The 576716-nt window shown below is 37.5% G+C and overlaps 1 protein-coding gene and 1 long non-coding RNA gene across 5 annotated transcripts; one reads left to right on the top strand and one right to left on the bottom strand.

Annotated features, from left to right (window-relative positions):
- Positions 1-128251: 128251 nt before the first annotated feature.
- On the top strand, positions 128252-510297 carry CNTNAP5 (contactin associated protein family member 5). 4 transcript variants are annotated; one of them, XM_039321793.1, is made up of 24 exons: positions 128252-130605; positions 211875-211985; positions 232025-232218; positions 275499-275646; positions 290024-290227; positions 310457-310641; positions 322788-322931; positions 334969-335233; positions 339221-339370; positions 347157-347328; positions 367457-367563; positions 383369-383488; positions 398792-398989; positions 435008-435164; positions 443709-443836; positions 446129-446299; positions 449972-450190; positions 454779-455018; positions 457875-458099; positions 479413-479543; positions 481380-481467; positions 495166-495384; positions 502172-502243; positions 504014-510297. In XM_039321793.1, the coding sequence occupies exons 1-24, from the start codon at positions 130515-130517 to the stop codon at positions 504208-504210; spliced, it is 3936 nt and encodes a 1311-aa protein (XP_039177727.1). In that variant the 5' UTR covers positions 128252-130514; the 3' UTR covers positions 504211-510297. The 4 variants fall into 4 exon arrangements, 3 of the variants coding, with proteins under 3 accessions (XP_039177727.1, XP_039177726.1, XP_039177728.1); XM_039321792.1 differs by having other exon boundaries at positions 398789-398989; XM_039321794.1 differs by lacking the exon at positions 211875-211985 and having other exon boundaries at positions 398789-398989.
- LOC120298267 lies at positions 510099-512963 on the bottom strand. The gene is made up of 2 exons (XR_005554023.1): positions 510540-512963; positions 510099-510401 (listed from the first exon to the last, which is right to left on the bottom strand). It is a non-coding gene; the product is annotated as an uncharacterized LOC120298267 (long non-coding RNA).
- Between the last annotated feature and the right edge of the window lie 63753 nt (positions 512964-576716).

Genomic DNA, 576716 nt, shown 5'->3' with positions numbered 1-576716 from the left:
CCTTCAGCTCTGGCCACCCACTCGCCCCCCCAGCTTGAGAGTGGAGGCCCTAACCATCTTTTACACTGGCCAGCCCAACATTCACATGACGATGTGGGGTGGGGTGGGGCTAGCGACAGAGATGCACCTTCCCGGCCCAGCGAAAATGCCTGAAGTCCAGGTGGGCATGGAGATCGGGAGGGGGAGAGGCTGGCTGCACGCTCTTGCTGAGTTCCACTGGCTCTGGTATCACCTGCGCTATGCCAGTCATCCCCAGTGCTGCCCAGCTGAGTGCCTGCAGGGTCCAGATCAGGCTGGGCAGAGGGGTTCAGACAGGGAATGGGGCTGCAGAGTAGCTGCCCCCAAGTGCTAGGGCAGAGGAGGGGACCCCAGTCATTCTCCAGAGTCCCAGTATGTCTTGCTTGGCATGGACCTGATAGGCTTGTTCACCAGGATCCTGGCTGGAAGAGGGGAGGTCCTGGGCCGAGCTTGCTCTCTGCTCTCTCTCTCTCTGAGCACGATTGCAAGCTTGCTGCCTGCCCAGAGAAGGAAGAGCTTAATAGGGGAGCGGGGGTCGGGTGCTCAGCCACCATTCTGGCTGCTGTGCCTGGGCGCCAGGGCTGCTACCTTCTTCATGGCAGCAGCATCACCTTCCATGCTGGTCCCATCGCAAGCTAGGCACACCCCCCATGCTTACGGGAAGGATGGGAAAAGGGGTGGGTAGTGCCGGTGTTGGGGTGGGGGAGGAAGAAGGGATCCGTGGGGGTGTGCAGTGTGGGAGGAAGAGTCGGAATCCAAGATGCTCAAATTTGGATGGGCTCCGAGCAAACGCACACCGAAGAAGTGAGGGGAGAAGGAAGAAAAACAGCGAGGGAGAAGCGCCCCGTTTCTTCTTCTGGTGCAAACTCTGCTGAAGACAGAATTGGGGGGGGGATGAAGAGGAAGAGAAAGTGTGGCAATTGACAAACTGTGCCAGTCAATCTTTTGGGGGAGGGGGCGCAGAATGGAGAGGAGGGCAGCTTGCCTTGGAGAGAGAGAGGAGAGAGAGAGAGACAAACCCTTTTGAAATCTAAAATGAAGATAACACTGCATATATTCTTTTTTATCTTTAATATATATGTGTGGGTTTTTTTTTTTTGTGTGTGTGTGTATGTGTATATATATGTATGTGTGTGTATGTATGTATGTTTTCTGAGGTTTTCGCGGGTGTTTGTATGTAGGTCTTTGGTTATTCGGGTTTTCTCCCGCATCAAATTGGAAGTGTTTTGGCGACGTTTTGACGAAGTCTCATTCGTCATCTTCAGGCTGGTGCTTTCAGCTTCTTGCTTCTAGGAGCAATGTGTGATCGTAGCTGTTTCTTCCTTTTAACTGCCAGTGGGGGTATGAACTGATTGGATGAGAGCTTGGCTGTGTTCTGATTGGATGGAGGTGTGTTCTGATTGATTAGGAGCTTGGCTGTGCTCTGATTGGATGGGGGGGGTTGGCTGTGCTCTGATTGGTTGGGGGAGTGTTCTGTTTGGGTGGGGGCTTTGTTGTGCTCAGGTAAGTGTGAGTTACAGGGGGATGTGAGATGGTGAGCTGCATTGCTATTGTTTGGCTTTGTGTTCGTGGTCGTGCCTCATCTTCATGGTGGGTGTCAGTTTGCTTCATGTATGGATTGGAGAGGTTTAAAATAGCTAATGATGCAGCTGTGGTCTGGCTTCTGGTTTGTGGTCATGCCTCATCATTGGTGTGGGTTTGGGTTTGCTTTTTGCGTGGACATGTGGTGGTGATATCCTGTGTGGCTTTCGTGAGTGTGTGTGTGTGTGTGTGTGTGTGTGTGTGTGTGTGTGTGTGAAAAGGATATATGCAGTGTTATCTTCATTTTAGATATCAAAAGGGTTTTGCGGTTCCCAGCATTTTGTTTTCGGTGGGAAATGGGTCGAAGTGGCTCTTTCAATATTTTGGGTTGCCTACCCCTGGCCTAGAGGAATGTTGTCCATGGGGTCACGATGGGTCAGACACGACTTCGCAACTAACAACAACAACAAATTAAACACTACATTGTAGAATTAGGAATACAATAAGCTTCCATTGCAAATCTGAAATATTTTTCTATTTTTTTCTATAGCTCATTCAGTAGAAAAAAACCTGGTTTTTGCCAATTTTTCTAATTCTTTTTTCTTAGGGGGTTTGCCCTTTCACTTCCCTTCAAAGCCAGACTGCTGGCGCTTTTGGCCACCTGGCCTCTTCACAGCTCTGCCCACATAGCCATTGAAGTGGCAGGTGGAATGTCGGAATCGGAAAGCACCTGCTTTCCGGCTCCATCACATTTCTCTGCCGCCACAGAGCTGGAGAGCTTGCCTCACCCACCAAAAACCCAGATGCCCTCCCTTCCAAAAGCATTTCCATGCTAGCCTTCTTTCCAGCTCTGATGCATTCCTCCGTCGCCTTCCTCCAATGCTGTGTGCAGTTTGTGGGACTAAAAAAAAAAAAAAGTTCAATCAATCAATTCCAACTTCACGACCTTGTTTTTCACAAGAAGTTGGAATTGATTGATTGAATTTTTTTGCCTTGAACTGTCTATACACTCACCCATCAGCGTGCTCTCCACACCTTGGATCAGCTGTAGCACACCATGGAGAGCATGGCTGATGCGGGCAAGGAAGGTGTGCATACAGACTCTGCTGTTTTTGGCAGTGCTTCGGTGCCTGGTCGGCCACCTCAGGTCAGCTGCAGCATGCTGTGGAGAGCATGGCAGACATGGGGTGAGTGTGAGGACTCTGCTTTTTTTAAGTGCCATTTTAATAATCGGTTTGCTGAACTCAAGAGAAAGTAGGTAACGGTTCTGCTGAACCGGTTTGAACTGGCTGAATCCCACCACTGGCTTTAGCCATAAAAGTAGTTGAGATTTAGATTTTTTCCATTGAATTTAGAATTCTGAATGCTAAAAAAACAAATAAAATTTAGAAAATTAGATGTCACTATGCTGTTTTAATATCTCATAGCAAAAACCATCCAAAAATTGATAAATAGGTGATAAAGTCTGTGACACAAAAACAATTATACCCCAGTGTTAAAAATAGAATTACATTTAAAGCTAATAGCAGTAAAATAGCCTATATTATAAAAAATCAATTCAATGAAGCAAAGTCACAAACAAAGATGAAAGGATAATGTCTGTATAATTACAAGACAAATCATGAAGAAATGTAAATAGTTTGGCAACCATGGTTCAACAAACTATTTACATTTCTTCATGATTTGTCTTGATTGTCTGAATTGATTTTTTATAATATAGGCTATTTTACTGCCTATATTGAAGCCACGTCAAAAATCTTTTAGCCAAGTTTCAGGAGATCATGTGCAAGTAAGTAGAATATGAACCTTCATAAACCTTCATAGGCTTTGGAAAGTTGCATAAAAGCAGAGAATGTAAATAAACAATGACAATGACAAAAAGAGGAAAGGAATAAAACAAGCTACTTGGCATTCAGTTTTTATAAACAGAATGTGTCAATATGAGAAGAGATGAATTAATGACAGGTATATCATCAAGTCCTTTGTGGAAGAGAAATGGGATGCTATTGTAAGGTCCCTGGCCCTTACTTAAATTTGAGATACCATTAAAAGTCTAATCAGGCAACTCAAATTGAGGTTTCTTGAGGAAACAGTGCTTTAATTGATCAAATAAAACAGGTGGCAAACAATCTGGAACGCTGGCAGAGTTACATCCAGAAGAGCAACACCAGAAAGTTAGTAGCATTGCTTTATAAACTTTGTTAGCCAATGAAAATCTGACAACAGAGCCATTGCATCATAAGGAAGACACCAATCATTCCTGTACACTTCCTTATTCCCTCCTTCAGTACATCCCATCCACATACATGTTTCCCACGCCTGCATGAAATTTGTGTCCCTGACACAAACACTGATTACAAAAGCGAGATAGCAATAGTTAGGCTAAACGATTTATTTTTGTTCCAGTTACAGAACCCTTCATTATAATTTGCTGTTACTGTTCTCTGCTTTGTTGAAATTACTGAAGTGAACACAACAATATTTAAAACAGTTACTCGTGGTTTGGGCAGACTATTTCTGGCTGATTCTTTCTGCTTTTTCTGAATCAGTTTTGATGGAATCTGGTGCAAAATTTTCTACCTCTATCCTTTTAAAATGTGGGAGGTTTGCTGCAGTATTTGTGGTTTCCATAGAAATTATCTGCAAAATAATTATTGGTGTAGGACTAATGAACTCCCCTCATGATAGCACAATTTAAAAATTCTTCTTGCATGGTTTTCTTTGTACAAAACCATCTACGTTTATTTTGTATATCTGGTAGATTTACTCCCAGAGAATGAGAAATAGGCCTGAAAATACATTATTCTGATTAAAATAAAAAAGTTATAGCGCGTAAAAACACATTTCTTCAAAGTTCAGAAGGGCTTAGAATTCATGTAGCCTTCCTATTAAAAATAAAAATAAAACTTGGTTGTTTGTGAGCTTCTTATCCATCTCTCTTCTTATGAGAGAGATGGATTGAGAATTCAATTAAATTCTAATGCTTCTGATTTGTTCTGCTTTGCAGCAAGGTGATTTGTCAATCATTGAATCAGATCTGAAGTATATCTAGAATAAGTGCATATATTCCTGTGTCTTCTCAAACTGCAGGGTTTGTTTGTTTATTCATTTGTTTTGAGATTAGTTACTGTGATGGAAAAACATTGAATAAAATATCATTGGTACCTGTTTTTAAATACCAACCATTATTATAAAGGCAAAGTTTGCAATAAAATGTGTGATCATTTTCAAGACTAGCATTTTTAGCAACTTATGGTAGAAGAGTCTTGCTTGGCTGAGAAAATATGTGTGTGTGTGTGTGTGTGTGTGTAAGTCTTTGGTTATTTGGGTTTTCTCCTGCGTCAAATTGGAAGTGTCTTGGCGACGTTTCGACGAAGTCCCATTCGTCATCTTCAGGCTGGTGTTTTCAGCTTCATTCTTCGAGGAGCAATGTGTGATCGTAGCTGTTTCTTCCTTTTAATATAGATCAGTTCATGATCAAATTTCTGTGAAAATCCATCCTCAGAGCTGTTTCCCATTATTTCATTTTTACTTCTGGGTCTATCTTTTATATCACTGATTGTGGTTGCTAATTTGAGCAGCCACAAATTTTCAAAGAGTATCTTTGAAAAGGTTTATCCTATCTCTTCATACATTTCAGGTTGGATGTGTCTGAGTGCCTCAATGAAAAAAAAAGAGTCCTCCTATAAATATTAATATTTGTAAAATCAGTAGCATGTTAGACTTTTTTCTTTTAATGCAAATTTCAGATCCCACAACAGCGGAAAATACTGGCAACCCAAACAACAGGAAATCCTGAAATTTCTGAAATACAAACTTGTGACTTCCTTTCACTTTCAAAATGTGTCACCCAAGTACATGTGAATTCTCACTAACACAAACATGATGATTTCAGTGATTACAAAATAACATGGACTTATGAAACTTTAATCAGTTCAGCTAGTTCTGTATTTATAAGCAGGAATTTATTATCATCATCTTTGGATTTGTTCCAACGTAATTTTTAGACACCCTCTCCATTTTTAATGGCTATGCTTACACAGTTTTGAAGTTGTGTTTCTTTTACACTTTGGCTGATTAATCAAAATAAATATTTGAAGTATTTCTAGAATTGTAATATGAAGTTCACCATTCAAATAGACATAATTGTTATTCCATATATAAATCCCATCCCACTATTTCAGCTGCCTTTGGATAGCCCTTGCCACATATCTCTATTTCTTGTCATCTATGAACTTAATTAATGTGTTGTTTACTTCCTCTCTCAGACGATTAATAATACTGTTAAATAAAACCAAGCTGAAAGAGTTCCCTTTGTGCATGCCAATAGACAACTTGTCTTGGTCCTGACGCATCATCCATTATCTTCTGCCTGCATTTAAACACCTTTAGCCAGTTCTCAGTCAATGTGACAGCTTTCTCACTAGAACCAAATGCCAATTGATTTTAATTCAAAGCAAAGCAAGAGCATGGAGTTTAAAAAAAGCCATTTCCTCACATTTAACTTTTGTCTTATTATGTTTTTCAGACAAGGAAAGATGCAGTTACAAACGGTGCATGATCCAGAGGTGACTTAAAGCTTGGTATTACCATTATAAGTTACATATTTATAGAAATTTCAGTACATTGCAGTTCATCATTTTGCTAAATGGTGGTTCCATTACAATTCTTCAAACTTTTTTTTTCCCCAAATGTGATGGAATGTGCACCTGCAGCATCTAAGGGGGAGGATTTGGCCAGCTCAGAGCTTTCCAAGAAAGAAACTGGGATTAGAATATAACAGAATAGAATAACAGAGTTGGAAAGGAACCCAGAGATCTTCTAGTCCAACCCCTTGCTCAGGCAGGAAAATCTATATTATTTCAGACAAATGATTGTCCAACGTCTTCTTAAAAACTTCCAGTGTTGGAGCATTCACAACTTCTGGAAACAAATCCTTCCACTGATTTATTGTTCTAGCTATCAGGAAATTTCTCCTTAGTTCTAGGTTGCTCCTCTCCTTGATTAGTTTCCATCCATTGCTTCTTGTCCTGCCCTCAGGTGTTTTGTAGAATAGCTTGACTCTCTCTTCTTTGTGGCAACCCCTGGGATATTGGAACAGTGCTGTCATGTCAAATTGCTTGCTTTCCCTTGGGAACAAACAGCTAACTTTTCATGGAAATTACGAGAATCAGGTTTATGCTTCTTGCAACTATGCAGGGACTTAATGCTAGTTCCTTGCTTGACCCTTCCTCCCTTCCTGGCTGGGAGTTTTTTAACATATAGTTTTAGTTTGGTGAGTTTTTATCTATTTGGTATAAGAAAATAAAGGATTGGATTCAATGGGATCTCACTGTTTTATTTCTGGGCTTGGGTCTATCAAGAACTAGTCCTTGAAGTTGCATTGTGGCAGCATCTCTGTGGTCATGTGATTGCAATTCAGATAAATTTACAATTTGGTTTGACTCTGTATGAATCTGATTCCAAAAATGTTGTACCATAAGCAATACTCGTATTATTTCTGAAGTCTGAGGAAAATGTTCTATTTTTGTTAAAGCTACAACAAAAACAATCCCTTTTGTGATCACATTGTACACCTTTTCTTGTGGGTGTCACACAGAAGAAACTTTCCTGGAGAACTTACATTCTAGCAAGTTAGTATGGGTAGAGGCATTGTGGTTTGCTTAGGATCATATTCTCCACTAAAGAATTATTAAACTGATCATCTTGATATATAGTCATTGTTGCTCTCAGGTACTTAAATACCTTTCTTCCACCCATTCTAATCAAATAGAATTTATTCCAAACACTCTTTTAAATCTAACCACATGGTAAACTCTGAAGAAATATTTAACTCTAATAAGAGTACTTGGTGGCATTTTTCCTAGACTGGGCCATTAAGTGATCCAGATGCAGTGGTGGGATTCAGCCAGTTCGCACCAGTTCGGCAGAACTGGTAGCTAATTTTTTGTTGCCCAGGCCCAGAATGGACTTCTGGAAGCCGCAACCGCATAGAACCAGTTGTTCACATAGAACCGGTTGTTCACATATTTGAATCCCACCACTGTCCAGATGTATACTTACTAGTCAGCTGTCATCCTAAATGATGCTCCACTTTAAGCTTTACTGATGTGTTATTCATGTCTAGAATGATACCATGATAATGCAATTGTAACTGCACTCCTCTTCAATGCTGAAAGGAACTCCCATGTTTCCCTGAAAATAAGATCCACATTTATTTATTTATTTATTGCCTCCAAAAGAGGCATCAGGTCTTATTTTCAGAGGGTGTCTTTTCCACTCACGTCATGGAAGTGGCAGCGACAACCCCGCCCAGTTGGCCCATTCCTTCCGCAACTGAAGGAGCAGCTTCATTCTGCAGCTGAGAATGGAGCTACGGCCTGCATTTTGCCATCAGAGACCTTTCTGGAAGGTCTGTGCAGCCAAGAACTGAGCTTTGAGATTGAATCCATAGCTCAGTTCTTGGCTGCAGAGGCCTTCCAGAAAGGCCTCTGGTGGCAAAATGCAGTCTGGGGGAAGCCGCAGAAGAAATAGGCTGGTGAGGAGAGGCAGGTGTCAATTCTTGGGAGGCCTGTACAAATGGTGAGGAGGTGCAGGGGGCAGCTCCCCCACCCTAGCTTGATTTTTAGGCATGCACCTTGCTCCCAAACTAGGGTTTATTTTTGGGGTAGAGCTTATATTAGGCCCACCCCCAAAAATCAAGCTAGGGTTTATTTTGGGGGCAAGTCTTATTTTTGAAGGAACACAGTAGTTGAAGACTAGTTTGTAAAAATGGTTAAATACACAAACAACTCTTCATGTGTAATAACTCAGGTTACTCGCAAAACCATGTATTCCAATCACAACTTCGAACATATTTGGATTTAACTATCAACAATGCTGCTGTACATACTTGCTAAGTAGCCTTCATTATCTGAGGATTTGCATATCTGCAGTAGGGATATAATAAGCCAAACTCATTATGTAAGGGCTATTAATCAATAATTTTTACACTCCAGCAAGCCACAAAGATTCTCTCTTCCCCACATGCCAGAATGGAAATGCAGTAAATAAATGGCATCCTGTTCCCAATTCACTATAACCCCGAATTTGTGAGAGAGAAAAAATGCATTTCTTGCTAAGGAATTCAGTTTTTATTCCCAGAGAAACACATTTTAGAACATTATTCTCCAAGGCAGGGCTATTGCATGCAGTTTCCAATGTGACATTTTCAGATACATGATTAATTAACAAAAAATGAATGGTTATTGTGCTTTTTAAAACAACAATAACAATAAACAAACAAAAATGTCCACAATGCACATAGCCTTGTTGCATATTTCAGGAAGGAAATTTAAACATAAATGTATCTTACATTGCATGATTCCCAAATTTAAGCTATGCATAAACACCTAAATCCCTACTTCTGCCCAAGCTCATTAACTGGTTACGCTGTTAGCAAACTGGAGTCAATTAAATATGCAATCTGTCAAAGCACACAATAATTCAAGCCATCTTGTTTCAGATTTGGGTTATTTCCTGGAATTAATAACTGGGAAGGAAACTGGTGGCTGTTTGTAATCCCCACAGAACATTCAGCATCCAGTGCTTTAGATCTAAAACTGAAGAGAAAGGGAATGCAAGAGTAACAATAAGGATTTTTCCTCCTCCTGGAGCCATTTTAATTACATAAGTAGAACTTTGGTGAGAATTTATGTTTGATGCCAACTGACTTGCTTGAGATGTATTATAATGTTAATAGAGTTTTCTAAATGGGATAACAATGGAAGAAGAGTGAAGATATAGAAAATATCATCGCAATTTTAAGACCTATTTTTGTATCCCAAAGGTGCTTTTTCAAGAGGCAACTGGACTTTCTTGGGTTTTTTTCTTTAAAGACATTTCACTTCTTCAGCTCTGATGCTTCTTCAGCTCTGCCTGAATGGTGGGGAATAGAAGGATTTATGTTCCTTGCAGACAGCTGGTCATTTGCATTTTTTTAGAGCAGACATATCAAACTCACGACGTCACATGATGTCACACGATATATCAGAACTTTTTCTCCATTGCCGGCAATGGGGTGGGCACAGTTTCCTCTCTTTTAGAGAGTCGTTGAGGTCAATTGGAGATTTATCTGTGTCCTCAAGTTCACCTGAGTAGTGCAAATGGGTGTGGAGCCTTCTTGGAACTGCTGAAAGGAGTATGTGGTAGACTGGAGAACAGAAAATAATGTTTTAGCTAAAGGACTTTCCAGTCTACCATACAATCCTTTCAGCATTTCCAAGAAAATTATGACAGCAGTTCAGGATTCAGTTCACAAATACTAAGGGTGAGACTGGCCCAAACACTCAATACAAAAACCAGGTCAACCAACATGAGCCGAAGTGGCGCAGCAGTTAGAGTGCAGTACTGCAGGCCACTTTAGCTGACTGTGTTCAGCAGGTCAGCAGTTCAAATCCACCGGCTCAAGGTTGACTCAGCCTTCCATCCTTCCGGGGTAGGTAAAATGAGGACCCAGATTGTTGGGGGCAATGTAAATATATATATATATACATTGCTTACTGGTGTACACCGCTTAGAGAGTGCTTGCACTTAAAACGGTATATAAGTCTCATAAATAAATAAATAAATCTTTTCAACTGTTCTGCTGGTATTACAGCTGAGCAAATCAGCACTGGTTTGAGACAAAGTAAAAGCATTTTATCTTCCAATCCAGAAAAGAAATGGCTTTTAACAGATAAGAGTATCCTAAGGAGTAGGCTAATTACTCTCAAGGAATCTTTCTTTGTAGCCTACCATTTCTTGTGTGATTCTTCACCCTCTTGCTTCAGAAGCAAGACCTCAGTTTTGAAGATTCTTTTTACAATAAAGTAAAGTGTGACCCTTTGAAACCAGTGGTGAGAACTATTGCTGTGCAAATCCTTTAAAAGAGATTCTTCAGAACTCAATGGGGTTACAAATATATCACCTTTCTTTGAAGCATTAAAGCAACCAGGGTTTTTTGGAGAGGCTGTTGTTTTTGTTTTTGTTTTGCCGTGCTCTTGTGGTGTCTTTGGAAATTGCTCTCCTCTGTCTCCACTTTGTGATATGGCTGTGTATGCAAAAGCATGCAGAGATAGTAGGGAACAACTTAGAAAGTCACTACATGGGCTTGGAAAAACACACAACTCAACTATTTGAAAAGAGGTGCTTTGTGCATACTGTAAAGCATTTTTTTTTCAAAGTTTGCACTGCTCTAGCAGAAACATTCAGCATGCTGCCATTCAGATTGTTTCTGCTTGCATATGCTTCTAAGTTTTGCCTGAATAGTTTTTCAATAAAATTGCTGCAGTCTAGCATAGGTCAGCTGTTGGAAGAAAACTTTAACTTTTTTGATGTAGAGAAAGATGATTGAGACTCACAGAACATGGGTCATAATCAGGCAAACTGCCAGTGTATACCACTATGACAAATTGCTTAAACAGAATTTATTAGTACTGAATGAAATGAATATACAGCTTTAATAATGGAGCCAAGTTGTTTTTTATAACTTGGGAGGCATGATTTCTAGCCCATGCAGATCAGTTTTGATGAATATTGGTTGCTATAGATTATGAAATAGCCATTCAGATGTTGACCAACTATTCATCTCTCTTATGTCAGTACTGTAGCTTGTTCAAAATCTTGTCCTAGGAAACACATTACATCAGAAATGGAAATGTTTTCCCATTAAGACTCACCTCACTGGGATTTTTATTTTTTTTCTAAACATCATCAGTGTCATCTCTTTAAGAATCTTGAAAAAGAAATGGGCTTTTTGTTTTATTTGGTTTTGTTTTCCCCTAAGAAAATAAAATTAAGCAAAATGGAAATGGTGTTCCTTTTTAACCAAAGTTCTTGAGCTTCAGGATATTTATTTGAGCTATGCATTCCCCCTCTTTAAATTGGTCTTAGAAATCCCTTTGTTTTGCTTTGCTTTTACTAAATATACTGTAAGACCTTTTACTGTTTTATTTCATATGCAATTGCAATATTTTTAATTATTTCAATGCATATCAAACTTTGAGTATAATGATTTTCTAAAAAAAAAAAAAAGTAAATTGGTTTGGCCACTCCTCACATGAATAAAACTAATCACATTGGTATTAGGGTTGGGCAAGGGATATAGGGATCCATTAAGATGGTCTTGGAATATTCAGAAGCCATTACAGAAACAGCTAGGACAGGAGCATTCTTGAACCTTAGGAATGGAGATTGTGTTAGGAAGAGATTAAGACTAGCAGGAAGGCATTACGTTAGTTATCTCAATAAAATATAGTTCAGTCCGGGACATCTACCTGACCCACCATCGAGGGAGGCAGGATATGTTATAGGTCCCCTCTCTTAAAGAGGTCCATATAGTGGAATAAAGAAGAAGACCTTCTGTATGGGAGTTCCCTCCCTGTGGAACATAACTCCCACAGAGATAAGATAGGTCCCCATCTTGACACTTTCAAAAGGCCCTGAAGATATGATTTTTCCAGTGAGCTTAAGAACCCCAGGAAGATATAGAGCCCATCAAATGCTTTGATTCTTATCATCAAGGCATGGGGGTCACATTGGAATTTGTACTTGGGGTTTTATTTCTGTAAGCTGTCTGGAGTTGGGTGGCCATAAAAATCTTTTTAATAAATAAATAAATTGTTCTGGCCTTTCTGGGGAGTCAATTTCCTGATCTGTTCTACCTTGAATGACTGACATACACCACTTAAAATGATTAAATTCAATCAATACATCACAGGAGGTACAAAACATGCACTATCACAACTGTAGGTTTGTGTCAGGTTGAGCAAGAAAACCCAGCATAGGTTTTGATAATGCTTTGCCTGAACAATCCTAATTACTGACTTTCTTCTAAGTTATTTATAACCTGCCAGAGGGAGCCTGAGTACATTTTGGGAACTTCTGGCCTTTAGAGCATTTTTTAGATGGACCTCTTACATTTATAATAATCATGAATTGGTTCGTTTTGCCTTTTATGTTTTAATTCTGTATGTAAGCCATGTTAGGATGATGTTGCCTAAAGGGACTCATAAGAAGAGCACTAACAAAGGTTACAGAGTTAGTGAGAAACATAAAAAAGACATAAAAAACAGATCTACTGTAGCCAAAGAATCACATCTGATTTCTGGTGCCTGTTTGAGATCCTAGATCAGTGGTTCTCAACCTTTCTAATGCCGTGACCCCATAATACAGCTCCCCATGTTGTGGTGACCCCAGGGGCGTGGCCGAATGGGTGTGGCCACTGAGTGGGCGTGGCCAAGTGGGCGTGGCCACCAAGTGGCCATCGCGGGTCCCATCGCCGCAGCAGATGCACAGCTGTCCTTCCTCTTCCTCAATGCAACCTTTTGCCCACCCCAGTGACTCCCTCCCCTTTCCGGGGTCCAGGCATACCCTCCGGAGCCCCGCCATTTACCGACTGCAGGAAGCGCAGGGTGCCCACGTAATCCTGCTCGGTTGAGGACACAGAGGCAAAGACGCAGCTGGCGGTCTGTATCCTTTGCTGGTTCCAAAGGGAGAGCACTGGTGCCGGGGGCCACTGCCCCCGCCGCCACTGCCACCCACGGCTCAGATACCGACTGCACTTCCATGGCTCCTGCCTGCCTCAGCTTCCAGAAGATCATCCCGACCCCGCTTTCCTCACTCCGTGGGCGGCGTTTCTCTCCATTCAGCGCTGTTTGTGCTCTGCTCCTCGTAGCTGCCGCCGCCTCACCATGTCCCAGCGCGGCGTTCCTGCTGGTAGGTCGAGCTCGAGAGACTCGATCCTTGTGGTGCATTTGGCATGCGCCTCGGGGATGGAGGGCTCCTAAAGCTGAGTGGGGAGTGGAGCGTGCGCCAGCAGGAGCGCCGCGCTGGGACATGGTGAGGAGGCGGCCTCGGTGGCCATGAGGAGCAGAGCGCAAACAACGCTGAATGGAGAGAAGCGAGTGGTGAGTGGAGCGTGCAAAGGGACTTGAGCAGGGCAGCGGGCGGAGGCGAGGGTCGGCTCCGGAGGCGGAGGTGGCGTCAGAAGTGAGGGAGGGGGCAGTGGCGAGATGAGCCCAAAACAGTAGTCTGGAGAGCACAGCAGGCGGCGAGGGGAGAGGCCGGAACAAAGAGAGAAGCGGTTGGGAAGCCGGAGAAGCAGGGAAGATGCGGGGATTTCTACGATAGGATGCAAAAAAAAAAAACCAAACCTTGCCTTGGCATGTTGGCGTGCTTTTGCCCTTCTGACCCTAGGAGAAGTTGGCTTGCAAACTTGTTTGTGGTCGGTTTCTCAGTTTGGGAGATTGCTTGCGTGTAGAATGCCATGCAGTACAAAAACTGTAAGCTTTTTATCCGCTTTATTGGATAAGAGGGGGAAGCCATTCTCTTGCGGGATGTTTCTTGCATGATTGGTTGCTGCATTTTGCTGCACGGAACTCTTGTTCCTCAAAGGCTTGCATGGAGAAGCAGTGGCTGCTTCCTTTGCAGCCAGCCAGGCTAAAAAATCTGGGAGTCCCACCATTTTTCTGCAAGCAACGGACAAAATCCTTCTCACCTGGAACCTACAAATTTGGGACATGTTTAGCACATTGGGAAATAGTGAGAAATTGAGGCACAAAAGTAATTTGGGGCTCATGTTGCTTTGCGATCCTTGATGCTTAGATAGATAAGTAAGCAAGGATTTTTGATTCATTTGTTTAACTTTAACAAAACGAACTACAAACTTAAACTTCACTGAAATAATTAGAGAGTACCCGTATACGCCAGAAAATACGGTACATATATTCCTCTGCCAAGCAAAGGAAGCTCAGCGGCAGGCCAGAGAGGAAACTTACTGTTTTTTGTTGTTTTCTCTCTTGCTTTCCACTGCTTGCTCTCTCTCGCTTGTCCTCTGTATTGCTTTCCTCCATGTGCTCCAAAACTGAAACTTCCTAACTTTAAATAGAAAAAAGCTGCGCATGCGCAAAGAGGAGGGAGGCAGGAACGGCACTTTCTATAGCCAAATAAGAGGAAGTAGAACAGTTAGAGAAAAGGGAAAAAAATGGCGGGCAGCGTGGTTTGGCGACCCCCGTGAAATGGTCGATTGACCCCAAATGGGGTCCCGACCCATAGGTTGAGAACCGCTGTCCTAGATATAAGAACAGATCCCTGCAGAGCTCTTGAATTGCTTCCTATCCCTCTTTCTCTTCCTAGTCAGAAAAGTTAACTTAAAAACAAATGAGGGGAAGAAGAAAATAAAAATCCTCTGGAGGCTCACAACATTCCAGATATTATACCACAAGCCACAGTAAACCCTATTTTCTCCAGGATAAGAAGAAAGATAATGACCAGTTTCTGTTAAAGTGTCCACCTATTGCCAATGGAAGAAATTGGTGCACCAAGGTAGGGTGCCCTGCTGGGACCAATTAATAATATCACCTTGGATATACAGAGGCAAGGAGAATGCTTTTCCCCATTCTCCTTTTGTTGTGGATTGTCCCTTTTGGCTTTCATGTAGAGCCCAATGTATTGATTCATGGGGCATGGAGACAATGGCTAGTACTGAACTGAAACTGTTAATGAGTCATTCAGGTGCTGTGAAGCTCCCACATTCATCCACTGGCCATAAAAAGTCAAATATAGATTGCAAAGAGGTCCTGCTAGGCTTCCTCCTAACCACTGCCTAGCTACCTGGTCAAACTGTTTTCTGGCTGAACGTGATAGCCAATACCGAGCCTTCATTCTCTCCTCAGGCGGTTCACTTCTCACTTAGCTTTTAAGCTGCAGTTATAGATCTGCTAGAAGTGGTGCAATTAAATCATTAATTACTTTCCCAGCCAGTTGGGAACTCAATTTCACTTTGGTTTGCAACTTGTGCTTCATACTAGATTACCTAGCTAATCCATATAAACATTTTCAGATGCTATATTTAAGGGAGTTAATGATGAGGAAGCTGGAAATCATTTATCACAAAATAGTTCTTAGAGATTTGAAGTGCAAGCTCGAGTCTTCATAAGCAAAGGTCTCTAGCAGGCAGTCAGATTTGGGACCACACATACTTGCATTCTAATTTCCTTAATAAGTAATGGAGCTAGGGGACATCACTGGCAGAAAATGTTGTCTTGGCAAGGTTTTGATAAAGTAATTCTATTTGGAAGAGTATTGCAAATGGGCTCAGTTAATTGGAATTGGTCTGAAAATCAGAACATTGTACATATGTATACACACAGAAACACACAGACACAATCTAGTTCTCTTTTATACAGCATGGGGGAGTGTGGAGACATCTGCCTCTGGCACATCAAAACCTAAAAAGAGATTCTTCTCCCCAAAGAGGTGTACAATTTCTTTCCATCTTCTTTTACATGAAGAAAGTTGGTCTAGATAAGATGACAAAATTAACTCTCTGTCTGCATGTGGAACATCTTTTCTTTATTTCTTTCTTCCTTTGCTCCACACAGAGGAATACTCTTTATGCTTCCTGCAAGAAGGTATTTTCTGCAAGAAACAAATTGATCATTGCCTATCTCCTCTTCTATGCAGTACCTTTCTTCATGCGAGGAATGTTTGTTCCTTGCCTTTCCCAGCATAGAAGATTGGGAAAATGATTATTATCTATACTTATCTGCATAGTGAGAGGCTTCTCCTTTCTCCAGACTGAAGGACAAGATAAATAGTTTTCCTGTTCTGATCCATGAGTTTTCTATTTCAATGTGGTGCCTTAGGAGAAAGGGGGTGTCAAGCCCCTGGGCTTGCCATGGGCCGGGAGATGGGGAGTGGCCTGAACACTTGCTTGTCCATCAATTCCAGGCAGGTCTGGACCGAGAGCTGTGTCAGGCTTGCGTGTTCCGAGGGGTACCCAGTCATCTCCAGGACTGGTTCTGGGTTGTTGTTCCCAAGTACGTAGGTCCCTTCAAGGTGCTTCAGGTCATAAACCCGGTAACCGTACGGTTGCGGCTGCCTCGGGTCTTCGGAAAGGTGCACCCTGTATTTCATGGGAGCCTGCTGAAGCTAGTAATGAGTCCCCCCAGGGGCCTGGCGGCCCAACCAGTGACCAGTTCAAGATACAAGAAATTCTGGACTCCCGGAGCCATCGTGGACGAGTCCACTACTTGGTGAGATGGAAAGGGTACCCTCTGTCGGAGGCATCGTGGGTGTGGAAGGAAGACGTCCATGCTCCGCGATTGGTGCAGGCCTTCCATCGCCAGCACCCTGGAAAACCGGGGAGAGGGGCCACAGAAGGGACCAATTGAATTGTCGCACGCTCACCTGCCTCTGTTTGCCTTCCAGCAGGGGCCCTGGTAGAGGGGGCCGCCTGTCAAGCCCCTGGGCTTGCCATGGGCCGGGAGATGGGGAGCATGCAGCCAGATGCCGCAGATGCCGTCCTCAGAGGAGACAGAAGCCAGGAACACTCCTCCTACCAGCTGGACATTGGACTAGATAAGCAGGACAAGGGAGGGATTGTGCCTTACCTTGGCTACATCTCCCTTCCTCCAGTTGCCTCGTTATCAGAACAAATGGCTGGGATGGCAGAGGCTCCGTGGGTGTGTCTGGAGGGGGGAAAAAGGGTGGTGCACTATGCCTATTATCCATACGGACCGGATGCTGGCTTGCTAAGTGGGGGGGGGTTGGTGGGGGGAGCACAACTATGTAAAGCACTGAGAGAAATTCACTCCCAGTGCTGACTTTTCTTTTGCATTAAAGTTTGCTGGTCACCTGTTCCTTCTGTGTTTGGAGTTTATCAGCAGCTGGCAGAGGACAGTTGACAGGGGGAAGCATTCCCTCTCCAAAGACCTACCTCCCCCTACCATAATACTGACTCAGTATCAGTTTTCCTGGTCAAAGCCCAGGTGTAAGTTGCAGACACTTTTTGGCTTAGCCCAATTCCTTGGCTTGGCTTACCTGAAAATTTCAGACACAGCTTGGCTTGATTATAATGGCAAACAAGAATGAAACCATATCCAATAAATAATTTCCCTTTGCTAGTGTTAGATGTAAAATACTTTAATACTCTCAGGGCTTCTACCTACCATCCTTCTGAATTAATGGATAGCTGACATGCTACCGTGTTTCCCCAAAAGTAAGACCTATCCCGGAAAGCCTCTGCAACTGAGAACTGAGCTATAGATTCAATCCAAGGCTCGGTTCTCAGCTGCAAAGGCCTTTCCAGAAGGCCTCTGGTGGCGAAATGCAGGCCAGAGCTCTATTCTCAGCTGCAGAATGAAACTGCTCCTTTGGCTGCAGAAGAAGTGGGCCGGCTGGATGGGGCCATTGGTGCTGCCACCACGAGATGAATGGAAAAGACACCCCCCAAAAGTAAGACCTGGTCCTCTTTTGGAGGTGAAAAAAAATAATAAGTCCAGGTCTTATTTTCAGGGAAACAGTACTTGATGGCATTGAGGTTAAAATGGCTGTTGCATGTTTACATAACTGCTAACTTGGACCTGGGATCCACTCATTCAACAGCTCATCTGCCTCAATACATACATAGGGATAGGATAAAAACAGTCTGGTCTTTGGGTTTGATTTATTTCCCATCACTAACATGTTGGATTATAAGGCGGTAGTGGCACATTGGTTAGAATGCAGTATTGCAAACTAACTGCTGACTGCCCGTAGTTCAATTCTCATTGGCTCAAGGTTGACTCAGCCTTCCATCCTTCTGAGATTGGTAAAATGAAGACCCAGATTGTTGGGGGTAATATGCTGCCTCTGTAAACTGCTTAGAGAGTGCTGTAAAGCACTGTGAAATGGTATATAAATCTAAGTGCTATTGCTATTTAGACTGGGGAGATCTAGGTTTTCATCTCTACACAGGCACAAAGTTAGTTGACTGATTCTGAGCAAGTAACATGTTCTCAGGCAATTTGACCTCACAGGTGATGCAAACTTAGAAAGGGAGGCACTGCTCTCCCTGTGGCAGCTTACCATTTCATTTGCAATGTGGGTTTTCAGTTTAGCACAACACTATTTTTAAATAGTTTTAAAATAAAAACTTGATTAAAAACAATGTGTTTTAGGTCTCTTTGACCCCCTCTGTTCTGTTGGGAAAGAAGTATCTCAACATTGACTTTTATCATACTTTATCTATTTTTAAAAAAAATCTGGAAAACCTCTACTTTCATCTAACCAATTCAATGGAATTTCAAAGGTAGTGCTCTTATATATGTTTGTCTTTGATGTTCCAGTACTGTGCCACTACTATTACATTGATCAGCTTCCTTTGGAAAAATAAGAATAGGTCACAGAGGGAAATAGTACTGCAGCTAAGTTCTCAGGGTCATTCAATCAATACCCTAAACATGGAAAAATGAATGAGCTTCAGATTGATATAGACACACAGATTCTAAGCTAACAAGAAATACTGCTGGATTTGAAATGAAAGATATAAAAATAGTAATAATAGGTGATATGTCCCATCTGTTCAGCTATGTTTGGTTTCAAAAGAGTATTATTAAACCCTTTAAATCCCATTGAAACACTCACATTTCATTTACTGTTTGAATTTGAACTGGACTTTTTGAAATTTCCCAGCCCATTTGTGTGGATGATTTCCCAAAATTGGTGGAGAATATATTTTCTAATAAGTTTCAGGGACAGGACTCTCACTCACTATTGTAAAAGCCCAATGTCGAAAGTTTCCCTATGATGGTCTCCAGTCTCTGGATATATAATGGTCAAATGAAAGGGAGGATGTTCGTGCACATCTTTGGACCAACATGTTAAGTAAATAAATTTACTTAATAAATCCTCTTAAAACATTATAAAGCAAATTCAATTTAATTCAACAGAAGGTCTTGAAGAAACAGGCAGGAGAACCTGCTTAAGGCTTTTCTGAATCATGCTGTCAGAACTGCCATCTTACACCTGAGTCTTGCATTTGCTAGCTGCCAATTTGCCATAAACTATGGGGGGGGGGGAAGTGAGTTGGATAGGAGGGGGGAAGGCTAACTGCTCATCGTACCTTCCAGAGACACCATCTCAAGGTCAAATCACTGGGAATGGAATGCAATGGCTCACCAACCAGCCCGCCATTAAAGAGACAATTGCCAAAACAATTTATTCAAATATAATTGGACAATGAGGGACCAGGAACTGAATGGGGAAATCAACTGGAGAACTTTGGTGCATGAACTTCAGTTCTGACTTTTCTATATTATAATCCATTTGGCTTTTAGTAAAATATACCTTTCAACACAAATGGAGTCGAGATCTTTCTTGCCTAAAGGACCAAGTTGGAGCAGGACTGACACATGCAAGTAATACATGAAAATAGAATGAACATACTTAAGAAAAATGAAGTTTACAAAAATATAAGGAAATGATGCTAGAACAAATTCAACTTCTCATATGCTGAAGGCACCTGCAAACACTGACCTCTGGTGAGGTTATCATAACTAGGAAATTAAATTAAGCCAAACTCTCTTCTCCCCAGAAAATCACATATGATGCTTTTTGTATAATCTTTTGGTGCTAGAGGAATGCCTCAGTTATCCCAGCCATTAAATACTTTGTGCTACTTAATATAATATTGTGCTTCTTGTTGTCTTGTGATGTTGTTTTGTTGTTTTACTAAAACATTCTGAACACTATGGGTGGAGAGGCACAATGGAAACATTTAAATCAACCAACACGGAAATGAAATAAAGTATTAGTGCAAGCAAAGCATCGATGAATCAAAGAAACAGAAAGATGTAATGAAATGCTGATGCAAATGTAGAAAAAATAATGAACAATTAAGATGTGAGATTAGCAATTAAGAAATAAAATGCGCAATTAGAAGATCACACTAGCAATTAGCAGGCTCCAATGTACATTTAGACTGCAATCCTATACTAATTCAAAAAGATTCCCTAGGGTGATTTGGATCCTCCCATTTATCCACCCAGAAGGAAATCCATAGGCATTCAGAGACATTAGCTCTCAAAACCCTTCTGCATGTAAGTGTGGCAACCTTCCCTTCCCTTGTAGAACCATTTATTCCTTTCTCCAGAAAATGTTATGTTAGCCTTTGAGAAGACACAATTATTTTTCATATAGCTATACCTCCTAACCTTCTGCTATGCCAGCATGACTTTTGCGTGGGAAGTAATTTTGTTATAAGTTCACTCTTTCCTGCCTTCTTGGATTGTTCTGAAAACCATAAGCTGAAATATACACTGAATAAATTGCTGAGCTAGGATCCAGAAAAGCCAGGTTCAAGTCTATCCTTTGTCATGGAAATTCACTGGTTGACTGTGGGTCATTTACACTTCCTCAGTTCAATCCACTTCATTGGGTTAAATCCACCTCACTGGGTTATCCTCACTTTGGAGATAAAACAGGAGGAGATTCCTATATAAGCCACACTGAGTCTCTGAAAAAAAGACTGAATATAAATCTAAACAATGCAGTTAGTCCTCATTTAGTAACTAGCAAAACAGTTGCTCAGAGACACAATCACTAAGTGAATCATGTGACAGAGACAGAAGTTGCAAAAATTACTGGTTGTCGCTTTCTCACTTAGATGAAATTCTCTAATACAGTGTCCTGTGGCTGACACACTTCTCTGCTCCTCCCCCTATTTTTTTACCCCCTTCATAGGACAGAGAGATAGATTAAATCAACTTTTCTCCATAGAGGAGCATTTCTCTAAAAAGTGATGTGTATGTTAACAATCTATTTTATGGCCTTGGTTGATCATCCTTTAGAAACCCCAGCCAAGTTGAATTATCTACACTGAAAACTAGACACAAACCATTAACTCTGCCTTCCTGGATATGGCAGCTGCTTTCAGCTGGGCTTGTTCATGCTTTAGGCCTTTGGTCTTATTGACTTACTTCGTTGGAATCTACCGGTAGTAGAAAATATGACTAATAAAAGAACTATGAGTTCTAGTCCCGCTTTAGGCATGAAAGCCAGCTGAGTGACTTTGGGACAGTCAGACTCCCCCAGCCCAAATCATCTTACACAGCTGTTGTTATGGAAAAAGGAAGGATGAAGGAGTATTAGATACTTTCACCACCTTAGTTATAAAAATAATAAAGATGGAATAAAAAGAAATATTCAGGGGGTTATTTCAACAGGTGTGTATAGCCACACATATTCATTTCTATGTTACAAGTTAACCAATTTGCAATTTATTGATGCAGCTCTTTATTTCATACTGAATTCAAAGTGATGGATTTTGTTTCAAAATAGATACAGAATTTGGCTGTTGTATTGGGAAAATGATTTCTTTTTATTTCCCTTGGAAATTCTTAAGTCCATCTGACAGTAGCTCCTTCAAGTTATGAATCCTTTCCCTACCTCATTCCTTCCCATCCCGTTCATAAAATTTAGACAAGAGAATCCATTAGTAGAATGCACCTATAGGATTTCTACAGGACAGTAAGGCCTGGAGGAACGTTGTCCATGGGATCACGATGGGTCGGACACGACTTCACAACTAACAACAACAACAACAACAACAAGGATTTCTACATGCAATCTATTTGTATCATGTAATAAAAATATATATTTATTATATATTTAATTAATTAAATATATAATAAATTAAATTTAATTAAAAAGTACAAATACATACTATACAACAGCATTAAAGGATCAATGCAATTAAATGCAATTAAAAAAGATTAAAGATTAATAAACTTATCATTTAAAAAAAATAAAGAACCTGGACATTTTAAGCAGAATAGCTCTACAAAGTTTTAACACACTGCACAATAGATTTTTATCTCATTATCATAAAAACAAATAAACAACAACAAAAACCTCTACAATTATTAAAATGTTGACAATGAACATATATCAATGATCCATTGCTGGAAATCAAGTGTAGATTCTTATTTCTTGCATGGTTCTGTTAATCAAGACTTAACAGTAATTTACCAGTCTTCTGATAATTAGCCTTCTTGACTTAGCCATAGATTCACAGACACATGCAAGTTAGATAAGAGTCACTATTGCAGAAAAGAATTACACTATAATCAAAGACATGATTTCCTACTGTTGTGAGAGTGTGTGATTTTTTTTATATATAGGAATTGTTTCTTCTTCCCATCATTCTGTAATAAATAGAGTTTTAGCCTTGATGGCCTTGAAATTGAATGACGGTACATGCTTGTAGTACTGCCAACTTTGATTGGAGAAATATTGGCTCAAGCTTTAGTACCCATAATTGTACTGTATATATGTGGCATCCTCTTGTGTGCCAGTCATGGGGTGCATCTTGGTTTACTGAGGAGTGCCAAGAGATCAAGCTTAGGAAGATTCCAGTGGCCTGGAGTGCAGTCAGAAGAAGCCCAGCTAGATAGTCCATACTAGGGATTAGCTCAGGGCAACTGGTCAATATTTCTCCTCCCTAGAGGCATTTTTGCTAGCACTGTTAGGGATAAATTGGTCCCTATTCGGAAGGAAGGGCTCTTTGGAATATCTGTGGGGCTATTATAGCTTTATTCAGGTTATATAGCAAATAAAATTGCTTAGACCCACTCAGACTTCCAATCTGACAGGACCCCCTCAAAAAATTTCCTCAGAAAGGGTAAGATTAGAAGGTATTTATTGAGCGTTAAAATCATCCAGTAATGTGAGTGGTCCAGTTTGCCTAAAATACAGATTTAGAGGCTATTTTTAAAATATATTACATTATCCCGTAATGTAAGCTCATTATGGATACAGTAAATGGGTCAAAATTATATCAGCAAACCAATATTTTTTTTCTGTCCTACAGCATTAAATGCTGGAAGTACTGAAACTGATCCCTGCATAAACATGAATCTCCATGATTGCAGTTGGATTAGATAACAACTCTTAAAATGAGTCCAAAGAGGAGTTACATTTTAAAGTTTTTTATCCCAGGTGCTAACCAAAACTAGCGAGAGCCACTCTGATGTAGTGGTTAAGGTATTAGGTGATAAATTAGGAGACCCTGAGTTCTAGTCCACTTTAGGTACAAAACCAGCTGGGTACCTTGGACCAGTCACTCACACTTACCCTTAGGAAAGAGGCAATGACAAAACCCTTCCAAAAAATCCTTCCCAAGAAAATTGCAGTGGCCTGGCCGACTGTTGTCTGGAGCTTGAAGACATTAAAAAAAAAAATCAAAGCAAGAATAAATGTACAATAATGAACTGTAAGTGTGATAAGTTAAGTTGAATTTTTTTAAGAGTTACTTTTGATTTACCCAATGAATAGCAGGATGACCTTGTTAAAGAAGTTTATTCAATGTTTCATACATTTCCTTTTCTATAGAAATAACAATGGCAAAGAGCTGAGCCCTCTCCACCAATGCCAACTAAAGATTTAAATACTACAGCGATCCAGACTGAAGAGCCTTTTGACAGTCAATGTAGGGCCAGATATTACCTAGTAACCAGTTAGGACAAAGAAAAGTGTTTGTTAGAATGATCTTCTATTTCTGGGATGGATAGGAGGGGTAGAGAGAAAGAGCCATAGCATATGGCTTGTGTAAGATGGGTGGCAAACTAATGTAATAAATAAAATAAAATGTAAGTAACTTGATTTGATCTGCTTTGCTGTTTTGTTACTTTGGATTTAATCAGTTCATTGACTTGTAAATTCAAATCTTGTAAAATTCTTGTAAGTTCAATACTTTGCGAAATTCTTCCCTTTGCTGGATTGAATCTGTTTTATTTAGGCATTCCTGAATAAATATTACCTATTAGTTAATCATTGTACTTTAATAAAGATTAAGCCTCTATTTGACTTATTAAACAAATAACTTATTAAACAAAAACTGACAAAAAAACTTGGAATCCCACCTGTGTGGCTGTGAATTGGGCGGAAACAAAAATTTTAAAAATCAAGATTTCTAATTTTTTCCCATTCTACAAATTTGATTTCAGCTATTCACTAGCTATGCATATAGTTTATCATTCATGCAGCAGCATTCCAAGCATGTTTGTTGATATATACAGTAAGAGCCTGGTGGTGCAGTGATTAGAATGCATTACTGCAGGCTAACTGCCTAGTGCCAGGAGTTTGATCCTGACCAACTCATACTTGACTCAGCCTTTTGAGATTGGTAAAATGAGGGCCTAGATTGTTGGGGGCAATATGATGACTCTGTAAACCACTTAGAGAGTATAGTAACTATTACAAAGCAGTACATACAATAAATCTAACTGCTATTGCTATTGCTATATACCAGTAGTGGTGAACCTATGGCATGGGTGCCAGAGGCGGCATTCAGAGCCCTCTCTGTGGGCATGTGCACCATTGCCCCAGTCCTAGGCCTTCAGCTGGGTTTTATAAAACTTTTTCACTTTAGCCCTCTGCTGCTGTGTGCAAAAAAAAAAAAAAGGTTCAATCAGTCAATTTCAAATTCTCGCGGGGAAAAAAAGGTCTTGCAAAATTGGAATTGATTGATTGAACTTTTTAGTCCCACCCAGTCTGCCATTACCACCACAGCCATGCCCACCCAACGGACTACGCACACCCAACAGGCCACGCCCACCCATTGGGCCATGCCCACCCGGCACTCAACGATGCATAAATGGGTTTTGGGTTGCAGTTTGGGCACTCAGTCTCTAAAAGGTTCGTCATCACTGCTATATACAGATCTGGTTTACGTTGATTTTATCAAAAGAAGTATTATTACTGCATATCCTAAAACCTTACAATATGTCACAAACTCAGGCTTTTCACAGTGCAGGACATTTGACTTATCAATTCACATATATTATGGAAGTTTATTACTTTGATATTGACAGTATGCTGGATGAAATGAATAGCAAACTAACCACATTTAAAAGAAAACTCTCCTCTCCTAAATTCAGAGATTGTAAGTATTTTCTAAGCATTTTCATCTGAGAAAGCAATAAAACATTCCATGATAATATTTTTAAAATATCCTATTTCAATAGTAGTGTGCAGAGCATCTGGGAGTAAGTTAATGGCTTACATATTAATTTTCTCATCTATCTGATGGGCAGAAAATTGCTTAAAATAAATGCAGTTAAATTTGTCACTTTGCATTTACAAAGCATATGCTGTGAAATTTATTATGGCCTCAACAAATTATTCTGTAACAATTTAGCAAGCTTTTGCAGTAGAGAAATGTGTGCCTTTGTGTATATGTGTATGTTTGTGTGTGCTTGAAAGTTAGAAGTTAGAGCTTCTGACTTTCAGTATAATCTCACTTTCCAATATAAATTATGGCAGGGATTATTGTGATTTTGTAATTAAGTTTGAGGAAACATTTGGCTTAATCCCTAGGAAAAGAGGTGGTTTTCTGCACTCTAAAATGCAAACTTGTATTAGTATTTAATCACATAAAAAAGATAAATGAAATCCCAACATGCTAATGAACTTTAGGTATATGTCAACCCTTCTAGGTAAGCAAGACAGGAACTATGACTAGAGGAGTTAATTCTACTTTATTGTAAGGCTACAGTTACAGCATTTTGCAAATCTGAAAGTACAAAACTTCTGCTGTTCCTTTTAATTGCTTGATTCATTAGGGCATCATAAGTTTCTTTCACTGACAGCTAAGTCCCTGGACACTCCTCCTCTCTTGTCTGATTTCCAAAGGAGGTGAAGAACAGGTCTTTTCATGTAATAGCTTACATCTTCCAATGATACTTTTAGCATCATCAAACAGCAACAACTCCCTATCCCAGGTCCTTGGAAAGGACTCAATAGGTGGGTAAAAATGCCAGATCCAATCTAAACATCAAGCTGACTGTGCAGCTCACCATAATAGTAATACAAGGAGAAGATCACAAGGAGTGTTGCATGTTTATTCTTTGAAGCATTTACTTTAATAAAGCTTGTGATGCTCACACAAGCTTTCAGCTCCTCTTTGTTGGAAATCTCTTGTGGATATTGCCCTTGAAGGGTATTTACATTTGAGCATTAAAAAGTTGTTCATTATAATCAGTTTATATTTGCATTTTGATACTTTACATTTGTATATATCAATTTAAATTAACCTTGTGTGTGTATGTACAGATATGCACAAGCGCATGTTGCTCTCCTATAAGAGAAAAATGGAATTGCCCAACAGCAGGAACATTGTCCAATGGGGAGATTGGTAACTTGCAATCTGGTCCAACTACTTCGCCAGTTGATGTCAAATCTTCTCAGTCCAGACGTGTTTTTCTTAATGCAGTTCAAATTTAATCTCTCTTGAACCTAGGACAAAGTCTACCTAAATGGTTAATTCATATAACTTTCACAATCATCTTCTGGTCAGAGGTGTGTCCATTGCATGCAAAGACACACACTCACAAAACAATCCTCTTTGCATGTCTGAAGCATATGATCTATTTACAAATGACTCTCTGCCTTCTCACTGTCTATTTATATGAGTTTTAAAATGGAAATCCAAAGCAATTTGAGTTATGTAAAAGATCTTAAATTGGTACTTAAAAACAAATCCTTAAGTGTTGAAGGCTTTAAAGAAACCTATGATTGTAAAGCATATGAGGCAAATAATGTTTTCCTGTCCATCTTTTTAGCTCCACATGAATGAAGACCTTATTTGATCCCAAAGGTGCTTTTTCATGAGGCAACTGGACTTTCTTGCTTTCCTTATTTGGTCTATTCTAATAACCTCTGTAATTGACTATTTGTTAATCTTCCATGATTTTCAGCTTTCTCATCTTTTACTCAGTGACATCTAATCAATTTTTTAAAAAAATTATATCACAGAATATGTTGTGGAACTGCATATATTTATTGTCTTTATCATTATTTTTCTGTAGATAAATATAACATATTTTCCACCAATCAATATTATGGTTATAATGGAAATAGGACAACCAGTATGATCTAGTGGTTAAAGAACCAGGTTAGAACCCAGAGACTGTGAATTCTAGTCCTACGTTAGGTATGAAAACAGCTGAGTGACTCTGGGTCAGTCACTTCCTGTCACAATCAATGAATCAACACTTGGTTGATTTGGGGGGGGGGGACTCAGCAAATCATGCACTTGTGGGAAAACATTAGGAATTTTAAAAAATCCACAATTTTCAGGCATGAAAAGGTTAACTTAAGTCTAATGTAAGCTTCAAGCTGAATAGTATGTATTAATCTATTTTATCAATAATTTAAAACACTGATATATTTATCTGTAATCTGGCAAAACTGAAATGAGTGTGCGTCATGTGTGTGTTTCACTTTGAGAGCGGGCAACTAAATTTCATTTTTGATGTGTGCCGTTATGCCCACAGTAAAAAAAAATGACAATAAAGGTTATCTTATCTTATCTTATGAGCAAAGAGTGCTTGACAGAACATTAACTAATCTCTTTGTGCCTGGTTCATGAATTTCCTTTTGGAGTTGCAGTTTACAAAGCTGTGCTCAGGATTGTGGAAGTACTTTTAATTATACTTAAACATAATAATCACTTATCTGACCTTTTGCAAACAAAGTACAAGTGGATGACAAGTGAATCCTAATATTTTTGATTGGTAAAGCTCTGCTATCATCTTTTCTATATTCCTTTTCATCAGAGCATCTTTTACTGTGTAGCAAAAAAATAAATAAATAAAGCCACAAATCTCTTTTCAATAGATAATTTATAAGTTTCTATGAAAAACTAACTGAATTGCAACTCCTGAAAGAGATGAAGTGATTCAGCCATTAAGTGATTCAGTGAACGTCTCATCAAACTACTCTTTACAGTTTTAGGGAATGATTTCTTACAGCACATCCTTTCTTCTGGATAAATTTTATATTAACCTAACAAGAAAAAATCCCATTGCCTATCAGGGGTGACAGGCAATCATAAGGAATCAAAAGCAAGGAAATGCTTCTAGGATTCTTTATTGGTGACATCTTTAGACTTAACAATTGTTAGACTGTGGGGAAATTATTTATACCGCAAGAACTATGGAGTGGCAAATGAATTAGGTTCAAATTATATTAAAGATGTTTGTTCTTTTGAATGCCAAAGTGCTCTTTTAATGACAGCTTGGAGGAAATTGAGTTCTGCCTGTTCCAATGAAAAGCTATCAAAATGAGGTTTAGAGACCAGCTTGAGTAGTGGAGTTGAAGAAGTCAGAAATAAATGATTTTCACATAGCTTTAGTTCATCATATAAATAAAGTATAAATCCCATAGCTGCAATACAGAAAACTATTTTACATTAAGGATACTTCAGAATTCTATTTAGAACAATTTTAAAAAGCTCTGACTTGGCATTTATTTCATTTATAAATAAGGGGTCAAAATGTCAAAAAAGGGGTCAAAAAGTTTTTTGCACTTTCCTCAATTTTGTGATACAATTTTCAGCTTGGAAAAGTCATGAAATATATTTAATAATAATAACAACAACAACAATAATAATAATAATAACAATAATAATAATAATAATGTTGGAAGGTCCCTTGGAGGTTTATTTAAAAATAAACATTTAAAGATAAAAATATATGCAGCATTCATATTATATAGCTGTAACATATAGAAAAGAAAGGCATATTTTAAAGGGAAAATGATTATGCAAATGATTGTACTTTGTTTTAAATCTCAGATTAGTATAAAAATGAACCAAGTGAAGCTAAGATTGATCATTGAGATTCATTATGACAGCTAATGGGGTTCAATACTGGTAGTAAGACATTGAATTTATGGATACTCAAGTTCTAGCTCACCTGCATTTGTTTCTGTTAGGAAACAATAGATCTTGTGACATGTATGGACTGGAAATAATGTGGCCTGTTCATTCCTATATTAGGTTCACTCAAGTTATACCAATATCTCAACCCTCTTTTAAAATACATGGAAATGAAATATCTATGTATAAGAGAATCTAGAAAGCCATATAAACAAAGCTCAAGCTCCAGTGAACACACAAAAGTTGAAACATATTGAACCTTATTAATCTGTTTGTACTATAAGAAAAATCATCTACCACATAAATTCTGTTGAGAAGATACGCTGTGGGTCCACTTTGTGTAAGAGTTTCATTTGTGGGGTTTCAAGAGACAGGGCTTTTCTGCCATGGCACCTACCCAGTGGAACATTATCCCCACCCATCCAAGATGAGATTAGCTCTATCCTTCCGAGGATCCCTTAAAACATGGCCTGGGCATCTCAAACAATTGTGAGTTGATAGGATGGGTCTGATGGTTTTAACATCAGTCATCTTGTTAACTGTGATATTGCTGATTTTTTTAATTGTAATTTTTAACATTGGGATTTTATGATTTATGATAACCCATCTACCTCTTTATCACAAGCCAGACAGCCATTTAAATGTGTGAAAACTAAATAAATACATGTTCATATACATTTTTTGATAATCATTTACATTTCTAATTATTTAGGTATTAGTTACCAACACAGAGGATTCATTTATGGACACATGACACATGCATCTCCCCCCCCCTCATTTCCTTTCAACCCGATTGATCATGATATCCTTCTGAATGCCAGGGGATGGGGGGCATTGTATTTCATGTGTTCCATTCCTTCTTCAGCAGATGCTTCTAGTTGGTAGGTGTTAAGAAAGATCAGGCCTTAGTCTCTTATATGTGGAGTGCTGCAATGCTCAACTGAATGCATGTGTACACACATGCAGTCAATTTAATTCAGTTTTTATCTTCAAACACTATGTACACTATTCCCATATTTTATATCTACATTTATTCATTCAGTAACTGAATTTGTATTAATTATCAAATGAATAACAGTAGCAGTACTACTTTTCCCATCCTGAAATGAAATTGCGGTTTTTTGCTTACAAGAAAAATTAAATGAAGCCAAGATGATTATGAAAATGAAAACATTCTGGATCATTCTAAAAATGGAAAAGCAGGAGTAGCTGTAGCTGCAGCAGCTACAATAGTCACTTTAATATAGTTGAATAATTTATTCTGGAACCAAGTGCAATATTGCAAAATAAGGTGGGAGTATTTTAGAAACCATAATACTTATTTAAAATTCATTGGGCACATACTTCTAACTCTTCAGCAGTATTCTCTGGAGCTAAAAAAAAGCAAATATGATCTTTATAGATTTATTTCCTAATTTCAACATCTGAATCAATTTAAAGTCTTTACCAGTCATAGTATCAGATGAGAGTCAATTGGGTTATAATGATTAAGATGTCAAACTAGTTCTAATGTTGCCTTAGGCATGGAAGTCAACAAGGTGGCTTTGGACAATCACTTTCTGTCAGCCCTGGTCAGCATCAGAGTCTGTGGCCATTTGGCTGAAAAGCAAAACCTAAAATATTTTGGATTTAGACTTTGAGTGTAACCATGGAGGGGCAAAACTCTGGCAAAACAGTGGGCAGCAGCTTGAAATGAAACATCTTCAAGTTCCACTGAACTATTTGGCATTGACTGCAGTTTAGTAAACCAGTTAAGATGTTCGTCAAAAGAAAAATTGAAATAGTTTTGAGTGTTTCAGCTATGAAAGATCTCTGACTTTTTGCTCCCACCTAGTGGAAGTAGGGGTTTGGTTTTGGATTGTTTTTTCCCCAAGAAGTAAAGCTTACTGAAATCTTGTGTGGTTGTATAGGTTCAGGCAAAGGAGGACTCTAGTGATCCCAATTTTGAACAATATCTGGCCATGAAAACTATGACTGCTTACATTAAGAACCAGGATTCTTCAGCAGTGGTGAGCCAGTTATGAAATAAGCTGGTGATTTCAACTGAAGACTTCTTTTACCAATGGTCCTCTTTATTGCTGGCAACACTGGGTGCCAATTCCATAGTCACTCTTTTGGGTATACCAGCACTGGAGGCTTCTGCTGAATGGGAATATGGCTGACCGATGGGAATGAGACAAGCCTCTAGAAATATGAGTCTTCCCTGATGCTGTGTTGTCTCTATCATCTCCATCATGTCCTCCCTTCCCACCTCCACTACCATTTGAAAACAACATCAAAAGGCCAGGCTCTGTGTCATGACATCAGATATCAAGTATATGTGGGGCTAAAAATAATATATTATTTATGGGGTGGACTTGGGCTTTATTGTATCACTTAAAACACATCAGTACACTCAAAAAAAAATATTTGCCACTTGAAATGACCACAGGTTGGTTTGTACCTGAAACAAAAGAGCCACACTTGGAGTTGCACTCAAACTAAAACACTCACCTGTGACTTTTGTTTTGTACATAGACCAATAAAATCAATGGCTCCCATACACAAAACCCCTTTCACATTCAAACAATTTTGCACAGCGTAGTCCCTATCTGTGTTACTCATTTATCTGAAGCATAAACTATTCTTTGTCATTCAGAATATACAAAGAAGCCAAAGATTAGAACAATATCTGGCATTATCTACAATAATTAATCTTATACTTCTAAAAGAGAGTGGAGTAGAAGTATTTCATTAACTGGGATTGGGGGTGTGTGGATTTAGGACCTTGATTATATTCTGGTATTTTAGATAAGTATTTCTTATGTTTCCAGGGCAAGGATTATTATAAAGTAGGGATTACCATAATGTGTCAAGCACACAAATCAGGCAGCAGATTTTGAAAGGGCAAGGAATTACCTAATGACTCTGGCTGATTTTGAAAAGCTAAGATGTCTAAACAGCAGACTGTAGACTGTAGACTGTACTTCTTGCTGCCAAGAAAATTAAATGGGGTCACCTGCAGCTAAGGTTGACTCAAGGAAACATTTTCCTTTCCTTTGACTGGGCATTTCTAATTCTTGGTTCAAAATAATTCACAAACCATCTTTGAGCATTATGCATCCAAATATAGGCTATTGTAGATAGGTGACATTTGCTATTTGCACATGGGCAGCAACATATGTTGAACCAACCCTTCATACTCTATTAAGAGCCTAAGATCCATGGTGAGTGTAATGGTTAGAATGCAGTTTTGCAGCTTAACTCACTGCTCACTGCCAGAAGTTCGATTTTGACCAGCTCAAGGTTGACTCAGCCTTCCATCCTTCTGAGTCAGTAAAATGAGGACCCAGATTGTGGGGGCAATAAGCTGACTCTGTAAACTGCTTAGAGAGGGCTATAAAGCATTTAAACTAAACAATGGGGACAGAGAATTAATTGCTATAGAACATTTCTGTCCCAAGCAATCTAAAACTAATAGGGTTACCAGTGCTTGTAACATAGATGTTTGTGCCAGTAATAATATCAAACTTGCTGTCAAGAAAAATCAAGCTTTTGATAGTGGGTACTATACTATGTGCACTAATCAAACAGGTGGTAAGGAAGTAAGAGAACTCAGGCACAAAACAGGTTATGTAGAAAGTAAACACAGGGTCAGTCAAAAAGGACTCAAAGATCTATACACCAACGAACAAAGTATGAGCAATAAACAGGGTGAATTAGAAATTCAAGTAAATGAGGGCAGATATGATATTGTTGCTATTATAGAAATTTGGTGGGAATATACAGGTAGAGGAATTAAAATTATTTTTAAAAAGCAGATGAAATAAAAGAGAAGGTGGAGTTGCACTATATATAAGAAATAACTACATCTCTACAGAAATAAAGCACAACAATGATGAAAATTGTCTCAGATGTATTAGGGTCAATATAAAAGGGGGAAAATGACTGTTGTGTACTTCATTCGCATGCGAATGATGAAGACACATGGCAATGCTGAACAAACACTTTATTCTCCTTCTACAATAACCAAGCAAAAGCAAAAGGCACGCAGGCCTTTTTATATGGCCAGAAGCCCAGACAGGGTCAACCAATAGGAACAGAGCGTTTTCACACGTTGCGCATGCACCACTCTGTCTGGTTCCGGGCAGCTTTTGGAATGCCCGGGACCAATGCAATGTTCTGAGCCTGCTTTTGCAGGCTCAGGACACAACAATGACATTGCCATAGATCAGGGGTGTCAAACTTGCAACATCATGTGATGTGTTGCGACATATCATGACTTTTTTTCAATTGCCGGCAATGGGGTGGGCACGGTTTCGTCATGATGCATCCGGCCTGCGGGTCGGCAGTTTGACACCCCTGCCATAGATGTATACTATAGGCTACCTAACCAAACAGAGGAACTAGATGAACTTTTTGCTAATCAATTAACTAAGGTATGTAGGAAGCATATCAGAATAGTAGTCGGGGACTTTAACTATCCTGACATCAACTGAGAGACAAACTCTGCACCAAGTGGAAGATCAAACAGCTTCCTGGCAAACCTAGCAGACAACTTTGTCTCCCAAAAAGCAGAGAAAGAACTAGGGGATCAGCCATATAGGACTTAATTCTTACTAACAGTGATGAAAGATGAAGGTGTTGAAGCTTGGGGTGGGGAGTGATCATGTATTATTGGAATTCAACATTATGCAAGCACAAGCAATAAAACAAAGTCAAACTAGAGTCTTGGACTTTAAGAGAGCTAATTTCAACAAACTTACAGAGAGCTTGGGAAGGATTCCATGGATGGCAATCTTCAAGGGGAAAACAATCCAAGAAGCTTGAGAAACTTTGAAAAGTGAAGTTATGAAAGCCCAGTCTAGCACAATACCATTGAAGAAAAAAAATAACAGCTCTCAAAAGAAAGCAGTATAGCTGCATAGAAAACTCTTTGATAAATTGAAAGACAAAAAGGACAAGTATAAAAAGTGGAAAGAGGGTCACATAACTAAGGCGGAATATCAGCAAATAGCCTGAGCCTGCGAAGATGAAGTGAGGAAAGCTAAGGCTCAAAATGAACGAAGACTTTCAACAAAAATCCAAAATAACAAAAAAAGCTTCTTTCAACATGTAAGAAACAAGAAAAATGTCAAGGAAATGAATGGTCCAGTAATGGAAGAAAGTGGCAAGAAGATAACAAGCAACAGGGAGAAAGCAGAACTGCTTAACTCATTTTTTGCATCCATCTTTACGCAAAAGTCCAATCCATCAAAAACAATACTGTAAAAGTTTAGTAATATAATAGGCAAAAAAGGCAAGTAAGCACCTGTCTACTCTAGACAAGTTCAAATCACCAGTACCAAATGGATTACACCCAGGGTTCTGAAGGAACTGGCAGATGTGATCTCAGAACCACTCAACTATATCTTTCAAAGATCCTGAAGCACTGGGGAACTACCAGAGGACTGGAAAAGAGCTGATGTAGTTCCCATCTTCAAAAAGGGGGGAAACAATGGATCCAGGAAACTACAGATCTATCAGCCTGACCTCAATATCTGGGAAGATTCTGGAAAAGATAATCAAGCAATGAATCAGGCAAGCAAAGTCATTACCAAAAGCCAACATGGGTTTGTCAAAAACAGATCATGCCAGACAAATCTTATTGCATTCTTTGACCAGGAGACAAAATTAGTGGACTAGAAGAATGCTGTGGATATAATTTACTTGGACTTCAGTAAGGCATTTGATAAAGTAGACCACAATCAGTGGAACGATTCTGCTTCCAGAAGTTGTGAATGCTCCAACACTGGAAGTTTTTAAGAAGAAACTGGAAGGCCATTTGTCTGAAATGGTACAGGGTTTCCTGCCTGAGTAGGGGGTTGGATTAGATGACCTCCAAGATCCCTTCCAACATCATCATCATCATCATTATTATTATTATTATTATTATTATTATTATTATTATTATTATTATTATTATTAACCTACTACTTGATAAGATAGAAAAATGTGGGTTAGACAACATCACCACCAGATAGATTCGTAGCTAGCTGACTGGCTGTACTCAGCGTGTGGTCCTCAATGGAACTGCATCTACATGGAGGGAAGTGTGCAATGAGGTACCCTAAGGCTCTGTTTTAGTCCTAGTACTCTTCAACATCTTCATCAGTGATTTTGATGAGGGAATAGGTGGGAAATTTTCAGACAGCAAGCCAGAAGGAATAGCCAACATTCCAGAAGAATGTTGATAGATTTGAACACTGGGCACTATCTAATGGTGAAAAATGTAAGGTTCTACATTTATGCAAGAAAAATCAAATGCATAGGTCTAATATAAGTGGTATCTGGCTCAATAGTAGTAACTGTGACAGGGATCTCAGAGTTCTAGTGACAATCACTTAAATATGAGCCCCCAGTGTGCTGCAGCTGCCAAAAAAGCCAACACAATTCTAGGATGCATTAACAGAAGGATAGAATCGAGATCACATGAAGTGTTAATACCACTTTATAACACCTTGGTAAGACCATACTTGGAATATTGCATCCAGCTTTGGTAGCCATGGTATAAAAAAGATGTTGACTCTAGGAAGAGTACAGAGAAGAGCAACAAAGATGATTAGGGGACTGGAAGCTAAAACATATAAAGAACAGTTGCTGGAATTGAGTATGTCTAGCTTAATGAAAAGAAGGACGAGGGGTGAACATGATAGCAATGTTCCCGTATCTCAGGGGTTAAAATAAACAAGAAGGAGTCAAGCTATTCTCCAAAGCACCTGAAGACAAGACAAGCAGAAATGGATGTAAACTAATCAAGGAAAGAAGCAACCTAGAACTAAGGATAAATTTCCTGACAGTTAGAACAATTAATCAGTGAAACAAATTGCCTCCAGAAGTTGTAAATGCTCCAACACTGGAAGTTAGTTTTTAAGAAAAGATTGGATAATTGGACAGCCATTTGTCTGAAATGGTATAGGGTTTCCTGCCTAAGCAGGGGGTTGGACTAGAAGTTCCCTTCCAACTCTGTTATTCTATTCTATTCTATTCTATTCTATTCTATTCTATTCTATTCTATTCTATTCTATTCTATTCTATTCTATTCTATTCTAAAGCAGTGCATAAGTCTAAATGCTATTGCTATTGATTGGAAAACTTAATTTCCTGCCTTATTTCAATCACTTACTATTTTGGGCTATATCTCTTGAGTAATTAAAGACCCACTCTGTTAAATCAGTATGCCACATAAAAGATTTCAGTGACAAAATTAGCTGGAGCAACAGGCCCAATCTGTTCTCTAAATATGATTCCAGTCTTAGGCAGCATCCAACTAAATAATCAATTATTTTTCAGACTCCTAGTAGCACACACAAACACACACACACACACACACACACACCAAAAGTGCTTGCTTCCAAAAAAAGAATATCTGCTTTTGGAATATTGTTTTGTTCCTAAATCTTTGATGAAGACAGAATGAAATTTGAAAACAGCTGGAGGACACCGATCTACAGAAACTAATTTGTTTATGGATGAAACACACATAAAGAATTAAATGCTCTTTTGCTGGTTGTCTGGTTCCTTGTGCCTTTAACTTAGTGTGGCTTCACTCCGTGTCAAAAAGTGTCCTTCGGATGACTTTCCGAATGATAAATTATTTTTGCACAATACTGAGTTTGTCCTTAAAAATAATTTACTTTTAATTGGTATACACGATAGTGAATGTACTATTTTCTCCTATGAAGCTGTTGAACTATTCAGTAGAGAATGATGAGTGTACAGTGATGTCTACCATGAGCGGGGGACTGACATCAATTTAAATTAATTGCTCATGCATTTATGTATCAGAACAAAGAGATGCCAGCATGAGAATAAAAGATATGAATAATTGATCAGGGAGTCATTGAAAAGACTCTCTGTCATATCCAGCAAATACACCGCTCCAACCATTTCATTGGTTTCATTTGAATTCATCTGTCACTGGAATAGTACTTAATGTTGTTACAATTTTTAAAGTACTACTTGGGACTACAAAGATAATCTTTTCTGACCTGCAACACCTAATAATATCCCTTAAGCATACAAACTGTAGGAAGCTTCTCTGGGTGTAGACAAAGATCTCAGTCTTAAAATGAGTGAAAACATTACTGGAAAAGGGTAGTCCTTGATTTACAATCATTAATTTAGTGACCGTACAAAGTTACAACGGCACTGAAACTTATGACCATTTGTCCACACTTGCAGCATCCCCATGATCATGTGATCAAAGTTTGGATGTTTGGCAACTGGCTCATATTTATGATGGCTGCAGTGTCCTGGGATCATGTGATCATCTTTTATGAACTTCTGACAAGCAAAGTCAATCAGAAAGCCAGATTCACTTAACAACCATGTTACCAAATTAACAACTGCAGTGATTTACTTAACAACTGTTGCAAGAAAGACCGTAACATGGCGCAAAACTGACTTAACAACTTCTTGTTTAGTAACATACACTTTTGGCTCAATTGTGGTCCTAAGTTTAAGGCTACCTGTACTTATATCCATTGATACAAAATTATATATCTGGCAAATCCTCTCCTCCTGCTCTCCTCCTTCTCTTCCTCCTCCTCCTCCTCCTCCTCTCCTTCTCCTTTTTTTTAAAACAGAAATTAGAACCACAAGAAGCTTTAATATATTGATTGTGGGAGCAGTTCCTTGATATCAACCAGCCCAATCTGGAGGTGTCAGAGGGTGACTGTGGGATTCTTTTTTATGCAAGGCACAGATAAACATGAAATGGAAACATTCCATTCTGAATAGTCTATCAAAATATTTCAACTTGGATAGGGTTCAACGAAATAAAATTTGTTTCAATGTCCTATGTTTCCTTAAAAGAAAATTTGAAATATTTCAGTGTTTGGCTATGGGAAACAATGGGAACTCACAACTTCTTGCTTCCTTCTTTTCATCCTAGAGTCACAAGGACAAATAGGGTAGCAATTCATGCTGACTGTTATCAATGAACTAGCTTGTAGAAAGACTGGCAATTTAACAACATATATCCTCTTAGCTGGCAACTAGCATTTGCCAGTATAAATTGCATTTAACAGAAGAAAAAAGGAACCATGAATCATGCATCACAATTAATGCCCTTGAGCATCAGAATGACTCTTATTTTTACATTTCAGATGATCAAAGGATGGAAGAATTGCAGACTGCTCAAACCAGCAAGTTTCAAAAAGCTTTCACAGTACAATGTACCGTAGGCTGTATCAACAGTGCACAAGAACAAGACTTCCGGTTTGCTATCGGCGCCTGCGGATGCATGGAGGCGAACTCCGTCTTCAGCATCCTATTTCATCCCACTGGAGGACCCTGGAAAGGATTGAAAGTTGCCCTGTAGGGGCAATGACCGAGGAGGGGATCCCCGCTTGATTGCAGGAGGGCGGCAGCCCTTCTGCTTGATCTGGGGCAGCTCTCCAAACCGGCAGGGGAAAGACCGACCATAGCAATATGGCTCACCATATTGCTGATAGCTGAAGTCAAAATTACTACAAAGTGCCTTTGAAGTAACACAGATGAAACTGGGTGAGATCTGATCTTCTCTTTAAGACTCTAAATATCTTTCCTGCAAAAGCTGCCCTAAGTTTTTTTTCCCCTGTGAGGAGAAAGGGAAGGGAATTGCTGCCCCACCCTCTAAGAACAGCAGCAACTGACTACTCAGGGGAAACAAAGCAATTATAAAAATAACTTTAATCTAATTGGATGCATATACTTTTGAAATTTAGGGACTAAAAGTTTTCCTAAAAGTTTTCTTACTCCTAATTCTACTGGATACACTGATTTTTATCTAAAAAGAAAAGAAATAAACTTTGAAAAACTATTATAAAAACGGGGGACTTAAAAAGTTTTAAATGGCATCGGTGACATCTTGTGGCAAAGTTTGGTATTACAACTTGTTATTGCCTAAAAGAGACTTGGCTTGAAGCCCAGACATCAGATAAAATTCTTTTGACCTTGATAGATACCACCTGTGAGAAACTCAGCTGTAAAAAGAACTTCTGGGTGGCATATCTGGCCTGCTTGAACTATGAATGTAAACTTTTACTGACTTTCAGAGTTATATGTGGGGAATTGTCTTCCTATCTCTTTATTTGAGGAACATTGGTTATTATATGAGATGATGAAATACCTTGGACTATAAAATCTTACTTGACAAATGACTTCTACTATAAAGACTACCTATAAACACATGAAATAGAGGTCCCATACCTAGTTATAAAATTATTTTTAACATCTGATTTTAAAGTCCTCAACACATTATTAAGAGAATATGGATGAAACCAGGAAAAGATCCTTTCTATGTTGAAAGTAATACATGAAACCATTCTTTCAGCTTGAGACAAAATAAGATTCAACATAAAAGAACAAGATGCCAGCTTAGATATACAAATATAAAGTTTGACTACGACTAAAGAACTGACAACACAGAATATAACAGAAGAAGTGGAACAATCAAATACTAAGACAGAGGACTCAATAAATACAGTTAATGTAAAATCCAGAAAAGGAAATGACAACACTGAAAATGGAAAAGACTTTCTATATAAATCAGAAGAAATTTTAGAAAGAAGAACAGATTGAATGCAAGATAAACATATCAGGACAATCATGGGGAATTGGAATAACAGGGACATGATCTAATTAATACAAATGGGCTAGCCCTTCCAAAAAAATGGCAACTAAACGGTCTCTCTTATTTCAAATAATATATATATAATAATAGAGGGAGATTTAAAAGCACTGACATGGAAGGCTAGTTGGCAAAGGAAGAAAGCCAGAATAAGGCTCAAGAAAATTGGGGTTTTGATTTATTAGAGGGGATTTCATATTACTAATTGGAGGATTAAAGGGAGAAGTTGAGATAAGCGGAATTTTGGTCATTAAATTTAAAATATTTGAAAACTAGTTGAAAATAAGGATTTTATTTGTTTAATATTTAAAAATTAGACCCAAAAGATAAAATATCATGAATATGTTTGATTTATTGATTAACCCAGACAATATATATAATGGTTTTGATTTATTAAAGGGGATATTGTATTATTAATTAGATGACTTAATATAGTGGGAAATAGAACTTTTAGGAAATAGAACAAGACTACATTCAAATAGATAAGATATGTATTTTGAATATTAGATTCTGTTTTGAATTGAGATAAGGGAAACTTTGGTTACCTAAAGCCTGGAAATTATAAATATCAAATGTTAAATTTGAATATTGATGAGAAACTAAAAATTGGGGAAAAATCAATAACAGGACATTGATTGTCTATAAAGATTGAATGTAAAAGTAATTAAGATATGTATAAGCTAAAAAATTATTGATAAATGTAATAATGATGTTTTTACTTAGTTGATATAATAAGAACTGTATTAGTTTAAATATGAGATAGTAGATATTAAGGGAAAAAGAGAGGAAAAATTTGATGTTGTAACCTGAGATTTGTACTAAAGATTTTTGTATGTTATTGAACTATTGATTAACCCAGCCACTTTTTTTGCTTTTTAAATACTTAAATGTAAAATTGGAAAATTAATAAAATATTATTTTAAAAAAGAATAAGACATCAATACAGGTGATCCTCAACCACAATTACAACCACAATTGAGCCCAAAATTTATGTGGCTAAGTGAGACATTTGTTAAGTGAGTTTTGCCCCATTTTACGACTTTTTTGCCACAGTTGTTAAGTGAATCACTGCAATTCTTAAGTTAGTAACATGGTTGTTAAATGAATCTGTCTTCACTATTGACTTTGCTTGCAAGAAGGTCACAAAAAGAATCACAAGACCCCAAGACACGACAAGCGTCATAAATACAAGTCAGTTGCCAAGCATCCAAATTTTGTTCACATGCCATAGGGATTCTGCAAGGGTCGTAAGTGTGAAAAATGGTCAAAGGTCACTTTTTTTCAGTACCATTGTAACTTTCAACGTTCATTAAATGATCTGTTTTAAGTCAAGGACTACCTGCAATCAGCAACCATTTTGTAGCTGTTATTACAGCATTAGTGGTAATCTCAATGCCTCACTTTATACCAGTGGTTCTCAACCTGTGGGTCGGGACCCCATTTGGGGTCGAACGATCATTTCATGGGGGTCGCTAAACAACGCAGTCAGCCATTTTTTCCCCCTTTTCCTTAGCTGTTCTACTCCCTTTTATTCTATTGGCTTTTGAAAGCCAATAGAATAGACTCTCTTGAATAGAGTCTAATTCTATTGGCTTTCAAAAGCCAATAGGAATTGTCCAGGCTGTCTCTGCCCTGCTGAGCCCGCCAAAAGTCCCATTCTGCAAACGGTGCTGCACCAGTTGAGTAGTCCTCGACTTACGACCGGTTGAGTAGTTCTCGACTTACGACCGGTTGGGGGTCGCGGCATTAAAAAGGTTGAGAACCACTGCTTTATACCAAGACCAGCTTGCACAATATGGGTGCAGAATAAATTGGATGGAGTCAGGATTGGGAAAATAATAAGAACATGGCAGAGTAAAGTAGCCAGCCTGGACTTGACTGTAATTGAGACCATAAGTGAGTTACAAAGGAAACTTTTGAGGAGCCTGAATTTCTGATACAGTGTTTGATCACTCCTCCTGCTGCTTATAATACAATGGTGGTAACGGACAGTAGTGGCAATTATATCCCTTTGCAAACCCTACAGTCCTCTCAAAGTAGGTGGAAGTTGAGTGTGAGGAAACCCAAGTAGCATAGCTGTAATGTCTGAATTCTAATGGTCAATAATGTCCTCAATGCTGTTAAGTATATGGACTATACACATTATGAAAATGATTCAGAAGTGCTTTGAAAGCGATTGCAAAAATGTTAGCACAGTGCCTCTCCACTACTTATTAAAGTAACCAGATCTTCTTTTCACATGAGCCTCAAAAAAATTGTATAAGCTGTTTAAATTATTGACTTTTAATGCAACCCTTAAAACAATCATATGTTTTTGTTTGTTTGTTTGTTTGTTTTTGGAAACCTGGCTCAGAAGCTGCCCCCCCCCCCAAATTATTTCTGCTTCATGGATTGCTGTAATCATATGAACTTCAAAGTGCTGCTTCCAAATCCTTCTCAAAGGATGCACAGCCCTACCCATCTAGCACTAGTTGCTGTGAAAAAGGACAATTCTTAAAAGCTGCATTGGAAAGAAGAGATATGTTTTGCTATAGTGCTGCTTATGGATGTGTAAGTGTCTGGTATAAAATGACAAACTAGAATATGACATACCAAAGAAAAGAAAAAGAAATAATTTCTATTCCAGTGTTTTGCATTTTAGCTTCTCAGTCAAGAGTCCATTATGTTGTCCTGAGCATAGTGCTAAACAAAAACATCATTTAAGGCATATTATCTGGACTAGCAATCCTCCCAAATGAGTTGTTTAGTGATCTAAAGATTTTGTAAGTTTCAGTCTGATGCAGATATAAAAGGAAAGGAAAAAAAGGCTCTGTGACAGATAACAATTGTGTATATTGGTATACAGAGTCAGTAAGAAGAAATTTGCCTATGAATGTACATTTTCATGAATGCCAAGAAATAAAGCCATTTTAGATGGTAGGGGATGGGACAAAAGGAATTGAAAACAAACAAATTAAATATGGTTTAAATTGAGTGATTTTTCTCATCAGTTTATAAGGAGAAAAAGGAAAGGCAAAGCACTGTCTTTGAATACAATATTTAGCTGTAACTCAGAGGCTTTCCTAGATACATAATGATTTGTGTTGAGGTCCTATAGACAAGAGGATATAGGCGTCCTTCCTTTTAACTGAAAGGTGAGATCTGTCTCTTAACTATCTGCAACCACAGAGTAAGTTTTGGGATTCAATACAATAAGTAAGAAAATGTTCTTCCTGGATTTATTTCCATTCCTTTATGTACGGTAAAAGTTAACAAAGGTAAAGATTTCACCTGTATAGTTGAGTCCTACTCTAGAGGACAATGATCATCTTGTTTCTTAGCGAAGGGAGCTAGCATTGTCCAAAGATGTTTTCATGTGGCCAACCTGACTATATGCCAAGACCCATAGAATACTGTTACTGTCCTACTGAAGTGGTACCTATTTATCTACTTGCACTTGCATGGTTTCAAACTACTAGATTGGTAGGAGTTGGAGCTGGACCAAGAACAGGAGCTCATTTTGTCCTGCAGTGCTTGGATTCAAACTGTCAATCTTCAGATTGACAAGCCCAGGTCTTGTCAATATATATATTGGGTCAATATATATATATATATATTTGGGTGATACAGATAATCTTAAGAAATAGCCTTTTTTTTCCCACAGAAAGTTACCTTTAAAAAGGGAAAGTTACTTTAAAAAAGAGAGAAAGAGAATTCATTGGGGAAATTAACATTTTAGAAGCCCCTTGAGAAAATTTACATAACAAAGAGTGACATTAGACAGATTTGCATTTCTTAAAAAATAGTTTTCTCAGAATTTGCATTAAAAACTATGTGCCCTAGGGGAGATTCTAGACAAAAGGTCTGACTGTTACAGAAAATTGCAAACAAAGGGCACAGGCATTTATTATAAATGTCTTTAAGCAAACTTTTTAGACTGGAATACTGACCTGGAATATTGGCATGTTACTTGGAAGCAGAGATCAAGTTTATATTGAACTCTATCATTTCTATCATTGATTCTTTTTTTCAGAGGGGAAAATGGAAAATTTTCTGAGAAAGCAAAGAATTAGTTATGTAATATCTACCAATCGCTGAGAATGAAAGAACTACTTCAACCACAATCCTGAAGGCAGCATTTAAAACAAACAAACAGGCACCCCACCACACAGTAACAAAAATAACAACCCCCCACAAGAAACTGGATCATGTCTCAACAACAGCCAGCCAGCCAAACAACCCAGAAACAGACCATGACTCAGAGGCAACCAAACAAACGAACACCATTTGCATCACACAGATGATACTTAACACCAGCAACAACAACCAGCCCATTAACCAGCCAGAAACCACACCATGATTCATAAACATACAGACAAATAACACCCACACCAATTTACATCACACAAAAAGGTATTTAAAGGCCAATGCTCTGACAGACGAGCACAATTCCAAACTCATTGAAGATGTACCCCCCCCCAATGGAGATGAAACATTTGCAGCCAAATCACTAAGCTCGGAGATCAAACCAACAGCCTAGTTATGTAATATTTCTAGCAAAGTCTTAGTATACTCCAATGATTATTATTTTTCTACTACAGTTGTTAATTTCAGGAACTGTCATTTCATGTAGCAGTAGTGAATCTTGGTGACCATCAATAAGGTACTTCATTGGTAAGCTTTCTTTTTTAAAAACAAACAAATAATACAGGTAATCCTTGACTAACCGTTCATTTAGTGACTTTTTGAAATTACAACGGACAGCACTGAAAAAAGTGACTTACAACGGTTTTTGACACTGATGACCATTGCAGCATCCCCGTGGTCATATAATCAAAATTCAGACGCTTGGCAACTGGTGCATATTTGTGACAGTTGCAGTGTCCCAGAGTCATGTGATCACCTTTTGCAACTGTCTGACAAGCAAAGTCACTGGGGATTCACTTAACAACCATGTTACTAATTTAACAACTGCAGTGATTCACTTAAGCACAAGGCAAGGAAGGTTGTAAAATGGGGCAATATTCACTTAACAAATGTCTCACTGAGCAATGTAAATTTGGGACTTAATTGTGGTTATAAGTCAAGGACTTCTTGTACTTTGTTCATGATATAAAGTCCTTTGTTTCATAATCATTAGTTCTGATGCTGTGTGCACCACTGAAATTGGGTCCAGATCCCTCAACTCCCACAACATCAGTTGTGTTCAAAACACAAACTGGTTGATTTCTGGCTGGGTTCTGACTTTCCTTTTCCTTTTCCTGAAGCTTTGAAGAGATTTTGGGCAGGGTAATTTCTCACTGACAGAAGTACACTCTCTCCCTGTAACACCTGTAGGAGAGAATCAGCCACCCTACATTTTTCCAAGTCTTTAAAATGCGATCAAGGATAATTTCTGGATGGCTTTCCAGTTCTCAACTCCTGGTAACTACAATTCTAGTGGGGTGTGGTGGAAATCATTGGACAAATGCACACAACTTGAAATAAAAATATGAATGGGAACAGGACATCAATTGTATATCCATTTTTCTACTTTGTGGTCAACTGGAAGAAGCCCTGATTGTCTCATTCTCAGGATTGCTAGGATCTAGAGAGATGAAATTACCCACAGGGTGACTTGAACCTGAGTCTGAAGAACTGAGTGATGGAAATAGTGATTGTGTGTAATTGTTCATACAGGAAAAATGTACAAATGTATGAACATGGGTATGAACATACAACTTAAGGACAACCCCTAGTTATAAACCGGTTGCCTTTTATTAAAAATGGTAGACATTGTGAAAGGAGAACAATGTCTACCATTTTTAATAATAGGAACTGGTTTATAGCTAGAGGTCTGATGAATCACTGAAACTGTATACTTTCAGGAACCCATACATTTTTGATATACACCCTGTTGTAAGCAGTTTTCAATGGTTTCTGGCAGCATTGTGCAGCATCAGTGGTTTGTTGGCTTAAGGTCAATACCATCTGCAATTTTTGGCAATAGGTGCCCTATTTATCAATAAAAGTTCCAACTTACATGCAAAGTTGAGTTAAAGTCAGAGTTCAGAATGGAATCTATAGACTACCTGTATTCCAACTATCTTTCTGTCAAAGTTTGCTGATAATGTCACGAATGACACCAGTAGAGGAAATATATTCTGTGAGTAAAAGCAAATTAAGAACACATGAACAAACTTGATTCATTCTGATTTTGTCCTGAATGCTCAGAAAATAATCAACAACTCAAAGCAGCTTTTCAGGAAGAACAAGTGTTACTTAGGAATATTAACCTCCCAGTTTAATAAAAGCCATTAAATTCAGTACTTATATACATTACCCATGAAACTGACATATAGCCTTTTACACTATATTGGGATAATGTAAAGCAGGAGTGTCAAACTGCCAACCCTTGGGCTGGACACGTCACGAGGAAACCACGCCCACCCCATTGCCAGCAATGGGGAAAAAGTTCTGATATGTTGCGTGACATCACATGACGTCACAAATTTGACATGTCTGATGTAAAGTATTAACTGACCTAGGTTTGTTGGTCTGAAACTTAAGGAGTTAGGTAGAAATTGGGTTTTGTTAAAAGCTGTGTCCCTGAGTCTAAAGAGTCAGGTGTAATATAAAGTTTTTTTTCAATGTACAATTGTGTGCTACCAAACCCTAGCTCTATGTATTAACTTGCTGTACTCACCCAATTCTTATACTTTCCTTTTATGATGCTTGCAGGTTTTCCTGAAGCCAACTTAAAAAACATCCACTCCAAATGGCAGTGATTTTGCAAAATGGTCAAATTGATGCTCATTCTCATAGATCATTTCTTGATAGATCATTTCCTTTATTCTTGTCTTTCCCAAATTAAAAACCCTTTCTGGGTAGCTTCTGTATGGGCAGGTCTCTAGTTCCTGCCTCTTCTTTTATAGACTGTTCCTTTCTCACTCTTCTTCATCCTTTTCCTTTGTTTTCCTATATGCCTTCCTAGCCTCTTCTAAGGTTTTCTCTACTGATGAAAATGAAAATACTTTCTCACCTACCCCTCTTTCCTATGTCATTGTTGCATTGACGTTATAATGATTAAAGGAAAGAGAAAAGGGCTCTTTCATACTATTCTAGGTCTGTGGAACGTTTCTAACAAGGGAGAACTGATTGTTAGCAGTGGTGGGATTCAGTCAATTCACACCAGTTCAGCAGAACCAGTAATTAATTTTTTGTTGCCCAAGCTCAGAATGGACTTCTGGAAGCAGCATCCGGACAGAGAACCAGTTGTTCACTTATCTGAATCCCACCACTGATTGTTAGTTTTGTAGAACCACCATTAGCATTCAGCAAAATCTTACAGATTCATTCCAATCTGCCTGTACTCGATTTAAAAAAAAAAGATGGAGAGGGATACTGTGGGCAATAAATGGAAAAGTAAGGGAGCATGCTTCTCTTAGCCTGGGTAGAAATTAAAAGTGTGCTCCCTGGAATATATAAGTGTGAAATGGAGCAATGAGTTCTAGAATTGTATACAGAAATATGGCCTGCAGAAAATTTACTGACTTAATAGACCATCATGAGATCAACCTCAAGATAATTTTTAAAATGCAGCTACCAACCAGCAGCAAGCCTACCAACCAGCAGCAAGCCAACCAGACACTCTACTTGTAATGTTCCACATGCTTACCCCATTATGTTTGTAGTACCAAAATTTGCTTATTTTTAAAATATGTCCATTCATTTTCCCAGCTTCAGTAAATTTGACTCCAAGGTAGGTAGACACATGCAAACACCTAATCTTTTTTTTTTTTACCTCTTATGTATCCTGAAATAATTCATTCCATATTCCCTGTCAAATGCAACTATCTTGGTCTTTTCCAGACCCATATTCATTGCATTATACAATTTGTCTAACAATGGTGTTCATTCCTATATCTTTGACTTCTGTTTCAGCTACATTCCTTATTTACCAAATTTTACTCTTGATGCCGCCAAATAACAGTCAATTCCACATTCAGAATCTTATTATTCCTGGATGTTTCACTACTTCTCTCAGTTTTTCATTGTAAACAATCACATTAATATTGCTTTTTTATTTTTATTTTTTGCCATCTGTAAGATCTGGTTCATGGCTGACTACACAATCACATTATAACTCATATAACTCATATTTAGTTATTCAAATGACAGCCACTTTTTCTGGAATCTCATTCCTTCTTCATGTCACTTAAAAGAACAATTTCCCCCCCCCCTGGATTTTTAGGTTGCAACCATCTGTCATGGTTATCCTGTCAATTGAAGCTTGAACATGGTGTCTTTTCCAATTCTGAATCATTTTGTGTTTCCATATTCCATTTTTACAGTGACTGCCTGATCAGACTACAATGACTGAATGAGCTGAATGTGGCATGGTGATATACCTAGCTCTTCAAGGAAGTTCCAAAGCTTGTCATGGTCAACACAACAGAAGGCTTTTTATAGTCAATGAAGCAGATGTAGAGGTAGTATTGGTATTCCTTTGCTTTTTCCATCATCCAATATAGATTGGCAATATGATCCTGGATCATATAACAACAGCTAGATGATATGTATACCCTCAAGATATTACATTCAGGGCATGCATATTTAATTTTTGATAAGAAAGTAGATCTGGTTTTTAAGTCACACATTTTAAGAAATGCTTTACTTCGAGTCTGGAGGAAGTATTATTATAAGTTAAATTATAAAATACCTATTTGGGGGATTCCTGGACAAGGAATTCAGGGGGCTTCTAAGGGGGTGAATTTTGATAATATTTCATATAAAAAATTACTTATTTGGTCGGGTACTGATTGGCAACTAAAGTCTTCAGATTTGTTAAGGCAAGAAAATATTTTACAATTGTGGTTTCAATATTTGCAAATAGTGGAGAGGTGGACTTTAGATAAGAAAGTGGGAATTACTTTAGTAGATGAAAATTTGGTAATTCAGATCAAAGATCAGAAATATGCTCATATTAAAAGAATTTACAATGAGTTAATAAAATTGGATTCAGAAACAGAGTTAGTAAAAGATTGTATGATTAAATGGGCTCAGAATATTCAGGAACCGATTTTATTGGATTTATCAGAGCTAATTTGGATTAGAAATGTTAAATTTATGCAGGCTCAAAATTTGAGGAAAAATTTTTATAAAATGTTTCATAGATGGCATCTGGATCCTAAAAAGTTGTCTTGTATGTACCCGAACCTGTAACCTAAATGTTGGAGATGTGGTAGTTTTGATGCAACTTATTTTCATGTTTGGTGGACTTGTAAAAATATTAAAGCTTTTTGAATTATGATTTGGTGGAACATTCAAAAGGTTTTTAAAAGGAAGATTAAGTTTACTCCCCAATTATTTCTTTGGGTATTTTTGTGGATTTTGATGCTAAAGAAACTATTTTAATGTTGAATTTAATAACAGCAGCAAGATTATTGGTGGGTCAATATTGGAAGAAAGACTCTCTGCCTTCTTTAGAAGAATGGGTATTTAAGGTTTCTAATTTAGTAGAAATGGCTAAAATTTCTGCTTACTTAAAGGATCATTCACAAGAGACATATGTTATTGTATGGAGAAGATGGATAGAATACGTTCAGAAGAAATATGGTATTACAAAGTTTCATTTATTTTATGAGTAATGGATTTGTTTATAAAATTATGATGTTAAAGTTTGAAGAGAGTTAAGGGTTAGTATGATTTTGGTTATTGTATAATTAGTAAACTTAAGTAGATTATGTTTAATATGTTTGTATAACCCTGTACTTGGCTCTGGGAAGTGGGGGGGAGGGGGAGGGGGAAGGGGGTGGGGGGAGGATGCGTTGGAGGTTAAATAGGTCAGATAAGTAGAAATAGTTTTATTGTATATAATATTGATGTTTCAATTTGGAGAGAGGAATTGCTCGGGCATTTCCCCTGGACTACATCTGGAGTGAGAAGATAGGAGGAAGGGGAGAAGTAAGTAGGAAGGTTGAGGAGAAGAAGGAGAGGGGGAGAGTGAGGAAGAAGAGGGAAAGAGGGAAGTGAGAGAAGAGGTTAGAGGGTGGATGCGGTTTGGGGGGAAATGGGTGAGCAATACCGAAAGTTGTGTGTATAAATTTATTTTATTCTTTATCTGAAGTACTTTTTATGAATGAAATGAAAAATTGAAAATAAAAACTTTTTACAAAAAAAGAGATATTACATTCAGTAGTAGTTAATAAACATACTGACTGCTTTTATGGGAGATATATATAGCTAAATTAGTAAGAAATATATTGGTGAATTATATTTTTGTCTCTCGCATAATGAAATATATGTATGTCTCATTTTGTAGTGAGAAGTATTTCAGTGCTACACCAACTCAGATCATTAATCCATCTTGGCTTGGGGTGAGCCACTTAAAATCCTCCAAATGTTGCTGAAATTGTTCCTGTGTCTCGCACCATTGCCAAGAACTTGGTTTACTATAATATGCTACTCTTGCATGTACTAACTCTATAAAGTTTCAGGTTTTGTTGTACTATGGTTATTTCAAGCAAGCTATAAGAACTGATGTTGGATGCTGCTATATGTGAAGGATTTGCTGTTCCAATGAACTATGTACCTTCCCTTTATAATGGCAGGGATGAAATGGATTCTAGCCATTTAATCTGCTGTGATACTTGACTCCAGATCTTCCATTCCAGGAGAAGGAAGATTGGTTCATTTCTCATTCACAATTGTTAATACTGACATAGAGTTCTTTGACAGCACTAATTTTCTTCATGTTTTCTCACCGTTATTAGTGAGTTGCGTTTTGATTTTCTAGCTAGCCTCCCAAGATGAGCTTTCTCATTCATAATTTAAATTAGAAATATGATTCACTGGCATATCTTCTTTCCTATATTTCTACATTCCCCTTCCCAAATGATCAAAATAGTTTTGAAGCACTTTGCATAGCCTGTATTTGTGAACAATCAACCAAGTTGATTGGTTTAGCTATATTATTTCATTTTCTTCTTTATTTTAAATGGATTGGTACAAATAAAATATGTTTTCTTGCCAAGGGTCATAAACCATGATAACTTATTGGAATGCTACAAGATTACTGGAACAGTTTTGCTACTTAGCATATGTTCATGTTACTCCAGATACCAGTATGTCACATCATGATCCACTGAATTTGCAGATTTTGGAAATGTAGTACCACAGGGGAAATGAAAGAGGGTTTCAATCTTTCAGTGACTGAGCTTTGATCTTTCCACTGTCCAACATTCCATTGAAATGGATTGTGGAGTTGGTTCAAACTCATCCAATGGTTTCTCAAAGGACCCTGAACAAATGTTTGCATGCAGTGAATAAAACATAAAAATGGGGAAATGTTCCACAGCCCATCTGGTTTGGTGGCCATTCTGCTAACTACAGCCCCCTAGATAGGAAACATTCTACAAAACACAAGCATTCCATAATGACTTTGCAAACATGCAAGACATTCTTTTCCAGTAAGGCACAACTGCTTTTGAAACTAGAATTCATTGCTTTGGGAAGGAATGATAGCCAACAATGCATGTGGATTTCAACAAGGACAAAAGTAATTCAGAGAAGATAAAAATATTCACTAGATTTAACTATACCCACACACCTTGTAATGGAAGAACAACAGATAATTTGTGTTCCAAAATTGTTTTTCAAAAGGGCTCGGGGGTATAGCACCCAAAACCAAAAGCTAACAGAGTAAAAAATTACAGTTTTGAACTATAGATTTATCTTTACAAAAATATCACTATGGATTGCTAACATTAGAGGTAATTTGCCTCTAAGAGACTGGGGCATCCACAAGGAGAAAAGGGTGGGGGAGATGATAATATATAGAATAAAAACAGGGAACAGCAGGATCTGAGTATCATCACTGAAGTTTGTTCAGGATGTAGCCACTAAGACCCAAAGTACTAGTTTCTCTTTGGAAATTCATTGTTGCAAAAATAATCTAGTTTACACCATTTGATACATACCCCATATTAAGTTAGATCATCTTCCCTGCCTGAGTTCTGAACTATTTTTTTTTTTTAATTTATAGCTAGAGAAATTGCAAGTAGGATTTTTCCAGGGCTAAAGAAATTCTACAACAATTCTCAAAGGCAGGCCTCAGTCTTAACAGTACAGGAATATCTCTACTGAAAAAAAGAAAAGAAATTAAAAGCTTAGTAGGTCAACTTTATTGTCAATGTGTTCTTTTTGGATTTAATTGAATTATGAGAAGGAAGAAGGCTTGAAGACCAAGGCAGAGTAGGGTAATAATATAATTCAGATCTAGATTTTCAAGAGCCTCTAGTTGTTTTATCAGTAAATAAGCTCAAGTGCGCCACATATCACCCATAAGAGTAATTAAATTCTCTTTCTCAAATTGCATGAAAATTGCTAAATAAAATCTTTAAAAAATGTTTCTGCATACACTTAACTCTTCACTGGGGTGACTTTAGAATCTGTGCAATCGCCTTTCTCTCCCTGTCTTTGCTAATCCTTCCAGCCTTAAGAGAGAGGACATGCTCCGGGTCCCATCTATCAAACAATATCCTCTTGTTGGACTCTGGTGTCCTGCCTTCTCAGTGACAGCATGTGCCTTATGGAACAGCATTTATCCAGGGACCCAGATGGTCCCGAACCTGTTAGCCTTTCACATGATGCTGAAGATTTGACTGTTCACCTAAGTGTTTGGATCAGGAGGTTTGATGAGCTCTGCTGATCTTGATCTGTTCCTCTATGAATGGAGTTATTGTTTTATCATTGAGTACCATTGATGGTTTGCTGTGGTAATGTATTTTAATTCCATACATCATAAAGACTCACCCTTATGAGATGGGTGGCCATGTAAAACATATAAACAAACTCAGAATATATAATGATAGACTGAAATCAGAAGAATACAGGTAACCCTCGACTTACAACCACAATTGAGTCCATTGCTAAGCAAGGCAGTTGTTAAGTGAATTGCACCTCGTTTTAAGATCATTTTTGCCACAGTTGTTACATGAATTACTGCAGTTGTTAAATGAAACATGTAGTCATTAAGAGAATCTGGTTTATCCCACTGACTTTGCTTTTGAAAGCTATCTGAGAAGGTTACAAATGGTGATCATATCGCCCAGAGACAGTGCAATTATCATAAGTATATGCCAGTTGCCAAGTGCCTAAATTTTGCCACATGACCATGAGGATGCCGCAGTGGTTGTAAGTGTGAAAGTCAGCCATAAATCACTTTTTTCGATGCTGGTGTAACTTCAAATGATCACTAAATGGATCGTCATAAGTCAAGGACTACTTCTAAACTTTCTACAGATTCTATAGGTCACACAGATACTGTACAACTTCCAATAACAACATCAATAAAGATGGTGATAGCTGTCTTCAATATTTTCAAAAGTGAAGGTGATGGTTAATATGAGTTTCTAACTTTAGTAAAATAACAGGGAAATTTTGAGGAAAGAAACTTAAAGTATATTTATTAAATGGGCAAATGCGAGTAAGTGTCAGAGCGTGCACAGTCTTATTGTGCGAGATAACCCAGTAATAAGCACAGTAAACAGTGGTCTATATTAAATGGTGGTTTACAGCAGGAAACGGAAGAGAGAGCCTTCCCTTTTATACAAAGGCTCTTAAAGAGACACAGACCCAGCTGGCTTTTAAAGAGATATAGACTCTGCTGAGTCAGTCCCAACATTACAGCATACATCTTACATTACATCAGCTGGTTAGCTTCTAAATCATTACCTTGACAATAAGTTTTGCAAAAAGACCCATTCCTAGGCTGCCATTTCACACTGCATGATCTTTCCTATAGAAAGAGAACAGTTGTTCAGCATTGCATCAAATATTATACTGCCACCTTAGGAAGCATCAGAGAAAAAGGGGAAAGCTCACTACAATAGCTTAGCATTTTGATCTGCATGCTGGGATTTAAAAAAAATATATGGAATAAAGGGTATAAGAAATGTCCCACCTGTTTCGAAGATTTAAAAAGGTACAATTGCCAAATACTTCTACAGTTTTGTTTTGTTTGTTTTTTGGGCTGTTTGAGAGTGGAATAAGATAGTACCTAAACTTCAATAGTGACTTGTGTTTGATTCCTCCTGCTCATTTGGATGAAAAATCCAAAATCAAATGCAGAAATCTAATAAGAATTCTGTTACAACCTTACAGATTTCTGTCTTTGTTTTCATAAATCACTACTCCTTTGTTTACTCCTCTATATTATTGACTGCTGGAGTTGGTACCTTGCCTTCCCTTTTCTATTCTGTTTCTAGACATGGATGTTGCTATTTTGTCCATTAAACTGCACTGATGTTGACACTGTTCTTCCATTGCCTTGACCTGTCCAGTTAGCACAGCTATGCCCCTTGTGTCTATGGGTGTGCGTCTTGGAATGTGTAGCCTAGCATATTTGGTAGGTATTAGGTTGGACAAGGCTGAATTGGAAAGTGAGGTTCTCCTTAGGTAGTTTAGCTGTCCCACAAACATGTATTCTGTAAGAAAATTTGGTTTTTGAATACAGCAGTCTGATTTCCCAATGAGAATGCTGAAGATCAGCATGACACAAATAAGAATGGAGAGACATTTCATTTGTTGCTGTCCTCCTTCTCCTACTTTTCTTCTTCAAAAATCTGTGTTCCCTTTGTCTCTTTTCTCAACCCTGATCAATGTATGCTTTGTTTTGGTTCAGACCTTTCCTCACTAGAAAAGGAGATAGGAAAGAAGATCTCTTATCAGGTTTCCCCATCTGAGATCTATTTACTTGTTTAATTTATGTCTTACTTTTCAATCAGGTACACAAAAATTGCTCCCTCCTCCAGTTTTTTTCCCCCCACCAAAACCGCACTGTGATGGAAGTTGAACTGAGAGAGATAACTGGTGAATTCTGAAGTGGGGGGGGATAAACTAGAACCAAGATTCTTACAGTGTGAAACACTTGGATCCATGCAATTATAAATAAACATTACACTTTTCAGAAGGGGATGGCATCTTTTGAAATGGGCATACCTTTTGATATACAAACAATACAACAAAATAATATTGTAACCTACAGGGGAAAATGCATGCACATCTTTTTCATGGTTTCATCACAGTCCATAGTGCTTAGGGACTATTTAGAAAAATAATCATCCAAGAACGAGAGGCATTTTATAGTTCTGCAGAAATAAACATAAACTGAGAAATAGCTTTTTCTTAGTAATGGGCCATAGCTACGCTGCAATAAAAAAAACTATTGTTAATACAGTTGTCCCATTGATGCTGTCTAAGAGTAGTAGTATACAGAAATCAGGAAAAAAAATAATTGGGTAAAACATCCAATATATGATGTCAGGTATTCTTTGACTAATGTTAATTATAGATGGTCTCTGTATTTGTTTATTTTATCCTGGATTGTTGAGTTCAGAAATAAGTTTCTCTCTTTTTCTCCCTCTCTCCCTCTTTCCCTACCTAGTTGTTGATTACATATTTTCCGACTTGTGTCCTACCATTGTGTCCATCTCATTTAATCTTTACAATGGCCTTGTGCAATTGGATAGTGGAGAGCTAGTGATGGGCACATTCCCCAATAAACTGCTGGAGTTGAGGTTTGAAGTTAAGATTTGAATTGGATCATCATATTTCTAATCTTAACAGATTACTTCCTACACTGACACTGCAAAGTCTCTCTTCCAGAAAATCGCAATTAATATTGGCAGATATACATTTGTTGTTCTTTTTTGTCACTAGTCAAGTAGTTGATTATTATCAAGCAAGTATATTGTCGCTGAATACTCATCCTCTCTCTCTCTCTCTCTCTCTCTCTCTCTCTCTCTCTCTGTGTGTGTGTGTGTCTGTGTCTGTGTCTGTGTCTGTGTCTCTCTCTTATTCTTTGTAAGAGAATCCAAGAAAGATTGTGATTGCCTTATCACTTTTCACAGAGACTTGCTCCCATGATCTGACTTCAAAATTATATGAATAAATGATTTAAAAATAGCAACTACAGCATTATCTAATTCATTTTGTAGAAACTGAATGAATAACACATGGAAACCAATGGTCATGTTCCAAAAACAGCCGCATCAAGGAATACAATTACCATGGGTTTTTTGTTACATTGTTTCATTAATTTCCTTTATAAAAACTCTATTGTGCTGTGCCCTAAGTGGTCAATGGGCAGTACAGGGATTTGTGCTGCCAAACAAATGCACAAATAAAGTTGTTGAACTTGTAATAAAGAATATTTTGAGAATTGGTAACCAAGTTATGGGGAGCAATGTGCCCCACCCCTTCTTGAGTAACTCCAAAGGATATTCTTATTCTTTCTTGAAGAAGGTGCATTGATGACTCGCCTATCACAGATTGCACAGAGGACAGGAAGGTCTCCTTCCAGTTTAGCTCAACTTCTAATTACTTCATGGACACGTTCTTGTTGTTTTCCTTGTAAAAATTCAAAACTGGTTCGCTGCCCCCTTCTTCCAGATTTTTGTTTTGTTTTATAGCCTACAGTCTAACTTTCCAATCCAAGTGCTTCTTCCAATCCGTCTGTTAGCTTCTAAGCACAGACAGGGACCAGCTGTTGCTGCATATTCAGAGTCAGCTATGTGATATCGCCACCAAAGGCAAATGAAAAATATGTACGGTAACTCAAAAAATAAATATTTTCACCAAGAAAATATAAAAATGGTGAGTTGGCTTTGTGCATTATTTAAAATATTTAGCTTTTCCTAATATGTTAGCTAATACAATTCTTTCAATAAAATGTAAACAGCAAAAAAGAAAAAAATGCTATGCAAAAAGCATTTCCCAATTGTTTTAGGAAGTTTTAGCTGTTTCTTCTAAGGCAGGAGTAATGAATTATTAGTTCTCCAGATATTGCTGAACTTCAAACACACAAGATTCACTGCAATTATATAGAAAAGACAGGATATGAATTGAACAGACAAATAAATAAAGCATTTACTATAGGGTATGCTGGCTAGGGCAACTGTGAAGATCAGCTGCCTCTGGAGGTCTATAGGTTCACCATCTCTGCTCTTGTGGAAAATTAAGCTTTCCAGATCTGACAAACTGAAATTGAAATTACTGATTTCCCAGGTCTGGGGTCAGCTGTCATATGATATGTCCGTGTGTGTGTGTGTGTGTGTGTGTGTTATAAGATAAATAACATATTGAGGACCATTGAAATAATTACTTATGTGTGGTTTTAGACCAGAACAAGGTATTTGCTATCCCTTCCTTCACAATATTTATTGTCCCTCCCATAGGAGGGACACAGAAATCATTCTTACAGCATTATTTTTCCTGCCATAAAATGTGTCCTATTCTGGCCTAGTTCTTCTCTTAATCTTGGTCCTTCTTGAAGATCTGTCTCCCTGTTGTCTATTCATCACTATTTTTACACCAAGATACATTCAGAAACATAAGACCTATTTTTCCAGCACAAGAAGTAGTGTCAGCTTCATTCATCACAAGCTCTTTCCACCATGTTAGTCCTTTGGCCATTTTCTATATTGTTTTCAGGGGGAGAGGGAGTAATTTATTTATTTTTTACTCTTATCCAATAAGACAACTGTCATCCTGGTATGAATGGTCCAGTATAGTGCTGAGTATAATTGTCTGAGAAGGTAAAAAGGAAGGACTAACTTTTGCCCTGTGCCCATTCTACAAAATTGCTGCAAATAGAGACATTTTTTTAAAAAAAAATTCATGGATGCAATGCTAGCAGTATGCTTACTCCTAGGAGTTGCTAGCAAGTGCTATGCTAAATCACTGTTAGCCTTTCAAAGCCAGATTTCTGGATAACCTTATTAAATAGCTGTCATGTGGGGCTTAAATCTATGCTTTTTACATTTTGAAGAGGAGAGTTTAAACTCTTGCAGGCTCAGCCATCACCTTAACCACCACCCTAATTCTCAGAAAGCATGTAACAGCAGTGCAATATTATGCTGGATGTAAATATCCCTAAAACTGCCTGAAACTCTCATATGTAATTCCCATTACAGTTTGACATGCAGTCTAAGTTCAAGTAATAAACTTCCATTGCCATTGGCTAACTGGCTATGATAAAGCATTGCTACTTTTGCTGTTGTGCAGTCTAACTCAGTCATTTTTTAAAGAACAATGAGAAAATTTGTATATTCTCGCATACATGCAACCAGGGCTTTTTTTCTCATAGAATGCCCAGAACAGAGTTCCACCACCTTTTTTAGATGGAACCTTGTAGAGTAGGCAAGGCAGGTTGTATGACATATGTGAGTTCCGGCACCTTTTTTTTTTTTTTTTTTTTAGAAAAAAAGCACTGCATGCAACTATGCAAGGCTAGTTTGTGTTTATGTTGCATGTGCCAGAGTGTATTTGCCATATATGAGTATCAAAATACAGTAATTACTAACATTTTTTTTCTCTCCCTAATGTGTATGTATATCAATCCATAGGGGGTGGCTGCAGTATTGTTATTTATTCCCTTTATTATTTTTTACTTCACCTTTAAATTGGCTGCACACTTTATTATTGTTGTTATTGTTATAATTGTTCATCACATAGTCAGCCAGATGTTCAGACTGGATATGGCATTTTTATCTACCTATTGAGTGCTTTATTATTATTATATTCTGTTTTGCAAGTACAGTGAGTGCTTCTCTATTGGTGACAAATTCCTTGTGTCTAACCACACTTGGCCAAATAAATAAAGTATCAGTCTAAAAGTATAAGTATAACTACACTTAAATCTTGAGGTAGAATGGACAATTCAGAAGGTCTGAAGATTTATTAAAACTAAATCTTAATAAAGCTCCCTTCTCAGTCTGTGTCTTTGGAGTATTTTGGTAGCCCCATACACATGTGAATTGCATTTACTACCAAACCAAGGAGATGTCCCCACTGTACATATGAAGTCCTTAAAGTGCCCTTGTAAAACAATATTCACAGCAAACTGAATTGCCCCTGAGTGGAAACAGGAGGAGGAATCAGGCAGGGACCATCGGCCTAGTAACTTGAATTATTTATATTTTCTGACCATATCACACAGATAGTATAGTTTGACAGCCTAGCCTAGAAAGAAGGGTTAGAAATAATAAAGTTATCCAAATGGGTTTATCTAGAGCAGGCATGTTCAACCCTGGGCCCAAAGGCCACATGCAGCCCTGGATAGCTAATTATGTGTTCCCACAAGATCATAAACTTTTAACATTATTATGTGATTTATACATATTAACTATACGCAGTTCAAGACAATTCCTCTCCACTCATTGTAGCCCAGGCAAACCAAAAGGTTGGACACCCATGTTTTAAAGCAAGGGTCTTCAAACTCGGCCTTTTTATGACTCATGGACTTCCAGAATTCCTCAGCCAGCATGCCTGGCTGAGGAATTCTGGGAATTGAAGTCCATGAGTCATAAAAGAGCCAAGTTTGAAGACCCCTGTTTTAAAGCATCCCAAAGTCATGCTCTAATGAATACCAGGTCTGCCTTTTTTTCTTCTTCTTCTTCTCTTTGAAATGTAGTTGGCCAAACTATAGCACTAACTGTGAAAGAGATCTTGGAATCTTACTGGACAATCAATTAAATATGAGCCAACAGTGTGCAGCGGCAGCCAAAATAGCCAATGCAATCCTAAATTGCATTAATGGAGAGATGCAATCATGATCATGTGAGGTACTAATACCACTCTATAAAGTCTTAGTAAGACCACACCTAGAATACTGCAATAAATTTTGGTCTCCACACTATAAAAAAGATATTGAGACTCTGGAGAGAGCACAGAGAAGAGCAACAAGAATGATTAGGGGACTGGAGGCTAAAACATATGAAGAATGGTTACAGGAATTGGGCATGGCTAGTCTAGTCTAGTCTAGTGAGGAGAAGGACCAGGGAAGACAGCCCCAATATTTGAGGGGTTGTCATAGAGAAGAGGGGGTCAAACTATTTGTCAAAGCACCTGAAGGCCAGACAAGGAATAATGGATGGAAACTGATCAAGGAGAGATTCAACTTGGAAATAAGGAGAAATTTCATGAGAGTGAGACCAATCAACCAATGGAATAGACTGCCTTCAGATATTATTGGTACTTCATTGTTGGTGGCTTTCAAGAAGAGGCTGGACTACCATCTGTCAGAAATGGTGTAGGAACTCCTGCTTGGGCAGGGGGTTGGACTAGATGACCTACAAGGTCCCTTCCAACTCTGTTATTCTATTCTATTCTATTCTATTCTATTCTATTCTATTCTATTTGTTGCATTGGTGTCTTCATATTATATGAAGTTTGAGGGCTAGAGAAATCTATCATTTGTTCTATATGGCTTTTACTCCTTGTTGCCATTCTCTCATCCTGGATAATAATTTATTAATACAGCCACAATGATGCTAGTCTAAGTCACCACAACTATCAAGGGCAAATAGAAAAAACCAGCAAATTAATGATTTATCATCTGACTCATGAACAGTTTTACATCCCTTCCCTTTTCACAAATCTTCTCAAGCCAGTTTTTTTCTTCCTATAGGAGTTTCCCAGAGAAAGAGCTACTATCACATATTATCCCAAAATGATATTTGGCCTGCATTTTTTTTTAAAAAAATATTCAGGATCATTATTTATTATATTATTTTTTATGAAATATATATGCCACATGATTCCTAGTAACTCTGGATGGTATAATAGAATTATATCTGTTTAGATAATCTCCTGAGTAAACTGTAATAAACTGGACTGTTTCTGAAGCTATAAGTTGGGCTCTCAAACCAGATTTCTGATCCTTTTTTGTAAGAAATGGAGAAGGTGAAGAAAAGAGAGGGGACCATAGAGGACTCTGGATGGTGCCCAACAAATGGAAACAACAAATATAAAAATATATAAAAATCACTTTAAAAAGTAAATATTATATATAATATAATATATAGAGATAGAAACCCTAGGTGAAGAGAGGATAAAAATAACAGCTCAGTAATGGGGCCATCTAATTATGTCTCCAGTTCCCTGGGAGCTTCAGTCCTGATAACATAACCAGGTTATGTTATGTTAAATTAGGTTTGGTTATGTTAAATTAGATTAAATTAAATTTGGTTATGTTAAATTAGATTAGATTAGCTCTATCCTTTTTGACATTCCAGAAGGTCAAAAAGGATAGAGATAATCTATTTGTTTGGGGGGGGGGATGTTCCATAAGGTGTGTTTTACAGCAGAGAAAGCATGTCTGCTGGGACCCACCAATTGCAAGTCCTTAGCTGATGGCACCTGCAGCATTCCTTCTCTGTCATATCTAATGGGGCAAGTTCATACAACCTAGTATTACAGTGTTTCCCAAACTTGACAATTTTAAGGCATGTGGACTTCAACTCCCAGAATTCCACAGCCAGCATTGAAGTCCACATGCCTTAAAATTATCAAGTTTGGGAAACACTGTAGTATTGGATGGCTAAAAGTTCAGAATTCCAACTGAGAGAGCATAGCTACAGTATTGTATTATGCTTCTTACAAGGCCTGTTAAGAAAATAGTAACAATAATCTTTTTCTGACACATTTTCAAAGTTGTTAGGTTAGCCTTTGAATAATTTTAGGTTTATTGTTGCTTGGAGACACCCTTGATCTAATGTGTTACTATTTCTTTGTGCAAAAAAAAAAAAAAAAAAAGATAATTCTCTTGGCATAGCAAATCCTTCATTGTTTAGAAAACCTGCCAGTAAAGAGGTATTTTATGAAATGTGAAAATAAAACAATCTTCAGAAATTATGGACAAAGTGAAAAGAAATGTCAGACAGAAAACACAGGGAACCTCCTCATGTATTGAGAGAGAGGAAGAAAGTATTTTAATAAATAGAGAGGAATCAAAAGAAGAAGAAAATGGTATATAATACATCTACCTGTATGATAGTCCTATACCCAAACCCAAGTGTATTGGGTTATCAGATAAGATAAACCCCCACTCAGTAGTATATGTATTGGATGTTATACTAGCAATTTGTCTTAAATCAGAAAATAAAATAAATAAATCAGAAAATAAAATAAATCCAGGTACTGCTGGTATTAAAATGATGCACAAGTTTACCATTTCATATTCAAGAACCAAAGTGTAGGAAATCAGCACACACACAAATACACACACACACACACACAGAGAGAGAGAGAGAGAGAGAGAGAGAGAGAGAGAGAGAGAGAGAGAGAGAGAGAGAGAGAGAGAGAGAGAGAGATGGAAGGAAATATTTGGGGAGATATTTAGAAAGGCAGAAAATTATATTTTCCCAAAGGAATAATGCAGAAAAATATTTTAAAAGGCTTTTCTGCCCAAATTTACCCAGACAGAAACTGAACAGGCCAGCTCTATAGAAATGCAGATTTGATAATCCTATTCAAAAAGACTGGGGCACCTATTCATAAGCCAAATGCCTTCAGCCACAGCCTCAGAGAAAGTTTGAGCTGTTGGGATTAGAAAAACAAAGACTCTCAGGGACAGAACTTGACCTTTAGGACATAATAGAGTTAACCCACCACCATTAGAATACCAAAAGCTCAGATCAAAGTACATGACACAGGAACAGGAACAACCTAAAACAGGAACAACTCCAATTTAAAAAAACAAAAACAAAAAAGATATAAAAACCCAGCCACTCCCAGCTCTATTTTGTCAGTCACCTCAGAAACATGCTGTGTCACTGAAGTTTCTGGCAACTAAATAAACTGAACCTTCTTTCCTAAGCAGCCTTCATTTTGTTTATTCCTGGCTTGGACTGGACCTTGAAGATTTTGGTTTCAAAATGGGGAAGAGTGGGAAGGCAATCATTTTCTAAGTCCAAGAATTCTATTTACCCTACAATTGAGTATCAAAGGAAATAGCTTTTTAAACAGCAATTAAAATAATTGGAATTGTCAACAATTAGGCCTATCTTGCTGTTATTTATATAAATTAGGAATACATGATTTGGTAACCTGCTTGTTTTGTGTTCCGACAACGATAGAATCCTCTTTTTCCTGGATGAGAACTTATTGAAGCCAGAATTAATTTAATGGTATATTAATTAAAATGAATGTAACTTTATAGAGTTTGCAAAAGTGCTAGATCTTTAGACAGATTAAAAGGAATATCATTAATTCAGAAAGAGCCAAAGCCCACTCTATTAAACTTCCCTTAACTACTAAAATGAATTATTAGGATGTTATCAGTACATCCTAATGGGTTCATTGAGAATTACTACGTACAGTATGACAAATAGTTTTAAATATGCAGTTAGGCTGGTTTCCTAAACAAGAGACATAGATCACACTGGCTATACAATTCTCCTTTTCCACTCATCCTTTAATGTCTAGTAGGTTCCTAGTCATATTTACTAGCGCGTAAGGGGGTGAGAAGGAGAACAGGTTTTCTTCCTTTGACTGTAGACTTAAAAAGAATGTTGATATACATTTTATTTATTAATTCAGGACCCTAACCCCTAATCTATATTTTTCACACACTGAAAGCTTCATTAGCACTTGGCAATATCTCTGCCTTATTAGTTTTATTTTTAAGTCTGCTAATTAAATGCAATTTTGATTTAATACTTTACTCTATGATATTTTACCTTTACACTTGGCAGCTCAAGTTGATGCATTTGAGGTTTCCTTCTTTTGTCCCAACAACAATTTGGCTTGAGCTGAAAAAAAAAAAAAAAGAGAGGTGCAAGGTTACTTAGTGCGAATAAGTCAGGACTTCAATTTGGTCTTTTGTCCTGCCCAACCCACCACGACAGGAAGTCAGGGTATACTGTGATTCTTACCTATTAGGGATATATCTCTGGTGGGCTACGAAAAGGGGCTTTCTCGGTGGCGGAACATTATTCCTCCCTGAAGTATGAAGTAGGTGTCTCTCTTTGAAATAAGTGGGATCCTTGCACATCCCACTTATTCTGTCTGAGGTATTTCTTTCCATTTCTTTCTCCTTTTTTAAAAACAGCTAAACACATTTACAGAAATAGGATCATGATATTTTTGTTTTATAATGTGTTCAACTTTAGTAAGTCTTACCAAATGTCTTTAAGTGTCTTCAGTGTTCTACAATTGCTTTAAATTGTGATACAGTTTCTCCTAAGCAAGAATACTGAATGTTCAAAACTCTGTCATGTCAACATTTCTCATAAAAGCTTTAAATAACATCTTTCCCATCTTCCACTGAAATAAAGCTGTTGTCCTAGGCAGCCAATCGTTGGTTTGGCCCTAATCTAATCATTTTGCTTTCATATAATAAAACATTTTCTTTTCAAATATAATTCCAATCTGGAGAGAAGTAATAGCAATATGTCCTCCATTAAATCAGCACTGCGTACATTCTGCTGCCTTCAATACTTTTTCCTTGCCTCTCCTTCCCTCCTTCTAAAAGCATCAACATAATATGGCTTTTGAACAATGCTTTAGATTATTCACACGTGTAGCATAAAAGCAGCTTTTAAAAAGCTTTTGAGGGTGATGTTTGTGTTGTTGTTGGCATGCCATTTTAGGAAAAGTGTCTTTGTTGTTTGCTTAGTGGCACCCTGCAGGCAAGACACAAAAACATCAGAGCTTTCTGCTTCCTTGTTGTCCACCTCAATAGAGACCTTAAAATCAAAGCAAGGTGGACACATTTTCTGTTGTAGAAAATGAGAACTGCAAATATGGGCAAGAAGTTGGAATTTTGTCTTTCATTAGATATGGTCTCTCCATTGGATTTCAGCACTATAGAGACTTTGATGCCCTTTCTTGAAACTGATAACAGCAGGTATTAACTCTGTAGATTCCTTTCTCCTCAATGAAGGAAGCAACCCTCTTCAGCACTTTTAACTACAGGGTGCTTCTTGCTTAACAATGTTAATTGGGATTAGAATTTCCATTGCTAAGTGATGTGTTCATAAGGTCTGATGTCATGTGACTATGCAACTTAGCACTGGCAGTTCCAGTAGTCCCCAGTTACCATTGTTAAGCAAATCACTGCAGGTCACTAAGCAAGGACTTCATGTGACTGCAACTTTTGACTTCCTTCCATCTTTCCCATTGAGTTTGCTTGACAGGGAAGGTCACAGATTGCAGTCATGTGATCAGGGGGGGGGGTGATATAAGAGCCAGAACTTTGAGGACCAGTCATAAGTGCTATTCCTTTTTTTGTTGTTGTTCCTTTGAGCCATTGCTAACTACTGGCAACTGCCTAGAATACAGGTAGCCCTCCACTTACAACCACAATGGAGCCCAAAATTTATGTTGCTAAGTGAAAGAGTTGTTAAGTGAATTTTCCCCATTTTATGACCTTTCTTGCTACAGTTCTTAAGTGAATCACTGCAGCTGTTAAGTTAGTAACATGGTTGTTAAGTGAATTTGGTTTCACCATTGACTTTGCTTGTCAGAAGTTCCCAAAAGATGATCACATGATCCCAGGACATTGCAACTATCATAAATATGAACTGATTGCCAAACATCCGAATTTTGATCACATGACCATGGGGATGCTGCAACTCTCGTAAATGTGAACAAAGGTCATAAGTCATTTTTTTCAGTGATGTAACTTCGAATGGCCACTAAAAGAACTGTTGTAAGTCAAGGACAACCTATAGTCCCTGGCAAACATCAGAAATGCCTAGGGCTGAGAGAATGTGACTCACTCAAGGTTATCAAGCTGACTTTGTGCCTAAGGCAAGACTAGTACTCACCATCTCCCAATTTTTAACCCAGTGCCTTAACAACTATAGCACATAGTATTAGCTGCTTCTTATCCTAAGCTCTGATGGGGTTTCTCACACAACTCTCTGAACAGTTGACCAAAATGAATCAACGTTCAACTCAGTTCCAGCAAATCCAAACTGCACTTGTCAGAATCCATGATAGATTTAAGAACATTGGATAAAAATGAGCACGAAGCTCTCAGTTCCAACTCAACGTACACTAGTTGGCAAGAAATGGAATATACATCTCAATATAACCAAATTTGATCATGGCTTTCAAGAGAATGAGAATAAACTGAAATTCAAATGGATTAAAAATAAAATTTAAGAAGGCAGTCTTTGTCATGGCTTAAATCTTTGTTTTCAAGGAATAGATGCATAGCTTTCAGTATTTTTCCCTGCGTGTGTGGCAACTACATGGTTAAGAAAGACCTCATCTTAGGGAAATAAAACTTGAAAAAACAGTAACTTCGTCTTTCTTGAATTCCAAGGCTGACCATCACTTTAGAAATAAATGACTGAATAACAGAACCATTAGGGAAATAAGTCAGTGTTATAGAAACAGCAGGAGAAACATCAACCTGCAGTGGTCCATGTACTGGTGTTGGAAATCGGGGCAGGGGAATACTTGGGGTTAATCAGCCTAAGAAAAAGAAACACAATCAATGGAGTGATTAAGCAAGGAAAAGATGGGAACAATCTAAATTTTAATTTGTGAAGTGGCAATGATCCAAAAATGTGATATTTAAAACTCTCCACAGAGGACAATAAGCTGATGATAGACTTACTTCTTTCAACTTATCAGAATGAATTAATTAGGAATTAAAATGTAACCCTTACCATATCTACTTTCTTTTAAATGTAATAGTTGAGTTGGTTTGACCTGCCCAGAAACAGGAAGAAAAGAAAAAAGGAATCACAAGGTGACATAAAAAAGGCTATTCAATGCAAGAACAGGCTTCAGGAAATCACGTTCTTGCATTGAATAGCTTTGGCAGGAGTCCAAGTCCATCTGTCTTGTTCAGGTAAAACACTATAGGGATGAAGATGCTATCTCTTTGACAACATCATGTTAAGAGTTATCTGGCGGATAAAGACCTCACGTGCAGAAGATGTAGATATAAAGCAAGATCCTCGATATGCATGTGCACTCACATCGTAGTCCTCCATTGATTGCTGTTAAATTGGCCTGATACCTGGGAATAAGGGAGCAGTTCTACATTTTAACTTTGTCTTTAGATTTCTTCCAATATTAGGCAATCCGGAAAATTCACTGTATAAGGATTCTAGATAAACAGTGCCCTCCACTGAAGTTATACAATGACCTTGATAGAACAAAAGCTTTTGCACATACACAGTTGTTCTACATGAACTATAACCCTGCTGCATGACGAATGGGCTGTTGCTGACCCACACAGAGTTGTACATGCAAAGATATTTCTGTTCAAGCTTACTGATCCTGAAAATTTTAGGAAGAGGCCATTTAGTCAATATTTGGGTGAAACCCTCTCTTAATGAGACCTTAACGAGACTTTCAACTAGACCAGGATGTCTCAAACCTACACCAATTGAGAAAATGTATCTTCTCACTGGCATTGTCCCACCTAAAAACAGGAGAGAGGTAGCAGCAGACACCAAGAGAACTGAGCAAGAAAATGATCCTCAACAACCTCTGAATGGACATGTGTCTCAAGCCCACCAACTCAAATCTAGGAAAAGTTTATGGCAAGAACAAACATTCTTCAGGGTAGACAAGAACAAAATCAAATTAAAAGATAGAGGAAGGAATAATATTAAAGGATAACATGACAGAAGAATCCCTTATAGTATCTGGAGTACCCTTAATAGGTTGAGGGTTGGAGTACCTAAGTGTAAAACCAATATACTCACATGGAGGCTCTTAGTGGATAACAAGACACAGGAGGAGGAGGAGGAGGAGGAGGAGGAGGAGGAGGAAGAAGAAGAGGAGGAAGAAGAGGAGGAGGAGGAAGAAGAAGAAGAGGAGGAGGAGGAATAAGAAGTTAAGTACTCTCATAGTTAAAAGCACCATTTTATACCCCATTCCTCTCTTTGTCTTTGTTCCATTAGGAGTGCAGTTGCAGTACAAGAATGATTTCTCATTCAAAGCTTATTTACAAAAATGGTTGGTAAAGTAGGTTAGTTCATGCATTGTATCATGAGGTCTGGTGGTTAGAATGCTGTATTGCAGGCTAACTCTGCCCACAGCTATCCTGATAGGGCGCAAGGTTGATTCAGCCTTCCACCCTTTCGAGGTAAGATTGTTGAGGGCAATAGGCTGATGTAAACAGTTCAGAGTGTGCTATAAAGCACTATGAGGCGGTATAGAAGCCTTAGTGATATTGCTATTTTATGGCTCTGGATAAGCTTGGTCCATCACAACAGCAAGGCAAGAAAGAATTTCCCAGCCCTTTATATCATGCTGGCAGGAGAAAAAGATCCAAGATTTGAACCTTGCTTTTGCTATAAATATAGGTGGCAGCTTATAGTTTACAGTTGTTGGATTGCTTCTTTAACAGCTTTTCTAGTTTGTGCAATAATCATAACTTAACAGAAAATGGGGTCCCTGAATCACTGCCAGGGAAGCTTTTGGTTTTAGTTTCAGCCAAGAAAAATCTGTCATTGTGCATCCAAGAGCACAGCAACTGGATAGCTTTCTGAATTTAGAGATATCCAGTGAACATCAGGGTGTTTCAAATAATGGACAGAATATTTAGTTTGAATGTTAGGAGTATCTTCCCACCAATTTTCTAATCACCTTTATGAAAGCTTCTTATATGAACGGCAAAATGATAGTGATGCCTCTTAGACGGAGTTATTATTCTCCTGCTATTTTGCTCTTTAGAAAGATATAGTAGAATATTAGTTTATGCTAAAGGCTGATACGTTATTTGAATGTTTGCTGGCTATGGAAGAGTGTGTATCTCTTAAATGGCTAAATGGCTTTTGCCTTTAGCAAAAAGACATGCTGAGTAATAAAATGTCCAATGTGTCTTGCTCTATATTACTAGGTAACTACATTTACTGATAGATTTTGACTTTATAATAAGTTTGGTGTCTTTCCTTGGTTTATGTTTTGCTAACCTGGAGGAAAAGTTCATAATAAAAATATAGTATTACAAAAAAATAAGTGCAGAGGCAAATTAACATACTGTTAGCATAGTAAATACTGTAAAAATAAAATAAGATGATCTAATAATAATAATAATTAATAATAATAATAATAGTAAAGTTGGAAGGGACCTTGGAGGTCATCTAGTCCAACCCCCTGCTCAGGCAGGAAACCCTATACCATTTCGGACAAATGGCTGTCCAGTCTCTTCTTAAAAACCTCCAGTGTTGGAGCATTCACCGCTTCTGGAGGCAGGTTGTTCCTCTGGTTAATTGTCCTGCCTTCAGGTGCTTTGGAGAATAACTTGACTCCCTCTTCTTTGTGGCAGCCCCTGAGATATTGAACACTGCTATCATGTCCCCCCTCATCCTTCTCTTCATTAAACTAGGTGCTGGCTTCCTGCTTTGTGTATGATTTTACATGAGGACAATGAAATATTCTGTGATTCCTAAGGGTGCTTTTTTTCAAAAGGAAACTGGACTTTGTTTTTCCTTGAAGACATTTTGCTTCTCATCCAAGAAGCTTCTTCAGTTCTGGATGAGAGGTGAAACGTTTTCAAGGAAAAACAAAGTCCAGGTGCCTTTTGGAAAAAAAAAAATCTTTGGGACCTGGATGACTGAGAATCTCCATAGGGATTTCTATTTTTATAAGAAATCTCAGTTTGACATGGTCAATAAAAAGGAATGTTTCTATTGTCTTTGTTATTTCTATAATCAAAGGAGCACAGGTTAATTTATTTTTGTTATTTTTTCACTTTCTAATAATAAAACTTCTATCAGCAATAATGTTTCTTGATTCTCAGCTGTTTCTAAAACAGGCATGTCAAACTGCCGGCCTGTAGGCCAGATGTATCATGCTAAAACTGCGCTCACCCCACTGCTGGCAATGGGGAAAAAGTCACAATACATCACGCGACGTCATGTGATGTCGTGAGTTTGACATGCCTGTTCTAAAGTAAGCTTGAACATCTGGCATTTCCCTTCCAATGCAAGGTTCTAGTCTATATTGAATGATCCTAGGTATTATCTTGCTAGCAGGTGGAAAGTAGTTAATTAAAGAAGTGGTTTGATTAAAATTAATATAAAATTAGTCGGACAAGCTGTGTTTCTGACAAAAACATTTGACTTCTTATAATTAGTCCTTGGTTTTCAAAGTACTTATAAATCAATCTCTTGATGATTTATTTTGTAATCTTCCCAGGTATTCACATCTGTAACCTCCAGATTTTCCTTTCCTTTCTTTTTGAAGGTAGAAAATAAAATTTTTATTCCAATTCACCAAGACTTCTGGAATAATGCACGATGTTTGATCAGATTCCCTTAGTAGTTGATTACATAATTCATCTGGCCCTGAAAATTTAAAATAAGTTAGTCTAAGATTTAGTGTCTCTGTTCTATGGAATATAGAACATGCTTGGGAGAATGGCACTTGCTATCACCAAACTGTGTAGCTAAAAATAAAAACTGCAAGAAAGAAGCAGTGTTATCTGCTTGAAGTTAAGTCTGTTAGGAATAGAGGGCTGATTTAAATCTCATCTTCATGCTCACTAGGCACACACATCCTTCACTTTCTCAAATATAAGTGAACGGCTTCGATTAATTCTTACACAAAAAAGGTAATGCATCATTTTGTTGATGAAAGAAGTTGTGTCACGTTCTGAGTGCCAACTGCCCAGGGTAGTAACATATGTCTATTTAGTTTAACTGGGCACAAAGCTTTTTTGGAGAGGCTATGGAGTACATGTAGAATATTAAGCACACCTTGCAAGAACTCTGGACAAAGTAACTACTGCAGCAGATGTGAAACCGGCATAGGCAACCTTGATATATTCCTTATATTTTAGACTTTAACTTCTATTAGTTTCCAACAGCAAAAAAAACAGTGTGGGGGGGGGAGAGACTTTAAGTTGCCTATTTCTGGATGGATTTTCACAAAACACCCATCTCCTGGAGGGCAAGCGGGATGGATACTCCTCATCACGTTCTTCAATTCCTAGGTGAAACCTAACTCAATTTCCAGCTTGCTTGAGAGAGAGTGGTGCCAAATGGCTACACTTGCAAACAAGGCGTCAGACTGTTTTCTTGAAAATAAAGCTAACGCTCTGTTTAAAATTCAGGTAGTCCTCAACTTACAACCACATATTTAGTGACCATTCGAAGTGGCACCCAAAAAAAATGCAACCAGTTCTTGCCCTTATAGCCCTTTCAGTGTTCCCCATGGTTGCATGATCAAATTCAGGCGCTTGGCAACCAGCATGTATTTAGAACAGTTGCAGGATCCCAGGGTCATTTGATCCCCATTGGCAACCTTTGCAATCACCTTCTGATGAGCAGAATAAATGGGGGAAGCCAGATTTGATGCACGGTTCACTGAACAACTGCAGTGATTCATTTAACAACCGTGGCAGAAAAGGCGCAACTCACTTAACAACTGCCTTGCTTAATAATGGAAACTCTGATCCCTACTGTGGTCATAAGTCAAGGACTACCAGTACCTGTGTGCCACTTCCCAACATTTTTGTTCATTTAAATTCATTTAGAATTTGGCAGGCTGTAAAGAAAAAATCTAATGGTGATATCTTGGTACCCAGCTTAACGTATTGGGAAACCAGCATTAAGGCCTTGGATATATCAATCATTTTCTTGAAATGATTTGCTCAAACCTTATGGAGTATATTTAGGTGCTGTTTCCAGGAACGTTGCCATATAATATCTTTTAACATGATTTATGTATCTGAACTATCCCTTAATATTCTTCCTGCTACCCTTTTCTATCACATTTGTTTCCTAAATTTAAACACACTTCCTAGGCTGTATTCTCAGCTGGTGTTAGTCAACCTCTAATTGCTTTCTAGAAAGCATGCTGATTTACTCCAGCTGGCAAATTAGCTTATATTCACTAATAAACTTGCAGAATTTCTCTTTTGGCTTCACATTCACTTGAGATGTGTGGTTATTATTTGCAACAACTTCAAGCATTCCCATTGTGATTCGTTCATTAGTTTAACAGGCAGGTGATTGCGAGTTCCCAGCAAAAAAAAAAAAAACAAAACAACCCAAACATAAATAAAAAAAGATTTCGCAACATTCCCCTTACCCCTCAAATCAGTTGATGAAAAAGAAATAGCCACCATTAGAAGTCAAGCGCTGAAGACCGAGAGGAAAACTATTTGTATTTTAAAAATATTGGAGCATAAGCTCAGGTAAAAAGGCTAAATGCTTTAGCCTCTGGGAATTAATTATATGAACTCTAAAGGACCTGTAATGTTCACAGAAATAAATTACTGCACATAAATTATGAAACTTATATAAATGACTGGAGGAAAGTCTAACTTCAGTATTTTTTATTTGTTACTACTGCATTAAATTTGCATTCTGCTTTTTTTTGTGGGAACTGAAGAAATTGTACTCAGGTCTCCTCACAGTTTATTCGCAGGTCTTTGTGAAATAAATAGCATTGATAGTAATTGAGTCATAGTTCTCCAATGAACTCCATGGTCAAATGGGGTTTTGCAACCAATCTCCCTGATCTTGATCCTTCTTGGTAGATACTACTAAAAATCAGGGAAATTGACTTCTGATCATTCCTTGTATATTGGAAGAGAAAGCCACCCCTGCTCACCTTGCTACATACAACTCAAGAGTATTGGAAGTAATGGTATTGCCTAAGAAGCCCACAACATAGTTACCAAATGGAGATTGTGAGACATTTTTATCCTGAATGGTGAATTGTGTAATGATCGATCAATTGATAGAAGACAATATTTGTAGATCCTTGGATGCACTCTAAGGCTTGGTGGTTTTCTTGCAGGTGTTTCATTACCAAACTAGGCAATATCATCAGTGCATCAATGCATTGATGATAATACTTAATAATGATGATGTTGCCTAGTTTGGAAATGAAACACCTGCAGGAAAACCACCAACTGCAGGAAAACCACCAACTACTTTCCAGCCTCAGTTCAAAAGAGGTGCTTCATTTAAATCTGAGATGAAAGAACACTTTTTAAGATCTGCATAGCCCCAGTTGTTAGAATGTTTCTGGAATTATTTTCTAGGGGAAAAAGTCTAGCTATGAGAAATGGTGGCCATTTTCCAATGGCCTCTCCCAAAAATCTCTTGCCTTTGCTATGTAAATTACTGATGGGCAACTGAAAAACAAAAAAAATGAGAGTCACTTTTGGATATTTCACTATAATTTTGTTATTTGTCTATTAAGATTTTGTATCAGATGTACTGGACTTGGCATTCTTTCCCTGTTTTGTATATAACTGTGTCTGTTGGGAACTGCTTCCTTTGTGTCTTTTGATATTTTTCTTTGGTCTTCCTTGTGTACTTAAATTTTAGTTTCCCACCAGGGTTCCTTTGGAATGACCCATTGTAGAAGCTTAAGAGTATTGATTCATTTGAAGTTGTTTCATTAGCCTGAAATATAATGTATGAACAAAAAGTAAGACTATACCAAAAAAAGTATCGACTGCAGAAAATGTTCTAAAGAAATTAGGTTGACAGTTCTAAGAAAAGACAGCAATGGGAGAAAAGGTGTCCAGGAAAGATTGCTTTGAAAAGCATCAAAACCTGAGCATTAGGTAGGATCTAACACTCACTAGTACATTTTGAGATAGAGCTCCACCCATAACAAGATATGATTTTATAAAAATAATATATTATGAAATCATTGCAGAATAGCATTTAGTATTTGCATCAGAATGTCTAATGCATGTACAAGGTCATAGCATTTATGTAGTGACACAAATCATGATTTACCCCACCTTGTCTCTCCTTCCCAGGGGACTCACAACTGGTCTATTTCTGATTCAATTCTGTTTCATGATGTTTAGTTATAAGATAACTATGAGATAATTTTGCCTGGGTTTCTCTGAATTTTATCCCTGCAAAGTGTAATGTATTCTAGTCTCCTTGACATTTTGTATTTTATTCCATGATACCTCATTAATGTACATCCATTATATATATATAATATATATATAATGATTAGACAAAAGTTTCTAGTGCAAATGGATCTACAGATTTATTTAGACACCAATTCTATCCGCATGGACTGAGGTAACCAATTTTGTAGGCTGAAAACTGCTTGAAACATGGTATACAATAATATCCACATAGGAAAAACAGAAGTAAAATATGTTCATTTTTATCCAGGTTTCTGCAAATTCAGTGCAATGGTTAAGACTAGGAACAGGACAATCCATATTCTAGTCTCACATCAACCACAGAAGATCACTGGGTGGTTTTGAACCAGTCATTCTCTCTCAAAAATGTTTACATCACAGGTTTTTTTGAAGAAAGGAGTGCTATATATGCTTCCCTGAAATCCTGAATAACAGTCAGAATATGCATCTAATAAATAAATTAGTACTGTAATATTAATTGAAGCAGAACTCAACTGACATATAGCACAGGAATAAAGAACATAGTTAATAAACAGATTTGTTTTGATCATCCCATGAAGAGTTATCCTCCCATGAGGAAAACCAAGAAAAGGAAATCATGCATAAACATATCTAGCCCTGACAAGAATGATAAAATAGAATCAAAATCCATTACTCCTGGTCCTTGTGATTCTTACTTTTAACTAAGGGTTTATCTTCTCCGGCTGTAGGTACATCACTATCTCTGTGTGAAAAATAAGAGAGTATGGAGAATGGTGTGCATTCAGTTTCAGAGAGAAGGAAACTGGCAAGTGGGTCTACTCAGGGGCAACCTAATGTTGGGTATATTACCCCCAACTGTGCTAAGCATTTCCTGTATTTAAGGTCCCATTTTAGTGCAATTTACTACTGGAATTGTGTGTGTTACGCCATGTCCTCTGTTTTAAACTGTCCCCTCTCTCTCTATTTAGACTTTGCCAATAAGATATTTCAGAAACCTCAATTCTTCATTGGCTCAGTTAATGAACACTGACTTACCTGTGAACTTTGGTTAACACTAAGAATTCAATTGTCTCCAAACTCAGGCTCTATTTATGTCTAAATCTTTGCTTGCTGGATTTACAAGCTTGTAATTGCTAATTAACTGACTCTAGTCCAGGGGTGTCCAACTGGTGGCCCACAGGCCGGATGAGTTACAAGCAGGCCTCACCCACCCCAGCTCTGCAAAAGCGAAAAAAAATCACAATATGTCACAATACATTGCGTGACATGGTCAAATTTGACACCTGTGCTTTAATTTGACGGGGGGGGGGGGACACAATCTTTGTATTGTATAGTATTTCAGCATCCAAATAGAGAAGTATCCATTGAGACTTGAATGCCTTTTAAGAACAATAATAATTAAATGTAAGTACTTTTTTCTTGTAAAATAGCATGAAGCACAGCCATCACTGACAAGTATATGTTTATAGAATAACAGAGTTGAAAGGGACCTTGGAGGTCTTCTAGTCCAACCCTCTGCTCAAGCAGGAAATCCTATACCATTTCAGACAAACGGTTGTCCAATCGCTTCATAAAAACCTCCAGTGTTGGAGGTCCCATAACTTCTAGAGGCAAAATGTTTCACTGATTAATTGTTCTGACTATCTGTAAATTTCTCCTTGGTTCTTGGTTGGTTCGCAAACAACTAAGGAAAATGGAGGCAAATACACAAGATGAATTGTTTTGTAAAGTTCCCTAAATTAAATATATGATTAAAAACCTAAGTGTTTCTTCCACTGTAAGCATATTCCACCAGGCAAAAACTAGACATTGAACTCTTTCTGGACACAAATAATGCTCCTTCAGCTGCTTACTCTCATACGTAAATTCTCTGAAACTGAAGCCAGTTTAAGAAATCTATTCCAGATTCCAACTTCACCCAGTTTTGGCTATATTAATGGCCTGTAGTTAACATGGGCCCAACTGGTAGATTTCTCCACTTCTTTTCCTCTCTCACTTGTTGGGTTTATCTGTAGTGAAGCATGGCACAAACTCATATACAAAAAAATATTTATTAAAGAGAGAATGACTAATGAAAAGCCAGAACCAACCATAAGTGTGTGTGTGTATATATAAAATCTCCTGAATGGATGGTACATCAAGCTCTCTTAAAGAGGTAATATACTACAATTCCTTTTATTGTTTTATACACACCTGTTGAAGGAAAAGTCTTCATTGTGGTTTAGTCCAAGCTGGGAATAAACAACATGGTGACTGCTTAGAAAGAAGGTTGCAGTTTATTGAAGAGGAGAGCCAGACAGAAAGATAGCTCTGGAAGAAAAAAGAGAGAGCACATGTAGGGAGTGTCAGAGGTTCCGACTAATACTTTTTATACTCTCTGCAGCTCTTGAGATTGTTTCATGTTCCTGTTTGAGGCTTTGTATTTCCTGTGTCATGTATATTGACCTGAGTCTGAATGTGCCCCTTTGGCATATTGGGTTAATCCTATTATGTCCTGTCTTAGGGTTTGGGTGGGGTATGTAGATTTTAGGTGTCTTTGTCTTCTTAATCTTCTAACTTCAACCTTCCTGAATGGTTTACATCTGCATTTCTACAGAGCTGGTTTCTGCTTGGGGGAGGGAGACTTGGGGATATTAAGAAAAAACTGGGCATACTTTTCTGCCTCTTTAAGATCCTTTGAGGAAATTTATTTTTCTGCCCTTTTAATATTTCCTTCTCTGGGGGGCTGACTTCCCACACACCCATTTGTACAAAAAATAAATAGAAAAACAGTAAAAATACTGTTATCCTTCCTTGGCACTGGAGCATTTCCTTCTCCCATATGATCTTGAACAATTGGGTCAGCATTATCTATTGGTGTGTGTTGTGCCTCCAAGCCTCTGATACAGATCTGAGGAGCTTCACCCATTCTATGTTGTAAACATATATGATATCTATTTTGCCAACATTGCTTCCCATCCAAAGTTGTGACACAATATGAATACTGTCACAATTTTGAATAACAACAGTCTATTACCACCCTTCTTTGATTTATTGTCACACATACACTTCACCATATAACAGCTCAAGACACCTAGCTGTGTGATCACAAACAGTATGATTTTATTTTTCTCAAGCTAATGAACATTAGTAAGTACTTTAAGTTGCAATGAAACAACTGTTAAAGGAAGCCTAATTTAAGTTTTCTGCTGTTCAAAATTTGAATAGTAATAGCAATAACAACAGCACTTAGACATATACTGCTTCACAGTGCTTTACAGTCCTCTCTAAGCGATTTACAAAGTCATCATATTGTCCCCAACAATCTAGGTCCTCATTTTACCAACCTTGGAAAGATGGAAGGCTGAACCAGTGAGACTTGAACTGCCAAATTGCTATCAGCAGTCAACAGAATTAGCCTGCAATACTGCATTCTAACCATGGCACCACCACAACTCTTGAGTAGGTGTTTCATTCCACTTATTAGGGTGTTCCAATATACAAAATGTAGATCAGCCCCAATATATGATCTAAATCATGTGTATCTTATGATTTATCACTTGTTGTTTGTATCTTATGTTTAATGTTTGAAGAAGACTGAGGGCAGTAAGGAGGTAAGCATCATCAAAGGGGAGGAGGATGAAAGGATTTTAACAAACCTAGGATCCAGTAAGAATGTTCAAAGGAGAGATAAAAAAGAGCTGGGTGCAGACGTCAAAGAAACGACTAGAATACAATCTAACCAGCTGGGGCCAATGACGCGGTCTAGGAGCCAGGCACAAATGTTAGTTAACCTTATTTAAGGCATTTCTGTTAACTGGCCATAACCCTGACGATATCAGAAGTTCCCGACGAAAGCTCGGTTTTATTAAATTTTTTCCCTATTTCTCCTGGTGATCGTGAGTTATTTATTTTATTACACACACACACACACACACACACACGTGTGTGTGTGTGTGTGTGTGTGTGTATGAGGTTTTTAAGGGAGTTTTCCCCAAACTGGAAATGTAGGTGACCCTCCAAATTTCCACAGGTCAAAAATATCACAATACTTCAGAAAGTATCTACTAGGAAATTACAACTGACTTGTCAATTTGCTGCAGCTTCTACTTTATTATTTTCTTTCCTTTGAAGATCTAACACAGAGAAATTGCATTTCTTTCTCCTAAGCAACTTTGGTAACCAGGGAAAAAAATTCTGCCAATAGTGGATCCTTTTGAGCTATGACAATATGTAGTGAAATAACATAACAAGAACAGTTCTAAATACAGTATATGGCCATAGGAATAAACAATCTGATGCTCTCTAGAATATTTGAACTACTTTGTCCTTGCAGCAAGCATGATTATTCTAAGTTTATCAATGCATACATCATGGCCAACTAAACATTTGGCTCTCCTACACCCCTATTGAACTTGCTAAATACTACATCAATGATTCCTTATCCTTTTTGAGGTGGGGGGTTCAATTTCATATCTGAAATATTGAAAGTTAGCTAGGTAAAGTCTTACAAAGGGTTTCAAGGTTGTGGCTAATCAAAAAGCACCAATACACCAAGAAGCTTTACTAGAGTTACTAGGCTATACTGGATAATGGTGATATGTTTTGCAACATTCAGCTTTCACTTTTATTTTTAATTTTAAAAATATTCAAAGAACAGATAGTATAACAAACTCCAAGGAATGGATTGGTGGGTATAATATCACTCTTGGGCAATATGTGGAGATACAGGTATTATGCCATACCTTAATCTCACTTTATTATATGTGATGGCGAACCTTTTAGAGACCGAGTGCCCCAAAACTACCTCCCACCATCCCCCGAACCGGCCTCCTGCAGGGCCACCCACCACCTCCATGGCCCACCACAGAACACCCAGGTGGCCCAGCAGTGCCATGGTAGCCATGCCCTCCACCCGCGCCCCGCAGCATCAACTGTGCGCGACGGGTGCGAGGGCAAAGTCTTGTCCCCACTGCTCAGCTGCCATGTCCTTGGCTGCGCTGTTCCACATGGGCTGGGCTCAGAGGCAACTCTCCTCTAGGGGGAGTGCTGGAGAGGGGGCTGTGGGGGGAGGTGGGTCTGGGGCAATGGCATGCGTGCTCACAGAGAGGGCTCTGAGTGCCACCTCTGGCACGCATGCCATAGGTTCGCCACCACTGTTATATAACATATCAGTACACAATCTCTGATTGTGTTGAATTATCCTTATGCCTATCCCAGAGAGAAAAGTGTACTACTTTCTATAGTAGCTTTTTTGCTTAAAGTATATGGATTCTAGACGTGTTTGAAATGTACTGAGCCTAGAACCAGTAGCTAATTTTTTGTTGCCCAGGCCCAGAATGGACTTCCAGAAGCAGCATCCACACAGAGAACCAGTTGTTCACATATTTGAATACCACCACTGGCTGTGCCCAAAAATGAGTTCTAGTTCCACCTCAGACATGACAACCTGCTGAGTGACTTTGGCCAGGGATTCCCAATCAGCCAACTCACATCACAAGATTGTTCTTATGGGGAAAAGTAGGCGGGGGAATGAATATTAGATATGTTTGCCACCTTGAGGTATTTATTAAATATTTTTTTAAAGATATAAACCACTACTTTTATTAGAATGCTTAAGAAAGCCTTTTGATTTTAGTTGCAGAGATTCTGATTACCTTTTTAAAATCAGATTTTCAGACTATTATCCATGTTTTTTCACTGATTTTTTTTGTATATTTAAACACCAACATTATAAAAATATTAAGGAAATCATTAAGATAATAAACACCACCACTTTTGAGGAAACATATGACATTCAGCGTACAATGTATGTTAGATGTAATGGTGAAGTAAGAACTGCAGTTTACTAGTCTGATCCATTTGTCTGTGGTCATAGCATGGAGGAACTACACTATTTCAGCCACACTTTAAATCTGAGGAAAAAGCTAACATCATGTTGACATTAAAAATGCAGGGACCTGAAAGTAAGACCTGCATAATTTAAATAAAGCTTTCAACCACAATTCTCAAAAAATGAAAGCAAAGCTAAAGGATGTTTGGTCTGAACTTCTGCTTGTTTCTTTCCACCCTGCATTCTTTTCTGGATGTCCATGTTCAGTTATGCTTGTCACATGAAATATGGGCTTCACATCATGGGCTTCAGCAAATTGCAAAACAACATAAGAACAATTGTGTTGGAGCAGACCAGATGTCCACTTCTGTTTCCATCAAATGCCAATATCAAATTACTCATAGTATCAATCGTTTCAAACAGCTATCATGGGAAGCCAATAATCTGGAAGACATTCAAAGCTTCCTTATACTGCCAAAATAGCATATCTTTTATAAGAACAAATATTTAAGTGGCTTCTTCTCACTCTGAAAGGAAGGTAACTATATGGTGATCCATGTTGTGCTATGCTATTCTGTGCTATGCTATGCTGCAATTATAGTCAAATATGAAAAATATGAAGAATTGATATTCACATTAATCTTCACTAGCAACTGAAGCTGTGCCTTAAAACAGAGTAAAAACAGGGGCTGTGGCCTTTAATTTTATATTTTTTCCCTAAATTTCACAAAGAAGGAAACAAATACTTTTACATACATGTACATTGAACTTTACACAGTGGTTCAATACAAAGTAATACCATCTCCATAGTTTTAGTTTAAATAGGGCTATTTTAATAAATTAAACAGGAAAATAGTCCTTAAATAATCTTTTCTGTTATCTGTCTTGATAGTCCTTTCCATTTCTTCATTTGATTCAAGCATAAAGTTATGAATGCATTCTTACAATTTTGGGAAAAGATGGAAATTGCATGGAATGAAATCTAGACCATATGCAGATGGCATAAGAAGGTAAGATTTTTTTTCCTCTCATTTTTTTCTTTTCCCTTTTTTTCTCTTTTTCTTCTTTTTGTTTGGGGAGCCTATAAACTTTTAGTCTCAGAACTACTTTAAGGATAGTGGAAGCTTAACTATTTGTGATTTCTTTAGAGAAGGCTTTATGGACTATTAATTTTGAATAGTAGGACCTAGTGGATTATAACATTTGACAGAGTGATAACCTTGGATTTTGGACAACTGCTCTGGAAGTGAGCCTCACAAACAGAATTGGATTACAATTTTTTTTCTCCTTCTTTGTTCTCCCTTCTTTTTCAGGGAGTTTATTGGATTGTAGAGACTATAGATAAGAACTATAAGAGTTATTTAAGACAAATTTAAATGATATATTGTGGTACTGAATATAAGATTAATGGTTGGCATAAGGCAGACATCTGGGGAAAGTATTAGAGTTGATAAAAATTTTGGGGGGTAGAATGAAAATTGAGTGTTCTGAATTTAGCTAAAACTGTCAAGAAAACACCCTCAGCCCCGTCCTTCACCTCTGCAAGCCCTATATATCAGAGATCAATCGAACCAATGCTTCAACAATAAAAATCTAACAATTTTCAGAAGGAAATGCAAGTGGTATTACAAGCAATCCAAGAGGCAATCTCCTCTCACAAAGAAGATAAGAGGAAAAACCATGAGGAGACAAAAGACAACTTTGAGAAAATGATTCAAGAAATTCATAGCATAAACTCTCAACTAGAAAGCTTCTGACAGATGGTTACAAAGAATGAACAAAGAATTCAGAAAATAGAAGACAAGTCAGTAGAGATTGATCAGAAGATGGAAGAAATAAAAGATGAAAATCAGAGGCTGATGCAGGCAAATAGAGAATTGGAGGATTCAATGGCAGTTTTGGAAATGGAAAAAGCATCTTATTTTCTAAGATTTCAAAATGTAATGGAGGACAAAGAAGATGATCTCGCGGATTTGATGACAGAGCTATTGGCTGAAGCACTGGAAATTGGGAAACAGGAAATGGAAGGAGAGATAGACCAAATATTTCAAGTCAGTTCAAGCTATGCAAGGAGAAATAAAGTCCCTAGAGAAGTACATGTTAGATTTGTTAAAAGATCTATAAGAGATGAGATATCGAGAAGAGCAAGAGATGATCCTCTGCATTATAAAGAAAAGGTAATTGTAGTGCTGAAGCAGATCCCCAGGAGGATAAGAGATTCAAGAAGAGAATACCAATTCCTGACCAGAAAACTAATTGAAAAAGGAGTGAACTTCAGATGGCTGATTCTGGAAGGGATTTTAATTAACTGGGACACAAAAAGAAACAGCTTGGACACTGCACTCAAGGCAATGGAATTTTGTGAAAGATACAAAGCTTTTTTGGAAGGGGAAAGTCTGAAATTTCATACAGAGAGAAAAGCAAAAAAACAGGAAGAGATAGCAATAGAAGGAGCAGCCAAACCAAGGGAAGAAGAAGAAACAGAAAACACAAACATAGAAGAAGGGGCAAAAGCAAGAGAACAAAGACAGATTAAAAAAAATAGGACAATCAAACCTAAATATAATTGAACAAGATGGAGAAGGAAAATGGGATTCTTTCAATGAATATAAATGGATTCAACTCCCCACAAAAATTACACGACTACAAAAATTAAAAGTGGATATAGTCTGTCTCCAAGAAACTCATATTAAAAGACAACATCACAAACTGTTGGAACAACCAAAACTCAGGAAACTTCACACTAGCACAACAAAAGAGGAATAGCTTTATATATCAAAGAAACATTGAACCCCAAACAAGGCTATGCAGATGAAGAGGGAAGAATATTAGAATAGAATAGAATAGAATAGAATAGAATAGAATAGAATAGAATAGAATAGAATAGAATAGAATAGAATAGAATAGAATAGAATAGAATGGGACCTTGGAAGTCTTCTAGTCCAGCTCCCTACTCAAGCAGGAGAACCTATACAATCTCAGACAGGTGAATGTCCCTTCTTAAAAATCTCCAGTGATGGAGCGCCCATGATTTCTGACAGGAAGTTTCTCCTTAATTCCAGGTTGCTTCTATCTTTGATCAGTTTCCAACCATTGTTTCTTGTCCCTCCCTCTGGCACTTTGGTGAACAACCTGGCCCCCTCTGCCTTGTGGCAGCCCCTCAGATACTGGAATACTGCTATCATGTCTCTCCTATTTCTTCTTTTCTTTAGACTAGCCAAGCCCAAATCCCGCAGCCATTCTTCATATGTTTTAGTCTCCAGGCCTTTGATCATCTTAGTTGCTCTTCTCTGAAATTTTTCCAAATTCTCAACATCTTTTTTGTGATATGGTGTCCAAAATTGCTGCAGTATATTAATGGTGGGAATAATGATAAATCAAAAACAGATATTGATAGGAGCAATATATGCTCCTAATAACAAACAAGAAGAATTTTATCAAAAATTACACAAAAAATAGTGGAATTGGAATATCAAAACATCTGTTTAATGGGAGACTTTAATGCAATAGTAGATGGAAAGCTGGAGTACAGAAGTAGCAAAACAAGGAAAAAAGGAAGAAATACACTACCTACGATTTTCTTTAAAATAGCAGAAGAAATCTGTATACAGGATATATGGAGAGAAAAGAACCCCCAAAATCACAATATACATTTACTCAAACAGGCACAAATCATGGTCTAGAATTGATATGATATGGATATCCCCTGAATTAAGCACAATTATACAAGAGATTGAGATAGAAACCAACCTATGGACAGACCATAATCAAATAAAGATGACTTGGACAGGAGCTAAGAAAAAACTAAGATAGCCTCTAAACCAATCTTTACTGAAAGAGAAAGAATTTATACAAATAGCAACAAAGGAAATTGAATGTTTCTTTAAAATGAACAAAAAAGAAGAGACATTACTCCAAAATGTGTGGGATACAGCTAAAGCATATTTAGAGGTTTGGCTATAATTTACATAGCGAAAAAGAAAAAAATGCAGCAACAAATGAAGTTAAAGGAGGAATTTATAAAATTGGAATTGGAACTACAAAGAGAGCCACAAAAGAAAACTCTTAAAAAGCAAATGGAAATAATAAAACACAAATTAAACCTAGCAGAGGCTGAAAAAATGGCTCAACAAATTAAAAGGGCAAAACAAAACTTTTTTGAAAATGCTAATAAACTGGATAGATGGTTAGAATACAAACTGAAAAAAGAGAGAAAAAATTGATAAACAAACTACAAGATTCAAAAGGCAATTTATAATTCCAAAATAACATAATCAAAAAAATAATCAAAGACTTTTATGAGACACTTTATGACACAAAGAAATTTCACAAGAAAAAATAAAGCAATACATTAAAAAGCTAACTTACCAAAAATCTCAGAGAATATTCAAAATATGTTAAATGAAAAAATATCAATGATGGCGGTAACGGAGGCCATAAAAAGGCAAAAAAAAACCCCGATAAGACCTCGGGTCCAGATGGGCTACCTGCAGACTTTTATAAATGCCTACAAGATACATTAAGCCTATTAATGAAAGAACTATGTAACACAGGGGTGTCGAACTGCTGGCCTGCAGGCCGGACACGTCATGACAAAACCATACCCACCCCATTGCCAGCAATGGGGAAAAAGCTCCAATACGTCACGCAATGTCATGTGACATCACAAGTTTGACATGTCTGATGTAACGAGAGGCTAAAATACCAAATACTTAGACAGAAGCCAATATTACTTTAATACCCAAAAAGATTCAGACTTGACACAGATAAAAAATTATAGATCAATATCTCTATTAAATGTAGATTTTAAAAAATGCTTCAATAATAGCAGAAAGATTTTTGATTGAATTTATACATGCAGACCAAAATGGATTTTTACCTAAGAGACAAATAAAAAACAATTTAAGAATGATTTTAGATGCCTTGGAATACTATGAAATGCACCAAGGGAAGGAGATGGCATTAATATTCCTAGATGCACAGAAGGCTTTTGATAACATAAACTGGCAATTCATGATTCAACAACTAAATGAAATGGATTTTGGAGAAAACTTTGTAAATACAATTAAAACAATCTATCACAGACAAATAGCTAAAATAATCGTAAATGGAGATTTTACAGAAAATTTTAACATTAAAAAAGGCACAAGACAAGGATGTCCATTATCCCCATTATTGTTTATATTAACACTGGAAGTATTAAATAAAAATATTAGGCAAGACTCAGAAATTAAAGAAATGAAGATAAAAGGTGAAAAATGTAAACTACAAACATTCACAGATGACTTGGTTTTCATATTAGAAGAGCTGCTTGTGACAAGCCCCAAGATTCTGAAAAAGATAGAAGAATTAGGAGAAGTGGCAGGACTGAAAATAAATAGAGAAAATACCAAAGTGGTAACCAAAAACCTTACAGATAAACAAAAAAAACCAATTGTCATAAAAAACAGACCTTCAAATAGTTAAGAAAGTTAAATACATGGGGATATACTTAACAGCAAGATGTGCAACAATAAAAGAAGACAACTACTTAAAACTATTAAAAGAAATAAAACAAGACCTGGATAAATGGAAAAACCTACAACTCTCAATGTTAGGGAGAATAGCAATGGTGAAGATGAATATCTTACCAAAATTACTCTTTTTATTTCAAACAATACCTATAAAATTGGGGATTTTTTTTTTTTTTGATGAACTAAATACACTGATCTTGAAAATTATCTGGCAAGGGGAAAAAAGTCAGAATTAGATTGAAAATGCTACAAGAAACGAAACAAAATGGGCTGCCAGTTGGGCCCTATATTATTAAGCATCTGCAGTAACATAGATAAAAGAATGGATAACCCTTAGACATAAAAGATTACTATACCTAGAAGGCACGACCTACAGCTTGGATGGCATGCTTTCCTATGGTATGGGAAGAATAAAATACATAGATACTTTCAAAACCATTATATAAGAAACACACTTCTTTTAGAATGGGAAAAGATAAAAGCGAATATTTACATGAAAATGCCTGAAGGAAAACTAAAATCTAGACAAAAAGTAGAAGAAAGGGTATTGATCTATCATGGTGGCCATATCTGCAAATGAGATATGAAAAAGATGCTAAAACATCTGGATTCTATAAAGAACAGACAAAATTTGACCAGATACTATTGGCAACAGATGAAAAAGATCCTAAGTTTAAAGATGGAAGATAACAAGTTAAAGAAACAATGATAACATGGACAAAAACCTTTGGGCATAACACAGAGCTAGAAAACTAGCAAAGACCTTGGGAAAGAAATTCTAAAATAACAAAGGTGGTGGCCTACAAAGAAAATCTATATAAAATATTTTACAGATGGCACTTACCACCTGCAAGGTTAGCAAAAATATTTAAAAATATGTCTAGCAGCTGTTGGAAATGTAGACAAAAACCAGGCACATATTACCATCTTTGGTGAACAGGCCCTAAGGCTAAAAGATTTTGGTCAAGAATACATATGTGGTTAGAGAAAATGACAAAAAACCACAAAGATTTTAAGCCAGAATTATTTCTGTTGGGTATAATTGCAGGAAATTATGAGAAAGAATGTGTATATTTCATGTTACATGTATTAACAGCAGTGAGAATTGTATTTGTTCAACATTGGAAAGATGAAGAATTACCAATGGAGGAAGAGATAATCAGGGAAATTTTGGACTTGCAGAAATGGACAGACTGACATTGAAAATGAAGCAGAAAGAAGATTCAGAATACTTTAGGTTTAGAACATGGGATATCTTTTATCAATGGCTAGAAAAACGAGGAAGAGAGAAAGGAGTTTAACATGTATTAGTAAGCTAAATATTGGAATCCAGACAACATGTTGCTGATAAAATATTAAGGATTTGTGATTATAAAAAATTAATAAAATATGGTTAAAACAAAAAAGAAGAAGGTAAGAGTCTACTATGCAGTTATGTCTTGTGTAACATGCCAGAAACCAGGCCGCACAAGCAAGGGAAGCCCCATCCATGGGATGCAGGCAGCACATGAAACCATGGCCCCTCTCCTCCCAGAACGGGTCCCTGGTGCCTAAAAGATTGGGGGCCTCTGACTTAAATCACACTGATGAGGACTCACTGCAGGTTTCTATTTCACAAACCAAAACAACAGAAGGCAACTTCCCCCCATCTGAAAAAAATAGATGCTAAAGAACACATCAGAGTTTCTAACATGTCAGTATTGCCATCTGTTGGTAATTTACCACAATGGAAATATTATTTTTCATCCAACCCTGGTGTATATATCTGTGTGTCCTCTTAAGTTAAAAAAAAAAAAAAAGAATTGGGTCTTCTTAAGAATAGTGGATGACTTTTCTTGTTAAAAAGTATTTCAAGTCATAAACCTTTCTATTTGGGAGCACTTGTGTTATTCAGTATTTCTTGCTTCCTCTCATTTCCAGACTATCTTCAAAATATTAATAGCATCACATTCACTGCATCTTTCTTAGAATAATTAAAATGGACTCTTGAATAATGAAAGGCTTGATTAAGCCTTCATTAATAAAAAAAAGATTTAAAATAGACGATAACTATCAATCTATCTGCCCTGAATGGTTATTTATTATACCTTTGGTAACAAAACACTCACAACAAATTAAAAATCAATGTAACGGTGATTTGCATTGACTTCACATCTTCTGAACTTTATGGGCCAAATGTAGTTCTCTTGATTTCTCTGGAATGTCTCCATGCCATCTGAAATAGGTTTGCCCCTATTAAAACAATAAATGGGCACTGCAGATGTTCTCAATTTTGCAATAATTGGGGGAACAGATGTGGCAGCTTGGGCCTCCATGCTAACTATAGCACAATGTACATAACACCCATAAATTATGGATTTCCATCTGACTTACTATATCAGAGCAGAGTGTATAATTCTGTGGAGAACAGGACAACTCATCACAGTCACCTCGCCATGGTCAACTCGCCACAGCCAATTTGCCACAGCCAACTCGCCATGGGACAACTCGCCATGGGACAACTTGCTGCAGGACAATTCAACAATTTAATTATTTAAAATAATTTAATTGTTATCATTCACATTTCACATTGTTCTTTCTTTCCATCTTTTCTTTAGTGATTCTGTTCCACTACTTCTTCAATTTTAGTGTAACTCTTGTCCTGTGCTGAGTTGTCCTATGGCGAGTTGGCCATGGCGAATTGTCCTGCAGCACATTAACCGTGATGAATTGGCTGCAGTGAGCTGGCCTTGGTGAGTTGTCATAGACCTGATTCTGTGTGAGGCTGCCTCTGAAGCTGATTTGGAAACTTCAACTGATATAGAAAGGAGCTGAAATAGAAAGGAAGCTTAGCATGCAGACGACATGACCTTTAAATTGTACTGCTTCCTGGAATGTACCCAGAATTAGTTTAAACTGAGGACTTTGAATTTTGGGCCAAGTAACTTGAAACACTGTTTTTGAACGAGTTAGTCGGCCTAAATTTAAAGGTCAGGTGCTAATCTCTTTTCATATGCTCCCTGTTCAAGGCAGTCAGGCTGCAGATTGCTACAAAAGGACAATTGTCAGCTGCTATTCAATGCAGTCGTATTAGCTATCAATTAATGTCAAGGTCCACTATTGCAGACTTTCAGAAGATCTACTGGTTTGTTCTGCCCTTTTCTTAAGACTGCTGAATTAACCTGGTTCTAGCTATTGCTGCCTACATACTGAATTAAGTTTTGCATTTTTTTTTGATTGGAGCTTTTCTTTTATCAGTTGACAACTTAAACACTTTCACTTTGTGTTTGAATTGATTTCACTTGTGACTTGAATTGATTTTGGGTTTGAAATAGCCTTGTATTGGAATAATTTTGAAATAGAATAGAATTTTGTGATAACCTTAAAGAAACCTTGAAAGGGTTTTGGTTTTCAAGGGGACATCCAAAACTCATAAATAAATAAATGGTACATATGTTAGTATGAGCAAGTGCAAATACAGAAATAAAAAGAAAGTGTGCTTGGGATAGTGGGAACAGCATACAGGATGAGCCATCTAAGAACAAACTGGTAACAATTATAAGGTTTCTGCTCTCTGGACAATTTATCCATTGCTAGAGCTCACCTAATGTAAATTAGACTAGCATAACATTTTTTTCTGTCACAGTGCTCTTTTAGCATCTCGATACTTTCCCTGCTTCATTGCACTCTGATTTAACATTTATATAAAATTGCTATAACTGTGTCTATCTGTCTGTCTGTCTCTTTCTTTCTTTCTTTCTCTCTCTCTTTCTATATACATAGAAATGACGGCAAATGACAGCTCACCTATAAAGGCACTCTCCCACAGACCAGCATTAACCCTGACGATGTCAGAAGTATCTGATGAAAGCTTGGTGATCGGTGATGGTATTAAACTTTTATAGTTTATTATATTCCTGATGTTCACGTTTTATTGGTAATTGACTATATATATGCAGATAGCCCAGGTTCGAATCTCAGAAGAGTAAGTTTGGCTGATGAGGGTTAAAGGAACCCGAAATAGCTATACCATTCTCTCTTTATTCTTTGTTAGCAAAAACCTAAAAAAAAAAAAAACCTAAAAAAAAAACCCTATATATATATATATATATATATATATATATATATATATATATATATATATATATATATATATATATATATATATGTTTTCTGAGGTTTTCGCGGGTATTGTATGGGTTTTCTCCCACGTAAAATTGGAAGTGTCTTGGCGACGTTTTGACGAAGTCCCATTCGTCATCTTCAGGCTGGTGCTTTCAGCTTCGTGCCTCGAGCAGCAGTGTGTGGTCTTGGCTGTTTCTTCCTTTTAACTGCCAGTGGAGGTATGAACTGATTGGGTGGGAGCTTGGCTGTGTTCTGATTGGGTGGAGTGTGTTCTGATTGGTTAGGGGCTTGGCTGTGCTCTGATTGGCTGGGGGGTTGGCTGTGCTCTGATTGGCTGGGGGTTGGCTGTGCTCTGATTGGCTGGGGGAGTATTCTGTTTGGTTGTGCTCAGGTTAGTCTGAGTTGCAGAGGGATTCAAGATTTTGGGCTGCCCTGCCATTCCTTGGCTTCGCGTTCGTGGTCGTGCTTCCTCTTCATGGAGGGTGTCAGTTTGCTTCATGTATGGATTGGGGGGGGTTTAAAGTGGCTAATGATGCAGCTGTGGTCTGGCTTCTGGTTTGTGGTCGTGCCTCGTCATCGGTGTGGCTTTGGGTTTGTTTTTTTGCGTGGATGTGTGGTGGTGACCTCCTGTGTGGTTTTTGTGAGTGTGGGTCTGGTATCATTTTTTGTGTTAGGGAGTCGTTTGTCAATAAGGGCGGGTTTCCAAATGGCTGGTAGGCGGGAGGTAGCATCTCGCTTGTTCATGCTGTGTGGGCGTTTTTCTATCTCGATGGCTTCTCTGATTATTCTGTTATTAAAATGTTCACTTTTGGCAATGGTTCTGGTATTTTTAAAGTCAATTTCATGTCCTGTGGCTTTAAGGTGTTGGACCAGGGAAGATGTTGGTTCCTCTTTTTTGACTGAGTTCTTATGTTCTTCAATGCGTGCACTTATTATTCTGTTGGTTTGTCCGATGTATGTGGTGGGACAAGTGGTGCATGGGATTTCGTATACTCCTTGATTTTCTAATTCAATTTTATCTTTGGGGTTTCTAATGATGGTGGATATTTTTCTGTTTGTGCAGAATGCTGTTTTGATGTTGTGTTTATGGAGGATCTTACTGATTCTGTCTGTGATGCCTTTTAGGTATGGGAGGATGGCTTTGCCGTTTTCTTGTTCTTTGTCTTGGATTTTAGTGGGGGTTTCTTTTTGGATTAGGTTTGTAATCTTATTTCTATGGAATCCATTGGATGTTAGTACATTGGTGAGAGTGTGTAGTTCGGGTTTTAGGTGTTGTTCGTCAGCTAAGCGTTTTGTTCTGGAGATGAGTGTCTTGGCTACAGAGTTGATCTGTGCTGGGTGGTGGTGTGAGAGAGCGTGCAGATAGCGTTTTGTGTGTGTTTTCTTCTGGTAGATGGTGTGTCCTAGGGAGCCATTGGATTTCTTGTAGACTAAGACATCCAGGAAGGGAAGTTGGTTGTTAGCTTCTGTTTCCATGGTGAACTGTATTTTGGGGTGTAGGCTGTTGAGGTGTGTGAGGAAGTTGTCCAGTTTTTCTTTCCCATGTGGCCAGATTATGAAGGTGTCGTCTACGTATCTGAGCCAGAGTTTGGGTTTGTGATCAGATTTTTCTAGAGCTTGGGTTTCAAAGTGTTCCATGTAGAGGTTGGCAATGACAGGTGAGAGGGGTGATCCCATGGGTGCTCCTTCTGTTTGTTTGTATTTTTGTCCATTATAGATGAAGTCTATATATAATGAACAGCTGATAGTGGGAGGGGGAATCGGAGTAAAGATTTCTTCCGTCGTTCTCCCGAGCACTTGTGTTCACATCTCCGTCGATCCCAGGGGGTATTGTTAAAGCTATGTTCCGCCCTCTCCCGGCAGCACTGGCTCTCATTGCAGCGGGGGGATTTAGTTCGATGTCATTGTGTATCCTACCATGGAGGCGGGGCTTCATCGGCTGCAATTTAACATCTTTCCTCTGTTGCGTGCTCCCGTATTTATCTTCGCTCGCATGTACAAACATCAACTGGATGTGGTATTTTTCAATGTTTGAATCATCCTCCTCCATCATGGTGTCCTCCATGCTCATCTTCCCTCGTAGGTCAATATTCAAGTTAAATCCCCCCCATTTCTGTGAGCAAAAGTCTGTTGGTATTTGGGCAGATTCCCCGTTCATGTTACTTTCCCTTTTATCAAGCGAACGGGTCATCATCACATGTTTTTTCTCCCTTCTCTGTATGGGATATTCACTTTTATTATTAATATGGGTAGTGCTAAATTTAGTGGTTCTATCCTCAAATTTCTTAAGCGCTCCAATGTCATTATTGTTGGGTGTAACATACAGCATTCTAGATAACTCCTCCCCTGTTTCTTCCCTCCCTAACGCAGCTGGCAAAACTGAGACAGAACCTGTGGCCTAGAGGTTAATACATCTGCCTAACATGCAGACAGCCCAGGTTCGAATCTCAGAAGAGTATGTCTGGTTGAAAAGAGCTAAAGAGTTCGAAATAGCTATTCCAGTTCTCCCTTAATTCTTTGCTAGCAATCCAAATTTTAGAAATACATATATATATATATATATATATATATATATATATATATATATATATATATTAAAATCAATAAATAGTTGAAAACACCAAGAGAATAAAATTATACAAAAGTTAAAAATGTTAAAACTTTTATTTACTAAACCTAGCTCTCGTCAAGAGCTCTTGACATTATCAGGGTGTAAACGGCAGTCGTTGGGAGGGCTTATATGCAGCCTCCAATCATTTGCGCTCGGCTCTTGGATCGTGTCATAGGTCCCAGCTGTGTGCGTTGTAATCCAAGCGTGTGTCCTGCATTAGGGTGTAGTTGTTTCTCACCCTTTCTACGTGTGCTGTTACGTGTGTCTTTCTCGCTAGTTCTAAAATTAGCTGGGGTTTACTTGCAGTTAGTGCATGTTTCACTAGTTTCCCGTTTGTGATTCTGTCTGGGCAGTAGTTGCTGTTTTCTGCTTCCTTCTAGTTCCCCCAGCATCCCCTCCGAGCCACGTTCCAATCCTCCTTTTCTCTCAGATCTTAGCCCCCGTGTGCCATCCCGTCCTGCACCGCTCTCCCTCCTATTCCTTTCCATCACTCCCTTAGATCTATCATCACTCTCCTCCCTATATTCTTGGGAGGAGTCATTCTGGAGTGTGTGCCTGTCAGTAAGGCATTGCCTAACTCGTAACCGGTCAATCCGTTGCTCACTCCATTTGGGGCTTCTGTCCTCATCCTTCATCGGAGAATCTCTCAGGCATGCTCCGTTTGTAGTCTTCTGTCCTCCCAAGGGATCAATCACCACAGAACTATTCCCCTCCCTCTCACAAACCAGCCCAACTAGTGTAACGAGGGTGTCTGTTTCACTCCCCGGGGGGTAAATCATTCCCCCCGGCATGTAGTCCGAGCACTCTATCATATGCTGTATTTCCTATTCCTCCCCCCACAGTTGTTATCTCCGTTCGTATTTCTCCTATTGAACCGATTGGGAGGGCCTCGCTCTCTCTTTCCTGCTGCAATTCAGTTGTCAAAACACCTCCACTCGCTCCGTTCATCGGGAAGTTGTTCCATAATTGACAGTCAGGTTTCTGGTGGCTGTTTGTCATTTGTGGGGGATTTTTCAAAGTTCTACCGTCTTGGTCTGAAGCCAAGGGAATGTCCATTTGGTCGTGTTGTGTGTGGGGGGATGTCCTATTCTTCTCCCACACATGTGGTCGATGCCTAGGTCTTCTCCAGCAGTTCAAGCGACGGTTCATGTGCCATGTTTGTAAGGTCTGTTGTGCCGGACACATGTCTATATGGCGATTAATGGAATTTCCCCCAAAAAACCAGGCCTCCTTTAATAGGCGGCCCCCCTTTGTGGCATCACAGGCCAAGATTTGTGTGTGGTCAAAATCAAGGTTATGGCCACTTTCGGCCATGTATGACCAGATCTGCGAGTATTGCTCGCCCCTCTTGATTGCCAACTTATGTACATGTAGGCGGGTCTTCAGCCTTTTTGATGTTTCCCCTACATAATTACTGTGGCAACCCATGCAATCAATTTTATAAACCACCGCAGACCTTTCTGCGGTGGGAAGGGGATCTTTGGGGCGCATGATCTTTGATCGCAGAGTCTGGTCAGGTTTATGTGCCACTCTTATGCCATGGGGGGCCAGCAGTCTGGCTGTGGCTTCGGACACGTTATGAATATACGGTAGGGAAATGCGTGTTAATTGTCCTTGGGGGGGAGTTTCTTGGTGGTCATACCTGGGTATCCTGCTGTGACGTTTTATGAATTGTAGTGGATATCCATTGATATGAACATACCCAAGAGTCATATTTTTACTTGCATAGCTGATATATATATATATATATATAGTGTATTTGTGTGCATAGTACTTTTTTGCATAATTCTGTAATGTCAGTTTTAGCATAGGAGGTACTCCCCCTAAATTATTTTTAAAGAAATAGTAAAGCAATTATAAAATTATAATTATAGTAAAGCAATTATAATTATAGTAAAGCAATTATAAAATTATTTCAAAAGCATTTAAAGAAAGCAGGCTACATTTTGATTTTGCCTTGATTCTGTGTTCTATAAGAAAACAAATCAAAACAAAACAAGACTTTTATACAGCCCAGAAAAAAAATCTTTAAAAAAGGTTTTTTTAAAGCCTTGATTAGACCAACTGAATGCTTCCACTTGTGGTTGTGTGTGTGTGTGTGTGTGTGTGTGTGTGTGTGTGTGTGAGAGAGAGAGAGAGAGAGAGAGAGAGACTCTATTGATGGACTTTCAAACAGCTAAGACCCCTATTTTATTTTATTCTATTGTCCAATAACATCCAAATACCTCTTCTAATTATTACTAACATTGAGGCTTCACAGAATTTATAAAAGCATGTTATAGGAAAACATCAAAACCTGTGTGAAATCACTTTCTTCATCAGCTTGATGGAACTAAAGAGATGCCAGCTTAGGTAGAAAAGAGATTTCAAAATCCTAGTACAAGCTACATAAATTCTAAAATAATTCATCAGATGTCCATGAGAGATCTTTCAATCCTGCTTGAATAATCAGGTGCTTTCATTAAAAGCAGGGAAAGTGTCTGCTAATTAATTACTTTGCCACATCTCTCTAAGTAGATGTTCTGCCCTAGATAAGTGAATACCCACCATTTACTCCAAACCAACCTTTCCCAAGAGGGACAGGGAAGTCTATCAGAGCAATGTCAGTTTCAGTCTCGGCTTTCTTCTCTGATTTTGCAAGATGCTCACATCTGGAAAAAAAAAGATTGAGTTGTGAGAAAGAAAAAAACAAAAAGATCTGACTTAGTCACTAGGCAGATTAGATGGCTCTTCAGATTTTGGAGAGGCCGGGCTGGGAAAATAAGTTGGGGCCAAATAAGTTTGGGAAATATATTCCAAAGGATTTTTCCCCTCCTCCATCTTCTATCAGCGTGGACTTAGCATAATACTGTATGTGAAGTCAATAACTGGCTGCATTGGCACATTTGGTTCTAATTTGGGTTTAACCAACTCGACTAAATTTCTCATATGCAGCAACAGGTGGAGAAGAGAAAAGAGTATGAGCTAGAAGCCTTGATCACACAGATGGTTGCCAAAACCTGAGGGAAACCCCAAGTGCACATCTGATCGTAGATCATTTGCTCCATCAGTAGTTGAAGACAACTATAGGATTGCAAAAATAATTGAGATAAGAAAATACAGATCAAGATATAAGCCCAAAATTAAGAACAAAGCAAAATGAATATCTAAATTGGAGAGAAAGATTATTACCTAGTTGACAATTAATTGTGCTCTATAGAGCACAGATGTCAAACTCGCCGCATCACATGACGTGTTGTATCATGAGGTTTTTTTGCATTGCCAGAGCTGGGGTGGGTGCGGCCTCTGCATGATGCAACTGGTCTGCGGGCCGGCAGTTTGACACCCCTGGTATAAAGGATTAGAAAGAAGATATTAGCAATTAACTGAGCAATATCAGAGAGCTGATCCTTAATGCTAAATTATTGGGTGTCTTTGACAGACTAAAAGTGTTATAAGATAAAATAGAGGGAAATTGCCTATGATGCATAAATACAATGAATTTGTATAACTGAAAAAATATCCTACTTTCCTCCATGAATACAATGACATAACTTTCCTTCCTTCCTTCCTTCCTTCCTTCCTTCCTTCCTTCCTTCCTTCCTTCCTTCCTTCCTTCTTTCTTTCCTTCCCTTTTCTTGGTTTGGATGTGGAATTCCTTCTAGAAAGATTAGCTTTTGTCTTATTAGCAAAGCCCCATTTTTGGGGGATTACCTTTTGACCAAGGTAACCCTACCTAGGGCTGTTGCCAAGGTAACTCCCATTGTTCCCATCAGCTTTATTCCCAGGATTACTGAAACTATTGGGTTTCAGTATCAACTGGCCTTACATCTGCATAAGACAAATAGGATTATTTAGTAAATCATGCAATTTGTACCTACAGAGTTTTTCAACCAATGCAGGACTCCTCAAAGCTTTTCTAGAATGTGTCTAGGTCAAATTGGTTTTCATATAGTTCAAGGGAGAGTAGAACTTTACTATACTGCCTTTGAATTCTGAACCCATGCCCCAACTAATAAATATTGCCTCAGATTTAGACAAAATTTGGAGAGAGTCTCATGGTCCCACTTCACAAAACAACTGAAAAGCCCCCCAGTATGTTGCCAGGTGACATGTTTAATACATAATCGGATATGCATTTCCATCTAAACAGGAAGAGTGTGTGTTTCTAAAATCATTGTATTAAAGAGTGATGAGGTAAAAAATGATAAATTCAGTTTATCTCTTTGTATCACATTGTACAATTTCCAAAAGAGTGCTGCCATGATTTCTAATAATACCTTTTCTTCTCCTTTTCACTCAAGCTTTCTTTGACTATCTGTCAAATATTTCTAGAAAGAAATATAAGACAATCTACTCAATTTCCCTCCACATTCAGAAGCTGCTTCATTTTTATTATTTCTTGCTTTGCATTTTGATCATATGCACAATATGTTGATTTCAGCTGCAGTGCTATATACTGCATATGTTGGAGTCAGACACACTAAAACTATGAGGCACCTGAATAAATGTGTATAACTGTGTAGCAAATATTCCAAACAGAGAATCTGCCAAGTTGTCAGCTCATTATGTGATAAACAGATATCTACATGAAGATCAAAGTATAATTTTGTTTTTTTATAGATATTCCATGCTAGTGCTTTTCTTATAACATGCTGATAGGGTAATTGAAAATGTATTTGTCTACTTTTATCCATGAAATGATACTCAAATATTAATTTAGAAAGAAGAATGATAGCTTGACAACACAGGGGCGATAGATTTTATTCATCTGTTTAAAAAAAGTAGTCCAAAGAACATTTTATTTTTTGATCAGTTTTTTTTAAAGCAAACAAACAATGAAGAGTTTTCTTACAATTCACAAGTTCTCAGAAATCAGTCTGGATTTTTATTTTTTTCTGATGCTGCATTAGAAATTTGTAGAGATATTCAGGCCAAAGACAAAAACTTAACCTTCCCCAACTATGCTAGCCGATTTTAGTTTTTGTATCTATTTCTATCAAAATGAATCTTAAAGATGCCCCCATAAGGTCCATCATTCCTGCAAATCAACACTCATTCAAATGATGACTAGTGGAGTTAAAGCTTGAATATCTAGGGCAGAGGCCCTACTCAGCATAAATCTATGGATTATGCTTTGGCCTATACCTCACTTTCAAAGGATGGCGATAGGGCCCTTACATTGATTGATCATTTACCATTATGTCTTTTTCAATTCCTAGCAACCACATAGATATATGTTCTCCATCTCTAAACATGGTTTTCCAATTGGTAGCTGAATCCATGCACCTTGTTACTGGTCATCCTTCTCCCACCTTGATTCACTTAAATCTGTCTAACATTCAGGACAATCAAAATAAATTGTTGCATTAAAACAGCATGTCCTGTGCTCACTGCTTGCATGCTAGGATTTAATTAATTAACTTAGCCTTCCTTTGCCCAGCCCTGCCAGTTGCTGTTACTTGATTGATGATTTAAATGCTCAACATTTCAACTATTTGCTTTCGCTAGAGAAGGAGAGAGAACTAGCCAAAGGAATCCAGTTGGGATAGGTCAGTGGTGGCGAACCTATGGCACGCATGCCAGAGGCGGCACTCAGAGCCCTCTCTGTGGGCACATGTGCCATGCCCCAAAGATGGTGAGGGACTGGCTCCTGCCACCCTGGCCCCACCCACCCAGTCTGGCATGACCATCGCGGCCACGCCTACCCGGCACCCACTGATAAATAAGTGGGTTTTGGGTTGCAGTTTGGGCACTGGGTCTCTAAAAGGCTCACCATCACTGGGATAGGTACTTCCTTCAATATTTGGATGAATGATCCAATTTTTTTCCTGCTTGTTTCCTCGGTAGCAATGATAATAATTTGAGCCCCAGATTTTGCTGACTTTCCTTAATTCTTGCTTCACTTGCAAACGTAAAGAAAACATATTAAAATGTGAAAGTCATCCATGTGGCAGCTGTAAGTAGGCCAGAGCTTGGTGTGCTTCTAGTGAGCTACTTGTATCTATCAACCTATGGGTTTCTTTCTATTTGTTACATAAAACATGGGAGAGAAGGTTATAAAGTCTAATCAATAGCTGTAATAACTAGCAGCTGTTTGCCAGACTAAGCTAGGAAGTAATAGAAAGAAGTAAAGGGAAGGAGCAGATCACCACAGTTTTAGATGGCTAATGTAATAATCTCAGGTGCACTTACTTGTAATGAAGCCCTTTTTGAAGTTTTCATTTCTTATGCACATACCAGTATGTTGCAGAGGAATGTTGCAGAAAAGTGAAATGTAGAAGATAAAGCCACAATTATTACCATTCCTAAAATAATGGTCAGTTCTGCATAGCATTTCCAACCTAACTATTTAAATCCCCCCCCACACACACACACAGACTCACACACAACCCACAGCATAATGCATACATTTGATGAGGCAATTTCTCTGTCACTTGACAACCCTATTTTTTTATGTTCCGCAAATGTATGTTTGTTTGTTTTTCATGTGCTTTCAGATCAAGTGTTCACTCCAGCCAACTGCTTGGACTACTCTCTGCAGTTTCCTTGGTGATGTTTTTCAGAAGTGATATGTCATTACTTGATTCCTAGGGTTGAGAGAGAGTGGCTGGCCCAAATTCCCCCAGTTCCCCCATATTGTAACTATGCACCACACTAAACTGGCTCTCACATGTATGTACCTGGTTGTTTTTCTTATTAGTATTATGATATAGTCTAGGATATTTGGCATCAGGAAGGGCATCCTGCTAGTAAATGCTCAGCTCCATCCAGTTGCCCCAACTCTACCCAGAATTAAGGGATTGCAGAGTCATAAAAAGGGAGCTTATATATTCTATGATTTGGCAAACATGCTTTGCAAGATGCTTCGAAGGGCCATTTTCAAATACATGATCTTTATATAAATGTCCCAGATTTTTTTTTAAAAAAAGCCTAAGGTATATCTGACATCTTTGAACACACAGTACATAAGAGTTTGAACCAAGGTTCACAGGTTGAGGTTTCCTTGCTTACAAAGACTAATCAAGATTAGAACTATAAACACAGTTCATAGAAAATAAACCCTTTCAATATAAGGCATTGAAAAGAAGAATTAGCTATGCTGAATCCTTTCTTTTTCATTTTTACACAGCAGCTTAATATGTAGGGTAAAATTAGTGATTACCAGTTTCTGACAATGTTCAATTTTTCTCTCATTGTAATGCCTTAAATTACTTTGACTAACTAGATTCATTTGGCTTGTTAGACTAATTTATAAAGATGGGATGTACTGTTTGACAGTTGGGAGGTTGGGATAGAGTATGGTTTGGCCATTTTTCAGATGTTGCATCTTGTTTCATTAGTATTTCCACAAAAAATCTTTCCAGTAGTAGCAAATGTATTTTTCATGACCTAGAACTATGTACAATAATTGCAACAGAAAAACAGTAATACTATAATATGCTAAAATCAATTTTAAAACTCACAGTCTAAAGTAAAATGTCTTTAGACTAAAAGGCCTATAACATAATAAAACCAATGTTTATATGCAGGTTAAAAGAAGTGATAATGTACTTGCAGGAGCCAAAGATAAAAAGAATTCTTTAGTGTTCATGTTATGTTTTCCTATTTGTTTTGTTTAGCTGACTGTGTTCAGCAGGTCAGCAGTTCAAATCTCACCGGCTCAAGGTTGACTCAGCCTTCCATCCTTCCGGGGTAGGTAAAATGAGGACCCAGATTGTTGGGGGCAATGTAAATATATATATATATACATTGCTTACTGGTGTACACCGCTTAGAGAGTGCTTGCACTTAAAGCGTATATAAGTCTCATAAATAAATAAATAAATAAACAAACAAACAAACAAACAAACAAATAAATAAATATACATCAAAAATTCTGACTCCAATAATACTTCTGGTGGGAGTCAATTCCAAAGAAATAGAGCCAGATAAGGCTCCCAACTCTGGTGCTGCAAATCTGGTGTACCAAGGAGTATCAATCAACCCTGGATTGATAACTGAATCGAATTCACAGGTTCACAAGACACCCAACAGGTCATTCAAATAGCTTGGTGGGCTGATATACAGGGCAAAATATATAAAAACCAGCAATTTATAATGATCTCTTTCACAAATAACTTGCCAATAGAATGGTCAATGATAATAATAGTAGTAGTAATAATAATAATAATAATAATAATGAGGAGGAGGAGGAGGAGGAGGAGGAGGAGAAGAAGAAGAAGAAGAAGAAGAAGAAGAAGAAGAAGAAGAAGAAGAAGAAGAAGAAGAAGAAGAAGAAGAATAAGAAGAAGAAGAAGAAGAAGAAGAAGAAGAAGAAGAAGAAGAAGAAGAAGAAGAAGAAGAAGAAGAAGAAGAAGAAGAAGAAAGGTCCAGAACAGAATGATCAGAATGCAAATCAAAGGTCAGAGTGAGCTCTTATGTAACCCATCCAACACACTGCTACAATAATCAAAATATAATGCAATGAGGGTGCGAACCAACTGCTGAGCTGTCTCGTAACTGAGGATTTAACATGTTCTAGGAACATTCATTACATGCAATTCACAGGTTTTGTTGTTTGTTTTACTATCCATTTATATGAAAGTCTTCAGAGACATTCTATCATTGATTTGGACTCCCAGTTTCCACATGCCTGAGGAGATCCCCAACTGGTAGAAAAAAGGAAGTGGAAGGTCAAGATGATCAGGGTGGAATGCCAGTCAGAAATCCTGCCTGACGGTTGAAAAAAAGAAGAGGAAAAGATGAGTAAACCTAACAATCATCTGCACAGATGCAATAACTCAAGTGAGAAGATGAAATCAAGCAGCCTAACAGAAAGGTATGTGAAGGAAAACTACTGATTTGGTATCTTTGGAATCCTATATTTTCAGCTACTTAACTAGCTGGCTGAGAGAAGCCCGATAATTGCGAAGACATAACCTTAATCTAAGGAACCCTGTCTTCCATTCTGTTTCTGCTTACTCCACCTTCAGTTGAGTTGCTCTTTTACCAGCTGACATTGTGCATTCTTGCCTTTGCTTGATGTGCTTGTTCGTTGTCAGTTCTTCGATGAAGTACGGTTAAGTCTTCCTCTTTTCCTTTCTCCTTGGGGGAGCTAACCTTAGGCCCATCTTCTTTCTTTGTTGCCTTGAGTAATGTGTTTTATAGTTCACCACTATGTTTCAGAAGATCTCTTATTTTTGTTTTCCCATCTGATTTTTTTTAAGTTTTAAACTTTTAACTTATATATTGTTTCCTCAGGACTATAATGTATTTTTCTACTCTTGCCCGGTGCGACTGATGTATTTTTCTTTTCTCCTGTTTTGTTATGGTTTGCCTTTTGACAGAATTATGTGCTCAGTGCTTTTCAAATCACAAGATGGTCCATAGGAAGGCAGTATTTATTGCTTCTGAATCTTTGGGAGGTTTTGAGAAGAGTTCATTTTAAGGTACATACTTTTCTTTCTTTCTTTCCTGAGGCTAGTGGCCTTTAGTGCATCTGTCTGGAGAATGTTGTGTATTTTGGGTTGAAGGACCAATGTTAATAAATTTTGTTTCTGGTGGTAAAGTCTTGTTATAGCCAGTGGTGGTATTCAGCCAGTTCACACCACTTCAGCAAAATCAGTAGCTATTTTTTTTGTTGCCCAGGTCCAGAATGGACTTCCGGAAGCGGCATCCACACATAGATGGCAAAAAGTCTTCTCTTTACCTTTACATTTCCAACATTCATTTGAAATATCTTTTTACATTTCTGATAACTTGTCTGGTGTTAAGTACCAACAGTACATCATCTTGTAAATTTTTTCTTTTAGATTATAATTTAATGTAAATTTTAATCCTTTATTCCACATATTTTCCCACTGTTCATGCATTATATTATACACAAACTTCCTTGGCCACTGAATCATACAATGTTTGACTTGTTCATTTTCCAGATTTAAATTCAATATCATTTTATAAACTTTAGCAATACTATGTTCATCACTACCACACAGTAGGCTTTCCAATTCATTTTTAACAAAATTAAACCCATGATTCTTTTTATCTAACTTAAATCTTTCTTTCAATTGCATATATGTAAACCAATGGCAAACATGACCTTCTGATTCTAGCTTCTCCTTGAATTTGAGGGTAGGCTCACTCAGATTAAAAGATACTATTTTACCATAGTTCCACCAATTTGGCCTTGGCCTCATCACCATCTCTTTTCTAAAAGAGGCTTCTTGTGGGGAAACCCAAAGTAGCACTTTCATAGAGAATCTTTACTTTAACTTTGTCATATCACAGATATCCATGCCAACCAAACCTTAATTCATGGCCTTCTAAATCCAGTAACTTCTTATTCGGAAGGTTCACCCACTCTTTTAGCCAAACCAAACAACAAGCATCAAAATACAGTTTCAAATCAGGTAAACCAAACCCCCTCTTTCCTTAGCATCTTGCAATAATTTATATCTAATTCTTTGTTTTCCCCCTGCCATATAAATGAAGAGATATCCCTCTGCCATTGTTTAAATGGAGTTTCAGTTGCAAGTATTGGTAATGTTTAAAACAGGATGAGCATCTTTGGTAAAACGTTCATCTTAATCACAGAAATTCTACCCAGTAATGATAAATGCAATTTGTCCCATCTTAATAAATCTTTTTTGATACCATTCCAGGGTGGCACATAATTATTTTTGAACAAGTTTATATTTAAATTTGATAACATAACCTCCAAATATTTCACCTTTTTCTGAACCCGAAAACCAGACTTTTTAGTCAACATATCACCATCCTGTGTGGTCATATTCTTAATCAACATCGATGTTTTCTGCTTATTAATTTTAAAACCTGCCAAGGATCCAAGCTCATTTAGTTTCCTCATCAAGTGTTCTATATTATTTTTTGGGTCTTGCAGAAATATCACCAAATCATCAGCAAAGGTCCTCAGTTTATAAGCTTCCTTCTTAACATTTATATCTTTTATTTTCTCATCTTGCCCGATCTCTCTATTTAGGACTTCCAGCACTTTTCTTTACTTTTTTTCTCCCTTACCTCACTTCTCTACTCTCTTTTCCCTTCCCCATCTTTTCCACTATTTGCTTTTGTATTTTCATTGTGTCGTATATTATAAACTAATAAAACTTTTGACCCAAAAAAAAGTTTTTGGAAATGATTGTTTACAGCAGCGGTTCTCAATCTGTGAGTCGCGACCCTTTTGGGGGTCACACGAGCCTTTCACAGGGGTCACCTAAGACCATCGGAAAACACATATTTCCAATGATCTTAGGCAGGGCTTGTCAACTGCCTTCTCTCCCTCCCTCCCTCATGCGGCAGTCTGCATGAATTCTACCAAATGTGCCCTGCAGGGGGCGCATGAAGAGCACAGGTGCAGAGCAAGGCCCCACTCTCCCCAGAGACTCATTGTGCAACAACCAGATTGACTTCTTCTCATGCACGCAGGTCAGCAAGGGGAGGCTGCTGCAGCACCCAATCCTGTGCCCATCAGCTGGCGACCCCCGAACTTGCAGAATGTACAGAACACATTCAGTCTTGTAGCTGCAAAGCAATATTATGAGAAGTTGCTTCTGACATATTCAAGGTGGCCAATATTTCAATTTCAGTGTTGTTAGCTGGCAAATGAAACAAAGTGAAAAGGAACAGAAAAGAGAAAGCTATTAGCAACAAATAAGAATATAAAACAATCAGTCTTATTTTCCACTGTGGATCTCCTGCCAAAATCTTGATGTTACTAAAAACAACAACACTTTGCAACATTATATATTGTATGAAATAAAAATCCTTCCAAGGAGGAAGCAGGAAAGCTTCCCCCAGAGTTGAGGTAGGTGCCCACTCTCCTGGCCTTCCAAAATGGGGATAAAACATGGCTTTGCAGCATTGCATAGCGACCCCAGAAGAGCACACAGTTGTAGCATTAGTTAGTGCCACAAAAGCCCTCCCTTCACCCTTATTAAACAGCTTTTAATAGGGTTAGCTTATTCTAGCCTCCTAAAAATAATTATAACTTTTATTTTTTAAAATAATTTTATACTTTGTAAATCAAATTTAAATGTTATTAATATAAACTGTTTTATATTTCAATGTCTTGTTGTAAACCACCCAGAGTCCCTCTATAAGGACCCACTTCAACTAACCATCCAAGAAAGCAGAACTCTTGAAACAGGCATTGTCTCAAAAGGATACTTTTATTAGGGGTCAGTGACAGTAGGGAAGTCAAGGCAAGGTCTGGGGAAAAATCCCACTTAAACAGTATAATTAAGCTAGCAATATTCCTCCTCCCACCAAAGTCATAATGTCATTTGAAATTCAGCCAATCCACAGGTGGCATGATGTGCGGGTAACTGGCACAGTTGGCGCACATCTCAAGGTCTTCTCCGGCTTTCGTTTCTCTGTAACTGTCTCCCTTATCAGGGAGACGCATTTCTTTTTCAAGGATAGAGGCAAGAGAGGGAAAGTAGAAAGCAAAAGTTATCCCAAGCTCCCCCTCTCCCCAGCAGAATGGCAGGCCCCAAACATAGAATATATATGCAAGGGAAAACACAATGGCTTTGGGGACCTGACACCCTCTTTGATGGAGGTAGAAATTTTAAAAATATGAAATATAAATAAATCTAAATAAATAAATATAGAAGATATCTCATTAATCAGGGGTTGCTGCTAAAAGGGGGGACATACAACTTTGCAGCAACATTATATAAAATATACATTCTAAAAGAACATGTATAATAGATTTTACCTTTTGCATGCCACACAGGCAGAGATTATGATCTATAGCAGTGGTGGCGAACCTATGGCACGAGTGCCAGAAGCAGCACTTGGAGCCCTCTCTGTGGGCACGCGTGCACGCCATTGCCCCAGCCTCGCCTCCCCCCGCAGCCCTCTCACCCTCAGAGGAGAGTAACCCCCAGGTGCAGCCCACGTGGAGCAGTGCAGCCAAGCATATGGCAGCTGGGCAGCAGATGCTGCTGTGGGGCGCAGATGGAGGGCGTGGCCACCATGGCACTGCAGGGCCGCCTAGGCGATCTGCAGAGGGCCATGGATGGCCATGAGGGTGAGCGGGGTGATGGCGGAGCAGGGTGGGGGGCGGGTGGGCAGAGCAGGGTCAGACCAGGGGTGAGGTGGTTTTTGAGCACTTGGTCTCTAAAAGGTTCACCATCACTGATCTATAGGAAGACTGTAATATTGGTCCTGAAAAACATGTTGAAGAAAGGACATTTAATATTGAGCAATCATGTTTTTCCCAGAGCCAAAGTTACATAAAAAGCTCCAAGACAGACCCTATGAAAGTAATTTCTGCTTAAGGGACTTCTATGTAGATTGAAAAGAATCATTTAAAACAAAGTAAAGGAGCCCAGTGGGCACTGATAAATGTGTCTAAGCCAATAATGAAACATTACTAGTCAGGCACTTGCTTGTATGTTAATCAGCTTTGCTTCTAAACTAGGACTCATACTGGAAATACATTTGGGATTACCAAATTATAGAACTGAGACATCTAGGTTGAATTTGTAACCTGAAATTTTGTAGGGCAAATAACACACTACAATGTGCATTTTTACACAAAGGATTAGAGAGTACATACCCACAAATACACAGAAATTCCCCTTTCAATCTTTGAGTGCACAGGATCTCAAAGAGAGCCCTTGGTGGTACAATGGTTAAAGTGCAATATTGCAGGCAATACCCACAGCCAGGAGTTCAATCCTGATGGGGATCAACCTTCCAAAGTTCTGAGATAGGTATAATGAGGACCCAGATTGTTGAGGGCAATGTGCAAATAATGCTCTACATTGTAAACCACCCAGAGAGTGTTTTAAAGTGCTATGGGGTGATATATACATCTAAATGTTATTGGAATCTCAGAATTCTGATGGGACAAGGATGAGAAAATGATGGCCCTTCATCAGATGCTAAACTACAATTCCCAGCTTCCTGTGCAGAATAGTGAGGGGTCATTTTACCTCTCCACTAAAATTTGAAATAATATTCCAGATCTATTCTTGACATATATTCTTGACATATTATCAATAAACTGCTGTCAAGACTGCCTAATTGTACACCTTTCTCTTTTTTCTGTGCTCACTTCATTCCTCCAAAATCCAGAAGGAAAGAAAATAACAGAGGGAGGCTTTATAGCAAAGCTGACATGCAGATAATCCTTCAGAAGGAATGAAGCACTGTAAAGTGGTCCAGGTGTCAATTCTTGATTCTTGACGGTGTTTAAATATAAAGCCAGCCAAACAAAATAGACCTTGAATAAAAATAAAGCTGCATAGAGTTCCTCAAGGAAATTATCACAAAAGCCATTGATAGGACCATTGACTAAGGCAGTGGTGGCGAACCTATGGCATGGGTGCCAGAGGCGGCACTCAGAGTCCTCTCTGTGGGCACGCGCACCATTTTCCCAGTCCTAGGCCTTCAGTTGGGTTTTATAAAATCTTTTAGCTTTAGGCCTCCACTGCTGTGTGGAAAAAAAAGGTTCAATCAATCAATCAATTTCAACTTCTCGCTGGGAAAAAAAAAAGATCTTGCAAAGTTGGAATTGATTGATTGAACTTTTTTGTCCCACCCAGTCTGCCGTTACCACTGCAGCCACGCCCACCCAATGGGCCACACACACCCAATTGGCCACACCCAGCCGGCACCCGATGATGCATAAGTGGGTTTTGAGTTGCAGTTTGGGCACTTGGTCTCTAAAAGGTTCGCCATCACTGGACTAAGGTTTTTCGAAAAAGGAGCAGATTTTAGTCTGAAAGTGGATTCTAGGCTTGTATTCTCAACTTTCCTTCTAATAAACATTATTAATTAGAATTCGTTTGAGGCTTATTCTTTGAATTAACAGTTTTCAGTTCAGGCTATTACAAAAGATGTCTGAAATAATAATAAAAAAGATACTTGTCAAGAATGTACTGACAGTCATCAGGCAACATGATATCCAAAAACAGCTAATGCTTGTGTCAATGTTCCAGCTAAGGATTCCAGCCAAGTAAATACACCAGAACCATTTTGATCTCTAACGCAAAATTTTATTGGATACAGCATACCGGCACTAAAGAATGGAAAACCATCTATGGCAATATGGCAGGAAAAAGATAATTAAAAGAATAAAACTTCCCTGCCCTCTCTGACAGGTCAGATCACATCGTCCAATTAATCCTCAGGCAGTTGTTAGGAGAAGAATGTTTTTTGTTCACCACAACATCCCTCCGGCGGCCTTGGTTCCCATCCAGATAGGGAACCAAGGCCACTGTGCATTCCAAACCTTCCCCTCCCCCCTCACAACTGTAGGCAAGCTAGAAGCAGCATGGCAGTTCCAACGCAAGCAGTCTTCATAGCTTGATAGCATGTTCATTTGATTAGTCAATTAGCATTTTTCTTTCACAATCCTGATCAGCTGGCATAAGTGACAACAATTTAAGAGCCAACATTACTCATTTATAAAATGCCCAATTAAAGGTTGGTGTGTGTATTTTTAAAAAGTCTTTCTCCAACAATGATTGTTTAATCCTACTCTCCTAAATTAGAACCCTCAATCTACCTAGAAGATGAAAAGATCTAATTAGCCTCCTAAAATACTTTGATTGTGAGGAAGCCAGAGAATAACAAGTCTCTATACATGACTTTTTTATTCAGATCTAAGTAAGGGGGGGGCATGGATGGGAGAGAGATCTGATAGATCAGTGGTTCTCAACCTTCCTAATGCCGCAACCCTTTAATACAGTTCCTCATGTTGTGGTGGCCCCCAACCCCCCATCCAGCTGGCCAGGGGAGTATCAAAAATTTGACCAAAAAAAGAGGAAAAAAATGGGAAAGTATAGGTAGTCCTCGACTTACAACAATTTGCTTAGTGACTGTTTGAAGTTACAACAGCACTGAAAAAGCGAATTATGATTATTTTTCACACTTATGATTGTTGCAGCATCCCCAGGGTCATGTGATTTACATTCGGATGCTTGACAACTGATTCATACTTATGATGTTCACATTGTCCCAGGGTCATGTGATCAATGGCCAGGGGGCCTGGCCAGCTGATCACTCAGGTTGCAGAGTGCCTGTGGGGGGGAATCTGTGGGTCTCTGGGATGGGACTGGGCTGGGTGCCTGCCTTCCTTCCCTCCCTTCTCTCCCCTTGTCCCTTCTTCCTTCTTTTCTTCCTTTCCTTCATCTCCCTCTTAGTCTCTTCCTCCTTCCCTCCCTCTCCCATTGTCCCTTCCTTCTTTTCTTCCTTTCCTTCACCTCCCTTAGTCTCTTCCACCTTCCCTCCCTCTCTCCCATTGTCCCTTCCTTCTTTCCTTCCTTTCCTTCACCTCCCTTAGTCTCTTCCTCCTTCCCTCCTCTTTCCCATTGTCCCTTTCTTCTTTCCTTCCTTTCCTTCACCTCCCTTAGTCTCTTCCTCCTTCCCTCCCTCTTTCCCATTGTCCCTTCCTTCCTTCCTTCCTTCCTTCCTTCCTTCCTTCCTTCCTTCCTTCCTTCCTTCCTTCCTTCCTTTCCTTCACCTCCTTCTTAGTCTTTTCCTCCTTCCCTCCCTCTCCCATTGTCCCTTCCTTCCTTCTTTCCTTCCTTTCCTTCACCTCCTGCTTAGTCTCTTCCTCCTTCCCTCCCTCTCCCATTGTCCCTTCCTTCTTTCCTTCCTTCCTTCACCTCTCTTAGTCTCTTCCTCCTTCCCTCCCTCTTTCCCATTGTCCCTTCCTTCTTTCCTTCCTTTCCTTCACATCCTTCTTAGTGTCTTCTTCCTTCCCTCCCTCTCTCCCATTGTCCCTTCCTTCCTTCTTTCCTTCCTTTCCTTCACCTCCCTCTTAGTCCCTTCCTTCCTTCCTTCCTTCCTTCCTTCCTTCCTTCCTTCCTTCCTTCCCTCTTTGTCCTTTCCTTCCTTCCCTCCCTTCCATTGTTCCTTCCTTCCCTCTCTCATTGTCCCTTACTTCCCTCCCTCTTGGTCCCTTCCTTCCTCCCCCCCTCCATGCCCAGGAAGGGACAAGGGGAGGGGGACAGGCTGCCAGAGCCAGAGGAGAGCTCCGCCCAGCTCATTTGCTCAGCTTCGCCAGAAAACATGCCGCTTGCTAAGTTAGCAGAAGCCCCAGGATCAGCGCCTGGCTACAGCTGATTCATGCTTCTGTTAAATTAGCAAGCAGCATGTTTTCTAGCAAAGCTTGAGCAAGTTTGCTGGGCAGGAGCCAAGGAGAGCAGCTATAGCTGATCTGCTTCTTGGCTGTTCTGCAGAAGCACAGACTTTGAATACACTCCTAGTAGTACAGACAAATCAAATTTTGGAAGACAGAAAGGGAGAGACACACTCCAAATATATAAAGAATTGTAAAGTGAAATTTATGTCTACTGTTCTTCTTAAAACATATAGAAAAGGAGTGAAAAAGAAAATGTGTGTGAGTTTTTTTGGGGGGAATGTTAGTTTTTTTTGGGGGGGTTGTCTGCTATATTATTGCACCATCAAATTTTATAAATCTTCTGTGCTACTATCAATTTATTGGCATGAGTCAAATACCACTGGAATTTGAATGATCTGCTGTCTCATATCTCCTGCCTCAGGCTGCCTATATAAACCAGAGATGACAAAGGCAAGAGGAAAAAAAAATAAGCTGGAAGCCAGTGTGTTGATGATGATGAAGCTCAGTTGAGTGTTCAATAAATAGTACAAAAAATGATTAACATATATACTGATTTTTCATAGGTCCCCAACTGTAAGCAAAACCAAATGTTTACTGTCAGAATGCAATCACTTGGATAAAAGCATAATGTTATTAAGATATGAAAAGCTATTCTGGAGTATTGCTTCAGAACTGATCAGAAACCTTTTGAAGGTTAACAAAATATTTAAGGGAAGTTACATTTCTGGAAAACAAACCAATCGATCAATATTACAAATCGGCCCAGAGTTCTCATTTGAGGCATAAATGACCAAGCTTAAATTGTCCTGCTTTGGACACATTACAGGTAGTCCACAATTTACAGCAGTTCATTTAGTAACCGTTCAAAGTTATAACAGCACTGAAAAAAGTGACTTATGACCCTTTTTCACACTCATGACCATTGCATCTCCATTGTCATGTGATCAAAATTCAGTTGCTTGGCAACTGACTCATATTTATGACGGTTGCAGTATTCCAGGGTCATGTGATCATCTTTTGTGACTTTCCGATGAGCAAAGTCAATGGGGAATCCAGATTTACTTAACAACCACATTACTAACTTAACCATTGCAGTGATTTACTGAAGAACCGTGGCAAGAAAGGTATAAATGGAGCAAAACTCATTTAACAACTTAGCAACAGAAATGTTGGGCTCAATTGTGGTCATAAGCTGAGGACTACCTGCATGCAAAGATCTAGATCCCTGGAGAAGTTTCCACTGCTGGGAAAGACACAGCAAAAGAATGACCAGCAACCAGCAACAAGGTGGATGGATTCAGTTGCAGTGGAAATGAATGTAACATTGGAAGATGGGAAAAATGCCAACAGGGACAGATTGTCATGGAGAAAAATCTATGTATGTGGTTGCTAGGAGTTGAACTTGGTGGCACATAATCAAATATTTCTGGAGGAATCAATTTTTGCTTAGAGCTTACCTAGTTTATTTATTTATCTGTTTGTTTATATTTCATATTTTTCAACCGCCCATCTCCCTTGGAGATTACACACTTTGTAATTACACCCTTGGAATCAGTACACAAATCAAAACATAAGAATCTGTTCTAATTCGTTATTTTTGCCAAACACCTATCAATTCATAATCAGTGAAAAAGAACAAATGCTTTATATTAGATCAAACTGGTTGTAAAAATTCATACATTAAATAAGCCATGTGCTCAAGGTAGGTGGAGCAGAGCTAATGCATGTTCAAATGCTTGTAAGCTTGTGTATTTTTTTAAAAAAACTTAAACAAGTAGAAAAAGAATGTGTCAGGAATGGAAAAAGAGTTTTAAAAATGGCAGATTTTGGTCTGTTTGGAGAGATCAAATCGTGGTTAGAAAAGACTGATTTGTCTCTGAAATTTGCACTAATTAAGTTGGACAACATACAACATACGTACCATTATGACCTAGACTTGCTGAATGAGAAAAAAAAAATTGAAGAAATGTCTAAGGATGCTGTTAATCCTTAAAGACTTTTCTTCCTAATCATCTATTAAGCCCTCTGTTGGTGGATGTTATTGGAGATGCTTTATGAAACCTTTAAGTTTACAAATATCCTGATTTTTTTCATTTGATGCAAAAATATGCCAAGATAACCATAACTGAGTGTAAAAATCCAGAAATTACTAGATATCAGCAAAGATACACAGAAAATCCTATTTTCTACCACCTGGTGGTCCTTCAGGTTTCAACAGTCCTAATATTTTATACTATACTATTATTAAGCTCTGGCAAATGTTTCTCTTGTAGCTTTATTTGGATTATAGCTCCAATTATTGTACTGTTTCAGATTTAGAATAGTAGTGGAGAAAGAATTTTTGTCTGTTTTTTTTTTTTTCATTTCTAACCTTTGCTCTATGGATTATTTTTTATTATTTAAATGAGAACTCATTGTAGCTTAGGGCCATGTATTGCTACTATGGAATTGGATATGTTTGTAATTAGAATGTAGTTCAGTCAGGCAGATGATATTGTGAATGCAAAAATAAAAGAAAGAAAGAAAAAGAAAGAAAGAAAGAAAGAAAGAAAGAAGGAAGGAAGGAAGGAAGGAAGGAAGGAAGGAAGGAAGGAAGGAAGGAAGGAAGAAAGAAAGAAAGAAAGAAAGAAAGAAAGAAATAATTGTGGATTCAACTGTTTCTTAACAAATCCCTTCATCTGAAAAATACTTTTTCTCCCTCTTCATCTTCATATCTAAGTGCTGTGATTTGTCATTCTGTTTAAAGAAAAGGGGGGAGGGGACATTCAAGTAAGATTGATTTTTAGCATAGTTGTGCGAGATAAGATCCCTTAATAATATGTTGTCAAAAAAGAAAACGAATAAAGGCAGAAACATTGTTATACATTTTCTCATCATTACGTTTCTGATCATCTTTTATATCTTCAAAGACCTGCTTTTTTTCTTTTACATTTCTTTTTTGGCACAGGTAAGAATTAGCTTCAGATTAAGCCTTCTGCATGGCATGGGATAAGTAATGCAAAATCCAATCAATAAATCTTCAATATAAAATAGCTAGTGAAGGAGACAAAAAAATTACAAAGTAAAGAATATTGCACATATAAAACATTGTTAATATTTTAATCTGTTGCACATATAATTTCAAACCATGTTTCACTGATTAGGTAACACAAATGAGAAAATCGTGGTCCTCCAGATACAATTGGCCTACTCTTTCCCAAGTACTGCCCATGTTGGCTGAGGCTAATTGTAAACAGAGTATAGTTCTGGAATGGCTCAGCTTCCTTGCTGACCTTCTTGCTCCAATATATCTGTTTTTCAGGGAGTGGCTCTCAATCTAATTAATCTGAAATGTACACACTTAAACCAAATACATTCTGGGCCTAGTGCTCTTCAACATCTATATCAACGATTTGGATGAGGGGATAGATGGGGAACTCATCAAATTTGCAGACGACACCAAGCTGGCAGGAATAGCCAACACTCCAGAAGATAGGCTTAAGATACAGGAGGACCTGGACAGACTTGAACACTAGGCACTATGTAACAAAATGAAATTCAATGGTGAAAAAAGCAAGATTCTACATTTAGGCAAGAAAAACCAAATGCACAGGTATAGTATAGGGGTAACTGTGAGAGGGACCTCGGAATAGCAGTAACTGTGAGAAGGACCTCGGAATCCTAGTGGACAATCACCTAAATATGAGCCAGCAGTGTGCTGCAGCTGCCAAAAAGGCCAACACAGTGCTAGGCTGCATTAACAGAGGGATAGAATCAAGATCACATGAAGTGTTAATACCACTTTATAATGCCGTGGTAAGGCCACACTTGGAATACTGCATCCAGTTTTGGTCACCTCGATGCAAAAAAGATGATGAGACTCTAGAAAGAGTACAGAGAAGAGCAAGAAAGATGATTAGGGGATTGGAGGCTAAAGCATATAAGGAACAGCTGCTGGAATTGGGTATGTCTAGTTTAATGAAGAGAAGGACGAGGTGGGACATGATAGCAGTGTTCCAATATCTCAGGGGCTGCCACAAAGAAGAGGGAGTCAAGCTATTCTCCAAAGCGCCTGAAGGCAGGACAAGAAGCAACGGGTGGAAACTAAGCAAGGAGAGAAGCAACCTAGAACTAAGGAGAAACTTCCTGACAGTTAGAACAATTAACCAGTGGAACAACCTGCCTCCAGAAGCAGTGAATGCTCCAACACTGGAAGTTTTCAAGAAGAGCCTGGACAGCCATTTGTCTGAAATGGTATAGGGTTTCCTGCCTAAGCAGGGGGTTGGACTAGATGACCTTCAAGGTCCCTTCCAACTTTACTATTATTATTATTATTATTATTATTATTATTATTATTATTATTATTATTATTAGTTCTTTATTGTGTGCAACAATGGTAATGATGATCAAATTTTGTTTGTAACAGATCTGGAAAAACCACCTCACTCAAAGATGCTATTCTACAGAGGAATGGACAGACCTCAAGTTTCCCCCAAAAAAATTCTTTTATTAGAAGACCAAGATCTGATATATAAGTGTGGTGCACCAGTTTATCTTCAGAGTTCAAGAATTCTAGATCTAGAATGTTGTTTACCATAGCAGAGTTCACAACCCTTCCATATCAAATCTACCCTATTGCTTTGTTTTAGCCAAGAAAATAAAAAAAGAGTGTGTGCATTTTTTTTCACACTTGGATCATGGTAAAATATCCTTCCTGATCAACTGCATCACATTCAGTTGCACACCAGAAGATCCTGATTTACCTGAGCAGATATTTGTCAAAGGCAAGGAAAGAGGTGCTTGAGACTTCATATTTTAATGCTGTCCAAGAAATTTGCTACCTCTGACTTCAAATAGTTAGGCAAATAGATAGATAATGGAAATCCGGCATTGTCTTTATTTATGAGAAGTTGTTTTAATTTTATGTAATCCTCTCCCAAGATATTCATACAATGTAAAAATGTTGGTGACTACAGCCCAATATTTTGTTTTGAAAACAAAACAAAACCAAAGTTGACACAATAGGTAGAATAAGGTTACAGGGGCTAACAGAAAGAAATACTGCCACATTGTTATTAGACAAATAACAATGACTGCCCAAGCTCACAGTTACATGAATTTTGAAAACAAAAAACGTATCATTTTATGAAAGCATTCATTCCATCTTCTCAAAAGCCAAATTGCCCATTTTTTTTAAAAAAAAATATTTAGTCACAAATCCAATCAAATATGAAAACTTTGCTTAATGGTTGATCTATATCAGAAGATAGCAAGAGATTATTTCTTGACAGGAAGTTCTCAGTACTTAGCTAATGACTAGAAAGCTAAGCACTGATTAGTTCATTTTCATCTGTGAGCTCCAGACTCATAAATATATGAACTTCTCCATACCCATAGCATCTTGAGCATGCCTGTGCTTTAAATAGACTAAGAAGGCTTGACAAAAAAAGTTGATCATTCAGGAAGCCCTTTTGAAGATTTGAGGGATGGGCAAAGAAGCAATTAAACAGTAATAAAAGAAGAATATTCTCCAAATAGGAATCTGTCCATCACCAGTTCTTCGTGTATGTGGTATGTATATTGTGTGAGGTCTGAACCCTTTTTCTAATGCAATATACTATCCTGATCTAATTCTCCAAAGGTGTATAGCAATGGCTCTTCAGTTTTTTTCATTAAAGGCAGAACCACATCACTACTTCCTCAAAGATTAGTCAATTTCTGATTCCTGACTTCTCCCCTGAGTATTCTAAATAAATTCCCATTCCTTCTCAATTTATTTGCTCTCCTTTTCATTCTCTCTTGTTTATGCAGAGAGCCTAACATTTTGCACTGCACTAGTACAAAGCAATATTTTTCAATAATGGAAGAACTATGAAAAACATCTTCTGTTTGGGATCCCTTCCTATTTTGATGCTCTTTTCCAAAGATGTTAGTGACAGACACTCTGCAAATATGGCTGGATCTGATGGAAAATACTTGTTTTCTCTCCCTCCTTCCCTCCCTCCCTCCCTTCCTTCCCAGCTTCTGTGATCAAGTTCTTCCTGGAATGTTCTAGATCTTGCTTCAGATATTCAAATGTATTTTTTCTAGAACATTCAAAATGGCTATCTCTAGCCTAAGGCAGTTGTAATATTATTGAAACATGTGAGAAATTCATAGTCTCAGTTGCCTGTATCAATATCATCATCTCTGAACTATAAAACAGCAAAAACAAAACAGTGAAAAAAATAGACAATAAACATAAAGGTTAGTTTGACCTACATTTTTTTCTTTTTGACATACAACATAGGAACAATTTCAGAAGAACAACCAGGGACAGTACAGCTTTTCTTCTTCTACCTTATTGCAGTGCATGAGAAAGAAATAGTAAGATTTATGTCTTTGGCATAACTATCTATGTAGTATTTAGTTGTTTATACATTGCTTAACTTAGTGCCACTATCCAGTCAATTACTGTATATCGAAAAAGTTTGACAAGTGGTGGTAGATAGAACTTTTTTATTCTGAATGAATAAGTAGAGGGGAAATGACAAGGCAATATATGAAAGATTACTATGAAAAGAAATAAGAGATAAGACATTAAGTAGGCAAGAATATGTTCACAGAAGCTTTAAAACCAGGTACAATATGAAAGATTATGGATGAATGGGGAAAAAAAAACAGAGTGGCCCTTTTGTTTGACAGACATATTTTGTCAAAAATCACACAACACTCAGAATAAGAGAATAACAGAATAAAGGGACTTCTAGTCCAACCCCTGCTAAACAGGAGACACTATGTTATTCCAGACAAGTGGCTGCCCAGTCTCTTCTGAAAGTCTCCAGTGATGGAGTACCCACAACTTCTTCTTCTTTTTTTTTTGAAAAAAAAAATTATTTTTCATTTTTCAATACATTTGATACATTCAATGCATTATAAAAAAATACCCTTGAGATAAATTCATACATAAAACCTTAGGTGTTGCTCGTCCATCTCCCCCCCCCAACCGTATCCACCCTCTCTACCTTCCTTACTTACTTCCTTCCTCCCTCTCTCCTCTCTTCACCTCTCTCCCCTCATCCCTTCCTCCCATCCTACTTCCTTCCATCCCTTCCTCCTCCCCTCTCATCCCTCTTTGGGGAAATATCTGAACGGCATCTCTCTCTAAATTACTCTACCTATTTTATACATTAATATTTCTATTTATCTAACCTACTTAATCCCACCCATCCCCACCCCCTTACCCCCCCACACTTCCCGGAGCAGAGTACCCACAACTTCTGAAGACAAAACATCTCACTGGTTAATTGTTCTAACTGTCAGGAAATTTCTCCTTTGTTCTAGGTTGCACCTCTCCTTGATTAGGTTCCATCTATTGTTACTTGTTTTGCCTTCTGGTGCATTGGAGAATAGGTTGACCCCCTCCTCTCAAATATTGGATCACTGCTATTATGTCACTCCTAGTCCTTCTTTTCACTAGACTAGACATACCCAATTCCTGCAACCATTCTTCATCTTCGTTAGCCTCCAGCCCTCTAATCATTTGAATTGGGGCCACTGATAACTTCAGTTGCACACTGTGAGAGAAGCTATGCACTTGAGCAGCAATTGACTGGCAAGAAAAATGAATTTCAGAGGGATTTTTTGGCTTCTAACAAATTGTTCACAGTAAAAACTGCCAGGAAGTTCAAGGGATGTCTCTTGCTTTCCGATTACTTAGTTGGCCTAAGGAATGGCTGGCTTGAGAAATGAAGCAGATCACTTGAGGAAGGAAAACTTTATACCAGACAGTTTCATGGCACTGAGCTATCAATTTACAGATAAATCGATTCCCAAAGGAAGCAATACATGGGAAAGCAAAAGTTAAACACTCAACAGGGGACAATCTAGACAGTTCCAGTTTAGCTCCTAATTGTAATAGAAAAACACAGCAGAAAATCCTAAGTGGTTAAACTCAAGATAAAATTGAGAAAAAACATGACTGTTCATCATGAAACAGAAACAAAAACTAGAGAAATACAAAAAACATTTGAAAGGAAAACAAAGCAATGTTCGTGTTATTATCTCTAAGCAGAAAATGATGGAAACTTTGCTATAAAACATCATCACCATGGGTTGGTATATCTCCAACATGTTTCTGAGGACAGCAAGGAACCTGCTCAATTACATCTTAACATTTGAAATCATGCTTGTGGCCATTCACAAATAAATGAGAAGTTGGGAGACAGTCACCGCATGCCTCCCAAAAAATAAAAATAAGAGTCTCATGCTGCTAACAAATTTGGAACAATATTGGAATCTCATGGAGAATATCCGGTTTCCATCAGCACCCATAAGAAAGAGTGATATACCATTCTAAATGAAATTCACCTTTGAAAAGCTGTAGCTGTATTTCTAATTTATGCCAAGCAAAAAACAAACAAACCACAGAAAACCCCACCACACCTCTTTTAATGGCTCTCTAAAGAGTAATTCTGTTATTTAGAAATATTTATTTTCCTTATAAAATTACCAATGTTGAATTTGTTTATTAGAATGTTCACACAGTAGGACTTTTAGGGACTACATAAATCATTAAGTGACAAAAGGAGCAATGGAAAACATTGAAGGTGCCGAGAGAGCATCAATATGTTATATGAGGTATTGTAAAAGTCCAACCTTTTCTAAGATTTTAATAGTGTGAAAGAGCATGCCCATTTTCTTTTAATAACAGCAGGTTAGGCAACCGTTTTTCTCCTCCTTTCTTCAGAAAGCACCCTGTTGCTATGTTTTTCTAGTCATTTTTCCCTTTTGCTAGTGGTCAACAAAACTTGACTTGATTTTCACAATACATGTGTCACATCTCAATTTAACCTACAATGCAAAACAACGAAGAATGCTCAAAACAACAATGTCAAACACTGTGTATTTATTTACATTCAATGGGGAAATTCAATAAAGGTATAGAAATAACATTTGGTGCTTTTTTTCCCCCTTTAAATTACATCAAAAGTAATTTCACATATTTCAGTTTGTACCAGTTTTCTCCCTGTTTATCTGTCACAGCTTCTTACCACTCTAGAAGTCTTTTCATCCATTAAACAGCTACAATTCTGAGAATTTTGAAGAAACGACAAAGATTTCTATTAAGGCACATTTGGCATGTCATATAGAGAAGCCCATGAAGTTCCTACCAAGACCCTAATTCCATGTTTAAGTATTTCCCCTGTTGAAGTATGTACAAATTGTCCTCGATTTACAACAGTTCATTTTAACTTATAACAGCGCTGAAAAAAGTGACATGATTGTTTTTCACACTTATGAGCATTGCAGCATCCCCATGTGATCAAAATTTGGACACTTGACAACTGAATCATATTTATGATGGTTACAGTGTCCCAAAGTCATGTGATCACTTTTTGTGACTTTCTGAGAAGCAAAGTCATCAAGGAAGCCAGATTCACTTAACAAACATGTGACTAACTTAACAACTGCAGCGATTCACTTAATGACTGTGTCAAGAAAGGTCCTAAAATCGGTCAAAACTCACTTAACAACTGCCTTGCTTAGCAACAGAAATTTTGGGCTCAAAATTTGGGGTCATAAGTTGAGGTCTACCTGTATGTAAACTGGATTGCTAGGTTTCCTTTACGCAGGGCTTTTTTTTTTTTTTTTTTGTCATAGAATGCCCAGAACGGAGTTCTAGCACCTTTTTTGGATGGAACCTTGTAGGCAAGATGGGTTGTATGACATGTGTGAGTTCCAGCATCTTTTTTTTTTTTTTACAAAAAAAGCACTGCCTTTAAGAGTTCAAGATGGCTTAAAAAGAAATATCCCTTCTTTTGATCCTCGCAAAAACAATCCTGTGAGGTAGATTAGACTAAGAGACAACCAGAAATTAAGCAGTGAATTTCCATGATTCAGAGTAGACTGAACCTGGGTTAGTCCTAATTCTGGTCAATCACCTTAACTATCATATCATATTAGCTCTCAGTCTGCTGGTTAGCTCTCTAGGAGCAGATCTCTATGGTAGTCTCCCTTAGATCTGAAATATTCTCATCAGTAAAGCACACCTAGATTCTACTGTCTTTTTGATAAGAAGATTTTTTTCCTACTCTCCATGACTTTTAATGTTAGTTGATGTTCCAACAGAACCTTTCAGTTGATTTATTTCAGCTGCTACAATTTCTCTTCTAGTTCAGGGGCTAGTTTGTTTTGTTTTGTTTTTTGCATAAATGCTAGTTTTATTATGCAAGTAACCGACTTTTAGGTGTATGTATGTATGTATGTATGTATGTATGTATGTATGTATGTACATACGTATTTATTTATTTATTTATTTATTTATTTATTTATTTATTTATTTATTTAATATGGCCAGCCAACTTGCACACAGGTGGCTCCAGGAAGCTTATAACATTAAAAATCCATACCGTGAAAACCATAAAACCCAACCTCTCTGTGTTGGGTTTAGAATTTGTCTTCTATATTTGGTTTTATTTACATTTATTAGCTATTACCACCGTCTCTTTGAAATCCCCATTTGTGGAAAACAAGTTGCCCACTTGCTTCTCTGTTTCTTTTAAGCCTCACTTCTTTAAGGCTCTGTAGACAGACCATCAAAAGATTGCTATGAAGCTGAAAATGATGAACCTCAGAACTGAGAAACAAACTGCCCACATCTGACATTTTCACCATTTGGGTTTTATTGAAGCGGGTTTATAAAGAATGCTATAAGAAAGAGAAGAATCGGTCAGACAACAACAAATCAAAAACAAGGAAAAGAAAGTCATTGTGCCAATATTTAAACAACACTTTTTTCTCTGTGACTTGGTGGACTCCCTGGAGAAGAAACTCTCCTGCATTTTTTAGCTGTTTTCATTCATTTGGGCTGAATTTTTTTTTTTTTTTTTTTTTTGTGAATTGTGGAGATTTTTTATTTTCATTCAGAGTTTGATGATCTGGGGAAAAAAATCTCTCTTGATACTGAATTGAAGTGTTGGAAGCAAGATAGAGATTCTATATCAATAGAGGTGAATATTTGTAATTCAGGGTTGAAATGAGGGATCCTTGGAAAATTGTACAGAGAAAAAAATATTTACTCTACATACAATATTTATTCCATCAGTCTGCATCTGCCCTCGCTTTTCTTGCTTCTCTCACTTGAATTCAATCCCAGCAGAAGCCATCAAAGCAGAGCTCTTCTCAAGCTTATTTTCTTTTATATCTGGTCTATGGTTATTACTAACTTATTACTGAAATTATCTACCCATTTTTTTCCCCATAGATTTGATGAAAAATTTTAAAAGGCCATTTTTGCTTGCTTTATGAAACACATTGTTCAGATTCATTATTCACGCAAACTGAAATGAATAGATCTATTTGATCATAAAAATAAAATAAGTGTATCCTCTTACTTTTAGTAATTTGTCTGAAATGTCTCCAAAATCCAAATTAGTTTTGTTTTCAAGCAAAATAATTTGATTCACCTAAATTGAAGCTGTTGTTCCTAAAATAGGCATGTTTTCTAACTTCTTGGGGGAAAAATATGCAAAAATGTGATAGGAAAAAAGTTTATGCTTGGTGACTTTTCAGATAAAAATGCATCTAAATTAGAAATTTGTATATAACACTAGCAATAGCACTTATACTTATATACTGCTTCACAGTGCTAATAGTCTTCTCTAAGCAGTTTACAGAGTCAGCATATTGCCCCTAACAATCTGGATCCTCATTTTACTGACCTTGGAAGGATGGAAGGCTGAGTTAATCTTAAACCTGTTGAACTCCTGGCAGTGGGCAGAGTTAGCCTGCAATACTGTATTGTAACCACTGTACCATCAGGGGTCCTGCAAATGTAAATGTTAGGAAACTCTGTATGTAAACATGCATATAATGATACATAAACATTTAATATAAGATAAATGTCTTAAGGAAAATTACATATCTCAAAATATGTGGGCAGGTTTAAATAGATTGTGCTGCATAATTTGGAATTTTGATCTGTAATTGTGACAAAGGAGTGGATATAGATAGAACTATGTCCACTTATAAGGAGGAATTCACTCATTCATTTTCCTTAAGGGAGATATGAAAGAATGGAGAATGGAAATGCAAGAAATTCTGTTTCAAAATGAACAGCATCTTGTATAACCATCTGCTATGTCTACAAAAGTGGGAATAGCACAGCTTATTGCAAATGAAATTATATAGGCAGTATTAACATATATTCAGCATCTGTCAGCAGCTGCTATCTTCTAAAATCTTGTAAGTCCCACATGGATCTTACTTACCTTAAAAAAAAAACCCATTCATCTATCCATTTATTTCAGTAAACAGGCCCAAGATGATATTGCTATTGGATTCCTCAGTAACACTATTGTCCCCTTTGTATATCTTTTGTCTTCGTCTTATGTTTTGATAATTCTTGTCTGCAATATCAGAATAACTCTTCCTTAGTGCAATTATAAATTCCCACTTTTTCTTTACATTTCAGTATCCCCACTCCTTGCCATACATGCTACTTTTAATGAGAAGATTTCTGTGAACCTCATTTTCACCCTTTATCTTTCCAAAGCTGTTTAAAAGTGATATTTGATTGTCTTCACTTCTGCCAGCCCCCCAAAAAAAGCTGAGAAAGAAGGAAATACCATTGTTCTGTTTAAATTGCAACATATCTTGCGGTAATTAAACTTCTCTTACTGTCCATCTACCCTGTGCACAGGAAAGGGTTGATGGGCATAGACCAGGGGTTCTCAACCTTAGCAACTTTAAGACTTGTGGACTTCAACAACTTTGCTGGCTGAGGAATTCTGGGAGTTGAAGTCCACAAGTCTTAAAGTTGCCAAGGTTGAGAACCCCTGGCATAGACACAAAGAAGTTAAGGACAGCGTACAGAATAGGGCCCTCCATCCCCTTTAGCCAGCAGTGGTCACAGAATGTGCCTGCAATTTCTTCCAAATAATGAATGATTTATGTCTGTGCATAAAATGCTTTCTCTCCAAAGTCTATTCGGGATGGATCTGTACATATATGTATGTATGTGAGAGGATGAATGTGTGAAAGGGTAAATTTGGGTAGAAATAGCAAAAGCACTTAGACTTATATACCACTTCACAGTGCTTTACAGCCAGTGGTGGGATTCAAATATGTGAACAACCGGTTCTCTGTGTGGATGCTCCTTCCGGAAATCCATTCTGGGCCTGGGCAACAAAAAATTAGCTACCGGTTCTGCCAAACTGGTACAAACCGGCTGAATACCACTACTGTTTACAGTCTTTTCTAAGCGGTTTACAGAGTTAGCATATTGCCCCCAACAATCTGGGTCCTCATTTTACCCATCTCAGAAGGATGGAAAGCTGAGTGAACCTTGAGCCTGGTGAGACTCGAACTGCCAAACTGCTGGCAGCTGGCATTCAGCAGAAATAGCCTGCAATGCTGCATTCTAACTACTGTGCCACCAGGGTAACTGCATTTGTATGGTCTCTATGCCTATGAACATATGAATAACAGAGTTAGAAGGGACCTTGGAGGTCTTCTAGTCCAACCCTCTGATCAGGCAGGAAACCCTATATCTTTTCGGATAAATGGTTATCCAATCTCTTCATAAAAACCTCCCATGTTGGAGCACCCACAACTTCTGGAGGCAAGTTGTTCCACTGATTTATTGTTCTAACTGTCAAGAAATTTCTCCTTAGTTCCAGGTTGGTTTTCTCCTTGATTAGTTTCCATGGTTTTTTTTGGGGGGGGAGGTGTCTTATCAAGGCAACCACATCTATGCTGTATGTTTGCGTTTGTGTGTTTCTGCTCTCCCTCGTGTTTGCCTCTGTTTTTATGTATGTGTGCATAAGGCTGGCTGTACATGATCTGCTCTGAGTCACATGACCAAGAAGGAGGATGCTCAGAATGGAGCAGTCTGGAACATTCTAACCCATTAGCCAGCCTCTCTCCCATAAAAATATATTGTGGATTTTTCTCCCTTGAATGTTTTTCTCTACAATCCCTAGCTAGATCTGCCCTATTTTTGACCACTTTCTCTTGCTGGCTTCTTCTTCTACACCATAATATGATCCTGTCCGACTCATTTTTCAGAATTAACCTGCTGATGGGCATGCAGATAGACAGACATATAAAAAACCTTTTACAAAATTTAGTTACATGCTTCTTCTTTTAATGGACAGCCAGTCAGATAGCGGAGCTGAAGCTGTTATTTTCAAGATGCTCTGACATGCGCTCTGTCTCTGCTCCTAATGTAGGTAAGGCAGCTGAAAAAAATGGATTAATTGAATAATTCCACTGCAATAACTAAAATATAGCATGTCTAATTTCACATAAATGTCAGAAACGATAAGACTTGAAATTTGAAAATATATGCTATCTGCACAATGTTATTTGCATTAACATTATAAGTATTAATAAAGCTATAGGTTTGAAGCTGAAAAAAAAAGCTGAAATAAGAGACAATATTCACAGTCCTCATAAAAGGGACTGATATAGATTATTTTAATTGAAAAGTATTCTTCATTATGTCAATGAACTTCCTTCAGTATCTTCCTAAATTTGCATTCCAGAAAAACAAGCAGGCAAAAGGAGGTGTGGGGGGGGGGTATGTATGAATGTCTGTATTTTTTAAGTTTGGAATAGAATATTTTCCCCATTGCTTTCAGTGCGACATCTCCATATTTTAGATATTTTAGAGGTGGTTATGCTAGCCTTTCCTCATCCTCGCCACCTCTGCCTTAAATACTTCAAACTTTATTATAATAAAGTAGTACTAATGAAGTAGATCGCGGGTGTCAAACTCGCCTTGTCACATGACATGTTGCGACATATCACAACTTTTTTTTTCATTGCCAGAGGTGGGGTGGGCATGGCCTCTGCATGACGCAACCAGCCCACAAGCTGGCAGTTTGACACCCCTGAGATAGATGATTCTAGTGGCAGAACAGTCTAAAAAGCTGGGTGCTCTTTTTTCCTTTCTGCTTTCCTGTATGAAATGGCTTCTCTGCTGTATTCTTGCACAAAGGAAGGCTGAGTAAGACTGTAGATTTCTAAAAGTAAATCTCTCTGCCTCCTCACCTCTAATTGCTTCCCATAATTAACTATTTTCAAAAATGCATTGTCAGTCTCCTAACTCCAAGGCCAAACATCAGTGCAAAGAATGTTTGATGGATGAGCTGGCTCTGTCTTACATAAACTTTTGATAACTTACTAGGCAAGAGATATAAAGAGTTAGTGTGCATGCTTAATTAGAAATATGAATAACTGTAGTCAAACACTGTGTAAATCTTGAAACCCTTCCTTGGAAAGTGTTTCAACATAAATGCAGGAGTGGTATTGAGACATTAGTTGAATGAGCTTCCTAACAGTAGAGGAATATAAAAAATTCTGCTTGGTGAATGTAAAATTCTGCTTGGTGTATACATTCCTCTATTTAGCTGTCTTGCCTGTGGACATCCCCTGTTCCATATTACAGTTTGCAGTTAAAGCAAACCTTCAGCTTTGCTATGCTCAACCCAGGTAGTCCTTGACTTATGACAACAGTTGAGCTGGAATTTCCATTGCTAAGCAAGGCAGTTGTTAAGTGAGCTTTGCCGATGTTATGACCATTTTTGCCACAGTTGGTAAGTGAATCACTGCGGTTGTTAAGTGATCCACAGGGTGTCAACGCTGCTAACACCGGATGTTCTTGCTTTGACAACAGATGAAAATACAGCCATTTTCTCTATGCTTTTAGAATTAGTTGGTGCTGGGAGGAGGGATAGGGATGAGAGTTCAGTTAGTCATAATAATAATAACTTTGCCATGGGAATCCAAGGACAAACTGGGTCCAGAGCTGATCATGTTTTGGCGAGCTGGAGAGCTGGGGAGAAAGCCCCTGCTTCAAGCTAATTGGGGAATGTGCTTTATGACTGTTTATTCGGAGTGGGAATTGTACTTTGTTACTTTGTATCCAGGGGAGAGGAATTTAGTTTTGGGGTTCAACTATGTAGTGCCGATACTTTGTTTCCTGAATAAAAGATTCTTTAAGGAATCTGTCGGAACCATGACACAGGGTTGTTAAGAGAATCTGGCTTCCTGGGAGGCTGCAATCATCACAAGTACACACCCATTGTCAAGTGCCCAAATTTTATCCATGTGACTCTAGGGATGCCGTAATGGTCATAAGTGTGGAAAAGGGTCATAAATCACTTTTTTCAGCACTGCTATAACTTTGAATGGTCAGGCTGTAGTGAAGTTCAACAATTAGGAAGGTATGCTTAATGCCTGCAGCGAAGGCCCCATTCACTCTCTTTCTATAATAAGAAAAATACATATTATAGATTCTTTACTATAGACAAATTGAAGTAACTTCAGACTTTCTAATCTCCATATTATTTCCTAAATAAAGCTTATATGCATTTTTCCCACTAGCATCAGCTACAAGAATATTTTATAAATACTTACAAAGGTTATAATCCTATCTTTAGTGATTCTTCTCCAGGCAATCTTTCTGCAATATTAAATATATCTTCTGTTCAGCACTAATGAGCCTTGATAGAGTTATAAAAGTCTACACTGTTTTTAACAGTTTTGCCTTTATCTAATGTGATTACATGGGAGAAGCTCTTTAGAGAAACAAAAAAGAAATTCCATCTATTCCAATCTCTTACTTTTGGCTGCACTGTTAGTCACAGTCTCCTTCCTATGCTTCAGTGTCTACCTCTATCTGTGCATTCACTTCTTCCTGAAAATGGAATAGACTGCTTGGGAAAAGGATCTCTGGATCCAACTTTCTGTGCACATTACAGAAAATCTTATTATATTGAATTGCTAGAAGGGCTTTTATTTTGAGGATGAATTGACATAAACTGACTGGAAAAAGCTAATTAAAGTTGCAACCATGTTGCTGCACTTTGTATTCCTAGCTATTGCATGCACAGATTTTTCCAGTCAGATCTCTTTAGCTAATACAAGGGATTTATTAACCTTAGTGTAATTTGAAGACTGAACATCGTTCATGAGTGCACCTTTCGAGCTGATTCTCGTCAGAAGAAAATGAGGAGATTTGACTCAAGCCTTAATGGATATTATTGGCCCAATCACGGAAAATCACATTTTCTGACAAGGGGGAAGGGATGGCACAAGTTATTTCTTGGCATATAAAACAGATCTGCAATCTGTAGAAAATCTGAAACTATGTTTTGCAAACTCAAAAGAATGAGATTTCATTTCTGCACTGATACCTTTCGATATCCGGTCAGAGATATTCTACTTCCCCATCTTTCTCTTTCCTTCCACCTTGCTCAGGGAACTACATAATGTGTTTGAAGTAGGATAATTTGAGCCCGATCATTTATGTTTTAAGTGGTTGATTTACTTGATTTTATTTATTTATTTATTTACGAGACTTATATACCGCTTTAAGTGCAAGCACTCTCTAATCGGTGTACACCAGTAAGCAATGTATATATATATATATATATATATATATATATATATATATATATATATATATGTAGGTCTTTGGTTGCTCGGGTTTTCTCCCGCGTAAAATTGGAAGTGTCTTGGCGACGTTTCGACGAAGTCCCATTCGTCATCTTCAGGCTGGTGTTTTCAGCTTCGTGCCTCCTCCCAACTGTAAAGCTAGCAACTAAGCAGATCAAACTGTATTTGGAGGAGAACGAATAATAATACAGACTCCAATCAAAACCTTTTTTGTACCTTTTAACTCAATTACTTTTCCAGTCTTAAAATTGGAATCCAATCGTTTCTTCAATTTCTCATGTTCAAGAGATATACGGCATTGATTAGGCAGCCAAAATGGCCCTATCTCAACACAAGCAGGAAGCATTAATGGGTTAAGTGGAAGACAAAACATGCAGAATCTTTAAAGAGAAAAATGTATTAGGGGTTGACATTTTCCCCTCCACCCCAAAAACCCACTGAGGAATGCCCTGCCTTGGTGCCCACAGAATGCTTACCCAATGGATGGAAAATTAATAATGCCTGCTGGATTCCAGGTTTCCTTAGTAGAATGGAATGGAATGGATTCTGAGTAAATACAGGAATAGGATGGATATAAAATAAATGAGCTCTGAACTTTAAGCTGCTGCTAAAGGATGCCAGAGGAATACTGGCTTTTTGTGAAAAATAAACTGTTCTAAGAATATCTGGCAGGGATGCTAGAAGGGGGAGAAGGGGGAGGGAGGGAGGCAAGAGATGAAAAGTTATCAGTTCACTGAAGTGAGAGTCTATAGATTTCAAATATGCAGCTAGAACTCAGTCATTCATAAGAAACTCTAATGCTCCAAATCTGATATCTTTTATTTTAATTTTGGTTTATTATCTTATGCTTTAATACATGCTGGAGAGAGAGAAGACCAAACCTTGCAGGCCACCACACCACAAATTAGAATGCACTTGGGCTATATGCCCAAATCTATTTGCATTTAAGTGGGGAAATTACTCCTCTGTATTTGTAGCTTTATACATCTTGGGGGTTTTCTGTACATCGTTCAGGTGAACTTAGATAAATGGGGGGGGGGGTGAGTGGTGTATTTTCAGTCTATGCAAATCCACTTCTTGTTTTATTTATTCAATTTATTTGGTGCCCATCTCATAATGAAATGACTCTGGGCAGGTCATTCTTTTTTTTCTGTTTCAAGTTTTTTATTAATTTTACAATATTACATTTACATATTTGAAAAGTAGCACGGCGGCTGAGCACAGTAATTCCATTACATTTGAATATCATCAGTACAAATCTCAAATTATTACAACAAACTAATTCCCTCTCTTTCCCCCATGATATCTACTGTCATGTTCAAACCAATACAGTTCTTATTCTATTAATCAAACAAAAAATACCTTTCTAATATTCATCAATAATCTTCAGTCTATACTTAATTAATTAATTAATTAATTTGACATTCTACATTTTAGACAATAACCTAGTAAGTTTCTCTTAACTTTAATTTGCCATTGATATTCAAGTTTGACGTTTAATCTTTATCATTTCCAGGTTTTAAATGATCCCAATTTCTAAGTCTCTTATCTCACATTTGGAGCTAATAATTTTTTTTTTCTTTTCTTCCTTTCACTTCCTTCCTTTCCAGAAAGAGAAAAAAAAATTAAAAATAAACTACCAACATTTATACCACAAACCCATATACAAATTTAATTAGTACTTATACTTTTAAGTTTTACTTAACCTTTGTCTCAACTCATAACAGTATCTTAAATTCAAATCTTAATTATTTGTAGACATTCAGATTACATTTAATATTTAATTTTTCCAAATTTTTAATTAAACACAATTCCTTTATCCCAACTGCTCATACATTCTAATATTTAAAATACACACCTTATATATAACTTCTACCATCTATCTTACCCATCTAATGACAATATAATATTCTTATTTCAACATATTTCTAGATTTTACATGACCAAAATTTTCTTTATCTCAAATCTTTACAATGTCTTGTGTTCAGAATACATATTCTATCTATTTAGATATATTCTATTTTAGATCTCATATATAGATCAGAACCCCAAACTTTTTCAATCTTATTCTAGCTTTTTTCCTCTTGGGCAGGTCATTCTTTCCCCCATGCATTGAACAAGATCACTGATTGTTGACATTTGTTTCCCCCTTTGCGTCTCCCCCATTAATTTTTTTTTACTATAGTCCTTGACTTATGACTTACAATTGAACCCAAAATTTCTGTTGTTATGTGAGATGGTTGCTAAGTGAATTTTGCCCCACTTTACGAACTTTCTTGGCACAGGTGTTAAGTGAATTGCTGCAATTGTTCAACTCGGTTGTTAATTGAATCTGGCTTCCCCATTGAGTTTGCTTGTCAGAAGGTCGCAAAAGGGGATCACACATGATCCTGGGACACGGCAACCATCATAAATATGAACCACTTTCCAAGCGTCTGAGTTTTGATCACATGACCACGGGGATGCTGCAACGGTCATAAGTCACTTTTTTCAATACCACTGTAACTAAATGAACTGTTGTAAATTGAGGACCAGCTCTATTGAAACGGAGACTGGTAAGAGTCCTTCTGATGGCAGCAGTGGTTGTCTGCCATTTTGTGTGTTTGTGTGCATACATGTGTGTGTGTTCATGTGTTTGTGTGTATAGACATACATGGACAATGCTATGCATAGAACAAAGAAAAATTACTTAGTGAACACTGAAATGTCAGTAATCTGGTGTGATTTTTTTTCCCCTTCCAATTTGTCTTGGGATTGTCATATTGGAGCTGAAATGAAAGCCTTTATCTTTTATATACAATTGAAAAAATTAGGAATGTAACCAAAGCCCAGTTCTCCTAACTCCTAACTGATTACCATTCCTCCTCTCCAATATTTTAGCTTTAGCTTGCCTTTGGAAAACTCAAATTTCCATTCCCTGATTCATTTTTTTATTCTCCAAATTTCCAAATCTAGACCTACCAGATCTGGGTTGCGAAGCTCCAATTGACCAATTGATGACAGCAAAGAATTTTCTGATTCTCTTTGCTACCATCTCTTGTTCACCCAGATTTTTACAGAGCAAATCCAATCAGCCTGCACTAATCCCCCAAGCTCTTTTTCAGAAACAATTCAAAGGATTCTTGCCCCTCCTGTATGCATACTCCCATGCACAATTTTTGAACATGCAAATTTCACTCTCAATGAACCATCTTAAGGATGTGGACATACAGATCTAAAAATCTTCTAATTATTTCTGACCACCCTCTATAAATATATTTATTATGGCTGGAGACTAGAAAATTACTCACAACGACATTAATGCTCCAAACCAATTCTCTCCCCGAGAATTAAAGTTGGGATCACTGATACAATTTTTTATCTGCCTTTGATACTGCCTTATATTGATGCGAGCAAGAGCTGAAGCAAAGCAACCAAACGAAGTCCTGGGAATTATTAAGCTTAAGGTTCTGGAAAAGACAGCAGCAGCAGTGCGGTAGCAGTGATGGAGAGTTGATGAGTGCAACAAGGCAGAGACAATATTCTTCACTTTGCACCATTGGTAGAGAGGAGGAGATCTCAGGCTGACACTTCCTCTCCTCCCCCTCCCCCCCGCGTTACAAAACAGCGTCACTTTGATAATTTGGGCAGCTGAGACAAACAAACGAACCGTCTGAGGAACGGAAAGGTAGGGCTGTTGCTGACTGCCCCAGTTTCCAACCCAGGATCTGATCCGTATAGATGCCATTGTTTGGCTAGGGTGCATTTCACACGTGCAAGGGTAGGCGTTGCATGGCCCCGGTGTTTGCAGAGAAGGGGCGTTGATCTCACCTGGAGAAGCCTTCTTCCCTTGGGGGTCCCCCTTCATCCCTCCTCTCCCCTTGCCTCTTCCTCTCCAGAGGACCCCGAGGAAGACCGTGAACAACCGCGCCACGCACCCTTCCTCCGTTGATGCATCTGTCTCCAAAAGCTCACGCCGCCGCCGCGGCGCTCTTCTTCCATCCGCGCCACCCGCTCATCCCCAACCCTGCCTCAATCGCTCTGTTCTGCCTCGTTTCGGTTTTCCAGACGAGTTTTCCCTATAGCTTGCCGTCCGGGAAGATCTCAGAGCGTCCCCTTTCTTTCTTTCTTTGGTTTTCCAAGGCGGGGACGGTGGCATTTCTTTTCCCCACTTTGAGGTCCAGAGTCTCTCTCTCTCTCTCTCTCTCTCTCTCTCTCTCTCTCTCTCTCTCTTTTCCCCCTATGCGGGCTCATCGGAAAGAGCCAGAGCGCAGGAAGAGATGCTCCGAGCGGCCAACTTCCCCGGTAACTCCGGAGCCGATCGGCTGGGTTGCAAGCGCTGCTGAGAAAGGATCCTCCCCTCTCGCCGGCGCGGGAGGGGGAGGCGGGGAGGAGGCTGAGCAGGAGGCGGAGGAAGCGGGAAGGGCTCCTTGCGCCTATAAGGAGTTCTCCGGCTCCGCTCTTTCTGAATTCCAAAAGCAGCTGCTGGGAGGTGGATTTCCGAGCCGGCCGGCTGGCCCTTTGACGCTTAGGAGCTCTCGGCGGAGGCTTCGGCGAGCGAGGCGCCTTTCTCTCGCCGCCTAGCCTCTGCCTTTCCAAGAGGCTCTGGATGTCGGGTGGAATAAATGAGCCAAGGCAGGGAAAGGAAACGGGAGGTGCCGCGGTCTAAAATTGGAGATTAAGGAGGCAAGGACAGCCCGGGGCAATGGAGCCCGGGGCCCAACTCTTCGGCGCGGTGACTTGGCTGCTGCTGCTGCTGCTCAGCGGCTGGCGTCTCGCCTTCGCAGCTTCCGTCTGTAAGTATCCCAGACTTTCTCCCCTGCGCTTGCCGGCGAGATCTGTTATGGGTTGGGTGGCCAGGCTTTTGGCTGGAACCGAGGAAGGGGCGAGAGATCCGGCGGTTGGGGTCCCGGGTGAAGTTAGCTGAAGCCTTCGCTGCCAATCGGCTCTCGCTCTTTTTCACACTTTTCGTGCCGGAGAATGAAGGAAGGTGCCGACCGGGTTTCCACCCTTCAAAAACACGCACACGCACACACAAACCACGAAGTTGCGGAAATCTCAGCATCCTTTTGCGCTCCCACCCCCCCACCCCCCGGTGCCACAATCTCCGCCGCGTAGTCGGATCGGAAGGGAAGCGGTTTCTCCTGGGTCCTCGGATGAATTGCTGGCGATTTGTATTCCTGCCTTAAGACTTCGTTTTCCGTGTTGCTGATGGTAACGTGGAAATGCCTTCAGTCACCTCTTCCCTTGCAGAGGGAGGATGGCTCCTTTTGCTATCTTTAGGGTTTCTAATTCAACATCCTCCCCTTCCTTTTCCAAATGGATTAAAGCCTTTGTTATTTTGGTAATCGCGGAGTCACGGTGTCTCTTCTGCTCTCCTCCAGTTGCCCTGTGTAATTCTGGTTGTTCTCTTTTAGACAGGATCAGTATCTGCACTGCTGCTTCAGGTCTAACCTCATGGGTTTCCTCAAGCCAAGGTTAATCACAACACCCTTCCCTAACATGGTGGCTTCCATACATATTAGGTTATAACTCTTATCTTCCTTGGGCAGCATGGTCAGTGTTTTACTGGCTTGGAGCTAGTTGGAGGCTGCCAGTTTGAGGAGGACTAAACTACGGCTAAGTGTTGAAGGAGCACCACACTGAGACTTGAAGCACACATGATTATTAAAGAATGTAGGAATTGTTTGATGTAGTTTTTTTTTAAAGCAATGGTATAAATTTAAAACTACTAGTCATTCATGGGTTCCTTGCTGCTTCCATGTGTCATGCGTGGCTTGGATTATTCTGATTTTCACTTGAAAAAAAAAAAATCCCCCATCCTCACCTGAACTGTTCCTTGCATTATTGCTATTTGATGGGTTTCATTAGATATTACTAGTCAATTGTTGTGATAAAGCATCTGTGGGTATAGATTGCCAATATAAACGAGAGGAATATGGCTATACCTTTTCAGATATTTATTTCCATCCAGGAATGGAGTCACACTCATCTTGATCCTTGAACATAGCTAAGGGCAGTGAGTGCTTCTAAACTATGGTCTCCGGTATGCTGAGTCAGAAAGTTAAGTCCCATTGAGCTTATGGGTTCTCATTCCTCAGAATGGCTGGATTGGAGAATAACGTACTGTTGATATGTTTCTTTGGAAGATGACATGGACAAAATAACACCACAGGAGAAGCATTGCCATGTATCAATAAAAGTGCTTAGCAGAAGTGACTGAGAACATAATTGTTCACTGAAGTCATGCAAGATTTTAATCCAGTTCACAAATTTATGCAGATTAGAACATAAAGGCAAATGTTCAAGAATTGGACCAGTTCAAGAACAGGACACATTTTAAACAGTGTCTTGCTTGTATTTTAGTCACCGAATGCCATTAAGCACAGGGAAATATATATTTGGAACAAATAAAATAATTTCTTTATGTCTTGATGGAAAGGAGTGAGTTGTTTCTTGAGTCCTAATAGCTTTTCGAACACTAGAGGTCACTCTTACCTTTTTGATTCCCTTCCTTAAAATTGGGGGGAGGGGGTGTAAGAGAATATACAGTATTTCGGATATCTACCCCGTTGAAACAATGGACTACTCTGAATAAATAGGGAAAAAAGGAATGTAATAAGCTTCATGAATGACTCTCTTGTGGGTGTGCCTTCAGGTTGGATTTAATGAATAAAAATAGTAAGCAGGCAGTAAAACTTCTTTGTACTTGCAGTAATGGATAATATGGTTTAATAACATTTTAGAATGTTAAATGAGAAGTGATTTAACCAACAAGTCTTACTATTATGCAGTTTGTAATAAAGTTAATTTGAATATTGGTTTAAAAAAACCTCTGAGTTAATGAGCTTTACTATTTCTTGGGTGACACCTTAATTTCCCTGTACCAGTAAATATTTCCACTGAACACCGAAACTGCTCCCTAAATATTTGGGATTTTATCTTTGTAAAGCATAACGATCAATTCTTTTATTGTACTATACAATTCTTATGTGTTCATTAAGCAATGAATTTAGCAGGATGTTTTTCCCCAGAAGCATTTGGGAAAGTTATTCCATAAAACAGCCACCATTGCTATTTTCCATACATTTTTTCGCTCTTTTGAATGGTTTGGGGGATAGGCAAAATCAGTATTTCAGCTATTTATGAAACTTTTCTTCTTTCGCTTCAACCGGGTCTTGGTCAATATTTAAAACTGAAATCATAATCTCTCTGTGTGGATAAGGATACTTTTCGCTCTTTGAAATGCCAGATCACATTTTAATTCATTCTATTCATTAGTAATTGTTTCATTAGGAAGTAGACAGTTATACAAGGACTACAATGCTTCCATTTTATAAGTGATTTTCAGGAAGCATGCAAAATACTATTTTGGAATGACTTTCTGCATGAATTTAGGGCTGATTCCATGCATGCTTATTTGGTAGCAAGCCTGAATGGCATTTTCTTCCAACTTGCACAGAAGTGCTATAATAAATAACACTGTTGAAATGATATCACAAAGGCAGATACCAAGCTTGATGACCCATGAGTTAACTTTGCATATACAAATCCTCAACGGCAGTTAGACTTCTGTGCTCTGCAGATTTGTGATGTCTTCAACTTCACTTTGAACAGAGTGTTCAATATCTCAATGGCTCCCATAAACTTCCAAGAGAAAAATCAGTTCTTTTCACACAACTCCACCAATTGTTAATATAATCCATTCCCAAAACCTAGCTAGGTAGTCAGTTTATCTTTTCACCTGTCGTACATATATGCATATGTTGCCAGTTGAAATACAAGGGAAAAATCTTGGTTTAGCTTAGCAGAAAATAAATTGAAATGATAAAAGTCAAACTCTGTTGTTCGGAAATTGAGCTCTTGGCAGTTTCGGAAAAGAAGAAGAATCAGAGTGCTGAAGGGGATCAGAGGAAGGTCACTTAGATCTAACCTCTGACCGAAGGTGTACTTTTCAAGACTTTAATAGATTAGCCCCATGTCAATCCAGATCATAGGATTCTATGGAAAATGTGCCATCTGAATAAGAAATAGTCTTTATAGAGTTCCCAGTATTTTCTAGGGCAGATTTTTCTTGATCTCATCTATTTTTATATAAACTAATCTTGACCACATTTAAAATAAGACTTATATTTAAAGTAAAGAACAACAAACTATCAATCTTTGAATTAGCAGTTTGCATTTTATAGAAGTAAGGATAGTTTGGGAGGAAGAATAATGAATGGTGTTGGTTTAAACAATGAGTGTTTGTGTTTTTTTACTTCCTCCTTCCAACACTTTTACTTCTTATCTTTAGCGCTTTGCTTAACTCTGTTTATACTGGAAATGAATAATCTGATTATGTCTGTGTGTGGGTGTCTCTGTGTGTGTGACAGAGAGAGCTATCTCTTGTGTTAGATTATATCCTATCTTTCATTTATTTGATTCTTGGTACACTGCATTAAAAAGAGATTCTGCTGCTTGTTTATCTGCTTGATCAGCATATACTGTAACTCGATTATAACATTTCCTGAGCTGTTTTCTTAGTAATTTCAACAATAGGCTACACGGGAGGTCAGTAGACAGTGTTACAAAAATTACTTTACCTAATGTATTTCCAGAAATATTTCAGTCTTGCTCCATCAAAGCCCTATATTAGATTACTACAATAGTAATGAGATTTCTCCCCAGGATTCTAATTGCTGGGAAATAGATATAGCATTCATTAGTGTGTGTTTCTATTTTATCATGTTTCTAATGGGTATGATTTTAATAGTGGTATACTTGTCTGCTTATAAGAAGAACTTTCTGCTTAACCTTGGGATTTCTAGAAGCTTTCTTACATTTCTTTTAGTAATTCTTTTACTATTTTTTAGTAATTTTGGAAGATGGAATTTGTAGCATATATGCATCCAAATAAAGCATTCATTATTAATTCCTGCAGTTATCTATTATATCTCTGGCTACTCTGGATAAATTGAAATAAATTGCAAAGGGAAGAAAAAATACCTACCTCTGAGCAATTGTAAAGCAACAGAAGTGATGTGTTGGCAGATGCACATGGACTGAATCACGCAACTAGAATTTTCATTTCTGATTTCAAATTTTCAGCATACTAGGATTGGAGGCAATGCTCCTGATATGTCCTTGGATGCTCACTCAGCCAACATCCTTTTTGTGTGATAGGAGGATACTAAATTCACTTTGTCCTACTCTATGTATGCAGTAGAAGCAACCTACACAGTGGCAGTCTTTTCAATATAACAGTTAATATGTTTTTAACAAGATTATATAGAAACACTGAGTTTGAAATTTAGGGGGGGGGAAACAACCAACCTATAATGATTACCATAACTTGTGAAGAATACTGCAATAATTTTGTGACCTGTTTTATTGAAGTATTGTTGTACTATAGTCAGTCTGAAGGTGGAGTAAACTTGGAGAAGGACATTGTTTGCAGTACCAATATCAGGAGAGACCAGTTGCTACAGACAAAACCTTCCCCCTGCCCCACTTTCTTACTGGATTTTGTTACTGTCTGAGCATAGAGAAAAGGGTTTGGTTTGCAAATGTTTACTTTCATTTGATGAAAGGATTCAAGTAGATGTATTAAACCAGGGGTCCCCAACCACGGCATGCCAACAACTGGTCCGCACAAACAAGCAAAGCCCCATCTGCGGGATGCAGACAGCACACAAAACCACGCTCCCTCTGGTCCGCAGAAAAACCTCTCTCCGCATAACTGGTCCCTTTTGGGCACCTCTGTATTAAAAGACCAGCTATGAAAAATGCAGCTGAAGGGATAATAAGCAGACCAGAGCTCAGATTTTTATTATTATTGTTGTTCATCGCATAGTCAGCCAGATGCTTATACTGGATGTGGCATTTTTTCCACCTATTGAGTCCTTCCCAAGGATATGGGAAATACAGATGTTGTTGTTTGATTATCTTAAAAAAGTTGTAAGGTGTTCTGAGTAAAGCTTTTTTTCTGAAATTGACTGATGGTGATTTTGTCAACACTGATGGTGTTCAAGTGATGCTCCAGTTGTTTTGGGATTGCACCCAAGGTGCCTATCACTATTGACACTACCTTTGCTTTCTTTTTCCATAGTTGCTCTACTTCTGTTCTTGTCAGTTATAATTGCTTCTATTTACTTTTAAAGTTCTAATGATTATTTCACCTGAACTGGAATAATGAAGTTCTTGTGATGCTCTTTAATATGTTTCTTAATCGCAATCCTATTATGCATTGGTCTTTCAGGTTCTGAAATAACTTTAAGAGTAGGAGGCAATGCATTTATTATCTTAAAAGGCATCAGACTATTTGTCAGTATCAAAATAACAGCAGCAACTTTCCTAAGTAGGAAATATTTTGTTACAGAGTACATATCACTTCTGAATGTTATCTATGCAAATAATATGGCTGATAACCTTTTAAAAAACAAATCAAAACTGCAGGTAATGCACTTAATCCTGTACCAATATTAAAATGCAGAAGTAGTGTTCAAAAGAAACAATTGGATTTCATTTGTTTCGTTTTGGAACCCTCAAAGTTTATGTCGTATAAATCTAAATGGATTCTGACCGTTCAAAATTTCTTCAATTTTGATAAATCAAAATCTGGTTTGGTAGAGGAAAAACGATAGAGTTTGGCAGGTGATTGATCCCAATATTTGCTACCCTTCTCTGTCCCTCATCTGCTAGTTTGCTGTTAGTCCCTGTCCTCTATGTTCTTATTCCACCCTCCCACTTTTAAAGAATAGCATCTTATTGCAGTAAAACATAACATTTAACACTACCCCATGAGGCTATGTGGTATCCACATTCTAAACAAAATCCACTTTTTTTGTTTTCATATTTTTAAAAATATTTCAGTTTCTTAGATTATACATCAGAGTTTGCTAGGTCATCCTCAGAACGAGAGTCTATAATAATAAGTAGTAACAAAGAAGGACAATGTAAGTAAGCATTTTGATATCATAACAAAATAACAAAAAACAAGGCAGTATAAAATAAATCTAGAAAAGTTTTTATCTCTCTGTGCATGCATACATAAGCATTCATATTTGTGTACATTTTTATTTAAAAACAGAAATCCAGTTTTGTCAATACATATATATTCATATTATATATATATTTATATTCAGCTATGGGATTTAAAAAATAATAATATTGCTGAATTAAAAAAAATGATATTCCTAGAAGAAATGACAAGATTTATTTTTCCACTTTTCCCCCTCATGAGACAGGTAGATGCATGGAGTCATTTTGTTCCACTCCACAGAGTTCTACTTTTTTGGAAAAGTGAATTCCAAAAACTGAGGAAACCTTTAGCAACTCATTCAGAATATTCCCAGGGTCAAATACTTTGAGACTGCCTTAACGTGCAGAAAAAGTGAGACTACTAGAAATAAATGCTGTGAGCTTTAAACCTCGTCCATTTGCTGGAAAGTGAAAAATTAATCCTGGTAGCTATGCGGCGGCTTATAAGAATGTGTGCTATCCCAGTTTTTCACTCTTATTAGCATTGTAATAGGAAAATATGGATCAAGGTATCTGAATTTTCCATATAGAGCTACTTTGCTCTTCTCAAATATGTGTGATGCAGCTACTATGTGGTTATCCAAGCCAAATGTCTTTAGCAGAGGCATAAACTGAAGGGCAATCAGGACAGGAGGTTATAATGAAGTTTAATTATCTCATACATATTTCTATATAATGGTTAAACTACACAAAATGTAGGCGATCCATGATCAGAGATTATCAATGCTTTGAATTAATATATACAGTAGTTATGGAGAACATCAAAGTTGTAATTACAATCCTGGCACGGCAGTGTAGTTAGAATTTCCTGCCTGTCCCATTTGCTAATTTACTTCCCTATATATTTGTTGTGTAAGCTTACTGTGAAAAATAATTTTGTCCCAAATTTCTATAGATTTATTTTCATGGGCAAGCCTGCCTGATTATCAGTGTTAATATCATGGGGCTTGCTCACCCTTCAGTCTCCTTTGAAGAAATATCTCTGTTTCTTGGATACTTTGTTCAGTTGTGAACCTCCAAACTCATCTTGAAATATTGTCCTAGATCAACATGACTGGATTCGTGGGGCAGAGATTTGGGAGTATTCCTTGCATATCCTTGCAAATGGTTACCATAGGAAGGATATCATGGTAACTGGTCATAAAGCATCTATTTATCTCCTTGGAAGATGCTTCCTACTACTCTCCTTAGCTTTGTCTTTAGATATGTGCACATCTATACAGAAACAAACTAACCACTAGGTTATCTATTTTTCATTTTTAATTTCTCAAAATGTGGACGTGCACATACACTTGGAAATAATGATAGTGTCAAAGGCTAAAGTTTTGCTTCACAGATGGCCAGTTTCCATCATTATTGTCTGAAAGAAAAAAATAAATGAAATAAAATAAAATAACTAAACCGAGGAAGGAAAACTGGAAGGGTCTAGAGGAGGTGCCTGTGGACACAGCATGGTTTTGGACAAAACTCACAGTTGGGAATGTTAAAAAAAATAGTGACATAATGGAATTTGTTTATTTGTTTATTTATTTTATTTAAGATAACTTATATGGCTGGCCATTCACTCTCAGGGACACTGGGAGGCTTACAAAAAATGTAAGAATCAAATAAAACGATTTGGTATGACTTCTTTTCTTTGTGTTGTTCTCATTTATCAAATTATGAGCAGATTCTGTCTGTGTTTTGTAAAACCCAAAAAATTGTTTGCTGATGAACATATGTGAAACAATGTTTATTGATTTTATTTACTTCTGTGTCAGCAATTTTCTCATATATGAGAAACCAGCACTGTCTATCATCTATAAATTATACAGTATAGAGAAAAAGTAGGTTAATGAACACTAAAACTCCCTGATTATTCTTCCCCTCCCCCCCCAGATATAATGTCCACTATCTGGTGTACAGACAAATATACTAAGGACTCATTGAAATGAGTAAGACTTAACATGTGCAAATGTGTTCTGGATTGTACCCACTGTGTCTCCCTGATTGGTTCATGTGAGAGGACCCCTCATCATCCTGCCCCTCTTAAATCATCTGTATGTGTATGATTTTTTTTTAATCATTCCCCATAAACACTCCCAAATGAGGTTTCCCAACAGTGTCTCTAATGTTTGAAAGCAAGCAATAAAAAAACAAACAATGGCTTAGATAAATCGGAGCAAATGCAGCTATATACCTCTATCAAAGTAATCTTGATACAGCTCTAAAGATAACAATATTAATCTCAGTTAGTCTTCATTCCCCACCATGGGTTAAGTTCATCATGATATGAATGAGGATCTCTGCCTGATTCTGCCTTGCTGTCTCTAACTACAGCGTCTGCTGATCCATTCCAGACAGAACCTTTGTATTAAACTCATTCAGAGCCAAATTTGTCACAAGCCTTCTAAGTTTAAGCAAACGAACCATTTTCTAAACACTTTGTCTGAAACAGGTAATCCCAGCAGGGGTTTCTCCCCATGTAATTAAACTCTGCTTTCCTAGTCAAATCTCAGAGGTCCTGGCCCTTGAAGAAGAGAGTATCATCAAAGCAATCAACATGCATCTGAGAAACAGGCAGACTCCTGTGTACAGTGCTGGATAGATGTCACTGATAATTAATTCACTTGTATTAATCCTTTCCTTGCCTTTTCTAATTGCTCTGCACAGATTCTTATGGGCCAGTTCTACCATCTGTTCTGCAGATCAGTAGAATTGATTGAGTTTTAAGTGGTGACAACAGTGCCACATAGAACCAAGAGAACACAGTGGATGCCATATTTTATTTTTTAACTATCCAAGCTGTTATGCAGTTTAAAAAGAATAACCGCCACAAATTCAGGAGCATGATAATGGAATGGCCCTGACAGACAGATGTTCACTAGGCTTCTTCTCTCATCCCTGGCCACAAACTGCTATATCAAAACATAAGAGGAGGAGAGAACACACACACCACATAAGAAGTGAAAAGATTCCTTGAAGTCATTTTAGGATTTTTGGTTGATTTGTTTCCATAAGGGCTCACTCATTATTTTTGCAGCAAAGCTCTTGTGACATTTTTGGTACTGATAATTATTTTCCAAATGTTTGAACAGCGTTTTCAAATGCTGAAATCACTATTTATTTAATAATTCTTGTGGAGTCCTTGGTGCTCTCTGAGTTGGTTGTTTGCTTGCAGACATTTCATTATCCACTATCTGCAAGCAAACAGCAAGCTCAGAGAGCATTAAGGACTCCAAAGTTCAACCCTGAGCTACAGATATTCTTAAAATTCTTAATACATTTTTTAAGGCAAAGGGGAACTTTGATCCTCCCTGTTGTAGCTAAGGGAGAGAAGGCAGCCTGGAGCTCATTTAAAAAGAGTTTGGCTGACAAGATTATGTTGGAAGAAGGAAATGGGTTAGATATTGCTTTTGTGATGTGGGCTTGTCCCTCTACTGCCCAGTTTTGGTTAACTCCATGTTTGTTAGTAAGTCTAGTGAATGACCTTCTGAAATGGATAGTAAAACTTCTCCTTCCTTCTCACCATTTATCCCCTGCAAATATGCATTTATATCCTTGCTTCTATGCATCCTCAAAATCGGACGTGGGATATTCAGTCATGTCAATAATAAAATCCTACTAAACTTGGAAATATTTAGGCCTCCCAATAGTTGTCATTGGGAGATCACGTTAGTGGCTAGATATATTCTTGGCCTTTCCAGGCAGCTCTCATTGGCTCCTCATCCCATGCCTAGAATTTTTCCATAAGACCTTTGTCCACAGAAGCTCATGTATATGAAAATTATAAACACAACCTTTGGATAAATGAAGCAGCTAAGCCCCTTTTCTGCCTCTCATCACCTTCAAGCCTTCACCTTTATATACAGTGGTATAAAAAAGAAACAACCTTTAGGAAGGACCACCCATTTTCTTTGCTGCAGGTATGTCATATCCCCTGGAATATCCATTGGGGAAGAAATAGTGTTTCTATCCTCTTCCTTTTTGCCAGTAGTCCCTGAGAACATAGCAGAGGGATAAAGACATTTTTTCCCCTTGAATTATACTACCATTTGCATACAAATGGAATTAATGCAGAATTAGTCAGAGGTGCCATTAATAGGAAATCATAGTTTAGAGTTATAGAAACAAGCCTGCGCAAGCCTAGGGTTTCTGCCAAGCCAATGTCCTTTCTATTCTTTAGTTATATATGCAAAAATGAAATCAAAGCTTTCCCCTTAGCACTAATTATAGTTTTCTTGCACACAGAGGACAGTGCTTTCATCTAAAAAATATTGTTTGCTAAAATAAACTAGTGTCTTTACTCACAACAGTTAGAACAGCATAGCTGTAATACTCAGCTATAGGATAACTTTATATCTGAATCTGGTCAGCAGAGTATAATATAATATGATATATACATTTATAATATAAATTCCTCCTCCTCCTTCTCCTTCCTATTACAACTTTTAAAACATGGAAAGATCAGGATTATGTTTTCTAGGTAAAACATATTACTAAATTCCAAACAGTAATTTTTTTTCCACATTTGGTCCTCTGAATGCTAAAAATAGATTAAAATAACTTATTTTAGCCAATAAGTTGACCACCAGAAAACACTTGCAGCTTTATCGGAATTGGTCCTATCTACCTTTATTGGAATTGGTCCTATCTACCTTTGACCTTTTATCCTTAATAAGGATGAAACCACTCACATACAGAATGGACTGCAGGTACCATTCTGGCAGATTTTATTTTACCCTGCTAGCATATCTACACATATAGCAAGGAAAAGAAATAATTGCTGCAGAAAACCCCATGCTGGACAGAGTTTCATTAATTTTAAGAGACATTTAAATATAAACAAGAACTAATAATTTCTAAGCCAGTAACAAAAGATGCTATCATAAGAATTCTAAATATGATGGCTAGGGTATAGTTCAAAGCTATACTTCCCAAAGAAACTTGAAAGGAAATTGAAGGTGAACTTAAGAATCCATTTAGGCATTTTTTTTAAAAAAGCCAATCTAATGCAATATTTAGAAGCCTTGTTCATTTTTTTCTACACTTTGATCTGCATTCTACTAGTGGGGTGGGGAGAAAAGGGTAATAGTAGTACTTGTAGTCATTTATACTTGGTTTTCAAAGGTCAGTGGGTAGAGACATGCAAGCCTGTCTTACATTTATTGGTGGATTCCTTTATTCTCAGCACTAATTAGCTTAATTAGATATTGCACTTAGTGGATTTTTTTTTTAGTAGTCCTGAAAACCCAAGTCTCTCATATATTGTAACAAGAACACTGCTGTAATCCTCAAGTTATGACAATTCACTTAGCAACCATTTGACATAACCCCCCCCCCCCAAGTACTTATGACAGAGTCCCAAGGTTATGAATATTGCAGCAGCATGGCAGTCGGTCACCCTTACAAACAACCGCAAAAGCACTGCAACATTCAGTCTGCCCATTCCTCCCCCCCCATGCCAGGTTTCTACAGGCACCCACCTTGCGGAAGATCTAGTGCAAGGGTAGGCAACCTTGGCTCTTTTATGACTTGTGGACTTCAACTCCCAGAATTCCTGAGCCAGCCACGCTGAAGGGAAAGGGAGAGGTTTCCATGCTGAGCCATGCTGGCTCAGGAATTCTGGGAGTTGAAGTCCACGGGTCATAAAAGAGCCAAGGTTGCCTACCCCTGATCTAGTGAATCTTCAGTTGCTTGGCATGGTTTGGTGCTTCAGGCCTTCGGTGCATTTGCAGAGAACGGAGGCCTAAAATACCACAAGTTCATGCAAGATCCTGCATGATCTCACAGTACTTTAGACTTTTTTTCTCTGCAAATGGAGACCTGGATAAGATCTGCAGCAAAAGACCTTGCAAATGGAGTGAAGGCTTGAAGCATTGAAGCCTTCCTTCCATTTGCAAAGCTTTTTACCATCTTTGCAAAAAGCCTGTGTCCCCCTAAACAGAAGCCTGGGGGGACACACAGCCCCCCCCCCCAGCTTCCATTCTCATTGGCAAAGGCCTTTGTTGACCTAAATGAGGCCCAGAGGGACTTTTTCAGCCTTTTTCAAGGAAGACTGAAACTCTATAATAGTATCAAGCCACTTCCTTCCCTGAGAGCAAACCAGGAAGAATCAAGCCACAGACATCACCCTACAGTGAAGTTGGAGATTGCAGCTTTATCATGGATTTTAAGTTGAAACAAAAAATAATGGTGGGGCCATGATCTTATGCAGAGTAGCCACTTCATCATATGCAAAGAGTGCCAGTTTCTCCTTTTCCCATCAGATAATACATATAGGAAGTGAAACGATTTGTCAGGATAGGCATGCTATCACTATGTGATGATGCCAGTGGTATCTGCTTATTTCCTATTATTCCCACCTAGAAAAGGAAAGGAATAATATAGTCACCATATTCCTCTCTCTTATGAAATAGGGATTACAATATGGTGATACAAGCAGCAAACACATAGTTATTTTTCTACTTATCATATCTGCTGATAGATGCTCACCTTCAAGATGATCCTTCCTTGCTGAAGGTGGGAAATGAGGGTGAGTCAATGGACCATTTGTAGGGTATCTAGAAGATAAATCCAAGAAGAAGCTTAGATTCACTCAGAGTTGAATGTACAAGTCATGTCAAGGTGCTAGAAACATGGTTGTGGGTGGCTACCTAGGATGAATTTGATTCTGTAACTACTGAGCATGTGAAAAGGATCCTGTTTATTAGATCTATGTACCTTTCACTTTTGAAGGCCATCTGGGAGACAGCATCTAGTTAAGTAGTAATCTTCAATGAGAATGAATGTTGGTACATCCCCTTTGCTGGACCCAACTGTTCTGGACAATTTTTGCAAGCCTTCAACCTTACATGGACCTTCTTAGTCAGGTTTCAGGCTAGAATGCTTGACCATGTTTGCTAATGTTCTCTGTCAGAACTGATACATTAATTAATTCAAATTATATGCTATTATATTGCCAGGAGGTGACTTTAGGTGGCTTATAATATACTAGTGATTGGATGTTCTGTCTCTTTTGGATCTCTCTTTTGATAATATTGATCTTGATATATTTCTGGATGGCCTACAAAAATTAGAAGTGTGGCAATAGTTCTCATTTGTCTGTGACTGATCCTGCTTGGTGTTTTGGGGGAGGTCAAGCCTGACAGGATGCCATTTTTTCATTGTGGGGGTCAAGTATTACTAGGACACTGATGATACACAATTGCTAACTCAATCCCAGGCTGACCAAATGATACTATTCTGTGTTTAGGTCTTGTGTTTCAAGGCTACGGGTTCATGCATGGGAAAGAGCAGATTTAAGCTCATCCTAGCAAATCATAGTGGCTGTGGATATTTCAGTCTATAGAGCTGAAGTCTTTAGTATTCAGTAGGATTTTACTTCCCTGTTTGGGACTGGTGGCCAGTTTTGGGGACAGGGGATTCCTAGGCTCATAGAAGCAGGAAGCACCATGTGTGTGAATGTATGTGAGTGCGTGTATGTGTGTGTGTGTGTATACTGGGGCGGGGATAGAGAGAAAATTTCTTTTTAAAAGAATAAGAGCCAAACAAATTTTGAAAGAAAAAAGTAAGGAAAGTACTGAAAAGTAATAAGAAGTGAAAAAAATGTAGAGAAAGAAATAGAGAATAGGAAAGACAGAAAAAGAAAAGAAAGGAAAAGAAGCAGCTTCCAATCTTCTTAAAACAGTTGCAAGTACATTTATAGTTCACCCTGTCTAAAATTACAACATAATTTCCTTTGTTCCATAGTCTGCCCTCTCCCATCATCAAATTATAAATCACAAGTTATTTTTCCCAGCAAAAAATCCCCAAGGAGTTTCTAGTCACTAATAAATGTAGTCCTTTCTCTAATTAAACAAATCAATTTTGCCATTTCTACTAATTCTGTCATCTTCACCAGCCATTCCTCCGTTTGGGGCATTACAGAGTCTTTCCATTTTTGTGCACATAATCTCCTAGCAGTTATCATCTATAAAAACAATCTTTCATAACTTTTTTTCTAATTGCCTCTCCATTAGTCCCAAGACAAGTTCTGGTTGCACTTCCATATTATTATTATTATTTAGTATCATTGTGTGTATTTGAAGCCAAAGTTCTTTGGCTTTTAGTTAAGTCCACCAGACATATTTTACTTCATGTTTTACATATTTCCAACATAAATTTAAGTGCTGTTATAGGTACATTCCAGTTATTTTTTCTGGAGGGACAGATGTATTTTGTGCACCAGTTGCATCAATTTCTAGACCAGGGTGCCCTACAGATACCTTGTGAATAAATGGACAGTCCAATGTGCTCTACATGGAGCTTCCCCTGAAGACCACTTGGCAGCTGCAGCTGCCATTCATTTTTGAATGAAGTAGCAATGATAGTTACTGGTATTCCATGGTTTGCCATATAATACTCTTCTCTGTCGCACTGCACTGGTTACCAGTAGTCTTCCAAGTGCAAATTAATTACTAATTATCAATTTAAACAGCATCATCTTTTGGGACTTAGGAGCAGATCTGATACCTGCCTTCTCCATCTCTCTAATTTGAGATTGAGATTGAATGATTAAATCTTCCTTCTTAACACTGCTTTGTGGAATGATAAATGACCCCTTCAGTTTTGACCTTTGAGACATTGTATAAAAGGGATTACTCTTGAGGGAGATTTCTTTGGGGTTTTTTTTTGGGGGGGGGGCATAAAAACTAAAGGCCTCTCAAAAAGAAGTCAATTTACCAGATGATTTAGGGAACACAATGATGCCATCCCCCAAACTAGAGGTCACTTGATGTTATATCTAACAGTAGAAATTGAGCAAAAAAAAAAAAAAATCACTTCATTGAATTGTCATTGTCTTTTTGCTTCCAATAATCAAATTATATTATTTGCACATATGACCAGCCCTAAAATTTTTAATGTTTATGATGTCCTGAAAAGTTACTACTGCTATATTTTATGACGCATATTTTTGTATTTAATGTGTCTCATCATCATCATCATCATCATCATCAATCATCATCATCAATTGTATTGTCAATAGAAACAGGATAGAAATATACATATATTTCTTTGTGACTGTCTGGACTAATTCCTGCAGTTTTGTTGACAAGATTTCAATAGAGTTTACCATTGCTTCCTTCATAGTGCTGAGAGGGAGTGATTGGCCCAAGCTGGCTTCATGACTAATATGGGACTACAGTTCACCATCTCGCACTTTCTAGCAGGGTACCTTAACCAGTGTAACAAACTGTATATCTCTATCATATCTTCTCTATTTTTATCTCTATCTCATCAAGGGAGTCATGGTGGTGCAGTGGTTAGAATGCAGCACTGCAGGCTAACTCACTTCTCACTGTCAAGAGTTCGATTCTCACTGACTCAAGGTTGAGTCAGTATTCCATCCTTCGAGGTTAGTAAAATGAGGACCCAGATTGTTGGGGGCAATATGTTGACTCTGTAAACTGCTTAGAGAGGACTGTAAATCACTGTGAAGCGGTATATAAGTCTAAGTGCTATTGTTATCATTTGTATATTGCCTGACTCCAACAGGTCTGAGCAGCTCACAAGGAAGCTATAAAACAATAAAATAAAACAACCTAGCAAGCCAACATGCCAAAACTAGGTAGGAACAAAACATACCTTTGCCTTTCCAGGAGGGGCTATACCCATCTGGAGGTGTTCATTCATCTAAGCCAAAGGTTATATACCGTATATGCCGGCATATAAGGCGACTTCTGCGAGCGCTGAAATCGGCGCCAAAGACGGGGGTCGTCTTATACGCCGAGTCATCTTATACGCTGGAAATACTGGTGGTTTCCGGCGTATAAGATGACGTTCTAGGAATGCGGCCTGGCGATAAAGACGGGGGTCGTCTTATACGCCGGGTCGCCTTGTACGCCGGCATTTATGGTAGTTCTCATCCTCATCTGTAACTACACATATTACAAAGAATGCAATACAAAGTAAGATATGTACAAGTGTTCATTCAGTTCTGGCTCTATAGAGCTCTTGAGCTGCATAATGATACAAAGGGGACATTATGCAATTTCTGCATATTGTTCCTTCTCTCTGCCTAATCACTTTTTAAAATTTTTTTTATTGAATACAAAAGAAAAAGAGAGATTAAAAACATTGAATATGGTACATCGTCTTTGACATATATACATCTCGGTCTTATCAGTCCATACTGTACATTTAAATATATATGATAATTATAGGAGGATAAATGACAAAATGAGCATTGTGCTGTTGTGATGCAAGCTCTGCCCTTTTGTATAAACACGGCGACAAGAGGGGAAGAACTTGCATTGTGCTGGTGTTGTGCTTATTTTCTCGCAGGGTGGCCCACATGGTGAGGCCAAAAGAGTGTAAATGGCAGTTGCAATGGAACACACATTACAAAGGGAGCTTCAGTCACACCAAGTGGCTGCCATTTTCCCATTTTTGACCATCCACCTGCAGACACTGTTTGTCATTTTGGTGACGGCACCAGATTTTGGGGATGCCTATGCATAGAAAGGCAGCTCTGAAGGTAAGGTTGTCACGCTTATTCCCAAACAACTTGTGCTTTTCCTGCTCTATAGTAGTTCACTAAGGATTTTCTGTGGTACCAACCATTAGAGAAAGATTCTCCTAGCAATACCTCAGGATAGTAGGACAGACTTCAAATAAGCTGACTTGTTCTCCTTGGAATTCTAGTAAAAAAGATTTACTTAGCCACTTAGGCTTGATTTATTTCTGTTTTTTAGAAAATGATTTTTCAGAGCTGGAATTATTTTCTAGCACAGGTTCATTATTCCTTACCCTTTTGAAGTTAATTACTTGTAATTTTAGAGGCTATATATGCAGGAGGCAATTTAATCCTTCTCCACTCCCTTGTTTATAATTTTCTTAACCAAAGAAATGCAGTAAGCCAGATAAGTTATTAAAATAAAGTTGTGAGCCATTACATTGAGGGTTTGTCTCATGTTGTCTTGACACTTCAGGGGAGGAAAAATGTATGTCCAATTATGGTCAAGCTTTTATAGCAAAAAAAAAAAAGAGTCTTCCTGAATTCCTAATCAAGAGTGCATAATGTACATAATATGTACTTAATAGAGTGTAGATTTTTTATTTACTTTAAATTACTTCTCTCTATATAGAGTAGTGCTGAGCTCCTTGAGTAAAGCAATGTGATTGTCAAAACGAAGGTTTTAATACCTAGCTAGGTCAATGAGTTGAATTTGAGTTGTTGTTATGAGTCCAGAATGATTGATCCAACTTTACTTGTCTAGAAAACAAAGTAAAATTTTATGTACAAAAAAATCATTATAAAAGTTAATCTCACAAATGATTCAATAAGAGGGTGGGGGGGACAGTTTGTTTTAAAAGGCAGATTTGCTCCTATTTTACCATTTTACTGGTAAAATATAACTTAAATTTGAAGCCAAATTGCTTGTGTAAGGATTATTCAATAAATGCAGTTTTTAATACTTAATAAAGGTCAAAAGGCTTATGCATCTTTGAGGAGCTAGGGCAAATAGAAATAGCTATTTGAAGAAACATTAGAAAGTGCATTGAGAAGAAATAGGTTGAAAGCATTTCTCATATCTCATGTAACACCCCCCACCCATAATAATAAAAAATATATAGATGAGAAAACTTCTGTGATTTAGCTGCATTTTGAAACAAAGATGCATATATTTTGCCTGGCTATATTTTAAAGATCTGCCCGTTTGGTAACTTATCTAAACTGGCTCCAATATTATTAAAAGCCAGAAAGTTCTGTCAGGAAAAGGGGTTATATAACTTATGGGCTTAATTTTTTTCCATAAATGGCCTTCTTCTATTATGGAAAGCTTTTATACCAGTCAGTGAGGAGACTTTTTTACAACTAGATCATCTTCCCTGTTCATATTTGTAGAAAACATTTAATAGCTTTTACTTCTGGAACTATCTTTTTTTTTATTCTGGGACAATTTCTGTAAACTATGAGAACTATATAAATGGAATTTATCAAGTTTATAAAGACTGCTCAGACAGTATTTTGCTGTACAATGTAAACTAAGCTAACAGACAGAACTCTTTAATGCTGGATATTTTTTTAAAAAAATATTAACAATTCCCAATGATTAGTTAATAGATGGCCATAATTCTCTAGGGCTTTCTAAGGGGAAAGAAATTCAGATCAACAAAAATGATGTTTACGGCTATGGATATAGTATTCTCTTGAATATTTTAACATTTACAAACACTTAGAAGCATTCTCAAGTAAATGATTGAACCCTACTGTTCGTTCCGGAACCTCCATAATCCATGTAATCCATGATTACAAAGCAGTTTTAAAAAGAAAATAAATGGAGGAGGGATCCTTTGGTATGTAAACATTATGTAAATATTATCAGATTGCTCTGATTCTTTGAAGGAAGAATGAAGGCTAGGTAAATAGATGAAGATATATTTTTGATCCTAAGGTCAACATCTTCAGCTTTTCATTCTATTCCAAACCAGATTAAAAATATTTTAATGAAAACTGGAACCCTTTGTTTTTAGATGTTTAAACTGAACCTTGGAATCTCACAGTGGCTTGAATCAAAGCAGCCTGCACTTAAATTTCCACCTGCAGCCTCAAATTGGTTATAATCATTTAAAATAATGAATATCCAATATGAATCAGTTCAATGGTCATCTGCCCAGGATCTTTGTATATTATGAGGAAATAATTTAATGTTTTTGTGGTTTGGATTTGAATATATCAGGCAAATCTCAGATTGGGGAAGTCTTGTTAGGTGTCTGAACTTTAATTTTTATACAGAAATAGGTCTAACAGATATTCCTTCTCTGCATTTTTCCATATTATTTCAGTTTTCTTCCTAGGAAAATCTGTTATTTTCTGCTTTTCCTCCTAACAATTCTTCCTTCTCCATTTTCAATCTTCTAGTTCATGAATATGTATATAGGGAGAAAATCTTTTGTAAAATCCTAATCCTTTTATCCCTTCTTTTTCTTTCCTCATCCTGTTGCTTCAGCATTCTTTCATAGTCTGCAGTTAAGCTTCGAGGAAATTTGATCTGGTGTGGTATCCTCCATGGTAGAAAAGAGGCTGTGGTTCTCTTCAAGGAGAAAATCACCCCCCCCCAACAAACCCCACCCTGGCATTGATGTGGTTACCTGATGATGATATTTAGATAATGAAATGTCTGCAAGTAAACAACCAAGGTCATAGAGCACCATAGGACTCCACAGAATCAAATTTACACTCTACCATTTCTTTTACCAAGCATTTGATTTTCCATCCTATCCCAATGGGAAAAAAACAAACAGAATGGAACGAGGTGACTTGTCACTAAGTTCATCCTTAAATATCTGGAAAAAAAGGGGATATATTATTTTTTTCCTGAAGAAGTAGCTGAGGGGAAAAAGAGCCTATAATTAAGAGTCTACTTTTGCTTATTAGGACAAGATACTCATAATGAAACATTTCATTAATGTATTTGGGCAAAAGGCCTACCCCTGTGATTATGGGAAGTGCACACAGTGGGGTTTCCATGTCTCCAGCTGTTTTTGTAATGCAGGCAGTAATCCTTTAATGAAGTTGATGGATGATCTGAGATGAATCTCTTTCTCTTGATTTTCACTCCAAGAGGGTTAGCGACTTTGGGCAAAGACATTGGTGTCTCATTCTGATTTGATGAAAGACCTCCTTTGGAGTTTGATATACTATCAAAAAGAGGGAACATCTACATGCTTGTAATGACTGAAAGGAACAAGTAGGAAATGGCAATCACTCATAATTCAAAATGAGTTTACAAAGGATTTATTCTGTAATTTTATTTGACCTGCATCCAGGCAAATCGAAAGGAAAAAATATGATGTACAAATGCTACTGATGCCGGACCTGCCTGAATGCAATGCCCAAATGTGAAGTGATATCGGTGTAAGGAAAAAGGGCCAGATGTTTCTGCAAAATGCTATTAGCCATTCTGAGTGTGGAGCTAGTTCGCCCCCTGTGGTGCACTTCTGAATAGCATGCAAACATGAACCAAATGGATTGGCAGCCAAACAACTACTTTTTATTAACACTGTAGTGTCCTGACTAATGTACTATCGCCATATGCTAAATAAATAAAAGGAAAAAATGTAGGCTATAACTTCTACCAACAATAAAGTGGTAATTAGATGTCATTAATAGCATTTGTATAATGAAAATAATATTTAACTGAACTTTAAACTTATCAAAATGGAAATTCATTGAATATTACAGTCAGATTCAGCCTATATTTCCTCAGATAATGTACTACTGGATCAAGCAGTATCGGCAATATCAACATGACATTTCTTATTTTCTGTCAGTACTGGTTTTCTGTTTACTTTCATAGTCTAAAATTATATATTGTACTCCACATTAAAAAAAAAAACAATAGTTGGCAGATGACATGCATAAACCTGTAATGCTCTAAATTTAATTGACAGACATTTCAGTTGCATATTCGTATTGTATTTTTATGTCCAGATTTGTTCTGGGTTGGCATATTGAGTTCTATTTTTGAACTGCTATAATAAGGACCTTTTTGTGCAATGCCTGTTTTTATTAGATGTCAAACGCATATTTTTAACTGCTGACATTTTAATTGAACCTGCAGTTTGATAATATGCAGTCAAAGAGGGTGGAACCTATAGGGTTTGTGTGTGTGTGTGTGTATGTGTTTGACGCTTTGAAGTACAAACAAAACAAAAGGCCATTGGATCTTGTAAACAAGTTCTCTTCAACTCAGTATCAGCATGGCAAAAGTTCGATTTAGTAATTATCGAAATAAGGAATGTTCCATTTCTAATGCTGGTGGTAGAGTTGGTGGTAGGTGGTTGTTTTTGGTTTGTTTGTTTATTTATGAAAATATATACAGCTGACAAAACTCATACTATGTGGTGGCGCAGTAGTTAGAATGCAACATTGCAAGCTACTTATACTGACTGCCATCTGCCCGAAGTTCGGTAGTTCGAGTCTCACCGGCTCAAGGTTTACTCAGCCTTCCATCCTTCCGAGGTTGGTAAAATGAGGACCCAGATTGTTGGGAGGGGGGCAATATGCTGACTCTGTAAACCACTTAGAGAGGACTGTAAAGCACTATGAAGCGGTATATAAGTAACTACTAAGTATTATTCCTATCGTGCTGTATTAAGCTTTCAGGCAATCTCTTTTTGTCCTCAGTCTCCGTGCCTTGTCTCATCTTGTTTTTGATTATCCTTCACTCTCAGGAAGAGCTTGTAGAGTCACTTGAGCTACCGGGAGAAAATTGATGAGAAGACTATTTTAGGCTAAACCCCTTCCCAACCAGTTTTGTGTGTGTGTGTTTGTGTGTGTGTGTGTGTGTGTGTTTCTGAAAGATTAATTCTGATTCTAAATTATGGAATTGGCTGTCCTTAAATTCTGTGGAACCATTGATAGGATATAAACTTAGGTAAGGAAATAATTTTTTCAGGAAAAGAATTCTGGTCTTCCTCAAACATGAATAATATAAGCTCTGGTGGTTGATAGATTGATTAGTCTTATTGCTGCTTTTTTTTGCAATAAATTGGGGGTGATTTTTCTTTCATTCCTGGATTTTGGTTATGTGGATTATTAATTTAATTTTATTGCTGACTGTTGTGAGTTCTTGTAGGTCTCCCAGATACATTGTAATAAATTGTTTAAATAAATAAATAGTTTAGGAGAAACCTTGAATACAAAGTTGTAGCATCAAAAGTTATTGGACATATTTCTGAATTTCAGGAAGAGCTATCAATGGTTTTATTTCAGATATTTTCATATGTTTGAGCTCTTATTGAGCACTAATTAATGAGAGTTACCTCTTAATCTTTTCAAACCTGTATATGAATTAATGGAAAATTACAATCTATGTATAGGAGGCAAACTCAGAATTTTTATTCTGATATGAAGCCTAAGAAATCCTGCTGGGTTAATGCAGAACCAAATAATGAATTCGCCTTTTGCAGTTCTCACTGTCTTTTCAAACTTGTTGAAATCTTGGAGAAAGTACTAATCTTTGTACTTGAGAAATGCTAGGTTTGTAAAACTTGTGAAAGTGAAGGTTGAAAGTGTAATTATTTGTGATATCTGTCTGCACCATGAAGCTTTCTCATAATGCATTTTGCATGGTATAAAAATCATTAGGTTTTAGCATGCTATTTTTCAGCTGCTTCTGTGGCCTGAAAAATAAAAAGATACTCTAGTCATCAACACAGTTTCTAAGACTCTTACTGCTTGGCTATGATGAGATATAGATCTTTTTCAGAGAGTTGAAATGACAAGCTGGGGGGCAACCTTCTTTCTTCAGTCTTTTGAACATTTGATAATGCATCCAAATAAGACTGAAGATTAGAGAAATTATTGGAAAAAAACCTCATCCATCCACTCACTCACTCACTCACTCACTCACTCACTCACATATTTAAACTATATGCTACATTTGTAGCCAGTATTTAATCGGATTCTGATCTTCTGATCTTGGATAGCATCAATGTAAACTGAATCCAGGTCTGTTCTGCACTACATGTAGACCTGATAATCATGAATCTGTATTAATGATGAGCAAACCATTCAGTTTTCCACATTCCTAGGTTATATCAATTTGAAATTGACCTAATTCTACTTTTGATTTTCAGTACTAGATTACTAATATGAGACCATCCAATCTTTTGCAATCACAGTATGATCCAGTTTGTTGAGATTGACGAATAGCAGCTGCTTCTCTCTCTAGTTAAAATGTATTTATTTTTTTGCTGGCAAATGGAAGGAGTATAATGTGTATTCTGTACCATTCTGAAATGTGTTGAAAATTAATTACTTGCAGATGTATAACTTAAAATAAACTTAAAGAGGAGAGTAAAGTAATTTCAAAGAAACCTAAATGTGTTATATTATATGAAGAGCAGTGTAGTGTATTGGTTAAGATGTTGAAATAGTACTGGAGAGAGAGCCAGATTTAAGTCTGTCCTCTGCCATGGAAACTGAAGTGATTTTGGATTAGTCATCCCTCAGATAAATGTACATCACAGAATTGTTACAGATATAAAATGTGAGGGGATCCCTGTGTAAGCAGCCTAGAATGCCTCAAGGAAAGCAACTTTATAAATGGAATAAATAAAAGGATGACTGAAAGTCAGGATGAGGGGAATCAGTAGGAATTAATTGCAATATTATACAGGAGAGCAGAGCTGAGTAAAGAAGATAACTTGATGTACTGTAAATTACACTTATGTAATTAATATTTGAAAAAAGAAATATTTTTTCCTGTAATTTAACCTTACTATGTATCATACTGACAACAATAATGGAGGTTTAAACAAACATTGGAAAAAGTGCTGAGGCATTTTCTAAGGGCTTGTAGATAGGTGTATCTCACTGTGATGTGAGTGCAAGTTGTATGTAGTTGACAATCTGATATGTACACACAGCTGCACGTGCATAATCACATTGCAAATATCCAGAGACTGAAGATGACGATGATCAAATTTCTCAGAGGATGGTTGCAGATATAATGATATTTCCTTCCTTCCTTCCTTCCTTCCTTCCTTCCTTCCTTCCTTCCTTCCTTCCTTCCTTCCTTCCTTCCTTCCTTCCTTCCTTCCTTCCTTCCTTCCTTCCTTCCTTTTCTATAGTGGGTTATTTTTCATCACTAACCTCATTGTTCTGTTTGCCTCAGGGAATTCTGCAAGACTCCAACCTGCCACTAAGACAAATTTGCCAGCATCATTCAGGTTATGGTTTTAGACTTTTTATAACTCATCTCCTCCTCGTCTCTTTGTTCCATCAAGAAATATACTGAATGCTGTGAACCACAAAGTGCTTTAAATTCAGTACAGGAGAAATAGCTGCCAGCGAGCTTGTACCTTTTGGACTGCTGGATGTTCTGTTACTGTCACTTGTTGCAGTTCAGTTGTTTTAAAATGTGACCTCTGGTCTGGTGTTCTCTGCCATGCTCAGCATAATTTTGCATAATTAAGGGAGTTATGAAATAATAATTGTCACAGATGATAATGGCTTTCAGATAAGAATGCCTCTCTTCATTTTCTTCCTCCTTTTAAAATACTTTTGCAAATATTGGGTTTTGTACTTTGCATTTTTCAGATTGCATGGGGAGGTGGAGGAGGAATGAAAAAAGTAAAAGAGCCATGGAAGGCAAAGTATTGTGTGGTCAGTATATAAAAAAAAAAAACCTAGCACACAAAGGGGGACAACAGCAAAACCTGGCAATGTCTAAAAGCAGTAAAATTGAAGAAAGAGACAGGGGCTAATTCTGGCTGCAGAAGAACAAATGCTTATAAAGTCAGAATTGAGAAGACAACATCAGAGTGCAAGTGCTGCCTCTGCAAAGAAGCTGAAGAAACAATGGACCTGGTTAGTTGCTGCTGCAGCAAAAAGATCACACAAACTAACTACAAACAATGACATGAGAAAGTAGCATTGGAGTATGTCCAAGTAATATTACTTGCTTACAAATAAAAACTGGTGAGATCAAAAAACAGAAAATTGAAGGAACTAAATTGTTTTGGGACTTTAGAATTCAAATAGACAGACATCTGCCACACAACAGCCCAGACTTAACAATTGATAAGGAAGACAAAACATGGTGGATGGTGGATGTTGCAATACCTGGAGATAGCAGAAGAGAAAGTATTGGAGAAAAATCACAAAATATGAAGACCTGAAAACAGAAGGGGAAGGACTGTAGTGAAAGAAAACAAAAATAGTAACAACAACAATAATAGTAATAATAGGCACTTTGGGTGCAATCCCCAAGCATCTATAGCATTGCTTGAACACCATCACTGTTACCAAAATCACCATCGATCAATTGCAAAAGACAGCTTTAATTGGAACAGCTTACATCCTGTGACAATACCTTTAAAGCTACAACATCTGCCTATCCCAAGTCCTTGGGAAGAACTCAATAGATCAGGGGTGTCAAACTGCGGGCTGGACATGTCACATGGAAGCCGCTCCCACCCCATTACCAGCAATGGCAAAACTGTCCCGATATGTTGCGTGATGTCACGTGACATCCCGAGTTTGACATGTCTGCAATAGATGGACAAAAATGCCAAATCCAGTGTAAACATCTGGCTGACTGTGGAACTTGCCATACTACAAATAGTCCTCGACTTAACAACCATTCATTTAGTGACTGTTCAAAGTTACAACAGCACTGAAAGAAAGTGACTTATGACTATTTTTCACACTTACGACTGTTGTAGCATCCCTATGGGTCACGTGATCAACATTTGGACATTGAGCAACTGGCTCATATTTACGACAGTTGCAGTGTCTTGGAGTCATGTGATCACTTTTGGGACCTTCTGACAAACAAAGTCAGATTAACAATCTCTTATAATTTAACAACTACATTGATTTACTTAACAACTGTTACAAGAAAGATCATCAAATGAGGCAAAATTAATTTAAGAACTGTCTTGCTTAGCAACATAAATTTGGGGGCTAAATTGTGACTGTTAGTTGAAGGCTAACACACACACACACACACACACACACACACACACACACACACACACATATTTGTAAGCTGCCCATATACATTTAAAGGTAGTTTTCAACTAACAACCACATACACACGCACACCAGGAGCCAGATTTCTTGTATATTCTGCTTAGCATGTCAATCTTTTAACCTGTTTAGGCTTTTTTCTAGACTTTTCTTTCTCTTGGCACATATCCTGTTATAAGTAAAGAAGGAAAAAAAACTTATATACTTTATCCTCTGCATGTATTTGTTTCTCTCTGAGTGAGCATGCATGTGAGTGTGTGCATGTATATAAACAAACAAATTAAAAAGGCAATTTAGTGCAGTGCTGAAGGAGGTGGGCTAGAAACCAGAAATCTCAAAGTTAAAATGCCTCTGAAAAAAAGGGACTTACAAATGTACAGCTGTTACAGCGCCCTCATAAGTCAATAAAGGAAGCCAGATTTGCTTAATGACTACATGATTCCCTTAATAACTGCAGTGATTCCCTTAACAACTTCGGCAAAACAATTGTAAAATGGGGCAAGACTTACTTAATAACTGCCTTGCTAAGCAATGGAAATTTTGTGCTCTATTGTGGTTGTAAGTCAAAGTGTCTGTAGACAGTAGTACGCACAAGCTATAGAATTAAAATAATAGGTTTTTTTTAAATGAAAGTATTTTGCAAGATACTTTTAGCAAAGGGAACGAAGAACTCTATGTTTTTCTGTACTACTTATGTCCTGATTGAAAGACATCTGGCAATTTCAGCACATATTTAGGTTCCTTTCTTTTAGGGGAGAGGCCGTTCCTTTTTAATGCAATGTACTTTATAACTGAAGCTTGAATAATGGGGGAATGTCTGAATATTTGTTCAGCTGGCAGTTACATGAATTATTTACATGACCCATTATTGGACTAACAAACCAATAGGCTCTCACCCCAACTCACAGAGTTGTTATTCTGGGGAAAATAGAAGGAGAAAAAAGTATTAGGTATGTTTGGTCCCTTGAGTTATTTATAAAAATAAGATAGGAAATAGATAAATAAATAAACAGAAGATCAGAGTACTTTCCTTCCTAGTCAGAAAAAAAATAGCAAAAGCAGTATTTGGGTAAAATGCAGTCAATAACTGAATAATGCCAATTAGACTTCATAGGCAGTCCTTGAACATGATGATTCTCTTAGGTTTACCTTTGATGCAGAAGAGGAGATTGATGAGTTTTAAGATCAAAGTCAATCCAGAATTGACAGAATAGGCAAGCAATATGTGCTGAGCCTGAACTGGAGATTGAAATACCCAAATTGGAAATAGTAATGGGGAAAACATAGCTGGATTTCTGAAAAAAGAAATTAAGCAGGGGATCAACTTGCCAATTACTGCCAACATAATGATTTCATTTCATTTCTTCAAAGAATACCCCAGAAAAGTCAATATATGTTTCAAATACTTCACTGATGATAGATAAGCTTTTGTCTGTGTTGACCATTCCAGTTGTGGAAAATCCTTAGAAAAATGGTTCATTATGTTCATGAAAAAGCTATATACAGAACAGGAAGCCACAAACAGGTTGAAGCAAACTGGCTCCAGATTGGCAGAGATCTATGAAATGCTTGTATTTATTCAGCCTAAGCATGGAATATATACTGAGGGAAGCTAGACTGGAAGAACATGAACCTGGTTTTAAAATTGGAGAAAGAAAACCTCAGTAAATTGATGATACCACCCTGAGAACTGAACATTCAAATAATCTACAAGTTCTAATGATGAAAGTCAAGGAGCACAGTGAAAAAAAAAACTGGAGTAAGATTATATATAAGGAAGACCGAATTAACAACAACAGGTACAGCAACCAGCCTTAATAATGAAGATATTGAAGTGATATTTTATGTTTTTTTAAGATTGGGTATCAACCGTATTATTGTCTTGGTACATTTTAGAAAAAAAAAACCTTTGTGAGGCCTCTTTATCTTATTTATATGTCAACCGCTGCCTTCTTGTGAAGTTGATGGTAGTTTGTTCAATAAATTTTAATCTTCTTTGGGAAAAGAGTCTGACATTGTATGATCATTTAAATATGGCCCCCTCTGTTGATGAATATGCAGGGTAGATCCTAAAAGGCACAGCAAATAAATTTATCAGTTCTTCCAATGATTCAAATGATGTTTACCATCATCTTAGTCTCTTTTAGCAATATTATAAAATTGGGAGGGGGTGTCTTTTAGGAAAGAGATAGATGAACACTGAAATGACAGCTGAAGGATTATCAAGAAGAGAATATGTAATGAATAGCAGAAGACAAGACCAAAGGAATTATATTTTGGATTGTTAAAAAAGCAGTGCTGAGAAAAACAAGTACCACAACAAAATCCTTTGAAGTACATACAAGTTACTGCCCATGGGTAAAGAACAGACATAGCGATACCTCATTGATTAATTTAATTCTGAGCAGTGTAAATTGATGACTATGCTAACAAGTGAAGTTGAAAATCTAAAGCAAATCCACAAAACTTAGTCTGAACAAGTTGAAGCTTCCATTAGAAAGTCCATCGGAGTCAGTTCAATTTCTCTTATAGATTACAAGGTTGTCAAACAATTAGAAACTATTTATTAGATTTACTCATTGGCTTTTAACATAATAGTCAATATTCTGATTCAATGCAATACGTGCTACCATTTTCCAGAAGAGGAAAGTTGTAATAGATTTAACCACAGTTTCAGTTGGGAAAATGTTACCATCCTGGACCAAGCCAAGTCCAAAAATGCCAGGGAATTTTTAGAAACCTGGAACTCTGACAAATCAGCCATCAATAGACACACAGACATTAACAACATCTATAGGCTATGCAAAAGAGACTATCACCCAACCCAAAAAGGGAACAAAAAGATGCAAGCACCTCTCCACCAGCAATCAGCACCTGGATCAGCACAGATTAACTTCAGACTAATCTATGTTAACATCAGACCAGCAATCAAGTAAACAATACTCCAATCAAGAAACTGCCAAAGAAGTCAACAGCAAACAGCCCAACCAAAGAATTTCTAAGACCACTTCCACCAACACTGACAGGCAAGCTACTAGAATATAAACTGTCCGCAAACCACTCCTTACTAACACTGATGATGTTACCTATTTTGGGTAATGAAACATCCACAAGAAAACAAGCAAACTCAGAGAGCACCAAGGACGCTTCAACAGAAGCTCTTTAACAAGGATACTTCCTCTCACGTGAATGCTAGAGAGTTTTTATTTATTTTTGTAATGGGGAGGTTGAGACTGGCAGACTGGAAACGGAAAGTAGAAAGCAATGGGAGAGAAACAAGCCAATAGGAATAGAGCACAATGAATTTCACTGGTCTGCTTTCTTAGAATTTTTTATACTAATTTTTAATTATTTACTACGTCCCCTATGTTCCCTTCCAATGAGCAGCACTAAAGGAAGTTAACAATAAAAGTTTTTTTAAAAAAACAACAATAACGACCACATACTATAAAAGCTAAATACAATATAGGTAGTTCTCAACTTATCACCATAATTGAGCCTAACATTTCCATTGCTAAGCAAGATAGTTGTGAGTTTTGCTCCATTTTATGATTTTTTTGCCACAGTTCTTAAGTGAATCAGTGCAGTTAGTAGCACGATGGTTAAGTGAATTTGACTCCCCCATTAACTATTGAAAAAGATGATCACATGACCTTGGGACACTGCAGCCATCATAAACATATGCCATTTGCCAAGTGTCCAAATTCTGATTATGTGACCATGAGGATAGCAATAGCAAGAGTACTTAGACTTATATACCGTTTCACGATGCTTTATAGCTATCTCTAAGCAGATTACAGAGTCAGCCTATTGCCCCCAACAATCTGAGTCCTCATTTTACTGACCTCGGAAGGATGGAAGGCTGAGTCAACCTTGAGCCGATCAGAATCGAGCTACTGGCAGCCTACAATACTACATTGTAATCACTGTGCCCCCATGAGATGCTGTCATGCCTCCTTCGGAGCCTGAATCTGCTGAGGAAAATGAACTGGAACTGGACCCTATGGAGGTCGAGAGAGAGGTGTCTGTGGCCTCAGAGGAATGTGGGGAAGAGCAGGCTGAGGCAGGCCAGGGCCTTTCAGGATTGGGACAGGATGAACATGAGAGACAGAGCTCAGGCGATGAGCAAGGGCCACCCCCTCCTGATCCTAGAGCACGAAGAGTGGAAAGAAGGAGGGAGCAACACAGGCAGGCTCAACTACGGGAGGAGAGTGCCCCACCCCTCTCCACAAGGCATACCTTGAGACTGAGACTTAAGGAGACTCTGTGGGGAGGGGCATTTGTTGGGAACAAACACTGATTTCTTGGAGTTTTGTGTGCTGTTGCTGATCTTGGAAACAACTCTCTGATCTCTTGTTCAGTATTGTGATTTCTGCTTGGAAACCCTGAAACTCTGACCATTGGACAGACTGACAAACTTGATTTGTGTTCAAAGACCTCGGATTGTATTTTGGCTTCTCTTCTAAAACTGCTCAGGCAAGCTTGTATTTCCACAGACTCGTTAGATTTTGGATGTATGTTTCATTCCTTGTTATCTAGGTTGCCTTGAGTAAATTACTCTTCTAATCTAACTATATGTGAAACTACTTGCAGCCAGAAGCTGCTGAAGGTGTGGGTGTCTTACTTTGTTCTGGGGCTTGCCAGAAACATGGGGGCATTTGGGGAAAATTTGAGGAAATAAAGGGCGGTTTGAACTGCCAATTAGCTGTTTTGCCTCTGTGCTGTGCCCTGGGTCATCACAGATGCTGCAATGGTTGTAAGTGTGAAAAACGGTCATAAGTCCCTTTTTTCAGTGCTGTTGTAACTTTGAACGGTCACTAAATGAATGATTGTAAGTCAAGGCCTATCTGTACATGAATAAAATAATACTTTACATACTTAGTAAATGGGTTCCCTAGGCTCTGAAAGATCAACACTGAGGTATTGATCAGGGATTTTGCAGATGTTTTATCTCATGTCCCAGTGAGATTTTCTAAGTACAATGGTTCAGAAGTGGAGTAAAAACAGTACTTATCTTAGTGAGCAGTCAACCCACTTTACCCATCAATGATCTATCTTAACCTGATGCAAGTTGGTGAAATTATTGATCCTAAAATCTGTGTTGAGGCCAACTCCTTGGGGCTTCAACATGTTGAAGCCCTAAGGGTTTGACCGTCAACACACACTTGCATCAGATTCAGGTAAAGCTTCTTTTTTTCCTTATATCATGACAGTAAATTATAAAACCCATTCTGAAAATTTAAAGGATACACGTTGCCTTTTTGCATAATTCTATCTGTTCTTTTACTGTCCTTACCTCTGGAACAGCACCACCTCCCTCGCCCTTGCCGAGGTTTGAGTGACTCCCAACTATTCTTTCTTGTAAAAAAGTCATAAACATCTGGGTCTTCCAGCAGGCTCCAAGCTTAGAGTTTCTCTGAATGCATAAATTATGATGATTTTAGTATTCCCTGAGTGGTTCTCAGCTATTGTGGTTCTTTAATTGCTATATTGCATTTTTAACTTTTCCTATATACCACCTAGAATCATTGGCAGCTTTACAAAGGCAACAAACATATTTTTAGAGTACTAATTCTGTATTTTACTTGTTGAAAGCAATTTACCTTGATCCTGGGTAGTGTGTAGGTTCATTATTCATCCTAATCATGGTCATCTAGGGCATTCATGTTTAACAGAATCTACTATAATTTATTCACAGTCAGCTTACAAAAAAGGGATCAGAGATTACAATTTGAGAAAGTTCTCTTCTGAAGTAATACACTCTAGAAAAATTGATCACAAAGCTTAACTTAGTAACTTTCGACCACCAATCTCTCTTGCAAACCAACCTGCTTCACAGGGATATTGAGAAATAACACCAAAAAAGTATTATATCCATAGCTTTGAGACTTTTAATACAATAAATGCATAATTATTGCAGGTCCCTCAAGACCTGGTTATGCTATCAGAATAGGGGCTCCGAGGGGACTGGAGAAATGTTTAAATGGCTCCATTGTTGAGGTGGCCATTCTTATCCTATTTGCCTGCAAAAATTGGTTTTTATAATAGTTATCTTTTAATATGGATTTTTATACTTTTATCCCTGCTGTTTTATTCAATTGTAGTATGCTGCCCAGAGTTGCTTTTTGTGAGATAAGTGGCTATATAAATTTGTTAAATAAATGAATAAATAATACATGAATGAATGAATAATATACTGCTCACAAAAATAAAGGGAACACAAACGTATAGGATCCTATATGTTTGTGTTCCCTTTATTTTTTTGAGCAGTATATAATTAATAACCTCATCTACTCTCTGACATTATCAAAACTGCCAGAGTTGCTTTTTGTGAAATAGATGGCTATACAAATTTGTTAAATAAATGAATAAATAATAAATGAATGAATATATAATCTCATCTAATCTCTGACATCAAAAACTCATCCCTGGATCACTATGATTCTGAATAGTTATTGTTCAGTCTAATGATGACCTTTTTTGAGTCTACCTATCTATGGTGTCCCAGTACCTCTCTTTATTTTTCAATAGAGTGTTTGGTGTATTTTACTAGGCTGCATCCTATCTCAGAGCTGAAAATATAGAAAATCCTCCAGAGTGCCAGAAGGAATCATATCACTTCTATTGCTTGTGGCATCCATGTTTCAAGCTGACTTGCTTGGTAGATTTCATATATAGAGACAAGATCTCGCTTATGAATTTATGAGTAAAATTTACAGGTCAGGAAATAAGCACAAAAATAGTTCCTATGCCAAACGTCATACATATCAATATGGAATTAGAAGATTTCAGCCAGTGATTCAAACAGACACCTCTGTTTTATTGCAGACATTAGAATGCATATAATGCCTTAATAAATGTATTAATACCTTAATAAAGAAGCAAACCAATCTCTAGAGTTATGTCAAGCAGCAGGGAAATCAGGAGAGTCAGGTAGTTCACATGAATATAAAGTTTTATTTTTATTTTTTTTATTAAAAAGTTTTACAAAAAATTACAAAATATACCCCAAACCCACCCACCCTACTCCCCCTCCCCCCTCCTCCACTTCCCAGAGCTGAATACAGGGTAATAAATATAATAATCATAATCTAACTAACATTAACCAACTATATAGATAAACAAATATAATGTGCTTTAACTCTCTTTTAACGCAAAGTAAACAATTTGAGAATAAACCTAATCATATAAACAAATTAAAATCCCAATTTATAAACAATATAATATCATAAAATTTCCACTATACTAAACTATTAATAATAATAACAATAATATTTTAAAATTTATTCATAAAATAAATGGAACTTTTTGGTCCCATATTTATTCTGAATATAATCTATCCATTTTCTCCAAACCAAAATGTATCTTTCTTGTGAATAATCCTTCAAATAAGCAGAAATCTTAGCCATTTCTGCTAAATTTGACACTTTAAGCGTCCATTCTTCTATAGTAGGCAAACAATCCTTCTTCCAATATTGCCCTACCAACAGCCTTGCTGCTGTTATTAAATTCAACATCAAATTAATTTCCTTAACATCAAAGTCTACAAAAATACCTAACAAAAATAGTTGAGGAGTAAACTTTATCTTTCTTTTAAAAATATTCTGAATGTTCCACCAAATTTTAATCCAAAAAGCTTTTACATTTCTACAAATCCACCAAATATGAAAATAAGTTGCATCCAAACTACCACATCTCCAACATTTGGGCTGCAAGTTAGGATACGTACAAGACAACTTTTGGGGATCCAAATGCTACCTATAAAACATTTTATAAAAATTTTCTCTCAAACTTTGAGCTTGAGTAAATTTTACATTTCTAACCCAAATTATCTCCCATGTGTCCAATAAAATCGGCTCTTGAATATTTTGTGTCCATTTTACCATACAATCTTTAATTAATTCCATTTCAGAATCCAATTCTATTAAGACATTATAAATTCTCTTTATATGGGCTCGAGTTTGATCTTTAATCTGTTTTATCAAATTCATATCCTCTAAAGTAATACCAACCTTTTGATCTAAACTCCACCTAACTAACAATTGGTTATATTGAAACCAAGAGTGTACAATATTTTTTTGCTTCAACTCAGCTAAAGATTTTAATTGCCAGTCCTTCCTTACCAAACTAAGTAATTCCTTATAAGAAATCCTATCCAAATTCACTCCTCTAGATACCCCTCTACCATGTGTCCGGGAATCCCCCAAATTGGAATTTTATAATATAACCTATAATAATACTTCTTCCAGACACATAATAAAGCATTTTTTAAAATGTGAAATTTAAAAACCTGATCTACTTTTTTATTATAAATTAAATATGCATGCCATCCATATAATAAATCCCATCTCTCAAGAAGAAGTATATTTTTATTTGTTAATTTAAGCCAATCACTAATCAAAGTTAAAGCCACCGCATCATAATACAATTTTAAATTAGGCGCCTGAAGTCCTCCTCTTTCCTGTGCATCTTGTATAATATTAAACTTAACTCTTGGTTTTTTCCCTGCCCAAATAAACTTATTAATACCCTTCTGCCATTCCTCCAAGTTGGCATCTTTTTTTCAAAATAGGTATCATTTGGAACAAAAAAAGAAACTTTGGAAGAACATTCATTTTAACCACTGAAATTCTCCCCAACAAAGATAATTGTAATTTTTCCCAATCATTTAAATCCTTTTGCACTTTTATCCATAATGTCTCATAATTATTTTTGTATAATTTAACATTAGAAGCTGTAATATATACTCCCAGATATTTAACCTTTTTCACTATTTCAAAACCTGTTAGTTTAATCAAAACATCCTTTTCCTTCATAGACATATGTTTTGATAATATTTTTGTCTTATTGTTATTAATATATAGTTTTATTGAAGCTTAAAGTCTCTACAAAAATCTGAGCTACTAACGGTCAAGAGACATGTGTTGGAATTAAGAAGGCATTCAAGGTGGGCTGGACTTAGATCTCTTGTGGGTGCACAGAGACTCATGATTTATGATATGTTTCACCCTTCCCTTGGGCTTAACCTGCTCAACTCTTATAGGTTTAAGCTTTCTGTATAGCAATTCTGAGGTTCAAATCCTCTTTCCTCCATTTACATCCTTAATATCATAAAAGATTGAGAGCTGCTGAATTCTCAGAATGAGACATGCTTGGCACCTGTATATTGTTATTACAGTAGAACACTCTGCTCCTGCTATTACATCTCTTCCATATATCTAAAAATGCCCTGAAATTCTTTTTTCAGTCACTCTTACCATTTCTTTGATTCAGTATGCAATGTGGGAGATGGCATCTCATGTACTGAATTGTTCAGTTTCAAGTGTTTTGTTTATTGTCTTTATTTTATAGCCAGCTGGGGGACTTTGGGCCAATCACCTCACAGGGTTGATGCTGTGGGGCAAATAGGAGGAGAAGAGAGTGTTGGGTATGTTTGCCGCCTTGAATTAATTATAAAAATAATAAAGGCAGGATATAAATAAAGAATGGAATAGAATAAAATAGAATAGAATAGAATAATAAAATAAAATAATAAAATAAAATAAATAAAATAAAATAATAAAATAAAATACAATAATAAAATAAAATAAAATAAAATAAATAATAAAATAAAAATAAAAATAAAATAAAATAGCTTTACGTTTCAGGAGCTGAAAAAAATAAAATAGCTTTCTCTAGGAGCTGAAGTTGGGGATCTATCTCTTTGTATTTTATTCCCACAAGGCTGATATTGTATGTCTTGTATATAAATCTGTTTAATCCTTATAAGTATGCAGTGAATCCTATGTTTTTTTCCGAATATTCCTTGATGCTCAATATTCCCAGATTAGTGTGTTCAGTAGCCACAGAAAATATTAGTGTTTCACTAATGCACTGACAGCAACAGTGGAAGGGAGGCTGAAATTACCAATCTGCTTGGGGAAGATTTGATTTTTAAAAAGTGCTTTTTCTGATCTTTTTTCTTGTCTTCCCCCCCCCCCATACACACACAATACTGTGGGAGTACTTTGCTGTTGAATTTTGGTGGTTCAGTCAAAGAAGTAAGATTTTGAGGACTATTGAGCTGAGGATCTTTATGACTTCTGGACCATAAATTTTTAATCTCTGATGTGCACAGTTGCAGTTTTACACATTGTTATTTCAGCTGTAATTTACTTCTGAGCTAAGGTGGCAATAAGAGATATCACTTGGACTGGGGGATCTGTGAACTGAACATTGAAATATATTAAAATTAAACTTAGCTTTAAAGATTAACTCCACTGTTCAGTTTCAAGGGATAATTTCAAGTGATCACCCCCACTTTTTTATAGAGAAGCAATAGATTGACTTATCAAAGTATCCATATTTAGGTAGCTATAAAGTTGAACTGCCAGGTGATTGATTACACTCAGCCTGGGGAAAGGATATTACTAATTAAAGTGTAAGACATGAAGTATGTAAAAACACAAATTTATTCCATGCAAATGAGGGCCCAAATCCAGACTTCTAGCAGCAACTCATATGAAGATGCATTTTTTTTAAGTATTTTCCATAAATTGGCCCAAATTTCATGTTGGCATGGATAAAAGTGGAAGAAGCCTAAAAGGATTAATCACTATAATTTGCAATTATAGCTTCACACTGGAGTATTTGGGAGGAGGTAACGGCACATTTCAGCTGAGAGCATATTGTGCAGTATTACATTTTGCTGTTGCTGAAGAGGCTGCTTATGAATGTGCATAGTTAGCATGGATGAGAAAAAAAAAACAAGCCTCTGTTGGAACTCTGATTTGCAGAGTTCTGGAAAGGTTTTTCATTCCATTGTTGCAGCAACAAAATTACACCATCTTGCCTCAATTACACCTTGCCCTGGAATGAAGAAGGATATTCATTGAGGGATATTGCCAAATGGATTAAAGAAATATTTTGAGATTTTAGAAAACAGATTCCTGGCTTTGGAATTATTTGAAATACAATTCTTGTACAAATTCAGGCTAATGAGCTTGACTTCTGTTAAAGAAGAAGTACATCCTGAAAATCTAAACAGTTTCCCTCAAAGTGGTGTCTTTCAGAAGTGATGTCCAGCCAGCTGGCAAAATAATTGACTATCCTACACTTGGGAATGCTTTGATTTCCAATCAAATTTGCACTGCAGAACATTTCCACATTCCCTTTTAACATTTACCAAATACTTTCCTTTGTAGCTCTGAACGTATGAATGGGCCAGCAGAATTCTTTGGATGTTAATGTTACTCCTTCAAAAGTCCAAAGTATAATGGCCATGCTGGAGCTGGTGTGAGATGGGACCAAATCAGTTTGAAAGAGGTTCCACATTCCATAAACACTTAGGCAAATCAAGTTTCTTTTCCTCATGTTGGAAACTGACGGAAATATTTTCTAAGATTCAACTGAGCTAACAGTTCCTGGGAAGAATGGCCAAGATATGCCTAGACACTGAGAATGTAACCTTAATCCTCACTCATTTCTGACAAATAGTACATTATTGATATAATATGATATAATAATATGTATATTGGCAGACATATTTGAGTCTCTATATACTACACCATTCTTGTAAGATAAGCTTTGAATAAGGTTGTAGTATAAAGTCATAGAATAGAATTCTAAAGCAACATCTTACTATCTAGGGTGTCTAATAGCAATTTATTACTATTATTTATTTATTTATTAAAATTTGTAGTTCCAAAATATAAATTACTCATAGCTATTATAGGAAGCTTACAGAAAATAAAAACGCAATGTAGAAGAAATACAAATAATAAAATAATAATAATAAAATAATAACCCCCACCCCTAGTGACAACACACACTCAAATCAGCCATTTAATGGGCTCCATCCCATTCGGGTTTCCACAGGCCCACTGGCAAAACCATGTCTTCAGGGCCTTCTGAAAGAGTGTCAGAGTGGGGGGCTAGTCTAATTTCTGGAGGGATGATGTTCCAGAAGGAGGGAGCCACCACAGAGAAGGCCCTTCTGGGTTCCGCCAGATGTACTTCCTTAGAGGACAGGACCCACAACATTCCTTGCCTCCCTGCTGTAGTAGGCCAGGTGGATGTGACCGGCAAGAGATGGTCCCTCAGATAACCTGATTCCAAGCTAAGAAGGGCATTATTGGTATATTGGAGTCAGCGTTGGCTCCTAATGATCACATGGACTACTCCCCATAGTTTTCTTAGCAAGATTTAACAATTGGTTTGGCCTTGCCTCCTTTCCAGAGCTAAGAGAGAGTGACTGGCCTAAAGTAACCAACTTTGCACCTAGGATGGGACTAGAATTCATTATCTCCCAGTTTCTATCCTGATGCTGTAACCACTATAGCAAACTGGTTGCAGTAAGTTAAGTGGAAAAAACGAAGAAACAATGACATAAAACTAGGCATATATTACATAAATATAAATATTCATGACCTGAATAGAAATTGTTTTTTATTAATATGTTCAGCAGGTACATTGCTAGGGATGCTACAACTCTTGTTTCATCTTGTTTTCAGAAAAGATTACAAGCTCCCCAAAGAACATTCTTTAAGCACTAAATCCAGTGCTAGGATATAACAATAATGCGAGAGAGGAAATAGGGAACAGAGTGAGTTCCTTGCTGGGTGTTATCAGTTAGGAGACTCTTATCAGGACCAACAGATATTGTTGTAATTATATTTTTAAAATATTTTCTTTAATCAGATCATTAAATGGTAGAGGTCCTGATATGGTATGGCTGAACAAAGCTAGTTTGTAATGGACTGTCAGATGTTGTATTATATTATTTTTCCTGTTCTGACTGTTTTGAACCACATTTCCTTATTTTGATTGTTTTCAACAATCATTTTGTGCAAATTATCAAAGTAGTAGCTTTTAAAATCAGGCTAATAATTGTCATTATTTTCTTCTTTCTTTTGCCTCCATTTATATACAGTGTGGATCCATGGATATCTATAGAGATAACAGGTTGAACAGGGAAACAATAATTTCCCCAAATTATGGATATGGATACTTGAAAAAAATAATTGGAGATTTATTTATTATTTACTTATTAAACAAATTTCTATAGCCATCCAGTTCACAAATACAGTAGGTGACTCCAGGTGACTTACACAATTTGGTATAAAAGATGGTATGGACAGCAAAAGTTCAGCTATATAGCACTTCCCTTTATTCTGCTATAAGATAAAAAGGAAATACCAGACTGAAAGACAAGCTCATTGTATACATAATTCAGCATACAATACAGTTGTAAATTTTGATACAATTGGTTTTCAGGATATAGAGACATGCAATCAGTGATTATCTTTTATTTTCAGTCTTCGTGACACTACCTTTTCTGCTACTGACATGCACTGTGAGTATAAAAAATGAATTTTATTTGGATACTTATGGTAAGTTTGTCTCATTTATAGAAGCTAAAGAGCATGTTCATTCTGATGATGCCTCAGCAAATTTATGGACTGTTCAAATGAAAAGCTCACCAAGCACCTAATCCATTTTACAATATGCTAGGAAAATTGAAGGAAGACTAGAAAAGACAATGAGACATTCTTTCAACATGTGGGAAATAGGAAGAACGATCCTGAAAACATAGTCCCTTTTTTCATTCAATGAAATGAAAATCCTGGAAGTCCAATCTGCCATGAGTTAACCATATATATAGTATGGTTTACATATGTCATGTAAACATCTTGTGCTTTTTTTTTCTTTGATATCTAGTAAAGCAGGGGTCTCCAGCCCCCGGGAGAAGGGCAGAGGAAGGAAAGTTATTGTTGACTCATTTTCGAGTACCTTATATGTCTTAAAGTTTAGACTTTAAACATGTTCCCACTTTACTTTGTAGTGGAGACTTCTGAACATGTTTTAATCCTCAAGGGTAGATTTTGAAAAATTGTGGCACTTTTTCCCCCTCTTGTGGTTTAATTACTGGTAGGAATAACAAACCTACAGTTCCCAGAGTTGTCAACAATAATGGAGTCCTTGAGCATTTGCCAAAGTTTTCATTTTTACAAAGAGATAGAAATGAAGGAAAGTTCCACTCTGATAAACTCTTTCATTTGTTATTTCTAACCCAATTAAGATATTGTTCCTGGCATATGATAAATTCGAAGGTATGTAAGAAAGGAAGCTGACATATCTCTTCCAAAATACTTTCAAAGGGCAGAGAAAGCTCAAGCCAGTAGAAATGGGCAATCCATCAGCCATTTCAATGTGCAAAGTAAATTGGGAAGAACAAACATGGAGCTCAGCATAATGTTCTACCCCAGCAGAGCTAAAATATTGCATTCGAAATTACAAATTTCAGTAATATCCCTAAACTGCAGAAATCAATGCAATACTTAAAGCAGACTTTCTGGCTCCCTAGCTGAGGAATGTCTTGACCCAGCCTTTTCAGTAAGGCTTATATAAGAACACTCAAGAGTCTCATTATGCATAAGACACTCTTGTATTGCTTGGGAATTCAGTTTTCTAAGTTAGAAAAAAAAAAGTTGGAGATGGGGGGAGGGGTTGTGTTAGGTCAGATCTTTTAAGCCATAGAAGGAATTGTTGTGCTCCTTTTAGATAATAGAAAAGATTCTGCTCTCCCACTTTACACCAGGGCTATCCATCTCTGCAAACTGTCCAACTTCAGGTTAAATGTATCCCATTTGTCTTTCCTGTCCATGTGTTGTGCTTTCAGTGGCCTATTAATGTGAGCCTAACAGACTTATTTCACCATGGGGATCTTTCTAAAAATCTAAACTAGGCAAAAAAATAAGAGACAAGGAGAAAAGCATTTATACGGGAAAAGCAGAGGTGCTTAAATACATACGTAACTAAGTGATAGGAAGGAATCCATCTCCTTATGCTTTAGGACTAGACCAAATCAATCACCCAGTTTAAATTTCCCCTACAATGATCATTTATGTCCAGACTGCCCACTCCTAATAAATAAATAAATTCTCATGTCTCCTCTTAAAGTAAACAAATCAGGATTGTTTATCATATGATGAGAGAAGCCAGACTATTCAGAACCAAGCATCTTGCTCAGAACTTCAATGATATATTAGGGGTAGCTAATGTCTTATGACTGAGGATCTAGCCTAAAAACAATCCTTTTTAATCCCACCAGTTCTTGCTTTCTTGTTTATGTATTTGTGTGTCTATGTGTTTATATACAGGACTATGCAGAAGATTGCAGTATAGGGAAAACTTGAGTTTTCTTTTTAAATCTTTCATCTCCTATGAGCTTTCATCAATCAATTTATCATTTTGAACTGAATCTCCAGATCAAAGTTAAGCTTGGACCCAGTATTTTGTGTTTCTTTTATATATATATATATAATTGGTTTTCTTTTGCATACATATGTTAATTTTTCCAATCAACGAGCTGTCTGGGGTTAGCTATGCTAATACATATTCGATTCCTAATCCTTCATTCTTTCCTCTATCCAAAAATAAAATAAGTCCCAAATTTGGTAGTAGTCTGTGTCTTCTTTATCTTTGTGTCCTTTTCATAAGTGTATTGAAAGTAACTTTCCATGAATAAACATCTAATTCTTTCCTACACAGTGTCTTCCCAGTCTTGTGTCCTTTCAGGATATAGCATTCTCCTCTTTAGAAGCAGATGTTTTGTTTGCATTTTGAGATAAGACACAATAAAATGTATACCATTTTTCTAAAATGTTTGATTCAGGCTTATTTGGAAGCTACCATGTAGCCTACTCATTCACTGATTGGTACAATTTTCTCCTAATGTGTTTCTACCCCCCCCAATTATTTTTAATTAACAAACACTTATCAAGCATTTTGGTCTATTTAGGAAGAAGAACAGTTACATGCTGAGCTTCTGTTTTATAATCCTTAACTCTAATTTTTCTAGAATAATGCAACCACTCTGTTTATTTCAGCAGAGGATTTTCATAGTGATGAAACTACACTTGGACTTATCCAGAAGGCTGAAAGTGATGAAAGTGAAATGCCTGACAGCAAAAAAAGAAGAAAAACGGTCTACAAAAAACCCCTAATGCTGAAGTGAAAAATATCCAACTCACAGACCGAGTCTTAACTTTTTTGACAATTGAATCCAGCCCAGAAAAAAAACCTTACCTGGTATCATAACCTTCATATGGCTCTGCTTTATGGCTCTCTTATGCTGATAGGATGGGGAGAGTTGCAGTGGAAGTTGTATTCCATTCATTTATGCCACAAAAAAGCACATATTCAGTTCTCTGAAATATGCTCCAGACTTCCTCTGGGCTTGTCATCACTTCCCAACATGTCAAGGAACACGTTAGAGATAGTTGTTGGTATCTGTAGTTTGCTTCAGAAAATTACAGGATGTGGATTTTTTTCATCATCTCTCAACAGAGTTGTTTATTTTGTGTGTATTTGCTAGAATATTTAAAAGTTTCATCTTCCCAAAACAAACACTAGATGAGTTTGCGCTGCACCTCATGAAGTAGCAATTACTTAGTATTTGTTGATTAATATCCAGCACTGCAGTCAATGTGAATCCTTGTTTCTGATTGGGAAATAAACTGTTTCTTTTGTAAGTAAATGTGCATAGAATGTGTGGCTTTAATGTCTTCAGTAACAAAACCTGGATAAACTTAATTCCAAGTGCCCTGGAATATGAATAGTTCATCATGTCTCCCAATATTCCCAAAACAGAAATAATAGGAACCTATTTCTATTCACTTCTGCATTTTGATCCAACACTTGCCAAGAGAATCTTCTGCCGTTTCAATCCCAGGGTCATGTATTTAACCAGTAAGTCTAATGACTACAATATTTTGAAGAGGAATAATTGTCCTCCTAATTAGAAATCCTGAATGAATCAAATGCACGTAGCCCAAAATGACATTGGGTATACATGAATTATTTATAGTAGAGATGGGTGCCATATTCCTGTTTCTTCTGTACAGATCTATATGGAATACTTGGACAATTTTAGCAAACACACAGAGAGAATAACACAGATCAGCATATGATCTGGAAATACTGTAAAGCTGTGAATTTAGATGATGCTTAGAAAGCATATTGTCCAACAACTCAATATTTTGTTGCCTTTTTGTATGTGGGAACATCTGTAAATTTAAGAATCATCTTTATTCATCTTTATTCTAAAATGTATCCCACAGAGCAAAGCTTAATTTGGAATGAAGTCAGGAGTCTCACTCTCTCTTGCCAAAGGTCTAAGTAAAGAGACAGATTTCACGGCTCTTCAGAATCCAACAATTCATCTTATTTTTATTTTAAATAATTCCAACTTCTAGCAAGAGCTTCTAGCAAGATCAGCCAGGCCTGACTTCATGTTAAATTGCTCTCCATGGTCCTGAATCTAAAATTCTTAGTGTTTGTATTAGCACAATTTAAAATCCTTCTTCCCATCCTCGCACCCATCTTGTTTAAGTTGATTGTGTTCCTATAGTGTACTTTTACTCAAGTTATTATATAAAACAAGTGATAACATAATTATTGATCCAGACAGACAACAGGGCCATTTCATGTAAAAGTCCAATTATTTCTCTTTTTCAAACAGAGATATTGTATTGCTAATGTTTATCCTTCATCAACTGATTTGTGTCTTCGAAGCAACACCAATTGATCTTGTTTGATTTTTTTTAAAAAATGAATATCCATAGCTATAGATGTCTGAGAAATCAATAATTGAAAAAGACAGTACCAAACAAATACCATAATATTGCCAAGAAAACTACATTGATGCATACACAAAGTCACCAGGAGTTGAGCATACCTTGAAAGAGAATGTGTGTGTGTGTATATTTGTGAGAAGTATTTTTTATACTTTTGCAATATATTTTTTGCAGTCATGAGTAATACTAACTATTGTACTTAATGGATTTAACAATTATGGTGGCACTTTTTTTATTCAGCTTTTATAATATATTTTTCACATTGCCTCCACATTGGCTTTATGATCTAGGATTGCAAGGGGCTTCGTTTACTATATCAGAAATCTTGTAATTTATTCTGATGTTTCTACAACAGCTTTGAGGTATGTACATCCAAGAACATTTTAAGACCATTCATCAAGATCCTTGAGATAGCTGTTTATCCTACTGAATAATTTCATTGCCCTCATCCCAGGAAAGGTAACACCAGACTAGGTTAATATACATTCTGATATTTCTTCCTATACTGGTGTGTGAGTGACAAAGATTTTCTTACTGATAATGGTGCACAGAAAAGATTCTTAAATATAATCCTGGATCATCTGTTGGAAATTTCCTACAAGAAAAAACTACTTGAAAGCCAATTTAAAGTTGTCAGAGATCTTTATATCATAAGTTCTCTGCTCTTTCCAGACTGTGGCACAATATCTATTTCTCAGTGCATATTTGGTATTTGTGATTGAAAACAATTTTTCAACTCATGGCTACTACCATCTATTAAATTACATTGAATTTTCAAATTAAAAGAGGACAGCTTTTGAAATTGCTATCACATACGGTATATACTTCTCTTTTAAGATGTATAATATTACACTGAAAATTTCATTTATTTACCTTGTTTGCTTTATTTGTTTGCTAGATGATCATGCCTCTATACTTTTATATTTATATTGGCAATTGTTAGATATACCTAGATACAATATAATTAGGTTAAGTTTAACAATAATGTATATGAATTTACTTTCCGAGAACACAAGATTAACATAGCAAGATAGTCAGAATACATGGACGGAAAGAATGAACCCAGTTTTAATTTTAATTTAACTCAGTGAATTTATGTGCAGAGTATATAGGTTTATGATTTCGTTATTGTTTTAAAACAATTACTGGGGACACAGAATGACAGATTTTCCCTCCCAGCTTTGGCCTATTTAAAAGATATTTCTAAGCAAAAGAACACCGTCTGCCTTCCCTATCATTTAACTTGATGTATTCCAACAGTGGAATTTTGGGTGATGCAACCAGACAATTCACCACTAAAGTTCCAAATAACCAAGCATTATTAAGCTGACTTAGTGTTCCTTGGCTTCTGCTTGTGGCATCGTGGCAAGGCAGAATCAGGAGGATGAGTCTCCGTCTTCCATGTTTGATTTCACCCCACTGGGAAGGATCAAAAGTCACCCCGTAGAGGTGGCAAGCAAGGAGGGGACCCTCTTCTGATCACGGGGGGGGGGGCAGCAGCCCTCCCATTTGATCCAAGGAAGCCCTCCAAACTGGTGGTGGAAAGATGGGCTACATTCGCATAGCCAGTCAGAAGCTGCACATCAAGCATTACAAGCAATTTTACAGCAACGTGGGTGAAACTGGGTGAGACCTAAGCCTCTCTTTATGATTTTAAGACCTTTTCCTGAAAATCTGCCCAAAGCACTCCCCCCGAGGAGAAAGGAAAGGGAATTTCTACCCATTCTCTCAGGAAAGCGGCAAATTAATTACCTGGGGAAAAAGGAGAAACCTACAAGACTAACTTGAAACTAATGTATACATGTATATGACTTGGAATTTGGGGACTAAAAGTGTTTTTAAGACTTTTTTTAAAAAAAGAAAGGTTTGAAAAGTTTACAATGTAAGTTTTGGATTTAAAAACTGAAAAATGGCATCGATGACATCTAGTGATGAATTACAGCACTACAATTTTTAATGCCTAAAAATAATCTGGTTTGAAGCTCAGAGTTAGATAAGACTTTGGCTGGCCTTGAAGCTTTGACTTTTGAGATTTGCAGCTGAGAAAAAGGAACAGGCTTGGGGACTGCTTACCTATGTGGCAGAGACAATAATATCGTTTTAAAATTGGCCTGTCTGAACTGTGAATTGTATTGTGGAACTATTTTCGTGTAGAAGATACATATACTATTGCCAGATCACTTTGGATTATAAATCTTGATTATTAAACAACCTTTAATGGTTCTTTTTTTCTCCCTGGATAGAAAGGATATCTTTCTCATTGGACAGAAAAAAATGAACTTTACTTATATCTGCTTAGGGGAGGTTTAAGAACGGCTAGTTGGTTTCCTACTTAGCTCTAAATAGTGAAAAACCATCTTTAAGATCTATTTTCAGAAGCCTCAGTTTGCCATATTACCAAGAAAATTCTGATGAACCACAGAAAGAAATTCCCTTTGTGTTGAAATTAATAAAAGAAACAATCGCTTTAGCTCATGATGAGATTAAAAGTAATACAAAGGAGATAAAAGTACAACTTTCTAATTTAAGCCTACAAACTCAGAAAATAACTACAGAGAAGGAACCAGCAACTCAGAAAACAGAAGGAAAACTAGAAAATGCTGACACAAATATTGAGGGTCTAAAGGAAGAAACTAGTGACCAGACTCTGATAAATGAAGACATAGAAGACACAACGATAATATTGGAAATGGAAAAGACATTTTATAAACCAAGGCTTCAGAACACACTGGAGGATAAGGAAGGAGAGCTGATGGAATGGAAGATAAAACCGTCAACAGAACTGTGGGGAATTGGAGAAGGAGAGAAGCTGTTTAATGAATATCAATGGGCCAGTTCTTCCAAAAATACTTTAACTAAATTGCTTCTCTTGACTCAAATAATATACACAAAAATAGAGGAAGAATTATTTGATGATCCAAATGCACTGACTTGGAAAGTTAGTTGGTAAAGAAAGCTAGAATAAGATTGAAAGAAGCTTTGAACTGTTAGAGGGGATGTTACATTATCAATTAGATGTTTGAATATGGTTTAGAATAGATTGCTAGAAATAGAAATATTATTATAACTAGATAGATAGGATTTGTAATCAGAATAAAATATCTTGGTATGAAAAGGGAAATAAGAATATGTTAAGAATTTTGAATAGGGGAAACTTTTGGTTACCCAAATATAACTTGTTCTGAAATTATAAATGATTGGAATATTTTGAACATGGATGGGGAATTAAAATTGAAAAAAAGCGAAAATAGGATATAGACTGAATAAATGGATATTGAATGCAAATGCAGTTAAGATATGCTTTGGTTAGAAACTGATATTATTGACACTTTTAGAAAAATATAACAAATGTTGATAGGCAATTGTATATTTACTTACAACAATAAGAATTGTATTTGCTTAGTGTGGAAAAATGTTAATTACCAGAAGAAGAGAGGATGTATTGGAGAGTATAATATTGGATTTAGTTTGAAGAAGCTTACATGTACCACGGAATTACTAATGGACTCAGTCATCACATTGTTTAATTAGGTGCTTGACTGTAAAAATAGAAAATTAATAAAATATTTAAAAAAAGCTGTCTTTGAGTTCCATTGTGCAGATATACAATGAGAAAAGTGGTACTTTTTTACAGTGCTTTTGCCTTTATGATTTCTTCAAATAAAATTGTATTTATGTATAGTATATATGTTTGTTTATACAGGTAGTCCTCGATTTACAACAGTTCATTTAGTGACCAAAGTTACAACTGCATTGAAAAAGTGACTTATGACCATTTTTCACATTTATGACCATTGCAGCATCCCCATGGTCACATGATTTTCATTCAGATACTTGACAACTGACTCACATTTATGACAATTGCAGTGTCCTGGAGTTGTGTGATCCCCTTTTGCAACCTTCTGACAAGCAAAGTCAATGGGGAAACCTGATTCATTTAACAGCCATGTTACTAATTTAACAACTGCAGTGATTTACTTAACAAATGTGGCAAACTTGTAAAATGGGGCAAAACTCACTTAACAAATTTCTCCCTTAGCAACCTAAATTTTGGGCTCAATTGTGATTGTAAGTTGAGTGTGAATATATATGCATGCATATCTTGGTGTTTACTTTTTTTATTGGCAAGAATGATATCAAAGTGGTTTGCCACACATATTTTCTGGGACACTTTTTTGACTTCCCTGTTTAATCCATTGCCCTGGCATTTCCTGATAGTTCCCCACTCAAGCACTAACTAGGACCAACTTTACTTAGTTCTTCAGGATCACTCAATTGTTTGTGTGGACATGCATAATATGTGCATATTATTTTGTTGTTCTTTGCTTTTGAATCCAATAGAAAACAATAGTTAAAAGCCCCTGTCAATATCCCTCCAATCTATTATTAAGCAAAGGATTAAAATAGATCCCTTGCATGCACATGCAGACCTAATTTATAGATGTATTTATTTATTTATAATAGCTATCACCCTCTGCATAGAATTAGAAAACTAATTGCAAATGAAGATATTTTTTTTGAAGAATAATTTTATGTAGTCAAAAATAAACAGTGGATATGAAGATATATTTTTAATCTCTCTTTTATGATTTTTTTTATAGAAAAAAGCTATACATTCAATGTGGCACACAACTATCTCCTGCCACTGTTATTAACTCTCTGCTTTATGGATTTCAGAAACGTAAGTGAATGTAAGAAAAAAATAATATAAAGAGAAAAGTAACAGAGTGATTAAATACTACAGATGAATCCTATTACCACTTTCAACATGTTCTGAAAAAAAAATTGATGCTTCTGTTTAATTCTTAGTTCATGACAATAGACTCAGCCAGTATGACCCATTACATAAAACACAATGCAATATTTATAAGATAATGTTCCAATAAGCTAAATGTAGAATAAATTACAAATAATTATTCTATTACCAGCCTACACTTCACATTGGCAACAGATTAGTGAAAGCATTACAGTAATTCAATTTATAGTTATTCAAGTATATGAATATTTGATGCAGTATTAATTATCTGTTGGCCCGGCTGACATTGCTGATTATATTTCTCTCCTATCCAAAAATAAAATAAAATAAACGCTTGTCGTATGGAAAAAAAAAACCCCCACAAATCATTATTCAGACATTTTTATTTTCAGCATATTTGAAAAAAGAGATAGGTATTTCTGGATGAAGGTTAAAATGTTCTTCTAAACCCTGAACCTTAGAATGGTTTCTACATCGATAACAGCATTTCCCAAAATGGTTTGCTATCTTATTAATCTCATTGTGCATCTTTCTCTATATGAAGAATATATTTCAGGTACTCAAACAGATTTAACTTGTATGAAATGGACTGGAATGTGTCTGTATGTCAAATATTCATGGATGGTGTAGTAAGGGCCTTCTATGAGAATAAGTCAACAGGATATTTTCATTGGTTAATAGACTAATAAAATCCATACTGTGATAAAAACACTATGGGGGCCCCCAAATAATTTTGTATCATTGAATTATGATTTAAAATTAATATTCGACTGCAACCATTTGCTGGGACAAATGGGTACTCAATTAAAAAAGAGTTATGGAACACTGTTTATATATATATATATGATAACTGCTACAAGATTATTATATTCACAAAAATAGAAAGACTGAAATACAACAGAAGAATGGCTGGTGAAGATAAGGGCACAGAGGACAAAATTGACTTGCCTGATTAGAGAAAGGAAAATAAGTCACTGGAAATTCCTTATGGACTTTTTGCTGAAAAATAAGGAAAAAAATGAACTTGTGATTTATGGGTTTGATGATTAAAAAGGGTAGACTATAGAAAAAGGAAATCATGTTGTAACTTTAGAGAGGATGAAATATATATGTACTTGTAACTGCTGTTAAGAAGTTCAAAAGCCGTTTCTTTATAACTTTTCCTTTCCTTCAATTTCCTTTTTTTTATCTCCTTATTTCTTTGCACTTTTTTCACTTTTTTTCTTTCCTTTTTTTTACAAAATTTATATGACTGAAATGCAGCAGTCTAGACAGTGATTAGATAAGAGGCAGCATAGCCTGCAGAAGCAAAGCAACATGGTAAATATCTCACAAGGGCCCTCCTTTAGTTTCTTGGACTAATAGAGGTGAGAGAAGTAACTTCAGAATTGCAAGATTCTGCTAATATAACCTTATATAAAATTAAGGCTAGTATTTCTGGATATACTTCTTGTCTGGACTATCTCACAAGGCTGACGAGCAGATAAAGTATGATTAGATAGGCCAGTGGTTCTCTCAACCTTTTTAATGCCGCGACCTCCCAACCGGTCGTAAGTCGAGGACTACCCAACCGGTCATAAGTCGAGGACTACCCAACCAGTCGTAAGTCGAGGACTTTCCCTGCCTGGGAGCACTGCGCATACGTGGTGCCACCCCCTGCGCCAGCCAAGGGGGGTCACTAGTTGGAATTAAGGAGTTTCAGAAATGGAATATTCCCCTAACAGTGACCAGTCACACAAAGATCTGCCCATTCTCTGAGCTCTTTCAATTTTCTAACAATTTACAAAACTCTCCAGAGTTTTGAAGCAATTTGTTTCTGTAGCTGTTTTAATTGTGGCCTTACTGCATTTTTGTCTTGCTATTTTTGTTTTCAGTTCATTTCAAACCTGATAGTTTTTGTTACAGGCCCAATAACAAACCTTAGAAGCAAATCTATTTTTTTAAAAAACTATTTTAGAGCAAGTGCTAAAAGTTCTGGACTTTGTGACTAGAAATGTGGGCTATGCTGTTAATTTTGTTTCCAACTTAATTCTGCTTCATAATGCCATTATGTTTATTGCTAGGTCTGTGCAAGGTTTAGCTATACAGTAATCCCAATATAAATGTTTCCTATGCACTCATACATATATAGATAGATGGGAATTGAGAAGAGTTGCAAAATCTGAGGATTGTAAAGGTTGCTGCTACTTTAAGGTTTCAAAAAGAGGCACCTCATATAGTTTATGAATCTCTATTTTAAATATTTTGCATAGCCCTGTTTATTAAATCATGTGCTTAGAGCAAACATCTTTGTGACTGCCATATGTTTTCAATGGCAGATCCTACAATCATTTGCCATTGGCCATGTTGCTGAGATCAATGGGAATTGAAGCTAACAACTAGGAGACCCTTGTCTTAGTGGCTAGCCCAGGAGTAGGCAACCTTGGCTCTTTTATACTTGTGAACTTCAACTCCCAGAATTCCTGAGCCAGCCATTCCTGAGTCATAAAAGAGCCAACGTTACCTATCCCTGGGCTAGCCAATGCATTTTTCTAATATCTACTAAGAAACAAACCTTTGCTTTCATTATATATCTGAACTAAATTCATTTTCGTCAAGTAGTTGCAAACATTGCTTTGGAACTGTTTGAAAGTACAGCAGCTGAGAAAATTTTCCACTCATTGTCTCACTCTGAATCAACTGAAAAATTAAATGAAGCTGGAAGGAGGAATAGTCCTGTCGTATAACAATGCTGTCTGAAAATGCAGTCTATCCTCATTCAGACTGTACTCATCTTTATAATATTGAATAGTAGCTGTCTGCACACAAAACATCCTGAAGACAATCATGGCCATTGTTCCTTCCACTTACAATAGGTGCCACCATCTTTAAGGCGTCCTCCATTTGGGGAAGAAGCAGGAACTCCACATCTTTGACCCTACTTTTGTTACTTCCTTTCAATGTTTCAGAGAGAACTTCACTGTAAAGTATTGGTTACTGTCCCTTGTTTTTCAAATTGCCAATCAAACCACAGGGATGCAATTGTTTCCTTTTAAATTTAGCCAACTGTTTGACTATTTTCTACTGCAAAGTTGATGATGTCTGTGTTGGAGCCAATAGTTTCTGTACTGGATCGCTAAATAAGTAAATAGTATCTTTGAGGTGTGAACTTAAGATGACTCTGATGGAAAACATCAAACTTTTTTCTTTTTCTCTTTTTCTGTTTGCTGATAGAATGAAGGTCATTCTAGATATTGTCCACACCACACTGTCAGTTCTCTTTCAGATACAGGTCCTAAGGCTTTCCTAAGGGAAACAAATATAGAAATATAGGTGCGCTTGGCTTTTTGACTGCCTTCTTTAGTGATTGTTTGGCTATGACTGTGTAAAAAAGAGAAGCTTTGTGACCAGTCCATTTATAACCATCACATCATCCCACAGTCATCACCATTCAGGTGCTTTGCAACCTGTGTGCATTTATGAGCATTGCAGTGTCCCACAGTCATGTAAATGCCAGTTGTGCTTCATAACTGACTTGATCAGGCATAATTAATAGAGAAAACAGAAATAAATTCTGTTACATGGATTTTCACTTAATGACCAAAGGGGTATTGAAACTATAACCCTATTCCAGCCATAGTATTGATATTATTTTATAATATGGATGCAAATATTTTGGTTTGGGAAAAAGAAACTGTGAGCAATATTTAATCAAAATGTATAAAATAGTAAATGAAAAGTAATTTCAGTATGAAATATGTCCATTATGAATGGATCTCCCTCATTTGATAATATATATAGCCTTTGGAATATACTTATGTACTTACAAATGTGACTCATTCTTTAGTGACTGGGATCTGAGTTCATAATTTTGGACTGTGTCTGAGAAATAAATACATTCTACTCTTTTGGTGGTGGGGGGGTTGTGTTTTGTGCGTGTGTGTGTGTTTGTATGAAACACTGGAATTCTCTAAAGCATCAGAAGACAGGACAAGAAGCAATGGATGGAAACCAACCTAAAATTTTCTGACAGGAAAAAAATAATCAGTGGAATGACTTGCCCCCCGAAGTTGTGGGTGTTCCAACACTGGAGGTTTTTAAGAAAAGATTGGACAACCATTTGTCTGAAATGGTTGATCAGGAGGTTGGGCTAGAAGACCTGCAAGGTCCCTTCCAACTCTTTTATTCTGTTATTCTGTTACTGGATTCCATCAGAAGCTTTTTTTTTCCCTTGGCATTGTCTTTTAGGACAGAACTTATCACTGTTTCACATGCATAGATAAATACTCCCAAAGCTGACCAGAAACTGTTTTTCTAATATTCCAATTTCATGCAAAATGGCTCAACCAATCATTCTCTATCAAATGGCTCTTGGAGGGATAGATATTGTCAGTATTTTTCTAATAAATGTGCAGAAAAGATGGCAATGCTTTGATTACAGAAAATAGCAACAATAGTATATACATGGCAAACTTTTCTTATGGAAGGAAGTGCTACATGACATTTTATACCTCTCTCCTTTGTCTTTTCAGTGACAAAGAATAATACGATAAAAGAAGCCAGAAGACCATTTCAGCTTCATTCTGTATGTTTACTTTCTTGAAATATACTGCCCTAAATTCATGGCTAGTCCTTCAGGAAAAGACTATATAAGTCTACAACCTTTTCCAGGTTTCACTATTATGATCTGATAAATCTAGATATGTGGTATTAAAAGACACTGATACCTGCTGGACATTGAAGTTTCTCTATATGCTGGCATTATTCGAAATTGTAGGGAAAACAAAACAGCATAACACTGGCTGTCAATTCATAGATACCTAGGAGTTCTTCCTCTTTTTTCCCCATTCTATTAGCCATCATCCCAGAAAGAATAAGGGATTAGCTGAGGCTGAAACTTCAACTAAAAAAGCCATATTCAAGAGGTTGCCTCTTCTCCAATAAGTCTGTGGGAATGGAGAGTAATTTAAATATTTTCCCCGATTGAGAGGTTATCTTCACTTAAAGCTGAGATCTCTCACAAAGTGCCTGGAGAGAAAGTCCAAACCTGTGTAAAGTGCTCCAATGCCATTCCTCAAAGGAGAGGAGAAATGTGGATGGAGCATCAGCTAGGAAAATCAATTTTCCAATAAGTTCAGTGGGGAAAGGGATGTCCAACTAGGACTGAAATCAGCTCCTCTTTCATCTTCATCTATAGGGCACTCTGGACTTGCTTTCTTTTATTGCAGCAAAACACAGCTTTGCTTCTAAAGTGTCATGCCATTCAGATCACAATTTCTCTTCAGCAGATGAACCATTCCTTTCTCCCTTTGTCCAGTCTGGTAATAATATTTAAAAGAACAGGTTCACCATTTAATCTCTGCCAGCCTTTCCAGATTTTTGGAATGGTTCAATCTTTAGCAGATGGCTGAAAAAAATGAAAGGCTTTTTTTTCCTCCTCAGCAGGAGGAGAAAGCTTGCTGAGTTTTGGGGCCATGAATACATTTAATCAAGTTACCAAAAGCAAGACAGGCTGCAGGAACAGCTTGGAGTTGGCTGTATTATTGTTGAAACCCTTAGGCAGTAAATGACCTCATCAACCTTTGCCTCATGCTTAATATACCTAAGCTAGAGTTTGGAAGTCACCATTATGGCTTCCTCTAAATACAGAACCGAAGAACCTCAAGTATCTTTATGGGATTCAGAAGGCAGCAGTTTCAGTTTACTCCCATATAATTTCATTCTCTTTCTTTCTACACTTCAAATCCTCCATTTTCCATTTAACTAAGACCATTTTCCTGTGACTGGCTGGAAATGATATAATATTTTACTTGCAGCCTCTCTCTCTCTCTCCCCCATGCGTCTTTGAGTCAGTTTTAAAAAAATCATGACAATTGCCTGGACAAGGCCCTTCAGTTTTCTTGGTAAGATTTTAGAAGTTGTTTCTCATTACCTCCTCCTTCCTGGTCCAAGGTCAATCAGATGGCTTTGTGCCTAAGGTGTAACTGGAACTTCCGTAATCCTGGTCTCTAGCCTGGTGCCTTAACTACTATACCAAACTGCAACTATATCCACACTATGTAATGCAACTACCTCACAGTTAAGTCCCTTTAAGGAGCCAGTAAGGAGGAATGAGCTCAATGTAGAATGGGTGGGAACTATATCATATATGAGCAAGATGGGCAAAAATAGAATTGTTCTTCTGGCTTTTCCTTATTTTAAGGCTCTTTTTAGACACACTGTGCATTTTATTCTTTCCAAAATGATAGATAACTGCTCTATTGCAGGTTGGATATCAGAGTTTCCTGCCATGGATTAAGGGATTACTGTCCCTGACTTTGAATGAGAGTTTCACTAGACCTGCAGCTCAACTCTCACATCCACGGAATAAGTGCAGATTTAAGGACTTCAACACTTTGGCCTGGTAGACAAGCCACAGCCAAAAGCAAGCCAATCTGATCTGCTGGTCCATCACATCACTCACACTGCCATCTGGGTTGAGAGGTAGGGGGCCCCAGCAGGAAATCGGGCTTTTTAGCCAGAAAAGGAAGATTAGGAGACAAGCAGTCAACCACACTTTTCTTCCAAAACACACACCCACAGCAGGATTTTAAAACCTTGTTGTTGCATTTGCTGAATCGCGTAAACAATAGTGTGAGAATACCTCTGCAGGAACAGATGCAAAGTTCTCATTAAAATGCTTTTTACAGTTATCTTCCTTAGATGCTAATAATATTATAATTGTGTGCTCCCTTTACAAGAAGAGAAAAGGGATGCTTGGGAAAAAAAGGCTGGTTCCACTTTCTTGGAATAACATGCAAATTGGAGAGAACTATGTATAGACCTATTTTAATTACTATTTGAAACAATATACATTTTACTTGCAGCAAAACTGCGACATATGTGTTCATATATAAAGAACCCTCATGATTTTCCTGGGAGATATCTGTGAGCATACTAGCAGTCCTATTTGTTGCTTCTATTTGTCTTGATTGCATCAGTTTTTGCATTTCAAAATTATAATATGTTCTCCATGATGGTGCCTTTGAAAGATGTTTTAAACCTACAGTTTCTCCAGAATATCTCAGCAAGCATATTTATAAGTGCAATCACGTTATACTTCTCATCCAATGTCAACAATTATTCCTGGTTTCTTCAAAACAAAACAAAAAAACCAAAAAGAGGAGTCTAGTAGCACCTTTTCTGATCAATAAATTTTATCAAAAGACATAAGCTGTCATAAGCTATCCCTCACTCCATCATAACCTAACTTAACTTATACCTTTTAATAACATTTGTTAGTTGGGAAAGATGTTTCCACCATGATTCTCTTCCTCTAATATTTATAGGTTTCTTCCAAAGCAATTTGAAAAGGTTGGCAATTATTTGACAAATTAATAGAATCTAGAATGCCTAAAATCCCATATTGTATTAGGAGCTGCCTGATTTTTAGAATTACAGGTAGTCCTTGATTTACATCAGTTCATTTAGTGACTGTTCATGGCTACAATAGCATTGAAAAAAATAACATTTTCACTGTTTTTCGCAGCACTGTTTTGTTGGCAGCATCCTCATGATCACGTGATCAAAATTCGGAGGCTTGGCAACTGACTTGTATTTATGACAGTTGCAGGGGTCCCAGGGTCATGAGATCACTTTTTTGCAATCTTCTGACAAGCACAATCAATGGGGAAGCCAGATTCACTAACTTAACAACTGCAGTGATTCACTTAACAATTGTGGCTAGAAAGGTCATAAAAATGGGACAAAGCTGATTTAACAAATGTTTCACTTAGCAACAGAAGAGTTGGGCTCAGTCATGATCATACATCAAGGACTACCTGCATATGCTTTCCACTATGTCCTCCATGGGCTGAAAGCATGACTGATGTTGTTGAGCGATGGAGTCTTCTAGCAGTGCAACAGTTTCCCTTGGACCATATATGGTCTTCTGTTCTGGTGTCATTTGCGGATCAATTTGGATCATGGTTATGCAACAGTGTTATTGCCAAGGATAATGTCTTTAGAACTGCATGTTATATACAGCTGTTAAAAGTTGTGGATGGGGCTACAGTCCCAGGGCAATGAGAACATCTGCTACATCGCCAGAATGCCTTTCCTCTCCATGTTTAATCTCTCTCTCTCTCTCTCTCTCTCTCTCTCTCTCTCTCTGAAATTGTGTTAAATGATAATTGGAATGACTAGTACTGGTTTAGACGGTTGGGGGGGAGACAGGCTTTTTCTTGCTTAGTCTTTGTTTCTGTTGTTCCACTTTGTTCATTAATTCGTAATTTTGTATGTCATCATAATTTTTATTAATAAATTACTCTAAACCACTACTGGGAGAGTATTAACTGAGATATAAATATAGGTATAAATATAAAATAAATACTGCTCTCTGCTTATTAGGCTACTTAATCCAAAATGTGTTTAGAGGGGAATATAGGAAAAATAAATGGAAGTCAGTGGTACTCTTGTTATTAATCTTATATAGCAATATATCATTCAGTTTTGAAGGTCCAATAGTGAAAATCAAACTAGCAGTGGAATTTAGTATGAAGGTGAAATGATTCTCTCCATTTTATTTCAGGCCTGAAATAAAGAATCTGCAGTTTCTCTTTTAAACAAAACAAGTATCTGTCAGGAGGTTGGGCATTATGTATCTTTTCTTTCTTGATGTTCAGCATGGATAACCACTTAAAGTTTGACCTATAGAAGATCAGTACTACACCTGTCTTTGTTCTGAACTCCCTGGCTGAACTAACATGTCTATGTTTAGGTTTCGGGATGTGTACTTGTGTTTCCTTATGAGATCAATTTGATCTAGCACTGCCTTCTATGCTTGAGACAGTTGATTAGGCCTGCTGGAGAAGACAGCAATATCTTCAGCCTATTTAATAATCCCATCACTCTACAGAGTTTTTTTAACAAGGTAAATCATTATAAATAATTGTTTCCCATGTGAGAAATTGTAGAGCTCTGTGAATTTCAAAGGATGTGTGTTTTAGATGTACATTACATTCTTGTAGGGGTATCAAACATATTAGGGAAGGAACTATAGATCTCTACAATGGGCCTTAGAATTTCCTTTGGAACCCTTTGATCAGATAAGGCTACCTTTGTCAAGGACCATCTCCAGTATAAAAAGGAGCAAATTTACCCCTCAGAATGCTGTACATAGCTTTTGACTCTGACTTTATTGAAAGTTAATGCACATTTCCCAGGACAACCCTCAAGGGAAGAGGGAGTAGTCTTTTGATCCTTAAAAGGTTTGTCAAAGTAAGGGAGTGTGTTAGAAATATATATATTTATTCGTGCAAACAACTACAGGTAATTAGATTGTGAGGCCCAGGGCTTCAGAATTTACAGGAGTATTTCACATTTCAAAGAGCTCAAAATAAATGCCAGCTTTTGGTGTATCTCTACAGATTTGGGAGAGCACGAACCAAAAGATGAATGACTCTTGGCTGCCTTTGCTAATTGCTTAACCAATGAAAGGAATCCTCAGTGAGGCATTGTTTTGAAATGGGAGGAAAGCTAATATTAAACCTAGGAGAATGTGAGAAAATAGGTTGAAATGGATTGTATTAGTTGCTTCCTGAACTGATAGGATGCTACGAGTGAATTTTGCTCTTGTTATTTTAACTTAATTGTCACCAACAAGTCTATAGTATTTTAATTATACACGCAAAGTTAGAGTTACTCATTCACTATGGATAGAAGATGGGAAAACATCTACTATGTCTATACAGAATCACAAGCAATTAGGGAAGCTAAGACATTTTTGCAAATAAATTAATCAAGTTAGTCCTAATTTCATTCTAAATTTAACTCCTGTCTTGTAAATTATATCAGCTCTTGCATTACACTGAATGCATATGAGTTTTTGCAAAGCTGACAGATGACTTTTTTTTTTGTATGTGATTAGACAGTGTAGGAGTATATGTGTATATGCATAGTAATGATCAAGAAATCAACAAACCCTATGGTTTTCAAAAGTAGGAAGCGGAGCATTAGAGAACAAGGTTGTTCAATTCCAAATGATTTTAAATCTTACCCACCTAATCACATCAGGATTTTGAAAGAAAAAAAAATGTTCACACTACGTTAAGAACGAACAGGTTTCTTAAATATTATATGTGCAGTATATTTTATGAGCTTTTATACCTGATTTTAAAAAATCTGGAAAATGGGAAGCTTGCCCATTCTTTTGCACATATTAAGGCTAATAATAGCCTATTGTTGTGCAAATTAAATTATAGTATTTGCATTTTACTTGTCGCCAACTCGAGAAATACTCTGATGGGGAAAGTAATAAATAATGAATGTACATTTAGGGATACTTATTGATTTTAAGTTGCTTTATAATAGAATGCATGAGCTGGAACATCATAAGGGGACTTTGGTCTAAAGCCTTACTCAGTTAGGTTTTATTTTTGGAAATTGGGACAAGTATTGTTTTGGACTATAACTCCTATGTCGTCTCTGCCTATGTTGGCTCAGTACCTATGGGATTTGCAGACCAGAACATCTGGAAATTCACTGTCTACTTCTTTTCAATGTATTATTTCAACCTGTTTTGTCCTACTATGAAAAGTTTTACTGCAAATTATTGTTTTATCTGTTTCAAAGGTGTGCTCTTTCCATCAGCATGAATGCCCAAATCAAGAATGTCCAAGTCAGCTGTGAACAATTTGTTTGCAACTACTATTTGCAATGTGTGCATAATATTTATTTATTTAATTTCTATAACTGCCCATCTCAAACAAGTGACTTTGGGTGGGGAAACATCGTAAAATCAGTTAAAACCAATTGCAACCTAGTGCAAAAATAAATATATATGTCAGAAGAGAAAAATTGTCATTATGCTAGATGTCAATACAGGTAGTCTGCAATTTACAACATTTCATTTAATGACCATTTGAAGTTATAATGGCACTGAAAAAGTGATTTATGACTGTTTTCCACATTTATAACCATTGTAGCATCTCCATGGTCACGTGACCAACATTCATAAGTTTGGCAGTTGTATCATATTTATGACATTTGTAGGATCATATGATTTACCTTTTGCAACCTTCTGACAAGCAATGTCAATGGGGTAGCCAGATTCACTTAACAGCTGTGTAACTAATTTAACAGCTTTGGTGATTCACTTAACAACTGCATTACTAATTTAACAACTGCAGTGATTCACTTAAAAACTGTGATAAGAAAAGTCGTAAAATGGGGCAGAAAAATCACTAACAACTGTGTCATTTAGCAACAGAAACTTTGGGCTCAGTTGTGGTCGTAAGCCAAGGACTACCTGAATAGGCAAGAAATAGAGTCCTTCACATGCTTATTTTTTTAAAAAAAAAAATTTAAAATTTAATAAGTTTACATTTCTGTCTAATGTATGGTGCCTGATATTTATACGCTTTTATACGTAATCAGTAAATTAGATAGTGTACTTTTATGAAAACTTTTTACAGTAGAAATTAGGAACCGACTAACATGATCCTGTTTCTGCCCAGAATCTTGTATTGCTTTTCAAGTTTCCCCTGAAATCACCATTGCCACTGAATTTTTATATTTTTATATGAGTCCTGGTTAGAATGCAGGCTAATTCTGCTGACTGCCGACTGCCTGCAGTTCGGCTGTTTGATCCACCCTGGCTCAAGGTTGACTCGGCCTTCCATCCTTCCGAGGTTGGTAAACTGAGGACCCAGATTGTTGGGGATCAATATGCTAACTCTGTAAAAAAAACTGCTTAGAGAAGGCCATAAAGCACTCTGAAGTGTTATTTAAGTCTAAGTGCTATTGTTATTGCTATATGTGACTGCCTAAATACGAAAAGGAACATTAACCTCCTTTTCTTTTTCTTTTTTTAAAAAAGAAAAAAATATTTTTATTTGTCATCTCTGAAATCTCAAAGGGGCTGGGGGCTGCTCTCACCCTGCAGGCCTGCATAGTAGCAATATATAGCACTTGGCATTTTTATCATTTTCTTTCCCTTGTTCTGCTGATTCAAGGATGCATGAGCTGTGGGATACCGTCTCTCCCATCTGCTGGAATTAAAGGGGAGGATCCCAAGATAAAGACATCCTCTTGGAAAACTGTAGTACCAACCAAACAATTATACCAGAACAGGAAAGCAGCATCAGAGGGTGCATATTCTGTGAGAGAAGGGTTTGATAGCCTTGAGCTTTCTACTGTGGGCTTAGCCCTGATGCTAAAACAACAGTTTATCATATTTCTGTGGAATAGCTAATACGGTAGATTAATATAGAATATACTATCAATTGTAAAATGCAAATATCAAAACTCATAATGCAACATCATGAAATCACACACTGATTAGTATTGTGTTAGATTTTTAGAGTCTTCCATTTTTGATGCATATGTTAAATTTATCTCTGAACAGCTGCAGTTATTGGCACTTTCCCTAGTGTACCTAAGATGGTGGCTTTCTAGGAGACTTGCTGCCAATAACATTATTATCCATGATAGATTTCTTTGGCAACATGCTGTAAACTATTCTTCCTCAACCTGAACATCCTCCAGATGTGTGGTCTTGAATTCTCAAGTAATGGCCAGTTGGTGGAGAATTTTGGAGTTAAAAGCATTTGGTTTATTATTATGGTGGTTGCCCATTGAGACAAATGTTTAGACTGGATTTGGCATTTTTATTCACCTATTGAATCCTTTCCAAAGAACTGGGATAGTCTGAGTTTGTTGTTTGATGGTGTTAATATTATTATTTATTTATTAATAGAAGAAAAAATGCAGCATGTAGTAGAATAATATAATCTCAAAATTAATAACTATAATAAAAAATAAAAAGGGGGAAAGACATAGAAAATTATGTGTGTGTATATGTGTTTGTGAAGGAACTGATTTACATACTGACAGGCAACTCTTACTAACAATCTACGGCTGCAAATTAAGCATAGATTTCTCCTTTCAGTACTCTATGTATTATTCTCCTTTTAGCCAGCTTTCATTCCTAAAAAAAACTACAATTCTTCATTTTGTAGATGGGATTCACAGTCAAGAAGAACATTAATATTTTAACAAGAACATGCTTTAGCGTGGAATGGTCAAACCAAAGCAGAGGCATCTGTGAATGGAGGCACAGAAATGTGTAAATGACAAAATGTGTATCATTGGCAATGCAAACTATGTGATTTCTTGACTTGCATTGAATGTTAGGTTGTAAGTAAGTAAGTATGTAAGTCTAAAGCTTGGCATAAGGACATTTCAATATGCATTCATCAGTATACATAATAATAATAAAAAAATATTTCATTAGACTCAACTAACTGCCAAGAAGCACTTCAGGGTAAATCAAACAATTTTAAAAAAAAGATTATACAGGTGTTTTTTAAAATAGTTTTAAAATAGCTTCCTTGGAATTAAGTTGATTCCAGTAAATATTACAGGTAATCCTTGGCTTACAACAATTCATTTAACAACAGCTCAGAGTTACAACAGCAATGAAAAAAGTTACAATAGCAGTGAAAAATGTTACAGAGGCAGTGAGTGATCTAGCAGCCTCCAAGTTACTATTTTTCCATCACCTCTTGGTCAGATAATTGCAATTTGGGCACTTGGCAACTGGCTCGCATTAACAACAGTTGCAGCATCTTATAATTGTGTGATTGCGATTTGTGACTTTCTGGGCCGACAAGCAAAGGCAATAGGAAAACCGAGATTTGCTTAACAGCTATATAGCTTACTGTGTGATTCGCTTAGCAACTACAATGATTTGCTTAATAAGTGTAATAAAAATGGTTGCAAAATTGGGTCCTGTCACATGACTGCATCACTTATCAACTGAAATATAAGATCAAATTTTGGTCATAAATCAAGGATCACCTGTAGGAGAGAATTGATTTACCCATTCTCCAAACAGGCTTCCTAATTGTTTAAAAGTACAGTAGTATTATTCTCCTGCTCAATAGATGGCAGAATAACATTGGGACAATATAAATTTGTTATAGAGGCTCATTGTTCCTTCTCATGCCCAGAGCTGGTATAATTTGGGTGAGAATGCAGAGTCTGCAATTTAATCTAAGCAAAGATATTCCCAATGTTAGGTTGGATGAAATAGTTGTGAAAGAAGCTAAAAATAATACATTAGCCTATATATCTACACTCCCAAATTCAAAAACTTGATGAGTGAATAAAGTTAGAGATGGTTCTTTGCTCTTCAAAATTATCATTCCATTGTTGACAAGCACCTGAAAACCTTTGTACAGGTAAGCCTCAATTTATAAGTTTGCTTAGTGACCAAAGTTACAATGGCAATGAAAAAAGTGACTTATGACCATTTTTCAGACTTGTGACCGTTGCAGCATCCTCATGGTCACGTGATTTACATTCAGATGCTTGACAACTGACTCACATTTATGATGGTTGCTGTGTCCCCGGGTCATGTGATCCCTTTTGCGACCTTCTGACAAGCAAAGTCAATGGGGAAGCCAGATTCACTTAACAACGATATTACTAATTTAACAACTGCAGTGAGTCACTTAACAACTGTGTCAAGAAAAGTTATAAAATGGGGCAGAAATCACTTAACAAATTTCTCACTTAGCAACATAAATTTTGGGCTCAATTGGGGTCGTAAGTCAAGGACGACTACCTGTAACACATTCCAAAGCCAAGTCTAAAAAATGACCCTGTGACCGATTTTTTAAAAAAAGCCGCACTTTAATAGTGGAACCCGGGGCCTACCATATTTTTAAATATATATATTTAAACCCTATTTATTTACATCAAAGCAGCATTAACCTTGTTTAACAATGGAGCTCTTAAATTCCAGACCATCATGTCTAAAATATTGCCTTGCACAGAGCAGTTTTGCTTTAAAAGAAAAACAAAATGGATTTCCCCTTAAGAAAGAAATGCATTTTTTGTTCAGGGTTACTGAGACATGAAATGATTACTTATCATCCCGTGAAATCATATTACATTTTAAATGCAATGCTACATGGACACTTATGATGGCCTTCATCTCTGGTAATCTGCTCGCTCAGCCCTATGGAAAGCACTGAAACGCCATCCAATTTGTAATTGCCTTTCAGCGTGTGCCTTTCTGCATGTTATTTGATTTGAAAAGATTCCCTTCCAAATAATATGTGTGTGCGTGTGAAGAGAAAGAGAGAAAGAAAGAGCACAAAAACACCATTTGGTGTTTGCCTTTTCTCTTTTTAATCAGATACAGTCATAACTGAAGGGATTGAGCAAAGCTGCAGAGAAAGATGAAAACAGGACTCATCCCTACCATGATGAATTTGAAAATTCAGCATGCAGTTCAAACTTCATTGATGTTTTAAAACTTCTCCTTATAACCCATGGAGATGTCTCTGGAATACATTATGACACTTTATGGCTTTATCACTAGTGCTAACGCTTGCTTTAGACCCAAGGGCTACAGATATATGCAAGTAATAAACCTGGCAAGGAAAGAATGAAAAATTGATATCATGGATGGGTTTCTTAGATTTCAGTCTTCTTGACAATTGTGGATACACATGAAAATTTCACAGTGAAGAAAGGTTATATAGAAGTCAGAACTATTAAGTGTGACTGTAGAATGAAAGCTGGTCAAGAAACTTACAGTTGGATCCGGTTGCTCCAACTGAGTACCAATTTACTAGATTTTCATGGTCATTATCTTGAGTGAATCAGATTTTTTGGCTTCAGAAAAGGGGGAATAGGGTGGAGAGACTGGCTATATTGGAGCGAAAAGAAAAATCTGGAACTCCCCTGCACTGTCAGAAGTACTTTTCAGGGCAAGGAGATTTAGAGGTATTCACCCATTCTCCTCTGTGTCCTAATACAATCTTTTAAACTGAAATCTTTTCAGTAGGTTTATGTTCTCCATTAGCTTTTATGGATGCTTTCTATATCCTTTTATAGTTCAGATTAGGGTTAGAAGTTTTGAAAATGTGACTTGGACGGATTTCAAGACTAGTCATCTAAATAGAATAGCATTTAGCATTTTTTTATAAACACAACAGCTGACAAGTAAGCAATACATATTCTTAAGTATAATTCTGATTCATTGAAATCCCACCACTTTTCACCCACAATCCACCGTGGCAAAACAATCTTCAATATTTTTTTATTATTATTTTTCTTTGACTCTTGGAACATCAGATTACTTTTCAATACATTTAACTCTAGATTTATATTTTGCCTGATATTCAGGCTCTTGTTATTTAAACATGTTTTCTTTCCTTGATTTGGAAGCTAGATCTGGATTTTTGTCTACCTTTTTATTGAGATCTGATTCCAGACTGATTACTGAAAGCTATGAGATGATTGTTTCTCTGATGCTCCTAATCCAGCAGAGATTTTTTTTTCTTCAGGTGGATTCTAATTATTTAAATGTGGATTTTCATTTTGATGAATATATATCTTGTTTTAGATATTATTACTTACTCAAACCAGTACCCTCCAGACAAATTGGATCTGAAAACTTATAATACCTTTAAAAATGTGAAAACCAGCAAATGACTATAGAAACAAAACCAAAGAGAGATAGTTTCTCCTATCTCCTAGCTCAGCACTGCTTATACTGTTTGGTATGATACTATTTTGAATTTCAAACAGGAGCTTTCTTTCACTCTACCCAACTGGAGATGCCAGTTGCAAGAGCTTGAACTCCTTAGAGTAGTGGTGGTGAACCTATGGCACGGGTGCCAGAGGCGGCACTCAGAGCCCTCTCTGTGGGCACGCACGTCATCACCTCAGTCCTAGGCCTTCAGCTGGGTTTTAGAAAATCTTTTCGCTTTAGGCCTCTGCTGCCATGTGCAAACAAACAAACAAAAAAAGGTTCAATCAATCAGTCAATTTCAACTTCTCGCGGGAAAAAAAAGATCTCGCAAAGTTGGAATTGATTGATTGAACATTTTAGTCCCACCCATTCTGCCGTTACCACCGCAGCAACGCTCACCCAATGGGCCACACCCAGCCAATGGGCCACCCACCCGGCACCCAATGATGCATAAGTGGATTTTGGGTTGCAGTTTGGGATTCGGTCTCTAAAAGGTTTACCATCACTGCCTTAGAGCAAAACATAAATCTCTATCACACAGATATGGTCTTTCTTCAAAATAGGATGTGTTTGACACACAAACTTTTTGCTTTTATTTATTTAATATTTGCTTTTACTACAGATGTTTTTTTGCCACTTCAGGAGAGTGAATGTCAGTAGCTTAAAGAATCTTTGTAACAATAAATGCAAACAAGTATTTACATAACACAACAACTGTAAAATAAACTGTAAAACAGCACTACTACATATACCGGCTAGTACATATTTTATAATATTCTCAATTCCCAAATATCCCCTTAAAAGGCATGCGATATAACAGCTTTGCTGGAAATCCCAATGTTGCTTTTATTTTAAAGGCAACTGGACTTTCTGATTTTTCTTTAAGATGTTTCACTTCTCATCCAGTAAGCTTATTCAGTTCTGGATGAATGAGAACCTCCATAGACAGCTTTGCTGGAACTAAGCTCAGATATCTGATCAGAGGAGCATATGTATACAATAGGTCACCTTGGCTTCCATATTTTAGTTGATGTATTTATTCAGTTAATAATATGTTCCCTGGATAACAAACACAGCAATAAAATACTGCAGCACAAAAGAAGTGAGACTCTAAAAGGACTGGGTAAAAAAAAAAGTTGCCTATTTTCTAAATTGCAATAAATTAGGGCTGGTTTTAATATTATTGGAAATTTATTTTATAATACAGATTCCATCTAAAGAAAAGCAGAATTGCTGGTGGTGTCAGTGTTCTTATCTGTACGTGTGTGTGTGTGTGTGTGTGTGTGTGTGTGTGTGTGTGTGTACCTTCCAGTCAGTGTTGATTCCTTGAGATTGCCTGGACACCTTCTTGCAGTTTTCTTGGTAAGATTTCAGAAGTGGTTTGTCCTTACCTGCTTCCTAGGACTGAGAGAGAGCAACTGGCACAAGGTTACCCAGGGTGGTGCTATAACTCACACTCTCCCTGTTTCTAGGCTGATGCTTTAACCACTACATCAAACTGGATCTCTATGTATATGTCTGATGACTTTTAATGATTTGCTTTTTTTCAATCATATTAAGAAATGTTTGACTTCTGAGTAACCTGTTATAAGTATGTGGGATAGATTTGTAGATGAATAAGCAAACTATTTGCTGGGATTTTTTTTTTTTTTTTAGAGAATGTGAAGATCTGCAATAATTTCAATATGCATGCATATGCTCCCATATTCATACTGAGAGAACAGAGAACTTGCTTTGCTGTGTGGAAACAAAAGGGATTTTTCCAATTTTCCTCTGAGGTGTCTTGCCATGAATCTTTTTAATTTTTTTATTTTAAATTGAATTAACTAGCAACAGAAAAAGAACAAAACACAAAGGAAATTGTAATACAAATACATACATTCTCAAGGAAAAAAATTTTTTTTAACGCTTTTCATTAGGGATCTCTAAGAATGAGTTACTTAGTTCTCTTGCCAGCTGCAATCTGCTGCTGTTTTCTGAGATCCAAATGCTGGCAGGAGGTAATAAAATCTATTTCTGATGCATGGATAGCTTGGGTTCTCCATAAAGATGACAGCTGGCTAATGAGCTCCTAGATCACAATTTCTTCCAAGAGAGATTCTGTGCAGTTGGCATTAAGAAAAGCACACTCTGGGCCAACTTCCAAAGACCTTTCTTTCTGAGTCATAGACATGAGTCCTGTACTTTATGTCTGTTTATGAATTCCCCCTAAAGTGAAGGTTGTATTTTTCTCACACCCTTTATGAATGGTTGCGGAAGCAGGGGAGCCCGCAGATGAAATGGCAGAATTGGAATGAGATAGGAGTAGACATATTTCATGCTTTCTAGGCAGATACAATAAATAGGGTGTAATCTAGCCACCAGACAAGCAGAATCTCATAAAAAGAATAATGTAGGAACATTAGAGGAATTTTGTAAATCTACAATAGTCCAAAGCTAAAAGCCTACGAGAGCACTTATTTAAAGTAGTAAATCTGTTGGATTTAGCAGGGTTTATTATTCAGTAAACATTAGAATCAGAATAGAGCTGGAAGGGACCTTGGAGGTCTTCTAGTCCAACCTCCTGCTCAAGTAGGAGATCCTATACCATTTCAGACAAGGGATTATCACTTCTTAAAAACTTCCAGTGATGAAGCATGTCTGATGGCAAGCTGTTCCACTGGTTAATTGTCCTCACTGTTAGGAACTTTCTCCTTGATTAGTTTCCATCCATTGTTTCTTGTATTGCCTTCTGGTGCTTTGGAAAATAATTTGACCCCCTCCTTTTTGTGACAGCCCGTCAAATATTGGAATACTGCTATCATGTCCCCCCTAGTCCTTCTTTTCTCTATACTAGCGAAACCCAAGTCCTGCAGCATTCTTCATATGTTTTAGTCTCCAGGCCTTTGATCATCTTATATCTTCTTTGTACTTTTTCCAAAGTCTCAACATCTTTTTTGGAATGTGGTGACCAAAAGTGGATGCAATATTCTAGGTGTGATTTGACTAAGGCTTTATAAAGCGATACTAATACTACGCATGAATATGATTTTATGCCTCTGTTTATACAACCAAGGATTGTATTAGCTTTTTTGGCTGCTGCTGCACACTGCTGACTCATGTTTAAGTGATCGTCCACTAGGACATTAATAGGATTTGATTGTAAATATAATATATATTTTACTCTGGTTATTCGGTTTCAATTTTCTTTTCTTTCTTTTGTGAAGAATTGGAATTACCTCTGAACTGAGAACTAAGATATCTCAAACACTGAAATGAAGTAAACAAAAAATACAGAGGCTAAAATATGAGATATAGGGCTTTACTTTTCTCAGAAAGCTTCTAACTGCTTGATCTGGATAATCATGGAATAGTTACTAAGAGTTCCCCTCCTACTAGCCTTGAACAATATTTTTTTAGCTCTACTATCTTTCCTCATATATGTAGATTGGACAACTTTATAGAAGGTATTATTTGTATGTAATAAGAATACACATACAGTATCTACAAAAAATAGAAAAGGACTTACATGAATAATTACCTAAGATAAGCTATATTTTTAAGCCTTAAAATATTGGAAGTGTTGATTCATTTGGAAATTGTTGCCTATGCTGCTGATTGTGATGACTCCCCAGGACGCTTCCCCAGATACCTCTTCAGATGTCAGCTTGGGGGAGGATGAACTAGTTCCTGGCACATCTGCAGGGGAGTTGGTCATTGGCTCCAAGCAGTCGTCTGAGAGTGATTTGGCTAAAGCACCACTACAGCAGGACAGCCTGGAGGCATCAGATGGGGAAAGCATGCAGCTACAGCCAGTCAGGGATGAGCAAGAGGAACTGCCTTCTGCACCTGATCCAAGAACGTACAGGATAGAGAAAAGTCAGGAGCAGCTAAGGTCAGCCAGATTACTTGTGAGGAGAAAGCTTCACCCTTCTTGAAGAGCTGCACCAGAAGCTGGCTATTTAGCACAGCAGACGGATGGAGGTGATGCTGGGAACAATGTGTTCATTTTTTAGCTGTGTTTTCTGGTGGTTGTGATTTCTGCCTCGCTTTGGATTGATACTGTGCCATGATTTGTAACATGGCTTGTGAACCCTCTTATATTGTGGATTTAATTTTCCATGATGGGTTTATTTTGATTTAAAAAGTACCTTGTGAACTTATTGGCCATAGCTCTGTGAACTAGCATTGGTCTGCTTGTGGCTGGACTTAATTGGGACAATTCTGGGTTTTTGGTGAAGGGAATTGCTGGGGAATATTAATAAACTCACTAAACCATGGTTACATACATGTGTGAATGAGTGGGACAGCACACTGATGGACAGTAGTGTCTCCAATGAATATTCAAAGTGAATATTTCCAGTCTTACATTGTAATATCAGTGACCAAAGCTAAAATCTTTTACATATAAAGGATAAACTATACTGATGTACTATCACCATACATTATGTGTCTTTGTTCATATATTACATAGTATGGTTTAAGTATGATTTCTTTAATCAACCACAATTTGCCTCTAAGCCTTAAGCTTTGGTTTTCAAATCATAGTCACTTTATTTCTGCAATACTCCAAATTCTCAACAAGTAAACATAATCAAGAAACTTCATCTACTTGAAATAAATGTTTCCAATTAGTTTGTTGGTTTTGTGGAAGCATTCTTGTAAAGGAAAAAACATGCAAAGGGATTTTTTTAATAAATACTATCCAAGTGTGTCCTTTCATGCATGGATAAAATAAAATAAATAAAAGGAAAAGTTTTCATTGTTGTAAAATAAACTTCCCCTTTCTAATCACCAAGACCATAATGAAGACATTTTGCTGTAACAAATTAACATACTGGTTAAATCAATGTTTGTCAAACTTGGCTACTTTAAGATGCTGAATGGGGAATGCTGGGAGTTGAAGTTCATACCTCTTAAAGTGGCCAAGGTTGAGAAATACTGGGTTAAGATAGGTGGACCATAAGCAAGGAGACCATATCCAGTGTTAGCCAACCAACAAAAGTGACTAGGTCAGTGGTGGCGAACCTATGGCACGGGTGCCAGAGGCGGCACTCAAGAGCCCTCTCTCTGGGCATGCGCGCTGTCGCCCCAGTCCTAGGCCTTCAGCTGGGTTTTATAAAACCTTTTCGCTTTAGACCTCCACTGCCATGTGCAAACAAAAAAAAGGTTCAATCAATCAGTCAATTTCAACTTCTCACAAGAAAAAAAAATCTTGCAACGTTGGAATTGATTGATTGAACTTTTTAGTCCCACCCAGTCTGCCATTACCAATGCAGCCATGCCCACCCAATGGGCCATGCCCACCCAATTGGCTACACCCAGCCAATGGGCCACACCCACTCAGCACCTGACAATGCAAAAGTGGGTTTTGGGTTGCAGTTTGGGCACTCAGTCTCTAAAAGGTTCGCCATCACTGGACTAGGTAATTTTGGGCCAGCCACATTCTTTATGTCCAACTTTCCTTACAGACCTCTTGCTGTGGAAGAAAACAGGTCTTGTTCCATATTTATATACAAGTGCAGACCAAATTAAAAATATGAAATGCTATTCCACAAGACATTTTATTACTATGGTACAGGAAAGCAAAGATCCTATAAACATCTCTCCTTGTCCTCTGATGATATGAAAAGTCACCAAATAATCTAAAACCTCCTGGCTAAGGAAACTAGCTCCCTATGCCTAATGGTAGAAGTGGCCTTATCAATCACATTAGACACTGAATATTTTCTCACAATATTACATTATGAGGCTTATTTATTGCTGTCTTCACAAGAACTCCTGTCAGTTTACCATAAAGGTAAAGGTTTCTCTTGTCCGGTCATGTTCTACTCTCCATTTCTTAGCTGAGGAAGCCAGCATTGTCCAGACACCTCCAGCTACTATACATTTTGGGGAATTCCACAAAAATTGTACTATTTATCTGCTTGAATTTGCATGCTTTCAAACTGCAAAGAAGTACTTGGGGTGACATGATAATGTTCCAATATTTGAAGGGCTGCCACAAAGAAGAGGGGGGTCAACCTATTTTCCAAAGCACCAGAAGGCAAGGCAAGAAACAATAGATAGAAATTAAACAAGGAGAGAACCAATCTAAAAGGAAAAAAAATCCTGACAGTGAGAACAATTAATCAGTGGAATGGCTTGCCTTCAGAAGCTGTGAGTGCTCCATCACTGGGGGCTTTTAAGAACAGACTGGACAACCATTTGTCTAATAGAGTCACCTATTTGAGCAGGGGGTTGAACTAGAAGATCTCCAAGATCTGTTCCAACTCTGTTATTCTACCTGCTAGGTTGGCAGGAGCTGGGGCAGGAATGGGAGCTCATCCCATCATGTAGTACTTGAGTCTTGAAATGCTGACCTTCCATTCAACAAGCCCAGCATTTTAATTGCTAGGCTACTGTGCCCCTTAGCAGTTTGCTATATCTTTATATGGAATTAGTAAAAACAATCACATTAACCCATTCAAAATCTGTCACCATCTCCTGGGAAAATGATAGAAAAAAAAAAACATTGAGAAAATCTATAGAAGAGTTAGAATAAATATAGGACTTACATCTTTCTTGATGGAGATATTAGAATTATTTAATATATGTACATGATTAATTAGTACATGGTTAAAACTGAACTTATTTCTCTTTTGGATTGCACCACAAAAAATATCTGTTTAGTTTCCAACAATGAAGTCTTGTTTCTGTGGTTTCAAATGCGAGCTAATTGCAATAGAGGTGAAAAGCCAATAGTACTAAAAATAGGGGTTACTGCACTCCTATATGGTGCTAAAGGCATTATTGAAATACACCCACTTATGCCTTTAAAACATAGTAGGACATTAAGCATGCATTCCTAAGATGGATTTTATCTCACTTAAAGCAGAAATTACTATTTTTACCAGTATGGACTTAAATTACAGATTCAATCAAATCTTTGTTTGCAGTTTAATTGCAGCATTTACTAGAGGTTACTAATAAAATGTCACTATCATTTTAATAAATGTTGGAACCAGAATGTTGGAATCAGAATTATTCCTATTGGGCTTTATAGATTGGGAATTAGAAAATAATATTGTACATATATCATAGCATGGTAAGTTTATTGTATGCAAATAGTTAGAATGGTTACAGTGGAAGACTGTATTATTAAATTAACTGAATTTGCAGAAATGCTGAAGCTGATCAGAGATAAGAATTTTTTTTTTTAAAAAAAAGACTGGAAACTTTATAAGGGCTTTTTGCTGGAAGAAGAGAAAAATGAATTGATGGTTTTGGGATTTAGGGATTAAAAATGAGATAGAGGTTGGAGAAAAGTTTAAGATAACAATAACTCAATAGAAAGAAAGGTGGAAGACACAACTGTATGTGATTTATTTTTTCTTTTTCATTTTTTTCTTCTATCTCTCTTATTTTCTATCTTTTTAAGATAACTTTATTGTCATGTTTTTTACTGTGAGCACAACGGCACACATAAATAATGAAATGTAGTTGTCCGCTCTCAAAGTGAAAAACATACATGACACAAACCTAAACATACTATATGCAACATGTGTATAGACCCACACCCCTACGTATACATAACAAATAAATATTAAATACTGTCCATCTTGAATATATATTGGAAGGAGGAAGCTTAAGAGTTCACAAGATTAATGCTGTATGGAATGAAACTATGATTGAATCTGGATGTTTAGCTACGGGCACCACAAAACCTCCTCCCAGAAGGTAACAAGGAAAACAGGTCGTTTCTTATTTTGTATATGTTTTGTTTATTATATTTTCTTGTTTATATATTTTATTATATTGAAAACTTCATATACATATGAAGTGCGATGGTAAAAGACACTGAGCTTCTCAGTTGGAACTGACAGCCTGGGTTTAAGAATCAAGCACCATGTGACAGGGTGAACTCCTGTTACTTGTCCCAGCAGCTTGAAAGCATGCAAATGCAAGTAGGTTAAAAGGTACCACTTTGGATTCAGGCTTCTGGTTTTGCACAGTAGTACAGCAGCTGAGGGATCATGGGGATCCGCACACTACAGCTATTTTTTTCCTGTTTGGGGACCCTAAATGGGCCTAAACTCGCCCCAGAGAGGCGACAAAGAAAGAGGGGTGCCTTGCCAACCGTGGAGAGATGGTGGCCAATCTGGTCATCCGGGGAAAGCTCTCTAGAAACCAGCAGAAGAAAGGCTAGCTTCACTCCAGAGTCTAGCCCAGAGATGGCGAAACTTTTAAAGACCAAGTGCCCAAACTGCAACCCCAAACCCACTTATGTATTGTCGGGATCCAGGTGGGCATGGCCCATTGGGTGGGCGTGGCCATTGGGTAGGTGTGGCTGCAGTGATAACAGCAGACTGGGTGGGACTAAAAAGTTCAATCAATTCCAACTTTGCGAGATTTTTTTCCCATAAGAAGTTGAAATTGATTGATTGAACCTTTTTTTTTTGCACACTGCGGCAGAGGCCTAAAGCGAAAAGGTTTTAGAAAACCGAGCTGAATGCCTAGGACTGGGGCAAGGGCGTGCATGACCACAGAGAGGGCTCTGTGTGCTACCTGTGGCACACGTGCCATAGGTTCGCCACCATGGGTCTAGCCCAAGCTACAAGCAGCCAAAGCCAAAAAGCATTAATTTAAGCTTGATCATAAACAATATGTTTGGAACTGGGTAAGAATACTAATTCTCTCTCTTCTACTTGATAATTGATTTCCTGGAAAAAAAAAAACCAAGAAGCAAAAATTCTCTGAAAGTGGGAAGGAGGGGGACTCTTGCTCTACCCTCTTACAGACAGAAGCAGTAAATTAAACTTTTATAGGGGGCAGAAATACACTGAAATGAAATGAATATAAGATTTAAATCTGGATAAGTTTGAAATTGGTGGAAGTAGTTAAGATTTTCTTTTCAAAAAATTATTGATGAAAACAGAAGAAAGTAATTGCTTGTTTTGAAAACTGAAAAATAAACTGGTGCTGACATCTAGTGGTGGATGAAAATATACAATTGTAGTTGCTCTGATAAAGGAATTGGCAGAAAGCCCAGAAAAAAGATAACCTGTTTTTGTGACCTTCAATGTTTAACTAAACAGAGAATAGCTGCAATAAAGAAAAGTAAACATTTTGAGCTATCTACAAAGAGAGAACCATAAACCTTAGGAAAAAAACAACAACTGATCTTCCTGGATTATAAATACTTATTGAAGTGTGACTCTAAAGCTGTTTGCAGAGAAAGGAAAACTTTGATTTTTGGCTATCATGGAACACCAGAGATCTGCAGAAAGAACATATCAAGAAAAAACAAATACTTCCCAGGAGGAAATGTATGCTATGCTGCAACTAATACAAATGACAAACCATGAGGAAATTAAAAACAACTTTGAAAATATAAATGAACACGTCTTCAATTTAACCTCACAACAAAAAAAACTCTCCAAAAATAAAAAAGAGAGTGATCAAATAAAGCAGACAATTGAACATAACCCAGAGGAAAGAGATTTAAAGATGGAACCCAACAATGGAAGGAATTATGACTTAACCCAGGCAGAGAAAAACTTGCAAGAAATATTGCACATGGAAAAGATAACCTACACTTCAGGATTGAAAAATAAGTCTGAGGACAAGAAAAAAGATTCAGCAAAATGGATTATAGAGCTGTCAAGAGAACTACAAGAACTTGAGAGAGAAAAAATTATAGAGAAATTAAGAGAGAAAGAAAGAAAAAGATTTTCAATTAATATGAAGGGGCAAAACATCCCTATAAAAACATCTTACTTGACTTGTCTCTTGTACCTACAACATCTACAAGACTATGGGAAGACCTTCTGGTCCAGCAGAGCGTACTGTTTAGGAAAGATGTTTGGCAAAAAAAGGGGCTAAAGTTAGAATTAAGAAATTAGATGATGGGATTTATCAGATGGAATATCTAAAGATTAAACACCTGTTTGAATATGGTTAAAGAAATAGAAAAATTCTGGATATAAATGAATTTTAGTTTAAGAGGGATGGGCCCTTCAAGTAACACAGTATTTTTTTATGATATGAGAAATATAAAAATGTTAGGATGACTTATATGAGGGAACTGTTTTAGATAATTAAGTGTAACAGATTTTGAGAAAATTTAAATTGATAAGAATGTTTTGAATAGATTTAAAAGATTAGATGATTGGGTTTATTAGATGGAATACTTAAAGATTAAACATTTGTTTGAATATGGTTAAAAAGAATAGAAAAATTCTGGATATAAATGTATTTTAGCTTAAGAGGGACATATTTTTCAAGTAGTATACTATTTCCTTTTTTCTTCTCTTTTTTGTTTTTGTTTTAAGATATGAGAAATGTAAAATTGTTGGGATGGCTTGTATGAGGAAAAAGATTTAAATACTTAAGTGTAATTAACTCTGAGGAAATCTTAACTGGTAAGAATGTTTCGAATATAAATAAGAATTCTGAAAACAGGATTTATGACAAGGTAATTAAGATGATCAATTAGAAAAGAAGCTTTATTTTGATGTGATTGAAATGTACTAACTCAAGGTTGATGAAAGAATATTATTGCAAGAAAAGAAATCAAGGAAAGCTACTATGTGGATTATGGAATTATAGAAATTAATTATTATTATTTTAATAACAAATTTACCAAATTTGTTTACCAAATATTAAGATGATTATGTTAAAAAAAATAATAAAATGTATTTAAAAAGGTACCACTTTGGGTGGGAAGGTAACAGCGTTCCATGAGCCTCAGCATACAGTCAGGCCGCCACATAATCACAGAAATGTCTTTGAACAATGCTAGCTCCCTTGGTTAAGAAATGGAGATGACCACCATCCCCTAGAGTCAGACACAACTGGACAGGGGAAACCTCTACTTTTACACACACTCACACAAACAAACACTTTAATTTATCTAAAGGCACAAATGGTAACTATGTAGATTGGAAAAGTCAGTATCAACAGAAGGAAGAACTATCAAAGGTCTGGTTTAGATTTCCATTTAGGATGAGGACTTCTAAATCTATAAGCTTGCTAGTACACAGAGTATTATTTTGAGAACAAGGGGGCATACCATAGGAGGTGTAATCATAAAATTGCAGTGATCATGATGACATATGCTGAAGTGATAAATGTTACAATTGCAAGTCTAATTGTAACTTTCCAATTAAAATCAAGTATGCTACATTTGAGCATCTGTAAAATTTTGTAAAATTTTGGAGAAGCTTAATTGTTGCCCAAAACAATCTGTCAGAGAACATTGAAAACTAAAAAGAGAAGGCAAGATTATGATTCTCTCTAATTGAATTCATCTGTTGGTTTTCCTCTGAGCAGAGGTGGTATGTTGGTGGCCCAGGTTTTGGCAGATTACACAGGAACAGACCTGAAAAGGCCTATGCATGGGTGTCAAACTCGATCGCGTCATGTGATATATCATAACGTATTGTGATATTTTTTGCCTTTGCGGAGCCAGGATGGGCGTGGCCTGCATGTAACGCATCTGGCCCACCGGCCACCAGTTTGACACCCCTGGGCTATTGGATTACCTTACTGCTAAATAAAACTTTTCTACTATAATAGCTCCTGGAATGTTGACTAGATTGATTCAATCATCTCTGCTTCAGAGAAACCCAATAACTGGTTCTATAGTCAAATTCCAAATACCGTTTCCCCGAAAGTAAGCCCCAGCTTGTTTTTCAGTGGTGGGCCTAAAATAAGCCCCCCTGAAAGTAAGCCATAGTTTGGGGGCGAGGGCGGGGGTAGGGGGTGAATCTGCCCCACATGCCCAGCATCCACTTACCTTACCAGTAGGACTGCCGCAGCCAGGCCTCCCATGCCCCAACACTTGTCAAGCTATGTGGTTTGTCACGACAGTGCTGCCACTTGTGGCAGATTACACAGCGCTTTGGGTCACTGCTGTTGCTCATAGCAAGACATCATGTGGCACTTCACACCATTGCCATTGTTCGTGGCAGGACGCTGCAGGGTGCTTCGGATTGTTTCCGCCACTCAGCCAAGTTGCTGTTTGGGCCATTGCTGTCACTCACGGCAGGACGCCGCATGGCGCTTCAGGCCGCTTCTGTGGCAGAAACAGCACAAAGCACCATGCAGCATCCTGCTTTGATGGCACTGGTGTGACGAGTCACACAGTTTACCGGTAAGCGGATGCGGGAAACATGGGGCAGCTTCACCCCCTAAACTTTATGCGGCAATGGCGCAATGCGCCACATGCATCCAGCTGCAAGTGGCAGCAAGCAGCCTCTGAAGAAGTCAAGCAGTGGCGCAATAGCTATCGGATGTTGCTGCAAGGGCAGCCTGCAATGGGTGATGATTTTTTTAAAAAGTGCTATGGCTACTCCACAAGTTTTGGGGCCTGATAGTTGTCACTAGGACCGGAGGGAGAGGGAATGGTGGCAGGACTGGCAGCCACCAGGACCACGGGGGGCAAACAGATGAGGGTGTGTTGAGGGGGAACCAGGAAGGGAGGGAGGGCACAAGGGGGTTCACGAATACAGCTTATCTGGCAACTCACACAAAGGATGGGAAGAGGAGCAAGGCCAGCACAAATTCTGGCATTGTGTGGCTCCTGTGGGCGGGGGGAATCAGGTGAAGAGCAGAGCCTCTGTGACTCCTGCGGGGGGAGCAGGTAAATGGCTGGACCTGCACAATTCTTGCAGGTGGGAAAATCAGGCGAATGGCAAGGCCTGCGTGGCTCCAATGTTGGGGAAATCAGATGACCAGCAGGGCCTGCACAGCTCCTGTGTGTGTGGGGAAATCAGGCAAATGGCAGGGCCTGCTCTGCAGGGTTTTTTTTAAGCTGTCAGAGACTCTGGGCAGAGCGGCCAATAGGCAAGCAGCAGTGGGCAGGAGCTTCCCATTTTGACCCCTCCTACCTGCCATTGCCTTGTGCCTGGATTCTGGCCTGATAGGCCTCTGTGTGGCTCTTGGCTCAGCCCTCCACCCCTACCCCTACAGGAGTTGCACAGGCCCTGCCGTTTGCCAGATTTCCTCCCCAACAGGAGCCACGTATGCCCTGCCATTTGCCTGTACTCCCCCCTCAAGAGCCCCACAGGCCCTGTCATTCGCCTGCTACCCTCAGCAGGAGCCATGCAGGCTCTGCCATTGCCACCCCTGCAATGCCAGAATCCGTGCTGGCCTTGCTCCTTCTCTCCCCCTTTGTTTGTAAAGCCCCCTTGAGGTACCCCTTTCTCTCTTCCTGGTTCTTGCCCCAACACACCCCCCCAGTGGCCCTGGCAGCTGCTATTCCCTCCCTCCCTCCGGTCCTGGTGACAGAGCTGCCAGGCCCCAAAACTTGTGGAGCAGCTGCACTTTTTTTTAAAAAAAAAACATCGCCCATTGCAGGCTGCCCTTGCAGCACCATGGCTTCCTGCATGCCACCCAATTGCTGGGGGCTATTTGTCCTGTGTAGCCAAATGCCAAGGACAAAGGGTGTCTCAGTGAAAGGGCCAAGGCAGAAGGGCCTGGGGCGGAGGCCCTGGCCCCATTGGCCTGAGAGAATGAGTGGGGAAGGGCCAGCCAAGGAGGAACATTGGTGGCAAATGGGCTGAGGCGGGAGATGGTCCATGCCTGAAAGTCCCATCTGCCTCCATCTGCCTACCTTGAGTTGCATAGAAAGACATCTGTCAATTTCAGGGAGAATTCGGACATTGTCACTTTTATGTTTTATCCAAGTAATCTATTATTTTAACCCAGAGACAAAGACATTGGGGGAACAGACTTCTGCTGATGCGGTACTGACGTATTTTTTCCTGCAGAAATCCCAAATTTGTTCAGTTCTTTGAAACAAATGCTAGCGAGAGTACAGTATTTGCCAGAGGTGTGGGCAACTGAATTTGTCAGCAGGGTCCTTTGTTCTGGTAAAGGGGGAAAAAGTGAATATAGCCTAATGCACAATTAAGAACAGTGGCTTTAAGCTTTATAATAGTTGGCAAACAAAGGCTGACTATCATAACTCATTTTTGTCATAATTCAAAATCTTGCATATGAACTCAATAAAAGGGGTTATTATTGTGTTGTGTTGCCTGTGTATACTACCAGACATATCATTCTGTACAGATAGTGAGACAACTGTCTATATCCTTCATCAGAAGTATAATCTTAGTTTTGTGCTTGTGGATAGTCCAAGAGCCTATTACTTAATATTGATCCATTCCACAGACTATGCTAAATTAACATTTTTGTTCAATTAACACATCACTGCCTGAGTTTTTACAATACTGTACTGAAAATATAAATAATGATGCCAAAAAGAGTGTTTATGTTCATGTACCTTAATAGGCAAAAATCAAGAGTACACACATTTTTGGTTTGGTGCAGTGAGCAAATAAAGACCATGTGCACAGATGCTTTGTGATACTGGTTTCCCAATATGGAATTGGCTGGAAAACAACTGTACAGGTGGCTGGAGAACATGGTCATTCAGGCAGCAGCAGGGAATGTCAGTGGGAGTGGGCCAGTGGACTTTTGAAAGGGCAGTTTGCTTGCTATAGCTGTCATTAGACCAGCTATGTTAAGTAGAAGACATTTTTTTTTCAGTTTCATTTATCTTTCTGGACTTATTCAGTGATGTGACTCCAGTGGACTTGGACTTAACATTTTTTTTCTGGCTGGGGGTTATTTCATCTGTTATAGTTAATGTGGGACACTGGAGATAGTGGTGGGCTAATGTTAATTAGGGTGTTACTGCTTTCAATACCATCAATCATATTATTCTTCTGTACAGAGTCAGGGGATGGAAAGTGAGAGGCAAGGTATTGTCCATTACTGATTGCAAGACAATGAATATATCTGAGCCTCTAGCACATTGTGTACTGACTGCTGTTTAATTTCTTTTTCTAACAATTTGTTTTCTATTTGGAGATTTAATACACCATCAGCTATCCAGAAGAATATTAACAAGGTGCAAAGCCCTGTGCATTTTAAGAATAGAAAAATAGAATAAAATGCCACTTGAATGTTGCTGCCTCACAATCGTGTAATTACAGTGCCCCTGAAATGGGTCTCTTCTACACTGCTATCCATACAGCTTTAATGGACTACATTCTAAAGACTATGATTAGTGGTTCCTACAGCTGAAATTCCAATCATGCTCAGTATTGTATTGTATGTAGAAAGTCTCTTCTAGTTGGCATCAGATTGCTCTGCAATTTTTCCTTTCTCTTTGTACCATATCTGAACTTCTTTTGGTCCTTGAAATTATGGGCTAACCCAGGGGTCAGCAACCTTAAACACTCAAAGAGCCACTTGGACCCATTTCCCAGAGAAAAGAAAACACTGGGAGCTGCAAAACTTGTGCATGCATGTGCACGTGAGGGGGGGAAAGCTTGATGGAAGTTTAATTAAAAAGAAATAGAGGCTGCTGTGCATGAGTTCTCTCTCTCTCTCTCCCCCTCCCTCCCTCCCTTTGTCTCCTGAGAGAGAGAGAGAAAGAGAGAGTTATGCTGCTTCCTGGTGAGACACAGCAAAGGCAGGAGCCCCACCCAATAAGCTTGTCAGGTTGTCCAAGAACAGCATGAGGCCACTCTCTTTTTCACACACACACACACACACACACACACAAACACACACACAGAGAGAGAGAGAGAGAGAGAGAGAGAGAGAGAGAGAGAGAGAGAAGGGAAGCGCAAGTGCCTCTCTCTGTCTGTCTATCTCTCTCTCTGCAAATGCCGGAGGAGGCTGGGAGCCGCATGAGAAGGCTCAAAGAGCCACGTGCAGCTCCAGAGCCACGGGTTGCCAACCTGTGAGCTAACCAGTCAATTGTTTGAACTGATGGCCACTAAATAGCACAAAAAAAGGTGGCCAGGTTATGACCATTTGTTCAGAGACCATTAAAACCTAAGTGGCACTGAACTAGAGGAGCTTATGATTAGTACTCAAAGTTGTGGCTATTGCAGTGTCTCTTGGGTCAAATGGTCATAATTTGGATTCTTGACAACTGGATCACAATAACAATGGTTGCAATGTCCCGTGGCCGTATGTTCACCATTTGGAAACTTTCCTGTCTCTTCCCACAAGGAAAGTCAACTGGGAAGATTATAAGCCACTTGTGCAAGTTACTTCCACAGCCTTTTCTCCCAAAGAAACCCCCCCCCACGGAAGGCATGGTGATCTTCTACTTTGTAGTACTCACCTATCCAAAAGACCTTCTGCCCACTTTTCTGGCTTCATAAATTTGAGTCCTCCTTTGAAACATTATTTATTTTATTTATTTATTTATTTATGAGACTTATATACCGCTTTAAGTGCAAGCACTCTCTAAGCGGTGTACACCAGTAAGCAATGTATATATATTTACATTGCCCCCAACAATCTGGGTCCTCATTTTACCTACCTCGGAAGGATGGAAGGCTGAGTGAACCTTGAGCCGGTGAGATTTGAACCACTGACCTTCTGAACACAGTCAGCTAAAGTGGCCTGCAGTACTGCACTCTATATTCTTTTTGAGATAAAATGGGATATTTCACACCACATCTATTGAAAACTGTTGAGGAAAATATTATATACGTCATGCATATTTTTGCAGAGAATTTTATTATCAAGCTTGTTTCTTTTAAGATAATTCATTAATTAGAAAGAAGTAGGTACATCGATACCCCCCCTCTCTAAAACAATCCTGATAAACCAAAAGATTTTTTCCATTATATTTCATGCTTTCTATATTTTTTCTTGTTTTGTAGATAATTGTGAAGAGCCACTGGTACTGTCATTACCTGCATCAGCTTTTGACAGTTCGTCCAAACTCTCCAATAACCATAGTCCCAGCTTTGCGAAACTCATCAGACGGGATGGTAAGATCACAGAGTGTCATCATGCTGCCATGGTGCATAATTCTCTGCTGCATTTTTATATAGATTACTGGCAATGTGTGAAAAGCTTACATTGTGTAGAATGCCTAGGAAATCTATAGAATTATGACATTTAGACAAAGTATGAAAGTATACTTTCCCTAGGCATTGTATATAATACCTAGGGATTATGCAGAATGACAAGAACTATTTAGGCAAAGTATGAAAAGAGAATCATGAGAATCATCTTTATTGAAAGGACATATATGGAAATGAAAGAAGAAATGCAAAATAAAGTACAGAACTTTCTTACTAGAAAAAAAACAAGATAAAAAGACTAGTATTGACCTACTTGTTGTAACAAGGAAGGTTAGAATGGCATTTTATTATAATAATAGTAATAATAGTAATAGTAATAGTAATAATAATAATAATAATAATAATAATGCAATCCTAAAACAACTGGAGCACCACTTGAACACCATTGGCATTGACAAATTCGCTATTAGTCAATTGCAAAAGGCGGCCTTACTAGGAACTGCTTCCATCCTGCGGCGATATCTGTAATATCATCAAACATTCACATCTGCCTATCTCAGGTCCTGGGTAAGGACTCGATAGGTAGATAAAATGCCAAATTCAGTCTGAACATCTGGCTGACTGTGCGATGATCCATAATAATAATAATAATAAAGTTGGAAGGGACCTTGGAGGTCATCTAGTCCAACCCCCTGCTCAGGCAGGAAACCCTATACCATTTTAGACAAATAGCTGTCTAATCTCTTCTTAAAAACTTCCAGTGTTGGAGCATTCATCACTTCTTTGAGGCAAGTTGTTCCACTGGTTAATCGTTCTAACTGTCAGGACTATACTCAATGTATTTTTATTGTGAGGTCAGTTTTTCTGAAGGTAGCTAGTTTTTGTTATACTGTCTGTAAAACTAGGCAAACCTTGGTCACCCATTGATTACATCATTAATTGTAATATATTGCTATGTTTTCTTGTGTTGGTTCTGTTTTATTTGAATGTTTAATTTATGTGTTGGCCTTTGGCTGTAATAATAAATTGAATTGAAATTGAATACTTGGTTTGTGTGACTAAAAGAGGATTAGGTAGGTTTCTCCATTTCTAGTAAAGCATCTTAACTTCTATATTGCTCTCCCTCTTCCCATCCCTCTCTCTAGTGATGTAGAAAATGGACCTTCTTTTAGAACACTACAGTATCCTGAAATACATATTTAAAAGATGACAGAATTAGCAATGATGGCAAAATTTACATGTTTGATTAGGGAAAAAGACAGTAACTATATTTCTCAGTGACTGGAAACCCTTTATAAACTTTTTGCTGAAAATGAAAAAAAAATCAACTTTATGGGTTTGTTGATTTTTTTTTTCATTTTTACTTTGAAGAAAAAATCTTCAATAAATGCTATTTTTTAAAAAACATCCTGAAATACATATTTATATAAAATGCTTGAATTGGATAAATGATACGGATGGGAGCAAATCCGTGCCTCCCCCCCACACACACATCAGAAATTTGTCCCAGATTGGTTACTATTTTGGTGATTTATCAAGATGTATTCGTCTCCTGGTGAACTCAGAGGAATCATTTGGTGGTATCTGGCAACCGGAATGACAACCTGAGCTCCAGGGCAATATTTTGAGTGGTGACTGTGAGCTTGTCCAGTTGCACAACAAACAGCTTTTCTTAGCCAACATCAGCTGTATTTAGTCCAAAATCGGGCTGCTCCAAGATTCATGTTATGCTACGTGCATTCATTTCCAACTGGCACATGTGTGGAAGCAATGATCCAGAATGTGGATTGATCACCATACTTAGTCAGTTGTCATTTATGTTGAGTGAATATGCAATGCCTAGTCACAAACTGGAACCTGTTTTGGAAGCTCAGTTGTTTTTAATGATACCCAAAATATTTGTTGTAGACATTTCAGATATATTTGGTATCCAAGCCTTTCAGACATCATAACAAGAGACCAGAATATCTTTATATTTAGCTGGAGACAGCAAATACAAATGGTTATCATACCAGAAAGAAATATTAATTACAATAAGAAAAGCAAGACCATTTTTGCTGGTTTTAATTATGAAGAAACTTAGCTTATCACATCTGAAAGATTATAGTTTCCATTATTAACAAGTTTCTTGCTACAGAACAAAAAGATTGTAAGACTAAATAGCTCTTGGTTTAGTTGGAATGTTTTTATGTGCAGTGTTATGGTCTTAGGCATAAATGGTTGAAATCCAGAGTTTCTCATGAATTCAAAACCAGGTAGCTTCTTTATTCAAAAACAATATGCTATAAAATATCTACTCTCTATTAGATTCAGTGAAAAGATCAATTGCCTTAATGAGATTAAATCTTCTTGTGATGGTCTGGGTGGCTATATGCAGAGGCTACCTGATGTTACAGATGGGAACAGTTGAGAAAGAGATTAGAGTTTTCATAGCTATATCAATTGCCTCTCAATTGTAGCTCCCCAACTGTAATGCAATCATGTTTTTATTATTTAGTTATTAACTGGAGGGGTTTTTTGCCATGCATTGGCAAGATTCTCTGGATGATTTATATTAAAAAAAATAAAATACAGTTATACTATAATTTTGTAACATAGTTGAAATACAAATGTAACTACAAGTACAAACGTTCATTTAGCAAGTTTTCACAAAAATGAAGTTATTCAGAAAGGGTACTTACATTTAGAAATTCAAAATTACACGCAAAAAGAGGCCTCTGTAACCATGTGACATGGATTCAGTTACTGCTGCAGTGGTGGCCATTTTAACTCTGTGACTTGCCTAGGCCAGGTTAAATTGAATTTCCTGAAGCCGAAAGTTTTTTTTTTTTGTCCCTGGTCACATGGCCAAACAACAGCTGAGCCGGCAGCACCAGTTTGCTTTTGCTTTTTTGGTGCTATGTGGAGAATCTGCTGCTTCTCCAGTACAGGAGATGGATAATCCACGGATGGGTTTTCTCTGTCTGCCTGCTCTTGAGACCAAGTAGCCAAAGCTTGACACGCCCCCACTTCCTGTGGAGCCCATTCTTAACTTGGTCTCTCTCGGAGAAGACTCGTTTTGGCGTGGCTCTCAGCTTATCAGGTTAGACAAGAAATCCATTGATTGATTATCCCTTGATAATTGGCTTCCCCTTCCCAAAAAAATTTCCACCTATAGGAATTTAACCACAAAATTTTCTGGGGATCAGTCCTGATCTCAAACCTAAAATTAAAAAGGGGATTGGTGGGGAGGGAAATTTCCCCACAGATATCAGCCAGCCCCAGGGCTCTGGGGGGTGAAAAGGGGGGGAAGAAGGCATCAGCAGAGACTACTTGCTGAACCTTTTCCCCAACCACTAAGTTTTCCTTGGGATCATCCCTGATCCTATATTAAAATTGAAAAAGGGGGTGTGGGGGGGGGAAACTCCCCACGGATCCCAGTCAGCCCCAGGGCTCTGGAGGTGAAAAAGGGGGGGGGAACAAAGGCATCAGCAGAGACCACTTGCTGAGCTTTTCTCCCCAACCTTCCAAGGGATTTTTTCCTCAAATTGGGGGAAAAAATAACAATCTCCAGGTCCGGATTCAAACTTGAATTCGGATCATCGGAGATTCCCTAGCAGCCCAGGGCACCCGCGGGCGCCATTTTAGTTGCTGTTTTCAGACAACAAAGGCAATCCCTGACTGGGATTCCCTTAAAACGTCACAGCGCGCCAAATTTAAATCCCCGGGCACAAGCAGCTTCTGGGAGGCTGCGGAGCTTATCTTCAGAGGGAAACGAAGCACAGGAAGGGAGTAAGCCAACCAAGAAACGGAGGCTAGAGAACCCTCCTGGGATCTGCAAAGCCCTTTTTCAGGGAGAAACGAGCTGTGGCTGCCATCTCTTGCCAGAGAAAGGCAAACCGAGCTTAAGGAAGCTCTACATCATATCTGGAATCACTGATAGAGGCGGAATAGGAGCACACAACCAGCGCTCCACCCCCGATACACACATATAATAATAGGACAAAATATAATAATAATAAAAATAGATACATAAATTTTAAAAATAATAATAATAATAATAATTAAAAAAAATTTTTTTTTAAAGCTAAAAATTAAGCGACTGCAGGGCCAACAGGCCTAAAGACAGAACACACAATATTATCATCATCACCATTATTGTTGTTGTTGTTATTATTATTATTTTATTATTATTGTTGTTCCTATTATTAGTATAATAGTAATAGTATTAATAAGAATAAATTCCGCTCTAGGTGACCGCCATTTGATACCTGCTGTGTATTAAGTCAGGCCTACAGACCCTTTTGAGGTCGCCACTGATATTTTTTGCCTCCCTTTTCCTTTTTCTACTGGTGCACGTTGCCTGGTCACCTAAGGCCTCCGGGCGGAACCCAAAGAGTGGTTCCAAACGTGCCTTCGGTACCTCCCTCAGCTACCGTGACCTTAGCCCAGAGAGAATATTTTTGTTGTGGTCGGGTGATCAGGGGAACAGTCCTGGTACTTGTTCCAATTTCGCTCCCGCCAATACTTGCCTGCCTGAGCGTCTTCTCAGTTTTTCTGGGACTGCTCAAGCGGAATGGAGGGACCCTCGTTGCCTCAATCCATGAGCACGACCCCTCCACCTCCCAATTACGGCTGCAACACACCTTCTGACCAGAAGGCGGCAGGCAAGTGCAAAGCGAAGACAAAACACTCGCTCAAGAGGCCCTCCAAGTTGGCGGAAAAGCAAGCCAGCCGTAGGCACCAGGCCCTGGAGAAGGAGTTCTCCAGAGCGCAGAGGCAGGCCCAATTGGAATTGGTTCAAATGGCGGCCACCGAGATGGAATTACCATTGGGTCCATCCACATCAACCCAGAGCGCGTGGTCCATTCCAGGAACACCGCAACCACTGGATCCGCCATCTACATCAGCCCAACAAACAACCACGGCGGCAGGCACAACCACTGAGTCCAACTCTCCACCTGCGGTCACCACACCCAAAGGTAATGACATAGGGGACATCTGGGCAGATGGACGGCTAGAGGCCCTATTAACCAAAGTGGTGGACCGAGCCCTAGCACAGCGCTCCGCCCACCACGACCAGGGGCCCTCCATCTCAGCCATGCCACACTCGGAACTCCCCTCAGAGTCCTCAGGCATTCAGGAACCCGTCTCCCCGGCCCAGTCCTCCATGAGTGGTTATTCTTCACCACAAGAGGAGGATCAACCTGGGATCTCTATGTCAGAGGATGAGGAACTTCCCCCTGAGCCCCCCTCAGGGGGATTATTTAATCCCAACTGCTTCCTCACGATACCACGCAAGACCACAGCCATTGCGGACATGGGGACGGATCAGTTTTCTCAGCCGCAAACGACACCGGCCACCACATCCAGACCCGTATTCGTAGAAAAGGTGACAACGCAACACCATATACCTTGCCCCGCCATTTTCCTGAAAGGGATCAAGAAGCCATGGGACTCTCCCGCTTCCTTCCCATCAGTGAGTGGTACGGACAAAAAATTATACAGCACTGCCACAGACCTCAATGAGGCCTTAGAAATTCCTAAAGTAGATGAAGCCTGGACCCCCTTGGTCTCCCAGACAGCCATGGCTGGGGACCTAGTGGAGGCCCTTAAGGCAGATGACAAAAAGTGGGAACAAGCCTTTCGCAAAACCCACCAGACAGCGGCATGGGCCATCAAAGCAGCCACCTCGGCCTCCTTTTTTGTCCGGGCCACCCTCATCTGGTTGCAACAACTACAAACCATAGTTCCTATGGAGGACATACGAACACACCAGGACCTGGCTAAGATGGTAGCAGCCACGGAATACGCTGCAGACGCAACGTTCCAATCGGCCATTTTTTCATCCAGATCCATAGCATCCAACATAATTGCCAGGAGAATGCTATGGCTAAAACACTGGCAAGCTGACACCAAGGCTAAGTGGCGGCTAGCGACCGCCCCTTACTCAAGCAACGGTCTGTTTGGGGAGGCCTTGGACCCCTATCTTGTAGAGAACAAAGACAAGCGGAAGGTCATGGCACACTTGAACAAAAGGTCAGACAAACGTACCACACCTTACTTTCGTAGGCAGTCCTTTCGCCAACCGACAACCACGCCTATCAGTCAGGCACCCAAGCCATTCACTCCCAGGCAGAACAAACCGTACGGCCGCCCCTACGACAGACCGGGGTTCCAGCCCAGACAACAAAACCAGTCGAGACGACCCTTTCATGGAACGGGTCGTCCGTACCAGAAGACAAAATGACTCCTACATAGACCTACCCATTGGAGGAAGACTAGCTCACTTCTTCCACCAGTGGGAGCAGACCTCCACGGACAACTGGGTACTACAAACCATCCAGTCCGGGCTGTCCCTGGAGTTCCTGGTCACACCCCCAGACCGACTCATCAACTGCTCGGTCTCCAGGAACCCCACCAAACGCAAACTCATGCAGGAGGCCATCCAACACCTGTTGGACATTCAAGCAATAGAACCGGTCCCAGCGGAATACAGAGGCAGAGGATTTTACTCCATCCTCTTCGTGGTTCCAAAGACTTCAGGAGGATGGAGGGCAATCCTGGACCTAAAAAACCTCAACCGCTACATCACATACAAAAAATTCAAGATGCAATCCCTTCAGTCCATCCTGGGAAGCATCAGAGAAGGAGACTTCCTGGCATCGATAGACCTCACGGAAGCCTACCTTCACATCCCCATCCACCCAAACCACCGCCGGTTCCTACGTTTCTGTTATGGGGGAAAACACTTCCAATACAGAGCTCTCCCCTTCGGTCTATCTTCGGCACCCAGGGTATTTACCAAGATACTAGCAGCGGTAGCCGCCAAACTGAGAAAAATCCCAATACGCGTCCAATGTTACCTAGACGACATACTAATCCAAGCAACATCCCTACAGACAGCTCAGGCGGACGTAAGGACCGTCATTCGCGTCCTCCAATTACACGGATTCTCAGTAAACTTTCAGAAGAGCCAGACAGTTCCCTCGTCCAGGCTGCTGCATCTGGGGGCCATGATAGACACAACCAACTGTATGGTCTATCTCTCCCAAGACCGGGTGGCCGGCATCAGGGAACTGGCTCGCTGGGTTCACAGGCAACGTTCAGTTCCGATACTAACACTTTCCCAATTATTGGGCAAGATGGTATCGGCCATAGCCATTGTACCCTGGGCCAGGCTCCACCTACGGGAACTACAGTGGTTTCTGCTCCCGTACCAACGGCAGAACACCAGCGCATCCAACCACCTAGTCAGGGTCACGGCACAAATCCGCAGGGCGCTACGCTGGTGGTGCTCTCGGGCCGTGACCAAGGGGTCACCCTTCAAGGAACCAGTCAGAGTTACCATCACTACAGACGCCAGTCTGTATGGTTGGGGAGCCCATCTGGACTCCCAGTTTGTACAGGGACGTTGGTCCGCCACGGATCTGAGAAACAACATCAACTGGCTAGAACTCAGGGCTATCCACCTAGCCTTGCAACAATTCAAAGACAGAATCAGAGGCCACCACGTTCTAGTCCTAACAGACAACGTAGCAGCCAAGGCGCACATCAATCGGCAGGGGGGGACCAGATCAAAAACCCTGATGACAGAGTCACGACTCCTATTCAGCTGGGTAGAGCCCAATCTGAAGTCACTAAAAGCGGAACACATATCGGGGGTCAACAACCAGCAAGCGGACTTCCTAAGCCGCACCACAGTGGACCCTTCGGAGTGGGGGCTACACCCGAACTTGTTCCTAGACATCTCCCGCAAGTTCGGGTACCCGATCCTCGATCTGTTCGCATCATCAGACAATGCCCAGCTCCCCAGATTTTACTCTCGTTACTTCAACCCGCGAGCAGAGGGGACGGACGCTCTGAGAACTCAGTGGCCTCAGGGTCTGCTTTATGCCTTTCCCCCACTACCACTCATACCGGCGGTCATCCGAAAGCTGATTCAGGAGCGGGCAGAAGTGATCCTAGTAGCACCATATTGGCCACAGAGACCGTGGTTCGCCGACCTGATGAACCTGTCTCAGTCGCCCCCATGGAACATTCCCCCTCATCAAGTGTCCCTACACCAGGGAACCATCAGTCACCCGGAACCCCAATGGTTACAACTGACCGCCTGGCACTTGAGCGCCAGATAATGGCACAGGAACTATTCTCTCCCGGGGCCATTACCATAATTCAAGCTTCACGCCGTCCGGCAACAAACCGCATTTATGACTCCACTTGGAAAAATTTTTGCCTTTGGTGCAGGGAACGGCAGTTTGACTTACACAAACTCTACATCCCTCAGATAGTAGATTACCTCTTGGAGGGACTAGACAGAGGCCTCGCCCCCGCGACCATCCGCAGGCAAGTGGCGGCCTTGTCCACCCTCCTCACCTGCACGGATTCGGTTCCCTTAGCTCACCACCTCAGGATCCGCGCCTTTATCAAGGGCGCCTATAACACCAGACCTCCAGTAATTCACAGGTACCCGTCCTGGGAACTACCGCGAGTCCTTCACGCACTCACTCGGTCACCATTTGAACCATTGGCGACCGTTTCCTTGCGACACCTGTCGCTAAAGGTGGCGTTCCTGATTGCCATCACATCGGCCAGACGAATTTCGGAACTGGCCGCACTGTCAGTCAGAAACGACCTATGCATTTTCCACAAGGACAGGGTGGTCCTTAGGTTAGATCCTGCCTTCATACCGAAGGTGAATTCACTCTTTCACAGGACACAGGAAGTAATTCTCCCAAACTTCTGTCCAAATCCAACACATGACCGGGAGCGGCAGTGGCATACATTGGACGTCCGCAGAGCCTTGCGGCGTTATATAAAGCGTACAGAACCCTTCCGCAAATCGGAGGCCCTATTTGTGTCCTTCCAAGCGGGCACCTTGGGGCGGAAAGTTTCCGCGGGCACCATTGGAAGGTGGATCCGAAGCTGTATCGCAGAAGCTTACAATGTATCATCCCTGCCGCCCCCAAGTCATCTCACAGCCCATTCCACCCGAAGCGCTGCAACTTCGGCGGCATGGGCTACCCAGGCGTCAATCGAGGAAGTTTGCAGGGCCGCGACATGGTCCTCGCCTTCCCCGTTTATACGACACTACAAGATAGACCGCTTTGCATCGGCGGACGCCTCCTTTGGTAGGAGGGTCCTCCAGCAAGTTGTCTCAGAGATCAATCTACCGGCCTTATCTGTTTCCCACCCCTTGGGACAGTGAGGCTTTGGTACGTCCCATCCGTGGATTATCCATCTCCTGTACTGGAGAAGGGGCGTTGGTCTTACCTGAACGCCTTTTCTCAGTACAGAGATGGATAATCCACACCCACCCCAAGGCCAGCAGGCCGCTAGTAGGGAGCTGAGAGCCAATACCTCGTCAATCATCAGCCAATTCGCCCTCGTTAAGAATGGACTCCACAGGAAGTGGGGGCGTGTCAAGCTTTGGCTACTTGGTCTCAAGAGCAGGCAGACAGAGAAAACCCATCCGTGGATTATCCATCTCCGTACTGAGAAAAGGCGTTCAGGTAAGACCAACGCCCCTTCTTGGGCTTGAGGATTGCTTCTGCAAATATTTTAAATATTTTTCTTACTCTATAGTAACTTTGGGAACTGCTCTGCTTTTTAAGTACTGTACTTTGCAAACTATTGTGATTGTAAATACAGTACTTTGTAAAGATAGTTTGTTTTCATTTTCCTTGAAACTGCTTTAGAAATGCTAGCCAGGATCTACACAAAGCATTCTGTAACATTGTATTTTATTGCTTTTATTTTGGAGATTAGTGTTTGTAGGTTTTAAATTTAAATTGCCCCCAGAAGGTGTGGGGGCACTAAAAGTTTTTAAGAAGAGACTGGATAGGCATTTATCAGAAATACTCTGTTGAGAGAGCAGTGGGTTAGACTAGATCAGGGCTTTTCAACCAGTGGTACGGGTACCACCTGTGGTACATTGGTACCTGGCAGGTGGTACGCAACCATCCTAGAAAAGTGGTAGTGGGGGAGGGGTATAAGCTGAACTGGTGGCAGTACTGCACAAGCCTGAGCGAGAGATGGCTGGAGCTACAGGGCTGTCAGAGCTCAGCGGAAGCTCCAGGATCAGTGCCAGGCTCCAGCTGGAGCTAGGCGCTGATTCTGGTGCTTTTACTGAGCCCTGAAGAAGCACCAATCAGCTGGAATGTTGCAGCATCTCCAGTGTCTTGTGATTTACATTCAGATGCTTGGCAACTGATTCATATTTATGACGGTCACAGTGTCCCAAGGTCATGTGAAGTGACCAAAATCTGCTTCAACCACCCAGCAGACAGGGGAAATAAAAACCAAACACCCCCCACCCCTGCTGCCAATCCTCAACAGAAATGCTCACAACAATGAAAACCTCGGACAGGAGGAAGAGCGCTGCTGGGTGGGCAGGCAGGTGTCTTGCTGGGCTGTGGCTTGGAGGGCACTTTTTCAGTGCCATTGTAACTTCGAACAGTCACTAAGCGAACTGTTGTAAGTTGAGGACTACCTCTACTTTATCACTTTTTTTCCTTTTGGGGGGGGTCATCAAGTTTTTGACCCCTTGCTAGGTGACTGGTGGTACTTGGATGATGCCATATCCTAAAAGTGATACAATGGGTGAAAAGAATGAAAAGCCCTGGACTAGATGACCTCAAGACCCTTTCCATCTCTGTTACTGTTGCAAGGCAAGAGTTCTGCAAATCCTTTCCCCCTCTCCCTCTGGGTACCTGGCTGGACACTTCAAGCTAATTAGTGGGAAGTGATTTTTTTTTTAAAGTACTTGCAGTGGGCAGATGAACACACATACGCTAAGCATTGTTATGTGCTCCTGGGTACTTTCCTTCATGACCAGAGGCAAGTTCACCTGACCAATAACCAGCCAAGACACAGTGAAGGCCTTTTGTTTCGTTTATTGCAATAAGCGGGGAGAGAAGCTATCAAAGCTTGGTTCTCTCCAAAGTTCCAACCCAAAATATTCCCTTCTTTATACAATCCTTGTGCCGGCAGCACATCTCTCCTCTTTGCCCATTGGCTGAGGTACTATGAGGTTACACTCTTTCTGACCGCCTCTTACACATTTCCTGCTACATACTAAATCATACATCACATGTACATTAAAATTAAGAGATAATTTATGCAAGATGTGTCAGTTAATATTAATCAACTAATTGCACATGCTCAGTTGCCTGAGTTCTGGCCCCCTTTTTTATGACTTCTTAGAAAAATAGGTTCTTTCCTGTTTTGCTAGCTATCTTCTCTTACAAATGTTTTTATAGCTTGTCTTCTTCCTTTCCCACTCAAGATCCAGTTAATTTTTGCCTATGTGTTTCTTTTACATCCTTTCTTTATGTTATCCTTTCCTGGTTCCCATATATTATTACTTTTTGGTAAGCTTGTTTGTCAAGGCAGTAAGTTTCCACTGCAGCAAATTCAATTTTAAATTTCTCTTTCAATATTAAATTTTTGAAGACCTTTCCATTACTTCTATCAGTATGGTAGCATCAGTTGTTGTTGTTTTTTTTTTTTAAAGTAACTGCAATGGCTCCAAGCCCTGCTTGGAGGCAATTTAGTTCCTGAGCTGGGCACTGAAAACAGCTGATGGGCGGCAGGCTGGAAAGCCTCTCAGTTCACTTAACATGGCAGCAATCCATTAATAAATCTGAGGAAATCATAAATCTGATCTTCATTCATTTAACAACCTGTTTGATTCAATTAATGAATTTGATTTTTTAAAAAATTGTTAAATTGAATCTGATTCATCTGACAAATTTTTTGATTTACCAGCCTAATGGGCAGGCACCACTAGGTTCATAACATGAGGACTACCTGAATCTCATAGGTTTGAAGGATTAAGGTTGTGCTTAGAAGTTTGCTTTTGGTGACTCAGTGTAGTGTTTCCAAATAACTGAGTAATGGAGTTTCATGAAATAAAGTCTTTTATGGGTAGGTGTCATGGATCTATCCCAGATCCTTCTCCAGATGCCAGATCAGAGGAGGAGGGTGAATTTGAGTCTGAAAAAGAAAGTGTGGAGATGAGTATTGGTCAGGATTGGCGCTCAGAGAATGCTAGCCTGATGGAACAGCCTCAGCTGGGTCAATCAGACCAGTGAGGTTGAGAGAAGTGAGCTGCAGCTGCACCAATTTGGCCAGGAGGCTCCAGGCAAGGACTGCAGCAGCTGCTGCCTGTTAGCAATGGGAAAGAGTCCGCACCACCTCCTGATCCAAGGACATGCAGAGCAGAGAGGAGACAGGCATAATACTGGTCAGCTAGACTTCTTGTGAGGAGGCAACCTCGCCTTTAATGAAGGGCTATACTAGTGTTGCCTAATTAACCCAGCCCTGAGGATTTGAGTGTTGCTGGAGCAATGTACCAGGTTCTGTGCTTTGTGTGCTTGTGCTGTGTTTAGTTGGCCTATTTGACTCCTGGACTGCTTTCCTAAACTTCGTGTGTGTCCTTTGGACTCAGTTACTCAGCACTTGTTGCTGAGCTTGGAATCCAAACCTGCACAACAGGGATGCTTTCTGAGGACCTATTTGGGGGGGGGTGTTGAATAAACATCTGTAGAACTCTTGCCATACATGCGTGAGGGGGGAGCGGGGCAGCACAGTAGGAGACTGTAATGCAGGGGTGTGCAATTATGGTTCCATTATGATGGGTGTCAAACGTGCAACATCACGTGACCTGTCACAACATATCATGATTTTTTTTCCATTGCTGGCAATGGGGTAGGTGTGGTTTCTGCATGACACATCCAGCCCGCTGGCGGGCAGTTTGACACTGCTGCTTTATGACCTCTGGACTTCAACTCCCAGAATTTGTGAGCCAGCATGGTATGGCTGGCTCAGGAATTCTAAGAGTTGAAGTCCACAGGTCATAAAGGGACCATAGTTGCACACCTCAGCTTTAATGTATAGGCATATCCATCTCCCCAAAAATCATCCATCCATTCATGTATATATGTGTGTATGTTTGTTTGTATATATACACACCCCTATATGGTTTATACTATGTAACTTCATATTCTAATGTAGTTCCGTCTTTTAAAAACCACTGTTATCTCACAATTGTTTTTCTATTGTCACAGAAGGCAAGCCATATATGTTAGCAGTTGCTATATTGTGCTATCTCTCCTTCTCTTCCATATGTCACTGTTTTCAAAGCTCAAGTCAGTTGCAGATTAAATACAGGTTTGCACTCAAAAGTTTTTGCTGACAAAGTATAACACTAAACTTCATACACCTTTGTTCAAGCCATTTCTGTTTTGAAAAAAAAAAAAAGTTTGTTTCTCTCTGTATCCCAAGTAGTTTAGCTTGTTGCCATGATCAGGTTGTCATGCAAATTTCCATGTAGTCACCAGAGTTGAGTGTGAATCAAGGAAGCCATTTCCATAGCATCAGTCTGTTCCTTCTAACACACAATCTGGATTCAGCACCTTAAATCAACCAATGTGATAAGGTGCCACACCATCTTCTCAACACTTTCTACAAAACTTTAGCAGAACTTGGAAATGGAAATCTGTGAACCAAAATTGTATATGTTCATATCTTGTAGTTGGCATATTACTATTTCTACAGATGCACTTAATAATTATGAAAAGGTCCATAGCAAATGACTCTTTATTTTCTGTTCTTTGAGTTAGACCAAAGATGCTCAGTTCTGAATCTGCTAGTTGTCATAGCATCCTTTGTTCAAAAATATGACTAATTACTTCTCTTGGCCCTCCAAACATTGTATGGAGTAGAAATTGTGAAATTGGACCGATTTTGACTTTCCAATTTCTGATGTTCTAAGCATTTCCCCTCTACTAAAAGCAAGAGATACCGTTAGGTTGGTTTCACCATAGATGGAAAATAAATTGTGTCATACTCATGTTAGTTTTTACAAATGTGAGTATATTCTCTTTGACTTCAGAGGTTAAACAGTATAATAGAATCAAAGAGGTTATAATAAAGCCCATTTTTAAATAATGTTTAGATTCAAAGGATTGGTTTGATACTGTATGTTGGCTGCTTTATATCCTTTATTATTTAGAGTAGTCTGGGAGTTTTGATGAAATGTAACAAAAGACTCAGAAACAGTGTATTTTCCTTATATGGAAAGGACTGAAGTTTTTGTAAATATTTGACTCTAAAAAGTGTATCTTTATTTGACAAAAATAGATGCAGAAATTGGTGTGTTGCACATTTGAATTAATGCTATCAGATCTGGTCTGCAAAAGTCAATACAACATTCAGATGGCAGCCAAGATACAAAAATACTGATTTTTGGCTTCCATACAGTGGCTAACTAGACTTTTGCACCTTGGATCTTGTAGCCTTACTCTGAACAACATTCAAGAGATTTAATAGGGTTATTTAACAACAAATATATTTAACACAAAATCTATACTATTTTCATTATTATCTTTGCTGTTTTCCTCCTATCTCAGCTTCCACAGATATATTTTTAAGCTTAGCCTCTCTTTTCTGTATTCAGATCTGATGCATTATGAAAGTAATAGGAAATCACTAGACAACATGGTTGTATGATATTAAAAAAATTAGGAGAATGTGGTGGATGATATCTCAAAAAGACATTTCAAATATTGTTTGGCATTTTAATTAAAATATCATTTCTAAGTTCATTGGGTTATTGGAATATAACTGCTTTTAGGAATATATGAAATCCCTTGATGGGATTTTCCTAATCTTAATGAAATTCATTTAGCTTCTCCAAAATTTCCTCAGAGATTTTCGCTAATTCTTCAAATGCACCTGAACTTTGACAAGGACTGAACAATATTTGAATCCAAATCAGAAAAGCTATATTTCACTCCAGTGCACATACTTGTCTCCTAAATTATCATAATTAGTTGGGGGATATTAAAATTTCAATAAATGTCTATTTAAAAGAGTTCTTAGAGAGGAATATTTATTCAGATATGGATTACATTTACAACTTAAAATAAGGATTCACAATGTTAAAGCTATTGCAGAAAGATATGTATTTATTCATATTTTTACCACTTCCATCACACTGATTTATCCTAAAATGATTTTTAACACCTATCTTGGTCTCTGCAAGTCTTATTTGCATTTCTTTGTGCATCCTGTAGTTGAATCCTAAAAATCAAAAACATTGTCTCTTTGTCTCAAACATGCTAGAGTGGGTTTTATGGTTATATTTCAGATAAGAAACATATCATCATTAAAAATTGACATCTCTCAGACCACACAAAACATCCAACTAGTAGTGAGCATTGAACATGAATCTCTGGCAGAATTTGTGTTTTTGTGCCTTGTAAATAAGTACTGTAGTTTTCTAGGAGATTTGAGAATATTGCAGACAATGGACATGGGGAATCTAAGCAGAACAATAAAACCAAATTGCTGAACAGTTATTAATAAGGGAATCAAGTAATTGAAATATGTATTTTGTGTAATGTTCAGTCTGGACTTTGAACCTGTTTCTATCTTATTGCTGCTACATGCTACAGTTAATGTTGTAGTAATAAACTTTCGTTTTCCTGGGCCTCAAAAACTGGCATATGCTCTCTGGAGTTTATATATCACAAGGGAATGCTGAAACATATGGCAAGAAAGAAAGTATAGCATTCTTTGAGCAAGTCAAAATATTCAGCAAATATTTTTGTGAGAGATTCCCTGCTTCTCTCAGGGAGAGAAAATTCAATAAAATACTTGTGAGGAAAAGAAAAAATATAAACTTGCCTTTAATTCTTTCTATAGTAATTGAGCAAAATAACAACAAGATTGTAGAATATATATACTCTTACAATACTTAGCATTTTATCTGTTTCTGCAATTTGAGCATTTTAGATAGTAGTGGAATTCAGATATGTGAACAACCGATTCTCTGTGTGGATGCCACTTCCGGAAGCCCGTTCTGGGTCTGGACAACAAAAAATTAGCTACTGGTTCTGCTGCAGTGGTGCGAACCAGCTGAATCCCACCACTGATTTTAGAGTGCACCCCCCTCTTATATCTATTATTTTTTTAAAAAAAGAAAGTTGTAAGTAACTTTGTAAACAAATGCAAATTGATTGCTATTAAGTTGAGGGAGGAGCATGGTGGCTTATGTGGTTAGACACTGGCTTGACAAGCAGAAAGCTTATGTTTGAGACCTGAATGCTGCTGTGGGGTGGGGTGAGCTCCCATCCTTCATTCCAGCTCTTGCCAGGGACATGAAAGGAGCCCCCAACTTGGCAATCCCAAAACAATAGTGATATCACCGGCTAATCCTTTCAACCCGGAAGTGCTTCAGTGCCTCTGGCATGGGTGCAATGTGATTAAGTTGATGTCAGTGCTTAGAAACCACATAATTAGAATTTGGCTAGGTGAAACTATCCCAAACTTGATCTTTCAGATCTTCCAAAGGTGCATCCATTGATGCTGTAATTCAAACTGATGCTTCTTCAAACTTCAACTTTTTCTTCCATAGTGTGTCACAGGGCAAGCCTGCACAGTTCTGATATTTGTAGGTATAGACACATCACAGTATCTGAATCTCTCTTTTCAAAGGCCTGCATTGCTACTCTACCAAGAACTTCATTGGGTTATGGAATACTTCTTGACTGCTGGCTCTTTTCTATTGATAGTTTATCCTAACAGGTAGAAACTGTTCACCACCTTAACAGCTAGAAACTGTTCACCACCTCAGTGTCCTCATTGTCACCTCTAAGACTGAAGTCTGTCTGATCTGCACTGGACCTTCCTAAACATTATTTTGCTTGCAGGTATAATCAAAGATACTGTATTATACCTTGCACTCTCTCTTACGTCTTGTCTTTTTGAGGTTGGTATTGTAGATTGTTGGTCACTATTGTAAACCTGTTGGCCACTATGTCATGCTCCAGATTTATTAGCATAACTTGAGCATAACCTTAACAATCACTTTTCTGTTCCTTCCCATGATTTTGAAAATATTCCAACAATTCTTGTAATCTTCTGACCTGATATGACAAGAGTATACATCTAATTTTGGTTCTCTTACTAAATATCTTATAAGGTAGTTTGAATGTTGAAATCTCTATTGTATAAAATTTCAGTATATATTTCAGTATTCACTTCGATCTTCTTTGGATTTACTGCTGTCTGTTCCTATGGTGAAATAAAAGCTTATGCTTTTCACTAAAATTTATTAATCAGAAAAGATGCTATCAGATTACTGTTTGTTTGGTTTTGATGCTATAGACCAAATTGCCAGCCCGCGGGCCGGATACGTCATGCTGAAACTGCGCCCACCCAGCTCCAGCAATGCGGAAAAAGTCGTGACATGTTGCGACACATCACGTGACATTGCAAATTTGACACCCCTGCTATAGACTAATTGGTCAATATTTTATTACAGACACAGAGTTAAAGCTATAGATTAACTATGATATCTGTCCATTGGCATTCATCAGCATACCAATTCGAGGTTGGAATGTCTTCAGTTCTGATATCATTTGGAAGACTTTTCCATTTGAGCCTATCAGAACTTGTACTCTGAGGTCTTTGTCTCTCAAGGTCACCTTCCTGGTCACTATCATGTCAGCCAAGCGCATCTCTTATCTTGCGGCACTGTCAGTCAGGGAGGACTTCTGCACCTTTCACCAAATCTGGGTGGTTCTCCAATTGGATCCTACCTTCATTCCTAAGATCAACACCCTTTTTCATAGGGCCCAAGAAATCATTTTGCTGGAGTTTTGCCCTAATCCATCCCATACCTTGGACGTTCGCAGGGCGTTACACTACTATATCAAGTGAATGGCGCCCTTCCGCAAGTCTGAAGCCCTCTTTGTTTCCTTTCACCATGCCTCTAGTGGACAGAGGATGTCCGCCTCAACCATAGGCAGGTGGATCAAGGCTTGCATTGCGGAGGTGTACCGGTCACTTTCCCTGCCAGTGCCACGTCATGTCACGGCACATTCTACTTGCAATGCTGTGACTCTGCAGCATGGGCCACACAGTCCTCTATCGAGGAGGTTTGCAGGGTGGCAACATGGTCTTTGCCTTCCCCATTTGTACGGCATTATAAGATAGACTGATTTGCATCTGCGGACGCTTCCTTTGGAAGGTGGGTCCTTCAGCAGGTGGTTACTGGGGACGTGGCTCCGGCCTCCTCTGTTCCCCCCCATTGGGACAGTGAGGCTTTGGTATGTCCCATTGGTGGATTCTCCATCTCCGGTGCTGGAGAAGGGGCGTTGTCTTACCTGAACGCCTTTTCTCAGCATGGAGATGGAGAATCCACTCCCACCCTTAAGGTCAGTTAGGCCATATTAGGGGTCTGGGAGCCAATACGTCGGACTGTCATCAGCTGCTTTCACCCTTGTCAAGACTGGGTGTGACTTAGCCTAGGACAGGTGTGGCAAGTTTGGCTGACTTGGTCTAATGGGCAGGAAAACAGAGCTAACTCATTGGTGGATTCTCCATCTCTGTGCTGAAAAAAGGCGTTCAGGTAAGACAACGCCCCTTTTTCCATATCTGTTTTTATCTTTGATGTCTTTATAGATTTTGTTGTAATAGTGTTTTTTGTCTCTTTTAACAATTCTCTGAAATTGAGTTGCTTCCTGAGATCTTTAACAGTCTTGGCTTTGATGCCTCTTTTTTTTTTTGACAATAGCTACCTTTTTTCTGATATCTAATTAGCTTTCTTCTGTTTCTTGATCTCTTCTAATCTGCTTTCACATTCATCCTTAACAACTTATTTAAATTAATTCCACACTTCCTCCTTCAATGAGGTTCAGAACTTTCAAAATGATTCCTGTTGATCTCTTTGAAAATGTTGGTATATGATCAAGATCACATTGCGGAAACTAATTGGCCTTTTTCTTTCACTTTAGTTTAATTTGAAACTTGCGTATGAACAATTTGTGATCTGTTCTACAGTTGATCCTCAGCTACATCTTTGCTCTTATAACTGAGTTCTTACAACTCCTTTTATCAATAATATTATAGACAGTTTGGCTTCTATGAAGTCTATCTATGTAGGCATCATTTGATTATGTAGACTATGTTAGTAAAAAAGAAAACCTTGGATTGGTGAAAATTTGATAAGCCCTTCTTCTGTTTTACAGTCCATCATGTTTTTTTCCTTAATATTTCTCACTTTGACATTCTAATCTCTAACCACAAGTAGCATGTCTTCCTTGCTTGTTCTTTCAATTCCAAACTTAACACACTGGAGACTGTGTTTTATAAAAATATATTGTATATTCTAAAATAAATCTAAATGCTGGAAGCTTTACATAAGAAAAAAATAGTAAGTTTTCTCAATGTCCAATCTTAAATTCAGTTTATTCCATGTCATTGGTATTTTGGGATTTTTTTTTAAAAAAAAAGTTCATATAAAATATATGTACATGTGTCATGAGGAGATATATGTGCATGCACATGTGTGTGCATGTATACTGTATACTTGTATAAAGCAGAGTTTTATTTACTTTCATAAATGTATGCATTTCTGTACCCACTGCATTCACGTATATGCACAAACACATATATGTCTAATAATATCTTATTGTGGAACTGCATCCAAATTTGAGTAGTAATTGAGTTTCACCTGTATTCCTCATGCCTGATCTAGATTCCAAACAGAATTTAGCTGTCCATATCTGGTAAACAAGATTCCTCAGCACTTATGAGGATAACGAGAAAAAAAAGCATTAAGGGAGTTAACATACACAGACTACACACACACAAACATCAGTCATAAATTACTATTTGGGACTAGATGTATCTGTAGAAACAAGGTGAGAAGCGATGATGAATTTTCCAGCTAGAATGGGCCTTTTTATGGCAAGCCTCTATGGCCTATATGAGGATATGTTTCTGAGAAATGGAAATCAGGAAAAAGGGAAGAAATTTCTGGCTAACAGTACATTCTCCAGAACATTTTACTAGCAGACGGACCACTCATAAAAAGGAGATGGAGAAATACCAGAATCAAATAACAATAATAATAATAAAGTTGGAAGGGACCTTGGAGGTCCAACCCCCTGCTCAGGCAGGAAACTCTATACCATTTCAGACAAATAATTCTGGGTTATCTTTTCTTTCAGGAGCTGGTGGCTGGTCCCCTTTGGATTCCACCAAGGAACAATGGCTCCAAGTTGATTTGGGAGACAGAGTAGAGATTACAGGCATTGCTACTCAGGGTAGATATGGAAGCTCAGACTGGACCACAAGCTACAGTCTAATGTTCAGTGATACAGGTCGCAACTGGAAGCAGTACAGACAGGAGGACATCATCTGGGTAAGTGGCCTTATCTACCTAATTTCAGTTTTCCATCTTCAGAAGAATTCCAGCCATAAAAATACTATTAAAGTTACCATTGTGACTTTTCTTTCTATATAATCTACCTATATAGAAAAGATAAGTTTCTATAGCAATACCATTGAGAACGAGGACTGAAATTTTAAACAAATTTGTCTAAAGCTTACAGCTATGGAAATAAAATGTAAAATAACACATTGTATTTTATATCAAGAGGCTGAGAAATTTGGACAATCAATATATACACACCTCAAAGTGCACTGCACTATAGATTTGGTAATTTTTATAGATAATAAAAAAAAAAATTAAACTAGCAATAGTGGCCCAGTTCACATATAATGTAAAGAATTTGGATATCATGTGCAAAACCAAAGAAGCCCATATTATAATTTAATGTTGTAAATGAACCTGGTCATAGTTTTGTAAATCCCACATGACTTTATGAGACATATTATGCATTATGGGAGTTCTTGATTAGTCCACTTCATTGTGAGGTGAAAATGAATCAGTTGAATTCTACTCTGTACCTCTGTGATAGGTGGGTTACTGCACCACTGGATCTGTTGTGGGCAATTGTAGATCAAGAAATGTACATAAGTGCTTCAATTTTATTAATTTGTACCTTACCACTCTTTAGCAACTTTGTTCCAAGAAATTATGTTATACAATAGTTAAAAATGAACCAGAATCTCTTTGCCAACTTTAATATTTCATCAATGGCATTATTCAGTGTGTTATTTTCTCAGTTCTGCTGATGTCTGAAAATTAATGTAGGAATAAATAATGCTTGTCTCTCTGCTTTGATGCAGTTGTGAGGATTATAGAGAAGTGAAATATTAAGAACATTCTCAACAGATGCTGTGTAAATAAAATTATTAGAATTCCTTTTCTCATTTTCTTTGGAACACTCATGATTTAAATATAGACTTTCAAACCATTTTTCTCCAACATGGTACAATTCTACTAATAACTGACATGATCAATAGAGCAGTGGTAATTTTATTAAATGTGAATTCTATGAATTAATTAAATGGGTATTACACTGGAATTCTATTACTTAATTATATTAATTCATGGTATAATTTAGGTAAACAATTTCTGTGTTTCATTTGTCTTAACATTCATAGGTCAATTTTTAGTATTTGTACTAACCAGAACATATTTTATCAATGAAATATTTTAATGCTAGCACGAGACCATTGAAATAACAATACATTTAAAATCAGAACTAGGAATCCACAAAAGAGTTTCAGTATCAAAGACTATCCCAGGATGGTGTGCAATCTGTCAAGGACCAATAAACCAGTATTTCTATAAACATGCTGTGTCTGTTTAGATGATCTCATAAGGCAGTTCATGCCAAATTTTGTACAAGGCTTCAAATGAAAAGGGAAAGAAAAAGATGCATAAAATTATGATCCCCGCCTCGGTAAGGCGCACATTTGGTAGGCAGATTTTTCCAATGCATTGGGGGGGGGGGCAGAATTTTTCCCATTCCTTTTTCAATTTTGAAAACTGAAAAATGTGACCAGATACAGTGTGAAGAGTGAGGCTACGAATCATTTTTGACTCCTGGAGATCCTCTGGACTAGTCCCTGAAATTTTCTTTGCAAGGGTTTTTGGAAGTGGTTTGCCCTTGTGGGCTTCTTAGGGCTGAGAGAGAGTGACTGGATCAACCTCACTCAGCTGAGTTCATGCCTAAGGCTGGACTAGAAGTCACAGTCCTGATTTCTAGCTTGCTGCCTTAATTACAACACTAAACTGGCTCTTTTTTTTGTTTTACAGGGCAAGTATTTTCCTTTAACTAAAGCAACTGTAGTTTGCTTACCACAGAGAATGCATATATTTTAGTAGATAGTTTAATTTCACAATATGGAAATTGTATCACCATAACTCATTGCTTGATGCACAATGTTGGCAGTAATGGGTTTGGAGTTCTAAAGCTAAATAAAAGGGTGGAGTGGGGGCTTCATTCCCATCTGCCAAGGAATCTGCATTTCAAATGATAAAAGAAGTGTGGGGTGACAAGATAAATTTTAAACCTGTGTATTAATCCAAGAGGTATTTGATTGGTGTCATAGATATGCAGATCAAATAAAGGTTTTCCTATCTATCATCTACCTCATTGCAGAGAAAAATCTACAGGGAAGGGTTCATTCTGTTGGCTGGTTCATGCAAGTGAATACACCAGCATTTTCATGTGAATGAACCAGCAGCATTCACCAAGCAATATTCCCATCTAGCTTCTACGGAGATGAAAGGCAATTACCCAAGTTATACATTCCAAGGTGAAACAGGTTCTTTCAGCTTATTCAAATAAGGTTGATAAAACATCAGCTTTGTCTTGAATGCATTGCCTTTTGAAGCCTCATGATCTAAGCATTTGCTTTGATGCTCATCTCAAAATCCAAAGATGGCTAAACAGTTTAAGCTGACAGGTATATATAATGTACAAACTCAGTTTTAAATGTTGATATTATCACTCAATTTCTGGGCAAGAGTGCCAGTTATTAAATATACATGGACTCTGATGTTTCCAGAATTCAGGAAACACAAACCTAAATCTTATCATTTTATTATCACATTATTATTTTTTTTTTTGCATTTTTAAAAGTATAGATTGGCAGATGCTTAACATATTGGCTGAGTTTGCTAATCCCAGCCTTCACTTCTAATATCAATTGCCTCTCCTTATGTAGTACTAGCACATGACATATGTTGGCTGAGTCTGTGAGATGGTAGCATTTACTTTAGTTCTGTCCAACTAGTGCAGGGATGTCAAACTGCCTGCCCATCGGCCGGATGCATCATGCAGAAACCGTGCCCACCCCAACTCCGGCAATGGGGAAAAAGTTGTGATACGTAGCGATACGTAACGATACATCACGTGACGTTGCGAGTTTGATACCCCTGAACTAGTGCAAAGGAAACCAAGAAGCTGATGGTTCTTTCACCATTTCCTACCATGCTCCCTTTGGAGAGGGAATAATCACAAGCCCAAATTCAGAAGATGGTCAACTCTCTTTTACTGAGACATTTTAAACAGTTGCTTGTATAACTGTGTTATATTTTAGACTTTAAGTAACCTAGTTACTCTTTCTCTATCTTTGTAATCAGGCTAAAAGCAACCATCACAAGACTGAACAATAGACTCTAGGGTAATTTAAAATCACTGCACAACATACACAGTTTTGGGACAGGGTCATTGGTACTGTGCTCAGACTTTGAAAATTTCTTGTCCTTATCAACATTCCCAAGGTATCTAGTTACATTTGTAATTGCTGGTAGATATAAGCAGTTGAAATGCTGTGAGGCAAACAATGAAATCTTAGTGGGAGGAGTGGGAAGGAGATAATAAAATACGATACAATACATTTTAAATTAGAGTAAAAAGACCAAGCAAAATTAAACCTTCAGGTGATTCTACAACACTGTGTGATTCCTGATTTCTATTACTGCTCACCATGGGAATAGATAGCTTACAGATAACTGCAGTTTCTCTTAATGCTGACAAAAGTAGAAAAAGCTTCTTATGGGGAACAGAATTATAGAATGCAAACACTGAGAAAGTGATGAAAGTCATAATACTCCCCCTCCATTTTGATTTAGTATCTTCCAACTGCGTATGAACAGATGAGGCCAATGTAAAAAAACAATACACCGCATGCTCCTCTAAATGGTAATACTGCTGCAAAAAAGGGAAAGGGCAAACAACACCAGCTTTATTCCCAGTATTTTTTAAAAAGTGATATATGCCCAGATCGCTCCAGAACAATGTTTCTTGATACTGATACATTAGAAACAATGTAGAGAGGGAGAGAACAAAGGAAAACAACTCATTTTCAAAACGTTGTAATATACTACATGCTCACTACTACAGCAAAGTCCAGGTCTTGATGCAGACTGGGGTTTTACTTGTAATTGTAGTTTACAACTTGTCATTTACTTGTTTACTTTTTATACTTGTAGTTCAGGTTTCTTCCTTTATAAGATGTTCTACTTAACCTCATCACTGAAAACTTCAATGGAAATTCCCATAAGCCAGGAGTTGGTTATATTACCTGTGAGTAACAAGTAAATGGGCATTTTATACTTGGATAACATCAAGCATGGACAAACTGAAAAGATGATTCATAAAGTATACATCCAAAGAGTGAGAACATTACTAAAGGCAAGAATGGTGGAAACATCATCAAAGTCACCAATGTTTGGACCATACCTGTGATATGATATACTGCTAAAATTATTAAATGGATAAAAGCTGAACTGGACAATAACAACAACAAAATCAACAACAAACTAATGACTATTCATTATGTATTATATCCCCATATAATGGGGATATTATATGGGGATATGATAGATTATATTTGCCCCGAAGAAATGGAGGCAAAGGTTTTCTTCAAGTCATACAAATTGTCAAAGAAGAAAAACCTGCACTGGCTGATTATATAAAAGCAGCCAAGAAAAAGTATTGATGCAAGTTAAAAACTGGAACTTACTAAATGTACAAGAAACAACAAGTAAGCATTGAAATAATGTGATAACAGCATAAACAGAAGAAAAAGCATGACATGGTCAATTTCTACAAAATATTGAGAGGAAAATGGGTAAAGATGAAACCTGGTAATGACTCACAGCATTAAAAAAAGAAATGGAAGGCTTGATTTTGGCTGCACGAGAACCAACTATTTGAACTAATGTAATAAATGCCAGAACTGAAAAATCATCAAATAATCCAAAGTGCAAAAAAGCAGAAGAAACTATAGAAAATATACACTTATCCAAAAAAATGGACAATTTGATTACAAGCAGCAATATAACACAGCTGCAAAAATGCTTCACTGGAACATCTGTAAAAATTATCAAAAAAAAATTGATGGGAACATATAGTTGAAAAAGTAATTGAAAATGAGCAGGTCAACATATTTTGGAATTGCTAAATATAGAATAAAGTATTGATTCATAACACCAGTTTTAACTGTGATTGAAAAGATGGAAGTATGGATAGTTAATGTGGCAATACAATGAGATTGTAGAAAAGAAGACAAAGAATTGGAGAAGATCAGAAAATATCAAGATCTAAAAAATAGAGATTGAAAGATTATGGCATAAACAATCTACAGTGGTTATCAGCATACTGGGTGTCATGCCAAATAAATTTGGATGGCACTTAGAAAATCTGTGCATTGACAAAATTTCCATCTGTCAATTACAAAAGGCCGCACTGCAACTGGTAACAGGGCCATTTGCTGACCGAGCTGCATTGCCATATGTAAAAGGTGATGTCTGCACATTATCATTGAGGAGGAAACTGATTATAATGTGTGCACTACAATCTGATGTGTAGTATCTACCCCACAATAACAGAAAACAGTAATGAGAAAACCAGGCTAGTTTTTCACAAGTTGAAATCAAATCTATCTTTGTATATTTATTCAGCTTGCTTTTATAATGTTGGTAAATTCTGTGGCTGGGTTGCCAGATGAAATAGTTTAGCCATTTAAACTCATTTTCCAAATATACTTGTAGTTAAATGTCTGTTGCAAAAAGGACGTTTTAGTTTACAGCACTCCAGGCTTATAATTATTTTTTCAATATGGGTGTTAACTGCATGAATTTGCTGAGTATTGACTCGAGATCAGCAGCAGTCTTGCTATTTCAATCAGTACATCCTTTTATTTTCTCTTTCAGTAATTAACTAAAATCAGAAGGTTCATTACCTGGGTTTTCTCAGCAGGAGCAGCTCTTTGATGTACATGTTCTAAAGACATGTTTAAAGACCTTCTGTCACTTATTTTTTTCAGAACCACCGAAGTATGTGTGATTTGTGGCAATATTTTTTATCTTTAAGAATTTTTCCCCAGAATTTAAGATGTTGCATTGCTTCAAGGAAACCATGAACTATTATAATTCTTATTTTCTATATCATTGCACAAACCTATCTTTAATTATTATTTGTCACTATTTAGCTAATTGGTCAAGGCAGACAAGCTGCAACCAATTCTTCTCAGGTATCTGACTATATAAAAAAATGTATCTGATAATATAAGTCTATCTTGAGTATATAAGAAATGTAGAGTTAGTAATTTGTATTCCATGGCTTTAAATATAGATTTATGGAACTATGGCAATTTTAAATATGAAAAGCTACCTGCTTATGAAAAATTGTTTCAGATAAAGATTTTGGTATGTAGAGCCATTTTTAATTGTCAGAGTTCAAATTATTCAGAAGGACAAAAACATGTAGGGAAAAAAAGCTGAAACAACCGTATTCGCCTATGAGAAAAAAATAATCCTTCTTTTAAATTAAAAGACAATATATTTATGGAAACTAAAGAAAAGAGACTAAAGAAAAGAGACATGAAAGAAGCCATGAGATTTCAGTTTTTATAGAATTCTTCAATAAGTTAAAGAGCTGCAGGGGATATTCTTAAAATAATAGGCTAGATATACAACTATGAGGTTTTCAGATTAGAAACAACAGGCGGAGATAGAAACAGACTAAATAGCATTAGTTCTTTAAGTAAGTGCTAAAGGTAATACAGGGGTAGACAGTATGGTACTATTAGTTTCACTAGGACCACAAATGCTTTCCTTGGTACTCACCCAGTTCCTTTTCCCTAATTTATTTTTTTTTAAAGAACATAAGGCTTCACAGTAACTTGCACAACCAGTTAGGTTAACAAAGAAAGTTGTTGAAGGACATCAGCAACTTCATGACTGTACATAAATTTGAGATAAGCTTAGTAGCTTATCTAAGCTTCACAATAGTTTAAATATAATTTTGAGTAACCTTACTGAAGATTGGATTAAATGGTGTAAGTTCATGTTTAGTAATAGAGTGGGGTCCTTTTTATTTCAGTGTTTTTAAGTTTTGCGGAGCAAATGACCATTTACAAATGAATTAAATGGAACAGATACAACAGAGTATACATAGTAATCTTTGCAGGAGAAATTCAGAGCAGGGAAGCACCATTAATTGATGCTTATACAAACAATAATCAAGCAGATAAATGCATAATAGGAATGAGCTTCCCTATTTAAAACCAGATATCCACAAGAAGGGAGTAAAAAAAAAAAAATCAAGTCCCCTACTAAAAAAAGAGCAAGGCTTTTAGTCAGATGATTATGGATGTTCTCTCTTTCCCTGCTTTAAAGTCATATTGAAACAGCTGTGTACAGATACTGGCTTTTTAAATGGAAATGTCGGAATAATTTTATCTCTTTCAATTTGTTTCTTGCACAGGTCAAAAGACAGATACCATAGCTCAGAGTTCAAAAGGTTTATTAGGCACACGAGGCAGCAGCATTGAGCACAACATTCTTTTATAGATAGAAATAAATAATGAATGTGTGCAATGACTAATACTAAATTTCTCATATTTGACTTTCTTAATAAGGTTTAGCTTGATTTCCCACTTTCTATTTGGTGTCCCTTATCTTTTGCCAGAAGCATAAGCATTCTCCTCAGTTTTTCTCTATCTTTTTATGTGACTGTCTTCTTCTCTATAATAATGAAACACTAAATTTTCTTCTAAAATGGTGCTACTTTAGCTTTTTAATAATTACTTTTCAACAGTATATAGGTCATCTAAGGATAGCCACAAAAGTTTCTCTTTCTCTCTTTTCTCCAAATGAAACTAATTAATTTCTTTAATATCATTTTAATTTAGACTGAATTGAGTATAGTGTTAATTATCCTTATAATCTCATGCAGGAATGAATCAATAGAAATGAAATGAAATCTTTGTTTCATAAGCCTTCATTTTCGTATGCTCCTCTGATGAAGTTGAGAGGACACTATACATAAAAATACTTATTTTTATTTTCCACAATATCTATAGTTTCTCAGGATGCCTGAGCTAGAAACAGAGATTAATGTTAATAGTTTATTGAAATAAATTAGAATAGCTGTGCCTACACACTGATCATCTGACTCAAACTACAGTGAATGTAGCACATGTGTTTTCCATTATGCACCCTTATACCCACAAACTTATGGCCATTGATAGTAAAGGAGTTAGAAAGAGGTCCATCCTCATATATTCTTATAACTAATGGATATTGGAGCATCAGAGCCCGATGGATATTGGTTATCCATGCACTAAAAGACTCCCAGTGTCACTGCAATTTTATTGAAAATTAGGAAAACACCCTGGAAGAAGGGAGTGACAAATTACTTCTGCAATATTGACAAGAAAATGGCATAGATGTATCCATAAAATCAGCTCGGCTAGATGTCTTCATGAAGTCATCAGGAATAAAGCTCAAGTTAATGATTTCACTTGGTTTTGTTATACCAGGTTCTATGCTTGAGTTTTTAATTTCTTTTCAGTAGTAGTTGATTCATGTGTACTTTCCCTTTAAGTTTCAAAAGGTTTCTTCTTATTTTTGCATGCAATTTATTAACCAGATCCTATCACTTTCGATCAATGTCTTGAGCTACTACCAGCAGTAAAGATGGAGATTTCAGAGCTATCAAAAGGCATAGCAAGGCAAACTCAGACTGCTTATTTGGTTCAGATGTCCAAGGCTCTGAAAAGTTTGTGTGCTAAGAGAGGGTATTCTCTTGTTTATTCATTTCTACTAGCTCAGATCAGCGTCTTGGTTATTTCACATCTTATGAATCTTCCTCTGATGTGAACTGGGAACAGATCTTTTCTGATTGCGGCATGGACATTCTGGAATTCCTGACCAGAGCCAAAATACATCTTAACTTTCTTTCAGTATAGGCTTATAGTGTTTGAGGAGCTATAATGAAGGCTGATTCAATGGATAAGAACTCAGTTAAGAGGTTTCATTGGATTTATTTAAAATCTATATTTTATTTTATGACCTTAGTATGCTATTATATGGTAGTATAATTTTTTAAAATAAAAACTGGATTTTTTAAAAAATGCTATAATATTTTAGGCCAATTATCTGGAAGTAAATCATGCCACAGATGGTGCTCCTATATAATGCCTACCTTGATTCTAATTTACTAAATTGTCTAATGCAAAATAGTGCTACCGAAAATACAGTCTATAAAGACATGACTATAAATACCTGCTCTTTGAAAGAGCATTTTGGAGGACATTTTGAAAGCCAGCTTGACCTCCTTGGTGGCGCTTTTATTGTTTTGAGATTGTCTGCGTATTTAAATGACTTTGCTCTGAATGAAGTGATTAAGAAGTGTGAAAAAAATACACTGAAGTGGTTAGGTGGTATATTCTCAGTCATCTAGAAAAGAGGGTATCGAGTCGGAAAAAAATATATGAAAAAAGTAAATGTATCAAGAGGAAGTGGAAGACTGTGAAAATTGTGGTGGATGGAATTGACAAGATCCTCAGAAAGAGAAATGTGAGAAATTTAAAGAACAACATGAATTGTATGAAATGTGACTTCCAGTAAGGACATGGAGAATTGGAGATGTCCCTGAAGAAATGGGATTATATTATGACTGCAATCCCTGGTTGGATGCAGCATCTAGACTGGCAAGATCTGTCTGGAATTTTTGGCCATTATTGATAAATGATGTTATAGAAAATGACACATTTTATTGGACAAGACTGAAATTGATTCAAATGTGGACTTGAAAATCATAAGCTGCAAGGATATGGAAAACATGAAATATTTAATATACAAATGAAATCAGCTGATGATTTAATAACTGAATTGCTCTAGAAATAATAGTTCTGAAAAATTACTTGGATAACCTATCTTTGGATTCACAAAAGGGATTTCTTAATGTTTTCAGTGACTTCTTGAGAAGAGACAAAGAGAAAAAAACAACACTAACAAATCTTTAGATATTATTTGAAGGAATTAAAGACTAAGATTGTTGGGAGCAAGTGAAAGTAATATAGAGTTAATTTATTTGACCAGAGTTAAAGGATCAGAGGTTATTTTTAATTGATTTTCTTGACCACGATTGAGTGAAGATGTTTCAAAGTTTTGGTTAAAATGTAAGGGTTATATAGAAAATAGGTTATTTATTACATTTTAAATTTATCTGATCAAGGTTAACTTGAAAGTTATTTCTGTTAACTTCTACTGAATGTCTATAGATTAGATTTGAATGATGAGATCTGGGGGACATGTTTTAAAATTAGAAAATGAGATATAAATGGAAAAGAAAGGAACTCAAATGGGCTTATTCAATAACATTTATAATAGGTTGTTAATTTTGGGTAACTCTTAATAGACTTTTGCTGATTAGGAAGGAGGATGATTTTTTTTTTTAAAAAAGTGTTTATAGAAAATCTTGGTGAGATATGAAAGATTGAAGGGATTGTTTGTTTTATGTGAGAGTTGTAAGAGTTATTAAAGTTGTTTATACTTGCTGGGGGAAGTTATTACTTGTTTTTTCCCTATCTTTTTTCTTTGCACTTTTTCTTTTTTCATTTGTATTACTTTTATCTGTATGTGTGATCTTTAAAAATTATAAAATTATAAAAATAGGATTGTATCAAGGGGTAGATGGGTTGTTTACACTGATAGAAAGGTTTGAAAAGGAATAGGGATTAGCACTGGTATAAACTGTAATTTTGCTATGTTTTTCTTTTCTTATTTCATGCCTTTCATTCCCTTGGTTTACTATCCCTTACTCTGTTTCTTTATTCTACACAACATTGCATTTCCTGAAATGGAATAACATGATTGATTAGTAGTGTGTGTGCATGCAAATGATCTTCTGGCTGGAATGTTGTTATATTATGTGGCAGAGTAGAAATAAATCTGATTCAGTCTGGTGCCCACTAGATTTATCAGCCACTGTTGTCTGGGTCTAATAGCATTATAGACTGGGTCTGATGGGAGCTACAATCCAGAACATGTTTAATGTGCCAGGTTTTGGAGAAGGATGACTTAATTTTCAATTTTCATAAGTTTTCAAATTATCCCAGTAGTGATGCTCAGATCAATAGAGGTGAAAAATGTTTCATTTGGCTGTAAACTTATGTGCACTGATTATTTATAAGGCATGTGCAATAATGCTCTATGTAGTCTGTTGAGAAGAAGATGCATTCTTTTAAGACAAGCCATTACAACTGCCTAAAGGATTAACATAAAATGAAGCCCCATTTTCATTAGTGTTTTTCCTCAATTGAAGAAAACAAAAAGATCTTAAAAGTTATAATGTTGAAAATTATATATAAACAACAGTAGTTAACTTTCTATGATATAGGCTGTTTTTAAGGTTTATGTTAAATCTGCATTAAGAAAATGTACTGCAGTAGAAAAACAATAGCAACAAATGTTGGTTGACCATTTTTGATTATGTGCCATCAACTTGGTGTCTACCCTTAGCAACCATAGAGATAGATTTTTTTCCCCCATTTTGATATGCCCCTAACATGGTCCTTCAGGTGGATCCATAGCTACTATAAACACTTTTTGCTGTTGGTTGTCCTCTTCTTGTCTTTCCTTCACGTTTCTTAGCATCAAAGATTTTCTATGGAATTAGGGAATGTACATAGACTAATTTGAGCCTGGTAACTTGTATTTCAAGGGAGAACTCTGGGTTGATTTGTTAGATGATCCATCGGTTTGTTTTCTTGCCTGTCCATGGTATTCTCAAGAGTCTTCTGCAACACCTATATTCAAAAGTGTCAATATTCTTCATATCCTGCTTCTTCAAAGTCTAGCTTTCACTTCCAAAGGGTATTACAAGAAATCCAATGGCTTCCATGTTTCTGATCTTTGTAGGTACACACATATCATGGCATTTGAATATCTTCAAGCAGCCTTCATGGCTGCTTTGCCAAGTGCTAATCTGTAGATATTTCTTAACTGCTTGTTCCTTTACTGTTGATGATCGTGAGGGGTAGAAGCTACTACTCTGATATTCTCATTATCACTTCTAAGGCCAGCTGTTGATAGTAGTATACAGGTAAAATACACTCCTTCTTGCCATGATCTAGTTTTATGGATTTTTGCAGTCAAATATGACATAAATTTTAAAGTTTTAAATTTAATATTGCAGTTATCACTAGGAAGCATGTTTTATCTGATTTTCCATTTTAGAACTGTCAGAACTCAGTATTGACATTTCACTCTTCATATTATAGTTCCTTACTGCTTAGGGAAGATAAAGATAGCAATAGGAGAATTTTTTAATATATGTCTTCTTCCCTCTGCAAAAAAAAAACAAAAAACTAAAGGTAATGATAACCTTTATATTCATGCAAATATTATCCTTCATAGAAGAGCAATACTTTTTAAAATTCACTCTTATAAAGAAAACTTATTTGCACTTAAGAGCCTCCAAATTTATGCAGTATGAAAAATGTAAATAAAAGTTCATTAATTCACCTTGAGGGTCATTACTGATCATTTTAATTCCATTTCCCCTCTTTCTTGTTGACAAAACCAGGCTACAAGTGATCCCTGATGATACAAAGAAATTATTAGAGGAAGCTGCAGAATTAATACACTTGTCATTGCTCTTCTGCAATATAATGTTTCTACAGGGTGAGCCTTTTTTCCCTGAAATGCTAAAAGGAAAAGAAAAAAGTCAGAATCTTGCAGTATGAAGAACATTAGTCTTGCAAGTGAATGGTAAAGACTTTCCTGAGTCAAACCTGATTCCTGGTGACTTGATGGACATGCTCGTGTGGTTTCTTGGAACAGAACAGATCCTAAACTCTTAGTGGCATTAATCAATTGTAAACTTAAAGAGAAGCATAAAGGACTGTAATACAATGCCAAAAGAAAACTGGCATGGGTAAATAAGAGGTTTCCCAAATGATAAAATCTGTTGAACTTTATGGCTAGACCTACCCAGTAGAGCTTAAAAGAGAGCCTTTGGGAAGTCTGAAAATTGAATCATAGCAACTGGACTTCTTTTCTTTTTGGTTTGAAATGTTTCACTGCTTATCCAAGTAGCTTCTGAAGTTTCTTGGATAAGCAGCGGAATGTTTCAAACCAAAAAGAGAACAAGTCCGGTTGCCATTCAACTTCCAAACAATTCTTCCTGGATGCCTGAGAATCTTTATTGACAACTTTCTGGAAGGTTGCTGAATTACAACTTGGGTTGTATGGGCATATTTTAGTGAACTATATTGTGTGGAAGCCAGTCTGGTTGGTTTTGCATGTTGTGTGAATCTAAAAAATGGATATAACCAAATTAACTATAAACCATAAGGCTTCTGCATAGACCTGTATAGGACTCAAAGGAATTTAATAAGTGTAAAATTTATGAAGCAGCTATGGTGAATGGTGAAAAAAGCAAGGTTCTACATTTAGGCAGGAAAAACCAAATGTACAAGTACAGCATAGGTGGCACCATGCTCAATAGTAGTAACTGTGAGAGGGACCTCAGAGTCCTAGTAGACAATCACCTAAATATGAGCCAGCAGTGTGCTGCAGCTGCCAAAAAGGCCAACACAGTGCTAGGCTGCATTAACAGAGGGATAGAATCAAGATCACGTGAAGTACTAATACCACTCTTCAATGCCTTGGTAAGGCCACACTTGGAATACTGCATCCAGTTTTGGTCACCACGATGTAAAAAAGATGTTGAGACTCTAGAAAGAGTACAGAGAAGAGCAACAAAGATGATTAGGGGACTGGAGGCTAAAACATATAAGGAACGGTTGCTAGAATTGGGTATGTCTAGTTTAACGAAGAGAAGGACAAGGGGGGACATGATAGCAGTATTCCAATATCTCAGGGGCTGCCATAAAGAAGAGGGAATTAAGCTATTTTCCAAAGCACCTGAAGGCAGGACAAGAAGCAACGGGTGGAAACTAATCAAGGAGAGAAGCAACCTAGAACTAAGGAGAAACTTCCTGACAGTGAGAACAATTAATCAGTGGAACAGCCTGCCTCCAGAAGCAGTAAATGCTCCAACACTGGAAGTTTTTAAGAAGAGACTGGACAGCCATTTGTCCGAAATGGTGTAGGGTTTCCTGCCTGAGCAGGGGGTTGGACTAGATGACCTCCAAGGTCCCTTCCAACTTTACCACTATTACTATTTGTAAGGTTATGGAGATTTTTAGCATTCCATAGATAATTTAATATTGGCTGCTTGAAAGTTTGTAAATGTTGCTTCCTAAGTTCTCTTTAAATCTGATTAGGGGAGCAGATGAAAGTGAAGCAGCACAGTATTGATACAGCTAACAAAGTGAGCAACTTTGTCTTCCTTTCAAAACTGCTTTGATGTCAAGCACATCAGGCAAAGATAAGATTCGTGTCCAATAAATGGTAATGAAAACATAAGTCTCCTGGATAACAACTGCACTAGCAAATAGGTTTCAGATACTTTGCTGAAGTGTCACATCATATTAAGATACACCCCACCACAATGCTGTGTAAACCCAATGGATGCATCTTAAAATTATGCTTCATAATTGCATAAATGCAAAGATTTTCAAACTGAGTTAGTGATATGAGCATAATAGTTGGGGAAGTTACCCTTATAAAACTGACATACTTTATGTGCCAAAGTGGGAACAAATCTCAAGGTTTTGCTGCTCATTTCACCAGCAGTGGGCAGTTATGGTAGCACATTTGTTAATCCCTATCACATATAGGTAAAAATCAAGGGCATCCATGTGTGTCTGTGTGTGTATGAGTCCAAAAAATTAAGATGGCTGCAATGCGGGATTCAAAGTCCTGCCCCTTTATGAGACACATGTACAAAAAGGTGGGGCTTTGATCACATGGACACAGCCACCATCTTGACATAGTCATCAATGGATGTTCATACTGAAAATTTAATTATTAAAAAGTAATGTATTTATTTCTTCCCAACTATAATCCCCATGAAGTAATTAGGTTTATTCATGGGTGGATGGGTAGGTGGGGGAAATCACACAGGTTCATTTATAATTATATAATCAAATATTGCAGAGTTGGACAAGCCCTGGATTACTCCGGTATCTGAATGCAATTTGTTATAGCTTAATTAGCAAACCATCATTAGAAGTGGTATAACACAACATGTGAATCCAGTTGCTATGTTTCCTGACTGGTAGTGTGCATAGATAAGTAGCATTTTGTAGAAGGTGTTTCTAAAGAATTTGCTTTATAGTTTTTGTTTTTCTCTTTAAAACTAAAGATATTGCCCTCTCTTCACAGAGAAATCTTTTTAAATGCCTATCTCTGGTAATAATTGTTTTGCATAGGCAGAATACAAATCAGGAAAATTAGAAATCCTGTTGTGGAGTTACATATCCTAATGAAGTTGTCTCTGACATCAGCACTTTTGCTTTCTAGCTCATTTAAAATGGAAATTACTTAAATGTTAAACTTCTTTAATCACCAGTTTATGCAATTCTCAGGTTTGACATAGTTTAAGACAGGGTCAACACACAGCAGTTGGTAGGATGACAACAGCCTGCTCCCTCCCAAACTAGGCATCTAAATGTAAATGCTAGCCTTTAAGATAAGGCAGTATTTCTATGCACTGAATATTTATGTCACTGAATACTCTTCACACTGAATATTGATGTCTCTCTGGTTGCTATATCTTAAGGAAGCAGTTTGACAAATAGATCTATTACTTACATACTAAAGTAAATAGCAAAGACAGAAGTTAACTGAATGTTTCTGCCTTTAAAATTGAAAGTCACCCACTGAAACTGCTATATTGTAATGGTTCTTATAAGTCATATCTATACACAAATGCAAAAAAAGAAAATATAAAGATAGGGATAGGGGTAGGGATGGGCATGGTAGGGATAAGGATAGGGATGGTAGGGATAGGGATAGGGATGATAGGGATAGGGATGATAGGGATACAGATAGGGATGATAGGGATACGGATAGGGATGGTAGGGATAGGGATGATAGGTATACGGATGGTAGGGATAGGGATGATAGGGATAGGGATAATAGGGATAGGGATAGGAATGATAGGGATGAGATGATAGGGGTAAGGATAGGGGCAGGAAGTGGGAGGGAGAGAGATGCAGATTGCTGAATCTGACCCTATTTTCAATTGCTTTATTCTTGAGAATAATGCATTGACTGAACATTAATGGAGTCTATCTGCATCAGTTTGATAGAACAGAATGTTTCATGACATAATGTCAATAAAAGAGATTAACTATGAAAAGTATCAAAAGGAAGCGAAAGCAAAGCCTTCTTCCAAACAGATAAGGGGAGGGGGAGGGAAACAAAAAGCAGAATGCATGATTGTTAAATTCAATGAAACAAATCCAAACAGCTGCCATGAGTGACAGGTTTGAGGATTCTTATTTTAATTGAAGAGATTTTACTTTGGTGCATATAAAAGAAAATATATTTCTTATTTCACACCATTTTCATTTTCCTTGCACATTAAATATGCAAAGACTCAAGTTCTACCTGCATGGAGTAAGTAGCTTTATGTATGCTTATTCCTAGTCTTTGAAAACCAATGTTATCAAAAGTCAACATTCCTTATTTGTAACTCTTCATCCTAATTTTTGTTTGAATACAAACTGTATGCTTATCCCATACTACCTTTGTCTAACTTGAGAACCACTATATGCAACTTTTAATAACTGTTGCAATCATTTTTATAAAACAGAAGAATAAGTGAACGCATTGAAGAACATAAGAACTCAGTCAAAAAAGAGGAACCAATATCTTCCCTGGTCCAACACCTTAAAGCCACAGGACATGAAATTGACTTTAAAAATACCAGAACTATCGCCAAAACTGAACATTTTAATAACAGAATAGTCAGAGAAGCCATCGAGATAGAAAAACACCCACACAGCATGAACAAACGAGATGATACCTCCCGCTTACCAGCCATTTGGAAACCCGCCCTTATTGACAAATGACTCCCTAACACAAAGAATGACATAGGGATACGGATACGGGATACGGGACACGGCTAGGGATGATAGGGATACGGATAGGGATGGTAGGGATAGGGATGATAGGGATATGGATGGTAGGGATAGGGATGATAGGGATAGGGTTAGGGTTAGGGTTACCTAAAGAGGAACAGACAGCACTACTTAACCTGAAAGAAGACACCAGCATAATAATCCTACTAGCAGACAAGGGCAACGCCATGGTGGTTATGAACACATCTGTCTACCAAACCAAATTAACCAACCTACTCCAAGACTCCACATACAAACCCCTAAACACAGATCCCACCACCTACCTGGAAAAAACCACCAGATCCAAAATAAAAGCCTCCCCCATTAGTGAAGAGATCCAGCAAAGAATCATTCCCAGAGAGAAATCATCCAGATGCCCTAAGCTTTATGGTCTTCCCAAGATACACAAAGGAACCCCACTTAGACCCATAGTCAGCTCTATAGGCTCATCTCTGCAAAACCTAGCCAAATTTCTCGCCAAACAACTACAGCCCTATGCAGAATCCATCACTTCACATGTAAAAAAACTCATTCTAGTTCATAAAGATCATAAAGAAACAAAACGTACAGCCCAGCGACCTACTCATGAGCTTTGATGTCACATCCCTCTTCACCCAAGTACCAATCAAAGAAGACTTGACAGCTATCCAAAACAAATATAACCCCCTCAAACACATCCTAGATCTGACCAACTACTGCCTATCCATCACATACTTCATCTATAATGGACAAAAATACAAAAAAATAGAAGGAGCACCCATGGGATCACCCCTCTCATCTGTCATTGCAAACCTCTACATGGAACACTTTGAAACCCAAGCTCTAGAAAAATCGGATCACAAACCCAAACTCAGATACGTAGATGACACCTTCATAATCTGGCCACATGGAAAATAAAAAGTGGACAACTTCCTCACACACCTCAACAGCCTACACCCCAAAATACAGTTCACCATGGAAACAGAAGCTAATAACCAATTTCTCTTCCTGGATGTCTTAGTCTACAAGAAATCCAATGGCTCCCTAGGACACATCATCTACCAGAAGAAAACACACACAAACCACTATCTGCACGCTCTCTCACACCACCCCCCAGTACAGATCAACTCCGTATCCAAGACACTCATCTCCAGAACAAAACGCTTAGCTGACGAACAACACCTAAAAACCGAACTACACACTCTCACTAATGTACTAACATACAATGGATTCCCAAAAAATAAGATTACCAAACTAATCCAAAAAGAAACCCCCACTAAAATCCAAGACGGAGAACAAGAAAACGGCAAAGCCCTCCTCCCTTACATAAAAGGCACCACAGACAGAATCAGCAAGATCTTCCACAAACACAACATCAAGACAGCATTCTGCACAAACAGAAAAATATCCTAAGAAACCCCAAAGACAAAACTGAGTTAGAAAATCAAGGAGTATATGAAATCCCATGTACCGCTTGTCCCACCATGTACATCGGACAAACCAACAGAAGAATAAGTGCACGCATTGAAGAACATAAGAACTCAGTCAAAAAAGAGAAACCAACTTCTTCCCTGGTCCAAAATCTTAAAGCCACAGGACATGAAATTGACTTTAAAAAGACCAGAACTATCGCCAAAACTGAACACTTTAATAACAGAATAATCAGAGAAGCCATTGAGATAGAAAAATGACCACACAGTATGAATAAATGAGATGGTACCTCCTGCCTACCAGCCATTTGGAAATCCACCCTTATTGACAAACGAGTCCCTAACACAAAGAATGACACCAGACGCACACTCACGAAAACCACACAGGATGTCACCACCACACATCCACACAAAAAGCAAACCCAAACCCACACCAATGATAAGGCACAACCACAAACCAGAAGCCAGACCACAGCTGCATCATTAGCCACTTTAAACCCCTCCAGTCCATACATGAAGCAAACTGACACCCACCATGAAGATGAGGCACGACCATGAACACGAAGCCAAAAAATAGCAAGGCAGCCCACCATCTTAAATCCCCCTGCAACTCAGACTAACCTTAGCACAACAAAGCCCCCACCCAAACAGAACACTCCCCCATCCAATCAGAGTACAGCCAACCCCCCCATCCAATCAGAGCACAGCCAAGCCCCCAACCAATCAGAACACACCTCCACCCAATCAGAACACAGCCAAGCTCCCACCCAATCAGTTCATATCCCCTCTGGCAGTTAAAAGGAAGAAACAGCTACGATCACACATTGCTCCTAGAAGCACGAAGCCGAAAACACCAGCCTGAAGATGACGAATGGGACTTCGCCGAAACGTCACCAAGACACTTCCAATTTTACGTGGGAGAAAACCCGAATAACCAAAGACCTATATATATATATATATATATATATATATATATATATATATATACACTTTCCAGACCATATTGAAAAACTGTTAGAGAAGCCCAACTTAAAAACAGCCCACAAGTCAACAAACAAGTTTCAAGACATTGTTCAATCACCCAGGGATTGCAGAAATCCACTTTTGTCATCAGGGATCTACTGTATCTCATGCAGTTGTGGGCAGGTATTCATTGGAACCATAAAATGCAATGTTAATGCTTGATAAAAAGAACATACAAGGCATTGCCTTCTAAGACAACCTGAAAAATCAATTCCAATTTGAAGACACAGAAGTAACCACATCAAACTATCATGTGCAACTACATAAAGAGTGTCAGTGTGCAAGAATTTATGAACTGGAATAGCCATAGCAATGAACCAGCCAATGGGAACTGTTACTTAATTGAGACACAGGATTGGTTGTGTGAGGCATGTGATCCAGCCTATGTCTGGCCATGTCTTAGTCTTCCCTGTGTCCTGATCTCCAAGTTAAGAGTTGTTGTTATTCTCTACTACTTGCCAAGAACTGAATGAAACTGTATGTATCATGTTTATATATATTTTATAGATAAAGTTTTTCTAAACTATGCCTCCTGTTCATTTTGAGTGTGTGCTTATTTTGGGGGCTTATTTTTGTGCTGGAAAGCTGTAAAACTCTAACAGAAAGGCTATCAAGATCTATAAACTTTCCAATAATTTCAATAGGAGAATTTGAAAATCAATAAAACATGGATCCCAGCAAGACTAAATAACCTCAGTTAATAAACAAGAAACAGAATTTACATCAGACTTACTAGAAAGAACATTCAGAAGCAACCTGACTGTTGGACAGGCCAATCAGGAACTTGTCTTCAAAACAGAGTCATCAGAAGTCCACTTAGCTAAGGAACCAATCATGAATCATCTTCCTTGGAATCTCACAACATGGGTTAATAAGAAATCAGATAGAAACATAAAAAGCACAGTCAGTCATTCTGAGTGTTGAGAAGTATACTCTCTACTTCTGAACAAATCCAAAAGCAAACTGGTCCATCTACTCAGAAGAATTTGATAACCCTCTATGTTATTCTGAATGGAAGGAAAAAACCAAAATTCAAAGGCTTCTCAGCAAAGATTTGAAAGATCAGGTAAGCTGATAAGAATGGACAGGGTTTATCAATTAGGGTGGTCACAAATATGTACTTTTAATTGTATGCAGAATCTGATCAGCAGTCTGTTTTTAACTAGAGTTGGTCAGAGGATTTTTGAAAACTAACACGCACAGGGCACATGTGTGTGATGGGCATCTGCTGTGTAATTAGGTTGGGATTGAAAACTCTACTGTTTTCCCGCTAGCCTTTCCATTTTGATTTTATGACCAATAACTGTTAAACTCTTCATTTTATCAGATACCAACTTTTACTAGTTTTATAATATATAATCTCTCCCTCTCCCCCCCTCTCTCCCCTTCTCAATCTCTCTCTGTATATGAATGTATGAATTCATAATCATGATATTATTTCACTTACTGACTGATCCTTCCTAAGCCAAGAGATGGGAGGAAGATTTATTTCAACAACTATCGTTTTCATTCTTAAGACATTTAATTCAATATTAAATTTGCACATTCAGTACCTGATCCTGTTATGTGAAATACTTATTACATATAGCAGTACATTTACCAACACATTAATTCTCTGAAAAATGATACATTATAAAAATTAGCATTGAGAATTTTGTCCCAAATCTCCTTACAATTTTTCTAAACTGTTTTCTCTTCCTTGGAGTATAATGCAATGCTACAAACATTCAATTAGTTTTAACGTTAGGATTTTATATAATACGTGTATATATATTACACATTTCTGGAGACAAAAAACCTATCAGCATAATGATAAGAGGATAAAGCCATATAGATTAATAAAGGGGACAGCTAAATATCCCTAGGGCTTAGAATCTAGCCTTATGAATTTTCAAACAGATTAATTATCTCTATAAAATAACCACACACCAATACTTTTAAAAATCTTTTGTCCATAAGGATCATATGAAAGAAAAGTGTCTTTTTTGATGTGCAAACAAAGAAAAAGAACAGCTATTTTAAGAAACACTTAGATCTGGATCCTTTGAGAATTTTTCTATTTTCATTTGTCATATTTTAACCTTGGCATTTATCTGCTCCATCTATTGTTTCATTTGAGAAAATGTTCTTTCCCTTGATTTCTATTGTGCTCTATACTGTACATAATTTCAAGGACTAATACCCTGCCAGTGTAGTATTAACAGAATAACAGAGTTGGAAGAGATCTTGGAGGTCAGGCAGGAAACCCTACCATTTCAGACAAATAGTTGTCCAATCTCTTCTTAAGAGCCTCCAGTGTTGGAGCATTCATAACTTCTGGAGGCAAGTCCTTCCATTGATTAATTTTTCTAACTGTCAGGAAATTTCGCCTTAGTTCTAGGTTGCTTCTCTTCTTTATTAGTTTCCATCCTGTGCTTCTTGTCCTGCCTTCAGGCGCTGTGGAGAATAGGTTGACCCCCTCTTCTTTGTGGCAACCCCTTAGATATCAGGAAATAACAGCGCTATACTTTTCAACATTTAACATGAAGTTATTTAGAGTATCATAGGAAAAGATTGTAGTGGAATGAACTGATAGGATTGGGAAAAAAATAGAGAGGAAAAAATGAAGGAACTCAGAACAATTGTTTAGGAGACATGCTTGAACATGTTTAAATTGTGCAGCTTGCCTCAGCTTGTTACAGGAATTATCTGCAAGAAAATATGGATAAGTGATAAAAGAAATAACAAAAGGATCTTAAAGCAGCATTTTTCAGGGCTCCAAATCACTTTTAAATGAGCAGTACATTTCTTCTGTTTGTGAAGACCAGTGTTCTACTGGAAAGACAGACAATTCATTACAGTATTTAAAGCTTTTCTGCTTCTAATATATGAAAACACTGATGGAGATTGCTGTCTTGTAGAGTGCCATGGTACACTGTCAGTGCCCTTTCATACTGTGCACAGCGGGAGGCAAAGGAGTCTCTTAGACTTTTTCACATCATAGGTTAACAAGCCTTATTGATTACACTTGTCATGACTAATGTAGAAGAGAAATCCAGTGGAGTTGATCTTTACAGTCAGAATGGCTGAGGGTTTGAAAGAGCTCTATTTACAATTGTAGTAAAATAGGATAGAGCCTAAGGTAACCAGAGGATTCTGTTATAGCTAGTGTTTTATTGCTCAGCATAGGAATGCTGTTAAATCTCCACAGATTATAACATGACATCAAAAGGCCTACAAGAAGGTTCAGAAATAGTGGACTAATGCGAAATGGATAGGAGGTCCTCTAGGCCACACAAGGTGTGTGTTTGTTTGTGTGTGTGTGTGTGTGTGTTTCTACCTCTTTGTAACAGTTGCAGAGACACTTTTCTAGGGCTATTGGCACACTAGAAGAAGAAACAGGAATATACAGAATGAAACTGGTGGTAAATAAAGCTAGAGAACCACCAAGACCATAAAGGGAAAAGAGAAAAAATAATGGCTGTAGAGGACTCTGCTACAACTCTTCTCTGAACTTTTTTCATTGTGAAACAATATTTGCCCAGTTCATACCAAAGTAAGCCATGTCTTCTCCCAATAATAGATGCTGACAGAGATATAGTTTATTGTTTTAGATAAGGCAGTGGTTCTCAACCTTTTTATACGGCGACCCCGGTCATAAGGGCGTGCCCCCATGCGTGGCGGGCATGCACGGTGCGCATGCATGGCCCACCCCATGTGCGGCGCGCATGCGTGGTGCTGCCCCCATGCACGGTGCGCATGCGCAGTGCCGCCAGCTAAAAAAAATGGCGGATCGCGTTGTTTGGCGGCCCCCGTAAAATGGTCGTTCAACCCCAAATGGGGTCGCGACTCACAGGTTGAGAACCGCTGAGATAAGGGCATGAAACATAAAACATAAGTTACTTTACATAAGCTGAAAAATCATGTTTACTTTTTTAAAAACAAATCAGGAGAATTGGGTGCAGAATTAACAGTGGTTTCTAGTTCCATTCATAAAAATAAACATCCCTCTATTTATAAGCAGCTGATAAGCAAAACCACTATAGTATATAAGTAAAAAAAACCCAAAATCAGATTAAAACAAAGCCTCACTCCTAAAACGCTGTTGCAAAGCATCACAGAGCAAAAACTAACGGGCAGAAAAGCTCAAACATTGAAAGTTGTCATTATTATTCTTGGGGAAGTAGTTAGAGAAAAGCAAAATTGTGTTTTCAAATAGTTTGTTTACCTGGGCAGACCAATCCCATTCAATCTGAACTGTTTGACAAAATCAGTTTGTCAAAATCAGATTTAGTAGCCAGCCATCAATACCCCGATCAACATCTAAAAAGCCACAAAAAACAGGTACCATATAAATACGACAAACAGAACAGCACACAATCTGCTAGAGAGAAGCTCCCTGAAGATGGGCTCCGACATAGGTCCAAAAGCTCAGAAGACAAAGCCTCTGGTCCCGGTGACCCACCCAGATTGAATCCAACAAAATCAGTTTGGCTTCGGTATTCAAATTGCGTTGTAGGCCTTCCAAAGTGAGGTGGGCATAGACATTTAATAAAGAAATAAATACTCTCATTGATTTGAAAAACATCATTTCTGCATGTGCATCGAAGCATTAATTCATAGGCATTCAATTTGGCTCAATGAATCAAGGAGTCATTCTGATTTGATCAGGAAAAAGGATTTGGTTTGGCCACCCAAGCAACTCAATCTCCAGCCCTGAGTCTTTTACATACCTCTAAGAGAAAGTTATATTTATGTAGAGAAAATGGAAAAGGAATGCAGGGAACACTACTCTGTTATGTTTCATACTAACATGTTACTGAGTTTGCGCCTCCTTCCTTATATCACTTCCATGCAGCCAACATCACTTAATTGTGAATTATAATGAGAAATATAAATGCAATCTAATTATCCAGATATGCGCTAGCTACATCTCATGTGAGTTCCACAGCTCAAAAGCTGCAGAGAACATTTATTACAATTTGCTTTAGTAAGAGGTGACTTATACCAAGTCTGCTCTTTTGGAGGGTGTGTGTGTGGCAGACAGAGAGCAAAGCCTTTAAATTAATCTCTTTCATAGCCTTTCAGATGAAATTGGAGAGACAAAGCTTATTAGATGCCTGCCTTTAGCACATTCATTATACCCGGTTGGATTGTAAATTTTGTTGTGTGTCACTCAGTATTTATCTGGCAGCTTGTACCTGTTGATTTTGTTAACTGGCAGCATTGTTACTCTTATTAAAATAGAAACCCAAAGCATGGACCTCGTCCTTTTGTGTTAAAGAAGGACAGGTGCTGGTCCATAGTTAATTGAGTTGTAATACCATGTCTTTGACTGGATGCATCTGTAACAACACATGTATCAGAAAGAATTAATAGCTGCAACCGAAGTTTACTGCCCACCTTTGATGAATAAAGCACAACGTTATGGATGAGAAATAGCCAGTGTGATTTATTTTTTGTGAATACATGAATATGAATGCAGAATAAATGAGGGGAAACTCTTACAATAACCAATACTTACTGTAAAGTCATTTCAAATTGTCCCTGAAAAAAATCAATAGTCTTTTCAGTAAATAAAGGGAATTAAGGGAAATTAAGGGAAGTGAAATGTATTCCATTTTGCACTTGCTTGATTAGTCTGTGAGATGTTATGCCATGCCCAATGTGAGTGCAATCATAGTTCAACCATATTGAAAATATCCAGGGGTGTCTGAAAAAATCATGATGGGGCTGCAATAGTAACCAAAATTCTTCCAATTTTTATGAACATCACACCTGACAGACAGATGGAACTACAATTGGAGGCCAGCATCTCAACTTTTTTCTAACCATGCGCTAGAGAGACCCCTAAAACTATCTGGAAGTTAAGTTCAGAGTATTGGAAAGCACTCTTAGTCCCATCACAACATGTTACACTAGTTTTTTGTTTTTGTTTTTTCTTTCCCACATAGTATTGTTATTGATCATTCACTGCCATCAGTTTGTGTTCACTTTGTCATTTAATAACTCAGAGGTTCCCAAACGGGGGTGCTCACACCCCGTGGAGGTGCAAGATGATATTCCGGGGGTGTGAAAACTTGGGTTTTCAAAATTATAGTGTATATGCATAATTCATTGCTGTTATTTCAAACTTTTGTAAGGGGCGTGAGACAATATCAGAAGCATTCTAGGGGTGCGGGGTATAGAAAAGGTTGGGAGCCGCTGCAATACCTTGATCTATAATTGCAAGGTTTGTTTACAAATGCAGGTAGTCCTTAATGTATAACCAGCCAATCCTTTAGTGACCATTCAAAATTACAACAGCACTGGAAAAAGTGACTTATGACTGTTTTTCACAGCCACCACCATTGCCAATCCACAGAACCAGAAAGGCTGGGGGCCACTGCTATAGATTATATATATGTGTAAATAGGTACTATGTAATAAGGTCATTTCAATGACACTCCTAATGCTTTAATAAGTAAAAAATAAAGTTGGCACTCATTTAGCTTCTAAGCTACAGCACACACCTAATTAGTTGAATGAACCAGTTCATTATTTTTTTTTAAAAAAAACATGCTAAAAGTTGCTAGGAGAATTGCATTCAGTGATTTGATTGAAAATGAAATGTTATTAAAATACCACATTAGACAGCCCAGCTTTGTAATTTTATCAGTACTGATAGTATCAATTCAAATCATGGATAGTGACAGCTGCAGAATTATTATCACCAAACTTTGATGCTGATATGGCAAACTGTGGAACCAGGATCATATTAGGAGTAGTTGACTGAATTGGGAGTCTAGCTAATGAACAAAGCTCTCATAACTACTCCTACTAGACACACTGTGTTCCTACAGTCAAGCTGTCGCCTGCTGTTATCCTATCACCTCCCAAATATTCAAAGGGAAATTTCCAGGGAGAACTACGAATAAAGTGCTCACTGCTCTCAGTATTTTTCTGAGGAAATGTGTGATGCACTGTAGCCCAGAATATCCAACCCAGCTTTTTAAAGATACATGAATGGTGCATATAGTTAAGACACTGAAGCAGCTTTTGTTTAAAGGGAAAAACAATAGCAGGCAATCTGTCAGCATTTAAACTGGGTCTGGATTTCTTCTTGTTTTGGGTCCATTATCATTATAAGCATAATATTTCTTTGAAGCTTTAGACTGTATTTTTATCAAGCAAAGATACTGTGAGAGCAATGTGCCCTGTGGAGATGAATGTACGTCCCTGTGATGCCAGGGATGGGATAAAATTAGCTAGTTTTAAAATCAGGCCAATTCCAAATTCCTGATTTTGAGATGCTTTTCTTGAAGATGCTAAAATGGGTATTAAGGCCTGGAGGGTCCCGTTTCTTTGCTTGCTTCTTTTTACTGCCTTTTGGCAAAGCAATGAAAAGGAATGGCTGAAGCCTTTCATACATTCTGGAAAATGTAAGGCTTCCGTTTATTTCTCAGGCTTTAAGTTCTTTAGTGCACACTTCCTGTACTTATTTCAGATCCAATGAGAGTTGCAACCATTCCTTTTATCACTAGCATTTTAATTGGAAAAGGACGGTATCAAAGAACCTGGACCATGGTAAGCTTTTATCCATGTTGAGCTCAACTCAGAATAACCTTAGAAGTTCCAATCCAGGGAACTGGATGTTGAACTTTGGCAGAATCATTACTTGCTTGTATGAAACAGATTGCTAAGTTGCCATTATGTTTAAAGATGTACAGTCATCTCACTGACTTAGCTTTATATAGTACTCCACAGACCTTGAAAACTTCCAAGGCCCACAGGGAGCAATGAATAAATAAAAAATGACATTAATAACAAGTCCATAATGGAAATTTAGTTCTCAGAAATATTTGTCTGCCTAATGTCTACATGTGTACCCTGATTAATTTTGGAGAGGTATGAAATTTCCTATTGTTTTCACAATTGTCTGTAATCACACCACAGATCATTGGCTCTTATCATATTAGGCAGTTGCTTAATAGTGGCAGCAGATTGTGATTATCATTATTCTTGCTACAAAGTGACTATCTTAGTTGATTAACATCATCTATCTGCATGCAGCTGCATTATAGGATAACTGCATAGGCCTGATAAATGTCAGCCATTGTTCAAACAGAAGTTTGGATAAAAAGCAATTGATTTATCTTGATTAGTATTGCCTGCACCTGGTTTTTATGTCAATGGAAAATCTTGAAGCTTCAGGAAAAGTTATTTTTTTATATATTCCCCCACCACCACCTTTAGTCACTGTCTTAATAGCAGGTGAGTTGTAGTTTCAATATCATTGATCCATTTGTAAATGTCACCCCTGTGTATTAGCAATAATTAATCAGAACATTTTACAGAGACAGCATAGATCTAAGAACTGCAAAAAGCAGTGGTAAAATAAATGATAAACATAAAATAAATTAATTGGTAAACATAAGCATGGCATACCTAAGGAATAGGAATGGAAAATAAATCTTTATTGCAAGGCATATCTACTTTCAAATACATGGCATATACCTTTTTGGAAAATTAGCCTCTTCTTAAACACTTCCAGAAAGGGAGACCCCCTCAATCTGTGTGGCTAAACTACTCCACTGTTATACAGATTTTTTTTTACTTTTTTTGTAATGACTTTTTTTCCTTATATTTAAATAAACTTTTAGTAAGCTGCAGCTTATATCTATGATATCTAGTCCTAGCTTCTGTGCCACGGAAAATAATTCTTGTCCTTCTTCCCTATGGCTTCCTTTTATGTCTCTGAACAGAGCTGTCTTGTTTTTCCTAAGTTTTCTTCAGACAAAGCTTCTCAAGTTTCTTCACTCTATTCTCATACCTCACAGTCTAGGTTCTTCAGCATCTCTGCTCTTTCCTCTGAATTTTCCCTAACCTGTCAATGAGCAGCTGCCCAAAGTTACTTCAGTAGTGCAATGGGCAGCATATACAGTAAGTTTAAGAATGAATGAATGAATGATTCTTCTGAAACTGTGGTACTCTAATTTGTACTTAATATTTTAGATGTGATCTCATCAATGCTGAGTAGAGGGGAATAAATGAATTTATGTGCCACTGATACGATCCCTTTTCTGATCCAGCCCAGAGCTACATACTTATGTGCATGTCACCAACCTCTTTTTAGCTCAGGGTGCAGGTCTTGTTTTGAATGTTTCTTTGTGGAATGCAAACAGGGGTCACCTTTTGCAACAGTGATGTTGGATGTTATTTTCTGAAAGACATCCCAGGGAAGACAAATAGCAGAAATCTGCCCTTCTACCTTTGTGCTTGCAACATTTCAGGCTGAGTCACATTTATGATAGCACCTTGCAGGGAATCATAGTACAGCCTTAGTGAAGATCTATTTTTTATTCAAATTGCATCTAGAACTGAAATGTGTGCATCCTGACATGAATAGTAATAAGAGTTTAGATTTGTTTTTGCTCTCCACTTTTCTCTGTTCTGTGTAAATTTGGCTTCTATCAAAGTAATCAATCATTTGAGATTTCTCAGAATTTTTTTTAATTCAGATGTAAACTCTTAATTATATGTAATATCTCATTGGCAATTTGGGAAACTGTAGCTTTCTTTTGCTCCTTGCAGTTGAACTTACTCCATAAAGAAGTATGAAAACATCTCTGGCTCTTTGTTGCATTCCTGCATACAATACACTACGTCCTATATTTGATGGGTCCCAGTTTAGCAGACTTTAGATAGAGCTGTTAATGGACTATTTCTGTAAACACAATAGTGTGTCCATTTAGTTGAGGTTTTACTACAAGTGACAACATTTATGTCAATTATGTAAATATGCAAATGATGTCAATTGACAAAAAACTATATATGCTCAGATTTAGCAGACACTCATATTTAAGGAAAAAATGCTACAGATTTCATTACATAATTTTCAAATTTTATTCTAATATTTATCAGAAAGTAAACTGCTTAAAATTAATATTAATTGTTTCACTACAGGAAGTCCTTGACTTATAACAGTTCCTTTAGTAACTGTGCAAATTTACCACAGTACTGGAAAAAGTGACTTATGACCGTTTTTCACACTTACGACCATTGCAGTATCTCCATGGTCACGTGATCAAAATTCAGATGTTTGGCAACTAATTCATGTTTATAACAGTTGGAGTGTCCTGGAGTCATGTGATTGTCTTTTGTGACCTTCTTACAAACTGAGTCAATGGGGAAACTAGATCCACTTACTAACCTATTTGTTGGTTAATTAATTGTTAATTGTTACTGACTTAACAATTGCAGTGATTCACTTAACTGTGACAAAAAAGGTCATATAGGGCAAAATTCACTTAAAACTGTCTTGCTTAGCAACAGAAACTTTGGGTTCAATTGTGGTTGTAAATTGAGGACTACCTGTATTCTCATTTTCTCAACTTGCAGTGAATTTAAATGAAGCATTCACATTAAGTCATAATGGTGTATGGACCTGCCTTAATCCCTCTTCCCAAAAAAAGCAGAACTCCTGGAACAGCTTCATTCCAAAAAGAACTTTTATTAGGAGAAGTTGACAGCAGGCAAAAAAGGCAGGATCTGAGAGTTTCCCGTGCGAATCGATAGGTTAAAGGAATCATTAGCAAAACCTCACCCCAACAGTCAGTTCGGTCTGTTCAAATGGACCAATCCCCAGGTGTGAATCCTCCATGGGAACAAGGATGATAAGGCCCTGTTCCCAAGGTTATAAAGATAAAGCAGATGGCTGGAGGCACATTCCATTCTCACCCCAAGCCAGCATCAAGGGAAATAGATCAAAAAGCAAGCAGAGAAAGGAAAGCGGAGAAGATACATTGTAGTGCCAATAGTTCCCCCCTCCCCCCAGGGTTATGGCAGAACTCGCAAGAAGAAAGAAATCAACCCCCAACCCAAATCTGGGTTCTGACAAATGGTTTCCATTACAGGTGCTCAAGCCAGCATAAGTAGGGGTGTCATGGGTTTTTTCTTCTTCTTAAACTATTTCATGAAATATGTTAGACTGTGTGATGGAATTGCTGCTAGAGGACTTCAGTGCCACAAATAGAATGACAGAATTTGGATCAGCAGTGAAGAGGCGTGGTGGGAACATCTGCCTTAATAATCCATATGTTGGGTTTATCCCGACGAACACAGCATTATTTTTATTCATCTTATTTCTAATAAACCATTCCATGGTCAGTAGACAGCTGATCATCTACAAGCTTGCAAATTCTTATTTTTTCAACATCTTTTACCCTTTGCTACAAGAAATTGTGCTTATTTTCAAGTAGATGTGTTTAACATTAGAGCAAGGGAAGCCCAAGTCTAATTTTATTCCGCTAATCAGTGCACTGTGGGCATCATTATTTGAATGAATTTAAAATACAAAACTGCACATATTCCCAATTCTTTTTTTTTTTTTGCCCCAATGTAAGATTGACAACCTTCCCCCTTGAATTTGGGGGTGGATTTAATAACTTCAGTAACCCTGAGAACTACATTATACTTACAGGTGTATGCGCTCCCAGTAGGGATATTGTTACTAATAAGGTCTAAAAATGAAAGTGAAAGGAAGAAGGACAGGATATTAAATCAATGTAAAGAATATATTCTGCATATTTACATATACAAAGAAAAAGTGAGAAGTGATAAAAATAGGTAAACAATACTGTGTAAGCAGAATTAGGGGAACTTTCTTAAATTTTCAAAGAGAAAAGGATCAAAGTGGCTACATGAAAACTATTTATGATGTGGAAGAACACAATGGCAAACTTACATAAGTTCATGAGGGATAAGGATGTTTCTGTGAGAACAACTGTCAAAAAGAAATGATTTTCAAGTGGTAATCTACAGTTGTGAAAGCTGTATATTGACAAAAATGAGAGTAAGAAGACAGATGGTTTTGAATTATAGCATAGATCTGGAGTCTGTTGCTAAGAATAATTGCAAGTGGAGCCACTCAATTGATCTTGGACTAAATAATGATTGAATATTCCCATGAGGTACTGATTAGGAAGCAGAAACTCATACTTTGGGCAGTTGATGCAAACAGATGATGAAAAGAAAATATATTAGGGCAATGTTGTATTGACATTGTTGGGGGAAGGAGAAGGGGAAGACAGTGACTAAAATGGATAGGTAGGATTAAAGGAACAGCACATCTATAAAGAATTATAAATTATTACTGGGGATGTTGAGATGGTGATCACTTATCCACGTATCGTCTGACTAAATTAGACATTTTGTGTGTTATTGTTGTTATTGTTAGTTGCAATCACAACTCCATGGACAATGGTCTTCCAGGTCTTCCTGTCCTCTACCATCTTCTGGAGTCTGAATTTTGTTTCTATGCCTGTGTATTAGCATGTGTATTAGCGTGTGTATGCTAATATATTGGGAATGTAGAAACAGTTGTAAAGCACAGAATGGTTGGTGTTGTAGGTGGGAGGGAGTGTTAATTGCGTACTTAAGACATGTAACATCAACCAAAGGGTAATAAAATCATTAAATTCAGTCTGGGATTACCAAGATGCATTTTGGAGGTTATCCAGTATTACTGATGAGTGGAGACTTGGACTGCACATTTTCTAGCCCTATCAAACAATGTCAAACTGATGCTACACTTCAGGTATAAAACTAGAGTAAACAATACCTTTTTAATGAAGACTTTTTAACAATATCTTAGGTAAAGTAATTAGGACTTTGTAGTTTTGGGTTTAATTCCAAGTAACTGATTGTTGTATCACTTGGCAGCTTTTAAAACACCTACTGCAGTGGTTCTCAACTTGAGGGTCGGGACCCCATTTGGAGTCGAATGACCATTTCACGGGGGTCACCAAACCATGCTGTCCGCCATTTTTCCCCTTTTCCCTAGCTGTCGTAATCCCTCTTATTGGTGGCCACACCCACTTGGGGGTCACCACAACATGGGGAACTGTATTATGGGGTCACGGCATTAGAAAGGTTGAGAATCACTGACCTACTGTATTAAAGAACTGCAGGTATAAGATGCATTCATGCCAATTCCCATGGGCTCCACAGCAGTTTTGTGGAATTACAATATAAGACAATATACTTTATTGATTCATCAGTTCCATCAGCCACAGTAAAGTACAACAAAAGGATAAGATACACTGAAGTGAGATAAAATAGAATAAAATATAGTAGGTATGATAAAGTAAAGATGAAAGAGGAATTAATACTTTAATTATTAAATGGTAATTTAGTAATTAAAATAATTTTATAGGGGACATGCCCAACTCTGTCCTTACTGCTTGGGCTGGTACAGACTTATCCACTCCCAAGATACATTTCAAAAAAATAGATTGGATCTGTTCTGGTAAAGGGACATTTATATATCCCAAAGTTTCTGTACCATATGGGATCCTTGGGATTATTTTGCTGTTATATACCTTTATGATTGGAATTAGAGAACCTAGACGTGATTGGTAAGCTGCCTTATGACACTGGAACAGGCTTTAGCCCTTAAATAACTTCTCTGAAAATGTAGAAGCCACTTTTCTGGAATTAAATCTTAAGCATTGTGTAGCACTAGAAATCATGACTTGAATACAATTTGAAAGATAAGGTAAAATTAAATTTCAGTATTTTGCTACCGGTTCTGCTTTTCTTCCACAGTTATTGTTGCAGATGATAATCTTCCATCAGCTAGCTGGTATTAACTTAGCCTGTTGTGGAAGCTCAACCAACTGTAATATGTTCCCTAAGCATGGGTAAATATTATACCAATTCCATAAAGTAGGACACTTGAGATATTTATAGGGCCACAAATGAAAGCCCAACCCTCTTAAAATTTTTAAAGATGCTTTTATGAGATTTCCGCCTCCCGAAATGTTAAAGGTAATAGTTTCTAGCAGTCATTAAAGAATTGGGTTATATCTACATATTTTGTCCCCTATAAACCAATTATTGACTGTATGGTTCTCTTCCCAGGTTGTACATTTTTGCTCTCACTTACTTTTTTGCACCATGCAGGGAGTCCTCGCTTAAGAACCATCTGTTCAGTGATCCTTTGAAATTACAACAGTGATGTGATCATAGGACAAAGGCTATGTGTAATATCAAATGAGTGATAGACTTCTTAGGGTTCAAATTACAGTTGGAGGGATGGTTTACACATGAGTGTAAATGTGAGTGAGTGTGAAAGGGGAATGATTGATTTTCTGAAACCTTGAATTTGATTTCTGTTTTGTAAAACGTGTATTGATAGGTGCAATAAGGTGCATCTCATAGGACTGCATTTTGATTCTTGCTGTATAAATAAAATTCAGGGAAGCAATGAAGCTGAATAATAAAATTGAATGAGTAAATAATGATAGGCTAAAGAATCTAGAGAGTAAAATGTTCCTGTCCAGCTATCTTAAATAGAGGGGTACTTCAGTTTTAAATATTATACCCTCTATTTCTTAAGGTGGGATTTCATACTAGTTATATCATTTAGTGCAATATTAGTACATTCTTCATGGACCTTTATCTGATAGATTATCACTGTTCCATTTGCCTATTGTTAATAATAGCTGTCTATAAACTCTTACCTTGTAAATTTTCCTAATAAATGTAAGAAAATTAAATTACCTCATAAATAATTCACTGCATAATTCTCAGCAAGAGTGCACAAGTTCTAATCTTCCATATCATTAAACAAGGGTGGATTGTGTCCATATTTTTTCTTCTGTATTAAGAATATGGGGGAAGGGAGGGAATCAAAAAGAACCTTCCCCTTTTTAAGCTGCAACATTATTTTGTTGAGAGGCAGTTTGATGTGATGGTTAAAGCACCAGATGAGAAACTGGGAAACTGAGTTCTAGTCCCACTTTAGTCATGAACCCAGCTGCAAGACCTTGGGCCAATCGCTCTCTGACAGCCTTAGGAAGGAAGCATTGACAAACCACCTCTGAAAACATTACTGAGAAAGCTGGAATGACCAGTCCAGGTAGTCACCAAGAGTAACATTAATTTGAAGGCCCCAAACCCCCCAAAACCTGCAGTTCTGAACAACAAATTCAGTTATCCTCTCAGATGAGAAAATGTTAAATATTTATGAGTAAAATGAAGCAAAAACAAAAAAAATAATAATCTGAATTTTGAGACCTCTGTGGCATGAAATAATAAAACTTTTTGTAACCATATGAGTCCAAACTGGCAAGAACAGAAAGTATTGTGCTAGCTGATTAACATTATCGGTGTTGATAAATATACAAAAGCTCTGAATGCTACTTCCCAACATTATTCCCTACATTGTTAATCACACGAAAATCATTCATTGCCATATAAATTCTGCCATACAGCTTCTGAACATAATGCACATAGTTATTACAGATAGTGTTTGACTTACAACCATTCATTCAATGACAGTTTAAAGTTACAACAGCACTGAAAATTGGAACTGATGACCGTTTTTCACACTTGCAACCACTGCAGCATCCCCCATGGTCATGTGATCAGAATCATGATCACATGACCATGGTGACTGGCATGTATTTATGACAGTTGCAATGTCCCGGGGTCATATGATGATCGCCTTTTACAACCCTTTGACAAGCAAAGTCAATGGGGAAGCCAGACTCACTTAACAACTATGGCAAGGAAAGTGATAAAATAAGGCAAAAGTGATTTAACAACTGTCTTTGCTTAGCAAAGGAAGTTTTGGGTTTAGTTAGGGTTGTAAGTTAAGGACTAGCTGTATTGAACATGTAACAATTTCCTTAATGAAATTGAAGAATATAGTTGGTTGCTAATGAAAGCTAATGCTGTTGAAAATCCCAGATTACTTGATTCTTCATCTTGAAAATAAAACTTTGTAACAAGACCAATAAACATTTAACTGAAAATCACATATGGCTAAAGTTAGAATTGTGTAGGTGTGTGTGTGTGGGTTTCCCTGCATGTGGGTTTTAAAATGTCTTGTTATCTTGCTAACATTGATACTGATGATGTTCGTGTGTATTTTTATGCCATTTTAGTATAATGATTCGGTACTAATGTTATATAAAGTTATACTGAGAAATTTATACTCACTGTTCAAAGCAGCCACAGAATTGGCTAAAGCAACCAACTGCTTTAAAAACAATGCAACACTACATAGCCATTTTTTAAAGAAATGCTCTAATAATTTGATACTTCTGTCAGGATTTAGATAGTTTGAAGACTGAGCAAAAACTAGGTCGAGTTTTTTTGCTGTTTCTAAGAGCAACCTCAAAGCAGGAAACTCACTAGGGCAGGGGTAGGCAACCCAAAACACTCAAAGAGCCACTTGGACCCGTTTCCCACTGAAAACAAAACACTGGGAGCCGCAAAACCATTTTGATATCTAAAATGAAGATAATACTGCATATATCCTTTTTCACCTTTATTATATACATGCATACATACACACACACACACACACACACACACACACACACATATCATAAGGGTAAAAAAGGATATATGCAGTGTTATCTTCATTTTAGATGTCAAAAGGGTCTCTCTCTCTCTCTCCCTCCCTCCCTCCTCCCTCTCTCTCTCTCTCCCTCTCCCTCTCTCTCTTTCTGCCCTTAGTCTGCCAGTCCTTTTCCCCCACTCTCTTTCTCTCCCTCTTTCCTCTCTCTCTCTCCCTCCTCCTCTCTCTCTCTTTCTCTCTCTCCCCCCCCTCTCCCTCTCTCTGATCTTCTGCTTACCTGGCAAGCTGGCTTGAAGCTGTTCTCCAACAAGCTCAGAGGTAGGCAACATCGGCTCTTTTATGACTCATGGACTTCAACTCCCAGAATTCCTGAGTAGAGCATAGCTAGGCTAGCTAGCTCTCTCCTGCCCTTCCTGCTTCCTGCAGAGATGTAGCAAAGGGAGGAGCCCTGCCCAAAAAGCTTTTCAGCTTGTCGGAGAACACTGTGAGTCTACTCTCTTTTACACACAAAAACACACAGAGAGAAGCAGGGAAGCACAAGTGCCTCTCTCTCTGTCTCTATCTCTCTCTGCAAATGGAAGAGGAGGCTGGGAGCCACAGGGAGAGGCTCAAAGAGCCGCATGCGGCTCCGGAACCACAAGTTGCCAACCTGTGCACTAGATAATCCCTACAAGTAAGACAATGAAACATGGTCTTTGAAATTAATGGTCTTTTTAATCTGCAAAAAGAGTTCAGATTATGAAGGATTCAATTTCTCTTGTCCCTATATTTTTCAAGGTTTTATGCACAGCGTATCTTGTATATCTGTTTCTTGCCATTTGAAGTCATTGAGCTAATTATGGACATAATCCTCAAGGCGTTCAGTTTAAGAACCAATACAAAAAGAAGGCTCGTGTGTTGTCAAAGAACTTTTTTCTTTTAGCTTGCAGTATAGTGGGAAATGGGTAAAAATCTGTTGCAGTTTACATTTAATCTTTACATTTAAAGTTTATGTTTTAAGAGTTATAGAATTAGACTACAGTTGTAGATTAGATTAGAGAGTGTTTCTCAACCTTGGCAACTTTAACCTATGTGAATTTCAACTGGAAACACTGAACTAGAGACACAGAGATAGAGACATAACCTGGAAGTTCCCCCCCCCCCCTCAAATGTGTTATATTTAGCAGTGAATTTTGTTCCTCTCATTTGAAAGAGGGAAAGAAGTAACATTGTTGGACTGTATACAAAAATACTTACAACAGAGTTTCATCGTTCAGTGGGTCATAATTCCAACAAATATTTTTTATTCAGAAATATTTTGACCACCATACAGATATTGACTTTCTGAGATTTAACAGTGCAACAGTGCAACAGTAGAGATTATTTGAACCCCGATGGATTAAAAAAAAATTGTTGAGGCAAAAATAAGAAACTTTTCTCTCCCTGGAAATTAAATTCATATTTGGTGGATGGCATATTGTGGGTAGGAGTCTGTTAGGACTGAAGGAGGCAGAGACAAAAATGGATGGAATATCTAATTCCTCCCTGATGTTCCCTGCTTTTCTTTTTCTGGTGTAACAACAAGCTTGTAAGAAAGGGATAGACAGCTGTTATCAGAGGTATTGGTAGATATTGTCCAGATGTTATTTTATAAAATAAACTGTACGAGTTTGATTATATTAGTTCACATAATGGTTCAATCCAGCATACTGGCTCACTAACTACTATGTGCATGTTCAATGAAGGGCTCTTTGTGCCTATAGATGTGAAAGTAGAAATGCTGGCCTAATTTGTTGCTTGAAGAAACATTCATCTAAAGCCATCTGAATTCAGGACAGGATTCTTGATGTCTGAACTTATTTGGGAACAAGTAATGAAATGTACAGCATGAATTTTTGCCCTCTCATAATAATAATAGTATTATTATTATTAATAATTAATAATAATAATAAGTAGTAGTATAGTAGTAGTAGTAGTAGTAGTAGTAGTAGTAGTAGTAGTAGTAGTTGGAAAGTAGTTGGAAAGGATCTTGGAAGTTATCTAGTCCAACTCCCTGTTCAGGCAGGAAGCCCTACACCATTTCAGACAAATGGCTGTTCCAGTCTCTTCTTAAAGACTTCCAGTGTTGGAGCATTCACAGCTTCTGGAGGCAGGTTGTTCCACTGATTAATTGTTCTAACTGTCAGGAAGTTTCTCCTTAGTTCTAGGTTGCTTCTCTCTTTGGTTGGTTTCCATCCATTGCTTCTTGTCCTGCCTTCAGGTGCTTTGGAGAATAGCTTGACTCCCTCTTCTTTGTGGCAGCCCCTGAGATATTGGAACACTGCTATCATGTCCTCCCTCATCCTTCTCTTCATTAAATAGACATACCCAATTCCAGCAACCATTCCTTGTAGGTTTTAGCCTCCAATCCCCTGATCATCTTTGTTGCTCTTCTCTTCACTCTTTTTAGAGTCTCCACATCTTTTTTACATCGTGGTGACCAAAACTGGATGCAGTATTCCAAGTAGGGTGAGATCAACATTTGCTTTCCAAATGTGATGGATCAACTCCTGAAATGTTCAGGGTATCAGATATTAGGGAATATTTTTAAGCAATGAGAGTTTCAGTATTGATGCCAAAAGTAAAAATAAACAGGAATATCTATTAATATTTATCTTGCTAATTTTCAGTCTCAAAAGTATGAAAATTACTGCAAGTTACACTGGACAATACACCCAATTCTTTCTTTCTTATTATTTGTTAAATTTCTTTGCCACCTATCTAGCTGTGAGGCTTACAATAATAAAAAAGGGAGAAATGAAAAGAGTGTGAAAAATAAGATAATGGCAATAAAATAAACAATGAAAAAAACCAACAACAAAAAAATATAATTATATGGTTACGAAAAAAGAAAGATGGACCGGTAGAAAGCAGAAAATAGACTAGAGGTGGGGGGAGTGGAGTCTGCCATCAATCCAACAGTCACCCAGCATGGAACTTTCCCTATTAATCCCCAGAGATTATTAATTCTTGATGTATAATCATTTGCAGTGGGGAATTGGAGGATTGAAGAGCTTGGATTTGTTTTGTTTGAGACTCAGGCTGAAGAACCTGAGAACTGCCTGAAGAACTCTCAGGAGACAAAGAGAATCCAAGAAATCAATCTGCATGTTCTCCAAACAGTCAAAACTTGTGAAAAGCATGCAGAACAGGGATTTTTGTGATCATCTGCTGAGTCACGAACTGAGAGCGGGATTTCCATTCAAGTTCAACCACTGTGTTGTAGTGCAATCCAATTTCAAGGAAATGTCTCAAATAGGAAACCAGTCCTTGCAGCATTGCAGTCATACATAAAATACATTTTCTTTATTTAATAAAATTATGTCCCTACCTTCTTCTAGGAGCTCAAGGTAAGGCATATAGAGATCTTTCCTCATCCCCCCCCCCCCCGAAATAACTACCTTGTGAAATAGATTGGATAACTAAAAGCTCTCATACTTCCATGCTTGAGTAAGGAATTAAAGCTTGGTTTCTCTGGCTCCAGTCTAATCTTTTAACCATATTGGAGCCCTTACATTGTGGGTATGTCTAAAATATTGCAAGAGGAAAGTATTTAGTTATATTTTTGCTGTATTTTATTTGAAATGTTAACTAGAAAAGGTAGGCAATTTAGCAGCAATTTGATAGGAATATTTCTATTTGAATGAATCTTGCAATTAAAATGCGCTCATGTGGAAGGCAGTATCTTCTCATTTACTATTTTTCCCCAATAGACTAGGTCACCTTTTCTGCTTATATGTGAAGAGTAGCCAGTTCCTTAGGTTAGGTTAAAAAAATTAAAACCCACTCAACTAACAAAAAATTTGAATATATCTTGCTCTTTTTCCTGAAAATGAATAAAAGTAAGTATCAAAAATAATACCTCAGATGTAGCTTTTTCTCGGTGATTGCTTTGATTGGTTGCTCCAACTTGGCATTACTTTTGTAAAGAATTTTCACAGAATTGAGATAGGTAGTGAGAGCCTTCTCACCTTTCTAGACAGCGTAGACCGGATAACCTGACAAATATTTTCTCCTGGTGGTATAATAATAAATTCAAAATGTCACACAACATTCTTGTCAAAAAGACATTCCACAAGATATAGTTTGCTAAACCAAAAGACAAAATAAAAGGAAGCAGGTGGGATACATTTATGTTTAATTTATTTTCCTCTTCCCCCACTTCTACATACATACTTGTGCATGTATACACACATACAAATACACATGTTTGGTAGAAACACAACTCGTCGTGTTTGGAGGAGAGAGAATGCTGAGTTGCATCCAAAGAACACCATACCTACTGTGAAGCATGGAGATGGCAACATCATGCTTTGGGGCTGTTTCTCTGCAAAGGGACCAGGATGACTGATCCGTGTACAGGAAAGAATGAATGGGGCCATGTATCGTGAGATTTGAGTGCAAACCTCCTTACATCAGCAAGGACATTGAAGATGAAACATGGCTGGGTCTTTCAGCATGACAATGATCCCAAACACACTGCCTGGGCAAGGTCCTGGAGTGTCCTAGCCAGTCTCCAGATCTCAACCCCATAGAAAACCTTTGGAGGGAGTTGAAAGTCTGTGTTGCCCAGCGACAGCCCCAAAACATCACTGCTGTAGAGGAGATCTGCATGGAGGAATGGGCCAATATACAGCAACAATGTGTGCCAACCTTGTGAAGACTTACAATGAGCTCTGTCATTGCCAACAAAGGATATATAACAAAGTATTGAGATGAACTTTTGATATTGTCCACATACTTATTTTCCACCATAATTTGCAAATAAATTCTTTCCAAATCAGACAATGTGATTGTCTGGATTTGTTTTCTCATTTTGTCTCTCATAGTTGAGGTCTATCTCAATTACAGGCCTCTCTCATCTTTTTAAGTGGGAGAACTTGCACAATTGGTGGCTGACTAAATACTTTTTTGCCCCACTGTATGTATATATGTATATATAGGTCTTTAGTTGTTCGGGTAAAATTGGAAGTGTCTTGGCGATGTTTCGACGAAGTCCCATTCGTCATCTTCAGGCTGGTGTTTTCAGCTTCATGCTTTGAGCAGGAAAACACCAGCCTGAAGATGACGAATGGGACTTCGTCGAAACGTCGCCAAGACACTTCCAATTTTACGCGGGAGAAAACCTGAACAACCAAAGACCTACATACAAATACCCGCGAAAACCTCAGAAAACAAATATGTATATATGTATATATATTATGGTGATGACCAGATATTATCAATAACACATACATGCACAAGGGTCCATATTATATTATATTGTATTGTATATTACATTACATTACATTACATTACATTACATTATATTATATTATATTATATTATACCATATGCCATATGCCATATACCATATACCATATATCATATACCATATATCATTATTATATTTATTATATTATATTTACATTATTATATAATACATAATGTGATTATGTTCATTCTTAAGATTCATCCTAAGATCTGAATCTTTTTAGATCTGCGAAGTTTAGCATCAACAAATTTTGATGAACTTGATTCTCCCTGTCATTTTTTCAAGGAGGCCTCATGATAAATTTGTTTTCCCAAAAGTCATAAATGTGACATATGCACCAAATCCTCTTAAAATGTTTTCAAGAGTGCCATTTGCATTGTAAAGTATATCAGTTTAGCATTGTTTGTAGCAGTTACAGAGTAGACAGTAGTAGGCAGAGGCTCACATTTGATCCTTTTTACGTTGGGAATACAGCAGTGTAAACTGAAAAATTCTGCAATACAATTCACAAGCATCTTTTATTTTTTAAATTTTTCTTTTGTTTCAGCCATCTTTGAGACTTTGGCAGACAAGAACCCTTCATTTACTTCTTTAAAAAAAACTTGGAAAGTAATCAATCCACAGTTCATTATCTCATCCTTCAAGTGTATGCCAACACTGGCTTCCTTCCATGTACAGTTCAAATCTTACCCCATTACCTACCTAATAAAGTAGGAAAGAAGAGGTCACCACAGGCACTATGGCAGCTAGCTAATATAGATCTCTAAATATGCTGGGGCTAACTGTCCTGAGGCTTCTTGCATCAAGTGGGATTGAAAGTTGCATATCAGCCTGAGTCATTTAATTTATTATGCCTTGTGGAACAGACTGTCTTTTCTAAAGGAGCCTTTTGCTTTTCCCCATCTCTCAGTGTCACTGCCAACTTACATCTTTTCTGTTTGCTTTTTACAGCTTTAAGCCAGAGGTTGATGCTTAAAATATTAATCTTTGTCCCCCATTTACCTTCTTTCCACTCTAGTTCCCAGGTGATGTAAATAACAGCAGCTTCACAAAAAACAACAACCAAAAAAAAAAAAAAAAAAAAACCCACACAAGAGAGAAATTCTTGGTTTTGGGAAGAAGGAAGCATAGCAACAATGTCTCTTTTAATGGCTGATGTTAAGTTCTAAAATGAAAAGTAAAGTTGCAGATGATGATGATGATAATGATAATGATGATGATGAAAATAATAATAATAATAATAATAATAATAATAATAATAATAATAATGGCCTGATATATGTCAGTTGGGTCAACACATTCCTATGTTTACACTCTGTTTAAAGAGTCAACTGAAGATCTCAAGTATTTTCATCATGATATCATTTCATACCAATAAGCAATTTTATTACTCTTTTTCTAAATAAAGCAGATAATAGGAAGGGATGGTCCTGAACAGATAAAAGAGTAAATTTGGCTAGAGCAAATTAGTAGAATTCCAAGAGAGGATATTAGAGCTGCAGCACACAATTTGATCAAGGTTTATAGTTGGCCTTTCATCTGCCCTGTTGGTATGCATAATCCAAGTAGAGATGTCTAGGAAATATAAGTGGGTAGTATGAAAGCAAATCCCATATTGAATTTAAATGCAGGTAATCAATACTCATGCATCCAACATTTTCTCTTCCTGTAATATTACAACTACATTTTAGCAGCAATTTTACAAGGACGTCTGATTGTATCTAGGCATTAGAGATCTTCATGCTACCTTTGATCATCACACATTATTAGTAATACCAGTACTAGTACCGGTATTTTTAAAAAATAGTATATTTTGGGGCTATGGTTGCAAAAGTATAGTATCCAGATTGAGGGAAATCAATTATTTGACCTTGATCTATCTATAGGTTAATGTTGGATCCCATAAATACACAAATCAGTATGTCTATATTTACGTCTATGTCTTTCTGAAGAAACACATTGAGAAATTGGAGTTTCAAAAACCATGTCCTAGAAGCAAGCACTGCAGAAGCTAAGGTTTGTTAGCTTGGATTATAAAAACTTAAGAATAGATAATGATAGTGATCTTCAAATCATTCTCTGTTGCTTTGGAAAGCAAGTATAACCCTGAGGAATATAAATGGCAAGGAAGCAGATTGTAGCTAAGCATAAAAAGAAATTTCCTTGCATTATGAGCTGTTTGATAGTTGGGACAAACTGCCCTGAAAGAGCCTGAATCCTAAAGGCATATACTGTAAATAGAGGATGGACAGTTACTTATCAGAGAAGCTATAATTGTATCCTGCATCACAGAACTATAGGCTACTATTTTGGCACAAACTGAGTCTGTTGAGATGAAATGAATCACCACATGGAGTTTATTTGCTAAGAATCTCCCCAAAACACTATATTACATCCAGGCTTCTTATTCTTTGCAGGTCTTCCAAGGCAATGTCAATGCTGACAGTGTGATACAGCACAAATTCCTTCACTCTGTTAAAGCTCGCTTTGTGCGCTTTCTGCCCATGACATGGAACCCAAATGGAAATATTGGTCTGCGAGTTGAAGCTTTTGGATGCTCATATAGTAAGTATTGAAATGTATCCTAGCATACACTAGAAGCATCATCTTTCTGCTGAAGGTTCAGATACAATTTTGTCAGGAAGATCCTATGGTGCAAGTTTACAGAATACATCACAAGCTGACCAATTGGCCACACCACTGACTTTAGCTTCAGTAGCAAGTTGTGGTCAATCCCTATCTTCACTATGTTGTCTGTATATACTTTTCCTTCAACATGTCCCAAAGGTGATTTTTCAAAAGGCAACTAAACTTTGTTTTTGCTTGAAGACATTTCATTTCTTATCCAAGAAACTTCTACAGTTCTAACTGAATGGTGGGGGATGGAAGGATTTATATTCCTTGCAGTCATCTGGTTGTTAGCACTCTTTCTGAGAGTCATTGAGGCCACTTGGAGGTTTAGCCATGCCCTCAGGGTCATCTGAATAGTGCACATAGGTGTGGAATCTTCTTGGAATTGCTAAAAGGACTGTGTTGTAACTCCTTTCAGTAGTTCCAAGAAGATTCCACACCCATATGTACTATTCACTATTTTTCTGGTCTATTTTCACTTTTTCTTATATACATTTACCAAAGGTATTATGTAGAATGTTACCAATGCCATTTTTTATGAGTAGATATTTTTAAAGATCACTTTATTTCACTACAGATTAAAAAAAAAGCTATATTAAACTAATATTTACAAAATCTGCCACAATTTGTTTTATGCAGAAGCAAAGATCAATTTGTATAATGCCCCCAAATTATGTCCAGTTTTATTGAAAAAGAGACATCAATGGAAAACAGAATAGATTTGGAGCTCCTGTGATTTTCTGAAGTCCAAAGCCCAGCCCTTTTTTGGAACTTTAGTAACTAAGTAATATAAGTGTTCATAAATTCTAGAATAACTGTCATCTAATGTGCTAGGTTTCATTGTTTCCTATCTAAGGAGAATTATGTGAAGTTACACTAAAAGGTGCAATATGTTCTGAATGATAAAATATTTACAACTCTCTAATATGGTAGCATAAGGAGAAATATTTCTATTAAATTTCTATTCAATATTTCTTGAGATGAAATTCTTCCCTGTAACACTTAACATTGTTGGAGAGCCTGCTGCCATTTGTGGGCATTCCACCTTTAGTGCCTTAGCCCAAAATGAAAAGTGATGAGATGGACATGGGAATAAAATGAAAACCTGATTGTGAATTAATTAGAAGTGTTGTTGGATGTCTGCCAAGAAGTAACCATTTGTTTAGGATCAAAGCCAGGAAAAGAGGCCTAGGAGTTAAGTGTCTCATTAGCACACCCAGGGTAAAATCACAACCACATGTTTCATTGGATGCACCTCTGCCAACTCATACCAGTTTTTTGTTTTTTGTTTTAAAGTGCTATATAATTAGGAAATAAATTTCCAGGTACAATGTTTCTATAAGGAAAAAATGGAAGCACTGCAGTTTTAGGGAGTTTTCAAAGTGTTTATTATATGATCATATGAGACACAATGAAGACTTGTGTACAAATTATAGTAAAACCTATTTCATTTCAACTTTAGAATTTATTTATTTGTTTGTTTGTTTGTCAATATGAATCAATTATTTACTTAGACCTATACATGGATTATCCCTTATACATACTGTACGTCTTTATTATTTTTCTGATTCTACCTGAAGTACATAGTTGGATTCAAATCTTTTCAAAGAAGTATTTTAATGCAACTACACTGATTTCAACAATGGGCATTTAGGCCAGATTCATATAATACACTATCATAGTGTTTGGTTTTAGCTTAATGAGTTCCGTAACTCCAGACATTGTAACATATGAACAAAGGATAGTTTAATGGTTTGGTGAACTGTGGATTATTCAATTATCTATGTCTAAAGCTCATTGTATGAACCTAGCTTCAAGGTGAAAATATCACAGTGGGGCAGGAGAATAGTGCTATTGCCCAGCTGACACCAATTCAGATGCTATACATACAGACATTTAATGTATACTCCTGTATTCTTTTTCTATTCTGTTCTCTCTTTGGGTCACCTTCAGTTCTGTCCAGAAAATATCTGGCAATCATGGCAACTCTTTCAGTGGAATCTTTCAGGCTGGGCAACGATTTGGATTCAAAGACGAAAATATGCTCAACAGTTGCATCTTTTTAAAATTTCACAATTGTTTTCCATAATTGCAACTCAATCCTAGGAAAATGTACATTTGGATGTGTTTCAGAAAGACGCCACAGGAGTTCTTGAAACACCTTTTTGCCATTGATAATTTGCATATGTACAATGTTTAAATTAGTTAATAAATTAGCTGATGTACATCAAAAAATATAACTTGGCAAATATGTAATAAAAGAAAAAAAAAGGAGTGGAAGACTTGTAATCTAAACAGCAAAGTAGGAAAAATAATACTGCAGGAAATGTAATGGGCTGGCTGAAAAGCGGTATAAAAGAAAATACATTGCCTAAAAATCTGTTATTTGTAAAATGTGGTCTACAGAGATAGTGTGATGACAATGGGCTACATCACAAAGAGACTACTGCAGAGTGCTTTACATGGTACAATCCTCAATATATACAGAAGCTTCAACTAATGCAAATGAAGGCAACCAGTGCACAATGTGAGGATCATTTGGAATACTAATCCAGATGCTTTTCAGGTATAATCCAAGCTATAAAGCCCTAAACTGTGTCGATGCTAGCACCGTCTTGATTGCTACCTTCATGGCTAAGCAAGGATGGAGATTGGTAAAAGAGCCTTCTAAAAGATGCTTAGATTTTTTAATCAGTTAAGACTGAAAGGACAGAAAGCAGGGCATGCATATTAGTCAAGAAGACATCTTCCCTTACCCTTGATAGAGATCCCAAGAGCCATGAATGTTACTGTTTCACTATCTGTGACTCCAGATCTCTTCTCTTATTACTAAAGTCTACTCACTCTGAACTCTGCATGGGAATAGCAAAATTGAAGCAAGTAATATGAAGAAGAAATAAAAGTTCAGACTTCTTCTATAATTCTTCCACAGAGTTGAACAATATATCTTGGAAGTCCAGGGCAATAGACTAACCCAGAAAAACTTTATCTACAGCCCAAAACATTTCTCCAAAATAGATATCCAAATTCTGATTTTCAATATGGTAGAAGAAGCAAAATATTAAGTATCATTGTAGAGTAATGATAGTAATGACATTTATTTTGAATTCCATTTAAGACAAATGGAAATGAAATCAAATTTAGATTTTGCCCTACCACTTTCTGACTTATCATTTTTTGGAGTACAGACCAGAACCAAACCTCTCAAAAGCCAAATATTCTCAAAACAGGAATGAATTGATTGCCATTTGCTCTTTCAACAAAGGACACCTGTGAAACTGGCAATGTGGAGACTGAGTCACAGGGTTTCTGGGGGAAATGTCATTATTTTATATTTTTAGGAAAGAGGTTATCAAGCAGTTCAAGGTTGTTTTTTTTAAAAAAAAAATAACTTGCAAAAGCAGATGTGTAGGTAGCCATCGTTTTGTTATCACTGAGAAATGAACATGTGTAAATTAACTTTGAATGAACCATGATCCTAAAGCTGCAACGATTCAATCTATTTAGATATATTCAAGCCATTTCTGAAAGCAGAAACAGAGGTTGTGACTCATCTCTATCATTAATACGGAACTGAGATATTCATACCTCAAGTCAAATCACCAATTCTTCCTCTGAAGGACATAAACTTTCTAGACACTGCATGAACCCACATAAAGCTTTGAAGGGCTATTTTGCTTTGATGAAGCTTCAGATAAAGTACCATCTCAAAGTTCTTCATAAAGTTTACTCCCCCCACACACACACATACTTCTATGATGGAGCAGGGAGACTTGTTGCTTTGCCTTGCTCTGCTTTGGAATACTATTAATCTTCACAATAATAGAAGAAAAAGCTGGGAGAAGGCTGAGGAAAGCCTCTTCTTCCAGGCAGCCTGAAGACTGCTTGCACACACCAAAATTTATTCTGGCCCCATAGGTTCCTTGGAGGAGGCAAATGCTATGTTTTGTTTTCTTTTAATTGCTATGCTGTGCTGTGCTGTGTGTGCCGTGCCATGCCGTGCCATAGCATGCCATGCCACAGTTCCTGGCTAATGCTGTAGAGGAGGCACTGACCATCCTTCATGGGCACACATATAGACTGAATGGTTCCAGAAGACAGGTATTAGAGGTGGTTAATTTGGAAGTCTCTCTAATTATGTTGAAGAAGCTGCCCATCCTCCAAGCACTTGTCACTATTGAGCTTGAAGGTTGAGAACAACCTCTTCTGGTAGTGCAGGCTCAAATAAATTCAAGGCCACCAGAATTGTTGCAGTGGGTAGCCTCTTTGCTTTGTTAACCTAAGTCTTATTGATTCCATGTCCCATGTTGTTTCATCCAAGCATGTCCATATTTAATACTACATAACTCCCATATGTTCTGCTCTCTACCTGCCCATCTTTTTGGTTATCATTTTGATGTATTCTCGTTGTCTTTTTTCATTCATTATTTTATTGTTCTATTATTTTACTTCTGTTTACACTCCTTTCATTTTGTTCCTTTTTATTATTGTAAGCCACCTAGAGTAGCGCCACAGAGAGATAGGTGGCAAATAAATGTAACAAACAAACAAATAAAAAGCTACATACCTATGAATGTCTTTATTATAGCAAAATATTCATGCATAGGGTTAGAGAGAGTATTCTCTATGTGAGCCATGGAGGCACAATCGCCACCCGGTGCCACCTCTTTTCATAGAAAATTCTCAATTTTAAAAGAAAAAAAGGGGGGGGAACATGGTCAACAAGATTATACATAATAAAGATGCATAAACCACTTATTACCTGGTTCGGTATAGCAATCTGGGCATGATGACAAGATGAACAACCAGAGTTATGTCAGATGACATCTGCGGATGAATGGAAAGTTGATTGTTCAGGATGCCAGGAAGGAAAACAGTTTATCTTATATTTCAAAAAGGTCTTGTTAGCATATTGCCAGCAAATTCTGCTGACCAAGGGCATATATATTTTCGTTTTCTGTTTAAATAGAATGAGATTTATAGCCACACTTCAAATGCTGATTGTACTCTCCAAATAAGTAATGGTCTAAGCAGGATCAGTTCAGTCCAGCGTAAATTCTGCAAACTGGCGAGTGAGAAATAAATGGAGGGGACAGAGGGCGAAAAAGAAACCCTGTAATCCAGTGACGGCTTGGCCATCCTTTGAGATGAAGAAGCCTCATTTCCCCTTGGATACTGATAGGGAGGGGAATGCTGAACAGCAGAGGATGAAAAATATATATATATCTTGTATTTTTTGGGGGCAAAACAATTATGCCAGCCTTCCTCATCCCCCCTCCCTCCCTCCCTCCCTCTCCCTCTTTCCTTCTCTTTCTTTCTCTTTCTCCCTTCACTGGCTTTGTCTTTCATGCCAGGAGGTAAAATTAATGTACTGGGGATAAATGCTTATGAAACTGACACTTTAAGGCTTCAGAACACAGGTTAAAAGAAAAATGAATAAAACAGCTACCCAGATCAGGATAATTGCACAAGCATCTTAAGTAGCTCTTAGGCATAATAGGGATCTAAGATATTAAGCTCAGTGACATTGCAGAGATTCCTTGGCAGGTAGTGGGATGCAGCCTCTTTGGAGGAGGAGGAGGAGAAGGAGAAGGAGAAGAGCAAAATGGGAATCACTCTATCCACGTTTCTCATGCTGTATGCAATTCTCACCTTATACAATATTTAGAAGTCCTTTCTGGTAATCAGTGTATATGTTTGCAAAGAGTAGGTTGCTTCTGGTTGGGTGGGAGGAACCAAAAGAGAAGAATGTCAAAGAGGTAAGGAGAGTGAACAGGCCATGCATCAACAGCGTGGAGTTTTTGATAGGTTCCTGCTGAGATGTTGATTCTTGTCTAGGAATTGGGAATATTTTATAGAAGCTTTCTCCATCTGGTATCCTCCAGATAAGTTGGATTTCAAGATCCCATAATTTCCAGTCAAAGTCCAATGGAGGCAAATGGATGTGAATTTGGGGAAGGCTTTCTAAAACTTAAAAGTTAAATAAATCACTCTCCTTGCCCTACATAGCATGACACGTTTGACTACCCCACATAAACCTGCTTGTAGGTGAAGGTGATCTTTAGAGATCTTCTTCTGGTTCCACCAATATTTGAAAGCCTAACAATAACCAAAGGTTAGCAATATTTCTTCAGGTATGTCTTTTTATTTGCCTATAGTTTTCCTAGAAAATCTATTCTGGTGCCCATTTGAATTATTTAAAGATGCTATATTATTATGCATAGTCACAGTCAGCGAAGTGTTTAGACTGGATTTATCCACCTATGATCCTTGGTAAATAGAGTGTGTCAACATTGTTGCATGGATGAAGGACATGTTTTAGTCTCGTTATTTTTCTGGTCTTCCTATCCGTGGTTTTTAGTTCTGCTTGAGTCCAGTCCATTATTCCAGCTGTGTTATCTAATGACTGGAATTGTCCAAATGTTAGTTGCCTCCATGGCATTTCGTCCACTAAGTTTCAAACTTATGATCTTCTTTACTCTCATGATGTATTTGCTTCTAATCTTCTTCTTGACTTCAGTGGGCTTGATGATGTCAGCTTCAAGGATGCCCAGATATTTGTATTGATTATCTTCATCCAGAAACTTGATATTATTTTCCAGGGGACATTTTGATTGCTTCAATTTTCATTATTTTTGCCCTAGTGATGGTGAGGGTGGTGCATTTGTTCGGTTCAAACTCCATTGCAATATCTTGGCTATATATACAGATAGTGTTGAGCAGCAATTCTATTTTGGGTGTTTTTTTCCATACAGCTTCAGATCGTCCATGTAAAGGAGTGAAAGCCTGGCAGATGTTTTTGATGTTTAATAGCCATGGCTTGATTTTTTCAGTATTTTATTTTATTATTCTTTTGAGAAATTTTAAATAGGCTAATGTATAGCTTTTTTATTTTTGTATTTTTAGTATGTATTTTGATTGAACTTTCCAATTTTTTTTGTGCTAGTAGCCCTGAAGTATGGAATAAAACAATAACACATAAGCAGTCAACTTTTACCTTTTATCAATTAATCATCAAGTAGATAATGTAACAATAAGGAGCTTTCAGTTAGGGAAACCTAGCTGATATGTAGTTATAAACAAGATCCTCAATGAATGAACATGAACTTTTGTTCATGTATGAACATGAACTTTTGTTGATGTGGTTCCTTGGGATGGGCATTGCAAATGTCTTTTTTCTTCTTCCAAGTTTTTAGTGTATTTCAATATTTCCAGTGACTTAACAGCTGGGTTTTTTTCTTTCTTTCTATTTTAAGTGAATTGATGTTTTTGCACTTATAATTTGTTGTGAGAGCTCTTGGGAAGATCCAAAGATAGCACAAAAATAAATAAAATTTCCCAAATGCTGATGAAACGTGTTGTTCCACCAGTATATTTCTAGTTAGCAAGGAGGTATAACATTATTACACAAGATGACTTCTAAGTTTTCATAAGCAAAAAAAAAAAGGAAGAAGAATCTTATGTTCATAATAATAACCCAAAAGAGAGAAAAAGAGACCAAGAGAAGAAAGAATGAAAATGAGTAAATACAGTAATGAATACAGGTAGTTCGCAAATTACGATGACAATAGACTGTAATTTCTGATGCTAAACTATGTGGTTGTAAAGTATGATGTCATGTGACCACATTGCTTGGTGATGGCAAGTTCTGCAGTCCCCAATGATCTGGGTGGCAGGGAAAGTGCAGTATCTCTGCATCTGGTCTTGAGGTGGCTACCGGTGAGTAGGGGATGTTGTTTGAGTGGCTGGGGAGAATAAGAAATTGTACAGGTGGCCAGCAAGGCACAATGGAAATGGAGAGGGTCTGAGGTCGAGTATGTGAGTAAGGGTGACTTTCCTTGCCAGCTTCCCTACTGACATTATTTGTGGGATGCCAAGCACTTGTATCACAGTGTGGCTGCAGGAATTCTGAAACAGCCAGAACTTTGAGCACTTGTTGTAACCACTGCTCATTCAGTGCTGTTGTAACTCTAAATGAGTGCTCATTAACTGAGGACTCAAATTGGAACAGAAACAAAGTAGAGTTGAAAGAAGATTTGAAAGAAAAAGAGACAAGAAGCATCATATAATCTTCCCAAGGAAAGATTCCACTGTTTAGGATCAAGCAAAAAATGCATGCATAGTTTTTAAACATTTTTTCCCCCCAAAAAATCAGGGATACTAGATTTTTTATTGGACATAATCAATAAACATTTTCAGTTCTCAACAGCATCAGTGGAAATGTGGCATTTGAATTTTTTCAGGAGGACCATTGAAAGAAAATCTATTTTGGAAAAGGTTATTTGAGCTCTGTATTTAATAAAGCATTGTGCAATTGAAACGGTGGGTTACTTTTATAGGTTCCAGTTTCTAGTTTATGAGGTGCAAAGATGGATATGGGGGAGACTTGTGTAAATTTAAAGCATCAGAGGCTTGGCCTAGATCTGACTTAAATCTTAAAAAAGGGTTAAGGATTTTATGCCCTTTTTATGACTGGCAAAAAAAGCAATGCAGCTTTATGTGCACGACTCAGAAATAAGTTACATCAACTTCAATGTATGCATTGGACTTTTTTATTGTCTATAAGGCTGTTAGATGTGCATTAGTGCTTTGCCATAATTTTCCTTATGTCAGACTATAGGTTTGTTCTCTATAAAAGTCTGGGCTACGTATGTTGTAGAACGAGTAAATCCATTCACGTTTATAAATTGTGTAAGTATTTACATTTCAGCTTTTTAATGCCAGTTTTTCTAAAGGCAGGAGTCTGATTTTGCTCACAACTCTTTATCATTTGCAATGTCAGCTGAGAGATTTGTTCTGGTTCAAAATAATGGAACAGACTTTGTCCTGTCTGCACCACTCCCCTTCAAATCCTCCTTTATTCCCATCTGCATTCTAATGGTTTAGCATATTCTAAAGGATATGTGCCTGGAAATAACATTGATCAAATAGCATGCTTACTGGCTCCCTTTGCCTCTTTCTCATTCTGAATGGTGTATTGAAATGATTCAAAGAATTTCCCCTGTTTTTCTTCTCTGCCTGCAGAATGTTTTCTGCTGTCAAACTGCTTAATGGGAAGTCAAGCTGGGCTTGGGCAAGATTTCACCTTGCTAGACTTTGTTTTCTTTGTTGGGTTCTGAAAAATGTGTGATTTTTGACATAGAAGGGCTCTTTAATATGCTCAAATAAAAGCCAATTATTTGTTGTCATGCAAACTGTCACTGATGACTCTTAGAAGTTAGAATGCCAGCTTTGATAGTGATCGGTTGAGTTTACAAAGGATTTCATTCATCCGCAGATCCTATATCTTTGACAGAGTAGATGCCACATTGAGCCTCCCCCAACCCATTCTGTGATAATTTTACTCCACAAATGTCTTCTATATAGAGTGACCACTACATACAAAGTAGGTTGTTGCCAAGTAACAGAGAGATGTTTTTTATACTACAGTCTACGTGGGTTTTTTCCACTCAAAGTAGCTCCTCTCTACCTTGTTATTAAGCAGGAACAATCTGTCTGAGAATTTTCTGTGCAAATACGTGTCATTTGCAATTGTCTAACTATTACCTTTGAATAGGTTACCCAGAGTGATAAAGTGCTGGTATTAACCTTATTTGAACGTAAATCTGTTCATTAAAATACTTTTTCTGGTCTTAAATGAAATGCCTAAATCGAATTGACAACTCCCACTAGAATCTGTGAGTAGGATGCAAAACTGAACAAATTATTCCTTGCCAGATCAGCAGAATTATTTCCACCTTGTCTGGACCTCTTGCTTGGCATTAGATACCTACCAATTAATCACTTTGCTTTTCTGGTAGCATGAAGCATGGGGTGAAGGAAAATAGGATGTAAAAAAGAAAAGTGATTGGGAAAAAGTGCCAGATGGTTTATTATAACATAATAAGGACAAGGATGCTGTTGGTTAATATCATAGCTAGACTATCACAAAGAATAACAGATTGTCCCCCCTGCATTCATGTATACACACACAAACACATACACACATACACACCAACCACAGCCCCCTTTTTTTTTCAGAATCAGAGTAGACTGTGTTACATATAAGGGTAAAGCAATTTCCTTTAGGGTGCACCATGAATGCAGATAGAGGCAAGAAGTAATGTCTGAATGTCCTGTAGGCTTTTAAAAGTGTTGACTTTGCTAATAGAGAGGGATATTTAAACTCGGCTTCAGGAAATAATATAACTTAGGTCTAAATTTACAGTGCTAAGAGTCCCAGATATTTAGAATAAGTGAAGCATGTAATAATATCAAAGGGAAGGCAGAACAGGGCAGTGAAAGTCAATCAGAAAGTAAAGTATAGGGTCGGGCAACAAGCTGATTGTGTTGGAGGCAATTCATTTTGATAGTGACAGTTGGTAGATTTTATTTAATTGAGTTTTTATATACAGAATACTATAGTTTTCTTTAAAATGTGCATTCCAAAAAGTCTTTTAAAAAGCGTATCTTATTTTGAACCATTCACCAGTTGTAATATATTTTTATCTAGTTCATTTTTATTTAATTTATTTTAATGTACTTTTATCTGGAATTCTTATCTGTGACCATAAAAACTATTATTTTAATAAAAACTCATAATCTTTGCATGTATACAAAAGCAAAAGCATTTAGTTCTGGACAGAAGTTCTGAGCTCGCTCTCCCATCCTAGTTTAGTAAAGGCAACATAATTTTTATAGTTGTGCAATGTTTGGTCCAAGAGTCAACTTTTCTTTCTTTCTTTCTTTCTTTCTTTCTTTCTTTCTTTCTTTCTTTCTTTCTTTCTTTCTTTCTTTCTTTCTTTCTTTCTTTCTTTCTATTGTATGTACACTTTTCATCCTGAAGTTACAGTGCCATTAGTTATTATACCTTGTTGATAAGAGAAGAGGGTTCATTCTGAAGACAAGCCTAAATCCCTATGCAGAAACCTGAATCCCTATCCAGAAAGAAAAATAAAGGTGTACCTTGAGATTTCCTTCAATATCCTCAAATGCCTTCTTGCCTTTTACTAGCACTTGCATTTCTAGTTCAGCTGTCCATATACTCCATAGGTTCAACTACATACCACAGTGGTTCTCAACCTTTCTAATGCCGCGACCCCATAATACAGTTCCCCATGTTGTGGTGACCCCCAGCCACTTATACATCACTGGGTGTCAGGGGCGTGGCCAAAGAAAAGGGGGAAAAATGGCAGACAGCCTTGTTTGGCGACCCCCGTGAAATGGTCGTTCGACCCACAGGTTGAGAACCACTGACATACCATATTATGAGTATAGTAAACCCCAGTGTTCCTCATTCTGTACTTCAACCCCACAAACTCCAGCTAGGACAGTAATTGACACATCTGGAGGGCAATAGATTGGAGAGGTTATTGGGGAGGCGGAAAACAGAATAGGGTCTGAGCCATGGAAAATTATGCTGTGATGAATATCACCTTGAGAACATTGATCTGGGCAGCTGCTGGTATGGAGTAGCAAAAGTTCATACTAAGAATCCGTAGGGAAGGAAATTTAAAAATGTCACTGTCACTGTGCATGAAATCTATGGAATAATTGTAGAAGAAGGCAGCCAAATGATCAAAGAATGAGAGTAACCTCCCATGGAGGAAAAGTAGCAATACAGTGGTTGTGTATCTACATGCAGTAAATTCAGAAAAAACAGTCAATATAAGATGACACGGAGCAACAAAATAGATATTTTTGATTTTGTTTTCTTTTCAAAGTAGTAATATTTTTAAGTTGTTGAGATATTTAGGACATTATTAATATGAATTAAATTAGAATATTATTTATTGTGAGCTAGTATTATTGGTGTCAAAGAAGGAATTTGGATAATTACATGGAGGCCAAGGTTATACATTTATTCTAGCTACCAGGACATTGTTGGGGAGAGTACTCCTGTTTTTATGTCTATATTTGTCTGTCATTTCTACTGCCTGGTTTGGTACAGCAATGAAACAAGACAGGTATAGACTTCAATGGATAGAAAAACTATTGCAACCAGCCTGCCTTTCATTGAAGACCTGTCTACTGCACAGGTCAGAAAGAAGGCTGACAAAATATCTACAGACCCCTTACATCCTGGGCATAAATTGTTTCAACTCTTCCCCTCAGGATGCTGCTACAGAGTGTTGCATGCCAAAACAATCAGACACAGAGACAGTTTTTTTTCCTCATGCCATCACTCTGTTGAACACTTAATTTCCACGGTCTGTCTTATGTCTAAATATATTACCCATGTAGTATGGCTATATTATTTTTATCCTCATCTGTTCCACTACCTTCTCTATTGGTGTCATTATTATGATTATTATCCTTTGTTATTATGATTATTATTACTTAATTGTTTTGCAAGTACAGTGACAAATTTCTTGTGTGTCTAATCACACTTGTCCAATAAAGTGTTCTGTTCTATTCTACTTCTAGCTTTCACTAGGCATCTAGTTGGTATATGCATTTTGTTCTGGTTGATTTTTTTAAAAAATCTTATCTGTATAATGTAGAGAGGGGGATTTGTGTGTGTTACATTTTACTCAAGGCTGTGTTCTGTTATCAATTCAGTGCCCCAAAACACAAATCAGAATATTAGTCTTCTCCAAGATTCCTGAACTTCTTCCAGGCTACTTTTCCAAATTGAAAACTGTCTAGCAGCTTCTGACAGAGGCATGAAGAGTCTGCCTCCTCATTTGAAATTTTTTTTAACAAATTCAATCTGCTTTGATACTTTTCCAAGCATGGGGGCCAGAAAAATCTGCTCCTCAAATTCCCCCTTCTTAAAAGAAGTTTTGTGTATATAACACTTCCTATCATTGTTACGAAACACAAAATTACCAATATTATGAAAAGATCCAGCAAGCGATGCTGAATGCTGGATTTAAAATGAAACACTGAAATTCTAGTTCAAATGTGCTTTAGAAGGATTGCACAGAGGTGTTCATATACCTCTAAGGAAAGGTTTACTTTAATGTGATGCTATGTAGGCTGCAACCTATATAGATGGGTTTTCTGAGCCAATTCATTTTTCTGTATAGCTACCTACCTACCTTTAAAAAAAAAAAGTAGAAGTATATATCCTGATACTGAAGGGTCACTTATAACATCCAAAGCCTTGGAGATATCCCATGGAGATCCTAGTAGGTGTAGCCATTTTTCAGGTGACAGAAGGGAGAAATTATTACGTTTATGGGAAGTAAACATATTAAAGTAAAATCACCCTCGAGTCAAACTCAATTTTTGATGACTGCTTCCATGCTGTTTTACTGGCAGTAATATAAAAGTAGTTTGCCCTTGCCTTCAGCTCTGATATGTGTTGTACATTAGATAAGTGGTTTGCCACTGCCTTTTTCTGAGTTTTTTTTTTTTTTTTTTTAAAAAAACCTTCCAATCTATTCTTCAGCCCAGGAATTTTGTGATATGTATTAATCTGGTCTGACCTTGCTTAGCGTTCAGATCACCCATCTTCAGCTAAGTGTTACCACTTAGCTGAGCATTAATGTTATTTCTATTTAATTACTTTTATATTCTCCTAAAAGCCAATTAAAGCTTATTTAATTTCAGTTGGACTACACCCATTCCTTTCTGCTGGTTTTACGGTGTGGCCCATGGTGTACAATACAAGAGATGATGGCAGCCCTGAGCCCTCAGAACTTGTTCAGTTGCTTTAAAAGAAAAGTAATGCTTGAAAGAATGCCCAGGAATATATTTCCTTAGAGTTTGTCATGCCACAAAATGAGTTCTACTCTAAAAGCCTCCCCTCCCCTCTGCTTTTCTCTTGAGAATTGTAATATAAAGGAAGGGGCAGTTTGGTCTAGTGGTTAAGGCATTATGCTAAAAACTAGGAGTCTTGTGAGTTCTAGTTTTGCCTTTCAGCTCAACCCACCTCACTGGGTTGTTTTTGTGGGGGGGAAAAAGAGGAGGAAGGAATATTAGTTATGTTTGCCACCTTGAGCTATCTATAAAGTAATAAAGGTGGGATAAAAACTAAGTAATAAAGATGCATAGACACTACTTTACCCTGCTCAAAAGAATAAATATAAAAACATGATTCTGTGTAACCCTTTAAAAGAAAACTGCAAAGATGAATCCTGGATTCCTGAGAATTGTTTATTAATTCCATTTAAGGGGCACCATTTCTCCAAGAAAACTCTGGGAGGCAAAACAATGTCAAAATAAGATATTCCACTAAAGCCTAAGAAAGCAAACTGAGTTCAGTAAAAGCACAAAACCAGTTAATGTTATGTTCTCTCTTGAAATGTATGGGTTTGTATGTGTATAGCTATATGTGTCCATGCCTGTGAATCCTCATTTTAAAGCTTGCTTGCTTTCCTCACAGAATCGGATGTTGCAGATTTTGATGGGAGGAGCTCCCTTCTCTACAGATTCAATCAAAAGCTGATGAGCACCTTCAAAGACGTGGTTTCTCTGAAGTTCAAGAGCATGCAGGGAGATGGGGTCCTGTTTCACGGCGAAGGACAGCATGGAGATTATATTACCCTGGAGCTGCAAAATGGGAAACTTTCCTTGCACATCAACCTGGGTTTGTCCAAACATTTCAACTTATCTTACATAAAGTTTTTCCTGCTCTTAGCTCTTTTCTGACCTTTCTCCACTGTGTTGAAGGGCTGTCTGCCCATCTGAGAGTAAGCAGGAAAGTATGCAGGCATGACAGTTGCTTTTACATCTTAGAAGATAGAATAAGGAGGAATGCATGATTTTCACATCAGTCATAACATAGTTATTCCAAGAAGCACTAATGAGAGAGAGAAATAAATAAGGCTTCTTCCCACAGCTTGGAGAGCAGGCTTTTTAGAGTTTGTGATGGGGGAAGGAGTAGGTGGTGAAGTGAAAGAGAACCCTTAGCTAACGTGTTCAACAGAAATAAGTAAAATCTGCTTCACAAATTATTCCATTTTTAATTTGAAAGGGAGCTGGATCTTAAAGCTGCTTTATCAATATAAATGGAATAATTGAATTTCTAATTATCTGTCCATCTTATTTAGTCATGATGTGAAACATACCAACTGACTATACAGTAGTGGCCAAAATTGTGGAAACCTTTTGGGGAATGTGTATTTTTGAGGTTTGATGGCTAATAACACCACTTTTTTTGGAGTAGTACCATAAAATTATATATCGGTGGAAAGATAATTTAATCAAGAATGTAATGCAACAAAGTTTGTTCAATTATCTGTACTGTATTCTATGAAAAGTTATAGTCAAATAACTAGAAAAAGGAAGTACAACTTGCTTAGGTTGATATCAGGTAGCTTTCCTTCATCTGATTGTAGCCAATGAGCATGAGTGTTTAGAGAGCCAATCAGGTGTCATCTTATTTTGGCAATGAGCCAATCAGATCACAGTAGGGTTCAGTTATTGATGTCATGTATTGAAGTTGAGAGGAGGACATTTGTCAGTGTGTTATGTGATCACTATCAAGTTGGTTGGGTTTTTTTTTATTTCATTTAGTGAGCTTGTAAAACGTAATAAAATTAAAGTAATGGTGCAAAGAGTTGACTGGTTGCCCAGAAAGCTATGTAAAATAATATTATTAAGTGAACAAGGCTAGAGTTATAAAGAAATTAGAAGAAAAATTGGTGGAAACTTAACCAAAGGTGGCATTTCTACTGTACACTTTTCCCAAAAAGTTTCCACAATTTTGGCTACTACTGCACCTGTAATTCTGTACTTGTTAATCTGAAAACAACATCTTAGTTCTACCAGTACATATTGTAATACTTCAACCTTTAAATGTAATATCCTCGCTAGAGCCTTCCTCCCTGTCCTAATAAAATTACTAAGTATTGTATAGAGCAGTGGGAGTTGAAATCCACCCATCTTAAAATTGTCAACGTTGAGAAACGCTGGTATAGAGTGTGAAAAAGATATTCTAGTTCTCAACCAGCTGTTATAATGATAGGGTATATGTTATATTAGCCACACAGAATCCATGCAAAGTTGGACATTTATAGCCAGAAAGTTATTTCTGAAATGACCCTGTGTCTTGAATGAGAGATATTGCATCTGTCACTTATTTTTTCTTTCTCTGTGTGTTTCTTATACAAAAGCAAAGAGCCACAAACACAAACATATACAGTATGAACTTGTATACTGTTCTGACTATGGGCTGCCCGAATCACCACTGAAACCAGTGAAGTCTTTGCTTTAATTCTCTGAGTATTAATAATTAAAGTATTATTGTCTCTGTGAGTATTTTTTGCATGAAGATTTGCATTGGCTTGAAAACACAAATAGCAAGGTGTGTGATCAAATTTGCATTCTCAGATCACCTTCTATTCAGTCCATCCCTAAGTATATTTGCTCAAAAATGGGTGTGTTTGATTTACTTTTGAGATTGATAACGCATAATTACATCCATGGTACTAAAGATTCTGAAACACTGAATTGCTATTTACCACCCAATGCAATATGTATTTGTCTAAAAGAAAATTCTTTTCATTGCAGTGAGGTACACTTGCAGAAGTCAGAAAAGGAAATAAATGAAAAGTGCTTGAAAATGTCTCCAATTTTCTTTGTGTCTGAAAATCTACATTGGGGAGAAAAAGCTTGGGAGCAATACTCTCTTAAGGTTTACATATTTGAAGAGATTTGTGGAAAAGCTATAGGAGAGTTATAGGGTAATATATTGTTTCAGAGGCCCGAAAGAATGAGTAGCAAAAATCCTTACAGTTTGTTTTTGAAGATAGAAAATGAAGGGAAACAAAGGCTGCCTATTTTTACTATTGCTTTGGTAGAAACAAAACTTAAGGCAAGATGATTCAAAGTAAACCTCATACCCTGAGTATAGAAATGGTAACTTGAAGTATCTCTATACTTATACTAAAGTTGTGCTGTGGTTGGGATCTGATTTGAAAGAGAGACTTTGTAATGCATAGGAGCATAAACACAATATTTGTGCACCTGTCTGGGTTTCATCACAATAGATGCAACATTTTCCAGGATTATTTGATTTCTGAGTGCTTCTGTGTGGCTATTTTACTGAGGCGTGAAAAGATGTTGTATTCACACTCATTCAAAAAAACCACTTCTGAGCAGAATCCAAAGCATTGTAGAGCCCTAATCTATATTTTTACCTATGTATATGTATCTATATTTCAAGTTTCAAGTACCCATTCTTTGCATAGCAGCCAATTCTTCTTTATATTTTAAGTGGGCTGGAAGTCAGTAATAACAAACAGAAGTTTTCATGCTGTGGCTAATGCTAAATCCTTAGGATTAAGTGGAGAGGTTAAAAGCATCACACTTAAAGGCTGCCTTCGAAACAGTAAGGCAGCTAGACTTCTCACTAGTACGACTAATGCAGTTTGCAAAAAAACCTAATGATGTTTGTGGTTAACATAGATTGGATCATTTCACCCCAGTCTGACTTTGCTTTTCAATTTTTTTCTTTAAAATAACTGTGTACAAAACCCATTTGGCTGGCAAGATTCTAGTATCTAATTTCTGCTGTCTCAGATGACCTTGGTCCATTAATCTTAGGCCAGTTCTGAAGTTGAAGAATGAAGTGAAATGGAAACTATAAGGAGGTGCTTGGTAGTTGAGGGGTTTTAGACACTGTGATGATTTGTCGTCCTTCCCAGGTAAACAAGATGGGAAACACAACTAGATAAACTAATTCTACTGTATTGTAAGGCTATGTTAAATTTTGCAAATCTGAAGTTATTATCTTCCCATCGTCACTTTTAACTGCTTGATCCATTAGGTGGCTCCTTCCTAAGTTTCTTTCTCTGACCGTTAAGCCACTAGGGGCTCCTCCCTGTCCTGTCTGATTGTTTCCTAGGCAGTGTCTCATCCCCAGTTTCCCAAGTTCGTCCATGCTTTCCATTACATGATTGCAAAAGATGGACTAGAAACTTTACTTGTTTAAGATTTACTTGTTTTTTTTCAGATCTGCTAGGCTTGGATTAACTCAACAGGCATCTTTTCTCCAAAAGAATCTCCTGCTAAGCCCCCCCCCCCATCTTCTCTAAACCTCATTGCTTCTTTGTGCAGGGAGAATCTGTCTCTCTAGATTCAGAAAAATATGGAAAGTGGCATCCACAAAATGTTCAAAATGATGAAAGCAACATTGAACCACAGGCTCTGCTCTTTGGGGTATGCATGGGACGATGTAATAAGAGCAGAAAAGGTGCAGAGCTTTCAGCATGATAAAGGCTGCCTTCCTGTGTTCCTCAGTGGCAGGGCTCCCTTTCTTCTATATAGTGGAGAAGAACAGCTGCGGTCCTTCACTTTCCTAGATAAAATGGACCTCTGCATCTTTATAGGGTAGAATGTTCCTCCAGGTAAAGGAAGTGCTGGAAAGCATGCTTTGTGGTGTGTCAAGTGCCTTTTTGAACAAAAGTGCCCTGCTCCTCTGCCTTAATAACTCACAATGAGTCACCATCTCAACACTGCTGAGGTCAAATCCATCCCCATGTCACACACACATAGGATAGGAGCGCAGCAGATCAACAAGTTCAGATGAGGACACTGACGTTGCCAGTTTAGGAAATCTTTCGTCATTTAGCCCTTTTTAAAGATACTTTTTTCTGGTGTGTCCCAGCTCTTTTGTATGTTTCAAATATTTAGTTTACAGGTTTTGCTGTTCTTCTGCATGATAGACCATCTGATTTTTAATTTCTTAATTTAATCTTAATCTATATTAATCTTAATTTAATTTCCCTGTTTTGTGCAAGGTGTCTTAGCTAAATATCTGTCAATGAGCTTGCCATTGGTTGGCAAGGAAAAAAAAGAATAAAAATATCCATATATTAGTATACTGAAATAAAAAAAAATCCCATAACACAAAAATATAGCATTTTCCAAGTAGGAAAAAAACCTAACCTTTTTTCTTCCTAGTCTCACTTATTTTGCGTTTTTAATTCCTCCCTTTGAAACCTCTGTGAAATTGCTGCTTAGCATTAAATAGAGGGGAGGCTTCTTCTGGTGACTAAAAGCATAATTTAGCATCACAACGCGATTCTCTTCCCTTTAAAATAAATGAGGGACCTCACTTGGTTGTTATTATCAAAACTTTTTTATTCTGAATTAATGAATAGGCTCCTAATGAATAGTTAGAACTGACCAAAACAGAAGTGTTGTTCTCTTCCATAATGTAAATTTCTAAAACTACCCATTTTGGCACATATATCTCTCCTCAATAAATAGAAGGATAGATAGATGAATAATGCAGATGGGAGGAGAGACCTGTCATTTGCATTACGGTACACCTCTGAGGGAATCCATTTTTAATCTAGTCCTATTTAGGGCCTGGACACCTCTTCCATTGCACAGCGATATAACATTTACACACAGATTATAAGCAGAGAGAATGAAGGACTTCCAAAAATTAACAGGAGACAGCTGGTATATAGGAGGAAGGCTGTGGGTGTCCTCCCCCCAAAAAAGCATACCGGTGATGTAATGCATAGACAATAGTAGTCCTTCTCTTAATAGTGACAATTTTGCTCTTAAAATACTTTTTGTCATTTATTTTTACCAAAAACTATAATCTTTCATGTACCCCCTTTTGCCTTGACATATTAGGCATGGTGTTAAATTTGTGCAAGAAATGAAAAATATTGCACTATCTATATTGATAGATAGACCTCAGGTTATTTCATAACTGAGTGCAATGTACTAGTCATGCGTATGGCCTACTAGCCATATACTTCAATCCCCCTTTCTAAATTTGTAAATGAATAGGATGTAAAAGAAGGGGATATCAAATCCTGAAGGACCAAGGCTATATTAAAAAGTCTCAGTGGCCACATATTAAAAAGTCTCAGTGACCACCATCTCCTTAATACATAATTTAAGCAGGGAATGGCATTTCAATTATTTGAGAGTGAATGTTAAGGGTAGAGAAGAAGAAAACTGAGGCTCTTAATTGCATTCTGGCTGCCATCTTTGCCTCCAGTTTTCATTCCAATTTAATACCAGTTGCTTGACCACTGTTCATCTCACCTCCACGGTTGTAGAATTATATTATACTGCAACGAGTCATCACTCTGGTGATCTACTAGTGAAGAATAATGATTGTATAGGGCTGTATATTTTCTCAAGTGTAGAGAAGCACTAATGGAATATTAATGGTATTTGCAAGAGCCCTGGTGGTCCCGTGGTTAGAATGCAGTACTGCAGTTATTTTTGCTGACTGTTGACTGTCAGCAGTTTGGCAACTCAAGTCTCACCGGCTCAAGGTTGACTCAGCCTTCCATCCTTCTGAGGTTGGTAAAATGAGGACCCAGATTGTTGGGGGGGGGGGTGGGCAATATGCTGACTCTGTAAACTGCTTAGAGAAGGCTGTAAAGCACTGTGAAGTGGTATATAAGTCTGAGTGCTAGTCCTATTGCAACCCCCAAAGTCTTAAAGGCATCTGCTGCTCAAATTGCAAAAAAAAAAAAAAAAAAAGAAGAAGAAGAAGAAGAAGAAGAAATGTTCACGTTTCTTTTTCTCAGCAGAGTCCCCCAACTTCTTTGGACCAATATTTTGAAAGTTTAGCTATGACCAAGGCTAACATTTGAAAGGATTGTAAATGCCTTCTTAATCTTGGGCATTATTATCAAAATATCTATAGAGCAATTCAGTGGGATAACTTTCCAATATCTGTGCATTCATTAAAGGTGTAAGCTGTGGGATAGCCAATCTGCAGCCATTAGCACCTGGATGATTATTGTTGGACTTTCTTCTTGCATCTTATGTGGTCCACAGTTAAGTCACATGTGAACCTTTTAGTCACTTGCTATCCATCCTTATTATGTTCTACTACAATCATCACTATAATCTACTGGTTACTCTTAAGTGTATAATAAAAATGCTGACATCCTTTTTATGCTGAAATACACCTATGCAACATAAGGGTAAGATTGGATGAATCGTTTAAGCTTTAGTTGGCTTTGTTTCTGACTTTTCTGTCCCATTTCCTGCTTTTTGAAAACCATGTGAAAATTCTAGTGATTTTTATAGGTAAATTTGCAACAACAGAAACATTTCTGCTGCCAATTTTCCCTAATACAGTTACACTTTTGTGCATATCCTTCCAGATATATGGAGCTTGATTACACATGTTGGCGGTAAAGCTGCACTGAAATTTGGAAAGGTGTGAATATGAATCATGAAAGTATTTTGATTCAAGTACAGATTCAGAACTTCAAATTAAATCATTTGCCTCTTTAGGAGAGCAGCCAAATCCTTTGTCTCCAAAGATTCAAGTGTTAGAGCCTTGGAAATGTCCTATCTCCTAATGATGTAGGATGGCAAAGAAATACAAAGGTCTTTCCATCCCATTCTGGTGGTACAGCTAATCCTCGATTTACAATCATTCATTTAGTGACCATTCAAAGTAACAACAGCATTGAAACAAATGACTTACCATTGGTCCTCACACTTATAACCGTTACCCACAGTCACATAATCAAAATTTGGGAGCTTGGCAACAAGTATATATTTACAACAATGTCAGCATCCCAGGGTCATATGATCTCTATTTGCAACAAGCAAAGTCAAGGGGGGAGGGGGAAGTTAGATTCACTTAACAATTGCCTGACTCACTTAAAAACTATAGTAATTCACTTAACAAGCATGATTAAAATAAAGTTGTTTAATATTGGGCACAAGTCACTTAACAACCACCTTGCTGAACGATAGAAATTCTGGTCTCAGTTTTGGTTGTCGAGGACTACCTGTGCTGTTTTGTTTTTCCCTTCATTTTGAGGAATGAGTGCTCTGAAATTTATTCTGAGTGAAATGCAGTTTCTTCTGAGTGGAACCCCAATACAGTTTTGCCAATGACAGCTGCCAGCCCTCTGTCATAGTTAATTTTCTCTTAGCCTAATGAATAATTCTAAGAACCGCTTTCAGAGGCTGATGCAGAGGAATGGTGAAAAGGTTTATCTAACCCTTTGTTCTGATATCAGAGCCCTTTCTCTGACCTTAGAATAAAAGATTTATTCTTGTTCCAAGGATTCTACATCTGCAGCCTGAATAGCCTTAATATACGTTATATTGCTGAAGAATATTATTCAACATAATTTGAGCAACCAGCAGGCAGTATATGGCAATGGCCCATTTTGAAAATGAGATGCCAGCTAATTTTGTTTAATTTATATGTGCTAAATTTAACTAGATTTTCTTTCATCCAAGGAGACCAAACTAAAAGCATTAAAGGGAGAACTTGTTACTAAGTTTCTCTATATTATTTCTCCCTCTCCAATTTATTATATTTGTTTATAATGCAAGTGACAGTTTTTCAGTTTTCCCTTGTTATTATATAAATACATTGACCAGTTTTTTTTCCTCAGCCAACCATTAAATTTATATATCTATCTATCTGATATATATATTTTGTATATATCTATTTAGAGAGAGAGAGAGAGAGAGAGAGAGAGAGAGAGAGAGAGAGAGAGAGAGAGAGAGAGATCTGATATATAGATATATATCTGATATGTAGATATATAGATATCTGATATCTATCTATTTATCTATATATCTGCTATACCGTATATGGCGGTGTATTAGGCGACCCGGCGTATAAGACGACCCCCGTCTTTATCGCCGAGTCACCTTCCTAGAACGTCGTCTTATATGCTGGAAACTACCAGTATTTCTGGCGTATAAGACAACTCGGCGTATAAGACGACCCCCGTCTTTGGCGCCGAGTTTAGCGCTTCCAGAAGTCGTCTTATATGCCGGCATATACGGTATATTTATAATATATATATATATATATATATATATATATATATATATATATATATATATATATCAGGAATATTTAAAGAAAATGGATGCGCTTATATTTAAAATATCCACAAGAAGTGGAACTTTAAGCAGTGATAACATTAACCTCTATGTAGGTATTATGGCTGAGAAGATTCTCCAGTTACAAATGAGGACAGAAAAACCCTTTCCAAATAGATCTTTTCTAAAGGAGGTTGGACTATGCTTTGCCCAGCACATTGGTGGCAGTGCCCAAGTTTGCAGCTGCCGACTTTCTCCACACATGAAAACCATGAATAACCATTCTTTCAACCACCAGTAACTTTAAATACAGGTAGTCCTCAATGTACTACCACAACTGAGCCAAAATTTATGTTGTTAAGTGAGAAATTTTGCCTCATTTTACAACTTTTCTTGCCACATTTGTTGAGTGAATCACTGCACTTCTTAAATTAGTAACACAATTGTTAAGTGAATCTGGCTTCCCCATTGACTGCTTGTCAGAAGGTTGCAAAAAAGGGATCATATGACCCCAGGACACTGCAACCGTCATAAATGTGAGTCAGTTGTCAAGCATCCAGATGTAAATCACAGGATCCTGGGAATTCTGCATAAGCCATAAGTGTGAAAAATGGTCATAAGTCACTTTTTTCAGTGCTTTTGTAACTTTGAAAGATTACTAAATGAACTGTTGTAAATTGAGGACTACCCGTACAGCAGATAAGCATGGGTGTGCAAGCCTAGAAGGAAGTCAGTGGGATTTTTTTCCCCAAAAAAAGCAGGGTTAGAAAGTTTTATTCTCTGATGAAAACCTAGGGAAAGTCTATTTGGGAGCACAGAAATAAAGCTCATCCAGGTAGTCCTCAACTTACAACAATTTGTTTAATGACTATTTGAAGTTACAGTGGCAGTGAAAAAAGTGACTTATGACCATTTCTCATACTTACGACCGTTGCAGCATCCCTATGGTCACATGATCAAAATTCAGACCTTGCCAAGTGACTCCAATTTGTGATGGTTGCAGTGTCTCCCGGGGTCACGTGATCCCCTTTTGTGACCTTCTGACAAGCAAAGTCAATGGGGAAGCCAGATTCACTTAACAATCATGTTACTAATTTACCAACTGCAATGACAACGATGGCAAGAAAGGTGGTAAAATGGGGTAAAATTCGCTTAACTGTCTTGCTGAGCAACATAAATTTGGGGCTCAATGACCGTTCTAAGTCAAAGACTACCTATAGTAGGTAAGGCCAGAATTGTTGGTAGAGCTTAATTGTTTTCAGATTTTTTTCTACTTTTTACGGATCTTCTAACCCTGCTCTAGATTCCTGAATATCCAGAAAAATGACACATTCTGTCCTTTGCTTCTGTACTACATACTGGTCATTCTCCATATCCTTCCAATCAGATAATGATAATTTATTAAACTTATTTCTCTGATTGCCTTTCATAACCAGGAATGGCAAGAGACAAATATACCAGGGTTTCTCTCATGCTATGATGTATATTTTTCCCCTATCCAAAGACAGTATGATTAACAAATCATACAGAAGACAGTATGGTTAACTGATGTAGCATAAAGCCCATTTCTAGAGCATGCCTCTCTCTCTCTCTCTTTCTCGCTCCCCTCCCTCCCTCCCTCCCCTTCTCTCTCTCTCTCTCTCTCTCTCTCTCTCTCTCTCTCTCTCTCTCTCTGTTTCTCTGTCTCTGTCTCTCTCTCTCTCTCTCTCTTTCTCTTTCTCTGTCTCTCTCTCTCTCTCTCTGTCTCTCTCTCTCTCTCTCACCCCAATCTATTTTTCAGGGTTGTTGCCATGATGTATCAGGAAGAGGAGGAGGAAAAGATTGGAGCATATATCACCCTGGGCTCCTGACTGAACACATCTAACAAGCAAACAAATACTTTTTCTTCTCATTGTAACTTTTTTCATTTCAAGCACATAATTTGACAATCACACAAAAGCATAACTGGCCTCAGAATTACAGTAAATTTCAGATAATGTATAAAAGCAGGCCTGTTAATCAGTGATACTATTGAATTTGTCAGAGAATGAATCTTGACAAAGTTGTCTCCTGTTGGTCTCTCAATGTGGTACAGTCTGTATTGGCTGAGAGATAAGGCTCAAGGAAATGAGATTTTGGAGTACAATCTTTCTTTCACTAGGAATTAAGCCATTGTATTCAATACAAGAAAATCCACAATAATTGTGCCACTTAGTAAAGATGGCTGCTGCTAAAATTGCATTGCCTGATGTTGTGCTGGAAGTGGCCTAGACTCTAGTTGAAGAGTCTTTTTAAGCCATTAAAAAGCTTAAAAGCCAGGCTATTTGCGAGACCGCCTACTACCTCATAGTTCCCTACGTCCGGTTAGATCCCACAGGCTGGGCCTCCTTCGGGCCCCGTCGGCCAAGCAGTGCCATTTGGCGGGGCCGCGGAGGAGGGCCTTCTCTGTGATGACACCCATGCTTTGGAATCAGCTCCCCCCAGAGATTAGGACCGCTCCCACCCTGTTGGTCTTCCGTAAGCTACTTAAGACCTGGCTTTTCCGGCAGGCCTGGGGTTTATAAAACCTTACCCCTGGATGATTGTTTTTGTATTGTTGTTTGTTATGTTTTATGTGTTTTTTATTGTTAGCCGCCCAGAGTCCTTCGGGAGTGGGGCGGCTTATAAATTTTAAAAATAATAATAATAATAATAATTATTATTATTATTATTATCAATCATCGCACAGTCAGCCAGATGTTCAGACTGGATTTGGCATTTTGTCTACCTATCGAGTCCTTACCCAGGACCTGGGATAGGCAGAAGTAGATGTTTGATGGTATTATAGGTATCGTCGCAGGATGGAAGCAGTTCCTAATAAGGCCGCCTTTTGCAATTGACTAATAGCAAATTTGTCAATGCCAATGGTGTTCAAGTGGTGCTCCAGTTGTTTTGGGATTGCGCCCAAGGAGCCTATGACTATTGGTACTACCCTTGCTTGCTTTTGCCACAGTCTTTCTATTTCTATTTGTAGGTCTTTGTATTTTGTTATCTTCTCCAGTTCTTTCTCTTCTATTCTGCTATCTCCAGGCACTGCCACGTCCACTATCCAGACTTTTTTGTCTTTCTTATCGACAATTGTTAAGTCTGGGGTGTTATGTTGCAGGTGCTTGTCTGTTTGAATTCTGAAGTCCCAGAGCAGTTTAATTTTATCATTTTCTATGACTTTCTCTATTTTATGATCCCACCAGTTTTTGCTTACAGGCAAATGATATTTTTTGCAGATCTTCCAATGCACCATTGTTGCTACTTTGTCATGCCGCTGCTTGTAATCAGTCTGTGCAATCTTCTTGCAACAGCTTACCAAGTGGTCCACTGTTTCTTCAGCTTCTTTGCATAGGCGGCACTTACTGTCTGTTGCTGTCTTCTCAATTTTGACTTTGTATGCATTTGTCCTTAAAGCTTGGTCTTGTGCAGCCAGAATTAGTCCCTCGGTCTCTTTCTTCAATTTTCCTGCTCTTAGCCATTGCCAGGTTTTATTATTATCTGCTTTCCCAGCTATTTTTTTAATGTATTGGCCATGTAGTGCTTTGTCTTCCCATGCCTCTATTCTGTTCTTCATTTGGTCTTTCTTGTAGGCCAGTTTGGTCTCTCCAGTAGTTAGTAAGCCTTCCTGATATACTAATTTCAGTGCATCTTCATCATTGTTCTTCAGATATTCTTCCAAAGCCATTTTTTCTTCTTCAACCATCTGATGTACTTGTAGCATTCCACGCCCACCTATTTGCCTTGGTAGATAAAGTCTATCAATGTCACTGCGTGGATGAAGGGCGTGATTCATTGTCATTATTTTTCTGGTCTGCCTATCCATTGCTTTTAGTTCTGCTTGAGTCCAGTCCACTATTCCAGCTGTGTACCTAATGACTGGGATTGCCCAGGTGTTGATTGCCTTTATGGTATTTCCTCCATTGAGTTTGGACTTTAAGATCTTCTTCACTCTCTTGATGTATTCACCTCTAATCTTTTTCTTGACTTCAGTGTGCTTGATGTTGTCAGCTTGAAGGATACCCAAGTATTTGTAGTACTCTTCCTCATCCAGACTCTTAATGTTATTTTCGTGGGGCATCTTGATTCCTTCAGTTTTCACTATTTTTCCTTGTTTGATAGTAAGTGTGGCACATTTGTCCAAGCCAAACTCCATTACAATATCTTGGCTATATATACGGACAGTGTTGAGCAGCGATTCTATTTCAGATGATGTTTTTCCATACAGCTTCAGATCATCCATGTAAAGGAGGTGGGATAGTCTAGCAGATGTTTTTGATGTTTGATAACCATGTCCTGAGTTATTCAGTATTGTTGACAGAGGAAACAGTGCAATAACAAATAGTAATGGTGATAATGAATCTCCTTGAAATATTCCTCTCTTGATATTAACCTCTCCCAGCTTTCTCACCATTGATCTGCAACTGTGTCTTCCATTGTGCCATCGATCTTTGCACAAATTTTCTGATGTTTCTACTGACTCCTGTTATTTCTAGGCACTTGATTATCCAATCATGTGGCAGAGAGTCAAATGCCTTTTTGTAGTCAATCCATGCCACATTCAGGTTGGTCTTCCTTCTCTTGCAGTTTTCCAAGATCATTTTGTCTATTAGGAGTTGATCTTTTGTTCCTCTGCTATTGGGGCGGTTTCCTTTCTGCTCAGGTGGAAAGAGATTGTTTTCAACTAGATGCTGTTGTACTGCATCAGCTACCACACCAGTTAGTAATTTGAAAGTTGTTGGTAAGCAGGTAATTGGCCTGTAGTTACCTGGTGTTGCCCCTTTTGCTGGATTTTTCATTATTAGGTAGGTTTTCCCAGTTGTTAGCCACTTTTCAATTTCTCCTCCTTGTAGTATATTGTTGAACTGCTTGGCAATGAGTGGGTGTATAACAGTTAGATGTTTCAACCAAAACCCATGCAGTTCATCTTCACCTGGTGCTGACCAATTTTTGATTTTCTTTGCTCTTTTTTCTACCATTTTTGTTGTTATTACTAGTTCTTTCATTTCAACTTCTGTTTTATTTGCATCCACCTCTTTTAACCAAGCTGCATCCTTGTTGTATTTCTTTGGGTTATCCCATATCTGCTTCCAGAACTGCACTGTTTCTTCCTTGTCAGGTACTGACTGATTCCTTGCAGTTTCTCCATTGATGGATTGGTAGAAACGTTTCTGATTGGATTGAAATTGGAGGTTCTGCCTATAGTTTGCAATTCGAGCTTCATATCTACTGATTTTCCTGGCTATAGCTGTTATTTGTTGCTTTATTATTTCCAGTGCTTCCTTGATCTTCCTTGTTTCTAAGTGGTATTTCTTGATTAGGTATTCTTTGGTCTTCTTGTTCTTCAGCTTCTTTTCTTTCATCTGTTCTAGCTTGCTTGCATGTGATCTTAACTTGCTGATCTTATTTTCTAGTCTAACCTTCCATTTTTGTGGTGCACTGTTTGTTTGTTTTTCTTTTTTGTTGATTTTACATCCCAGGTATTCTGTTATAACTGCAGCTGTGCTGTACATTAGTTGGTTTGTTTCTTGCAGTGAATTGGTGCTTATACTTGCTATTGCAGTATTTGCATCTTTTAATGCTTGTGCTAGCTGTTTCTTTGGAACAAGCTTCAATGCAGGCAGCCTTATTCTGTTGTTTTTGTGCTGTTCTAGATGCTCAATTATTCTTTGTTTCAATTCTTTTATTTCTTTAGTTAGAGGGTTTTGTTCTTCCTGAGGAAGAGGTGCCTGGTTTCCAAATGAGAACAGTTGTATATCTCTACTGGATTCTTTCACTGCCAACTCCCCCTGGTTTGCCTCTACATTCTGAATTACTTCTTGTAAGGCTTTGATTTCTTTGCCCTGGGTAAACCTTTGCAGTTCGTCCAATTCTGTTTCTGTAAATACTTTATTTCGTGTTATAAATCGGCGTTGATCTGCTAGTCTCTGTTCTGTTATTTCTGATTCTGGATGTTGTTCTTTCCAGAATTGGTGCATTCGTTTTAGATATCCTCGTCTTGTTGGACTTGATCTGTAGTAACAGATCATTATTTCTTTGTTTTCCATCACTGTGTATCTGCGACGGGTAAACACCTTTTCTTCCAGTAGTTCTGCAGCTGCTGGCCCTGGTTGCTCAGCCAACAGTCCTGAGTCCTGTAACCCATTTTTCACCAGATATCCAGGAACTCCAATATCTAGTGCGGACCTTGTTAACCCGGGCGACGTCCGAGCCGGTATGGCATTCTGAAATTTACGTCTCACCATATTTTTTATGGGAGAGACACTTTTTGTCTGACTCCTCTGATGAGACCTGTCCAGTATGGTTGAACCTCTGGCATAGCTCTCATCTTCCTCAGAGTACACAAGCCCCACAACCACGTCAAGGTAGTGCCTCACTGGGGGATTATTATTATTATTATTATTATTATTATTATTATTATTATTATTATTATTATTATTATTATTATTCTTAACGTAGGTCTTCCTAGAGAGGTACAATGAGATGATAATAAGAGATATAAGATCATGCTTGAATCCTTTCAATAAATAAGTATTAGTTGTCTGCAATTATCTTCAGCAATTGAGTTTGAGAAGCTCTTATATTCTAGGCTGAGATGGGCAAATATGCCTATCAACCTATTTTCATATGACCCTACACTTAATCTGAAAAGCTCTTTGTTAGTTATTTATTCAGGTTTTTGTTAATACCGGTAGATATGCTTCTTGACAGCCCATTGCTTTAAAAAGAGAGAAAAGAGTGTCAGAAATAGTGTGAGAGAAAACAAAGTATACCTGCAAGGAAGAAAAAGGAAATGCCAGAGAAAGAATATGAATTTTCAATCTTCTTCAACTCTGGCTTGAGCCAATGCTTGTTGCAGCACCCTTCATCCCTAGAAGAGCATTTCTCAACCTTAACAACATTAAGATGTGTAGACTTAAACTTCCAGAATTCCCTGGGCAGTGTTCTGAGATTTGAAGTCCATATATCTTAAAAGTTGGTGCCCATACATTTGTTGAGATTTTGTGGTGGAGCAGATTAAAAAAAAAAAATGACTTTCTGTTCTATGTAACAAATGTTAAATTATTGTGCTTTCTCTGTTTGCTTCGCTTTTTCATACACTAAAGCAAGAGGAGATGTATATTAAACCGTAACTTAGAATTACATGGTTTAAACTTGGCCTTTTGTGCTCCTTGCTCTCTTCCTCCTATAGGCAACATCTGCTTTGAGTTTAAATGTAGACATAAATAGGCATGTCATGGAAATCCTCACTATATTGAGTGGAAGTGTTGTGAATTACATTCAACACCTTCTATCTAGAGAATTCTCTGTTACCATTATCCCCCCTGATGCAAACAGAAGAGGCCCTAAAGGTTCTTCGCCATACCATCAGTGACTTACAAACTACTCACCCAGAGGGTGCATTTATTGCAGTAGGAGACTTTAATCAAAGCTACCCTTCCACATTTCCATCAATATGTGGACTTTGCAACCAGAGGGGACAATACACTGGATCTTGCTTATTCCAACATTAAGAAGGCTTTCAAAGCTATGCCTTGCCCTCACCTGGGCTCCTCTGATCATCTCTCAGTGCTGCTTATTCCAGCATATAAACCTTTATTAGTCAGAGTGAAACCTACAGTAAAGCAGGTGAGGGTTTAGACAGAGGGAGCTATAGAAGCATTACAAGACTGCTTTGAGTACACAGATTGGGGCATGTTTAAGAAAGCAGCTACTGATAACCAACATACAAATGTTGAGGAGTATGCCACCACGGTGTCTGCATATATCCAAAAGTGCACAGAAGATGTTTGTGTCCTGAAAAGCATTGTTGTGAGGATGAATGAAAAACCATGGCTGACTTATGAGGTCCGCAAGATGCTGAAAACACGGAATGTGGCTTTTAAATCTGGTGACATGCTGGCACTTAGAATGGGCAGAGCAAATTTGAAAATTTGCTAAAAGGTGCAAAGCATGCCCATTGCCAGAAAATTCAGAACTTTTTTCAGGACCCAACAAACACCAGGCGAATGTGGCAAGGAATCCAGGCCATTACGGATTACAAGATGGCTCCATCGAGATGCAAGGATGACACAGACTTCCTAAATGAACTGAATGCATTTTTTTGGTAGATTTGAGACATAAAATAGCACTCCTGCCAGGAAAGCTGTGTCCCATCTTGATGAGCAAGTGCCAAGCTTTGATGTCACCTCTATCCAGAAAACACTGCAGACAGTTAACATTCGGAGAGCAGCAGGCCCAGATAACATCCCTGGACGTGTCCTCAGGGAATGTGCAGAGGAAGTGGCTTGTGTTCTCACAGATATTTTCAACCTCTCATTGCAGCAGGCAGCGGTCCCATTATGTTTCAAGACGGCCATCATCTTGCCAGTGTCAAAAGAGTCTACAATTATAGACCTCAATGATTATGTCCGGTTGCACTAACATCCACCATCATGAAATGCTTTCAGAAGCTGATAAAGGACACTATTGTATCTAGCCTCCCACCAGCATTTGACCCGCTTCAGTTTGCCTACCGACCAAATCGCTCTACGGAGGACGCTATTTCTTCTGTTCTCCATCTGAGCCTGAAGCACTTAGAGGAAAGAAATACTCATGTGCATTTGCTGTTTGTCGACTTCAGTTCGACGTTTAACACAATCATTCCCCAGCATCTAGTAGACAAACTGGGCCTTTTAGGCTTAAACACTCCTCTGTGCAACTGGATTCTTGATTTTCTTACCAACAGGCCCCAATACGTGCGAGTTGGAACAAATACCTCTAATACCATTTTCTTGAGCAGAGGTTCTCCTCAGGGCTGCATCTTAAGTCCACTGCTGTTCACCCTGTTGACTCATGACTGTTGTGTCAGGTTTGCCACCAACCATATTGTGAAGTTCACAGAAGATACAACAGTAGTGGGCCTTATTCAGGATGACAAGCTGGAAGTTTACCTCAAGGAGGTTGAGGGATTGGTGAACTGGTGTAAGGAAAACAACCTAGTTTTAAATACCGGAAAAACCAAAGAGATCATTGTTGATTTCAAAAAAAGGCAGGCACAGCCACACTTCTCTGTGCATTAATGATTCACCTGTGGAGATGGTTACCAGCATCAAATTCCTGGGTGTGCAGCTAATGAGTAGGCTGACTTGGCCTCTCAACAGTGAGAAACTGGTGAAGCGGGCACAGCAGCACCTGTATTTTCTGCGTCACATGAGAAAAGCACATCTTCCTTCCCCTGTCCTGACCACTTTCTACAGGGGGACGATCGAGAGCATTCTGTCATACAGCATTACAGTCTGGTTTGGAAGCATCACTGCTTCAGACAGGAAGGCGGTGCAGAGAGTGGTGAAAATGCCCAAAAAGATCATTGGCAGTTCCCTCCCTCCCATCCAGGACATAGCACAGAAGCGTTGCTTGAGCAGGGTCCGTAAGATTATCTGGGACACTACACATCCTCTTCATGACCTGTTTTCCTTGTTACCTTCTGGGAGGAGGCTTCGTGGTATCCGTAGCACAACATCCAGATTCAGCCATAGTTTCATTCCATACAGCATTAACCTTGTGAACTCTTAAGCTTCCTCCTTCTATTATATATTCAAGATGGACAGTATTTAATATTTATTTGCTATGTATATGTAAGGATGTGGATCTATACATATGTTGTTCATAGTATGTTTAGATGTGCATCATGTATGTGTTTTACTTTGAGAGCGGACAACTAAATTTCATTTTTTATGTGTGCCGTTGTGCCCACAGTAAAAAAATGACAATAAATCTTATCTTATCTTAAACTGGCTCTTTCGAACGTTCATTGGATTCTTCTGTCAGCCCTTCAAAGCAGACCAAGAAGGACTATTGGGACTTTACTATTGACAGAACTTTGAAGCCTGACAGAATTTCCCTCTGTCCTTTCTTACATCCTACAGAATCAAGATAGTATTATTTTAAGTCTCTATCTTGGTACTTTCCTAGTTGCTATGTTTACAGCCTCTGAATTAAAAGGTCTTGCATTTCTCCAAAGTTATCTTTGCTTCCCTCTATATAAGGGTGTCAAACTGCCGGCCCACAAGCCGGATGCATCATAGAAAAACCGCGCCCACCCCATTGCCTGCAATGGCAAAAAAGTCACACTACATCGTGACACGTCACGTGACATTGCTAGTTTGACATCCCTGCTCTATCATCAGATGCTGTGGTAGACAATCCTGTTTGATTCCTCCTCCCTGAAGGACAACTCCATGACAAAGCGCAGATGGAAATGTCCCCCACAACAAATTACATCTCATCTGTTTCAATGTGAACATCAGATCTAATATGTTGCCCTATGTTTGCATTGGGCCCATTAGGACTGGAACAGGCCCATGAGAATCATGGTAGCCATGAATTCTTGAGTTGCCTCTGATCCGAACCCCAGCAATGGCAGATTGAATTTGCCCAGCATCAACAGCCTTTTGTGATTTGTGTTTGTTTGCCAATGATTTACTTATTCAATGTGGTAATTTTAATTACATATTGTAATGGTAGGGTTTCTTATTATAGGTTTCTTATTATTGTTTTAAAGGAAAGGTAGAGAAGAAATATCACAAATATACTTTGTGGTAAACTGGAATAGATGAAAAGTAGCACAATGTTTTGAAGGTGAAATGTTTTGGACCCAAAATATGCCATTACAAATTCATTCTTGATCCAAAAAAGTCCCGTTAAAATCTCACTCCAAATAATGCAATTTTGAAATTGTTCGCCCTTAACTGGAAAGCACTTCATCTTTGAAACAAGTCTCATAATTATAGAAGTGAAATGAAGTGAAATTAAAGTTTATTGGAAATAGATCATTCAGATTATTTGATAAAATGAGAATGCTCTCACTTTATCAGATAATCTGAATGGCCTGTTTCCAATAAACCAGAGCAGTTCATTCCAATGTGGAATGTTTCCATTCTGAGTTCAAGGTAATATGTTTCCAGATCATAATGTCTCAACCTCAAAATGTTTTGCACAACCCTAGTGAACTGTGTATTTTATCCTTCATCGATTGCATTAAAACTGAAAATTGGATGTGATATAACTGTGTTTTGTCTTCAGATTTGGTTTGGTTTTCCCAAATATTATCATTTTTCCATAATTTCCATGTTTCCATGGTTCACTTTGAAGTTGTCTAAATAACAATTTCATTTAAATTAAAATAAAGCTCATTGGATGTAATGATTTAAAAAAAGTAGGGGTAATTAAATTGCATTACCCTCAGTTATAATACATCTGATATATTTATATGCTGCAAGTTTTCAATTAATCCAGATGGTGCATTTAAGCATTACAGACTCAATTGCTCTTTAGATCAGGCAATGTAACAATTTTCCTAATATACTTATAAGATATGAATGCCTTAATATTTCAGCATTACATAGAAATCAATCTGCTGGACTAGATTTCTGCTTTTTTACATAGGCTATATTGTGGACAAATTCAAGATAGAACTGGTAGAATACTTACTGTAGATGTATTTTATCTGGAGCAGAAATCCAGTTATGGATAGGAGTATTAAATGTGTATTTTATGTGTTGAATACTGGGATTCATAGGCAGATCCTTCTGCATTAACAATGTTATCAGTTAAATAAATATGAAAACATGCTCTCCAATGGAAAAACAAATCAAATGTGAAGGATTTCTTAGGCTAAAAAATAATTGTATAAGAATAGCAGGGAAGAAGCCCAGAGATGACATTCATCATTCATGTATGAACCCTGGTGACTGAGTAGTTAGAATGCAGCATTGCAGGCAAACTCTGCCCACAGCCAGGAGTTTGATAATAATTGGATTCAAAGTTGACACAGCCTTCCCTCCTTCTGAGGACCCAGATTATTGGAGGCAATTTGCTGATTTTGTAAACCACTTAGAGAGGGCTGTAAAGCATTTTGAAGCGGTATATAAGTGCTATTGTTATTGCTATTCATCCTTCATTAGATGACATCATTCATCTTAAGGGTGTGGTGTTAAAACCAAAATTCTATACATTTAACTATAACTTCTTACTGTCTCTGCAGGAGATGGCAAGCTTCGTTTTGGCAACAGCCATACCTCAGTCTCCTTGGGCAGCCTCCTGGATGACCAACATTGGCACTCAGTTCTCATTGAACGATTCAATAAGCAAGTGAATTTCACAGTGGACAAGTACATGCAACATTTCCGGACTAAGGGAGATTCTGATGACTTGAATATTGATTATGAGGTGTGTTGGGCATTTTATGATAGCAAAAGCATTTATTGAGACTGCAGAGAACTGGACATAATGGCCCAAATGGTTTTATGAGCAATAGAAATATTTCTATTGTCCTGAATACCATTCTTACAAAGTTCACAAATTATTTTTTTTAATTTTATTTTACCATTTTAAAAGAGGGGGGGGGAAAATCACAATTTATATACAGAAACCATAAAGAGAAGCCATAATATAGATTAAAGCAAACTTTAAGATTTATACTAGGAGTGCAAAAACTTTTTATGGCTGCAGGTTACTGAAAACAGAGAAGAAAGTCGGGGAGCAAAGACCAAGAATACAAAGTGGGGAGACCATGTAACATGTATGGATTGAGCTGAGTTTTTATTATTATATTGTTAGTATGGTTTGTTGCACAGTCAACTGGATGTTTAGGTTAGATTCATCACCTTTATCTACCTTTTGACTCCTTCCCATGGACCTGGGTGAAGCAGATGATGTTGTTTGATGGTATTAAAGGTATTGTCGCAGGATATAAATTCTTCCAAGTAAAGCTGCCTTTTGCAATTGACAGTGATTTTGTCAATGCTACTGGTGTTTAAGAGATGCTCCAGATGTTTTGGGATTGCACCCAAGGCACTTATTAGTATGAGACTTTATTTTTTTTGTTTTCAATCACATATATTTGCAACAAGTGTTTTCAACTTTTGTATATTTTTCTTACATTTTTCTAATGTTCAGTTTCTTTTTTTAAAGATTTAGCAGCTATATTGAAGCAACTTTAGGTCTTTATATACAGTTATAACTGTATTCAGTTCCTATGCCACAAAATCCCTTTTTACTCATATTTTGTATGTTTCTCACTAAAAATAGCAAGAACCCTTCAGTTTTCAACAGTAAATCACCAAAACTCAATTGCATAAAATAGTTATTGGGCCACTGGAAGAGATACATGGAACCCTGAAGACATAGATTGTCCTATTCTGCCTAAAGCAAGGTTGAAAATTAATAAACATGCAAAAGTTTTAGTGCTACAACTCGCTGCATCAAGTTGGTTGAGGTTTTTGGAAAGTATAGTATAGCTTCAAATGAGGTCTCAGATTCCCTAAAATTACAGTTATTATTCTAATCACTCTATTAAATAAACAGCAAGTAGCATGTTATAAATAGCTATGTTGTAACTGTTATATTGTGAAAAGCATAGTGCAACTAGAAAAAAGCCATATAAAATGTTTTTGTTAAATATATGAAAATACAACTCACAAGAATATGAGTAAATATATATGGGGAATTCTGTAAATTGAAGTCCACATATTTAAAGTTACTGAGGTTGAAAAACGCTTGTGTAGATGTTAGAGGTGAGGTTCGTTCTGATATTTTTTATATCATTTATGTATTTGTTTCTCTAACCTCGTCATTTCATGCATTATAGCACGGTCCCAAAAGGGGGACTTGTTTTCCTTAACTTCATCTTTGCCTATTCCACATTTTCTCCAAGCTGACCACTTACTATAGTTATATAATTTGTCCCCCTATGTTTCTATGAAGATTCTCAGTCATCCAGGTCATGGTTGTCCCAAAGGTGCTTTTTCAGAAGGCAACTGGACTTCTCCAGAACAGAAGAAGGTTCTTTCATGAAAAACAAAACATCTTCAAGGAAAAACAAAGTCCAGTTGCCTTCTGAAAAAAAACACCTTTAGTCCTTCTATGTTACTTGCCTCCTATGTGACTATGGGAAGGTACAGTCTATATACAAAGGGAATAGCATGCTTGCTTTTAGCTCTGAATGCCATGGATGGAAATTTCCAAGGGAAGATATTTCTGTTGCAGACAATTGGAAATCTAAAATAACTTCTTAAAACTCTAGTTGTCCAAGTGTGGGCAGTGTAGAAAAAAGAGTAACTCAAGTATTTAAAAATGAGATGAAAAATTTCTCTGGCACTGACATTCCATGTATACCTATTTGAATGTCCTGGAACTTAGACCCCAATTTAAATGTGCATTGGATCTTATCCTTAGGCTTAGAAGGCCATCCTTGTCTATTGATGCTTAAGAAGTCTCACATGGGTATTTTAATTAGTTTGGAGGAAGATATTTATACTACAGAAATAATAGGTTTCTCTTCACTGAAGCGAAGAGGTAAATGTAATTTGCCTCCACAAAACAAAGTTACTTTGATTTGAACTGTTTGGGGACATCAAGCACTGGCTGTTGATGACTTCAAGGCTGTGCAACTTCAGTACATGTTGCAATAGTCAAGTCTGGTGGTTTTGGAGCAGTATGCAGTGAAGCTGCCCAGCATGGAAGAATTTTGATGTGCTTTAAAAGGGCTCCAGACTCTGACTTTGACACATACTGCAAGTAGCCCCACAATCCCCATTAAACCTAACTGAAAATGTTGTGGCCAACAGTGCATATCAAAGTCTTCTCCTACAAGGTGAATTGGGAGGGGGGGGGGTTAAGAGGAGATGCAAAGCAGAGCAATACCCTTCAGAACAAAAGAAATGTGTTGCTGCCTTAAACAGAATGAAGGTGATTCTTCATCAAAATGAATCACCCCTTCAGGGATTTCTACAGCCTTTCTCTCATACCTTTAAATTTTCAGAGTAGCTTGTGAAATCAATGGGAGAAGAATACTTGGTTATGTCTGCTGAGTTACTGACAATGTATTAAACTGAATGAGCTATCAGTCATATAATGCATTTGTGTTAGGACATTAATATTATGATCTAGTCCCAAAGTGATTTGGGATGAAACTGAGTCGAGAGAATACTGGAAGGAGCAGTTTAGAGATTTTTATGAGGATAATAGTAATATGTCAGAGAATGGAACTGAAATGAATGCTACAAATGTTAGTCTGCAAGAAAAAAATGATGAAAGGGAAGGCATAAATGCTATGAGAATGTTGAAAAATTGTGAGGCTTCAGGGGAAGATGATATCTGCTTCAGAAATGTTAAAATATGGATGCAGTTTGCTTGTAGAATGGCTGTGTGACTTATTTAATACGTATATGAAGGCATATATTAGGAAGCAACTGTTCCAATTGGAAGGAGGGCTCAAGCAGGCAATTAGTCTGGACTCGTTATATAAACACTAGAGGACTATGTCTGACTCACCCTGAATGCTTTTGAGCCTTATCTAGGTTTTTATCCATCATGATGGATGTAGACTCCACTGATTGGGTAATTTAATCCCACCTGCTCAGACTAAGACAAAAAAACTCTGCCACGCCTCCTTCTGGGTGTGACTTCCCAGTTTTTGTCTTAGTCTCGTGCTCAGCAAGACGCTTTTCAGAAGGCTCCTAGCTAAGTTTGATTCTTTCCTTTTTTCTTTTAGGCTATTCAATTAAAATTGGATACTTTAAATTCAAATTGATTAACAATTAGATTAATTCGGCTTTCACTTCCAAATTAAGAGGATTGCGTTGGGGGGGATAGGGACTCTGTCCTCCCTCCCCTGCAGACCTTTGGGCTTTGAAAAGGAGGCTGCAGGCTTCGTTCGTTAGGGAGCTCTCGTTCCGACGATCTGTAGCCTCTTTGCGATTCCGCCAATTCAGCTGGGTAGCGGAGGTCGGCCTTTCAACTCGGAGACCTCCTGAGTGATTTACTTGCCTCGAGGCCTTGAGGGAGAATTCCTGACTGCAGCTTTATCTGGATCGCAGCAGGGGCTGCGCTACTAATCGCAAGTGCTTGGGGACTGGGGGAGGAATCCCAAATCAGCCTTGTATTCCCCTGCTGTGTAATTGATTCTCCTGTTTAAAATACGACAGGGTTTTGCTTCTCCAGGCCTTAAGGCCTGGCGGCCGCCATTTTGACCGCATGGTCTAGCGCGGCTGCTTCTAGAGGTCCCACGTGGCGGACGCCATTTTGGAGGCCTAATTGAAATTTTTGCATAATCATTGGCAGTTATTCCTGCATTATTGCGGACGCATAGTTGTTGCCTGTGTCACTTGGTCTGTGAGCAGACCTGTTCAGGGGGGGAGATAATTTTGTATCCATAGGAGTTGTGGTCAAACTTGAGGGGGCTACTCCAGGTGTGGGCCTTGGCTGCATTTGAGCAGACCAAGGTGTTATTAACTGGTCCTAAGGCCTAGAAGAGAAGAGCGAAGAGATTCTTTTATTGTCCACCTGTTTCTCAGTTTAGCCCGTGACCTTTTGTCACAAGGCCTGTACAGACAGCATTAGAACACTGTCTGGCTGTTCTTGCCATTGCCTTCTGTTCAGAGCGAGGATCGGTTTTCCATCTCTGACTGTGATCTGCGTGTTGGGTTCCTCCCCCCATTTCTAGGTACTACTGTCCAGGAATACCTAGACAGCAATGGCAGACAGCTCCTCGCCCCAGGCTTCTCAATCTAGTGTCCCCCCCGCTCAAGCAAAGCGCAGATCTGAAGAATTGAACATGGGGGGGAAGAAAAAAGCTAAAACCAAACATCTGTCTTCCAAAGATACTTCCAAATCAGCCGGGCGAGAGGCCACAAGGAGACACTTAGCATTGGAGAGAGAATTCTCCAAGGCACAAAGGCTCAGATCCAGTGGGACTGAAACGGTTTCCCCCGCCCCACTGGATACTCCTTTGACAGAACCTCAATTTGAATCATCTCAGGATGCCCCAAGACCTTGGTCTCCTCGGGGGGAAACCGAGCAGGTAGGTCCTCCTCGCTCCTCTCCTTCATCAGCACACCAACCACCTGAGACCAGGTGTGCCTCAACGGAGGTTGGGGTCAGTTCCAGGGACCAAGGGGAAATGTGGTCCCAGGCTCAATTCCAGGCCTTCATGCACCAAGCATTCAGGCAGTTTATGTCATCAACTGAGAGTAGCCAGGTGCAGTCCCATCCTATTCCTTCCGCATCTATTCCCCCACCTCTGGTGGAGCGTGATACTAGACCTAGCTCTGCTGTTTCGGAGACATCCTCACAATTAGGGGAGGAGGGATCAGTGGAACTGGGAGTTGCAGACACTCCCTTGTCTGAGGAGGAGGATCCAGCTCCTGAACAGGTGACCTCTTCCGGGCTTTTCGATCCGGCCATTTTTCGATCACTCCTCGTAAGGGCTATTGACACGGTAAAACTTACCTCAGCCCAGGAGGAGACTCCTTCTTCCTCATCCAACCGGGAAGCCAACCCTCTGTTTGCGGAAAAGGTCAAGGAGGAACCGCAGATTCCATGCCCACTAGTCTTCAGGTCTACGGTGGAAAAGCAGTGGGCATCCCTTGCTACCACTCCTTCACAGAGCAGTTTAGACAAGAAACTTTACAATGTCTCTTCTTCTTTCGCTTCTCTTCTAGAAGTCCCATCTGTAGACGCTCCGCTGACCTCTCTGTTCTCCAATACCGCCGTCCCGGGGGACATGGCTGAATTCTTGAAGGCAGAGGACAAAAAGTTCGAGTTCTCTTTTCGTAGAGCTCACCAATCTTCGGCTTGGGCCATAAGGGCGGCAACCTCATCCTCCTTCTTTGCACGCTCGGCAATTATGTGGTTGCAGGAACTCCAGACGCTCATTCCGCCGGATCAGGTCAGAGCGCACCAAACAATAGGGAAAATAGTGGCAGCATCCGAATACATTGCGGATGCATCCTTACACTCGGCTAGATGTTCAGCCAGATCCATTGCAGCCTCAGTGGCGTCACGTAGGCTGCTCTGGTTGAAGCAATGGCGCACGGATTTAAAGGCAAAGTGGCACTTAGCAACATCTAGGTACAGTGGCACCCACCTTTTTGGTCCGGTCCTAGAGCCTCACATCATTGAGGGCAAGGACAAGCGCAAGGCGCTGGCCCATCCCTCTAAAAAACCAGATAGACGGCCCCAACAGGACTTCCGTAGGCCATCATTCCGTCCCAGCGGTTCCTGGGATTGGAGACAGCCCTTTCGGGCAGGGCAGTCCTGGGATTGGCCCAGAGGCTCGCGATCCTATTCTTTCAGACAGGATCGGCAACAGGACCGCCAGAGTAGTGCAGCCAGGGGTCAGTTCCAGACCAAGCGTCCCTTCAGGGGATCAGGCAGTCGTCCTTACAGGCGGTCCAAGTGACGCCAAGGAGGACTACCCCATTGGGGGTCGACTGGCACTGTTTTACGACGTTTGGGAAAACACAACCACAGACGCCTGGGTCAGAGAGACCATAAGACAGGGTCTCTCCCTAGAGTTTCAATCTTCTCCCCCAGATCGTTTTATACAGTGCCCGGTTTCAAACAATACATCAAAAACACAACTAATCACAACAGCCATCGCTCATTTATTAGAGATCAGAGCCATAGAAAGGGTTCCTCAGGAACAGATCGGGGAAGGGTTCTACTCCATCCTGTTTGTAGTTCCCAAAGCCTCAGGCGGTTGGAGGGCGATACTGGACCTAAAGGGTCTAAATTACTTCCTCATTCACAGGAGGTTCAAGATGCAGACCCTAAAGTCCATCTTGGCAAGTATCAGGAAGGGGGATTTCCTTTCCTCCATCGACCTGACAGAGGCTTACTTACACATTCCGATCATCCAGGAACACCGCAGGTTCCTGCGGTTCTGTTACGCACACAAACACTACCAGTACCGGGCTCTTCCCTTCGGCCTATCCTCGGCCCCGAGGGTCTTCACAAAAATCTTGGCCGTGCTGGCGGCTCATCTAAGGATGATACCCGTACGGGTACAGTGCTACCTGGACGACATACTGATACAGTCCAAATCTTTCCAATCAGGGCAGTCGGACCTGGCAATCACTATTCAAACACTTCAGGATCACGGGTTCTCCGTGAATTTCAAAAAGAGTCACATCACACCCACAAGACGTCTGCTCCATCTAGGAGCTCTGATAGATTCCAGCCTATGCAAGGTATATCTCTCCCAGGAGCGACAAGTCAGCATCCGGAAGCTGACACTGCAGATCCGAGGGGAAAAAAGAGTACCCCTGGTACAATTATCCCAACTCCTGGGGAAGATGGTCTCTTGCCTGGGCATCGTTCCTTGGGCCAGATTGCACTCCAGGAACCTCCAGTGGTTCCTTCTTCCTTTTCAGAAACGCAACATCAGCGCCTCCAACAGGAAGGTCAGGGTTCCCCATCACACTCTGTCCTCCCTCCTATGGTGGACCTCGTCCGCCTTGTCCAAGGGCACTCTGTTCAAGGAACCCACCAGGATCACCCTCACCACAGACGCCAGTCTGTTCGGTTGGGGCGGTCATATTCTGAACCATTTAGCCCAGGGTCAGTGGTCCAGTTCAGACCTGGCTCACAATATAAATTGGCTGGAGCTCAGGGCCATCCACCTGGCTCTCCAAAGATTCTCCCCCCTTGTATCAGGGAAACACGTATTAATCCTGACAGAGAACACTGCGGCCAAAGCTCACGTAAACAAACAAGGGGGCACCCACTCTTGGACACTCATGCAGGAAGCCCAGGCCATAGGGCTGTGGGCAGAGTCCAACCTGAGGTCCATCAGGGCAGAGCACATATCGGGGGAGGCGAATCAACAGGCAGACTCCTTGAGCAGGGTCACAGTAGATCACTCAGAGTGGAAGCTAGACTCAATCCTATTCCAGGAAATATCACGCAGGTTCAGACAGCCCATCCTAGATCTCTTTGCCTCTCCGATCAATGCACAGCTCCCCAGATTTTTTACCAGGTTTCCGGCAAGGGGGGCGGAGGGAATGGATGCCCTCCGGAGCAGATGGCCGGAGGGCGTACTTTATGCATTCCCTCCTCTTCCACTAATACAAGCGACCATTCGCAAGCTCATCCAGGAACAGGCAGAGCTAATCTTAGTGGCTCCATTTTGGCCAAGACGCCCGTGGTTTGCCGACCTGGTGGACCTGTCAATTTCACCTCCATGGAAGATTCCCCCGGACCGAGTAGCTCTCAGCCAGGGGAACCTCCAACATCCGGATCCACAGTGGCTCCAATTAGCCGCTTGGCACTTGAACGGGAGAGTCTGACCAAACAGTCTTTCTCCTCTGGGGTTATTTCTGTCATCCAGGCCTCGAGGCGTCCCTCGACCAACAGAATCTATGACGCCACTTGGAGAAGTTTTTGCTCTTGGTGTACCAAAAAGCGGCTTTCACTGCTTGCTGTCTCCATCCCAGACATATTAGATTACTTACTTGAGGGGTTAACTAGAGGTCTGTCAACCAGCACCATACGTAGGCAGATAGCAGCCTTGTCAACAGTTCTCACCTGTGACAACCAGGTTTCCCTGTCCCAACACCCAGCAGTCAGTGCCTTTCTCAAGGGTGCGGCCAATGTAGGGCCCCCCACGGTTCATCGTTATCCATCCTGGGACCTCTCTAAGGTGTTACAGGCTTTAACGTCCTCTCCATTTGAACCTCTGAAAGTTTGCTCCCTTCACTTCCTTACATTGAAGGTAGCCTTCCTAGTGGCCATCACGTCGGCCAGGAGGATTTCAGAATTGGCGGCCCTGTCGGTCAGGGAGGACTTGTGCATGTTCCATGAGGATAGAGTGGTCCTCAGGTTGGATCCTGCATTTGTTCCAAAGATCAATACAGGGTTTCACCGCTCGCAGGAACTAGTCCTTCCTAACTTCTGTCCTAACCCTTCCCATCATCTGGAGAGACGGTGGCATATGTTGGATGTGCGCAGGGCTCTGCGCCATTACATTAAACGAACCTCGACCTTCAGGAAGTCCGAGGCATTATTCGTGTCCTTTCAACCCTCAACTATGGGTCGGAAGGTCTCTTCTTCCACCATTGGTCGGTGGATAAGGATGTGTATTTCCAGGGCTTATATTTCCCAGTCCCTTCCGGTACCTTCACATATTACTGCTCACTCTACACGTAGTGCTGCTGTCTCAGCGGCTTGGTCTACCCAGGCATCACTCGAGGAGATTTGCAGGGCTGCGACATGGTCCTCTCCTTCCTCATTCATAAAACATTATAGGATAGATCGATTTGCAGCAGCTGAGGCTGCTTTCGGTAGGAGAGTCCTACAGCAAATAGTGGGTTCTCAGGGGTCACAAGCCTAGACTCCCTCCCTATAGGGACATGAGCAGCTTTGGTATGTCCCAATCAGTGGAGTCTACATCCATCCTGATGGAGAAAAGAGCGTTGTCTTACCTGAACGCTTTTTCTCAGCAGGATGGTGTAGACTCCACACCCACCCTGTTAGTGTTAGTCTAGGCCTGTGTCTTCCTTTTTTGTTTGGAGCCTTGCGTCTGGTAGCTTCGCCTCGACAAAAACTGGGAAGTCACACCCAGAAGGAGGCGTGGCAGAGTTTTTTTGTCTTAGTCTGAGCAGGTGGGATTAAATTACCCAATCAGTGGAGTCTACACCATCCTGCTGAGAAAAAGTGTTCAGGTAAGACAACGCTCTTTTTTCACTGGTGAAAGCTGCCAGTCTGGGGAGATTCCTGTGGAATAGGCATAGAACAATAAAGTAGCTAGTCTGAAAGTCTACATGTGTGGGTCTGGTTGTTCACGCCTCACAGCAGCATCTCTGTCTAGCAATAAGAAGAATGCTATTATTGTTCCGTTGTACAAAGGAAAGATAGCGTAAATGAATGAAAAAACCGCAGGGGATACTTTTAGATTGTTGAGTGTACTTAGGCAGATGTTTGGCAGAATTCTGACTGAAAGATTAAAAGAGGTGTCAGTGAACAAAATTCGGGAGAATGCAATTTCACGCCAGACAGGGGAGGGTGGACCACAGAGTTTTTTCTGTTCAGTGAAACATTCAGAAATGTATCAGTACGAGAAAGGAAATTTACCATATGACTTAGAGAAAATAATAAAATTGAAAAGACTTGAAGTATGGGTGGTTTTGTGAATATACAAATGGAAGTTGATTCTGAAATATGACAAAGGTGTACAAAAGAAGTAAAGTAAAGAGGGAAAGATTATAAGATTTGCCATGAAGGTTAGATAGATTGTACGATGTAACTAAGAGTGTTGATCTGAATATGAATATAATAAAGACCCTGGTAGTTGTGTTTGATGGGAAAATGAAGTAAACAGTGCAAACTTTACATAAAAGGCAAAAAACAGCCTAACATGAATGGTTGTTTGTTTATCTGTGTAAAATATTTTTACCAAAGATAGAAAGATGGTTGAAGAATTTTTAAAATATGCAAAGAATGGGAGAAAGATAGTGGGTAGCATGCGATCTTTTAGAAGGAATGAAAATGATTGAATATTAAGGTATGTTTCTGCTCACTTAGTTACATGGAAATGAGGCTGAGCATGTCAAGGAAACTCAAACTGAATGCATTGGAAATCGGTAACATAAGCAAAGATAGAGTCAAGAACGAATAGCTGCTGAATAAATGTGGATTGAATAATCAAAACATAGACCGGAAGAGAGTGAGCACCCATATAGGGGGCCAGGTTATTTGAAGGACTGTCTTTTCCATGTTGTATCTACCTGACCTCCAGAGCAGGGAGGCAAAGTATTTTAAGGGTCTCTTCTATTAAGGAGGGGCCAAAAAGAAAAGCTTTCTCTGTGGTAGCAGCATCCCTGCATAGATAAGTTGGCTCCCTCCTTGATACTCTTGCAAAAGGTCTTGAAGATACTGTATGGTTTTGCCAGTGGACTTGGGGACCCTAGGATGATTTGGAACAGGTTTGTCTGAATGTTGTCACTGGGTGGGATGGGGAGGGGTAAAGGTTTGTTAGATTTTGTATTTGAGGTTTTACTTTTGGGAGTTTGCTGCCTGGAGTCAGTTGGTCAGCTATATAAATGTTCTAAGTAAGTAAATAATGAAGTGGTGCAGAGTAGAAATAGGTTGATCGATTACCCATCTCACTGATATTACATAGAACTAATATCCTCATGCAGCTGTAATAGTTGTTCTGGACTAGAGCTAGCAATTATAAAAATATGTTGGCTGGGGTATGATAGAATATGACACATTGCAGCTGAACCAGCAATCCTCTCCTCCAGGCTATTGGCTTGTCTCTATGTGCTGGCAGTGCACAGTCAGATGACTTGATCAGTTATGCATTAGCCTTTGATTTCCAGGCTTGCCAACTGTGGTAAAGAAGATGAAAAATGACAATTCCTACTTCCTGGTGTTTGGGGGGAGAAAGGGTGAGGAACTTACTTGTTCCCTTTCCACACTTCTATGGCTGTGGAAGTTGATAGTGGAAGCATCCAGAGATGGGAGGGCTTTCAGAGGCTTCTTCAGATGACCATCTTGATTGTGGTGAAAGAAGGGACAATTAACTCTCTAGCAAGGGGACCGAACAACATGGAATGAGTTGGTACATTAGGATATTTCTGAATTTCAAATAATAGAGGCCTGCCCAAGACTAAAATTTTTGCCTTATTGAGGTTAATTAACTTGGTTAATTAGCAGGGTTTTTGAACCTGTGTAACACATTGCCTGGCCCATCCCCATGACCCAGTTAAATATGTCTTATGATCACTTCTTTAGAAGGCTAGATTAAGAAAGGCTACAATAAAACAACACTTATCAATTGTAACAATTTAATTATGGAACCTAATGTAAAATATATAAATCTCATAATTACGATTGGTCAATTTATGTTTAATGATTACCTACTTAATCCAGAGGTTTACGTGGGTCCACTGTACCCCACTAATATTATTGCCTATTGAAAATTTATCATAGTATACTTAAGGGATTAAAGCTGTAACTAAGGAAAATAAAAGGATTGGTTATGTAATTAAAAGTATAATTGATCACCACAGGAAGTGCAGCAGAATAATTGATATTGTGCAATAGTGCAGCAGAATAATTGATATTGACTGTACACTTTTAATTTTATTTTCTGTAAGTCCAGTCTGGAGGACAAAATAAGAAAGAGCAAAAGTAGCAGATAATAATGAGTTCCAGAATGAGAATGGATCTTTAAATCTAATTCATCCTGCCAGTAATTTGGAACCTAAAATTATATTGCTGTACAAAAATCTATTATTGCACCACAGTGCTATTTGGAAGAAAGTTTTGATGGTTCTTTTCCATATGAAATTGAAATTAATGTCGATTTCAGGCAATTTCAGCTTTTGACCCTGGAACTATCTTAGTCAATCCAATGGCTAACCTATGGCAAAAGAAAAGCAGAGAGAGAGTAAAATATAATTATTAATTTGATCTTTATGGATTGTCCTCCTGCTAGGCATTCTTTCATTAACATCTAGAAAATGATCTTTTGTCAAAAACATACAGCTATTGGAGCATTAAAATTTGAATTTGTTCTTGTCTCAAAGCTCAGTTTTGGAGGAATACCAGTCCCAGGAAAACCAGGAACCTTCCTGAAGAAAAATTTCCATGGCTGCATTGAGAACCTATATTACAACGGAGTCAATATCATTGACCTAGCCAAAAGACGGAAACCACAGATCCACACAGTGGTAAGAACTTAAGGCACCTTTTGGGGGGGGGGGGGTGTTTTGACTTTTTGTTTTCCTGAAATTGTTCTTGACAGATTTGCTTACCCCGTGAAGCAAAAGTTTCTTAGGTAAGAAAAGTTATTTCTTTCTTCCAAAAAGGTTTTCTTAAAAACTTGAGATAGGCCAAACAGTGAATTAGAAAAGAACACAAGAATGCATTTGAAAGTTCCAGCAATCTGGGTTTAAATATGCTTTTTGAAGGAAATTTAGAAAAGCTGGCACTGGAAGTTTTTAAGAAGAGACTGGACAGCCATTTGTCCGAAATGGTGTAGGGTTTCCTGCCCGAGCAGGGGGTTGGACTAGATGACCTCCAAGGTCCCTTCCAACTTTATTATTATTATTATTATTATTATTATTATTATTATTATTATTATTATTATTATTATTATTATTATTACTGTTGTTACTGGCAGTACATTAAATATAAAAAAATGAGATTCTGGAGCATGTTTTGAATATGTGTATTCAGTTTCTGTTTGCTAGCCCAGGCCCACATCCTGTGGAATTGGGGGCATCTGCAGAAGGGATGGGGAATCAGAAAAATCAAGATGCTGATTGTGATGATGTAATCAAAGTCCTGTTCCATGTGTCATCGAGTACATATCTGAAAAGTTCAAGTTCTCCAGCAAACCAAAAAAGAGCCAGCAGGCCATCTACAGTTTATAATGCCAGGGCTGTAACAGCCAATATGTAGCAAAAACAGGGAGAAGATGAGCAGAGTGCATTCATGAACACCAAACAGCAGTCAAAAAACATAATATATTTTTTTTAATCCCACAACACATAGACAGATTCAACCACAATTTCTACTGGGAAACTATTAACATCTTAGATCAAGCCAAATCAAAATAATAGATAATTCCTGAAAGCTGGGCATTCAGATAAATCAGCCATCAACAGACTCATAATGATATAGTAAATCACATTTACACTTCATTCAAAAGAGACGATAAAAAACCTAGGAAGGAAACAAACAAAAAATAGAATAATTCCCTCTAGCAGCTTACTTTTAGATAAACAGGGATCAATACCAGAGAAACAATCAGGCAGAAAGCAATACACTGATCAAGGAAGAAACCGCTCACTCACCAAAATTGGCAGGACAAGTTAATATATATAAATGGGCACTAACAGGCACCTAAACCCTCACTTACTCAGACTAATGGCATTACCTCGTTGGGTAATAAAATATCTGCAAGCAAACAACCAAATTCAGACAGCACCAAGAACTCCACAGTTCAACCTTACTACAGATATTCTCTTCCATTGAAACTGTTCCACTGTTGCTCGTGTTTTACCATCAAGAATTTTTTTCCTTATATTTAAATGAAATGTAGAAAGGTATAGGTGAGAGCCATTATTTCTGGTCATGAAAAATGTTCTTGATCATCTTTCCTGTAGCTTTCTTTTATGTAGTTGAACATCACTATCATATCTCCTTTCAGTCTCCTTTTCTCCTTGCTTATTATTTTGGATATTGCTTATCCTTCTTCTCCCTCCTTGTTTTGCATATGGTAGAAAACCTTTCTACCGTTTTAGTAGCAAATGCAAAAACCATTTCCTGCAGCAATAATTAGTTATACTGTCATGATTACAGGTACATGTTTCCATGATTCTGGTTTGACAGTTTCTCAAAAATGTATCCCTCAAAACTAAAGAAAAATACCCGATGAGATACAAAGCCTAGATTTTTCTGTGGTGTTGAAACACATGCAAATGAAAACACATATGTAGGAAGTGCAAGAGTATTCTGACCATAAATAGTTTTCAGTGCTTTGCTTCTTATCCTCAGCCTCTAGTACATTCAATGCAAAGCCACCTACATGGTGTTGAAAGCATAATGGCCCCATACTATGATTTTTATAGAAGGAAAAGTCTGCATTGTATACACGGAGGCATTTTTAAGCACCTGGAATAGAAGGTTATTTACTACCATTTCTATAGTCATTTTAAGTGAAGTAAAGCTTTTACTTCTTGCCTTCTCTTTTTTCTTGGTAAAGGAAAATAAATGAAATATCCATCAGTATGTTGGATGTGCTGTGTTAAAGTATCCCTCACAATCTGTTTAATCTGCTTCCAATTTTTCATTTTGTATTCACTGAAGGTAAGACAATACCATTGTCCAAAAAGTTTCCCCATTTATTATAATTTTCTCTACATCATATTGTTGATCAGGCCAAAAAAAGCATGTGCACTTTGAAAAATAACATCCTATATCAAAGTTTGAAATGTCTGATACTCACACAGCACTATTTTTGCATGTCCTCGTAAGATCCAACTACCTCGCTAAATATATAAACCATTTATTCAATCCTTGCCGAACTACATAACTTAGGACAATGTTTTTCAACCTTGACCATTTTAAGTCTGTGGAATTCTGGGAGTTGAAGTCCACATGCCTTAAAATGGTCAAGGTTGAGAAACACTGACTTAGGAAATGATGGACTGAAACTAGATGACTAGTGATGGGGCACTAGTCAAAGGGAATTCTGCCACTCTAAACTCCATTTTTGCCTTAGCAGAACACCTTAGCTTGTTCAGTGGAAAATTATAATGTTTCTGCCTGTCCATTTTCTCATTTTTATACATGATCTTGCCTTTAGCTGCTTGCAGTAGAAGGCAAGTTATGTAGACGTTTAAATATCCCCCAGGATTGGTTTGTTTCAGGGCTTTTTGAAATTAGAAAGGTAGGAGAGTGTATCTGATCTTAACTTCCCTCAAGATAGGACCTCTGAATGGGGAGCTGTACAATCTTAGAAATTGCTGGACTGGTTATTCTGTACATTGATTGAAATTCAAGTTAACTGTTTTTCTACTTCCTTTGAAAGTCTGCCTTCCCTTCCCCCTTCTCCCAGGCAGGGATTTTAGACATTGTAGTTCACTGGTTTTGTGACTGAATGCAAACAGCTTCTCCAAGTAACACCCTGCATTGTCCTATCTACCATAACTTAATATATCTCATAATCCTCCTTTTTTTCTCCTTAAATAAAGGAGAAAATTGGAAATTCATTCTGCTTTATATTGCCATTATATCGTGTCTAAGGATTGGTTGATAGTTGCAATAATCCCAATCAAATTCTAGTAGGGCTACAGCAGATAAGTATTGAAGTCCCAAGTCATGATAATTTTTTAAATTGTTATAATGTCTTATAATTGTTAGTGTTTCATATGTATTTATACCTGGCTGGCTTAACTAGTTATAGCAAAGAAATTATAAAACTATTTTAATTTTATAGTTGTTTTTTCATGGTTTTATATTTTAGATGTCATAATTCCATGATAGTTTTTACTCTGTTTTATTAATACCATATTTGGTTCCTTCTGTTTTTATTTCGGAATGATATTTGTTTTATGCTGGTCTATGGCTGAAATAAAACCAGATATATGATTAGGATTGAACTTGTATGTATGCTCTATGTTCTTTCATCTAAGACATGATCTTCCAAAGCTTTTCTCCACATATATTCTTAGTTTTCTTCTTGGGGATTATAATGCACTGTTTCAGCATGTTATGAGTTTTAACACATTGAAATATTCTTTGGAATTACAGAAAGCTTTGCCCACTTTTGCTATAGACTTAACAAGTCATTCTCTATCTATGAATAATGAATAGTCAACAGTAGAGAAGACCTATCATATTCATACAGGTGGTCCTTGATTTATGACTTTGATGTAGCCTGCCCATCACAATCTTAAGCCATGTAAAATGTACTTGGCCACATGATCAACCACATTTTATAGTCTTTTTGTGGTGATCATTAACTGAATTTACCCTTGCATGTTAGTTATTCAAAGAAGTAAAATGCCTCTGAACACGGACTGTGTGAGGATTTGTTTTGGAGATTCAAATCAAAGGCAATTCAATCACATTGCTCTTTTGATCAGATCAGTGGAACAAAGTGAATCAAATTGATTGGACAATTTAATTGCCTTTGAGCATAATAGAATTTATAGTTGAATTGCATCAACATGATTAGGTGATTAAAATCAATAACAAAGATAGAATAATTCCAATTCTAATTCCATTTTGAACTGGAATGATTTGACAGTTATAAATTGTCAGGGGTAACTTGTCCAGACTTTTTGAAAAAGTGTAAAATCGCTTAACCTCCAGGAGAGATTTGGAATGAGTCCTTTCTTTTAAAGACACCAAAGGCTCGAATGTTCCATTTTATGGAGGTGCTGGATGAGCTGAAATTAGAGCATTTGGTAAGAGGTTCATACAGGGCATTTCTGCTGCCCTTCTAAAGGTCATGATAGTTTTTTTCCCCAAAAAAGCTTTAGATTAATAGTATGCTTTTTATTCTCTGCTTTTATTGCTAGCCTTAGGTATTGCTTCCATTTTATATTATCTGTTGTTTCGGTTTGTTTCTTTACACCAGTGGTTCTCAACGTTTGTGTGACGGTGACCCCCGTCACACAAACGTGCCGTGCATGCGCAGCGCGCATGTGTGCCGCCGCCCCCATGCACGGCGTGCATGCGTGGGGCCACCCCCATGCGCGGCACCCATGCACGGCAGTGCCCCATGCACAGCGTGCATGCGCGGCGGCGCCTCCTGAGGGGGAAAAATGGCAGATCGCCTTGTTTGGCGACCCCCGAGAAATGGTCGATCGACCCCAAATGGGGTCGCGACCCATAGGTTGAGAACCGCTGCTTTACACTGTTATATATTTGTATTTACAATTATATATTTGTATTTTTACTCTTTTTTGATGATGTCTTTAAAAGAACTAGGAATAAGTCTCCATTAAATGTGGATATAAATGGGACTTGTGAGTTCAGGTCCCACCTTAGCCATGAACGTTGGCTGGGTGACTTTAGGCTAGTTACTCTTTCTCAGCCCAACTCACCTCTCAGGCCTGCTATTGTGGGGAAAATAGGAGGAGGAAGGTATGTTTGATATGTTCATTGCCATAAGTTATTTGTAAGAATAATAAAGGTTGGATATAAATTCAATAAATAAGTACATAAAGATGAGATGGAGATCTTCTCTGAATTTCTCCAGAAGGACATGATAATTTCTCTTGAGGTTAATTAAAGCATTGAAAGAGATGGAACCTATGAACTACTGGAGATAATTAATGAAAGGCAATAAATATGTCCCTTGGATAACTCATAATAAAGTAAATGTGATAGATAGATAGATAGATAGATAGATAGATAGATAGATAGATAGATAGATAGATAGATAGAGTTTCATCAAGTTGATAGAAAAATACAAAACTTTTGATTTTTAACATAAATAGCTATTAATTACTTTTTAATTTACTTTGAATCAGCAGTAAAATTTAAGTAACTATTACCATTATTTATTTATTTAGGGGAAATATGGATGTTCATCTCATATATAATTATACTGGGCAACTCACATCATAACAATAAAACATAAAGGATATGCCATTACAAAAACAATAAAAAGCTATACCTCAAGTTATTGTTAAGGGAGTTGTACTTGATTTTATGATCTTTTTTGTCATGATTCTTAAGCGACTCACTGCAGTTGTTAGTGAATCATGTGCCCATTAAGCAAATCCAGCTTCCCTCCCCCTTGACTTTGTTTGTCAGAAGCTGGCTGAGAAAGTCGCAAATGGTGATCATATGACCCAAGGATGCTGCAGCTGTCATAAATACATTCCATAGTCTGGGCATATATGTTTAACATATATGTTTAACAAATCTTCAAGATGTAACCCTTTAAATGACCAAATAAGCCTCAAAAATTAAACTCTTCATTTGGTATATTTTCATTTGTGAAAATTCACCACTTTTGGTTGGCCTGTCTTCTTTGTTACTAGCCAAGGTGAGCTTATAAGATTAGATGCAGGTCTTCTTTGTTTTTCTAAATTCAAAAGAGGGATTTACCAACTTCACCCCTTTTTTGTTTGTTTTTTTACTTCTGTTTTGTATCAGAATGATCAATATTATTTTTAGATGTCTGAGAGTGTCCCCTGCACTTATGTCTCAAGCACTATACCAAGCAGTTAAGTGATAATGCTCCTTTTCTGCAAGCAGAAAGGCTGTGAGACCTTTTGTTGCAAAGTTGGCCAGTGCCCTAAAAGCTTGGGAAATTCAGATAAACAAAGTCCAGAATTGCTTAGCCAAGCATATGATCCTTCATGTCTCTCAGTGGGATGAAATTTCACTCAACTGAACATTTTTTTTTTTTTTGTTATCTGATATTTGGGGCGGGTGGGTCGGTGGGGGTCAGCAGGACAATACATTTTCAGAAAAAATAATTCAAGTAGAAACACCATAGTTCTTCAACTACTAGAAATAACTGTCCCCCGCCATAAAAAAGTACATAAATCTTTTGAATTATGCTTCAGGAATATGAACATATTAAAATCAGTTATTTTCAGGAAATATAAAAAAAATCTTAGTATCTTGTTAAATAATGCAACAATTATCTAAAGAAATTATTTATTTTCTTCTTTTCAGTGTTGTCCCATCAAAAGTAGGGAGGAACTAAGTTAGAAAAATAATAAACTCTATATTCACAGTAGAAGCATAGTTATCAAAAGGTGCTAACTCTGTCCCACCTCCCTATTATTATTATCCTAATTATTACAATGTGCTAATTGTTATATCACATGTGGATTGCAATGGCCCAGTGGCTAAAGATGCTGAACTTATCAGCTGGAAAACTGACAGTCTGAGTTTGAGGCCTGAGCACCATACAATGGGGTGAGCTCTGGTTACTTACTACAGCTCCTGTTAGAAAGTTAGAAAGTACTCAAATGCAAGTAGATGAATAGGTACCACTTTGGTGGAAGGTAATAACATTCTCTGCACCTCGGCATATAAACATGCTGGTCACATGATCATGGAAATGTTTTCAGACAATGCTGGCTCCTTTGGCTAAGAAATGGAGATGAACAGTCAGACACACTTGAAAGGAGAAACCTTTACCTTTATACTTACACAATAGCTAAATGGGTTTTCTCTTGCTTGGGCGTGTATCTATGATGTTAGTTATAGTCCATCGCTTGTACTTTCAAACCTTAACTTCCTTCATATAAACTGTTTCTCCACAATTTATAACATCAGCAAAGTAGTCAAGAAATGGAGAAATTTATTTTATTCATATATGTGTTCACTCTCTATTTCAACAGGATGCTAAGATTTCCAATTCTTTAGGATTTACTAATTGAGTAACAGGCTTATAACAGATGTTTTTTAAACCATAGGGGCAATACTTTTGTTAGGTCAACTGAAGCTTTACAAAATTACTGCAACATTTTGAGTTTTAAGAATTCATAACCATGTAATTTAGGAAAAATAAGAAAAGAAGAAAAATGTAGCTTACTTCCATACTTGCAAGGATTAGAGAAAGTCTTCAAATATATTAATTGAGTCTATATCTGATGAAGTTCGATTGTGATAAGGTCAGTCCCAAATCCTGTTACATAGTCAAAGCAAAACAAACAAACAAACAAACAAAACGTTTGGCATCATTTAGATACATACACAGTCATTTCTTCATCAGCAGTACCCTGTTCAATAACCTATTGCAACTGCACCAATTTGCTTCTAATGATTTTTAAGCCAACAATTTATTTTATCTTTTATATTTGCTAAAAGGATCCATTTGAAACCAAGCAATTATCCACTTGAAATTTTTTTGTTGTTAAAATAGGTAGTGGCAAAACTCTTTGTCTGATGACAGGATCTACCAAAGAAATGTTAAATATCTTCCTTTAAATTTCTCAGTATAGTAAGTTAAAATTGTTACAAAACCGGAGAAGCCCCTTTGGAGTAGATTTCAGTATCTGTTAAAGGGTTCATTAATCAGCCTGCAAACACTGGACTCCATGGAGTTCTCAAATGCCAGATGAATGCACTAGATAAAATTTTAGAAGTTAGACACATCTGATCTTCTGCCTACCCCTGAGGTCCAGAAACTTCTTATCCTATATTGCAGCCAGGGAAAAGTTTGGTTTTCAATTTAAGTGGGTTTACATTATTATATCAACTATTTCAGCGGAGGCACTGGGGATAAGCTGAGGCCTGATCATATTTTTTTTTAATAATCTTGATCTTCAATCCTACAAAACTAATCTCTTAAATCAGTGAGAAAACTGGTGAATGGGTGGATGTGTTCAATCCAAATTACGTTTCCATTAGAGACCAATTAAAATATATACAGTACGTTCACATAATTTTATTATATGTTTTTCAGTTACTTGCCTTTGATATAGTTATGTCAGTGTACTCAGTAGTATACGAAAGATAAAATCAGGAAGAAGCACAATAGCTAAGACAAAAGAACAAAAAATTTCCTAAGAATTTATCTTTCCTTAGGAACTTACTAAAGCTTTATCTGTACTGCCCAATTATCTTGTCATCAGACAAGGCAAACAGTCTTTCCTGAGGGCAGTAATGGATGACATCACACTCTATTTGATCTCTCACTCACCTTCAAAATGACCTCACAATGTTTTTCTCCATTCAGCTTTTGAGATATGCTTTTTTCTATCTTCAAGTGACTGGGAAAAAATAGTAAAATTGTACACTCCTGAGGTTATTGAAGAAAATAACTGTTCAACATAGAAAAGTAATAATTGAAGCAACATCAACAACAAAATTTGCCAGATTTCAAATCAGCATCTGTGCCTATGCTACATGAAGATTTTAACCACTGCTCTATTTAAGTACAGGTAGCCCTTGCTTAGACTGAGACCTCAAATGGGACTGGCAACTAACTAAAACTATGACTGTCTAATGATTTTACTTCAGCTTTCCTGTGTTTCACAGATCTGTGAAGGTTATAATGCAGGCTTTGCTCACAAAGTTATTACAAGTAGCATGCCTAATTTATAAGTATACAGCAGTCAAACTGACAAATAAAAGATGTTGACAGTGTCTCTGATATCAGCTGTACTTTAGTGGATGTGAAATGGGATAATATGCCAATGAATATCTATGGAGATTCTCAGTCATCTAGGTAATAGTCATCCCAAAGATGCTTTTTCACAAGGCAATTGGTCAAGAAAGTCCAGCTGCCTCATGAAAAAGCACCTTTGTGATGCTAATGAATATATAGAACAGAATTAAACATTATGGTCCAATCAAAAAAGTTTACTAATATTTCCCCAAGGGTAAATATTAGGTATGGTAGCTTTAAGAAGAGAATTTAGGGAAAGTTGTTTTAAAAACTTATAAGTTTTAAGGAAAGTTCTGAACAAAATCAAAAAATGATTTTCAGCAGTTAAAAATGGAAAAATAAAATGTATGTTTTTCAAATTTAGCATGATTCACTTATTCCTATTATCAAGTATCCTATTACTGTCCAGCTTATTTTGATTGGTCATTATTAGCTGTGCTTCTTTACTTGATGGATCAAAATTCTTCTTTCTAAATTCTGGAGATTGGGCTATTTATTATATGAAATTAATTCATCTTGCTCTGACATGTAATGAATTTTATGTTCTACAAGACTGAGTATATTGAAACAAAAGGCAGCGTTTTCATAAAGCAATTACTATATTCTCTGTGTTATATGGCCATTTTATTTGGATCTTAGCCAATATGACCAAACAAAGCAGCCCCAGTGGTATGTTTTCATCAGATGATACAAAGCCATTGTAATTTATGCAGGTTTGGATTATATTTTCCAAATTGCCATCTCACGTGATCCTGGCCATATAACAAATAATAACCAATTAAAAGAGGAATCCATTGAAATAGCTCCATTTGTTTTGTGCCAATACTCATTGTCATGTAAAAGAATGTTCCCACTAAAGATTTTGTTTCATCTTGTTGCAAATTAAATCTCTTACCAGAACTTCTTTTCCAATGTAAGTAATTGTCATTTTCCAATTATCAATAGTTCCCTCATTTTGTTTTATCCTTTCATCAAGGAAATCCCCAAGCGTCATACAAATTTCGTACACATTAGTCACATTTTGTTACATCTAATGTTCCTGTTAGAATGAGGCATCAGTTCTAATCAAAGGCTATTCTCACAGAAAATATTTTATTTGTATTGATTTATCAGATTTCAGTTGATGTTTGGCAAAGTGCTTTGGATTAAAAGCAAACCATCAGTCCTCCCATACTGCCCTTTTCTTTGGAAGAGATTTGTGCATGAGTCCTATCCAGTGGTGGGATTCAGTAGGTTCGCACCACTTCAGCAGAACCGGTAGCTAATTTTTTGTTGCCTAGGACCAGAATGGACTTCCAGAAGTGGCATCCACACAGAAAACCGGTTGTTCACATATTTGAATCCCACCAGTGGTCCTATCCTATATGATTAATTGCTAGGTATCTCATTTGGTGAATAAACAGCTATGGAATTGTTGAGACCAAAAGAACTGAGCTCCAGCAACCCTGCAAGAATGCATTTAGCTCTCTGAATTGAAGGTGCTATCAAAATATGGTTTTAAACATTCTCAGAGTTTTCCAGTGTCATCAGTATAACTAACTGCCCTGGAAATCATTTAGTTTAAAAAGAAATGTTTGACTTGGACCAGCTGTAGATAAAACCTTTAGAAATCAGTGGCCTGCAGAAATTTATTGTTGGAGTGGAAGTGGAAGAAAAATAGTACAAGCAAAGAAGTTTTTTGTCTTAGTCCAATTCATGTGTAAACCCTGCTCCGCAGGACTTGAGAGTAATCAGTCTGAGGTTACAAGTGGGATCCTAGTGCAGTATCTCATACTAAGGATGAATCTTGTTAAAGACTTGTGTTCTGCAGGACTGGGTGTATTGAAAGTCAGGCTTTTCATATAGCAATTATCACATTCAATGTGTTATCTGACCATGTAGGACCTCTAACCAAACCTCTTGGGCAGGACTAGACTTTGGAGACGTCTTCTCAGGATTGCCAGTTGTGAATTTTTATTGGGTGAATCAGTTAATTGAGCAATGGGAGATTTAGCTGTGGGTTGTTCAAATTCTTTTTTTTTTTACCAGAAATAGCCTACCTGTTGTGATTGGACCTCAGATTTTTCTACGTGCAAATTATGCAGACTAGAGTAGAGTCTGCAAGAGTGGGTTCCTTCCTGGAAACCTTTTAGATCTGCAAACTGTCTGTTTAGTCTAGTTCACTCAGGTACCATAGAGTCTTATTTCTGGCCAATTTTAATGTTTTATCTTCAGCAATATAGGATGAGAGATTTCATAAAATCACATTTAATGAGAAAAATTGTCCCGCTGGCCAATATGAACCCAAAACATTATAGTATGTATCTCTTCACTGTTATTCTGTTGGAATTTATATGCTGGCATGCTATGCTGCCTTCTAGCAGAGATCAAGCTTTCGATAAGAGAGAAATGCTTTATTTTCTATCTGAGACCAGAACTCTGGTATTATGAACAAAATTGCCAAGTTCTTATGAGCAGCTATTGTCGTAAGATGACTTAAGGTATCCAAACCCTAGAACAGACCTCAACATTTGCAGTCCCTGGGTCATATCCAGCTGTTTGGCTGTTCCTGTCCAACCTTTGTGAGGTCAATTGGAAATTACAAATCAGATGTAAATAAGTGTACACCAGGCATGCAGTACAACTTCAGTTGCTTTTATTTTGAAGGTGACTGCTATTTTTTTTTCCAATTTACGAATGTGGATGCATGCACAGGCATCTTCACATTGGTTGAGCCCTTCACAACATTCCCAGTTTCTCATGTGACTCCTTGGGAAAAATTCATTGTCCACCCCTGCCCTAGAATCACATCACAAAGAAGTCCTTTTATTAATTTATCTACATGCTGCTTTTATTTCATCTATTTTATTTTGTTCTTTTTTATTTGTAAAAATAGAAACATTTATGTGTAAATATTAATTGGAGGTCAGGTTTTAGAATTCTGATCAGATTTTGGCTGATTTGTATTCCCCTAATATACAGTATATTCACTTATAATCCTAAAGATCCTTTTCATTTTTATCTTTCAGTTGTGATGATGGCATTTTTTTTTTTACCAAGCAGCTGAATGTGAAAACAGTTTGAACATCATCTGTTGTATTTCCCCCCTTTTTGTTTTTTTTTTTACTTTCCAGGGGAATGTGACATTTTCCTGTTCAGAACTGCCAATCACTCCCATCACTTTTGAGAGCTCCAATAGCAGTTACTTACTGTTACCCGGCACTCCTCAGATTGATGGCTTGTCTGTCAGCTTCCAGTTTAGAACGTGGAACAAGGATGGTCTCCTTCTGTCAACTGAATTGTCAGAAAATTCTGGCTCGCTTTTGTTGTATCTCCACCATGGCAGACTGATCCTCAACATCCAAAAAGGAGCAGAGAGATACGTGGGCATCAGTGCAGGTATTGGTTTTTACCAGATGCATATTTCCTTCTCACTTTTGTTGTTGTTAAATAAGGATTCTAGTTCGTAACAGAGAAATGGCACTCTTTGTTTTAAGTGGGAAAGCTAACCCTCAAACGGTCATTTGTTAATCCAAGCATAATACATGGTTTGCCAACTATTATAAAACTCCAATTTTCATTCATCTGAAGTGCAGACCCAATGTAGAAGGATGATGAAAGTTGAGGTTCAGTATTTATATGGCTAGACGCTGCTTTTCCTTCTTAGTATTTCTCTCCTTTCTAATACAGGGGTCTCCAACCTGTGGGCTGGGGCCCACTATCAGTTCGTGGCCTATTCGCAACCAGGCTGTGTGAGTGGCTGGCTGGTGTGCACACATAGCCCCACTCACACGAGCATAGTGGACACTCAGGGGCCCTTCGGGCTAGCACTTGAGGCCTCACTCGCGCGAGCATCACAAGTGCTCTTGGTCTCAATCGTGCAAGCAATGCCCCTCCCACAAAACCATCCCCTCTTTCCCCGCTCTCCCCCCTCCAGGCCACCAACCCAGAACGATTGGGGAAATCTGTACTAATGGATAGAATGCTGTTCATTTTTTAAACAATTCCCTGCTTTGTAGTTGATATCATAACAAATCCTTGCTTTGACATTATTCTGGGATGCAAAGATGACATTTCAAAAGACATCTGGCAGCAAATCCTCATTATATGCTCAGTGCTCAATTCTTGAATTCCTAAAGAAAAGCCTATCATTCTACTGAAGAAGCATAAGCATACACATACGGAAGAGCAAGAAAATCCTGTGACATTTTAAATACATATCCCTTTATAGAACAGGCTTTTCATGGAAGGGCTCAGCTGTCTTAAATACATTTCTGCAATAAATTTATTCTTTACTTCAAGTACTTGGTTGGAATTCAAAATAGAGTCAAGTATTTATTACTATTATTATTATTCCTAAATCCCTGTTCCTATCAGAGCTAGAACAGCAAATATTCATGGACAAGCTATAAATTATGGCCAGAGTAGAAGTCTCATCCAAACTATCAGGAAGGATTGAGGAGCAGAAAAGCAAAAAACAACAGATTAATATCAGAACTCAGGAAGCTTTATTCAAGCAAAGTTGAGAAGGAATAAGCAACCTTCTGCCTAATCCAGAGGAACCAATAACCCATTAAGGGACTAGAATTGCCCGAAACAGATAGCAGAGTGTTCCATTAAGTAATTCAGTATGTGAACAAATGAATATAAATTAAGTGAATTATAAGATCATAGATGTGGGTTTGGGAATTACCTTGGAGATCATCTGGTCCAATCTCCTTCTCAGTGCAAGAATCGAATATTATAGCATAATAAACCAATGGTCATCCAGCCTCTGATGACCATCAGGGAAGGACAATTTACACTTCTTAAAGCTTTCTGTTCAACTGTTGAGCACCTCTGATAGTTAGAATATTTTTTTTCTAATGACCAATCAAAATCTATATCCTTGTAATTTGAATCCATTCTTGCCTTCACTGCCTCTGCCCCCTCCATCTTCTGGAAGAACTCCACAATTCTACATAACCTTTCTTCAAACACTTGAGTACTGCTCACAGTCTTCATAATATAATATTTTTGGTGCAATCTAATCAAAATGCGGAATATGCTGCAGTAATGGCTTCTCTAGATCTTGAGATTACATACATACATACATATTCATATACATATACATATATGTGTGTGTGTGTGTGTGTGTGTGTCTTTTAAAATACTAAAAATGTGAATCCTGGGCATTTTAACAAATAAAAGAAAAAACGAACACCAGGATATAATAAACCAGCCTGTTTAACATAAACAAGCCTTTGGTTAAGAAGAGTCACTAAGCTTTCATCCTGCCAAAAACTGCCAGCATCATCAAAGTTAGAATAGAAGGAGATCGGGAAGGCAGCTCATATAGCCTCCTGCCTCTGCGCCCGGCTCCTTGAGCACGTCATCGGCTCGTTGATTGTATTAATCCGTATCGCGCAGAGTTGTTTCGCATCAGGCAAACTATCCTTGGCGCCACTGGTTGTTTTACGATCCTCAAGTGCTCTTTTAGAGCATGTGCAAGCACTTGGAGGTCAGCTGTCAATCCGTCCCTGCGCCCAAATTCCCTACCTCCCAGGGCCATTATCCTTCCCCACCCCCAAGGCCGTTGTCGTAATTCCTCTGTTCCAGTCCTGCAACAAGCAGCTGTTCCAGCATTCCTGCTCTCTGTCTTCCCCCTCCCTACCCCTCCTTCCAGATCACCTCAGCGCATCCGTCCCTGGCTTAGGGCCATTTGGTCCAACATCTCGGTCCATGGGAGTAGTGGTCGTCTCACCTATAGAGCCATCGTCCCAGTTGTGCAAAACGCTGTCATCGTCTTCCTTAGAGATCGTGCCCATCTCATCCATCATTCTACTGCCCCAATCCTGCCAAGGAAGCGTTAAATGTCTTCTCAGTAGGCCGTGGCACTGTTTTTCCCATCTAAGAGTCTGGTAAGCTGGCAAAAGATCTATATGCCGGTTGATGGAATTTTCATTAGAGAGCCAGGCTTCCTTGAGTAGGCGGCCACCCTTGGTAGTCTCACAAGCTATAACCTCTGTGTTAGCTAGATCGAACGTGTGGCCAGAGCTGGACATATGGGCAACTTGTGAGCGTTGCTTCTGCTTTCTAATAGCCAGTTCATGTTCATGAATCCTTGTCCTCAGCCTTTTAGTAGTTTCCCCAACGTAATTGCTCGCACAGTCTTTGCAATTGATTCTGTAAACTACAGATGATCTTTGATCGTTGAGGAGCAGTTCTTTTGGATGCATGACCTTGGACTTAAGGGTATGCTCGGGCCTATGGGCAATGCTCACATTGTAGGGGGCCAACAGCCATGCCGTGGCCTTGGAGCACCATGGATATAAGGGAGGGTTGTTCGTGTGGCCGGCATCGCTCTCTCTCTCTCTCTCTCTCTCTCTCTCTCTCTCTCTCTCTCTCTCTCTCTCTCTCAGACACACACACACACACACACACACACACACACACACAGTACATACGTACATACATGTTAATGGAGTCTAGGATTGCATGTAGGAATGGGGTACATAGGTCACATTGTTGATTCATGTTCAGCTTATGATTGCTAAGACATCCAGATTCTGTTGCCCAGCGTGCCCCTCCATCTATACTTATGCCTTTGATTTTTCTTATGCAAATGAAGATATTTGTATTTGTCTTTGCTGAAACTGAATTACTACAAATTTGAACATACACCTACTCAGCAAACATTATCTAGGGTGCATTGTGGGGCTACTCCAACAGCGCCACAATGACTTTATTGCTGAGTATCCAGTAGCACTTTAAACACACAAAAATGCCTCTCAATTTAGATCCTAAAACATTAACTGGGAAATAAGCTTAATTAGAAACAATGAAATTCCCATGGAATTGCGCAGGAATGTTATTTCATGGCCAACATGATGCAGCTGAGAATTAAATTAGATGGCTTCTTGAGAACAGATGTTATGAAAGTTCATGATAATCTTAATTTAAGGCAAAATACACCCACTCAACCTTTAAAATATCTATGTGATCGACATAATTGATCACTTCCATGTAATATCAGAGTTCTGTCAGCAGTGAGAATGCCCATAACCAGATGAACAAGAAACACACAATTATCCTGCCTATTCAGGATGGTTCTTATTTACAGGCTAAAAAACATGGCAAGTCCTTGTTCACATTATATATCCACAACAACAGCTTTCTGGATTTTAGATTGCTTATACCCTCCAGATTGGGGTGATTTGGCAAGTTGACATGCATAATAACTTCAGATGAATGCCTGGGTTTTCAGGCCATGCTGTGCTTATGCCAAACATTCCACTATTGGGTTTTGTTGCTTCCTGGAACGATCACTGTTATTCACAGACATTATCTATTCCTTTTAGTCCCCATGTGAATGGTTGATCAGGTTTATACTTCTTTGTTTCTTAGGCAACAATCTATATGACGGCTTGTGGCACTCGGTTAACATCAATGCCAGAAGACATCGCATCACCTTAACTCTTGATAATGATGTAGCATCAGCTGTACATGCTACCACCGTTTCCCAGATTTATTCAGGGCACAGCTATTATTTTGGAGGTAAGCTGTAATTTTAACAAAATACAAAACAAACCCTAACATACAACCAGCCTATCAAGGAAAGCCATGAAAACATAACTCCGTTGCACCCACCACTAAAAGTGGAGGCCCAATCTCCACTCATTTTTTTAAAAAAATGTGTTCATACTGATGGCTGCCAGCCAACAAGATAGTAAGCTGGCTGCTTGCCACACTCCAGAGATATACAGACTCAGTCAGAACTTTTTAGAAGCAAAGAGTCTTTTTTACCTATCAAGATGACAAATGTAATGCAGTCAAGGCCTGGCATGAGTTGAGACCAGGAATCCAATAAACAAACAACAAATCCAAGGGAAAAGACAAGAAACACAGTGAAGTGGAATCTAGAGTCCCTAGTACAACAGCATGATAAGGTAAACCTCAACAGAGCTGAGGTTTGAAAGATTATTCTCAGCTTTTTCACCATGGGAATGAAATCAATAAATCAGCCATGCTGAGCCTCCATCTAGGCATGTTATGCGTCAGAGTCTGCTTCTTGGCTGACCTCTCTGACCTGTGTAGCTCAGCCCTCTACTTTCAGATCCTTAAGGCCTGCTTCAGCTTTGGACTGGATGGATGAACCTCAGAGTCTGACAAGTTTCAGTGGGTGCAGGCAGTAGTCCTGGGCCTTGCTGGATCTGCCTCAGTTGGAGCTCCAACCTAGCTGGGATCATCCCCTCCAGGAGTGTTATCTCTAGAAAGCCATGGGTGTATTTCCTCCTCTTTATCATCCAAAGACAGTCCAGCAGAACCTTAATGCTGTACCCATATACTTTCAGGCCTAAAGTTACTGTCAAGTTTTCAAAGATCATTTGTAGGCAAGTAAGGTGGGGGCAATGTGGATCTCTGGTTGGGAGGGGATGCTATTCTTAAAGTGTTGTTGCTGCAACACAAAAGGCCTGCCTCCTGGGTCTCATTGGATTATACTCTTTAACTGATGGGACTTGGAGTGAATAGAATGGGTAAAGACTAGAGGAGAGAGGCAATCCTTTAAGTATGCAGATCTTATTTCATGGAGGGTTGGTTATCGCTTATAAATATTGGGGACTTCAAGTGTTAAAACATTTGCAATATAAAGAGAAACCAAAAAATGTCTCACACACACCCTATGAAAATGTGTTAGCTTTCTCTAAAACTGGAGTAGTTAAAATGAACTTTGTGGATCCATCTCTCCGGCAGATCTCTAAGTTTTATCAGTTTTGTAATGACAGAAAAGTTTTGTTAATGTTTGAATGAAAGTATATTTGATTTTGTATTTTCAAGCCCATACATAGTTGTTATGTATCATTGTGTGTTATCGAGCATAGTTATGATTCAAACTTTACTTAGAAGAGTGATTGCTAATTTTTTAAAAAATGGAGAAACCTTAGGGGGAAACTTATGCATTCTTGAAGATAATGTGCAAAATTCATTATGTTATGGAAATTGTTTACAAAAACTTATATTAGGCAAAATTACAAAGCAAAACACATGCCTGGGGAAATGTGCACCAAATGCCTAGCAATCAGCACAAAATGCTTAAAGAAAGTTCCTCTGATCTGAAAAAATAAATGTGATAAGATCATAAAACTGAAGAAATGTAGGAGAAAATAGGTTGATGTAGTGTGTGTGTGTGTGTGTGAGAGAGAGAGAGAGAGAGAGAGAGAGAAAGGAATGGAAGGGAAGGAATTAGCATCAGTACTTGAACATCATTAAATCTTTAGCAACTATGAAGTTTATGAGCATCAACCTCACTTTTTCTCAACCAAGAACATTCCTTGCTGGCCAATACCTTTTCTTGGCTGAGAAAAAGTGAGGTTGATGCTCATAAACTTCATAGTTGCTAAAGATTTAATGATGCACAAGTACTGTATGCTAATCCCTTCCCTCCCCCCCCCCCTCTCTCTCTCTCTCACACACACACACACACACACACACACACACACACACACACACACACACGTCCCCCTTAGCCAATTTCATCTCAAGAGCTTTATGGGGACAGTCTTTGAAAGATCTTTTGGAAAGGATTTTTTAAAACATCAATAAGAAATCTCTTTTTCTTTAAGTCTTCCTTCTTCAAAAGGATTCTGATAAAGTTTTCACTGTTATTTCGCAATCATACCTTTCCCCTGAAAGTCTTTATGAACCTACCTTGTGCTTTTAAAAGCATGTACCATTCAATTACGTTGATTAGCAGCCACCAAGCTTGCCCATTCAAGGATCAAAGATTTTGCATGCGTTAAGAGGATGGGAATTGAGACCAGTATTAGATAGATAGATAGATAGATAGATAGATAGATAGATAGATAGATAGATAGATAGATAGATAGATGGATATAGTTCTATATAAAGTATCCTTTTTCAAGTCAATATTCAATAGTATGCTTTGCCTGTTATTTTGTTTGTTATTTGGCCTTTGGTATAACTAAATTATACTGATTTTTTTTAAAAAGTAAAATGATCATGACAGAGTTGCTGAAGAAATGTATGAAAAAATAAATATGTCTGAATATATATTGTAATGTCAGTTCCAAAATTTAAAGTCTAAGTACCATGCTGATGCTTTCATCCTAGAAACTTTAGACGAAAACTCATTTGTGATGTGGATCTGGGAGCCTTAAAATATTAGCCAAAACATGAAAGAAAGGTTAATAGCTAAAATAAAGTGTATCTTGAGCCATGGGATCTTTGTAGGGTACTGTCTGTGTTATCAATCTATAAAGCAGTCTGGAGAATAGAAGGAGTTGGAAATGGAAAATAAGTTTTTAATGCTACAGAGTACCACTTGAAGACTCTTCACTGTTCTGCTGCAGCACTCTAAAGAACCATTAGCAGCTGGATGTAAGCTTCTTTCTTTGTGAAAAATAGTCACTGTGAAATATGTAAATTGTGTTGATCAGAATGGATATAAGTGATCAGAATAGATGCTAACCACTGCTTGTGTCATTGGTCCTATAGTGGATAGAAAGAATGAATGACCTTGAGGGGTAGGCGAAAAAGCTGCCACAAAGACGATGTTAGATGAAAAGAACCTGAATATATGAGCCGAGGTGGCGCAGCAGTTAGAGTGCAGTACTGCAGGCCACTTTAGCTGACTGTGTTCAGCAGGTCAGCGGTTCAAATCTCACCAGCTCAAGGTTGACTCAGCCTTCCATCCTTCCGGGGTAGGTAAAATGAGGACCCAGATTGTTGGGTGCAATGTAAATATATATATACATTGCTTACTGGTGTACACCGCTTAGAGAGTGCTTGCACTTAAAGCGGTATATAAGTCTCATAAATAAATAAATCCAAAGATGTAATTTGAGAAATGGTTTCAGGCTTGACCCTCTTTAGTTCTCATGAAAATAAAGAGAGGGGGGGGGAAGCACATTCAGATTTACAAGATTCTGTTATGTAAACTTGTGATATAAGTTATGTTAGTCTGCTTGGCTTTGGTTTCTTAATCTGGTATACCTTGAAGGCTGATACGTCCCAGCTCAGACCTCATGACTGCTATTTATTTTTGGATACAGTGTGTGTGTGTGTGTGTGTGTGTGTGTGTGTGTGTGTGTGTATCGTATATATGAAATAACATCTGGATGAGATAATATCTGATCTTCAAATACCATGATGTATGCTACAATCTTCTTGGTAGAACTGCCACTTACTGGATTGATTTATATTTGGCAAAACAAGATAATTTACTGATTATCAGACTTTCCCCTCATTCCCATAACAGCCAGCTTAACAGGTAGTTTGTAACCCAAAGAGACGGACTAGTCAAAGTCACCCAATGACTTCCCATGACTTATAAAGGAGTTAAAAGTTTCTGTCTCCAGTCTGCCCAACTTTGGTAGATATAGGGGGCAAAATTTAGCTATTCCATTCACTATCTTGTTTAAATCCTGTTAAATCTTTGGCTCAGAGCAAATTTTGGAGAAGACCGAGTAGGCCTCTCTTTTTCTTCCCCCTCGCCCATACTCAAGTAGATATCCATTAGGTGGGGAAAAAAAACGAGGTGGGGGGAAAATGAAACTTTGATTTTGGGTTTTACTGATTACCGTAAATGCCGGCATATAAGGCGACTTCCGCGAGCGCTGAAATCAGCGCCAAAGACGGGGGTCGTCTTATACGCCGAGTCGTCTTATACGCCGGAAATACTGGTAGTTTCCGGCGTATAAGACGACATTCTAGGAATGCGGCCCGGCTATAAAGACGGGGGTCATCTTATACGCCGGGTCGCCTTGTACGCCGGCATTTACGGTAGATAGATCTGCTGTTATAGAAATGGCTAGTTTATACCATGATGTAAAAGTAAAAAGTTGAAGTTTGGTATTACCTACTGCACCAAAGGGAGTTGGAAGTCAATGCCTTTTCTTTCTTTTCCCTTTCTTTTCTACACTTTTCTCTTCCCTTTTCCCTCCCCTATTTTTCCTATTATTTGCTTTTGTGTTTTACATTATAAACTAATAAAAAGTAGGCATCCGTTAGAGATACTTTGCTAATATTTCAACTAGAGATTCAAGCTTGCTTTATAATGAAGGACAATTTGTCTATAGTTTAGGTTTATATGAATGTTCCTATGAGTATAATCAGGAAAGATAGCAATAGTAACATCATAATGAAACAAGATTAACAAGCATTTTGCATTTGGGCTCCGTTTAGGTCATAAAATATTTTTTATATTTTTATATATAAAACAACCCTATTCCACTCTCAAATGAAATAACCAGTTATGGAAGAAAATGGTATGTACAGCCATCACTGGTGATTTCTGGGGAGTCTTTAAGATTTGGAATTAATTCAATTTCTCAATAAGCGTGTAATATTATCGTAGCATTGGCAAGCACTTAGTGCATTTTTGTTGTTGGGTTTTTTTTTTTTTTGTTTTTTTATTTTTGTAAGAATCATTCTACCGGAGTCTCTTTAACCTCATTTTTGGTATTATACTAAAAAGGATAGAAACAAGTTTGCCACTGTTTAACAGTGCTTACTCAGAGGATTGCTTATATATATGAAGTTATTTCTTTTGGAAGCTTGTCGCAGAATTGGTAGTATTATAGAATTCATTTCAGTCTGATCTTTGCACTGCTGATATTTCAAAGAGTTTACTCTATGCTCCCTGATTATATCCAGGGTGCACAATGCTATTGGATGACATTTTCATTTTCCCTCTACGTGTCTCTTTCTCTCTCTAAGCATAATGATAGGTTTAGTCCAGCTGCTGATATAGCTTCAACCAGCTGTCACAAAGCTCAGGGTAATTCAAACACCATCTTGATAAAAAAAATATGGCACAGGATTTCTAAAGCTGAACTTGTCATAAAGTTGATACTAGAATTGTAGCAGTTGTTACTTTATTGTTGCTATGGCATAATTTTAAGAGGTTGCTACTGAGCACCATGAGAGAAGGGGGTTCTGCTTGGTCTGTGACCACTTAGCTTCACTCACCAAGTCCTATATTATGTCTCCCAGATTTTGCAGCAAGGTTAGGTTATATCAAAAATAGATGGTTTTTAGAGTATACTAGACCTTTAGTAGACTAGCAGATAAGCATTCAGCTAAACTGGTCACTAGTTGCAAAATAAGGTATAACTTGGCATTTTAATATATTCTCAGCAAAATCTATTACATTGTAACTTGTCTTTACCTTTAAATTGGATTATTATTGTTATAGTTCATTGCACAGTCAGCAAGATGTGATTGTTATTATATTCTACTCTTGCTGCTGCAGTCTTAACTGGCAGGTTTTTTTTTTTTTTTTTTCATTTATTAGCTTAGCTATGTCACTCCCCATTTCCCAACCTGTGATTTTAATCTCTTTGCCTATTTGCTTGTTATATTTTTCTTTGGTACAGCTCACAAATGTATGTTGATATTTGGTTTTTATCATATTTATTACTATGGATTTGCATTTGCTGTTTTTATATATCAGTTTTTATCTATTGTTGTGTACCTTTCAGAATCGCCTTGGCAAGATGGGCAGCTATATATATTTGATTATTAAATAAAATAAAGAAATGTTACATCCTTATTTGTACTTTTAGAATAATGATAATATGTCATCAGCAGTTGCTGACATTGTGCTATGAAATCACTCTGAATCCATTGTGAAAATAGGTTGTGGAGTTAGGCTATTGATTAATACTAATGAATGGCCCCAGTGGGGGGAAAAAAGAGGAATTTGAAAGAGAAGAGATCTAATCTACATTCATAAGTCTCTATAAGACTTGCAGGACTGATATTCAGTAGGAGGTTAACAGCTTTCCCCAACTATGTGCCATCTACAGATAATGAAACAAACTCCTATAAAAGGTACAAGGTTGGAGTGGATTATGTAGTCCAGAAGGAAACTGACAAAGGGTGGACTGGAGAGATACAGGACAAATAAATGAAATAAGATAAAGGAGATGATCAGGGGACAAGAAAAAAAGGAATCAGTAAGCTGCCATGATCCCCAAAAGTTCCTGGTATGAGTACAAAACAGCTCCTCCAATAGCAGAAACTACAACAGACTTTAAAGGCTGGTTTTCTTCCATCCTTATATTAATGCCCGACAGTAAATTGAACCTTTTCATGTCCATTAATCGAGTTTTATTTTAGTTAATAATCAGCATATCTACTCTCATTATAAAGTAAAACTAATTATAGTGTGATAATTGCTGTGCTTAGGCTGCTTCTATAATTGTACAGAAAGTAAAATGAGCAAGAGAGTATTTTAATGGGGATTTTTGATAACTTTAGTAAACAAGCTGGATCTTAAGATTAATGTTCAGGACTCTCTCTCTCAGCCCTACTCATCTCAGAGGGTTATTGTGGTGAAAATAGGAGGAGGAAAGTGTATTAGGTATGTTTCCCACCTGTAGTTATTTATAAAAAAAGTAAATAAAGGGAGAATGAAATATAAATAAAAATAAATAAAATAAACCCAACCTCTCCTTAAGATAAAAAAGAGCCGAGGTGGCGCAGCAGTTAGAGTGCAGTACTGCAGGCCACTTTAGCTGTGTTCAGCAGCTCAGCGGTTCAAATCTCACCGGCTCAAGGTTGACTCAGCCTTCCATCCTTCCGGGGTAGGTAAAATGAGGACCCAGATTGTTGGGGGCAATGTATATATATATATATATATATATATACATTGCTTACTGGTGTACACCGCTTAGAGAGTGCTTGCACTTAAAGCGGTATATAAGTCTCATAAATAAAATAAAAATAAATATTCTTAATAAGGTGTGCATGTCATTTCCATGCATTCCAGCAACTTATTGGTAAAGACAGATATTATAATCAGAAAATACCTGAATTTAATCTCTGAAGCCTGATAGAAAAAAAAAAAATCAAGGAAGGAATTTCTTTGCATAAGATCCTAAAAACTTATAGTCAAAGAAGATGATATATTTCAGTGGAAGAATGAATGCTTTGCCTTGATATAATATAACCTTTTAATTTGTGAACAGATATCCTAAGTAGGTAGTAGTAGTCATGTTACTTTGATCCATGAGATCCCTCTGAAGGCAACAAAGTTCTAGTTCATGCTTTTTTTTTATCTTAAAAAAGAATAAAGTTTCAAGTTGCCCCAATATCTGCCTTCTATCACCATTATTACCTATTTTCTTTGGAAGGAACTGTATTTAAATTTATTTCAGTTCAATGTATTACTATGGAATTTGAAACTTAAATGTTCATGTTGAGCAAGCAATGAAAACACTAAAAAATAATTAGACTTTCTTTCTATGAATTCTCAAGCAAATAAATTAACATTTAAGTATTCTTCATCTCACTGCTTTCTATTTTCTATGTTCCACAGGGTGCCCTGACAATTTTACCGATTCAAAATGTTTAAATCCCATTATGGCTTTTCAAGGTTGCATAAGACTCATCTTTATTGATAACCAGCCCAAGGACCTCACTTTAGTTCAGCAAGGCTCCCTGGGGGCTTACAGTGATTTGCGCATTGATATTTGTGGCATCAAAGACAGGTAATTATTCTCCTTTTCCTTTGTCTTGTTGTTTTCTTTCAGCTAAGTGGTTTATAAGTGCAGTTTTGCTAGAACTGGAAATTTTAATATGCTATCATTATTAATATTAGGTTTAACAGAGTTGCTACTGCAAAACATCACTTCAAAGCAAATGATAAAGTGTGTGAAATGTGTGTTCTCTCTCTCTCTGGCAGTTTGTGAAAGATGGAATATGCAAATTAAACCCTGCTATAGATTTGTGCAAGGATTAAATTATATACCCAAAGGACGTTTGACAGTTTTAAAGTTTAAATAAATAGCAAAGCCATTGTTTGAATCATCTAAATATGCCTTCTTCTCCACTTGTTTTGTTTGAATAAATGCTGAGTTGCGTGCTATAGTGAACACTGTAGATTTTTAGAATAGAAGCAGAATAAAGTAATATGGATCTTGCTAGATATCAAATTATTTTAGAAATCATCTTGAGGACCAGGCTGAAACACGAAAGCCGAGATTCATCCCTAATTCACTGGCATTATTGTTAGTAACAAAGAGGAACTCTCTTTGTATAACAAGGCAGAGAAACTTTAGGAAACTCAATTTCTTTTAATTCATAAATGATAAAGATACTGATAATGTAAGGACCCACCCCACTTTGCATCTTAAGAAGACAGAACTCTTGGAATAATTCTTCCAACAGGAATCCTCTATTAAGAAGAAGTGGTTGCAGGCGGGCTAGACAGGACTTGGGGTCCAAGCTCTCCCATTCAAGGTTTTAAGGGGTTCCCCAGCAGTCCCACCCAATCACCCCCCCTTCCAGTGATAGTTTCAGGCATCACAATTCCACCCCTTTGATGCTTTCTTCCGTCCTTCTGGATGGAGACTTCAAATAAACTACATGAAAGGTAAATAGCCCCTTTGTCATGGTAAGGTTCTTTGGTGCTATTTACATTCAAACTCTTTGAGGTTGCAATAAACACATTCCTTCATACTGAAGGAAGTGAGGGCCATAAAGCCCCTTTGTTCTCCTCCTTCTCTCCCTCTTATGGCAGAATCCAGAGAAGGCAGAATTGGGGTTTTCTATATTTGATGATTAAAGATGAAATATAATTGGATTCTGACAGATATATAGCAATTAATCTAGAATTGTGAGCTAGCATTTATTTACTGGTTTGCTTTGTTTTTGAGAAATTAATGTATATCTGAAGCTTCTGTTGTGTACAATCACCAGGCTTGACTTAAACATATATTTTAACTAAAAATATGAAATGAGAAACTAGTATCTTAGAAAGTGTAAAGCAGGCATGTCAAACTGCGTCATGCCAAAACCGCACCCACCCCATTGCCAGCAATAGGGAAAAAGTTGCGATACGTCGCGCGATGTCACATGATGTTGCGAGTTTGACATGCCTGGTGTAAAGTGTCTGATTTCAGCTTGAATTTTGTTCCTAAGAATTTCTGTGGAACTTAGAGTATAGATTTCATTGTCATTCTTTGAAATTAAAAAGGCAAATCATTGTGCCCCAGTGCTTTGCTTAAATGAATGTCTACCTTTCTAGAAAGACAATCCAAAAATGAAGCATTAGGAATACTTGGCTTCCCTTTTTTTTCCTATGGTTTTATACTTGAGAACTTTGTGATTTTTATTAGCCTGGGCCTCATGCTCCATGGTTCACTTATTCAGGCTGCATTAGTTTAGGAACAGCCCCGATACTAATACCTGCCTAAAGGAAATATGCATACAAGTAGTTACTGTAGTACTTGTAGATGTATATACGGAAGGTCTTTCCAGCAAAAATCCTTTTCAGTACAGTTTGCAGAACTGCTTCTTTACACCCAGTCTGGAATGTCCTTACTATGCCTGAAAGTCTTTAAGGTGGTCATCTTCAGTGCATGCTTCTGCCAATCCTGATTTTGAAGCACTGGTAGAGCAACATTGCTGGTTCACATTGGTTCATCATCCTCATCAACAAAGACAATCATGCTAATATGATGCTCTCAAAACAAACCTAAGTCATTTTAATCTATCGTCTATCTATCGAATTTGATGATAGATAGATGATAGATAGATAGATAGATAGATAGATAGATAGATAGATCTATTATCTATGTTTCTATTACTGAATGTGTCAGTAGTACTTTGACTCAATGAATCCTCCATCAAATCATCTCAGTTGTGTAAACTGAACCAAGTTTCTGCTTCAAAACAATAGAATGAAACAAGACTCCAAAGTCCTTCACAGCCTTCCAAAATGCCCTACAGATCCCCAAGTTTTTCTGCTATTGCTAAGTTTGCTGGGAAAGGTATATAGTGTGATTTCTACACTTCCATAGATAGATACTGCTAGAGATATGAGTGATGTATTGGACTTTTTGATACTGCAATAGACTGCACTGAAATATGTTTTGGGATTGGCATGGGTGTACTAGTCGCTCATCCTTAACTATGTTTTGCCTGAGATCACAGGGCTACTGTGTGAGCCCAGGAATACATGTGCCTTCTTTAAGGAGGTATTAACAGATGTGTGTCTATTCATGCCTGTTCCAAGACAGCTTTTCTGCTTCTAACTGAAACAACTGCACATTCCTGCAGTGGTCTATTAATTGTATCCCTGCATTAAACTCTCTTCCTCTCAACTCTTGTGGGGTGGCAAGGCTTAGATTGCTGTGGGCTTCATGCAGCTCATCAGCTCTCAACATCTTTCACACCTCTTAACAGCTTTACTGTCTCTTCTTGTAATGGAAAACACAAGTGGTAGTTTAGTTAAGCTTTTAGTATCCCAAATAAGGGCTCAAAGATGATCAGTTCATTATCCTATATAAATTATAGGATTAGGTTGTTCCACAAATATGGCTTGTAATTTGTGAAGGAAACTGAACCATTTCAGGTTTAGTGAAGACAATGTGTATGCCTTTTAATGAATGTTCTATTTAGCTCATTGATATACTCAGTGAATATGAATGAGAATACCTTTGCTGGATATTTTAAATAGCAAAGTAGTCCTCGACTTACAACTACAATTGACTCCCAAATTTCTGTTGCTAAGTAAGATATCTGTTGATTGAGTTTTGCCCCATTGTACATATTTTGCATATTTGTTAAGTGAATCACTGCAGTTGTTAAGTTAGTAATATGGTTGTTCAGGGAATCCAACTTCCCCATTGACTTTGCTTGTCAGAAGGTCACAAAAGGGGATCACGTGACCCCGGGCCATTGCAACTGTCATAAATATGAGCCAGTTGCCAAGTGTCTGAATTTTGATCATGTGGCCATGGGAATGTTGCAATGGTTATAAATGTGAAAAATGGTCATAAGTCACTTTTTTTCAGTGCCATTGTAAATTTGAATAGTCACTAAATGAACTGTTGTAAATTGAGGACTACTTATATTTTGAGAAATACAATAGAGGCTGGTATTTACAGTATAAAATCCTTGACATCCTTACAGTTCAAAGGAGATTTTGAGGATCACTGCTGTTACTAACTCTGTAGAAATCTAGATGGGACCAATTCAGGGCAAATAAATGAAAACATAGGAACAAAATTGTCTTAGTGTGCGGGGGTGGAACAATGTCTTAGAGAAGCTTTTTTATTACCTTGCATCTTTATTATTAAAATGTAAAGATTATGGGATTGCATATTAAAATAGAGATGGTTCAGATTTCAGTACCATGATGAAATATAATCCATCTTCATCTTTTGCAGTAGCATTAAAAACTGAAGTAGTATTGAAAGCAAATCCCAGAAATTGAGTTTTTTTTTTCTAGCCAATATATAGATTTGTGTCATAATGGGATCACTATCTTGTCATTGAAAGCTTTCATGGACTGTGATATAAGAAAGCTGTTTCAAACAGCAGCTCTGGTTATGTTTATGAAAGAAAAGGTGGAAGCAGTTGCTTTTACAGCTCAGGTTTACATATTGGTTATATAAAACTCAGATCTCTGGATTTCCCCATTAAATGGATCACTATCTTGTCACTGAAAGCTTTCATGGGCTGTGGTTTAAGAAAGTTGTTTTAAGCAACAGCTCTGGTTGTGTTTGTGATAGGAAGGGTAGAAACAGGTTTTGTTTTTTTCCTGCAGGGAGTGACTGAAGTCGCTTCTTTAGCTTGCTAGTGGTGTGGGGGGAATCCTTCATGTGTTGCCACTCAGCAGTTGATAGCATTTATTATTTCTGGTTCTTCTAGGTATTTTCTAAAGAAAGGTAAAAAATAGCAGTACAGTAGTCACCTCATGCAGAGAAGGCAGCCGCTGTTGATTAACTCCTTCTTTCAAGTTTAGATTGGGCTCTGAAGACTAACTAAGAGAGGCATGTTGAGATGGGTCCTTTTCTAAGAACTGGAGACTAAGAACTTTTCTGAGAACTGGGAAGTTGACTGCTGCTGTTTCTTTATTTAACACTTAAATTGGGCTCTGCACACTCACTCACAGGTTTCTTTTTCCTTCTTTGTGAAACATGGTATGGGTTACCTGATAATTTCTGGAGAATAAAAGAACAAAGAATACTTGCTCAGATTGCATCTGTTCTCCTTCATTATTACAGCTCTTTGCAGTCAAATAATATTCTGAGAAACTGGATCAAATGTTCTTTTTTTTTTTCCTGAATTCCTTCCTATCTTGGTCTCCATGGTGGGCTTCTCCTTTTGATCACAGAATCTTTATTTCACCTGCCAGGTATTTTTCTTTTAATTTTATTTATTTATTATTTACACATATTTTTTATTAAAAAAGTTCCCCTCCCTACAGGTTAAAAAACAAATTTTAAGTTAAAAGTAGAAAAATAGAGAAAAGTAATAGAAAAGTGAAAAGGAAATGAAAAAGATAAAAAGAAGGAAAAATAGAAAAGCAAGTACAATGCAAAAGAGGCTTCTGATCTACTTAATAGGAATTATAAATACATTTAGATTTTACTCTTTCTACGGTTACATCAAACTTCTTTCTATATTCTACTTTTTTTAATGATCAGATCCAAATCCTGAATTTTGGCTTTTGGGATTATGTTGTGCCATGGATTTTGGCCTTTGGGATTATGTTGTGCCATGGATTTACACTATCGTCTGGAAGTAGTCAATTTATATGCACCATAGCATAAATTGTCTGATGCTGTATTGCCACCACTTTCTGTAGAAACTTTTGTGTAAAGCACCAAGGTTGGGGAAGGCAAAAGGCAGGTAACAGTGATATGGGGAGTTGATAAAATTACAATTACTTTCTATAGTTGGAATCCATGATTTATTTTATTTATTTATCTATTTATTCATTAAATTTATATGCTACCCATCTCATCTAGAAGTTACTCTAGGTGGCTTACAATCAATAACAATTATATAAAACAATGAAACAATAAAAAGTAACACTATATTTGGTTTAAAATTGATAAAGATGGGAAGAAGGGAGCAAGATGCATATGGGGAGGAGGTAGGTGGAGGAGGTGTATCTTAGTCCAGCAGTCTCCAACCTTTGTGGCTTAGTGCCCAGATGGGGAGAGGATAACCGAGCTGTGCAAGCAGTGGGTTGGTGCATGCTCACATGTGTGCATAGCTTAACTTATGCAAGTTGAGTTGTGTGTACATATGCACATGAGCTAGCCCACCTGCCTCACTAGGTGAGCTGTGCATATGCGTACCGGCTGACTGCTCGCGTGGCCTGGTTCCAACTAAGCCACAGCCTGGTACTGGGCTGTAGCCCGGGAGTTGGGGACCCTTGTCTTAGTCCATTGATCACCTTCAGAATGACACTATTGAGGCTCCAGGCCAGTTGGCAGAGCCAGTCTTGAGGACCTTTCAGAAAGCCAAAAGGGTGGGTGTGGATCTCACCTGGTGGGGCGCAACATTCCAGAGAGTGGGAACCATGGCAGAAAAGCTTTTCCTGTGAACTCCACCAGCCAGAATTCCTTGACTGATAGAATCTGCAGCATGTCCATTCCGGCAGCATGAGTGGGTGGACCAATCTCTTTGGGGAGAGAGATGATCATTCAGAATTAATATGGAAGCTTGTAAGAATGTTCACCCAATGCATTGCATAACTTTGCACTCCATACATAAAGATAAAGATTTCGGAGTGATCTACACATATGGGTAAATGCAGGATTAAGAGTTTAAGGGTGCATTCTGTTAAAACATCATCTGCAAGCCAGTATCCATAGAGGAATTAGATCTTGTTATTGATTGCCTTTTTCCATCCTAACTTCACATTTTTAACTCTCCAATTGCTTCTGAATCTACGTAGCTGCCTTTACCAAATTACAGTAATTTCACCTTATTATTCTATTCTGATCTCTATTTGCAATTATTCATCTACTCATGGTATTGTAACAGCCCCATAACACACACTTTAAAATGTAATTGTTTGTTTTTTGAATATGTTACTTCTAGATTCTAAAATATATTGGTCCTCCTTACTGCTTTCCTTCCTAGTTTTGTTCTGAAGTGCAATTTCAGACTTAACATTTTTTTCACTCTCCTAACTACTCTTTTACATACTCATACTACTGGCTTCTGTGTTGTGTTACAGAAAATAGACCAGAGGGAAATTAGAGCCTAGCGAAAGCTAAGGAAGAAAGAAAAGAAATCAGGGGAAAAAAATATTCTTGCATATTTCAGTTCTTCTTCCATATTTAATTTGTAGAGTACAGCTCAGATTATTAATGCCTTTTCTTTAAATGAGCCTGGCCAGAGAAATGAGAGACTTTCCTCTCTAATTATGCCCCATGTGTTTCAATTGCATTTATTTTATATCAAAATCAAATCCCTTTGCTTGGATTTAGGAAGCAAATATTTAATAATTGTCTGTGCCCTGATATAATTAATGTGCAGCCAACTAGGAAAACTGTCTAAAGATACTTCTTTGTCATCTTTCCTTATTTGTGGTTACATTATTTACTTAGCGAACTGCTGTATCTATTCTGCATTCATCCTTCCCTTTTCCACCTTACAAATGATGGTAGCCAAACAATGGTATCTACATTATGGGTAATGGTTATGGCCATGATCATGGGACTTTCATGATTGCCCCACTTCAGCTTCATGGAAGGCCTGAAAGGAACTTCAATGCCAGTGTTGCTGTTGAACAACCTACTGTATATTCATGAATTGGCATCCAGTGAAACACAAGGAGCTAAACTAAGTCTCATGACTATTGATGGTCAAGATGTCATAGGCATTTCGAACCAAATTACCTGAGATATTACTTATTAATTAATTTATTAGATTATATGTCATCCTTTCTTGTGAAGTTCAACACAGTGTATACATAACTTCCTCCTCCAATTTTTATCTTTACAACAAAAGCCCTATGTTGTATGTGGGTTGAAAGACAGTTATCCACTCAAAGCCATTTAGTGAACTTCTATGGCTGAAGGTGACTTATCTCAGGGACTCCCCTATCAGAGTCCAGTACTTCAACCATTGCAGCATATTATCAAGAATAAAAGTTTAGAATAAAATTATCACTGAAAAATTTCATTACCCAAACTAGATAACATCATCAGTGCAAGCCCTGTCAGTGTTGGTTGGAGTATTATTGGAAGTTCCTTGATTAGGCTGTTGTTTACTATTTGTCTGAGTTGGTAATTCCTTGAATGGTATATTGTTTGCTGCTTGATTGTTGATCTAGTGTTAATTCTGCTGTTAATCTCTGCTGTCCTGGGTGTTGATTGCTGGCAAGGAAGTGTTTTGGTTTTTTTGTTTCCTTTTCAGCTTTTTGATTATTTCTTTTGAATGTGTGTAGATTTGTTTATCTTTATGTGCCTGCTGATGGCTGATTTGTCTGAATGCCAGGCTTCAAGAAATTCTCTAGCATTCTTGAACTTAGCTTGGTCTAGGATGCTAGAGAATTCCTGTCATCAAACCTGACATTAGGTGAACATTACACAATTTAAATTGCAATATCATAGTAATAAAATAAATGCTAATAAACATGTTGGCATACAAGATAATAATGCCTACTTATCTCAGTAGACATTATCCTCCTCATCACCAATAATGATATCAAGGCAATAAATATATTAGGCACAGAACAAGAATCCTTGGATCAGATTTTTTAAAAAAAAATAATTTACTGTATTGCTGACCACCTTCTGTTATGTTGCTATTATTATTTGAAGCAGATTTTGCTCATGCCCTAGATTATTGGTTTTTCTCTGATTATTCCTAGGGTGCACTTGATAGGGGAAACAGTCACTGCTACCCTAGATTATTGGTTTTTCTCAGATTATTCCTAGGGTGCACTTGATAGGAGAATCAGTCACTGCTAGCTGTCAGAGAGCTGAGAATTTCTTCTGCGACAATTATCTGGCAAGAGTTTATTATTTTAAATTAGGCAACCCAGGTAAAACAGGCTGGGAGAAAGAATGGTGACAGAAGCCACTAGTTGTAATAATCTTAGGGACAGGAAAGACATGGATTCTATCCTTTACAGACTTTTCTTTCTTTCTTCCTTCCTTCCTTTCTTTCTTTCTTTCTTTCTTTCTTTCTTTCTTTCTTTCTTTCTTTCTTTCTTTCTTTCTTCCTTCCTTCCTTCCTTCCTTCCTTTCTTTCTTTCCTTTCTCTCTCTCTCTCTCTCTCTCCCTCTTCCCCTCCCCCTCCCCCTTCCCCCTCCCTCCCTCCCTCTCTCCTGCCAGAAGGTTACCAAGGGAAGAATATGTTGTGTGACACATTTGGAGCACCTAGAGAGCTTCCCATGATTAACTGGTAACTAATTTAAGAATCTAGGACTCTTAAACGACAGCTATATTTGTCTCTTTAAGCTGCCCTTGGGCATAGCCCATGCTTCTATGCCTCAGAGGTGATGATACAGCAGCTAATTCCTGTTTGAAAGCAGGATATATATATTCAAAATCTAAGGCGGAAGTAATTTGAGTCTGAGGCAATTACATTGAGGCCCTCTGCCATAACATGCTACTGTTGAAAATGGCAGTGTAGCTTTTGCTGGGGGATGAAAATCCAAACACTTTAATAAAGTTATATGAAAAAAAAAATGATTAGAGTTGCTCTCATTTTATTTGATGAAAAATAAATTGTTTTCTATATGTTTTCTCTTTCAAAGAAATATGAGAATTGCTCGCTTATGAGATAGGCGCCATATGAATTTAATTAAATAAATAAGAATAGATTTCACCATCAATGAGAGTCCTGACTTTTTAGAATTTCTAATTCTGTGAAAGATTACATTCCACAACAAAAGGTCACTGTACAAGTCCTTGACTTACAACTACAATTGAGCCCAACATTTTCATTGCTAAGCGATGTGGTTGTTAAGTGAGTTTTGCCCCATTTTATGACCTTTCTCGCTGTAGCTGTTAAGTGAATCACTGCAGTTTTTAAGTTAGTAACACAGTTGTTAAATGAATCCAACTTTCCCATTGACTTTGCTGATCAGAAAGTTGCAAAAGGTGATCACATGACCTTGGGGCACTGCAACCGTCATAAATATGAGTCAATTGCCAGGCATCTGAATTTTGATTACATGACCATGGAGATGCTGCAAAGGTCCTAAGTGTGAAAAAACCATCATAAGTCACTTTTTTCGGTGCCGTTGTAAGTTCAAATGGTCACTAAGTGAACTGCTGTAAATCTTCTTCAGACCCCCTACCTCAGTGCAAGGTTTTCAAGATAAAGAAAGCAGATCCATTCCCTTCCCCATCTCTGTCTCTGTTTTCATGCCTTATCTTTATTAAAGCCTAAATAGGCAGTGCTTGTTACCGATCAAGTCCTTTCAATTTTTACTTTGAGACCAGCTTCTTATATTTTTGGAGCAAGCTAAGAAGATAGCTCTTGGAGTACAATATTGATGGCATAGGCCAAACTCATTATGAGTCGTGACCGAAATTCAGTAGAGCTTGGATTTGTCTTCTAATGTGCACAAGAGTATGAACATTCAATTATAAGGTAATTAGTTGAATAATTGTGAGGTTATTGTTGATAATTATTTTACAATATGAAGTGTATTACAATCCTAATGACAATTAAATTATAGCCATCAGAAGAATTCTAAAGCAGGGAGTTGCATTTAAGTCAATGGTAGGTCTGTCCTAGTAAACTCCTAAGCCCATACAGTTTGGCTTTTGTTTTCTTTTTAATTAAGCACAAATGTTCCCCCCCAAAAAAAAATCACTTTGAAGGACTCCATTATATTTTTTTTCTAACAAATTAAAAATAGTTAGCCAATTAGGGAGAAGCAATATAATGTGGATAAGGTAAAGGACTAGGGCTCATAAGATCCAGGATCAATTCCCTCTTGGTCTGGGAGCTCACCAGTACTTTGAACAGTTACTGCCCCTCAGCCTACTGGATATTTGGAATAAGAAACCTGAAAGAGACAAATCCATTACCACATTTGCATTTTTCAGTTCTTAAAGAAAAGACCCCCTTTATGGATTACTGCCTTGTCGTGGCGAAGGGGCTTGCGTAACTCAATGAAGCTATAAGCTATGCCGTGCAGGGCCACCCAAGACGGACAGGTTATAGCAGAGAGTTCTGACAAAATGTGATCCACTGGAGAAGGAAATGGCAAACCACTCCAGTATCTTTGCCATGAAAACCCCATGGACAGTACTAAAAGGCAAAAAGATATGACGCTGGAAGATGAGCCCCTCAGGTTGGAAGGTGTCCAATATGCTACTGGGGAAGAGCAGAGGGCTAGTACTAGTAGCGCCAGAAAGAATGAAGCGACTGGGCCAAAGCCGAAAGGACGCTCAGCTGTGGATATATCTGGTGGTGAAAGGAAAGTCCGATGCTGTAAAGATTTTTTCTCCATAGGAACCTGGAATGTAAGATCCATGAATCAAGGCAAGCTAGACGTAGTCAAAAAAGAGATGACAAGAATGAACATCGACATCTTAGGAATCAGCGAACTAAAATGGACAGGAATGGGTGAATTTAACTCAGATGACCATCAGGTATACTACTGTGGGCAAGAATCCCTCAGAAGAAATGGAGTAGCCTTCATAGTCAATAAAAGAATAGGAAAAGCAATACTGGGATACAATCCCCAAAATGACAGAATGATCTCAATTCGAATCCAAGGCAAACCATTCAATATCACAGTAGTCCAAATCTATGCCCCAACCACTGGTGCTGAAGAGGATGAAATTGACCGGTTCTATGAAGCCCTACAGCACCTTATAGAATTAACACCAAAAAATGATGTCCTTATCATCATGGGGGATTGGAATGCTAAGGTAGGAAGCCAAAAGATAACTGGAATAACAGGCAAGTTTGGCCTTGGAGTACAAAATGAAGCAGGGCACAGGCTAATAGAATTTTGTCAAGAGAATACGATGGTCATAACAAACACTCTTTTCCAACAACCCAAGAGACGGCTCTACACATGGACATCACCAGACGGTCAACATAGAAATCAGATTGACTATGTGCTCTGCAGCCAAAGATGGAGAAGCTCTATACAGTCAGTAAAAACAAGACCAGGAGCTGACTGTGGCTCAGATCATGAGCTTCTCGTTGCAAAATTTAGGCTTAAATTGAAAAAAGTAGGGAAAAGCACTAGGCCACTCAGGTATGAACTAAATCATATTCCTGATGAATATACAGTAGAGGTGACAAATAGATTTAAGGAATTAGATCTGATAGACAGAGTGCCTGAAGAACTATGGATGGAAGTTCGCAACATTGTACAAGAGGTAGCAACTAAAACCATCCCAAAGAAAAAGAAATGCAAGAAAGCAAAATGGCTGTCTGAGGAAGCTTTGCAAATAGCTGAGGAAAGAAGGGAAGCGAAAGGCAAAGGAGAAAGAGAAAGATACACCCAATTGAATGCAGAATTCCAGAGAGTAGCTAGAAGAGATAAGAATGCCTTCTTAAATGAACAGTGCAAAGAAATAGAAGAAAACAACAGAACAGGGAGGACCAGAGATCTCTTCAAGAAAATTGGAGATATGAAGGGAACGTTTCATGCAAAGATGGGCATGATAAAGGACCAAAATGGCAGAGACCTAACAGAGGCAGAAGAGATTAAGAAGAGATGGCAAAACTACACAGAAGAACTATACAAGAATGAGCTTAACATCCCAGATAACCACAATGAGATGGTCATTGACCTCGAACCAGACATCCTAGAATGTGAAGTGAAATGGGCCTTAGAAAATCTGAGCAACAACAAAGCTAGTGGAGGTGACAGTATTCCAGCTGAGCTATTCAAAATCTTAAAAGACGATGCAGTAAAAGTGCTACACTCAATTTGCCAGCAAATTTGGAAAACTCAACAGTGGCCACAGGATTGGAAAAGGTCAGTTTACATTCCAATTCCAAAGAAAGGCAATGCCAAAGAATGTTCAAACTATCGCACCATTGCACTCATTTCACATGCTAGTAAAGTTATGCTTAAAATCCTACAAGCTAGACTCCAGCAGTATGTGGATCGAGAACTACCAGAAGTACAGGCAGGATTTCGAAGAGGCAGAGGAACTAGAGATCAAATTGCCAACATACGCTGGATCATGGAGAAAGCTAGGGAGTTCCAGAAAAACATCTACTTCTGCTTCATTGACTATGCAAAAGCCTTTGATTGTGTGGATCACAACAAATTGTGGCAAGTTCTTAAAGAGATGGGAGTACCAGACCATCTCATTTGTCTCTTGAGAAACCTATATGCGGGTCAAGAAGCAACAGTGAGAACTGGACACGGAACCACTGATTGGTTCAAAATTGGAAAAGGAGTCCGGCAAGGCTGTATACTGTCGCCCTGCCTATTTAACTTATATGCAGAGCACATCATGAGAAAGGCAGGGCTAGATGAATCAAAAGTTGGAATTAAGATTGCCGGGAGAAATATCAACAACCTAAGATATGCAGATGATACCACTCTAATGGCAGAAAGTGAAGAGGAACTAAAGAGCCTCTTGATGCGGGTGAAGAAGGAGAGTGCAAAAGTGGCTTGAAACTCAACATTAAGAAAACCAAAATCATGGCATCCGGCCCTCTCAATTCCTGGCAAATAGATGGGGAAGAAATGGAGGTAGTGACAGATTTTATTTTTCTGGGCTCCAAGATCACCTCAGATGGGGACTGCAGCCAAGAAATTAAAAGACGCTTGCTCCTGGGGAGGAAAGCTATGGCAAATCTAGACAGCATACTAAAAAGCAGAGACATCACCCTGCCAACAAAAGTGCGTATAGTCCAGGCCATGGTTTTCCCAGTTGCAATGTATGGCTGTGAAAGTTGGACCATAAGAAAGGCTGAGCGCAAAAGAATTGAGGCCTTTGAACTATGGTGCTGGAGAAGACTCCTGCGAGTCCCTTGGACTGCAAAGCGTTCAAACCGGTCAGTCCTAGAAGAGATCAACCCCGACTGCTCTTTAGAAGGCCAGATCCTGAAGTTGAAACTCAAGTACTTTGGCCACCTAATGAGAAGGAAGGATTCACTGGAGAAGAGCCTAATGCTGGGAAAGATTGAGGGCAATAGAAGAAGGGGACGACAGAGAATGAGATGGCTGGATGGAGTCACTGAAGCAGTAGGTGTGAATTTAAATGGACTCCAGAAGATGGTAGAGGACAGGAAGACCTGGAGGAATGTTGTCCATGGGGTCGCGATGGGTTGGACACGACTTCGCAATTAACAACAACAAAGAAAAGACAAAATCTACAATAATTGCAACAATAAAGCAAATAATACTTTATGGAGTCATTAGGATACACATTCTGTTAGTATTATTATAAGGTTATTTAACAGATGCAGCCCTAGGGGACTTGTTAACCATGAGCCTTTCTTCATGACTTTAATAAATAGTACATAACATGGAAAATGCATATTTATCTGTTGATTGCAATGAAGATTGCAAATATTTTAAAGATTTGATTAAACATATTACAAAGACTGGCATTTCATGTATTCATCTGTCCATGAAGCAGCTCCTTTTTTCAAGCCCCCCCCCCCTTATGTCTGTTATAATGGAACCCATTCAGTATTGTGTCATTTTTTATAGGCTTGGCAAAAAGACAAACAATGTCAAAAATGGTGTGAGATGGATATTCCATTTTGGCCTAATGTAAACACATTCTGGTCTAATTTCTGTATATGTAGAAAGATCTGATAGTAATATATGATAACTAGAACTGAAGTGATCAGAAGAAAATTAAACAATTAAATAAGTAGGGGGAAAAAAGATAGGATTTGGTTTAATTGTATGGGTGGGCAATTGGAGAAAGGAAGTTTGCTGGATCAGGATTGCCAGGCTAGAAGAAAAGTTCTCTTCAAAAAAAGAAATGTAAAGTTTCCCTCAAATAAAGCTGAACATCTGATACTTCACATATCTATCACATTTCTTAAAAACATCATGTAAGTGGCTTTGCTTTCTTCTATGATATCTAATTGCTTTCCCAGTTTTATATACAACACTAGTAAACTCTTATCCAAGTCCTATCAATACCCAATCTACTTAGTTCAGCCAAGATTGATGAGGCGTTTCATTTATATGCATCTTTCTGTATCTTTTGTGCATAGTTTGGCCTAGGGATGTAATAATGCCAGTGGACCTCATTTAATGCTGCTATATCCATGCCGCAGATGGATTTTGACAGATTTCATAAAACAACTCCCAACCAGTCCTTGGGGACGGCTATATATATTTCTTTTCACAAAAATGTTTTCTTTGGCTGCTATTGTAGGATTTCATAATTACCGGATGTGATAATGAATTAAAGCTCTAACCTTGTCTAAAAATATTGTGCACATTGCATTTATTATCTTAGTTTCTCATAAAGCATATTCACTTGACATCTTGTACCATAAACAAGCTAATTACATAAACCAACTAGCCAGCTGGTGAAATCAAGCCTACATAAACGAATAAAAATGTTGGACCCAGCTGGATATAGACCAAAGCAACTTTTTAAGATACACAATGGGTCTTCCATACCTTCTCTCTGCTGTATAACTCAGAAGGATGGAACTGCCCTCAATCTCTACCTGAAATCATATATAGATATGCAATTTAATAGGCTATCTTGTATTATATCAGGAATATATTATCCAATACTTCCCTTTCTGGAGATGTATATGACTTGTTTATCTGAAGTAGGATTTAAGCCTAAATGTAAACCTTTTTTTTATTACTCAAGGTTCTCTCTTTTTACGCTCACTTTAAGAAAAAATATATTGGTTTTGTGGTACCTGTTCTATTTCACAATTGTGCCACTGAAAACTAACATGTTTTCAAATTATATCTTCAGAGCACCTTGAAGGCAAATTCCACAAAGTGCCTATATTTTTTCCCTTGTGCTTATGGAGTTTTAAGAGGCTTTTCCAAAACTAATGGAAATACCAGGCCACTTAACTCTGCAGGCTTTGGTTTTGATACAAATTAATTTATTATTAGGTATATGATGGAATGAACCAGTTTGATGTAGTGTTAAGTGTGCTGGCCTAGAAACTGGGAGACTGTGAGTTCTAGTACTACCTTAGTCAAGAAGCCAGCTGAGTGACCTTGGGCCAGTCATTCTTACACAACCCTAGGAAGCAGGAAAGGGCACTAATAAGAAGGACATTTTATCATGCTTGGTGGATGTATATTAATTTTTGAACTCAATTACATTAAAAAAAGGCTTTAAAGATTCATAAGCAATCTTTTGAAGCCAGAAACCAGAGACTTTTTTGAGATTGATGAAAAAGCAGCTGGGGGGAAAATGGAGCTTTGTTTTTATGTATGTTTACTGCAACGAGAACAGTGAACCTTTTCACACAAAGATGAAAAGATCTGACTCTACTCACAATGGAGGAATGGATAGTAAAGATGAGGGAACTTGTTGAAATGGCCAATTGACTGTCTTAATTAGAGATAGGACACTGTCTAAGTTTAATAATATTCTAGGTACTAAGCAGGGTGTTAACCAAATGACTAAAATCTTCCAAGCTGTCATAAAATCCAGCTGAATCCCAAAGGTGTTTTATTCAAAAGGCAACTAGACATTGTTTCTCCTTGAAGACAGACATTTCACTTCTCATCCAAGGAGCTTCTTAGTTCTGATGAAGCTTCTTGGATGAGAAGCAAAATGTCTGTCTTCAAGGAGAAACAAAGTCTAGTTGCCTTTTGAATAAAACACCTTTAGGATAAGCATGACCTGGATGATTGAGAATCTCCATAGACATCCAGCTGGATCCCATAACTAAAACAAAGCAAGGCAAAGCGAATAAATAGCAGGCAGCATCTACTCTGTATTTTATACTTTTACAACAGATGTTCAAGAGTGGAAAATTCAAGAGAAAGTACATTTGAAATAATACTTCTTTGCCAGTATTTTTGTTTTCTTCATACATAGCCAACTTTAAAGAAAACCCTACAGGACTATTTATTTATTCATTGAAGCCTTATTTTGAATTGGTTTTTTAATTGCTCACATGTCCATTTTGTTCCTCTGAAATTGGGTCTGATTTTTGTATTGGGAATAAGTGTTTTTAACTTCTGGTTTTAGCCATTATTGGTTTCATTAATATTTTATTATTCTTTTTTGTAAAAAAAAATATTTTATATGTGAATCCTGCTTTGGGATAGTCTTTGCTCTAAATGGAACCTAAAAGGATTAGAAGGAAAAAATAATATTTCACACACAACAATTTACATAGTAATTATATCATTTTGGGCAGAACTCTAAGTTATTGCATATTTAGAAGGTAGCAGGCAATATATGTGGGATGTTATCTGAGTCCTAATTGTGTGAAGTCTGTGGGTGGCTTCAGATACCACCCCCCCCCCAGCCTTTCATGTTTTACTCAAATGGTTCATTGGAGAGACCTCCTCCTTTTGCACATTGGGAGACAGATTAAATTTCTGTTGTTTGGAATTCAGGCAGTTGTTCTTCTCAATGCATTGAAAAGCAATAGGGTGGCATGGTGCATGCTGGCCATAGTCATTGCATCTTCACGTGTGCTTGGATCTACCCCTTAGGGCCAAATCTCATGTAAATATGAATAGGAAGTACAGTAGGTCAGACATATCATGTAATAGTGGGCCATAATTAGCAGACATGAATAGAAGTCCACTTTAGATTGAAGAGGCAACTGCACATTTGTCAGGCTTAAAGAACCAAGAACAATATGTGAAGTTACTTCTGAGTAGTTCTTTATTGTTGGTTGCCTACAAATAGAATCATGCGGTCAGACACAAAAGACCAGGTCCGCATGTGAATGTCCAATTGGATTGCTTTATTGCTAAAAAACCTATGTGCAGGAATCTTTTCAACTCTTGATCAGCACCTGTTTAGAGCTAGTTAAGGATCAATATAATTCAAGGGGGTTGGACCACATGTTTAGGGATTATAAATTTGTCCTTGTTTTAATTCCACTCCCAAGTTCTTCCACTCCTTTTCCTGCACTTGTCAGTCTAAAGCAACTATCTGCATAACTATTAATTATACTCTCTGAATTGCTAGGGAGGTCCACCTTCACCCTATTCCTGCCTTCCAGACATTCTAAGCTCTGCTGTCTCTTTTCCTTCTGGGAAAGAGTTCTTCCCTCCTATCACTCTAAGTTACATTCTACCACATCATTTAAAGCTTTCACTTCAAGAACACGCTGTAGCACCAGGCACTGTTTCATCTGGCCCATTGTTCTTGAGTCTCACAACTTTTTTATGAGAAATGGGTGTAAAATGGGAAGAGGTGAGATCCAGAAATAGGAATGGACTGTGTTATTGTGGTTGCTTTTTCCCACCTTCCATTTTTTGTCCTATATATAATGAAATTTATGACTATCAGTCATGTTCCTATTAGTAGTGCTTCTTTATTATGGTCCTTAACCAGCATTATAGATAGGAAAAAGAAAAAGCAGATTGCTGCAGAAAATCCATTACCAAAAAATTGTCATAAAGCAATAAAGAGCACATCTAAGCTGAAGCTTTGCACAATTGTATGGCTTAGAGTAAAAGGGTTTTTTTTGCAACTTGAAGTGTAAGTGAGGTCTTAACATCCCTTCAAAAATAACAAAATTGAGCTTTATTACCCTCAAATTTGAAAGTAATTGGAGAAAGCAAAGGGCTGCCAAAGAGATTGGTAACTGTTTTAACTTAAAATTTCACTGAAGTGTACTGTACAGATTTAATAAGTTCTCAGGGTTAGGGTTTAATGGAGGACTTGCAGAGTCTATTATTTGACAATATAATTCAGGAACACTGGTTTTACCATACTAACAATGATTGTTCCTAATTTGTTCCTTTAGCATTGACTTGGCTTAAGGCTAATTAGTCCATACTCAGGATAAAAGCTAAGACTACATAATTCATACAAATTGATGCAAAAGACATTGGTGACTATATTTTAACAGCTACTTTCTTATTAAAAGGTAACCTAAAATTTCACTGAGGTGTACTGGACAAATCTAACAAGTTGTCTCTATGATTATACAGAAAATTATGAAGAGGCAGTTAAAGAAAGATAAAAGGCAACTGAGGCCTGGGCAAAGGAAGGCATGAAAAATAACCTCACTATATCCCTCAAATGCATTTTAAAAAAAAAACCCTGAAAAGCATATCTAAACTTTACCCTAACTTGGTTTGAGCATATCTGTCTAACCATCCTTGAAAGACACTTCCATACAGTATAGCTTTCTCCTATCTCCTACCTACAACAAAGGTTAATTGCCCAGGTCTGATGTGTTTGTTTGTTTGTTTAAATCACTCAATACACGCCTTGCTCTTTTCATGATATGTGGTTGCTTTGGCTGTGACCATGTGATAATGCAGCAGTTCCTATTGGCTGTTTTCAGCTTCTGGGGGTGTATCCTCTCTTCTCCAGTTGCTGCCAACTTTGCTTCAAGGTTATTTCAGTTTTTGCTGCTTTCTGGCCTGACGCCAGGAGAAGAGCAGCAGGACCAATATTGCCAGAAAAAGCCATAAACCAGGATATTTCTAAAGCCTTAGATAAATTCTGATCTACTTTATCTACTAAAATCAAGGCTGCTAGAGAAACAACCTCTCTATATCACTACTACTAGAAAGTAGTAGGCCAGGAGCTTTGTAAGTGGTAGAGCAGATTATGAAAAGTTGCTAGAGCTGGAAGACATCTGTTTGCTCTAGCAATAACAGCACCACAGTTGCTATTGAAAGTAGTTTGGAACTAGTTTAGCTCCTTCAGTAATATTGGCACCACATCGTAGACCCGACCTCTCTAAAGTAAACTAGAAAGGTACTGATAGAAGGCAATTGTCAAGACTTCCTTCCTTCCACAGTCTTGGCTACATTATAGGGAGCGATTAGATCAGTTATGAATGTTAAAGTATTGTACACTCCTCTCATTTTTTACCCGCATTTTAAGCCAGAGTAGGGACTGGCTATGTAGACAGAGCACACTTAAATAATATACTTTTTATTGCCTCATGAAACTGGTTATGGATAGGTTCCCTTTGTGTTTCAAATTCTTACCAGAAAATAATTGAAAACAAAATTATCTCAACTTATATTTCAGGAACATTTATTATTAGGTTTAAATTGGCTAGAAAAGTCCAGTTTTAAGCTTGAGCAGTATAACTAAATGCAGATAGTAGAATCTGTGACCATGCTCATATAGCTGAATTGAGCTCTTTGTAAACTTTTTACCCAGTGCTTAGGCTAACTAACCAGTGTTTTGATATCTTCCTACCCTTTGCTCATCCTGTTTCTATGCTTTTCTTGTGAAAATATAAAGAAGACTAAAGAATGAGGCAGCACTCTATTCATAATATGATTCTTTTAAAAAAAATATTGTCATTTTACTCATAGACCATATGTGTTTGTCCAGAGCAAATAAATATAGCTAGATACTTGTATGATCAACTGAAATTGAGAGTTGAATTGAAAAATGTAATATTAAACAGAAAAGTCTTGTTAAAAGGTTGTGTGCTATTTTTCACCTGGTATCCATTCCAGGTGAAAATGGATTAAAATATGCATTATTATTGCTTGAAGAAAAGAGGCTCCACTCTCAAAACTTTGCCCTGTATTTTAGTATCAGTTTGGGCTCGCTTCTATATTATATCTGTTCCCTGCAAACTGTTTTTCTGAAATTATTTGTTTTAAGCCAAGAACAGAGTTGAGATGATTTTTTTCCCCATTTCTATGCCAAATACAGAAGTTTGGAGAACAAAAAAAAAAAAGTTATTTGTTTCCCCCCATCGGTATTCTGCTTAAAATAATGTTGCCTGTTTTATTGGTGTCTTCCCAATTAGATGTTTACCAAACTACTGTGAACATGGAGGAAAATGTTCCCAATCTTGGAAGACATTTTTCTGTGATTGTAATGAAACTGGTTACACTGGAACAACCTGCCATAACTGTAAGTAGATTGCATTGTTAGGTGCATATGAACATTTGGGAATATTTACAAATATGAGAAAAACAGATTTCTTGCATCCTTGCTAAAATTCTTTGTAAATGGGTACATGGTCTAGAACAAATTTCAGTTTAATTTAAAAAAACTACATAGGCGGTGAAACAGGCAGACTTCTTCTGATGACAAGGAAATAAATGTATAAGCTGACTTTTCTCACAGTGGAAAGAAGTAAATTCTGAAAATGTTCAGCAGTTTGGATTTATCTGACAATCATCTGATGACAAAATAAATCCATTTCCACACATAAGTAATGCTCCTTTGGTAGTCTTGCCATTCTCGATGCATCTGGATGATGTTGATTATATAAACTCATTTTAATCGTGCTTTCAACTGAGATGCTTTGGTTGTCTTTGTGAATGAGCTAGGCCAGAAACTAAATAGGGGAAATGTGGCTTGCTGATTCTCCTGAACCTATCAGTAATATTCTAAAACATTGACATAGTGTCCTCTTGAATTGGCTGGAATGATTCTGATTGTATGCCTTTCTTTTAATCTGTGTCCAGAAATTGATGCTGTGGCCTCCTGTTCAACATCTAGGCCATGTCTTAGGATTCCATCATTTATGTTTAATATTTATATGAAGCCAAAGGCAAATGTCATTCAGAGTTTTGGAGTAGACTGCTATTGGTATGTTGATACAGTGACAGAAAACTGTACTCTTCCACATTATCTTATTTCAGAAATGAGTTGACGTGAAATCCAAATATGAATAGAAATCATGTTTTGAGGCCAGTTTTCAATGAAACTACACTCACTCCACAAGAACAGGTCTATAGTCTGGGAACTATCTTTGATCTTCAGCTGTCACTGGGTTTTCAACTTATGATTGTGGAAAGGAGCAGTTTCACATAACTACACTTGTGTATTTGGCACTGCTCTTTCTAAACTAGTCAGATTGGCAACAGTTGTCTGTACCTTGGTTTCATCCCATCTTAGCTACAGCAGTAAATTTTATATAGGCTTATATATATGAATATATTCTGGTATGGAACATATATCTGATGCCAAATGTGTTGACTAGTGCAAGACATTGAGAGCGCATGATTCCCTGTCTGAAGTATGTGCAGTACTGTTGTTCCTATTAGCTTACTGTATGCAATTAAAGGTATTGGTATTAATGTTAAAAATCCTAAATATCATAGTAATTGAATACTGAGGGACCATGAATAAGAGCTTGCCCAGTTTACAGAGAAGTGTTAGAGGAGAAGCTCTTTCAGAAACCTGTTGGTATGTGCACAGGAGAGGACCACCACCTGAGTTGTCTTTTTTGATTGGGGAAGACCTACTTTTTCTTAAAATAGTCTAAATCTACAAAAGTTAAAGCAATGCAGTAGTGACACCACTTGAATGTCAGGCACAAGGAACCAGAACACTTTGTGAATAGGCTAAAGTAGTTGTCTCATTGTTCATCACCTATATTACTAGAATCTCATCAGATTGCTGGCATTCCCTTGAAGCAGAAAAGGTTTTCCTAGTCTGGACTATGATGTTTCCTCCCTGGAGTGATTTCATACTGGAACACCAATTAACTCCCCCTTCCCATTCAGACAATGATTCTGCAGGATGGCAAGGCCAGAATCTTGAGCACATTTTCTATTGTGTGTTAGGTATGGAAGCACACATTTCATAACTATGTTAAATATAGGAAATGATCTTGCTCATTTTTGATAATTGAAACATTCAGACTATACAGAGAAAGGGACTCTGGACTTCTTTTTTTATTTATTCTTTATCTCCAAACACTCCTTGTAACCTATACATTGCCCAACCTTGATCTCCATAATGTTAGTTTGTTTGTTTTCCTCTACCACAATAGATGTTTCTTTTTCTACTATTTTAGTGTTGTAAAGAAGTACCCTAGCCTTTACATTTTAAATGTTTCCAGCATATACAAATATCTAGCCAAGAGATATTTAATAAAAAAATTATTACAATTTTGATATCTGACTCAATATATGCTAAATGGTGTGTATACAAGAAATATTTCTTAACGAGCTTTCTGTTGCACCAGAGGGATATTCCTTTTCAAAAAGAAAAAGAAAAAAAGATAGTAAGCAAGAAATGTCAGGCAATTTCCAGTATAATTTATGCAGAACATTAAAGTTGTTCCATAAATGTAAACTTCATCCCACAGGAAATGTCAAAATTTGAGCATCGATATTGGCCTTATTTTTAAATGAAATAATTAAATGGAGGAATATTCAGATAGATTGAACTTTCTGCTTTGCTAAATGTCCTTTAAAACATTAAAATGCTTTGGATTTTTTTAAAAAAATATTGAAGGTTGCCATATATTTCTACCCTAACACTAAATTTCTAAACTTGAATATGGATAAAAAAATTGTTATTATTTCCATGCAACAGAAATATAAATTTGTTGAAAGAGAATTACATTAATTACATCCCTAAACATACTGATTGTGAAAATTAAACTATCTCTAAAAGAGCAGCTTTTAACGTGTTTTATTTAATAATGTGTTACTTGGTAGCTATTGGCTGTTTAGCAATGTAACAGTGGAAACAAGTATTTTTCCTGGCTATTATTTCATGAATACATTCTAATGAGGCATTAGATAACTATGAAAAGAAGACCCTGGAAGAACAGACAAACAACCATCTGCTTGAATTATCTTTTTAGACATTATATGATGCCTGTAAATTATTTAATTTTAACAATTAAAATTTAAATTTAATAGTTATAAAATTAAATTATCTTAGGTTGTTGCAACACATATGCCTATTAACCACATACAATATGATGATTTGAAAAAGGGATGAAAAAATGAAGTGCAGACTTCAGTTGTGATGTTCACATTACCTGGGATCATTTAGTTTTTGCCTAATTGTAGAGTCAAAAGGACAGGTTTTTGCTCTTTGAGTTCTGTCTATTCTGTGGATAGGTTTCATGTGTCATTTGGAGTGATCGCTGGCTCTTTGAAAGATAGAGGGGTACCATTCATCTTGAAAGAAGTGATGATGCAATTCTGTTGGAAAAGCCATCATTCGATATAGCCGATTTAGGCAACATCCTAGATGAAATGAATAACCTAGGTCCTTTCCATTCAGGATTCAGACCTGGTCATGAAATCAAATTTGCATTAGTTGCTTAATCTGAATGGAGAGGGTGAGACATTCTTAATTTTGTTAATCCCTCATCTGTATTCAATACTAAAAGGTATCCTTTTGAACTCTTCAATTCTAGTGTTCTAGGTGGGGTTGTATTTCACCTGAATGAGCAGGTCCATGATTATGGAGTTGTTCTGAAGTCTCATCTTATGTTTAAGAAGCAAGTGAAACCATGGCAACTAGATTATTAACAGTAGTGCAGTTTTTGCTGATGCATCAATTATTATCTTTTCTGAATCAGGATATACTGGCAACAGTAGCTCATTTTTTTTCACTACTGTACATTTAGAGTAATGTAACTCATACTCTATTTGGGACTGTCTTTGAAGTTAACCTAGAAACTACATTTGGTCCAAAATATAACCACACAGTTGTTAAGAGGTGTGAACCCTTTTAGCAGTCTAATGCTAGAATTATGGTCACCACAGTGTTTGCCAATAAATTTGTAAGACTCATTCAAACTATTGGTTCTAACCTAAAAAAAAACAAAACAACCCTGTGGAACCGTCTTCTCAAACAGATTTTAGCTACCTTAACCTTATGATAAGTAAAAACTGTAGAGAATCCGAAGACAGAACTTTCCTATTGCTACCCCAATGATTTGTGATACCCTATTTCCTAAGATAAAGCATCTCCCGCTGTATTGATCTTTTAGAAGTCTGTAAAAATTATTCTATTTAGGTTTGCGCTGTGTGAGTAAAAGGTAGTTGAGCAGCCATTTTTGTTTTATTTTTTAGTTATAGCTGGCTTATAGGGTGGATTAATTTTATGGATTTTGTTGTTCAACTGTTGTAATCCAACTTGAATCTATGAAATAGTAAGTAGACAAGTGTAATAAATAAATAAGCACCCAGGCTTTTAATAGGATTTCTGCTTTCCATAATTGCATGCTAGAACATGTGTCTTCTAAGAATACATGGATACTTCCAGATGGGGGCTTAGATCACTTTGTATAGTGAATTAAGCCACTCACATACAATTAATGCTATCACTGGAGGCATATAGGTAATAGTTTCTTCCAATTAAAAAAAAAGAAATTGGGAGATACACAAATATAAATTTGTTGCTTGTAGTTATTGATAGTCACATTTCCCCAAACAAAACCAGTGTGCAACTGGGAGAACAAGTGGCTGCTTTGATCAGGAGGGCTTTTGCCCAAATCTATTTTTGATGCCAATTGCACCTCATCCATGACCTCCAAATATTGCTGTCAGTCACTCAGGTCTTAGCAGAGGAAGCCATGGAAATGATGTTGGAGAAGTTTGCAGAAGCTGTTACGAAATCAATAGGTGCAGAAGAAGCCTGCATTAAATCTTTGAGGCAGGAAAGTACTAGGAAAAGATTCGGACTGATTTCTCCCAATTAATTGGATTAGAAGATGAAGAAGAGAAAACAGGAAATGTTGGAAGAGCTTTTTTTCTATAGTTTATCTCAGTTAAGTGTAGATCTGTTCTCCCTGTGGAGTGAATTTCCTGATTTGGTCTGCCTTGCAGTTTCATGAACTGCATTGGTTACCAGTTGGGTTCTAGGTGCAATTTAAGATGTTGGTTGCTACCTATGAATTTCTACATAGCCTGGAGCCTCGTAATTTATAACACAATTTGCCTCCAATTATTTCTGCCCATCCTATTAGATTACATGGACATGCTCCAGGTCCAATTGATTAAATCTTATGGGACTCCAGAAATGTGACTTATTTGCTGCTACCTCTATGCTCTAGAACAGGAGTGTCACACTCACCGCATCACGCAACATGTCGTGACGTATCACAACTTTTTTCCCATTGCCAGAGTAGGGGTGGGTGCGGTTTCAGCATGACACTCTGGCCCACGGTCCAGCAGTTTGACACCCCTGCTCTAGAGTATCATCTTTCTGAGGTTCATCTGACCTTGCAATTCTTGAGAAAAATCTGTGAATCTTTGATGTTTCAACTGTCAATCAATATCAGAAATCCAAGCTGGAAATATCAAAAGACCAATGTGCATGTCCATAGTTTTATCTGTGTGAACTTCTGCCTAAAGTAAACTGGAATCTGCCTACAATCTTGTACCAACATAGAGGAGTGATCCATCCTCTCCCAACAGAACAAATTGGGCCTAGAAGATTGACAATAAATTCTGAACTATATCCAATCTATTTCTTCAGAATGGCTGCAAATTTATATCCATGTCACCAAACTGTAGCATTTTCAGTATTAATTTTAATGTTATGTTTCCTGGATCTGAACCAGGAACTGTATTTGGGAATCCCTGCCCAGGGTACTGTAAAATGCTTTGTAAAGTTTTGTGTCATCAACAAATTATTCAGACAATCTTTTCAGGTATCTCAGGATTTCAGCACTTTTATGTGGGATTTGATGACAGATTCATTATTTTAAGCAAGCATTTCATTAGTAATTTGTAATTTGGCAAGCTGTGGGCAGTGTTTTGAAATCAATGATTCCTTTTATTGACTCCTGATATACGTAATGCTTTTTTTTTTTTTTGGTACATTACAAATAAGTCCTGTTGAGTTTGTGAGTTTTCCCAATGTTTGTGATTTGTTTTGCAATCTCAGTAACATTTTCCCCAACTAAGCTTTTTTCTGTATTCTATTACTTTTTCCCCTGAATAATTTTTAAATTTCTCACACTGACAACTGCTGCTGAGCCAGCTGTACTTTGCTAGTTTTGTTCCCCATCACTTTTTATTCACAATCAATACAGCACTTGTGGAATTTTTGAAGCCCAGCTTGAAGCATAAAGCTACAGTCTTACCTATATAAAAATCAGCGAGCAGCCATCTCACAGAATGGATAACTGGTAATAGAGTAAATAGATTACATGATCTGAAAAGACGAGAGGAAGAAAGTGACAGCCTCTGAAAACACCAAATACTGTATTATTCTGCCAAAATGTGCAAGTTTTTAATAACCTGAAAAAGGTTTTTAGGAGCCAGCTCTTTTCTCTTTTTTTGCCTTCTTTTCATTTGAGTTTTGTCTACAGTAGTATGAATTGGGAAATTAAAAAATAAATAAAAAATAAATAATGAAAGCCATAAGTTCCTGCAGAACAGGATAAATTAAAATTAAATAAAAGCCGAGATGAACTTTTATTACATAGTACATCCGAACTGAGATCTTTCCAGCATCAATACATATTTGAAAATTTAATCTAAAGCTAACCCAAGTAGTATGTGAGTGAGTGAGTGTGTGTGTGTGTGTGTGTTAGAGACAGACAGACAGAGAGAGAGAGAGAGAGAGAGAAAGAAAGAGAGAAACAGACAGAATATGAGTGCGAGTTTGTGTGTGTATTCTCTCTCTCTCCCTCCTTGGTTGATTGGAGCTACAATATTTCAACATTTATGCTGTTCTTTGTTGTTCTGCTAGATAAATATTAGGATGAAATATTAATTTCTCAGAAAATTCCTGCAGCCATGATTTTTTGGGGGTTCCAAAGTAGCATGAAAGGGATTATCTCAGAATGAGGGTCTTCATGAAGAAGAATTTTAGAACATCCATCTTCATTTCCATCCTGCCAGGCCACAGGCAGCAAAGTGATCGGATGAGCTGAAGTGCTCCACTGCTTGAGGAGTCCATCCAGAAAATCTCATAAGTACCCTTCAAATTACTGTTGAAGATAAGATGGTTATATTTTATTTGCAATATTTACATGCTTTCCAGTAACAGAGTTTCTGTGGGTTGCTTAATCAAAAATGAAATTATCTAAATTTATTTGGTTCACATTTCCTGGGTGTAGAGACTAATTAAAATGTTCCCAAACTGCCTGGTTTTCCTTCTTCTTCTTCTTCTTTTTGAGAATAAATGCAGGAGAAAAAAAAAACTCTTTTAGCAATCTATCCTAGCAAATTGTAATACAGAGAATTTTGTTATTGTTGTTGTTATTGCTGCTCAGTGGCCTTCTAAATATACTTATAAAATTGATCATTTTTTGGCATCACCCACCAAGACTTCAAACTCAAGAAAGCTACTAGTGAAAAAAAAGTTGTAGGAGTCACCCTTGTGTGTATATTCGTTGTATAAATGTTAGTTCTATTATGTTTTGTTTGTCATTTCTCTTTGGAAAGACATAGTGCCACTGAAATAACTTCTTATGAACACTCCACTAGAGGTTCAAAAATTCAGGATCATTAAAAGCTATCTTTGCACATTTACTTTTTTTAAGCATTGTGTGAGAAAATATGTAATTTTCTTAAGGAGAAAACCAGCCATCTGTCATCCTACCACACTGCCTCAGGAACTTTATTAGTCTGTCAGCTGTGCGGCCTGTCAAAGTCATTTTTTTAATATAGAGCACAGATTCCATTTCTTTTTGCCATTTAACATGACAATTGTATTACAAGAGCGAGCATTTTGATTTCATTTCCTGGCTCTTAATGTTTTTGCTGCTAAAGCATTTAGAGAAGTAAAATTCTTTCATTCCATTGTTTATTATATATATACACACACACACACAAACACACACACACACACACACACACACACACACACACATACATACATAGCTACTAAAATAATACTTCAATAACATAACGGATAAAAAAACCTTTATTTTCCCTATCGGATCACATGGTTGAAAACTAAAAACTTCTGAGTAGTGAGTTTTTCATCTGAGCAAGTTAGGCTATCATTTGTAATAAACTTTCATACAGTTTGATCTGCTGGAAACCCTTCCCTGACCTCTATTGGAATCAGGAGGCAATCTATAATGCTTTTTCAAGGCAGCACTTAGTTCTGGTTTCTAGGCTCAGCTACTGAAATGTGCAATTTTTCAGGGAGCTACTACATTATCAAAGAAGGTTTCCTTCCAGAAGACATTTTATTTGGATTCTCAAGCTGGAGATTGACAGCAGTTTTTTGAAGACAGCTTTTGGGGTGAAAGCATGACATAGAAGTCTCACTGCAAGTGAAATGTCATTGGTCATCTTCGTATAAGTTTCTATATACCATCCATATAAGATTAAATTGAAATGGACCAACACAAAAATAGGATTGGCAATTTCAACTCATTATGAGAGAAATACATAACTTTAAAAATAATGGCAATTGTTTTGGTGAAAGTTTGCCAGGGAATTGATGGCTACTCAGCTAGATTGTCCTTTTCCCACCACTGAGTTCATCTTTCCTCCATTCATCCTTAACAGAAAACTATACTGGCTTGAAATTTGCTGCCTTGGTTGCCAATCCTTCTCCTGTTCGTTTTATTGCTTTTAGACTGAGTTATTTAAGTCACCTGACTTCCATTCAGGGAATGGGTGGAAATGCCTAACAGATTTTATAAATAGTATTATAGTGACTTGGTAGGAAAAAAAGGTGTGCTGTAGAAGTTGTTTATGTTGTGGTTAGATACAAAGGAGAAAGTCACTTTGTTTCCATAACACCATAAGTCACCATAAGAATTGATGAAAAGGTTTGTAATGAGTGGCCAGTTGTCGACCAGCAATTTGATTTGAATTACAATTTGGATCATATCACATGGCTGGATTGCATCTATGAAAAGATCAGGTCTCACAGAAAATCTACATCAGTGGTTCTCAACCTGTGGTCTGAGGACCCTCGGGGGGGCACAATGTCATCACATGGGTCTGCGAAGGCTTGAAGAAATGTTAAAATTTAAAACTTGAGTTTGGGGGGGGGTCTGTGGCCACAAAAGATATTTAAAGGGGGAAGTCCGTGGTGAAGAAAAGGTTGAGAACCATTGGTCTACATAAATATATCTGGATGAATATGAAAAGAAAAACTCCATCACAAATAATCACTCCATTACAAATAATTTATTAATTATGCAGTTAATATATGTATGTATGTCTAGGATTATCACCTGTGACTTCAATATTAAATACCGTATTTTCTGGCATATAAGATGACTTTCTAACCATGCAAATTGTCTCCGTAGTCGGGGGTCATCTTATATACCAAGTTGTCATATACGCTGGAAAATATGGTATATACTGTATTTTCATGAAGAAGAACATGCTAAAAAAGACAATGGGAAGAAAACTTGCCATTTGTCTTCATGATTCCAAAACATTTGACACTTGGTGACTTGACTAAATTTGAATAGAAGTAAGGCCATATTAGATAGACAAATTAGTATTGTTCGTGAATTGTCATCTGCTGACTGTTTCTACCTTCTCCACCTCTTCTTGAATTTTGAGCAATTAGAGTTTCTAGTTCTTTATTATAATATTCATCCCTTTCTTACAGGTGAGAACTTATAGAGTCACAGTTGCATATCATATACAGAAAATGCTCATCCTTCAGTGACAAAATAACAAATAATCAGATATTAAGTGACAAAAGTTATCTATAATAAAGGAAAATATATGAACAATAAACTAGTCCAAAAAGAAAGAAAAAAGAGAGATTTTAAATATTTGGAAAAAATATATGGTATTGTACACAATATGTCAGCGGCCCCCAACCTTTTGGGCACCAGGAACCGGTTCTGTGGAGAAAGATTTTTCTGTGGACTGGAGGGGGCGTGGCTTGGTGTGCTGCCTGCATCCCATGGATGGAGCTTTGCTTGTTTCCCCGACCCATTTCTGGCATGCTGTAGACCGGTGCTGGCCACGGACCAGGAATAGGGACCCCTATGATATGTTATTACCTTTGAGTGCAAATCCATTTGAATTGGCTTTCTATAGGGATAGATTTTTACCTGGCAATTCCATACATACACACTGAGAAAATATTGTCATGTGAGAACAGTGCCATGTACTCTTTTCAAATGGCTTGGAATGCAGTATGATGAAATGTGCACATATATTACTTGCATCTTCCACATAGTCACAGGATATCATGCTCTGTACTGCCAGAAAATTAGGAAAGAGAAGCAACAGAAATCAGGGAAAGGATGCCTATTATACTCCCAATATAAAATGTGTGTGTATGTGTACACATACATACATATACTCACATAAGCCTAATACAATGGTACACTTGGCTTTTGAGATATGCATTTTCTTTTATTAGTTGATGCTATAATCTTTAATAATCCCTTTTGTTGGCACAAATATCATAAAACCAGTCTCCTTCATTACTAATGAATGGGGCTTCACATCTCTTCTCTGTTCAGAATACATGATTGAGCCAACTAAAATGGATTTGAAAACATCATTAAAAGCTGGTGGCAGAGAGCAGTTTCTAGAAATAGCAGACATCCAACCCAATATACAGTATTAATTCCATCCTTTTACTTTTCTGTATTTTCTTTAAAGCAAAGTATAACATTCATGATTGGCAAAATGTCAACACAGAAATGTACTTTTAGGAAATTAGTAAAATCTGTGTATAGATGAAAAACATCATTACAATGATTTTCCAACCATTGTTGGCCTGATATGTTCCCTTGGTTCTTCTGGAGACTATAGTACAGCATCTATTTTCTGTGAAAAAAATACTTAATTCAATCTTTGATATTTCCATATAATAATAATAATAATAATAATAATAGTAGTAGTAGTAGTAGTAGTAGTAAAGTTGGAAGGGACCTTGGAGGTCATCTAGTCCTACCCCCTGCTCGGGCAGGAAACCCTACACCATTTCGGACAAATGGCTGTCCAGTCTCTTCTTAAAAACTTCCAGTGTTGGAGCATTTACTGCTTCTGGAGGCAAGCTGTTCCACTGATTAATTGTTCTCACTGTCAGGAAGTTTCTCCTTAGTTCTAGGTTGCTTCTCTCCTTGATTAGTTTCCACCCGTTGCTTCTTGTCCTGCCTTCAGGTGCTTTGGAAAATAGCTTAATTCCCTCTTCTTTATGGCAGCCCCTGAGATATTGGAATACTGCTATCATGTCCCCCCTTGTCCTTCTCTTCGTTAAACTAGACATACCCAATTCTCGCAACCGTTCCTTATATGTTTTAGCCTCCAGTCCCCTAATCATCTTTGTTGCTCTTCTCTGTACTCTTTCTAGAGTCTCAACATCTTTTTTACATCGTGGTGACCAAAACTGGATGCAGTATTCCAAGTGTGGCCTTACCAAGGCATTGAAGAGTGGTATTAATACTTCACGTGATCTTGATTCTATCCCTCTGTTAATGCAGCCTAGCACTGTGTTGGCCTTTTTGGCAGCTGCAGCACACTGCTGGCTCATATTTAAGTGATTGTCTACTAGGACTCCGAGGTCCCTCTCACAGTTACTACTATTGAGCATGGTGCCACCTATGCTGTACTTGTGCATTTGGTTTTTCTTGCCTAAATGTAGAACCTTGCTTTTTTCACCATTGAATTTCATTTTGTTAGTTAGTGCCCAGTGTTCAAGTCTGTCCAGATCCTTCTGTATCTGAAGCCTGTCTTCTGGAGTGTTGGCTATTCCTGCCAGCTTGGTGTCATCTGCAAATTTGATGAGTTCCCCATCTATCCCTTCATCCAAATCGTTGATGAAGATGTTGAAGAGTACTGGGCCCAGAACAGAGCCCTGGGGCACCCCACTACACACTTCCCTCCATATAGATGCAGTTCCATTGAGGACCACTCGCTGAGTACGGCCGGTCAGCCAGCTACGGATCCATCTGGTGGTGGTTCTGTCTACCCCACATTTTTCTATCTTGTCAAGTAGTAGGTTGTGATCTACTTTATCAAATGCCTTACTGAAGTCCAAGTAAGTCCCCCCAATGTTGGGGAATGCTGTTGGCTGAACTCTTGGAGATCATTGCCAGGAGACTACATATTCATATTGTGAAATAGTTGGATCAGAGATAAGACTCAGGAAATTCCCTGTGTCCTAAGCATAATGTATGAAATATTATGATCTCTGTGGAGTTTCTGTAACATGCAAAGTCTCAAAGGAAGCAATGATGCACATCTTCAAAACTACAGTGTTCTCCTCACTTGTAAGATTGAAAGGAATGTGGTATTTTGCCACAACCTGCTTCAGAGCTCTCTTAACCTTCTCCCATAGAGCTTGTGCTATGGGAACAGGCTGAGAGATATCTCCTCATGTAGTGGTGACCCATATACTTCTATATTATGGAGCATCTTTGACATGCACTAAAGAATTTCCAGATTTGGTGACTACATCAAACATGGTGTATATACTTACACTAATTGTCTGGAATTTCCTTTGGACCACTTTCAAAAGTTTTAGCAATCCATGTACAAGAATTACTGCTTTCCTCATGCATTAAATCTCTTCCAGACTGAGTAGGCCCAGCTTGTGGTATGGGCCATCAAAAGTATGAAAGACCTCAAGCCAATATTTGGAGGAGAAAAAAAAGAGATTTCTCTAGCATTAGCCCAAAGTGGTTTGAGACTGTCCAGAGTATTATATTGGAGCATATTGTGTTGTCTCCACAAGACAAATTGCTTACGGTAATTAAAACAAATATAACTCACTTTTCAGAGGCCTATGTTTAACTGCCTATCTTTAATATCATTAAGTGTCTTTAAATTTCTGACTTGCAGAATATATTTTCAGTGTATCTCAGGGGTACCTCAGGATGGTTTGTAATAAATAAATAAATAGTACTTGGAGAATTTTTTTTATTACTTTTTACTATTTATAGAATAAATAGTATAGCAGTACATATAAGGCAATCACCCAGGATGAATTGTCATCTAATAATTCAAATGTTTGCCCTCAGAAAGGTTTAAAGAAAAGTGATCCATATAATACTTGAGAGTCACGTTTTACCAGCAGATACACATGCTGGCTAAACTATTGGAAGAAATAAGAAACAATTTCTTTCTTAGACCAAAATCAAAATATCAATATATAGGAAAGTACTAAAATTGTTACAATAATTGTTTTGTGAAAAACAAGACCTGTTTATTACCAATCTTTATTAAGTTGGTTGTATTATTTAGGTTTATCCACAGATATGAAAACAATAACCATTCATTTCAGTGAGCTATTAAAGAAAAGTAACATTAAATAAAATTAAAAATTAAAAAAATGTTAAAAGTTGTCTCACACACTTGGTGGTCCTGCTTTTCAATGATTTCAGAGCAACACAAATAAAGCTTTTACATTGGATAATAATGATTCCTATTTTTGTCTCATTTTTATATTTTATCTCTAGTGCCAGTAACATTTACTCATTTATTACAAGGAACAAATTTTGATGCTTTCTTGAAGACTTGCAAAATATTTTCAAAATATTCTTGCCTCCTATGGAGACAAAAAAACATCCCATCAATTAACTTTCATGTAACTATGTAGGCATTTCAACAGCTAAAGAAAAACAAAGCAAAGCAAACTAAAGCAAAACCAACAACATAAAGCAAGCTGTTATAACTAGTGAACCAAAATAAATGTTTTGTTCAATAATAAATATTCTCTTCTAAAAGCAGTGTGTGTATGCGCGCTTCTGTGTGTTGTGTATATTTTGATTATGCAGAATACATGTGACTTTCTTTCTGAATACTGAATTTCAGAAAAGCTTGAATCCAATATGTGTCATTTTAGAAATAGTTCAATCTTACTTGGTTTCTGGTTTCAGAGCAAGAGTTGGAAAATGGGAATTTCATTCTCCCATAAACTAAGACAGGAAACCAGAAATGGCTGTATTTTGTTGTTGTTTGTCAGAAGAAAATTACATATAATTCTAATAAACCAGTCTCTTCTTCCTTCTTTCTATTTTCATTTAGAAAATCCCCCTCAAACTTAGTTTATATTCCACCCCAGCATGTGAAAGTCTATTTTTCCATACTTAAAAGTTAGATCAAATCTGGGACCTAGGCAAACGTTGGAATTCACAACTAGAAAAGTGGCAGCACATAGAATTAAGGAATCACTTAGGCAAAGAACATTGTATAATCTTAGAACTGTTCTTATCACATCAGCTGCTTTTGGCAGGCCATTGCAATTCACTTTTAAATATATGAGGCAAAGAGAACAAATTATTCCCAAGTCCAGTGCTTTTTTTCTAAAAAAAAAAAAAAAGGTGCCGGAACTCACACATGTCATACAACCTGCCTTGCCTACCCTACAAGGTTCCATCCCAAAAAGGTGCCAGAACTCCATTCTGGGCATTCTATGAGAAAAAAAGCCCTGCCCAAGTGTATTTAAAGAATACATTGTTCAGGTTGCAATAGAACATCAAAACTGTCAGTGTTTGCTTCTCTTGATGACCCATCTTTCTATATATACTGATATCAGTATATTATCCCTTTTTCCCTCAACCTCAAGTACAGTACTATTTTATGTAACATACACAATAGCAATACCGATTGCTGCAGTATGATAGGTGAGGAAGGTCCTATTTTTTTATTATTTCTACTAAGTATATGGATGCTGCTCAGAGGATCTCATCACTGTTATTTCTGGGTGAAGAATCCCAGTTCTATATTTAAAATCTCAGAAAAAAAGAATAAGTATTTGGACCTTATATGATGATATGAGAATCAAAAATAGAATAAAAAGCATTCTGTACTGGTAACAAATAAAACTCAGAATTTTCTGGATTGGGCAGCTATATTAAATTGAATGAATTAAATTAAAATCAACCAAAATAAATAATATCTATGCATACTTGGTTGTTGGTTTTTATCACAAACATAATAGATAGGAAAGCTGCTTGAAAATGTGTCAGTACAGAACATTTTTCCCTCAACTCTCTGGGATTTTCTAATACAAGTTCTTTCTTTTTAAATCCTTGTTCTTTACCTTGCTTATGTTCACCCATACATATTGAATGTTGATTGAGTTGTTTTAACTCAGTCTTCTTGAATTTGCTTCTCACAAACATTCTTCACAAGAATACTAGCATAAATCTCCAAGATGACCATTACGTGCTATACTATTACACTAAAAGTTCCTCCATTTTTGCTCCCCAGTTGGCTTTTCTAGTTTGCTAAATTGGGATTTCATCTATTCCTAGATATGTTACTTCCCAATGAACTCCTAATACTGATTTCAGTTCCTTTTCCTTTAGGAATGCTTTTTGTGCCTCAGGATCCTATTCCATCCCCACCCACCCACCCCGACACACACACCAGTTCTAATAATCTCTTTGCTATAATCTTCCAGCTCCCATCTCATCTGATTGGGGGCAACATTTTGGGACTGAATTGCTTAAATAGATTATAATTTGGTTATTCCATTCCCATTTAAGACCATTTGGAGACTAATTTCAGTTTGAAAAATTGTACGTAAAAATAAAAGCAAAAGCCATCTAGCTAAAATAGTATATGTGCTCTGTTCAACTCTTCATTGCTGAGGCCTTTCATCAGACTTACTGTAGTATTCTTACTACCAGCCAACCATTACCTTTCAAAGTATCTAGAGAAAAATAATCCCTATAGAAAAAAAAAATTGCACGAACACTATCAAGACTACACTAAACTAAAGTCTCCATATTGGAGGAAAAATGTATGTGAATGAGATAAGGATTCATTCCCATCCACGTTGTCTGTAAAGATTAGTTTGTTTTCTGCTTAAAGAAAACATAATGTATGAGTGTTTTAAGTTGACATAACACTGTTTTTTGACTGTGTGACCTCTCTATCAGAAGACAGTTTATTTTGCTCACTCATAATGCACTTACCATGTGCTACTTACTGTCTTAATGTCAGTAATATGGAAGAAATAGTTAGGATAAAGTCATTTTCTGGACCTTAACCATTCATAGCAGGTAACTGTCCGCCAGATAATCTACCTTAAGAAACTTTTCTTTTCCTTTCAGCTATTTATGAGCAGTCCTGTGAAACCTATCGACACCAGGGGAAAACATCTGGTTTCTTCCACATTGATTCTGATGCAAGTGGCCCACTTCCCCCACTTTTGGTGTACTGCAATATAACAGGTAAAAAAATACCACTGCAGTATTTATCACAAATGGTTTATTATTTATTGCATGAACTGAAATTTATTGCATTGTTGTAAGGTAAAGATTTCCCTATCAGTCGTATCTGACTCTAGGGTGCGGTGTTCATCTCTGTTTCTTGGCCAAGGGAGCCAGTGCTGTCTGAAGACAATTTCCATAGTCATGTGTCCAGTATGGCTATATGCCAAAGGTGTATGGTACGCTAGTATCTTCACACCAAAGTGGTACCTATTAATCTACTTGCATTTGCATGCTTTCAAACTGCTAGGTAGGCAGGAGCTGGACCAGGTAATGGGAGCTCAGTCCATGCATGTTGCTCATGGACATGAGGTGATCAAAGAAAATCAAGGCATATAGGTCTGCAGTGGTACTGACTTATTTCAAATAATCTTTGTATGTTACATAAATGTGAAATAATGTGATGGTTATTGTGGAAAGCAAAATGTAATCAAGATCTCTCCTTTCCTGAAAACCAAAACTCTCAAAGACTTCTGAGACATAAAGATCATACCAGATTTCAGAAACAGAAACAGAACCACAGCTTATCAATGGTTTATTGCTTTTGTTTTTTTCTACTCCTACATTACACTTGTAATAGAAGTGAGCTATGAGGAGAATGGATGCATGATGTAGGGTGTGATGGAATAATGATTCCAGACTCAATGGACAGAGGAAACTATGTTATCATGGGATCCACCCCATAAAACAGATGACACAGCTAAAAGGGTTACTGTTTCCTCCAAATGCTAAAGGAAACGGAATCTGGCTCCCAAGGATGCACTTGTTTTTTGGAATGAGGAATGCTGGAAAGATGACCCTTAAAGGCTGGGTCTCAATAAAGATTTGTATTTGGTCATGAGGTGGAGCTCAAGCTATATTAAAGAACAACAATAGCAATAAAAATATATAATTACATACACACACTTTATGCTGGAGGCATGACACCCATCATTTCCAATGCAATGGAAGAATAGAGAAATCAAATGATATCTTTGAGTAATATTGTGATTATGATATAAACCAGAGGTCCCCAACTTATGGCCTCTTGGCCACTGGGCCATGTAAGTAGCTGCTAGGCAGTGCACATGCATGTGTGTGCATGCTCACACCCCTCGTGCCACTGTTGCTGCTAGTATTGTGTAGGCGGAGGCGTTGCCACAAACCTTGTGTGGATGGCGGAAGTGCCATAAGCAGCAGGTTGCCCATGGTGCGATCCTTGTGCCAGTGGTGGCATCGCTGCGGTCTGCGGCATGAGCCTCATGCAGGGGCGGCAGCGTGATCTTCGCACCAGTAGTAGCATCATCGCAAGCCTGGTGGCAGTGGTATCACAAGCCTCATACAGGCGCTGGTGTTGCTGAGAGCCTCGCACGCATGCTTGCAGCCCCGTTTTCGTGGTGTACATGCTCACGGCCTGTTTATGTGCACGCATGCATGTGTGATCACATTCATCTTTGCACACGCGCAGGTAAGGTGCCTACCCCTCCCTCTCCCACTGAGCTGCCAACCCAGAAAGGGTTGGAGACCCTTGATGTAAACTATCAAGAAGAAAACTGGTCTCATCTTTTGCCTATGGCCAAATTTGTATGCTATAAATCAGTTCATTCTTCTATTCTCAAGTCACCTATTTTAGTTTTGATAGATAAAAGCCATACCTGAACTTCAAGTAATTTACTAATTTCTCAAGAAACAACTGGATTTTCCCAAGGCTTCTTACAAGAGATCTGATGACCAACCACAGCAGAAAGCCCCCTTCCCAACTCACCTCTGGCTGCCCATTAGATTCTACCAGTTTACATGACCATCTAAGAATCTTGTCATTAAATTGTCTCTTTTCTCATAATTTCTATGGTGATTCTCAATCATCCACGTCATGGTTGTCCCAAATGTGCTTTTTCATCTGGTCATTAGGTCAATCATCTTGCAGTCATCTGACTGCAAAGAATATAAACCCTTCCATCCTCCACCATTCAGTCAGAACTGAAGAAGCTCCTTGGATGAGAAGCGAAACGTCTTCAAGGAAAAACAAAGTCCAGTTGCCTTTTTAAAAAGAACCTTTGGGATTCTTTTCTCATAATTGTGAACATCAACTCCATTACTCTTTCTGTAATGTCCAGCATAATGAAGATACAGTGGATTTTCCACTATTTTCTCATCTGGTTCCACCATCCTCCTTACATTTCTCTGCTTCCCTTCCAACTTGGTATAGATACAGGAAATTTGTGGGGGGGGGGAGAGTATTTTGGCCTCAATGTGCAGAGGACAAAGACTTGACTATTGAGGTGCAGAGATACAAATAGAAGCAGGAGGAGAGTCACATATCCTTCTAGGACTACACATCTTGAGAGAAGAAGGGAGGGAAGGGGAAGGGAAAAGAAGGGCACCTCTTTCATAAAAGCTCAAGAGGGAAAATAACAAAATGAAGTTAATGTGGTGTGGTGTGAGAAGGTCAAAAGCAAACATCCAGAGAGCAGACTATTTATTATAATAGGATGAGAAGGGTAGCAACCATTTCTGCCATCATGAAATCTTCAGCCCATTATTCTATGTGGATAGGAAAGAGGTGCAAAAATTGTTTTTTGCTTCTATGATTAAAATAAGGTTTGCATCTTATGGCAATTGCTGGATTTTTTTTTTCTTAACAGTTTCCTTGTTCTTGTAGTAGATTTATATATCAAAAGGTTGTATCCTTGAATCACTGCCTGTAGGTGATTCACTCCCATTCTAGCATCTGAAAAGAAAAGCAGTAAAATTAGAATGCAATCTAAATTAAAAGGAATCCTGAGTAATATAAAGAACAAAATGTGCAAGTTCTTCCTCATCTATTATCTGAAATATCAGACTTTGAAATGTTCAGGGTTTTTTGATAGCTTAAAATTGTGGGCGAGAAGGTATAGGATGCTTATTCTTCCTATCTTTACCTGCAATAAAACAGTGTATGAATATAGCGGCACTCCCAAAGAGCAGAAGAAAAGCCCAATATCCAAACCTGAATATGCACATAAATGTATGCCAAATGGACATATCCATATTGTCTTCTAGTCCTTTCTAGTTTAATCACTCAAGCAATACAACATAGAAGTTAATGTCCTTGATGGAGCTTGAAGAGGAAAATAATAAACCCACTACCTTCTTTAGTGAGTGAATATCATACTCTCTGCTTTGAGCCAAGTTTATTGTAACTGTGCAGAGGGAGATGACAAGGTTATGTTTGTTTGGCAAGGGTGGGGAAGAAACCTATACAGTAATTTGCAAATTTGGTTAGATAATGATGTCCCATAGCAACAGAATTCCTTCCTTGGCAACCTAAAATCCCTTTTAACTTATTTAGTTATAGCAGATAGTATCAGCAAACGTTAGCATTTCTACAGCCTGATTCCGTGTTCTCGCAACTCTTTCTTGATGTTTCACTTCTGCTTTATCAAGCTGCACAAATTTTCCTATATTTGTGCTTCTTCACATCAAGGTCCATGCTTTTTAGCAATTGCAGCCATTTTACTAGACCAAGCTAACTCTCAGGTTACATTTCTCCTTCAAGCACAAGAGAAATGTGAATGAGAAGTGAATAAAGCCTTTTCTTCCTGGGGATGACCTTGGGAAATGGACTTTTGGAAATTGCATCATGCCTTGTGGAGTTCTTTTCATGTTTACATGACATCTATAAACATCTAGATCAAGTGCTCCGTGTATACCCTATGTATCTAATAAACTTTTCAAAGGCAACAAGGCATATAGGAACAGTTATGCATGTGTCTTTAATTAATAAGTGAGCTAACCCTATCATAAGATGGTCAGGATCATTATGAGAAAATTCTGCCCACAAACTATATTCAGGCTATATTGGTTATTGGTCATTAAATTACAATTATATCCAAAGAATGTAAAAAAATGAAGTCTCCATGCTGTCATCCCAGTATCTGAACTATTTTTGGTTACCAAACCCCAAATTGGTGTATTGTTATATTTCCCCAATTGTTGGAGTTTTGTTGTACTTGGAGCCTGGGCTAAGAAATCAATAACACTTAGAACTTGGTATGACAAGATCAATGCTTAATTTTAACTTGGCCAGGTATTTATCCATTAGTGAAAAAAAGTTACTGTCTTTGAGGTCTTTTTCTTGAAATAGCCAATGGTAGTGCCAAAAAAGAAAGACAAAACAAAAGCCAAGGTGAATGCCATAAAAAATAAGAATTAATTCCTACCCAAATATCCTCTCTTTTACACTGTGAAGCCTAATCATTCTATATACATTGGGCCATAGTATGAATGGCAACTCATTTTTTATTTTAATTCTCAAGAGGGAAGAAAATTATGCACATAATTTTATCATATGCAAAATATTAATGCTGCTCCAAAGGTGCTTTTTCAAAAGGCAACTGGACTTTCTTTGTTTTTCCTTGAAGACATTTCACTTCTCATCCAAAAAGCTTCTTCAGTTCTGAAGCAGCTTCTGGGTGAAGAAGCTTCTTGAATGAGAAGTGAAATGTCTTCAAGGAAAAATAAAGAAAGTCCAGTTGCCTTTTGAAAAAGCACCTTTGGAAGAAACATGACCTGGATGATTGAGAATCTCCACAGATATTTATTAGTGACTGGGCAATAATAGCATGTGCTTAAAACATCATTATCAAATTTCAAATTTTGTATTAGGCCAGGTGAAAGTTTGAACACTGTTGATTTCTCCAAAATTTTCAAGAAGTGGGAACAGAGGGGTGGTGGAGCTTATGCCAGTTGCCATTTTTTTTTTATCTAAAAAAACTAAAACATATAAGGAATGGTTGCTGGAATTGGGTATGTCTAGTTTAACGAAGAGAAGGATGAGGGGGGACATGATAGCAGTGTTCCAATATCTCAGGGGCTGCTACAAAGAAGAGGGAGTCAAGCTATTTTCTAAAGCACCTGAAGGCAGTACAAGAAGTTAACGGATGGAAACTAACCAAAGAGAGAAGCAACCTAGAACTAAGGAGAAACTTTCTGACAATTAGAACAATTAACCAGTGGAACAACCTGTCTCCAGAAGTGATGAATGCTCCAACACTGGAAGTTTTTAAGAAGAAACTGGACAGCCATTTTTCCAAATGGTATAAGGTTTCCTGCCTGAGCAGGGGGTTGGACTAGATGACCTCCAAGGTCCCTTCCAACTTTATCATTATTATTATTTTACCAAAAAAGCTTTATGTTACAATATATTCCATTCATTTATTTCTTGACTAAGAAACCTAGAAATAAGTATACTTGGACGTAATTTGCCAAAATGAGTCGTCTAAAATGATTAGTGTGTTTTAGGAGGTGGAAGAAGAGGAAGTATAATATTGAATGCATCAGAGAAAGAAGGTACTGAAATATTTCTGGTCCACATTTAGCTAGAGATAAGATGCAATGAGAACTTGACAAAGATAAGTGGATGTTGACAATGATTCTGCCATTCAGCTTGCTTTATGGTATTTTCTTGCCCTCTACAGATATCTGGATGTCTTTAACAGATATCTTCAACAAAAAGTGTGAACTCTAGAAAATAATAAACACTCCAATAACAATAAAGAAATGTACATAATAGGAAAGGAAGGACGTAATGGGAAAGGAATGAAAATAAAGGAGTCTCTTAGGATTTTACTCCACTAGTCATTGCCACTACAGGGGGTAGCATTCATCTTCAATTCAAGGACCTGAGCCAGCGCTGTCCGATGATATTTCCATGGTCATGTTACCAGCATGATGTCACAGAGCACTGTTTCCTTCCCACCAAAGTGGTACCTATTATCTACTCTCATTTTCATGCTTTCGAGCTGCTAGGTGGGCAAAAATGGGCACTCACCCCATCATGCAACACTCAGATCTCGAATCCAAGCTGAGGCTTTCCAACTGACAAGTTCAGTGTCTTAACCGTTGAGCAATCATGTATAGCAGAGGTCCCCAACCTTTTGGGCACCAGGGACTGGTTCCATGGAGAAAGGTTTTTCCACAGACCGGAGAGTGCGTGGTTTTGTGTGCTGCCTGCATCCCATGGATGGGACTTTGCTAGCTTGTGTGGACTGGTTGCTGGCATGCCACGGACCAGTACCAGTCCATGGACGGTTGTGGACCCCTGATGTATACAATATTGTATTAAACAGATTTTTGTTCACATGCTATCATATCCTACTTCATCTCCTGACTTCCCAGAGAAAATGTGGTATTTTTGATTGAAATAAAGATAAGTTGATAGATGACAAACTCTATTTTATTTTATTTGTGCACTGTGGGTTTTTTTTTCCTCCCATCACCAGTTTATCCTAATAATAAGTTATGGTATATGTTGGACTGACAAGTAATGATTGACTCTTGTCACTAAGTGATTTTTATGTTGAATAAAATTTGAACCCAAGTTTTGCCACTTCTAGTAGAAAATTATTGTAACCAAATTATTGTAACATAGAAAGAATAATTTAGGGAAGCCAAAGTTAATATTTTGCCATTTGCTGTTTTTCTATCTTGCTCCCTATTGCTGTCATATATTAAAACAGAGTTTAAAGAATTGTTGGATGGCATGCTGTGGATCGGAATCAATTGCTTTATTGTTTTTTAATCTATAGCAGAAGACAAGAAAGGATGAACTGAGAATAATAATATATGATAATACAGAAAGCAAAATAAAATAACAATAAAAGGGAGGGAGGACGGAAGGAGTTGATTCACATTAATTAACTAATTAAATATATTACATTTTTCCAAATTTTAATTCTACTGATTTCAGACATTTTGAATAGTAAGTCAATTCATAGATAATGTAAACTTGTTTCCCACAGAGGATTTTAAGAGAGGCACTTAATTTTTTATGAGCTTCCTATTAATAAACTTACGAATACTAAACTAACGCACTATTAATGTAAAACAGACTCCAAGCACATGAATCAGAATAATTTCCACTATATTTCATTTCCAATATTAATACCAGTATTAAAATAAAATCTGTGATATTCCTTTTGGGTTGTCCAGTACACACAAACAGGAATTAGTTGTTCAATTAATCTCAGGGAAGGTAATGAATGCTCATTTAACATATTCTGACTCATTATTCAAACTTATCTGCAAATTACCCCTATCCATCTTGATATAATTTTTGAACTGTAAATAAAAATTAATTCTTAGTTTAGGAGCTCTAGGAACTTTATCTAAAGATAGTAATAGTGCAGGCGCACCAACACAGTTTTTATATAATGCCAAAATTGTAGAGTTTAGAGCTCTTTTAATTATATATATTACCACTGAGCAGTCTTAGTAATACAAATTGTTTTACAAAAGATCAGTTATTTTGAAAAAGTAATTGGCAGTAAGTTGGTCTAAAGTATTTCTCCTCGGCATCATTCTTTTTCTCTCCACAAATTCTGGAAAATGATTTTTCAGCAGTCTTAAAGTATGGATTACCTATAATACTAATTTCTTGTGAAATTATTTCAAAATCTGGGTAGCTCCCAATTAAGAATTAAAACAGTATCAATAACGAAACAAGATTAAAACCTAAAACAAACTTGACCCTTTTATGAATTCTGGGAGTTGAAGTCCACAAGTCATAAAAGGGCCAAGTTTTAAAACCCCTGAACTAAAACTACCAAAACAATAAACATTAAAAACAAAAATCTGCCACCAAGTTAAGCTTCTGAAATGCAGTCACCTCACCTGAATTCCAAGAAGCAGCAGAGATAAAAACATCAACCTGGTGGTAGAATTAACCCCCTTCCTCCATCACTATATATTTATATTTCCAGCTTTGCAGCCTAGCATACAACCTTGGGATTTCTTGGTAGTCTCCCAATGCTAATCATATCCAAACTACTAACAGTTACAGAGCTTTCATATCATCTGTTGTAGTTATGATTTAAGTGATCTGAATAATTGTGTTCAAGGATCAACACTGTAAATCGTAAGAACAGTATTTATTTCTATAATAACTTTATTAAACTATTAAAAGATAAAAACTAATACAAGCTAAAGGAATAAAAAGAAAAACAATTGAAAATGCAGAAAAGAAAGAAAACAGAAAAGAAATAAAAAATAAGAATATAGTATAGTAAAAGAAAGATATAAAGAAATTACTTCCTTCTTCATCACAAGTACAAATTCTTTTAGTAGCTTATCACCCTCTTAAAATACAGCAAATATCTCTTCTTTTCCATATTGTATCTCCTATCTATATACAAATAATTAGATTCTCATTATTCAGTCCAGATCAGCAAAAGTCCATTAAGGGCTACCAAAGATAATCCTTTTGTTTTTAACAATCTTGATTTTTAATCCCTTCAAACAATGTCATAGAATTCTATTTCTTTTCTTCTTTGCCCATTTTCACAAGATTCTTCAAAGGTTTAACAACTCTCTTTTCTAAGTCCAATATAGAAAAATTATCTCTCAATTTACTGTTTTTATGTCCCTTTTAATTATTCAAACATCAGGCAGTTTCATTTGCATATCCAGTGTAACATCTTTTTCCATGTCAATTTTATAGTACGCTTTCAGCCCAAACTTGTTCCTCTTTTGAAACAACTTTTAGATACAGTATAATCTATTCATAAAGGCAGATATAGTTATTAACATTGTTAATATTATTTTTTTCTCCATTTTTTGAAACTCTTCTTTAATATTTCCATCCTTAGTATATTTTGCACCATTATGTAACTGTTAGACAAATTTATGTATTCTTTTTTAACTGAAATCTTTAGTTCCCTCTAGTGTCCAATTTTTAAAATTGTATTATATTTTTTTTTTAAAAAATCAAAACAAAAACATTTTCCAACAGAAAGGATTCTTTATAATTAATTGCACAAACTTATTGCAAATTTATCAGGATCCTGAGTCTGTTTTTAGCTTTTGCTTTGTCTTCACTTTGCCTGACTTTTATCTTTTATCTGACTTTTCACAGACTTATTAGTAGCTGGGCCAAGACTTTAACAATACAGTAAATGTAAAGTTGATGGATCTTTAATACAGCTTTGAATCTAAAATAGATTCATAATTGCAAACATTATATGCACAGCAAACCATCCAAAGCTGGCAGTCATGTGCTAAGCTTGATAAATTCTTTATTGCTCTTACATGTGGTCTGCATAAATCTGGATAACCACTAGATGACAGCAAAGACTCACAGAGAATTGTAACTCCCCCACCTCACCCTATTTCCATAACAGATTATGTGAAATAGAAGGAAAACAGGTAATTTGTTTTGCAATTCAGCAAAGTTCATGAGTGATTTGTTCTCCTGTTAATGAGAAATATCACCTTACTTCATCCCTAAACTCCTTTACAGGACTTTTAACAGATCAGATAGCTTGGCACCTCTCCCAGACAGTAATTATTATGATTTGTTGACCTATGACAAGACAATATGATGGAAGGTGCTACCAATTAATTTTCTTTTCCTTTTGTATGGAACCAGGGTGAGGGATTTTTGTTCCCCTTGGACCAAAGTAGCTTGGGATGGAACTCTTATTGAATTAAATTTTTTTGTGCTCTTTGTCATGTTTTTAAAGTTAATGGAAGTGAATATGACAGTATTCAGTCTGCTTTTGAGGAGTTAGGACCATAAACAATGGAAAATTGGAAGTGCCCCTAAATAAGTGGATGCAAGGATCCAAACTGGAATTGTAAAACAAACAAACAAAAAAACTTTACATTGCTTCTGGAAATGTGGACTGGTTTAAGAACCCAGAGAAGTCAGTGGCAGTACTACAACAACAATTTGTTATTTAATAGTTGCATCCATGTGTACTCCAAGTGCTATGTAAATTTATTCATAAGAGTAGCATTTTTATTTCTAAAGGATAACAGTTGTTTCTATGTCATACGTGTCTGGAATGCAGAAAGCCACCAGTTTGAGGAAAATTGTGTCGCATCAGCTAAGATTGCAATAAAGAAGGGAAACTCAGCCTGAAGTGGGAAAAGTGCACTGGGACAGGCAAAAAAAATATGAGGATTGCTGTGTCCCCATTTCATCCCAGCAGCAAGTAATATAAGAAATAGACTTGGAAAATCTAAAAATTACCCAATACACCATTTTTCGAAAAGCCTCTGGGCTTCTGCACACTCTTTAATAATTGGGTCATTAAATAGCTGCTAACACATAAAGCTGTAGTATTAGCTCAGATTTTGTATTGTGAGCTGTGCATTACAAAATGATTTAACAAGCACTTATGATATTTGGCTTCTGCTAGCTTAATTTAACTTTTCCAGGTTAATGTCATGCAAAGAGCATTACATGTCCTTCAGCTACTTTACCTGAACCTGGTTTGAAATTTATCCAAGAGTGTAATGAAATAATAAAGGGAGAATGTTGAGAGAGGGAGACAGGGAGAGCTGCTTCCCCATTCTCTTCAGACACGTGTAAATCCAGGAAGACTTAATTAATTTAAGTCAGTGGAGAGAATAAAAAGAGGACATAAATGTGTTAATGTTCTTCTGTGTTTACTGAAATGAGGAAAGTAAGCGACGCTTGTTGACACAGCCTCTGAACCGCAGCCGCCTCGGTGGTCCCTTTGCACTTCTGTTTCTGAAGAAGGGATGCAGTTGAAAAAAGCATCCTGTGAACTCAGCCAGCATCTGAAATTCTGCTCGTTATCAAAAAGAAATATTCAATAGCTGCTGAGGTATGGAATTGTTTCTCAAAGCCAAGGAGGCAATAATGGTGGCAATAAACTTTCAAAACCTCCCACTGCTTTTTTCAAACAATTTTGATCAGTGTTTGCACAGATACCAGACTTTCAGGGTTTGAAATTCTCTGCTGTAGCTTGATAACCAGGATGTCTTGTTGCTTAAAAAGATGCATAGCCTTCACCCTTTCTTGTGTCATTGCCTTTGCTCTATGGATGCATTTAAATGCATGTTGTTCTTTCTGTGAACCGGCATCTCTGCTCCCAACAGTAATTACATTTCTAATATAAAACTGAAAGCTACTGAATTCTGAAAGCTTTACTTCTAAGTAGGCATGAATAAGTTTGCATAGATAGACTGCAACACCACTCAGTTCATTATTCAGATAGTTATTTAAAGTTTACTGGGGTTAATATATATCATTATTGTGTTGCTCTTTCCCTTTCCGTCTGGGTTTTCTGGGTATAAGTTGACATCTATAATGGGAAATCTCAGGAGGTGGCAAATGACTAGCAAATATGAAGCAGATTGTTAAAAACTAGACAATCGATGCCCTGTTGGGTCATCATTTCAGAGATATTTCCTTACTGAAACAGAATCTCCTGGGTGGACAAAAAAAGCAGCAGGAGCAGGAGGGACTTCCAACTTCCTGCTGGCTTCCCCATTGAATTCCCTTCTGGGCAAGAAGCTTCAGAACCCTTCTTTCCTTCCTTCCTTCCTTCCTTCCTTCCTTCCTTCCTTCCTTCCTTCCTTCCTTCCTTCCTTCCTTCCTTCCTTCCTTCCCTGTCTCCCTCTCCCCATTCCTTCCTTTCCTCTCCTGACTTTTAAGCATTTTCTCCTCTCTCCCTCCCTCCCTCCCTCCCTTCCTTCCTTCCTTCTTTCCTTCCTTCCTTCCTTCCTCCCTTCCCTAGAATGCCACCTTCTCCATTTACCTTGCTTGTGGGAAGCTTGCAGGGAGAAAGCCACTGGGGAAGTCAGCAGGAAGTTGCCACAAAGACCAGCAGGCAGGTAATAGCTACTGCTGGGTGGGGGAAGGTGCGGAGGATGCAGGTCTGGAATATTACATAGGGATGCATGAGAGGTGCTATATGGATTGGAAAGAGGGTGTTGGTGTGTGCTACAGATGCTTTGTACATCAGGGAAGCTGTGGGGTGGGTAGTGTAGATCAGATTAGTGTCCTGGAGTATGTGACATATGCTGTAAGGCTGGGTAGGACATGTGGGAGTATGGGAAGAGTCAAGAAAGGTATGTGGAGGGTCATGGGATATATAAGTGTCATGCATGTCAAATAGAGCATGAGGGGACATGAGTCAAGAAGAATGTGCGGGCACATTATTAAAGTTTTTTTTACCCTCTTTCTTTATCAATTTATACATTCATGCTTCTTTCTCCTAAGAGACACTGTTTTAATACAGTACATATTTTAAAAACCCAAATTTCTTAAACATAATATATTTTGGGATGTTATTTGCACCAATATATAAATATGTATGTAAATTTCTCCTTAATGTATGTATTTCTTGATCAGAGAATTTACACTGCAGCCTGTTGAAAGGTATAAACATGAAAGATAGCTATATATTCATCTGCATATAGATTAAAAAATGTTCACATTAAAATATAAATCAAACAAAATTACTTCTGTTTGTGTATGAGATATTTGAGAGTTATTCCAGCAGTAGATATGGTAAAGGAAATCTGTAATGGATTTATTTTGCCTCAGATGGTATGATCTACCAAATGAAATGTCATGAGGTCATGGATAAGTGCAGCAAATTATTGATCATGACAGCTAGAATATACTTGGAAAATCTGCCAAAATTAATACTAATATATATTTAGAAATGTTACATAAAATATCCTATATTTGAGGAAATTGATAGAAAACTAAGTGGAATACAGAAAAGAGCATTCATAAAGATTAATATTAAGGTAAATGTACAGAGAAGTGGTATCTTTATTTTAGTTGCATGCAAAAAGTATGTATCTAAAGAAATAGGAAGGCCAAATACACTCCATAACAGCTGCAGATTTCAGATCAAGTCAATCTTGAGCCAGTGAGACTCGAACTGCCAAACTGCTGGCAGTCAGCAGTCAGCACAATTAGCCTGCAAAACTGCATTCTAACCACTGCGTCACCACAGCTCATATGGGGGAGTGCTGTTCCAGAGGGCAGGAGAAGAAGACTAGTCTCCAAAGTCCCATAAGACAATGCTGTATGGAGCATGTTGACCCTGCGATATTTTATTAGAGGGACAGAAATAATCAAAGAGAAGCAATCCTGCAGATATTTAGACTCTAAGCTATGAAGAATTTCATAGATGACAACCATCTTCTTAATTTGGACCCATAAGTAATGGTGTCTCAGGGACTAAACAAGGGGTAACCCTTGCATTTGAGAACAGCTGTAGGTCTGAATGGTCTTCAAGGATACCCCTCATAGTATGTCCTTGTGTATCAAAGTAGTCCAAATAATAGGCAACCTGAAAATTAATGATCATTTTTTTATGTCCAAGTTTTTTATTAATTTTCCAATATTGCATTTACATATTTGAAAAATAGCATGGCAGTTGAGCATCGTAATTCCATTACATTTAAATATCATCAGTACAAATCTCAAAGTATTACAACAACAAATTCCCTCTCTTTCCCCCATAAGATCTACTATCATATTCAGATCAATACAGTTCTTATTCTATCAATGAAACAAAAACTACCTTTCTAATATTCATCAATAATCTTCAGTCTATACATATCTTAATTAATTTGACAAATTAAAATCTTAAGGGAAAATCAATTACCAGGTTACTGATTTGCTAAAAGTTTGAATGTTTATAGATAACTAAGACTTAAATTTAAGATATTGTCATGAGTTGAGACACAGGTTAAATAAAACTTAGAAGTATAAATACTAATAATTAAATTTGTATATTAGCTTGTGGTATAAATGCTGATGGTTTATTTATTTATTTATTTTTCTCTTTTTCTGGAAAGGAAGAAAGGAAAGAAATAGAAAAAGGAAAAGAAAAGAAAAATTATTAGCCCCAAATATGAGATAGGAGACTGAGAAATTTGGATCATTTAAAATCTGGAAATGATAAAGATTAAACGTTAAATTTAAATATTAATGAAAAATTAAAGTTAAGAAAAACTTATTAGGCTATTGTCTAAAAAATTAATGATCATTTGAAGGGCCTCCTAATTGAGGTATGATTGGCATGCAAGATGATATGAATCTGCGTTAAAATCATGTTACACTTAAAAAACACCTGCTGCTTGGCATTGTGTGGATGTGATACCACAAAAAAATAATTAAGTTTTACCAATCTTATCACTAAATTTAGGCCTTAATATGGGTTTGTGCACATTTTCATTGGGACTCTATCTTATCTTAGCTATGATTCTGACAGTTCTTTCTGGAACCTACTCAACTGCCCTCCAATCTTCATAAATCTAATCTCTCCCAATCTCTAAGGAGTCACACTAGGTTCTGAGAACCACTCATCCAGTTCACATCACCCTAATCAATCAGCCTAACCTTATAAAGAAGTGATGCATCTCATTTCTTATGAGTGAGTTGCCTGAAAGCCCAGAATGGTTTTGAATAACAGTTACTTGGGGACAATTAAGGTAAAGGGAGTTTTGTATTGGGAAATGGGCAATTATTGCCAATCTTACAATCCTTGTGGAAATGAACACTATTTTTATTTCATTTTTGCTGTATTTCTATATTCCTTCCTTCCTCCCCTCTTTCCCTCCCTCCCTCCCTCTCTCCCTCTTCTTTATTATGGTAAAGAAGCCAGTAACAGAAAGGGAAAATCAATTCTATTTTACTCCTAAAATTTAAGGACAGAATATATTTTCCACTGCACTAAAACTCGTGCGGTGTTGTCTTGCCATCAGCCGAGGGTTCTTGAGGTCACCACTTAATAGCATAGGTTGGCAAAGCTTTCTGTTTCCATCTGAAAGACAGCCAGAACAATGGTCTGATCCAGGAATCTCAATTATCTCACTGTACAATCTCCAGTACAATTATGTCTGTCTGTCTATCTGACTGATTGATTGTCATTGTTATTTTTCACCACAACTTTGTTGTACATGGTTTTTAGAAACCAATGGCTTTGGGGTTTGTTTGTTTTTTCATTGCCAAAATACATGTTGGCAAATCCTGATTACTATTAATGTTTCTACTATAGTAGCATCTCTTTTGTTGACTCTTGAAAAATCCACTCCTACAGAAATCCATGGATTTTTCTTCCCTTTCTTCCATATAATGTGTTGATCGATATTGACCCAGAAAATTGAAAAAAGTGCAATGTAAGCTGTAAAATCATAAAGTGATGGACTTCTAAAATTACTCTCAAGATTCCCAGTTTACATATTCATAAAAATTGTTTTTTCAACCTGATTCAGCTGAGCAGAACGATTGGCGGTTACTTGTAAATCTCTTTGGACTGCCGTGTGTTCCAATTTGTTGGATATCTTGGTTTAAAAATGGAAAGATTAAATTATTCCTTCTTTTGAATTAACACTTTGTCAAAGATACCTATTTTCATATTCTATGCCCCAATATATGTAATAGAAATGTCAAGCTTCAGATTAAACAAGCAAACAAACAAAGAACCACTCACTTTCTTATCTCCTTTTCCTTTCATTTCACCACAGAAGACAAGATATGGACAGTGATGCAGCACAATAACACAGAATTGACTCATGTCCACGGATCTGATCCTAGGAAGCCATACACCATGAACTTCAGTTACAATAGCAGCGGGGATCAGCTGGAAGCAATAACAAATAATGCTGAATATTGTGAGCAGGAGACAATTTACCATTGCAAAAAGTCACGTCTGCTGAATTCCCCAAGTAAGTGCCATCAAGTGAAATCTTTCTGGTTTTTATTTTTGTTTTTATTGTTTTAGTGTCTATAATACAGCAATATGCATATTCTCAAATAAGGTTGAATAATTGAAATGAGAGTATAGCTAGTATTTATTTATATTCTGCCTTTATTATTTTTATAAATAATTCAAGGTGGTGAACCTACGTAATATTCCTTCCTTCTTCCTATTTTCTCCACTACAATAACCCTGTGAATGGGTGTTGGACTGAGATAGAGTGACTGGCCCAAAGTCAATAATACAAAATGATAGGAAGTATAAAATAGTAGAAAACATTTTAAAAAGCAATATCTTAATAGCAAATACTACTTTATGTTGGTGATACATAATAGTGTTATCTTTTAAAAGCAACTTCTATATGGTCAGCTTGTTCCATTTATTTAAGACAAATTAAGAGGATGTGAAAATCTTATAATTATATCAAATAATTATAAGATTAACCAAAATCTTATAATTATAAATAACAACTATTGATGTTACCATACATAAATCAAAACTGTTCTTATACAGGGCTAACACGTCCATGTTGAAAAATCCAGGTGACCCACTAAAAGGCAGCAAAGAGATACAGAAACACTAATTCTTTTATGACTACTTATATTCTTCATTTAAGTAAATACAGTTTTCTCAATATTTGGAGTAGACAGAATTAAAGCTCTTTCTAAGTAATCAATAGGGCAGAATAGCTAATAATTATGGGGAGTAACAGAACTTCAATCATTAACAGAGAAGTACTCTTGTTAAAAGCACTCTTCATACATAACTAATTAGTATGTAATTAGCATTTGGGAGAGCTCATAAAGAGATAAAGATTATTTTTTTTTTCAAAATGAAGCCAGACATGTTTATGAAAAATGCTTTATTATACATTTGCAATTTAATACTTGGCAGCTGAAATCAGGAACTCTTGAGATGGTTTTGACTGAAATATTAAGAATATCTCATAAAGGGATTTGATATTAGTTTAACAAAATGAATCTTTTGTTCTTTATTTATTTTTATCTCACATTCATTGTTTTTATAAGTAACTCAAGAACATAGCTAATATTCCTCCTCCTATTTTTTTTTTCACAACAACAACTCTGTAAAGTGGGTTGGGCTAAGAGAGAGTGAGTGAGTGGCCCAAAGTTATACAACCGGTTTTCATGCCTAAGGAGGGACTAGAACTCGCAGTCTCCTGGTTTCAAGCTTGGTACCTTAACTTCCAGACCAAACTGGCTGAATTTTTCTTAGATCAAATAGGGCTCTTCTTCCTTAATTGGCTAATTAATTTAGCTCTATATCTTACAGAAGAAGGTGAATCTATGCTCTCCAGCTTAATCAGAAGCTAAAGTGATTAAAAATAAAATAACAAACAAATAATGATTTGTCAAAAATGCTTTTATCTATACTTCAATTGATCATTTTCTTGTCACTATCCCAAACAGTATTTGTCAGTTGTCTATAGGTGTTGTTATACACAGTGCTTTTTCTGTAAAAAAAAAAAAAAAGTGCCAGAATTCACACATGTCATACAACCCGCCTTGCCTACCCTACAAGGTTCCAGCCAAAAAAAGGTGCCAGAACTCTGTTCTGGGCGTTCTATGACAAAAAAAGCCCTGGTTATTTCAAACAATAGGGAACATAGCCTCCTGTCTTCTGAGAATATTTAATGGTTCTCAGATGCATCTTCTACAACAGGGGTGTCAAACTGCCGTCCCACGGGCCAGATGCATCATGCAGAAGCCACACCCACCCAGCTCCAGCAAAGGGAAAGAAGTTGCGATATGTCACGACATATCACCTGTCACGGCGAGTTTGACATCCCTGTTCTACAATGTAATTATCACTTGACTAATTAAAATTTTCATTTTGAGAATGATTGCCTACAACCTATTCATGATGGTGCCTTGTTTCTTCCTGGCAAAGCTGACACTTGTTTTTTTTTTGCATATTTTTGTTTTAAAAGTCATTCTACATAGAAGGAATCAAAAAATGTGTAATGCAAATATATAATTGTCATCAAAGAAGAAATGTTAAATGGCTTGCAGTATGTTATTACTAGAAAATGCTTGAACTGCTATACATAAGTGGTTCTTCAGAAAATGGGAGTGATATTTTCAAAGTTCAAAGGGATGGTTTAATAGCTACCTCTCTAGCCTTTATTTATGCAATCAAAGTTCTATGTATCTTACGTTGGAGCAAGATGCTCAGATTGTTTAGGTTGAAGTACGCCATAAATAAGCTATTTTGGGAGAGGAACAAATGTGATTATTAAAAACATGCTGTTTACAGGTAGTCCTTGACTTAACGACCACAATTGAGCCCAAAATTAAGACAGTTGGGGAATTCTGGAAGTTGAAATCCACAGATGTTAAAGTTCCCAAGATTTAGAAACATTGCTATAAAGTAATGGATCCTGTCATACTAATGCCTTCCACTGGTTATGCTCCTTGGTGCAAGTGCTATCTGCCTGTATGCCCATCCATCCATCATTTATTTTTATCACCTTATTGATTAAAATAGTAACTCAAGCTATTTTGTCTTCCTGAAAGATTTTAGGCTTGATTGCCAAAACCTCACGTGATTTGGTTTAAATCATGTACTTTTGTTTTAAAATATAAATATTTTAATTGAGTTTATAGGTTTTATAGGCCTGTTTTGAAGAAACCATGCACATTATGGTGCCTGCAAGGCACCATAAATGAAAAGGAACAGTGCCACTGAATGTGAACAGTCCAATAGAGAAGATGATCTTCACAGGATATTTTAGAATACTTAAAATGCTAATGAAGATGCTAGATTTATATTGTACTAGAACAGCCTTCCCCAAATTTGTGCTTTCCAATAGTCTAAGAATTTTAATCGTAGCATATACTGTACTGTAAGGAGAAACTCAGGTTGACCAAGTAGATGGAAGGAGATAGAGCAAATCTTTACAAGTAGAATAAGCTGGCAAGCAGACATACATAATTGGATCTGGCTACTGTGCAAACAAAGACAATCTTTTACAGGCTGTCCAAGTCAAAAGATGCAACTAAAAGGCTTGCATAGACAGTCATTTTGTGACCTTGAAAGGACATCATAGGCCAAGGAACCTTGTAACTTGTAGCTCCCAGCTAGCTTCTCAGATGACACAGAAGAGCACAGATTTAAATTTAAAGGATTCTAGCATTAGTGGTTGTTGATCCATAATAACTTTTACTGAAAAAGAAGATAAGTTAGTGCAGAAACAAGTTTTTGCATGGTGATTCTAAAAATTGAAGAAAAGGAAAGTTTATTGCAGCTTTCTCAGATTTATTGACATATTGAGTATATATAAGAAAGGTGACCATATGCAGGGATGTGCTGAAATCAGGTTGTATGTTTCGTAAGAGCCAATTGTTGATTTTTTGAGGGGAATTTTGTAAATTGGCTGAGTAGAACTGAGTGTTTGGCCACAATAAAGCCAGCAGAAGCAGTTGTTACACATTTATTTAGCACACATTTACACACGTTTTTAAAGTAAAGTGATTTAGAATCTTTGAGTTTGAAACCAAACAAGAGGAAAGATTAAGTTGGAGAGTATATGTAGATGAAATTAGCTATTTAACTACAATGTTTGTTCAATTCTTGTTTAACCAAAAATAACACTGATGGTTGGATGGTTCTAATTGAATGTGAATACCGTATTTTCTGGCGTATAAGATGACTTGGCGTATAAGACGACCCCCAACTTTTGAGAAGATTTTCATGAAAGTCGTCTTATACGCTGGAAAATATGGGTACTTTAACTTTCATCCCAATGGGACTAGCTGGCCCCTTTCGTTCCAGAGGAAGCCTGCCAGACCGCTTCCGGGACGACACCCCATGGGTAGATCGCTCTGTCATCTGTGCAGCGAGAGCACCAGCCACGGCAGCTGGTTGCCAAAGAAGCGGCCGAGCACGGAGGAGGAAACGCTGAGTGTCCATCCGTTGGGGTCTCAGGGCTTCTGGCACTCAGCGCAATGGCACCGGGTGCAGTCAACCCCAAGGAAGTGGCACCCTCTGCGCAGCCCGCCAGCTCCCACCAGCTGCTTCTGCCACCCACCTGAGCAGAGGCTGGTGGCGGGGTGCTTTCCCTGGGGGAGGAAAAGCCCCGCTCGCACTGCCTCCCTCCACTGCCCTAGACTGGGAGGAGCAGGATCCCTGCCTGAGGGGCAAACGCTTCTGCGATATTGCTGGCTTTCTGCGAGTGCTGAGCAGCACTTCGGCAGCAAGGGGGGGCGGGGGCACTTTTTCTCGGGAAGCCCTCGCCGCTGACCCAACATGGGCATTCTTACTCAGCTGGCTCTCCGCCAGCTCTCCCGCCATTGGTCCGCCAACGCTCCAACCTCGCCCCTTCCTCCTGGCTGTTTCTCGGAGGGACACTTTTCTAGGGCTATTTGGCTGCGTGGGTCCCTTAAACTCTCATCCGGACAGCCAATCCCCGTGCCAAGGGGTGAGGAGCATGGGGCGCAGGATACCGGGAGCTTGCTTTGATGTACCCATATTTTCTGGTGTATAAGATGACTGGGCGTATAAGACGACCACCAACTTTTGAGAAGATTTTTATGGTTTAGAAAGTCGTCTTACACACCGGAAAATACGTATCTGTTTTAGTTCATTCTGAAAAAAAATATGTTTAGGGACTCTAAACTTTAAGTACCAGTTCTTAAATATATTTAGAGGCATCAACAGAAGGAATATTCTGTATTCTGTTTAAGAATACAGAACTAAGTGTCACATTTCTGCATATTATTGTAACCATTTTAATAAGCACTTCAAAAAATACATTTCAGACATGGATAACATTTCATACTACAGCATCACAAATACAAGATTCACACCAAAAAGTATATTGTTATAAAATATTTAATAGGGCTGATAGGTAATTTATACTTGAAATTTAAATAAAGCATTCTTGGTTCTAGAATTAAAAGATCAACCCTGATGTGCAGAATTCAGCTCTGTTTTTTGACAAATTGCTCATGAAATATAATCACTTCTGTTGAGTTAAAATGGTCAAATATGTTCAAAACTGCTGTGGAAAAATATTGTTATCTTTCATTGCTCAAATAATTGCTGGTTAAGTGCTCATACTTATCATTTTAGTACCATTTGTGGCTTAATCCTTTTGTTGACATGGTGATGTCTTGGCATATACACACATAGATATATATACATATATATGCAATGGTGGGATTCAAATATGTGAACAACCGGTTCTCTGTGTGGATGCCGCTTCTGAAAGTTCATTCTGGGCCTGGGCAACAAAAAATTAGCTACTGGTTCTACCAAACTGGTTCGAACTGGCTGAATTACACCACTATATATATGTATACACAAACACATATATAAGGGTACATACAAATACTACCTCTTTAAAAGGCCTTTTTATCTTCCATTTTTAAAATCTTATTTTAAAAGTTTGAGAGATTGAGGAAAAAGGCATTTAGTGCATATTAAATGTGGTACAATGCTTTTTTGCAAAAAATAATTTACTTTTATGACTTATATGAATTATATAAAAACATAATGAAAAAATACTGGATTTTTTTTTCAAATTGATTTTGGATATTGTGACTGAATTCTCCCAGAGATCCAAAAAGTCCTTAGTAGTCTGAAGTAAGAGAGGCTTTGAAATAAAATCCCTTAGAGATTTGTATTAATATATACAAATTTAGGCGAGACTCAATCAAATTAACTTGCAAGTTAAGGATCACATGTTTCATGAAGAAGATCTCACAATGGTTTTGTCTACAGTAGGAGGTATTTCTCTTTTTATTTTCTTTTTATTTAGCTTGTATTAACTAATGAGGCAATTTTATGAGTGGCAATTTACTGATGGGAAAGTAAATGTGATAAAAGTTCCTGGACTGTATAATATTTCTTCTCCACTCTTCTATTTTCTAATACTAAGTTTAATATTCATCTGGCAAGTTTTACTTACTGGCTGTCAACCCTATCAGGTAGACAAGGTCAAGAAACATGTTATGGCAGGGATTCCAGGAATATTTTTTATGATTATAGGCTACAATTATAATATAATTTGAAAGCCCCTTTCCCGCCTTATGCCACACGATATCACGGTGGGATAGAGCATCATACTGGTGTTGAAAGCACTGAGGTGCTTCTGACTTGAAAGGAATAGCCAGTGATGTCACCGTTGTCTGGGGAAGGCCAGTTGGGGGCTCCTTTCACGTCCCCAACAGGATCTAGAGTGAAGGATGGGAACTCAACCTGACTCACAGCATTTGGGACTTGGAAGAAGTCTTACTAGCCTTCAATCCAGTGTCTTAACCATGCAAGCCACTGTGCTTCTTACAGCAGGGTTGGTTATCTATCTTTCTTTCTGTCTGTCTATCTATCTATCTATCTATCTATCTATCTATCTATCTATCTATCTATCTATCTATCTATGCTAAGTTATCTTTCCCCTTAATTGCTTGCTCACTCCTTCTCTGTTCCTAATCTTTCATGCTGACAAATTAGGGCTTTCTAGGTGCTATTGAGGTTTTCTGCTTAAGGCAAAGACAGCTGCAATGCAAGGATCAAGACCAGGGAGCGGGACATGAAAATATGGATACTCTTTGACCAAAATTTCCATTACTAAGCAAAGCAGTTTTTAAGTGAGTCTCTCCTGAGTTTATCATCCTTTTGTTGCCACAGTTGTTAAACTAGTAACTGTAGTTAAGTAAAACATGCAGTATTTAGCTAATCCAGTTTCTCCATTAACTTTGCTTGGTGGAAATTGGCTGAGAAGGTCATATATGGTGCTCACATGATCCTAGGATGCTGCAACCATGATAAATACATGCCAGTTGCCAAGTGTCTGCATTTTGATCACATAACCATGGGGATGCTATGATGGTTGTAAGACCGAGGACCAGTCATAAGTAATTTTTTCCAGTGCTGTTATAACTTTGAATGGTTGTAATAGTTGAAACAATGGTTGCCTGTAGGCAATTAATAAGGTGTGTCCAAAAGACAGAATGCTGCTAGGAAGATATTGCTGCAGCAAGTGGCCATGGAGCCAGAATGCAATGTAAAGTCAGAAAAAAATGACATTGCTTTCAGTTCTAGTGCTCTTCAATTTTTATGGTGCAGCAAGTCCTGTGAAGACTCATTTATCGCCACTTGTTGGGCAAACATGTGGATTGAGCACATTATCTGCAGGAAAGGATTTTGCTTTGCTTAAACTTTGAGTGAAATAGTCTTTTGATATGCCTTGGCACTTTCTTTCTACTTGGTGGGCTGGCCAAAACACATTGTTTCTCTCTTTAATGGTGGCTCTTGTGCATACTCAGAAGTCATTTCTTTTCAGCTCGCCCTGTCTTAGCACTTCATGGAGATGGAGCATCTTATCTCTGTGAGGTGTTTCTTTTGTGTGTGTGCTGACATTGCTAGCTGAAAGCCACAAGAATGCAATTTGGCTGCATCCCACAGTCCAGAGATACACAAACGTAGAAGCAAAGAATCTTTTTTTATCTATAGTTCAAGATGACAACTGGAATATAGTCAAGGCTTGGTATGGGTTGAGACCAGGAATCTAATAAAAAAAACAACAAAGTCAAGAGAAAAGACAAGAAACATGGGGAAATGGAATCAGAGCATAGCATGATAAGGCAAAATACTACAGAGCTGAGACTTGAAAGGTTATCCTCAGCAATTTCTCCCAGGGAGCGAGATCAATAAATCAGCCATGCTGAGCCTGTATCCATGCTGAGTCTATATCCTATATTTATCAGAGTCTGCCTTTTGGATGACCTCTCTGACCTGTAGAGTTCAGCCCTCTGCCCTTGGATCCTTAAGATTTGCTTCTGCTTGGGGCTGGGTGGATGAACCTCAGGCTCTGAGATATGGGTGCAGACAGGAGTCCTGGGCCTTGGTGGATCTGCCTCAGTCAGGGTGCAGTCCTGGTCTACAACCAAGATGGTTACCCTCTCCAGGACTGTTATCCTTAGACATCCCCAGCTGAATTATTTCCTCTTCTTCATCATCCAAAAAGAATCCAGCAGGGCCATAACGGATAAGGTCAAGGTGCAAAAATCTTGCTTTCATGAGGTGAAGTACTTTATAAAGTCAGAGTATTCATGAAAAACAGAATGGTTCCAATTTACTTTACCAAGAACCACCCCATTAACACAAAGTGTTGAAGGGAAGAGGTGATGCCACAACATGTATTACTTTCCCTTCTGTACATTTATTTATTTATTTATTTTTTTAAAAAAGCTGCAACATGAATACTCTCAGGTGGCATTCTTGGCTATGCAATTTCAGTAAAAGGCCTATTGTTGCTGCTGCTGCTGCTGCCGGTGATGATGATGACGATGATTTATCACACAGTCAGCCACATGTTCAGACTGGGTTTGGCATTTTTATCCACCTATCGAGTCCTTCCCAAGGACCTAGGATAGGCAGATGTGAATGTTCAATGGTGTTAAAGATATTGTTGCAGGATGGAAGCTGTTCTGAGTAAAACTTCCTTTTCCAATTGACTAGTGATGATTTTGTCACTGGTATTCAAGTGGTGCTCCAGCTGTTTTGGGATTGCACCCAAGGGACCTATTTCTATTGGCATTACCTTTGCTTTCTTTTGCCACAGTTGTTCTATTTCTATTTGCAGGTCTTTGTATTTTGTTATCTTCTCTAGTTCTTTTTCTTCTATTCTGCTGTCTCCAGGTACTGCCACATTCACTATCCAGGCTTTTTTGTCTTTTGTATTGATAATTGATAAGTCTGGGGTGTTATGTGGCAGGTGCATGTCTGTCTGAATTCTAAAGTCCCAGATCAACTTAGCTTTTTCATTTTCTATTGCTTTCTCTATTTTATGGTTCACCAGTTCTTGCTTGCAGGCAAATTGTATTTCTTGCATACAGTATCTTCCAAAGTACCATTGTTACTATTTTGTCATGTCATTGTTTGTAGTAAGCCTGTGTGATCTTCTTGCAGTAGCTAACCAGTAGTCCACTGTTTCTTCAGCTTCTTTGCCGAGGCAACACTTGCTGTCTGTTGTTGTCCTCTCAATTCTACCTCTGTATGCATTTCTTCTTAAGGCTTGGTCTTGTGCAGCCAGAATTAGTCCCTCGGTCCCTTTCTTCGACTTTTCTGCTCTTAGTCATTGCCAGGTCTTGTTATTATCTGTTTTGCCCGCTATTTTTTTAATGTACTACCCACATAATGCTTTGTCTTCCCATGTCTCTTTTCTGTTTTTCATTTGGTCTTTCCTGTAAGCCAGTTTGGTCTCTCCAGTATTCGGTAAGCCTTCCTTGAAATACTAGCTTCAGTGCATATTCTTCACAGTTACTTCAAATATTATTATTTGTTCCCATCTCTGGGAAAACAGGAAAGAACAAACCTTTTTCAGGTCATGAATCTGGTTTGTTTTACATATTTTTTATTTTTACAATTTGGCTTTTCTACTGGAACATAAGAATTCCCTGACACTGTATATTGTTTGTTTATTAATTTTTCATTCAGTATAACAATTTATTTATTGAAATATTTAAGCTGCTGAATAACTGAAGTTTTCTAAATGGTTTACAACAAAAACACACTGAAAAATACAGTTTGAATAAAATCATATATAATAAAATCAAATTAAATGAAAATGAAAATACCATATGAACTCGTAACAATAAACTGATAATTCAAACTCTAAAATGTGAATTAAAATGCAGTTAGGATTTCCAGGATAAAGAATAACTCTTACTCCAAAAATAACATAAGACAATATATTTTAAAAATAAAACCAAACTCTAATATATAATATACATTTTAAAAACCCATTATAGTTGCATATGCTCACCATCTTTCCCTACGAATTAATCTCATTTGTCATTCATATTTTCCAAGTTAAAAGTCATTTTATGCTCCTTTTCTCTGCTTCCTAAAAATGAACTTTAGACATCTATTTCATTTTTCTACAAGTCAGAAAAAGATCCCAAACTATATTTATGTTTTGTTATGCTCCATATAACTTCTAACTTTGCAAGAATTAATTGTTAAAAGCATTTCAGATGTGCAGAATTACTACAGAGAAAGTATAGTGGATTAAAGGCAGAAGTAGCAGAATAAACCCAACAGCTTTAACGTGAGCCACCATAATAATGTTTGTCTCTGCTTCCTTAAAGCCAATCAATATTCTAAAATTGTGATTCATAAGCTCAAGGTTATTTTTTGTGTACTAAGACTTGAAAGTAGTGTATTTTATAACCCAGTGTTATTACTTTTATTTTCTTGGATACACAACAAAATGATGAGGAAACAAAACTAAAATCAGAATGTAACATATTGGAACATTTCATTAATAAATATACAAATGTAAAATAGTTGTCATTCCTATTTCTCCCTTATAACTTTTCTGGAAATAAATCCTAATTGAACTCAAGAAGGCTTATTGCTAAGTAAATATGAATAGGACTTCAGTGAAGGATTAAGGTAAAATCCCAATTATTTTGGTAAAATTCTTTTTATAATGTATACTGGCAACAAGCCTACATAATGGTTTCCTTTTGAAAGGAAAGAAGAGAAGAATTAAAGATTCAAAATGATGGTTATGACCTTTAAAGCCCTTAATGAACTACCTCATCTCGCTACCACAAACCATTCCTATTCATGCCAGCAGAGGGCCTATTTCAGATCCCATCGATCAAAGAACTCCAACTGTTGGGATCCAGAAGAAGAGACTTCTCTTCCATAGAGCCCACTCTTTGGAACATCCTACCCACCAAGGTGAAATCTGTCTCCACCCTCCTATTCTTCCATAAGAGCAATAGCAATAGTACTTAGATTTATATATCGCTTCACAGTGTTTTACAGCCCTCTCTAAGTGGTTAGCGAGTCAGCATATTGTCCCCAACAATCTGAGTCCTCATTTTACTGACCTTGGAAAGTTGGAGGCTGAGTCAACCTTGAACCGGTGAGAATCGAACTGCCAAACTGCCAGCAGTCAGCAGAATTAGCCTGCAATATTACATTCTAACCACTGCCCCATCACAGTTTATGAAGACCTGACTTTGCCAGTTGGCCTGGGGACCCAATGGAGGAGTACTATGCTGGAGGTGATGGCTATTAGATTGATAGCAAAGCCCACCTACTTTGCTATCCATTTCTCCACCCGCCCATCTTTTATTCTCATATCACTGTACCATTGTTTTCTTTTTCATTGTTTATTCTATTGTTCTGTTACTTTATTACTGCTATGTTTGCACTTCTTTTCATTTCTCCGTTTTTATTGATGTAACTGCCTAGAGTAGCCCCACAGTGGGATAGATGGCAAATAAATTTAAATTTATTATATAAAATAATATAATACATAAAAAAATAAATTAGAATATTATTCTTCATAAGAAAATAATTCCAAAAATTGGCCAAAGTGGTCAAAAGTCCTTCTTCTTTCTATTTGTGTTAGAAAAGATTCAAATGTTGTCAGAAACAACATTTTCTGCTAAAATTCCATTGATACCCAGGGCTTTTTTTTGTCATAGAACGCCCAGAATGGAGTTCCGGCACCTTTTTTGGATGGAACCGTGTAGGGTAGGCAAGGTGGGTTGTATGACATGTGTGAGTTCCGGCACTTTTTTTTTTTTTTTTTTTTACAAAAAAAGCACTGCTGGTACCAATACAATTTTAATACTGTATAATAAAATCCAAAGTGCTTAAGAAATAACAATGAATAAATAAATAAATACGTATATTTAGATAAAATGCTAATATAGTAATTAAGTGATGGTAAGTATGGTTCATTCTTGCAAGGCAGCTTTAAGAATTCTTGTGCTACATTTCATTTTGATGAATGAAAACTTATGGGAAACAGTTTAGTAAACAAAGATTTATGGCATTTGAACTTTGGTGGGAATATATTCATAAAATTATTTGATTGATTATATGTCACCAAGTCATTTTCAACTCCTAATGGCCACATAAACAGTCTTTGTCCATGATGATCTATCCTCAACTTTTTCCTTCAAGTTTCCCAATGGTGCACTCATTGCTTTCATAATTGAGTCAATCCATGTTGCTACTGATCATTCCTGACTTCCCTCCATCTCTTCCAGCATTAGAATCTCCTCCAGAGAATATGGTCTTTATATGTGCCCAAAGTAGGATAATTTGAGCCTGGTTATTTGTGCCTCAAATGAGAACTCTGGGTGGTTTTAGAATCAAGATCACGTGAAGTGTTAATAGCACTTTACAATGCTTGGTAAGGCCACACTTGGAATACTGCATCCAGTTTTTGGTCACCACAATGTAAAAAAGATGTTGAGACTCTAGAAAAAATACAGAGCAAGAACAATGAAGATGAGTAGGGGACTGGAGGCTAAAACATAGAATTGGGTATATCTAGTTTAATGAAGAGAAGGATGAGGAGTGACATGACAGCAGTATTCCAATATCTCAGGGATTGCCACAAAGAAGAGGAAGTCAAGCTATTCTCCAAAGCACCTGAAGGACAAGAAGCAATGGTTGGAAACTAATCAAGGAGAGAAGCAACCTAGAACAAGGAGAAATTTCCTGACAGTTAGAACAATTAATCAGTGGAACAACCTGCCTCCAGAAGCTATGAATGCTCCAACTAGACGTTTTTAAGAAGGGACTGGACAGCCATTTGTCTGAAATGGCATAGGGTTTCCTGCCAGAGCAAAGGGTTGGACTAGATGACCTCCAAGGTCCCTTCCAACTTTGTTGTTGTTGTTGTTGTTGTTGTTGTTGTTGTTGTTATTATTATTATTATTATTATTATTATTATTATTATTATTATTATTATTATTATTATTATTTTGCCTGTCCATACTATTCTCAGAAGTCTTCTCTACCACCAAAGTTCAAAAATGCCAACACTGTACAAAAAATATTTTGCTTCCTGAACACCTTTAGGTATATTATATAGGTTTTTGGCTGCTAATCATGAGAATAATCTGTAATTTAATCTGTCACATACCTTCTGTTTTTACTGGATGATCCTAAAAGGCAGAAGCTATCAGTTCAATATCTTCATTGTCATTTCTAAGGCTGGTTATTCTACCTGTTGTCGTACACTTATTCTTCTTTATATTTTGTTTTAGTCCCATTTTTTTCATGTGCTCTTTGACTTTTAATAATAAAGTTTGCAGATCCTTTGCATTTTGTTAAAATATCATTAGTGAAATTAAAAAATTCCTGTGAAATAAAAATTGATTCCATATTCATTATGAATCTCCTAGGGTTTTTTTTCTCTCCAACTGTTCTTCCCGAAGAAGAAAGATCAGAAAAACAGCCTGGATGGAATTTATACCAAGGATGGGGAATGTATAACTTTCTGGAAATTGTTGAATTAATTTGCCACTGTTAACCATGGTATCTGGGAAACTGTAAAGAGTAAACTTTTATCTATCTTTGTTCACCATCCAATCATAGAAACCAAAATTCATCCCTATAATTGATGTGACACAAGGAAAACCAGAGCAATGACTTCATCTCAAATCTAATTTCCTGCAGTAATTGCACTTTCTTTGTTGGAAAAACCTTTCTCTTAGGTTGATAATTGTAGCCTGGAATGAAAAAACGAGTTGGTTACAAGAGACCTAAAGGAGATTCCAAGCCAATAACCTAAATTTTAATTGGTAATTTTCTCTGAGCATTTTAAAAATCAAGACTATTTCTATATGGTGATCCATATAGTTGGTGTGTACGCTTTTCAGAAGGTTGTTCCATACCAATAGATCTTCTAGTATAGATGATCCTGCTGTTAATGTAGACCTTTGCAAAATTGTGAAAATGTGCAAGCCCTAATTGCAGAATTAGATAGCAAGTTTAAACCTATAATATATCACCTAACCTAATGAAAAGACATTCTCATTAATTAATGGACCACATCACAGATTTAATTATCATAGAGCAAGGCAGTTGGTGCTTCATACAGACAAGGTCAATTACCTTATCCATGAGAGTCAGTTTGAAGTGTGTTATGAATAATTCACAGGCCCAGAAATTAGCTATAAAAATGCCCCTGATATAAAGTGGTGAAAACATTTAAATTCATTCCTCATGTTTTTAAGATAATAGCCAAAGGACAATTATGGTTCTTTAATGGCAACACTACTTAGGTGACAAAGATGACATTTGTACATTCAAGACATATTGCAGAGTTTTATACCCTTTTATACTAGCTTAATACAAAAGGACAAACTAATTTTATTCTTTTTCTAGTCATTATCATCTTGTTCTGTTAATTCAAACATGACACCATAGTTTTAATTTCTTCTTTCATGCAGAATAAGTCAAATGTTAACTTGTTTAATGTCATTTGATTTTAAGATATTAAAAATGGCACTTGGTTGTTCTTACTGTTTTAATCATACTTAGCATGGTGTTTTGATGTTATTTGCCCTCAGACAAAGGGGGAAAGCATATGCTCTTTAGTTTGACTTCAGAAATCTTGTAAAACTGTTAACATGTCCAGAGGCAAATAATTTGTGTAATATAAGTTCATAATCTTCCTGTAATTTCACAGAAATTTCACAAACGTGAATTTAATTTTTTAAAAATGTATTTTGTAATCCATCCCAATCCATAGATTCTGAGTGGAGTACAAGACAGTAAAAGTCAAAAGAAAGACCAAATGACATACAGTTAATAAAAATCCCCCAGATGTCAAACATAAACAGTCAATCTTGGTTGAAAGCAAGAGAATGCGAGAATGACTTCTGACTTCTTCTTCCAGAAATGTAAGGAATACTTACATTCAAGTCTTAGTTTCAGACTGAAATATGATAACCATTTCCCCCCTCCAAAAAAATGATGGATTACTATTATTGTCAAGGGACTCCTTAAACTTCCAGAGACGTGGAGTTCCAAAGTACAGAGAAGGCCTGTCACCTGGTCTATGTTCCTTTGATCTCAACTCTAAGCTGATTTACTTGTAATGTTCTTACTAGATGGGCCATTGCAATCTTGGCAAAGGGGTCCCTGATGGAACTTGGTGCTATTCCCTGTAGGGCCTTGGTGGTTCCAGCTCTTTGAATTGGGTTTAGAAGCCTACTGTGCAGTATATTTAGTGGGGATGTTATTAAAAGTTTAAGAAGTTGGATCCCAAGCCAAGCTACAGTAAAAGGCAGGTAGACACATATGGAGGAACAGGAAACTATTTTTTGTAGTAGAGCCCAAATCAGCCAGCAGGCATAAATGGATGACAGCCATACCAACAAGTCCTTGACACTTTCTTACAAATTTAAGCCAATCATCAATAATGTGGATGTAAGGCATTGGTCTACTATGTAGTCCACTTGTTCGTGTTCTTTTAGCATGGACATCTTTTGTATAGTCCCCCTCTTCTTTTATCTGTGATTAGCCACAATGACCACAGAGGTGGCACCTAGAGTTAACTACAATGCCTACACCATAAATCTTCCCCCTACACAATTCTTGTCACATGCTCATTTACCCATAATGACAGAGCAAACCCACCCCACAAAACAGCATCATTTTCTAGCTTTCAATAAATTCTTATGCCACTTTAGATATTATTGTAAACAATTAAAGAAAACATTTCAACAATATTACTCCATTATGACATGACTGTCTGAATAACAATATAACTGATGCATTTTGGATCAGATACGCCTTCTGAGTCATCTCTAAATATTACTCAATACAGAGCACGCATCTAAGCAAGTATTGATCAAAGTATGGATTTACAAAGATGTTAGGTTGGAGATGGAACATGACAAAATAGTCAGTTTAAGGATTTCAGGGGCTTTGTTTAATACTTTGCGTCCACTGAAGATGGAAATCACAGATATTTTAGAAAGTAAATAAATTCTCCTTCAAATCAAACAAGACTCCTGGTGACTTCATGGCATGTTTATATACTGCAGTTCTTTGACAACAGCATTTGTTTCCCTGTATACAATATTTATCCCCTTTGGAAGGGAGATGAGGCCAGTAAATAAGTTCATTTGACTGTGTTTCACAAGGAAATTTTGAAAAGTTATTTACAGTAGAGGTGGTCAGCCCAAGGCATCTTTATGAATGAATGGTAGATCCAAAAAGTTGATGGTGAAATCTCTGAAATCTGTTGGCAAATTCTAGACTGCTTTTGTAGCCAAGCCTTCTTACTTCCTCAGAACTCTAATATTTGATCTAAGGCTCCTTCTACAGATGAAACAAAGTGGTTTAGACAGAATTTGTTAAAATTAAGATATTAGGCATGACAGTCTTGGGGTTATCCAGTAGTTGGAAGATATAAACAGATCCATGGTAACAGAGATAGCATTTTATTGTTGCATGTCTGGTTTTAAGTTTGTCAATAAATGTGGTCTTAGTTCAATTCATTTAACTGTATTCCCTGATAGGTTTTGGAGAATAAGTGCAAATGGATTTATTTCTAGTTCTTGTCACTTTGCTGTGCTCATTGTGTCATTCAAAACGTGCACCTAAAACATTTTTCATCCGTATTTATTTTAATATATATATATATATATATATATATATATATATATATATATATATATATATATATTAAAAAAACTGAGAACTGCGATAGACTGTTTAAGAGGCAAAGGCATGGATTAGAATATTTGTGCTAGAATTCACTGAGATTTAATTCCCTCGATATCCTTAGACTTTTTACAATTCAATTGCTAGGTTTGCTAGGATTGGCATAAAATAAAGCAGATAAAAGTTATATTTTCCCTTGAAAAAGTAAGAACAGGAGACTTTTTGGAAGAGATTGCTTTAAAAGCATGGACAGTGATATATTAGTAAGGAATTATGTATATGAAGACATATCTAAACTATTATCATCCAGAGTCATTAATTAAAATGGTAGCCACAGAACCTTGAAATGCAGTTATTAATCTTCAGGGAAAATTTGCTTAGCTGCCTACTAAATTGTTGCAAACAGCTGTCATAAATGCATCCTGTGACTAACTTCTAAAACTTTTTATTAGAGACAACCTTTTTATAAGAAAATCATTATCTGTGGAGTATCTGGAAAACTTGTAGATACTCCACAGATAATGATTTTCTTTATCTGTGGAGTATCTACAAGTTTTCCAGATACAAACATTTATCTTTGCAAATGTAATAATGTACAGAATTCATTTTAGATGAGTTTATGTGCATATGTAATTAAAATATTACATAGAACACTTTCACAAGTGTTTTTTTTCTGTTGTTGGGACTAGGGTTTTTTTTTTTTTTTTACTGTATATTAGTTTAGAAAAAAGTGCCCAAGGCATTTTGGAATGAAAGCTAAAATGTTACTGGAGATTCAAACATATTAACATATGGTTTTCTCAGTGGAGTTTTAAAACTATTGTAAAACTGAGAACAATATTTTATTTTAATTTATTGCAACTACAGACAGAGGGAGAGAGATCAATATTGTGTTCCTTGTCTTCATAATAAACTGTAATCAACTCTTTCTTTGTACAGCATTTTATATGGAAGCTTTAGAAGACAATGGCTATTTGCCTTTATTTAATTCACTGCATTTAAAAATTTTGTGGAATTTGACTTTTTCCTGTGACATTAATCTAAAGAGAAATTTCAGCAGAATTTGAGAAAGTTCAGGTGGACTATCTGTTTATGTAGTGAGGGATAAGTCAACTTCAGGCTTCCTTCAACTGCAGTCAAAATCAAAACTTGAGAATAAACATGCTAATATAAGGTACATGAAATCATGGAACAAATTTAATATTTATACAGAATAGGCTGCTGAAAGTCTTAATTAAACTTTCTATAATGTATAGGGTTTTTTTTCTAGGATTGTGTGGTTTTCCTTCCTGTTCAATCCCTTACAAAAGATAACTTTCCCCAAAAAAATCCCAAGAAGGATTGAGAAGAAAACTTCCTCAAATCCTCTTAAATAATTTGTTTCATGCATTAATATTCTAATCCCAAAACAGTATTACGCCATTTACTCAAAAATAACATGCTCAGTGTTATGTGTCAATTATTTCATTGATGCATTAGAAAAAACTCTGATTGGTAGTTGCACCTTTGGCATCATTCTAATTGAAGTGGGGAAAAACGTAGCAAAAACTCAGCTTAACTTGTGTGCAGACATGTGTGCAAAACTCTAGCAGTATTTCTTTGTTTGTGTGTTTGTTTAACTGAACTGCTCAAAGACCTCATCTCTCTTCTCCCAACAATATCTTTTTGAACTGCCCAATCAGGGAAGAGTAAAGCCACTGTAAAACAAACCCTCCAATCTCCAAAGGTCACATGTGGCTCAAAAGAACACCATGATTGTTGGTACTGGACACTCTTGAAAGATCTAGTGAGACAAGAGGGTGCATGTGAAAATCCCACCATAGGTCACCCACAAAGATAACTAATACAGTTTCCACCCCATGCCAGTAGGACATCTATATTGTTGAAGAGGGAAAAAGATCTAACTTAAACATTGCTGATCTCATCACACAGACTAATCCTAATATGATTTCTGATCTAACAGATTCAAGAGAATCTCAGGCAGCTGTGTAGGATATTATCAAGTGGCCCATCGAAAATCCATTAAAAACTGGTTATTTCAAAAAAATAAAAACTTTGAAATCAAATGGATGAAATTATCTCTCTTGTAGGGGAATGCTTATAAACTTAAGTATCATTCCTAATGCTTATGTTGTTGTTGATGATGATGATTGGGTTTTTTATTGTTTTCTGTTTTAATTGTATTACCAAAACTACATGCATATATTATGAGTTAGTGGCCAGATTCTGAAGGGTTGAAAAGTGGTGCTTGCTGGAAAAGAGATCTGGAATATAAAAATAATGATTGTGCAAGAGCACAAAGACAAGGTGAAAAGTGATAGATAATTTATGAATACAGTCTTGTCATCTGTATTATCAGGACATGGTTATGCCAAAGGATATCCTAGCACCTAACGAGATTAAATGAACAACCATTAAAAATGGATGAAATATGCTGAGAATACCAAGCAATTCATCCAAGGTAATCCAGCAATACTTCTCTATATAGCAAGAGAAGTGAAGGGAAGAGAATGTTTATGGTCCAACTTCCATTTTATCTAAAATCATCCCAGAGAACAATCCAAGGAGACCTCCCCATACTTGGCCAATGGCAGGAAGAATTTCATTAGTATGTATATACTAAGTCTGTGAGTAAAGGTGAAGGATTGCTAAAAAATAATTTTTTTAATCTACTACTAGTCTCCTTATATTGTTGGTTGGTATAGACTTGCTTGGTTCTAGGATTATATAAAAAGATTCCTAATTCAAGAGACAAACATAAATAGCTTGGTAGGTGGCTTTTTTCAATATGGGGACATGAACATATTAAAACAAATAATAACAAGGCGAATTGTTTATATTTAGATAACAATAGCCACAAGTTTACACATATGAAATACCATGTCATTTGTTTTTCATGTTTTTAGGACAAACTGTAATGTTCAAAGCTGCTCAATGAGACTTCAAGCTGAGAATCTCTACTATACTTATGAATATGAGCAGATCTTTACATGGGAATGTTTAGTAGACCAGCTGTTTGAGACCCCCTGACATTTGTTCTTAAATGCATCACTGTATAAGTAAAGCCACTTAGCTCTATTGTCTGAAAAGCCTTGATAACACAGAAACTGCTGGTCTGCCATTTTCTTCCGCTATGTTGTGACCTACTATGGTAGTCACCTGTACTTAGCTAGGAGGAAAATAAAGTTCAAAAAGATGTCCCAATGTATATCTTCAATTATTTCATACTTTGGTTTATAATAGTTTGCATGCAGCTGGCTATTATTTTTGGGTTCTATTTAAACACAACTTAAACTTGGAAAATACTTCGGCCTTCATAGGATGTAGATAGTAGATCAACTCCTTATACCTCACTCAGGAGTTCCATACTGTCTAGATTTCTAAGAGACATGACCGTAATTAATATGGGGAAATTGAATTTTATTTTGAAACCATTATATTCATTTGCCTCTAAAATTCTGCCATACGATGGAGTTAGGCAGCCTCTCTCAACTGAGAGGCTGCCTAACTCCACAAGACTCTGGGTAGCTTAGAATATTAAATGCAGTAAAACAATGAGAACAAAGATCAGATAATTGGGATTATTTGTCAATGAATTACTTGGGTGATACAAGCGGTCAGAGAATGATCCCAGAGGTTGTTGTGAGAAGTCTATATGTAGCATTTCAAATAGAGCATGACTGCTAATTCAAAGGCAAAGTCACATCTAACCTTTTGATGTAACCCTTGGGGCTTCTTCAACTGTTGTCACTGAATTTCAGTGTTTAATGTGATGGAATGGAAAAGGATGAAATGCATGTGAATAATATCTATCAATTATCAGTCATTTTTAGTACTGGCCAAATCACCAATCCGTCCATTTGTTTGTCACGATTTCAACAATATCCAGAGAGGAGGTCAAATTGGGCAGGTGTGTACAAGAGGTGGACTGCTTACACATTGTTACAGCTGTCGTCTTGCCTCTTTTGACTCCCCCACTTTAATGGATGCCACTGACCCTGCTAACAGGATTCCAAAGCTCTTGTCCTCAAAACGTATTTTTTTATCTCTGCTTCCTTGAAGATTGTTATGTATGGAGCAGCCAGATTTTGGAAAGAAATCATATTTAGATCTTTTGAAAGAATTATAAGCTGTGATAATTAGAGTTAAGAACTGAAAATCTGCTGAGGCTAGGATATCCTAAGTTTTGAAACATGTAAATAAAAAGCAAAGACAAATTTCAACTCCTATCTAATATTCCATAGACTTACTTGTATGAATACTATACCGTGGTGGTACAGTGGTTAGAATGCACTATTGCAAGCTAATTCTGATAACTGCCAGCAGTTTGATTCTCACCGGCTCAAAATTGACTCAGCTTTCTAACCTTCCGAGGTCAGTAAAATGAGGAGCCAGATTGTTGGGGGCAATATGCTGACTCTATTAAGCTGCTTAGAGAAGGCTGTGAAGCACTGTGAAGCAGTATATAAGTCTAGGTGCTATTGCTATACTATATGGAATATTATTATGACTTATTCCTAAAATATGTAGACAGTAAAGCACAATAAACAATTGATTTAAGAGCTAGAACATTCCTTATCTGCTAATCAAGAAAATTATTTTGCAGATGATTAAGATGCTTCCTAACAAAAGACGATTGTGCCATATTAACTTCTAAACCAGGGGTGTCAAACTGCTGGCCCGTGGGCCATAAGCGTCATGGCGAAACCGCACCCACCCCATTGCCGGCAATGGAAAAAAAGTCACAATACGTTGTGAGTTTGACACCCCTGTTCTAAACCCTTGTCAAGATATATTGGTGAAGGTCCGCTGCGGGCAATTGACGATGCATTTTTTCATTTCTGTTGACATTTGTTCACCCAAACAATCTGGCTTCCATCCAGTTCATTTTATAATGCTGCTTACAGTATATCTATGTTCTGCTAAAGCGGCAGTTTTCCAAACTGCACACTCTCACAACTCTTGAGCACTCTCTGAGAAAACAAATGATGTCCCTGCTGTTTTGACCAACAGAAACCCAATTGCTGGTTGCAGACAGGATGGCTGAGCTGCAGCAGTGCAAGAATTTAGATATGCCCTTAAATTGTAATTGACTGCACTTGTTTATTGCCGCACCACTCCCTCCTCCAACACTTATAACATTAACTACTGACATTAATTGTAACTTTTCCAGTTCTGCAATTATTTAGAGATTGACAGTTTTGTTGAATCTGCAACAGTTTATTTACAGCTGCTCTTTAATGTATTTCAACACATTAGGCTTACAGCAGCTTAATGAGCAATATTAATGCAGTGGGTGACTCATTAAGTGTGGGAGGTGGTTCCTTTGTTAGGACACAAACAAGGCTAATGGGTCCTTACTCTGCGGTTGGCAATAGCCTTTCACTTAGGAGGGATGATTACCCTGAGTTCCATTGGTGAATGCATGGTTGAAGTCACATGACTAGGGTAATCATACCATGCTGAAATAACTGATAGGTAGAGCTTTAGTTTTTAAGCCAGATAAAATGGGTAGGGTATAGACAATGTTATTACTTTATTGTATCACAGAGGGTAAATTTATTTTTTCAAATGCAGTGATTTATTTTTAAGGATATGTCTTTTTCTTTTCTTTTTTTTCTTTTAGTCTGCTGTATGAGCAATGTAGGGCTCAAATGGGGAGGGAGAACAAATCCCTTTAAATTACACATGAAGCAGAAAACAAAACAAATTCATTTTCTTTTGCTGCCTGTTTGATAGAGTGGCCAATTACAGCATACAAAGAAGTAGGGCAAAGAATTACCACCACAGTAGATTCTCTAAGGTTTGGGGCAATGGCTTGTCATTATGTTCCTCAGATGCAATTTTGCTATGGCTGGGCAGACATAGCAAAAAGCTTTGGAACAGAAAGAAAGAAAGAAAGAAAGAAAGAAAGAAAGAAAGAAAGAAAGAAAGAAAGAAAGAAAGAAAGAAAGAAAGAAAGAAAGAGAGAGACAGATTGTGGAATTCTGGGAGTTGAAGTCCACATGCCTTAAAATTGTCAAGGTTGAGAAACACTGCATTAGAGCATCTACATCTAATTTTCTATCTTCTTCTTGATCTACATTTCTTTATCTTCTCTCCATTTCTGCCAGTTGTAAAAATAGAGAAGCAGCAAAAGAAGTGGCATATAGGTAGTCCTCGACTTACAACAGTTTATTTAGTGATCGTTCAAAGTTACAATGAAAAAAGGGACTTACCATTTTTCACACAACCATTGCAGCATTCCCATGGTCACATGATCAAAATTTGGATGCTTGGCAACTGGTTCATATTTATGATGGTTGCAGTGTCCTAGGGTCATGTGATCAACTTTTGAGTCCTTCTGACAAGCAAAGTCAATGGGGAAGTTAGATTCACTTAACAACCGTGTTACTAACTTAAACATCTGCAATGATTCACTTAACAACTATGGCATGAAAATTCTCAAAATGGGGCAAATGAGGAATACCAGTATAAGTATCATTCATTAGTGTGCAGAAACATTAATGTGTTACTCTGTTCTGCTTTTTATAGCTATGAAATGAACACTGCTGATTGAATGCTGTGTAAATAGGAAAGCTTATACCGCAAGATGCAAAAAAAATTACTCATGTACATGATTGGTTTCAAAAACTGAGGCATAAGGAACAGAATTTGAGATATGATTAGGAGAAATTGATGGGACAATGAGAAGGAATTTATTGGATGATAACTTTTCACTGCCTCCATCAGCATCCATATTTATTTAAATGTGATTTCCAACTATGCTCACAATGTGACCAAATATGGGGCCTGTTAAAATCAATATTATGGAGGCCTTTCTGGAATTAGAACTGTGTTCCATTTTGAAATGAAAATACTATTCACACTACCATTTTAAAAATGAAAATTCTGCATTTATGTTGCAGAATGGAGAGGCGTTAAGCAAATGTGTGGAAAATAGGAGAACCGTTATTTAAATTGGTCCAAGAATACCAAAACCCACATCCTATTTGTGATTGTCCAGTTCTTACTGTTAGGGAAATTTATAATAAATTTGGAATGCTAAAAATTCTTTCCACTGCTATTAGATGAAACGCCCTTAATTCTAAAAGATTTACCTCATTTTAACACACTGTAAACTCTTACCGGTACATATTTGTGTTTGGGATTACAATGTTTGTAATATGCAAACTTCAACATCTTCCTTTCCTTCTCCCAAAGATATGCAATGAAGAGGCAGGAAATGGCAGCAAAATAGTCTTTCTGTGCATTTTTTCCCCTCTTTTTACTTTAAAATTACCTGGGGGTTTTACCTTTCTGTTCTTGTTAGGCTGCTTGAAAGTAGGAGAGAGAAAAGCAAAACTGTCTCTGGTGATGCTACTGCCCCATTGCGAGATAGGTTTTGAAGAAGAGAAGGTAAAATAGAACCCTAGAATTGTGGGAAGAGGAGATCTGAATTGCTCTTTTTTGCATTGTGTTACACAGTCTGTTTACTTCTTATATCTGGCATTCTATCCAGGATTTCAAATTGTCCTGTGAGATAACCTAGGCTGAGTCTCCAAAGTAGTCCAGTATGTTTTCATGGCTGAAGATGGGATAGTTTTTCCTAATCTTAATCTAAACCCTTAATTACTGCATCATATTAGCTCAATACATGTTTTCCCCCTGAGTATTTGCAATAAACAGTTTTAAACAGAAAGTGAATACTGAAGTGGATCAATTGTTTATAGCATTGGTTTTGCTATTTGTAAGTTATTACTCAAGTAAAATCTACTAGTTCAATTTATTTAGACTTTATTCATGACCTACAAGGTTCTATTCATCTTCTAATATGTGTTTATAATTATTCTATATGGAGACCTTAAAAATGCTTATTTTAAGGGAGGAGTACCTCTATTGAGTTCACTGATGCTTGCAAGTAAAAGTCTTGGATTGCTGTTTTCATTTTGCAGTAATAAAGCAGGAAGCACCCAACCATGTTACAGTAAAAGGAATGTCAAAGAGAAAATAAGTATGCTACCATCAGTTTATAGGGTATTACTGATGTAGGTATCAATAGTACAATACATATGTTTCATATACAGCTACATCCGGGGAAAACAGATCTTGACAAATGTTCTATCAAGGGATTTAAAGGGTGAAGGAGACTTTCAATAATCATTTATCCTTGACTTAGTTCTTGTGAGATTGAGATTTCTAGACATGTTGACTTGGAAAAGTGCAAGAGTGGTATCTCTTGTGCTTCAGACCTGTCATATTTCTGAAAATTGAATAGCAATGCTACTTCTAAGGAATATGATTTTGTGCTATTAATTCTTCTATAGTACAGTTCAAAATATGGTCATACTTTTTCCTGATATTTTGAAATATTTTCTACTTAGCAAATGCTTAAATCGGCACCGGTATCTTAATAACATTTGCTAGTTCTTCATTCTTTGTACAAATTTATATAGCACGTGTACAGTATAGGACTTATAGAAATCAAGGAATTTTTGGATCAGCATAAATCCATCGTGTTTAATTGTTTCTGTTTCAGTGGAGCAGTACTGAAGCTCTTCACACATTTCTTTTAAAAAATCTGTAACACCATCTCCATTTGTTCAATTCACAAGTTTGTCCAAGATGTAGAGCTTTTGAGAGAGTATGTGTGAGGCATGATACAGAGGCAAAAAAATAGCTATAAGACTTCCCTCTTTAGAGTTTGGATTGAAAAGAGTTGATCTCGGGTACAAGAAACTAAGAGCTTTAATTAACGGTATACATTAGAAGGAAGGTTAAAGTTACACCAAAAGAATTCCACTCTGTTTTTTGCTTCCAAATTAGAAAGTTTTAAATTGGGAACTTAAGGGGGCAAAAACGTGTTCATTTTCTCCCTTTTTTTTTTTTTTTTTTTTTTGATGCAAAGGGGAGGAAGATTTCTTCCATAAAATAGGCAGTCTGCAACTACTCATTGATAACTGTTATCCATTATTTTTCTCAGGGGCTCTCTTAGAGGATTTTTTTTTTTTACCTTGAGCTCCACTTTGACCATTCTGCTCACATGATTTGAAGAGCACTTTGATTTGGGAGATTGACACCTCAATATTCAGCTCAATCCCATCAGTCATGTTGATTGGGTAGAAAAAGATAATTTGTATATGTCAGTATCAGAGCGGCAATGTTACTACTATCTCACACTTTTAAATTAAAGGAGTGCTTTGCTTTGACACTTCATATTGAAGGGGCACTTCAATTGTAGTCTCACTGATTCAGTGACCTAAACCTGAAGTCATGAGTTGATTTTTGGTATGCAGCACAGAGGTCAGAAGTTGGAAGGTCTTCCTTCCTTCCTTCCTTCCTTCCTTCCTTCCTTCCTTCCTTCCTTCCTTCCTTCCTCCCTCCCTCCCTCCCTCCTCCCTTCCTTTGTGTAATAACATTAAGACATAGGATTAATTCCTCTGTAGTTAGAAATATTCATCTGAACAGATTCTGAAACAGCTGTGAAAAGGAAAATGCTTGAAGCACTGAACTAAGAACATAAGAAGAACACTAGAACACAAAAACCCATCTGGTCTAGCAGTTTATGTCACACAGAGACCATGCAGATGCTTACAGAACTTTTACAAGCAAGGAGTGATATCCCATTTTCTCTGTTGTTTCCTAGCAACCAGCATTTAAGTAATACTGTGTTTGATTTTGAATGTGCTATACATATATTAGGAACCACTGAATTAGAGAGATGTAGCAGGGGAAAACAATGGGATCTATAAATTTGATTGGGCATACTTCAGAGATGAAGGGGACCCGTGGCAATGACTATTGGATTTGGCAAGAAAACTAGATGAACAGTAGTTTTAAATTGCTTTAACTGTCTATCTATCCTGGAAAAAAAATGTAGTTTGTGGAAGTGTGAATACTTTTATTTTTTTCAGCATAAAGCATGGTTGGAGATTGAAAATAAATTGGGTGTATGATTATATGACTATCTTTTCCACCAAGTATAAAGACCATTAGAAGGTATAGAGCTTTCTATAGAAAAGTTAGAGCTTTCTGCTAGCTTTCCAGTTAAAACGGGGAAAATGCAGGTTCACATACAGCCTTAGCTTTGGAAATTCACAGACTCACTTTGGGCAATCTCTGTTTCTTAGAGAATCATTGTATGGATAAAACAAAAAATGACCCCCATGGAACACAAGCTGATTTCCTGGAGAAATTAGTGTGTAGAAGTGTGTTTGTGTATGTATATATATGTATCTCTCTCTCTTTCTATGTATGTATATGTACATACACACGTGTGTATGAATATGTACATACATACATGTGTTATGTATATATCAAAATGGAAGCTTCTACAATTCTTTTTGCATAATAATTATCTCTGTTATTATGTTAAAAAGGATGATTTTATACAGTTCTTTTTAAATTTGACTTACCGTCTATCAATTTTTCTCTGTGCATAAGAAGAGAGAACCAAAACTTATTTCTACCTATCATTACCCTGAAAGCTGATGTGGTTTTTATATTATTTCCATTAAAATAATGTCCCTTCTTTCTTCTTCTTTCAAGCCAAAACCTGAGGTAAAAAAGGAGCCATGGCATGAACTCTCCAAGACAATCTCAGAAACATTAGGAAACTATAATAATAATAATAACAATGGTAACTAAGTATTCTACAATCATACAATTGGAGTCCTATCTTTTCCCAACCTTCAATTTTCTCATGATGAATATGTGTGAATCTCTCTCTCCTCCTCCTCTGACTGAACGCTTAAGAATTTCACAAAAGAAATTGATTCAGTATATTTCTCCTATATAACTTAGAGGCGATTAATTTTCTTCATCAATGAAAAAAGCTTCATTTATTTGGACCTACTGACTAAGAATTCTTAGGTGTCTGCCTATGTTATGCTCTCCAATTATTGAAGAGTGGAAATTTAATCCTAGAATTGTTTCATTTATATGTACAAATTCATGTTGTAGAAGGCCACAGTGTAATAGAAGTTTCAAAATAATCCTGCAGTTCAGAGCTTTTGCAGAAAAGAGCACTACTTGCTGTTTTTAAAATATGGTTTTCTATCCTATAAAATGAAGAACAGGAGTAAAAAAAATAGGATAAACTATAATCAGTTTTGTCTAGTGATTAAGGCACCAGGCTAGAAACAGGGAAATTGTGAGTTCAAGTTCTTCCTTAATCATGAAAGCCAGCTGGGTGATCATTGGCCAGTCACTCTCTCTCAGCTTAATTCATCTCACAGGGTTGTCGTTGTGGGGAAAAATAGAAGGGGGAAGTTGTATTGGATATGTTCGTTGGCTTGAGTTATTTGTAAAAATAAAATAAAATAAAATAAAATAAAGGCAAGATACAAATGAATAAATAAATAAAAATATTCAGTAATAAGGCTATATTTTGGCCTATGATTTTTATATCAATTATTTTGGAAGAGTCATGATCCTAACTGTGAGGAAGTATAGAGATAACCTTGAAGGAAATTTTTATCAGCTAATCCAGAGAAGAAAGGTAGGAGTAAGGAAGAAACTTAAGACTCGTTTGCCTTGACTCTCTTAGATATGAGAAAGAAGGGGAGAGGAACTCTTGTCAGACTTTCAAGATTTTGTTATTATAGTCTATCAATTAAATTGAGTTCTACTATTGCTTGTGGGATTTGTTTCCTGATCTAGTCTACCTCAAAAAGCTGACACTAACTCTGTTTCTAGAATGAGAGGCAATGTTATTTTTTTTCTTACAAAAGTTCTTATAACCATACCAGGTGGGTTCTTTCTCCCAAAATGACAAATAAGAAGTAACATGTTGTGCTTTTGTAGGTAAAATTTGTTACTTAGCAGAGGCAGTTGGAAGGTAGTGGCAAGGAATTTGATCTAAATGGCTTTTTTTCAAGGGGAGGCTTGAAGTCGACTTGATGTACTTTTTTAAGTGAACAGTCTTTTTCAGCAATAATGGTGTTCAATTTATTAAATAAATTGAGATTATCTGATCCTGGATTATAATAGAATCCTGTATCATTATAGCACTCAAACTTATTAACTAAATTGAGATTATCTGGTCCTGGATTATAATAGAATCCTGTATCATTATAGCACTCACCTAGAAGAAAGACATTACTTATAGTTTGTAGATGGATCAGGATGAGCTACAGGTAATAAGTGAATTAAGATTCAATTTAATTTACACAGTTCTGGTCTGCGTTGAGACCAATACAGGAATGGGGTAAGATGGGAAAGTTTTACTTTTCTTCACCTCTGTATTAAGTTTGAGGCAGCCTTTGCCATGATGAAAGCAGGAATTTTCATTTTTCTTTTTTCTTCTAAAAAGTGATTGGTAATTTTGAGTTGAGGAGAACCAAGCTCTCTAACCTTCTATGTTCGCTATGTCAGCATCAGCGACAATAGTTTGCTATACTCTTGACGCCTTGCTAAAGAATATGTTATTCTTCAGAAACATATTATATCCTAAATAACTCTCCTGTCTTATATCCAAACTACAGATTATGGCTATATTTGACTCTCATAGTACTGGGGCGTAAGGCTGATCACATGAGGAATGCACCACAAGCATTTCTTGAGGGCATTTATGCAAAAATAAAATAAAATAATCTCAGCATGATGTAACCCTGGACCATCTTTTCTTGACTCAGAAGCTAAACAGGGTCCAGTTAGTACACCACCAGCAAATTTTAGGGCTGTAGAGTAGATTGTATATTGATATACAATATTAATTAGTTGAAACATAATATCAGAAGAAAGCAGTTCTGTCCTCCTCCAAAAAAGCCACATGGACATATTTATGAAGTCACCCATCAAGCTTGATTCAAAGAAGACATAATTTTACTTTCCTTTTGGCAATCTAGGAAAGTTGTCATCCCAATCACAGACAGTACTAATCCTGTCTATTCTGGAATGAGTTTGGGAGAAGCCAATGTCCTTTCATGCCAAGACTGTATAGTGGCTCACTCACAAAGAACAAATTGTGTTCCATGTAGCTAGGTATTGTATGTCCTAAGCACCTAGCTACAGCAATGCTAATGATGTACTTCTACTGTTACCTGCAGTAAATTAAACAAGCAGTATTGTCATCTAGCAGAAAAAAGACTTGTCTTACAACTGTGCAACAAATGGATGTACATATCTCTAGCAAATTGCTGCCTGAATCGGTGTGGTCATTATTGCATTATGTAACAGAAAAAGATGGTATATGCCATCACATGAGAAGGTATTCTTTTCCTCTTTCTAGGCAATTAGATAACTAAAGGTTAGGGCATCCAGTTTCCCCATATGTAATGATTGTAATGCATGTGATACATGGTTGCATCTTGTAAAGCCACAGAGAACTGCCTGCAAAATATTTCCTTTGGAAGACCTTACATAAAACTTATATTTTATTTATAGCAACTGAGTTTGCCTAATACATGAAACATTCTAATATGCATTTGATTTTTTCCCCTTATGACCAACACTACTACATTTGCTTTTTCATATAATTCGAAGAATAAAAAATGTAACCTTTCAGTGGCAGGTCCTATAATGAAGGAGGAAGAGTTTATACCAGTGATGGCGAATCTTTTAGAGACCGAGTGCCCAAAAATTGGCTCCGCCCCTGCTCCACTCCTGCCCCGCCCCCACTCCACCCCCCCATCTCCTGCCCCATCTGCCCCCAGGGCCACTCACCACCTCCAGGGCCCGCCGCAGATTGCCCAGGCAGCCCAGAAGCCCTATGGCGGTCACGCCCTCTGCCCGCACCCTGCAGCATCAACTGTGCACAATGGGGTGTGAGGGCAGAGTCTTGTCTACACTGCCTGGCTGCCATGTCCTTGGCTGCGCTGCTCCATGAGGGCCATGCTCAGGGGCAACTCTCCTTCAGGGGGGCTGCTGGAGAGGAGGGGGTCGTGGGGGAGGTGAGGCTGGGGCAACGGCACATGTGCTCACAGAGAGGGCTCTGAGTGCCGCCTCTGGCACCCATGCCATAGGTTCGCCACCACTGGTTTATACCATGTGAATCTTTGCATCTTTACAATTTGAGGCCATATCCATTTTATCTAGGACCTAATTTGATCTCTGTGGATTTTACATTTAACCCTCGATGCTATCTGAAATTATTTTCTGTCATAACAATATGGAAACTCTAATTGCTCTCTAATTCTCTTTTTTACCCATCAAAGAATCCTCACATTTTGCTGATTAATGGAGATAGTTCTGAATAATTGCTGAGGTTTTTTTATTTTCAAAAATGGTGATTAATCATTGTTCAATTATACTTCCTCCATCCCAGGGATTATAGCAAGCTTCTTCCATGTTATTTGAATTTCATTTGTATTAGAATAGGATAGCAGTAGTTGGAAAGCTAAGTAGGAAATACCTATAGCCTACATGTTCTGTTGGCTATTTTCCCATACATGTTTATAAAAGCCACTGTATGATGGGATTTAAAAAGTGACTGGGATTAGGATTATCAAGACTCAGATTAGCTACAAAGTCTTCTGGGTGACTCTGGAAAAATTACCCTAAACTGTTTGTCATTAGTTTACCAATGGCTTTCTTATTTCTTAAGGGATATGGATATAAATATATTTACCTACTAATTTACAGTATTTATATCCTGCCTTTATTTAATATCTTTTGTAAATAATTCAAGGTAGTGAACATACATAATACTCCTTCCTCCTTCTATGATATAAGTTTTTAAAATCTTCAGGGAGATCTTAAGGGAAATTAAGGAAAAAGTAAATGAAGAGAAAGAAGCATGTGTCTGTGAATAAAGAAAGAGGAACATAAGAAATAAAGCCTTTTAAATATTTTCATTGGTGTCTGGCAGTTTTTTATGTTCCAGACTTATTAGGTAATGTTTCCAATACTGACATAATGCTATATTGTAATAAGGAAGATAAGAATTCCTGTTAAAATCTGGGGGAAATCTCAAGATAAATTTGAACTAAATCTGCAACATTTTCAGCTAAATAAATCCATGTTTGGCAATCTTTTTAAGATACATTGAGTCAGATCCAGAATTAGTCTCATGATTAAAATAAATAAACCCTTAATATATTGTCCATATATTGTCCATTACTCTGAAGCATGGGTGTCAAACTCGCCGTGTCACGTGACATGTTGCAACGTATCATGACTTTTTTCGCATTGCCAGAGCTGGAGTGGGCGCAGCCTCCACATGATGCAACCGGCCCACAGGCCAGCAGTTTCACACCATTGCTCTGAAGGATTAAGTCTGAAAATAATTGTAGATGTACTTTATACTTTCACTGTTGTATATGAAAGGTAGAGGTATATCTAATAATTTCATCAATATAATGAATGTTGTTATTTTTCTTAGTTTTGCTTTAATTTATTTCATTTTGGTTCAGCCTCAGATTGTCCTTGTTTAAGTCTGCATAGATGCTTGTGCACTGTAGAATGATTTTTTTAAAGCATTGTAATGTAATTATACTGCTTTGAAACCGAACGTTAAGCAAATGCACACTGATATTAACATAATTAAATTCTTTCCAGAGCACGCGTTAAAGTTCTTTGTTGAACTTACATGACAATCTATATAAGCTCATTCCTCTGCTCATTGCTGTTCAAGTGAGTTACTTTGTCATTTCTTAGTGACAGAATCAGATGCTCCAAGAGATACTAAAAAAGATACATTAGACAATAGAAATCTATTCCCTGTCTTTTGTCAGGTTTTTCCCTCCAGTGTATTAGCAAATTCTCTATTTAGTGTAGTTTTAAATGACTCGAGCTTTGGCAAGTTTGCTACTTTGAGGGACTTTCATAAATCTTTTGGTTAGTGTAGTACAATAAAATAGTCAAACACAAAAAATATGTTATAAAAATATTTGTTCTTACAGCCTGAGCAATGTCTATTTATCATACCACTAGGTTGTAGCATAATGAACTTATCCAATAATATGCATCTCAATATTGATTAATGCTTACCATTTGTTTCCTGGTAACCACACAAAGTTGTATTATACAGCTAAATAGTGTTATATCCTAAATTAGCATCTTTTGCTTAAATAATAATTTCCAATATATCTGTTAAATTATCACTGCAATTAGATTGCTAGTACTAAATACATTTGTATGTGCCTGCAAATATGCTTAAAAGAGTAGCAAGCACTTGAAAAGCATTATTTTAATTAAAGTATTATAATAAAAAATACAAATAGAATACAAATAGAAACAAAGCTAATCGGGAAATGGGGGAAGGAAAAAAAGAGGCAGGAGGTACAAGTGCAACTTGTACAAGGCATTGTAAACTTGTACAAGGAGGTACAACTTTACAGTGCCTTGGTAAGGCCACACTTGGAATACTGCATCCAGTTTTGGTCACCACAATGTAAAAAAGATGCTGAGACTCTAGAAAGAGTACAGAGAAGAGCAACAAAGATGATTAGGGGACTGGAGGCCAAAGCATATAAGGAAAGGCTGCTGGAATTGGGTATGTCTAGTTTAACAAAGAGAAGGATGAGGGGGGACATGATAGCAGTCTTCCAGTATCTCAGGGGCTGCCACAAAGAAGAGGGAATCAAGCTATTCTCCAAGGCGCCTGAAGGCAGGACGAGAAGCAACGGATGAAAACTGATCAAGGAGAGAAGCAACTTAGAACTAAGGAGAAACTTCCTGACAGTGAGAACAATTAACCAGTGGAACAACCTGCCTCCAGAAGCGGTGAATGCTCCAACACTGGAAGTTTTTTAAAAAAGACTGGACAGCCATTTGTCTGAAATGGTATAGAGTTCTTACCTGAGCAGGGGGTTGGACTAGATGACCTCCAAGGTCCCTTCCAACTTTATTATTGTTATTATTATTATTATTATTATTATTAAGGTAAGAAGGGAGGGGAGCAATGGTTTGCTTGGATAGCAAAGTCATTTGTCAGTTTTGATTACTCTATGCAGATTTATATCATATCGGACATGTACAAGTAGTCCTTGACTGTAATGAAGCTTGCCCATTATGTCATAAGTCATGTTGGTTGCAAAATGAGTCATCACATGACTGATCCAATTTTACAACCTTTTTTGTGGTGGTCATTAAATAAATCACCATTATCATTAAATGAATCCAGTATTGTTAAGTGAATACCACAGTCATTAAGTGAACGCTTTGTTCACTGTGGAGGATTTTTTTTGCCAAAAATTGGAAGTAAACACTGATTTTTGGTAAAAATATCAATATTATAAGTAGTCCAGAACTAATTGTATGTCCTATATAATATAAATCTACATAGGATAATCAAAACTGACAAATCACTTTGCTACCTGCTTTGCGACCAACATGACTTATGACCATAAATATGATATATATTTATATATTATAAATATCATGGGAACAAGGGATTCTATAAAAAGCTGTAAATGTGAGCTGGTTGCTGAATGGGATACATTCCCACTGACCACAGGGACGGGGCCTGGCCATCATAACTTCATAACCAGGTCATATGTACCATGAGGGGGAAGTGGTTTTGTTGTAACTTCAAATAATTGCTAAGCATCTGGTTGTAAGTTGTGTACTATCTGTAATCCAACAAATCTTGGACTATGTTTACAACTTCCAAGAAATACACTTTGGAGGTTTCATGGTACCTGAACACAGAATAGGAACCATTTTCCTTTTCATATCATGAAAGGAAAACTTATTCATATCTGCAACTTAATGTACTGCACAAAAAAGCACCATTTCAGCATTTCAGCTAAAAATAATAACACTGATAATATGTTCTTCATAATACACCTGAGCATTCCAATATGTATCACAAATTAGGGGGAAAAAACAGCAGAAGCTACATGCCTGGGGAAATCATAGTGTACTTTTTGTTTTTATAATGAATACGACTGGGCTTTGGATAAATCCCATATCTTTCAATTTATTATGCCCCCAAAATGGTGCTGTTCCTCTGAAAACTACTTGTATCTAAGTCCATTACATTAATGAAATTTATTTCTGAGTAAGCACGAATAAGAAGTTTCATTCATATTTTTGTTTCCCTACAATAATTCACATTGTTAAGTCTAAGATTAGGGCAGAGCAACATAAACTGACTTTGAACAGTTCTTTGAAAGCTTTTCTTAATTAGTTCTCTGTACACCATAATTAACCTGTTTTTTATATTTCAAAGAATTTTTTTATTTGCACCATGCCTATACATAATATTTAAGTAGAGTTAGTCAAGTGTGCACAAAACATAAATTAGTCTGCAAAACAATTGACTTCATTCCCCAAATTCAAAAACATAAAGCTAAAATGTACTTTAATATTTCTGCTTTCTGATGTTCTGAATTACTGCACTGTGGTTTTTGAACAGAAGCAGAATATCAGTGTATGACATTTTCCAACAGAATGGATACCCACACAAATTCTTCTAAAAGTGTGTATCCTCCTAAACTATCACAATCCACAGACAGGATATGCACAAAAAGGAATGCAGTCCCAAAGATCAAACTGGCACTCAGAACACATTATGGAAATTCTTTCATTTCACAGCATGTAGAGAAATTCAGCCACAATTAAATCTTGGAAACTGTAGCTTAAATCAGTTCTAAGAAGGAAGGACAATTCTTAGAAGCCTGGCGATCTGACAAATTAGCCATCAGCTGACATACAGAAATTAATTACATTTATAAACCATTCAGGCCAAAGGTCAAAAGAAACAGTCCTGTGCATTTACTTCCGTATCACATGCACATTACCAACCACCCAGATAAGCAAGAACTAGGAGCAAAGTCAGATCAATCAAGAAGAAGCAATATTTCACCACACAAGGCTGGTAGAATAAACAACTAGATATAAATAACCACTGAATTTCACTTTATATCAAAACATTGATGGTGTTAGCTTGCACAGTAATAAAATGACTTTGAGATCAAAACTAAATTCAGAGACCACCAAGACCCTAAGAACATGTTCACCTTTGGAAATTTGTGTAGATTATGTATCCTCTATCCTTTGAGACTGTTTCTGATAAATTTTATAAGATGTCCAAAACGTTTTTGATGTGTCATGGAGAGAAATATCAACAAGCTACTATATGGGAAGACAAATTAATCATTGAACTATAGAAATAATCTCTTCCCTCCTGTCTTTAATTTGCATAAGTGTGTTTTATTCATAGCTGGTTTTCCTGTCTCCTTGCGCATCTTTCTTAATTATTCATAAGTATACATAAGATCATGAGAAAAAGACAAACACACATGCAAGAGAAGAGAAGAAAAAGAAAACAGAAATCAGACACAGATCCCATACAGCAGAAAATTAAAGTGCCTGCAAATATCATTTTATCAATACCATGCTTACATCTTATCTATCTGATTGTGGGACATTTAATATGTTGCTACAAAAATAGTGGCCTCCCAAATGAAGTTACACATGTTCACATGTGTACACTACAGAAAAACTGGGTGATAAATCCAAAGTCATCATTTGCTTTCCTATTATTTTACCAGTGGTAGGACATAGAGGATAAAAGAAGTAGGTTTACCCATTTCATTTCCTTGAATTCTCTGCTTATTTCACATTTCCTATGGCAGATCTTCTCTCTATCTTTCTTCAGATGGAATTCCATTTGTTTGGTGGGTTGGTCGTGCCAACGAAAAACATCCTTACTGGGGAGGATCAATTCCAGGAATCCAACAATGTGCATGTGGTCTAGAAGAAAGCTGTGTGGATCTGAGATATTTTTGTAACTGTGATGCAGACAGAGAAGAATGGTAACTATGAAAATGCATTTTAATTTATGTTATTGTTCGTATGAAAATATGAATGTTAATGAAAAGTAGATTGGTAAATTTTATTATAGGCTTTCACCATTATGTGTGCACATATGCACATATTGTATATACATGAACTTCTACATGCATTATTTAAAAAAACAATTACAGGAAGTTAAAAGAGTCAAAAACAGAAGGAAAGGAGAGAAAGAAGATATTGAAGGTATCAAAGAAAAGTAATTTTATGGACCAATATCTGGTGCTTCACTCTTATGTATCAAGACAAAAATTGGCTATGTTAGGGGTAGTAGTGGTTTTATAATCTGGTAGAAGATAGGAGACATACCAGTGATTTCTCTGGGACTTCCTTTATGAGAGGCTGAATTAGTGTATCACTAATGAAAAGCAATAGGTGAACTAAATTTTCTTATTAAAAAAAGAGAAAAAGTTCAGTGCAGATGTAATGGCATATAATGAAATGGAAATAAAGTTTAATGTTTGTGCATCTTACTTTTCAGTATAAGTTTGACATGCAAACTGGGGAATGTAGAGCTCCAAATCTCACAAAACATATATAATATAAAGGCCTCTTTAAGGCATTCAGTAAGTTTAATGTCTAAATAAATTTTATGGTTGCCTTCACATTGTGTTTCCAATTTGAATACCAAGCCAGGAGAACTTAAAATAGAGAAGTAAGCCATCCTTTAATTTTATGACTCAGGATAATATTCTTGAGAAGTGTGTGATCTCAAGAACAATTTCAAATCTATAAAATTGACTAACATGCTCTTTTAATTTTGTCACACATAAACTAGAATTGCAAAATCAATTAATAATCTTTCAACATCACTCTATATAAATGTACCTTATACCTTTGCAGATTTAAGCTGTTGAAGTTGGAATAAATTGTTCTTCAGTCTAGAATCTAGATTGGCCTTCTGCTTTGAAGATTTTCATATTTAGAAAGATCCTATTGTTCATTATATGATTAATGTACATATCTTCAATAGGTTTCTGGTTCTTGTAATAAAGCAGGTACACAAATTCTATATTAATGATATATACATGCTTAACAAATTTTAATTTTCTAATTAGTGAGATGGAGGCCGAAGAAAACAATAAATTATAGAAACTCTAATTTTTTTGCTCAAAAACTTGCACTTTGGAAAAAAAGAATCCATCTTTTCTTTCTGCACTACACCTGACCTATATTACAGAAAAATTATACCAATGCAGTGTAAATCAGTGGTGAAGTAAGAAAAATGGTTATAGTAGAATTGGAAAATGAACAGAAGACCATAGTTAAAATTATGTGAGCACAGAATGAGTTTTATAGGCTAAAGCAATTTGGCATTTTCAATTTAGAAAGGAAATAGCTCACCCTGGTGTAATAAAATAAAAAGCATGTAGCATTTTGAATATTTTAGAGCAGGAAAAGGAACTTAAAACAGTTAGAAAAATGTATATAGAAAAACTTTTATCTCCTTTGCCTCTATAAAGACTTACTTGCTAGAAAGTTTGAAGATTATGATTGACTATTGAGCATTGATTATTTGATGAACTTGACCCAGAGAAAAATATTTTAGATGGAACATATTGTATAGCAAATAACAGATTATTGACGCACGCCTAGATAATCTCTTAGCTCTGAGTGAGAAAAGCATTGCCGATAATTTTTAAGGAGCAATTTACCAAAATGTATCCATTTTTGTATAATACCCCCCTCCATTTTCAAAGTTTAAAATATTAGAATGTCAAAGAAAGCAAAACTAACACAGCCTTCCATTCATATACAGACAAGAATTTAGTACTAAAAATGTGTTTTAATCTCTTTATTTTGAGCTGTGTTTGTGCTACTGAATGAGATTTGTCATTTTTCCATTGATATGCTTATTTTTCAAAACCAGATAAAAGGCAAGCAGAAAATGGTTGTCTCATTGCTACAAGTACTTTTTAATTGGTTTTCTAGATTCTCCTGCTCAGAAATAGCCATCAACAAAGCCAACAATTTGTTAAAATTAATTACAAATAAAAAATAAATAACATAATACAATAGTTACAGACATAACACTTACTACATTAATGAGTGTGTTGTGCTTATAAATATAATAAAACATTTTTTTTAAAAAAACTAGGTTGGAACCACACAGTTTTGTGCCATTTTTGAAAGCGGAGAGGAAAAAAGAAGCTTTATCTGTTAAGAGACATAGTGATGGTAGCAATAAAGGAGAATATTTGTAGCTCAGGGTTGAAATTAGGGGTTCTTGGTGCTCTCTGAGCTTGCTTGTTTTGTTACCTAATTCTGATAATGAAATGTCTTCAAGAAAGGGTCTATGGCAGTGTTTCTCAACCTTGACAATTTTAAGGCACGTGGACTTCAACTTCCAGAATTCCACAGCCAGCAATGCTGGCTGTGGAATTCTGGGAGTCGAAGTCCACGTGCCTTAAAATTGTCAAGGTTGAGAAACACTGGTCTATGGCAATTTACCATGGCCAACTCACCATGGCCAACTCGCCATAGCCAACTCACTGCAGGACAACTCGTTGCTGGACAAGAGTTACACTAATATCAAAGAAATAGTGGAATAGAATCATTAAAGAAAGGATGCAAAAGGAGAGGCAGAATGAAATGTGAATTGTAAAAATTAAAATATTTTTTAAATTTATTTTAAATAATTAAGTAGAATTGTTAAATTGTCCCGCAACAAGTTGTCCTACAACAAGTTGGCCGTGGCGAGTTGTCTCGCAATGAGTTGGCCGTGGTGAGTTGGCTGTGGAAAGTTTTCCCATTCCATTCAAGAAAACAACTAAGTTCAGGAACACCAAGGATCCCTCAAACAGGATGGGATTGCTGTAGTTGTTCCTGAGCCAACTTGCTGTTCTCTTTTCTTAATAGTCTTCAGTAGTTTTAAATTGGGCTGTTGCCTTCAGTGTAGTGGTAGGATTACTAATTTTAAAGTTGTAGCTCATACTTCTGAACGTTACCAGATTGTGGAAGCATAGCCTATAATTTAATACAATATTTGGCTTTTTCCTATTGCTTAATACAATGCTAGAAAATGTCCTCCTGAAAGTTTTCTTTGCAAGTGGTTTCTGTTCTGGATTTAAAAGTTTTTTTCTGAGTTCTTTTGAAAGTATTGGGATGTTCTACCCTTCCTTTATAGTTGCAAGATGATAGAATACATTGGTGGTGTTCTCCTCATCACACACTCTCTATCACACTGCAGACTTCATAGCTCCTCATGCTTCTGAATAAAAGACCCATAGGATATTTTTATTCAGAAAACAAGAGGCCAAGGATACTGTAGATCAGGGTACCACCTATGGTACATTAGCACCTGGCAGGTGGTATGCGACCATCCCAGAAAAATGGTAGTGGGGGAGGGGAATGAGCTGAACCGGGGGCAGCACCACACAAGCCTGAGCGAGAGATGGCTGGAACTGCAGAGCTGTCAGGGCTCAGCGGAAGCGCCAGGATCAGTGCTTCTTCGGGGCTGTCAGGGCTCAGTGGAAGCCCCAGGATCAGTGCCGGGTTCCAACTGGAGCTCAGCACTGATCCTGGCGCTTCTGCTGAGACCTGAAGAAGCACCAATCAACTGGAAAGCAGCACTGATCCTGGCGTTTCTGCTGAGCCGAGGAGAAGCCCCGATCAGCTGGAATGTTGCAGCATCTCCAGGGTCTTGTGATTTACATTCAGATGCTTGGCAACTGATTAATATTTATGACCGTCACAGTGTCCCAGGGTCATGTGAAGTGACCAAAATCTGCTGCAACCACCCAGCAGACAGGGGGAATAAAAACCAAACACCCCCCCACCCCACCCCCGCTGCCAATCCTCAACAGAAATGCTCACAACAATGAAAACCTCGGACAGGAGAAAGAGTGTGGCCGGACAGGCAGGCAGGTGTCTTGCTCGGCTGTGGCTTGGGGTGCACTTTTTTCAGTGCCATTGTAACTTTGAACGGTCACTAAGCGAACTGTTGTAAGTTGAGGACTACCTGTACTTCATCACTTTTTCCCTTTTATGGGGGGGGGTCATCAAGTTTTTGACCCCTTGCTAGGTGATTGGTGGTACTTGGATGTTGCCATGGTGGTACAATGGGTGAAAAGGTTGAAAAGCCCTGCTGTAGATCATTAGAGAGAGAAATGTACAGAACAGCAGGATACTCATATAAACACACTTGGCATCTCATACTTTAGATCAGTGATGGCGAACCTTTTAGAGACCGAGTGCCCAAACTGCAACCCAAAACCCACTTATGCATTGTCAGGTGCTGGGTGGGTGTGGCCCATTGGGTGGGTGTGGCTGTGGTGGTAACAGCAGACTGGGTAGGACTAAAAAGTTCAATCAATCAATTCCAACTTTGCAAGATCTCTTTTTTCCCGCAAGAAGTTGAAATTGACTGATTGATTGAACCTTTTTTTTGTACACGCCGGCAGAGGCCTAAAGCGAAAAGGTTTTATAAAACCTAGCTGAAGGCCTAGGACTGGGCCAATGACGCACATACCCACAGAGAGGGCTCTGAGTACTGCCTCTGGCACTCATGCCATAGGTTTGCCATCACTGGTTTAGATAATGTTAAGAAGATCCCTGCATTGCTGTCATATGAGAATTCTAGAGAAATGTACTCTTCAATTGATAGAAAATATATTCCTTTTCTATAAAAGTGGGGAAAATGGCCCAAGGAATGGACTCAATACCAGGTAAAGTGTTAGTACCACTTTATAATGCCTTGGTAAGACCACACATGGAATATTGCATCCAGTTTTGGTTGCCAAGATAAAAAAAAGATGTTGAGACTCTAGAAAGAGTGCAGAGAAAGGCAACAAAGATGATTAGAGGACTGGAGGTTAAAACATATAAAGAACGGCTACTGGAATTGGGTATGTCTAGTTTAATGAAAAGAAAGACTAGGGGTGACACGATAGTAGTGCTCCAATATCTAACGGGCTGCCACAAAGAAGAGGGGGTCCTATTCTCCAAGGCACCTACAGAACAAGAAGCAATGTATGGAAACTAATCAAGAAGAGAACCAATCTAAAACTAAGGGGGAAAGTCCTGACAGTTAGAACCAGGGCTTTTTTTGTCATAGAACGCCCAGAACGGAGTTCTGGCACCTTTTTTGGATGGAACCTTGTAGGGTAGGCAAGGCGGGTTGTATGACATATGTGAGTTCCGGCACTTTTTTTTTTTTTTTTTACAAAAAAGCACTGGTTAGAACAATTAATCAGTGGAACAACAGATGCTAGAATAATTATTGAGTTGGTTTGACTTATTTAGGCAAAGTCTAATGTTTTTATCTTCCAGAGTCTCTTTGTTGTGTAATTAGCTGCAGTACTTTACTTTTAATGCTGCTTTAACTTTTTAAAACTTGCATAGCAACATGGAAAATTTAAACGTTTTTAATCTGCATTCCACTACTTGTAAACTTTCAAAATTTTTGAAAATATTTTCTTTGGCTTGTTTCCAAGTTGCATAGCACCAGACATATGCTGATAGTACATTTCTCATAATATACTGTATCACAAATTTCATTTAATGCTGTTGTGGTTACCTATTCAAGTGAGGTTTCATTAACTTAAAACTAGGCAATATACCCAAAGGATTTTATAAGAGAGGAAATTAAATTGAATAACACTACTGTCCTGCCAACTATTATACTGTAAGTGATGGGGGACCTTGTGAATATTCCAATTTATAGTACTGCAAAGCAGCATCTTGAAATACAAGAGAATGAGGATTTGTTTTTTCAATATGACTGATACATTACTATAAATATTAAAAACTGCTACGAACTTGTAACTTACATGTTCTTTCTGAACTGTTGGGGCACATTTGAAACATAATTAATATGTAAGAAAGTTAATTTGTTTCCATATTGTTCACATCTTATGGGTATGGATTAACGACATAAAAATACAGGATCAGCTACCTAGCTAATTGCAATACTGCCTGGTTCTGATTAATTGTTAGATGACAATTATCTGGAATTTTGTCATGAAAATATTGTTTATATAAAGTATCAATATTCTTAAATAAATAAAATTAAATAATATTATTCTGAAAACTTTATTAGGCATTGTGGACCTTAACACAATTTCTTGAAGGTCTGCATTCTAAATGTGCTTGCTTTATTCTATTTTTGCCTCTTTCTAACTCATATGCAAATGTCTTGTGCAATAGAATGCCTTTTTTCCCCTGAATTTACAGATGCATGAAAAAATTGTTTTTTTATTAGATCAAAATTTGACTTTGTCCTTCTGAGCCTTTAGCAGGGTTTTACGCAGAATTTTAAAATTCACAAATTCAGATCTGAACTTCATATAATAGATGGGTTGAGTTTTTGCTTGCCTTAAGAAGTATAAAGTCTTTTAAAGTACCTTTCCTCATAAATAATTATTTGTTCCTTACTTTTTATATTGTCTTCCTCCCATATTAATGTAAGACTGGAAAAAAGGATTGCTTTGGCTATTTGGTCTATGTTATGGCATTTATTTTTATGATTAATTTTATGATTACTGATCAATAATCCAGATGGATCATAAATCTGTAATTTGCCCAGTTTTTGTGCATGACACCATTTTTAAATTATTATATTAGATGGACAGTTAGTCCTCCACCAAAATGCCAGCCATATAAAAGTGTAGTAAGATTTGGAAAGAAAATCTATTACCACTTGCCTTAGAAAGATTTGATAGTCAGTGTTACATTGTTTTATGCTATTTTTAAATAAAATAAAATAAAATAGTTCAGCACTCCCATTGTTGCTGCTCTGGAATAAACAATCCATGACCTTGAATTATCTATCCAGCATACAGTTAATTTGGATATTTCTAGTAGCAAACATATTTTTTTCTGAATTAGATTTATTGTTCAATTTTCACAGGAAGTCTCAAATCAGTTTGCAGTAAGAGCACAATAACACCCAGAATTTTTTTTTTTTTAACACAAAATTTCTCTAATGGCAGTGGGCCACTTTCTCAAGGAATGCTTGGCAGTGTTATTGATTTTTAAAAATGCCCAAGCAAACAGATATATCGTTCTTGTCAGTATAAACATTAATATATTGAGTGCCAGAGCACAGAATATCCCCCGTGTTTATTTTCTATTTTCTTGCCATTTGTTATATGCACATATAATGCCATATTATCTCTATGTTTCATTGACATTTGCATTGTCATTGAACAAGGAAAAAGAAGAAGAAAAAATTCAAACCATTATTTCCAAAACCTAAAAAGTTTTTTGAAGATCGCTTTAATGGATTCCACAGAAATCTCCTGTATCAGCAGTCTTCAAAACTGAATTAATCTTTTTGGCTACCCTTGAAAACCATTGAAAACTTTCAGCTGGTACAGCATGTTAAAAGCTGGGTTGTGACGTTACGTTAATTTCAGCATGTCTTTTATTCCTCCAGATATAATGCATAGCTCAAGATGTTGTAACCATATAATGCAGCATGGCTGATGCCAGATATTTTACAGATCAGTTCTGAGGAATTCCTAGCAACAATTAATATAATTGTTGTGTTCAGATATACCCTTAAGTAGACCAGTCAAAGACCAATATAAGCATTCATACCTTTCCTTCCCCTTCCCCTTCCCTTTCCCTTTCCCTTTTTGTTCCTTTCCTTTCCCTTCCATTCTTTTTTCTTTCCCTTTTCTTATTGGTTCAATATAGTACACAAACATTTGTGTCAATGAGCTTTGAAAATCTAGAAAATGATTTTATTTAGTAACCAAGTAAAGGAAGTTATACAAACCCCCAGCTTCTGCTAAGGTGGATGAATCTTGCCCTGTCAATGGCTACTTGCTTCTATCTGTGTCCACACAACAATCTTGCTATTATAACCGATAACTCAAGTGTTGCTTATCTCTTAATGGAAATCATTGCTTATGAAAATGTCACCTGGCCTTCCTTGTCCTTACAAAGTGCCTGTTAGTATTTCCACACAAGTTCTTTTGAGTACTTTGATAGAGGATTTCTAATTATGGGATGCACTCAGTAAAGCACGGGTGTCAAATGCTATTGGGTCACGTGACATATCACAATGTTTTTTGCCTTTGCAGAGCCGGGGTGGGTGTAGTCTACATGTGATGCAGCTGACCTCTGGGTTGCCAGTTTGTCACTCCTGCAGTAAAGAGACCTGTCAGGCATCAGGCTAGCAATCTGACACTAGATTAAAACAATTTTGATTAGGCATTTGAACTAGTGTATATATTTTTTAAGAGTGAAGGGTTTTAGATGTTATTTCATTGCATTTGAATTATGACTGAATATATTTTACTGCAATATGGCAGTTTAAAGGGAGGGGAGAAACAGACTAAAACATGGTATAAAATGTGTTAAATAGGAAGACAATAGAAAGATTCCTGTTATCAAAATAGACTTTAAGCACCATTTCTGGATCCAAATATGCATCTCTCTCTCTCTCTCCCTCTCTATTTATACCATATGTATAGGTATGTGTATGTTTGTAATTTCTCACACAAAGCTATTTAGGATTTCAATCCTGATATACATTTTACACATTTATCTATTTGTAGGACCAATGACACCGGTTTCCTTTCCTTTAAAGAACATTTACCTGTGAACCAGATAGTCATCACTGATACAAACAGACCTAATTCTGAAGCTGCCTGGAGAATTGGTCCTCTTCGTTGCTATGGAGATAGTGGGTATCAGCTCTTTTCAGCATCCTTATGCACAAGCTATATAAGAAGCTGGTGTGTGTGTGTGTGTGTGCGCGCGCGTGTGTGCGCGTGTGTGCATGTGTGAGGGATAGAATTCTGTTTGTATTACTGATAACAGATACCTTCTAATAATTGCATTGTCTGATTGTTTCCTGAAATGAATTGTGCAGTTTCTAAAGAAGCATATTTTTCTAAATAATTTGCAATAAGGCTTTGAGTGCTACAGGTTCAAATTAAGGGCTTGTTCAGACTTCTGTCTCCACAACAGGGGAATAAAGATACATATGAGTAATGAACAAGCATGAGTTGAATACAACAGGACTTTCTCATTCATATTCTTCAGCAACTAATTAATACTGAGAACCTGTTCTCTTCATTAATTACAAGTAATATCCAACCATCTTGCCCATTAGTAGTTGAAATTATTATCAGCTATAAAATTTTATGATTCTCTTTTAAAGCTGCTGGTGGTGGTTAAAGTTGGTGGTTACTATTTTCTCCTGTACAAAATTGCCCATGTTGTACGGTGTGAAGGACTTTCTTTCACATTTCCTTATTTCCTTGATTCTCCTAACAATTCAGTTCATTGTATGAAAATGTTTATAAGAAGAGAAAAAGTTCTGGCTTTGCCTTCACCCATTAGTATATGTAATTATATCCTTCTGTCTGCTTTCCATTAGTTCTGCTTTCATCAAATTAAAAAGTACCCCATCAACTTTTTCAAAATCCTTTCTGAATGATGCTCAGTATGAGATTTGCCTTTTTCACAGCTGTTATACATTTCCTGGGTTCAGAGAAAATACTAAACTTTATGATTAGCGAAATGCAATAACCATGTTCACACAACATGAACTGCCCTAAGCATTTATAGCTTAACGTGATGATTTGATTCACATAATAAAATAAGACAGTGCTTAGATTTCTACAACTCACGGGACAAAAAAAACTACCGTTCCCTATTCTTCAGTAAAACTGTGTTTTGTGCAAATCTAGCCATTGGTCAATTAACCCAACACATCCTATGATAAATATGAGAATTAATATATGTAAAGCTATTTTTCTTAGCTCAGTGCATTTCTCTGTGAAATTGTTTAAATGTATTTTCTATATTAATTCCTATTTCTTATGTGAAAAGTGTATTTGCTTTTTTTGTTTTAATCACCCAAAATAATGTGAAGTTATAACAAACTTAAACTTCTCTGACCTTTTTTTTTAGCACTTCAGGTCTTTAAAAATAATTTGATCCAATTAAGATCTATGGAAGATGTTTCTTTTTTTGCCTCACTCAGTTGGAAGAACTCTGGTTTATTTTTTCTTTATCACATCCCTGAAGTGCTCAGTTCTCTTGGTCAGCAACCTAGTACTCTATAAAGTCATTAAGTTATCTACTCTAGACTCAACAAACATTTTCTCCAAGGGAACACATATTTATTGTACATTTATATACTTTATATCAGCAAGATAGATGTATCTGGAAAGCTTCATAAGCTTCACTGGTTTTTCACCACAGTTTTTATTTTTCTTTATTTTAACATAGAATTTGAATGATTTTGTGTCAAATGTGAGAGAGGGTTATACTGTCCTAACTCATCTGTCTTTTGCAAAACTTCCATGGGTGCTTAACAAACTCTGTTTTTAACTTCTTGATCCCTTGAAAGATTATCACTGGAGTTGAAGTGCTACTACTTCAGCTATGTGTATATGTGTGTGTTTAGAAAAATGTTTCCCCATTATCAGCTGAGCAGTGCACAAAAGGGGCTGTTTGTGGTCACACTAGTGAGTGTAGTCTACAATGTGTGAACTCTCAGTGATGGCATCCTAATTATGACATTCTAGTCTAGTAAGCCATGGCTGGCCATTATGCTGCCGGGTTTTTGAAAGTAGCACAAGATACACTTCTTTCAAATATTTATAAATTAAACTTTGAACCTGGCACAGGATGACTCTAAAGAGAAGTATTTTTGTCTGTTTCATAGAAGTGATTTGGATCCTATTCATCTAAAACTCTATATTTTCATTAGTGCTTTACTATTTATTGTTTGCATGATTTTATTCATTAATTTGGACGCATTGTCATCATAAGTAATAGAATGAATGAATGAATGAATGAATGAATGAATGAATCCTGTAGCTACAGTGCAGAAATATATTTTTGTTCCTAGTTTTCATTTTTCTGTATTAATGAACTCTGGCTAAAGGCTACAATATATCTTTGCTTCTTCATTTACCTCCCTCATATAATTAATTATAGAGAAGTTTATTGTACTTTGCAGGACAGTTCTGGAATGCAGCTTCTTTCAGTACCGAAGCTTCGTACCTTCTCTTCCCCACTTTCCATGCCGAGTTCACTGCAGACATTTCTTTCTTCTTCAAAACAACCAGGATGTCTGGAGTCTTTTTGGAAAATTTGGGAATGAAAGATTTCATCAGGGTTGAAATAAGTTGTAAGTTTATCAACTGAAATTGTAGTATATTATTTTCCTTCAGATCTGATTAAGTCACAAAATGTCTATGGAGAAACTCATTCATCCAGGTCATGGTTATCCCAAAGATGCTTTTCCAAAAGGCAACTGGATTTTCTTGGTTTCTTCCTTGAAAATGTTTTGCTTCTCATTCAAGAAGCAAAACTCTTTCAATGGAAAAAAAAAGCCAGTTACCTTTTGGAAATGCACCTTTTGAATTAAATCATGTATCTTCTTGGGTGCTTAATATTTGTGAAGTTTGTGTCTATGTTTTAAGTCTTAAAAGTGAGGATAAAATGCCAAATGTTGAGAGGTTAGGACCCTTTAATATATTCAGTGTTCAGTGCCTTGAAACATTACCCCAAACTCACTACCATTCATGTGTGTGTGTGTGTGTGCATGCGCACATACATACATAACAGACACATTCTTCTTCAAAGAGTTATATTCAAATGAAGATAACATTATTAAGCTCAGTATTGACTCTGCTGGGTAGCTGTCTCTTATCTGAAGCAGCACACAAAATTGCTACTTTTCACATATAGTATATGAGTTATCAGCAGATTGCCTCTCCTTCTCTTCTTAGGTGATGATAAATAGTATTTATGCAATAATCTTTTAGAAAGCAGCTGGCATACCAATGAGGAAAGGGGAAAGTTCCAGAATGCTCAGCATGTCATAATGGCCTGTCAAGCAAGCTACCTTTCTTTGAAACTAAATTGCAATTGCTTCACAAAGTTAAAGCAGGGATTCTGAACTCCCACAGGCCGTAGCCTGTTTGGAACCAGGCTGTGCAAGTGGTAGGCAGCACAGCTTGCACACACAACTCTATTTGCGTAGCTCCACTTGTGTGAGCAGTGGACACAAATAATGCTGCACACATGAGCACACATGCCTGCTGTTTGCACAGAACCATCCCCTCTCCCCCCTCCTAGTGCTGCCATCACTGCCTATCCACAAAGCCAGAAAGATTGGAGACCGCTGTGTTAAAGAAAAAACTAATTTAAATCATCTTTTTGTCTATTGCTTCAGTCTATTAATGGAGGGTGTTGTGTTGTGGATTTAGAATGAAAGAAGGCCTTTCTGTTCCATGTTCCATCAGACTGAACAAACCTAGAATGAACTATCATCATTGAGTAATATGGTTATAATAACTTCAACATAAAATTTAATAAAATAAGGCCCCCAAGGCCCTTTGATTCATTAAACCTTTGGTAAAAGCAGGAGCACATTATCACTAGGTAATGAGGTATGGTTTAGTGTTAATTGCATATAATCTTCTATTTGGGTGATACTTCAGTGTGTTGTATTTCATTCTCAAGGCTCTTATGTTTTATTAAAGTATACAATAATGCAAGACATTGACATAAAATTATATCAGAATAATGCACTCTGTCAAGATGACGGGTTAGCATGTGCACTGTGGAAATGAAAGAAATGTCTGATGCAACATTTAGTCACTTTTTCCGCTGTGTTATGATTTTCTCATAGGTCAAATTATGTTTTCAGCTAAATGACTGTGAATACAGTCCACAAATCAGTTGAAGCTGATGCTGGAACAGAGTCTAACTGTAAAGAGATCAATATCATTGATTGCCTTCCATGAATAGAAGAGAGTTCCCAACCCCCTATGCCTAAGAAAATTCATCCCTGTGCATTGAAAGATTTTTTGTGAGCTATGTATGTATGTATACCAATGGAGTACAAATTTATCAGAAATCCATCTTCTCCCTTACATAGCTAGAGATGCAAATTAGGGTCCAAATGAATGATTATAGCCAAACTTTAGCCTTATTTTGTTAGTGTAATGAACCCCTGATGAAAGTGATATTGCTTCCATGACTTAAACCTTTAAGAAACTGGAAAAGATTGATCAATCAGAGTTACAACTCCTGTCCAAATGTATTTTTCAGTGTATATACATTGTTATTATTGATCTAGTGTTGCCAATGTACCAGATGCCAGCTTCTGCTTTTGTCCTCTTGGAGAAGAACCTCTCTTAATCTTGGAATTGATTTTGCCCTAAATGTCATACTGCCAAGTCTTCTGTCTCACTTAGATTTCCAACCCACAACCTTGCTTTGTATGCCCCAACTAATCCCCAGAAAAGATGTGGTTGATTACAAGGGATGAAGATAAAATAAGAACTCAGTACAAATCTCCTTTTAATAAACTATCTAAAATGTAAGAGAAATGGCACAACATGATTAGTTCTTGAATTATATAATTATTTCTTATAATATGAAAATAAAAAAGACAATTCTCTGACCTATTTGTTTTTTCCTATTTATTTGGTTCTAAAGGCCAGTGTCTGTAACCTCCAGTTTTTGAAAGACTGAACTGCAAGTCCCAATATATCAGAATAACTAGCAGAATAACTTTATGACATTCACACTTAAATAAGCATCAAAGTTTGACTCTACTTTCCTTTAAATCATTAGGAATAAACACTTGCTCTCAGGTGTTTATGACTTTCAGCAGAATAAAAAGTGATATTTTAAGGGAGGAAAATTTAAAGAACAGTTTTAACAGCATGCATCATTAATTTTAATAACACAGTTTTAGTGTTTGAAACATGTTTAATATTGTCTATAACATATCAACAAGTTGTACATCTGAATATAGCAAATGTAAATGTTCAATTACCAAAAATCAGGCCTGAGAATTGTCATATGAAAAACACTTTGGTATAGTTTTTTTTTTAAAAAAAATATATCTCCTTTCTCCTAATATGATCTAGATCAGTGATGGCGAACCTTTTAGAGACCGAGTGCCCAAACTGCAACCCAAAACTCACTTATGTATCGTCGGGCATGGCCAACTGGGTGGGTATGGCCAACTGGGTGGGCGTGGCTACGGTGGTAACAGCAGACTGGGTGGAGATTGATTGATTGAACCTTTTTTTTTGCACACAGCAATGGAGGTCTAAAGCGAAAAGGTTTTATAAAACCCAGCTGAAGGCCTACAACTGGGGTGATGGCGCACATGCCCACAGAGAGGGCTCTGCGTGCCACCTGTGGCACGCATGCCATAGGTTCACCACCATGGATCTAGATATTTCCATCAGTGTTCTTTTATTGAAATCATTTTTGTGTCTTCCATTTTCTCCTGTGTATTTTCTACACATTTTACAGGCTATTTCAGTGATAATCAGTTTAAATTTTTTAAAGCAAATATTAAGTAAACAGCACAATATTTTTGGAAATGTTCTATCTCACTGATCTATTGCAAGGCAAATACATACCTTTTGTTTCATGACACTTATACCTTCTGTTTCATGAGCTTAGCAGCCTAATATGTGAACATAGAGAAAATGAGAATATCCAACCAGGGATTTGATTTCACAAAGAAGATTTGGGTCTGTAGATATGTACCATAATATATAGTTGATTCATTGTGTGAATTCAATAATCACAGAAGGTTGATTGTTCTTAAATGTTACCAGTGGTGGGATTCAGCCAGTTTGCACCACTTTGGCAGAACCAGTAGCTAATTTTTTATTGCCCAGGTCCAGAATGGACTTCTGGAAGCAGCATCCACACAGAGAACCAGTTGTTCACATATTTGAATCCCACCACTGAATGTTACTACTATAGTTATGTACTTCTTGTTGTTATCAGCATGACATACTGAGTTTCATCTTATGCATTCCAGCTCCGAAAGACATCACCTTCACAGTTGATGTTGGAAATGGCCCTGTAGAGATTACTGTCCAATCCCCCATGCCCCTGAATGACAACCAGTGGCATTCTGTGCACGCTGAAAGGAATCTTAGAGAAACTTCTCTTCAGGTAGACAACTTTCTGAAGAAGACTTTAGAAGCACCTGCTGAAGGACATTTTCGATTGCAGCTAAACGGTCAATTATTTGTAGGTAGGTACAATCATTGGTACTATGCCAACGTTTTAATTTTTTTTTTACAAATGCTATTCTCTTAGAATAAATGAATATTCTTTTTAATTATTGGATATTAGATATTCCTCAATAAATTTCTATGCAAAGTTTAGAAATTTCTACTATTTGAAGATAAATTTAGCAACTTGTTTTTTTAAAAAAATTTGTACACTGATATAAATTGTCCCACCAACAAATAACAGAACTAAAAACTAAGCAATAGGGAAAAAACTCTGAAGAATTCAGAGAAAAAAAATGATAACAGAGATTACTCCATTTTCAGACATGCATATAAATTACTATAGGTCACTACCCAAATAATAGAGCTTCTGTCTCTTTAGGTTACCATAGTATTTTGTCTCATTGTGTGAAAGAATAGGAAATGTATTGTTCGTATACCAAAAGATACAATTTGAAGATAAGTAATGCATTCCTTATGATTGTTGTTAATTGCGAAGTCGTGTCCGACCCATCGCAACCCCATGGACAACGTTTCTCCAGGTCTTCCTGTCCTCTACCATCTTCTGGAGTCCACTTAAGTTCACACCTACTGCTTCAGTGACTCCATCCAGCCATCTCATTTTCTGTCGCCCCCTTCTTCTATTGCCCTCAATCTTTCCCAGCATTAGGCCCTTCTCCAGTGAGTCCTTCCTTCTCATTAGGTGGCCAAAGTATTTGAGTTTCAACTTCAGGATCTGGCCTTCTAAAGAGCAGTCAGGGTTGATCTCTTCTAGGACTGACCTGTTTGAACGCCTTGCAGTCCAAGGGACTCGCAGGAGTCTTCTCCAGCACCATAGTTCAAAGGCCTCAATTCTTTGGCGCTCAGCCTTTCTTATGGTCCAACTTTCACAGCCATACATTGCAACTGGGAAAACCATGGCCTGGACTATACGCACTTTTGTTGGCAGGGTGATGTCTCTGCTTTTTAGTATGCTGTCTAGATTTGCCATAGCTTTCCTCCCCAGGAGCAAGCGTCTTTTAATTTCTTGGCTGCAGTCCCCATCTGAGGTGATCTTGGAGCACAGAAAAATAAAATCTGTCACTACCTCCATTTCTTCCCCATCTATTTGCCAGGAATTGAGAGGGCCGGATGCCATGATTTTGGTTTTCTTAATGTTGAGTTTCAAGCCAACTTTTGCACTCTCCTTCTTCACCCGCATCAAGAGGCTCTTTAGTTCCTCTTCACTTTCTGCCATTAGAGTGGTATCATCTGCATATCTTAGGTTGTTGATATTTCTCCCGGCAATCTTAATTCCAACTTTTGATTCATCTAGCCCTGCCTTTCTCATGATGTGCTCTGCATATAAGTTAAATAGGCAGGGCGACAGTATACAGCCTTGCCGGACTCCTTTTCCAATTTTGAACCAATCAGTGGTTCCGTGTTCGGTTCTCACTGTTGCTTCTTGACCCGCATATAGGTTTCTCAAGAGACAAATGAGATGGTCTAGTACTCCCATCTCTTTAAGAACTTGCCACAATTTGTTGTGATCCACACAATCAAAGGCTTTTGCATAGTCAATGAAGCAGAAGTAGATGTTTTTCTGGAACTCCCTAGCTTTCTCCATGATCCAGCGTATGTTGGCAATTTGATCTCTAGTTCCTCTGCCTCTTCGAAATCCTGCCTGTACTTCTGGTAGTTCTCGATCCACATACTGCTGGAGTCTAGCTTGTAGGATTTTAAGCATAACTTTACTAGCATGTGAAATGAGTGCAATGGTGCGATAGTTTGAACATTCTTTGGCATTGCCTTTCTTTGGAATTGGAATGTAAACTGACCTTTTCCAATCCTGTGGCCACTGTTGAGTTTTCCAAATTTGCTGGCAAATTGAGTGTAGCACTTTTACTGCATCGTCTTTTAAGATTTTGAATAGCTCAGCTGGAATACTATCACCTCCACTAGCTTTGTTGTTGCTCAGATTTTCTAAGGCCCATTTCACTTCACATTCTAGGATGTCTGGTTCGAGGTCAGTGACCATCTCGTTGTGGTTATCTGGGATGTTAAGCTCATTCTTGTATAATTCTTCTGTGTAATTTTGCCATCTCTTCTTAATCTCTTCTGCCTCTGTTAGGTCTCTGCCATTTTGGTCCTTTATCATGCCCATCTTTGCATGAAACGTTCCCTTCATATCTCCAATTTTCTTGAAGAGATCTCTGGTCCTCCCTATTCTGTTGTTTTGTTCTATTTCTTTGCACTGTTCATTTAAGAAGGCATTCTTATCTCTTCTAGCTACTCTCTGGAATTCTGCATTCAATTGGGTGTATCTTTCTCTTTCTCCTTTGCCTTTCGCTTCCCTTCTTTCCTCAGCTATTTGCAAAGCTTCCTCAGACAGCCATTTTGCTTTCTTGCATTTCTTTTTCTTTGGGATGGTTTTAGTTGCTACCTCTTGTACAATGTTGCGAACTTCCATCCATAGTTCTTCAGGCACTCTGTCTATCAGATCTAATTCCTTAAATCTATTTGTCACCTCTACTGTATATTCATCAGGAATATGATTTAGTTCATACCTGAGTGGCCTAGTGCTTTTCCCTACTTTTTTCAATTTAAGCCTAAATTTTGCAACGAGAAGCTCATGATCTGAGCCACAGTCAGCTCCTGGTCTTGTTTTTACTGACTGCATAGAGCTTCTCCATCTTTGACTGCAGAGTACATAGTCAATCTGATTTCTGTGTTGACCGTCTGGTGATGTCCATGTGTAGAGCTGTCTCTTGGGTTGTTGGAAAAGAGTGTTTGTTATGACCATCATATTCTCTTGACAAAATTCTATTAGCCTGTGCCCTGCTTCATTTTGTACTCCAAGGCCAAACTTGCCTGTTATTCCGGTTATCTTTTGGCTTCCTACCTTAGCATTCCAATCCCCCATGATGATAAGGACATCATTTTTTGGTGTTGATTCTATAAGGTGCTGTAGGGCTTCATAGAACCGGTCAATTTCATCCTCTTCAACACCAGTGGTTGGGGCATAGATTTGGACTATTGTGATATTGAATGGTTTGCCTTGGATTCGAATTGAGATCATTCTGTCATTTTGGGGATTGTATCCCAGTATTGCTTTTCCTATTCTTTTATTGACTATGAAGGCTACTCCATTTCTTCTGAGGGATTCTTGCCCACAGTAGTATACCTGATGGTCATCTGAGTTAAATTCACCCATTCCTGTCCATTTTAGTTCGCTGATTCCTAAGATGTCGATGTTCAGTCTTGTCATCTCTTTTTTGACTACGTCTAGCTTGCCTTGATTCATGGATCTTACATTCCAGGTTCCTATGGAGAAAAAGATCTTTACAGCATCGGACTTTCCTTTCACCACCAGATATATCCACAGCTGAGCGTCCTTTCGGCTTTGGCCCAGTCGCTTCATTCTTTCTGGCGCTACTAGTACTAGCCCTCTGCTCTTCCCCAGTAGCATATTGGACATCTTCCGACCTGAGGGACTCATCTTCCAGCGTCATATCTTTTTGCCTTTTAGTACTGTCCATGCGGTTTTCATGGCAAAGATACTGGAATGGTTTGCCATTTCCTTCTCCAGTGGATCACATTTTATCAGAACTCTCTGCTATAACCTGTCCGTCTTGGGTGGCCCTGCACGGCATAGCTTATAGCTTCATTGAGTTACACAAGCCCCTTCGCCATGACAAGGCAGTAATCCATAAAGGGGATTCCTTATGATACAGAGTCCCAAAGGGCATTTAGTCACCATTTTTGCATACTCTTGAGAATATTCAACAGGTGTTTATTGCAATTTCCAAAATTTGTCACTATAGAATAAAATAAAATTGAAATGCAAGTCTTTGTGAGATGATTTTCACTCTCTTATGTTTTAAGAATAAAAATCATACACTCTCAGAGTTATTTCTCATGCCCGACTTCTTTGGTTTTGTTTTGAGCTCCAACTATTGCAACATATGGTTTCAATATTCTACACCCAATATTCTAGAAGTATGTATTTTTCTAGTTGCAAAATTATCAAATGAAAGTGAAGCCAACAGAAATGATAGAACTGGAGACTTAATTGATGGTAATCCCATGATTTACAAATATGTAAGTCTAAGTACCAATCTCCAAAGCCCATGCCTATATTATATTTTACTATGTTTATTTCAATTGTTTCCTTCACTTATACCATCATTGCATATTAGACTCTCTCTAGATTGAAGAAAGGATATCCTGTGTGATAAATGAGGTCATGATTGCATGTTCAATTCACAATATTGGAAATGGCAGAGGGAATAGCAAACACCCACCTCTTCCCTTTGTGCATTTTGCGCCTTTCCTCTCAATCCTGCTCAGTTTTATTTTAATTGAATTTTTAAATATAAGATCTTTGTTTATTGTTTTAATTGTTTTATTTGGCATTTTATTCAATGTCTGTAAGCCAGCTAGAGTTGTCTTTATGAAATGGTAGCATACAAGTTTGAGAAATAAATAAATATCCCCTCGTACGTTAATATGGAATCAATGGGAATATTAACGTAACAATATTGTACAATAAAACTTTAATAAGAATTTCATTTGTTAAAGAACCAGTTTTTTTAAATATGAACTTTACCTTACTTATACCTGAAACAGGGGCATCTGCATCCAAACAGAAAGGTTTTATGGGATGTATTCGTTCTCTTCATGTAAATGGACAGAAACTTGACCTTGAAGAGCGAGCCAAAGTGACTCCTGGCGTCAAACCAGGATGCTCAGGTCATTGCAGCAGTTATGGTAATCTTTGCCAGAATGGAGGGAAATGTGTGGAAAAGCCCAGTGGCTACTTGTGTGACTGCACCAATTCACCGTATGAAGGACCATTCTGCAGAGAAGGTAAGATGGCCGAATGGATTCTTACATATATTTTTTTTTGCTCATCCAGCACACCTTGACCAACCTGTGTTATACAAAATGCAAAATATCACTTTCTAATTTATATTATCTAGATCAATGGTTCTCAACCTATGGTTTGCGGACCCCTGGCAGGTCAAGATGTCATCACAGGTGTCCACAAATGCTTGAAGAAAGGTTATTATTTGAATCTTGAATTAATACTTGGGGATCCATAAAAATTATGATGAAGAGAAAGTTGAGAACCACTGATCTAAATTCTCGGCAAAATTGCATAATTTAATAAAACATTTGGGTGAGGAGGAGTGCCAGCTTTTTTCTCTATTTCCCCATTTTCATTAGGAATTTGGGGATTCTGTTTTATTTTTCATCTGGCAGATTGGCTGGCTGACTGGGTTGTTGAGGTATTCAAAAGTGTAGCTCTGTGCCAGAAGATGTTGAGGTTGCAACCATCAGTTGAAGCAATTATAGGGTCTCACGCCAGTAAGGACACCAGATCAACAATTTTCTTCCCATTGCCAATTTGGTGCCTGACTGGTCTTATACTGCTTTTCATGTACAGAGGAAACTTTTTCAGTATCAATGATGCAAATGTTCAGTTTGGTGTCAGATCGAGGGCTTCTTTAACTAATGTATCATTGGTGCACTCTCTCACTATCTTTGTTCAAAAATCCACTAGATTCTACCCAGAGGTCCCATAACAACAATGTATCTGATTTCAGAGATGCACATGTGGAGATTAGTAATCTAGATATACAGAAATAATTTGAAACCTGGAATGAAGTAATGTCTTCCAGAATATGAAGCTATCTTAATTGTTGAGACTTTTCTCATTTGAAAAACTTAAAGAACAAACAAGCAAAAAAAAAGTAGTGGAAGAATCCCTTGATGATTTATATTTTTACATGTCCTGTGGAGCTGACTTTTCGTGACTTGGGAATTAATTATTTTTGGAGAACTTATTGTTGTAATTATATGTTCATGCACTAAAATTATCATCTGAGGGAAAAATGGAACATGGTGTTCATAAAATGAAGATAATGTTTGTTTGTCAGAACTTTATAGATATTACTTTCTTATAGAGTACGAGAAAAGAACTTGGGCTTTAGATGGCATTTTAGGTGGGAGGAAAAACCCTAATGATTCTCCATAAACGATCCTCTCTTTTTTTAAAAGATTATAGCCAAGATCTATTTGAGCATTTCAGTTCTAATTGTTACTGCCTCTTGCAAACTGGCAATGCCCCATTAACAACAGTGACCCTTGGCTACTTAAAATGGTTGGAAGAACATCATATAAAGTGCACAAGTCCTGTTTAAAAAATGGGCAAAGTGAATAATACAGTGCCCTCCATTCAAATAAATGGGCTTAACTGGGTTTCATATTTTCAAAAATAAGGAATGATTTTTCTACTTTACACTGACAGCTTAGTCCAAACTAAAACATTACATTATGTTTAGTGACAAACTAAACATTACAGCATGAAATGGAGTTTGATTTGAAAGGACTTTTCTCTGACCAGATAGACTTCAATTATCCTTCCTTTCTCAATTTTCCCCAGACTTGCTTTGCTTTTGGGGAGAACAAATTATCTTACTAGGTGAAGAGGTCTGAAGATTTCAAGAGCTAGCACATTTTTGTGACCTTCTAAAGTCAATTTTAGTGGGTGTAGTTTTCTTTTCTTTTTCTAACCAACATGTCTTATTTCCTTTTTTTTTCTTTCCTAAAATAAGTCACATTGACAAATATTTTGACTTTTTATAGTGATTGTCACTGAGAAACCAAGAAATTAGGATGAATTAGAATTGGATCTTCTGAAAAGCAAACAGCATGCCAAGATCCATGATATTATTTTCTTGACTGTTGTCAATGATTATTTTATACAACTTTTAAGTATTTGAAAATGTTGCTGCTACTTCTCAGTATTCCAAACAATGAAACCCCCCTAGGCAATGTATTCAGAAGCCTTCACTGAAAACCTGCTGGGAGTTTGCCCTCATCTGTGGGCTCACCTCTCAACTTTGTACTGACTCACTTCTTTCAGTGAATCCAGAATCCATCCTCCTCCACATGTTTCAGCCCCCTGCCTTTCTGTACAGCCAATTGGACAGCATCAGGGAAATATTGCTATTATACTGCATGTTCAGTATAATGCTTCAGGCTGGCAAAAGATTATCTGGTTCAATATCATACTTCCTCTGAGAAAGAATATACAGGCAATCCTCAACTTACAACAGTTAATTTAGTGACCATTTGAAGTGACAATGGCACTGAAAAAAGTGACTTACGAGCATTTTTCATACTTATGACTATTGCAGCATGCCCATGGTCATGTGATCAAAATTCAGACACTTGGCAATTGACCTATATTTATAATGGTTGCAGTGTCGCAGGTTCATGTGGCCATCTTTTGCGACCTTCTGACAAGCAAAGTCAGTGGGGGAGCCACATTCACTTAACAACTGCAGTGATTCACTTAACAACTGTGGCAAGAAAGGTCGTAAAATGGGGCAAAATTCACTTAACAAATGTCTCACTTAGCAACAGAAAAGTTGGGCTCAATTGTGGTTGTAAGTCGAAGACTGCCTGTATTTAGATTGATGGATTTTGCATCCAGATTGCAAATAAGGGGAATAAAGACTCATCTATGGAAAGATTTGGACATTCTTGGTTTGATATGAAATTTATACTTTCCAACTGTAGAAGGTAAAACTGTAAAACACAAAGCACACACAAATGCATCTGTTTTGTTGATACTAAAAATGCAATTTCTACAGCTCCAATAGTTTTCAATCTACTATACTGAATCTGATTTGTGTATTTTCTTTATATTTTTAGAAGTCTCTGCAGTGTTTGAAGCAAACACTTCTATTACCTACACATTTCAGGAACCTTATCCTGTAACTAAAAATACAAATTCTACATCTTCGGCCATTTATGCGGGTACATCCATACCCAAGGAAAAGGTCGCTTTTACTTTCCTGACAACAAATGCTCCAAGCCTTCTGTTTTACCTCAATGCTTCTTCTCATGAGTATCTGGCTGTTATTTTGTCCAAGAATGGTAAGTGTGAGTGCAAAGCTTAACAATTCCATGACAATATAACTTCACAGGACCTACTGTGAAAACAAAATTGAAGCAAAGCTTTGGAACCTGGTTGCATAAATACCATCATATTATGAATTTTAATTACCTGACTAATCAGATTTTCTACTCTTGAACTTCCATTCAGAACCATAAAAATATGTCCTTTCCTAAAGAGCCATATTGCTGAAGGTGAACAGTGCTGTGATTCACAGTTGCTGACAATGCATAATACTATTTGCATTTGGCAGAAATCCATTTGCTTCACATAATTTTTATGAGAATGAAAAATGCTCATCTTGTGAAATTATATCTCCAGGTAAGTATACCTAAGTGTGTTTCATGGAAACATTGACCCACTGATTCTTTGACACATTATATTTCTATGTTTCTACTTTTCAAATTTATCTGATATTAATTTTGTCTCAGTTACTTCATTCTTCATCTGTTTCATTTTCTTTTTGCTTTCTGTTCTGTTTTATCTTGCTTAGTGATGGTTTGGGAGTGTTCTTTTATTTCTGTAATGATAAAAAAAAAACCTGCTCTGGAGAAAGTCTACATGATCATGTTATTAACACTAAACTGAAAGGTTACAGTGATTTTCTGATGTTTTACATGAGAGACAGAAAGCACATGTTTGAATTTTGAGAAATTTTTGCAATAGTGTTGTACCTTTATATATGCAAAGATACAAAACAATTCAACCTCAGTTTTTATTGCAACCCCCAACATTTTAATGTAGTTTTCTGTTGTTCCTTCCCATGTAATATACATACACATTTTTGAAAACTTCTTGTATATAAAGATATATAAAAATCCTAATCTCCATCCTCATGAAAATATTTCATTTCCCATTTTTGCAGATAACAAGTTATCCAACTATTAATCTTAAATTTTCAATATTGGTTGCGTCTCAGTGCAAAGAACAGTGGGAAACTAATAAGCTTTCTTTCTAACCTTTATAATGAGTTTGGAGAAATCCCATTCATTGCATTGCCTTGGTTCAGAGATGGTGGCGGGCAGAATCATGACAGCTATTTGCAGTGTTAAACACAAATAATATGTATATTATCTAGTCTATCAAGTCTGTAAAACCTGAATCAAAAGAAGCTCCCTGCAGCGCAAAAGAGGATTCAAACTCCTAGTAAGTTTCACCAGTGCAGAGAAGGCTGCTCCATTTCATTACTTTCTTTGCAGTTCTTCAGTATCTCAGAAGACTCAAATATTTTTCTCTAACAAAACCTGAAACAGATTTTTGAATAGGCCCAGAATACTTTTCCTCAGTGGTAGAACTACAGTATATAAATTGGACACTGACATTTTAATTCAAGGCATGCCTAGTGGAATTAAGCCCCCTTGCATTTATTATGCATTAATTCTAGTAAGTGTCTAGATAAGTCTGGTCCTAGAAATTTACAGTTACATCACTAATAATAACTTATTTTGTTCACTTACATTCCCTGATTGTTCCTGGAAGTTCAAATTAATTCATTCATTTATGTGGCCAGTGCTTAGTTTTATCCTCACTGACCTTCACTTATTTCCTGAAATACGCTTTCCAATAATTCTTAGATCAGAAAAAAAAAAGATATTTCAAATGAGTGATGTGGGAGTACTGAATGAAAGGTTTAGCTATCTGTCCCTCGATTTAACATGACAGACTTTGACTTGAAGATCATAGCATTTCAGCTGCTATTGTTATTAAGCTGCTCATCAGATTCCTTCTAAATTGTTCTGGACCTCCTCTTTTTATATTTCCTGAAATGATATGAAATGAAATGTATTAAGATTACAGATTATATAGGACATCTAAACCTCAGCGACACTTTGAACTCAAAACTTGACTTAAATTTTATCAAAAGATTTTTTTCTATATGCAATAAAGCTAATAATATAGATTCTTACTAAACCACTGTATAAGACCATTATATCAATCAAAAGTCCTATGTTATCTAAATCTTGATGCCCTTTATGAAACCAGCTTGTGCAGGATGAATGATTGCTGGTAATATTTTCTTGCCAGTTCTGTAATCTTCTTGCCAAAGTAGCTGTTACAATTTTCACTTCAAAATTTATTAGAGATATTAGGCAATAATTTGTTCACTGGATAGGATTCTTACCAGCTTTCAAAATTACACTGAAATGAGTTACGTATTAAAAAGCTGAAAGAGTTTTCTTTTCTTTTCTGTAATAACTCCAGAAGCCACTTTCTCCTCCAATTCTTTACCATTATATGGCTATTCTCTTGTCTGGAACCCTTTATTTTATTATAATAATACTATAGATTTTCTGTAATATTCTGGGTGCAGCCCAACATACCTGGTGGTACATCCAAAGTTTCTGGAAGATGTATTGTGCTGAAAAAGCATTTATCTGATTATTAACTATATCTACCTAGGAGGGATGTAAATTATAGAATTAAAAAAAGTCATTGCAATTCAGGTAATTTATACCCCTAGCTCCAAACTGTTATTAAATGTTCTACTCTTTTACAAATGTTTTCAACAACAATCCAATAATTTCCTAGGTTTTTCTCCTTATTCATAACAAATTTGTTTGACTTGATTTAAAAAAAATGCTTTGTCTTTATATATTTAATTTTAAATATAATTATAAAGCATACAGTTAGTCCAATTTCAACCTGTAATACATCTCAAAGCATGATATACTTCCTGAGTGTGTTATGGTATGTCCATTCAGTATTTAATTAATTTCTAATTCATGTTTCCTACATTGTGATTCATTTATTTTCTGCCATATTACATAGGATAAAATGCTTTAAATATATCCCAAATACTCCCCAAATTAGTTAAATCTCTATTTATCATGTTTGAGATCTATTAAATTTTTGTATTGTTACCCCATACTTTTTTGTCCATTGCCTTCTGGTATTTGTAAATTAGACTTATTTGTAACTCAGTTTGGTTGTACACTAATAGAATTAAAGCATATAAAAACCACATGTATCATGGGAAATTATAGGCTGGGAAAATAACTAAAAGAAGTCAGTTTTAACTTGATGGAATCAGGTTTTTTTTTAAGTAATAAACATATATTATTACAAATGAGAATTATGTTGTAGTGCAAAAACAGGTTCAGTGAATTTATATACAGGTAGTTCTTGACTTACAACCATAATGGAGCCTTCCCATCATAGTCATAAGTTGTGACAGTCATAAAAAATTATGACTCTTTAATGGCCAATGGTTTGCTATGGGCAATACTGTTATAAAATGAGGTCATGCCATTGTGGGATATTGTAAATAGCTGTAAATGTGGCCCGGCTGCCTAAAAGATCTTTCAGCAAGGAAATAGTAAGAAACCACTAACTAGAATATTTTTATCTAAAGTGAATGGCATTAGTATGGGTGCATGATCAGAAATTAAAATCTAACCAGTATTGCACATATCAACTGAATTAAGCATCAGATATGATTTTAAAAATAATGCAGCCTTGAGCATGTCCCAGAAAGGAAAGCACACTTTTGCTGTTGGAGTTAAGCACTTTCCATATGTCCATTAAATTACATTTCTGGATGTATCTGTAAAGAACAGTGCAACTTTGGTCTGTTTTCTTTTCAGAAATCTTAATTATTGTCTAATAATAGATCCAAAACTAAGTTAAAGACAATTGGCAATAATTATCTAATTTGTCACCCAACGTGATTAGCAAAACCATTAAAATATTAGGTGTGTCTGTGGTTGAACCATAAAAATGTATCTATTCCCTCCAGTAATTTCTACATTTGGCACTATAATATACAGTGACCTTCAAAATTTAAAATTTCTTGTTCAAATATTAAAAATAAAATAAAATATGTCACTAAAACCTCCTCTCCTTTGGCAAAGTTAAAATTTTTACTTAAAGATAGTCCTGGACTTATAACCGTATCAGTCTGACCATCCAACACTAGGCATCTGGGCCACATTTACAATTATTTATAACATCCCGCCATCACATGGCCACATTTTATGACAATTTTGTCCATAGCAAACCATTGATCATAAAAAAGTCACAAACTTTTATGGCTTATGACAACTTATGACCATGATGGAAAGGCTCCATTATGGTTGTAAGTTGAGAAATACATGCATATAAATTCACTGAGTCCATTTTTGCACTAGAACATATTTCTCATTTGTAATAATATCTATTGCTTAAAAAAAACACTGACTCCATCATGTTAAAACTGACTTCTTTTAATTATTTTCCCAACCTATAATGTCCCATGACATACATGTGGTTTTCATGTGCTTTAAATTTATTAGTGTAGCAACCAAACTGAATTACAAATACCTGTAAGTCTAATGTACAAATACCAAAACATCAAAGCATCATGAAATAGTATTCATTTATTATTGCTGCAATAACAATCAAAACCCACTCATCTTATCATTATGTAACTTAGAAAAATATGTAATAAAAAGCAATAATTAAAAAATGATGAGGAATCAGAACAATAAAAATGTTACATACGAACTTCATAATAAAGCTTCAAATGTCTAACAATTAATTAAAAAGTGAAAATATTTGAAAATAAAATTAGAGCATACTAAGAAAAAAAACCCCACTCCTCTCTCTCCCTCTGAATTTCCACTAGATAAGGAAAATTAAACAACCAAATGAAGACAAAAACACAATTCTGTATTACCGAAAGACACACTGAGCCTCCAAATGAATAATGTCTGAGCAGACTTGGAATTTCTGCATCTATAATTTCTCTATAGCCTTCTGTGGTTTGAAATAATTAATAGATTTTTTCAAGCTAATAAAATTTCTTCATATCAATTTCAAACAATAAATCAATTTTTTCAGGATTCTGTTTGGCCATAAGATGAGTTTTGCAGAAATCTCTCCGCTTCTGTATCACTCTGAAAGGTAGATCAAAAAATGACATAAGCTTTTTTCCCTCTTGTTCCAAATTTGTTACTATTCCAGTAGTTTGTTATATTTTGTCTTGATCAGACCTCCCCAAAAACTCAATGAGAAAATGATCCATAGAGCGAGGTGGCACTCAATAAACCTCCTCTGAAGTTGCAGCACAAATAATCCTAGAAATATTTCAGTAGCTTCTATTAAACTCTCTTTAGTCTGAAAAATTAAAGAATGGATGTAAACAGCTTTTTGTCCTGCTCTTTTGGCCTTGGATAAAATCTCAGCCTTCTTGCCTAGAGACCAGCTCTTTAATTATTTTTATGTCTCAAGTAGTTAAAGCTGCAATTAATTTCTCATTTGCTTCCAATTTAACTTCTTGGTCTTTTAACTGCTTCTTGAACTTGCTTATCTCCTCTCAGCCTTCTCAGCAAATTCTGCAAATTGCCAGTATGGTGAATTGTTAACAGATAATCATTACAAAAGTGTTTATTTTGTGAACATCCGTTACAATTTTTGATGTAAACAGGGCTATCTGTGTATTTCATGCCAAATGTTGAGGGACCCACTAGAGTTCCCATCTTTAATTTAATTTAATCTCTTGCTTGAAGCTTTACATCCTAACTCTGTAACAACCTGTCCAGAAACTAAGACTGGGGATGGGGAGTTTATGCAAGTTTATGTTGTAACAAGAGAAAGGGGAGGCTGCTTCCTAATTTTACAAGTCATTATAGATAGTCCTCACTTACCAACTGCTTATTCAGTAATGGTTTGAAATGAAAACAATGCTGAATAAGGAAACTTGTGACAGATTCTTGAAGTTGTAGTCATTGTAGCCATTAAATTTTGTAAGCTGCTCAAAGTCTCCTATGAATGAGTTGAGCACCTATATACTGTATACTGTATATTTATTTGATGAATAAATAAATCCCCTCAGGCACATTATCACAATTCAGGCAGCTGCTGCACATTTATAATAGCAGCAGTATCCTGAAGTCATTTATGACCTTCACAGCTGGCTTTCACCAAACAAAGTTAGTGGGGAAGCTGGCAGGAAGTCGGAAGTCATGGTCATATGATGATGCACTTAATGACTGTGGGTGATTCACTTAAGGACCACCCCTGGAACTAACAAACTGAAATTGTAAGTCAGGTTCAGTCATGTGATATTTCACTTTAGGATCTCGTAGCTTCGTGATGGAGTGTATGGTTCCAATTGTGGTTGGTAAATGGAGACTACATGTATTGTCATCCCAAAATAATAAGAAGCACCCTTTTATAAATTTGCACCACCTATCCTTCTTTGCTGTCAGTTTGTCCATATAGCACACAATCTCCAGTAAAAATAATAACAAAAGATATCACCTACATGTTCATGTGATTTTCCAAAAATTGCCATGTGGAGTTAAAACACAGTACCATCAAATAGCCGTATATTATTGTGTGCATTTTTCCTCAATATACCAATCTTTTAAAGCAGTGTTATCTAATTTGGTTTTTTGGTTTTTTGGTTTTTTAATGGAGACTTATCTATAAAATGAACAAATACAATTTTGAGCTGCCAACTGCCTGGCAGGTTCCAAAAATTCAGAATTGTGTAGATTTTGTCATAAAGCTGCATTCTACATCATTGTTCAGGAAGTCTTAATAGAGTAAGTTTGATTGAAAATGAAAAGTGAAGAAATTCCACCCACTCCCAATAAACACTCTTCGTTTGTTTGACGATCCTTTCACATGAAAGTAATACTGTTTTCTGTTCCAATAATGCAGATGTAGAGTGTACTCTATGCAGTGTAGAGGGACTGAAAGGGTAATAGGGAATAAGAATAATACGGTGCAGATACGATAGCCATTTATTTTGCTCTCTGGTGGAATACTACATAAGTACATATTGAAGAAGTTGAGTCAGGTGAGTTCCTTAGCCTCTAGCACTATAAGCAGAAATCTGAAATTTATTTGGTCAATGACCAGCAACATAAGATAATAAAAAGACAGATAAGTGACAGCAATTACAATCAGAATCCAACCAGGAGAAGGGGGTGCAATTATATACTGACAACTATAAAATAAATCAAATATTGTATACTCTAAGCACTCCTATTACAATAATACCATGTTTATTTATCTAACAATAATAAAACTAATCTAATAAAACCATACATTAAAATATATATCCTCTAAACAGTATTAGAACATAACTAAGCAAAATATTGATAAAAAAGTAAGGACCTTTAGTTCTGTAACCAGTTTTTGCTACTGCACAAAGTGATGGCTAGATTCAAATCCTGAAGAAGATGGGTCACATAGAAATTATCTGATCTCACTAGAAATCACTCTAATAGAGGGGAAATGTATGTTAATAGGATATTCCTATAGAACTTGCAGCACAATAAGACACGTGAGATGTCTTCAGCTTCCCCATTGCCACATGTACACATTCGCTCAGCTATTGGGATTTTATCATATCTGCCCTGAAGGAGTGCTGAGGGGATAAGCAGAAATCTAGCTATGAGATAATAGTTCTTCCCATTGCCCTAGTGTCACTTCCCCTTGCATGATATGGCCAATATTGGTCCTTTATTCTTCTGAAGTTGGCTTTGGTTTGTATCAGCTCTGTTGGTAACTGCTGCTAATGAGAGCTTCCTATTTAATCACCATTTGAGACCAACTCCAGCGCCTGGCTTCCTATCTGGCTAGAGAGGAACACTTATTAATTTGCAAGTTTGTCATTCTGTAAGTAGATCATGTGCATGTGTAAACCTATGCTCAATCATAATAAAGTCCATTCTGCTTAGTGAAGCTTCCTGGCCACATTTGAGATAAATTGGGATGGGAGTATATTAGTGTAGAAGGGAAGTGATGAGAAAGGAAACTCATGGTTAAGCATAGTTAAGTCTTACGCTGGCATTGGCTCTTAGCATTAAGGACTGAAAAATCATTATGAATGAACTGTATTTATTATTATCAACAGCATGGACAAATTGCTTAGGATATTTAGGTGGTGCTTCTAATGCTGACAATGGTGAAAGATTAAGTGTGAAGTTGTGAAAAATGGGCAAATTGAGAGCTCCCAAAATGCACACTATACATTTTGAGCTTTTTTAATCTTAATAGTTAGCATTTTGAATCCCTGAGTATGCAAGATGAATGTCAAGAGGCCACCTCTTAGCAAAAACCTCTGCATAGTAGACATTTTAGAAGTCATGGAGTATCAAGCTGAATTGATAGAAACTTTTTTCCTACTTATGGCACTGCAGGTTAGTGTGAAGGGCCAGGAGATATGCAGAAGATTCAAACTCAGCAGCCAAGAGACAGTAATTGGATTAAAGGAAGAGAGGAAAAAAAGCAATTCAAGCAGTTTGCAGGTAATCTGCACACTGCATTCTGGTAGCCCCATATGTCCACGTAGGCTGTTTGGGATAAAACCCATTTAACAACTATAGGCAGCAGAGGACAGTTGGAAAATGTCTCCCATCTTATTAACAATAGGTAGCAGAGGGCAATTGGAATAAGTCTCCCTCCCACTTTTTATATATGCATCCCAAGCAATATATTGGATATGACAGGCCTTTTGTCTTCATGATACTATCATTTCTCAAGAGGCCTGCTTTGCCCTGTTGTCTGCGCACCTTGTTGAAAGCTTTATAAAGAACACATCTCTAGGGTGATTTGCTTTGTGAAACTCTCAATGTATTACTTTAAAGGAATGCTGAAAGGGGAGGAAAGCATGCAGGTTTTTAGTCATCCTGATCATAGTCTTAACATAAATAATTGAAGCAAGCAATCTTAGTTATTATGCATCAACTGACACTCTGAATCCCCCCATCACATTTGGCAGGGCAGTCCTGTAAACATTTGGCAAAATAATTTGGGTAGCATATACATTTAATAATTTATTCTTCTTCTTCAGATTTAAATTATTAAATGCAATCTTCCCTTAAATAATAGTTGCTGTTCTGTGATTGTACAGATTACTATGAACAAAATGGGTGGAGTATAATCCAGCATAAACCAGTTTGGTGTAGTCGTTAAATCATCAGGCTGGAAACTGGAAGACTGTGAGTTCTAGTTCTGTTTCAGGCACAAAACCACCAGGGTGAAATGGAGCCAGTTATTCTATCTCAGCCCTTGAAACCAGGCAATGGTAAACCTTTTGAAAAACATTGCCAAGAAAACTGCAGGGGCTATTCCAGGCAATCTCCAAGAACTGGACACAATTGAACAGAAGAAGAAGAAAAAATCTTTATAATGAGAAACACTTTTGTACAAAAAAGATCAAGGGGTAAAAAAGTGGGGGGAGGTGAACAGTAGTTCATAAATAGTATAAATTATAGAGGGTTTGGTTAAAGACCTTTCCAGGTCCACATTTACTTTCTAAACCAGGGGTGTCAAACTGCCGGCCCACGGGTCAGTTGCATCATGCAGAGGCCACGCCCACCCCAGCTCCGGCAATGTGAAAAAAGTTGTGATACATCAGGACATGTCACATGACGTGGCGAGTTTGACATCTGTGTTCTAAACCCATCCGCATTTATAGTTTGCTTTAGGTTAGCAGCCCCCCAACCTTTTGGGGACCAGTTCCATGGTGGGCAGCTTTTCCATGGACCATAGGCAATGTGATTTTGTGCATTGCCTGGATCCTGCATGTGCAGAGATGGGGCTTCACTACCACCTCCAGAGAAAGCACTGAGAAGCTCTCTTTCAGCATTTCTCCTGATCCAACAATTAGTTGACTCAGCTTCCAAAGGTTCAGTACATTTGAGACAATTTCCATTCTTCCCCATTCCTATGTTTCTACATTTGCTTAGGTGGTTTTCATTAAGAGGTGTTGTTTACCGCAGTTGGTGGTGGGAGAGTTCTGCTTGCCTATCTTGATTTGGAAGGAAACATAACCCTCCTCTCCAGTATAGTTAGTTTTACTCCAAGCATTACGTTGAGTAAGAATGACATCTGGATGAAACAACAGCTTCAGTTACCCAAGTGTCAGCCTTCATTAAGATTTTAATCTTGCCAGGGCTACTTCTCCTTTCTCAATGTGATATCACTAGCATTGAAGATTCTTAAAGTTGGTGCTATTTTTTCTGTGATTTCCAAAGGACAGTACTGCAATAACATCAGGCTTATTCAAGTTACAATTTTTTATTAGTTTATCAAAATATCAAAATACAGAAATACAAAGAAAAATAAGAATAATGGGGGAAAGGGGTAGGAAAAGGGAAAGAGAAAATGTGTAGGATAAAAGAAAAAGAAAAGCATTCACTTCCTGCTCTTTTTGGTGCAGTAGAATAAGATAATAACATACAACCTCTGCTTTTTACTTTTATATAATAACACTAGCCATTCCTATAACAACAAAACTATTTAATCAGCAAAACCCAAAATCAAAGTTTCATTTTTTTCCATCTCAAGCACAAATTCCAGGTTTGTTTCCAAATAGAAACAAAATTAATTGAATTCTTTTCTTTAATCAAAAAAGTCAGTTTAGCCATTTCTACTAACCCCATCAAAGTATCCTTCTATTTTTGCGCAAAGCATATTTGTTCTGCTGTCAGCATATCTAGCATCAAAGTTCTATTTTTTCCCCCAAATTCTCTGTCCATTAAGCCCAGCAACAACATCTAGCTTACTGAATACAGTTATTTTGATTTGGGAGCCCTTAAAAAAAATATTTCCTAGTGTCACAATGCCAAAGCCTGGTGGAATGTTCAGAATAGTACCCAAATCCTTAGAAAATGTAGGTTTCCAGAACTTCCACATCCTACAGTTTCTGGGGTTTCTAGCCCTGCAACATTTGTTTTTAATCAATTAGAAACTTAAACATTGATCTTTCTATTTTGCTATAGCCAGTGAGAAATAGAAGTGGGAAAATGAAACAGGCACCAAACTGGACTAATTCAAAGCCAATTTGAATTAAACATGGATTCCAGAGTGGCCCATTTCATTGGTGGGATTCAGCTGCCTTGCACCAGTTTGGAAGAACCGGTAGCTATTTTTTTGTTTCTCAGGCCCAGAATGGACTTCCGGAAGCGGCATCCACACAGAGAACCAGTTGTTCACATATTTGAATCCCACCACTGGCCCATTTGTATTATAGGAAAACTTAATAGCACAGTTTTGCCTTCCATAATTCCTCTACTGCAGACATGTCAAACTTGCGACGTCACATGATGTCATGCAACGTATCGGGAGAGTTTTGCCATTGCCGGCAATGGGGTGGGCGCAGCTTCCACATGACACGTCCGGCCCACGGGCCAGCAGTTTGATACCCCTGCTTAAAGCAAACTCTCATCAGGGGTGTCCAAAGAAGGGCCTGCTAATTAAAGAACACTATTCCCACTATTCTCTTCCATAAAAGAGATAGTTTATTTGAAAAAAGAACAAATGGTAGAGTCACTGCACTAGACTTTAACATCAGGTGTCAGACGTATTCCAGAAATATAATTTACACTGAGTGGCACTGATAATAACTGGCCACTTCCAGAAGGAGATGAATTGGTGTTAATGATCCAAAGTTCTTCTTTCTGTGTTCCTATTATCAATAAATCACTGCAAAAGGCTCTCCATGCAAATGTTAAACAACACATATGGAATACACCATGTTACTAATTGCCTCACTAATGTGATCATTCCTTCTTCACTCAACACCTCTAATTATTTTCTCCTCTTTAGCAATCACTCATGCATGTGTGATGATACAATGAGAAAGTGTGGTCACCCTTTTAATAAGCTACTAAATAAAACACTTGACTGTTGTGTAGTTAGGCTGAGATGGAATACCAAATGGTTTTCTTTTCCCCTAGCATGAGACATGAAAAAACATGAAAATCCTATGTATACTGTGTTGACCCCGAAAAACAGTTCTATAAAAACAGTTTTTTGCAGGAAAGAATTGACTACTTATTTTTAAAAATTTACATATGTAAACTCTTTGCATTGGACAAAGAGGAGGCTTGTTTCATGGTTCCTGAATCTGAAAAATGTTCATAAGCGTATATTTGACTGTTTCATAAGAAGTCAGACTCCAAGGGTAATTGATTCTGCCATTCTGATATTGGACGAACAATCAAATGCAACATATGGATGCTGTCAGGCATATCAAATGCCAAAGTTAGCTGATCAAGCTGCTAGAAGAATCTGCCAAGTATGGGGATAATGTATTCTAAAATGTATTCTAAAATTTTCATTAATTCATTGCTCAGGAAAATTGCCAAGTAGTGATGGTTTTATTCCCATTCAGCTTATGTATGCATGTTTGTATGAACGCAAGTCTGTATGGTTATCGAAGTAGTATGCCTTCTTACAAGATTATTGAAGTAAGGAAAAAGATGACATCATAAAGAAAGAATCTGCATTGATAGAGGATTGCAGCTGGTAGAAGAAGGAGCATGTATTCTGTTGAGTCCTTGGCGAAAAGCAGACACGAGAAGCAGTTGTAGTTCTCAGGTTTTCTTTTATTCTGTGTTCAGCTTACAGGTGAAGGCTTCAGCAACGCCCAAAAGCTCCCAGCCTCTTATATAGGCAATTCCCGGGTCAATGTGTTACTTTTCCCACGCCAGCACCTGCGCATGCGCACAGGCGCTGGTGACAGCCTGTCTGGTCCCAGGCAGCTTGCACCTGCCCGGGACTGCCTGCAAACGCCCCGAGCCCGTTTGCAAGGCTCGGGACATAACAACCCTTTCCCCCGGGCTAAGACTACTACCAACATACAATTATTTCTTGATGTAGTGTTCTACTCCCCAGTGCTCCTACTGTTTACTGGCTTTTGTTTAGCCAGCAATGTTATGTAATCCTCTAAGTACTTAGGAGATTTCCTTGCTCTCTGTGACCTTCTCAGCTCTGGGTTTCTGACAGGTATTCCCTGACTGAGGGGAGACGTGTGCCTGTTCTCCTTATCTTGCCTTGGTGCCTTCCAAGGACTGTGCCCCAATGCCTGGCCTACTTGCTTGCCCACCGGGCTCGTCAGGCCAGGGCTTCTGTCACTTTGTGACCTGGTTGACCTGCCTAGCTGTAGGCCCTCGGGCCCCTTGAAGTGATAGCCACTGCTGGGCGTCTCTGTAGAACCTCCTAGGTCCATCCAAGACCTGTCAGGAGGCTGTCCATCCCCTAAGCCCCATTCTGTGTCCGGGCTTGTGTGGGTTTCTGTGCCTTCCCAAAACTCAGTTACTCCCTGATTTGGGCTAGAGGTGTTGTGGTCGGGACTTGGTTCCTCGACCACCTCCCTGTATGTTTGACCCCCTAGGACTTGGGGTAAGATCAGGCCAACTCTGGGGATTATGTGCCAGCTCTCTTGTGGGGTATGATTTATTGGGACACTCCCAGGTATCCTCCCTGACTGGAGTGCTGTGTGGTGTAGATGGATAGTGATTGTACCCCCGGGGTGACTCCCTGGCTGGAGTAGGCGTGAATGCCTGATGATTGGGTAAGCCCCATGAATTCCTGTTTGGGGCACTCGCGGAATCTTGGAATGGGCCGTTTGTGGCTCCATCATTGGAGGTGGGCAGCAGCTCATGCCCTTCCCTTTGCTCCAAAGGGTCCCCCTCCCCCCTGGAAAAGACCCAGGAGTCTCAGCTGGAAGATCCCGCCTAGGGCGGAGTTGGTCGATGTGCCGATGCAGGACATGACCGTTGTCCAGGGCTACCTCGTAGGAGAGAGGACCTGTGACCCTGGAAATAGAAGCAGGAACCCAGGTATGACCAGGCCCGTAATTGCGAGTCCAAACCGGGGCACCCACAAGTAGTTGTCTAGGTGCCCTAGGATGTGAGGTAGATGAAGGCAGTCTGTCCGGATGCAACCGGTCAAGCTTCGTAGTAAGTTTGCACCCCCAGTGAAGTTCAGCTGGGCTTCTCCCTGTAGAAGTCGACGGTGTGGTGCAGTAAGAAAGGAGAAAGTCAGCCAACCTGTGATGCCAGTCCCCATAGGTGAGTCTTTTCAAGGCATCCTTTGTGATGCGGACCATGCATTCAGCCATACCGTTGGTGGACGGGTGGAAGGGTGCAGACGTGGCATGATGAATCATGTTAGCCTGTAAGAAAGCTTGGAATTCGGAGGAAGTAAATTGAGGCCCGTTGTCAGACACAATGACATCTGGGAGCCCGTGTGCAGCAAAAATCCCCCTCAGTACCTGAATAGTCTTTGCAGTGGTGGTGGATGAGACAGGTACAACCTCAATCCATTTTGAATGACTGTCAACGAGGACCAAGAAGAACTGGCCCTGAAAGGGCCCAACATAGTCAATGTGCACCCTAGACCATGGGGACTGTGTATCCTCCCATCTATGCACAGGAGCTTGGGGCATCTCTGGGCGAGAGCGCTGGCACAGGTGGCATGCATGCACCTTAGCCTCAATGTCCTTATCTAAACCAGGCCACCACAAGTGGCTGCGCGCAAGAGCCTTCATGCGAACAATTTATTTATTTATTTATTTATTTATGAGACTTATATACCGCTTTAAGTGCAAGCACTCTCTAAGCGGTGTACACCAGTAAGCAATGTATATATATATTTACATTGCCCCCAACAATCTGGGTCCTCATTTTACCTACCCCGGAAGGATGGAAGGCTGAGTCAACCTTGAGCCGGTGAGATTTGAACCGCTGACCAGCTGAACACAGTCAGCTAAAGTGGCCTGCAGTACTGCACTCTAACTGCTGCGCCACCTCGGCCAGGATGACCCTCGTGGAGGGAGTCTAAGATCCTAGTCCTCATTGAGGTGGGAATGACAACTCTGTTTCCCCAAAGCAGACAACCCTGAGAAGTGGACAATTCGTTCCTTTTAGACCAGAAACTCTGAAACTCAGGACTAGGGCAGTGCTCAAGCCATCCAGACAAAACCCAAGAAAGGACACGTGAAAGTGTGTGATCTGTGCCTGTTTCAGCGGCAACATCCCTGGCATTCAGAGGGGACTCGGGCAAGGCTTGGAGGGATAGAATGTTGACAGCTGGTGCAGGGTCAGCTTCTACTACTGGCGGGGCAATCTACTGAGGCCATCAGCATGGCCCATTTCTTTCCCAGGCTTGTGGAGTAAAGAAAAATCATATGCAGACAGAAAAATAGACCACCTAAGCATTCTAGGGGAAATGATTTGGGGAGTTTGCTTACGTGTGGTAAACAGTCCCAGCAGAGGCTTATGGTCAGTGAAGACCGTGAAATGCCTGCCATACAAAAAATCATGGAATTTTTTAATTCCAGCAACAACAGCCAGAGCCTCCCTGTCTATCTGAGCGTAGTTGCGCTCAGCAGAAGACAGTGTTCTGGAGTAATATGCAACAGGAACCTGAGTTCCATCAGACCTGAGGTGGCTCAGGACGGCTCCTACCCCGTAAGGGGAAGCATCACAAGCGATGCACACAGGAAGGGACTCATTGAAGTGTGCAAGTACACTGTTAGAAGTGAGTAAGGCCTTGACCTCATTGAAACTAGCCTCATGTGTTTGTGACCACTGCCACACTGCTTGTTTATCTAATAGCCTGTGAAGAGGCTCAGCTACACTAGCTTTATGTGGAAGAAAGGAATTGTAGAAATTCAGGAAGCCAAGAAAGGCCTGAAGTTCAGCCTTAGACTTTGGCCTAGGTGCTTCTAAAATGGCAGTTAGTTTGGATTCAGCAGGGTGAATCCCAGCAGCATCAATTTTGAACCCCAGAAATTCAGTAGAAGGCACCCCAATTTTGCAATTGTCTTTTTTGAGCTTGAGGCCTGTTTTCTTGAATCTTAACAGAACAGCCCTTAGCCTTTCAGCTAGAATGTGTGTGGAGTCTCCTGCAATTAAGACATCATCAAAGTAGGGGCAAACCCCCGGTATGCCCCGTAGTGTGTTTTCCATTACGCTTTGGAAAATCCCAGGAGCGACATTCACTCCGAACTGTAGCCTTTTTACCTTAAAGGCTCCTCTGTGGGTCACAATAGTCTGAGCTATAGCAGCATCATCATCAACAGGCAGCTGTTGATACGCTTGAGCTAGGTCATGCTTTGCAAAAACGCGGCCCCCCTTGAGGGAGGCCAGAATATGACTGACCACAGGAACAGGATAGGCATGTTGCTGCAATGCCTTATTAAGAGTGCATTTGTAGTCAGCACAAATGCGAATGTCCCCATTTGCCTTTAGAGGCGTGACAATGGGGGTCTCCCAAGGACTGGAATCAACAGGTTCTAGAATTCCCTGTTGGATCAGTTTGTCTAACTCAGTGTCAATTTTACTCTTTAAAGCAAAAGGGACCCTTCTTGCTTTAATTCTAATGGGAGTGACAGTGGGGTCTAGTTTTAAGGACACAGGGGGTCCCTTGAATGTGCCCAGCTGGGGGCTGAAGACATCTGCAAATTCTTTGCAGACTTCCTGTAGGTCGAGTGTTTGTAAGCTGTTGAGCCCCGTGACGTGTATCCCCAAGGCTTCAAACCAATCGAGTCCTATGAGACTCGTTCGTTCACCCCCTACTACTAATAGGTCTAGTGGACCTTCAAAATTCTTATACTGTACGTTAAGGGTGGCCTCCCCCTTAACACACACTCTCGAGTTTTGAAAGTCTGTTAACACAATGTCAGAAGGCCTTAATTTGGCCTGAGTTCCACTGCCGGAACAAATCTTCCTAAATGTATGCAAGGATATGATTGAAAGGGCAGACCCCTGTCTAGTTCCATAGTTAATGGAACCCCTTCTAGCTTCACCTTGAGTGACAGCTTTTTCTTAATGGGCTTGTGTGTGCCTGTCCTGAAGATGCTCCTTCGCAAAGCGCAAAATCCTACCCTATTCTGGCTAGGGACCCTGGTACCTTTCAGGCGCAGTTCTTCCTGAGGTTGTACCTTTCGTCGGCCCAGACACACAGCTGCAATATGTCCTTGTTTCCCGCACGCCCGGCAGATAGCGGAGCGGAACTTGCAGTCGGTTCTCCTGTGGCGACCTCCACAGCCGATGCACTTGAGGGGAGCTGCAGAGCTTCCTTTCTGATTCCCTTCCTTCGTGGGGTGGAGACGGTCGACTTCCTCGTCCGGATCCTCCTCGGAGTTCCCTTGGACGTCCTCTTGGTGCACGGATGCAACATCTGGACTGTTCCTGATTGGCCGCATGTTCTTGACGGCGCTGCCTGCTGCTTCTTCTGCGGTGACCTCTCTTATGACATCTTGGAAGGACAAGTCTTCTTTGGCGAAAAGCCTCTGTTGTAGATCTCGATGCCTTAAGCCGCACACGAATCGGTCCCTCAGTCGTTCTTCGAGGTCCTTGAACTCGCAGTGCTTGGCGGCCTTCCTCAATGCGGTGATGTACTCTTTGGCCGACTCTCCGGATCGTTGATCCCTCTGCTCGAAGGTGTGGCACCATGCGATGACGAACATCTTGGGCTGGAAGTGCTCCTTCAGTAGCTTCTTTAGATCTGCGTAGCTGACAAACTCTAATGGGACAGGTGCTGCAAGGTTCTCTGCGATTTTGAAGGCGTCTTGACCGCAGACACAAAGCAGGGTGGCAGCCTTTAAGATATCTTCCCTCACTTGGTTCACCTTGAGGTAGTTTTCCACCCTGGCTACGTAGGACTCCCACCGCTCTGGATGTGAGACGTCGAACTCCAAAAGCCTTCCAACCTTTGCCATCTTCAGGAGACAGGTCTATCAGCCAGCCTACCCCCGAATGCACCCTGGATTGGCGGGTAGCTGCCGAGTCAACGCCGTTCCGCCGTTCAGGACTCACTTGGGTAAGCTTACACCTCTTCCTTTCCAGGCGATGTAAGGCGATCCCACCTTCATCGCCAGTGTTGAGTCCTTGGCGAAAAGCAGACACGAGAAGCAGTTGTAGTTCTCAGGTTTTCTTTTCTTCTGTGTTCAGTTTACAGGTGAAGGCTTCAGCAACACCCAAAAGCTCCCAGCCTCTTATATAGGCAATTCCCGGGTCAATGTGTTACTTTTCCCGCGCCAGCACCCGCGCATGCGCACAGGCGCTGGCGACAGCCTGTCTGGTCCCGGGCAGCTTGCACCTGCCCGGGACTGCCTGCAAACGCCCCAAGCCCGTTTGCAAGGCTCGGGACATAACATATTCCATTCACATGGTTTCAAGATGCTGGCATTATTCCATCAATTTGAAAAGGAGCGACACTATGGAAAAGATAGTGTGCTTTCCAGTCACAAGGGTGGGTTTGTGCACTGGGACTTGACATTCAGAAACATTAAGACAAATACATGTGAGTTTTTAAGCGGGAAGGTTGTTGGTGATAGGACTTTTGTTTTTGTTCTTGTTTGTTTTTGTATGACCAATCTCCTTTGATTGTAAAGTTCTAGAGAAAGAGGATTGAATGAATTTAAGAGGTAATAGGATGAGAAACTGAGTGAAAGAGAAATTAACAGATTTGCTCATTCATATTCAGTTATTCTATGAACAGCTGTTAGTTTGCTTTGGTACAAAACTCAAACAAAGATGAAACATTACACAATAGAGATTTACAATTCACACCTTTGCAAACATTTTATCCCTTTTACATGAAGCTATGGCAAAATATTTACCTTGTCTTTGATTAAATATGCAACAGCCGGATGAAACAGCTTTGCAGGTTACATTCATCTGCTAGTTGACCAACCCTAGGTAGAAAATTTTGGAACACACTTATTGATTTCATAGTTAATTAGAAAAGCTGTAAAATAAACTGACAATTATTCTTAGAAACCATTTGACTAATAACTTGGCAGCAATACATATTTCATGTATTGTAATATGCTGAAAGATATAATGCCAAAGGCAGGTTGATAAACCAACTGATGACTGGAACAAAAACTCCCAAAACCATAATTTGAAGATTGCTTTAATTACATTATGTGATATAAATGATCTAAAAATTAAAATAAATTATCTGCATATTCTTATTAGAGGCATAATGTCATATAGAACTTTAGTCAGCCGGAACATCTGAATTCATGAATACACAAAACAGTCCTTGGGTATTTGTTACTTATTCTGTAATACAGTTAATGAAACAATTACTCTTTGCAAAGAACATTATGAAAAATAGATAATATATGAAAAGATGAAAGAAAATTATTGATTGTGATAACTCAAATGTGATTGTAATTTTGTATTACATCAGGTTTCCAGGGGTCAGTTTTGTTCAAGGTGACTTTGCTTATTGTAGCTTAGAATAGTGCTATACATTGATTTTAATTCATTTTGATGAAAAAAATTGAGCTTTCTTTCAATGTAACTTTTTAAGAAGACAGCTTCAGTGAAATTCCCAAGGATGGAGGATGGATTTCTTGCAACATTATATATTTAACTGTGAGATGGGAAGTGGTACACATGAATGTTCAGAATTTCCCTATACTATTGTCTCACTAACGATGTTCAGCATTCAAGTTTCCATAAATCCCAAGCGATCATAAGAAGGAAGCTTGTCCCATGAGGGTTGTGTTTTGTTTTTGTTTGGTTTTGTTTTGTTTTAGATAAGGATGTATAGGCAGCTACATAAGGTCCAGAGTTTAACAGAAAACAGCACACCAACAAGGTACTCTTGCTATCTTCAAAGGAAGCACAAAATTATCACCAACAGACAGAGAGGATAAAATCTTGACACCCCCCTTTGTAGCCTTTGAAAAATCCTGAATCATGTTTCAGTATATTCAGGAGTCAGCTGTTGCAGAAGTCAATTTCACTATCAATCAAGTACAGTCCTTTACATCTTTATTCAAAGGAAAACCCTATTACTTAAAAAAAAAAAAAAGCTTAGTAAGGAAACTGTATATTGACAAATTGGGTGGTTTTTTTTCCCCCTTCTTTATTTATTTACTTGTTTTTATGTGCCAGAGCTAATATAGGTTAAGAGCACATATTTTTCAGATTATTTAGTTTTACAAGCAATACTATATTAGGAAACAAAACATTCCTTTCAATAATGTTAAGGTGGTTTTCATTTATTTAATTTTATTAAAATTACTTTAATTTAACATATTTGGTCTCAAAATATTATTTGTAACTCTCCTAGTTGTAGGTGTATTGAAGTTTTGATCAGTGTGAAGCACATTGTTGCTTAACAGCTGTATAATTAGGCTTTGCATAATTATACTTTAATAATTATACTGTAGTTTATATTGCAATCTTAGAATTTATAAATGATCAGTATAAATGATATTTTAGAGTATGGAATTCTATATCTTATTTTTTATTTTTATTCTGATTGTTATGGTTTATGGTTAACAAATGAATTCACCTGATGTTTTCATGGTATGAATATATTTTTCAGTGTATTCAGATAATTAAAACAGAACTTTTTTAAAAAAATAATTGAAACATTACCCTTTTTTATTTTCCTACGTTCACTTTAGAATTGATACAATTATAAGGATCAAACTTGTCAGAATGAGTTTTCTGTCATTTTTAAAGTACAGACTTGATGACTCTACTTTAAAAATGAGGCACGATACAATCTCTGTTTAGAATGTCGTAACTTTGTCAAAGCTGTGATAAAGCTATGACTTTTTTACACTTTGGTCATAAGGTACCTGTAGCCTTTTTGATGTGATTGGATTCCAGATTCTTCCAACACCAGTTATCCTATTTGAATTACAGTTTAATGATATTTGGTGGGCTGCATGTTTTCTGCTCCTGATCAGTTATAGCATCGTCATATGATAGTGGTTTCATTACTCTGTTTTACAAGTAGGAAATTGCATGTTCTCTTTCTTAAAGAAAAAAAAAATACAAAGAAGCTATAAGTCATCTACATTTCTTCTATCGTTCTTTTCCCTCAAGATGTCTGTGTTTATGTATGAGTCAAATTGCTTTAATGTATGTAAACAGCTAGAACAGCCTACAGTATATAATATACAGAATCAGCTTTCCTTTTTTTTGACAGAACATGTCACAATTCACTTCTTAAAATGAAAAATGATCATTTGCAAAAATATGTCACACAAATGCTTTGGCAGTTGGAAAGTACATAGCATTGTTAATCATCCAGAAACTAACTTTCTTTTGGTGGCTTAAGTTAAAGGGACTTTTAGATGACATCTGCAGGTTATGATTCAACTTGCTTGAATTATCAACATGACTTTTTCCTTGATGTTCAGTCTCTTATTCCTTCATTGGCTTGTATCCTCTTGTCTTTATTTATGATGCACCATAAGACAGACTCTTGGAAAGGTCCAAGATTAAAGGGATGGGGAAGCTGAGATACAGCATTTCTTACACAAATAGGATAAATACTTTATGATTCTTTCTGTTAAGGACAAAATACAGACAAGTTTTGCCAGTTGATTTTAAGACTCACAGATCTATGATTTAGTGGATCTGATGTATAAAGTACTTCTCTTCTTCAACTGAACTTGATAATCTTTTTTTTCCTTCTCCCACTGAGGCTTCTTCTGCCTAGATTTACTTCCTGCTTCTTCACAGCAATTTAGTGATTTAAGAATGGGTGCTTTGTATGATCAAAAATCTTTCTTTCTTCTTTTTTAAGGAAGCTTGCAAGTCCGATACAGACTGAGTAAAGACAAATCCCTTATTTTCACAATTGATTCTGGAAACTTTGCTAACAGAGAACTACACAGTGTGAAGATAAATAGAGATGGAAGAGAGCTGACTATTCAGGTATCTATTTTACCCTTTGTTGTGGCCCACACCTTCCTGAATTTTTTACTATCCTTAATAATCAAACGAAAAGATAAATTTGATACCTGTCCTGAAAAGCACATGCCCATATCTGTTATAGTTGCTGCTGGGTCTGTAAGTAGCTACAGCAATGGCAGGGTCAGATAAGCGCTTGCCCAGTCAAGTGACTGTTTTGTCTTCTGGCTGCAGCAACTACTTTAAGACTGGAAATAAGGGGCTCAAGAACAGGAAAAAGGATGATCCAGAGTTTTAATTATTCATTGTCCATGTTTCTACTCCATACAGAAAAACTAGCAAGTCATAACAACATATAATCAGCTGACAAATGCTAAATTTATTTATCTTTCAAATAACTAGTCTCCTTTGTTCAGCCCTGTTACTTATTGCCATGCTTTGATCCCATGTCATTCAAAATACAGCACTCCTGGTACTTTTTTCTCTAGAAGAGTATATACAGTATATAGATCAGGGTTGAACTATGGAGTTCTTTGTGCTTTCTGCACTTGGTTGTTTCTTTGAGACATTCGAAACATATGCAGGCAGACAACCAAGCTCAGAAAGAATCCAGGAACTCTATTTCTTTCTCTGTTAGCATAATGCTCAATGTAGGGATTTAATATTTACTGATGACTGTTAATTTTGTTTTTTCCCCAATTTATAATTAGCCTATAAAATTAACTCAATTGGTATATTTACTAAAGTCACTTCCTATCAATATAATGATATCATCCACATACCAAAAATAATAGGCTACAGATATTGGAGAATGAAAACACATAGTGAAAAAACAAAGTTTGTATCTCCCTCCCTTATAAAAACTGATGGGATCCCAGTAAAGTTTGTAGTAAAATTGAAACACATACTTTGATGCATTATAAAAGTTTTTAAAAAAAGCCAGAGAATAGAACTTGTTCTTACTTATATTAGGTGTGTGAAAGATCAGCAACAAAAGAATCGTGTTGGTATATGCCATAGTTACAGATATGGGAGAAATCAAAAGGAAGAATGATAGGAAAATGTCAAAAAGAAAAAAATTGGCTCCTGATATCACTGATCAACACCAGATCTAGAATGCAATAAAGAAATATATAATTAGCTTCATGATACATTTAAGTTAAAGCTAAATGTATAGGCTGATTAAGGATTACAATGTCAAAAGGATCTTTTGCCTTCGTTAGGGAATTATTCATGAAGATGTATTTTGCATTTGGCTCACCCTGTATTCAAGAGAATACAGTTCAGTAGGTTTGCGCTAATGACTTCAAAATGAATTTCCCCAAATAACATCATTCTGCCTGTTGTGCTAATTACCATATAAGGCATCTTTGATCAGAAGGCTGATTGTGAATTATTCTAATAATTCTGTGCTTTGACACATAAAGAATGAAAGATCAATGAATTCTAAACACCTGTTGATTTGTAGCCCTTCATTTCTCAAATACTGTTCTGCTATTGTGTATGACTTGGCATAGGAATATACATAATTATAACATAAGAAACTGAAAACAGAATCAGCATCAAGCTGATTAAGAATCCAGGCTAAATTCAGTTCTAGGAAAACAAATTGGACAGCTTCCCAACATTGTCTGACCTGCACAGATATTGGAATGATAAAGCTGACAGCTACAACCTTGGGGAATTATTGAGCTGCTCTCAAAATCTCAGTGTTATGCAAACATGGGGAAGATTTCCCTGACAGGAGCCTCATGTTGGAGTGAAATATAAATGTGAAAAAATGCATACCAATCAAAGAGTAGAGCATTCACTTGCTTATGAAAGCATTGTTAATACCATGCATTTTTGCTTCCTTTCCAGATTGACCAGGTTCTCAAAGTCAAACACAACTTTTCCTCCGAGGTTGAGTTCAGAGCCATCAAATCACTGACCTTAGGGAAAGTGACCGGTAGGCATATGTGATAATTTTCTGGTTTATAGATAATTATATTATGGTCAACTGTGCAATGTATTGTTTGAATACATGTTGACACACTTTTATTTTCAATATGTTGTTTACATCTCTGCTATGTCTAAACAGTGCTAATATTAAACTCTTTGCAAGAGTTTACATTCTTTTTTTAAAAAAACTTGGCCAGACATAAATGCTGATTATGACTATAAGATCTTTTTTGTGCAAGACTATAGAAGAAAAATGTTGAGTTATGAGGGCTATTGAGCTCGTGAACAGCTCAATAGCTGATTGTCACAGACTTCTAAAATAGGAACAGGCTGTAAAGCAGATAATATTTTAGGGGTTATTTTTAGTATTCCATATTTAGTGAGTGGCAAAATAGAAGTAATATAACAACAACAAAGAGAATGAAGTACTTTGAAGCTGGTACAATACAATCCCATGCATGCTCATTTAAAAATGGATTCAGTTGAGTTTAATGGAGTTTATTGCTAGGGAAGTTTGCACATGGTTGCAATTTAAGATGTATAGCACTATTACATGTGGTAAGCCACATTGCCACATTGCCAAGAGTTAAGGGGAGGTGTTGCTGCAATTGTTCTGAGACCACTGAATCACTAACAGCACCAGCCTGGAGATGACTATTGCATATGTCTGTTAAATTGGGCCATAATGACAGTCTGGACTAACTGTCCATAGGCACCTGGATACCATTTCAGGTCTGGTATTAGAATCCCAAAGCTTTTGATCTTGGGAAGCTTGAATTCTCACACTCTGGGAGTGAATTCCAGAGAGACTTGTGAGATCATGGCAACCATGACAACCATGTTATAGGTAATAGTGGCTATAATACACATAGATGGTCATAGGCAGTGGTGAGATTCAAATATGTGAACAACCGGTTCTCTGTGTGGATGTTGCTTTCAGAAGTCTGTTCTGGGCCTGGGCAACAAAAAAATAGCTACCGGTTCTGCCAAACTGGTGCAAACTGGCTGAATCCCACCACTGGTGCAGGCCTGATTTGTTGTTTACACAGAGTAGATGAGAAGTGAGCTGAATCTAGAGAACATTAATATCTGTCCTTTCTCGTGGTCAAATCACTTTGTACTCAAATTACACATTGTCAATGAACTATCAGGATGACAACCAATTTATGCCTGGTTGACCTCTGGAATACCAGAACTGGGAACCTTTTGATCGAGATAATTTATAAATCTTCTTTTTCTCCTTCCTTCCCTCAGAATTCACATTATCTCCATCCAGTATTTTTCTTTGCATGCATAGATAAAGAGGAATGCTGGCTGGGCTGAGGAGAATCATGAAGGGAGGACTATATAGAAAGTCCTGCCATTTGGAAAAGTAAAGAAAATGCAATCCCTGAACGTCCTCTGACTGAACTGAATCTCTTACCACTTCCTCAAAATCCTCATAATTCTCCTCTCTCATTTACACATTCCAGGAAAATGAATCTATGATTACAGTGTATATGATAAAGCGGGGTGGCAAGGTTTTTTTTATTATTATTGTGAGCAGCCTTTGGTTCTTTGAGATAAACATGGAATAAAAATGTTGTAAATAAACAGGAGTACTTTCCATTGCAGTTATGCCAAGCATCCAAGAAATTAAAACATTATTTTTACGTTAAGAGACCAGCATTTGAGAATAAAAGATTTCCCACTCTGTGTCCTTGAATGTTCAGAACTGATACTGGACTAAACCAATAACTTAGCCTGCAGTAAAAATCATGGCATAAAGACTAGACTGGAATTGCTTCTGAACAAGAGAATGAGATAGATGGTTAGTGTGCATCCAAGAACACTTATAAGGAAGTGACTATTCTAGTCCAGTAAAGCACACAAAGCCATTGAGTTTGATTTGTACATCTCTCCATACCCTTAAAAAAAACTAGCCCTTGCATGTGTGCAAATGATAACATACCCAAACCCCTTGTCCCTTCTCTTTATTTAATCAAGCAACTCTCTGCAGAATCTACTGCCATTTCTTTTAGTTAAAGCAATTGATAGTCTAGCTGGAGGCTCCATTTAATGATTGCTAACAGGTGGACATTGTTCAGTGCTTCAAAATTTAAAGACACCACTGGATACGCACTCCAGATGTGAATCTCCTTATCTTTATCAAAGCGAGGCTATGAAACAGACCCAGCCTTTTCCTGAAATTAATTACCTTGCTTCCAGGCAATCTGTTTTCCCTCGATGTGAATATCTCATCTGGGAATTTTTCAGGATAGTAAAGGAGCTGAAATTAAATGGCTGTGTTTTCCATTAAATTAAAGGGGATGCTTTTTATGTGCATAGTCACTCATGCATGTCCATATCTTATATTCAAGGGGAAGATTAACTGAATGAATCAAAGAGTCTGCACACAAGCCAGTTCTGAAATTAACTGTATATAAATCTCAGAAGCCAGGTGGAATGGAACATGAAACTATGTCAGCAGTGTCAGTTAACTAAGCAAGAAATGAGGGATAATATATAAAATTAGTTATTTTTTCCAATAGCCATTTAAATACGGTATCACCCAAACTCTGCAAAATTACAGTTCTGATTTAAAAACAGGTTTTAAAATTACAATTCCACAACAATGTTATCTAGTGAGCACCCTTGATTTTGATCTCTAGGTTTTTATTACATGGATATTGGAAGGTAAAAGTATGCATTCTTGCATTATTTCAGATTTTATCTAGCTATTTGGTGGAGGAAGTATACAGTTCTTATAATTTAATGGGACAATTTGCATTCTAAATCCTTCCAAACCTGAGTGTTTATCTTGCCAATATTCTAAGTCCGCCTTCCCAGAATGGGTGCTTTTCAAATATGCTGATGGGATTACATCAAGATAGCAAGTTCATCAACTGTGTTGATGGGGAGTTTGAGCATTATAATTTTACAATATGTTAAGGTCTTTAGGTTAAGAAAAATGGACTAAAGATTGGAATTCCTGATCACTAGTTTCAAACAGGACATCTGTTGATTGCAGAGTATGATTAATTATTGAAAAAATCTATTACAGCCCACAATAGTTCCCTGTCTCTCTCATTAATGACTGGACCTGGAATCCAATATATGGAAGGCCATAGTCCTTACGTTATGAAATGAATTGGAAACATCATCAACCTGGACACAATTTTAATTTCCTTGGGGTAGAGCCTACAGTCCACAGTAACCTGCTTGTTCCAGTTCTAGATTTCACAAAATTCAGCCTGCTTCTTCACAGTTTCAGAGCTGTACAAAACTCTGTGTGATAACAACTGTAGCAAAAGGAAGAAAATTTATATTGTTTACCTAAAATTTCAGACTAGGGAGAGAAAAAGGAGGCAGAGAGCATTAGATTTTATATCTATCTTTAAATCTTTGCAATCGAACCACCATTGTTTGGCTTCAGTTTTGGAAAATAGGTTGAATTACAAAACAGTACGGACCTAAAGTTACTGTTTAAGTTTCTATAACTGAGTATAAACTTCAAAGTCAAATTGAACCATCTGTCATCCTTGATTTATGAGATACACAGGTTACTAGCTACTTTCTGGATGCAATTCAAGGAGTGCTGGTTATCAGCTATAAAACTACACATGGTATAGAGCTTGGTTATCTACTCAATCAATGAGTTTGAGCAGAATGTGCATGCTGCAAGTGCCTTCAATTGAATAATCCCCATCTCCCAAGATTAGTACAGTCTCATTCTAGAGTTGTTCCAGAAGTCATTAAAGTGTGGCTCTGCTCCAAGGTCTGGGGTTAAGGGTAGATGCTGAGTTGTTTTGTTGGTGGTAGTTTTGATTGTATTTTTGTTGTTTTGGTTTCCTGGACACAGATTTTTTTGACTGGTTTTCTTTGTTTGAATTGAAATTATTTTCTTTTGGGAATCAGGTGGTCTTCCAATCTAATAATATAAATAAATAAAAATTAAAGAAAAGCAATACACACACACACACACACATACATACACCTTTACATAGATATACATTTGTGATAGTGGCGAATATTTGTAGCTCGAGTGTAGGATGAGAGTAGAGATTGGTTATCTGAGCTTCTGAGTTGGTTTCTGAACTAAGTACAGTAGGTACCTAGGCTAGGTAACATCTTCAGTGGAATTTAGGGGAGAACAGAATTTTTCCCTAAATTCCACTGAAGATGTTACCTAGCCTGGTAACAAAACATTCGAAAACCAATCCACAAGATCAGAGAACGAACCTCCACACTCATACACATACATGCACACAATAAATATGCATACACAATTGGAAAACCTGACATCATATTTTGAAATGTGAAGCTTTTGAATGCTATTGGTTGTCTAAAATAAATAAATAAATAGCACCATTAGCAATGGAGTATGAAAGATCAGGAGGACAAGATCCTCCCTTCTCACTACCAACCCCATTGTTCTGTTCTGAAATAGAAACAGTCCACAATGTATCTTTCTGAATGTATCAGGAAATTGTTTGATTACTTTTATTGTAGAAGTGGAATCTGATCTTCCACTTAAGAATTGCCAGTTGATATTGGCCATCCCTCAGAACAATTAGAGGGTTGTTTTGTTTTGTTTTTTCAAATTGTCCAATTCTACCTGGATCTCAGTACGCAGTAACTGTTGGGGAGAGTCGTTTCACAATGAGAGAAAAACATTCTAGTCCCACCTCTAGAGACTGCTATTATTGTCAGAAATAGAGTTTGCATTACTTAATTGCTGTGCCTTATGCTATACTTTAGGGAATGTCGATAGAATCCCTTTGGGAAGGATTGCCCAAATGGAGGGTTGTAAAGTCTCCACCCTCTTCCTCGTGAAGTCTTTCTTTTGGAGCATTATTTTTAGAATGAATTATTGTTCTCTCAATTGACTGCAGCTGTCTGCTCTCAAAAGCATTTTTCTTTGGCATTTATAAATCTTCATTAAGTTACATCCACGAAGCTTTTTTTTTCTTTTTTACTTTAATATTCGGCATTATGAACCAAATGGGAATGGTTATATTTTGACATTTTGCATTGTTTCAATGGATGGTTTAAGACATTGAATGAAAAAAACAAAAACAAAATAAACAATAAAAAAATTACCTTAAGTCGTGGTGGCATATCTGATTTATACATAAAATAAGCATATCAGGAGTTTCCTGTAAAATGATAGTGATGGGCACAGCCACCTGCTTTAAAGATAAGTGCCTGAGTGCTTGTGCCTAAAGGGGAAATAGCCACTGAACCTGCCCGAAGAAAAAAATGTGCTTAGCAAGGAGCAAAATAAATTGTTTCTGTTATAGAGGTCAACAGGATTTTTTTTTCCCCTGTGAATCTATTTGCTTTCTTCATTGTAGTTTCTCCCAACATTATCTTGATGGTTAAAATATTGGCTCAAAAATACCCTAAAAGCACAACCCCATGTTTCCTTTCTTGCTTACAAGCCTCATTTATTTCAGTACATTTTACTTCTGAGTTTCCGCATAAGCTCGACTCTGTTAATGTCATGGTTAAGGATTAGGGTAAGGGTTAGGGTTAGGGTTAGTCTAGAAATCTGAGATTGTGAGTTCTAGTCCCGCTTTAGGCATGAAAGCTGTCCATGGCGACCTTGGACCAATCTCAGCCCAATCCACTTTAAAGGGTTGTTGTTGTTGGATTTAAATAAAGGTTGGATTTAAAAAAAATAAAAATAATATGGAGTTTATTTGGATTATCCTGAATTACAGCTTCCTAGAGTCACAATGAAGTCATAAAGCATGATTTTGATTACATCTTCTGAAGTAGAGCAGTTTGATAGACTAAGTAAACATATTAATAGTCACGAGGGCAACTGTTGTAGCACAATACCAGTACAACACAAGTATGACATTTTTGTGCAGATTTTGAGAGCACACAGGTGTTCTAACAATGGCATTGTGTAGTATCTCTCGTAATCTATGTAATATTTTGTGTTTATGCATTGATTGGTTGTGTTAACTAGAACATCCATTTATGCCAACATAATTCTAGATGTGTGTAAATATTCAACCACTTGTTCTTTTATAAAATAATTCCTATAAAGATGGCCTTGATATTTTTGTTGCACAAGTTAATGTAATATCCACTCTCCCATGTACTGAGGGATATATGTGTTTAGTGAATATATCTCACCCTTGGTATTGTGTTATCTTTCATTTCTTCTCTCCCTGCTAAGATATCAGCAAACCTTTTTCTACTTGTGTTTTAAGAGTGTTGATTAGATAATATGTCTAATGTTTCCTTGTTCTCGTATATTTTTACAATTAGAATGTACTGTTCTACATAATAAATGTACAACTTTCATAATGACCCTGACCAAAGTGTACCAGAATTACGAAAAATAGATATCTGTGGAAGTCTAAACCTTCATGTGAAAAAAAGGACCAGAACTCAAACCAATTGATCATGAAATATAATGCAGATAGTGCTTCTTTCTCACATAGAGACCTTCAACAATCCTTTATAGACACACCTTAGTGAAGGGGGGGTCAACACCAGATAATCTGAAAATTTCTTCCCCAGATCCATGCTGAAAATATGGCTAGTATTTCCAAACTGAAGAACTCATTTTCAAAAGTGCCCCAAGGACACAATTTTTATATTTAGTGGCAATGCTCTGAAACAAGTATACCATAGGGTGATTTTCTGCATGGCTGGTGTGCTACAGTGCAGAAATTCATTGCTAATTATTGTGCTGCTCTATTCTATCTAATTTGTGACCATGCCAGCCAGCAATTGCAGTTATCAAATTGAAATAACAATATAAAAGTAAATCTTGTTATTATAATATTAATTTCTATTGGAGAGAGTTCTGCCATTCATTCCAGATGACTAGTTTTTCCATTGCCCAGTTCCTCTGATTTCACTATTAAAATGAAATAAGGTTCATTTCACTAGGCTGACAATTTCTGGATCTGTAAGGATGCTACAAGTAAGGACGTCTCTTTGTTGGAGGACATGGGTGGAAATATGCAATATAGAACTTAGACCAAATAAAAGGAGTGATTTGCGGAAAAATACAGAGCAGAAACATCTTTTGATGCAGGTAAAGCACTGGCAGCCTAACATGCTTTTGAACCCCCTCCCCAAATGCTAGAGAATTTGGCATGCTCTATGCAAAATAATGACTTCAATAGTAATTTTAGATGGTTATTAGAATACCCCAAATTGGATGTTCATGAGCATGAAGAACCATAATGTAAAAAAATGAAATGTTCAGTATCTGAATGTCAAATGTGGTGTGTCTGTGTCACATTCTTAATAGGTTTAAAATTCTGATAATTCAACAAAACATATTCTGTGACCATTGTTGCATAGATTCAAAATGATGGGAAAGAAAATTATGAAAAAGAATTAGAAGATTTATTATTGACTGGCTCATCTAATTGATAGGGATGTGACACAAAAAAGCAACAATGGTTTATATGATGTCCTTCATAATGATTTCCTTTTAAACAATTTTATTTCACATTGTTTTTTATAGATGCTAGTGGCCTTCTGAATTATGTATCAATGGTTTGGAAACTAATTGTAGGACACTGAAAAAGGATATTGCAAATTTTCACCTAGTTGGTAACAAAAATGGACCCTACAAGGCTGGAAGACACCCAATCTTCATCAGTTACAGATTATCTGAAGATCATAGCTTCCCTTTCCATATTCAAGCAAGCATTTTACTATTGAATAATTTAGGTTGCCAGAAAACTGACATGTATATGCTTGTTTTTGAGCCTGTAACATTCACAGAGAATCAATATCCATGAATACATGAAGACCTCATAGCCACCCCATGCTCAGATGTTGACCAGATGAGTACATCCAGAACATACTCCCATGGTTTTACATTAAAAAAAATGAAATCCCTGCAGCTAGCTACTGAATACTTTCCAATAACAGACATGTAACCCTTGCTTCAGCCAAGATGTAGGAAATTTGGGCCAGGGCCACTAGACATCCTCTCCAATGAGTATACAGACTGATCTTCAAAATGATGGTGTATCTGCAGTAATATAGCTGCTTTGAAAACAGGCAGTATTCAGGTCTTACCAGAATACAGTAAAGTGCCTGATGAGAACATCGTATGATTGTCAGGGGGTTCATCCTGATCCTCAAGCGCCTATGCTGTCACATCCAAAAGTGACCATGGAGTTTCCATCCAAGTAAACCTATTAAGCTGGCTTGGAGCATTGGAGAACATAGTTATGTTTAACTCTTTATCCACAGGTTCAGGTTCAGAAAGTTGTATCGAAGGATTTTACAAGATTTCATTTTAATGTAATGGAATCCTACAAATTCCCCTATTATTTCTTCTGTTCTTTAACATCTATATCAGCGGTTCTCAACCTGTGGGTCGCGACCCCATTTGGGGTCGAACGACCATTTCACGGGGGTCGCCAAACAATGCGATCCACCATTTTTTTCCTGGGGCGGCGCATGGGGGCGCCGCCGTGCATGCGTGCCACGCAGGGGGGGCACCGCGCATGCACGCTGCATCGCGCATGCGCGCCCACAGGGAGGGGTGCCACGCATGCGTGTTGCGCGGGGGGCATGCGCGCCGCCTGCTTAATACCGGGGTCGCCGTATAAAAAGGTTGAGAACCACTGATCTATATGAAACTGCTGGTTCCTAGGAGCAAAGATTTTGGAGTGAAATATTAGTATTGGTGTCTCATTTATCAGGTAAAGCAGTGGAGATATTAAAACTTCTCCTGCATCAAAAAATGGGTTACATGTATGCCAGTAACCTGAAGTTGAGTCATAACAAAATTAAGGCACTTTTCTCATCCAAGAAAATTGTGTATATCTCATTTTTGAATCGACATACTCCAAAAGTAGCTGAATGGCTTTAAAAAAATTGATAAATTATAATTCATTTGATTAGCTCTGGATAGAAAGCCTATCTGAAATTCTTTCAGAACTGATGGAATACACTCCCACTATGAAAAAAAACAACCAACCACCGAGCTGAAACTTTGAAAGAACTTCTACAAAAGCCAGATGTATAATACAATTTTAAGGCAATCAGGGCATGGATATAAGAATTTCAGCTTATCAGTTCACTTCTGAGTGTAATTTAGGATGTTGATCTTACTCAAATACTCCTTACTGTATTCACTATGTGTATCTGCAGAAAGGAAGCCTTCTTCTATATAGTTGTACATACAATGGCTTCCTTACAAGCCAGGAGATTTCATTTTTAAGAATATGACTCATTTAGGAACTAACAATTATATGCACAGTGATTTTTCTGCTTAAAGACATCTGCACTAATGTCTCCATTAGTTTGATCTTATGTGAGTCGCATCATTGGATATGCTGCTTTTCTGGTTCACATGTTTAAGGGCTCAAAATCATATAGCACCTAAACAGGATTAGAATTCTTGGAGATTTTAATATTGCAACGTAACACCAAATCAGATTTAATCTTCAGTTTAAAAATATTTAGAGTTAATTTGAATGTGAACAAATGACAAATGCTACAATTTTTTCCTGAATTATACTACTTCAGACTGTGCTAATATTTTTTTTTCCCTTTTGAGGCTTCTATTGGGGTGAGGGCTAAACCCTCTGTTTTTGAAAAGCTGGAGTTGTGAAGGAAAATAGTATTGCGGTTGTGATGATACCAAAGTAGTTGTACCTGGTCTGTATGTGGTTGCTGGTAACCACCCCATCAATTTTAATCATATTCTCTATCTTTACTACCATCTGGAGACATTTGCATTGTTTTCTACTATTGAAAATTTCTTTAATAATGTGCATACATGTACACACACACACACACACACACACACACACACACAGAGAGAGAGAGAGAGAGAGAGAGAGAGAGAGAGAGAGAGAGAGAGAGAGAGAGAGAGAATGAATGAACTAGATGTGTAGGATATGTTTGAAATATGTGGACTGAGACTGGGGAAAGCACAGGCTTACCACTGTTAGCCCCTGATAGGTTGCCATGAATCTGGGGGAAGACTGAATAAATGAGGTAGGAGAACTTTTGTTTCAGAAAATGGGTGTTTCTGTAGAAATGGGCAAAATGTCAACAGGAATTTATACTGTTATTGGTTTTCCATGTCATCAGGTTCTTATTTCTCTGTACAAGTCAATGAACAGTGTGTAAAATCATCCAATATGAATTATAGGCCATGTTGAAGGATGTTTTCTAATCTGTAACACTTTCATATCTCTCCAGCATCTTCCCAGACATTCTGGGAAAGAGCAATCAATTTCTAGCAAATGAGTGCAATCCTATGGTCAGTCCAGAACACTCTGTTTTCTTTAGGATGTGGTTTTGTTTTGTTTTGAGACTGATTTGTATTTGTCTGAACATCATCTAAGCAGGATTCTAATTTATCTTTTTCAATACTGAATGTATTCATTTCAATACAGTTTAAATGGGGGAGGCTGCTCCTTTAATAAAGTTTTTTTTCCTCTTAATAAATTTTCCCAAAGGGAAAAGGTCTGCATCTCCTAGCTGTTAATGCTTCTATACCACAGAACCCAGAGACAGCACAGTTATTATTATTATTTTTATTTTTATCTTTTAATCAACAGAAAGGCAAATTGGACATGAGAATCCTATCTTGCATACATGCTAGAGTTAGGTGAGGTCACCTTTTGATGGAATTAGGATTGTTTTTTTTAAAAAAAATAATATTTATTTATTTATTTATTTATTTATTTGAATAATGTATGGCTTCCCCTCTCACAGCAGTGATTCTGGGCAGGATACTCAATAATTAAAAACAACCAATGGGGCCCTGGTAAATGACATCTGCCCATCATAAAATTCACATCAATAATAGGACAGTACTACTTTCCTGGTCCAAAGGTCCATAGGGTTCTTTGGAGGAATACAGTTCCACAAGGCTGTCATAGAGAAAACTAACTTCTGAGTCCAACCTGATAACATTGTTTAATAGAGGAAACTTGCCCTTGGAACATGCTAAATTTTGTATGTCAGGCAGAAACAGTGGGATAAAGGTGGTCCCACAAACAACCTGGCCCTCTGCCATATGAAAACCCAAACAGCTTCTCCACCTTGTTCTCCACCTCCACCTCCAGGCTTCCACCTTGCATGCCTCAGCAAGTGGGATAAATGGACATCAAATGGCAGCTTGAAATCAATACATTTATTTAAAGCTTCTTTTTTAATTAATTCATTTATTTAAATTTATAAGCTTCTAAACTCCAATGTTTTTCTGTTTTTTGCATGGCGCACAGGAAAAGATACATAACTTGGGTAGATAGACAGGCAATTATTTTTCTAGATCTTTCCCTCCCCCTGTTTTTTTTTTTTTTTTTTTTCAGCAGAGAAATAAAGACTTGCACAAAGAAAAGTTTCTTTTCTTTCTAGCTTCTGGGTCAACTGGATAGCTAGGTCAAAGTTAGAGGCAGAGCTCTCCTGTCTGCTGTTGAAGAATGAAAACACTTCTCTGCTGGCAAGGCAGACATCACAATCAAAATTTATTTTAAAGTGTGTATATCAAATGCAATCAAACTTTTAGTTCCATCTGTAAGCATACATAGCAGCCAATATTGCTGAGCTGACAAGCGTTGCCATCAAAATATATGAGAAACTTCAACCATGTTAATCTGATAGTTGAGGAAAAAATTTTTTTCTCATAAATTCTTTTATATAACCTTTATAATATTCTTTCTGTATAAGAGTCATTTTAGTCAGCTACCTTTATTATGCAAAATATTCTGTGCTCATAGAGGGGGGAGGGGCAACTCTTTTTCTATAAAACATACAAGATGGCCTGAAAAGTAAGCAAACTAGCTTCATTGTTCATTTCTAGACCGGAATATAAAGACTATGGTAGATATGATGTTTGTTTCAGGTGAAGTTACATAAATCTTGTCAGCTCACTAGCAACGTTTAAAAGGGTATCTGATAAAATTGTCCTTGAGTGAACCACATATGTGATAATGTTGACTTCGAAACACCATTGAGCACACTGGCAATCTGAACATATGATTAATTTTCTGCATTGTACCATAACTCTGGCCGTGACTAATGATATCAGGCAAGAAGGAAAGCGAGTCCATAGGTTATAAATGGAGAAGTCATTTTCCATGTTCTTAACTCTCCATCTGATGTAGGAAGTAGTTTTTACCTTTGGGCCAAGGAAATGCATGACCATAGGACAGTTCTCCCTAGATGTTTTTGCAATATTTCAAAGAAATCCTGCACTATAATACAGAGGGGTCGGGGAGGGAGGGGGAGAGAGAGAGAGAAAGGGAGAGAGAATTATATATTATGACATATTAGCACAACATAAAGTTGATACTTAGGCACATGAAAGCCCCATGTACTTTTTATCTGTATCTCAGACAGTCTATTCGGTGTGGACTTCCAGCACTTCAGTCCCCATCAATGATGTAGCTTGATTTCCAAAGCACAACAAAGTCAGCAAGTTTATCTATTTATAATAAGAACTGGATGCAAGTATTGAATGCTTCTTTAAATCCTGATCTTTATGTCCTACAGCTAGTATATTTTTTTTAAAAAAAAAACCTACTTTATTATACCTGCACTTAGGTATACTAAAAAAGTAAACTTGACATCTAGGAAGTGAGACCTTTCCCACTTTGTTAGTGGTATTGTTTTGTAGCACCATGATTCTAGAGCTCCCAAATTATATAAAACCACAGAAACCACAGGATATAACCCACAGGAAACTGATTATTAAAAAGCCAAATTGTGAAAGAAATGATCAATGATAATTGTCTTGTCAAAGATTTATAAATTGTGCAGTGTGTTTTGAACTTTGCTGCATGATTTATAAATCATATTGCCTTTTCCAATGATTTTCATAGAAATGTGGATTTTCTATTTCTCCCTCCCCTTTTCTTTATACCTCAAACTGCTCAGACAAGCATAATTGTGAACCAGGAGCATAGCCATGAATGACCCAAATAGCAACAGCACTTAGACTTATATACCACTTCATAGTGCTTTACAGCTCTCTCTTGGCGGTTTACACAGTCAGCATATTGTCCCCTCCCCCCAACAATCTGGGTCCTCACTTTACCGACCTCGGAAGGAAGGAAGGCTGAGTCAACCTTGAGCCGGTCAGAATCAAACTGCTGGCAGTTATCAGAATTAGCCTGCAATACTACATTCTAATCACTGCACCACCACAACGTGATGTTGAAGTCATACATAAATTGTTCAAAAACCAAAATTATCACAACCATAATATCATTAGTTCAAAGTTAAGAAACACCAAGGAAAACATAATATTTAGAATTCACTACTTAATCATGTGTTTAGGGGGCTTCTCTTCAAAGTGTTCCCCCCTCAACATATCATATTACGTATATCTCAATATCAGTGTTTCTGAATATATTATTTGTATTATATGCAGATTATCTCTGTTATGTTTGCAGCATCTCAAATCTACTAAGCAAGTCATTTCACAGACTTGGAGTAAGCATGTTCCCTAAATCTTAAGACCTAATTCCAGCTTTCTTTCTGTTGGAATTCATTAAAATTATTATTGGATCATTCAGCTAGGTGGAAAAAAATAGGCAAATAACAATGTAGCAAGTTTCCAGCCATGGATTGAAGATTGCATTACATGAATTGATAAAAAAATAATTAAATGAATGGTTAAATAGGTGGAAATTAATGCCGGCTGTCCTTTAATGTTCTTATGGAATTACAGTATAAATGAAAGAGCTCCTATTTGCTTTGTATTTTACAGATAGTCAGGGCCTGGATCTGGAAATCTCCAAGGCAAACACCTTTGGATTCATTGGATGCATGTCTTCTGTACAGTATAACCATATTGCTCCACTGAAAGCTGCCTTAAGACATCCCAACCTAGCACCAGTGACAGTCCTGGGTTCATTGTCTGAATCAAACTGCAGGTCATTGGTTGAAGTAGATGAAAATACAGCAACTTCAATTTACTCTTCCTCAGGTATGTTCAGCACATTGTACAGGTAACTTGTTTAGTAATATTTCTTATTCGATGCTTAGTTTAATAGTAGATGATGGAAATATGGTATGTATAAAAATGGAACATGCTTTGATTTTTATAGATTAACAAGTTGTTTTATTCAAGAGATTCTAGGCAATATGCAAATAAGATGCAATATGGTATCTTAATTATGCTGACTACATCATTCCCATTCACCTCCCTGTTTCTACAAATAATAATAATAATTAGAATAGAGCTGGAAGGGACCTTGGAGGTCTTCTAGTCCAACACTCTGCTCAAGCAGGAGTCCTTATATAATTTCAGACAAGTGGCTGTCCAGTCTCTTCTTAAAAACCTCGAATGATGAAGTAGCCATAACGTTTGAAGGCAAGCTGTTCCACTGGTTAATTATCCTCACTATTAGGAAGTTTCTCCTTAATTCCAGGTTGCTTTTCTCCTTGGTCAGTTTCCATCCGTTGTTTCTTGTCTTGCCTTCTGGTGCTTTGGAAAAAAAATGATCCCTCCTCCTTGGGGCAGTGTCTCAAATACTGGAATATTACTATCATGTCCCCCTGGTATCCTATTTTCTATATTTGTGATGTGATGTTCATTAATAGGATAAGCAACCAGCCATGTAATTACCCACAGCATTGTTTCCAATGTGTCTGGAAAGTTCTGTGCCTCTTTATATATATATATATATATATATATATATATATATATATATATATATATATATATAGGTCTTTGGTTGTTCGGGTTTTCTCCCGCGTAAAATTGGAAGTGTCTTGGCGACATTTCGACGAAGTCCCATTCGTCATCTTCAGGCTGGTGTTTTCAGCTTCGTGCTTTGAGCAGCAATTTTACACGGGAGAAAACCCGAACAACCAAAGACCTACATACAAATACCCGCGAAAACCTCAGAAAACATATATATATATATATATATATATATATATATATATATATATATATATATATATATATATAGTGAAGATATAAAATGAACACCAGGGTAATAAAAACTAAAAGTTTTTAATAAATTAAAACTATAAAAGTTTTAAAAAGCGCCAAGCTTTCGCCGTCACCTGCCGGCATCCTCAGGGCTGGCGCGCCAGAGAATGAGAAGGTCTTTTTATAGGCATGTCGAGGTCTGCGCCCGGCTCCTCGATCTTGTCATCGGGCCTAATTGGTTCAGCTGTGTGCAATTAACCTGTACTTCTTTTCTCTTTTTGGTTGCATTTTTATCTTCATCCGTCTCCAACTCTCCCAACTCCGAATTAGCTAGATGGCAATTCCAGTTATTTCGGTTGCCTTTATATTCTAACCTCCCCTCAGGCTCAGGTGGTAGTGCACATTCTACATTCCTTTCTCCACCATATCTTGTCCGGTTGTTACTTCTAGGATCGCGTTCATTTCCGGTCTCAATACTTTCGTTTTTAATGTGTCCGTCATCCTGATGATCTCGTAAATTGCCACGGGTCCGGTGCAGCATGGGGGGGTGTTCCGCAAGGTGGAGGGATCGTCTCTTGTCCGTTATCATGCCCAGCTGTCTTGCGCGTGTCCTACTCCGAGTACTCGGTCCAGGGGGTATGTGCACAGCGGTCAAGCCGCGTCCCTCCTGGTTGCAGCGCTCTTCCTCAGTTCTCCCCTTTTTTACGTTATTAAAAGCATTCGTGTGTATTCTATGTTTTTAATAAATTAAAACTTTTATAGTTTTAATTTATTAAAAACTTTTACAGTTTTTATTACCCTGGTGTTCATTTTATATCTTCACTATGAATATTCCCAGGGTTCATATTTTTAACCTTTTTAATCGTATATATATATATATATATATATATATATATATATATATATATATATATATATATATGGTACAAATAAAATACGAACACCAGGAGAGTATAAATATAAAAATATACTTTACTAAAAGCTGCCAAGCTTTCGTTTGGAAACTCCAAACATCATCAGGGCTAAGGAGCCAGTAAACAATGATGACTTAAATGGGTTTTGCCGGCATCTGCACCCGGCTCATGGACTGCATCACCGGTCCCGGCCGGTTAATTAGTGTTCCAGATGTTTCTTTATTACTCTCCTTGCGCTTCCTTCTATGGTTCTTCCGGATCATTCCTTCCACTATCTCATTACTAACATTCATCTCCTCCACCACCCCTTTAACCGGCCGGGACCGGTGACGCGGTCCATGAGCCAGGTGCAGATGCCGGCAAAACCCATTTAAGTCATCATTGTTTACTGGCTCCTTAGCCCTGATGATGTTTGGAGTTTCCAAACGAAAGCTTGACAGCTTTTAGTAAAGTATATTTTTATATTTATATTCTCCTGGTGTTCGTATTTTATTCGTACCATAGACATACCCAGGAGTCGTATTTTTATACAAATTTTCCAGCATATATATGTATGTATGTATGTATGTATGTATGTATGTATGTATATATGTATGTTATATCAAGCTGAGTTGAGTAGTAGCCAGAATTTCTGTGATCTGGATAGGGGATTGAGTGGAAGTGAGCTGCATGCAAAATAAACTGGATATTATTCGTAGTAATTTTTTTACAATGTATACAATACAATAACTGCACAAAATAACAACATTAGTAATATGCTGTAACAAATTATTGCCTATAATAATATTACCATTGTCTTTGATCTTATTTGTAGTTCTTTGATCTTATTTGTAGTTCTTTCTTTGCTAAAATAAGCAGGCCATGAAATCTTTACTTTTGAGTCAGTAAAGCTACATGAATAGAATTTAAACACTGGAGGTTGACATTGCACAAAAGATATTTATTTAGTAACATCGTACTTTCATCAGGGTTTAGTTGTGGAAAACAAAAAAGATACGATAGGCAAGTGGAAGAATTATTAAACACATTTAATTGAATTCCCAGACTATTTAAAATCTGGGTTTTGGTTGTTTTTTTTTTTTTCAAAAATCAGCTTGTCAGTAAAGAGAATGAATGATGTTCCATGGAAGTGTAGAAAAATGGGGAGTTAATAAGTAAGGGTGTGGTTTGCCTACAACAGTGGTCCTCAACCTTTCCAGCTTGGCAGAATGGCAGGGGGGAGGGGATGGTTCCGGTGGACAAGTGCGCACACGTGGAGCTCCACTTGCACAAGCTTGCGCAATTGGATCTTCGTGTGTGTGTGTGTGTGTGTGTGTGTGTGTGTGTGTGTGTTCCTGCCACTTCCAGGCCCTGTTCTGAACAGGCCATGTCCCATTATTAAGCTGTGGCCCAGGAGCTGGGCCCCCCTGGCCTACAAGAAACTGATCCATACAAGCCTGTTTCTGGTCTGTATCTCGTCATCTGATAGGTTCGGAGTAGTTATCTAGAAAGAGAGATTTTTAACATTTTTTTTAAAAAAAATAATCACTCAGTATAATGAATTAGTTGCTTGAACTTTATCACCTCAGATAATCAGGAAATGTGTAGGCTGGCAGAAGCTGTTGTGTTATGCTTGTCTCTTATCCTCTCTGGTTTTAAGGAGAGACACATTATACCCTGATGATGATCCAAGCAGTTCATTTCCTGCTTGTAATAATTAAATACTCCCTTGGGCATCTTAAGTGTTTATTTTGGAAAGGAGAGGACATTGTAAAGCTAGGGTTAGTATTACTATAAGTTGGAAATGTGCATACATACACATGCACATACCCACGTGGCTTTCAGATCATTTTTCACCAAAGGATATTGATTTCCCAGGCTTGGTACTAGTGTTGCTATGAAAGTCTATCATATTTTTGTGTTTTTATTGGTTTGGCTCTTTTTGTCCACACTGCCTCACCTTGTTTTATGTTTTGAACAGGTTTTATTTTATTTTATTTATTATTTTATTTTTATTCTAAGCTGTCCTGAGTCTTCTGGAGTAAAAGTGAGTGGCCATAATACATTAAAATGAAATATAATTTAGTATAAATTATACTAAAATTCATTTCAGTATAAAAGAACAATATGTTCGTCTCCTACCCCAAAAAGGCATTCTATATTATAAAACCTACTTCAGCTTAAAGAGTGAATTATATAATCCAACAAACTCTTGTTGCTTCCAGTAAACTGGAAGGATATGTCCTGAAATGATTCTGTTTCTCTTTCCTATTTAATTACAAATTCAGCATTATTGCCTTGTTTCTTTTGTTCTAAAACTGTTTGGATTCCTTCCAAATCACCATTTCATTTCATTCATTGCGTCTGAGATATTATGAAGAAAACACTAGAATCTGTTAACAAGAAATAGTAACAAATTATTATAAGCTCCTTGTGTTGAATGAGTTCCATGTGCTTTCTCCCTCTTTTGTAGTCACTAGATTGTCTTGTCATAGCTGTTAAAAGCAATTCTGACTAATGCAGATTGGCAGCACCTTAAGTGTTTTTTCCAGGAATGTGTTAAAAGATGTGGGTGAGCTCTTTCTCCATGCAAATCTATTCTTATTTGCTAGTGCTCTAGAGTAAATGTGAGCAACTATTGTCAATCAAAGGCCCATGAAATTTGTAATGACCTGCCAGGATATAAGATGTATAAACAAACAAATAAATAAACAAGCCTAAAAATAGGCTATCTTGACTTTATTTTGTTTTATCTCTGCCTTCCCCCCCCCCTCTCTCTCTCTGCTCTCTTTCATTCTGTGTGTATGTGTATAGGAGAGAAAGAGAGATAATTACACCAAATATGCTATTTGAAAGCAATTAATTCTTAACTTTTTGTGTTGATTTCTTAGCTAACATTCTTAGCTAACATTAATTTGTATTAATTGGGCAAATACTATTTGTTGCCAAATGTTTATTTAACTGACGTGTTTCTTCTGAATGAACTTTATTAAAAGTCTGGCTTATTTTTCTGTGGTCACTGGATTTGAAAGGCATCATTTTCTCCTGTGGCTCAGAATCTTAGTTTTTTCATTCTGGGTAAGTTGCAATGAAACTGATAGACTCTTCCCAAAAAAGTCTGAGGCAGTTGCTAATCCACAAAAAGTTACAGTCATGGTTGAGAAGCTTTTCAGATCAATAGAGGTACCGTGTGGAAAAATGCCAAAGATTGTGGCGAATCAGCAAAAATTGGGTGCTTCAACTTGCACTTTCTTTCGATCCCAAGCCACCTTTGTATGCTATGAATACATTTGGGGATATTTTGAAATGCATTACCATCATTATTTCTGTGTAATTCACTTGACTAATATGAGATAAGTTCCAGAGTGATGCGCCAAAGACACATGTATAGAAAAGTTAGGGTTTTTTATTTATTTATTTCTGTGCAAAATACAACCAGATTGTTGTTGTTATTGTTTGGGGGGGCGGGGGGGTTGAGAGGGGGGAATCTCTGCAGTGGAAAATATGCACTGGTCAGCATGTCTCCATCTCCTGATTCTGCAGAATGCAGAAGAGACTCAAAGTGGAATTTACTGCCAATGGGTTTTCATCTATCAATCTGAAATGAATTCTGTTTACTACTTATGCCTCTGGGTAAAAAGATATCCAGTTATTCATGCATACATCTCATTGCAAATACATAGTTTTCCTTCCATTTTTAATGTTACTTCCTCACTTAAAAAAAACACTTTCTAATATAAAATATAAAATTTAAATTCACTTCTACGTTAAAAAAAATAAATGATTAATTAAAAATAACCAGAAGGGAATATTTCTTAATTCTAATATTGTTTTATTAATTTAAGAATATATAATCAGAGGCCTCAGGCTTTTCAGTGACTCCCAGGAACTTTATAAGAATTGCCATAAGCTGTAGTTTCCTATGTGATGGAAAAGAAAAAATAAAGGGGAATAAGCAACTAAAATTTTATTTTACTTACATTTAACTATAATCATATCAACTAAGTTGTTTTATTTAATTTTAAATAAAATTAAATTTATGCAAGCCAGATGTAACAGTATGTAACAGTATGTTGGCTTGTTCAGATCAAAGATTCTAAGTTGCATAGAATTAGGTGAGCATGGTTTAATTAAAACAAGCTTTGGTTGTTCTTGTGACATACTGGCTGACATGTGTCCAAATTATCCTTACTGACAGCAGGGAATAATAAATGGATAATAGGTATAACTAAGGGTAGTATCCTCTATAACTTACTAAAAAACATGAAAGCTTTGATTGATCAAAGCCATGATGGGCAGAGAATGTCAATATCTATCAGCCCAGCTGGAGATCATCAGCTTATAGCAGAGTATAACTTGGTATATAAGACAGGTAAATGAGAGGGGGGGAGGGAGAGAGAGAGTGAGAAGGAGGGAGGGAGGGAGGGAGAGAGAGAGAGAGAGAGAGAATCATGCATTATGTTTCTTTATTGTTTAATATATGGATATGTTTATAGATGTCTGGAGGCTGTACTCACAGTCATTCATACGTTCCTCATATCCCAGTTGGAATAGTTCAATGCACTCTATCTGGAGTTACCCCTGAAAAATATTCAGAACTGTCAGCTGGTGCAAAATGCAGGAGTACAGACAGTTGTGGGTGCCTGTTGTTTAGCATATGTGACACCTCAGTTCTGTGAGCTGCATTGGTTGCCAGTTGGATTCCAGGTACAATTCAAAATTAGTACATATATGGTTGAAGAGTAGTTGATTAATTTTCTGTCAAGATCAGAGTGAATGAAATAAAACAAAATTTATTTTATTATCTTGGCTGCATCCACATGTTTTTGGAAGATGGCCTCTGGGATGTCTCTCAAAGGTCAAGTATGAGTTTCAGCCAGAAAAAAAGATTAGCACCTTAGTGGTATAAGCATTACCTTGGTTTTCCTTATGAATTACAGATCCATTTGGGAAGGCCGATGATAAAGAACCACTCAGCAATGGTGTCAGAAGCGATTCAGCCATCATTGGAGGTAAGTTGACCAAATCATGTTTTTTTTTTCAATCAAGAGCTGTGGTGGTGCAGTGGTTAGAATGCAGTATTGCAGATTAATTCTGCCATCTGCCAGCAGTTCAATCCTGACTGGTTCAACGTTGACTCAGCCTTTCATCCTTCCAAGGTCAGTAAAAAGAGGACCCAGATTGTTGCGGGCAACATGCTGACTCTATAAACCACTTAGAGAGGATTGTAAAGCACTATATTGTCTCAGTGCTATTGCTATTCCAATGCAGCTTGCCTTAGTGATTCTTCAACCCTCATTTTCTTTTAAGTGGCTATAACTACTAAAAGAACTTTCTCTTACATTTATCAATTGTCCAATATTTCTGATTTGAAGTTGTATGTAGGCAGGGTAGAGGAAAAATAATATTTCTAAATTTTTATAGGATTTCTTTTCTTTTCTTTTTGCTGTTTTAATCCTGCTGAAAGCCATGGAGAATGCAATTACATGTGCCACTCCCAGTGATTTCTTTATCCATCCACAATTTTATCTCTAGCAACATCAGAAATGTGAGCATGGAAAAGCAAAATATTATTGGCAGGATCTGTCCTTTTTATCTTAGTTTGCTTTTCCTCAGGAGGAATTCCTAACCATTGAAAATGGATTGTAACTAATTGCCAGCTAATGCAGTTGTCCTGTAACTGTTTCTATTGCTAATGTGGCCAGAGCTTTAGAAGATAGCTTAGATCGGTTTTGTGTTCTGCAGCATAGTTCCAAAAAGCATTTTGAAAGATGAGCACAATTTTCTGATTTTATTTGTGGCCACTCATCTTCTTTGTCTCATTGCACAGTTCAGTGAAGTAGTTTCAAAGTTTATGACCCATTGGACTTCACAATTAAGTAATATGAATTAGAGTACCAAAGAGAAAGTAATTGAATTAGTACTACATCCATTAAGGATTGACCATCCCAATCCAATTGAATGAATATCCAATTTCGGCCAGATTGACTTGAGACCATGAATGTTTTAACTCCCCTCAATAGTAATTATGATAATTGAAAATTCTTATCAATGGATAACTTCTATTTGTAGGCAGATTGGTACTTAGATGCCATGGAAACTTGGTAACAAAGTATATTCATTTAGGCTTCATCTGGGAGGAGAGGATTGGCTATTCCCAACATCATGTGAGCAGATTTCCACAATGGTTCTCCTCTCTTTCCTCCTGCATGAGTACCACCCTTACCTCTAGATGTCTCACCATCTACTGAAGACCTCAAAATCTCAAAAGTATATTTAGAAGCCATATGAGGGACTGCAGAATAGCTTGCCATTTTCCTAATCAATACTCACCAATGAAATAGCAGTGAAATCTTGCATAATAATAATTTGTGCATGAACAATGTTTGCTGGAGTAATTCAGCATGAAATATAGTGCAGCCAGGTTTGGCTGGTTCTCTGTTGAGATCAGGAAGAAGTTGAGGTTTAGTATAACAAACTTGTAGGATTATAGACAAAGTTCACTTTAAATGTAATATAATCAGAATAGAGCTGGAAGGAACCTTGGAGGTCTTCCAGTCCAGCCCCCTGCTCAAGCAGGAGTCCCTATATCATTTCAGACAAGTGGCCATCCAGTCTCTTCTTAAAAACGTTGAGTATAACACATTTGTATGACTATAGGCAAATTTCACTTCAATAGCAACAGTGAACTTCACAACAAAACGAAATCTATTCTGCTGAATAGGCCACTTACCTCACTCTGAATTTCTCTTTATGTTCATATTTTGTCTTTTGCACCTCAGGTGTTATTGCAGTTGTGATCTTCATCATCTTTTGCATTGTGGCCATTATGAGCAGAGTCCTCTATCGGCACAAACAGACTCATCGGAACAGCCAGACAAAGGAAAAAGAGTATCCAGAACACCTTGACCGTTCTTTTAAGACTGAGGTTGACTTACAGAACCCAGTGAGCGAATGCAAACGAGAATACTTTATCTAAAAGACTCCCTTGTTACACTTTGGCATTTCCATGATGATGATAGTAGTGGTGGTGGTGATGGTGTTTTTAATCCGTTACTTTGGAATTTCCCCACTCTTTGGAAAGAACTAATAGACACTGAAGATATAGGCAGAACTGCACTGTTCTCCATCCAAGGTCACCATAGATAACACCTAACTGCTCAAGCAAACATGTATTCTAACTTTGTTTGTCATTACATGCATGGTTGACTATTTAGTTTCTGGATTTCTGAAATGTTGCTTTCTGGACCATTTCATGTTGGACCTGAGTGATATATACTAGAGGTAAAGTGTGCAAGTTAATTATTTAGCATTACAGCTATTGCAACAAGGTAGTGTGAAAGAATAAGATCGAATTATCTCACTAAAACGTATTTAAGATGAGCCAAATCCTTTGTTCTGCAAATAGGCATAATTATATTTTGTGTCTGTGGTGCTCTGCTGAATTTGCAAACTAAGGATCTGGAACAACTTTTTATTTTATTTTATGTTCCTTTTGATCACTTCCTTTCCTTCAAGCTGAAACATTTGTCCAACACAAGGTCAGAGTTTGCAAAACCATATTACTTTCTGCAGAGAGAGCTGAGACCAATGGGATAAATCTGTCAAGTGCTTGCCCTCCTTGCATAACCCCTTTAGATTCTGGGTCAGTTTGGCTCAAGAATCACCTGGCACTCAAGGTGGGCTTGTGAAGACTCTGAGACACAGCCTGGCTTTTGTAAAAGACATGCCTCAATCACTCATGTCCTCCAGGATAGAAGAGCTTACAAGCCTTCAGTAGAATTGGCCTAAAGTTGGAGAAGACAGAAACATTTCCATTGGGCTTGAGGATCCAGCGATGCCTCTGGCTTTCCAAAATAATTTGTAAGTGTTCTTCATCTAAGGGTCACTTGGTTTTTTTCTTTGAAGGGATAATTTATGACTGGGCCAGAGGAGCCCTGTGAGGAGGGCCAAGGAGGCGGGAGATGTGTCATGTGCTCAGTGTTTCAGCAAATCCAGAGAGGCCCAAGCCTGCCCAATGAATGCATAACCCCTGAGCATCACCATTCCCATTAGTTTCTTGGGGAATGGCAACTTCCTCCTCCTTGTTGCGCCTCTCTGCTCTCCCTCTTGGGCAAAATCCAAAGGGCCTTGAAATGGGACTTAAGCAGTGCTCCTCTGTACCACCTTCAATGTAGGTGTGACTCGGGATGTGCAACCTGTCTGCGAGCCCTTCATGAAACCACATTTAAATAGGCCTTAAGGGACTTCAGGGACACAGACGACCAGCCTCTCTTTCAATTTTCTGAAGTGGCATAGGGTTTCTTGTCTGACTAGAAGATCTCCAAGGTCCCTTTCAACTTTATTATTATTATTATTATTATTATTATTATTATTACCATCATCATCATCATCACTCCTGGAGTGTAGCTAAAATTGCCCCACCCTGGAAACCCACATGTAAATTTTCACTTTTTTTTCTTTCCCTGTTAATTTTGATGTGGAACTTTTTGATTTGAAAATTGTCCTCCTCCCTCCCTCCCTCCCTCCCTCCCTTTATTTTTAATGTAGCATCTTGAATGAGGAGAGTTCCTCAAGTATTCAGTCTAGGGAAACAGTTCCACCACATTTCTGATGGTGTTTATAGCTGAATAAAATCAACATTTTTTTTTTCAGAAATGGTACTTCCCATGATAGAAAGAACCAAAACATCAGGGAGGATGGGTTTTGTGACATTTACTTAAGTAACAAACCTGGCAGTTTTTCCATTTCAACAGAATGATTAATGGGAATGATCAGATACAGAGAGAGAGAGAGAGAGAGAGAGAGAGAGAGAGAATTCCCATATTATGCTGTGGCAGTGTTTTGATAAAGTCAATGTAATTTTGCAATAATGAATGTTGCCACTACTTTCAGCAATGATTGTGGTAGGGAGTCTGACTCATGCAGGGTATGGATTTGCTGTCCCAATTTAAAGCCTTGGTTATAATTTCTCTATTGTGGTAAATCACCCATTGAAAAAGAAAAGAAAATTGCATGCACAGACAAACATTCTCCAACAACCTTCTCCACTTTTATGGAAGAAAACATGGTCCTATGGAAAGGAGGATCCCCTTCCTCCCCCCATGCATTATAGAAAAAAGATTGTTCAATCAAAAGTCCATCTTATAAAGTTAGATGCAATCAATAATTTTTACTGGATCGTGAAGCAATAGCTGAGCCAGAGGCATTAGCCCCTTCAATTCATAGACACTTTAGCAGCTTCTTAGGTATTAGGACATTGTGTAATCTCTCACATAATAAATGGCTTAGTGATGCTGCTAAGAAATGACATTTGCACTTAATTTAGATGCAAACATTAAAGGTGGTGGGACCAAGCACTAGATATATAAATATAAACAAAATCTCCACAGTTTAAATGCCAAGGCTTACCCCTGCAAATATGTTTTGAAAAAATGTGAATTTCCTAAAGAACACATTATTATCAAAACCATCTTGTCTCTTTTTAATAATATGTAACTTAATTTCCGAGATGAGATCCACACATTTTAAAATTGCCAAGGTTGAGAAATACTATTCTAGATCATTGTCTAGATTCCTTTTTGGTTCGTATTTATATCTATTTCATTTTGAATCTTCTACCAAGGATTGGATTGACTGACTGACTGACTTTATTTAAAATCTTATGCCTCCCATCTCCTCTACAAGGTGACTCTGGGTTGCTTATGATCCCTGATGCCAGAGATTTGCAATTCTTTTGCAGCCAAGAATCATCTTTGGCCTGAGAATGAATTGATCCAGAAAAAATATTAAATTTAGCTTAATTATAATGTCAGTTTCAAGTGAGACTGTTAGTACAATTCTTTTTGGTATATTTAATGTTTTTTTTTTTTCTGCCATATTAGAAAATGCAGTTGGACCCCCAAAACTTGAGAAGCCTTGCTGAAGGCTCTGGAAAGCCACATCAATCCTGGATTTCCAGGTTGTACATTCCCAGTTTAAACTAAGTCTGCAATCAGACTTTGTGTGCTGAACTGTATGTGTCTGTGTGCTGATTGTCTAGTTTGGCAAAGAAATACATGTTTATTCACGATATCCCATATAGTACCCAGTCCCTCTCATCTGTGCAATATTTGTATCAGCATAGTACTGGACTTTGTACAAAGATTTTATATGACTATTAAGTTTTGTTTTATTTAGTTCTGTTTTTTTTCTCTTTGTTTGCTTCCCACCCCCACCCAAGACAGGTTATGAAGCAGAAACTAGATTTTCGGGTTGAATTTGTTTTTGTTTGATTGATTTTTATAGCTGCCCATCTCAACAAACAACTCTAGGCATCTCACAATTCAGAAAAGAATTGATAATAATTCTTTCTCCAAAGCATAGAAATTCTGTAATTTAGTGGGATGTAATGATAAAAATAGCAAAAATGTCAGAGATGATTTTTTGGCTATTCTCGATCATTCTCAGTCATCAAAATTCTCCTGCTTTTATTTTAGTTTTGAAGTGCAATTCAAAGCATCTGTTTTCTTCAATAGAAATTACACTTCTCTGAGTTCTGTTAGGTGATTCTTCTGTTGGGCTCATTAAAGAAATGCAAACAGCTAGAGAGGCTGCAGAACAATAGGGAAATGTGTGATAGTCGGGAAGACAAAAGGGGAAAAGTGCCTTCAGCTATCTCCCATTTTAAGTAACCTTAACGCATGATAGGAAGAGACAACTGTATTTCATTCAGTTGCAAAGAGTCAATTGAATGAAAAGCATAGAAAAATCATGGCTAATATGGTGCACTGCATCACCTGCTTTTCTTAGGTGAAGATCTGATATAGAACTGGAATTTAAATTTCCCATCCCATCTTGACAGGTGATCCAGGAAGATATGGAGAATCTCTTATCTGAAGATAGATTTATAATCTTTGAGTTTGTTGTCTTGCTAGTGAATTTACTCACTGCTATTACTGAATCTTTCTATCTGGAAAGAGAATCTCTCATCCAGCTCTCAACTGCAGTTTGATGCTTTAGGACAGGGCTGTCAAACGCGCAATGTCACGTGACATGTCGCGGCATATCACGACTTTTTTGCCATTGCCAGCAATGGGGTGGGCGCAGTTTCGCTATGATGCATCCGGCTCGCAGGCCGGCAGTTTGACACCCTTGCTTTAGGATGAAGAAATCTTTCTCCTTCCAGGTTGTTGCTTCATTTTGGGTGATGTCAGCAGCATTTCAGCCTGTAATTAACATTCTTATTTGTTATCCAATTGAACATGGATGGCTCAAGAATTCTGGGAATTGAAGTCCACAAGTCATAAAAAAGCCACAGTTGCCTACCCCTGGTCTATCCTGATAAGCCACCTGGAATTTAACAAGTGATTCTGGGCAGCAAATAATCTTTCAAAACAATTCCAGTCGTCAACAATAGGCAGTCATCAACTTACATCCAAAATTGGAACTAGAATTTCCATTGCTAAACAAGGCCGTTGTTGAGTGAATCATACAAAATTTTATGATCTTTTGGCCACAGATGTGAAGCGTATCACTGCAGTTGTTTACATGAATCATGCCATTGTTAAAGTGACTTCAGCTTTCCCCCATTCCTGCCCCTCTGTTGTTCCACAGTAGCAAATATCCATTTAAACAGAAAATTTTCAGATGTTTCTCCAAAAGTCAGGATAAAAAGATCAAAACTTGCCTCGATAGTAAAGGTATTCCATACAGTTGATGCTATAACCCAAGGGTCTTCAAACATGGCCCTTTTATGACTTGTGGACTTCAATTCCCAGAATTCCTCAGCCAGAGTGCCTGGCTGAGGAAATCTGGCAGTTGAAGTCCACAAGTCATAAAAAGGCCAAGTTTGAAGACCCCTGCTAAAACCCAAAAGACTTGTCATCTTGTCTTCCCTCATTTCGCACAGGAGCAGCAACTTGAGCAGGGTCTCTCTCTTGATCTAACAAGAAAACTCAGACATTTTGAACAAGGCAGTTCCTAAGATATCCTAGTGCTACACCATATAGAGCTTTTAAAGTCATCTAAGTGAGTGGCCAAAGCAGATCTAGTACTAATCAATGCCACAACTTAATTACTTCCTTTTGTTTTAAATCTTTTAATCATCTCCATTGGATCCCCCAAAGTATACCTAACAAATGTAGACTTATTTCTCTGGCACCACCGTCTTATCCATACAGTGAACTCTGTCTACTAGGCCTGGATAGAACAAAATAGACTACCTTAGCAGTTCTGGGACTTGCCTACAATTAGAAAGGCTATTGGCCTCCTCTTCTAGGAGAGACCAACAACCCATCCCAATGCTTTTGATGCAACATGGAGCACAACTGTTCTGTCCCCTTCCCCACCAGCCCTATCAAGCAGCCTATCTATAAAGTGTCTGATATCTTCCATCTTTACACTAAGTAAACAAATTACCAGGTGATTTACATGATACCACAAACCCATTTGCCTGTGTTTTTAATGATTAAACCACTCACAACTAAAAACTCTCCATCAGCCAGAGGAGTTCCATGGTATGAGAAGATATAGGTCTATCACCCAATGATTGGGATCCATCTATGATGACTTTTCCCTTAACCTTAAAGTTCTGTCTTTCTTCTTCAAGCCTCTTTTTCCCTAGCAGAAGACAACTATTATCCTGGCAGATCTCATGTATTCTATATGTTTCTCTGCCTTTGTTTATACATCTCCAATTCAGCCACTGAGTTTCAAGGGAATGGGCTTGCTTCCCAAAGGCCAAAAACTCATTGCCCCCAGAACAAACCCATAACTTATGTCCAACAGCCAAATGATTGATATTGGAGTCTGGATCCAATAAACTGGATAACACACCCTCCCTTTCTAATTTTCTAGTTTTGTGCAACTTACTGTTTTTTACTATTCTTTTTTAAGGAACTGTTGAATTTGAAGACTGATTCCTATGTTAGACTTCTATAGAACTTGACGCACTGGCTTCATTACCCAGTAGCTAAACTCCCCTTGCTCATCAGTCTCCAGAAATCATCCCCCGTAGAATTCCTTCACAAGCCTTCCCTGCTCCCCTATTAGCTAGTTTTGTTCATGAGCTCCCATCTGTTTCTCCTGTTTCCAAAAGGTGCTGACAGGGTCTGCATAAAACTGATGGCAATTTTCTGGAAAGAAGGAGAAAAGCAGTAGAAGGAAGGTATGTTTGAAAATCATTGTTTCCTCTAAAGCAGGGGTTCTCAACCTTGGCAACTTTAAGACTTGTGAACTTCAACTCCCAGAATTCCTCAGCCAGCAAAGCTGGCTGAGGAATTCTGGGAGTTAAAGTCCACAAGTCTTAAAGTTGCCAAGGTTGAGAACCCCTGCTTTAGAGGATCTGTAGATAAGATGCTTTCTACCCAAAGCTTAATTGTCCTCAACCACTTCTATGTATAGAATTCACTGAAGAATACTATCTCATGTAACCTTCAACAACCAGCAGACCCTGTCCTTCCATTTGCTTAATATTTGATAACGAGGAGCTTTCCTAATGTAATTTGTAGCTATGGTGATACTTAGTAGATGTATGTCTGTATTTCCAGCTTCTCTTGCCCATACAGATAAATAAATAGCATTTCTTCAGGTTAAATTCTGAATTATGGCTAATGGCAGGGGTGGAGTGAGATAAGGGAAGAAGAACAAGGGAGAAGCCCAAAGAGTTCCAGGTATTAATTAGTTCTTTCTCTTTTTAAGGATTGCACATTTTTCCTCATTATTTTGACAGTCCTTTGGTCAGGTCATTTTATTTTATATGATTTCACTAACAGGGAACCATTCATTCGTGGCTCATTTAATTGCATTCTGAAAAGAGGAAGGAGAAAGAAGTAGAATTCACATTTTTATTCTAATAACTTTTCCTCCTATAAATTATTGTGCCATATTTTCCCCTTATTCAACACAGCTGTTATAAATCACCCGTTTGCTCTGCTGCACATTCTTTTTTTTTCCCTTGATAGAAAAGTCCATTGAAAATGTACCAAATTTAGCCCCAAGCTGAATCTCTAATGAGATCAAAAGAGAAGTTCTGGACAATAAACCAGAGTTGGATTCTGAATCCTTATATATGCACACTAGCAGATACACACATGCATATAGATCACACCAGCAGACAGACAAACACACAACTCACACACTTATATACAGGTACAGACATTCTATCTCGCTTCATTGGTCACACAGAGTTTATATTACAAAATGAATCTCTAGTTTCTAGCTCAGAAGCATTTCAAGTTCTCTTCTGCAGAAATTGGTCTACTGTATCTAGTCTGGGGAACTATTTGTTTGTTTATACCCTGCTTTTATTATTTTTATAAAAATCTCAAGACAGTGAATACACATAGTAGGCTCTGCAAATATTCATTTTGGGGTTCACTGCAAGCATTCTAATGCATGAATAAAAACATTGGGGACAGAGTTTGCCCCTGTGGTACAGTCGCATTGAAGGAGAATTTACAAGGGCCGAAAAAGCATGCAAGTACTTTTTTAATCCAAACTTTGAATCCTTAAGTGACTTACCTTTCTGAACACACAGATCTAACGCAATCCTTTCAGCTTCTAAGGCAGAGAGAGACTTTATACTCACCAATTTAGAGAGTCCATTAAACCTTACTGAGCTTGCTGTCCTATTTTCTTATCTTAATTTGTTAACTACACAATGTTGCATTGTATGCTGTTAATTGGAGGCTTTCTTGCATAGGAAAGACACTATGTGTCCTACATAATACACTGTGCATTAAATAGAAGCAGTTTAATTAGACCCATTGAAATCAATAGAATGAAATTAGCATAAATCTTAAAACCTTGAATTTCATTCCTATCTCATTAAAAGGCATTATATTACTTGTTTTCTGGCTTTGATGTATCATCTTGGCACTTACTAAGCTTACACAAGCAATCTAAAGGATTTAGGTAGTTAATATGAAATATATCCTATCAGGAAGAATTTGATTGCTAGTGTCATCAAAAGACTTATATCTGCCGTATGCCTTTGTACGTCAGAATAATACTTTAGTCCATTTGAAGCATAATGGTTTTATTTGCAATTTCTCCCAAAACAAATTAGATTTTAATGGAAAAGAGAACAATATTATTTAATATAATTTATTGTTATATTCAATCAAGCTGAAATATTAGCTACAAAATTATATGGATGATTTTTTTCTATTTTTGTCCAAAGGAAGAATATCCCCAAGTAAATTTTCACTTAAAACAGACACATTGATAAACTGATGGCATGAAGGCTTTTTTTCTAATTGTTCTCCCTCTTTTGAATTCCAATTCAGTTCAGTTAACAGAAGAGCTGTGAAAAAGTCCTTCCATCTATAGAAGAATATTGTTGGATAGAACTATTTATTTCAGAACATAAACACATTAACATGGACTCATCAGATTCCTCATTCTTAGCGGGAGGGGAATGGAAGCAAAAATGCCACTATTTGAGTCATAACATTTATCCAAGTCCCATTTTATTATTTGGCTTGGTTTCCATTGCCATTCCAGATGAGTTCTTGGATGCATCGTTTTATAACTTTTCACTATTTTTTTAAAACAAATTTTATTGTTTTTTTATTTCTTAAAACAAAGTATTCAGGACACACTGTGGTGCTGGGATAATCAAACATCCTAGAACAAAACATATATACATAGTACAATCAATACACAAATAATCCCTCTCTTTTTCCCTCAAATAGCATAGTGTATTTAAAATATCCAATTCTAGCTTAAATTTATTCAACCTGAATCTGTTTTTAACCTTTATAAATTTACAATACCGTAATCAAATTAATTTTAAATAAAGATATTTTCAATTCAGCTATCCCTTCCAAATATGTTCTACTTTCTTAATTTTATCAAAATCTTGTTTATTTCTTCTTCCACTAATCTCCCCTGTTTAAAGTAAAATATTAATCTATCCTATACCTATCTAATCCATCAATTAATCAATCTCTGTAAGCTAACAAGATAATATCAGACCTTAAATCATTACAATCCATTAAACAGAATTCAAATCTCATCCAGTTAATTATCATAACTGATAATACCCATATCATCAAAAAGTCACATCATCTTATTAAATTTCAATTAATTAATAATTCAATTCAAATCTAAAACATCTCTTCAATTTTGTTCATTCCATTACCTAATAATTTTCATACAAATGAACTTAACATTCTAAAAAAAACATTCTTAATATTCTAGATTACTTTTAATCCATTATATAAAAATATCTCATTTTTAAACAAAAATATTAATCTATCCTAGACATATCTAAATGTATATATCTATCTATTCTATACATGTCTAATCCATCAGTTAATCAATCTCTTTAAGGTGACAGAATAGTATCAGACCTTAAATCATTTCAATCGATTGAGCAGGATTCAAATTTCATCCAGTTAGTTATCATAGTTAAACATCCATGTTATAAAACAAACAAGTCATCTTATTTAATTAACATTCAATTAATTATTAATTTAATCCAAATCTAAAACATCTCTTTACTTCAAACTCATAATTTTAATCCTTACATCAGTCCATAGTTCTAGGTTGCCTTTAATCCAATATATGAAATTTTAAAGTTCATTTTTCAATCTTATTCTAGGTTTCCTCTTATGCCAGGCAGGTTTCCATAGCAAAGCTTCCCTTCCAGGTGATGAATCTCTTTTTATTGCTTGTAGTGTCATTTGATTTGATGGAAACCATCTTGGTCTCTGCATTAGCCCTCTGTTTCTCTAGTAGGCTCTGCAAATATTCATTTTGGGGTTCACTGCAAGCATTCTAATGCATGAATAAAAACATTGGGGACAGAGTTTGCCCCTGTGATACAGTTGCATTGAAGGAGAATTTACAAGGGCTGAAAAAGCATGCAAGTACTTTTTTAATCCAAACTTTGAATTCTTAAGTGACTTACCTTACCTCTGCATTGGCCCTCTGTTTCTCTTGTCCATAAAGCCTCATTGCTTGAGAAGTTCAAAAATCAGTCTTTGCTTTTCCTGTTCTTGCTTATAGGGCAAGGTAAAATTCTCTTTATTCTCAGTAAAGTCCTCTTCTTGTATAATCTGTTTTGTAGAGTAGTCAAGTGTAATGTGAGAGTTAGTTTTAAGGTTTAAAGTAGGAGTTCTGGCTCTTAATTCTGTAATAAACTCTTTTATTGTAGTACATATTTCTTCTTTAGCCTCAGAGACCTTTTCCAGTATAAGTCTACAGTTTAAATGTGATTGAAGCTTCTCCATTTTAGTAATAGTTGAAGAAAAATCCTTTTTTCTTTTTCTTTTTTTTTTTCTTTTTTAGTGAAGGCTACAATTGAACATTATCCACCCCCACAGATCACACAGCTGGCTCAAATTATCTTTTCTCTTGATAAATAGTTTGAAGGCCAAAACCATCTCATCTCCAAATAGCCAACAATTCCAATATTAACTTTTGACCAGTAGATGTCCTCAGTAAGCTAAAAAGACTTCTTCAAATGCCATTTTTTCCTTTTTTCTATTTTTTAAAGGAAGAATGGAAAAAGAAATACTCTACCAATAAAATACCGCTCCAAAAAAACCCAACAATTTTTTCTGTACTTCAATGTGAAAAGAGATATATAATCTTTGAAAAAGTTTTAATCTGTCCTTTTATAAAATCCCTTTCTTCCCACGCATACAAAAGCCGCTTTTTTCAGACAGGGAAGTAATTCCAACGAAGCTTTTACAGGCAAAAACAACATAGGTTGAAGAGAGGAACAAAAGGGGTTTCACCAGATCATCCACGGTGGGTCTGTTACACTTAGATGTCATGACTTTCGGCTGGTGCAGCAGGTTGGTCGGCCATCTTGCAGGCCGATCTTTACTCTGTCGACCCTGAGGAGATAGCTGGAGACAAGGGGGAAGCTGCTGCCCTCCCCTATCTACCAGCAAGCCTGCTCAGTGGTCACCCCTCTGGGGCGACTTTCGACACCCTAGGGGGTCTACCGGCGAAGGAAACCCCGGACGGCGCGGAGACGAGTCTGCAGGCGTGACCGGCATCGCCGGGTTCCGGAACCGGAAGTCACTTTTCACTAATTTATTAATGTGATCATAAATACAACTTCAGTTTGTATTTTTAAGATGATTTTTCAACTTGGGAGTAATATTTTTCACTGTTGTTGTTTGAGTCACATCACCTCATCATGCCACTTGCTTTCCCAGCATGACTATTGAAGTGAACAAAGATTGCACACTTCTGGCTTATATCATCTGTCCTGAGCAATTCCATTGATTTATCATTATTAGTATAGTTAGTACTAGTGGTGGCCTTGTGTGTGTGTGTGTGTGTGTGTGTGTGTGTGTGTGTGTGTGTGTGTGTGAAAATCAGACTTTTCAGGAAAAAGACTTGTCTATAAAAATAATATGCTAAAATAAAATACTGAAAAAGACCAAGAAAGGAGCAGACTAAACTTATAATTAAAGAGAGTCTCATAAAGACTCCCTCTGATCAATACCCATCCTTTGAAGAGAACACAACATGTAGGAAATGTCAGGTAGGCAGGATCCCAGACATCTAGGCTTTTACATTTAAATTCCTTGAATTAATCTGGAAGTCTATAGGGACCCAGGGAAACTTTGCCAGAGGTGGTGACACATATGCCCCATGGGAAATTCCCAACAAAAACCAGGCTGCTGAATTTTGGATGTCCTGTAATTTCAAAATCTCTTTCAATGATATCCCCATTTAAAGGACAATACTGTGGTCTGTTCAATACTTATTCAGAAGTAAGAGCTGTGATCCAAATTAGCTGTTTATACTCAAGACTATTGACTCAAGATGGATTATTGATGAGATAGTGGGCCAGGTATTAAATCAAATAGTTTCTGATTCAAGTTATTTCTCTCAACTCCTTTGTTTTTTCTGGTTTCTTGATACTTTCTTTTTGCTAATGTTCTTTGACAATTGTTGCTAAAAAGCTCTCCTTACAGGCTTGCATAAATCATATTTTATCATATGCAATCCAAGAAAAATGTTATTTGGTCATCTTCTTTGCTATTTTAATTATAAAAATGACAGTTCACCAGGGAGCATCAAGAAGCAAAAACCACAATATATGTTTTGTTGACTCTGCTAAAGTTGTGTGGGCACAGAGTTGTACAGAGTTGTAATTTCTGGAGAGTGACATCAATGGTCCATATTTTTATTAGCAAACTTAGTGACATACTAAGAATAAAAAATCAAAAGAGAAAAACCTAAAAGAGAAATTTTCTAGAAAGTTAGTTACAATAGTCAGTAGAGGGGGAACACATACATGTCCAAAGAAGAAATTTTAAAATAGTAAAGCTACCCAAAATCTCCTCTCATCAGTTCTTAAAGATGGAATTCAAATTCTCTAGAGTTTGGCTCTAAATCTGGGCATGTCCATAAGAGATGGATGCAAAGACCCTTTTGTCATCAATCAACTACTTTTATGCCAGAAAAAAATAAATAAACATGTTTTCCATGTCTGAAAATTGGCTTTAACTAATGTCTTATATATTGAGTAATTGTTTCATAAATATATATATATATTGATGCAGAAAGTTGAGGCAGAATATTAATATTATTTAATGGAAGTGAAATGAAGAGATTTTTGGTGCGGCAAAGGTAGTACATTTTACTATCAGTTAATTAACAGAACATCAGAAATCAATTGTTGTATCTGGTGTGTGAATTTAGACTGAGATGCAGGATGTACCGCATGGGAAGTCCCCAGTTTCCCTTGAGACACCAGGCTTCATTAACATCTAGCCATTTAGAGAAAATGAACTGTCACATCCTGTTTAAATTCCATTACTTTTTTTAGTTCCTTTCCCCAGTTCTGTGACTTATCATCTAAATAAAACTGCAACATTTATTATAAACCAGAACAAGGACCACAAGGGCTGAATAACTTCCATCTTTTTTTTTGTTCATTGTGAAAAAGAAGTGTTGACACTGGATTATTTCAAACTTTTGCTAAATGTATTTTTTTTATTAAATAATGTAGTAAAGCAGAAAATTAAATCAAAGAGGAGAACACGAGTGAAAAGAGTTGGATAATTGCTGTAATTTGTATATCACCTATTGGATCTTTTGAACTGTTCCAATTCTAAAAGAAAAAGAAAGCAAGGGTATATATTTTGGATTGCTGTTTTACCACATGTTAGTTGGATAAAGAGCTATGTCATGAAGTAATATGATTATATTGTGATCCTATGAATTCTTACATGATAATGAATCCTAGTGGAACCAATGGCATTTATGGTACCATTCTGGTGCCTTTCTGGGGGGAAATACTGTATTTGATTATTTAATTTAAACTTATATTTTAGGACATGAAAAATGCATTGAATGCAGAATGGCACCTACCTTATCCAACTACAGTAGAAAAGTATTTTGTGGCAACTGTACAAAGAAGAATGCATAACACAGGAGCCAATATTTCCTTGCAATATTTCCGTACACATGCACACACAAAATGCATTTGGAATAATATTGTTTTACGTTATTGTGGCAAGAGTTAGAGGTTGGTGTCTGCTTTATTTTTTAAGAAAATAAAATATGTGATCACTTTGTTTTATTGAAGGAATTGGTTGAAATGCTCTTGGCAATGCTTTCTTCCTTTGGAGATACCCCAGGTCTACAATGACAAGTTAATATCCATAAATGTGTTACCAATCTTCACATGTTTCTCTCTTTCTATCACCGAGGTAATTCTTATTGCTATGTGTACTGAGAGTAGGATAATTTCTGAGATTTTTTTTTCTTTTTGGGAGGGTGATGTGCAGTGATTCTATCTTTTTCAATATTGATCTTTCTGGATCACAGTCTTGGAAGACAAGATGAACATTCTTTTCTGTTGAGCTCACTACATAAGACCCAAAACTGTAATACTATAATGCCTCCTCCTCCTCCTCCTCCTCCTCCTCTTTGAGTTTAAACAGTGAGCATACTTGGGGAATCAGCAAACAGACATTTTAAAAAAATTAAGTGTGGAAATAGGCTTGTTCATTGTCCTTTAGCATTATACTATTTAAAATTCATTTGATACATATGAATTCATGCATGTTGTTTTTTTGCGGTGGGATACTAAGAATGGTGGACTTTTGGTATAGCAGTTTCTTTGTAATTTTTGAACAGAACCTGTGTATTCGTGAAGATTTCATGAATCCAAATTCATCCATCTTTACTAAAAAAATAAGAATGTTTATTACAGCTGCTAAAGGTATGCATTCAAATAGGGCTTGTATATCATAATTTGTGTTGGTCTTGGCCACTGTAATTAGCAAATGAAGTTATGGTTTAGCATGCTATAACAACTCAGTAAAGTGGAGCTTAGCAAATTCATAGCTTCCCAGTTCAGTTTATGGTCTTGATGTTCCTTGGTAATCTCAATTCTAATCAGACTCAACTCTGGTTAACTCTCAAGCCCAAACAAGATCACTTAAAGCATTGCCACCTATTAAGATTTTCTCCTTCGTGTTTCCTGATCAGTGCATAGATATCCATATAGTGTTTAGGCTAATGGAATAGTTTGCCAGTTATTTTTGTCTTTGATTAATTGATTGATTGGCATTCAGATTTGATAATTCTCTGTTGGTTTCCCATTCAGACATCGACCAGACCCAACCATGTTAGTTTCTAAGCCCAGACAAAAGCAGCATGATGCTGTTACCTGCTGAAATGCAACAAGATTTAAGAATCATATTTTTTTTTAGATCATGCTCACTAAGAAATGTTGGTCATTAAAATACACATAGCTTAAAGTTGTTAGGGTTGCAAAGTAGTGATTGGATTAGGAGATGTGCAATCAGTAACATTTGCCATTGTCACTTGTGGGTAGTACAGTTCATCAACATGTGTTACTTTACTACATGGGTAGCTACAGTGGGTGACACAGATTATCCAACCACTGGCAAACAAGAATACCATGCAATGGACACGGAGGTCAAACCACTGCAATATAGAGGTTCCATTTCATAAGACCATAAACAATTTCTTAGAACAAAGGAGTGGTCCATGGATCCCATATGATCACAGTACTCCTTCTGTTGCCCTGAAAGCATCCTCAGAGAAGGACAAAAGTTGTGGTTAAAGGGTAACATGGTGCCTTAAGTTTTTCAGAGACTTAAAGCACCTATTTTGTGCCTTGATCTCTCTGAAACCCCAACTGTCTCCAAAATGGTCTGGACACTTTTTTTATCTCATTCATTCCAATAACTTCATAAATCACTAATAATACCTCCTGAGGTCTTTGGAAGGGAATAGATAAATCAACAAATGCTTTATTCCCATTGACAAGAAAATTGCTTGCCTTACCTTGATATCTTAGTAAGAAGTAACTGAGGGAATTCTGTAACACCAAAGTATGAATAGATGGGAAGGTTGTTTATTTTTTTGTAGTGTGTTTTTATTCTTTACTTATAATTTGAATGATATAATTGGATAAAATTTGGACCATCATTAGATGCCAATTCTAGTGTTTAAATCTCCTGATACCATGAAACCTTATAATGTTATTTGTTTACTTCAGATAAAGGGAGTGAAGCCAGTTGTGTGTTTTGACAAGCAAACAGTGGCCAACTAGCAAAGCATTTGACAACTAGCACCCCCTAATTAATTTAAATATATATTTTCAGTGCCAATTGATTTTACGCTGGAATGGAACAATGTGACATTTGGCTCAGTTTTATTTATGTTTTGTTTTTAATTGATCTGCCTACATATAACAAGACCTAATTTTTCTTTAGTAGAGATAAAATGTTCCACGATTTGAATCGAAATTCATGCTTGTTCCTAAAACCAATATATTGCTGACATGCCTAAGACACATTGAAAATCTGCCATACTGTGATACATTGCTAGCTCCCACTGTATTGAACATGCCAAGAGTATCTTCTTTGTCCAGACCGCTTCTCATCTCATTTCATTCTATAATTGATATCAAATTCCAAATGTAGTCTCAAATTTTGAAAAAAAAAATGTTTCTAAAAATCTTATGTCTGCCAGTAAGCAACAGGTGTAATCTAAGTCAGTAGCATTCATGTTAGGCATTCTGAGAAGACAGGGTAAAAGTTCAACCATTTCTCTTTTTTAATATTTTCCTCTGTCAGTCATGTTGCCCAAGAAATGAAGTTGTCATTTTGCCAAACTATCATTCTCCAGCAGGTAGTTGGTACATTGGACACGTGGCACAGAAAGACAGATGAAACAATAAATATGTCTCTTGCTTTTTCTATTTCCCTAAATGTCGCTATCCATACTAAAAAGCACATTGAAAATTAACTTAATATGCACCATAGTCTTTTTGTTCCAGTAAAAACCAAAATTAGGGTTCAATTAATCCTTCCTCTAGAATTTGCTTTTGAAGATAGTATCCCCTAGGATGTAGACTCAGTTCCAAGTCAGTTTTATAGACCATGTATCATATCTTAATACATTGTATGGGGATTAAAACCAACAAATGAACAAAAATAGCCTTAGCTTTTCTTTTTGTTTTCTATGGTTATTGTTGTATAAAAGACCTAAACTGTAAATAATGTATATTTAATAAAGAGAGTTTTTTTGTATGAATTTGTGTGGAATACCAGCACCATGTGCTATAATTCTTTCCAATATAGAAACAGACTGTGGGGGTGATGGGAGAATGATAACCCTGAAAAATGATTGTATTCTGTTCTTGTGGGTGATTAATTCCTACTGCCCAAGCAGTGTTGTAAACAGTAATAAAATGTGAAGCTCCACAACTCAGGTTTATTGATTTCAAACACTGCTAAAAGTGCTGTCAGAAGTCATTTGATTGCTGCACAGTATCCTAGCCTACCATACCTAATGATGGTTTGCTGTACCTGCCTCTGAAATACACCAGGACAATATTATCTGCTGAACAATGTTCAACAGAGATCCAGAACTAGAGATCCAGTTAGTATATGTTCACAAGACACTTAGAATCCACAGAAAACTCTGCTCCTATGCCTTAAGGGCTATGCCTTAAGAGCTCTCCTGTCACAGAAAATAGGGGATCAAGAAAAGTTGTGATGGTCCAGAAAATCTTATTTGTCTCACTTTCCCTAACCCGTTGTTTGACTGGAACTGAAAAGCCTTCAGAGCAGTAATATCAGAAAACAGATACCACAAGGATTACTGGAACTTTATTGTTATTAGATATAACAAAAGCCTGAAAGCCTGAGCAACTTTTCCTCAGCCATCTTTTGCACTAAGGAAAATCAAGATTTTCCTGAGTTTTGTCTTCCCCCTTGCACTAAAGAAAATGGAGATTATCTTGAATTACTTTCTGACCCCCTCTTCTTTCTCAAGGCTAAGAGGGTGTTCACCTAATCATACTTTCATTCCTTCGTCAAGGTTAGCTCTGTGCTTTTCTGCAGGAACCAGGTTAACTGAGAGAGAATCGAACAGGCAGCCATCAGGCATCCCACCTTCTCTTATCTATACTGTATGTCTGTATTCTGTGACATAATTTGAATTCTTTCTACCTCCTCTCAGAAACGAGTTTCTGCCTCCACAGCAAATTCTTTTCCCTCTGCAGGGTCTCTTTCACTTGGGCGAGAAATGAACAAAAGAAATGCAGACTCTCAACCACTCCAGTGTCACTTATTACAAACAGAACGCTGAGGTTCCCAGAAATGCCAGTGCCCTGTTTAACAAGTGTGGCAAGAAGAGATACATTGCATAGAGAACAAAAATAAATGACAAAACCCCCCAACTCAAGCTGCCAGCAGTAACTATTATGCAGCATGGGAGTTTTTTGAATTACAGACAAATCCTACTTTCACCTGGATATTTGCACCCAGCATCATGTATTAATTGTGGCGCTACTGGTCCAATCCGCAAGCAGTCTTCCTTGTCCTTGCCATAATCCCTCAGAATCTCTTTCATCCCGTCTTGCATCACAGCAAAGCAAAAACAGTCTGTGAGGACACACTGCCTAGAAATTAGTACATATTCTGCTGTTGTCCTGCTTCTGTGAGACCTTCCACCCCCCAGCCAGCACAACAACGTCAGCTATAAAAACTACTGTGGCGATGTTGGCATGTGCAGATAGATGGAAAGATATGTTTGCTTGTATGTGGAAATAAAGCAGCCTGAAGTAGCCAGGGAGAAAAAAAATTATTTTATCTAGCTGAACTCACAAGGAGTAGGAATAGCAGATCTCACAAGGAATAGGAGTTGTAATGGCAGTAGTAGCAATGGGAAACAGTGGAGTAGTGGTGAATAGTGAGTAACAGCTGTGAATGCTTGTTTCTGTGTGTTGTCTAGGGACCTGGGTTGTTGTTGGCTCTTTTGTATTTGGAGCCCACTAAATTGGGTATGGTTAAAACAACCTGTGGCATATTGAGTTTATTATCAGGACCCAGAGACCCTGCAAAGCTCCACAATAAGATGCTGGACAATAATAAAATATTGCTCGGAAAGCTGCATATAATAACTCATCACTGACATAATAACACATTTGCAATTCTAAACAGGCCAGATTTGTTTCTTTGTACCTAAATGCTGACTTCCAGCATCGCTTCTGTGGTTGCTTTTGAGGCTTTTAGTTTATTGTAGATATCAGCTTTTCTTCCACCTAGGCTGCTGGTGAAGTTGATTTGGCCAGCTGTCCTAGTCTTTTGCTTGCACAGTTCCAAACATGCTTGAGAGTTAAGTTGCAGTTGCTGGCTGCCCTCAAAAATGTTTATCTGAGGAAGGGCAAATTGTCTTCTCTGACTCCTTTACAACTGGCCAGTTAACTCCAGTTCATTGCTTCACCTTCATGGTTTGGTCAACATAATCCTAAGAATGATCCTCTTCATGACGAATGCTTTGAATGCAATCTGTCTGAAAGCCAAGAAGTACTCTAGCTATTTTCTTTTCAACAGTCATACCTAATAAGCTGGTGGCAGAGCACAGGTCAGAATTGTCCTGTCAAGCCCACATTGGTGCATTGGATCTGTATAGTAGAACCGTGTGTTGGGAGGAATGACATTGGGCTTTCAGTATGGGACAGCGGTCACACATAAGGGAGTGAGGCATGTGTTTGCTGAACAGAAGCACCAGATAAACATTAAGATTGCTTCACCTTTCTTTGTTCTCTACCTTCTTGTTACAATCCTGGCTTTGGCTAATTGTGCTTTGTGGATTCTGAGTCATCATGCTGGAGATCAAAGAAATAAGAGAGAGAGGAGAGTGAAAGAGCTTACAGTGTGCGTGGACACCCTAAAAATGCTGTAAATATGGAGTGGGGTGGACATAAATTTGGGTATCCTATATTGAGAGCTGAACTAACTATTACATCCGTGTCTTTCATTTACTATGATTTTTTTTTCACAATGTATCTTTTATTTGCTTACACATTTCATTCATTCTACTAATATCTTGTCTCTCCTTTGAGAACTCAAGAAAATACATGGGGCCCTGCCTTCATTTTAGTCTCACATGAGGAACAACAACTTTGGACTAAGAAAGAATACACGGCCCAAAATTAGAATAAGAGTAAGAATAGAATAGAATAGAATAGAATAGAATAGAATAGAATAGAATAGAATAGAATAGAATAGAACTGGAAGGCACCTTGGAGATCTTCTAGTCCAGCCCCCTGCTCAAGCAGGACTGCCTCTTTTTAAAAATCTCCAGTGATGGAGTGCCCACGATTTCTGAGGGCAAGCTATTCCACTAGTTAATTGTCTTCACTGTAACCCAATGATCTCTTTGATCGAGTAGATATTTCAACTTCAGACTACAGAGTTCCAGTTTACCATCTTGAACATTACTCCATGATGGCTTTCAAGTTACTTGTCTTCTGCTCCCAACAGTATGCAGCTTTGCAGAACCACTGTAATTCAGTAAATACAAAGCATTTGCCAATATCTGTATCAGTCATGCACACTTGTCTCTCATCGTATCAGAAACAGCTTGCTTAAAATGATTTCAGGCCACCAAAGGGACTTCTCTTTTATGTATTTTGGGTGAAGATGGTTATCAGTTTGAGAAACAAATGTGGATGACTCGCAGCATGAATTTACAGAGAACTTCCTACTTTCAGATGCTATCTCAACTTAATATTTTTCCTGGTGAAACTGATGTTCATTATCAGTCGGTTTATGTAATGCTTCCCATTGTTATTTATTCTACCTCTGACAAGAGAAGGCATCTCAAAACATTGTGGCTATCAGAATGTTCATTAAACGATTTGACAATTAAATTGGCCCTTGTGCATGCATGAAATAGCTTTGATTTCAACCTTAAGAAACAGTTCCAATAATTCCTTTTGGCAAGCTGCTCCATTACCCAACTGTTCCTACTAATTCTTTTGCCGATTGTATTAAAGCCCTCAATCTGTGCAGCTGCTGTTTAAATCCATTGCCAACAAGGAGATGTATATGTCATAATTTATCTAGCTCTCTTCTAGCTGCCTAATTCTAAAAATGAATCCCCCTGGACAAAAGACGGGTTTAGGAAAGTGATTTTTTGGCATTTCCCCTGAGGGACGTAGGCTCACATTTGGATGAAGAGAGAGTAGTTCTACTGTAGTGTGATATTCAGCAGAAATCAGAACAGAGGTAAGAGGAGAAAGCACATTGTTAACACTCTCAAATGTGGCTATCCAGAAGCATGTCCCCCTGGGTTTCAGAGGTCCTTTTCCAGAGCACATTAAGGATTTTGGCAGAGAAAAAGTGGGATCCTATGTGATTTCTAGATTGACACAGCAAGCCATGGCCCAGTTTATTGAATAATATACAGTAATTGGGTTTATTTGTACCAAGAAAGCTTAAAGCTTTTTACAAGCCACCATGGTTGGGTCCCCAAACTGTGCTAAGACAAAAATTCATTGACCACATGGTGGCTTAACTTATTGTAGAAGGGATTTTTTTTGTTTTGTTTTTTTGTTTTTAAGAAATGGCTCTCTCAGGCTCTAAAGGTACAGCTTCCTGCAATGGCTTCTTTTGCAGGGCAGTTAATTTCACAGCAGGAGATCTGGGACAGAGCAAATGGGAAGGAGAAGGAGCCAGCATGCAAGCAGTGCAGAGCCTGCAGCTTATTAAATAAACACCCATCAATGGGAAATCTTTCTGAACTTTGGGAAAGGAGAGCTGTCATAGCCAGCCTGAGAAGTCTTGCTTCTGGGTCTTTCAGAGATCTCACCTTTATGTTTTGTTTTGCTTCTCAAAAATTGCAGCAGCAAACCAATTAATGGCCGACATTTTAGCTGCCTTTGGATGCCAATTGGAACAAATTCCCATTCAGAACTCCAGTGGGAGGCTTGAGACAGGCAATTGAAAAGATGCAGACCTTGTTCCAACCTGATTTTAAAAGACAACTAATTCCATTTTTGCTAGAAAGCATCTGATTTTTTAATTTTTTTTTTTGGGGGGGGGGAAGTTTGCCATTAAATGCAGGCTTGATACAAAAGCAGTTCAGTGGTGGCTGAGGTGGAGTTACTATAGGATGGAGTTTTCCTGTCCAGTTTACAAGCCACTGAGGAGTATTATTAAATTAGACAACACCCAATTCCATAACATTAACCCTAATACTTGTCACTACTTTTTAGAAACAGAGGAAAAAAGTTGAATGGAGTGATGGAGTGATCTTGCTGCTCACCACTCACTTTGGCACAGAGTTCTGGATGCTCTCAGAATTTGGTCCTGCAACTAAACGATTCAAATTAAGGTGGAACCTGCACCAGAGAGGAGAGGCCATCAGGATTTGGTAGGTTGAGGAGAGTATTTGATAGGAAAGTTGCTGCTACCCCTTTGTTGAAACTGTAAGGGGAAGTTCTGCTGAAGAAAGGAAACAGACCAGCCAGTGCTAGAAATTCTATTTGCTTAGGAAGAGGCATTCAGTGTCAAGATACAGTCAATATACAGAGTCTTTCTTCTGTCTTACTTTCTTAGCCCTTCAGTGTCTTCATACCAATCCTCATCTGGCACCACCTTTGTGCTTCTTGATTTGATTCTAGAAGATCAGTCCTGGCCACTTCCAATTCCTCTTTTTTTCTTTCAGCTTAGCTGGTCCATTTGATGCTCTCCCTGGATGTTTCCAAGTGATAGAACTAGACCTGTTCCTATATCTGTTTTTGTTCTCAAGATATAGCAGCTTGCATATGCCAATGAGTCAGTTACAGCACAGAGTTGATCAGCTTGGGCCTCCTAGTAAATGAAGAGAAAGAACAGAATAATTGTTTCACACACACTCCCAAAGAAAGCCCTAAACCTCTTCTCACCTACAGGTTCATACATAATATAGAAGTTTCTGAGTTTTGCATTCAAAGACTAAGGATGAGTCTGGTGTACAGAGGAGAAGAATTTTATTGTTTTCCTCTCCTGACCAAAATTAGCACTTTCAGAGCACAGGGAGAGGTTTTTTAAAAAATAAAAGGCAAAAAAACCAAAACAAAATAGATCCTATTGATTTCTTAGAGCTGGATTCCTCACCCCAACATGTTGATAGATGGGAGAGGGAGATGGGGAAGATAATTTGGGATGGAAGAAAGCACTGTGGCATTTCACACTTGTTCCCATTTATCTCATGATCCTGTATAGATTTAGATCTATGCTGTAGCTGTATCCTCCTGTCTCCTCAGAGTCTAAGCTCAGATATCTGCTCAGGCTTAATGAATGTTATCCTGGACAAGGCAGAATAAGGCAAACACAATTGATCCACTCTTCTTGCCATCCTCCTGCCTCTGCATGTTTGGGTAAAGGGCGAGTCATCAGCATCCACCAGGTCATCCAGCACAAAAATATACTGAAATAATGAGACCTTTAGCTATTATTTCTGCCTGATTCAGAAGTCTCATTGCAAGCTATTCAGAAAGACTGGGCAAAAGAGGATGAATAACAACAGAAGAGAAAAAGGCACTCTCACATTTAATTTGTATGTTAACTCAACCTGTGTTATCAACTTCCATCATCCCCAGCCTGCATGAAGGATAGGTATGATTGAAATCAGCATCAAAGGATTCAAGCCATCAGGTTGGATAATGTTTGATCTGATAATGTACCAGTTACTTGATCATCAACAGAAAATCAATGACATCTAATCACACCGAATCCTGATATTTGTAGCTTTCATTTTTATAAATTAAAAGTCAGAAATGTGACTCATCCAGGAATGAGTGAAAGACTATACCTTTATTGATGTTAAGAAAACCAAGCTGACTTTGGAAGAAATTAAAAGAGTTTTCCTAAATCTCAGTTTTTTTGTTTTTTGTTTTACCGTTAACTGGAAGCGACAATCACTCCCTTCTCCCATCCATAATCATCAAGTCCCCAAAGTGTTAATTAGCTGCTTGCATTTTTCTCAACCAAATAATAAAAATGTCACAGGTTACCATGCCAATGAAGCTGTTTACTCTAGAGAAGTCTCACTTGCTATTAAAACTGCTATCTCAAGGGACCCAGATCTAAACCTAGTTTCTGTTAACCAATTCATTTTTAGGGAATCTCAGAATAACAAAGTCTCTGTTCCCCAAAAGACTCCTTATGTAGGGTTTGCATCTGCAGCGATCCTGAATTGTTTTATTTATTTGAAAAGCCAAGAGTTTATTAGAGAAGAACCTTGAAAAGACAGTGGAAGCCTTTCTTCTACAACTCGGGTTTAAGACATCCCAGTCTCCCTATCATTTAGCTGCAGTGGAGCATTTCAGAGGTTCACAACTTTGTGGCAAAAATTGGATATTTGCAAAGGAGAAGGATATGTGAACTCTATATTAGTAAACAGAGATTTGTAGAAAAGTAATGAGTGGTGCTTCATGAAATTTACCTATCTGATTATTGCATATCTTGTTGCACATCTGGGCAACAAGAATGTCTACTGGAGCTCTTCCAAATGTCTATAGATATATTCCATTGGAGATGTTAGCCAGCTTCTTATTCCAATTGAATTGATATTGAATTAATGAGTAATCATAATACTGTTATTTCTTTTCACGGTTAATATTTCCTTCTCCTGGTTCCTGACCCCATCATATGCAATGGAAAAATTCTTGTTGCTGCATTCATGGAATAAAATTCAAATATGTCCAGAATTGTGTCTATAGAAAAAAAGAGAGGAGATCAATACTAGATATAAAATGGAAAGAAAGGCTATCTAGGCCAGGGGTCCCCAACCCCCAGTCCGTGGACTAATACCGGGCCACGGCATGCCAGCAACTGGTCCACACAAACAAGCAAAGCCCCATCTGCGAGATGCAGGCTGAACACAAAATCACACACCCTCCAGTCCATGGAAAAACCTCTCTCCATGGAACCAGTCCCTGGTGCCCAAAAGGTTGGGGACCTCTGATCTAGGCAGTTTTCATCACCGTATTTGTTTCATCCATAGTTTTATTCCATATAAAACTTGATTAATGGCAAATGTAAAATGGATGACCTCTGGATCAACTGATGATGTAACTGTTTTTTGAAGAATGGAATGGAAGATCCAGAAGTTGTTGCTTCTTATTTGTTTTTATTTTCCCACTTGTTTTTAAAATGATATTCAGTGGTTTCCTATCAACTATTTTGCTTCACATCTCAGTTAACACAAAATTATCATTTGTCTGTGTATTTATATTATTAACTTGTTTACTTTGACTTAATTATTTGCTGTTACTATTTCTACTTGGCTCCCAAGATCGCAAACTGATTGCCTGTCTACTACTTTCCTTAAAACTTTTTCCCATTCTTAATTTCACCCAAGAGGGCATTAAACACACAGGTACATGCATGCACATAAATAATAACTTTTCCCTGAGCAGCTCACTTATTCAGCCTGATATTGTGGCAGATGTTCATCACAAATTTAGTTGAACAACAGCTGGTTTTAAGAAAAGAACTGGCAGAAGGAATGAAAAGTGCATCAGCTTGGCACAAATTGTATGGGCCAGGCAACTGTCTTGGATAACCTCTGGCAGGATGAGCTGCCTACCTTCAAAGATGGATAGTAGCTCACATTATAGCTAAACTAGCCTTTGGCCTACAGATGGTGGTTGATGGCCAATCTCTATTTTGAATTTCTTCAGATCTCAAAGGTTTTCAACAAAAATATTGTGTGGCCATTACTGCCATTTCTTCCCAAATCATAGCCAAGGAGTGGGAAAGCAAATTGAGTCCAAGAATAAAATTTCACACCTCCATATACTTAAAGGATCAGGTGTCATTAAATGGTGAGTCTTGTATGAATGAAGCTTTGTCAGGAGATTTCCACTCAGCCAGAAAACCAACCCAGACCAAAGCAAAGCAACAAAGATCTTAATTCTACTTGTTCTCTGGGCTTACTGTGGATTGACAGACAACAAACAGGAACCGTCCTGCAAGCATTTAAACTAAGTAGGATAAAATTTTGCTTTATTGCACTTGTAGGTGCAATAAAGCAAAATTTTTGCCTCACATACAAATTTTGGTGGCATTGGTTTTGCCCTTGTTTTTGATTCAGTTTTACCCTCAACCATTTCATGCTACATGCAAATATAGGACCCAGACATACATTTACTACAGTGGTAAGTATACAGACGATTGAAAAAAAATCCACCCATCTCTATGCTTACCATTGCAGTAAATGTATGCCTGGGTCCTGTATTTCAGGTAAGAGTTGCAGACTGCAATTTATCAGTCATGGCAGGTTGAATGAGATGAGATATTTCTCCTGCTATTGAGAGAAATTGCTTTAATTGGCTAGTGGGTTGTTCCCTGGGTCTTCTGCTGTGATATTTTGTATTTTGTTTCATTTATTGATCATTTTAATAACAGTTACTTTAAATTAAACATAAGTTAAATAGGAACTGTATGCTACTCAGAATCAGTCATGATTAGAGAGACCTATAAGCCCTGAATAAATATTAGGGACATTTTTAAAATCTTATCTTCTCCCTGAATTCAAGCTTCTTTTTTTGGGGGGGGGGGGGAAATATTTAGGCTTGTGAATCCCATCTATAATTTCATGAAATGTAAAGGCAAATTAAAGACAAAAGATTACAACACATGCATGCTACAGTCTAAAGGGGTTCAACTCCCTTCAAATATTCTTACTAATAAAGTTCAGGAAACCATAGTATATAACCAAGAGTGACATGTGAATCACTTGATCCAAACATGTTTACCCTCTGCAGAATTTGGCACTCAAATTGTCCCAAAGCATCTTTTCCCCCACAACCTTGTATGTCGCTGAACACCAGGCCCACCTAATTTAATAAGATTCTGCTGCTCAGATAAGCAGGTATAACAACAGATAACTGATTCCTGGACAGATTGAAAGTATAATGAATAAATAAATCCCCATTGTTTTCTGTCTTTCTTTTCCTAATCTATTAAAACACACATATAGCAAAGAAAGAGAATCGATCTGTGTCAGAGAAAGAGACCTAGGACAAAAAGTGTTCCAGCAGTTTAGCTGGTACAGCAGCATAATAGTAATTTTAAGAAAATGCTCAGCAAAAGGAACAAATTGATGCAAAACATTAGTTGGAGGTTCTGGCACATTTCCTGTTACTACCCACAGGCAAATCCAATTTAGCAAAGAGCTTTTTAAAGCCAGTAATATGGAGGATTTTCTCTGTTCCAATGTATTAGCAATCACAAAAATAACTCCTTAATGCTATTAGTGTGCTCAATTTGCTGCCCTTCTCAGCAGTGGTCAGTAAGATGCACATCAGAGCATTGGAAACAGGCTCATTTCCTCTCTCTTTGAGAGGCATCCCCAGGAAATAGTGCAAAAGATCCTGACAATTATAGTAAAAGGCCAAGTAGCAAATTAAGAAAGAAAAAGAGAGAAAGATGATAAGCATGATAGAGAAAGAGAACAAAATAGAGTAGAGCAGAGCTGAGCTGAGTTGGAAGGAACATTGGAGATCTTCTAGTCCAGCCGCCTGCTCAAGCAGGTGAACCTATACCATCTCAGACAAGTGACTATCTAGCCTCTTCTTGAAAATCTCCAGTGATGGAGCGCTCACGATTTCTGGAGACAAGCTGTTCTACTGGTTAATTGTCCTCACTGTCAGGAAGTTTCTTCTTAATTCCAGGTCGCTTCTCTCTTTGGTCTGTTTCCAACCATTGTTTCTTGTCCTGCCCTCTGGTGCTTTGGAGAATAGTTTGATGCCCTCTTCTTTGTGGCAGCCCCTCAAATACTGGAACCCTGCTATCACGTCTGCCCTATTTCTTCTTTTCTTTAGACTAGCTAAACCCAAGTCCTGCAGCTGTTCTTTGTATGTTTTAGTCTCCAGGCTTTTGCTCTTCTCTGAATTTTTTTCCAGAATTTTTGAAGAATTATTTTCTAAACATAAAATTACCAGGGATTATTTAGTAACATAATAAAGACTCAGACATTAAAGAATTCTTCAGAGAACATAGATAAATACTGAGCAAATCCATAACTATAAAAGAGATCAAAGAAACTATAAAGTCTTGTGCATATAACCATAAGAGTAATGTAGAAAAGACTATAGAAAAGCATATCTAAGAGGTTCATGTGATTCAGAAAAATGTATTTCATAAAAAATAATGTTTATTTTGGGTGTTGAGGAACAAATAATTTGCTTCTGGTTACTGTGATTAGGATAACTTTCATTCTTTTTAACGTACCTAAATCTTAATGATCCAACCTTTCAGCTGGCCTTATCCATAGATCTTTATTAGTTTAACAACTATTGAAGAATGTTATTTTTTAAATTCTCTCTTGTTAATTAAAATAAAAGTCTCTGAATGCCAAATGAGAAAAGACAAAAGCCAGCTTGTTCAAGTCTTCTCTTTTACAGCTGAACAATGGGAAAAAACCCTAAAAAATAGTGAACAACATATTCAAATGGTTAGTTTATGAAACCCTTTAAAACTTTTCAGCTGAAGACCACTCATGTGCTAGTGGTCTTCTGTCTGGAATGAGAGTAAAATTCAACCTAACAAACACCAATACAGAAAGTTATTTATTAGAAAACCATAGTCTGCTTGCTTTTCAAACTGACTACACATTTTCCCTTGGTCTTCATGATGCCTGGTAATGAAAAGCCATAGAGCGATTTGCAATTTCCCAAATTTTTATCTAATAACTTGAATTAACACTACAATGGCCTTAAATAGCAGTGGATAAATTGCCATGAGGATAAAGACTGCTGTTTCCAGAGGTATAAAAAGTGCCTTTATTTATTTGTACTGAAGCTATTAGTACAGTATTGTACAATCCATCTTCCCTTAAGCTCTCAGAACAGAGGGATACCTATTATGTCAGGCTCCTATGGAAAGGGTTCCACTGACTTCTGCCCTTCATGTGTAACGTAGGACTGAAATCCAACATTTTCAGTGCAGAAATGATAGAACCTATACTTCTATCCATTCTTTTTCTTACATGGTTCTCTGCTGCAGTCACTAAATTTTGACAGGGACATAATTTCCTTCACAATCTAGTGTATCTGTTTATTTCTCCTATAGAGGCATAATTCAAGGAATTTAGCATGACATAGTCTGTTTTTGTTTAATATAACTTTATTCAAATGAGTTTTGAAAACATAGTTTTTGCTCACAACGATTGGAAGTTTTTGTATGCAACTTTTTCCAATATATACACCTTTTAATGTAAGGAGGAGGAGGAAGGGGGGACATTATTTTTTATAATGCAGACTTTGAAAAAAAATACATTTCTTGCATCTTTCCTTTAAAAAAATATTCAACAACTTTTTCCATACATATTTTTCTTCAACAAATGTTCACCAGCAATCCCAGCAGAAGGCTTTTATATCCAGATCCAGATGAGAGTCCTCTGTGTAAGTTCAGATGTCTTGGAAAGATCCTTAAAGTAGCTTCTGTGAAATTTTAGGAGGATGCAACCAGCTTAAAAGTTTGAGAACTGAGGTTGCTGCTATCAAAGAACCTCTCCAAAGGATCTTCATAGCCCTACTCTTCTCTTGTGGGACTCCTTGAGGCCAAGCATCCTTCTGAACAACATCTCTGTGATGAATAAACTAAGCAAATTGTGCAAAGCTTTACTTGTCTGTTAAATCCTGAAACTAATGGAAACAAAGTCTGCATTTTGTCTGCTGTGCTCAACATCAGTATCCATTGTTAGCAAGCACAGTATAAATAAACGATTCACGTCTAATGAAACAGAGGAATTTCCTGCTGTCCTTCAACATCTTTTCAATTATTTTTATCCATGGATGACATCACAGCACACAGTACAAAACTTTTTCTGATGGGAACATGCTTTCTGCATGTTTAATCTTCACAATTAATCATTTACAATGGTGGGCTTCATGTCTGTAGGACAGGTACATCTATTTAATAAAAATGACACAATTAAACCTACTGTCATGGTTCCGACAGACAGAGACAAATAAAGCAGAACTCCAAGGCTTGGAAATTCCTCAAAGAACATGTTTATTAGTTGCAAAGTGAAACCAAGTCTGAAGACACACGTAACAATTCCCCAATACAAAATTAAGAAATCCCACCCCTAAGGCTATGCAAGCAACTACGTTCCCCAATACATCTTTTTGGCAGGCTTTTCATGAAACGCCCAGCCTGCAGTCTCAGGCCGAGCCGATGAGCTTGGTTTGCATGGATAAAAGTTTATTTAGACTAGTGTAGTACCTCCCTCCTTTTAATGTGTCAACCGAAAATGAATAAGCAGCCATACTCATTTGACAAGTTGACACCTACACCTAGAATGCCATTAGGATGGGTGCTGACTGACTTTAGGAGGGAGATTATTCCATCACACTGGTGAGTAGAAATACTTATTAATGTAATTCACTTATTTACATTGGTTTAAAAATGCCTGACTCTGACTCTGGATACTTTATATAATAAAAAGTCAGAATAACAAACTAAAAGCAATAGAAGATATGTATTGAGAGAAAAAAAGAGTAGAACAAAATCTCACAGGGGCTCATCTACCACCCTGTTCAAAGCTGCAAAAAAAAAAAAAAACCCTCATGTTTTCAGTGCCTTTTAGAACATCATCAGAGTGAGATGAGTCTCTGGGGGAATACTACTCTATAAGGCAGGGACTGGGTAGGGCAGAATATGAGAGGTAGCTATATTTAATACATTTCACTGTAATTTAGTTTAAATGTAAAATAAACCACAACTGATTTTATCCACTCCTGGTCTCACTTATGTTCCTCACACAAACATGCACACACACTCACACAAACACACATACTGTTCTGTCCCAGCCTATAGCCGTCCTTGTTAAATGCACAAGGACAAAACCCTTTTGAGAAATAGGCTGGAGACTCAGAAGAAAACAAAACTGCTTTTAATATTGCCAAATAGTCCAAAAACCTGCCAAATGGTTTAAAAACAAAAGCAACAAAACACAATCCAAGTGGAGGAAATTGTCCACATGAAACACAATGCAAAACAAGGAATTAGTCACTGGCAATACCAACAGAACATGATCCCATGAAGTACTTTGCAACGGTTGCCTTCAGCAACCAGCACCGCCCACACCTTCCCTTTTTATTAAGCAGCCCCAAAGTGTGGCTTCTCAATGCCTTCTCCTCCTCCCTTGGAGTTTCCATATTGCCTCCCTCTGACCTGCTCTAGTTAACTGCCTTCATTTACGAGCATCACCAGCTCCCCCTGGAGATTAGGACCGCTCCCACCCTGTTGGTTTTCCGTAAGCTGCTTAAAACCTGGCTTTTCCGGCAGGCCTGGGGTTTATAAAATCTGACCCCTGGATGATTGTTTTTGTATTGTTGTTTTGTTATGTTTTATGTGTTTTTTATTGTTAGCCGCCCAGAGTCCTGCGGGAGTGGGGCGGTTTATAAATTTTAAAAATAAAATAAATAAATAAATAAATAAATAAATCTCTAATGACTTCCATCAGTGAGTCCTCAGAGTCTGACTCATCTTCCCCACACAGCTGTGTCTCATCCTGAGCACAATTGGAGGGGCCAGGCTGTTCATCAGATTGTGAGTCTTGTAACTCATCAGAGCCTCCCTCTGACTCTGATGGCTCTCCAAACCCCTCTTCCTCCTCCTCCTCTGATTTCCCGGACTCAGCTGCCGGGTCCACTGGCTGGCACGGACTCACAACACATACGTATACACATTGTGAATGTTCAGTGTGGTATAACTATTTGCAAACATGATAGGTGAGGGAAGCATTATCAAAGCATCCAGAACTTGGAGATAGGTTTAATAAAATGAAATGAATGGAAACAGAGCCAGCAATAATTACTTCAAAATCCCATTGATTTCACTAGGAGAGATTCTGGCATGTGCTTAATTTTTTATTTATATAGAAATTCAGTACTTTGAACTGAAGTATATGTATGTGTAGTGGTAAATCTTTCTCAGAAAAAAAAAGAGCCAGATGTGGCACGCTAAAACCGTGCCCACCCCATTGCTAGGGTTGAGAAAAAGTCACGATACATGGCGACACATCACGTGATGTTACAAGTTTGACACCCATGGTATAGTTAAGCAGGAGGTTGGACTAGAAGACCTCCAAGTTCCCTTTCAACTCTGTTATTCTGTTTTTCTGAAATCAATGAGAAATGCATCGTTCTTGCTTGGATCATAGTTTATGAAAGCCTTTCTCTCCCAAATGAAGTGCTCCAGATGTGACAGCTACAAGTTCCATTGTCCTCTGCTTTTTTGACCAACTTCTGTACTGATTAGAAAATATAAATTTGGCAGACTAGTCTTTTCTAGTTGGAGAAATTCATCTTACAGCATTAAGAAGTCAGAATATAGTTGCCTAGTGTCTATTGAAGGAAGTGGCATACAAATGTGTGTGTGTGTGAGAGAGAGAGAGAGGGGGGGGAGAGAGAGAGAGAGAGAGAAAGAGAGAGAGAGAGAGAGAGAGAGAGAGATATGCTTAAAAGACACAAATAAGATTCTCAATTAGCCTTGCATACTCGAGAATATCTGTTTTTGTATATCTTTCTGTCTGCATTGGTAAACCTCCATGCAACCTATGAATTGGCTCTATTAAAAACACTACTGTATATCCTTCCTTAAATCACATAGCAGGAATGCAATGCATTTGTGAGAATTAGCCCTTGGAGCAACACTAATATGGCAAAATGGCACACAGATTTTAAATATGAACCACATTATCTGTCCCTAGAAGAGTTTTGCTCATATATTTATCTATTTGCCTATCTATTTATCTATGTATATGCCTCACTATCTTGGGGAAAGAGAGAAAATTTATCTTATTTTTTTTTCCTAATGGAATGGGATTTACTAGAGAATAAAATAAAAAAAATACATGTTTCTAAAGGGTATTAAAGTAACACAATTTGTCCTTCTTCATCTTTATGAAGGCTGTAAGTCTCTTTAGAATGACCTCCAGGCACTATGAAAAATAAATCTCTTTTTGCTTTTCTAGCTCATTGAGAACAGTTCCCCATTTGTATAGTAACTCTAAGTTAGCCAACATTCTTTTACAGAAAGAAATATCCACCCAGATCATATCTTTAGAAAATCCAATTTTGCCACCAAGTTCATTAGGAGGCAGGTAACCTTGATACATTCACTTTTGTACCTCCTAATCCTAGTATATTCCCCCTTTTTAAACAATATATATATATATATATATTGTTTTCTGATATTGATTCAGAAGTGTATTATGCATCATAGATAAGTTCAGGAGGTGTGCACTTAAAATGTTTATATATATAGATTTCGGTAACATGAATTTATTCTCCATCTTCACACTTTCAGCAAAGGATCTCAAGGACATCTATTATAGTCCTTCTTTAAGTTTCTACATCAATCCTGCCATGGAAAGATGGGGAGAACATTGAATTCCTAATCAGAAAAAAATGCTCAGAAATTATTTTCTTATGGCATAAGAGATATAGATAATGGAGCAAAAATCCATGATGTTAGGATCCATGGAGTCAAGAGGAAAAGTTTTTTTAAAAAAATGTATTTCAACTTAGGGTTCCAATCCATGGAACATGGTAAAATTAATAAAATACTTTCATCTTAACATGCAAAAGTAATTTAACTCAAGATAATCTAGGCCTCTGAGTTTAGAACCAGACCTTTAAAGTAATGCAGACTTTTATTTATACTCCATCTAGTCATGTTCAATAAAGTACTATTTACTTAGTTATGAATAATTATATGGACTTGATCTTTCAAAAGAAAATGAAAATATCCCTCTTTTATCACCTGTCTTATTGGTGTCAGTTGTTAAGTTAATTTTGGGAGCTTCTAAGAGTGTTAAGCAGAGCCAGGAGAATCTTTTTTTTTATTGAAATTTTTTATAAACTTTTTACAATAAAATACCCTCCCACCCCTCCCACCCCCCATAACCCTCCCCCCTCCTTCCCAGAGCTGAATACAGTGTTGAAAAAAAACAAAAAAAAAAAACAAAACAAAAAAGAATATACAAATTAAATGAACATCAATCAGCTATACATACATCCAAAAAGATTAAAAGTACTTTAACTCCAATACATTAAAAACAACAAATCTAACCATAGCTACTTTAAACTATAAATTATTCAAAAGCTAAATAATACTTTCTAATCCCATGTTTATTCTGTACAAAATTTACCCATCTTTTCCACACAGAATTATATCTCTCTTGTGAATGGTCTTTCAGATAAGCTGAAATTTTAGCCATTTCTGATAAATAAGAAACTTTAAGAAACCATTCCTCTAGAGTAGGCAAGGAATCTTTCTTCCAATATTGCCCAATCAATAACCTTGCTGCCATAATAAAATTCAACATTAAGATAATCTCTTTACCATCACAGTCTTCAATAATACCTAACAAAAATAATTGTGGTGTAAATTTTATCCCTCTATTAAAAATTTTCTGAATGTTCCACCAAATCTTAATCCAAAAAGCCTTTATATTTCTACATGACCACCAGATATGATAGTACATTGCATCCAAACAACCACATCACCAACATTTGGGCTGTAGATTCGGATACATACGAGACATCTTTTGTGGATCAAGGTGCCACCTATAAAACATTTTATAAAAATTTTCTCGTAAATTTTGAGCTTGGGTGAACTTAACATTCCTCACCCAAATTATCTCCCATGTATCTAATAAAATCAGTTCTTCAAAATTTTGAGCCCATTTAACCATACAATCCTTAACTAATTCTGTTTCTGAATCCAATTCCACTAAAACATTATAAACTCTTTTTATATGAGCTGGACTTTGATCTTTAATTTGTTTCATCAAATTCACATCTTCCGTAATAAAACTCACTTTTTGATCTATACTCCATCTTTCTAATAATTGCCTATACTGGAACCAAGAATAAATAATGTTTTCTTGCATTAATTCCTCCATAGATTTTAATTGCCAATTATTCCCTTCCCACTTAAGCAATTGTTTATAAGAAATCCTATCGAGAGCTTCCGGTACGAGGCGACGGCGATGGCGGCTATCTTCTAGCCGTCCAGCTGGCGAAGTGTCAGAGCCGCGGAGCACAGCGTGCATCAGCTGGCCCGCGGCTCAAAATTCCCTTCCCGGGCAAAGGGAAGGGACAGAGAACGCAGGAATAGAGGTAGAACCCCTGAACCCCCTCTGGATTTATTTCTAGAGGGGGTGAAAGGAGTGTTCCCTCGGAGCTCCTGCTGATCTCCGCCTCCCAGCTGTTTTTGCTTCCTAGGAAGCAAAAGAAACTGCCGCTTCTATCTCCGTGTTTATAGTACTTTGGTGAGTAAATTTTAAACAGACAGAGCAGTTTAGAGGATTTTTGTTTTATAATTTAGGTGTTTATTTTTTTTTATTATTTGGTTTTGACTATTTTTCCTTCCTTTCTTTGTTATATTAGTGAAAGGATTTAAGATGGCGTTTTGAAAGTGTCGGAGTTTTTTTTCTCCTTTCCTTTTTGTTTTACTTTCCCTTTTTAAGGATTGGATTTTGCTTTTGTTTTTGGCATAGAATTTTTTTTTCTTTTGATTTGTTTGCCTTTTTATTCTTTGGATTTTCTCTGGATTTTCAAGGACTATAGTTGTCTCTTTTAAAAAAATTCTTTTTCTTTTTCTTTCCTCCTCCCTTCTTGTGTGGAGGGGAAAGGGAAGTGAGAACTGTGCTTTTTAAAATGGCTTCAAAGAGACAGCAGCCTTCTTCAATACCTAAGGTTGTTTCTTCTCCTATAACTTCTACTGCACAATTACAACAACAATCTAAACATGTACCACCGGCTCAGCCACCACCCTCTCCCCCTTTGCCTGGACTTTCAGTACAAGAGGTTAGAGGTATAATGGGAGAGATTGTAGTCCAAATGAGAGAGGAAATGAAGCAATTTGCTACACAGATTAAATCAGAAATTAAATCTGATTTTAAAGAAGAGATAAAGGGGATAAAGACCAAACTGGAAGAAAACAATAATGATTTGCGACAAGATATACTTGCAGCAGTTTCAGGTTTGGCTACCGTGGTGGTCAAGCTGGATGCAAGGCTTGAGGAAGTGGAAAACAAAGTTGATTTTTTTGATGATAAAATTCAAGATGTGGAAAGGAAGGTGGAGTCCTCACAAGAAGACATCTTGATGTTTCAGTACAGACAGATGGAGTATGCTTTGAGGATTAGAGGCCTCAAGGAAGATATGAATCAAGATTTGGTGGAGGTGGTTCTTACTGATCTGGCAGTGGCCTTGGATATGGATAAAGGAGAATTAAGCAGAGAAGTGGAAAAAATGTATAGACTTAACTCTTGGATTGCCAAGCAGAAGAATTTGCCTAGAGATGTGGTGATTTATTTTACAAAGAAGTCCCTGCGGAATGAGATTATACAAGCTTTTTACAATAAAAGATTTCAGATTGCTGCCCAAGATGTTATCATTCTAAAGGAAATCCCATCCAAAATTTTAAGAAGTAGGAAAGATTTTGCTTTCTTAACCAATGAGCTTAAAGTCAGATCGATGCCATTTAGATGGGAAATTCCGATGGGTATCGTCTTGAGCCATGCGGGGACACGTTATAGATTGAATACAGTTGACAAAGCTAGAGAGTTTTATACTTCGGTCCTGGGTGCAGGCTCAACTCCATCTGGTCAGAAATCTCCGAGTGGCAAGGAGGACGAGCAGCAATCTGAGGCATTAAGTTTGGTTTCCGCTGGGATGATACAAGCTGAAAGGCAACGCCAGATGGAGGTCAAAGAGCAGAGAATGACTCGTGCAGCTTACAAGCGTAAAGAGAAGGAGCAACGTAAAAAAGAGTCTAAAGAGAATTCTTCTGGAAACGCATCACCGCCGGTGGGAGGAGCAAGACCCAAGAGTTATGCAACACATGCAGCACTTTCAGATTTTGATGGTGTCTTCTCCAGGCTGCGTGCCAAGGGAGATGGCAAAGTTTTTGACCTGGAATGTTAATGGCTTGAATTCTCCTCAGAAACGGAAAAAAATCTTTTATTATTTGAAGCAACATACCAATGACGTTATTTGCTTACAGGAAACTCATATCTTACTCAAAGATCAGAAATATCTAGTCAATGCTCGTTTGGGATCTCATTTTGTATCCTTTGCTCCTGGAAAGAAAGGGGGAGTTGTTATATATGTCAAACAAAACCTACCAGCTTGTCTGGTAGAATCTGATCCCCAGGGGAGATATGTGATGATTGAACTTGGTATATATGGTAAGAAGGTACTTATAGTGGGACTCTATGCTCCAAATCAGCAACAGGAACAATTTTATAAGCTGTTACATCAAAAAATAACATTGCTTGACTATAGATCAGTGGTATTAATGGGTGATTGGAATGGTGTCTTAGATATACAAAGGGATAAGAAAGGTTCCTCTCCCTTTCTTAAGCAAGCAAGGTTACCTAAAGCCTTTTTTGATATGAAGGAAGACTGGGAATTAAGGGATTACTGGCGGGAATGTAACCAAGAGGAGAGAGACTTCACTTTTTTTTCTGATAGACACCAATCTTTTTCAAGAATCAACTTTTTTTTGATTACTACGGATTTGTATAATAAAGTAAAGAATGTAAAGATTTTTCCTAGATCACTGACGGATCATAGCCCAGTCTGGATGGAGCTGATTCAAGAGAAAGAGGAAAGGAGATCCTGGAGAGTTAATGAAAATTTGTTCAGACAAGAGAAGAATGTTCAAAAGTTAAAGGAGTGTTTAAAGGATTATTTTGTTTTGAATATGTATAAGGGGACCTCAATGTCAATGGTATGGGATGCAGGTAAAGCATTTATGCGTGGTGTTTTGATAAAAATGAATAATTGTCATAAGTGGAACCAGATTCAGAAACGTAGAGAACTTGAAGATGAAATTAAATCAAAAGAAAGGTCCTTGATTTTAAATCCTTCTGATGAAAGTATTAAAGAATCTGTAAAGTTATTAAGGTCACAATTTAACATGTTGATAGCAGATCAAGCTGCAACTAACTTATTGTTTATGAAACAAAATACATTTTGTAATGCTAACAAGCCTGGGAGATGGTTGGCTTATCAATTAAGAAAGAAACAGAGACAGAGAATAATAGAGAAAATAAATTACAAGGGTAAACTAGTTTTTCAGAAGGAATTGATCAAAAAATCTTTTTTGGACTACTATCAAAAGTTATACAAATCTACTAACGTGCAACTTCTAGATATAAATAAATATTTAGCTGAGGCAAGTTTCCCCAAATTAACTGAGGATCAGAAACATGAAATTAATGGCTTAATTACTAAGGAGGAAATTGCCTCAGCAATTCAACAATTGAAACTAGGGAAAGCACCGGGTACGGATGGGTTAACAGCTGTTTATTATAAAGCTCTAAAGGAGGAGATGATCCAACCATTAAGTGATCTTTTTAATGGTATCTTACAGGGTTTAGAGATTCCTCCTTCATGGCGTAGTGCTTTTATATCATTGATTCCAAAGGAGGATCAAGATCTTACTTTACCAAAAAATTACAGGCCTATATCTCTTTTAAATGTGGATTATAAGATATTTGCAAAAATTTTGGTAAATAGGCTTATGAGGGTCGTGCATCATCTTGTGCATAAAGATCAATCAGGGTTTATAACTGGAAGGTACATGAAAAATAATGTTAGACAAATTATTAATTTATTAGAATATTTAGACAAGAACAACCAAGTTCCTGCAGGGCTCATATTTTTAGATGCTGAAAAAGCATTTGATCAATTGAATTGGCATTTTATGTTAAGAGTAATGGAAGAAATGAATTTTGGCGAAAAGATATTACAAGCCCTTACGGTAATATATCAAAAACAAACGGCACAACTTATTGTTAATGGAGGTTTGTCGGAGGTTTTTACAATAGAGAAAGGTACTAGACAGGGGTGCCCTTTATCGCCATTGTTGTTTGTTTTAACATTGGAAATATTATTGATTAAAATTCGAGAGTCTCAGGAAATTAAAGGAATAGAAGTTAATAAAAAAGAATATAAGTTGAGAGCTTTTGCGGATGACTTGGTTGTTACTTTGTCGCAACCTGATTATTCTGTAGTAAACTTATTACAGTTGATTCATTATTATGGTTTGGTTTCGGGTTTCAAGATTAATGTAAATAAGACTAAAATTTTACCTAATTTTAATAATCCTATCCATTTTCACTCCTTTCCTTATCCCCTCTATAGCATGCCCAGGAATTCCCCACAACGGTATTCTAGAATTTAATCTATAATATTTCCTCCAGACACGCAATAAAGCAATTCTTAAAACATGGGACTTAAAAACCCTATCCACCTTTTTATTATAAATTAAATACGCATGCCATCCAAATAATAAATCCCATCCTTCCAAAAAAAGTATATTTGAATTTGTTAAGTTAACCCAATCACTAATCAACGTTAAGAACACTGCATCATAATACAGTTTCAAATTCGGCACCTTGAGTCTCTCCTCCTCTCTCTCGAACATCTTGTATAATTTTAAGCTTAACTCTTGGTTTTTTCCCAGCCCAAATGAATCTATTAATACCCTTCTGCCATTCTTCTAAATTTACCTCTTTCTTTAAGATAGGTATCATTTGAAACAAAAAAAGAAATTTTGGCAGAACATTCATTTTAACTGCAGCAATTCTCCCTAACAAAGATAATTGCAATTTTTTCCAATCATTCAAATCCTTCTGCATTTTAAGCCATAACATTTCATAATTGTTTTTATAAAGTTTTACATTAGAAGCAGTTATATAAACCCCCAAGTATTTTACCTTTTTTACAATTTCAAAACCTGTCAAATTAACTAAAATCTCCTTATCCAAATTAGACGTATTTTTAGATAATATTTTAGTCTTATTATTATTAACTTTAAAACCAGAAACTTGCCCATACTGATTTATAATCTGTAACAGCTCCAATACTGAATAGGTTGGTTGAGACAAAGTAACAACCAAATCATTGGCAAAGGCTCTTAATTTGTAATCTTTCTTATTAATCATTATTCCCTTTATTTTAGATGATTCATGAATTTTAATCAACAAAATTTCTAATGTTAAAACAAACAACAAAGGGGACAATGGACATCCCTGTCTTGTACCCTTTCCAATTTGAAAAACCTCAGATAAACCTCCATTAATTATAAGTTGCACCGATTGTTTTTGATAAATACCTCTAGGGCAGTGGTTCTCAACCTGTGGGTCGGGACCCCATTTGGGGTCGAATGACCATTTCAAAGGGGTCGCCAAACCATGCTGTCCGCCATTTTTCCCTTTTCCCTAGCTGCCCTACTCCCTCTTATTGGTGGCCACACCCACTTGGGGGTCACCACAACATGGGGAACTGTATTATGGGGTCACGGCATGAGAAAGGTTGAGAATCACTGCTCTAAGGGGTTGCAAAATTTTATCCCCAAAATTCATCTCTTCAACCAACCTTAACATAAATTGCCAATTTAACTGATCAAAGGCTTTCTCAGCATCTAAAAAAATCAAACCTGCGGGAATCTGATTATTTTTATTCAAATATTCTATTAAATTAATGATTTGTCTAACATTATTCTTCATATATCTCCTGGTTATAAAACCTGTTTGATCAGTATGTATCACTTGATTCAAAACAATCATAAGTCTATTCGCTAAAATTTTTGAAAAAAAAATTATAATCTATATTCAAAAGAGATATAGGTCTATAATTTTTAGGTAAAGTAAGATCTTGATCCTCTTTTGGAATCAAGGATATAACAGCCCTTCTCCAAGATGGAGGTATCTCTAAACCCAATAATATACTATTAAAAAGTTCCTTTAAAGGTTCTATAATAAATTGATATCAATCCATCAGCACCAGGTGCTTTACCAACTTTTAATTGTTTAATTGCCATAATAATTTCCTGTGAAGTAATCAGCCCATTAATCTCATCTCTTTGATCATTGGTTAATTTAGGAAAATGAGCCTCTTGTAAATATTTATCTATATCCAAACTCTGTACCTTCTGACCCATATATAATTTTGTATAAAAATCTAAAAAAGATTTTTTTATCAATTCTTTCTGAAAAACCACTTTACCATTATAATTTATTTTATCTATAATTCTCAACCTCTGTTTCTTCCTTAATTGATAAGCCAACCACCTGCCCGGTTTATTTGCATTACAAAATGTATTATGTTTCATATAACATAAATTAGTTGCAACCTGATCAGGAGAAGAGCCAGGAGAATCTTGACAATGATCTTTTCAAGGGAACAATGTGAAAATAATTCTTAGAGATTTGGAACAGGAACAGTTTAATAAGATTTACTCCATCTGGATATAGGATCTGTCCAAGGTACTAGCATTTCTCTGCACAAGTACCAATTGTAATATTGGGCTTTAGGTTTATTCCTAAATCTAATTATGCCTGTCACTGTGGGTTTGTGCCTTTTGATACTTCAACTATTCTTTTCATAGTGAGAAATAGAGTTGGCTACTGTATATAAAAATAATGCAAAAGAATATAGAACCCTGTATGCATATATGATTTTGAGTTTCTTGAACTCATGGAAACAAATAAAATAAATGCATCCCATGTAATTATTTTACCTGGACTTTTATCAGTACTTTTATTGGTCTTCAGAAATATAATGCAATACTTTAGTATTGCCTCTTGGTAATCAAGACTCATTCTTTGGATAAATATTGTGTAACTTCTGTACATTTCTGAGAAGATACTGTATATACAATTCTTCCTTTCCCTCTCCTTTTGCCTTTTCCTACCATGTGTCAATCAGGAATTTGTCAGATTTCTTGCTGTTCATCCAAGGTAACCAGCCACTGCCTTGAATGTCAACACAGGTTATATACTCATGTCTGGAAGGACTGTGGAGGATCATTTTTATTATAGTTAAATATTCATTCAGCAAAACTTTATCCCAAGATGTAGCTAGGCATGAGTAAGTCAATTCTGTAAGTCAATTCAGTAACAATTGTTCAATCAAGGTACCTCAAATGGGTTAACTTATGAAGTTCACCCAAAATCTGTGACCCATGATTCTTGAGGGAATGAAATTGGGAAACTGTGGCTACTTCAGTGCTTCCGGCTGCTGCTACTGCAGTTGTATGATTTTTGTTTTCAACGTTCTATGACAGTTTCCCACTCAATCTTGCAATCCCTCATTCCCTCTCACACCCAGCAGCAGCCATTTACCTGTCTGTTGAGGGAAGGGAAGGGAGATTTCTGATGCTCTGTCATATTCCCACAAAGAAGCTCAATGGGGAAGCTGGCAAGAAGTCAGAAGTTGCTCCAACTCTCCGTGCTTTTTCACCCACCTATGGCCATTCTGTTTCTCTCTTTAGATAAGGAAATAGCTCTCAAAAAAATGACCCAATACAAATTTCCTTCTTTTCAACTAGCGTAACATTCTGAAGCTGTTGTTTTTTTAATAGCTGCGTGAAAATTAGGCCCACACAAAATTCCTGATAGATGATAGATTACTGATGTTTTTTCCTTATATGCACATTTTTTTCAAGCCCTTCTTTCTTAATGAAGTGAGATTTTCTGTTCCCATTTTATGTGTGTGCCCATTTTTGGGTACATTTTTAATTACATATGGCAAAGCAAATATTTAGGAAAGGATAGATATTTGTGTGCATTCAGATTCTGAAAATGACAATTTTGTAAGTTTGCCTTATAATTCATGCCTTATGTTTCTCCTATGTCCAGTTTCAGCATGCTTTAGGATTTCTGGTCCCAGCTTCACCTTGTTTTCAGGTTGGATTTACTTTTAGTTGGCTTATCCTTTGCTTTCTGGCCCATCGTCTATGGGCATCCTTGGGGAAAAAATAGTATTTCCACTTCATTTGAAAAACAATTCCCAAAAGACAATATGCACAGTTAGTGAAGGAGAACCAAGAAGAAAAGTAAAGACCACAATTTTCCTGACAATTATGAAGACACAAATTAATGATGGTAAGGAGAAAAGAAGCATTGTATTCATGTCAGAGTTTTCCCGTATAATTTGATATGGCTAAAATTATCTTGTCATTTCTTTATTTTATCTTTTATTAGTTTGAAATCTCAGAAGAGTCTTAGAAAAAAGTCTAGTGCTTGCATTTGGGTATCTATTACATTATAATATCCTGCCCCTCAATGTGATCTCATAATTTCATTTACACACAGATTAAAGGGGTTAAACTATTACCTGACTTCAAAATCCACTCTTTACAAGAAAATGTTAGGCTCAGTCCAAAACTTGCATCCCATAAAGCAAAATTCAAATTTAAAGTAAGTAATATTGCTTCTATGAGCCATCATACTCTACTTCCTTGTTTCATCCACCATCAAAATTAGTTTATTAGCTGTTCGATACAAGACTCAATCTTCTTGACTCAGATTTTCCTTTAATTTGATTAAAATAAGGACTTAAGGTACTCATTTATATGAAAAACATTTTGGACATAATTCCCTCCTTCATGTCTCACTGCTGCTGAAAATTTCATGCAAAGCATACATATGTACAAAGTGCCATAAAAAGCCTTGAGGAAATGCTTCAAAGCTTTAATCAGATCATCCGACTGGAGCTGGTTTGTAAATTTAAGGTGGCTTTGAAGAACTTTTTTTTTTTTTTGCATGCATTGAAATGAATATTTTATTTGGCCAAGTGTGATTAAGCACAAAAGGAATTTGTCTCCAGTGCAGAAGCTCTCAATGTACACGCAAAGCAACAGAATAATGATAATCATAATAAAAATACCAGTAAGAATATCAGTAAGGGGGGAGTACGAAGGATAAGAAGTCTAAATAATAATGCTACAGCCATACTTCTTGGGTAAATACATACTGACTTTAGACAGCAATGTGAGAATTAGTTTTTCAGGAATGTTCTGTCCCAGCCTAGGTGAGTCCTTTTTAAGCTCACAAGGAGAAACCCCTCTTCCAACAAGCAGGCTGGAACAGCAGGAAAAAAAACCCAATCCCCTTTTATTATTTACAGACCTGAGTAAATGTCCAAAGGCAAACAAAACACAGTTCACTGAAACTTGATTCCTTAACACAAAAGATGTGAGAGGTTGCCTGGCTTTGAAGAACTTTGTAGTCTTTCACAGTGTGTTGCACATTCAACAGACTCTCTGCTGCTTCTGGGATCATGACAGACAATCTACAATGTTGCAACTCAGATGCATATATGACAAATTGCTGAATGGAGTTGACTGGTCTGATACCCCTTCTGACAATGCCATGAGTCACCAGTCAATCAATTTTATCACTCCATTAAAGTCTCTGCCTATGAGGGTTTAAAAAAACAAAAACAAAAAACAACTAATACTGTTTTAGCTGTCATCCACTTTCTCAGCTCTCAGCTTCTTCATCATGGCTAATCATGAGCTTTCATTTAGGTTCCTCTTGTAGTAATAGATTGTTGCACTTCTGTATTTACCTAACCAAGATAATTGAGAGTCCAGCAAATCTCTCTGTATTAAATATGAGCTCATAGCTTGCTTATAAATTCTGCCTGAGTAAGGCAGGTTTACATCTCTTAACACTTCCATGTACTTCCAACATGTATTGTTCTAAAAAGGGCGATGGAAGTGGCACTTTCTTTGTGCCAGTTTCTTTTTATGAATCTTCTGGATCACTGTATCCCAGTATGCTAGCCTGTCTCTTAGCTAACTGGCTAAGGGAGACAGAATATTGCCAGCAAATAACATATTGCAGCCAGGTTCTGCCACTGATGAGAGGGTGTTTACTAAGCAGCATGATGCCTGTCAGGCAAGTTATGCCAACTGTCCTGATCTTCTAGAAAGGTCCATTGATCAGAGGCAGTAAATCTGTACAATCTCACTAGGGCAAGTCAATGTCTTCTTTAATATAGTTCTGGGGAGGAAAAAGCAAGTGTTTTTAGAAGTTTGCATCTTGACATGATTTTTATATTAGTCCAACCAATCAGTCCAAGGACAGTTTGGCCAGACCAGGGATCCTCAACCCCTGGTGGACCAGTACAAGTCTGTGGCATGCCAGCAACCATGCCAGCACAAACAAGCAAAGCCCCATCTGTGGGATGCAGACAGCACACAAAACCATGCCCCCTCAGGTCCACGGAAAAACCTCTCTCCACTGAACCGGTTCCTGGTGCCCAAAATGTTGGGGACCTCTAGGCTAGACATTTTCTCAGGCTCTCATCATCCCTGATAACTCTGTCCTTAGAAGAGTTTCAGAAGAAATATTTCAAATATATTCTGTAGTAAAATGCATAAAAGTAGCCAAATTAAATGTGAAAGGGTTAAGAACTCTTCTTTAAGGTTCACCATTCCTGCTAATTTCACTCCATTCTGCTAAAAGAAGAAAAAAATGTATTTAATTTTTTTTCCACTATATCTTATAAACAAATCATTTTGGAAGCTGAAGCCCAGATCTTGAAATGGCTTGAACTAAATGGAGCTGTCCTCTTAAATTATACTTTCAAACCCAGTTATGCCTTCTTTGGATTTTTCTTGGGCATCCTACCAGAACTTAATCCTAATTTCGTAGAGAAATCTTCCACTTAGAATATTATATTTCCTGTAGTCTACACTGATATTGGAAAGAGTACAGTTTTAATGTTTTCAAGTGCATAAAAATGTGAAATGCATACGACCTTCAAAAACATGAGGTCTACTGCTCTGGCATGATTTGTCTCATAATACAAGAACCCACATTTAAATTAACTTAAATTTTGGCATATATCTGTGCAAATGCAACTTCATATGCATTCATGAGCATGTGGAATTCAACATCGTATTATATTCCATCTTTCTTTTGGGGTTATTGTTGGCATCTATCTGGGTTTCAGCTTGCTAACTTGAAAGCTCATGATTGGTCCAATTAAACCTGTCTCATTGTCTTGGATGGAAAGAGGAGTTACCTAAGTCTTCATAACTTCATCAGCCTGACCATTATATCATATTGAGCCTTAATTTTCATATAAAAATTCAATTCCAAGCTCCAAGTTACAATGCCATTGCAGTACTCTATATGTTGTGCTACCCAAACTCTCTTTTATTTGCAAGGTATTTCTCAAACATTGTCAAACTCTTACATAATGCTAAGTGAAGAATTTAAAACTATGGTTTGCTGAAGAAATCATTGAGTTTTCCCTTGTACTTCATGGTAAGGCAGAAATGCATCATTTAATGTGATATATGAACTGGTCAATTGCCTTTGCTTTATTCTATGCCAAACATCCTCTATTTAGCTGTTTTAATTCAGTATCACTTTATAGAATAATAGGTGAAGTGACAGATAGTGAATGGAACTTGTGGAAAGAAATTATCTATGAAATGCAACCACAGGAGAATATATGTATAACAGACATAAAGATCTCTTCTGAGTCATGAATTATATTTGGAAGAGAATATTATTTAAAGTTAAAGCTTTATAGCTTGGGCATAGCTATGCATTAATACAATAGATTAAATAGCTTGTTGCATTTTTTTGGGAACATAGGCATCATAAAATTAATGATCTTAGCAAAATAGTCCCCTATTCCTCATAGAAATAAACAAATTTGCAATAAAATGAATGGACAAAGTTGCATTTCACTTGACCGAGAATGAGATTTAATATAGAGAATGGCAATTTAAAAGATTCTGAAAGAAACTTTATGAGAAGGATGCTGAAGTAAAGCAAGGGCTAATTTACATTTATCATAGCCTAAAATATATTTGTCATTTCTTTCTGGCACTATGAGAAAGGGTCATGTGGAAAAGTGAACCTGAAGAATTTTTTTTAAAGGTATGATTAGGGGAGGATTTGATTTTCTTTTTTTCTTTTTGGGGGAGAGTGGAAATATAGCTCTCTGCTTCTTATTAGTTTTTATATTTTCACATTTTGACCTGGGATGGTATTGCATTTATTTTGCCTTAATGCATATTAGTTTTTGGAGCCTATTGTTGGCAGACCTATGAAGCAGTAGCTTCATAAACTGAACATTATATTGAATAGAAGTATGCTTGGGAAGGAGAGGGAAGAGAAGGGAGGGAGGGAGGGAGGGAGGGAGGGAGAGAGGGAAGAAGGAAGGAAGGAAGGAAGGAAGGAAGGAAGGAAGGAAGGAAGGAAGGAAGGAAGGAAGGAAGGAAGGAAGGAAGGAAGGAGCAAAGATGGAAAAGTTATTAATTTCATTGGATATAGTCTTACTATAATTTGTCTCTATGTTTGTCATTTCCAAGAGAGATAATTGAGCCTAGACCAAGGAACAAATTATGACTGTGACAAGGCTTGAATTTGATTCTTCTAAGTCACATCATAGCCATTTTAACAGGGTGCATATTGATAATGTGTGTGAAACAATCCTACAAGGTATCTGAAAAAAACCCCTCCAAATTATATTTAATTACCAGACTTTTAAAATTAATAAAAACACATGAGATTTAAAATGTTGTCCTATATGATTGTATGAGATTTTGTCATTCTCATGTCAGACTATGCAAGATCTGGGAATGGACAGCTTGTGACCTAAGGTAATCTTGTAAGATTTTAGTCACATTGTGATCCTGTAAGATTTCAGGTCAGTGCTGGAAAAGGTGGTCATTTCGTGAGTCAAACCATATTAGTTGTTGGAATACCACATCACTCTCTGGACCATATCCTGATGCTGTTGAGAGGACATTCGTGGAAAACCAATATTTTCCAAAATTCAAGCAAGTAGGGTGAAATTATGTATATCTTCTTTCCAGCCTCCAAAATTAGGGACGATCTAAATAAATCTTCACACTAATCTTGTTCCATAGGTAAAATGTGCACATCTAAACTTGTATTGCTATTACCAACAGAAAATAGTAACATTCTTGATGCCAGAGAAGGCTATCTTTCTAATTCTTACACTAACTCCATTCTAGGTGGTTCAAGCATAGCCATTCATACATGACTTCGCCTAGTGTGCACAACCGAGGAGACACCTTGTCCTGTTTATATGATTTTCAGTAGTAATAAATAATTGTGCACATTCTCCACTTGACATTTGCCACCTACTTCTGACATGCTGTTTCCCTCAGTATAATAATATTCTGCCTCAGTCTAATGAGTCTCTAGGAATGTTTTATTCTCTTTTTTATTTTCAGTGATTCCATTACTGAAGACTGAATTCACCCCTTTTTTTCCCCACAGTAGTATCTGACACTGGAAAATGGAAAATGTTCTTGCTAAGTCAAAAAGATTACATTGGCCATATGTAGTCATCCATGACCAACCTCAGCCAAAGAAAAGTTTCACAATTATTTTTGTTATTACTCCACTATATCACTGGAGCATAGATGTTTCTCCAACCTGCTCTAAGTGCGAAGAGACAACCAAAAAATATCTCTGTTTAGACTAAGCGGCTGGGTTCACCACTCAAACAAATGGGCTAATTTAGTCCTAGAACATCCTCATCCATGGCAGCTCAGACCAGAGACAGATGAGGAAAGATATTTCTTTACAATAATGAAGACAGGCACAAAGCAAAGGCCACGGTGAGAAGAGGCATGTAAGCAAAACACCTGTGTCGGGAGAGATAACTGCAAACAGCATCTGTGAGATAAGAGGAGCATTCCTGCTCAGAGCTCAGCTTCTTCCTCTTTGCCTTCATGTTGTTCTTTTCTTGCTTACTCTGCTCTCCAAAATGGGGAGAATGTGTACTACTGATTACAATCTTGCTCTCCTTTTCAAAAGCTCCATGCTTTCATTCTTGGGTTTATCTAGCAACTGCCTTCCTAGAGAGGCAAGGCAATCAGTCCCTGCCATTCCAAACACCCTGATGGGTATATTGGGACAGGCAAAGCACACCAACATAGTTCAGGGAGGCCCACTGAATGCTATCTCAGTGTTTCAATTAAAGACATCAAAGTAGGAGGCAATCTCCCTGAACTTGCTGCCTCATTTCAAGAAAAGTGGCTTCAGTGCACACTCCTCATTTTTGAAGCTACTTGAAGAGGGATGGCCATTCACAGCAGACTCTTCTCTTTAGTGGAGGCTTTGAGAAGAATAGAATAGAATAGAATAGAATAGAATAGAATAGAATAGAATAGAATAGAATAGAATAGAATAGAATAGAATAGAATAGAATCAGAAACTTTATTTGGCCAAGTATGTTTAGACACACAAGGAATTTGTCTCTGGTGCTTAAGATCTCAGTATACATGCACATCAACAGAACAGTAATAATTATAACAATGGTACCAATAAAGAAGATGCTTTGGTCAAAATTTTGTGGAAGAATAAGATCCCATCCATGGGAAGCACCATACTAATGCTACATTCTTTTTTCAAATGTCATGGCAGAGTGGCTGCCCTTTTTGATCCAGGTACTAAAGCGGGCAGAGACAACTTTCCATGAGATCAAAGAGGCTGGCTGATTCATCTTGCTTTGATTTAAAGTTATGATACAGATGAATTAATGTCTAAAGGTTTGCCTTGACCAGGTTGTATGTCCGTGTGGGTGTGTAGATATGGGTAGGTATCTCTGTCTTTTATTTTCAAAGGGATGATTGGATTTGAAAGAGCTTGAATCACTCCTCAAAATAAAATCTTCAAATCAGTTTGAAGTGTCAGATCAAATCAAGTGCCTCTGAATTGCTCCAGAGAGGTTTGAAGGCAATTTGGAAATTTTACAAACGTTCAGGTTTTGCAGAATCTTAAACGTTTTTTAATTAGATATGCTGTTTTGGTGTTTGTATCTCACTCTTCTGCTAGAATTAATGTTTGGGGGGGGCGGTTGCAGAGAAAGAGGGGGAGCAGACTATTAATGTTCCATTGCTGGCTATTCCAAATCTTTATTCCATAAATCAGAAATATAAATAATTATAACTTTAAAAATATTTCAAATTTTTGATGTAATATTAGAGTCAATTTAAAGCCACTGATGCTTATTAGGCAAAGACAATTCTATATATAGATGAAAAACCTTAAAATAATCATTAAAAAGTGCTTTAAAGTAGCAGTTCCATGCTCTGACCAAACTTTTCAATAGAACATCTTCCCACCTAGAGTTTTTCCACAAAGTTATAGCTTCATGAAACTCAGCATCAGAACCCAATTTATATTCCAATAGGTCCCAAATATGCGTGGCTGCTTTTAATCAGAAAATGAAAGACCTTTTTTATTCTGGCCAAGTCACTGCCAGGCTCCTCACAGAGATATATGATGACTTTTCAATAAAGCCAAGAAAGACTGATATTCAGTTAAATTCTCATTCTATACCAGTGGTTCTCAACCTTTCTAATGCCGTGACCCCATAATACAGTTCCCCATGTTGTGGTGACCCCCAACCACTTATACATCACCAGGTGCCAGGGGTGTGGCCAAAGAAAAGGGGGAAGAAAATGGCAGACAGCCTTGTTTGGCGGCCCCCGTGAAATGGTCGTTCGACCCCAAATGGGGTCCCGACTCACAGGTTGAGAACCACTGTTCTATACAAATATAGATAATAAAATAAATACCCAATAGTATTTTTGAAAGTCTGGTAAATTAAAGCCTCCTTCTTCAGAAATAGTCTCAGCTTAGTGAATGAAATCCTTGTCATATTAATTTCCTTATATGTCTATTAATCTGAATAAATACTACTTGGAATTAATATTAGGATAACTCTTAAAATATATATATCAATCAAGGAATAATAGTCATTTTAATAACATTCATTTTACCCAACCAGTTTAATGGAATTTCAATCCATCCCTTAATACCCATAAAAATATTGTCTAAGATATCTGATATATTAATTTGGAAGTATTTTTTTCTATATTTAATTCTAAATATTTAATATATTTTGTGCATACAACAAAGCCCAACACATACATTCATCTATTAAAATAACAGATCCCAAAGGAAATAAATTATATTTTTCTCCATTAATTTTATAACCTGAGTATTATCCAAATTGTTTGACCACTCTTATTCAGACTGAGATGGCTGAATAATAAATAGTAAGACTGTGCAATTACCAAGCCATCAAAGTGGTTAATAATATCTGTACTAACTAATAAAATGGGCATATAACTTGAATAAAATGTAGAATCGTTACTTAAAGATACCTTTACCTTGGTACCTCACCTGGCCGGACATGTGGGATTATAACACAAGGTAAGGTGGGACTGGTGTAGGAGTCTGGAAAATCCAGAAATCTGAGCACCACTAGCTAACTGGTGTGAAAGCTAGTTTGCCCCACAGGGTACACCAAGGATAAGTGCACAAGCGCTGAACGGAATGAACGAGCAATCTAGGCTGTCTAGCATGTGTAGATTTCCCTGACATTGTATGCCATACACTAATAAATAAATCAAGATATCCACATAGTCCTACAATAATGGATAAATATCACTCTTACTCAAAAATGACTGATTTTCTGTTTATCAGCCACACCATTAAGGGTGTATACATGCTTATAAAGTTGAAAGAACGGTAAGTTAATGGATTTACTATCTATGAATCCCCATCCTTCATTTGTTAATATTTTGGAAACTACATTTTAATTTTCTCATTGAACTGCCAACAATTTACCTGCTTTTTCATCAAATCACTTTAATCCCTTAAAAGAGAATTCAACTTGATAAGCACAGAAATTCCCCATCTGCAACTCTTTCCATAAAAGATATTTATTATGCAAAAATTGCATAAATACTGCAGTTTTATCTATCATCTGAAGGAAAGAATATGTGTATGTGTAAGTATCGCACATGATTGGTTCCAGTGTATTGGAAAAAAGTTGTAAAATCTAGAATGCTTGATTCTAGATATTAATGTATACAATATACTGGTTATTATTCTTGGTATTTCTTCAGTTGGCTATGATGATTCAACCATGTGCCATCCCTTCTCACATACAGTGTCTCATGCTGGCAACCAATTAAATAGGCGATTCAATCAATCATGGTTCAAAGCCTTGATTGGACAGCACTCTGTCTCATTTGAGAAGAGTGGGCTAGCCTAGGGAATGCATAAAAGATTACAACTCTCTTCTATATTGCTTTCCCATTTCTCCTCTCTCTTTAACTTCTGCTGCTTGAGGCCACCAGCCTCTCTGAAGATCTCCAGAGTTATTCTTTTTTTTTTTTTTATTAAAAGTTTTATAAATTTTACAAAAAAAACAAAAACAATACAGAACAAAAAACAACATATACAAAAGAAAAAAAAAATTAAACAATACATATAAAAAAAAACCCCCACCCCACACCCCTCCCAAAAACCCTCCCTTCCCCCCCCCTGAGCTTCCCAGAGCAGAATATAGGCTTAAGATAATAATAAAAAAAATAAAAAAAAAAAATAAAAATTAAATTAAAAACTTTATATTTATATATATAAAAAAGATATCTATAATATATATAAAAATAAAACTTATGAAAAACTATATAATATTTTTGTATACCCAATCTAAATTGTATAAATTTTATCCATTTGTCCCAGATAGCAAAAAACTTCTCTTGCGTTTGTTGCTTTAAGAAAGCCGAAATCTTTGCCATTTCTGCCAGATAAGCTACTTTAAAAAACCATTCCTGCAATGTAGGCAAAGATTCCTTCTTCCAATATTGTCCAACTAACAGCCTCGCGGCTGTAATCAAGTTTAACATCAATACAACCTCCTTTGTATCACAATCTGTAACAATACCTAACAAAAATAATTGCGGAGTAAATTTTACCCTCCTTCTAAAAATTCTCTGGATATTCCACCATATTTTGATCCAAAATGCTTTTATCTCTCTACATGACCACCAAATATGATAATAGGAAGCCTCCTTATAACCACATCTCCAACATTTAGGTTGCACGTCAGGGTACATGTAAGACATTTTTTGTGGATCAAGGTGCCATCTATAAAACATTTTATAAAAATTCTCCCTTAGATTCTGTGCTTGAGTAAATTTGACATTTCTCACCCAAATAGTTTCCCAGGTGTCCAATGAAACTGGCTCACCAAAGTTCTGCGCCCATCTAATCATACAATCTTTAATTAGTTCCGTTTCTGAGTCCAATTCAACTAAAACCCCATAAATTCTCTTAATGTGGGTTTGTCTTTGATCCTTCAGTTGCTTAATAAGATTTTCATCTTCTCTAAGAAAACCCACCTTACAATCCATCTTCCATCTATCTAGTAGTTGCCTATATTGGAACCAAGAATAAGTAAAATTTTCTTGTGCTAATTCTTCCCGTGATTTTAATTGCCAGTTTTGTCCATCCCATTTAAGTAACTGTCTGTAAGACACCATATCCATTTTAACCCCTCTTTTTATTCCTTCTATCGCATGCCAAGGTATAGCCCATAATGGTACTTTAAAATCACTTTTATAATATTTTCTCCAAATCCTAAGTAAAGAAATTCTTAAAATATGAGATTTAAAAGCCCAATCTATTTTTTTATTAAATATTAAATAGGCATGCCACCCATAAAGTAAATCCCATCCCTCTAGATAAAGTATCTCAGAATTTGTCAAATTTACCCAGTCACTAATTAATGTTAAAACCACCGCATCATAATATAATTTCAAATTTGGTACCTTGAGTCCACCCCTCTCACGGAAGTCTTGCATAATTTTGAACTTAACCCTTGGTTTTTTCCCTGCCCAAATAAATTTATTGAGACCCTTCTGCCACTCATTTAAATTAATCTCATTTTTCAAAATTGGTAACATTTGAAACAAAAAAAGAAACTTGGGTAGAATATTCATTTTTATCACTGCAATTCTTCCCATGAGGGATAATTGCAGCTTTTCCCAATTCTTCAAGTCTTTCTGTACCCCGACCCACAACCTTTCATAATTATTTTTAAATAGTTTTGCATTAGAAACAGACAGCATCACCCCCAAATATTTTACCTTATTAACAATCTCAAAACCCGTCGAGTTAACCAAAATCTGCTTCTCCTGACTCGACAAATTTTTAGGTAAAATTTTAGTCTTATTTACATTAATCTTAAAACCCGAGACCAAACCATAATGGTGAATCAACTGTAATAAGTTTACTACAGAATAATCAGGTTGCGACAAAGTAACAACCAAGTCATCCGCAAAAGCTCTCAACTTATATTCTTTTTTATTAACATATATTCCTTTAATTTCCTGAGACTCTCGAATTTTAATCAATAATATTTCCAATGTTAAAACAAACAACAATGGCGATAAAGGACACCCCTGTCTAGTACCTTTCTCTATTGTGAAAACCTCCGACAAACCTCCATTAACAATAAGTTGTGCTGTTTGTTTTTGATATATTACCTTAAGGGCTTGTAATATGTTTTCACCAAAATTCATTTCTTCCATTACTCTTAGCATAAAATGCCAATTCAGTTGGTCAAATGCTTTTTCAGCATCTAAAAATATGAGCCCTGCAGGAACTTGGTTGTTCTTATCTAAGTATTCTAATAAATTAATAATTTGTCTAACATTGTTTTTCATATACCTTCCTGTTATAAACCCTGATTGATCTTTATGCACAAGATGATGCACCACCCTCATAAGCCTATTTACCAAAATTTTTACAAATATCTTATAATCCACGTTTAAAAGAGATATAGGCCTATAGTTTTTTGGTAAAGTAAGATCTTGATCCTCCTTTGGAATCAATGATATAAAAGCACTACGCCATGAAGGAGGAATCTCTAAACCCTGTAAGATACCATTAAAAAGATCATTTAATGGTTGAATCATCTCCTCCATTAAAGCTTTATAATAAACAGCTGTTAACCCATCCGTACCCGGTGCTTTCCCTAATTTCAATTGTTGAATTGCTGAGGCGATTTCCTCCTTAGTAATTAAACCATTAATTTCATATTTCTGATCCTCAGTCAGTTTAGGAAAACTTGCCTCAGCTAAATATTTATTTATATCTAACAGTTGTACATTAGTAGATTTGTATAGGTTTTGATAATAATCCAAAAAAGATTTTTTAATTAATTCCTTCTGAGAAACTAGTTTACCCTTATAATTTATTTTCTCTATTATTCTCAGTCTCTGTTTCTTTCTTAATTGATAAGCCAACCATCTCCCCGGCTTATTAGCATTACAAAATGTATTTTGTTTCATAAATAATAAATTGGTTGCAGCTTGATCTGCTATCAACATATTAAATTGTGACCTTAATAACTTTACAGATTCTTTAGTGCTTTCATCAGAAGGATTTAGAATCAAAGCCCTTTCTTTTAATTTAATTTCATCTTCAAGTTCTCTACGTTTCTGAATCTGATTTCGCTTATAAAAATTATTCATTTTTATCAAAACACCGCGCATAAATGCTTTACCTGCATCCCATACCATTGACATTGAAGTCCCCTTGTACATATTCAAAGCAAAATAGTCCTTTAAACACTCCTTTAGTTTTTGAACATTCTTCTCTTGTCTAAACAAATTTTCATTAACTCTCCAGGATCTTCTTTCCTCTTTCTCTTGAATCAACTCCATCCAAACTGGACTATGATCCGTCAGTGATCTAGGAAAAATCTTTACATTCTTTACTTTATTATACAAATCCGTGGTAATCAAGAAAAAGTCAATTCTTGAAAAAGATTGGTGTCTGTCAGAAAAAAAAGTAAAGTCTCTCTCCTCTTGATTACGTTCCCGCCAATAGTCCCTTAATTCCCAGTCTTCTTTCATATCAAAAAAGGCTTTAGGTAGCCTTGCTTGTTTAAGAAAAGGAGAGGAACCTTTCTTATCCCTTTGTGTATCTAAGACACCATTCCAATCACCCATTAATACCACTGATCTATAATCAAGCAAAGTTATTTTTTGGTGTAACTGTTTATAAAATTGTTCCTGTTGTTGATTTGGAGCATAAAGTCCAACTATAAGTACTTTCTTACCATAAATACCAAGTTCAATCATCACATATCTCCCCTGGGGATCTGATTCTACCAGACAAGCTGGCAGGTTTTGTTTGACATATATAACAACTCCCCCTTTCTTCCCAGGTGCAGGAGATATAAAATGAGATCCCAAACGAGCATTAACTAAATATTTCTGATCTTTAAGTAGAATATGAGTTTCCTGTAAACAAATAACATCATTAGTATGTTGTTTCAAATAATAAAAGATTTTTTTCCGTTTCTGAGGAGAATTCAATCCATTAACATTCCAGGTCAAAAACTTTGCCATCTCCCTTGGCACGCAGCCTGGAGAAGACACCATCAAACTCTGACAGAGCTGCGTGTGTTGCATAACTCTTGGGTCTTGCTCCTCCCACCGGCGGTGATGCACTTCCAGGAGAATTCTCTTTGGGCTCTTTTTTACGTTGCTCTTTCTCTTTACGCTTATAAGCTGCACGAGTCATCCTCTGCTCTTTAGCCTCCGTTTGGCGTTGCTTTGCCACTTCTATCATCCCTGCGGAAACCAAATCTAGTGCCTCAGATTGCTGCTCAGGTTCCTTAGCACTCAAAGATTTCCGACCAGATGAAGTTGAGCCTGCACTCAGGACCGAAGTATAGAAATCTCTAGCTTTGTCAACTGTGTTCAATCTGTAACGTGTCCCAGCATGGCTCAAAACGATACCCATCGGAATTTCCCATCTGAATGGCATCGATCTAGCTTTAAGCTCATTGGTTAAAAAAGCAAAGTCTTTCCTACTTCTTAAAATTTTAGATGGGATTTCCTTTAGAATGATGACATCTTGGGCGGCAATCTGAAATCTTTTGTTGTAAAAAGCTTGTATAATCTCATTCCGCAGGGACTTCTTTGTAAAGTAAATCACCACATCTCTGGGCAAATTCTTCTGCTTAGCAATCCAGGAGTTGAGTCTATAAATTTTTTCTACTTCTCTCTGTAATTCTCCTTTATCCATATCCAAAGCCAGCGCCAGATCACTAAGAACCACCTCCATCAAATCTTGATTCATATCTTCCTTGAGGCCTCTAATCCTCAGAGCATACTCCATTTGTCTGTATTGAAACATCAAAATATCTTCTTGTGAGGAATCCACCTTCCTTTCCACGTCTTGAATTTTGTCATCTAAAGAGTCAACTTTGTCTTCCACTTCCTCAAGCCTTGCATCGAGCTTAACCACCACAGTAGCCAAACCTGAAACAGCTGCCAGTATATCTTGTCGTAATTCATTATTATTTTCTTGCAATTTAGACTTTATCCCCGTTATCTCTTCTTTGAGATCAGATTTAATTTCTGATTTAATCTGTGAAACAAATTGAGTCATTTCCTCTCTCATTTGAACTACAATCTCTCCCATTATGCCTCTAACCTCTTGCACTGAAAGTCCAGGTAGAGGAGGGGAGGGTGGTGGCTGAGCCGGTGGTGCATGTTTAGATTGTTGTTGTAGCTGTGCAGTGGAAGTTATAGGAGAAGAAATAACCTTGGGTACTGAGGAAGGCTGCTGCCTCTTTGAAGCCATTTTAAAAAGCACAATTGTCACTTCCCTTTCCCCTCCAGCCAAAAAGGGAGGAGGAAAAAAAGAAAAAAAGAATTTTTAAAAAGAGACAAACTATAATCATTAAAAGTCCAGAATAAATCCCAAGAATAAGTAATAAAAGAGCAAACAATTCAAAAAAAAAAAATTCTAAGCCAAAAGCAAAAGCAAAAGCAAAAAACAATCCTTAAAAAGGGAAAGTAAAACAAAAGAGAAAGGAAAAAAAAACTCCGACACTTTCAAAACGCCATCTTAAGTCCTTTCACTAGTATAACAAAGAAAAGGAGGAAAAATAGTAAAAATCAAAAGATAAAAAAATAAACACCTAAAATATAAGAAAAAGTCCTTTAAACTGCTCCGTCCGTTTAAAAATTACTCACCAAAATGCTGTAAACACGGAGATAGAAGCGGCGGTTTCTTTTGCTTCCAAGGAAGCAAAAACAGCTGGGAGGCGGAGATCAGCAAGAGCTCCGAGGGAACACTCCTTTCACCCCCTCTAGAAATAAATCCAGAGGGGGTTCAGGGGTTCTACCTCTACTCTTGCGTTCTCTATCCCTTCCCTTTGCCCGGGAAGGGATTTCCGAGCCGCGGGCCAGCTGATGCGCGCTGCGCTCCGCGGCTCTGACACTTCCCCAGCTGGACGGCTAAAAGCTAGCCGCCATCGCCGTCGCCTCCCACCGGAAGCTCCCAGAGTTATTCTTGAGTTCACTAACTTATCCTCGTGCTATCATGACATTGCGTGTTACATGTTTCCAAAGCGATGCAGTCCTGTTTGATGCTTCACCCAAGCCATGACGGAATACCTGTTAATCAACAGAGCAGCCAGAATCTGAACAACAACAAAAAAAAGATGCATCTTTGACTCATTAAATTTAAAGCAAGTCCAATTTGCAAATTTGCAAAAAAAGACTGATTGCTTCTAATAAATAACAGAGAAAGGCTCTGTTTATCTGAGGTCTGAAGTAATTGTGAATCATTTTTTTTAAAAAAATATGTGCAACCCTACTATGTATCTATTCCAGAGCACAATTCTCAAAAATTAATGTAGAAATAATTCTGAAGCTGTCTGTAAAAAGTGCTCGCTATTGAATGTAGAAAGATTCCTTCTAGCCTATGCTTGTGGACTGGGCAAATTCTTTCCTGTAAAGTTTCTCTTGCTAACTGAAGAGAATGTTTTTTTTTTCTAGTCACTCTAGTCATGGCTAAGTCTCAGAAGCTCAAGTGACAATCACAGATAACTGCAGTAGGTCAGAGATTCCCCGTGAAGTATTTTTTTTTGGCTTAACCATGTATCTGTAGGTTCAGTGGATCTCAATGAGTAATCCTCTAAGGCTAAGCTCTTCACTTCCTTCTTTTGTTGAAACAGGGCAAGCTGCAGCCATTCAGATTTGGAGGCATGTGGCTCTCAGCAGGAGAGGCACAGCAGGCAGCCGGGGTTTTATTTATTCGTTTATGACCTCTTTTAAAAAGTGGCTTTCTGGGAAATGATGATTTAGTGTTTCTGGTTCTGATGAGATTCTGTAGCAGCACCAGAGTGGGCAAGATTTCAGCCAAAATGCAACAAAAAAGAGGGGAGAGAAGATGAGTGACAGAAATAATGCAGGAGAAAAAAAAGTTCTTTCCATCATTCTTTCCATTATTCTCTGTTCCTTTCTCTAGGAATATTTGTACTAACATTCAGTGGGAGTTCATTGATTTTCTCACTCTGATTATTTTCTATTATGTTTTTCATATTCACATTCATGATCAGTTATGAGCTTGGAATAGCAAAATTTAAGGGGCTTCTACCACAAAGTTTCTCAGCATTCTCCCAATTAAAAGCACACCAGTGATAGAGGCTTTGATACTGATAAAATCATGACGACAGCAGTACTGATAAACAAGAGGCACTGCTGTAATTTGTTGTGTTATGGATTGATCGGTGGCATGTCAGAAGGCTGCTGTTTTTGCATAGGAAATTATCTTCACTGATATCTCTGTCATCATCTCTTCCACCACCACCACCACCACCACCACCACCACCACCACCACCACCATCATCATCATCATCATTATCATCATCCCGCCAAGGGCACGTTTGTATCTTAAGATCTGAATGACTCTCTTCTATTGCCTTCTTGTTGCAGTGAAATTGAAAGTCAAAGAGGAACTGCGATGGAGGAGAGATCTGATTGGCTCCGGAGACTTGTCTTCTTGCAAAAAGCTAAGCACACTAGAATCCTTAAAAATAACAAAAGGGGAATGATTCTGACCTTCATCATAATCAGAAGAAGGTTGATTTCATCTCATATTTGTTCTTTTTGTAAGGAAATCTATTCATGTGGGTGCCTTCTTTTAATCTAATCCATGCCCTTGTCACTATTAATCCTGGACAGACATGAATCCTAGTAAGCCAGGGTACATTGCTATTCTCTTAGCAATAGTATTCTATCTGCATATCTTTATCTGACAAGCTGCATTGGTCTGCTCTGCCTTTTCTGCAAAGGGGGTAAATAAAATGGCTCCTATGTAATGTTAGTACTTTCCAGCAGCCATAGAATACAGAATCATGTGTCCATTCAAATCTCTCTCTCTCTCTCTTTTCACTTTTCTCAGTAGAAAATGAGAAAAAGAACAAGAAGCCAAGGAATGCAAAAAAAAATAAAAGAAAAGAAATGAGCTTCAGTGGTTTGGAGTATATTATTATGCTATGATGAATAAACAGTCTAGAAAAACTGATATACATATTTGCTTGTTTGTTTAAGAGATTTCTTTCCTACAAGTCTTGATTACCTATTGAATATTTAGCACATGTAAATAAAATATGTAGTTATTTTTTAAAAAATAAAAATAAGAACTGGCATGGAAAGACATAGAATACTTCGAAGCCACTAGACAGATTGAGCAATAAAAAACTTCATTGGCACCAGATTGAAAGTGTGGTCACATAACGCCAGCAAAAAACAAAACATCAGTTTCACCACAGAAGGCAGAAGTGCAGAAGACCTTAGAAACAGACAAGTAGTAGAAGGAAAACACAAGGTTTTTGATTATTTTGAAGAAGGCAGGAAAAAATGAAAAATGAATCTGAAACAGTTGAAGACCACAGACTGGACATAGAATAACAGCGGATATGCTGCTGGATGAAAATTAAAATGGACAAGGATAAAACAGTAGGATTATGCAAATCATAAAGCAGGATGAATCCACCAGCCTCTTTGATCTAGGGGAAATAAGCCTTTGCACATTTTGGCACCTGGATCAAAATAGGGTCTCGCCTAGCCTTTTGTTTGTACTCTCACAAAATTTGTGAAAAATATCTTTGAAGCAGCTTTGAGAAACAATGTGAAGGGGAATAACCACACTACTACTTCACTTTGCTGGAAAAAATGGACTTGTGAGCTTGCTCTGTATAATCATCAGTGGCTCTTTTTGGCTAAGGAAAACCCTGATGGGCACTGAGCTAAATGCCTCAGCAAGGAAACTACATTGCCTCATCAAGGTAGAGTCAATCCTTTCCATAGTGCAAAATCAAATTGTACCTGCTACTACATTTGGGCCACAAGATAGTGGATAATAACCAAATGACAATAAAATATTTCAGGAAGTCTTGTTCCCACCTAATATAAGATACATTTAGGTGATTAATATTAATTTAGTATCCTGATGTTGCAGACTTTTTCTGTTTCTCTCTTAATTGCTCTTTTTCCCCTCTCTCTTTGTTCATCTTGGTATTACAGTTTCATAATTGCTTAATTTGTTGGATATCAATGTTTGGTTTTTTTATTCTTGTTTTGGTATTTGTTTTTTTAAAAGCTATGATAAAAATTATTTTAAAAAATAATGATAGTCGTGTTCCAATATCTCAGGGGCTGCCACAAAAAAGAGGGAGTCAAGCTATTCTCCAAAGCACCTGAAGGCAGGACAAGAAGCAACAGATGGAAACTAATCAAGGAGAGAAGCAACCTAGAACTAAGGAGAAACTTCCTGACAGAACAATTAACCAGTGGAACAACCTGCCTCCAGAAGCAGTGAATACTCCAACACTGGACATCATCATCATCATCATTATTTATCTATTATCTTTTTATTTTCCTCTTCCTCTTCTCTCATGTCTCTTCTTCCATTGGCAATCAGGTTCTGGAAAAAAACACTTTGTGACTAGGGATGGAAAAATCACACTTGCCAATAAAGAATTCAATTAAAAAAAAATCTAAGTTCTAAATTCTAAGTCTGGGGAAGGAAGAGGAATTGCTATAGAATAAAACCAACCAAGTATTAAGGATGAGATAAATTCCTTCTTGTGACTAATTACTAAATAGTTAATGGAATTACTTATCTTAAAATTGATTTTATAAGAACATTATTGAAAATTTGTGTTTATTGGTGAATTCTTTATAATCACGCCCTTGGGGCTGTATGATGCAACTATACACAAATGAATTCAGTGCTGGCAGGTATAGTTATGGCTACAGGATTAGATGGATAGAAAATGTGAAGGGAATGAAAAAAAGATTTGATTCAATTAACATCTACTGTAGTTTTATACATCTCTAAATAGAGATGGCTCACTGATTGACAGATGATAAGAGGATTACATTCTCTCCTGACATTCAACAAAAGGGACCAGATGAGGGTGACTGGGTGAGAATATGACAGCAATGTTATCTGCATTCCCTGTTTCTCCATTTTGGTAGTTCTACACTAAATCAGAATACTTTAAGAGAGACTGAAACAACAATCTGGCTTAATGAAATTCTAATGCTCTGCATCACCAGAAACCCTCCTTACATAGATACAGTACATATAGCCAATTCCTAGGGCTGCCTGCCTTTGTATTTTCCACCTCCAATCAATTATCCATGCCCTGGTGACCTGGTTTATGCATTACTGTGGTGTTCTCTATATAGTGACTCATGAAGCTTTTGAGCAGACTTTCAACCACCCTTATCTGGTCCCTTTTGTTGAATGTCAGATGAGAATGGCTGCTTGACCAGGAAAAATAAGTCACTTCAAGCTGAAATGTCAAAGTTGGCTAACTTGATTTGCCTGGCTGCTTTGATCTGACATAATGATGATCATGACATAATGATGATCATGACATAATGATCTGGCCTGAAATAACAACTTGAAATGAACTGAAACCACCCAGGTCTAATAAAAATATCATGTACTGCATTCTATTCTCAGTATTAATATAGCCCTGGCTGTTTGCAGTGTTTCCACTTCATTGTAATGTAATTAGTTTGCTGTAGCATCTCATATTGAAACAAGCAACGTTTTCATTATACAAAGGGCTGCTGCATTTCTATAGAAAAGTGAGAAGCATAGCAAATCCATTCCTAAATTTCACTTTCCAAAGTAATAAGGAAAGGGCCCCAAAGTTGGAACTATCCGTATTTCCTTCTAAGCAGCAGTGTTCGTGATTCGACTTCTGCTCAAAGAGGGTCTAAGACCAAATCCTTGGAAACAACACTATTGACAAGGGCCTTACAATACAGATAGTCTTTGACTTACAACCACAACTGAGCCCAAAATTTCTGTTGTTAAGTGAAACATTTGTTAAGTGATTTTTTTCATGCAAACATACTATTCTATCTTATTATATGTATGCATATATCTGTATATAGTTGTATATGTTAACAACGTACAGTGTTGTAAACAAATAAGACTGATAAATAAAAACCACTCCATAGAACATGGGGATGCTGGAGAGGTCATGACTGTGAAAAATGTTCATAAGTCACTTTTTTCAGTGCTGTTGTAACTTTGAACGGTAATTAAATGAACTGTTGTAAGTTGAGGACCACCTGTAGTAAGATTTCCAGTTCCTGCAGAGGAGAGGAAAATGAGGAAATTGTTATTATAATGGAGTGAGTCTTTGACTTCCTTCAGTAGCATAAGACTGATTTTTTTTCCTACTCATTCAATAATAAAGGACTATAGTAAAAACATCTCCTATAAATTATTGATTGTATTTGTTGATCTGAATAGGTGAACAGATTATTTGAGTCTGGGAGAAAGATTTGTGGGCATGCGTTTCATGCCCCTGAAACATCTGGAAATTCCTTTGTTTCTGTATATCCAAGGAGGGTTACTATCTTTAGTGCATTGTCTGTGTTCAGATGTTTATATGCTTCTGTGAGAATTACAGTGATTAATATGATTGAGAATATGAAAAAGTAGCTGAGCTTCAGCCTTATTTTACTTTCAATAGCGCAAAAGGCTAAAATTACACAAAGGAGGTTTAAGAGAAATGGAAAAACAGTTTTTGATAGTCGGTGTGGGGTTAGGATTTTCAACAGTACAGCTCTGGAGATGTAAATGTTGCTTAGCTTGCTCCGGTTAAAAGAAAATAAATGCCTCTGATACAGTAGGTCACTTTATTCCATTAAGAAAAAGCTGCAGAGATCAATAGCTTCCCAGGGCTCTAAGCTTTCATTACTGTGATGTACAGAAACATTTGTCAACTCTGGAGGCTTTGTCAGAATGGGAAGCAAGAGGCAAGATGTCATGATATATTTTAGGTATATCATAATGTCATGATACATAGACAAAAGGGAGGGGGCTTGCATAAGAGCTGTGGTGGCCCAGTGGTTAGAATGTTGTATTGCAGGCTAACTGCCAACTGCCAGCAGTTCAGTCCTGACCTGCTCAAGGTTGACTCAGTCTTTAGAGGTTGGTAAAATGAGGACCCAGATTGTGGAGGGCAATATGCTGACTCTGAAAACAGCTTAGTGAGGGTTGTAAAGCACTGTGAAGTGATATATAAGTGTAAGTGCTACTGCTGGTTGCTATTGCAGTATTGTAAATCACATTTCATCATTAGCTCCCTCTGCTGCTCTATGGTGGTGCAAACGAGAGGGAAAAGAACGAATGTTCTAATAACATCATGTATTTAGCTTACTACTGGTGCTTGCAAAAAATCAAAGATAATTTTTTAATGTATTTCACTTGTTAGTTTATCTACTTATTCCATTGGTGGCCACCCATTTCATCTAAGTGATTGTGGGCAGCTTGCAACATTTAAACAATTTAAACAACAAGCAAAGAGAAATAGGTTAAAATAAATATACAGGCACATAAAAACCATCAATAAAACCACGTTAAAACAAAACAAAATTGAGCATAATCAGCAACAAAGTCTACCATTATATAACATTGAACACAACTATTGTAGAAGCCCTCAACTATTTCCAGACTCTCAAGCATATAGGCAGAGCAATGACATCCAAGTGTTTTTATAGCCTAATATGGGCTAACCAAGTCTAGAAGACTGAAGCTCCACAGGGCTGACCAGGGCAGAAAAGTCTCTCTTCCTGCATCCAAATAGATGATACTTTGTCAGAGACAGGACCCATAACATGCCTTTTCTGCTAGACCTGATGGGGCATACTATTTACTTGTTAAATTTATATCCCACTTGTCCTCTGGGAACTCAGGGTGATATATTTGTGTGTGTTTGTGTGTGTATGTATATATATTGTTGTGTAACAATTTTTCTGTGCAACAGAAACCTTGCAAAGCAGGTTGGCCCAATGTCATCTAGTGGTGGCTAATGAGCTGGATCATGCTGGTTGTATTCCAGCTCCACACAACTGGCATAGGGAATTTACCACCCTGTATGTTGAAAGTACACTGAAGTCTATGGTTTGCTAATGTCTGGATTTTAGGGAGGGAGGGGAAAATACATTTCATTCACATTTTCATGTAAACTTGTTAAATATATATTTTAGGAGGCCATTTGTGAGTAATGGGGGCCTGATGGTTCAGTGGTCAAAGATGCTGAACTTGTTAGCTGGAAAGCAGACAGCCTGGGTTCGAGACCCAAGCACTGCTTGACAGGGTGAGCTCCTGTTACTTGCCCCAGCTACTGCCCACTTAGCAGTTTGAGAACATGCAAATGAGAGTAGATAAATAGGTACCATTTTGGTGGGAGGATAACAGTATTCTGTGCACCCCGGTGTATAGTCATTCAGGCCACATGACCACCAAAATATCTTTGGACAATCCTGACTCCCTTGGCTAAGAAACAAATGAGAACCAGTCCCTAGAGTTGGACAAGACAGGACAGGGGAAACCTTTATGTTTATATGAGCTAATATACTGGATAGACAGCTTTTAAAATTTTGTAATGGATTTTACCAATACAAAACCAGTAAGATTTTGGAGATTTGAGATCCATGGGCAAACAAGTTATTTGAAGCAATTTTGAGATGTAAAAGGACATCAGGCCTTAAAAAAAAAAAAAAAAAACCTTTTTCCATGAAACTGCAGTGAAAATAGAGATAAAGATGGAGATAGAGATAAATAGTATGATTCATTTATTTATTTATTCATTTCCAACTAAAGTGGAAAACAGTACATTCTATCAAGAGTACACTTCCAATACATGATTATGAATCATGTGCAAAAAATAAGCACACTGCCTATATCTACATATGATGCTCTTGAATATAAGCTGAAAAAATATTAATAAAATATTATATAATATCATTATAAGACATATATAAGACATATTATAAGTCAGTGGAGATGGCTCCTAAATCCCATATTGATTTTTAGTAGTATCATTAAAGCAGCTCTCCATTATATAACCTTGATGTTTTTTTGTATGAAGTAATTTCTGTCTTCATTGCCATTTGGAAACTATTTTTTCTATACTGGAAGATTTAAATTATATATTAATGATTTGTTCTTTCTTCTAAAATTTTGTCCATTAAAGATGGTATCACTAACAGTCTGACTGCTATTTCCAGACCACCATTTCCAAAATGTACATTTTTGTTCTGGACATGAACCACCCAAAATTAGCACTGTAATTTCTGTTTTTCACCTTCTAGTTCTGGGACTGGTATTTCAGCAACCACAGCAGCCATGCCTCCCATTTTGATCAATGAAACTACTTCCTGAAATTGTATACAGGGCATAGGGAATGGCCTTAAAGGGACAGCAGGGAAAATTGCTACCAAGATAACAGTTAGATAAAAGAGGACTGAGTCCAGCAGAGAAATGTAATGTAAGGATCTCAGACAAGCCACTCCCTGGTTCTCACAAAAGTAAAAGGAGGAAGGTGGTTACTGCATTCAGACTTGCAAGATTCTGTTACTGTAGCTTTACAATAAAAGGAATACTGATCTTTCTCACACTGGATTCCTAGGCTGATCTATCTTAAAGGGATGATCTATTGTTACCTCTCCTGCAATTAAATATTGACTTTTTCAGTGTATAAAAAAGGCCAAAATGAACTAAGGTACTCTAGGACATTCCCATGTCAGAATACCCTTTGTGTTTCTCAAATAAAACTTTTATATAAGAGTAAAGAAATCTCTGGTAAAATTCATAGCAGGGTGAAGGTAAAATGAAAAGACCCCCTTTTCTCCCTCCTAAACCTTCTCTCCCCCACTATTTGTACAAAGAAAAACTTTAAAACTGTTATTACTAATATGGTAGAGAGTAACTAAAATGGTGAAATCAACTTTTCTTAATTTTGGTGGTCCTCAACAATTTATCTGACAGCTTAATAGGTTTCACTGGATTTCAGGTTTTAAGGCAGCACAGCTTTTTTTAAAAAATCGTTTTTTTAACATCAACTGTTTAAAGTTAGAGGGTGACATTGAAAACTTAATTAGTTAATTTCTCTGTTTGATTAACACATGTGACCATGGGAATATGTTTTTTCCTTGACAGAGGATAACCATGAAGGAACATTTTGTGTAGAACAACACTAAGGTATTTTATCATCTGTTTCAGAAAAGAGCAGATTCCTTTATAAACGCAAAATTGGTTATATTTGGAATAATTCAAGTCCCCACAGTGAGAACTAACCCATTAGTACACGTGCAGTGTGCATTTTAGGGGACTGTAAAGTGTGTGAGGTCCTGGCTTTCAGTTTCCCACACTAAAGCCACAATTGTATATTAATTTTATATTAATTTTACAATTGTATATTAACTTTAAGTGTGAGTGAAAAACAATATACAAATAAACAGTGATATGTTCTCTGCAGAAATGTCTACTTTAGAAAGAATTTCATATGCAGAAGGAAATATATGCAGTTTTGGGGTGGGCTTTTTTTAAAAAAAAAAATAGATGTTACTGCCAAGACAAACCAAAGTGAGTTTAAGAATGCAAAAAATGACAAAGTGAAAAGAAGTGATGCTGAACAAGTTATCTTCATTCTGCATTTTTAAGAGAACAGGTAGATCTGAATGCTTCCAGCCTCAGACTTAGGCCACTGAAATTGTCTTTACTGATACTCTCAGTTTGAGAGATTAATTAAGCCTTAATAGTTACAGCAAATTGCTTCTGTTTACCAAGCTGTTCATGATTTATAATAGAAATAAACACACAGTGAACCTAATTATAAGTCAAGCAAAAATGAGTTCTGAAATTTGTATAAATTATGCTAATAAAATTATTTTGGGGGGTGAGTGGGATTTTCTTTGCTTTTTTTCTTTTGCAGGATCAAATTCTGCACATAGCTGTAAAGGAAACAGAGAAGGCTTCCAGGTTTATTAGATGGATAATAATAGTTTTATTATAGTACATTTAGGCATAGCAAGATGCAACACCGATTCTTTCTCCTTACTTTCACTAAAATATTAAAAGTATCCTCCACACACAACAAAGACTTCTTTTACAGTCTGCTGCCATGACCTTCAGGTAGCCGTCATGCAACTTTAAGGATAACAAAGTGAAACAAACCATACACAGAGAGAGTTCTGAGCTACATGCTTGGATAACAAAGCACTTTTTGTCTTCATCACAATCGAGATTTAAAAACCTAGCATCACAATGAATGTAAGGGACAATAAAGTTAATAATGAGGCAGAACCTCAATCTGGGGCTGGTAGTACAGAGAGAACCATTTGCACAATGAAGCTGATTTTAATAATATCTACATTAGTCACTGTTATTGGTATCATCATCATCTTGATTATCATTCTTCTAATAAACCTACATATCTTCATTCCTCAATGAGGCATCTCAAACTTTCCTTTTTTATGATGCATCTTTTTGCTTTTCACTCTTTTTTTTGCCAACAATTCAATTCTGTGGCTAGGGATGGGTTGGGGTGATGGGTTTACAACAGGGGTCCCCAATCCCTGGTCCGTGGACTGTACTGGGCCATAGCATGCCAGCAACTGGTCTGCACAAACAAGCAAAGCCCAACCATGGGATGCAGACAGCACACAAAACCATGCCCCCTCCGGTCCGCAGAAAAAACTTTCTCCATGGAACTGGTCCCTGGTGCTCAAAAGGTTGGGGAACTCTGGTTTACAATATCCAAATGGCTTCATCTACATGAAGAACAAGATGTGCTAATAAGAGAGGTTAAAAAATTATGTGCAGGTACAAAGATAGCCAGGGAAATAATGGAAGCCTGAGAAATGGGCCCCTTGTCAGTCAACAAGAGTCTTGGTTTATCACCAGCTTAGGAGCTGAGGGCTTGGAAGCACAAGGAAACAACAGCCAATTGCTGGCCATCAACACACCAATCAACCAATAGGAAGGCACTACATAAATACAACTCATAGAATAGTCCAAAGCACACATTCCAGGAGAGAGAAATTCCCTGAGGATGGACTTCAGCACATGTCCGAAAACTTAGAACAGTAAACCTCTGGCCCTGACAACTAATCCAGATTGGTTATCTTAACAAAGTATGTTTCAGTTACAAAGGAAGAGAAGACAGGCTCTTCTTTTGCTCAATTGACCATCCAGTCCATTGTGTGTGTTTGTGTGTGTGTGTGTGTGTGTGTGTGTATGTGTATGTGTAGGAAGGACAGTAGATTGAAAAAGAGAACAAAACCACGACATTCCTCAAACAGTTCAAGCTACTGTTCCTCATTCCTTTCTCTTCCATTTGTTACAATAGCCAATCCTCATCTAATGATAATGCAATTAATGCCCATTTTACTCTTGCCAATTTTATTTCATCTATGGAGATGAAACAATTGGGAGTTTGGCAATCTCATTTTATATAATAAAACCTTTTATCTTGTACTGTTTTACTTTCTTCCGTAGTGCTAAAGGAGATAAAGGAAGAAACATGTGCAGAGGGAATATATACTGTAATTATCCAGTAGCTCCCATATAACATTTTAACATAGCACTGGGGACATTTTAATAATGTCGTATGTTTCTTGCTGTCCAGTGTAGCTCTTCCTAATCCTGGAATAAACTGCATTTCAGTGGCAAGCTATGTCTTACACTTTGCCCAGTAAATCCAATGAATTCCCTTATGACTTAGAGGAATTGAAACACTTATTCCAATTTAAGGGTGTGTTAGTGCAGTCACTATTTATGTGTAAGAGTGGCTTTTTTAATATGATGTCTCAACTGAGGAGAAGAAGAAGAAGAGACATTCGTTGGATTTTATAGAAGATGTTTTCCTCAATTCGATTTTTATTTCATACATTAGAATCGGAGCCAACATAAAACTGTTCTTTGCCCTGCCAGGGAATGCCAATGTCTTCAAAGCAGAGGGCTTTTGTCCTTCCTCCCATCTCCCCTTTATTTCTCATTCAATTCAGCTGCCTTTGTTTCCCTGCTGAAATATGCAAGAGGTTCATTATGTTCCTGGGAAATGTATAATGGTAAATTAACATGAATCCTTGCCACTTTGAGAAGGGCAGAATTATTACTATTAGCCTCACACATATTTTTATGGTTTGCTAACTTGAATATGACTAGAATACATAGCTGAAGTTCCTACTCATTTTTTTCTTTTTTCCCCCTCTAGATGAATGCAATTGGATTTAAAGAGATAGAGTTCTGAAGAACGCGGTGACTTGATTTTGCTGAGAAACTGACATTTAAAGTAGATGGTTCAATTTAGTCAACCAAGACATGATTGTCTATTACTTTGGCATTTTAACATAGTGTATCAAGGTCAAAGAATATCAATAGTAATAATGGATCATCATTCAATTAAGAGTAAAGATTTGCGTAAGATTCAAACTCATAACCCAACAGCTAGAATTATATTGCTACCATTTGTTTTCTATTATTATTCAGTCATCTCTAGTTACTAAGCCAGTTCAGTTATTATTGCTCCTGGTAGTATGGGGAAATCTTTTTCTATTTTTAATATATATAAACTGCAAGCAATGAGCAATGAGCAAGCAGTTAGATCGGCAAGGGGATAAAAAGAACTTCCCCACCCCGTGAGCCTCACTCTGAGGATGCTGGCAGAGGACCAATGAAAGCTAAGTTGTTTTTAACTTTGTATATAGCTGTTTTTATTGTTTTAAATATTGTTTTAACAATAAATAACTAGATTATACTCTTCCCGGAGATCGAAGATTGCATTATTGAACAACTATACCCAGGATTCGCATTTTTACAACCATTAAAGACACACACACACACACACACACACACACACACACACACACACACACACACACACACACACACACATATATATATATATATATATATATATATATTTTCTGAGATTTTCGCGGGTGTTTGTATGTAGGTCTTTGGTTGTTTGGGTTTTCTCCCGCGTAAAATTGGAAGTGTCTTGGCGACGTTTCAACGAAGTCCCATTCGTCATCTTCAGGCTGGTGTTTTCAGCTTCGTGCTTCGAGCAGCAATGTGAATCTTGGTAAACATTGCTGCTCGAAGCACGAAGCTGAAAACACCAGCCTGAAGATGACGAATGGGACTTCGTCGACATGTCACCAAGACACTTCCAATTTTACGTGGGAGAAAACCCGAACAACCAAAGACCTATATATATATATATATATATATATATATATATATATATATATATATGTTAAACAATAAAAACGTGATCACCAGGAAAGTATAAAACAATAAAAGTTTTAATAAAAAGAGACTGAGCTTTCGTTGGTTCCTGACAACATCATTATATACAGGTCAATGGGAGAAACCATTTATAAATAAGCCAGCGTTTGCGCTCGACTTCTAGACCTCGTGATGGGTCCTGGCCGGCCAATCATTGTCCCCGTCATACTCCCTATAAAACTAGGTAGTTTATCCTTGCTGCCCTTATCCACATGTGCATTAACACTTACTCCCCCATTTCTCTGTCCCCGTAAATCAGGAGGGTACTTAGTCCTTCTCCAGTCCAGCATACGTTCATCATCATCAGGTTGTTTCCTCCTCCCTTCCTCTTTGGGGTGTTCCATGCAGATGGATCTCTTCCCCCCTCCACACTTTTGACGTCCGTCATCATCATTATCATATTCTCTATTCTGGGATTCCATCCCCGGTATCCTGCACACACTCTCACCACCTAACACTCCTTCCCCCTCTATATTTCCGATGTTCTCACCACCACTACCTCTCACAGCGTTCATCCTCCTCTTTTTAATGGCCCGTAACTCATTGCGGGGACTAATCCGTAGTTCCTGCTGTCCGATCACCGAGACAACAGGTGCTCTTAGGGGTAGCTGTTTCAATACTCCACCCAGTCGATATCCCTCGCCCTTTCCCTTTGTAGGGCTCGACGCAGGTCTCAATCCAGTGGCCATGCTTTCACTTTCCTCCATTCTTTGCGCTGCTCTTCGAGAGTGTGTGGTCACTCCTAAGGTGGAAGATTGCAGTTACTTTCTCCTTGTGTGCCCTTGGGGGGTATGACTCCCTTCAGACGCATCGGGTACGGTGGAGGTGCCAACTCGTGCATTATCATCCCTCCGCCATTCAACATTCTCACCACTTTCCGCGGGTATGGATGCATCTCCGATGGATAGGTGCACAAGCCGGCAGCCATGGAAGCCTCCACAGGAGTGGGGGGTTGGTACAATTCCTCAAGTGGCAACTACGCTGTACTCCAATTGATGTGCATATCATCTTCTCTTCCAAGCACCCCCAGGGTACAGAGGGGTGTCTAGGTTGTTGAAGGTTGAATCCTTGATATCAATGGGCTTCTTCATTCGTGACGGGTGCGTCCCTATCCTCGCAGCTGGGGGGCTCTCGGGCCATCGGTCACTAATTTCTCGGATGCTGGCCTTCTCCAGTGGAGGGATAAAATTGCTGTTATTAAATCGTCTTTCCCATGATGGTCGGGTACGCGCTTCCCACGCCCTCAGCGCTAAGTGTGCTGGTCGCAGGTCCACATGCCAATTGATCGACTCTTCACCTGAGAGCCAGGCTTCCTTGGGTAATCTGCCACTTTTTGTGATGTCATTGGCAACCACCCTTACACCGTTAAAGTCAAACTTATGCCCAGACTCCATCATATGTGTTAAAATTTGGGAGTACTGCTCCCCTCTTTTTATGGCCAGCTTGTGTTCCTGGATCCTTGTTTTGACTCTTTTTGAGGTCTCACCCACATAGTTACTGGGACAATTATGACAATTGATCTTATATATGACCCCAGATTTCTCCGCAATGGGGAGTGGATCCTTAGGTCTCATGATGCATGAGCGTAATGTCCGATTAGGTTTGTGTGCCACCCTCACATTGTAGGGTGCCAACAACCTAGCTGTGGCCTCTGAGATGTTACTAACGTAGGGTAACACGTGTCATCTGGGATGGTAAGGTCCCCATCTGTAAACTATTAGGAGGTCTGGACAGTACACCATGGCGTTTGATGAACTTAGTTGGGTACCCATTATGCCTGCGGAAGATGTGGAAGAGATGTTTTCTTTCTTCCACTCTGGCTTTGGCTGTATTGCAATGGGAGTCCACTCTCTTGAAGAGTGTTCTAATACAGCTGACTTTGTGGGCCACTGGGTGATTGCTGTAATAGTGTAAAACCCTATCAGTGTGTGTGGGCTTACGGTAGACCTTGGTCCTCAGGGTTCCATCTGGTTGGCGATGGATCAAGACATCTAGAAACGCCAACTTACCCTGGTGCTCTTCCTCTTCCGTAAACTGTATGTCCGCATACACTGAATTAAGTATGCCCACAAAGTCAGTCTTCCAACTCCTTTTAATGGTGAC

The sequence above is a fragment of the Crotalus tigris genome, unplaced genomic scaffold (assembly GCF_016545835.1).
Source record: "Crotalus tigris isolate CLP2741 ecotype Arizona unplaced genomic scaffold, ASM1654583v1 scf7180000023829.5930981, whole genome shotgun sequence".
Classification (NCBI taxonomy): Eukaryota; Metazoa; Chordata; class Lepidosauria; order Squamata; family Viperidae; genus Crotalus; species Crotalus tigris.
This window is presented reverse-complemented; position numbering and strand designations above follow the sequence as displayed.

Excerpts from the sequence above, each read along its gene's own strand:
- CNTNAP5 (XM_039321792.1), top strand. The coding sequence starts at position 130,515 with ATGGAGCCCGGGGCCCAACTCTTCGGCGCGGTGACTTGGCTGCTGCTG. Across the intron at positions 335,234-339,220 it reads ATACGTGGGCATCAGTGCAG|GCAACAATCTATATGACGGC; the intron begins GTATTGGTTTTT and ends TTTGTTTCTTAG. Across the intron at positions 383,489-398,788 it reads GGTGTACTGCAATATAACAG|AAGACAAGATATGGACAGTG; the intron begins GTAAAAAAATAC and ends ATTTCACCACAG.